We start from the raw sequence: 414,728 nt of genomic DNA, 5'->3' as shown, positions 1-414,728 counted from the left end.
AAATGCCTTGTCGAAAATAACAAATGTTTTGGTTTCCTAGGTTGTTTTTTGCTTGTTATATAAATAAACTACGTTTAAAGAACTTTGTTATTTATTCTTAGCGGAGTTTACAGGAAGTTACGTGCGGACCACGACAGCCAGCCGCTTGTTTATGTTGTTATTGCTGTAACCGTCTATAGTCAATGTTTACATCAGCTGTGTGCTTCCATCATTTATCAAAATATCTGTTTTTTGTGTTCATCAGAAAAAAGAAATTCATACAGGTTTAGAACAACATGAGGATGAGAAAATGATGACAAAATGTTCATTTTTGGGTGAACTATCCCTTTAAGCGATTTTATTTTGCTAACTCTAGCCAAAACTTGCACCGTCCACATTCTTTCAACCACGCGCCATTTCAACAAACATCAAAAGACTTTATCAGGTATTTGTAGTGATTTTGGGTACATTTGGACATTTTTATGTGGCATTTATATAATTTGCACCTCTAACCTGTTTGGTGTTTAGGCCTACTTTTTGCTTTGACGTTTATCCACGGTGGACGCCGGCGTGTCATTGCCATAATCGCATATTTTGTTTATTTATCAGCTTGTTGTATTGTCTTTGCCAAATAGTGGCTGAAGTGGGGGGTGTAGGTTATATTAAAAACGCCTAGACTTTTCCACGGGCGGTGTCACGCTCAACGGGCTTCGACAAGCTCTCGCGCTGCTTATTATTCATGACGGTCGATCTCGAGCCGTGTCGGGATGTTGAAAATAATAATAATAATAATACACGCAGGGAAAAAGCGGCTCAGGATCAAATGGGCCAATTCTCCACGCCTGACACCAAACGATTGGATCCTGCCAGCCGCTCACGCGATAATGAGCGGGATTTGTTAAACAGTAAATTAATGAATAATGAAATATCCAGGTTGATCAGTTAGGCTCGCGCTGCCCGCGGTCACGAGCCTCGAGCGGGAATTACACGCGCCCGGCGCGTGTCTGGATAAACCATTTTTACAGTCCATTGCGTGACAGGGAGCACAGGGACATGCGCTCAGACAAACCCTCTTGTCCGTCCTCTCACACCCGAAAAATATAATGATGATGGAAATGAGACTTTCCATCAATAGGGTTTAAAGCGTTCGTCTGATGCTTTTAGTTTTGGGACGCCCAAAAAGTGAAAAATTACTAGCCTATATTTACTACATTGCATGGTATTTTGATGTGGCGTTTTATGTTATTTTGTTATATTATCTTTGTGCTTGCACTTTGTTTCCTCTCTTTTAACAATAAGGCCTACAAGAAACAAAATAATTAGGTCTATGGAGTATTAGGAATGTTTAAATTTCCATTGAGTGGGACACCTCCAAGCAAAATTTAGAAAAATCGTCCATATGTTACATTTTATTACACTCTGTTTAGGCCTATTAATTTAGAGCCCTTTTTATTAATATAGGCTATTTTACTGGGTCGACTGATTGTAGAGGTTTGTGATTATTATTATTATTATTTTAATACTATTTTGTTAATAATAACAGTACTTTGTTGGGGAAGGTCAATAATTGTTATTGACTATAAACACCAATAATATATATATATAGCCTATATAATTTGGTCTTTTGGGCTTTGTTGCAAGCATCTTTTTTGGGGGGTAATAAGAACCTGGTCGGAGGGAAGGATGAAAGATCTCGGCTTGTGTTGTTTTAGGTCCCGTGGGTGAGTGCGAGGCTAGTCTTTTTTTCTGCTGAAGAAAAATCTCTGAATCTCGTAGAGATCCACGTCGCTCGCGGACATGCGGGTGCTGCACCTGGGTCACAATACTTCACGCATGAGGAGTCACGCGACGGAACCCGCGGGCCACGCGCTCCTCCGCATTAAATACACCAGCGCGAGCTGATGCGCGCGGGGACTCGCGGGGGTTTGACCTGCGGCCGGGATATGAGTTCCCTTTACAGCCAGAACCACGGACTTACGGCTTTAAGCGATTGTTTTTCGATAAATTTTGTCATTCCTTGCTTGCTTTAAACGAGAATTCTGGATTCCGTCTACTTATCTCTGTGATTTGTTTATTTTCGTTCAACTAATTGCGTGATAAGTCAGTGTGATTGTAAAAAAAACACATTACGAGATAATAATAATAATAATAATAATAATAATAATAACATAATAAAATTCTAGATTTCGCACATTTCCACTGTACCTTGGATAAAAACGCTTTGATTTGTTGTAATTTTGTTTGTTGCAATCTTTTTTGTTGCAATCTTTTTTGTTATATCACCGTGACAGCATTGACATTTAATCTATAGCAATTTGTGACATTTTTCATATTATTCTTTATCAGATGCGGTTCTGCTGCCGCTAGATTAATCTGTTATCAAAAGAAATGACCAACAAGATGATCAAAGCTCTTTACTTTTCCCCAACCAAAGAAAAAAATAATCCTCCATCATAATTCGGATGTTGTTAAACGCCTTTGGGGCAGAACAAACCTGGTCTTACTATTTGCCTGCACTCTTAAAAAATAGAGCAAACCAGAATAAATGAATTCCAGTGACTAATGCCACAATTTAATTTTATTGTCATTTAATATTAAAAACCTAAATTTTTAATTTCTCCTTTTTATTTTGTATTATTTTTAGTTAATATCTCTTATGTGATTTTGAATTAAATGATAATCTTTGCATCACGTAGAACATTGACTTAACCACACAGCAGCAGCTACAATAAAACACGATTTATTTTTAATTCGAGGAAAATGAAAATCACCAGACATGAACCAACTTCTACCCTTCACCACATAACATCGTATCTATGAAACAAAAATTACAAGATGCTATCTAAACCAAGCGTTCACCCACGCACAGAGAGTCACAAATAGACGACCCAGTCTATGTACAAACGTCCATTAAATTAAGTATAAATAAATATATACAAACATAAATAAAAGAACCTCTCTCACGCAGAGTTAACCAAATATTAACTTTGACAGACAGGTTGTATTCCAACTTCCGGTAATAAAAAAAATGCCTGCCCACGAGCGTGGAATGTGCGCCAGGTGAGGTGAGCCCGTGAAAATATGCGCGTGCCAGCGTTTCAGCACGCGCGGTCACCTCCTTACCCCAGTCATATTCAGCCTAATAAAGCCAATAATATAGGCATGCAATTCTATGGCTGGTTTCAAAAGTCTTTTTCATAAGGCTTCTAAAACATTGGTCCTCCATTCAGGTAATGAATCATAAAACGTATGAATTTATCAATGTTCATTTAGGTCTATGTAAAAGTAAATAAAATAGATAAGAGGAAATGTCAATAAAAAGATAATGATTTTAACTTGATTGCCATGTTGATAATGTCCTCACATTTAACATTACTGAATAGCATGAAAGCGCAACTGCAGTTTTAAAAATACGCAACCAAAACCATTTAGATTTGCGCTTTTAGTTAACTTTTTTTCTCACTTTTTGTAGCCACTGAGCTCTGATTCCGAGTGGCATCCATGTTTAATATAAAAATCTCTTGATAAGAAATAAACACTGCCAAAAAATGTCTTCAATCAATTGTGGTCTGATGAAAATTTCATATGAATAGTTGTGTGTACAATGTGGTGTGAATTTTTAATCACACACTGTAAAAAATAAATAAATGCAGCATGAAGTTAAAACAACTTTGTTCTGCAAGTCAATTCAACATAATATTTTAAGTTTTGACTTAAGTTGAATTTCTAATTTATGATGTTGATTTGACAAAAATGCTGCATTTTTTTTACAGTGCACTTCTGTCTATTATATTCTGAACATTTAGTCTCTCCTTGAAATCTGCATGGAGCAAAATTTTCATTTTACAAGCAGTTTTTGGATAAAAACGTTACTCTGTGTATTTTAGGGTATAGATTCTGTAAATAATATGGAACATAGTCCACTAACATCTCGGCAATGTTCAGTGGACCCCATCAATTATTGTATTTAAATATAATAGATAAAAGTGTCCACAGCAATATTTGAACTGTACCCACGCTCCTGCTGATGAGTACACTGAGATTCACGTGTGTAAAGGTCAGCCTGTGTGATATAGCATCTGTCTAACATCACGTAATGTCAGTTTTTTTATACACAAAAACGCACACACACACTCCTCGAACATTCTCACACATATGAGATGAAACTGATGAACGAGTCACAGCAGAGATGTGTCATCCAGTCTTTTATCGTAGCATTTCCTTCGCTTTCCCATGATTTGTTTTCCACCGTCTCACCAGAATGTAAAATGCAATGTCATAAAACTAGAGTTTATAGAATCTCATAATGTTTCCAAGGACCCTTTTCCTTGATATCCTGTTGTAATTCCAACTCATTTCCTGTGTTTCTCCTCTTTCTCTGCGCTTTTGGATCCGGGTACGTCGGCGGGCGTGTGTCGGTTGGGGGTAGGGTTGTTCAGGAACATCTTGTCGAGACCTTTAAGTGCTTCAGTCAGGTAGTTCTGCAAAGCTGTGAGGGCGGCGCAGATGGCTGGAGAACCAAAGCCATGCGTGATGAAGCTAAAGTGTGACAGGCAGCTCTGGATTCCGGGCTCGAGGATGGGCGAAGGCCGAGAATTTCCTAAAGGAGTGCGATCCTGAGCCAACAGGTCTGTGAACTCCTTACACAACTGCCTGCGAGGATAAGAGGGAGAGAAACAGAGATTATATACTGGGTTTCATAACTTTAAGTCAGACAACGCTCTACTTCCACATTTTCCGTTAAATAACAGAATGAATTCCAATTGCACAATATTTCTAGTACAATTTTCCAATTCAATATTCGGACATCATCATGTTTGTTTTTAATGCACATTACAACATATTAAAATGTATAAGCATGTGCTCTTGATTCTCTATCAGATCAGGACACGTGACCCACTTGCTCTGCTGCATATATTTTTCAAAAAATGAATTGAAGTCGTAAGTTAACTTAAGCTGTAATGAAATCAAAGTCTGCTTCATTTCACTAAGAAACCAACTTAGTAGTATAGATATTCCTACTTTAATATATTGATCTACATATTCTTTTATCCAAGTCTGAAAGATTGATCATAAAGAGAAGTCATACATAATATCAAAGCCACCATTGTAGCAACTCAAAAATCCCTCATCTATAAATAACCAATAAACCAAGACTTTTACATGAATACCATTTAAATATTTAACATAAAATGAGTATCATACCAGACCCAAATCTGTGCTGATCATTAAGTCTCTTAGTAAGATGATGTAATTGCTTGTTCTTGATTGACTTGGTGTAGCATAAGCAATGAAAAACACTTGACAGGTGTATTAGTAAATAAAGGCTTACACTTGAGGTAGTTTTATAGCTCTCTAGTGTCCCTAAATCATATGAAAACACATGTTTCTCATCCCTAATCACATTGTGATCTCATATTTTTTAAATACAAACAACGTAAGTAATCAAATCACGTCATCATCAGACTGGTAATGTCTCATTTAAAAGAAACAATACATGAAGGGATGTAAACATACAGAGGTAGCAAATCCAGCACAGGTGGTTCACTTTTGAGTATGCCTTACATCAATTAAAATAAGTGAATAATCAGTTTAACTTTCAGTCTGTTGGGAGATTGTTTTTTACTCAATATTTGTTTTTTAGCATGTGTCATATCCTGAAAGAGATGCTATTGTGAATCAATGATCATAATAACAGCGGAAACTAGCTTATGTGCCCAGATGACCTAACCTCTGCTTGAACACCAGTGACCTTTCAACATCTGACTTCAATGTCTCTGAACCGTCTGCAATTAAGACATCTGGCACAATAACAAACTTTATCTGCAATATTATACAATTTTTATACTTCCAGGGGTGCAGTAATTTAAAATCAATTCAACTGGACGCGTTCCAACTAAGATTTGAATTTGCATTATCCTCTCAGCAAGCTGACTATGTTAATAATAATTTTGCTTTTATGCGTAGTGGTACCACAAATAAAAATCTGAGACAAATGTTCAATCTGTAAAAGGTCATTTGTGACAAAAAATTCAAATGCCTTCAACTGGCAACGTTGCAGTGCCCTACTGCGGCATCTGCAGTTGTCTGGGCTTGTCACATTTTGACCCACATTCGTATGCGCGGCTCAGAACCACAAACAGCCTTGTTGTCCAGTCGGGAAAGCGCAGCGCGCCCCTCTCTCTCTCATTCCAGAGCGACAGAACGCGAGTGCCCGAGGCGCGCGCAGGGGCGGGGGCGAGGGCTGACTGACGGGACTTTGACAGACAGACTGTGAAAGGAGAAGCGAGGGAGGAGGGATGACCTTAGGCAAAACTTCAAGGGGAAAGCTGGCACTTTAAGACTTGAAACATTTCACTTAAATATAATGAGTTTCTAGCTCGGTGCCAGGCTGAGATGGATAAGAGTCGCGCGTTTCTGCTGGACCTGAACCGCCTCATTAGAAACCAGCTAAATGTGTCAAAACGCACCAGGCAGTAAGCGGACAGCAGTCAAAACGACACGCTCCCCAGAAATCCGTGATGGATTTAACATTCACCACGAAATGTGGCTACACATTTGTTCAGATGAGGGCGGTATAAGCGTTTACCTTGCTTGCGATGAACGCGCAACTTTCAACATAAACAAACAGATATGTACGTACTTGGTGGCGAGCAGCATGTTCTTGCGCGAGTGCAATTCGTTTGGATCTGTGTGCTGTCTGTTCAGATATTCAGACACGGCCTTCGTGGGAAATTCAGTTTCACAAATGTAGCCAAAGTCCCGAGCCAAATGAACAGCTTCCCCTGGAAATAAAAAAAAAATGTAATTTTGTTAAAAGGAATTACTCCGGTATGCACATAAACTGGAGGAAGAGATATTAACAAAGTGAAGAATTGCAATGCAACAGAAATCAGACAACCGCAATAAATAAATTAGATAAAATTAGCTGCATTGGTTAAAATGTCGGGTTGGCCAGTCTTTTAGTATTTGTTATTTAAATATGCACCGCCCATAGAAAAAAATAAAACAGATTAGTGTTCTCACTCCCATAATTGCCAGATTATAGAGAAACTCTTAAGGCAATGAAAATTCATTTATATTGTTTCTAGATCTGCATGCACCTGATCATGTTGAAAGGCTTAAATTGCTGTGTTAAAATAATATAGAGTTTGTAATGTTTAAAAACACGAACGAAAATATTACATTAGTGTTCCATTAAAATGTATCGTTTGTTTGCTCACCTGAGGGGCCTAAACTCTTAAATACCTCACGGTAAATTTGATGATATATTAAAAAAGCAGTAGAATAAGAAACAGATGCCCTCCTTTACCTTCTACTAGAGATGTCAGTAATGTGACATTCGCTGCTTTGCGTCTCCCAGCAGGCAAATTCAAGCCGATTTTCTCCAGCTTTTCCCTCAGTGATCTCCCTCCGTTTTTCGATTTCGCTCTGATCAGAAAGACACGTGCTTTAAATATGCGTTTTATTACGAATAGGCAAACACATAAAAAACTAAAAAACAAATCTGTTATTGGCAGGAGTAATTTAAAAACCTTTGATAAAAATAAATCAAGTTTTCCTCTTTGTGTAGTTTTACGGACCTATTGCTTACACGTCACATTTTCAAAATAAATGTCTTTCAGTTCATTTCAGTCGTGGTCATGTGTTTCCAATTTAATGTGATAATTTTTCTTTAACCTTTGATCTGGTTATAATGTGTGTGTTCTGATGGATCCACTGATGTTCTCACCTCCTCAAGACCCCGCCGAGTAAAGACGCATTCAGGCATTCGGGTGGAGAGAGGCGCCGCTGGACCTCGCCGACCGTCACTTTATATTTGGATGTGGAGCTGAGAAGCGACAGGCGACCGGGCACCGAGCAGAAGACCTCGTTGACGTTCACGCTGACCCCGCCGATTAGGCCATCTTTGCTCATCATGAGAGAAGCAACACTCTTGTGTGGAACAGGAACTGTGCGAAAGAAACAAAAACGATTAATGAGCTGTATACTTAATTGTAGGCCTAAACATATTTATTGGACATGGTTTGTCTAAATTATTAGAAGGAACAATACCTTTATTTACATTTACAATATGCATTTGTCAAATGCTTTAATGCAAAGCGATAAAAAATGTATAGATTTTATCAATAGGCCTATGTGTGTTCCCATGACCTTTGCGTAATAGTGCTTTAAAATGTTGGAACAAAATAAAAATAAGTGGCTAAAATGAATTTAGCCTGTTTAAATCACACGAATGATAAGACAACATATGGTAATCATTAAAATATTGTGTAAGGTCAGTTCTAAAAGCCCGTGAGGTTATTATGTAACGTAAAATATTGGCAAATAAAAGTGCTGTAAGGCTGGCCCGGGTCACTCCGCACGCGCCCGGAGCTGCCAGCGCGTGCTCCCGTAGTATACAATGGAAAAGTGAGGCAAACCTGTCGTATTTTCTAATGTATGACCGCATCTTCTCATCATCAATTATGAGAAATGATTCTGTTGAACAGATATTTCAAACTTAATTTCCATTGCTGTCATATTTTTCATTTTCAGCTCGCATTTTTGTATTTGCTCCATTCAGTCACATCCCTGTCAGCTTTACCTCCCCCCGGTGAGAACAGTGACATTTCTGCAGACTATTTACTACTCGCATTTATTATATTATCGATTGGTGATTGACGCGTGCCCTACAATTACATTAACACCTATTTTTCATTTCAGCCCTAACCACCCAGTCACTGTGCACGTGCAGGCCGTCAAACGACGTCTACTAACTTAAGCGCTAATGGGGTAACGAGCGCTCGAGCCCCGGAGATCTCTACAGGGGATAATAGAGCAAACGAGCTCTAAACGAGCTCACGAGATCGGCGCTCACGAAGTCATCCATCACCGCGGCCACTTAAAGCCAGTCTCTTCGGGGAGGCCCGTTCTCCGTTAACTAAATTACTGGCAAATGTCCCTCACAACGGACAAATATTAACACGAGCCAAGGGAGTGTTGCTTGAGCTCTTACTGACATAAAGCTCGTACCGAATGAATGATATATCTTAGAGTAGCTAAATATGTCAAAACGTAATCCTTAAAGAAAATATGACGCTTTTACATTTCATTTTTGCAGATATTTGTCCAAAAATCCAGATTTTAACATAATTTATAAATATTGACATGTTTTATTAAATTGTTTAGTAGTCATCAACTCAGTAGACATTTTATTATTATTAATAATATGAAGAAAAAGGGTTATGCTCTTTTTAAATGATCACTTCGATAAACGATTATAGCTACAAAACTGAATGGCCTCAAGTTTCACTTTGGTTCGGGTTTGGCGTCCAACCTTAAGAGAATAAGTAGGTGACATCATTTGAATCTCTGATGAAGTTCTGCGCATGCGCAATATGTCTGGAAAGGTGCATTCACCTGAAAGGATGTTTGACCTACAACAGTGATCCCTCCCTACAGCCAGTGATCCAGATAGCACTTATTACAACATGCCAATACTTTTTTGGTCATTAACGTGAATACAGTACTAATATCAGTTTTTAAAATAATTTATTTTACCTTTTTTAATGACTGACTGATCCATGATGTTCATCCCGCTATGGTTTGCGTCTTCAGCAGCCTGAAAATCACAGCATGGTATGAAACAATTAAAAGCGGACTTATTGTTTTTCGTTACATTTAATTGTTTAGATTCAGACTCTTTTGTTCCTTTTTGGTAACTTTTTTTGTAAATTAAACGGCATCAAACATTAAACGAATCGGAAAAATAGCTTTGGTGTTTGAAATTGTGAAATATTTGAATATTGAAATGGTTTGATATAACAAGAAATATTACTATTAGCAAATACAATTTTTCCGATTTTCCAATTAAATATATTCCTTATAGACTACCTTACCAAGTGATTCATAATTATAATTTCCGTGCTCAATGTAAACTACACTTTACTTGCTTTGATTAATTTGTTAATAAACGCAAAATTAAATATTCTGCCTCAGGCCAAAATGTACTTCATGTCAATTCACGTTGTAATATTCTGCTAAAAACCTCAGAATATATATACAGTACCCGGTCAACTTGGACAGGCCTAATCCTAAAATGTAGATGACGAAGAAACGGTGCCAAAATTAAACTTGATTTGTGCAAAGATATATTGTTCAAAAACATAATTAGAAATATAAAATAAACAGATAATAGCTCGGGGTTCATCTGTGTAGAGTTTGGGTTTTATGACACTGTAATCAACAGCATTTTTACGCAGTGATATTCTACTTAATGCCTAAGGGTAATAATTTTATATGTTTGTCTCCAACATTTTTAAGTTTCAAAATTAAAACTGATGACCAAAAAACGAATTCTTTAATTTCTGCAGATTATTTATATCGTAAAGGCTCTCATTATTTAACATAAGGGCATATATTCTGTTGTCAAAACGTTCAGATAGAAATCCGTCAAAACATTTATAACAAATCAATGAAATTTTAAGTCTACAGACCAGACAACAAATTGAATTTAAACAAAAGCGCACAAAATGCTATGTTGAACAGAAAAAAAGATATTCAAACCTAAATAGAAATATTAAAATAATCTGCAACAATCAAACTAATCTCCAAATTGGTTATTATGTGTTATTAAAGAAGTATTTAAATAGATGTCATACTGTCTTCAACAGCCTGGATATCCTCCATGCTGTGCGCCAGGCCATGCAGGGACAGACCGTCTCCCATGCCATCGAGCCCATGGTGCGTGGAGTGGAGCAACACATCCGGTCGGCGGACGGTCGAGTAATCCCGCCGGGGGTCCAAACCGGAGAGCTGCGGTAACGAGGCTCTAGGCTGCGGCAGTAAAGATCCGCTGTCCGAGCCTACGTCCTGCCGCTGACGGGAGCCCCACGGGTGTTGTTGTTGCTGATGCAGGGCGTTCAGAGAATACGGGTCACTGACGTGTGAGTACGGGTCCTGACTCTGGTGATACGGCAGCGGCTGGTACGGCGGGGGAAAGTACGGCGGCTGGAAGTCCGAGGAAGGGGTGTGAGAGAGCGGCGGAGCGCTGGAGTACGGACCCTGAGACACTGAGCCCAGCTGGGACAGTCTAGAACTGTGGCTCGGTACCCCATCATGGCGGTCCTTTAAAGGAGAAAATAATATAAACACGAATCCATGCAAAAATTTGTCTTTGAGCTGAGATTACATATACAGTTGAATAAAGGTTTCTAAAGTTTCTTTGTCGGGCTGTATAAAGAACATTTTACATCTTTTTTGAGACTTTTTGTTGCAGAAAAGTTTTTTTTTGAAGAAAGGTTCTGCACACCATAAAACGCGAGAAGGAAATATAGCTCTTAAGAACTTTAACTGAAATGTTTATTTATGAAATTGCAATTTCATAGCTTCTTTATGATTAGGAAGATTCAGGAATTTTCACTTTAACAATACCAAACATACATTTTTTTGGTCAACGTCAACAAATATCTGCACCCATAAGCCTTTAAGACATCGCATATTCTCAAACAGATTCATGAAGCAACTTTTGCGAGTACTCAAACACATAAAAAAACACAAAGCAATACATAGTATAAAGCAAAATCAAGCCATTTATGCTCTATTTGTTATTTAAGGAAGTATTTGCCCTTCGTGGGATCAAACTCACCGTGGAGGAATACGTGTGCACCAACATCTGGGCAGAAAAACACGCCAGCTCGCAGAGAGCAGGAAGAACACGCGATAGCACGACACTCGCTCGAAAATTACGCGCTCCTCTCTTAGCTCCTCATGGCCAAAACTTATGAATTTAGCTTAAAAGATGCTCCTGCAGAACCCTGGCTCTCCAAATCTACACCTCTGTCCCTTCAGATCCCGCGCTCTGATCCAGAGTGTGGTGCTCCGTCCGCGCGCCGCACTACACCTCCCCAGAATAATTGTTATTCATGACTCCTCTAATATTGCGGGAATACTTAAAGCAGTGGGGAGCAGCGGAGCGTGAAGGCGCTGCTGCTGTAAGTGACGTTCATTCAGGAGGAGGAAACACTCGTGCCCTGTTTTATTCCCCTCTCTGTTTGGGGTCCGGCATACACGGGTCTGGACCTCTTTCTTTTGCTATTGTTGCCTTTATGTTATTGTTGCGTGCAGACTGAGTCCATTTATCTTCGCACAGAACAAACGAATAGACGGAATCAGCTGCTTTAAACAGGGCAGATGGGACAGAGGCCTCATCATTCCCAAACACTACTCACATTTGCAAATGCATTTTATCATCACACCACATATAACCACATAAGCATAGCCTACTCATAATTGTTCCATATGCAGCATTACAAAACATTTTACATCAATGTTAAGCAATGTAGAAATCATTAAAGCAAGATCCAGCTGTTACAGTTTTCCATATTCTGCGTACTTTGTGGTGAAATAATCTCATAAAAGCTACTTAAACAATATTCATATTCCATACCCAAAACGCTCACAATCAACAAACCCTTAACACAGGCCTATCGAAGTTTATGCTCTTCCTAACACATGTCCCATGGGGAGAAGTTCATAATCAGGTAGATTTTAGCTGATGAGACAGTCTCTACCGGCAGTCACGCGCCGGGTGACAGTTTAAAGTCCTCCTCTAATGGTGTCCCATTAAAGCTCTCGTATAATGGACGATTTCACGGGCTGGGATCGAAGTGTTTAATTACACGCGTGACGGTGACTGTGAGAGAAAAGCCATGTGTGACTCTCTGGGTCGACATCCCGCGAGGCTTTTCCAAAAGCCACCACGAGGATCTCCCACTAGCTGGACGAGCTCATTCAGGGAAATCCACTGGACTCCCACGCGTGACACTGCGCCCCTCATTCTCCGAATGGGAGAATGGGATTGTTTCTCCTGTTCATAAATCTTTAAAAGTATTTTTAAAAGTAAACTCGATTTATTCATGCGATTAGCTTTTTAGCGCGTAGAATATAATTTTAAATTGTATTTTTTATGTGATGCTATATAGGCTAATTCAAACATCACGCATATTGTAAACAATTCAAATACAACAATTAAGACGTAAAAGGGTAAAAACAGTATTAAATAATTTTGATCGGATAGGCTGCGTATTTAAAATTTAACAAATACTTTCTTTTAAATAAATTTCATTATTTACATGGCTAAGCCTAGTTCTTACATTACACGAGGCGATACACATTTTTTTTTAATATTTAAAGGAAAAGTAACATAATAAAATTGTAAGGTTTATCAAAAGTCATGGCATTACAGCCATGGTACAAAATCGCGAATGTGAAATTACTATAAAACGACTATACAACCTAAAATATCTATGATACCTGAATTACTGGAATATTAATAAAATATATATGTTCAAACCAATATTTCATTATTTAATTTTTACTGCAATAAGTAGCATAAACCCCGACAATAAATTGGGCATATATAGGCTATATAAAAAATAAATACATGAAATTACCGTCATGCGTAACCCAATAATGTTTTCGATATAAATCAAACAGTACAAAAAGACAGATGCTGGTGCAGTCTGTGTCCTCGTTACCTCGTATATATCTTCATACTTGACATTTTCCACCAGTTTCCACAGCATGTTCGCGCGCTGATCCCTGTATAACGAGTGCATTCATGTGAGGAGTGAAGATCTCAACTCTCTCTCTCTCTCCTCCTCTCTCACTCTATCTCACCCACTCACTCAAAACGTAAAGCTCATACGAATAATCTGTGATTCCTTTAACTGTGTTTGTGATGTAAAGGCGTTGATACAGTGACTGTAATGTTAAGTGTGTTGACTTTGTGTTGAATGTAAATCTGCTGCGGGGGGATTCGCTGAGATCCTCGTCAACTGATGCAGTGAAATTTTAACGCAACAGCTGTACAACTTAATAAAGCAAAACAATTATTCATATTGATGAATAATAAAAAGTTGTGCAAAGTTAATAAACATGTTTTTACATTCTATTTATAAATTACTGTATTATTAATTATTAATTTTAAGATTACGCGTTAAGAAATTCGTCTACGCGTCCTTTAGAAATTAACATACTAATTATTTCTAACTTTTTAGCAAATAGTTTATCATCTGATTAGTCAGTTATTTTGCTAAAAGTGTTTTTTTATCACATCGCTGTCATGCTTTAACCCAAATATGATAATCAAAGTTAAACGCAAGTGATTGTGATCAGATGTCTCTTTATAGAGATGTTTCAGTGACGCGGCTGAAAAGTAGTCTATGTCGCCCCCTGCCGACCATTTTTAAATACACACCTAAACGCTGCTAAAGTAACAAAAACTCAATGTGCATCGTATGCAAGTTAAAATACCATGATATTACTATCCAAGAAGTAATGTGACGGTACTTTTTTGTAGGTTGTTGTATTAGTTAACTTCACCAGTAAGCGCACTGTCTGTATTACGCCCCTATAAAGACTAAATAAGAACACAAACCTCCAAGTTAATCAGGTTTATCTCAATTCTCGAGAACTTATCGTGCTCTGCTTGACATTGATTCTTTAAATCAATATTTTGTGTTCCTGGCTAAATTTCTTTCAGAAGATTTTTGGCCTCACGTTGTTCTCCACACCTGTCTGCACCTGTGGCATCTTGTACACCTTTCGGTTTTTAAAAACTCAACCGTTTAAGGTAAAACTTTAAGAAACGCTAGGGTTTAATTGGATCGGTTAGGCAGATTTTACCCAAACATGGGTTAAGAGAACGTGGACCTACTTGTTGAGTTTGTCATGCCACGCCCACAGACACGTGTTGCGAAAACTACAAAGTTTTTTTTGGAGCTGCGCGTAATCCCAAAAGCCTTTACATCCATCCACTGTATTCCACAAGATCGGTTTTATAAATGCTTTCCTTTATGTTTCATTACAAACGACACAAGTACAGGACTTGTTTAATAGCTGAGTTTCGATGATGATAAAACATTTGGAGTGGGCGACCTTGTGATGACAGACGGATAGGAATTGGGGGTTGCTTTACTTTAGTTATCCATTTCAACAGATTTATACAGTATAGGCTTACCTGCATATCTCCATCTTACATCGGAATTGACATGTTTTAGTTACATTTATTCGTTTTATATTGGCATGTTCACACACAAATGTTCAAAGTTTTTGTACATGGGAAATTCATGGCTTTCTTCAAGGGTTCGAGATGCTTGTAAAAAGTTATTGTCAGTTGATAATAATAGAAGACATCAGCCATTACATCACATTGAGAGTCATAATAAATTAAATCCAAATGTGATCCTGTCTGTGAAATCCATAAAGTCTCATAATCTAATGATGAGATGAGGAGCACCAAAGTTTGATTTCACTCACTGATTTTAATCTTTGATCTTACTCAGTCAAAATTAAAGATATTTTCACAAAATGTTCTTTACATTTATTATGTAGTATGACTTTATGTAGAAAACAGTAAATCACAAAAAAAGAAAGAGAGTTTAAACATGCAGGGTCACAACACTGTAGAAATGATAGTATTACTGGTAGCTGTTTGCCAGTAACTTACTGTAGATTTAAATGTATGTCATTTACTGGAAATGAACATTAACTCTTTCCCCGAAATTGACAAGTTATCTCGTTATCTCGTCAATTAAGAGAAAATAATGCATACAATTCTGGTGAGGCTTTATGTTAATCTGTAGTACCACGATTATTCACTAGATGGCGCACTTACCCAATTTATAAAAACTGAAGAAAAATGTTTTGATAATCGTTCTTAATCTGATCTCTAACAAATTTACTTCACAAAAATGCAATTATTTCAGCTTTTTGCTAATTTTTTTAAGAAAATACCCATATTTAAGAGTTTATCAGGAGAGAAAAAATATATAGAGAATTAAATGTTTTTTACCGTTTTGTTTGTTTGTTTATTGTTTGTTTGAAAGCAGAGGGTCTGTTCTTTCATTTCATGTCTTTGTATGTTTATAAATTCCTGGAAGGCATTTTGTGAAACTTTTGTGAAAATCACAAAAAATGCTTGCTTGAAATTTAAAAAAAAAATGGCTGGTTGGGAATGAGTTAAACATTGACTTTATCTTTACAGTATAAAACTATAAAATAACATGCAAAGCATTTTGAGAACCAAAATCTGAAGGAAAAAAACTGAAAAAGGTCTGGTTCCCAGAATGCTTTGCATGAGACTGTAATTTTATAGTTTTATTCTGTAAAAAACTAATACTTGTAAATGTTTATTGTTCATTTCACTTTTGAAAAAATGGTTGCTAGTAAATAACATAAATTTAAATCTACAGTAAGTTACTGGCAAAAAGCTGCATAACAACAGCAAAATCTCTACAGTGTACATTACCACACTTTCTTACTCATTTTACGTGGACTCTTAACTTTATTCTCAAACTCATTTTTTCAATTCAACTTTACAAATGCACACTTAAGTTGACTCAAATTGATTGTTTTTACCTTTTGTGTTTACATGTTTACATTCAACAAGAAAGTCTTAAATCTGACAAACAAGCAAAAGACAAGAAATATATGTTAAGCTGGCTAGAAAAATGTAGTTTTTCTACACTATAAAAAAAATCAGTAGAATTTTCAATGTTAGGTTGCCGGTAATTTACCGTAGATTTACATTTATGTTATTAACTGGCAAGAGTTTGTTCAAAGTTGAATAAATTTTAAATATTAACAAGTCTTTATCTTTACAGAATAAAACTATACAATAACAGCCTCATGCAAAGCATTCTGAGAACCAGAAATCATCATCAACCTTTTTCTGTTTTTTGCTTCAGATTTTGTTTCCCAGAATGTTTTGCTTGATGCTGTTTTTCTAGTTTTATTCTGTAAAGACAAAGACTTCTAAATGTTTAATGTTCATTTAACTTTGAACAAAATGTTGCCAGTAAAAAACATACATTTAAATCTACGGTAAGTTACCGGCAACCCAGCTGCAATTTCTACGGAATTTTTTTACAGTGTAGGGTGCATGCCTTCCAAAGAAAATTTATGACATCAAACTTAGAATTTGTATTAAACAAAACATGTTAAATTATACATTGTAGTGCTGTTTGTTAGTAGCCTTATTTTTCTGAGGTTTAATTGCACATAATTTATGATGAATTCATGTATTTTAAAAGATTTCATAAAAACTGGGGACCCCCGACACAAACTCACTGCCCCTAGTTTGGGAACCACTTTAAAGGGTATTTTTAGACATTTCTACATTTATCCAGCAATGCATTCATCAGACACATTAATTAATATAATGTTACTGAATGCTTTAATTGTAGCTTACAATAAATTTGCAATGTCAAAGATAAAATCCATAATGTGGTACATCTTTGTCTATGGCATGAGCTGAGCTTGACCCATTTTTACTAAGTGTTCTGAATTCTGAGATGTGTTACATTGGCCATTAAGATGTTGTTCAACGTATGGATGAGTGAAAATAATCTGCAATTAATGTTTCATCAGCCCTGCTGCCACAGAATGAGTGCCAGACCCTCACACAGACACAAACACAAACACTGACTGTGGGCATATCTAGAGGCCATGACAGATGTCGCAACAGTTTGAGAGAAAGTAGGTTCATTCTGCACACACTTTGATTTGAATTCAACATAATCACGCTCATTAAAATTCTCACTCAAAACACAAAATTAGTACAGAATCACACAAAGACGTATCTGTCAAAGCAAATCTATTTTGAAAACATTTATAAGCACAAGAATAAATACTATTTTATAGATTTCGTCATAGGTAGGCATGTTACCACTTTTTTTTACTTATATATAGTGAAGTATAAATATATTACTGTACTCTACTTATATTTTTTCTACCTTTCAAATATTAACACATCATATGAGACACATTTTATACAATGTTATAAGTCGTTGACCTTGCACTTGATTTCTTGAGGTTGAACCATCCTGTAGTTATACAAAGCAGCCGCAAGATGGCGCCCGAGTCACACGATAAAAATCAATTAAGTTAATGTTAAAGATACATCGATGAAGGCAAAATGTATTTGACTATGTTAAACCAAAAGTGTCAGAATCGAAATCATAACTAATATATTTTTAGTACATTTGCAAAGCAGCTTACAAGATTAACATTTCATCAGTAGGCTATGTGTGCTGGTTAGGTCTCGAACCCATGACCTTTGACGCACCCTCACGAAAAATAACCATGCTTTTATTGTGGTAAAAAAACATATGTTGGTGTATTGATTACTATCAGCAAAACCTTGGTTTTACTACACTAACCATGTTTTTTTTATTTATTTTTTTAAGGACAATGCTCTACCAAGTAAGCAACAGGAACATATAAACTTAAAAAATATGTAATTAAAAATGAAAAGGTTTATTTTAGAGATAGGGTTTGCTGTAACAATAACAGTAAGAGTATATTTGTTTTAAATCAGAAGGGATGGTTTAAGGAAAAGTGTGCACACAGGTTTTACTTTACAGAAACAAACCTAATGTAACCTTTATAAGGACATTTTATTACTTATTAAACAAGGCTAATAATTATGATCATCATGATAATATAAATCTAATAAATTCACACTTGTATGAGGGTTAGATGAGTGAGTTTTTAAAGGGTTTAAATATAATCTGTATGATTTAAAATAGAGGCGTCTACTAATAAAATAAACTTTATAGATTTAATAACAGTGCACATGCAGAAGACTGATTTTAAAAACATCAGTTGGCAGAATATAATACCATAGAAATATGCAATGGTGCATGGAGAAGTGGGTATGCTACTAATTTATGCCCCTATTTTTTTTTAAAGCAACCCAGCTAAGCTTAAACGCCCTGTGTAATAAACAGACATATAAAACTAGTCTTGCATATTTAGTTAACTTCAATATGGGCCAGTTTTGTCACTTAACCTTTGCTGCTTGACTTTCATAGCGTAGGGATTATTATGAAATCAACATTTTAAACATTAGTTAATAATATTAAAGTGGGTATACCCCATGCCACCTAATAAGGAAGTGGGTATCCTCTGTATGCACTGCACACCACTACATATATGTGACCCTGGACCACAAAACCAGTCATAAGGGTCTTTTTTAATAATAAATAAGCTTCCCGTCGATTTATTGTTTGTTAGGATAAGAACAATATTTGGCCTCTTGAAAATCTGGAATCTGAGGGTGCAAATATATATATATATATTAAGAAAATCACTTTTAAAGTGTCCAAATGTACTTAGCAACACACATTAGTGTTGATAAATACATTTTTGATATATTTACAATAGGACATTTATAAAATATCTTTACGGAACATAATCTGTACTTGATATCCTAATGATTTTACCATTAAAAAGCTATTTTGATCCATACAATAAATAAATATAAACAAATGTAAAAAATAAATTTATTAAATAAATAAATATATATATATGTATATATGTATATATATATCAGGTATTAATAGTGTGTTTGTGAGCTTGTGTTGTGTGAAGTATTGATGAAGACGTTTAATTTGCATTTTTATATCTTGAACTTGTAAACTAGGTCGAGTCAATGTTCATCTATATAATATTAATGTGGAATTTCACTTATTGAACTTCACACAAACTGCTGAAACTCATAAAACACACTTGTGATCAATAAACGCACTAATTATGCATAAAAGTTGTCTGGCTTTTCTTAAGACAGTGTTATTGAGATATTTAGACCATGTTGCTTAAATCTGAACACCCGCTGAATATTGAAATGTTCACTGCACTGAGATCAGACAGCTGCTTCTGATCAAATGTAAATAGCTTATGAATATGAATCGCTTTTATCTTGTAAAGAGCTTCGCATCGATCTGTCAGTCAGTTATTGATTTGGCAAAGCTTTGCTGTTGCAATATCATGTTGGTTTTTCTCTGCTGTTAATGATCTGTGGGCTTTGAGTTCTTAAACCCTAAATTATTTTAATCACTTTTAACATGCACACCATATAGCCTTCACAATAAGAAATAGATTTTGCCTACAGAAGTTGTGTTGGACGCGATAAACTTAAAAGTAGCTATAGAGAAAACAAACCATCTCACTGTGAATGAGACTATACTGGAGATCTTAATGCTCACTTCAGATTTTTGCAGAAATCATTTTTTTTCCCGCATGAGGCACACTGTTTTTGCTGAAATAAACATGGATGTTCCTCGTAAAAGTCATGGTCATTCAGACTGAAGTTGCATTTGCAATGCATACATCAGATATGTGTCCGATTTAGGAGCACATATGAAAGTGGCCTGGGTTTGAGTTGAAAAAATCGGATTTGTGCTGTTCAGACTGTCATAAAAGAATCAGATGTGTGTCACATTTCGGCAAAAAAGTCAGATTGTGCCCACTTTTGCCTGCAGTTTGAATGTAGACCAAGGCCACGTTTACACTGCATGTGTGAAGTGACTCAATTCAGTTTTCTTTCCTTATGTGGCAAAGATCGGATATGACCCACAAACATGTAAACAGGAAAAAAAACGTGTGGATTCCAATATTCTCATATCTGTTTCAGGCCTCATTCATGTGGAAATAAATTGGATATGAATTGGATGCATGCATTTATGTCCGCAATGTATGCGGACAAGAAGTTTTATATCTTGTTGTTACAGAAATAAAGTATGGCAAGCCGTTTTGACTTTTGTTCGTTTAGTTCTTGATGTCAACAATTACATTTCCACTGGTTGGAATCTTAATTCTTGATATCAACAATTACATTTCCACTAGTGAAATGTCACCATAGACTGCCATTCAAATTCAATTGTTGATATCAACAATTACATTTTCACTAGTAACAATGTTAATTGTTGATATCAATAATTCGAATGTCACTAGTTACAATGTTAATTTCTGTTATCTGAAATTGTATTTCTGATATCAATATAATTTCAGATATCTAAAATGGCTTTTTTACTAGTAACAATCCCATTCATGATATCAGAAATTAAAATGGTCACTAGTGACAATCGAATTATTGATATCAAGAATTAACATTTTAACTAGTAACAATTGAATTCTTGATATCAAGAACATAACGAATAAAAGTTAAAACGGCTTGCCACTTGTATAATCATATTCAGTCCCTCCAAAAAAACATGAATATGCGATCGCATGATTCAACGCATAATCAGCCAAAATCCGCATATTTATGTGGGGGGCGCATTTTTTAAAATACGCTTCACTTTCGCAGCATAAATTGCAGATTTCCATGCGCAAAATATGCGAGCCTGCATGATTTCATAATCCCCGCATTTTCGTATCAAAAATCACATATATCTTAGCAGAAAGTTGAAAAATGTTGCATTTATTTCACACAAGCGCAGCCATGTGCCCTGTTGCCATGGGAACGTTATGAAGTGACGTAATTATGTGACGTGAACATCATTGAAAAGCTGCAAACAGTTTTCGCAAGTTCCCACAATTTTTTCAAGTTCAAGCAATTTTTGCAAGTTTCCGCAATTTCATTGCATAAAAATAACACAACAATCACAAAAAAAAACTCTGCGTCTGGAAGGATTGAATATTGTCCATTGCATATCACAATGTTTTACTTCCTCTGTGATTTAAGAGGTCAATATGTCTACCTTGGATTGTTTTACAAGTGTTAAGTGTAAACACTAATATCGGATACGAGTCTCTTTTAAAAGATGATGTAAGCGAGTCCTCAACAATATTGGATACAGGCAACAAATCAGGCATTAAAGGAATAGTCTACTCATTTTCAATATTAAAATATGTTATTACCTTAACTAAGAATTGTTGAATCATCCCTCTATCATCTGTGTGCGTGCACGTAAGCGCTGGAGTGCGCTGCGACGCTTCGATAGCATTTAGCTTAGCCCCGTTCATTCAATTGTACCATTTAGAGATAAAGTAAGAAGTGACCAAACACATCAACGTTTTTCCTATTTAAGACGAGTAGTTATACGAGCAAGTTTGGTGGTACAAAATAAAACGTAGCGCTTTTCTAAGCGGATTTAAAAGAGGAACTATATTTTATGGCGTAATAGCACTTTTGTGAGTACTTCGACTCGGCGCAGTAACACCCTCTCCCATTATGAGAGTGAGAAGGGGAGCGGACTTTTCAGGCGAGTCGAAGTACTCCCAAAAGTGCTATTACGCCATAAAATATAGTTCCTCTTTTAAATCCGCTTAGAAAAGCGCTACGTTTTATTTTGTACCACCAAACTTGCTCGTATAACTACTCGTCTTAAATAGGAAAAACGTTGATGTGTTTGGTCACTTCTAACTTTATCTCTAAATGGTACCATTGAATGAATGGGGCTAAGCTAAATGCTATCGAAGCGTCGCAGCGCGCTCCAGCGCTTACGTGCACGCACACAGATGATAGAGGGATGTATCAACAATTCTTAGTTAAGGTAATAACATATTTAATATTGAAAATGAGTAGACTATTCCTTTAAGATTTGCTTTGTAAATCCAGCCTTAATGTGACCCTGGACCACAAAACCGGACTTAAGGGTAAAGTTTTGAAATTGAGATTTAAACATCTTCTGAAAGTTGAATAAATAAGCTTTCCATTGATGTGTGGTTTGAAATCTGGAATTTGAGGGTGTACATTTTTTTTTTTGAAAAATCGCCTTTAAAGTTGTTCAAAATGAAGTCCTTAGCAAGACATACTACTAATGATTAATACATTTTTGATGTATTTACAGAAATAATTTTACAAAATATCTTCATGCAACATGATCTTTCCTTAACATCCTAATGATTTTGGCATAAAAGAAAAAATGAATAATTTTGACCCATACAATGTATTGTATTGTATTGTATACAGCGTAGGGTCACATTGTTTATTTCTAAACATTGTTTAGAAATACACAGTACTGGTATATACAATATGACACTGATATATTTTAAGATCTGTCAGGGAAAGGACAGCTCAAACATGCATTTTAATCTGGGACTAAAGGGACTCAAGATTTAAGCCTTGTCTGTGAAACTGGGCCTTAAACATGATACATGGAAATCATATGAAAAACGATATTAAAAACCCACCCATAACCCCAGCGTCACAGGGCAAAAGCTAAATGTACGAATATGATTGTACGAAATAAATATAAATTAGCCACCTTATATTGCCGTAAAATGATGTGTTTTGGTGATGTATAAGGTCAGGTGCGTGTTTTGGGTTACAGGTATGTTTGTCACATTGTACATTTTTTTAAAATATATGTGTAATCATTGTGTAAATGCACTCAAGATGTATTTTTAAATAAAAGTGATCTTGTCAAGTTAAGTATGCAGCTTAAGTGTGTTTTCCTTTTTTAATTTTTTGGGGGGGTGATGTGTAACAGGCTGTGAAGGATGCCATTGTTTCGACATTTGTCTGAACCATTGCACACAATATGATTCATAGTCAAAACACAAAACACAATTTCAAAGGAGCACATACAGGTGAATTAATATAAGACTTTGAGCAATATGCTTTATTGAACACCAGTAGTTTGCATGTAGGGTTATTTCATATATGTAGTTCAAAGCCTACAAGAAAAGATTGAATTTATATATTTATATATAACTTCTTTACAAATGCAGTCAAGAATTTGTGATCCGGAACGACGGTGGGCACTGAAATGTCAGTTTCAGATGGTGTACAAACATGCACAATATACAGTAACTAACCGCAACAGGGAAAATTACCTGTAATAATTTACAGCTCCAAACAGACCTCAAACGAGGTCTTACCAGAAATGGAATGTTCATCTTTTTTAATAAAAGATATTAAATCTTTAAAATTATTATTTAAACTAATTACAGCAAAATAACTTTTTTCAGTAACTTATAAAAGAAGTAAATGGGTCGTGTTTCGCTAAATATCGGGCAGTGAGAATGACGTGACTGATTTCCACAAAAGGCAGACTGTCCAAGTTGAGGTCACAGAAAGTTGCCAGTTAGATAAATAAACAAATATGCAATAAAAATTATCATTTGACCCCGCCCCTCGAAGCCACGCCCTGAACAAGGCCCGCCCATCAGGATTCCAATCAGAAAGTGAAAACTCCCGGAGTATCGGAGTCATTCAGTTTTCTCTATTTTACCGTCTTTAGTTGATGCTTCGTTGGTTTTGCGAAGGGTTTTGTCAGAATTGGAGTTGATCTGGTTGGCGTCCGGCGTTCCTGTGCTCTTATTGGCCGAGTGTTTCTCCAGATAATTAAGCATTTCACTGAGAATCGTTTGAAAGGTGCTAAGAGCGGCGCAAATCGCTGGAGTCCCGAACCCATGCGTGATCAGACTGAAACACAAAAGTGAAAAAAATGGTTATTAATAACTTTTCACATATCAGTATATATGCGTGCTTGATTTGTGTGTGTGTGTTTATACCTGAAGTGTGTTAGATGTCTCTGAATGTCCAGGTCCAGAATGGGTGTTGGTCTAGAGGAACCGAGTGGAGATCGATCTTGACTTAATAAATCCTGAAATTCCTTGCAGATCTGCCTGTAGAGACACACAAACATCAGTTACAAGGACAAATCTAAAATGCTTTTGTCTCTGCCATGGCAGCGTTCCTTATAATTAATGCATAAAAATCATATTTTTCATGCAATTCTCAAAAAATATAAACTTTTACAAGGCTTCAATGTCTGAGATGCAACACCGTTGGAGTTTATATGTAGACGAGCTCTATTAAAAAATAAACAAGATCTCTTTTCTAATTTCACATGCCGTGCATGTCCCATTTTTGAAATTTTTTTGATAATTGAGTGTTAATTTAAGATTAATTTTGGTGCAATATTATGTGTTGTTCTTTATATTTAAAGCGATAGATCACCCAAAAATGAAAATTCTGTCATCATATCCTTAAAATGTTGTTATAAGTCTGTATGAGTTTCTTTATTGTGTTGAACACAAGAGACAATATTTTAATAAATGATGGTAAACACACAGTTCACAAGTAGGAAAAACAAATACTATGGAAGTCAATGGGCCAACTGTGTGCTAAACATCATTTATCAAAATATCTTCTTTTGTGTTTAACAGAATAAAGAAACTCGTACAGATTTTAAACAAAGTAAATGATGTAAATCATGATAGATGTCTAAATGAAACGTTTTAAGAGAAAACAATTCATATTTTGAGCTTATTTATGGATCGATAAGTTGTATTTAAGTTGTGCATAAACTAAAATCACAATTAAAATTACATACAACAATCATTGGTTCTCACAAGTTTTCTGACTAGCCGTCATATGCATCGCAACACTGTAAAAAGTGAAATATACTTTAAAAAAAAAGTACATTTTCACACTTTAAAACGATACGATCAATCATTTTCCTTTAAGTTAAAAATCACTTTGATTGGTAACATCTTAAAAAAATTAAGCTTCTTTAACATAAATTTTTCAGTTTTAATTTTTTTTTATTTTATAAGTTAATCCAACTTTTTACAGTGCAGTCACAAAAACATGAGCACTCTTAAAGGAATAGTCTACTCATTTTCAATATTAAAATATGTTATTACCTTAACTAAGAATTATTGATACATCCCTCTATCATCTGTGTGCGTGCACGTAAGTGCTGGAGCGCGCTGCGACGCTTCAATAGCATTTAGCTTAGCCCCATTCATTCAATGGTACCATTTAGAGATAAAGTTAGAAGTGACCAAACACATCAACGTTTTTCCTATTTAAGACGAGTAGTTATACGAGCAAGTTTGGTGGTACAAAATAAAACATAGCGCTTTTCTAAGCGGATTTAAAAGAGGAACTATATTTTATGGCGTAATAGCACTTTTGGGAGTACTTCGACTCGCCTGAAAAGTCCGCTCCCCTTCTCACTCTCATAATGGGAGAGGGAGGGTGTTACTGTGCCGAGTCAAAGTACTCACAAAAGTGCTATTACGCCATTAATTATAGTTCCTCTTTTAAATCCGCTTAGAAAAGCGCTACGTTTTATTTTGTACCACCAAACTTGCTCGTATAACTACTCGTCTTAAATAGGAAAAACGTTGATGTGTTTGGTCACTTCTAACTTTATCTCTAAATGGTACCATTGAATGAATGGGGATAAGCTAAATGCTATCGAAGCGTCGCAGCGCGCTCCAGCGCTTACGTGCACGCACACAGATGATAGAGGGATGTATCAACAGTTCTTAGTTAAGGTAATAACATAGTTTAATATTGAAAATGAGTAGACTATTCCTTTAAGAGATCATCTTACGTGGAGCTAAAGTGCAGACATTTTAGATCATAAGTATAAGTTTTTTTTATTTAAATGCAGCTTATAAAATCTGTAAATAAACTCAAAATACGAATCGTTGGCCCTCACTAACGTATCGTTACCCTTTAAAAGAGATATAGTAACCCAACGGATTTCTTTACAGGGTATGGAAGAGGCAGGATATTATTTAATATAACTCTAAATGTGTTTGGTTGAAGAAAGGAAGTCATATACACCTATAGGAGGACAATAAGGTGAGTAAATTATGGGATATTGATCATTTTTAAGGTAATCTATGAGTTTTCTTACTTGGTGGCCAGCACCATCTTCTTGCGTGCGTTCTGCTCCTTTGGCTCCGTGTGCTGTCGGGCGAGATGTTCCCCTACGGCTTTAGTGGGAAACTCAGTCTCACAGGTGTAACCGAAGTCCCGAGCCAAGTGAAGCGCTTCCCCTAAACACACAGAAGAAAAATATGAGCTGTGCTGAAACAAAGAAATCAATTTATTCTCTAAATACTGACTCATTAAAGGATTAGTCCATTTTCTTAAAAATAAATCCAGATAATTTACTCACCACCATGTCATCCAAAATGTTGATGTCTTTTATGAAATTATGTTTTTTGAGGAAAACATTCCAGGATTTTTCTAATTTTAATGGGCTTTAATGGACCCCAACACATAACAGTTTTAATGCAGTTTAAAATTGCAGTTTCAACGATCTCAAACGAGGCATAAGGGTCTTATCTAGCGAAATGATTGTCATTTTTGGCAAGAAAAATAATAAATATGCACTTTTAAACCACAACTTCTCGTCTTCCTCCGGTCCTGTGACACGCCAGCATGACCTCGCGTAATACATCATCACGTCAAGAGGTCACGGATGACGTATCGAAACTACGCCCCAGTGTTTAAAATGATGGAGAAAGAGGACCGTTCTGACATTGTTGTATGTGGAATGATACGAATTAATGTCTTTGTGTCAGTTTATTGTTTAAAATGGTCCGCAAATGTGCATTTCATATATTTAACACGTGACCTTTCTACGTCATTAAGCAATTACGCGAGGTCGCGCTGGCTTATCACAGGACCGGAGATAGACAAGAAGTTGTGGTTTAAAAGTGCATATTTTTTATTTTTCTTGTCAAAAATGACAATCGTTTTGCTAGATAAGACCCTTATGCCTCGTTTGGGATCATTTAGAGTCCTTTGAAACTGCAATTTTAAACTGCATTAAAACTGTTACGTGTTGGGGTCCATTTAAAATTAGAAAAATCTGAATGTTTTCCTCAAAAAGCAATTTCTTCTCGACTGAACAAAGAAAGACATCAACATTTTGGATGACATGGTGGTGAGTAAATTATCTGGAATACAGATGTTGCATCAGTCTGACACATTTATTTTTTATAATCATGTTTGTAATTCCTAAATGTCTTCATTAAGACTAACTAACCCTTTAAAGAGGAGACATTAATCGTTTATCCTTTTAAAATGTAGAATAAAATATTTTCAGACTATACACACACTTTTCTGATATACATCACAGCGATGCTATAAAAGAACAATTTATTTTTTACGTTTTTAAAGCCTCAAGAACCTTTTTTATACTTCAGATGTATAAAACCATACAGGACTAAAATATTTTTCTGGCATTGCGGAGCACCTTTATTTTTATGAGTATGATTCATAAAGGCCAAGGACCTGTTGAATTATAAAAACCTAGTTCAACAGGTCCCAAAAATATACTGTTATACTAAATAAAAGAGATGAATAAACATGTAAATGTTGAGTTTGAATAATTGCAAAGTATTTTTAGAAATAATTACTCCACATGACAAAGTACCACATTATTTGTAGTAAAGTAAATCTGAATAGACAAACTTAATCATCATCTGTATCAATGCTTTGCGATTCGACTAATCTGAGATTAAAAATGCTTAAATCATTCATTAAATCACAACCGCTGTACCAAAGATTATTCACTATAATAAAATGCTTTAACTCCTTGTCGTCTCAACCGAATTCCTGTACATGATGCTTACAAAAGTCATTTCAAATGGTGTCGTAAATTAAAAGTCAGAATGTAGCTCAAATAGTTTCGTACCTTCGACTAAAGAGGTCAACAGTGTGACGTTGGCTGCTTTCCTGCGGCCTGCCGGGAGATTGAGTCCCAGTCTGTCCAGTTTCTCCCTGAGGCATCGACCACAATTCTTTGACTTGGCCCTACATACACATACAGTACGAAAAGACCATTAACACACACATAATTCATGAGTCACATCCACTGAACACCTTTTAAATAAAATACAACAATACAAAATAAAGCATATTTGTAAAATGAAAGGTTTGCATTAAAATTACACCTTATAAAACCTACATTTAGAGTTAAATTTCAGCCTTTACGGTTTAATCTTAAGACTATTTGTGACCCTAGACCACAAAATCAGTCATAAGGGTAATTTTTTTGTAAACCAAAGGTTTCAATTGATGTATATTTTTTTTAGGATAGGACAATATTTGGACGAGATACAACTATTTAAAAATCTGGAATCTGAGGATGCAAAAAAATCTAAATATTAAGAAAATCAGCCTAATCTCACAAAATACGTGAAATAGTCATGCATTATTTTGCTCAGTTTTGCGTGACATTGTCACTTATTTCCACCATTTTACATGCCCCTGCCACGACTTTCTTTTCCGTGACAGTTTCACGTATTGGTTACTCAACTGTTTTTCCTATTTTCTTACAATTGTCGCTTCGGTTTGGGGTTAGAACAACTTTCTGTTACATAAAATGACATCCTTCCCCAAACCCAACTCTAACCCTAGCGTCAGGCGACAATGGTTTAAAAAGCATACGGAAAAATAGTATAAACCAATACTTTAAGTCAGTGGTTCTCAAACTTTTTCAGCATGCGGCCCCCCTTATATACGGTGCATTCCTTTGCGGCCCCCCAAAGAAAATTTTTGACAAATTTGTTCTAAATCGTAACATTTTAATAAAACACAACAACATTATATTATACAAAGTAGTGCTGTTGGTTAGTAGCCTTATTCTGTTAGGTTTAATTACATAAATTAATGTATTTTATAAAATGTCATAAAGCTGGGGCCCCCCTGGCACCACCTTGCGGCCCCCCTGGGGGCCCCGGACCCCAGTTTGAGAACCACTGCTTTAAGTGACATCCTAATGCAAACAGCAAATCTAACCCCAAACCGAAGCGACAATTGTTTAAAAATAGGAAAAACGGTTGAGTAACCAATACGTGAAGCAGGAGCACATAAAACGGTGGAAAGACGTGACAATGTCACGCAAAATAATGCGTGACTATTTCACAGAAATTTGTGAGATCAGGTTGGAGAAAATCGCCTTTAATGTTGTCCAAATTAAGTCTTTAGCAACACATATTACTAATGATAAATACATTTTTTATATATTTACGGTAGGAAATTTACAAAATATCTTCACGGAACAAAGTCTTTATTTCATATCTTTCATATTTTGACCCATGCAATGTATTATTGGCTACTGCTACAAATATACCCGTGTGACTTATAACTTATGTTTTGTGGTCCAGGGTCACATTTTTCTCATGCATGTTCAAGTGGTGAATACAGTGAAATCTGTGTTTTTGATAAATATTTAATAATCATCATCATCATCCCATTTTCTCTCATTTATGGATTGTATGTATCTGAATCTGATTTGCTTTATTTCTTGGTGATTCTTGCATCTCTGCGGGTGTTAATGAACCCTTGCATGACCATGATCTGGTGTGCTGTGTATTTAAAATAAATGAGTAAATCTCTCTCTCTCTCTCTCTCTGTCACTGGCCTCATTTCTGCTCTCCAGTCTGTGTCCCTCATCAATAATGAAACTTGAGCTCCACTGCTCTCATTCCTTTCTCTCTCTCACACACACATACATACACATCTCTGGATATCTCTGGATTAGGTGTCCAGGTCTCCATGTTCCATCTCTTATTCCTCTTTCCTGCTGCTTCCTGAGCTCTTGCATTTGGTTTTACCAACGGACTACATTCAGAGGCCCGAAGCGGTAATTGGTTCAGAATGAGTCAAGTGCAAGTTCGATGCTTCCATGTTATCTAGCATTAGTATTCCAAACACTTCGGCATGTTCTGCTATGACTGAGTTTCACGTGGGTTAAAAGCATCTCTTACCTTCTCAATATTCCACCCAACAGCGAGGCATTGAGACACTCTGGAGGAGAGAGGCGGCGTTTGACTTCAGCGATGGTGACTTTGTACTTTGAGGTAGAACTGAGAAGAGAAAGTCTTCCTGGTACAGAGCAGAACAGGTCTGTGGGATTGACTACACACGTGCCACCTGTAGACAACAAAATAACCCAACAAACGTTTGGTAGATGCAATTGAGAAAGCCTAGGTTAGGTACAAGCTCTGGATATTAAATTATGTGTACATAAAATAGCTATATTCATGACACTTTTACTTATTGAGCAACAGGTACATCTTTTTACAGATAATATAATATTGCAAAGTTTAGCTTTGTTTGGTTTAGAACATGGAATGCATGGGCATTAAAGCTTCACAGGCCGATGTTTCAATAGTTGTATTTAAAAATAACTGTTATGCTTAAAAAGTATTTCATAATTAATGTTTAAAGTAGTTTATATATATATCCATACAAAATACATCAACTTATATGTTGGAATGAATAAGTTGGCAAACTAACACATGTAACTGTGTGTGTAGGTGACTCACTGTGTTTAAGTTTGTGTGCGAAAGTGTCTGTGTGTGTACATGACTCTGTGTGTATGTGAACGTGTGTGTGTTCCTGGCTAGTGGGCCTGTAACCTGCTCCTCATCAGTCACCCTAAAGCGCTCTGACAAACCCAAGATCTCTGCTAGCATGCAAGTTCACTTCACATTAATTCCACCCAAAATGTTTTGATTCAAAGTAGTTTGTATTTTATGTTGCCAAGGGCAATTGAAAAAGAGCTATTGCCGGTAGTCTGGTCGCGCGCGCCGGGCCCAGAGGCGATAGCGGGTATTTAAGCGCGAGGGAGAGTAGCCCGAGGCGGCGCGCGAGCGATCACAAAGCGAATCAAGCGCTTTTTGCAAGTTTGCCACGAAAATTAAAGAAAAAAAGACATAGGCCAAATGTCATTTTCTGTATCCATTTTAACTCTAGTGGTGGTGCGTGTGTTTACAGAGCGCGTCATCACCCAGCCCAAAAATTAAGGCGCGGGCGAGCGCGCGCACAGAATGAAAGAGAGAGAGAGAGAGATTTTTGAGATATTATAGTACATCTACAAACTGAATGTGTGTGTAAAGCTTGATCAAATTCCTGAAAGCTAAGAGGGATAATCATGATTAAAACACAGACGACTTTTCTAAGTAGGATTCTCGTTTCTTGAGTGATTTCTTTTGAAAAAGGTTATCTGAATATTCAACGAAGCCAAAGCTGCAGTCAGTGTGAACAACATTAATATGATCTCCGCTGAATTCGGAGCCGCGCGGCATTAACATATCAAAGCGTGCGCCCGAGGCGCGAGAAGCTATCGATACCGGAGCGCGAGGTAACGCAATGATTATTGGTTGTGATGGTTGGAACGGCGGAGCTCGCGGCTAAATCCTGCACACCATTAACTGGAAGTGATGGCGAGCCCAACACCTAGACGGAGTTTATTAAAAATTAAGGGCCCGAGATACCGATCGCTTTATAGCAAACTTCACATATGCGTGTCGATCCGCGTCTGCTTTGAAGAGACACAGATGCGACTGATATTAGGAAAATATTAAGAAACGTTCGCTGAATCAATTCGTCCTCATAAGACGAAGGATTTGACAAAATACAGAGAGAGACTGAATACATAAAACTCTTCTGAGAGGTCTCTCAATAGAGAATGACCTTCACAAATGTATGTTTTATTAGTATTTAAACTATACTGGAAAATATGTCCTTAAATTATTCGTTTTTTCTGACTAATTCTTTTACATGGCAAGAAACTTTAGGCTAATAATGAACATAGCTTAAAGAGAACTATTTTAATAGGAGTTCAAAAACAACGTCGATAATAATAATAATCACTACATTTAAATTTTTACTTGCGTTTATGAATCTTTTAAAATAACATAGTACACATAAAGCAGTTTTGAATTTTTTTGTCTGTGCTGAAATAATTTAAATATTATTTTTTAAATAAATAATCATTTTAATAATTTAAAAATATTTACATTCTAAATAATATTTTTATTACTGTTTTTAATACATTTTTAATTTATTTAATACAATACTGATGCTACAATATTTATTAAGGCTATTTGTTTTGTTTTATTTATCAGTTTTATCCAGTAACAATTTTAAAGAAAATATCCGGCCTCTTGATTTACAAACATAATAATGCTACAAATATAATAAAAAAATTGTATAAAGCTATACTTATTTTTTATTGAGTTGCTACTAATGTTTTCAGGAAGAAAAGTATATTTTTCTAAGAAATATGCCTACAATTGTGTTTTAAACTGTAGTTTAAATGCCAGGTCTATCTCTTTATTGGACATTCAGTTAGCATGATGTCATTCCGAACATATAATTTTTTTTATACTTTCTAATTGCTGTATTTATTGTAATCTGTTAAAAATAAATATTGTCTAAATACAGACATGAAAATTTCGTTGAAGAAAATTCATTATTTGTTTTGAGTGTGTGCTTCCAATGAATTCTCTTTTTGTATGAGTATGATTGTGTGTTTGTGTTTGTATATATAGGTGTGTGTGTGTGTGTGTTGTCTTACCTCTCCGGATCACTCCACCTTGGCCATTTAACACAAGCCCGCACTGCGCGTCCACAGATCCCTACAGACACACATATGGACGCACATGAACTTTACAATCAATAATCAACCTAGTGATCAGATGTATCTTTGCCTGGGCATATGTGAAACAGATCACGTGCCTTATTGTACACTAATTAATGAAGTCCGCAGGTAACAGGACCTGTTACATAATGATGTCAAACCAACAGATTATTATTTTACTCGTTTATCAGTGATGTCATCAGCCGAAGGAAGACTGAATTGTATATCAAAAGAAAAGAGTTAATCCGTCTCACAAGCCACGACCAGTCTGGAGGCCAGAATCACTCACAAAACACACACACACATTCACACACACTTACATCCACCATACTGGCGCACTCTTGTAACCTTTTAACAAACTCCTGCTCTATTTTTCCTTTTCCCCGCAGTTAAAGTGATTATAAAATCAATATACAAACCCGTCGGATAAGGCATAAATTACGCGTGCGTGTGTTAAAGGTGCGGCAGCTTCTATTGTTCCGCGTGCCAAATCTGTTTAGCGGCTCAAAGATGCGCCTGTGCGCACGAGACTGCCCGCATCTGTTACGCGGCCTTTTCCGAGCCCACGGTTTTATTCAGCACCAAAAGAAAGGTCCAAAACCTTTTCACGGGACGTATGTGTTTCTTTTTTGTGTTTGTTCTCCTGTGAGCCTTTTTGTGTGCGTGTGCAGACTGTTGCTGAACACGCGACAGCAATACCAACACGTATACGATTTTGTATTTACTATAAAAAGAAAATACGAATTTTTACCATTTAATAATGTTTAAAAATAATATATCCTTTGCAATATTGCATAAGTGGTAAAATAGTTAGGTTTTCTACAAAAAAATATTTGATTGCATTTAGGATTAATATAGCAAATAATAACAGTTAATATTGCATTCACGTTTATGTTGTTTTTACCATATTAACTTGACAAATTAATTATACAACAAATGTTATTTAATTACTTTATAATATACATATTTTTATTTTTAATTTTTATTTTGTAGTTACACTTAATTATTTTTCCCATAACATTTTTATTTCGGTCAAATAAAATTACAATCGTTTTTAAATATATATTAAATAGATATCAATATCTCTTTTGGTGGTGCAATAAACAAAAATTCCAAAATATCATATTAGCTAAATAAATAAAAAACTTTTTTATTTTATCCGTTAATCTTTTGTTGTTAAGTCGAGAGGCCCAGCGCCGTATTTTATGAAAGGAATGTATAATCATAATTATTTTCATCTTAACACATTTTGACTCACCAGTTAAACTTGAGCTGTATCAGATGTCTGTGCATAAATAACCAGTTGATTGACATTAAGTCCTAAATTGGATAAACTACGGTGCTCTACTGTGGAGGATTTGGCTTTTGTTCGCACTTTTTCAAGCCGTTAATCCGCCTTTTAACGGAGAAAAAAGGAACAGCGGCTTTACAGCAGCCAGGCCCGACATACGCGCACACGAATTCAAACTTCTCAATATTCACTATATTAAATATGTAAAATCTGACAGCTAAATGAACTAAGACCTTCTGTTTCGAGACGTTTTTAAAAATAAAGTTTAAAATAAGTTGGAATAAATGTATTTCCCATTTATTGTTACGCTTTAAGCGTTAAGCTATATGCAGGCCAAAAACCAAGTGTTCCGATTTTTTTGTTTCGATGAACTAATGTTACAGGTTTTTGTTTAAGGCCTTAGGCCATAATTTCTCCTGTTCAGACAGTGTAAGTGGCCACACAACATCACCGCACGCGTCAACCTCTTTGCAACCTGCACGTGAAATGCGTGTGTAGGCTATTTTGTGCTTGCACGGTGATGTGTACCTGTAGGTCATCGGCCCCCGGTGGCGGCAGCCCCAGACCCGCCCCGGGCAGCAGTCTTTGCTCAGGGTGCATGCCGTACTGAGAGCCGTGGCTCATGATTGACAGGTCATGTCTACGGTATGCGTCCAAACAGCCCAGTTCCCGCCGCTGTTCGTCCAGACACGAGGACTTGAGCGCCCGGGCGTTGTGAAGGTTGATGAAGTCTGCCGGTTCGCCGTGATGGAGCTGCTGATAGTACTGCTGCGAGTGATGGAGAGAGTTTAACGAGTACGCGTCCGGGTTCACGGCCGGGTGGCTGTGCTGGAACTCGTAGTGAAAAGACTGGTGGTGTAAGGGCGTGTACTGGTGGTTCGTGGGAAAATACGGGGAGGCAAATTCGGTTCCGGTAGCTGGGTATGTGAGCGGAGACGTCGACGAGTAAGCGACAGATGAGTTGGCCACAGATTCCAAGCATCCGAGTTGCATCAAACGGTAGCTGTTTGATCCGTCGTGACGTATCTGTGCGGGGAAAAAAGAGGAAAATATGAGGCATGTCATTTACACGCGCTCGCAGCGATCCGCGCGCATTTCTCACGCGGCGGAAACTCGAGCCTTCCCCAAACACACAAACACACACAGCAGCTCAAAGTGTCTTTAGAAAAGTACCTGACGGCGATGTCATCTCTCCGTGCCTGGGAGGGAGTGCGTGAAACACACTGCAAACTGCTACACGAGCACACAGCGTTTTTTTTCCTCCCTCACTTGTCTATCATTTGCCATTGAGTGTGTTATTTAACTATATATTCTTCCTAATGCATCTGTGCAAAACCTATTAAAAGCAATTTGTCCCAACAATCTACGCCCGTTTTACTGCAGGTAAGCAGCACGAGACGCAAGGCATTAGTGTAATAATTACAATTATAATAAGAAAAAAATAAAACAAACCTTTGTAATCACGACGAAGACCTTAACACTCGATTACCAAAAAGCAAACGAGATTTTAAGCAGAACTGAACTAAACGAATCCAACGTGTTATTTTTACTCATCGACTTGCATTAACAAGTATAAATAATTTTTAATTTGCTGTTTTGTTTCATCACAATTTTCCTCTATGCGATGCTATGCTTAATTCAATTAAATAAGGTGTAATAAATTAATTTAAAATACCTCCGCATCGTGCACCAGTCCCGGAAATGTGGCTGACATTCTCGCGATCCAATAACCCGATTTCCTCGCGCAGTCTGACGAATGAAAGGAAAAATCCCCAAAATAGCGCGTGAAAATGAAATGTCGCCTTGCGCGGTCGGTAAAAGCGGCTGAAATGCCTCCCCTCTGCACAAAGCGCTCCCTGGCTCGGATTTTGTACTTGCTGGGTATTTCTCCGGCTGATGTCGTAGGTCCCTTGGTAATATAGAAGTTTTGAAAATTAAGCATCAGCATTGAGGAAAGGGAGGACAATAGAGAGAGCAGCCTCATCCCTGGAGACACGGAATAAATATTGTATCTTCGCCTAATAAGGAACCAAGTGCGCTTTCAACATTTTTGATGATTTTTGTGGACAATTCTTTAAGGTCGTTTGTGTTTCTTTAGCAGGGCCAGTTTTATTTGTCTCTGTTTTCCTAGCGGCTTTACCATTTACCTGGTTTTTGGATTTTTTCAGCAACACGTAAGTTTAACTGAATGTATTGTGTGATTGTAATTTTATTGCACGGTTAAACATTTTGTTGCATTATTCGATTTGCTTTTAATATATAATCTGTTTTAACGAACGTTTAATTTTATTGAATTAGAAACCGTATGAAACAAAAAATATTAATGCTAAATACAATTTAATACCATATTAATAAACATTTCATGTAACTTTTCCTTATTTAAAATCAAAAGGCAAATATTATTTTCCTATTTAATGGACATAAAAATAACAGCAAAAGAATGATTAATGTACGAACTATTTAAATACATTTGAATGCTTTTGAAAATAAATATGTAGACTTTTTATTGTCGATTGTATAAATCAAATAGAAACATATATTTTTTAGCGTATTTAATATTTTAATATTATAGATTAGTCATGGCTTTTGTCCATTTTCTGTGTTTCTGGTCGTTTTTATTCAGTTCAGACCACTGGCATATCCAATTAACGTTTATTTACACTTTATCGCTTTTGTTTTTAACAGTAATCGTGCCAGCACTGTTTTTGCACGTTGAGTGGGTCATGCGTGGGTAGGGGGGGTCATTGCTAAAAACATCCTGTCTGTCAAATTTTCGCTTTACCTTTACAGGTGCATGAAATACACGGACACCCATCTCACTCACAGCCAGGTATAAACTTTCCAAATGCAAACAGATCCAATGCGAAATATTTTTCGATTAAAATAAAAATAATAATAATGAAGTTTACAGTTAATAAGTAGCCTACTTAGAGCTCTATGTGTGTGTCTATATGCGTCCCTATAATACATTTCCAGTCATTCACCTTGTTCTCAATGTTTCTTAATGTCTCCTCCCACCCCAGAAGCAAAATGCTCGAGTCTTACGGTTGTGAGTATGTAAGAGGTCTGGCAGTTTTTAAGTGTTTAAAAGCGGATGCTCCCCTTGTTTAACCCAAATTACCGCCTTCACCGCGGGCTCGCGCCCTCGTGCATGAGAAGGGCGCACGGAGACGCCTCGAGCACCCGGTGTCTCTCGTGAAAGGAGGATCCACTCACAAACATACACATATACTGACGTATTACACTTCATAAATGTTTCACTCGAAAAACAACGTAGGATAAGGGAGGTCTCGTTTTATTTTCATTTGACGGATGACCTTAAACGGTTCATATTACTTAAGCGGTCACATTGAGCAGGCAGGCCTACTGGGTTCTCTAATGCAAACAAAACGAAAAAAATGAAATTTCGATTTGACACGTTTTATACATTTTATCTTGCAAATGTCCCATTAAAAGTAAATGTGGCTGATAAATTGAATGAGCAACGAAAATGGATTATTGTGCTAAAGTAGACATTCAAAGCTTACATTAAAATGACTCAGGATGCTGTTATGAAATAACTCCCTCTATTATTTTATAAAGCCTCCGGGCAGGCTGTAAATGACACGATGTGAGCGCGAGAGAACTCGTCCTCTCACGTGAGGGATTAGAAGACTGCGCTTGTGTAGTCTGCGAGTGCTCGCGGGATTGAACGAGGCACCAGTTGCACGGTAGACGGACTTAATGGGGTTTAACGCGCACAGCAGCGGACGCGCATATGCACGCTGTACTGGTCACGGATCGAGTCCATCTGTTCGGTCTGGATGTTCCTCGAGATGGTTTCGCCACATAAATCCGCCACCAATCTATATGAACATGAAAAATAAAAATAACAGATGCAATATGAAAGTTTAGAGGAGGTGTCTATTGCGGTAGTTTGGCCCAGAGTTGGTTTTAATTGATTTCACATTGGATTAAAAGCGTCGCAAACTGTGAATGGCAGCTGCTGTCACCAAACCATCAGAACTGTCATTTGGAGAAGTAACAATAATAACCTGAGAGATTAAGAGAAAGACCAACTAATGGCCACCATGAAATTAAACGGATACAAGACCCCCACCAAAAAAGTTTGCAAGATCATCCTTAAGCATAGCCATTTTTGGCAGTCACTATAAGTTTATAAAAACATTATGATTTTAAAACATGACCACAGATATCTAAATATGACGCGTTTGTCCAACTATAGAGTTGTCAATTTGGAAATTAGTGTAAACAAGAAAATATTCAATGGAAACCCTTAAAACACAAACAATGCTTGTAAAATGACACATACGAAAAAGTTGTCAGAGCGTCTTTTGACGTTTTGTAGCAGGCCTAAATTTAATGACACAATTAAAGTAACATCATTAAGAAAACAGCGATCAAAAAATCAACCGTTTTCATCAACACCATGAAGAGTTTTATGCACTTTGGCTTTATACTGGATATGTTTGTTGAACATTGTCTATTTGAGAAGGGACCCAATATTAATCAAGTAGCCTAGTTGTGAAGCTCAATATGGCTTCGGCGTCCGTTTAGTAACGGCTCTCCAGTCTCACACTAAATACACAGAAAAAAGTGTTTAACAGATAATTATAATGATAAAGTATGCGTACTCCTCATCGATGTGACCTACATTTAACACACACACACACAAACACACATACACACACACATATAGCTACACACACAGTTTTATATGCTAATAGATGTGGAGGGGGAGGGCGCAGCGTCAGTTACACCGCCTGGTCTGTTTGACGTATTTAATGATGTGCGCCAAATTAATTAATAAAATATAATTAATACATTATTAATTAATTAATTAAGAAATATTCCCATAATTTTATTAATATCAAAAGGGTTGAACTTGATCACGTAAATTCCACACAAATTCAATTCTGTCCAACGATAAATTAAATGACAAAATAAAGGACAAAAGTGTTTTAGGACGCAACAACTTAAATTGTATATAACATAACCATTTCAATACATAAATACTAGCCTATATAAATATTATTAATACCATTTATTTAAATATGTATAATTTAGTACATTGCTTGACCGGTGTGTCATGTCATTTAGCGCTTTTTGTTAAATTCTGCGCTAAAACCAAAACATGACTGTAAACTTATTACATCCGTTTAAAAAACACATTTCCCTGCCTCCCATCCATTGTCAATAAGATACAAATTTGGTGACCAACTGATAAATTCACCTTTAACCCTGTAAGTAAATCCAGCTGACCAGCCATGTTATTTTTCTCGTTTGAACAAAACTGAATCATAAAAATTCATTTACATCCAGACACGTGCCAGATGTAGCAAAATGTGCGTTAATTAAATGAGCAATCTGCCAAAATAACGGACACACGCACGCACGCACACACAGTATTCAGCATTCACAAAATGTAATTAGTAGGCTAATTAAAGCTTTAACGTTGTTCTAATAAATAAAAATTTGTTAAACAGTTTAACATGCTGATATAATGTGTGAGTAATAACTATTATTATAGATATGGTTAATGTAAATATTACTAGACCAAATATGTTATAAACAAGATATCTGCATCATTCCACCATTGTTTCATTACTACAGTCTTACTACAAAAGTAAAACTTCAAAGATTGCCTATGGGACACCTTGAGGAGTCGACCACCAAAAGTCAGAATAATTACATGTTTAGACATTGTTATGGATCAATACTTCATCATGTTTAAGGCCTACATGGAAAACATTTAATAGATTCTTTAATAAATTAATTGCTTATTTTTATTTTCCATGTTTAATGAGCAGAAAAAACTGACTTGTAGTTTAATTCTAATCTACTTTATAAACCCTGAGGCGATTTAATCCAAGTACACCTCATTATGTAGGTTAGCTTTCATTAGATCAACATTAAAACAGCTTTTAACACTTTACAAGCTTATTTACAAAATGAAAAACACTAAACGGGTTAACATACAATTGATGTTGTTTAGAATAACATTAAAACAAGTTAAAGGTTCACTTTTTTCACAGTACCATAGAAGAACCATTTTTGGTTGTTCGGTTCCATAAAGAACTTTTAAGATCTGAAAAACCTCCAAAAGGTTCTTTGTAATGACAAAAAGGTTCTTTAGATCATAAATGGGTATGGAAAATGGTTCTTCTATGGCATTGCTTTGAACCTTTCAAGCATCAAGAGTTTTTGGAAAGATTTTTACCAGCTACCCTTATAAAAATAAAGATGCTACCAAAGGTTCTTCATGGCAATACCATAAAAAAAAACATTTTTGGTTCCTTGAAGAACCATTCAGTCAAAGGTTCTGAAAAAAAAAGATTATTTTTATTTGTTTATAGTCTAAACAGCCATTATCAACTATACAAAGAATATTTTGTGAAACAGAAAGGTTCTTCGGAATCGGATGCTAAAGGTTCATTATGGCAGCTCCCAAACTTTTTAATGTCATGGCACCTATATAGGTATAATCAGCCTGATCTCACGAGAAATCGTGCATATTTTACGAGTTGGCTAATTCTTAATTCATACGAAGTTAATTGTGCAAAATTGTACGATTCTCATGAAAGCAACAAGAATGAAACGACGTCCCAACGTCGCAGGGGTCAAGGCAAATCGTACCAAAACTTGGTCGAATGAACTGATCCGAAATAGCCAACTCGTAAAATATGTACAAATTCTCAAGAGATAGCGTTGGTATAATCCAGAGGTCTCCAACCTTTTTGTGAGCAAGAGCTACCACAATGGATAAAACCATCTGGAGGGTTACGCGGTTTGGTGGGCAACTCACAGTCTCCCCGCGGGCACCATGTTGGAGACCATATCAATCTGGTGACCCACCAACATATTTTAAAATAGAAATATGATTAATCACATATATTTTCTCTTTTATAAGAGTAGTTTTTTGTAATTTTATTAATGAGATATAAGTTTATAAAACTATAAAAAAAAATCTGTAGAATTTACAGTATTACTGGGTATTATTGTCAGCTGCCAGTAACTTACTGTACATTTTACATTTATGTTATTTACTGGCAAAAGTTTGTTCAAAGTTAAATAAACATGAAACATTTTCAGTCTTTATCTTCTACAGTAAGTTACTGGCAACCAGCTGCATAATTACAGCTAATTTTTTACATTATACCCTACGGTATATCATTAGGGATGTAACGATTAATCGTGTGTCCCATTAAAAATGCCTGTCTGAAACTGATTCTGATTCGCAAGGCTTCAATTATGTGTTTCACGCACAGCTTGTGCGTATCAATCTAAAATCATTATGAGTCGGAGTCGTTTATAATGTGCATTTAAAAAAGCAACACTTGTTAAACAAAATCATTCAAAATATTCTTGATTATCATGAAAATACCTAAAACAATTTGAAAAACAGCGATATAAAGATTCCTGCAGACATTTCCTGGAATAGCGTTTGTAATGCTACTTTTTCTGTGGCTTAAAGAGTTTCTGCACGAGAGTGCCCCCTGGCTTTGGGATGTGCTGGGATTTCACTGTAATTCGTTAAAATTAACTGATTGAGAAAACGCACATTTGCACGATTAATCTTCAAAGCCCTATATATCATATCAAAATAATTCTCATTTTTGTCATGAACTGTTGAACTGTTTTTGTGCCAAGCGACTTTGCGCCACCCACCTTATGCCACAAGTGGGTCTCCACAGTTTGAAAAACCACAGTGTCAATCCTTTATCTTTCAAAGTGATGCTGCTAAAAAACAACCAAACTACTAATGTGTGTAAATTATCAGTAGATGACCATCAACAACAGACGGACCACGTTAAAGCTGCCTAAGTTATTACTTGTTTAGCTTCCATAAATGCCCAGTTGTGGCATATAAAGAAAGTTAACAAAAACACAAACCATCTGAATCTCCCTAAACAAGTTTAATGACAACACTACTCAGAATGAAATGCAATCACCAGATATATTTGGCACAATCAAAAGTCAGTAAACATATCCAAATACGCACACATGAACTATATCATGTCAGTATTTATGTGCACCTCTAAGATGTTGGAATGCAAAATAATGAATCGGTGCTTTGAGTGCATGTATGTGTGTATGTTCATCCACAGTTGTGTGTGTGACTGTCAGAGACCCTCAGGCCTGTACCAGAGGGTGGGATTAACTGTTACGTTCGTTCAGCACAAAATGAATCCCATATCAGATAGAGCAGGGCAAGAGGTGTATCTCTCTCTCTGTCTCACATACACACCATCTCTGTCTCTCTCGCCCACTCTCTTATACGTCTTGACTTTTACTCTTTGATCGTGTAATTCCTTTGTAATCTGTTAAATGAGCTCGTTTTGTTTATGGATATGAGCTTAATCAGCAGCCAAACACAAGAAAATCCCTTAAACACTACGGAAACGTGGAGACAAACAGAGATGCTGGGATATTGTCCCATTTTTAAACAAGTGTCGTCTTAGCTGAAAAACTTGAGAATGAGCAAGTTAGAGGTTCAGTGGTTTTAATAATATTAATAAACTCAAAACTGTAAAATCCTTACAGAAATGCACGGCAAGACAGACATAGAGGATAGGATGATGGAACGAGAGACCAACAGACAGACGGATAAGCGGTCCAACAGACGAAAAACGTTGTGAACATACAAAGATGAGATCCATGAAAGAGAGGAAAAGAAAAACCAGAAAGGAACGAGAAGTGAAGCTATTGACTTCCTGCAGCTCAAGAAAATGAGTTTTAGCAGCGGTTCAGAGAAACGCCGTCTTAAATAAAACCTCCACTGGAAAACCTCGCTGCACATTTCACCCTGGAGAGGACAAAAAGTTTGAGCTACAGTAACATCAACTCAGTTAGTCCATCGCTAAAATACAAAACGACGTCATATTACGTTTATATTTAGACATTTATTGGACATTTTCATTAAGAATGCAAGTGCTATTTTTCAGCAAATCAAGGACTTGAGTAGTACAAAACATTTATTATGACCATAAAAATGAACTTCACTAAACCGCATGGACTGGAGTACTCCACAAATCATAATAATCGTCAAAAGCAGGATTTTATTTAAATACTCCTAGCAAACAAAACTCATCTTCCACAGAGACACACCCACAAGTTTGATTGACTGACTAACGGCTCGTCCAATCAGAGCGGCCGGTTTATCAGCATGAGCCGCACTCACTGAACAGCTGGAGCGATAACATCGGGGAAGACGTGATCCGAAATTAATAGTGCTTTTGATCTATCAGTCATAATGAGAGCAACAGTCTTTTCAAAAACGCACGCAGAAGCGCACACGCTCGAAAATGCACCGAATACGCAACCTACACTCCCGAAAACACACACACTGAGAACCTGTTCAAAGGAAAGCAAAGAAATAAACAAAGAAGAGAAGGCAACCCCTCCTCTCCTTCGGGAATTTTACTATTCTGCACTTCTCGGCTTCTCTCATCCCTCTCTTCCCACAATCCTTTGTGCTCGGAATAAAGCTGCTGATTATGAAGCCCAGAGCAGTGAGACTCTGCTCACCTGTCAATCAAACTAACCTACACACACACACTCACACACACACACAGAGAGATGAACATTACAACTCACAATATATCTTTTGTCATGACCAGCATACAATTTCTGTCGTTAAGAGTAAAATATTTTATAGTGTTTGATTACACACAGTATATATCCTGTTTTGCTTTCTCATTTGTGTCTTTACGTGAGATCATCTCAGTTTATTATTACAGTCAAACTTTTTTTACCTGTTGGACTACTTCATATTTTATTACTAAATATTTTTTACTATTCATTCAAAATATTAATAACTACAATAACACTGTGCAAAGACAAAATACCTGTTTGTACCTGTTAGTTTACCTGTTGTGTCATTCAATAATAATATTGTATCAATCACACTTTATATTAGGTGTATTTAACTACTATAAAAAAACTTGCGTAAGAAAAATGCATACAATGTAACGATTGTGTCCATACATGTTGTTACATTGTACTCAAAGTATCTTCATGTAATTACACTTTTGACCCTAACCCTACAATAATTACAATGTATTAAATGCTTTCTTTTATGCAAGTACTTATTAGTAAAATACACTTAATATAAAGTGGGACAATTGTATTTATTGTAATCTGCTATATCAGTGGTTTACAACTTGGGTCCCCGCCCCCTTGTGAACTCTAGATCTGATATGCTTTGAGGTCAAATAAAGATGGAAAAAAGTATTAAATAAAAAAATCATATATTTTCACAATGCCAAGATAAAATAATCTTATGTAAAATGTGTAATATTTACAATCTGAGCTCCCCAACTCTCAGGTATAATATAAGTTAATGGGTTTGCGGGGCTCAGATTGCCATATGCATACGTGAGGGGGTCCAAGGAAAAAGTGTGGGAAACACTGTATTAATTATTAATTATATGAATTAACAACATTGTATTAATAAGTACCTGTTGTGGGGTCCATGATTTTTGAAAAACACTTTGGAAAAGAGAGTCGGGCCGACTACCAAAACACACTTGTAGCCAATCAGCAGTAAGGGGAGTGTCTACTAACTGACATCGTTGCCTATCAATTGAAGGTTCAGATTCTATTGGGTTAGGGGCGTGTTTGTTTAGGTGATTTCAAATGTCAACATTGGCTTTCAGAGATCATGCACCTATTAATGAATAGGGCAACACATTGCACGGAAAGTGATGTTTTTACCTAAAGTGTTTGATATATCAGATGTCAATTTTGGCTGTTTAAATATCCATGCAAAGTCTCTGTTAAAGTTTTAAAGCATTTTTTCATTATTTTTAAGTAAGTGGAAATTAGAATTTTCTCATCCATAATGGAGTAATGTTACATCCATTGTTACTTCTTCATAAATGTGCACACAAAATTGTATAAAATAAATATTTTTTGTCCTTTGAAAAGCCGTCCCTTCTCCATTTGTTGAGTATTATGGCTTCTGGTTTGTGCATTTGAATTCACAGAAATCCTACAAGTATATGCTGTCTCCCAAAAACATCTGTGTCCATATTCAGTACTAGACATACCTGTATATTTAAAAATATAATTTTTTAACTGTATGCATTGTAACCAGTGTTTGGTGTAACTAGTTAGCAAGTAATTATTTACTGTAATTTAATTACTTTTCCTTATTTTTCCAGTAATATAATTACTGTTACTTCTGATGTAATTGAACTACTGTGTATAGACTGCTGATATATAATAGTGGATTTAACATCAAAATTTAAAGTCTAAGGTTAAAATGCATGTTTTTATGTATCCTTCTTACTTTAAATACGTAAGTTAATAAGAATAATGGTAACACCCATTTTCTAATCTTACTATTAACTGGTTGGTTATTAGCCTTAATATTACTGAGATATTGGCTTTTTATTAGTACTTGATAAGCACATATTAATGCCAGACTATGCAAAACCTTATTCTACATCCTTAATCCTACACAATTCCTACCAATACTTAAACTTAAATAGGAATACTCCATTTTCTTAAAAGAAAAATCCAGATAATTTACTCACCACCATGTCATCCAAAATGTTGATGTCTTTCTTTGTTCAATCGAGAAGAAATTATGTTTTTTGAGGAAAACATTGCAGGATTTTTCTCATTTTAATGGACTTTAATAGAGCCCAACATTTAATACTTAACTCAACACTTAACAGTTTTTTTCAACGGAGTTTCAAAGGACTATAAACGATCCCAAACGAGACATAAGGGTCTTATTTAGCAAAACGATTGTCATTTTTGACAAGAAAAATAACAAATATACACTTTTAAAGCACAACTTTCGTTTAGGTCCGGTCCAGCGCGACCTAACGTAAATGCGTAGTGATGTAGGGAGGTCACGTGTTACATATATAAAACGCACATTTGTGGACCATTTTAAACAATAAACTGACACAAAGACATTAATTAGTATCAGTTGACATACAACAATGTAGGAACGGTCCTCTTTCTCAACACTTGTAAACACTGGGGCGGAGTTTCGCGTTCGTCCTCTGTGACCTCTTGACGTGATGACATATTGCGTCGGGTCACGCTAGCGCATGACGACCGGATCTAAACGAGAAGTTGTGCTTTAAAAGTGTATATTTGTTATTTTTATTGTCAAAAATGACAATCGTTTTGCTAGATAAGACCCTTATGTTTCGTTTGGGATTGTTTATAGTCCTTTGAAACTCCGTTGAAAAAAACTGTTAAGTATTAATTGTTGGTGTCTATTAAAGTCCATTAAAATGAGAAAAATCCTGCAATGTTTTCCTCAAAAAACATAATTTCTTCTCGACTGATCAAAGAAAGACATCAACATTTTGGATGACATGGTGGTGAGTAAATTATCTGGATTTTTCTTTTAAGAAAATGGAATATTCCTTTAATAACTACTTTACTAAGTGAAGAGTTTCGTTGCAAAACGAGATAAATCCATTTTTTAACATTTTTGTAAAAATATATTTATTATTATTTTATCTTGTTATTTTTTTATGGTGCTACTTAGCTGTATTTTTTAAGTTATGTAGTTTTAAATCGAAACAAACCAACTGCAGTTGTATTGATATTGGAATTCACAACCAAAAAACGAGATTTCTGAACAATTAAAAAAACGGTGGTTATCTCGTTTTGCAACGAAACTCTTGAAGTATTAATAAGGACTATATTGAGGCATAAGTAGTTAATAGTGAGAATTGGACCCCAAAGTGTGACCAGAATAATTGATGTGCTTTTATATGATTTATTCAAGCCGCTTCAGGCCTATCTTTGTATTATTTACTAAATAGGATTTAGAAAGTAATTAGTTATAAGTCCTAATAAAATACTTTTTGAAGAGAGTAATTACACTAATTAACTTTTTTTGAGTAACTGACCCAACACTGATTGTAATCTACTTCATTATGACAGCTTTGACTGCATTTCTCAAATATTTATTAAATATAAAAGTTCCTGTTGGAGCTGATGGTGTAGTGGGCAGTGCTCCAACAGGGTGCAGATGCACTTTCGTTGACCCGAGTTCAAGTCCCGGCTCGAGGTCATTTGCTGATCCTTTACCCCTCTCTCTGCCCTATACGTCCCTGTCCTGTCCTGTCCTATCATACTTTACATCTAATTAAGGCAAAAATGGGCCAATAAAAGTTTCTCTGTTAGGTTTAATTAAGAACCTTTATCATCATTAGAACCTCTCTGTTTGTAGTAGAAAAAGGTTCTTCAGACTAGTTTTATATTATTTATCTAAAAGGTTCATTGGGAAACAAAAATAGTTCCTCAATGTGATGAACCCATTGAACCTTTATTTTTAAGATGTACATTAAGATGAAATGTGTGTTGCAAGTAATACTACTGTACATTCATGAAGGTGAAATGTTCATCCTTCATTAAAGTATACAGCAATTACCTTTGTGACAGTTTTGTGTGCAGATCACCTAAAACTAACACACAAACAGACACACACAGACACACACTCCTGGAGAAGAGACTTTACAAGAAGTGTATGGTTAACTCATGCGGCCTGCTATGTGGTTTCCATAGAAACGGCTCTGTCCTGCGGCCTAGGTAATCCACAGGAGCTGTGTGTGTAATATTGTGTGTTTGTGGTGCAGATGGGTAAATGTCGAGAGGAGAGGGACTCTGACCTGCCAACAGAGCTCAATTAGTATTCACACAGTATCTGAAGCCCACTACGCTCTCTCTCTCTCTTTCACACACGTACACATACATTTGGCATATACTTTCTCATGTGTGATGATGTAAAGAGTTCAAAGTGCTGGAACAAGAAAGTATAATGCTGAGCGTATAATCTGAATAAACATGTTTCACTCAATATTAGTCTGAATTTAAGTGTTTAGCACTGCTTTGACCTTCACATAACATCACCCAAGGAACTATTTATCTTTTATTAAGTTTTTGATTTAAAGTGCACCTATTGTGGCATTTTTACAAGATGTAATATAAGTCTCAGGTGTGCCCAGAATGTGTCTGTGAAGTTTCAGCTCACAGATCATTTATTAAATCATGTCCAAAATGCCCCTATTTGGGTGGGAGCAAAAACGCTCTGTTTTAATGTCTGTACCTTTAAATGCAAATGAGCTACAGCTCCTTCCTTCCAAACAGACAGTGAGCGCATTTAGTTCAAATAGATCTGATTAATACAGTCTTAGACAATAGTATCTAGTGGACAGAGTACAACTCGCTGAGGGTGTAAACTATGGTAATGCAGGACTGTAAGTGGGCGTGGCTTTATCAATGTGACCTCACAATGATAAGAGAATCAAAACAGCATGTCTAAAAACAAGGTGCAAGTGGATTTTTTCATTGTAGGGTGGTTGTGTTCACACACTGCCAACACACATTATGTCTAAACACCTTGTAAAAGTGGATAAAAGTGGACCGGGACAATATGCAAACTCCACACAGTAAAGCTACCTGACCAAGCCAGGGTTCGAACCAGGGACCTTCCTGCTGTGAGGCAACAGTGCTACCCACTGAGCCAGTTTTTGTGAGCCACTGTGCCAAATTTAACTTTCTGCACAAATGAAATGCAAAATATGTGATAACTTATGTTCTGTACTTGATTTTACTTCTTGAACTAATGAACCGGAGATCTCAACAGGTCCCTGAGGTTAGAAAAAAAAGAAACTTATGTGCTTAAAGACATGAGGAACTCTTAATATTCAAAGATTTAAAGTGCAAAATCCTAAACTAAATTGAAGCTAATCAGCAAAATGGACAAAAACAGTAAGTGATCTCTCATTACGATGCAGGAGGAAATTCATTCAGTCCCTGTTGAGCTAATGCTAAGCCCATGCTAAATGCTAGCCCTTTACTGCCCTGCCCCGCCACACCCAGATGCCCTTCTGCCCGCTTGCGCTTTGACGGACAGCTGTGGAGTTCTGGACCGACTCCAGCCAGCGGGATTACTCATGCAAGTAATCTCCCATGATGCCCTGCGGCCAAGCTAGGGCGTGCTGCGCCTCTGCTCCTTATTAATATGCATGAGAATGCTAATGATCAGGAAGCACACAGGTGAGCGCGCTCAAAGAAGCCAGTCACAACACAGGGGCCGATATTCTAATTACCCGGCGCAGACCTTAACACTCACTACAGAGACAACAGCACATTTTTACACACACAGCGGGAAAATTCCAGACACACAAAATCTCAGCCTCTCAGTTTGGGGAAGCTAATCTATACAAAACAAAACGCATTGTTGTGTTGTACAAAATGCATTTATCGGATAGAAAAATACTTGTTTTCTAAAATGTGGTTTTACCTGTCTGACTGAGATACATTTAAACCCATAAACATAAAAAGGTTAAAGAAGAAAGCCAGAACGAAATTCCCTCAAGACTCAGCAGTCTGAGTTCAAAAGTTTTTAGTTTTTTTACAGTAAAAAAGTACTAAGTGTAAAATTGTCTTAATGGGAAGTTCTAAAAAATAACTTTCTAAAGAGGACTGTCCTTTTAAATGCAAATGAGCTGATGACATGCAAACACTGATCACCATAATGTTGGTTTGTTGAAATTGAAATTTTGAGGTCAATTTTTTTGTCTCTTTCTCCTTGCACTAAATGGCAGTGTCGTGGTAGAATAGTGCAGACTTAAACATGGAAAAAGTCACATTTTCATGATATGAAATTTGCTCCTAAAGCTCAACTAGTACAATATTGCAATGGGTTTGATTCACCAGGGAACACACATACTGATAAAGTGTGATAAAGTCTCTTTGAATTAAACCATCTGCCAATACAAAAATTAAGACATTTTTACACAACATTGCATTTCCACAGACATAAACCAACAATAGCAGGAAGGAATCATTTTAAGGAGTAACAGTAAAGTGTGAATTTTACTTCTTCGTAGCTCTGGGTAGCCTGACGTGCACCTCTCCAAAAAGGTAACGTGTCAAGTCTACACGTCAATTACACACATTTCCGCTTGTGATGGTATAAACAAAAATGGACCAAGGAACAATATTTAAAGACTCAAGCTGAGATACCTTCATGTCCTGTCCCACAATTCCATGCATGAACGTGCACGGGGAATGTGCATGGGGAGCCTGGTCGAGTTTGAAAAAATAAAATGGCGGCCAAGAAAGCGGCTGAAGCACAAATTTTATGTAAATAAGATTATATTTTTACACCTTTTAATTGCATTTCTAGCGAGAAATTAGTATTGTAGTTTTCAAATATGGGATTTGTTATCACAAAGGCGCCCTCTGTTTATATTTCAAAGTGAATTCCATTTTGCTGTCTATGTAGAATGTCAGAAAGCGTTTCCCGAAGTCATTGCCTTTTGAGGCAGCGAGGGAACAAGCCTAAGCTTTCGGACGCAGCCAACGTATACAACAAGCTGCTTCTTCTTTGGCTTTTGCTTTGATATTGTAACATGCCCGTGGACGCTGCCTACTAGTGATCTGCATGTGTAATTGCACATCGACACGACAAGGACGAGGAAGTGTAACGGTAAGCCACGGTCAGCTGAGTCACAAAAGTTAAAAGGGGTCAGATCTTACTGAGTGAAATTAAAACGATGTTAAAGGTATAGCGGAGGATTTTAGAAAAGAACCGCCTTCTCCACTTTTTTTAAAAATGCAATTGCGCAACACTCCTGATTGACAACTAGGAGAACCAATAGTATTAATGATCCACCCGGAAATAGAAAATCCTCCGCAATACCTTTAAATGGATGACAAACTAGTAAAATCAAATAAATAAGTGTATTTACAATGTTCACAATAAACTTAAAACAATACACTAAAACTCAGAATGTTAAAAGCACGGAACACAATATCATACCCTAAAACAATCTAAAAGTCAAAGTAAACTAAAAGTTCAAAGAGCAAAGTGTCCACCGTGTATATATAATCCAGGAAAAGTGATATCAAAAGTCCACATACACAGATGTAACGGAGTGACTTTTTTGAAGGGGCGGAACCGAAAGTGGTGGAAATTAGTTCCGCCCGGACGCTATTCCCCGAACACCAGTCACTTCCGGGAACTCCGGGAAACCTAAATTTGGGCATTATCGGCAACAGGTGTGTCGCCGAGCGTGGCGATCATTGATTGGGCGATTCAACAGGAAGGAGACATATAAAAAGGGCATCTGAAACAGAGGAAAGAGGAGTTGATTTCCAGCAAATACTGCGGGTGGAATTGAGCGATTGGGCATTTGGAGAGGGAGAGAGACGGATGTGTTGTGGATATACAGGAATATACAGGTTTGAGAATGGAAAACTCTGTTGGATGAAGAGCTTTGTCAATCTGTGTTACCTTTGTGGAAAGATCGCTTACCCTGAAGAGCTGTTGGAGGATATGGTGTCAAGTGGATATCGTCCTTCGGGCTGTGTTTGTGTGAGTAGCTGAAGGGAAGGAGAGGAAAATAGCATCAACAGAATTGTGAGTACACTTAATTACCCTCAAGTCTATGTGTCTTACTTTGAATATGGAATACCAGCATTTGTGAACAGTGTGTAACAGTGTGTAAGCGGCCCCACTGTGGGAAGGATCTTTGGGCGAGCCGAATACCAGTTGGATTGGGAGGACGTTATCTTGCTGTGGCTGCGACGTTTACTCTGGGCCACTCGCCGTGTCAGCGAGTTCGATTCTTCTCTGGACGAACCCTCGGTCCAAACGTAGAGTGCCGAACCTAATTCACTAGAGTGTGTGAAGTGCAGTGGCTGAGTCTGTTTTTGACGTGTGTACACCTGAAGATTGCAGTGCTGTGCCGTGTCCCTGTTGTCTGCATTCACTCTTTAGACCGAGAAGGAAATCCTGTTAAGGAGAACGTGCGCTGTGCTGGCAGTGACCACCTTTTCTATGTACGCCCACTTATAACTCCTGACCCCTTTTCCCCCACCCGGAGGTGGTGAGGCAACGACAACAAGTAAGGAACAGGTGAATAGTGTGGGAAAGGACGTCAACGTAGGCAAGTATTAGTTGCTGCATGAAATAACGACTGTGTGGCCTCTGTGTATGTTTACCTACTGTGGAGTACTTCTAGAAGTTCGCCCCTGTCTAGATCTCTTGTCCCGCGGGTTGGAAGAGAGGAGAGGGAAGCGTTCAACTCCGGTACTCGTCTATACATGGGCCTGGTATAAACAACTGACCTGAACCCACCCAGTGCGGTGGCAGCGGCCGTGGTAGGTTCAACGAGCAGCAGTGTTCGATCCATACCCCCCACCTACCCTTGTTCGAAGTCAAGAGGTGGTGTATTTTTTCTCCCTGTATTCACTGAAGTTATATGCATTGTGAAGTAATGCTGTGAGTCTGTCTACTACTAGCTTTGCAGTTTCGAGCTAAAGGCTGTGAGTCGTTGTGGGAGTATTGTCGACGGTTAAAGGCGACAAAGTTGAACGTGGTCCGGGAAGTCCGCCCCGGACGAAGAAGTCACGAGTGCTGAGTTAAACACATCCTCTCCAGTTTCCCAAGCTCCAAAGAGGCCAAGGCCTGTCATCCATCTCTTCGAGGGTCTGTGAGTTGAATGCATTCTGTGTCCTTGTGTACTCACTATAGAGCCATTAGAAGTTAAGATCACTTACCCCTGAACACGTACCTGTATGCCCAATGTTAAAAGCCACTAACCTGAGAGTACGCCCTTGTATGTCCAAAGCTAAAAGTCACTTACCTATGAAGACGCCCATGTAAGTCCAGAGTGAAGGTCCATTTACCTTTGAGCACACACCTGTATGCCCGAGCTACAAGCTACTTACCTGTGAACATGCCCCTGTATGTCTAGAGTGAAGATCCAGTTGTCCCTTCTAAACACGTACCTGTAGGCCCCTATTCAGAATTACTTACCTTCGAACACACACCTGTATGCCCAAGTTACAAGCGACTTACCTGTGAATACGCCCCTGTATGTCCAAGGTGAAGGTCCGGCTACCCCTGTGTATCCACTTTTGTACACCCAAGCTACTTACCTGGGATACCTACTTGCATATCCACGGCGAAGAAATACTTACCTTTCTGTGTATACATCGAGAGCCGAACACTAACCATCTTTGCGTCTTAAAGGAAGTCCAGCTGGCCTTGGAGACTCCAACTGCCCCCGAAGCAGACGCCGCGTACTCACCTCAGTCAAGGTGTTACTTACCGTGTCTCTCTCTTTGCCTCAGGAAAAAGGAAAGGCGCCACGGGAAGTCCACCTGCAAGACAGAAATCAGTATCAGTTGGGAACAGTGGATAAAAGTCACGTGTGAGAAAAGTCCATCCCCTGGGAGGACTTACCTGAGCGCTCCCCGTGACGAAGTTCAAGCATTCCTGGCTCATACTCTCTGGTCCGAGAATTTGTTTTTAGATCCCCTTTCCCCTCCCCTACTTACCTTTAAAATAATTGAAATAAAGTTTGTTTTAATTATACTTACTTTCTCTCGTGTGTCTGGTCATTGGGGTGTTCTTGGGACCTCCTCGAGGTGGAAACTAGGGAGGGGCGTGACTCACGACATCTGTGGTCCGCTCCGACCTGTGACACAAACTCCAGATACCAACAACCGTTTTTGAGTTATAGCTCAAGCTAACAATATGCTCGTTGCCATAGATATGCATAATAAAGGCTAGATATCTCGTCCGGACTGCTGGGCAATGGAGGTCGATGTCTGCACCTGGCGGCCATCTTGTCACAGTCAGCCCGCTCACTCATAACATATTTTATTGGTGTATGTACTTTTTAATGACCATAACTTGCTAAATTTGACTGATTTTCAAACAGTTTGTTTGATATAAACCTCAAATATGTACTTATGACACTGCATACTTATAAATAATGCTTCTGAAACATGTTCAAGCATCCAGAATTATAGCCATGTTTATAACGTTTGTAAGACACCAAAACATCTATAAATCCGTCAAGATTTCAGCTCGTCCAGATCACTCACCTTACATCAGGTACCACAGAGCCTGCCAGAAAGCTTGCCTGTGACAAGATGGCCTTAATATCTATTTGATTAGAGATGTACTAGTGACACAATATACAGATGATGGACAAAATAATTGGATAAGATTCCCATTTCACCAGTTTCTTGTAATAAAGAGCCTTTATTTTTCCTCTCATTATTCTATATTTCTTTTGGTGTGTAAGTGTAAATGTTTACAAATCCCAAAGTCTATTAGTGTTATCATAAATCTCTTTTCTTGGACAACAATGAACGCAAGGATTGTTATTAACAGTTTACTTCCGCAGCGAGCTGACGTGGAATCGATGCACATCATCATAATTTCGCCCGCTACTGACTCACAGCCTGTAAGTACTCTATGTTTTCATATTTAAAGAATTTACTAGTGATTATTCAAACCATGATTCAAACGCAAGTTTTGTGCAATGCAAAGTAGCGCTTGCCGTTTGTCGTTTCTATGATCACAAATGCAGATATGGTTTTATGTTTTACCAATCTCTTACATTTTGCTCAAGCCGCGCTGGCAAAGTTGATCGATCAGCTAGGTCATCTGCATTTTCTCGATCAGATTTGGGCTCATATTGATAAGGTAGTAAAGACTAGGGGTGTGCATTGGCACTGCCCTCACAATTCAATTCAATTACGATTCACCAGGTAACGATTCAATTCAATTCGATTCTACGATGCATTGCGATGCATCAGAATTCTACTGTACACAACAAGGCAAATTTTTTATCAGTCAAGTAGTAAAGTCAAGTGCAACTATTCTCAACAAAAATGGAAGCTTAGCAGCTTTAAGACAATGACAATTATATACCTGAGATGAGAATTTTACACACAGCGTAAGTCTTGTCTAGTTTCCCATTAACTTCTTAGAATCCGAAATGTGCCCATATGTCCACTTTCCATTGAAAAGGGTGCGTTTTTATTTACCCGTCTATCACGGTCATCTCTCTCCGCCTCAGCCGTCTTGATTGTTGTTGTTATGCCCCCGGAAGTAATTGAAACTTCACAACTTTATTGTCCACTCGCCCACATTGTGATGCATTGCCAAATCGATTATTGTTAACACCCCTAGTAAAGACGATATTATCTCCTGTTAGGAAATTATCTGCCTAATATGGTAAGGAGCGTCACACTTCCGTCACTAGCTTGAGGTATTCGGCCAATCACAACGCACTGGATAGCTGGCCAATCAAAGCACACTTTTCGGAACGATGAGCTTTGTGCAAATTGACACATTTTAGAAAGGCGGGGCATAGAAGAGCAACAATATTGTAAGATTTTTGGAAACCACATAAACACGTTGCATTACACCAAATAATGTTTTTTAGCACCGTAATAGGGACTCTTTAACCACTGTTTGTTCTGGTAAACTTGTTCTGGCACAGCTTGTTTAAAACCTTATTTTACAGTATAAAGTAACAAATGATAACCACAATCTTTGTATTTTAAGGTAACCTACAACAAATAATATTACAGGGTTCCCACACCTTATGGTGCGTTTACACCAACCGCGGTAGAGGCGTGAAGCGCGAGTGATTTCAATGTTAAGTCAATGTGCAGACGCGTTGACGCGCGTCAGGAGGTCCCGCGGCGCGGAAGAGGCGTTCGGCGCGGAGCGGAAGACGCGTTTCCGCCTCATTCGCGCGTGCAGCTCGCGCGAAAGGCGCGAATTGAGCGTTGTGCGCGGTACGCGCGAATGGTGCTATTGTGCATTTTGCGTTTCACGCGAATTTGCGGCTGACGCCCGAGTTGAAAATTTTGAACTTTCTCAGGAAACAACAGTTACATACATAACCAGAGATGTTTTCATGTGTCAAACACAACTATGCAAAAAGGCATTTTGGTATAAATCAACATTCGCATACAGAAGATATAAGCATTTAAAGCGAACAGTTTAGCACGTTTGCTTAAAAATTCTAGAATTTTTATGATATTATCCTACACCAGTGTTCTCAAACTGGGGTCCGGGGCCCCAGGGGGGCCGCGATATGGTGCCAGGGGGGCCCCAGTTTTATGACATTTTATAAAATACATTAATATGTCATGAATTCTGTGTAACCAAACCGAAAAGAAATAAGGCTACTAGCCAACAGCACTACTTTGTATAACTTAATATGTTTTGTTTAATTAAAATGTAAAATTTTAGAACAGTTTTTGTCATAAATTTTCTTTCGGGGGGCACCATACACAAGGGGGAAAAAACGCGGAAAAAGTTTGAGAACCACTGTCCTACTACACAGGGAATTATATAATTTTTTTTCCAGAAAACTTCTTGCATAAAATAGGTTCAAGCACTTTCAATGACCTGTATCTATGTTTGTATATTTTCAAAAACTTCCTGGGGCATTGAATTTTTCCCCCAGATTCACAAACTTTCAAGGACCCGTGGGAACCCTATATTAACCACCATGACAATAGGTGTACATATTATTTTGTCCACCCCTGTACTTTCAGAGAAACGGCATATTCACTGTTCAAACTGTGATTGGTTGTTTTGTATGTCAGTCAGGCAGATCCTATTCAGACACCAGACACCGGCTGCGGTCAAAAGTCAGGCCGTGCAAGAAAACGAACCAGCCGCAGGTCAAATACAGGTAAAGCAATCTCTCTTAACAAGCTATGGCTTCTTCAGAAACAGCGAAATGAGTTTATCAACCGTGACGCGCCGTCCCCCTCCGCCTGCACAACTGCACAGCGCAGTCACACATCAAAAACACACTTGTTGTATTATTGTACGGTAAACAGCACTAGTGGAAGCTACACACGCTGCGTACTAGAGAGAGAATCACATTAAACACAACGCTTGACACTGTAGATGCCTCGCATTATTCCTGCTGTGTGTGCGCGCTCGCGTGTGATAGCGCTTGATGATGCCTGACAGCTCTGAACTCTTTCCCATAATGCATCGGGTGGAGAAAGACTCTAATTGACGACACAGGTGAGAGCGCGCGAGGTGATCGAAAGTGTCGTCGGGAGTGAGACAACGGGTGTGTGCGTTTGATGTTGATTACACATGGAGAAAGATACGAAATCTTCAGTTCTCTCTGGATTTGGAGAGATATCAAGAGGTAGAGAGAGAACCGGGTGGAAGAAACAGTGATGCAATCATTTAAAGATGAATTTCTTTGGTTATCAAACGTATCTCTGTTCGGAGGAGATCCGTCTGTGCGGTTTGAGCGCGTCTTCATCTGAATAAACCAAAAGATTTCTCCTGTGCTTTAAGAGACAAACACACATGCGATCTCAAACGGCGGAAAACACACAAGGACTACAGAAGTACATGTATTTATACATGCACACTGTGTGTGTGATGTGGGCTGTTGTGCTCGGAAGTTGTGTGGTGTTGCGTGTTTTGTGGTATCGTGTAGATTCATAATATTCCAGAAGTATGTTTGAAACAAACATGCAATGAAGAAGACACAAGAGGTGAGAGGAAAAAGAGGAAGAGGAGGGTAAGAGGTGAGAGGACAGAATAAGAGGAGAAGAGAACAGATGAGAAGAAGGAGGTAAGGGGGTTGGAGGGTAAGCAGAGGAGCATTTCATGTTAAAGAGGGAGACTGCAGCTCCCCTGAGACTCTCTCCATTAATTGTGAAGTGAAGATGCCCTCAGGCCAACTCAAGGGAACAAAATGACACACACACACAAAAAACACATGAACACACACATGAACAAAAATAAAAACACTGACAAATACACACACGTGATGGTAGCCCACCAAACACATTCAAAAACAACTCGCATAAAGTGTTTGACTTTTCCCAGCATTACTTTCTTTGTGTATTTGTGTATGATACTCATATTTATATTTATGCATTTGGCAAATCAAAAATAACTTACAGCAATGCAATTTATCAGCATCTATGTTATCCAGAATCAAAACCATGACCTTGTGTGGGTTGAGCTACATACACTGCACTTAAAAATGATTCATAAAGTAAGTTGTGTTTCTGTTATTAATTTAATTATAAACACTTAGCTTTATATAAACACAAAACTGTGTGTGCGTTTAAAGGAATAGTTCACCAAAAAATGAAAATTCTATCATCATTTTCTCCTCCTCATGTTGTTATAAATCTGTATGATTTTCTTTTTTCTGTTGAACACAAAAAAATATATTTTGATAAATGATGGTAAGCACACAGTTGATAGTACCCATTGACTTCCATAGTAGGAAAACAAATATTATGGAAGTATTGTGATAAATGATGAAGAAGATATTGAATGATGATGGTAAGCATGTCATTTAAAGGATAAAAAAAAATCCAGATAATTTACTCACCACCATGTCATCCAAAATGTTGATGTCTTTTTTTGTTCAGTCGAGAAGAAATTATGGAAAACATTCCAGGATTTTTCTCATTTTAATGGACTTTAATGGACCCCAACACTTAACAGTTTAAAATTGCAGTTTCAAAGGACTCTAAAAGATCTCAAACAAGGCATAAGGGTTTTATCTAGCTAAACGATTGTCATTTTTGACAAGAAAAATAAAAAGTATGCACTTTTAAACCACAACTTCTCGTCTTCCTCCGGCTGTGTGACGCGCCAGCGCGACCTCACGTAATTGCGTAATGACGTTGAAAGGTATATAGAACGCATATTTGCAGACCATTTTAAACAATAAACGTACACAAAGCCATTAATTAGTATCATTCCACATACAACAACGTCAGAACGGTCCTCTTTTTCCACACTTGTAAACACTGGGGTGTAGTTTCGATACACCATCCATGACCTCTTGACGTGATGACGTATTACATGAGGTCGTGCTGGCGTGTCACAGGACCGGAGATAGACGAGAAGTTGTGGTTTAAAAGTGCATATTTATTATTTTTCTTGTCAAAAATGACAATCGTTTCGCTAGATAAGACCCTTATGCCTCGTTTGGAATCGTTTAGAGTCCTTTAAAACTGTAATTTTTAAACTACTTTAAAAAATTTAAGTGTTGGGGTCCATTAAAGTCGATTAAAATAAGAAAAATCCTGGAATGTTTTCCTCAAAAAACATAATTTCTTCTCGACTGAACAAAGACAGACATGGTGGTGAGTAACTTATCTGGATTTTTTTTTTAAGAAAATTGACTAACCCTTTAAGTACCTATTGAATTCCACTGTATTTGTTTTTCCTACTATGGAAGGCAATGTTTACAATCAGCTGTGTGCTTACCATCATTTATTAAAATATGTTCTTTTGTGTTCCTCAGAAAAAAAAGACTAATTTATACAGGTTTAGGACAACATGTAGATAAGAAAATGATGACAGAATGTTCATTTTGGGGTGAACTATCCCTTTAAGTGACAATTGTGGTTTGAGCAATAAAACAATCAGTCCACTAGAGGGAGCCCTGGGAATACATTATGACTCTCTCAGTGTATCTCTCTCTCTCTCTCTCTCTCCCCCACATACACACACACACAGTTTAAGCCTTAATCAGATGGTTTAAATAAACATTCATAAACCATCACATAACTTCAATACACAAAAATAGGCATAAATCACATGAACCATAATGCACATGAAATAGAAATACTGGAAGTACCGAGGTGAAAAGTACTCTAGATTTTCACACACTAATTTTGTACGTAATATACTAAAAATTCTTTAGTACTTCTTAAGATGTTCAAACTTATTTGTGCTATTATGAGACACCATGAATAAATGTGCTTTTAACACACCATCTCTGTATTCAAAAATTAGTTAACACTTGTATTAAACTTGAACCCAACTTTCATGCAAAGATGAGTTCAAGTTTACTAAAACTGGTTTACATTTTAGTTCATATTCATGGTGTCTCAAAATAGCACAGAGAAGTACACGTAAGAACATCTTAAAAAGTACAAAGAAGAATTTTGAGTATATTAAGTACAAAATATGTGCGTGAAAAAAGAGCACTTTAAGCAGACTACAGAACATCTTTTTACCTGGAAAACCACAAATAATTATTTAAAAAATAACAAATGAAACAATCTCCTAAATATTAAACTTAATCAGAAAATGTCTGGCAAACTTAAAGCAGAGGCAACTAATCCAACAGAACAAAAATGATCAACCAAATGGCCCTCTCACGGTATATAGATTAATAAAGCAAACTTTCAGAGATGTTTTATTTTAAATAGAAAAACAAATGAAATGTATTGCCTATAACGCCTGCCCTATAGTGCATTACTGTAAACACATTCTGTAAGGCAGAGGTTCTCAAACTTTTTTGGCGTGCGGCCCCTCGTGTACGGTACATCCCTTCACGGCCCACAAAAGAAAATGTAAGACATACACATTCTAAAACGAAACATATTAAATTTTACAACGTATTGCTGTTGGTTAGTAGCCTTATTTTTGAGGTATAATTACACAGAATTTATGATAAATAATGTATTTTATTAAATACTACAGCACCCGACACCATCTCGCGGCCCCAAGTTTGAGAACTATAAGGAATAAGGCAAAAATGTTGTACAGATGGTATTTACAATGTTATACTGTATCTTACATTCAAAATGTAAAACATTCAAAATGTAAACTCTGGGTCAGAGCCCAAAAGTGATTTACACGGCAGTCCAAACCACTTTTAGAAAACACTGTACTAATATACAAAAATTTCTATAGAAATTACAGTATTACTGGCAACAGTTTGTTCAAAGATAAATGAACATTAAAAATTGAAGTCTTTGTCTTTACAGAATAAAATCATAAAAAACAGACTCATGCAAAGCAGTTTGGGGGGGGGGAACCTGAAAAAAAAAACTGAAAAAAGTTTGATGTGGATTTCTGATTCCCAGAATGCTTTGCATGAGGCTGTTTTTTATAATTTTATTGTGTAAAGATAAAAACTTGTTAATATTTAATGTTCATTTGTCTTTGAACTAGGGATGCATAACGATTAATCGCAATTAATCTATAGCAGAATAAAAGGTTTTGTTTACATCATATATGTGTGTATAATAACTTTGTATAGATAAATGCACACACATGCATGTATATATTTAAGAAATGTATATACATTTGTATATTTATGTAAAATTTATATTATATATAAATATAAATAAATACTTAATAAATAAATTTATATTTTTTTCCTTAAAATTATATATGCATGTGTGCAATTATTATTATATATACACAGTTCACACACACATATTTGATGTAAACAAAAACTTTTATTCTGCTATAGATTAATCGCGATTAATCGTTATGCATCCCCACTTTAAACAAACTGTTGCTAATAAATAAGATAAATATAAATCTACAGTAAGTTACTGGCAAACTGCTGCATAACTACAGCAATGTTTTTTTACAGTGAAACAGGTTAATCCTATAATGCATTTTGTATTTGACTATTGTTAGTGTCTGTTTTCTCACAATTTCATTCTTTAAGTAAACTTGTGAGTGCTCATGTCATTCATGTTGCTTGTTTGATTAATATTGTGTTTGATTCACAGGATAAAACAGTATAAATGTACTGTAAGTCACTTTGTATAAGTGTCTGCCGGATGCTTGTTTTGAAGAAGAGGACTGCGAGAAGAAGATATCAGGACAATAAACACGCACAAAAACAAACAAACAGACTCAGTGAATCTGATCTCTCCTGTTTCTCTCCATCCGATCTTTCCATTCTGACAGCAGAAGCTTCAGGCATCTGCTGAGCTTCAGGCCACACACACACGACGTCTAACCACATTACACACACTTAACAACAGATTCACGCTGTACACCGCTGTCACGGGTGCATGATGAATTCAATGTTGTGATTGTGTGACTGCGAGCGTTTCCGCAAACCACCCAATTCACCCTGTGTGTGTGTGTGTGGGGCCTGAAGTTATACCACGCTCCCAGGGACGGCGAGTGTAAAGCGGGTTGCCGAAGGCGACGGCGATATGAAAGGTGGCTAATGAAGCACTTAGCATTTGAAGGCTAGCAGCGGGCCGCGCCCGAGTTCCGTCAGTCCTGATTGGACGACGGGAGGCCTAACGCGAGCTGAGTGGTCTTTTGTTGCTCGGCGACGAGCCCCGAGGCGACGCCCCAACCCTGACCCCTCCCCCCATCAGAGCGGATATGATGTGACAGGTTAGGCAGGAGAGAGGCTCGCTCTTCTCTCTTTCTCTCGCTTTACGGCCCGAGAGGTCGATGCTGAGTGCGTGTCTGTATGTGTTTATCAGTTCTGATCTGAATTAATCCCAATCATGCATGTTCGTGAGAATATCCATCTCTCCTTGACCCCGTCTCTCTCTCTCTCTCTCTCTCTCTCTCTCTATGTATATCACACCCATGCAATCCTTCTTTTATAAAGGCAGTAAGTGTTTAGAGACAGACAATGACAGCACTGCATAATGCGTTCTCATACTTACTCAACCAAGGCACATTCACTCACATCTAAATGAACACATGCACGATCATACAGTATACAGTATAGGGCTGTCACGATTCTGAAATTTTGCTGATGGTTAATTGTCTAATAAATTGTGCCGATTATGACGATTAATTTTTTTCCAGGTCCAATACCCTCAAATTCAAAGACTAAATGTGGGGACACATCATTTCAAGTAAGAGCAAGGTTACATCGTGTTACCTTAAAAGATACATTGTTACAGTTCCCTTTCGAGGGAACTCGCGCTGCGTCACTGCGATGACACTTTGGAGACGCCTCCAGGGGTAAGTGCATCTGAATGTGTATATCAAATTCAACCAATGGTAAGGCTTAATGACAAAGATAGGGTGACGCGGGAGACAGGAAGTATATCGCTATCTGAAATATTGCCAAAGACGGCATTACAGGGACGCAGGAAGTATGGCAAGGGAGGCACAGCGTCTCGTTCCCTTCTCAGGGAACAAAAATTACATACTGAACCCAAGACGTTTTTATTTGTCAAACACAAGCATTTTGGTATGAATCAACATTCGCTTTCAAGGATTTCAAGGACCCGTGGGAACCCTGTATCTGATACTCGTTTATACAGACGCTGCAGCTCCCCCTTGTGTTTTTTAAAGAGATGTGCAATCATTGTGGTGATCTGAAATCATCGCGATGAGGTCAAACAATTACAATGAGACGATTATTTAATCATTGCGACAGCCCTAATCCAGTACTTCTATTGTTTATACTGTATATAGAGGAGACTGGGGCTAGTTGTCACAATGTGTTTAAGTTAATGACTGTATGGATATATACACTGGGGACAACTTCTATTAAATGCATTGTCCCGGGGGACAAACAATACTTAAATTGACCACGTGGTGACGTTTTGCACCCAACAGGGGCAAGTTGTCACAATGGGAAACTGGAATTACATGGGAAAAAACGATGAATGAAATAGCAAATTTTGGAAAAAAAAATGTAATTTGCAATTTCTATGTACACTTTACACCCTTTTGATTTTATACATCACACTGTTTTTATACTGTATTTGGTATTTTATATTTATTTTTTGTTGTAGTTAATATTTGTGAATTAACTTTACTATAACGCACCGATGGAAGCCGACACATTTGCAATTTCGCTTTCTCGATGACAATTTAGTTCTTCTATACGTCTTCTACTCAAATCTAAGTCAATAGATATTGGTATTAATTAAGTATAAAGTATAAAGTACCCCGGCCTGACATTTATGAAATTATCTCTTAACTCAAGAATACAATTCACACAAAATAATTGTGCCGACTGCCCAGTGTGACAACTAGCCCCTGTCTCCTCTACATCTCCTGTTAAAAAAAATATAGGTAACACTGTACAATCAGATTGTATTTGTTAACAATTAGTTGCTAACATGAACTAACAATGAACAGTACTCTTAATCTTAGTTCCTGTTAGCTTTGGCATTTACTAATACCAAGCGTTGAACTGTTAACATTAATTAATGCACCATGAACTAACATGAAAAACTGTATTGATATTAACTAACCTTATCAAGATTTAATACATGCTGAAAAACTATATTGCTCATGTTAGTTAATGCATACTAATGTTTACTAATACAACCTTATTAAAAAGTGTTAATGTAAATTATAATATTTGACTTTAAAGAGGTTCTGGGGACAGTTTGTTAAAACTCCACCCTTCTAACATCACACAAATATTTCATTTTATGTGCCATATTGTATTTTCAGACAGGCAGTTTTAGAGACACCCATTGTCAGTTCTTCACTGTGTCAGGGCATACAAGTGGAAAATTAAAGCCATTGACAGGAGAAGTAATGAACCACACAAAAAAAATATGAGCGTGATACACAAAAGACAGTAAACATAAAGAGAATGGCCCTATCGTCCTGAGCCAGATAAGAGACAAGCACTTATCTATCTGAAGACTTTCTGTTTTATTGTTATTGAGGTGAGACGGGAAAAACTGAGAATGATTCGATACAAACAGAGAGAAATCAATCTCATCTCACACACACACTCCACTTGTTTTAAGGTTAAGTCTCTAACCCTAAAATGCTTTCTGTGTCTTCGCCGTTTATTTGTTTCTCGTGTACTCGTGTTTTATTGAGTTTGTTATTGTCGCATTTGTATTTTTATGTCGTCCCAGCAGAGTCAACTTCATTTGAATGTCACTTTTAATCTGTGTGTGAATGGCTCTTAAGTTTCCATTTGAATTTAAATTCAAGTTTACTTCATCTGCAGTGACTTCATCTACTGTATCTATAGCTCTTTTCACACAGAGATTACAGAAAATACACAGAAAATGTGTCCAGAAATTGTCCGGGATCGTTTGATTTGTGGTTCATTCACACTGCAATGATTTTCACACACATATCCCAAATATCCCATAAAGACATGTGATGTATTTTTCCATTGCATCTGAAGTTTGCTAATTATCCGTGATTTCTCTATCGAGAAACCACACACGTGCATTTTTTTATGACAAGTTTTACTTTTTCTGTCATGCTGGTGAATGATCTCAGCTTTATCTATCTGTTTAGTCATTTCACTTTAATGGCTATAAAAAAGTCAGTACTAGTCAGTAATTAAAATGCCTTATTTTTACAAATGTCACTTATGTCATTTCACTGGTATTTAAGAAAAACCAAAAAGTATTTTACTGCAAAAATCTCCTTTTAAAAATGTTCACATTCACTCTTTACTGGCCTTTCTGAATAAATGTAAAAAGCTCAAAAATGTGTTCGTAATATATTTAGTAAACCACATTAAGTGGGTTAAAAAACTCTTGCAGCTTGATCTCCAATTCTTCCTCTGTGCACTTTGATGAACATATAGTACATCCCAAGAGCACTCGGTCAATATCATTATCTTATTTTTGACACAGGTGGCATTTAGCAGTTTTGGCATCTGAGCTCTTCAAATATTGATGTTGGTGCTCTTCAAATTTTCTGTTTATACATAAGGGCAAAAATTATCACTTCTTTCATCTTTAAGATTACTAAAACACAGAAAGTGAGCATGAAGAAAAAAGCAGTGATGAATTGAACAAAGACGACTTCTCATCTATAAATCTTTACAGTAGCTCTGCATTAGAATAGACAGTAGCTGGGTTCAAAACGTAAAGCAAATCGTTTCAAAATTCGTAAAAAAAGAAAACAAACAAATGCCAATTAGATGCGTTTCCGTTTGTGCGAATGATGGTGGTATTGGTAACCAACAGTAAATAAATAAAGGCACGTTTAGAAAATGGAGACAGAACTGCATTTAGTTACAAATGGGCAAGTTATACATTTACTAGCAGTGCAGCTTGTAATTGCCAAACTGAATGTTGTGAAAAAGTAATGCAGAATTTTTTGATGCAACCAATAGCAGCAAGGGCATTAAAGGGCACCTAGTATCCATTTCACATTTTTACATTTCCTTTGGTGTTTAACTGTGTATTAGTACATGTTAACGATATGCCAAAGGTACAAACCCCAAAGTAAACAATGACGCGAGTTATCGTCTCCAACGTAAATCTCTTTTCTTGGACTACAACAAACACACGGATTGTAGGCCATGGTTTACCGCCTGGGATTGATGATGTAGACCGACATTATCATAATTCCTACCGCTTGGACTTAACTTCTGTTTGCATTGCTTTGTGAGTGAATCTTTCAAACATGGTAAGGAGTGTCACATTTCCACACTGTAAAAAAATTCCGTAGAAATTGCAGCTGGGTTGCCGGTAACTTACTACGTAGATTTAAATGTATGTTTTTTACTGGCAACATTTTGTTGAAAGTTAAATGAACATTAAACATTTACAAGTCTTTGTCTTTATAGAGTAAAACTAAAAAACAGCATCAAGCAAAACATTCTGGGAAACAAAATCTGAAGCAAAAAACAGAAAAAGGTTGATGATGATTTCTGGTTCCCAGAATTCTTTGCATGAGGCTGTTATTGTATAGTTTTATTCTGTAAAGATAAAGACTTGTTAATATTTAAAGTTTATTTAACTTTGAACAAACTCTTGCCAGTAAATAACATAAATGTAAATCTACAGTAAATTACCGGCAACCCAGCTGCAATAACATTGTAATTTCTACGGAATTTTTTTACAGTGCAGCTGATGTCAGAGGTATTCAGGCCAATCACAACGTACAGATTAGCTGGCCAATCAGAGACACAGTGATTTTCAGATTGATGAGTTTTTTACCAAACCACTTTAACACGACGTCAAGCCCCATATATGGTAAAGACAATGACAGCTGATACAGCTAGACGGTCAGTCCCATGGATTTAATGATCGCTACGCCAAAATTTATTGGGCAAATGTGTTTCCATCTCCAATTATTCACATTTACTCTTTTTAGCATAAGTCAAAAACCACCTTAAGTGAGCATTAAAACTTTTTTGAAAATTAAGGAAATTTTATTCAAAATTTGGCATTTCCATCACTCATTTCTTATGCGAAACTTCAAAATTCGTGATTGAAGTGATTGAAACCCAGCCTCTTATAGCCGTTTTCATTTTTAACACAACTACAAGGGGTTTCACAAACACAATGTAAAGCAAAATAAAACAACTACTGACTGCGGTTGGCTTCTTGCGTTTACAAAACAGCTCCAATATGAGAAAAGATAATGTTTTCTTGCATGATATTGGAGAAAAATGTGATGTGTGACAATTAAAGAATGTAAGATTATATGCACTATGACCATGTTTTGAATTTGTCAAATCAATTTTAAATGACAATAAAATATATTTATAAACTGAACACTGTATAGACCGTTTCATCAGGCACACGTGCGGTGACGCGATAAGCGTCTGGTCTGAACTTTCGGTTTCTGTTTGTTTAATGGTCTGACTAGTTGCTGAAACTGAACTCTTAAACAAATACCTCATTGAAAATAACAAATGTTTTGGGTTCCTATGTAATCTACGTGTTGTTTATTTTGCTTGTTATATAAATAAACTACTTTAAAAGAACTTTGTTGTTATTTATTCTTCTCGGAGTTTACCGGAAGTTACGTGGTGACCACGAAAGCTGCTTGTTTATGTTGTTACTGCTGAAACCTTCTATAACCAACATTTTTAACATCCTTTCTGGGAAATAAAGCATCTCTCTCTTTCTCTCTCGAAGTTATTAAACTCATGCAGTTGCAATAGCTATATGCATATTTCAATATGCACATTCGTTATATTTCTATGATTTCAATACATCTTGCAGCCCTATGATGTTCAATAAAGAGTTAAAATTATTATTAATAATTCTCGGACTGAACAATTCTTTATTTTTTCGACTTAAACAACTCACCACATGTTAGTGTTTAGAACGTGTAAAGAATAATGAATATCTGAATATATTTGTGAGTGTGTGTTTGTGTTTATTCAGGCACAGCGACGTTCTCCTCGGCAGATGAAATCGAAGATGACAGGTCAACATTGCTCTTTGTCAGAACATGAGTGAGAGAGAGAGAGTGTGTAAAATTTTAATCTGTAGTTATTTAGGGTATGGAGGCGTAGTGAGTTTGTCTCTGGGGTCGCGGCGGCTTATGGAAGAAAGTTGTTACGGCAAACGGGACGAAAGTAAACCTCTGTGACAGCTTCCTGTAGCAAAACGACTTTAAAACTCGCTCGCTCGCTCTCATTTGGGGCATTCTGGATTAATAGCGCTTATTTTATCCATCCCATCATGCTTTGCAACATGTAACGCAGCTCTCCCCGTAGAAATCACAAACTCAAGCGACTGCAAGAAATCTTGACACTTCTTATCTTACTTTTCGGGTTTAGACATGAGACCTGGCAAACAATAAAATGGATAAAACTAATTGAAAAAGTAACCCAAAATATATAATAAAGACGGGTCTTTTAAAAAATAGGCATCATCCTATCAACCCAAAAGCAAACATCCAAAACGCCCTATAAATTAGCAACAGCTCAGTGAACCCTAGTAGGTAACTTTGCAGGTAACTTTGCATGGCCATGAGGCTATCTATTGAAGTGATGACCACAAAACAGGCACACACAAGCCAATACAAACGCATCCGCAATGGATTATCTCATGGGTCAAAGAACAAACCTATCAAATACTGCTGAGGATTCTGGGTAATCACTAATTAAATTCACCCAATTAGCAGCTGTTCAGAGCGGGAAACAGGTGCAAAGCGAGAAGACAGAGAGAGAGAGAGAGAGAGAAAGAGAGAGAGAGAGAGAGAGAGAGAGAGAGAGAGAGAGAGAGAGAGAGAGAGAGAGAGAGAGAGAGAGAGAGAGAGAGAGAGAGAGAGAGAGATAATCGAGTCCAGAAACGATGGAAAGAGAGTAGAGAGAATAAAGGAAAGAGAGAAACAGAATCTGGGAGGATTTCAAACACAAACTCCAGCGGGAGGGAGACGATTCAAAGAAACTTGAGATAACAGAAATGCAAATGACAAAACACACATACACACCACATGCAACATAACACACGCACACACTTAACACACAAAACTGTTTTATAGACATTTTTATGTTTTTTTTGTAACAGCTGCAATATCTATACTGACAATAAAATCTAATGTCATTAAACTACTGTGTTATCATTTAATATCTGTATTATTCACCGTTATGTAGTACATGAATGTGTTAAAATAACGCATCTTGTGTATAGTTAAGGACAACAAATCTAGTGTGTTGTCCTTAACTTAACCCATTTCTATGTTATTTTTGGAACAACACACTTTGTGTTGTTTTAACACATCTTGTGTTGTCCCTTTTATTTATTGGAACTCAAAATCAACATAGGATAACTATGGGATAGGATAACACAAAACAATGTGTTAAAATTAACACATCCTTTAAAAAGATTTAGACACTTAAACTACAATAAATGTATGCTTGCCAAACCCAGACCAAATGTCTAGGCTAAAAAAGCACAATTTGGAATTTTTATGGAAAAGCAAATTTAATCATAGCATGAAAATAAACGAAATAAAATAAATAAATGAAGTCATGCACTTTGAAATCGTTATTGAAGGAATATCTTGCAAGTTATTTTTGGCAAAAAAGACATGCAACCAAATTCAAGTTTATTTTGGCTAGAAGTGGGTTACTCATAGCCAGACTATATCAGGTCTAGTAAACCTATACGGTAAAATGACAACTATTGTTTACTTGGAAATGGCATGTTTACAAGACGTACCGCAAAAAAAATGCAGCATGAAGTTAAAACAACTTGGTTTCGCAAGTCAATTCAACGTACTATTTTGAGTTTTGGCTTAAAAAAGTTGAGATAACTTATAGATTCAAATTCAAATTGTTTAACTTAATTTTAAGTTAAAGTAACATAAAAATGTGTGTTGATTTGACAAAAATGCTGCTTATTTTTACAGTGCAAGCTTAATATTTTACATGCACATATTAAGTTTGAAATTATTCAACAGTAGATACACTGTAAGAAACTTTGCTGCCTTGAAGTTTTTTGTTGGATCAACTAAGACTTACAAGTCATGTCAACAAAGATGAGTTGTCACAACTTATAAAATATAGTTGAGAAAAGTCAACTTAATTTTATAAGTTATAACAACTCACCTGTAGTTATAACAACTCATCTCTAGTCAAGATAAATAATAGCAAGTTGAAATGATTGTTGATTCAACAAAAAATTTTAAGGCAGCAAAGTATTTTTTACATAAGAAAACTGACTTCACACATTAACTTAAAAAAACACCTTCACACCTGTTAAACATTCTTGAAAGTGGTTAAAAATATTTAAAAAATTTTGTCTAAATGACATTTGTATTAAGGTGTGGCATAGGTGTCTAAATCCTGTATATGGGTCAATGACTTGAGGTTAATTGTTTTGTGTCCGTATTGATAAATTAAATGTAAAAGGGTTCAAATTTAAAATAAATTCGCAGATTTCTTGCATACATCCTCTTTTTGAGGACCAAGTCTAAAATTTCTGGTTTTATTTCATTTTGAAAGAATATTTGGGGGATAATTGCAAAATGTCAATGTGGTGTAACCGGTCTATGTCAATTGGTGTAACTAGTATTTTTTTTATTAAAATATAAATACATTCATAAAAAATGTGGAATAAAATATAATCATCTAGTTTAGTGTAATATGATTTTTTTACATACATGTTTACATCATTTGTCGAAAATTATTTAGAAAACCGAGCTGTTTTCAGCATATGTCAGAACAAATATTACAAAAACGCATTTAAATTTTGAAATAACTAGTAAAATTATATAACTTTTTTTGATGATTACGCTTACATGCCATCAAGGTGGATAAAATATTTAATATTTCTCATTCTTTGACACAATTGGCGGTTACACCATTTGACATTTTCAGGTCCATTTAGTCTTAACTTTCATAAAAATGGTGCAAATGTAATTTTTTATTGCATAAAAGAAACATAAATACACTGTGCATTGAAATAAACCTGATGCATGCTTTTAAAACAAGTAAAAAAATATATATTTTCTCATCTTGCCAAACCGTTTTTGTCACTGACCCATATACGTATACCTGTATAACATTTTATTAGAGGTTGTTAACTGCATAATATCAAAATAAACATCATTCCTCATTCAGACAACCAGGTGAGGTATGTGTGTGTATGTGTACATGCAATGGTACTACAACACAATGTAAAGCAACATGAATATTAAAATGGGCAGGCAGTAAAAGGGTAAAGAGGGATAAAGATGGTAAAAGTGCAAAAACAGACGGATGGAAAAAAGACGACAGCAGGTATCAGGTGGGGGGGAAATTATCCTCCGTTCCATAATTGAGACCCCCTGAGTGTGTCCATCCCAATATGTGTGTGTGCCCTCTGCTCTTTGCCTGAGGCAGTGGATGACCCCGCCCACCCTGGCCACACCCCCTCATTAAAACACTAATCCCTCTATAACACCACATGCTCTCCTCACAACACACACACACACTCATTCATACTTCAGTGGATATGAGTTATGAATGTTAGAAGCAGTATATTCCTCAACCAATCAGATCAACAACACAAAGATCTTCAAAACACACATCAATCACTATCTGTCAATCATATGCATCAAATAGACTATAAGAACCTCAGTATGTGATCTATGAGAAGACTGTTTATGTTTAAATCTATTTGTTTAAAACAAAGAAAGAGTAAAGGTTTAAAAAAAAGATTTCTTCTAATTCTATGTAAGAACTGGTTTTAGGCAGAGCTAAATGTAAGATTAATATCATAACGCAAAACATAATTATAAACATTTTGATATAAATGAAAAAAGTACGGAATAAGTAAAGTATGCAACAGTATTTTCGGTAATTGATTCGGTAATTGTATGCGTCTAAATATTGTTACTAATGCTATTTTTACTATGCCAATAAAGCTACCAAAATCATGAATAGAGAAGAGAGAGAAAGAGGAAGATGCAAACAGAGGCCTAGCGTATCAATTACACACGACAATAACCATCAGATTGTCAGTGTGTGTTTGTGATGGTGGGTTGGAAATCACTCTAGTTCTCTTAGTTTTAATATTCTTGCTGGCAGGCATATGCCACAGCCCCTCATCGTCGCCATATATATTAATAGCTTTATCTTCCCAACCGAAGAGCCAGAATAAAACACAAATGGAAGAATCTTTATGCATATAAAACACACACTGGCAAACAAATACACACACACACACACAGGAACAAACACCAGTCAAGTTTACTGGTCTGATTTTCTAGTTTTTTTTCTGGGGAAAAATCTCTTTAAATCTTCAAATGCAACTCCAGCAATTTCAAATGGGGGGCAGTGCTTTAAGTGGGCCGGAACGCCCCGGTACTCAGTACCGCCACTTCTAAAAATAGCTCTTGAGCGTACCACCACCTCTACGTGCGTCCAGAACGTGCTTTTAGCGTACCGGAACGCTCATCTGTTTAAAAATCAGAGGTTTCATTTAATAATTTGGCTGCGCTGCCGCTTTTCAGAGCGCCCTTAATGTACGCTTCCTAATTCGTTCCACCGAGAGGAGAGACTACATTACCCATACACCCTTGCGTTTACAAGTTAAAAGCGCATGCGTCCTTCAGTCAGTGTCAACGTGCTCCGGAGAGGTGTGTGTTTGTGTGTGAAACGCTCAACCATAGCTGCTCGGTTAAAATGAAAATACAATGAACACGTAATATGCCCTCCTTGTTTTAGACTCTGAGTAGTAAAAGAACGCCGTCAGAATCAGAGGACTCGCTGGCTGACATCCCACCAAGCCAGAATGATAGCTGCAGGTCAGACGCAAGCCTTGTAGGTACATGATAATCTCCGCTGTCGCGGCTTTCAGTTTGGTTCCCCTCGACGCAACTTCGGATTTCCTCAGGCGATGTGCAGAAAAAATTCTTGAAATTGTAATATACATTTAGTTTAATTGCTAAACTAAAAGTAAACGAAATTTCAATGAATTTAAACGACGTGCACAGTAGTTTTATCACCCGCAAAATGGAAAACAATGGGACAAAATAAATGACTTTAAAGTTTCAAATGGCCAGTATTTTGTTATTCTTGACCCCATAGACATGGTCTTGGTGTCATTTTAAAGTTTTTTTTCAAGCTTTTTCTATCTGAACCACTAGTTTTAGCATTTACCATGCTGAAAATTTTACTCACATATCTACCTTTTGCACATTTTATTTATGTTCAAAAACACTTTCTACAGTAGCTCTTTCTAATGGTATTTTTTCAAAATCCTTTTGCACATTTTATTTATGTTCAGTAGCTATTTCTAGCTCAAGCAAATCCACAAATTTATAAAAGGATTAATTATTTTTTACAAGGTCGTCTGTTGACTGCTAAATATAAAACCCCTTCAATATAGGAGTCGAGTCAGCAAAAAAAAAAAAAAAAAAATAGAGTACCGGCACCTCTTTTGGGCCACTTAAAGCACTGATGGGGGGTGCGAGTTTAAGACTTTGAGAGACGATGATCTGATTTGACAAACAGCACAAAACTACATGAAATAGATTTGTGTGATACTATGTACTGTAGTAACTACGGTTGTTAAATTAAAGGCGGGGTGCATGATCTTTGAAAGCCAATGTTAAATCACCTAAACAAACACTCTCCTACCCCAATAGAATCTGACCTTCTTTTTATAGACCCGCCCCACACATATGCAACCAAGGCAACGATGTCGGTTAAGTGACACGCCCCTTACCGTGGGTTCACAAAAGCTGTGTTTGAGGCATCAAATTTGCGTGTACCGCGCCTAGTTTGCTGCTTAAACATTTTGAGTTTACTCGCTTTATTCTCGCGTTAAAGCTGCGCGTGAAATTCTAGTCATCGAGACATTCATGTGGAAATTCGAGTCATGGGAGGGGCTTCTGCGCCTTCGCTCACTTCCTGTAATCACGTCACTACTAGAGCAAGTTCCTGATTGGTTAACGCGGCACGTTTTTCCGCCAAAGTTCACTAGCCCGTTTGCTGAGGCAATGCTCAATTCGCGCCATTCACACGAACTAGACGCGCGAATGAGGCGGAATCGCGTCTACCGCGCCGCGCTACACGCCTCATTCGCGCCGCGAGCCCCCTGATGCGTGTCAACGCGTCTACACATTGACTTAACATTGAAATCACTCGCGCTTGACGCCTTTACTGCAGCTGGTGTGAACACAGCATTACTGCTGATTGGCTACAAGTGTGTTTTGGTGGCCTGGTAGAGTAATAATTTGAATAAGAAATAATTCGTATTGCGTACGTGTCGAACGCTGCCATCCACGCGTAGCTGCAGTTGAGTATACTTTGAAAGCTGCGCAGACGAGGGTGCCCAAAAGATGGAGGCAGAAAAAAGTATACCCGACCCTTAAAGGATTAGTCCATTTTCTTTAAAAAAATCTAGATAATTTACTCACCACCATGTCATCCAAAATGTTGATGTCTTTGTTTGTTCAGTCGAGAAGAAATTATGTTTTTTGGAAGAAAACATTCCAGGATTTTTCTCATTTTAATGGACTTTAATGGACCCCAACACTTACCAGTTTTGATGCAGTTCAAAATTGCAGTTCCAAAGGACTCCAAACAATCCCAAACGAGGCATAAGGGTCTTATCTAGTGAAATGATAGTCATTTTTGGCAATAAAAATAAAAATATGCACTTTTAAACCACAACTTCTCGTCTTCCTCCGGCTGTGTGACAAGCCAGGCGACCTCACGTAATACGTCATCACTTCAAGAGGTCACAAATGACGTATCAAAACTACGCCCTAGTGTTTACAAGCGTGGAGAAAGAGGACCATTCTGACCTTATTGTATGTCGAATTATATTAATTAATGTCTTTGTGTCAGTTTATTGTTTAAAATGGTCCGCAAGTGTGCGTTTCATGTATGTAACACCTGACCTTTCGGCGTCATTACGCAATTACGTGAGGTTGCTCTGGCTCGCCATACAGCCGGAGGAAGAAGAGAAGTTGTGGTTTAAAAGTGCATATTTTTTATTTTTCTTGACAATCGTTTCGCTAGATAAGATCCTTATGCCTTGTTTGGGATCGTTTAGAGTCCTTTGAAACTCCATTGAAAAAACTGTTAAGTGTTGGGGTCCATTAAAGTCCATTAAAATGAGAAAAATCCTGGAATGTTTTCCTCAAAAAACAATTTCTTCTTGACTGAACAAAGAAAGACATCAACAGTTTGGATGACATCAGATCGCCTTGTGCAAATAACCTAGGCAGAGCCAGACAATTACGTTTATGGAAGACTGGAGCATGTTTTGCGGCCACTGTGACTGGCTGTTGGCAACGCTTCAGACAAGCCTTCTGTCAAGCGTTAACGCTTTCGTCCCGTGTGAATGTACTGTAAGGATCAGACTTTTAACTTATTATACTCTGGTAACATTGGTACCACCTCATGACAGCTAGTGACCATTTCTTTTTGACAGTGTGCATTTTTTTAGGGTTGCAAAATATTGCAATATTGGAAAATGTTTATGGAAATATATGTGACCCTGGACGACAAAACCAATCTTAAGGGTCAATATTTTGAAATTCAGATGTATAGATCGTTTAAAAGTTGTATAAATAAGCTTTCCATTGATGTATGGTTTGTTAGGAAATGGACAATGTTTGTCCCCCAGCTTTGCAATCGTGATTTTTTCACTACTATTTTAAAGATTTGTCTTTCATAACTATACTGTATATCCAAATCTCTTTCTTTCTCACCTGTGAAGCATTCACGGAGTAGAAACACAGGCACATTTTGTGTGTATCTGGTCAGGCCAGTATTTCATATCCCACAGTGCATCTGTCTTTATTCTGTTGCCCTACTGCACTCCTGCCCATCACAGCAGTTCATCTCATTTAAAATCTGCAAAACAAACCGCACACTTCATTTACTGAAGAGAAACACGTCTGTACTCACAGGTCCTTTAAAACACCACAAGAATCACAAGTGACATCTCATTAACATCTCATGTGTTTCCCCTACACAGCATTAGAAGCAAAGGAAGGCTTTTAAGATTTCCATTTCTCTGCTGATAGAAATACCCCAGTAATGTCTCAAACTGCGCTATTAATCTGCAATCCAGAGGTTTCAATATAAACTCAAATATCTATTCTTTATCTCTATATTGCAGTGCTGTATGTCATAAATTGTCTCATTTCTATTTAAATTTCTCCAAAGGAATGACTAAACTGACACTTCAACTAAACATAACCAGAAACTTTATTTATTTTCAGGAAAGTCTGTAATGAAAAGATTTAATTTTATATCAAATGCTTTTCAGGTCAAATGACTTGAATTATTTAAGTATTTCTACATTCACACAGGACCAGAATGCAGTTTTCACACCCGTATTTGAATAGGTTGCATTCACACAGAGATTATTTACGGGAGTAACTGGATTTTTTAACCAAACTCACATCCGTACATCTTTAGGACTCGCAATTGTATTTTTTGGAGAAGCTCTGCTAAGTAAAGAAAACCATACTGGACAATTAAAAGAGTGAAAAGTTTGGTCAAGTATTGGAAACCCAACTTTCTAACCACTAAGCTACAACTGCCCCTAGTCATAGAAGTCTAAACTAGTTCTCTGTGATGTCACCCGTCGCTCTCTGTTATTGTGTTAAGGTACAAAGTGCATGAAGAAGATGGCGAACCGCGGCTCAGATGTACTTTATAATGTTATGCACCAGGAGGTGTGCACGCATGAAATTTCAGAACACCTGGGCTTTATGGTGAGTTCACACGGGGTGTAAGCATCACCGCTTCCCATTCACTTTTAATGGGTGCCGTCATACATTGCCAAACTATGGATCCGTCGGCACAGCGTCACTGCTGTTGCTCGCAGTAAAAGTTGAAAATTTCTCAACTTTTCAAGCGGCAACGCGTGCAGTCATGACAGTGTTGCCTTACCGTGGGTTCACACCAGGCGCGTAGAGGTAGTTGGACGATTGAACATTTTGAGTTTACTCGCCTTATTCGTGCGTGAAAGCCACAAGTGAAATTCTACTCATCTGAGACATTCACACGGAAATTCGCGTCATGGGAGGGGCTTCTGCGAGCTTCCTGTAATCACGTCACTACTAAAGCAAGCTCCTGATTGGTTAATGCGGTGCGTTTTTCCACCAAAGTTCAGATATTTCAACTCACATGTTTACTGTGTTACTCATGACTGTACCCTTCACCTTGCTATTGAATCAAAGGGGGAAGGGGCAGTTTTTATTTTAGTTGGCTAATGTTTGTGGTTTTATTGTGCAAAAACAATTTGCTTTGTGCTATAAAGTAAATAATGATAATAATTATTTTTACACGATGTGACTATACAAATCACCACATATAAATAGGAAAATTTTCGCATTATTTTGTCACTTATTGGGAGCAGTATGCTAACTGGAGCCATTCACTTCCAGTCTTTGTGCTAAGCTAAGCTACCGGGGGCTGCATCGGACAGAGTTATAGCACGCACGGAGATGAGAAAGGTATGTATGGACTTATCTAACTCTGGGGGATACGGTGAATAAGCTAAAGTACCAAAATGTGGGTGTGTTCCTTTAAAGTTCGAAATGAATGGCGCTTTGTTGTTCTACAATTGTAGGTTGTAAGTCCAAAATGCGAAAATAATACATTTTGGTGAAAAGAAAGTCGTAAACTTTCATATTTATGTCAATTACTATTGTAACAGCATCAGACGTCAGTAAAATACGGGCTTGACTTCTGTTGCTCGTTCATATGTGTCTACAGGACATTTCCAGACTCACACCTGTAAGTAAATGTGGATGTCACTCCCAAAATTTTGCTGTGTGAACGTAGCCGATAGGTACAATTGTTTCGTTTTAGATTTGAGGAACTTTATGAGAATAATCTAGAACAGGAGTTTTTCCTACCAAGGGCCAAAAATCAAACCTGACTGAGGGCCGTGGGCCGAAATAAATGTTGCTGTGTTATAATAAAATTAAAGTTGCCCTGCTCTATTAATTTACAATTTTCTAATATTTAAAAACTAAATAAGCAAACATTACTCTGTTTATGCATAACTAATGCAGTTTTATTTTCAAAGTTAACTGTTGTGAAAAAGAAATACTTTCAGTATACTTTTGTTTATGTACCATTGCCTCAACCTCTCCATTATTAGCCTATAGTAGCCGATTTCGTTGAGTTTCGTGATGCATGCTATACATCTTCAAATATGCATGTACATTAAAAAAAAATTATTCACTTTAATTACTTGCACTTAATTTAAATGTTTGTAATGTACAAATAAAACAAAAAAATTAAAATTTGAGAAAGTTTATATTAGAAACATAAGCATCAGCGTCAATGATGTCTATCCTTTTTCCTTATCTCACGTCACATGAGGGGGCAAATTAAAGGTCATTGCGGGCCAACTTCGGCCCTAGTTTGAGAACCTCTGATCTAGAACAAACTTGATACTTAAACAGAACACAAAAAATGACTCCATAAAGTCCCCTGATGAATCCCAATGTAATCGTAACCTCTGAGAAATATCATGTTTTTCTGTGACTCTACGGATCATTATCACCACACTAAAATCTCACTCGTCTCATTTCGTCTCATCTCATCTCCCGGATCTCTCTGAAGTGTTAGATAAAGGCATTTGTCTGGGGTGGGTGAGGTACAGCCTGGTGCGCGCGCGTGTGTGTATACGAGTCAGTCACAGAGATCTCTTCTCAGGAATTCTGACAGGTACAGACGCTCCGTCCGGCATTAAAGGGAATTCCAAACGAGGCTCTGACAGGAGGCCTACTCCATCTCGGAGTATGTGTGTGTGTGTGTGTGTTCGATTTGCACAGTACTGTGAAGGAAGGGGGGCCTGGAGGGCAACACAAATACTGACAGCTAGATCAACCAATCAAATCAAGGCCCCCCATATCCTTGCAGCCAACCCATAAGCAGGATGTCCGACAAAGGCCCGCCCCCGTGATTTATGCAAATGAGAATAATGATTAATCCACTGATGTATGCTGGGTAACTGCAGTGTAAATTGGCTGCCTGTCAGCACGAGCTCAGACGGATATCTCAAACACACACAATCGCCCCATGACACACCATCAAGGTCTTTCCGATCAACAAAAAACTATGGAGAGAGCAGTAATTGGAGACCAGCGCACTATGTGTGTGTGTGTGTGTGTGTGTGTGTGTGTGTGTGTGTGTGTGTGTGTGTGTGTGTGTGTGTGTGAGACAGGCAGATGTAAAGACAGTGCCAGTGAGTTAGTCAGGGATGTAACCTGGGCCGTGTGTATGTATGTATTTGTCTGTTCTTCAAAGCGCACGCAGCATTTTCTGCCTCACAGAGCGCTTTTAACACAGAGCGAAGAATGACAGAACTGCAACAAGAGGAGGAGAAGAAAAATGTGCAAACCTGTACAAAGCAAAACAACAGTTACCTGAGACATGAGATCTGAGCGCCGACACATGCAGATACGAGAAACATATTGCTTGCTTATATTCACATGTGTGATGCGCTGTTTGGTGTCTCACCACAAAAATCTAAACATCACTAGGGTTTTCCCAGACACGGTTTAAAATAAGACAGGAGTAGGCCTTAATCTATATTAGTTAATGATGTCTTTAATACTTCTGTGTTTCAGGCTTTTTTAAAGAGCATCTATTGTCCAATTCACGTTTCCTTTTGGTGTGTAAGTGTATGTTAGTACATGTTAATGATATGCAAAAGGCACAAACCCCAAAGTAAACAATGACGCGAGGTATCGTCTCCAACGTAAATCTCTTTTCTTGGACTACAACAAACACACGGATTGTAGGCAACAGTTTACTCATTGTGACAGAATCTTTCAAACATGATAAGGAGCATCACGTTTCTAGCTGACATCAGAGGTATTCAGACCAATCACAACATACAGATTAGCTGGCCAATGGAGGTTACATTTGATGTTGAATTTAAATTGATATAAATTTAAATGCTTTGTTTAAAATATTTTGACAGTGATTATTAAACAAGAATGGAATTGTTTAAGTGTTGTGCATTTTTTATACTTATTACTATTATTATTTTATTATAATGGAATCGGAATTAGAACCAGGAATCATTTGGTAGAACCGGAACTAGAAAATGTCTTACAATACCCAACCCTAATGTAAAGTGGGGGGATTTTTTCAGTATGGACCTGCAAAACGTAACTGTAGAACTTCCGCCTAAACGCAAGCATATAACATTAACTAGCATACAGCACTACAGCATTACATTGTAACAGCATTGTACTTAATTTAATGTACATCTCGACTGTGATGTCACAGTTGGTGTTATGTTGAGATTGGTCTGTTTTCTAGTCTTTTGCATGCACGAGGTTTACATGAGGAGGAGGAAACAATCATGTTTGAGGCTCACGATATGTCATTACCATCTACAGAACTTTTATCCCGAGGACAATGAGACAAACAGATCCAGTTCCGGTAAATGTAAAAGTCAACACCTCGGATCTACTGGCTGTTCTTCAACTTGATGCCCAGCTGATGCCTGACCAATGACCACCGGCAGAACCCGCTTAATCTCCTTATCCGTTTCAATGTATATATATATATATATATATATATATATATATATATATATATATATATATCTCCCAAGGGTTTTTCCCTCCTAGGACTTTTTTACTTACCCGGCTAAAAAGTCCAGGGTTTTTTTCTCCTAGGGGGTTTTTCAACCCAGGGAGGCAGCCTTCTTGGGCTTAAAGGGACACCATGAAACTTTTGGCCACTAGGGGGTGCTAGACACGTATTTTTCACTTCTAGCGCCCCTAGAGCCCACAAGCGCCGCAGCACTGTCGCAAAGGAAAGGAACTGGCCAACCTTAAAACTAAACTAAAAACTAAACATTTAAAATGCTAAACGATCAACATTTTGAGACAACAGGGATAAACGCAGTCATGTTACAACTTTCTGATGAGGAACTCGTCGTGGCAGAAGCCATTTCTCAATCTGAAGGTTGCAGCCTCCGGATGTCGTATTTCTAATACGTCATCAAGACTGTCTTATTTCACAATATTAACAATTACAAAGTTGACTATTATACTTAGTTAATCGTAAATTGTTGCAGTATGCTTATGACTTGCGAATGTAATGCTCAGTTTACCTTAATAACCCAGGCTTGATGACGTGTGCAGCCTGCATATTTGACCTCCGGAGGCTGCAGCCTTCCAATTCAGAAACGACCAGACGTATTTCCTTGCCTTTTTCAAAACAAATATTGTTGCATCCTCTCTCTCTCCCTCGCCACCAGGATTTTCCGCAATGGCGCTCGTTATTCATCTTTTTTGTGTGAAAATCGCTCCAAATCCAAGTAAACCGATGCGTTTAGGTCTGCCGCTTTGTAATACGTCACGCGAGTGACAGCGGAACGCAGCAAATGAGGAAGAGAGAAGAGAGAAACGCTCGGATCTGATTGGTGAATGAATAGGGTTTGGTTTTACACTGTGAGCAAGTTTGAGTGCTATAGCATCCTGGATTGTAATGTAAATATCATAGACACAGTAAAAAGAAAGGTAAATACGTGAACACAGCATCTGAATACAGGGAACTATATGCAATATAGTCGCCGTAATTTATAAAGAACATCGCATTTATGTATGAATCAACAGTTTATATAAAAAATTGCCTTAAAGGGGAATCGAACCCGGGTCGCCCGTGTCATAGGTCCGTGACACTAAAGACTGTGCCACAGAGTCACATAATAGAAACTGCTCTCTACACTCCTTAAGTAGCCTCCAGCAAAATTCACGTTAAAAACTAATTGTGTGGAGGATGTGACGTATGCCGTAAAGCAGTCGAATTTTGTAGTTTTTTTTGTGCTCTGGTTACTACCACAAACCCTAAGTTTTAAAATACGAGTAAAAGTGATACAGACCCCGTCAGGCTATGGTAGACATGTCATTCAACCTATTTCAAGTCGATGTACTATCACAAGGGTCTTGAAAATGTATTATGAAGGTTGAAAAATTACATGGTATCACTTTAACTTCTATACGTTACATTAGTAATCAACATGATCTCACAAAGTTCCGTGGGATAGTCACGGAATTTTGTGCTCATTTTTCCATGGCATTCTCACGGATCTCCGCATTTTTCCGTGGCCCTGCTACGGACTGTCTTTTTCCGTGGCATTCTCACGGATTGGTTACTCAACTGCTTTTTCCTATTTTCAAACCATTTTCGCTTCGATTTAGGGTTAGATTTGGTGTTTGCGTTAGTATGTCACTTTAACTATTGGTTTATACTATTTTTTTCTGCTTTATTCTTTTATATTTTCTAAACTTTAAACAATTGTTGCCTGGCGTTGGGGTTAGAGTTGGGTTTGGGGAGGGATGTCATTTTATGTAAATCTAACCCTAAACCGAAGCGAAAATGGTAAGAAAATAGGACAAAACAGTTGAGTAATCAATCCGTGAGAATGCCATGGAAAAAGACAGTCCGTAGCAGGGCCACGGAAAAATGCGGAGATCCGTGAGAATGCCACGGAAAAATGAGCGCAAAATTCCGTGACTATGCCACGGAAATTCGTGAGATCAGGTTGTTTATTAATACATTCGCTTTAATGTTGATTTATAGCCGCAGCAAATTTAGCTGCTTGTGCTATCGTGTATTATGTTGTGCTATCTGTCGATTTTCTGTGCTTTTCACTGCTTCTATTAATGTAAAGCTGCTTTGATACAATTGTGAAAAGCGCTACATAAATAAAATTGAATTGAATTGAATTATTATTCATCTATGCCAAAATAATATTAGCTAACAAAAAATTAACACTGTATATTTTTATTTGGTTATTCTTTATGTTAGTAGATACAACTTTTGATTTAAGTAAATGCTGAAATTAAGTTTTATTTTTTGTCAGCTCATCTTGACTATGTAAGTAGGTATTAACAAATATTAACAAAAAGAACTTTATTGTAAAGTGTTAAAAAACCTGAACACATACACACACAGATCCCTCTGAGGCCGCCAGCAGTGAGCTCATGTTGGATTAAGCCCAGGATTTGTTCCCTTTAGCTGAAGTCAAATAAAGGAAACTATCTGCTATTACTAATTTAATTCCAATCTTGTAAAAGAGATGATTTGACGCTCATAAACACACACAGAGAGGGTTAAATAATATCATGTACAACTGCGCTGAATATTGCTATTACAAAACAGTTCTGTGAACCAGAGCGTAATATTATCTAGTAGCTTTTAAAAGTCAATCAACTCTTTGTCAAGCCATTTGTTTTTGTACTTTGCATTAAAATAGTCATAAACGAAAACCTCAGTTCACCTTTCTATACAAATAGCTTACTGCAACACAAACAATCATTTTGAAAGTTAAAATCCTGTTGCTCCACCACCATCATGAGAGATGATGTGAAACATCTTTGTATTCAGTGGCCCCGCCACAGGGGTGTCCGGGGTGGCACTGGACCCCCTTCATATCTGACTGGCCACCCCAAATTTAATGCACTACTTTCGCATCCTCCAATAATTCACTTTCTGTTAATCAACGTATTTATTTTGACGTGCGGCGAAGCAGCACATTGTTAAAAACAATTATTAAATAGAATATTAATGTATGTTACAAATACTACATAATTTCATCGTAGGCTGGAAGAGAATGTTTTCATTCCTGAAGTGTTTTTAAACTATGATTATTAAATTCACTGTGTTGCACTGCACTTGAGCCTTGAACTTGAATACACGACGAACATCCCCCTTTACAACCACCGACAGCACATGCACGGAGCTTAAAATGAGTTCATGTTATTGGCTTAAAAGAGTATTTAAAAAAAAGCTTTCTTTGTAAGTAATTGGTTACTGTGTCTTAAACAAATGTAAACATTTTACTGCTTATGTCAAATAAAAAGTACCTGTTATGGTCACTGTCATTACAAGTTAATTATAAATAAGAAAAGAAGAGAAAATTACTCACTGCTCCTGATAGGACTAACTTCTGTAACTTTGTAAAAAAAAAAGATTTATTCATATTTACTATTAAATAAATTAACTTTTTGCCAAAAACCCTTTGTGTTTAGTTCTGCTATTTGAAGTAAGTTTAAAGTTTTTCATGGAGTTTAGATTTACTAAACAACTTTTACAAAAGATACTGCAGTTAACATGAGATCTTCTGCTTAATAAAACTAATCAGAAGTGAGAAAAATACAGGTTTAAAATGTACTCTTACATAATGTTTACATCTGTGCTAGTAATGCATGCAGGAATATTTATGTAATGTGAATAATCAACAATCATGAGATACATTCATGCTTTTTGATACAGGGTTATACATTGTTTTCTTTAATTGTAGATAGTTATTATAGTTTATACATTTTTATATGGATATTTTACTTACAAATCACATCGATCACCCTGAGAAGGCCTTTATTAACCCCCTAGAGCGGTGTGGATTACTTCTGTGTAGTATGGATGCACTTTTTTAGGCTTGAAAGTCATAGACCCTAGTCTACTGTTATAAAGCTTGGAAGAGCCCGAAAATTTCGTAAAATAACTAAAAATGTGTTTGTCTGAAATATGATAAACATATGCATCGCGGATGGCTTGAGAGTGAGTAAATTATGGGGTAATTTTCATTTTTTGCTGAATCATCCCTTTAATTAAAATGTATTTTTTTATTTGCATGTTTTATCATTGCAGTTTGAAACGACATCTGAAAGCCACCAACCGAGAGCCACTGTTTCATAACCCTGTAATGATGTGTTTCTACTAACCGTGTGACAGTCACCGTTTCGTGGAATATTATCAAGAACAGGTGAAACACAGACGTGGCCGGCCGTATCCTCTGCTATCTGACCTGTTGTGTGGGTTTGGTTGGTTCCTGTGGCTTTCAGACGGTTGTGCACCTGCCATTCCAAACTCTCCTCTGGAACAACGCATTCCGTTTGAAGTGCTGATCCCAGCTTCACCTGCAAGATCAATACACTCTCATTCAAAGCCAGATCGGCTTCATACACCAGCAGATCTTTATTAATTTATAGAAACTTCTTGAAACTTTCTCTAAAGGGAAGCTGGAAAAAAGGAATCGAAACATAAAAAAGGCACCAGCGCGGTGAGGGTGATTAACTCAGAGATGCCTTTGACCGACAGGAGGTCACATGACCCGATCGCTGGCGCAGCGTGCAGGAAGTAGTGAATATTTAAATGGTGCATGCAAATGAGGGCATTTACGTTTAAAGTGTGTTTGTGGTCATTCGGATATTTGTGCTGCAGGAAGCTGTGATGCTTTCAAGTTTGTCCTTATGTCCAACAAATAAAAAAACAAAAGTTGTAAAAGATTCAAAAGCAAAGATTTAAAGATTTTTCCAACAACTGAATGCTTGTCTGGAAAGATGTGTGTGAATTGAGTAATGCTGCATTCACACTAGCTGCGGTAGAGGCGTCAAGCGTGAGTGATGTCAATTTGAAGACCCGTTGACGCGCATCTGGAGATCTCGCGGCGCGAATGAAGCGTTAGGCGTTGTAGACGTGATTCCTAGTTCACTTGAATGGTGCGAATTGAGCGTTGCCGCGGGAATCACGCAAGTTGAAAATTTTGAACTTTGGCGGAAAAACGCGCCGCGTTAACCAATAAGGAGCTTGCTCTAGGAGTGACGTGATTACAGGAAGTAAATGGAGTCGCAGAAGCCCCTCCCATGACGCGAATGTCCATGTGAAAGTCTCGATGACTAAAATTGAAGCGAGTAAACAAAAAATTTTCAAGCGGCAAACTAGATGCGGTAGACGCGGCTGGTGTGAAACCACGGTAACAGAGAATTTTCCTTACCAGTCAAAGTAGTCTGTGTTCAGTCCACTCCAGTGCCGCTCCGGGTTTTTCCTTTTCCTTATGATCGCACCAGGAGCAAGAACTACACAGACACTCTGATTAATAAAAGACCAAAGTTAAGTCATACTTACTACAATTTCATTACAAATATAAATACAGTCATGTATTTATAATAATAAATATTCTGGTCTGATATAAACAGTCAAAAAAAAATTCCCATTTCTGACATCCGGAATGCTATTTTGAACTGGAAGCAACTGATGATTAGAGGCATTTGTGGCTAAGTGGTGCTCCAAATCCTGGTCCCTGTGAACATTTTTAACATCTATGATGTGTGTAAAAAAGTGAAAGAGAGAGAGAGAGAGAGAGAGAGAGAGAAAGAGAGAATTTAGTGCATGCACGGTTGGATATCTTCATTTCTTTGTTGTGAGATTTGATGGTTTTAGAGAAATTATCATTCCCGCATTCAAAGGAAATCTACCTCACACTTCCATGGCCCGCGGCACGAAGGTTTATATTTATTTTTAATTATATCAGTTTATCAGGAGGCGTAACATCACAGCCACATCTGATTTTATCTTCTCACTTTCACACCTGAGGGAATATTAATACAAACAGCTCTGATCACACACACATACACACACACACAGGCACTTTTACGGTATCATTTCATCATCCCTGTCGTTCTGGAAAATAAAAACAAACCGAGAGATCTATGTTTATATTCAGATCCTATGACACACACACTGATAAACAAAGCGAAACACACCGAAAGAAACCAGAAACTCTAAAGCAAATCATTCAAACACATCTTAAGATCTGTGTGTGTGTGTGTGTGTGTGTGTGTGTGTGTGTGTGTGTGTGTGTGTGTGTGTGTGTGTGTGTGTGTGTGTGTGTGTGTGTGTGTGTGTGTGTGTGTCAAAAGGAAAAGGGAAATAGCAAATGAGATCTCTGTAATGTCTCAATTGTTAATCATGGGCAGGAGTGCGATTGTCTGGAGAGAAAAAGTGGGCGATATATCGGACCAGGCCCGCACATCATATTGTTTCAGCATCGGCACTGCCATATGCACATGTGCAATAGTAACATCGCAGACTATACTGTGCATTTTTTTAAAAGGAAAACATTTTCAGATACTTTTGCAAGTATTACACTATATGAAGCTCACTAAAGATAAACAGTCAGTGATAAAATAAGGAGAATAAATAATAATGTAGTATATTTTCTCTCACTGCTGTTGGATTAACAGACAGACAGGGCCAAAATTAGGTAACTTCCCCTTTAAGACCAAAGTCCTGATACAATATACTGTAACACGTGTTTCCTTTTTCAGCGGTTTACTTTCTCTTAAAGGAATAGTCTACTCATTTTCAATATTAAAATATGTTATTACCTTAACTAAGAAGAGTTGATACATCCCTCTATCATCTGTGTGCGTGCACGTAAGCGCTGGAGCGCGCTGTGACGCTTCGATAGCATTTAGCTTAGCCCCATTCATTCAATGGTACCATTTAGAGATAAAGTTAGAAGTGACCAAACACATCAATGTTTTTCCTATTTAAGACGAGTAGTTATACGAGCAAATTTGGTGGTAGAAAATAAAACGTAGCGCTTTTCTAAGCGGATTTAAAAGAGGAACTATATTTTATGGCGTAATAGCACTTTTGTGAGTACTTCGACTCGGCGCAGTAACACCCTCCCTCTCCGATTATGAGAGTGAGAAGGGGAGCGGACTTTTCAGGCGAGTCCAAGTACTCCCAAAAGTGCTATTACGCCATAAAATATAGTTCCTCTTTTAAATCCACTTAGAAAAGCGCTACGTTTTATTTTGTACCACCAAACTTGCTCGTATTACTACTCGTCTTAAATAGGAAAAACGTTGATGTGTTTGGTCACTTATAACTTTATCTCTAAATGGTACCATTGAATGAACGGGGCTAAACTAAATGCTATCGAAGCGTCGCAGCGCGCTCCAGCGCTTACGTGCACGCACACAGATGATAGAGGGATGTATCAACTCTTCTTAGTTAAGGAAATAACATATTTTAATATTGAAAATGAGTAGACTATTCCTTTAAGACCTATATGGCCATGTACTGTATATGAGGATACTTGCAAAGACCAATAAAGCTGCAATAATGCTTACGAGCTCAATGAGCAGATGCCTGGCTCTCACACAGAAACAGTGCGTGCATTTACTATAGCACTGTTGTTTGTGTTTCAGTGGCTTGAAATGAGCCTCTTATCACTTGTTTTAAAACGTCATTGTTTAAAAACGTTTATAAAATATAAAATGTTCTAAGCCGTGATAAAATACCCCATAACCCCACTGTTGAGACCGCATTACATAAGTGTCACTGCACAGCTGTTGCGTTATGAAAATAAACAGCACAGTCTTTAATCATATTTTTAATTTTTCTACAATTAGTGGTGATATCCAGATAAATGTCAATAAATATTGTTGAGTCATGTCGTCAATAAAGAGAAAACATTCCCTGCGGAGTTTCTTACTTAAATCCGTATTTCCGCTATTCACTGGGTGGCGATCTTACCCAACTTAATCACTGACGCATACACTCAACACTAAAAACACAGTGTACATTTTGATGGCTCTGAATCTGATCTCTTACAAATGTTATTCACAAAAATGGAATTATCTCCACTTTTAGCTGAAAATTTGAAAGGTGATAAGAGAACAAATGAAGGTGGGATGAAACTTTTTTTAAAGCGGAGCATCTGTTCTTTCATTTTATATATTTTATGTTTATTTAAGGTAGATAATTTTTCAACTAAAACTGGGTGGCAACATTTTTAAAAACCACTAAATGGGAGTTAAGTATGCTTCCAAGCATATTTGATCATTAATTCAACAGTTGCATGATATAAATGTTAATGAATTAATTAAATTAGATGAATGTTGATTTATGAAAATAAACACCACAGTCTTGAATCATATTTTCATTGTGTCTTTGCTACGTCTGTGTTGCTTGGGAACTACGCTCTGTTTCAGCCACACTCTATTCTGAGGAACTACTTTGTTTGGCGGAAGAGTAATATTTGTACTAATATAATTACAACTTATTTGTGTTTTATTTTATGAAATCCTGCTATGCATATGAAGTAACAGTTTTATAAAAGCAATAAGCCCCGCAAAGCAGTGGGGGTCACAGTGCATTTTATAACAGCTAAGGGGGTTTTAGGCACTCCGCGAACAACGCCCCTTAGCTTGCTTTGCGGGGCTTATTGCTTTAGTAAACGTTAAGTTGTTATGATCACGTGCACTGCAACGTGACGTGGGCGTTTTACCTTGATAGAGACGATAGAGACTAATATTGTGTTTCTTTACAAATTACTTATCTGTGAGCTTCATTCTTTTTTTTATTAATGTGTCCTCATTATCTTTAATCAAGAATTCTCTATCTCTCTTTACTCCCAGTCATATGGTATGGCCGGTGGGCGGGGTTCGGGAAAAGATCGCACCAATTAGCAACATGACCCAACTTCAAATGATCCAATGAGTTCTCGAAGGACGAATTAGAGTCCAGCCCTAGCTTTTTTTATTTCAGAAGCAGTTTCACTAGGATATACATCACCATAGGGAAAGACTACAACTGCTTCTACTGCTTCATGGCGACTTTAACCCTAGAGAACCCAAGAACATTTTGGATATCAGCAATTAACACGGCCAAATTTGACCCTGTGGGTTCTCCAAAGTTAGAGAGATCTCACTAAAACATAACAGAGACTTCAATTAAAAGGCTAGTTTAACCAATATTACTATACACCCCAAAGCAAGGATGTCATTATTTTATGACCCTTATGTCATTCCAAATATACTTCACTGAAGAACACAAAAGGATGCATTTCGAACAGTTCTGACATGGCTTTTGACTTCTTCAGTTCGTCGCTAACATTCTGTTTAGCAGACAGTTTGCAACAACATTGCAGTAAATGTTGAGGCCATTTGAATACTTTTAAATAAACTAACCTATCAAGTTTTCAGAGGAATGAAAGAGAAACCTGGGAGCAATACGATTCTCTTCTGGGTGGGTTTAAGATGTCAGGCAGGTTTCTCTTTCCATACATCTCAGTATTCCGGATGGCCACAACACCCAGAATCCTTTGCTGTTGAGGTTCCCTGTGAAGATGATTTTCCCAGATGAGATGAAGGTGACCTCTGTGTCAAACACACACACTCGTTCTGCTCTCTTATGTCTCCTGTGCATCTGCCTTATATCAAAATAACATACCCACACACACACACACACACACACACACACACATACAGAGAAACTCAGTCTCTTTTTAATGTTCGATATAGCACAGCATTCACATGCAAACCGTGTTTCATGGATTTCTGCATTTACGCCTCTTTCTCAGCTTTATCTCTATGGTATCATGTTCAAGTCCAAGAACATCAACATTCAGCCATGGTGCCATTCTACAAAACAACAAGTCATATTGTGCATAGATTATAATGGGAGCAAAACAGTTTTGAGTGATTTACTTTTGTTTTGCGTTGAGCCAAGTGAAGACTGAAAAGTTTAATGAATTTGTAAAACTTTACTTTAAAGGGATAGTTCGCCCAAAAATGAAAATAATGTCATTAATGACTCACACTCATGTCATTCCAAACTCGTAAGACCTCCGTTTATCTTCAGAACACAGTTTAAGATGTTTTATATTTAGTCCGAGAGCTTGTTGACCCTTCATTGAAAATCTACATACGGTATACTGTCCATGTTCAGAAAGGTAATAAAAACATCATCAAAGTAGTCCATGTGACATCAGTGGGACAGTTAAAATGTATTGAAGCATCGAAAATACATTTTGGTCCAAAAATAACAAAAATTACGACTTTATTCGGCATTGTCTTCTCTTCAGTGTCTATTGTGAAGTGCATGCGCGAGACTAAAGTCACATGACTGCAGTGACACAGCTGACGTGTTATCTGGTGCGCCCCAGCTGTTTTTTTTTTTTTGTTTTGTGTGCCCGGGCTTCGTTTACAGTCTGAGGGAGATGCACGCTGTACGTTTGAAAAAAGAAAACTTTGCAAACATGACTTTAGTTTCGCGCATGCAATTCACAACAGACGCAGAATTCAATTCAATTCAATTCAATTTTATTTATATAGCGCAATGCTGACAATGCTGAATAAAGTCATAATTTTTGTTATTTTTTTAGCAAAATATATTTTTGATGATTCAACACATTCTAACTGACCCACTGATGTCACATGGACTACTTTGATGATGTTTTTATTACCTTTCTGGACATGGACATTATAGACCCTTTGCAAACACGTGACCTAGACCACGTGACGACGCCATGCTGGACGGCAAAATCACTGACGCACTAGGTTGATTAGTAATAGATGAGCGGGATTTTTTATTAGTTTTAAACAGTTTAAATATATATTACACTAAATACATGGCTTCTTATATTAAGGAAGTTGTTGTGCAGTTATCGGTAAAGGTAGGGCATTTGGTAGGTCCTCACGAAAAGCGCTATTTAGAGAAGTTAGAGATAGCGGGACTGGATACCGACCCTTACCTTCTTCCTCCTTCAATTTTCACGGACCTCATTAAATCGCCGAGTCTGCCCGACTTCAGCCCGAATGATTTGTACCACAATGTGGTAAACGGGATATCCCCATACACTGGTGCTGATCTTAAGGCTTTTAAAAGTCTGCAGAGCTGAGTTCAGCTTGGAGTGAGAGAGGTCCTAACCATTTGCCAATTGATAATAGTGTGGATTTTAGCTATTTCTGTGTTAAATAGTTGGAAAAGACTGCGTTAAAATGGTTCACTATACAAATCGAATCATATTTTAGAAATTAAATTGAAATAAAAGCTTTTACTGAGTTTAAATGCCTGGGATTAGAGTCTTTACTATTATTTTATACACTTCTATTATGCTTTCCTTCTGATAAAAGTGCCTAAAAAGTTCAGTTAAAATCTAATGAATAGGGTACTGGTCTCTGTAAAATGTATAACTGCAGATAACAGCAGTTTTGATTCAGTTTATCCATTGAGAAAGAGAAGCGTAAAGTGATGATTTGTGATTGGTGATAGAGGGACTGTCACAATCAAATAAACCAAATGAGTAGTTTAATATTAAACTAAAGCAACAGATAATGTGTATGTCAAGACCATATAATTATATTTCGTATATATTATTGTTTATAGATGTCAAATATCAATTGACTTTTTTCTCTTTTATTAAAACCTGTCACCGCAAACATCACGCAGGCTTGTACTGCTTGCAAACATGCACACGCGAGTGATGGTTGATTAAAATAGCTGTTTTCTGAGGGTATCTGCGTGCGTGGAATCCGGGCAGGTCTCTGCTTTTCATCCAGACCTTGACGCTTTGTGTGTTCGACTGGTGCGGAGCTGACTGGTCGGCGTATGACATCAGAGTAACGCGAGACCAAAGGTAAAGGCGGACCCTTTTGTAACGTTTCGACTTGCTCTCGCGGTACTCTGATGTCCTCGCTGCCGAACTTCCTGCGCAGCGCCACATAAAGTGAAATGCTCTTTGACTCTTTGCAGCAAAGCACCAGCAACATGAGAAGGTGGCACGCAAAAGACAGTGAAGGTACGCTAAAATATAAAAGTGTCAGTACTGCGAGCACTGGTTTAGCTACTTACATCGTGAAAATGGATGTGTGGCGTGAGAATGGGGTCAATTGGGTCTCACGGTGAATGCGTGAGAGTTGGCAGGCAGCTATGATTTATGGTGTCACTGCAGCATTAAACAATAACATTCATGTAAAAATAATGTATTTATGCCACTTTTCTGTAATGGTAGGTGCATCATAGCAACACGAAATAACCATTTTATGACCCTAACGAACACAAACACGTACTTGTTCGGCTTGCCGTCCGTCTACAACATAGCACTTCCGCCGTCCATCATGGCGTCCATAATTCGCGCGAGTAGAGCGTGACGTCACGTGCAAGGGGTCTATAGTGAAAGTAAATTTTTAAACGAAGGGTTAACATGCTCTCGGATTAACCCTTTAAGCTCTAAGCAATAACAGATATTGTAGGAGTTAAAAGTCTAAAGATTTTTGCACTCTGTAGTCAGAAATGTTCTAACAGTATCTAACATATTTCTAATTCTTTTCAAATCAAATAATTAACTGTTAGGTAGCAAAGTTAGGTATTCACTGTCTCAGACTTTTAATACTCCCTGTATGTTATCTTAAATGCCGACCGTGCAGGAAACTTCTGGGCTTCTGTTCAACTATGACATTATTTTTTTCTCTGCTGTCAAGTTGTGATAAGAATGCAACAGGGTGAGTCAGGCCAGCAGGACCCAACGTTGCTTTAATCCGGTGGTAGACACTGATACACATGTTGATAGACATCAATGTAAAAACGTCATTTTGATTTCTGGGTAAATTTCACCTTTAAAGCCCCAGCGTCAGACTTTTGAAAGATCTTTTAGTTCACACCAGTCCTCCCAGTATGTCGAGTCTACGGGTTTGCTATTCCGCACGTCGCTGTGACCCGACGTCGCCGCTTCTTGGCTTTTTCTTGGTTTCTCCCCGCGGCGTTTTTCTGGTGGGGGCAAAGAGCGTGAACTGGCGTGTGTGTGGATGTCTGTGGGGAGACGGGGTGACATTTAGAAGCTGCTTGGGGTTTTGTCCCGTTAATATCGAAACTAATTAGCCTCAAAACGCAGCGGTGTGGAATCGCTACCCAGCGTAGCAGCTAAAAAACTTCCTTACAGACCGCCGCAGTCGAGCTTTCGAACCACAGTCCATGTACAATGTGTGTGTGTGTGTGTGTGTGCTCGCTTAAATTACAAATGTCACACAGTGATCGTAATTATAACTTCTCAGCTGGTATATCAGTCAAAACGCTGACACTCTCTGCCTGTCTCTCTCTCTGTCTGTCTGCCATGTGGTAAGGGATGATTGTCATGATGTTTTGACAGGTTGGTCAGAGCTGCAGTCCCTGTGGTTTCACAATTATGCAGCAGTGCTCAGCTCACACCCCACTGTTAACAGATACAGGACAGGAATCTCAATGCACACACACAGACACATGCAGGGTCTTCACTACCCCGTGGCCTTCACTACCTTTTTCAATTTTCTCAAATTTGCCTTCGATTATTTCTATCATATTATCATTCGGTCTCTCTGCCATGTGTCTTCTTAATACACTGCTATGCTGTTTAATAACCTAACCTATATTAAAAATAAGATTTAATGATACTGTATCTAGCTGTGGTCCGATAACAGAAACTTGTAATTATTAATCATGTAACCTTTATTTATTTAGGCTTAAGCTTACCAACCAGACACAAATGACCCTACAACAATAATCGTCAAACACTAGTGCTGGGCAATTTGACCCATTGTGGGATCACAGATGCACAATGGTATCAAGGGGCGGGGCAATAGTTGACTCATTTATTTATTTGTTCATTTCTTACTCATTTGATTGGTGGACAAAAAAGCTGATTTACTCTAGGGCAACACTGTCATGACCGCAATCTTCTTAAAATTTATGCTATTAATCCGATAAAAGCCCAGGCGCTCAGAAATTTCCTGCATTCCAGGAAGCAGGAACTACAAACTAACTGGTTTTGAACCCCTGCGCACCTAACAACCTCTCATTGCAAGGAAATATTTATACAAGCTCATGTGCAAGCCGAGGAAGAGTCCGAGTCATGCGCATTACAAGTTCAGGTGCTAGGAGAAGTCCAAGAAGCGTGCATTAAAAGTTCATGTGCATGCAAGAAGGAATTCAGGCACTTTACAAGCTATGTGCAGAGTAAAGCCCATAAACTCTCTCATGCGAGGAAAAGCATGCAATGCACGTAAATGTGAAACTATGATAATAATAATAATAATTATCGACAACTATCATGAAAGCCCGCTATCAGCCACATGTCTGAGGATCGTTGATTCGCGATACTATCGTCTTAAACCCTTAAAAAGGTCTTACGCTACATAAACAACCAACCCAGGGCATCGCGTTACTTGCTCTAGATTACTCGCAGGATTTAACTTCGTGTCATGCAAATATTTTCAACTTGGGCGAAAACGCGTTTGAGGCGAATAGCGCATGTTTTCCGGGCAAATGCACCGCCCATATCGCGTCGTTCGCATCGCCCCACACGAGGACGCGTCTGATCGAGTCTTTGCATTGACTTTGTTTGTAATCTACTCGCGTAAATCTTTGAACTCGCGTCTGGTGTGAACCCACAGTCTTTTGCGCGCTCAAGTTCATTATTTCAAATGTAGGCACGCAGTATGCGCGCTCATAATGGAAGCAAAGCGGTTGCTTTTCCAGGCGCGTCCGCATCGAGTTAAAAAACATTTCAACTTTTCAGAATGCCGCAAGCGCACCGCAGGTCATGTGACAAGAACCAACCGACAGTCGCATTTTCTGCACGGTTTTAGACACGATATGTGAACCGCCCAAAGAGATTCTGTCATCATTTTCTCATCCTCATGTTGTTCTAAACCTGTATGAGTTTTTATTTTATTTTGACGAACACAAAAAAAGATATTTTGATAAATCATGGGTAAGCAGCACACAGCTGATTGTAACCATTGAAATCCGTTTTATTTGTTTTCCTACTATGGAAGTCAATGGTAACAATCAGCTGTGTGCTTACCTTCATCTTCTTTTGTGTTCATCACCATTTAGGTACATATATCTATACATTTGGTACCAATTTGCACCTCTGAGGTGCTATTATGAGGGTACTGCCCCAGTGACAGATACTGTATGGCCCATTTTTTTCTGCCTGTGTGGGTCAGTTATTCTAGAAAACACATTAAGGTATGATAACTGAAAGGTAAAATCTGTGACTGTAATGTTTCTTGGCTTATTTTGTGATACACACAAACACATTGTATTATACCAAATACACAAAATAAAGTTGTTTTTTGCAATGAAATAGGTGCACTTTTATAAAAAACTAAAATAATTTTTAGGCATTCCCAATTGAAGTAATTTTTTTTAGATAATCCAACTTCCCCTTTTACAGTGTAACCCTACTACACCAAACCATTATTAATCGACAAGTGTTTTGTCAACACAATCCACCAAATCCAGTTCTAGCACTCCTATAGTAGCACATCCCACTGGATGATAGTAAATGTTACTCTAGGATGGTGGTTCTAATACTGAAGGGTACATGAGATGATGCCGGGAATCCCCAGTTTCCAGAAAAACGTACTGACTTTTATTACGTCTTCTAGTAATCTGGAATGTGTTTTGAGGAAATCTCTAGCATCATTTGCTGTGCAACAACTTAACAACAGAAGCGACAGCATCAGCAGATATGGAAGCAGGTACAGCTCAGTTCAGCTATAACATCAGCGATATGGACAGTGACGTTTCTCCACGCACTGTATTATTAAGCATAGATGGTTATGAAGACAGATGCCCTACGAACAGATATGTGTGTGTGTGCATGTGTGTTTTATAAAGGGTGGGGAAGAAAGTGAGAGCCAGTGAGAGCGGGGTAGAACCTTGCCTGAAGCGAAAGCCACTGAACAGTTAAGAACTTCCTGTTTCACTTCAGGCTACGAAGAAAACGCTAACCACACATGATTGAAAGATGCCTTTTTATCTGTCCAAAGGAAAAAAGGAGAGAGAGAGATGTTCTAAGCCAGATCCGATTTTCTCACTGTCGGTGTCAATTAGCCCAGCGTCTCTGTGTTAAGTGAAGGTAACTGTGTAAATGCCTCGCAAGACTCCTGCGCTACGTTTGCCATCAATCTGTCTGCTTCACTTTGGGTGGTTTGTGAAAAGCAAAGAACAAAGAAACATACAGGTGTCTCAGCCAACGGCAGAGAATCGCAGCTAAACAGACCACTAAGAAAGAAAATATCTCTGTAATATCTCAATTGTTTCTTAGATTAAACTGAGAGCAAATATTAAAATCATTTGACAAGATATGAACAATTAAATACAAATATAATTTAATTATAAAAGTGAAGTTTATTGAAGAACTTCTGGATCATTTTAATGAGAAAGCTCATCTAGATCTTTTTGTACCTGCATTCTTTAAATTTCTCCCAAGCAATTATAAAAACTAGGGCTGCAAAATACATCAGAATTACAAAATGCATATGGTTTGCAGTAACAGAATTATTGCAGTTATGTCTCAAAATTTAAGAGAGGGATAATTTATACTTCCAGTTAGAATGTAAAACATGTATGTTGGTTATATCATTTACTATTTTAACATTTTTTAATATTTTAATTAGATGTTACAACCTTAAAGCATTATGGTATCGCATATCATTGGCTATATTTACATGCACAAAAATGTATCAATTCGATTGAATTTAATCCGATTGCAGATTAAGACAATACCATTTACATGAACTCTAAACATTGCAATCTGATTAAAATGTTCGTGTACATGCACATTCTATATAATCCGATCCAAACGTCTGCACAAGGGCATAGCCAGGGTTGCCAGATTCGTGTAACAAAACCAGCCCAATGGACATTCAAAACTAGCCCAAAACCATCCCAATGACTGTATACAGCCCAAATACCAATAACTAATCAACAAAATTCTTTTATCTCTATCCACAGAAAAAAAAATCAACTCGCGGAAAACCAAATCTACCGAGCCCCTAAGGTGACATTGGAGTAAAAAAATCCAAAGTTTAGTTTCATATGCTCACGTGAAACTTTCATGTGCAGATTTTTTCAAGTTTAGTTTTCACGTGGTCACATGAAACGTTCGCGTGCGCACGTGAAAGCAAAAGTTTCATGTGCGCACGAGATAGTTTCACGTGAGCACGCAAAAGTTTCACGTGCGCATGCGAAAGTTTCACGTCAGCACGCAAAACTAAACACGAGAGTTTCATATGTGGACAAGATAGTTTCACGTGAGTATGCAAAAGTTTCACGTGAGCACGCAAAAGTTTCACGTGCGCATGCGAAAGTTTCACGTCAGCACGCAAAACTAAACACGAGAGTTTCATGTGTGGACAAGATAGTTTCACGTCAGCACGCAAAACTAAACATGAGAGTTTCATGTGTGGACAAGATAGTTTCACGTCAGCACGCAAAACTAAACATGAGAGTTTCATGTGTGGACAAGATAGTTTCACGTGAGTATGCAAAAGTTTCACATGAGCACGCAAAAGTTTCACGTGCGCATGCGAAAGTTTCACGTGAGCACGCAAAACTAAACACGAGAGTTTCATGTGTGGACAAGATAGTTTCACGTGAGCACGCAAAAGTTTCATGTGGGCACGCAAAAGTTTCACGTGCGCATGCAAAAGTTTCATGTGAGCACACAAAACTAAACGCGAGAGTTTCATGTGCACACAATATAGTTTCACGTGCGCACACGAAACTAAACTTTATTTAATTTTGCTCCATGTCCCCTTAGAGGCTACGTACAAATCTGAACTCCGGCAAAAAAAAACAGAGGTTACTATAGTTTTACCAAAAAACCTGATTACATTTCGTAAGGGGCATCCAATTGAGCTCAATCATATTGATTAAGGTGTTTACATAAAACTTTTCAATCTAAAATGCAAGCCAAACCAAAGGTTAAAGTCGAAATGAAATTGAAATGAAAAAAGAATTTGCTTTGGAAAATTTTGGTATTTCTTTTTAAACTACTTATCTGTGAGCTTCATTATTTAAAAAAAATCATATGCCCTCATAATCTTTAATCAAAAACGCAAATCTTTACTTCTGGTCATATGGTATGGCCGGTGGGGTCCGGGAAAAGATCGCAGCGATTAGCAATTAGCAACACGACCCAACTTCATACGATCCAATGAGTTTTCAAAGGACGAATTAAAGTCCAGCACTACCTTTTTTCATTTCAGAAGCCGTTTTACTTATTCGTCACCCCGAGAAAATTAGACGATCACTACTTCCGTTTCATGGCGACTTTAAGTTAGTCATTTATTTTTTCCAAGACTGGTTATGACTTTAAAATCAGTTACATATAAAGGTAAAGGTATCTGATTCAAATTAGGCCTAACTAAATACTAGTTGGTCAGAATAGCTCTAAAGTTAGTCTAAACTTAGTGGTTATTTATGCAACTGACCACTGGCCACTACCTACATCACAAGTTTTGCAATCAAGACCGTAAATGCAGTTTTCTGCCTTTGTTTTTTGTAGAGGCCGTAAATCGTAAAAAGCGGCTGATATCTGAATTCAGACCCTACGCTACGACACCTGTTCACTCAGAATTCAGCAGGTAAATGTTTAGCTATTAGAGAAAGGCTTTGATGTGTCAAACAGGTTAACAGGTACATTTTCAGCTTCACGAATCACTGTTTTAAAATGCACACACACCCACACACACCGCCTGGTTTAAGGCGGATGCTTAGAAGTGCAAATTGGCCGCGTCTGTGCTCTGATCAGTGGATTGTGCGTGTGTGTTTACAGTGTGTTTCCTACTGATGATGTGACAGGGGTTTTACACGACGCTTCAAACCCTGCTCAGGGACGAGTTTCAGGTGTTACATCTAACTTCTACCTCTCTCGCTTCCTCTCTGTTTTAGTACAGCATATCCTCTATTTAGATTTCTAACCTCTCTCTCGTTAGTAACAGTGACCAAGCAATGGTACCCATTAAGATTGAGGGCTACGAATGCACCTGGCACTGTATCAGTGGAGACTGTGGTGTGGATGTTAACTTGGGGATAATAAATAAATTTGCTTATACTGTAGGGTGGCTGTTAAAGTAGATGGACACTTACTGGCCCAAGTAAAAAGCTCACTGCAAGTCTGAATCATACTATATTTGAAGAGTTTGGTTTCAAAACTTGTTTAAAATCTCAGTTGGTTTGTTTTGATTTCATTATTTATAACAAAAAACCTCTGCTAAGTAGCACATGATAACATCATAATAAACATGTTTTGACAAAACTTTTAAAGCTGACATAACACAAGACGTTTTTGCCAATCTAATGTTAATCTTGCTTATATATAGAGCAGTATTTCATCATTCATATGTCCAAAGAGTCTTTCGTTTAGTCAGATTTATAAAAGAAAAAACAGTCTTTCCGATTTTTGGCATACAGTAAAAGGTCGAACACTTGAAGGCGTGCGGTAGGCGGAGCTGAAGAGTTACGAGTATACGCAGCTTCGGATACTAGTTTTGGATTGACAGCCGACATAGATGGAAATCAAACTTTTAAAAAAACTTTTTTTTTAAATAACCAGCCTTATATTATAAATATGATCCAGAATCGGATACTTAGTCAGTAATGGACGAACAGGAACAATAGCAGCAACGATTACTGCAGGACAGGTAAATTCATCCTTGCTTGTTTATCCGCTATTTTAATAAAAAAGCAACATAATCCAGTTTTTAACTGCATTTGCCCGTTTTAAAAGGTGTAAATGTTGTAAATGCAGTAGAAAGTGTTGTTGTTGGTGTTGTTTACATTACATGCACGTATGCGCGATTGCAAACAAAACACGTGAGATTTTGAATTACTTATGCCTGTGGTTGTGACTCCTAAACGGGGTCTTTTAAAGTTTTGACCGCTCCAATAGTTGTAAAAAAGTGGAAAATCCGGCGTCAAACTGAGCCTTGTTTGTAAAGCAATCCTCTCCGAAATGCAGCCAGGAAACAACTCATTCGCAATTACATTGCTGTCCGGGAAAAACGAACTTCATCCACTGTTGTCTTAAGACATGGACAGCTAAATAAGGTTTTCTTCTCCTTACATCCAAAAACACACTTCTTTTGTCGAACTATCTTGCTTAAACAATGTTGTCGCGTGGTGTGCAATGATACCGGTGACTTCTACTCGACAGAGCAATGCTAATGCGCGTTCTCGCTCTCACTTGACGTGCAGGGCCAGCGTGCTTTTCTGGGGGTAAAGGCCCAGAAAAGGAATATGGGGTCAATCAGTCGTAACGGATACCCCCATTTGAAAAAAACTTTCAGAAACTTGTAGGAAAAAGGAGGCGTGAGTTTGGCTCAGAAATACTCTGTTACAAGCTCAACTGCTTTTTTGACACTTTGCTTGTGTATAGCATGAGGACTAGAACTCTTAAACTGTGTTAATAAGTCAGAATGCATGAAATAGCATTAAACCTGCCCTTTGAAAACAGTTCTCTCTTCATTTATATGCCTCATTTATATGAATAGGGTCAATCCATAGGATTTTTCACCCAAATAAATCATGGATTTCATTTTATGAGTTGTAACAACTTGTCTCTTGTCAAAATAAATAATAGTAAGTTCAAATGACTTGTAAATCTAAGTTGATTAAACAATGTGAAAAAATGTGTCTTGGCAAACACTATTAAACAAACACACAAAATATAAGAGCTGACTATCTTACACTGAAAATAACAACATGATCTCATGGAAAGTCGTGTAGTCCAAAAAAATGATTAATTTATTTGTGCCAACGAAATTCAGCTTTTTTTGTGCCTTGAGCACATATGTCTTTTTCTATAAATAGTTTTCGTGTCCATGGTACGACTTTCTTTTTCATTTAATTTTATGTATGGTTTTCTCATTTTGTTTCCCTATTATTAAATCATTGTCGATTGGGGTTAGATTTGGGGTTTGTACTATTATTTATTGGTTTCTTTATGTTTTCTTCCGCTTTTAAAACTATTCTCGCGTGGGTTTGGGTTAGGATGTCTAAAAACGTGCCGCGTTAGAGGAATCAAAATTGCGACTACCGCGTCTAGTCATCGAGACTTTCACGTGGAAATTCATGGGAGGGGCTTCTGCGACTCCGCTTGCTTTCTGTAATCTCGTCATTACTACACTGAAAAAAATGATTCATTGAATTTAATCAATTTAGGTAAGTGGTTGCAATCAATTTATTTAAGCTACATTTAAACAAAAGTTTTATATTTTACGTTACTAATCTTTTTTGTTTAAATGTAGCTTAAATAAATTGATTGCAACCACTTACCTTAAAAAAATTGATTAAATTCAATAAATCATTTTTTTCAGTGTAGAGTAAGCTTCTGATTGATTAACGAGGCACGTTTTTCTGCCAGAGTTCAAATTTTTCAACTCGCGCGTTTGCCACGGCAATGCTCAATTCGCGGCATTCGTCTACCGCGCCGCACTAAATGCCTCATTCGTGCCGCGAGACCTCCAGATGCGCGTCAACGTGTCTTCACATTGACTTGACATTGAAATCACTCGCGCTTGATGCCTCAACCACGGCTGGTCTGAACGCAGCATAACACCAACCCCAAGCAACAATGGCAAGAAAATAGGAAAAACAATGAGAAAACAATACATAAAATGACACGAAAAAGAAAGTCGTGCCACGGAAACTAAAAATTATTTATAGAAATTTGTGCGAGTGACACGAAAAAGACCAAAAAAGCTGAATTTCGTGCCATGGACACTAATAAATTAATCAAATTTTTTGTGACTATAACATGACTTTCCGTGAAATCAGTCTGGAAAATAAGGCACATAAGCTGTCACTGGGATATAATACCTTTAAAAGGTCCTATGTACCATTTAAGTACACATATCCACCAGTTAGGTACCGGTATGTACCTTTAAAGTGCCAATTTGCACCCTTTAGGTACAAAGGTGTAATTTTTGAACGGTAGCTACTACCCCAGTAACAGCTTTTTAACCTTATTTTCTCAAAGAAATTGAAAAAATTAATGAGAAATTCATTACTGCTAAGATGTAGCTCATGAGTGGGCAGGTCTTTGATAGGCCCCTCCCTATTTCACAGGTGTTATCATTGGGTGCCCCTCCCTTTCTGACAGCGGACCCTCCCAATACTGTCAGGACTCATTATGCATTTTTTGGTGTGATGGTAAATTCTCCCACTCGACAAACACAATCGCCAACAGTGAGGGTGAGCTTGTGTGTGTGTGTGTGTGTGTGTGTCATGTCAGTGCCATAGGCGACTACAGCTCATGGGCCAATCTACACAACCTGTCACTCTACATCTGTCTGACACACACACACACACACACACACACACACAAATTATGCCTGAAGCATCTAGGCGGACACATGGAAAGTGGACTTTTGTATCACATTTAGCAATTTTTGCAGACCAAGGTGGGTCACATGTTTGCATGTTGAAGGGGCTCAGTTGTAAAGCATCAGGTGATGGATAAGCAGAATAAAAAAAAATATTATATATGTGTTTTACTACATGCTTCCTTTAAATACATTTAAAACTGTTTAAACACTCTTTAAATTGGTCAAATGCTATTTGCTCAAGTGTAAATGTTTCTTTGATATGTCAGTCTGGTTTTAGATTAAACTATTAAACATTTATAAATACCATACAAATAAAATATGAATAATAAAAATGAAACAAAAATATATAAATATTCTTCAAAAAGCTTGATGAAAGCAACAAAACAGAACAGATTTGCTTTCTGCAAAAATATTTTAACTCGACACTATTGCTCGGAGAAACTGAAAAAAGCAAAACATAATGGCTAGTGTTATATAAATAAAAAAACAAGTGACATATTGAACTACTTTTTATAATGTATTCATTAACCACAACGAAGTCATTTCAACTAAATGTTTTACTTTCTATGGCAATTATATATGCAAATAATTTGATTAATCATTATATCATAAAAGTAATCTGATTAAAAAGTAAATAATTTGACAGTCTTAATTATTACTTAAAATAAAAGCAAGGTAACATTTCATTTTATTGTTTTGTCGACAAACAACTAACTAATAATTCACTTCCAACAGTACACAGAATTGGAGCTCTCATTACCAGCCAATGAGGACACACACACACACAGACCACATTAATTTAAGCCGAACTCTACCTGAGTTTAACTACTCACCACTAGTCATTCCCAAAACTACAGTTCGACCTCATTGCCCCAGGACATAAATCCCACACATACACACACAGGAGAGCTGCTCATCTCACACTTCCATTAATTAACTACATTAACATACGAGCACAATGACCCAGTCAAATGACCCGGGGCGAGAGACGTTCAACTTCATTAAATGTGAAGCCGTCACCCTCGCGGCCTCTCAGCAGAGCTATCATCTCATTCCTTCACACCCCAATCTCTACTGCACCGCTACACATAAACAAGCTTTCAAATTATTTCATGCAATCTCCTTTCTGGTAAAAAACTAAAAGATGCTTAAAAACATTTCTAATGCGTTGATGTTTTATTGCCAGTATGTTGTAATGTACATCAAATCCTGACCTTCACATCGCATGCCTATAGGCGTTTTGGAGCACTTTAAACAATTTTCAAAGCAAAAAAGAAAAAATTTACATTAAACTATGGTAAGTTTTGTGTACTCTTTTATCCAGTGATAAAAGGCAGCTGATATTAGAGTTACACTTAAAAATGCCATTGTGATACTTTTACATAAAAACATGCTGTGAAATTTTAGCCCTTCTTAGAAGTGACACATTAAAATTGTGTTCAATTAATTTAAAATACCTCATTAAGAGCAATAAGTATATATATTTAATTAGTGTAACACAAAATGAATATAATTTACTTATTTAAAGAACTATAATTTATTGATTTCTTTTTAATTGCGTTAACACAATTAGTTTGAGTTCTGGAAAAATTATTTCCCAGCATGCTTTGCATGCAACTGCTTTTGGAGAGTCATTCTTTTAATTAAGTGTTATTTTATGCATTTTTAGGTAAAGAGAAAGACTTAATAGTGTTTAATGTCCATTTGTCGTATTGCTTTAGAAGCGTTTGTGTTATATTTTTTTCAAATTGTTTGTTTACCATCGTGCAGAAGAGTGGCACTTGTGGTTAGGTTGTGGATGTGACCTATTTCTCTCAATGAGCACTAACTGTGTTAATGCCTGTTTGGAGATCAGTCTCTTCTTACATGCTCATCCAAAGTATCATATGTTATTATTATTATTAGCATGCTAACATGTGCTAATGCTAATTAGTATGACATAAAAACGTTTTATATATAATAACAGAATTGAGTTATTCAGACTACACTACATTGAGTTATTCAAACTATACTAAATCGAGTTATTCAGACTACACTAAATTGAGTTGAGGCAACTAATTGAGTATTGCCATTTACTTTAAATTGAGTTGGACTAACTCAATATATTTGTATTGTGAAAAGCAGTTTTGATGTTTTTTTTTATGTTAATCTGCAATACCGCGATTATTCACTAGATGACACTTACCCCATTTATGAAAAACCTAAAGCCAAAACGTTATTTAATAATTTTAAACTCTGTGTATGTTTTGAAAATCGTTCTGAATCTGATTTCTAACAAAATTCCTTCACAAAAATGAAAATTATTTCAGCTTTTTGCTAAAATAAAGTTATTTTTTAAAGAAAAATACCAATATTTATGAATTTATAAGATAAAAAAAACATAGATAGGATGAAACGTTTTTCCCCAATTTAATTGTTTGTTTATTGTTTGTTTGAAAGCAGATGGTCTATTGTTTCATTTGTATGTTTATATATTTTCAGAAGAAAATTTTCCTGGAAGGCATTTTGGGAAACTTTTGTAAAAATTACAAAAAATGGTTGGTGGTGATTGGGGAATGGGTTAAAGATGCAAAATCGTGTACTACATCCTTCCAGAAACTAACCTAAATTTGGCAGCTCAAAGCTAGAGGCTTTCCTTGGATAACACGCCTGTGCTCCTTTGATTAAAGTATGATATAAAGTACGTAACCAGTATCCATCTGCATGATTTTTATAGGGAAAAAATTATGTTTTAGTCACATAATCATTGGTTCACGGAAATGCCGTCATTTCACATAGTTCTTCAAATCTTTTACTTCAGACCACCTGGTGCTGCAAACAGGTAAAAGAAACAAGCCAGAAAATTGCAGTATTAACATTATTGCTATATTTCTGAACTTGCCTAAGAAAAAAACAACTATGACTCAAATGATCATAATTACAGCATGCTCTAATAAAGTCAAATGTTAAAAAGCTGTATTGGGTTCGTAACACTCGGGTGATTCTCACGAAATTAGACTTATTGCATTTACTTTTTTTGATTAAAAAAAGTAAATGCAAAGTAAAAGTATCAAAATAAAAAGCATACAGCGACAAACTTCTCTTCATGTACTATTTTGCACATGATTTTAAATGACATCATACAAACCAATTTTTTTTTCACATTTAAGGGGGAAAATTTCATTACCGCAACGTGTCCATGAATGGATTTGGGTTCTTTGACATGGAAATATTTATAATTAAGAATCTAAAAAATAAAAAGCTTCAGTGCATGTTATACTATAAACATTTACAGTAAAGAAACATGTGGTATTTGGTGATCATTGGTAAATGTAGAGACAATAATAAGGAATATAAATGTGTCTCATCCTCCGCAACAATTTTTAATCATTGTTTAAGCCCTCAAGGAACTAACAAATAAAATTTTTTTGGAAGGGACATAATTGACTGTGACACTCAAGATGGCTACTATGTAAACAGTTCTTATTTTTTCTTTACAGATAAAAGGTAAAATTTTGTTTGTCATAGTACCTAGACAACTTTTTAGTTCTCATTACCGAAACATGAGTTTGTAAATGCATATATTTAACGTAATATCATGTTGCGGTAATGATAATTTTTTATAATGATAATCTAAAAAAATTTAAATAATTCTATAGGAAGTATTTTTTGAATCCTCTAAAAATAATGGTTATAGTAAGTTCAGACCTGAATCTTATACTGTATGTGCAAAAAAATGTACTTCAATGGCTTCTAAAAAAAAAAAACTGATGCTGGACACCTTTTAAGTCTGAATTTCGTGAGAATCACCCACTCGGGTTGGTAAAGGTCAACAGTATGATTATCAGTTTACACAGTCTATATATCTCTCATAAACACACACACACAGTGTTGGACCAGTCTGAACGTTATGCTGTGGTCACTGTTCATTTCCTGCCCCCCAGCTCTTTTCCCAGGGTTCCTTGGGGCAACCTGTCTGGCCAATTACCTCCTGAGCTGTAATGAGCTGCCAACAGCAAAACACACACACATTCCTACTGTATCCACATGAACAAATTTCTCCATACACACAAATGCAACCACTAATTTTTTCGCTCTTGTACACTGAGAAAAATACACACAGCCATACTGTATGGGCCCAGCAGAGTTACTGTAGTTTCTCGTGGTAAATGTGAATCGATGGAAATACACAGTGATGCATGAATGTATAGAGATCAAGAGATGTTAGAGGATGGAGAGAGGGAGAGAGAGAGAGAGAAAGGGAAAGAAACATGGACAAGAGAAGACCTTTAATGGATTATTTTCAAGCCAGCGCTAAGTCAAAAGTTCAATTAATCCCAAAAATGTATATTTGACAAAAACTGTGTAACCATGGGTAAATAACCCAGCAGATTGGTTCGCCCCTTTTTGACCCAACACTGGGTTAAACACAACCCAGCAATTTTTAGATTGTAATAACAAATAGGGACATTTCGTTTAAATTCTTATTACGGTAATGCGTCTGACCTTTACACCAAGATAATGATTCTCATTAGTTTCTCCTTATTGTACCGCAGTATTTTTCCCAATATAATATAGTAATGAGAATGAGATTACAGTATTATGAGTTTTTTTAAGAAATTACCTTAAATGCTATGAAAACAAATCCTGTGACATTAAGCTAATCAGAAAGACATTTGCACACTAATTTAAAATGCTTACACACATATGCAAATATAGTTCAATATGTTCGCCGCCACTCAAACGTTCATCTGAAAACACTACTCATGCAAGGGCTGATGGGTAACCTCCGACAGACAGCAGGCCATTTAGCATCCAGCTCACCCAGACAACACACACTCACTTCCCCCCCCACTGGTACAGTGCCTGGAGGGGTTTCCACGGTGACGGGCCGTGTCAGCATCAGGCGCTCAAATCTGCCAGTCCGCGCTACGGCCCTGCCATCTGATTGGTTGTTGTATGCTGCTATGGAAACTCAGGCGGAAGAAAGGATGGATAGGTGTGCATGTTGTGGGGTGTGCTGGTCTTTCCTGGATGTCCCGGCACTCGTGGGACCTCAGATGCAGATGTTTGTAAAAAACTTAAAGTTTTTGACAAACACACAACATCAGCTTTACGAATATAATCAACTGATGCTGAATAAACACCAGCCTTGACCAGATAGTGATTGGCTTAAATGACAAGTTGAATCTGCATTGTTGCTGGTTATCAGTATAAAGTTTGTTTTCAGAACGTTCTTGCTGACTGGTTACCCAACACATCAACACTGGTAAAGAAAGTCTGCCTGCAACAACCACCAGCTTTACCAGTTTGGGTCAATAACAAACCAGCACTGTTTACCTTAAACCACTTGGATCATAACAAAACAATCAAACAGGAAATTCAATTATTACTCAAATTATACAACAAAACGTCACAGAATATATACATATATGTGTTGTGCTGTTCTTTTCTCACCAAATATAAATCAATATATATAAAATATATAAATAGATCTGATCCACTCACATTAACAAAAGTGATACCTATCACATAAAATCAACTGACCTAAAATGTAAGATTAAAATGAAAATTTACTTACCGATGAAGTTCAGCTGAAAGAAAATGATACAACGCAATCTTGCTGTCCGTAAAGGTAAATGTTTGAACTGGAATCACTGTGAGGGCGTTTACATTCACACATTTTTAGTTTCGGTATTACATTAGTAGTTCAAAGTTTTTCTTCTTTTACATTAAAATAATATAAACTAACATTCAGACGAATGAAAGCACCTGCTTCATACTTAACGTTATCTGCTACTGTAAAGGACATGACGGAAATTCGATGACGTGTTTTAAATGTTTAGTTTTGTTGATTACGTAAACATCAACAAATATGTCAACACTTCTTTCTAAAGTATATAATCCTCTTTTAATTTCAAATAAAAATTCAACCAGGCATGTCTGTAAACGCGATGGATTTTAAAGTAGTTTTTTTTACAGATCTCGCAGGCCGTCGTTGGTTGAAAGCGCGTTACGCATGCGCAGATGTTCGCTATCTGTCTACGGATTAGCCTGCAACAAATATTTATTGAATAAAAAATATATATATTTATTGAATTTAAAATATAATTCTATAATTTCTGCAAAGATGTCTACGGAATAAAACAAATGTAATACTGTATATAATTATTAAAATTACGTTACTCTTTGAAAAGTATCTAAGGCACGGTAATGTATGTAAGGCGCCATCTAGTGGCCCAGAATCTAATGTAGTGATGTCACGGGTGGAAAAATAAAAATGTGTTACATTGGAGACCCCCCACCCAAAAAATAATAATAAATAAAATAAAATAAAAACATATATTGGTGACCCAACGAATGACCCTTTAAGGCTTGGTTTGATTGTTTTTTTTATATTTATATATTAATATATAGCCACAGTTGTTACTGCTTAAACAATGCATTTAATGCAAGGACCAAAGCCTTACCCCTTACGAAAATTAGGAGTTAAAATAAAATAACACATGGTTACTGTAGTAAAACCATGGTAACCACAAAATAATGGTTTTCAAAAACCACAGTTAAACCATGGTTTTTCTAATAATCAATACACCAAAAATCATGGTTACTACACTTTTACCACAAATAAATGGATAATGTTTAAAGAAAACCACATTCTTGATTTATCATTGAAGGCCTCAGTTACAGAATGTGGTTGATCTAATATATATATTTTGTTGATCTAAAAATGTAAAGCTGAATGTGAAAATTACTGAATTTTCAACCATTATCCAAACCAGCAGAAAACTGACCCAAGAAAGCTTTATAGGGTCAATTTGTGAGGATGTGTGTTCTATGTGTGTGTTTCTGAGATGTTGCGGGCTGGTTAACCCTTAAGTGTTTTGCCCTCAGGACGTCATTAAATGTTCAACAGCACACCTGGGAGGAGCTGCAGCTAATATGAGAGAGAGAGAGAGAGAGAGAGAGAGAGAGAGAGAGAGAGAGAGAGAGACAGACTAAAGTCTAAATGCTTCTCGAAAACGCACACACACCAGTCCAGGAAGCAGTCATATGCATAATTGATGGTTGCTTTTTATTTGAGGTACCCTGGGACAGAGGACTGCAGCCTAATTTGATGAGAAATCGTTTTTTAAGGTTGTTACTTTGGTTTGACACATCTGCTTTGAGCTCTCAACTCAAACAGCACTCGCCTCTGATGGAAGAATTAAAGATACATGTGAGGATAAATCTTACATGGTGAAGAAAAAAGTGCAATATTGCACATAAAGGTGTGTGATGAGGTGGGGTCAGGACTGTCCCTAAAAGTGCAAACAATTCCTGAAAAACAACTAAAAAGTGAAATTATTGTAAATGATGTGTGTGTGTGTTCACATACACAGAGGATGTCATTTGAGGGAAGATTTATACCTGATATATCTGTGCATGTGAATGTCTAATAACTCAAGATTTTTGCAAGCAGTGCTTTCTGGTTTAAAATCAATGCCACAATGCGGGTCTCTCATTTATGTCAGGGTTATGATCTGCTCACCTCAAGGGTTTACCAGTGTAACCACAGAAGAAACCCCAACCCCAGAGTTCATTCTGTGGAAAACATTTGTGGATTTATGAGATATGCAGTATATCAAAGTGCCATCCCATAGGAAAACAATCACAAAAATCTTTTTAGTGTCTCAGCTGCATGGAGAGCAAATGGAGACTTTTGCTTTTTGGTTCCCTTAGTAATCTCAAGTGTGATTTCTCTAGAGTTGTAGGTTAGATCTAAACAGTGTTTCACACTCAGATTTGGGAAGATATAAAAGTCTGCTATTACAAGAGCAAATTATCTAAGCTACTGTATATTGATCAAATAATTTGACAGCTTTATAGTATTACTGAATGTTGACAGGGGTCTCATTTGTGTCTATTTATTCAAAAGAGTTTTAAAGAACAGAAAACCCTAAAACAAAGTTGATACTTTAAAGGTGGTGTGTGTAATTTTAGTGGCATCTAGTGGTGAGATTGTGAATTGCAACCAAGCCGCGTTAGAGGCGGCAAGCGCGGGTGATTTACATGTTAAGTCAATGCAAAGACGCGATTGCACGCGGATTATTATCCTGCGGCGGGTTGCACGCGGTACACGCGGTAAGCGCAGCGCGAATGGCGCGGCACAATTGAACGTTGCTACGGGAAACGCGCGAGTTGAAAAATCTGAGCTTCGACGGATTTTCGCGCCACATTAACCAATCAGGACCTTGCTGTAGTAGTGATGTGATTACAGGAAGCGAGCGGAGTGGCGGAGTCTCAGCGGAGTCGCAGAAGCCCCTCCCATGATGCAAATTTCCACGTGAATTTCTTGAATGACTAGAATTTCACGCACGGCTTTCATGCGCGAATGAAGCAAGTGAACTCAAATGTTCAAGCGTCCAACTACGCGCGAATAGCAAGTTTTGCCACCTCTACCGCGGCTGGTGTAAACCCAACATTGCAAACACTGTGAACTGTGTAGTGATGAATTGTGGACACCATCACTGTTAAATATTTTTCCATCATTCCTGTGTTTAGCATTATTTGGGCGGGGCTAAAAATGATGGCTCGCACTGGCCGCGACCCAACACAATCGAGAGCATCCATTCAGGTTGTAGCAGAAATTGAAAGTTGACGGCCCATTCAGACGGCCAACAACTAGCAGTAGCAGAGCGAAACAATCTCTTTCCTTTTTTAATGGAAGCTTGGTGACTTCCGGCACCACAAGTGAAAGTGACCATTGGCGACCGGATGGGCGTGTCCAGCAACGCAAGAAAATGAAGAAAAGTTTAAGTTTATGCAAATCATGAACAATTTTCAAAAGCGACTACCAATGGGTGCGAAGCAGTGGAGTTCATGTCATCCTTCTCTAATCAGTTACTGGAGTGGACGGTACTCATTTGTTTATGAAGACCAGATTTAGAAACACCTCATTGAGAGAAACAGCCGACACACAGTGAGAAAGGCCCTGTCCCAAATGGCACACTTATGACATCATGTACGCAAGTCCACGAGGGCGCACCAGAGTCGTATTTTGGGAAAGACTCGAGGGTAACGTCGGACTTCTGGGTTGGTAAAGTGTGTGGAGTCTGCAGCATTGCGGGCTTCGCCGCAGTGCTAGACCGCATCAAGGGGGCAAAGGGGGCGCTGATGAGCACACTTCGGAGCGTAAAAATGACAGATGGGACACCATACGAACTTGTAGACTAAGCGAGCTCCTGCAATTTAAGGCCACGAGATCGTAAGTCCACATGAAGTGTGCCATTTGGGACAGGACAGAACATCGCTAGTCTTCTGAACGAGGCTGAGAAAGATGGCAGCGGTCACATGAGTGGGCGTGGTTTGAGTACCGCCAGCGGACACGCCCCCAGCGTTTGAGCGCAGAGAATCCTGCCTGTTTTCTTCAGTTTTGCCTTAAAACTATTTGAAGAGTTTCGTTGCAAAACGAGATAACTTTTTTTAACATTTTTGTCAAAACATGTTTATTATTATGTTATCATGTTATTATTTTGTTTTATGGTGCTACTTAGCTGTATTTTTTAAGTTATGAAGGTTTAAATCAAAACAAACCAACTGCAGTTGAATTGATATTAATTGGAATGCACAACCAAAAAACGAGATTTCTGAATAATTTTGTAACGAAACTCTTCATTTTAAGATTTTGCAAGCACAATCAAATCATTAGACTAAAATTTGAAGTTTATATTACTTTCCGTTTAATCTTGAGTCAATTGAGTCAAGTGCTATGCATTATGGGTAGTGTATTTCCTACAGTGTCCTCATTTGGTAAATTTAGTACATCATGTGCAAATACAAGGGCACAAAATAGGGGAATAAATGATGAGGGTGCAGGTGAAATGAATTAAACAAGTACAAGGTAAGTAACGAGGAGGCGGTGGCAGGAGACTAGACAGGGTAGCACATGGCCTGGTGAAAACAACCAAGACCACGTGCTACCACACAAAACACGTGGGGCTGTCATGATCGTGCCACAAGGTGCAAAAACTATCACAAGAAGACAGGACTATGACAGTTTTTATAAGTTAGGTCAACTTATCAATAGTCAAAACTTAAAATATGAGGTTAAAATTGACTTGCATAACCAATTTGTTTAGTTTAAGCTGCATTTTTACAGTGTGGTAATGTTCTGAATAATGGCACAGTCACGCGAAACTTTAATTTCATATCTATATACGTTGTTTATGAGACCCGATGAAAGATTGAAATATTTAACATTCTGTAAATACTTTTGAAGCCTGTGCTAAGGGTGTATAATGATGTTTACAACGGGCGTATTAAAACTGCATGCACTCACCTGAGTTGGCAGAGGCTTAGTCCCTCTTCCCTTAGGCAGGTTATGGTTCTCGCTCTCAGAATGGCCCCAGGCTTTGGTTCTAACGCACCCATCCAGACATATCTCCTATCTTTTAGTTCAGCTCTCCCTCTACTGCCGTCTGCCTCGCTTCATCTCTCGCATTCATTGGCTTTGTTTTCTTTACAACCAATTATACCTTACTTTCATGCTATTAGCTCTTGTTGTCTCGTCCCTTGACCACAGTGTTCCCCTCAGGTCGTAGTTTCCAGCATGCAAAACGCTTACATGATTATGTAAAGAACTGATAGTTAAAGGCCCCATAAAATAGATTTAGAGAGCAGTTTACTTTACTATGATGATTTTATGCTGTATTTTCTTTCATCGAAATATGAAGTTTGGAATTTTTAAATAGCAAATAGTCTTTAGTTTATATCACAGCTGAACCATGATTTAATACTTGCACCCTAAGTTGGTTTTATGGGGAGAAGACATTTTCAGTTTAGATAGTACATTATTGCACAAAAATAAGATTAGAGCGTTCAATATTTTTTCCATAAGGAAACCTTTAAGAAAGAACAAATATGTAGAAATGTCATGGGCAAAAGTTGACATATTTGCGTTATTCAAATATTTTAGTAAAGATGCATTAACAATGTTGTAAAGATGTTGCATTAGTGTGTTTGGAGGATGAACTGAAGCTCAGCTTTAAAGGGCACCTATTTCATTGCTAAAAAAAATTATTTTGTGTATTTGGTATAATACAATGTGTTTGCGTAGTTTATGGTTCAAATTTTTTTCCCCCATAATCCGTACATTTTTGTAGTTCCAGATATCTCTGTCTTCCTCAAACGCTTTGATTTTGTACAAAACTCATCCATTTGAAAGGCGCTGTGTCCCCGATTGGCCAGCTTATCTGTACGTTGTGATTGGCCTGAATACCTCTGATGTCAGCCGGAGATGTGACACTCCTTACCACGTTTAAAAGATTCGGTTGCTACAGGAGTTAACTTACAGGCTGAGTCTGAAGCGGGAGGAATTATGATCATTTCGGTCCACGTCAACCGGCCCAGGAAGTAAACTGTTGCCTACAATCCGTGTGTTTGTTGTAGTACAAGAGAAGAGTTTAAATTGGAGATAACTCGCGTCATCGTTTACTTTGGGGTTTATACCTTTTGCATATCGTTAACATGTACTAATACACACACACCAAAGGAAATGTAAAATCATGTATCGGACAATAGGTGCTCTTTAAGAATTTACCGATTTTTTGGCAAAAAAAGTTTATATTCAAATAAACGCCCTAATATGCTGTGGTTTGACTTTTTCTTCAATAAATACCTTTAAAGGTGCAGTGTGTACATTTTAGCAGCATCTAGTGGTGAGGTTGCAAATTGTAGCCAATGGCTTAATCCACTGCCCACCGCTTTTGAAACACATAGAGAAGCTACGGTAGCCGCCACCGGACAGACATGTCATCGTCGGAGACAACTAGTAAAAAAATGTGTCCGTTAAGGGCTTCGGTAAAAAATGGCGGCACAAAATGGCGACTTCCATGTAAGGGGACCCTCTGTGTATGCAGATAAAAGTTCTCGTTCTAAGGTAATAAACACATAACGGTACATTATGAAAGGTCTTTGTACACTCCTGATAATATAGTTTTGTATATTATTTTGCATTTCTGTCAAGAGATTACACACTGCACCTTTAAATGTGTTTTTCTGTACCATACAACTCATATTGTGATTGTTTAATCTAACCTGAGGGGCATTTAAAGCAAATATTGTACACATTTCCATCTGGCCAGTACTGTATGTTGATCTTAATAATGTCACAGACTGAGCTCTGATTTGTCAACCTATTAAAGGTGCAGTGTGGAAGGATCGCTTGACAGAAATGCAAAATAATATACAAAAATATAATATCAGGAGTGTATAAAGACCTTTCATAATGAACCGTTATGTGTTTATTACCTTATAACGAGACCTTTTTATCTACATACACTGAGGGTCCCCTTACATGGAAGTCGCCATTTTGTTCCACCATGTTTCTACAGAAGCCCTTATCGGACAAATTTTACTACTAAGTTGTCTCCGACGATGAAATGTTTGTCCAGTGGTGGCTACCGTAGCTTCTCTATGTGTTTCAAAAGCGAGGGGTGAGCAGTGGACTAAGCCGGTGGTTACAATTTGCAACCTCACCACTAAATGCCGCTAAAATTTACACACTGCACCTTTAAATCTTTAAATATAAACATTACAACTAAAATTAATTTCTCTTCAAAACCAGATTATACAACACTGTATAAAATTTCTGTACAAATTACTGTATTACTACCAGCTGTTTGCCAGTAACTTACTGTATATTTAAATGTATGTTATTTACTGCCAACAGTTTGTTCAAAGTTAAACAAACATTAAACATTAACTTCACATTATCTTCACAGAATAAAACTAACATTACAGCCTCGTGTCTCATCCCAGCATCTCACACTAAATTCTTTTTAACATTGATTAAAATTAAAGACAATCATGGGATGTATGCAAATGCTTTAAAAGGAACGGCACGCTGTGTCCTTGCACAGACGTGTTAGACGGGGATACGCGTGCAGAATTGTGGCAGCGCTTTTGCTGTTTTTGCTATCAGTGACAGAAGTTTCACACAGGCTCATGTTATGTTGTGATCACATAAGGCTTGAGGGAACAGGGCATGATGGGTGATGATCCTGACTTCATGCTTGTGGCGGTCTGAGATACAGAAACACACACGAGGCTCGACTCGTCTCTCGCACTGCACTGGCATGCCATGCTACGGGGCTAATCCACATATTAAAGCTAATTTATGGAGATCCGGTAAACCCTGCCTTTAAACATGCAGGCAAATTAATATTCAAATGTAATTCCTCACCTAAAGAAATAAAATGCTAATGCTAATGGCATACTAATTTAGTTTCAGCTGCCGTAGCTCAGAGGCTGATGGTCAGATTTCTCAAGGCCGAGTATTTAACACTGAAACCAAAGCGTACAGAGACAGAGACATTTTCTTAGTCCAAATATATTACAGCATCGAATTTGTGTGTAGATGCAGGTGTCAGTGTATGTAACTATATTTAAAAAAAAGCTAAATGATATATAACTTGCTAAATATGCCGTATACCAGTGGCGGCCGATGACTTCTTTTTTCAAGGGTGATGGATGCGAAGTTCGTCACAACATGTATGTAGCCCGTCATGTCAAATAAGTGCCTGCTGCAGACGCGTCTAAAGGGTTTATGATAAAAGAGACGCTCGCGTTTGCCAGATACTCACATAATCTCATGCGTAATCAAGTTTACTGTTAAGGGAGTATCTTGCTGTATTTTGTAAACGTGAGCATCTCTTTTATCATCAACGGTTTTGACGTGTGTGCAGCAGGCACTTATTTTGACAAAACACGTGATGCACATGGTTCACATGACACAACAAACAGATATTTTGAAAATGCAAGCAACACACATGACACTCCGAACACGTACTTTTAATTAGCGCCCCTCTAATGAGCAGTCACGAGCCGCCACTGCTGTATTCAATATGTGATACAATAATGCTTTAAGTTTGTAAAATCAATTTTAAAAACTATATAAGATTTGCTATGTGCATCAACGTAAAACTATGCATAACCTTTTGAAGTATTAAAATCAAACCATTGCGATGTGCACATTTGTGAAATAAACGTAAGCTGTTGGATGCATTTGTGTTAAGTAGATTGTGCTTTTATTCATGTATGAGCTCTCGGGCCAGAAAGAGGTCGTGTTTTAACTTCAACCTCGTTTCCAACGGGAAACTATTTTTTATGCAAATTTCATGCTAATTAGGACTTATAGATGTAAAAAACTAAAGCCAAATAATCGTTTGGTTTGGCAGGGAAGTTGCACATTAGCTGTCACCACCTGTGGCTGGTTTCATACGCTTGTATATGTGCGTGCGTGTCTACGGGGGGATGAATAAAACAAATGAAAATATGAAAATATAGACATTGGAATGTCATTGTGTGCGCTCCTCCTGGGTGCAAAGGCTATTTACATATTCATATATTCAGGCGGATACATGAATAATTTCCCTCTTTCCAAAGGTTAAAGCTCATTAATTAAAGCCCAACAATTAGAGGGAATATTTTCTATTATTAATAGTTTTTTTATGCAGCCGCATGGAGCTGTCATAATTTATAACTGACCTGAACTCTTCTTTATAGTTTCCACCCTGTTACCACTGAAAGCCAGTTTACCTTGGGCAATGACAATCTTCAGCTTAACCTCTCAAAGAGCTGCCACAGGGCAGTTCCTCCAGCCCAACAAACAGCTCCTCCTAGATCTTCCACAGGGAATTGACTCTGCACAAATGAATCGGGCCGGACTGCAAACCAGTCATGTGAACTAAAAAGATGCTGATGTGAAAAAAACAAGCGTATTTTTGATTTAAAAAACAGAATAAGTGTAGCGTGCAACTGACAAATCGCTACAGTCCACAAATCATTGATGCTAATAGTGAAAATAGATTATTATTATTATACTACGGGTCCGTTGAATGCTTGAATCTGATTGGCTGATGAACATTCTGAGGTGTGCAATTATTTTCTGGGAAACGCACGGTGAATGTAGTTCCAGGCAGCTCTCTTGGCCGCATTACAGTTCCATATCACTTCGCATAGTTAACTGTAATAACGGACTAACACAAACAACATGACAGACGATTTTACGAGGCAATAACAGCACTGTTTAGAGACGCAAAGAGGTCAATTATTCCTTACTTATTGCTAAACACTCCTCCTGTATGTCATTGGCCAGTCACACGGATAGCCCCGCCCCAAATTCACACCTTTGGTTGAGCCTACTTGATGTTGGGAACCTGTTTGCCACAGTGTTTACAAATGCATATTAATAATCATCTCTGCATATTGAGATTAGACCGAGGGGCAACCTTTCGATCTCTCTGATGAAGGCAATACGGAAGTGACTTAAACTGCAATTCATTGACTGGCCACTAGAGGCTAGCTTTAAAGGGATTAAAAAATATCTTTAGAGCCTGGTACAAAAAGTGTTTTTGGTCTATATAGCTAATTTTGCCATTCATGGCAACTATGAGGGGGGTGAATTTTTGTAAATGGTCCGTTTAAATTATATTAAGCATTTAAGTTTTGCATAATTAAGGGTGTGGCCACTTGAGTGACGGTTGAACAGTCACTGCTGTCACTACAGTCGAGCTAGGCGGGCGTGGTTTCAGCAATCAGCCATCTTAGCTTTACCCACGTCCCACCTCTTTACCCATTTTTGGATATCCGTGAGTGATGTGCGGAGACGCCCGGCCAAGATGGCAACGGCAGGCCCCGCCTACTATTGGCTTTAAAGGCCCTGTCCCAAATGGCACACTCCGGACTTGTGGTCCTCCTCAGAGTCCACACTTTGATGACATCATGTAGTGCAGACTTTAGGGACCCTTGATGCGAGTCCACGTGGTTGCACCGGAGTCGTATTTTGGGACAGACACAAGCAGCAAGCCGGAAATAGGAAGAGAAGTTGCCTGTCAGTGGTAAAGTGCGCGAAGCCTGCTGCAGTGTGGGCTTCGCTAAAGACCGCATCAAGGGGGCAAAGGGGGCGCTGATGAGCACACTTCGAAGCATAGAAAATGACAGATGGGACACCCTATACGGACTCGTATACTAAGCGAGCACGCGCAATTTAAAGCCACAAGACCGAAAGTACACATGAAGTGCGCCATTTGGGACAGGGCCAAAAACGATCTTCAGTAACCTATGGGTGACATCATGGACACCACGTCCATATTTTTTACACTCTATGGATTAGACAGGAAAAAATATGAAGAGCTCAGATGCAAAACCCTTTAAGTGCGTCTGACATGTTTTCTTAAATGAGCATTTTTTAAAATCTAAATATTAATGGATTGTGCAAGCAAACCGGTATTTCTGAATGGCCTGAGGCCGGGATTAAGGGGCTGGACACACCAAAACTTTAAACGCGGCTGAAAACGGCTTGAGGACGCCGAATGCCAGCTGTTTTTCAGCCGAGCACTTAGGTAGCTCTGATACTTGAGCTGTGAGCCGTTTGGTTGCTGTGGTAATGTCCCGCCCCTACTCCATTGTGATTGGATGGCCGTGTGAGAACTGACATTGACGAGCGGAGCTTTTCACTCAAAGTTGAATCTCTTTCAACTGTCGACGCTCAGCGCCAAGCGCGTGTGCACGCCCCATAAGTGGATTTGAAGTGAAGTGTTTGATGAACGTATATAAGTGCCGAGAACATTCCGTTAAAATCACTTTGTCATTTTTAATAGAGGTGGCATTTAGCGGCTTTTGCATCTGAGCTCTTGGTAGAGTAAAAAAAGTACTTATTTTTCTTTTTCAGTCCAACTGAGGTGTAGATGACCTGAGGGGAAAAATACAAGCAGTGAGAAACTGATTAACAATTTATTAAGGAGGTCATATAATCAAAGATATTTCCTCCTACTGTCATTTAGTTACATTATTATTTTCTGCTCTCTCCGCCCTTTCTGTGAAGAGTTTGCATGTTTTACCTGTGCTTAAGGGTTTCTGTCAGGTACTCCAAAAAACATGCAGGTCAGGAGCAACTTTAATTCTCTGAATGTGTTTGTCTGTCTGACTAAAGTAATTTTCACATAGAGATAAATACAGAGGAAAATACAATGTCTCTGGATTTCTCCTTGGGATTGTTTGTTTATGGTTCATTCACACTGAAAGTAATTTTCTGAAATCTGTGCAGGGGGTTCACAACACATCCTGTAAAGATCCCGTGAAGACACATGACATAAGGGTGTTGGGTAATGTAATTGGGCACTTGGTGAATTTTTTTTAGCAGTGCTTATGATCTAAGATTTCTCTCTCAAGAAACCACATGCATGCATTTTGTGTTCTGATTCGATCATAAACTAGTGCATCACTTAAAACCTGCGGTCAAAGAATTGCATGATAACTATCATTGCGACAACGAATGTGTCCTCATACAACACACCCTTTACAGCATTATTTCTGCCTTTTGGCCACTCAGAGCGCTTTCCGGGAATGATCCGGGAAATATAACTAGGTCCCCATCCCGGGATCGACCTTGGGATCAGTTGCGGGATGTGTTTGCATTCACATAGAATGCACTCTGCCATTTTTATGGCAATTTATGGCATCATGAAATTTGTTTATGAGTGTGAGCCTGTCCAGGGTGTTTCTTAACCTTTAACTTGAGATATACTGGGATAGACACCAACTCTCCTGTGACCCTACATATGATATAGAAAACAGATTGAAGGAATTTTGAAGGAAAGATGATAAATATTCACGGAAAGCTGTTATACTTGCCTGAAGCACAATGTCAAGTTTGGTATAGTTCTAGCTTGAAACCATAAATCGCATGTTGAAATTTGAAAAGTTGCTTGCTCAAAAGCCACAATACAGTAGGTAACAGACAAGTTTCAGCTTCATTTTTGGACAAATCTGAAAGTGAATTATGTTTTTTTGGTTATTTCTATGGGTGCAAAACAATAGAACCGTGAGTTCACACCAGCCACGTTTGAGGTGTCAAATTCGCGTCTACCACATCTAGTTTGCCCCTTCAACATTTTGAGTTTACTCGCTTCATTCGCGCATAAAATTCTAGTCATCGAAACATTCACGCGTAAATTCGCGTCATGGGAGGGGCTTCAGCAACTCCGCTCGCTTCCTGTAATCACGTCACTACTAAAGCAAGCTCCTGATTGGTTAATGCGGCACGTTTTTTCTGCAATGTTCCAATTTTTCAACTTGCGCGTTTGCCACGACAACGCTCAATTCGCACAAACTAGACATGAGATCGCGTCTACCACACAGCGCTCGACGAGTGGGTCAAACTTTTTTCGTCAGGAGATGGAAATGTGCCAACCAATAAGATTTGAGCTTTGCTTCAGCTGTTGCAACTACACATAGTAATACTGTATATTAACAAATTTAGTGACACTTACCAACAAAAAGCCTACAAAAGAAACATTCTGAACAGCATAAGACAAGTCTATGTGTGTCTCTATTTTTCTGTCATTGCCATTTCTGTGTCTTAAATATATTTGATGATTTGAGGGTGAATAATGACGGTAAATGAACTCGGAGCTTTAATTTTAATTAATTACCTCCCGCGTTTTCTGTCCAAAAGCAAGAAAAAGTTGTGCAATATTTATTAAATCACACCAAAAATTTTGAATGTTGGGGGGATCCTTGAAATTTTCATCAAACGTATTCTAATCAGGCAGTCGTCAGGTCAGCTAATGAGATGGCATCAGTTTAGGTCTGACACTGCAGGCTCCGGTAAATGAGTAACTCTCTCTCTCTCTCCATCAGTCCGTCTCTTTCTCCCGCTTTCTTTCATCATGGCTGAGGCTCATTAGTTCATCTTTCAGGGCTCCATTTGATTATAGTTTCACTTTTAAAAAGTGAAAAATATTTCACTCATTTACTCTCATTACTCCTCAAGGTCATCGTTTGAAGCTGTTCATGTCAATAAGAGATAAATCGACCCTCGGTTTCCTCTCTCTCTCCCTCGCTTCAGAAACGTCTTTCACTGTCCTTTTGCTCCTGAGTTTCGTGGCTGTAATGATCTCGCTCCCGTCCTTCTGTTTCACTTACACAACCCTGACAGCGAAAAGAGAGTAAAAGTGAGAGACCTCCGAAACCTAGTAAGCTGCCTTGCTCTTCACTGTCTACATAGGCATCATAATGAAACCCTATTATCAAACCCAGATATAGTCTGATTTTGCTGAAGTCATGTTTTTAGTACGATGTATTAAGTAAGGGAAAATGTATAGGCAGCCGGTTGTTATCGCAGAAATAATCCTCGACAGTGTGATTAGGACCCGATACAAAGCGGACACGAAGGGGCTTATTTCATAAAAACTTGCTGCCTGTACATTATCCTGCTTATTTCACTGACATTTATCTGATAAGTGAGGTAAGGAACATTAAATATTGATTTGAAATATTTTATTAGCTAATTTTTAACAAATGCAGACCTTCCCACGAGGAAAACCAGTTTATTTTAGGTTTTAAGTAACATAAGACAATGTGTTCAATTATAAAACAGTTAGTTCCAATCCTTGATTTTGATTGGTCAATAGGTGTGCTTTATTTACGATAAAACACGGCTATACGGACTACCGGCACATCCGGGAACTTGACTGTAAATTTCGTCACCGCCCCTTTTTGGGGGATAAAAAAGCAGACCTTCCATTGGCTTCCATTCAAAATAGCGGAACAAAGCAACGTTTTTACACAGCCGGCAGGCGTAAATAACTTATGAAATCACTCAGATTAAACATGTCGAGTATTTATCTGTCCACCCTGCCTGCCATAGAGCCCGAAAGATACATTAACACATTTAATTTGGTCAATATAAAAACATTTCCTTTTCATTCTCACAGCGTCAAATTTGTGTAACAACGCCATCCAGTGATTGCTGGAAATATCGCTAAGCCAGTTAGTTGTATGGCTGGACGGAAAAGTGCACTCATTACTCTAAATATAAAGACATAATAAATAAATACGAAGTAACTTTCAAATAGCCTACGAAGTAAAATCATTCACTTGCTTTCCTGTTGACTCGATGAGGTACAAGTAAATGTCCGGGTAAGACACCTCTGGCCAATAGGGAGCGTTGTTACACAAATTTGACGCTTCGCAGCACAGCCTCTCGTACCTTATTGCTTCCATAACAAACCTGCAAATGTCGCGACTGGCCAATCAGCATTCTAAATAGCCGTGTAATGAATAGATGTAAAAGATTTACACTCTCATTAGTTGCTGAAAGCCTTTGTAACATATACAAAATATTTTAACCAGTCCTTCCAGAAAGACTTTTGTGATTGTTGCGGGCCAAAATCCTTGATCTTGCGACACGTTTTCTTAAAAAATGCGATGAAATATGCAGGATAATTATACAATTTTATGGAATGAAATTGCGGGAATTTGCAAAAATTGGGGGAATTTGCAAAAACTGCTTGCAGCTTTTCAATGATGTTCACGTCACATAATCACGGCACTTTGTAACGTTCCCATGACAACAGGGGACATGGCTGCGCTTGTGTAAATGCAAAATTTTTCAACTTTCTGCTAAGATATATGGAATTTTTGCTACGAAAATGCGGGGATTATGAAATCATGCAAACTCCGCATATTTTGCACACGGAAATCTGCAATTTATGCTGCGAAAGTGTGGCGTATTTGAAAAAAATGTGGCCCTGCAAAAATATGCGGACTTCACATATTTATTACGCGGATCGCAAAATCTAATTTTTCTGGAGGGACTGTTTAACTCATTTCCTGACAGCCTTTTTTTTTAAAGGTGCCCGCCAGCATTTTTTGTGACTTTCACAAAAGCTTCACAAAATGCCTTTCGGGAAAATGTTCTTATCTAAATATATAAACATGCAATATATTTAAAGGAGCATTTCATCTGTAGAAACATTAATCTTTATTGAAAGTGCGTCATATTTGTCTTCGAAATGTAACATACATTTCGAATTTGGCGCCTATTTGACAGAGAAAAGGAGTGTTTGTAGTCTTACTCCCTCAACAAAGATATTGGACTTCCTGCTTTCAATGATGCAAAATGATGATTTTTACATCATGGAAAGAAGGAAGTGCAACACTGAAATCTATATTTCTCCTGTCTCAGCGGAAACTGAGGAAATGATGCACGACCATTCAAAAACATGACTGGGGTTCCTACAAAGCTTAATGCAAATGAGTAAAGTGTCCCTTTAAAATGAAAGAACAGACCCTCTGCTTTTAAACAAACAAAACATGTATCTCAAATATGGGTAGGTTTTTCAAAAATACAAAATTTTGAGCAAAAAGCTGAAATAATTGCATTTTTGTAAAGAACTTTTACAAACGTTGTTATCAGATTCAGAACAATTATCAAAACATACATAGAGTTTACAGTGTTGTTGAATTAGTTGATGCTTCAGTTTTTTATAAATTGGGTAATAATCCACCTAGTGGATTATTGAGGAATTACAGATTATCGTAAAAACTCATCAGGGAAGCGTCATTGGCGGGGAAATGTTTTCTCTTAATTGATTAGATAACTCGTCAATGGCGGATAAAGAGTTAATAACACTATCTTGTCTTTAGTTGTAAATGTGGTGTGCAGTAGAGGTCTTCATGGGTCCACTTAAATCCGAAAAACCGAGGTCTGGCCCGAAACCCAAGCGGGTTTGAGTCTAAAAGAATAATACTAGCATTATCGGGTCTTGGTTAATTAAAATGAATGTGTTTTTGCAGAACGGCCCCGATACAACAAAAACTATTTCGCGTGTGTGCATCAAGTCCTTTTCCAACCCCACCTTTGCCAAGAGCGCTTGCAACATCGTGTGGCTGGAGGGAGGTTCATTTTCATTCAATCAATTTTGAATGCACATTTTAGCAGTAACATTTGTGTCATCATCAGATAACAAAGAAAATGTTTACATTTATTTACACACGTCAGTGCCGTTTAGGGTCCAGTTGGGTTTAAAAAAAAGGACACTGGTTCGGGTCGGACTCAAGTTTAATTGTCTCGGGTCGGGTCTTTCTTTAAAAAAAATATTTATGCACGTCAGGTTTGGTAAAAAAGTGATTTGGGTCATTTCGTGTGGGGTAGATTTATTTGGACCCAAGAAGACGTCTAGTGTGCAGTTCGGGCCTTGGCTGTGTGTGTGTGTGTGTGTGTGTATTTGTGTGTGTGATGTTATGGGTTCATTAGTGCAGCTGTTTCAGGGATTAGCATCTTCAGTCACTTAATTGCTAATTGCTCTTAATGACATTTTTAATGACAGTCAGTCAGTCCAAACTCCGCCCCTCAGCCTGTCAAACTATTTATCTGTTTTTCTCCAAGTACACACAAAGACACACAAAGATACAATATTTATCAAGTGTGATATATAATAAATCATTTTTTGTTTTTTTATTTGTCAGAAATTGGAGTATTAAACTGATAATTAAACAATAAGCAAGTTGTTTTGTAAAGTAACATTGCTCTGTTTGTTAAAACATTTCAAAGTTGACTAAAATATCAATTGATGTGATACTTTCTCTCTTATTCTGTGTGTGTGTTTGTGCTGAAGCTCCGCCCCTGACCGGGGTCTCAATCTCATATTTAAAATATCAGACAAAGTGCCGTGATGTCACAAAGCATCAACGTCTAGTCAACTCGCTCTCTCGCCGCGTGTGTTAGAGCTTAACAGAACACCGTCCTATTCTTCCTCCATCTCCCTGTCACTCTTTCGGTCCCGTTCCTTCCTGCCTCGATGTCTCTCTCTTCCCTTAAGCGGCTGAATGCAGGATGCTCAACGCAACCTATAGGCCTCAGGGATACAGCAGAGAAGAGAGAGAGACACAGAGAGAGATGGAGAGAGAGAGACAGGGCACTCAGCTGGTGTCTAGAGATGAACATGGTGCCCAGAGCGAGACAAACAGGAACTCATTGAGCACCTCGAACCCTGACAGCACAGCCATGCATACATACAGTACAGTAGAGACACTCACAGTCCTGGAAACACTGAACACATGAGCGCTGCTAACATGACCACAACTCCTTCTCTATTCTACTCTATACAGAAGAAAGAGAGATTGTCTCTTATTGTTAAGTACAATTTAAGTAAAACATTTTATATATATTTTACATATATGGCGTTTGTGTACTTAGCTAGTCTTTGGTGACAAAATCATTTTATTATTTAGAGACATGATTTTATTATTATTTATTCATTCATTTTATTTATAAATTTGTGACACTGGACCAAGGCTTAAGGCTCAATTTTAAATTGATATACATCATATGAAAGCTGTTATAAGCTTTTCGTTGATGTATGGTTTGTTAGAACAGGACAATATTTGGCAGAGATACACTATATTTAAAAATCTGCAGATGCAAAAAATAAAAATATTGAGAAAATCACATTTAAATTTGTCCAAATGAAGTTCTTAGCAACACATATTACTAATTATAAAAACATTGTCATATATTTATGGTAGAACATTACAAAATATCTTCATGGAACATGATCTTTACTTCATATCTTGATTTTTAGCATAAAACAATCAATCATTTTGACTCAGACAATGTATTGTTGGCTATTGCTGCAAATATCCTCATGTGAATTATGACTGGTTTTGTAGATAGACAGACAGATAAGCAGACAATCATAGATAGATTATCATAGATAGACAGACAGATTATCATAGATAAATTATCATAGATAGATTATCATAGACAGACAGATTATCACAGATGAATGGACGAACGGACAGATAGATAGATAGATAGACAGACAGACAGATTATCATAGATAGATAAGCATAGATATAGACAGACAGACAATCATAGATAAATTATCATAGACAGACAGACAGACAGATTATCATAGATAAATTGTCATAGACAGATAATCATAGATAGACAGACAGCCAGCCACAAAGACAGTTATAGATAAATTATCATAGATAGATGATCACAGACAGACAAACAGACAGACAATCATAGATAAATTATCATAGATAGATTATCATAGACAGACAGATTATCACAGATAAATGGACGGACGGACAGATAGATAGATACACAGACAGACAGATTATCATAGATAGATAAGCATAGATAGACAGACAGACAGAAAATCATAGATAAATTATCATAGATCTTCACAGATGGACGGACAGACAGACAAACAGATCTCTCTCTCTCTCTCTCTCTCTCACACACACACACACACATACACTCACGCGCGCGCACACACACACCGCGCACACACTTCTATTGGGAGAGACAGAGGATTGCTGTGTGGCAAAAATTTCAGAGGGATAAGTGTGTGTGTGTGTGTGTGTGTGTGTGTGTGTGTGTGTGTGTGTGTGTGTGTGTGTGTATTTTGGGTGGGGGGAATAGTGTCAGCTGCACAGGCAGCAGAAAGCAACATCTTAATAAAACAGCCTGAGGCAAAATCCCATTAAAGACTTCACAGAGCAGCCAGGTACACACACACACACACACACACACACACAATATATATACAATACATCTGTCTGTCTTTGTGTATGAGAGTGTGTGAATTCATTTGGACTGTATAAGGCTGTGTGTGTGTGTGGGGGGGGGGGGGGTTACAGACCTCACTGCGACCTCAGTACCATCAAAACCGTTCTGAGACTACCAGTAAGAAGGAGTGTGTAAAGTACAATTCTTTGATGTATTTTGTGTGTTTGTGGGAGAAAGAAAAACTTTTTCAGCATGCGTACATTTTGTGTGTGGATTGTTCAATATTTCACTATTATTTTACAGCTAGAGCAGAAAGACAAAGGCAGTTTTATAAAAGAAACCACAGAAACTGGCCAAACATACACAAAACTAAAGCTTTGACAATTCCTATATAAGCATTTCCTGTAGGCAGATAAAAACGCGGGAAATTAACGCGCGTAAAACATCAAAATCTGTCATCGTGCAAACGGGACGTCGGCTGGGAAAGACAGACGCAGAAGTTAAAACTCTCTGGCTTTCTCTGCCCAAACGCAGAACTTCACGTTTTTGTAAACTATTGTTATGACAGCATGTCACTTCGGTTTGAGCGTTAGCGGTTAGCGCGCCGAGCGCAGCGGCACGGGGCGGTGCAGCGATCTTTAGCGAGACCCTAAGGCTATTGTCATAAAGCTCAACGGCGCTAACAGCCAACTCTAATTCACTTGTCAGCTGCCTGATAAAATACTGCACAAATGCCATTTTAACTGAAGCAGCTAATGGGGAAGTTTATAGGTCTGCTGGTGTATGTGTGCGTGTGTGAGAGTCTTTACACCAGTCACCATCTAAAACATATTAGTATAATCAAGCAGAAATAATCTGCCTTACATTATTTGGTTAAGTTGATTCGGTTAAGTCGACTGTTAACCCTGTGATCCACACAGCCAATGCATCCTGACCCGGGTTTTTAATCTCTGAAAGCTAAACTAACCCTTTAATCTGAGAGAAGAGATGCATTAAGAGCTGCTGTTTACTCCAATGCTATAGTGAACAAATCAACTACACTGACTGAAAGAAAATTCACTAAATCACACTTTAAATGTTTGTTTAAGGATATACCCATTTAAAACATCACTGAAAGTTTAATGGATTTAATGATTATCTATTGGTTTTAATGGAAACCATAATAGTCTGGTTATGTGTTGGGTGCTTCTTGTGAAATGTTGGCAGATGTGAACCAATAAAAGACCCATAAATCCTGGAGCAAAGCCTAAAACCCAGAATTATTTTAATGGTTTTAATGGTAAACAGCTGATGGTTTGATTTATAATGGTATTATTAGAAGTTTAATTTTCAGCAAGAATATGCAGTCTGTCTTCACCTGTTGTCAGGAGGCAAAAAAATAAATCTTGTTTTATCAATAACTGAAATATATCATCACGTATTACTTACACAGAGAGCAAGTTATGAACAATTTCTATTAAACATACGCTGTAAAAAGCATGAAGTTAAAACAACTTGATTTTGCAAGTCAATTCAACCAAGTATTTCAAGTTTTGACCTGTAATAAGTTGACATAACTTAACAAACTAAGTTATCCTTTAACTGTCACTGTCCCACAGGTAGGACATTTTGCATTACATATTTAAACTTTAATTTAATTTAATTATTTAATAGTCTAATCTTGACAAACTTTATGGCACTGGAAAGCTCTAAGAAGTAGTTTTCATATTTTCAAACCTTTTTGCAATAATAACAATGCAGAGACAGTAATTTATTAATTTGTGACAAGATAATGCAGCTAACCATTGACACCTTTGTTGATTTTTAAATATAAAATACATACCTTATTAGTTTCATTATTTAAAATAAATGTAAACTTGTATAACTATTTTTACTATACCTATTCACAACTTCAAACACTTCAGTCTTTTTTAAAAAAGAGACCAAGAATGCCAGAGTTATAGTAATTTGAAAGTGCATATCGCCACTCAAAAGGGGGGCAGTTAAAGGGTTAAACAATTTAAGTTACAGTAATATAAAAATATATGTTGATTTGACAAAAATGCTGCGTTTTTTTAACCAGTTTGACAGATGAGAGAAAAAGTGCAAACATTTCTTACAGATCTAAGACATGAAAGATATTGAAGTATAACTGGAAAGCTGCTGTGGATTTATAAAAATAATCGACTAATAGCCTTTACAGTGGCAGTCAAAATAAAATCATATTAATAATATTGCTACAAAATGTTTACCGCACAAGTGCAATGGTAAAGTGCTTTGGTAAGGTGACATATGTTGATTATAATGAATGGATTCAGTTTGTGTTGACAACTCATCAACTCACTGTGCTATCATTGAATACAATATTACAGTGTGTTTCCCATATTTATGTACCCTGATATGTCCAAAACAAAATGGTCATGGGTTTGACAACACCGTGATGACGACAGACTCGTGACGCCCTCTGCTGGCGCAAAATACTGCTCTGATGTAAGTAAGGCTAATTAAACCCGCGCGGTTTCCGGGTCACAGGTGCAAGAGGGCGCGTGACAGGTGAACTGTGGAAAGCTCAAGCCACATAGCGCGCATTTCTCCTATGTACGGTGTCATTTGTTGTGTTCCGGTCGTGTTTACAGTTATATAACTCAACGAGAAATATTTATCAGCAAACATGTAGGGTAATGTAAATAACGAGGTGCACGACTGGGAGAGAGAGAGAGAGAGAGAGAGAGAGAGAGAGAAAGAGAGAGAGAGCGCGCCTGCTCAATATTACTGTGGCAACAGCGACATCTACTGGATACCATTATATCATACTTAAAATATTTACTATGTGGTATAATTTAACACTTTTATCAAAAAAGTTTAAATAAAAACATTTTATTTACATGTCTGGATGTTTCTTGTTAAAGCAAATCCCAGTTTATTATAAAACAAGCTCTGGATATCAATATAGTGAGTGGCCTAGCCAAATAAGCCTACTTGTTATAGTAACAGCCATGCTGGCTCCTTTTTGGATATCCCTTTCAAAATTAATCATGGTTTAACTTTAGAAACAATAGTTTTGGTTTTGTTTGCAGTTAACCTTTAACCAAATTAACTTAATCAATGTTTTTAATGCCTTAACCATTGTATTTGTAGTCTATTGCTATACAAATAGCAATAAATTCATCATAAAACCATGGTTATTTTACTATAATAAAAACATCATGGTAATTGTCGTAATGCAAAATGTGTCTCTTAAAATTTCTAAATGTAAATGTTAACATCTCGGTTATGCGCACTAAATGTTGTTCATAGTAAGTAAACATTTTAAAGGGGATTACCTGTTTATATAGTGATTGATATCACTGTACCTCACCCATAGAGATGAATTATTAATATCAGGCACGTCAGGGTTTATATCTTCTAGCAGAAAGATGGAGATTAATGAACCTGTTTACCATTTTAATAGAAAATTGTGTCCTTGATATTTTATTGCTTAGTAATTGGTAAATAAGCAATAACGCTGTGATATATTGATGTGTGTTTGTTTAACAAATACCACTTAATCGTAAATTTACTCACAAAACAACACAACACAACACTGTTCTTTTACCTTATACCTTATGATTGTACTGAGAATATGATATGTTGGGAGAAACTGTGTTTATCGTTAGTTATAGTTATTTTAACTGGGTATTTGACTACTTCTGTTGTTCGGAGGCCATGATACAGTTGTGAAGAAACATGCAATTATACAGTCATCGTCATCGTCGAAAGAAAGAAAGAAAGAAAGAAAGAGAAAACAGAGCATTCGCCTTAAAGGGGACATATCATGAAAATCTGACTTTTTCCACGTTAAAAGTGCTATAATTGGGCATCAATCTAGAAAATGTGAAAAAGATCAACCCAGTAACTTAGTTTTGGTAAACCATTCTCTGTAAACATGTGAAAAATAGGTCACTGAAACTTTGCTCCCCCTGTGATGTCAGAAGGGGATCTTATTATAAGAATACCACCCCTTAATCTGCACATCTAACCACAGCACTGCCATTTAGTGCAGAGATCAGCTCATTTGCATTTAAAAGGACACATCACCCATAACGGTACATTTTTGCTCACACCTACAAAGTGGCAATTTTACCATGCTATAATAAATTATCTATATGGTATTTTAAGCTAAAACTTCACATACCTACTCTACACATATGTACAAAAAGACTTTTTAAAACTCAAACTGACAGAAAAGTATTGGACGGACAGACAGACAGACACTTTATTCATCCCAGTAGGAAATTCGCTAAATCCATCATTATCTACAAACTTAATAGTATATGATACCAATAAAGTCTATATAATAAATGCATGCAATATAAATAAAGGCATAGCACCACTAATAAAGTATATGTTTTAAATCATATTACCTCAATAACTTTATTTTTAAGAGGTATCGGGAAATAAAAGCAATGAAAGTCAATTGTTTAAAAACAGCCGATGATGAGGGCAGATTATATCCTGACATCAAAACTGACCCAATGCTGGGTTGTTTTAACCCAACTACTAGGTTAATATACCCCATGGTTGCATAACATCAACCCAACATTGAGTCATTTATAACCCAGCATGTGTTCCCTACTGAAAAATCCAGCTAAGACCAGCATGCGCTGGTAGCTGGTTTTAGCTGGTTTAATGTGGTTTACGCTGGTCCTCCCAGCCTAAGAAAGCTGGTCATGCTGGTGGGCCAGTTGGTATTCCAGCATGACCAGCTAAGTCCAGCTAGACCAGCTTAAAATGTGACCAAAACACAGCTAGACCAGCTTGCTACACCAGCAAAGCCAGCTTCCTACACCAGCAAAACCAGCTAAAACCAAGCTGGGGCAGCTAAAACCAGCTCACCAGCTTATGCTGGTCTTAGCTGGATTTTTCAGTAGGGTTCTTTCCAATATTTACCCATTATGGGTCAAAAATAACCCAGCCATTTTTACAGTGTTGTAAATATACTATTTGTGTGCGCGCGTGCGTTAGGAATTAACACATATTTGTGTAGATGTGTTGATTGTGAGATCCTAAACTGTGACTTTCCCGTTCAGTGCTCCTGTGTGTGTATATGTGTGTGTGTGTTTGCGTAATGGTACCTGTCTGGAATGATTGACTCTCAGGAGACAGATAACTGGTGTCAGACTGTCAGCGTGAACTCTATCACACCAGCGCGTCTCTTTCAGACGCCGAGAACTGAAGGAAGAGACAGACAGATTGAAAGAGTGCAGCTCGCGCTCTCTGTTTGCTTTACGTTCTGCGCACGATCTTTTCCCTCCAGCCCTGCACATTAAACAATTTACCCAAACTTTCCTCGCAGTGCCGGAGCAAACGCAGGCGCTAAATGTTTTTGCTCAACAGTAAACAGGATCTCAGATCAGATTTTAAACTCATTTAAATTCACATTCTGCTTTCGCTCTGTGCGCCAGGCACTAATAATATGCTAAAAACATTAGATATTCAAAACAGCTCGCACACTTTTAATGTTATTCATTTCTAACAGTGAGAAAACAAAGACTTTGTGAAAAGAAATGACAACGCGTGGAGGAATGAACCGAGAGATGTGGTGAGGTGAAGGCCCCGGAGTCAAGGGGTGAGCGGTCAAAGACCCCGGAGCAGAAGATGCTCTGACTGAACAGAACCAGTGGGAGAAATAATAGAGAGAGAGAGAGAAAGTAAGAGAAAGAGAGAGATTCTTATATTCTTTTTTTATTACCATTAGTGCCATCAAAATTCAGAGAGAAAAACATTATTTTAAAACTGCCCCCTATATGCAACAGAAAGCAAGCATTTTACTTATACACTCTAAAAAAACAAACGGTGCTATATAGCACCAAAACAATTGCTTTGGATCGTAACGATAGAAGAACCATTTTAGTGCCATATAGCACCGGTGAAGAACCAGTGAAGCACCAGTGAAGCACCAGTGAAGCACCAGTGTAGAACCATATAGGGGCCATATAGCACCACATATGGTTCTACATAGCACTATATGGTTCTACACAGGTGCTTCACTGGTGCTTCACTGGTGCTTCACTGGTTCTTCACCGGTGCTATATGGCACTAAAAATGGTTCTTCTATCGTTACGATCCAAAGCAACTGTTTTGGTGCTATATAGCACCGTTTGTTTTTTAGAGTGTACAGTAATTCTTCTTTAATATGTTTTTCTAGATTACACAGACTGAAACGTAAAGGTGCTTACAAGCTTGATCAATTTTTTGTTTATGATTAATATCAAATTACTGGTTCCATAAAGAACCTACCCATTATTCCTTATATTTTTATTATATCGAGAAACTTCTTACAGAGAACGATTTTTGAAACAGAAACATTCTTCAGACGTTAAAGGTCCAAAAATGGTTCTTCTATGGTACTGTATAGCAACTTTTTTTCAAAAGTGTTTGGGTGTCCAAAAGTATGAAAGTACTGAAAACTTTATTATTTTGCTCTTTTAATTTTTGGATACAGATTATATTATCATCATTTAGGGGTGGTTTCCCGGACAGGGATTAGCTTAAAGGTGCAGTGTGTAAATTTTAGCGCCATCTTGTGGTGAGGTTACAAATTGCAACCAACGGCTCAGCTCACTGCTCCCCCCTCGCTTTCGAAACGCATAGAGAAGCTACAGTAGGCGCCACCGGAAAAACATATCACCATCAGAAACAAAATGTTTGTCCGTTAAGGGCTTCTGTAGAAACGTGGTGGCACAAAATAGCGATTTCAACGTAAGGGGACCCTCGTGCATGTAGATAAAAACATCTCATTCTAAGGTAATAAAAACATAACGATTTATTATTAAAAGGTCTTAACACACCCATGATAATGAAGTTTTGTATATTATATTGCATTTCTGTCAAGAGATCTTTCTAAAAATTACACACTGCACCTTTAAAGAGTCACACAGATGCAAAATCGAAAATGACCTGTATTTGCAGTGTGTCATGTAGCTGTCCATAAATGTAAACAATGTGCAAAGTAGTTGAACCAAAAAGTGCACGATTAATAAAGTTATTGGCTTCTAAAGTAGGGAGTCGACTCTGAATCGCTGAAACGAGTCGTCATATGGATTGAATCTCCTGCCTGAATTTATCCACGTCACACGAACACTTTCAATAATAATCTCCGCCTACAGCCTTGCCCGCGGGAGAAATAAAAACTATGACCTGCCCACAGCTGGTTCGTGTGTGAACATCATATCACGCTGTGTTTTCAGTTTGTGTAGTTTTCACTACCAAAGGATCAAGATATATGAAGAATCTGTGTTTAAAATTACTTTTTCAAGGAGGGATATACTAAACGTTTGGCTGTGAAAAATCAGTGGTTAAAGTTACTTTTACACAGAGGGATTTACTAGACGTTTGGCAATGAAAGATGGTTCATTACCCACTTTATTTGGAACAACATGCGTCTCCTAACCAAAACCTGTGAGTATTATACAGCTACATTGTTTAAATGAGTGTAAAATGTTTGTTTCTATCATTGTTTTTATTGCTTGGATTAATGATGAATGATGTGTATTGATGTTGTTGTTTAAACTCTTAATATACTGTCAGAGAGTCACGTTAGGAAGCGGGTAACGCATGTACACTTATGGTTTTGCTATGACCCGGTTAGTTTACATAAATGCTTAAATGAGTGTAAAAACATTAGTTTCTGTCGCCATTTTCATTGCTTGGATTACGATAATGTCTTCTCAGTAAATCATGTTAGCACTAGGTCAATACATGTTGCACTATTGTTGGTCTGTGCCACTGATCTGTGGTCTGTGCGGAGACTCTGTCAGTTGACCAATCAGAGCAGAGCTACTGAAAGGTGGGGTTTAGGCAGACTAAGTCATTGAACGGCTTCACACGAATCGTTTGTGGAGAAATTAACTGAGAAATGGGGTAATTTTAAATTTATATTTTGAGAAAATTACAGTGTTTTTTGACCTTGCATGCATTTAAACCTGTTGTCCTGGACTTATAAACAGTGATAGGACGCTTAAAATTTGCATCTTACTGGCTCTTTAAGCCAGGACTAGGCCTTAGTTTAATTATGAAATATAACTCGTTTGAACAAGACACTGCGACACGACATTTCGTTCCACTGTATGTTCATACATGTAGCGGAATGACAGTAAAGCTTAACTTGAACTTCAAAAACAAAAACACAGGACACTGATGTATTTTAAGAAGTCAGTGCAAGTTGTTTTCAGTTTGGACAGCTCTTACATTTAATTTAGTCAAGGACTAGTCTAATCCTTGTCTGGGAAACTGCCCCTTAGAATATGAGAGAATAGTATATTTGAAAAAAATAAGTATTTTCTATATCCCCCCTTTTTGGTTCAATGCAGTGGTTTTCAAACTTCACCACAAAACTGTAACTCGCACGGGTATATTTTTAGCGATAGCCAACAATACATTCACAGAGAAAGAACCCTACTGAAAAATCCAGCAAAGACCAGCATAAGCTGGTAGCTGGTTTTAGCTGGTTTAAGGTGACAGTAGCTGGTCTAAGCTGGTCCAACCAGCCTGGCAAAGCTGGTCAAGCTGGTTGGTCAGCTGGTCTTCCAGCAGGACCAGCTAAGTCCAGCTATACCAGCTTAAAAAGTGACCAAAACACAGCTAGACCAGCTTGCTTAACCAGCAATACCAGCTAAAACCAAGCTTAAGCTGGATTTTACAGTAGGGAATGTATAACTTGGACAAGAAGAAACTGTGTCAAGAATTTGTTCAAGCTACTTTCTGTATCTAAACTGCATCACATGTTTTATTTTGTGCAAATAAACCTTTAACATTTCTTCGTTTGCTTGATTTTTCAGAACATTTTAACCAAATGCTTTCAAAAAGTGGTGGGGACAAAATCAGCCATTTTAAAAAGTGGTAGGGACATGTCCCCAGTGTAAATGACACCTATGAAGGTAATACAATAGTGGATTAAACATCAGAATTTAAATCTAACGTTAAAATGCATGTATCCTTTTCACTTTAAATACTTTGGTAAGTTAATAAGAATAATGGTACACTGTAAAACCAAACAGTAAAACTAACTTATAATAGAAAGTACCTGGTACTCAAAATGTGCCAAAAAGTTTAGCTCACTATTATTATTATTATTTTTTTTTATACTTTTTATTGTGACATTGTTCGCATTGCTATCCTACAATCAACACAACCAAATTGACACAATACATATAATAATAATAATAAAAATAAAATAAAATAAAATAAATAAATAAAAATAAAAAATAAACATAAAAAGACAGAAAAAACATACAATGCCTACATATCATCCAAGTTTCCATGTAGTTACATCATATATCACTCAAAATACGTCCATGCTTCATCTAATCTATTATTTTTGAGTTCATTCAACATCTATCATAGATTTAAGTTAACAGTCAATATTGTTTTTGAGTTTTTACAACTACACCAAAGGTAAAGAGTTTAGGGAACTTGAAAAGTAGATTCAACCATAATTAAATATTTTAATATGAGTCACATGATATGTTTCTGTGATTTGTGAACAAAATTAAATGGTAGTTAGTTTACTTGAATATTTTAAGTACTCTTAACTTGTCGGGTTTTACAGTGTTCTGTTAAGTTGTAAAATGTAGATATTTGAGTACAGGAAACTTAAGAAAACAAGGCAATCAGTTGCCACAAAATATTTAAGTAAAGCTACTACTACAATTTAAGTTACATAAATTATATAATTTAATTTATATAAGACTTTATCTAAGTTTAGATAAATAATGTTTTTTATTTAAATTGAAGTTGTCAGTACTCAAAACTTTTAAGTAATTTTTTTGAGTTAGTAGAACTTATCCGGGTTTACAGTGTAACATTCTAATTCTCACTATTAACTGGTTGGTTATTAGCATTAATATAACTGAGATATTGGCTCATAAGTTATTTTATAAGTTGTAGCAACTCATCTCTTGTCAAAATAAATAATAGTAAATTGACACGACTTGTAAATCTGAGTTGAACAAAAAAGATTTTTTACAGTGTAAGTATTAAATCGGCCGTTCTTCCTGATCCCATTTTTTAAACATTAGTTAGTGTGTAAGGTTGCTGTTAGAGCATCAATAATACCTGCAAATTATAAAGCGCAAAGTTCAATGCCAAGCGATATATTTTCTTTAACAGAATTTGCTTTCAAGGACGAACGGCCAGTTTGGACTCCAGCCCTCTACTTCCCAGATATGTGAATTTAAAGGATAGTTCACCCAAAAATGAAATTCTGTCATCATTTACTCACTATCATGTTGTTACAAACAACAAAGTCTTTGTTCTGATGAACACAAAGGAAAATATTTTAAGGAATTTTTGTAACCAAACTGTTCGTGGACCCCATTTACTTCCATAGTAAGAAAAAAAGAATACTAAATGTCTGGTCCTTAAAATTGCCCTGTCCCTTTGATCATACATAGAAGTTGAACTGTGTACTTATTATTTAAAACCATGTTTTTTGTAAAACAAATCTAATTTACATTTACCTTTAACCCTGTATGAATTTACTATAACACTGAAATGGTAAAATGTAAATTAATATGAATAATATCAAATAAATATTTGTCCCCCAAATTTATGTCATTGGTGTTACCCTACCCAAAGCACTTTAATTTTGAAACAATGCATCAGCTCTTTAGATGTCATTAGTGTTACTCTTTTTTATAGCTGGGAGTGTTAAGATCTTTACATAAAAATACATTATACTGAATAAGTATGTGATTGTTACATCTCTGATGACATGGCACATGGCTAATGGCAACCATTTTGTTAAAATATTAGTTTTTTTTTCTGTAAATTGTCATTGGTGTTACCATCATTGGTGTTACCGTCATTAGTGTTACTTGTCTAATGAGTACTTCCTAAGCACTTTAACTGACCAACATAAAAGCACAAAAACAAAACAAGATGGAAAATTGTATGAAAGTTTATAAGTTTTATGATATTCATTATTATATTCTAATTTTGTCATTAGTGTTACATTGTGTCATTGGTGTTACATTGTGTCATTGGTGGTAAAGCAAGTTTTGGTGTTATGAATGTATTTTCTTGTACTTTCTAGTAATTTTTGTTGTTGATATGGGATGTAAGACATTGTTGATATTTCAGTCTTTGCGTCAAAGCCTTTTTGGTTGAATATTTTTGTTGGTTTTAAAGAAAAAAGTCAAACTGAGAATCTAATAATTTCATACAATGCTGGGAAAAAAGGAAGAATTTAATTAAACAAATATTAATAATCAATCATTTTTCTTGATGTTATCATTCCTCCACTCAACCTTTAACTAAATACACAAGCTGTAATGAGAAAAAATATTTAGTATCAACATTAATGTTGTTTAAATCACAGGTAACACCAATAACAAATAAATGACTCATGGATTCTTTATTAAAATGTATTAAAAAGTTAAAAATAGATTAAGCTCCCCGCTTTGCGTATTCATAGATTTGACAAGATAATTAATGCTATTAAAAAAGTTTTGGGTATGTTGAAAGAAGTTCATTTAAGCAAATTTCCATCACCCGGATTCCATCTTTTCTGTAGAATGACCCAACTACTTTTCCCATTTTAGACGTGTATTTCACGCTATGCTAATGCTGTCGCTCAGACTTTTTGCCACTCAGTGGCCGTAACCGCAGTCATTTTCGTCGAAGGTGAGGTCACGTGCATACCCTCTATGGAGATAAGTAAATTGTGTGAAAAATACTGCGTTTTTTACACACGAAACACAAACACGTTATATTGCACACCATAAACACAATTAAAGCTTCGAAAACACAGGAAAATGTGACCTTTAATTAGCAGTAGTTGGAGTATATTGAGGCAAAATTAGTTAATAGTTAGTTAATAGTGAGAATTGGATCCTAAAGTGGAACCAGAATAATTTATGATTTAAATTTATTGGATTTTTTCGAGCCGTTTCAATAAGATTTAGAAAGTAACTAGTAGTAAGTAAATACTTTTTAGAGAGAGTAATTTGTACGGTAATCTAATTACATGATTGAAGTCTAGTAATTAATTACTTTTTTTGACTTACCCAACATTGTTCAACACCACAAGTGGAACCAAAGTTCTGTAAATGACAAATGCGAAAAGCATAAAATCAATGCAGAACATATGACACACAGATTACAAAGGATTTTTAAATGTTAATGTAAACATACGTTTTAAGCACAGTCTTCTGAGGTTTCATTACACAGAATTTATGATCAATTAATGTATTTTATCAAATTGGGACCCCTGGAACCATCTCAAGGCCCCGGGGAACAAGTTTGAGAATCACTGGTTTAATGACAGCACGCATCTGAGCTGGCATGGACTTGGAAAAATCTATTTTACCCCACCGAGACTGGAAAATGTTCTTGAAAGCAAAGAAATCCAAGTTTAATACAAAGACATTAACATTTTCAAAATTTTCTTACATTTAGTAAGTGACCGTAGACACTAATAAAAATAAAGATTCATGTTATGTGATTCCAAAAAAAACCCTTTCTGTTGCACAAAACCTAATGGAAAAACTCTTTAGATGATATAAAGATAAGAAAGAAATTATTATTGACTGACGGGTTCTTTGGATTTCCAAAAATGGTACTAATAGAGAACCTGCAGAGAAAGAGAAATTGATCAAATTTTAGGGGACCACAGAAAGGTTTTGGAGTTAACAGAGTACAGCAAGGTTACCCGAGTGATGGTGAAGTGATTTTGAGAGCTGAAGTGTGTGTGCGCGCGTGTGTGAGAGAGAGAGATGGAGCGAGAGAGCAGCTCTGAGACTAATTAAACGAGCAGAAGGCAGAGAGTGTTCTGAGGAGAAGCCATCGCTGGGCCGGGACTGAGGTAATGATGGAAAAAAGGATTTAGTCTATCCACCATCTCTCCATCCTCTCCTCTCTTTCTCTTGTTATTAAGCAGGTGTCCGTGTCCCAGCAGTGTGCATGTGTGTCCCTGCGGAGGCTTTCACAGCTCTCAAATCTCGTGACTGTATCTCCTTTTCACCGGGGCTCAAACTCCTCTTTACTGAGAAATACTGTACGTACAACATAAACCACAACCAGACGTCAATTTATAAGCGACATCATCCCATCTGGTGTTGTGGAAAGATACCTTTAAACTCCACTTTCTGAACTACAAGCTATACTACAGGCTTATCCACTGACAAAAAACAAGTCATTTGAATTCACTGGTTTGATAACATAAAGTCTGTGTTTGTTGAAAAGAATACAATTTATTGAAAGAATGCATTAGATTGTTGCCTAATGTGCAATGCAAAAACAGCAATGCATTTTTATAGCCCTCATTTCACCATCTAGATTAACCATAGACCCCATATACAGTAGTCAGGCTATGAGTAACCCACTTCTAGCCAAAACAAACTTGAATTTGGTAACATGTTATTTTTGCCGTATTACTGAGCCCCTGAGGTGACATTGGAGTAAAAAAAAATCAAAAGTTTAGTTTCATGTGCTCACTGAATCTTTCATCTGCTCACGCAAAACCTTCATGTGCAGAATTTTTTTTAAAGTTTAGTTTCACGTGCGCATGCAATAGTTTCACATGCCTACACGATAGTTTCACGTGTGCACGCGTTAGTTTCACATGCGCAGTGCACGCGATAGTTATACATGCGCAGTGCACGCGATAGTTACACGTGCCCACGCGATAGTTTCACGTGCGCACTCGATAGTTTCACGTGCGCACGCGATAGTTTCAAATGCGCAGTGCATGCGATAGTTGCGCAGTACACGCGATAGTTACACGTGCCCACGCGCTAGTTTCACATGCCCACGCAGTAGTTTCACTTGCCCACGCGGTAGTTACACGTGCCGACGCGGTAGTTTCACGCGAAACTAAGGTTAACTTCATTTTTGCTCCATGTCCCCTTAGAGGCTCCGTACTAAATAGCTTGTGAGATGTCTGATATTCCATCATGTAAGCAAAGTCAACAGCAGTGTTGGGGGTAACACATTACAAGTAACGTGCATTACGTAATAATATTACTTAAAGCAACGAGTAAAGTAAAGCATTACTTTTAAATGTACACATTAATATTTGAGTTACTTTTTCAAAAAAGTAATGCAAGTCACTTTTTTAGTTTAATTAATTTGATTAAAAAAATTATGTAACGAATTAAACTAAACGTAGTCACATTATGCACTCTGTGCAATCACGCCTGTGTGGGCACAGTTTGAGTCAGAAACTGAGATGGCAGGCTAAAGCTCAACATTTTTGGGATGAAATGTGCAATTTCTGAATGCAACAAAAAGTAATGCAAAAGTAACTAAAAAGTAACTTAAGCATTACTTTCCATGAAAAGTAACTAAGTAACGCAATTATTGGGAGTAACTTAATATTGCATTACTTTTAAAAGTAACTTTCCCCAACACTGGTTACTATGTGTTTGTTTTTATTTAGTTATTTATTTCATTATGGTTAGACGTCTTCACTGACAGCTCACATTTTGCTTTGTTTTAGCCTAGACATCTGGGCTGTGTTTGGACGACGTATTTAAAAGCAAAATTGCTTGCTGGGTAAGTTAGTAGCAATGTTACTTTTAGTCATCCTGTGGTGGTAGTGCTATATAAAATAATTTTGCATACAGACAGGGTAAGATGAGACTGGTACATGGGTTGAAACAGATCAAGTGTCTTCAGCATTGAAATCTTTCAATTGTGTTCTGCAATTTCACACCTGATAAATCCTGCTGTCTCTTTATTCCTCCAGTTAATCACTCTCAGGAGATCTGCTCGTCTGTCCACTTCTGCTTTTAATAAAATCTTATTAACAGCAAACCAGCTGTAATATTTCAACTCTTCTCCTGTTTCCCTTAAAGAAAGAAATGAGATCTCTTTAATTTCTTAATGATTTAACCTAGACAGCAATGAAATTAAACCAAATGTGCATGTCAGGTATTTCTGCTGAAAATGAACTTAAACACGCGTCGTATTTTAACTACCATTATATTTGTATTTATTTCTACTTCTTTCAAGCAATTTTATTTTATGAGAAATGTCTGGGACAAAATTGAGAACCGTGTCAAATCTCCTAAGCACTGAGATTTGCCAAGAGCAACCACTGGGCAGTAATATTTTCCTGTGGATTTGTTTGCATAACAAAACACTTTATATTTGCATTTAGTGTTACGTATGTATACAGACATATGTGAACACAGATGCTTTAAAATACACTGGTCTACAAATTTTGAGAAATTATCAAACTCTGAGATAAAATGTGTTAATTTTTACAGTAAGTGATTCAACCCACACTGATTAGAAAGGATGTGTTAATTTTTTACACATCTTTTTGTGTTAAGCTTTTAACACATTATGTGTAATTTTAACACAGTATGTGTTATTTTGTGTTGATTTTGTGTTAAAATAAAACAGTAGTTGTGTTAAAAGTAACACAAAATGTGTTGTTTTAATAATAACACAAAGATGGGTGGATTCTGGGACAACGCATTTAGTATCAACACTTATGTGTTGTTTTTAACACATCCATTCTGAGAGTGCAGTATCACGAAATTACATACCTATAGTCACGTAAATTTGTGAGTCTTTTCCGTGACATTGACATGTTTTTACGCATTTTTGCGTGAACATGTCACGTATTTCTGTTTACGTGTCATTGTCACGTATTTGTTCCTCAACTGTTTTGTCCTATTTTCAAACCATTGTCACTTCGGTTTAGGGTTAGATTTCCATAAAATGACATCATTACCCAAACCCAACTCTAACCCTAATGCCAGGGACAATAGTTAAAAAAATCATAAAATATAAAAAAATAAATCAAGGTATAAACCAATACTTAAAGTGACATCCTAATGCAAACACCAAATCTAATCCTAAACCGAAGCTTCAATTGTTTAAAAAACAGCTGAGTAACAAAAATCATGACAATGACACGTAAACAGAAATACGTGAGATGTTCACGCAAAAAGCAGAAAAACGTGTCAGTGTCACGGAAAAGATTCGCAAATTTACATGACTAATATAGGTACATAATTTCGTGATAAAGGGTTGTTTGATTAGATGAATTAGAAAACCGGTGATAAAGGTGCTGGTTGGCTACAGAATTTTCATAATAATGATTAATAATGATCTATAAATCAGTGAGTATATCTGCCTACAAGTGAGGGGGGTGTCTGATGATCATTATGCCTCGTAACTTCTCGACAAATACGGTAGAAGAATGAAAATGGTACCATATGAAAGATTATACATTTATGTTTACTTTAAGACTATGGATTAATTTTTTGGTCTTTTATTGCAGAGGACATTTGTCTTGGCCAGATCTACACATCATACAGTTACATTTGACAACTTGTTAAAGTGTCACTTAATAACATTTCCAAGGATTCAGTGAAAAGGATGAAAATGTTACAAAAAAAAATCAATGGAAAGGTGATGTTACTCAATAAAAATATAAATTTATAATAATTGGTGTGGCACCATTTTCATTGCTAAATCACATTTTGCAGAAGTTACAGAGACAAAATGAATTATTTATGAACAAATTCTGGTCAAATTTAGCTACTGTCATTTCTGACGCTTTCTCCCTGTACACCAGAAATATACAAGCTCGAATTATATGTTTTTTCCGTGACTTTTAATAAACACAGAGTATGAATGTTGCGAGGAAATCTTTTAAGACTTCACAGAAAAAGAGCGGTCGTCTAGTGCAAGGGTTTTCACCAAAAAAATTTGAAGTAAAAATTGTGTAAAATTTAAGTTTGTAAATAATTTGCTGTCCTTATAAAATCACAATTCCTATTAATGTAACACAGTTAAAAAAATGTTATATAAAAATATGTAAATTATATTTTAGGAAAGGGGTCCCTCACTATTTGTTTATCATATGTGCGAGACCCTGCCTACCAATATAAAGTTTGAAAACCCCTGATCTACTGTATAATGTCTGTGTTAGGACACTGATGTTGTGTAGTCAGATAATTGACATGAAGCAGTCAACTGAATGACATTTACATTAATTAATTTGGCAGATGCTTTAATCCAAAGAGACTTTAAAATTTTTCCTTTTTACATTGTTTACATTTTTATTCCGTTAGCAGATAATTTTATCCAAAACGACGCCACAAACAATTTGTCATCACTAATAAGGTTGTATATTTAGGGATGATGAATCTGAAATCGGAGTAAAATGTAATATGATAAGGATGTTTACTTTCTAAATTCTAAAATCTCTTTGCACATTGCTTACAAATGTTGTCAAATAAGTGAATATTTCTTATTGAAACTCCTGACTGTAACAGCCTGGGGACTTTAATTTCTAACAGACGGATATAAATCTGTTTCGACTTAACCTTTCTATTGTGAGAAATACATTTTGGTCTCATATATCTGAGCCTACTGTCTGACACTAAATTTCTCAGGTCTGGCACATTATTCCTCTCACCAAAACATTGATCACTTCCTTTATTGTAATCTGAACCCCGCCTCTAAAGTGAAAATTTATTTTTGCTCCTTCAGAGCTTAGAAATTGAAACCCAAACACTGTGGATGGCCCGTGTGTCTTCCGATTTTTAAGCCTATCTCCTGTGCTGGCGATGCTACCTCACCAAACGGGTCGGCCCTCTCGGTGTTCCCTTCATCGTGTCAGCTCAGAGAGACTGCTGGTGTTTTGATGCTGCTAGCAGTATGACGCCATAGCCGGTAAAATGCCAGAGGGAAAAATGCCCTTAAGGTGTAGTATCTGCACTCCTCCCTCCGTCAGCTTAACGTCTATAAACAGACACTAAACGCTGGGTCTCCTCTTCTGACAGCCATTCTGAACGAGACCTCACACGGACCGCCGGCGCTCTGTCAGTTCTGCTGACACATGTGCTTAGCAAAAAATAAGTAATGTCCTTTTGAAGTGATAGCCTCTTTTATGTGTGGAATGAAATTGTTAAAATTATAATTATCAATTAACACTATTATGGTATTCATTATAATTGTTACTGTGTAGTAGTGGGATACATCAAAATTGAGTAACATGAAGTCAAATCTGATCAGGGTCATGTTTACATTTTTATGAAAGATAGATTTTTATTTGCGAACTTTTGTGTTAATACAACCCAAGGTGGGTTGGCAAACTAGACATGACACACACAGCCCAGTCTCACGAAATTTTGTTATATAATCACGGAATTTTTTGATTCTTTTTTCGTGATATTTTCGCGTTTTTTCGTGATCGTATAACGAATTCTTGTTTTCGTTTGATTATCACGTATTGGTTACTCAACTGTTTTGCCCTATTTTCTTACCATTGTCGCTTCGGTGTAGGGTTAGATTTACATAAAATGACATCCCTACCCAAACCCAATTCTAACCCCAACGCCAGGCGACATATACAATTTTTTTTACAAAAATTGTATAAACCAATACATAAAGTGACATTCTAATGCAAGCATCAAATCTAACCCTAAATCGAAGCAACAATGTTTGAAAATAGGAAAAAGCAGTTGAGTAACCAATACGTGAGAATTACACGAAAACAGGAATTTGTTATACGATCATGAAAAAGCGCAACAATTTGTGATAATATCACGAAAAGGGAATCAAAAAATTACGTGACTATATCACAAAACCTTGTGAAACTGGGTAGCAGCACACTACGACCTTAAAGTCGTCAGGAAATGCAAGTAGCGATTGTCTTATTTTCCCTGTTGTGACTTATATCGGAATGAAGCGTCTTCTGAAAATAGAAAAAATTTAGGGCGGGACTTAAATTCTTCCATCGAGAAGTGATTGGATGTTGCTAACTGCTAATCAGTGCAATCTTTCCCAGGGCCCGCTTTTGATTCATTCCTCATGACCGGAAGGAGATTACCATTTTGATTAAAGATTATGAGGGCACATGAATTTACAAAAAAATTGTAAAAAAAAAACCCACAATATTTAAAAAAAAATAATAACTTTTTTCCTTTAATGTCATGATGACTTTAAAATAATACAAAATATTGTACAAACTGACAATTTTATCCCTCACGGCTTCACTTTTACAATAAATTTAACATGGTGTCTAACTTAACTGTGGTCTTGTAGTGCGATTATATCGTCATTTTGCCCGAAAGGCAATTCCCACGGATATAAACTTTTGGTTTCTACTCTAACGGTGTAGTTTGAAATGATTTGTCTCAATCTTGTGAATGTGGATGGGATTATGTCTGGGAAAGGTGGTGTTATGGTAATACGGAGACATTATGATTTATTGTATTATAGCGAACTCTGTGCTGTCAAGACATCGCTGCGGGAAGTCGGTTCAGTCAAAGTTTACGTACTTTCTATCTTACACCAGGATCCACCGTTCATCCTCAACGTGAATTTAGACCAGAACAGTAAATCCCACCTAATAGAGAAGTCATTCTGGAATCAGTCATGAAAATATTTTACCAGGAGCAAAAGTTCACGTTTTTAGGGGGATTTGTCGGTCAAGGCTTCACTGTCGTTTATGATGTGCTATTACACATAAAAAACCTCAAATAACACAGTCGTGATTGCTATACGGCCTTCGGCATGCTAAACGACGTCCACGAATAGATCGAGGCATGTTAGCGAAAGATTTAAGGCAGGCGCTGGTGCAGAGGAGAACAAAGAGGGACGGCCTAAAAGACAAAATAAAAGACCAGCAAAGGCCACAAAGGGTTTCGATTAGAGCAACGGCGAAGATAGACAACAACAACAAAAAGACAGCACGAGAAACGTACAAAGGATCGGCACAGGAGGAGCTCAGGATGTCAGCAAGCAGCGCGACACCAGGCCCGTGCATACACGCGAAGGCGCTCATGTTTTGGGCCGAGGCATTAATGTAGAGTGGGACTGAGGTAGCAGCCTGCTGTCAATCATTCATCCATCCACCTGACTAATTGGCTTCTTACCCTCTCTCCACCCGGCTCCTGTGCTAACCGCTCGCCTCTGGCAAAAATGCAGATGAGCGCTGGAGAAGGCGTCTAGCGGAGGGAGGGAGAGGAGGAAAAACTGCAGCTTTAGTTAATTATCTCTCGGAGTCAGTCTGTCCGACAGCGGCCCACACAGCGCACTTATGCTAAACAGCAAAGCATCCTGGGAATTGGAGTGACAGCTCATTTTCCTCCTGCAATTTCTTATGAAAGGTGCACCAGAGACCTGCACCCCTCCTTCTATCCATCCATCCATCCATTCGTTCTTTTCTTCTTTCCTCCTCATAGTTGTTCTCTCTCTCTCTCTCTCTCTTTCTGTTTCTGGGTGGTGAGGACTCATGGGATGTTGGTGTGGTAACTGTCAGTGACACTGTGTATGCTTGCTCTCTCTCTCTCTCTCTCTCTCTCTGACAGCGGCTTGTTGACAAACGCCAGCAGTCATCTCGGCACCCTGGGAAATCTCTGCTACCATTTTGTCAGCAGAATGACAGAAGCTGTTAATGTCTCAAATTCTCCCCGTGACAGAGAGCCGTCTTGTTGACAGTGTTTGACATTCGGCGCTCAATTCATGTCGTCCATTTTAATTTATTATATTTTTTCACACCGGAGCTTAACCCCCCATCACTTTCTCTCTCTAACACATACACACCGATACATACACACAGCGCTCCCGTAGTTTCTTCGGTGGAAAAAATTAACAGTTACTCGATTTGTCGATGTAGCCATGGAGCTGCTAATGATTTTTGTTGGCTAATGAGAATTGTGTCAGCGGCCTGTTAAAAATGAAATAAATCCTTCGCATCGTATGAATCCGCCAGCATATCTCCTGCCAGCCACGGTCGATACAATTTGCAAATTAGAGTAAAAAAAGAAATATATATTTATTCTGTCTATTGGGTGTGAAAGCCAAATGTGCCAAAGAAAGATATTCGTGAAAAAATAAATGCAAATGAAACAATATACTCTTATGACAGAATGTCACTTATATAAACAAGTAAGCCCTAGTGTATAAATGGATTGTATTGTTGTATACTTTAGAAAATAGGAGTTATGGGAATTAAATGTCGCATAGGACCTACTTTGTCTATTCAAATTCAATGAATCTAAATATTACACTTGAATTTGGAGATCTGATATAAACAATAATCATAATTTGAATGTAAATGATCATATTACGAGAGTCACCAAAACCAGGTTCATACAAGCACACTTTGTGGTGTTTGACCCTGGTTTTGGTGACTCTTTTTCAATACTGTTAGGCCTAAATTTAGCCAGATGATATATGACCGTGTCTGTGAAATCCAGGCTAGTCTCATAATCTAATGATGAGATAAGGAGAATCAAGTTTGATTTCACTCATTGTCAAGATTTAATTCTTACTCAGTCGATATTAAAGATATAAGGTTATATTTTCAATGTTCTTTACATTTATATGTAGGGCCATAATTTTATAAAAAACTGGGTTTCACATGCAGGGTCACATATACATCTTTTCATCAAATAACATTCAAATGTTCAAACAATCCATTCAATTAAAAATTAAAAAAGTGAGTGCTGCGTAACACCCTTAGAGATTTTGGTAGATTTGTACTGACTATGAACTTATGAATTTACCCTATAGCATTGCTTTAAGGGGATATGCCAGCACCTGAAAGAGATGATCTTGGATTTTAACCCTCATTTAAATGAAATAAGTTAAATTGGGATTATGAACTGATGTGAGTTTAGCACTTTTTCCAAAAACTAGTACTAAATGTCTTTAAACTAAAGTAAAAATCTGAATACATAACTATTGGTTAGAACAGCAGCATTGGTTTTAAATGCTTTGTAATATTGTTTATATGTAAAATAATGGCCACCACCTGATTTGCGCACCATATGGTGTTAACCATTGCGCTCAACAGTTAGCATATTGATGTGCTGATATTTTCATGGTAGACTACTCATAGGCAGTGTTGGGTGTAACTAGTAACAAAGTAATTAGTTACTGTAGTGTAATTACTATTTCCTTGAAAAAATATTATAAAGGGATTACTCTTATTTTTTCAGTAATTTAATTACAGTTAACGCTGATGTAATTAAACTAATACTGTGAATGGCCTGTAGAACAATTATATAGTGCAGTGGTTCCCAAACTTTTTCAGCGTGCGCCCCCCTTGTGTACAGTGCATTTTTTCGCGGCCCCCCGAAAATGTAATATTTTAATTAAACAAAACATATAAAATTATACCTAGTAGTGCTGTTGGTTAGTTGGCTTATTATTTTTTAGGTTTAATTACACAGAATTCATGATAAATGGATGTATTTTATAAAATGTTATAAAACTGGAGCCCCCCTGGCACCATCTCTTGGCCCCCAGTTTGAAAACCACTGATATAGTGGATTTAACATAAAAATTTAAAGGCTAATGTTAAAATGCATGTTTTAGTAAGATCTAATAGTAACTAGTAATTAATAGCTTTTTTGAGTAACTTACCAAAGACTATTAGGTATTTGAAGAATTACCATGCTGCAACTTTTTTGTGAGTGAAATCCACCTTCCCTGCTGAAAAAAACAATAAACCTATTACAGGAAATTCTAATGGTTTTCATTAAAATACCAATAGGAACCATTTACCAGCTTTTACCATTAAAACCACTACACTGTAGTGTGTTTTGGGCCATATTTCATTAGAATCAATACATAGAAACAATACATACCATTAGAGAACAACAAAGACCAATAACTGTAGTGTGTTTTGGGCCATATTCCATTAGAACGAATACAATTCCCAATAAAACCAATAGAATTTCTGTGATGGTGTTTATTGTTTTTTTTTTAAACAGGGTTGTCCAAAAACTAACTAAATGAAGCTAAATATTGGAATTCTGAGTCATGAAACAACAAAACAACATCTGAGTTTCACTTTTTTTTTCATAATCTCCGACAGTTCACCCACAGGAAATTCCCCCAAATTAAGTTTAGAATACAGATTTATCCTATATAAACAACTACCTTGGGTTCCCACGGGCTTTTGTTGTATATTTTGAATGTTATAACATTCTCCTCACAGCTTGTGTTGTCTTAACGGCCTCGCAGCGCCAGCCGGAAACGTCGCGCGGTAAATGGAGGCGCACGGGGCCGCACGTGCTCCTCTTGAAAGCCCGCGCAGGTGCAAACCCCATACAGAAGGACGAGATTAAAGAGTCTCCCTCCACTAGGCTCCAGCTCGTTCACCTCCGTCTCTCTCTCCGTTTGACGGGGCGAGGAGTGTGAGGCAGATTTGTACCGACAGCACCGCGCGCATTCTCCAGTCAAACGGCATAAAAGGCGCGCAGCTGATCAAAGCGCGCGCTGCGACGCCCGTCTCGCGGGTTCTCGGCGTTTGAAGGTTAAAACAAAAAACGACACGCAACCGCTATTTACATTTTACTCCGTTTTGCATCTGAAAACATTTTTTCTCTCCATCTCACTCCTGTTCAAGATCTCTGAACCTCCCCGAAAACTTTTCCGCACAAATAACCACATTAATACGCAAATATAGAAGTAGGCTGGAGGCTTGATGGTTGTTTGCAAAAATATTGGAATTAATTCATTTAAAAATAATTTAATGAACCCTACATTTTAAAGAATTTGCAATCTGATGGAAAATAATGGCAAGGGATGAAAAGAAACTGCGACGCGAGTGAAGTGGGTGGGGGGCGTTCACATGGGATCGCGACGGCGCTGAGTTTCAGTCTGACGGCGATATTTGTTGTTCATTTTCTGAGGAGTTGAAACCTTTGTTTACCCACTAAGGGAATTTTTGCAGATTTATGATCCTCTGGGTGCGTATGAATACAATTACTCACTTGGTAAATAGCGTTTCAGAGACGCGCGCGCAAATCTTCCGCTGCATGTGACGTAACGCTGCGCTGTCTCGCAATGTCTTTAAGCGCCTTTATTCTAGATATTGTGATTGATTTTATCCCATTATTTCTACAGTAAAATAACTTTTTACAATAACAACACTACTAAATATTAATTTTAATAAGATTGTTATAAAGTATCTATTTTTATTTACCATATTTTTTTATAAAAGACACAAACAAACATTTAATTCCATTACATTTAGCAGACATTTTTCCAAAGCGGTCTCCAAAAATAAGAAAACTGAACAACATGGGAATTATATAATTCAATAAATCCCATATTTAATTAAATTAATATCATTTTATTTAATGATCATAAATGTACATAAATTCTGTTTAGCAGTATGTTTGTTAATGACTTCAAGTTAATATAAAGTAAATCATATTACAGAACAACATAAAAGTAAAAGCCATTTTAACACAACTTAACACGAAAAAAGCACAACTTGATTTTAAATGACATTTATTTGTAGAAATTGTTAGAAAAAGATGGGAAACAAGACAAAACTCTTCCACAGCGTTACCCATTGAGGCACTGGTATGTTTAAGCGATTTTGTCTTTACAGCTGATCTAAACCTTCAAGCCAATCCTGACACTTCTCAGTAATAACAAAACAATCTGTTAGACATGACGGATAAATTAAAGAGTTTGTATCTGGATAGTACATTAATGAATCTAGACTGCTAGATTCCATATCACATCTTTTCAGGTGACAATTCCAGACTTGATGTTTAACATCTGAAACCAGCTGGCCTGTTTTAAGTGCTATTTTCAACATGCAAAAACGTCATATTATTACCTTGGAGTATCTTCTGTTGTTACTGTTAAAACATTTTCAAATAATGTTAATGTTTACAGCCAACTCACAAGAATCATTTCAAACCAAGAACTTCCAGATAACTTGCAGCAACAATTCTTCTCAAGGCATTTCGAGGCATATTTACAGAATCTATGTGTGTGTGTGTACAGTGCGTTATAGTCTATGCCGTAGACTCTACGGTACTTGTAGCTACAGAGATTATTGTGGGTATGCTTCAATCACCATAGCATGACCCTGAAAAGAAATATAAGAGAAACAGTGAGAGAAAATTTGGTTTACGTTAAGGTGCTGCATCTATATAATGTGTATAATATTTTAGAGATTGTGTGCGTGTTTGTGCATCCCCACCTGTCCTCCAGCAGCACAAGCTGCCACCACGCCGTACTGTCCTCCTTCCTTCTGCAGTCGGTGAGCTACAGTGGTCACCAGTCTACAGCCTGTGGCACCAAAGGGATGGCCGAGTGACAGAGAGCCCCCCCATGTGTTAAATTTCTCCATTGGAGGGGCACCAACCTTAGGAATCACATTGTTTTAATAAAATTGTGTGTCTAATATTTTTATGATGTCGTAACCAATTTACTGTAGTGACAACCTATTCACAGCCATATAGCACAGCCTCTCATACATGTTTATCCTAAACTTAACCTTCACACAAACCTGTGGATGACACTAGATTTAAAGCAAAACATGAAATAAAACGTTTGTTTTCATCATGTCCATTTTATTTTGGAGATCTTTTTAAATGCACCAACCTTAGCTTTCTTGCCCATGTATGTTTGTGCAAAATAGTCAGAGTCCATCGCCTTTAGATTTGCCATGATCTGACCCTGAGAAACAAAAAGAGAGTTTAATGAATTTTAAAAAGCAGATGAAGCACATAAGAAATAAAACAACATGAGACTCTTTTTTTTAAGTTGCCAGCATTTTTTGTGATTTTCACAAATATTTAATGTCTTCCAGAAAAAAAAATCTATAAATATATAAATATCTGTCTTTGTAAAGGTGCTATATATATATAATTAAACATATTATTATTATTATTATTTTTATTATACATAAACATACTATATATATTGACGGTTTCAGCAGTACATAAACAAGCGGCTTTCGTGGTCAACCCCTAACTTTCGGTAAACTCCGCCAAGAATAAATAACAACAAAGTACCTCAAACGTAATTTATTTATATAACAAGCAAAATAAACAACACGTAGATTACCTAGAAAAACCAAACCATTTGTTATTTTCGACGAGGTATTTGTTCAAGAATTCAGTTTAGCAACTAGTCAGAGTATAAAAAAAACTTAAACCGGAAGTGAAGTTCGGACCAGACGTGTGTTGCGTCACCGCACGTGCATCCGATGAAACCGTCTATATATCAAATGAAAAAAGACCCTCTGGTTTGAAAGAAACAAATACACAAAGAACTGCAAAAATGTTTTATCCTCTCTTCATTTGGTTCTATTTTATCACCCTTCAAATATGGGTGAGTGATTCTCGCGAAATTAGACTTATGAGGTGTCATGAAACATTTTGATAAAAAAGTAAATGCTACCAAAATAAGAAGCATACAGTTACAAACATCTCTTCTATTTTGCACATGATTTCAAATGACATCATACAAACCAATTTTGTTGTTTTTTCCACATTTAAGGGGACAATTTTCATTACCGCAATGTGTGCTGTGCATGACTGGATTTGGGTTCTTTGACATGGAAATACTTATAAATAAAAAATCTTAAAAATAAAAAGCTTCAGTGCATGTTATACTATAAACATCAACGTCAACAATCATAGTACCTAGACAACTTTTTAGTTCTCATATATATATATATAATAAGGAAAAAGCTAAAATAATTGCTTTTTTGTAAAGGACTTTTGTTATAGATCAGTTTTTACTCTTTTTAAAACAGTAGATGCTTCAGTGTTTTATAAGGTGGGTAAGAGCGCAACCTAGTGTATAAAAACAGAATTTTAGATTACCGTAAAAACTCGTCAGGGAAGCTTCATTGGCAGGGAATCGTTTTCTTGTATTTGACTAGATAACGGGGAAACAGTTAAGTAAAGTTCCTAAAGATCTTTTGTAAATTTCATACCATAAATAAATCAAAATTGTATTTATTATCAATACGAGTTGCTAAGGACTTCATTTGGACAACTTTAAATGTGATTTTTCACAAAATTTTAACTTTTTTCAGGGTCAAATTCCAGATTTTAAAATAGTTGTATCTCGGCCAAATATCATCCTATCCTAACAAACCATACCGGCTTATTATTTTAAAAAAAATTGACCTTCATGATTAGTTTTATGGTCCAGGGTCAACAAATATACTTCACAGAAATGTAAAACATAAAAATGCTTACAGCAAAAGCTTCATGGAATTCAAACACGTCAATGTCGTTCATGGTCAGACCGCTCCTCTCCAGGACCTTTGGAGTGCTGTAGGTCGGCCCAAGAAGCAATAGAGAAACAGGAAAAAATATTTTCTAAATATTTCCAAAAGTTGGCTCTCAATGTATGTTTTTTAACAATTTTGCTCAATAAAATGTTATTGGAGAATAAAACCCAAACAAAACAAAAATTATTTCAAAGAACTACACCATGTCAAATTTTACCCCAGCTTGAACAAATGTCAGTCACAAACTCACATACCGTGCTGTATTACACAACAACGCAATTACAAAACCAATAAACCTTCATGGAGAAAACGCGAGAAGCAGAAACTCACCCAAGAAGCAGCTGGTCTTTTGGGTCTTGAGACACATACACAAAATCTCTGTAGATGAAAACATATGAATACAATAAAACATCAACAACACAGTGAGCAGAAGATGAGATGTGAACATGATATTTGGCTGTTGTAATGTTTTATACTGCATGAGACAATATTTTACTATCATTTATGTCAAAATCAATATTAGAAAAGATGAATGCTTTTAAATCACTTTATTCATCAACCACCTTTACTTTGTGGCAAACATTATTCAAGGGCAAATGTTCACAGATCAGTTAAAACACAGATGCTGTTGTGAGGTTCAGAGATGCTGTCGGTGGTAGTTTTTTTGATGTGAGGCACTACTCTCATGTCTGTACCTGAGATACGCTTTAGGCTTGTAACCCATAGCCAAAGCTTTCTCTTCTGACATGATCAAAACTGCAGACGCACCATCAGTCTGAGAGAGCACACACACACACAGTTCATCTTTGAGTGACAGATCTTGTACAATAATTCATTAAATCAAATAAAATTAAATAAATTGAGTTCGTCTGACCAAGAAGGAGGAGTTGGCGGCTGTCACAGTGCCGTGAGGCTTAATAAAGGCGGGCTTCAGTTTGCCCATCTGCTCCATGGAGGAGGGACGGATCCCGTTGTCTTTCGACACTATATCCTTCCCTGTTACAGATGTATCATTACATTTTCCAGGCAAATTTAATTAGTCCATCGTGGATGACAAAATGAAACTAGATAATGTAACTAGTTTCAAAGTGAATTAACAAAATGAACAAGCAACAATAAAAACTTTATTTGACTGCACAGTCGAGTGATGTTATCAGTGTCTAACTGTGTTTATCGGTCACCTGGCACTTTGAAGCTGATGACATCATTGAGCAGTCCAGCATCCTGAGCTTTCTTAGCGAGAGTGTGCGATCTCAAAGCGAACTCGTCTTGCTCCACACGGGTGACACCAAACGCAGCCGCCAGGCGGTCGGCGGAGTGACCCATCGTCTCTGCTGTGGAGAATTCGGCTACAGCCGGCAGCTAAACACACAGACACAGTGTGTCTATAAGTGTGAACAATGTCAAATGGGCTGTTGAGGAGCGCTAACAAGGCCCTTCTTACAGTATTTATAGTATATTATGTGTGAGGTACCTCAGGTGCAAGGTGACCGAGTCGGATGGAGCCCAGCAGAGATAGTCGAGCACCGAGTGTCTTCGCCTTGTTAAGTGACAACATCGTCTTCCTCATCTTACGACTGTGGCGAATCGGAACGTCTGACATGAACTCAACCCCACCAGCGACCACAGCATCACACTGCCCAGAAGCGATCAAACCGACAGCTACAAAATAAACAACAATTAGCACAATGTTGTGGAGTACTGTGTGCGCGCGTCTCTGTGTGCGCGCGCGCGTGTTTGTGCGTCTCTGTGCGCGCGCGTGTGTGTCTGTGCGTCTCTGTGTGTGGGTGCGCGCGTGTGTCTGTGCGTCTCTGTGCGTGCGCGCTTGTGTGTGTCTGTGTGCGCACGTGTGTGTGTGTCTGTGTGCACGTGCGTGTGTGTGTGTGTCTGTGCGTCTCTGTGCGAGTGTCTGTGCGTCTCTGTCTGCGAGCGTGTGTGTCTGTGCGTCTATGTCTGAGCACGTGTGTGTCTGTGGTCTATGTCTGCGCACGTGCATGTGTGTCTGTGCGTCTCTGTCTGCGCGCGTCTGTGCGTCTGCGTGTGTTTGCGTGCGTGTGTTTCTGTGTGTGCGCACGTGTGTCTGTGCGTCTCTGTGTGCGCGCATGTGTGTGTGTCTTGTAATGCATTGACAAAGTCGCTTTGTCTGCGCGTGTGTGTTTGTGTGCGCGCGTGTGTGTCTGTGCGTCTCTGTGTGTGCGCGTGCGTGTGTGTCTGTGCGTCTCTGTGTGCGCGCGTGTGTCTGTGCGTCTCTGTCTCCAAGTGTGTGTGTCTGTGCGTCTACGTCTACGTCTGCGCGCGTGTGTGTCTGTGCGTCTATGTCTGCGCACGTGTGTGTCTGTGGTCTATGTCTGCGCACGGTGCGTGTGTGTCTGTGCGTGTGTGTCTGCGCACGAGTGTGTGCATGTGTGTGCGTCTGCGTGTGTTTGCGTGCGTGTGTTTCTGTGTCTGCGCATCTATGTCTGCGTGCGTCAGTGTCTGCATGCGTGTCTGTGTGTCTTGTAATGCATTGACAAAGTGGCTTTGAATAAAAGCGTATGCTATAATTGTAAATCTAATGTAAATGTACCTGTCGTCATTGCTTGATTGGAAGAAATACACGCCATCGTCACTGTGTGAGCAGGAATCCTATCTGAAAATCCAGCACCAAGTGCCGCCTAAGACAAAAACATAAAAATTTAATTTCGGATTAACTTCTTTTCGAGATCATTTCATACCTAGAAACAAGAATCTAAAGTCTCTTACATGAGTTAAAACTTTTTAATCTCCCAAAAACACCCAAAATGAATTACACCGTAATGCATCATCAAGCATGAAAAAAATCTATCAAAAAAACATAAACACTCTTACAAAAAAAGATCAATGCATGTAAGGTGCTTTCTATTGATATGAAAGCTTTTAGAAAGAAATAGCTTTAACAATTCAAATCAGACAGTTTTAACAGAAGACAGACTGACCTCTCTGGCCACATTACTGGTCTTCACTTCCTGAATCACAGTTCCATAGACGATATAATCAACGGCATCTTTAGGGAGGCTAGTTTTGTTCAGAAGACCCCTGGAGAAACACAAACAGGTTAACAGCATTGCACACAACTCAGAAATAAATATACGCTAATACTTTACAATAAGGTTGTATTTGTTAACATTAGTAAATGCATTAGATAACATGAATTAACAATTAACAAAATTTCTTTACCACTTATTTATACATGTTTTGTAACTGTTAAAAGTTGTTCATACACAATTAACTAACATGAACAATTGTATTGGCATTAACTAACATTAAAGGATTAGTCCATGTTCTTAAAAAAAAAAATCTGACTAAGCTTGCGATATTTAATATGCACTTCCGGTGTACGATACCTCAAAGTTGTCCTAGAGGTGACGCATCACTTCTCGTCCGGTGTGCGACCCCCTTAACTCTTTCCCCGCCATTGACAAGTTATCTCGTCAATTAAGAGAAAACGCTTAAATGAATGTAGGATGAAACTTTCTTTTTTTTTTGAAAGCAGAGGGTCTTTTCTTTTCCTTTAATATATTGTATGTTTATATATTTAAAGAAGAACATTTTTCATTAAACAATCATGAAAAATGCTAACACTGGCTGGCAACTTTTTTTTTAAAACGCTGTCGGAGAAAGAGTTCAGAGTCTTTTTCTAAATCAGTATTCAGTAATAATGTCTCAAGAGCCTCACAACAAAACTAATTTATTCGAGAAGCCATATTGTGTAAGACAGCAAAAACTTGTTTCATTGACTATATTTTATATTACATTTAATGCGGTCATCCAATTGACAAAAGTTTTTGTCCTGTATTCAACTTGTGTATATATTTGCCAATACTTATGCTCTTATATAATTTTGCTTTCATTTATCTTGCTTAAACGATGTTTCAAGTTAAAATGGGGATTAAGAATTGTATCCCATATATTTGTGTGTGTGTGTGTGTGTGTGTGTGTGTGTGTGTGTGTGTTGACATACTGTAATGCAGCTCTTGCCAGATCATGGGGCATCAGATCAGAATATCTAATGATAAAGATGTACAAAAAACAGAAATAAAAAACACACATATTTACTTTATTACTTAGCAGTGTCACATTCTAAAGAGACTCATTTTATTCAGGTTGGTGTATCACTACAAAAATACAAAATAATATTTGACTGAAAATATGACTGATATTGTCACCTTGATCAAGACAAAAATCAAGGTAACGTCAGATCAGCAAAACTTTTTGTGGATTTCAAAAAGTTTAAGGTACTTAGGGTTTGAATCATTTTCAATCTACAATGTTGATTTAGTCTCCTGTAATCTGGTCCATCATAACAAAAACTTACGTAGTGCCAGACAGGAGGAAGGGGGTTCGAACACCTTCCACCAGAACAATGTTCTTCACTCCTGGTTTGGCAAGAGTTTTCTTGCTCTTTGCTGTTTGAAAATAACAGTCACAGACCAAAAACAACACCAAAAATTACAAGAAAAATAGAATCAACTACTTGTTATTGAGTATTTATGCCAGCTGATATACATGAGAGCTGGTCAATATTACACCTGACACACTACCTTGAGCTTGCAGATGGGCAGACGAGCTGAGAGAACGAGCAGCTGAAGACAGAGAGAGAGAAAGAGGACAGAAAGTCATTGTTATACAGTTTTAATGAGCAGTAATGACATGCACACGTTCAGTATTTTTTCACTTGTCTGAATAACATGAAGTGTTCATTAGCTCTGCTGAGACCCAGTCCGTCTTACCGAATCGAGCGGCCTGCAAAGATGTCACCGGACCGCTCCTCAGAGAATTCATCAACATCGATGCCATCATTAACTGTGTGGAAACCAAATTTATGAGAGAATATTATATTCCAAACCATCATTTCAGTGCAACACAGCAGGTTTAGTTATAATCTGATGAACTACAAATTCAACTTGGTGCTATTTAATGAAAATACTTTCCAGAAATATATTTTATTTGAAACTTTCCTGAAACATATCACAAGATCAGTCGGCACAAACATGTTAATGCAGATCTCAGACCACAACAGGGTGACACCTGGATGAAATTTTAACCTTAAAATATCAATTATACAATTTGGCAGGAATAATAGGGAAAGGACATTCTTTCACAAAGTCACTAGTTCAGTTTCAGCATAAACACTGACAGTCCCCAATCACTGTCATTGCACTGACATTTAGTGTACTGATCAGCTCATTTGCATATTAAAACACACACCCAAAACAGCACTTTTTTGCACACACCTACAATATGTCAATTTTAACTAGGGATGCACGATATATCGGCCGACATCTCGTTATCGGCCGATAACTGCTTATTTTTAATATTATCGGTTATCGGTCTGATAGCAAAATTAGGCCGATAAATGAAAGCCGATAAATGATGGATTATTTTGGTTTGTTGAACCACTTCACTTGCTCATTGCTGGCCATGTGGAGTTTTGATTGGTGCTTTCTGTGACATAGCACGAAGATGACACGTGTTGCGGGCTCAAGTAGAGTAAGCTAGTCTAGCGCAAAGACAAGATGTCCGCGGTCTGGGAGTTTTTCATTGTGAAAATAATATGAATATTTATCGGCCTATATATATATATCGGTTATGGGCCCCCAAATATAAAGAGTTATCGGTTATCGGTATCGGCCAAAATGTTCTTTTTTTTTTACATTTTTTTTATTTGTCCAAACTGACAAAAATATCTTTAAATACATCAGTGCCCTTTGTTTTGCTTCAAAATGCACACAAGTAATGTTTTTAGTTGTGATAGAGCGATATATCAGACGATATGTGGCTGCTGTGTTTGCCACTTATTTTCCGGCATTATTTACAGACAGAGTGCTGGAAGCCGCAAGCGATTGCAGGTCATGTGACTAAAAAAAACAACCTTTCCATGACAACATTGAAAGCTGATCATAGCTGCAGTTTTTATTTCTCATCTCTCTATATATATTTGTAGTAGTAAAGTGCTAGAAATCAATATCCTTTGCTGATAGGTTCTCGTCATTGTGGAGAGTGCAGTTCATGGTTCCATAGCACCCTCACCTGTTTTTACTATTTGTTAAATATAGTTTTTTTTTAAGTTCAATAAATGTTACTTTTTTAAATTGAGACTTGTAACATTTGGCATTATCGTGTCATTTTTATTATGTAAAATAAGTGAGCAAAAGCAGTATCGGCTCCAAATATCGGCTTAAGAAAATCGGCAGCCTGTATTGGTCATTGGCTAAGGCTGATGAAACAAAAATCGGTATCAGCACTAAAAAAAAATCATATCGGTCGATCCCTAGTTTTTAGTAAGGCATGTTTGTTAAAACTAGTTATATTTCATAATTAAACTAAGGCCTAGTACTGGCTTAAGATAATCCCTGTCCGGGAAACCACCCCAAAAAGTCTTGTGAAATGTCCCCTTTAAGCTGCACTTAAAATTGTCCACAATGTATTTGCATTATAGATTAACAAATAAAGTGAAAAAAACGAGCCATTTTTTTGAGATCTAATTTATGAACATATATATTATAATGTGGTATGCAGAGGATATATATCAGTTCAGTGATTTGTAGATATATTATATCATATATATATTATATCAATTAGTGCTTCCAGATATTACATTGATAATGCAATCTAATGCAATGACATTCAAATAACATTGAGTGTGACACAAGCACTTTCATTTTGGTCAACAACGTAGATATAAAACGTGGAACCTGTGTCATATTAATAATTATAATGTAGGTGTATTGACACTGATCTTGTGTGCGCGCGCCCGTGTATGTGTGTGACCCTTCACCTAATTCTGTCAGCCGGTTGTACAAGGACAAACACAGAGCGACATTAAACACTTTAACAGCTGGTCAAGATCTTAACCTCATTATTAACAAACACAGACCACAACATAACCAAAGATGACCGTAAATTCAAAGTAAAAACCGAGTAATGTTGCACAAGATCAAACTTCGAGACGAATAACTAGTGTAGTGGTAAATTCCTCTGCACGCCTCATACTGTTTAAGACCAGAATAAGCATTTACCATATAAACTCTGTGCCTGTCGTTAAATGCGCATCAATGTATATGTTTTACCTGTGGTACTGTAAAGGTAGAGTTTGATGTGTCGCGTCCGTCCAATGACTACAGCACTGCACGAGCAACAGGACCCCGCGGAAACCTAGCAGCCCAATTCAATGCCTGCGCAAAAGACCAGAGAAAGCCTGCGGAACTTATTTGACCATAAAACAATTTATTCTATTTAAGTAATTAAGTTATATTTTGTGTGTATTCATTTTTATTTTTTAAATACGCATAACTGGCACAAACTTTTTAATGGATATGTGCATAAACTCAAATTACGAGAAACGATATTACTTTTGGAATATACTGATGGAAGATGTTTATAATTAATTATTTAATTTTTTTTAATGTTTTATTGTAGAAATTATACTTATAAATGTAAGTGTATTTATAAAAGAATCAAGTCTTAATGTGTGTTCACTTATTCTAATTGACAGACTGACAAATTACATGTATACGTATGGGAAAATAATATTTAAAATACAGATTAAATATAGATCGGCATTTACATTTACATATGTGTACTTAAAATTTATTTTATAGAAATCTGTAAATAGTTCTTGAAAAAATGTATCTAATTTCTTAAAATTGTAATTAAAATGTTTTAAAATGTACACTGTTACAAACACCAAATACACTTATCGTCGTAAATCAATCTATCTTAATCAATTTATTAAAATTAAATTATACACTAGATGAAAAGTTTTGCCTTTCGCGGACACGAGCTGCTGCGTACGTGTGCGCGCGCAGTGGTGGTGGGCGGCGTCACTCAGGAAAATGGCAAGTACAGGACTGCTTCTGGCTCGCGGCTGCTGCCGAACAGTGAAGACTATTACAGGTGACAAACTTATATTTCAACTTTATATAATTTTATATATGAAAATATGCGATATTACTGATTGAGATTAGGTTAAGTGAGGTGACCTGCATGAATAAACTTTGACCCAGTTTTGTGACTTCAGGTCAGTGGGTTACAGCAGGTAACGTTACTTACAGGTAACGTTACAGTAAATATTATGATATCGTTTTATGTAAGAAAAGTTGACTATGCTATTTAGGAAGTAACCACGGTTACTATATTAATTTACCCTAAGTATATTACAGTATGTTTAGCATCCTTACAGTCTGTTTTATATTGTAAGACCCCTGTTACAGTGTTAATATACAAGCACCATTTGTTTTTATGTTTTTAGACCTCAAACAATGATTTATTTTATGCATTAGTTTATATAGAAAGTATTATTATTAATATACAGTTCTGTGAATGGATGCACACAGTCGCGTGTACTTGCACGCAGTGTGTGTTTGGTCATGTGACTGTGACAGGTGGGAGGGAGCATAGGAGGGAGAGAGTTAACTGGGACAAAGGTCACATTTTGAGGATACTGAGCCAAAGGTCACAGTTTCATGTGCTACATATATCAATTATACAGTAAAAAGATGTGATGCCACAATGATAAACATCGAATGATTACGGTATTTGCAAAGGATACCATGGTACAACCACCACTACCATACTGCACGGTTTTATCATGGATGTACCCTGTTTTATGGTTATACTATGGTACTTTGTTGTATTAACATGTTTAACAACTCTCATTCTAAAAGAACAACTGAAGAGTTTTTAAATAAGATATATATACAATTAATAATAATTATGAATGTGTGCATTGTGTATTTTTATGTTTTTGGTCGCAGGTCATGGACAGAGACGTCTTTCTGTGTCATCAGCTGTGTTTGGTAACAAAATAAAATTTCCATAGTGATGAAAACATTATTAATGTTTTCAATTAAAATCAATTTCTCTTTTTCTCTCTCTCTATAGCACGCACTCATGTCAGTTATGAGGTCAAAGACACGGTCGCTGTCGTGCGAATCAATGATCCTAACTCAAAGGTTTGTTATCTTATGTCTTAATTCTTCTGATGTAATAAATTATATTTGTAAAGATTACATTAACAAATGCTCAACAACAGCAACTCTTCTGGGTTTCTTTTGCATCACATATGTGCAGGTGAATACTCTGTCAAAGCAGATGCAGGCGGAGATGACAGAGGTGATGAGAGAGATTTGGGGGAATTCAGCAGTAAAGAGCGCCGTTCTCATCTCAAGAAAACCAGGAAGCTTCATCGCAGGAGCTGACATCAAGTACCATACACGCACATGCACAAACGCACGCATCGGGTCATTTTAAAGACTCCCATTCATCAGCATCTCTTTCTCAGTATGATCCAGGCCTGCCGGACAGCAGAGGAAGTGACATCACTGTCACAGGAAGGTCAGAAGATGTTTAAACAGATTGAGAAATCTCCCATCCCTATTGTGGCTGCTATTAATGGCTCTTGTCTGGGTGGCGGTCTGGAGGTCAGCGCTCGTTCTTGTGATTCACAGTTTTATTATTGAATCATTTTGAAGTTGTCTTTCAACTGTGATTTGTAATTTTAATAAAATCAACCATAAAAGTCCCTAGCAGCAGATATTACTGAAAAGTAGGTCTCTGAAATCAAATCTTTGTTGTGAGAGTCTTAGACAGCAGAAGTAAACCCGATTCCCCTGCTTTTAAACTATCCGGTATGTCGTGTGTGCAAGATTGCTGACACTCGTTTCTGTTTTTCTCTCAGTTTGCTATTTCTTGTCAGTACCGTGTGGCCACTAAGAGTAAAAAGACGATTCTGGGCACCCCAGAGGTGATGTTAGGGCTGCTGCCCGGGGCCGGAGGGACTCAGAGACTGCCCAAAATGGTGAGGTGTTTACTGACACTCCCTTACTTTAGATATTATTTTCTTTGCAGTTTCTGCAATTGATGTGTGTGTGTGTTTGTTTGTGTGTGTGTGTGCTAGGTGGGCCTGCCTGCTGCATTTGATATGATGTTGACCGGAAGAAATATTCGTGCAGATAAAGCCAAAAAAATGGGTCTTGTGCATCAGCTAGTGGATCCTTTAGGTGATTATTTATTTATTTATTTATTTAAAGATACTCCATTATGATTCCTTTTAATGGGAGTTTATAGTAACACTGTAAGTTTTGTAAACAAGTTTTCTCCTGAGCTTTATAATCAAAAGGTTTCAACTTTAACATTAAGCATAAAAATAATTATTACACTGCTTGTTGGAATGATTGATTCTGATTGGCCAGTCGCGACAATTTCAGGTTTGTTATTCCTAGATAACAACCGCTTAAAACTTATAACCGCTTATAACACAAGGTAACCTGGATGTTGCAAATCATTTTGAGAGGTACAGTTTAATATTACACAAAAATGTAATTTAAATAGGTCTTTTAATAACATCAATGACATTATATTCACAAATGTTTAAATAGCACTGCAAAAAAATGACTTTTTCTCTTAGTATTTTTGTCTTGTTTTCAGTAAAAATATCTAAAAATTCTTAAATCAAGACTAAAAAAAAAAATGACCTAAGAAAATAAGTCTAGACAAAAACTATACAATTTAAAATTCGTAAATTAAGATGCTTTTTCTTGATGAGCAAAATGACCCAAGAAAATAAGTCTAGTTTTTAGAAATGTATCAAATTTAAGTGATTTTGTGCACAAAACAAGCTAAAAAATCTGCCAATGGGGTAAGCAAAAAAAATCTTGAACATTTTTCTTAAACACTTAATTCAAAAAATATTTGTTTACCTCATTGGCAGATTTTTTTCCCTTGTTTTATGCACAAAATCACTTTGATTTAATATTTTTGGTCTAAAAACAACACTTTTTTCTTGGGTCGTTTTGCTCATTAAGAGGAGGCGTCTTAATTTAAGAATTTTTAGATATTTTTACTAAAAAAAGACAAAAATACTAAGTTTTCTTGAAAATCATTTTTTGCAGTGTGTGTTCATAACATTTGAATGTCTTGTCTTGTCTTATCTTAAAACCAAAAGTAAACTTTTTTCCTCGCAGAAGGTCTGCATTAATTTAAAATTAGCAAATAAAATATTTCAAATCAATATTAAATGTTTCTTTTGTACTTATGAGGTAAATAGCCGTGTAATAAGCAAAATAATGTACAGGCAGCCAGCTGTTATCGTGAAATAAGCCATTCGCTGCAAAAAATGACTTTCTTACTTAGTATTTTTGTCTTGTTTTTAGTACAAATATCTAAACATTTTTAAATCAATATGCATTTTCTTGATGAGTTTATATATATATATAAAACGAAACAATCTGCCAGTGGGATAAAAAAATCTTGAATTTTTTCTTAAACACTTAAATCAAGAAATATTTGTTTACCTCATTGGCAAATTTTTTGTATTGTTTTTTTATTCTTTATTATGTTTTTATAGTTTAAAACATGCTCCACTTCACGTTGGGTCCTGATCACACTGTCGGGGCTTATTTATGTAATATAATAATAACAACCTACTGCCTATATATAATCCTTATGTATTAACGTGTGTGCAGGTCCAGGTCTGAAGAGTCCAGAAGAGAGGACTATTGAGTATCTAGAAGAAGTGGCTGTGGATTTGGCTAAAGGTCTCGCTGCTAAAAAAGTCACTGTGGAGAAGAAGAAAGGGTTAATGCAGAGTAGGAGAAACGCACGCAGATAAAGACTCATCGTCTGTTGAGTCTTTTTCAATAAACGTTTTATATGTTGTTTCAGAGGGTGCAGGATTTTGTGATGGGTCTGCCACCAGTAAGAAAACAGATCTACAAAACTGTCCACAGCAAAGTTATGAAACAAAGCAAAGGGCTTTACCCTGCTCCACTGAAGATCATAGAGGTAAACACACTTACCTGTGCTGAGACACATACAGTATACTCATACACTTGCTCATAAACTGTGTTGTTTGTGTGTTAGTGCGTGCAGACGGGCATTGAAAGCGGTCAAGATGCTGGATATAAGGCTGAATCTGAGGTCAGTATTACAAACAGCATGTCATTTCTTCATTAACACCTATTATACCACAGGGCTGTTGAATGCTTCATTCTGATTGGTTTTTTGGATAAACGCACACCTGACCTGTCAAAACGGCCGGTCATCAAATAATTTCTTACTTAATACTAGTAGAGGACATTCACTACATAGATTTTATCACGGTAAGGGGAATTGAGGGACACCTGCTTAACCGTGCTAAAATTATTGAATCTATGACACTATATTATATTTATATCGTAACCTCTGACCTCTCATTTCTAGAACTTTGGTAAGTTAGCGATGACATCAGAGTCCAGAGCTCTGATTGGTCTGTATCACGGTCAGGTGGCCTGCAAAAAGAACCACTTCGGGCAGCCGGAGAGAGACGTGAAGTATGTGAAGTGGGAGGGGCTGAGGACATGATGTCATCGGGACATTAGTATGAGTGGGTGGTATAATGAGTTTTTATTTTTTAGGAAGCTAGCTGTGCTAGGGGCGGGGCTTATGGGAGCAGGTGTCGCCCAGGTAACAATAGACAAAGGTGTGGCCACCATCCTGAAGGACACGACACAAGAAGGACTCGCCAGAGGTCAACAACAGGTGTACAAGGGGTTGGTAAAAATATATAAATATAAGATTAAGACGATTTGTCAGTAGATAGAGCTTTAGATGTTTATGAAAATGTGTCGTATCAGTCCCATAAACCATATGAATTTCAGTGAGACATAGGGTTACAAAATTCCAGGAATTTTCAAGGCTGGAAACTTGGGAATTAACAGGAATATATGGGAATAAACGGGAATAAACTGGGAATTTAAATAAAAATAAAAGTTGCCTAAGGAACTTGCAACACAATTTTGTTTAAAACAAGAAGATTTAATGCAATTTTTACCCTGCACATTTCGCAAACTGTTTACTAAAACTTTTTCTATATTCTGCTAGCCAGTTTTCTGTTATCATACAGAAATACCGTACAACCCAAAAGTTGTACAACTTTTTATTATTTTTGAAAGAAGTCTCTTATGCTGATTTTTGAAAAGGATTTTTGATCAAATAAATCCCGGCTTGATAAGTGTAAGTATTAGGATTCTTCAATGCATTTCTGCTTATGACCAAACTAAATGTTTATGTATGTTTGTATGCGATATAGTTTATATAAATTTCCAAATAGATTAATTAATCAGTTCCCATGGAAACTTTTCGCCCCTTTGCAACTCTAGTGAGGCATAAGATGCAGGTCATAAATGCACCGCAAAAATGATTTTCAAGAAATTTTTTTTATTTTGTCTTGTTTTCAGTAAAAATATCTAAAAATTCTTAAATTAAGATGCTTTTTCTTGACGAGCAAAATGACCCAAGAAAATAAGTCTAGTTTTTAGACCAAAAATATCACATTTAAGGGATTTTGTGCATAAAACAAGTGAAAAATCTGCCAATGGGGTAAGCAAATTTGTCTTGAATTTAGTGTTTAAGAAAAATGTTCAAGATTCTTTTGCTTACCCCATTGGCAGATTTTTTTGCTTGTTTTATGCACAAAATCCCTAAAATTTGATAATTTTGGTCTAAAAACTACACTTATTTTCTTGGGTCGTTTTGCTCATCAAGAAAAAGCATCTAAATTTAAGAATTTTTAGATATTTTTACTGAAAACAAGTCAAAAATACTAAGAATTTTTCTTCTTGAAAATCATTTTTTGCAGTGTGGGACATCAGAAAGAGACAATTACAAGAAATAGCCACTAGATGTCAGTGGTGTAACTTTTCATGGCCTTAAAAAAAGATGGAAATATGAATTTTTTTTTGAAAAAAGTCAAGGTCTATGTAGCTATACCAAACTAAACTGTTTTTTTAAAGGCAATTTTGATTATTTTTGAAATCAATATACAGAAATTTTAATTTACCGGAAAAGTCATGGGACTTCATTTGGTACCCAATATAATGCAGTTCTTAGCAGATTTTTTTAAATATATGCATTATTGAATATTTTATAAATAATCAAAACTTTAAAACTGTTATTTCCTTTATTAAAGATCAATATTTCATTGTTTTTTTCAGGCTTAATGACAAAACAAAGAAGAAAAGTCTGACGACATTTGAGAGAGACTCAATGCTGTCTATGTTATCAGGACAGCTGGACTATAATGGCTTTGACACCGCAGACATGGTCATTGAGGCTGTGTTTGAAGACCTGTCAATCAAACATAAAGTGCTGAAGGAGGTCGAAGCTGTAAGTTCAGATATATAAGTACATGTGAATGGTAACATAAAAATATTAAAAGACGGTTTTCAAGCGTGTTACTTAGTTTTACCCTTGTACAGGTCATTCCTCCACACTGTATATTTGCCACCAATACATCAGCTCTACCCATTAAAGACATTGCAGCCGCCAGCAAACGACCTGAGAAGGTGTGTATTGCATTATTTTTTATGTTTTATACTATATTTTTACAGTGACTTCCGTTATTTTTTTGGTCATTCGTCATTAAAGGATTAGTCAATTTTCTTAAAAAAAAAATTCAGATAATTCTCTCACCCCCATGTCATCCAAAATGTTGATGTCTTTCTTTGTTCAGTCGAGAAGAAATTATGTTTTTTGAGGAAAACATTCCAGGATTTTTCTCATTTTAATGGACTGTAATGGACCCCAACACTTAACAGTTTTAATGCAGTTTAAAATTGCAGTTTCAAAGGAGTCTAAATGATCTCAAACGAGGCATAAGGATGTTATCTAGCGAAACGGTTGTCATTTTTGACAAGAAAAGAAAAAATATGCACTTTTAAATCAAACTTCTCATCTTCCTCCGGTCGTGTGACGCGCCACGGTCACGGATGACGTATGCAAAACTACGCCCCAGTGTTTACAAGCGTGGAGAAAGAGGACCATTCAGACGTTGTTGTATGTTGAATGATACTAATTAATGTCTTCGTGTAAGTTTATTCTTTAAAATGCTACGCAAATGTGCGTTTCATATATGTAACACTTGACCTTTCCACGGCATAATGCAATTACTTGAGGTCACGCTGGCTCGTCACAGGACCGGAGATAGACGAGTTGTTGTAGTTTAAAAGTGCATATTTTTTATTTTTCTTGCCAAAAATGACAATCGTTTCTCTAATTAAGACCCTTTTACCTCATTTGGGATCGTTTAGAGTCCTTTGAAACTGCAATTTTAAACTGCATTAAAACTGTTACGTGTTGGGGTCCATTAAAGTCCATTAAAATGAGAAAAATCCTGGAATGTTTCCTCAAAAAACATAATTTCTTCTCGACTGAACAAAGAAAGACATTTTGGATGACATGGTGGTGAGTAAATTATCTGGGTTTTTTTTAAGAAAATGGCCTAATCCTTTAAAGGTAATGGTGATGTAGTACACTACTTACACATGGGTTTGTGTTTTGTAGGTGATTGGGATGCATTATTTCTCTCCGGTGGATAAAATGCAATTATTGGAAATCATCACCACAGATAAAACATCCCGAGACACAACAGCATCAGCTGTATCTGTGGGACTCAAACAGGGGAAGGTCATCATAGTGGTGGGGGTGAGAGCCTGTTTCATGTTTAACATTTTATATAAAGGTGTTTGTGAATATTTCATGTTGTCTTTTTTACTGTTATCCCGATTTGTGACCTTCCAGGACGGTCCGGGGTTTTACACCACACGTTGCCTGGCTCCCATGTTAGCAGAGATTGTCAGAGCATTGCAGGTATTTTAGGAATCAAAACAGGCCTGAATATTCATATGCAAACAGATAACAGCCTGAAGGTCAACTATTTTTATGATCCTATTAGATCATATATAATCTCTTTCATCGCTCGAATACAGGAAGGAGTCGGGCCTAAGAAACTGGATGCTCTGACGACAGGATTCGGGTTTCCTGTCGGCATGGCGACTCTTGCTGACGAGGTCGGTATTGATGTGGCGGCTCATGTTGCAGAGGATCTCGGGAAGGCATTTGGCACACGATTCGGAGGAGGAAACATTGAGGTTTTGAAGATGATGGTCCAGAAAGGCTTTAAAGGTACAAATAGCCATGAAACACAGAAGGGTGCTGGCACTATTAAAGGATTAGTCCATTTTCTTAAAAGCAAAATCCAGATAATTTACTTACCACCATGTCATCCAAAATGTTGATGTCTTTCTTTGTTCAGTCGAGAAGAAATTATGTTTTTTGAGGAAAACATTCCAGGATTTTTCTCATTTTAATGGACTTTAATAGAGCCCAACATTTAACACTTAACTCAACACTTAACAGTTTTTTTCAACGGAGTTTCAAAGGACGATAAACGATCCCAAACGAGGCATAAGGGTCTTGTCTGGCGAAGCGATTGTCATTGTTGACAAGAAAAACAAAAAACATCCACTTTTAAAGCACAACTTCTCGTCTAGATCCGGTCGTGATGCGTCAGCGTGACCCCACGCAATATGTCATGACGTCAAGAGGTCACAGAAGATGAACGTGAAACTCCGCCCCAGTGTTTACAAGTGTGTTGAAAGAGGACCGTTCCTACGTTGTTGTATGTCAACTGATACTAATTAATGTCTTTGTGTCAGTTTATTGTTTACAATGGTCCGCAAATGTGTGTTTTATATATGTAACACGTGACCTCCCTACGTCACTACGCATTTACGTTAGGTCACGCTGGATCGGATCTAGACGAGAAGTTGTGCTTTAAAAGGGTATTTTTGTTATTTTTCTTGTCAAAAATGACAATCGTTTCACTAGATAAGACCCTTATGCCTCGTTTGAGATCGTTTATAGTCCTTTGAAACTCCGTTGAAAAAAACTGTTACGTGTTGAGTTAAGTGTTAATTGTTGGTGTCTATTAAAGTCCATTAAAATGAGAAAAATCTTGCAATGTTTTCCTCAAAAAACATAATTTCTTCTCGACTGAACAAAGAAAGACAACAACATTTTGGATGACATGGTGGTGAGTGGATTGTCTGGATTTTTCTTTTAAGAAAATTGAATATTCCTTTAAGCTCAAACGAGGATGAAGAAGCACCTTTAAGAGATTTGGGAAATGCAGTAAAAGGGAATAAATTGTTAATGTAAAAGAAAAACTTTTCTTGTCAAGTTTTAATTATGTGTATGTGTGAACATTAGGACGAAAGTCAGGAAAAGGTTGCTATGTATATGGGGTCAAGTCCAAGGAAAAGAAAGTGAACTCAGGAGCTGAAGAAATTCTCAAGAGTTTTAAACTAACAGCGCCCCCTGCTGTGTAAGTCATCCATCATTCAAACACTATAGACGACGTTTAGCTTTCATTACATAAAACCTCATCTTCTTCCTCTCTGTGACTCTTTAGATCTGCTGATGAAGATGTTCAGTATCGGCTTGTGTCTCGATTCGTGAATGAGGCCGTACTGTGTCTGCAAGAAGGGATCCTGCCTGACCCCGTACAGGGAGATATCGGTGCAGTATTTGGACTCGGCTTCCCACCTTGTTTGGGAGGTAAAACACATATTAAACAATGTATGGTGTTGAAATTATTTCATTTTTACCTGAATACACAACATTGTGCTGATGAAGGGTAATAATAAAATGATTTTATTCACATCTCAGGCCCGTTCCGTTTCGTGGATTCATTTGGAGCCGACAAACTGGTCCAGAAAATGAAGCGATTTGAGGAGGTTTATGGTAACCAGTTTACTCCCTGCCAGCTGCTCCTGGACCACGCCAAAGACTCCAGCAAAAGATTTCACAAATAAAATGTCATCTTCTGACCTTAAGATGTGGGGTAAAAACTGTCACACAGAAAGCGGAGCACTATTTACAAACCATTTAGTTATTAAAATGTTAATGGGACAAACGTTTTTGGCATTTTCCTAACTTTTAGCCTTTAGTAGTTGGCCTGTACATAATTTGCCAGTATGTTATAAATCCTGTATATTAGGGATTTGGCTCCAGTACATTGGTAACATATCTTGGCATGATTCAGATATGCTGCCCTGTAAAAACATAAAGTTGAAGGTGCATTAAACAGTTTTTTATTTGTTAGCTGTACTGTTTTTCTATAGTTTAATAGTTTGGATGTTTGCAAACAATAAACTTAAAACCAAAATTCGACAAATAATTATAATTTGTCTATTTATCAGACCATTGTTCTACTATTACCATTTCTGCAGTATATGTGACCCCGAACCACAAAACCAATCATAAGCAGTGTTCGAATTGAGGGGGGCTGGGGTGGTCCCAGACCTCTTATAAGCATTAAGGGACCACTATAAAGCACAGAAATATAAATGATGGGGGTCCACTGGTTTTTATGGGGGTCCACAAAGCGATACTGTGCATTATTTGTCCCAATTTCGCAATAAACAAATCCAAAAGATTTCTGTATAAATGTAAACTCTCAAGTGCACCTCACGCTGTTTTTTTTTTTGGAACATTTGACAGATTTAGGATTGGGGCTTTAAAAAAATGTCCAAACTATTATTTCACTGCAATTTGAGGGGTAAAAAATGGTTAGGGTTTAGATTAACGGTAATTTAGGGTGTCTTTAATTAAACCATTGATCCAGGATAAAATTTTTGTGAAATCACTGTGATCCTATAATGATGGGGGGGCTTAGCTAGGGGACCCCCATAATCTTTGACATTTTTCATTTATTTGAAATTGAGATTTATACGTCCGAAAGCTGAATAATTAATCTTACCTTTGGTGTATTTGTTACGAAAGGACAAAATTTGGAATCTGAGGGTGCAAAAAATCAAAATATTGAGAAGATCGCCTTTAAAGTTGTCCAAATGAATCCTTAGCAACACATATTAATAATGATAAATACATTTGTGATATATTTACAGTAGGAAATGTAAATTTTTTACTTAATATCCCAATGATTTTTGGCATTACAAAATCTATAATTTTGACCCATACAATCTACTGTTGGCTACTGCTATATCGACTTATGACTGGTTTTGTGGTCCCATATGGGTGATTCTCGTGAAATTATACTTATGAGGTGTCATGAAACATTTTGATAAAAAAAGTAAATGCTATCAAAATAAGAAGCATACAGTTACAAACATCTCTTCATGTACTATTTTGCACAAGATTTCAAATGATATCATACAAACCGATTTTGTTTTTTTTCCACATATAAGGGAACATTTTTCATTACCGCAACGTGTCCAATGTTTCTTTGACATGGAAAATTTATAATAAAAAAAAAGCTTCAGTGCATATTATACACATTTACAGTAAAGAAACATGTGGTATTTGGTGATCATTGGTAAATGTAGAGACAATAATAAGGAATATAAATGTGTATCATCCTCCGCCACAATTTTTAATTATTATTTAAGCCCTCAATGAACTAACATTTTCAAAAAGAAAAATTGTTAGAAGAGACATAATTGACACTCAAGATGGCTACCATGTAACCAGTTCTTATTTTTTCTCTTTTATTTAGTTCTCATTACCGAAATATGAGTTTGTAAATGCATATATTTAATGTAATATCACGTTGCGGTAATGATCACATTTGATAATGATAATCTAAAAAATGTAAATAATTCTATAGGAAATATTTTTTTAAATCCTCTAAACTAATGGTTATAGTAAATTCAGACCCTAATCTTATATGTTAAAAAAAAAAATTGGCTTCAATGGCTTTTTAAAAAATCTGATGCTGGACACCTTCTAAGTCTCGATTTCGTGAGAATCACCCATATGTATCCCACAATGCATTGTGCACAAGTTGACCTTTCAAATCCAGTGCAAGATATAAACCAAACATATTACAGCATTTTCAAATTATTTTTATACAAAAAGGACAAAAAGTGAGCACTATTGATTTATTCTTTTCTGTTTCTAATCCATCAGGATTAAATTATACAGTAGATGAAATTACAATACAAATGAAACACGCACTATTGTTGTTAAATATTATTCAAGTACAAATGTGTCTACAGAGGGGAATCAGTTAAATAAACATTCAGACGTCTCTCTGAAATGCTGATAAAACACTTTCAACTGCGATACACGGATGCTTAAAGTCTCATTACAGCATCTCTGACTCACATACACACAAATCCTCCATCAGTGTGGGCTGTAGGTTAGTAAACGCTTTCATTACTGTCATCTAATTTAGTGCGTTTCTCTCTTTAGACTGTAAACCCTCACTGCACTTATTAGCATGTACATCACAAACTCAAATGATTCTTTTAAATCTCTAAAACTCTCTAAGCATCTCTCTCATCCTGATATGATAGCAGATTAAATAAAGGAATTGTGCTTTTCGGATATTGTGCAAACAAAATGTTTGAAGGTTTAAATATATATATTATTTCGCCCAGGCAAGTACATGAACACAAATGCTTCTAGCAGCTTATTTCATGCACGAGTCAGACTGTAATTTATACATCATGCATGTGTTCTGTGCATTGAGGAAGGCATTACTGTAAACTTCAGCTTTCTACAACGAGTTTTCTTTTTCTGGTAGTACTAATATAATCAGATAAACAGTTCCCATTCTAAACCAAATGTCAAATTCCCTGACTCACACCTTAGTTAACTTCAAATTCAAGGACCTTTCAAGGACTTTCCAGGTGCAATACCCTCAAATTAAAGGAGTAAATGTGGGGACAGATTTCAAGTGAGATCAAGGTTACATCGTGTTACCTTTTAAGATACATTGTTACAGTTTCCTTTTGAGGGAACTCGCGCTGCGTCACTGCGGTGACACTTTGGGGACGCCTCCAGGGGTAAGTGCGTCTGAATGTGTATATCAAATTCAACCAATGGTGAGGCTTAACGACAAAGACAGGGTGACACGGGAGCCAGGAAGTATATCGCTATCTGAAATATTGCCAAAGACGGCGTTACAGGGACGCAGGAAGTATTACAAGAGTGACGCACAGTTAGGGAACAACAGTTACATACGTAACACGAGACGTTTTCATGTGTCAAACATTGAGGCACTAAAAACACGATCAGATTGTTGGAGCATCATAGCAATTTTGGCTCAAACAGTGGTGTCTACGGTAGGGCGGGGAGTATTTGGGAAACCATTCATTATTTCTGCAATTGTTATACTGGCACATAAATTACACGCTACAGCTTTATGGCACAATTATTTATATCACCTCTGAGTACTGAAGTCTGTTCACCTCCAAATTAAGTGTGCTTAACATGACTGTGCATTTGCAAAGCATTAGTGAAGCATTTGAGTTTGCATACTTGGATAGTAAGTGTGTATATGCATAGTGCTGTTTAACTTACAGTGCAATGCTGTCAGGTTACAGAAACAGAGAGAGATGCTAGAAAAAAATGAGTCAAAACGAATTTAACTCTTGAAAGACAACAGAACACCATCGGATGAGCTCTGACTGTTCACTGAAGGCACTCGAAACTATTCCACCCCAAAATTAACAACAAAAATATCAAATAGTGCTCAATAATATATTAGTCAAAATCTGTCCTTCAATAAGAGAGGTGAATTTCTATAATAGAAGTGTCTTTCTTCCACGCACACACACACATACATACAAATCATCTGAAGAATCAGGGTAGATGCCCTTTAGCCAACACTCACACCTTATATTTTAGGTCTCCACCCCTTGATAAACTGCATGATTTTTTTGACCTGTAGTTTGGTGAGGTTAAAGTCCTCTGACAGGATTTCCTCCGTCAGTTGAGTGAAAATCGAGCCATCGATTCTCTCTCGGCTGAACAGACCAATCACGTCGTCCGAAAGGCCGATGAATCGCAGACTGGCCGAAACCTCCTCGACCGAGAGCCAGCAAAGATCTGTGGGGGGTCGCCACGACGACCCTGCTCCCCCCTCAGCACCTCTCACCATGGCAACTGATCCAGAGGCGGGGTTTACCGTGACCGTGTCCTCTTCCGAACCCTTTACCGGTCTGGGCGGAGGCTCTGGGCCCGCCTCTGAACCTCCCTGAGTGGCTTGAGGTTCCTGGGGGGTGGAGCTTATGAGGTCAGGTATGAGGGTGGGGGAGTCCCTGCCCGTGGTGAGCCAATCAGAGGAGCCGTGGGCTTGGCCTGGATTCGCAAAGGGGTTTAGAGCGCCAAATGGTGCAAAACGGTTCTGCGGCATCGGGCGTGGTCTGGGGCAGGTGGAGTAGTTCTTTTGGGCGGAGTCAGTGCTGAGAAGAGGTGTATTTAGAACGTTTGACGTGTAGGCTCCGCCTCCTCGAGGATGAGACCAACAGGCCTGGGCAGGATGGGTGGGATCGGGGCTTGCGCAAGAGTCAGAGGTCACACAGTTGGCCCAGGTGCATGGGTAACAGTACAGAGAATAAGAGTCCGGCGATGGAGAGCTACTACCGCTACGGGGTGCCGAACTGTAAAAGAGAGACAGTTGAAGTCAATGTTTTTGTGACTTTAACTTGTACGTCTTTCAAATGAAACGCTCTCATCCTTACAAAAAAATAAATAAAAATATGACCCAGGCTACATTAAATGCAGGTTCACTTCCAAAAAGGATAAAAACCTACTGTACACCACAAGACTTTCATTTCCTATGCTTTCTTTAATTTGTATGTGTCTATAATTTTACCTCTCCTGCAGTCCAGATGAATAAAATGAGAGGTTTGGGCTGAGTGTCTGTGTGGCTGGGGTTTGGGGGAAACGAGGAGGGACCGGCGGACTGGGGACGGGCCCTTTAGCACAGCGGGGTGGAACAGGAGGAGCGTTTAAGAAACGACACTCCTCTTTCACCTAAAGAGACAGAAGCAATGCACAAATACAAAGTGAGACTAACCGTTACTAGGTTACAGTGTGAAGTCCTCCATATTAAACATTCCTGCTATTGTTTTCCTTACAACTCCACACTTAGCTTGTAAATAAATGTCAGATTTACTTAAAGAGGGAAATCAGTCTGTAACATTTTCTCACACCAATACTGAACACAAAATAGATACACAACACTGAATACTGAAAATGGAAAACTGGAATATTGAAAACTATACACTGAACTTGGGAAACTGGATAGTGAACAATAAACACTGATCATGAAAAACTGGATACTGAAAATTGAAAACTGGAATATTGAAAACCAAACAATTAACTTGGGAAACTGGATAGTGAACACTAAACAATGATCATGGAAAATTGAAAACTGGAATACTGAACACTAAACACTGAACTTGGGAAACTAGACACTGAACACTAAATAATGAACATGGAAAACTGGATACTGAACACTAAACTTGGGAAACTGGACACTGAACACTAAATAATTAACATGGAAAACTGGATACTGAAAATGGAAAACTGAAATATTGAAAACTAAACACTGAACTTGGGTAACTGGATAGTGAACACTAAACAATGATCATGGAAAACTAGATACTGAAAATGGAAAACTGGAATTCTGAACACTGAACTTGGGAAACTGAACATTGAACACTAAATAATAAACATGGAAAACTGGATACTAAAAATGAAAAACTGGAATTTTGAAAACTAAACAATGAACTTGGGTAACTGGATAGTGAACACTAAACAATGATCATGGAAAACTGAAAATTGAAAACTGGAATACTGAACACTAAACACTGAACTTGGGAAACGGAACATTGAACACTAAATAATGAACATGGAAAACTGGATACTGAAAATGAAAAACTGGAAAATTGAAAACCAAACACTGAACTTGTGAAACTGGATAGTGAACACTAAACAGTGATCATGGAAAACTGGAATACTGAACACTAAACACTGAACTTGGGAAATTGGATACTGAACACTAAACACTGAACTTTGGAAACTGGAATACCTAACACTAAACACTGAAGTTAGGAAACTGAATAATAAACACTGAAAATTGACCTTGGGAAACTGGATACTAAACAGTAAATAGTAAATATTGAACATGGAAAACTAAATGCTAAACACTGAATATGGAAAACTGTATACCAAACATGGAAAACTGGAATACTGAACACTAAACACTGAACTTGGGAAACTGGATACTGAACACTAAACACTGAACTTTGGAAACTGGAATACCTAACACTAAACACTGAAGTTAGGAAACTGAATAATAAACACTGAAAATTGACCTTGGGAAACTGGATACTAAACAGTAAATAGTAAATATTGAACATGGAAAACTAAATGCTAAACACTGAATATGGAAAACTGTATACCAAACATGGAAAACTGGAATACTGAACACTAAACACTGAACTTAAGAAACTGGATTCTGAACACTAAACAATGAAATTGGGAAACTGGAATAGTGAACACTAAACACTGAACATAAAAAACTGGAAACCGAAAATTGAAAACTGGAATACTGAACAGTAAACACTAACTTGGAAAACTTGAATACTAAACACTAAACTTAGGAAACGGGATACTGAACAGTAAAAACTGAACTTGGAAACTGAATGCTGATTTCTGAACACTAAACATGGAAAATTGGATACTGAAAATGGAAAACAATACAGAATACCAAACACAGAACATGGAAAACTGGATACTAAACACTAAATGCTGTTTTGTTGTTGTTGTTATTGTTTGTTATCTTTAACAACTACAATGTGATCAAACAAAGAAATATTATTGTCAGACACAAATCCATTTTCTAAATAGTAAAAACAAATATATATATATAACATTTTCTGCAGAAAATAAACTAATAACAGTATAAACAGCAACATGGTTAAATTGTTCTAATAGTAGCGATTATCTCTGTCCAAACGTTCTCCTCTGAGACTCAAAACTTTGGGATTCTGGGATACAGTTAACTTCCTTCATAAACACACCAGAGACTCTGTGTGTGTGTGTTTGAAAAGCTAAATTACAGACCAGGCCTGAAACCTTTATGTGTGGGAGACAGCAGAGAGAAAGAAAGGCTATAATTCTAGTCAACAGAGTAAAAAAGACATTAATTCTACATCCACAACCGACGAGAAAGTTGTTTCTCTGTGATTACACAATGTGTCTATGTACATTTTACAAATATATATCATACATGTTCAAAAGCATGTTTAAAACATTGTTTTCCAGGATTATATGCATCTCTTTGAGTGTGTGTGTGTGTGTGTGTGTGTGTGTGTGTGTGTGTGTGTGTGTGTGTGTTGTGTTCCAGTAAACATGTTCTCATTATTCGGCTTTTAAAAGCAGCTGTATCAATAATTTAGCGTTCAGTGTAGGTCAGCAGGGTTCTGTGAAACTCTATAGACTTTAATGCACACATAAGTGTGATGATGTTTGCGTATGAGACCCACAGCGGAGAAAAATCTCATGGGAATAAAAGGAGTTAGAGAGCAGTGCTCAGGGTCAGACGTTTTCCGTGTCAGAATTCAGGCAACAACAAAAAAAGAAAATTTTAAGAAAATGTCTATTTCAGGGGCACATAAATTACATCTTTATTCTTTTAAACTGCTTTTATACAGATTTAAAGCTTTCTTTTCGTTTTGGGGTGACCTTCAAATAAAAAAAAATGACAGTGATTTTGCTTACAGCATCTGATTTGGGCGGGACCGGGGGTGGAGTCGGTACTTTCGATACTCTTCCTGCTTCCATCTGCACCATAGCAACATGGGTTCCATCCAACGATGTAGTAGTGGAGTGAAACGATATGAGGTTATGCTCCGCCTTCATTCCGCTATCAGTAGTCACTCCGAAGGTTTCAGACGTCTGATTGGTCCAGAGCTCCTCGTACGGAATCTCCTGCGACTCTGTTGACCAATCAGGCGAGACGTATTCTCGTTCCTCTCCATCGGCGGAGGGCAGCGTGTGCGAGTCGCCCAGCGAGTCTCTGCAGCCGTGCGAGATCGTGTGCGTGGCTGCTCCACCGCCATACACGCATAAAGACAATCTCTGCAGGGAAGTCCCCAGCTCGTCACGACCGTAGCCCTGAACGCACACCCGAATCCGCCGCGGACTGAGGCACTCCTCTGAGAAATCCGTCTTTACCTCACGCACGGCACGCGAGTAATCGTCCGGTTCGAAGGATTCCTGACATCGCAGGGCGCACTGCAACACCACCTGCTGGTAAGAAGCGTCCGCGCGCAAGAGTCCCTCAGGTACAGTAAAACGCGGCATGTCCGTCAGTAACAGGAAGTGAGACGGCGTTACTTCCTCTTTGCGCAGTATGCAGCAAAGAACCACCGTTTTGCTAATGATGCTAAGGAGTTTATATCGATGGCCCTCGCGGATAGCATGCAGGTCGTACGGGTTGCGCGGAGGTCGCGATGGCACGGACACATTGACGGGCAGCCGCACGCGCTCGATAATGCTGCGTACGGTGTGTTCACCTCCTTGCATCTGCAGTTCCTGCGGCGAGCGCGTGCAGAAACGTCCGCGGCACTGGAACGGCAAACTGACGCTCTCGTTGGTCCGATGGTTCATGCATATCAAACATGGCATCTTCGTGCGAGCAGGACGTCCCAAACCTCCACCTGCCTTGCCCAGCCGGCGTAGCAGCGCGGTTAGGCGGGATTTCTCTCGGGTCGATTGGACGCAGAGCAGTTCTGCTTGACCCATAAGAGTTAGTTCATCACCTGCCTGTAGAGAGAAATTATATAACTCGCTGTCCTCTGTGAACTCCCCAGACACCACCTAAAGCCAGAGAAACAGATATATTAGCACTTTTAACAGAACAACTGATCTTTTTTGACACTCAGATATTTTGATATCAGTCATAGTTGTTGTGCTGTGATGCTGTTGTCACCTTAACACTGAATGTGATGGGCTCCATGACAAACACACGATCAGGAAAGATTCCAGCGATCTCCTCCACACTCCCAAAATACTGAACAGGCTCACGTACACCCCGGTCCTGATCTAATAACTTAAACTTCCCTGAGGAGAGAAAGACAGAAAAAAGCAGTTTAAATCTATATTCAAAAACTAAATATTATTAATAGGGCTGTCAATAGATTAAAATATTTTATCGCGATTAAGCGCATGATTTCATGAGTTAACTCGCGATTAATCGCAAATTAATCGCACATTTTTAGCTGTTCTAAATTTACCTAAATGTAACACTTTTTAATGCTCTAATCAGCATGGATTTGGATAATATATATGCTATATGCAAATGTATGTCTACAACAGCCTGTTTACATTTTCAACAGAACCATCAGCCATAGTTTTATAAATGTTTTTGCCTTTAGAAGACCTTGTTCTTTCTCCATTTCTGTTTGCTGCTGCATCATTTGTGACCTGTGCTGCCAAATTGAGTTGGGATGAGCAAATTTTCAAAAATGTGTCATTTATATTTTAACATTCTCTATAAAAAAACTTCAAAACAATTGGACCAATTGTTGGAATCTGACAAAGCATGACAGAACTATACCTGTTAATGCAGAGCAAAAACAATATCAATATACATATATGTTTTTTTATTGTTTAATTTTGACATTGAGACAGACCACTTTAAGACTGTAGGATAATGCAAGGGTTTAATATAATGACACAACAGATACTTTTCCTTAACAGTTAACCAAACATTCACTTCAGATATAACAGATTATAGGTCATACCTGCGTGAATTTTTGTCAAAACAGATACTTTTAAACCTGTAATTTTGTGTTAGATGTCTATATATATCGGGGTCACGCACTCGCGCGTTTGTGTGCATGCGCTTCAGACGTCTGCGTCAGACATCGCTTTTGAGCCTTCTTAATAACTATTTTAACATCAATCAGATCCCGAACTTTATCTCTCTTAATAATTATTTTAACATCAAGAAAGTCCTGCAGTCTATTTTCTATAATTTCTGAATGCTTTAAAAACGAAACTAAAAAGTGAAAGAAGACGCATCTTTGCTTTATATGGATTTGGGACGGTACACCTCACAGAAAACGTGTAGATAAAGAAAACTGCATGTGCAGAAAACGTGCATTTTAGATGTTTAATGACCATTTAGAGCATTGGATTCGCTAGACGAGAGCTTAATGTTCTTATTTTTATGAAAAGCTCCGACTCATCTAGACAGCGCCGGTCACTTGCTGCGTCTCAATTCATCCAGCTGTGGGTCAAACAGAAATTGCGTGTGGGTTAATCGCGCGTTAATAAAATTAGTGCCGTTAAAATTAATTTGCGTTAACGCGTTAATTTTGACAGCCCTAATTATTAATAAACAGTAGCAGTATAGAAACACGCCAAGCACAAGACTCCACACTTTTCAAAATCTGACATTAACTTTTTCCCTGCCATCGATGAGTTATTAAAGAGAAAACACTTCCCTGCCAATGACGTGTTTTTACGGAAATCCATATTTCCGCTATTATCCACTAGGTGGCATTTTTACCCAACTTATAAAACACTGAAGCGTCCACTGATCCAAAAACAGTAAAAACTTTGTGTATGTTTTGATCATCGCTCTAAATCTAATCTCTAACAACAGTCCTTTACAAAATTGTAATTATCTCAGCTTTTTGCTCACAATTTGGTATTTTTAAAGAAACCTACCCATATTTAAGAGGTGATAAAAGAAAATAAATGAAGAAAGGATGAAATGGGGTTATTTTTGTTTAAAAGCAGAGGGTCTGTTCTTTCATTTGATATATTGTATGTTTATATATTTAAAGGTGCAGTGTGTAAATTTTAGTGGCATCTAGTGGTGAGGTTGCGAATTGCAACCAGCGGCTTAGTCCACGGCTCACTCCTCGCTTTTGAAACACATAGAGAAGCTACTGTAGCCGCCATCGGACAAACATGTCATCGTCTGTAGAAAAATGGCGGCACAAAATGGTGACTTCCACGTAAGGAGACCCTCGCTGTATGTAGATAAAAAAAGTCTCATTCTAAGGTAATAAAAACATAACGGTTCATTATAAAAAGGTCTTTATACACCCCTGATAATATAGTTTTGTATATTGTTTTGCATTTTTGTCAAAAATTCCTTCTAAAAATTACACACTGCACCTTTAAAGAACATTTTCTGGAAGGCATTAAACTTTTGTGAAAATCATAAAAAATGCTGGCACTGGGAACTTTATTTTTAAAACGCTGGCAGGGAAAGAGTTAAAACTCTCAGGCTGCCAACCATTCCTGTCTCTTCATATGAAGGCTATCAAGATTACTTAAGCATCAATGGAACGTCCGCAAAAACCAATCACAGCAAAAGTAACCTTAAACAAACCAATCACAGAGCTATCAGCACAAGAGCAGCTATCGGCCAACATTTAAACACACAAGCTTATGTTTACATAGTTTTATCTATGGAAAAATGTTTTCATTCCAACCGTCTGACAGCGGCTTAACAAAACTTTGGGTTATTTGAAAAATAAACTGAGATCTGAGCGGCTTAAACATTTTAGTTCACTTAATAGGGTCTGAGATACTTTAAACACAGACTGTGAAGGGACACTACATAAGCACTTTACATATTCTCTTCTATTGAATTAAAATAAGGCAAATATAAATACAATAGACTAATCCTAACCCTAACAAATAACGTTTTGGCATTTTATTAAAAATATATATTTTCAGCATCAGACATTCTCATATAAGCAGACTGAGCTCAGAGAAAATGTTTAAGTACAGCTAGACCAGACACACAAATCCTGGGTTATTTTCAACCCATTATTGGGTCAAAGGGGGACGAGCCCAGCCGTTGAGTTAAATTAAACCAGATAATGTTTATATTTGAAACAACAATGGATAAAACAACCCAGCATAGGTTAAATTACAACCCAACGGTCTGGGCTTGTCCCTTTTTGACCCAACGCTGGGTTGAAAATAACCCAGAATTTTTTCAAGTGTACAAGGGATGCATCAATGTATCGGCATATAGTCGGTATCTAGAGGCCACATGCCCCCTCAGTTTTTTGAGCCAAATGGATTTTGCATGCATCCTCCAAATCAAAAAAGCACTTATTAATCTGTTACTTGTCTTTTTATCTGTTTAATATGCACAATGTTATGAGTTATGTGCAGCATCCTCGTCACTATTCAAAGACTTTCGCCGTTTTGATATGATCTTTATACTTTGAGCGCAGTCGCAGGCTTATTTTGTTATCTGAAGAATTAAAACGTCGTCAGAAATGCTCACAACACTTCCAAACCCCAGTACGTGCTTTATACTTTATATACTTTATTTTTATTGTTTAAATACTTTATGCATTTAAAATTACATTAATGCAGTTGTTAAACACAACATAAATAAAAATAAATGCCATTTCAGTATACACAATGTCTGTGAGCTGTGCATACTGTGCCCCCTTAAATAATTGCCGCATGATGCCCCTGTCGGTATCAGCAGATAAAAGCATTTTTTTTTACTATCAGACCAATAATCAGTGCTGATTATATAGTCAAAAGGGCTGGAAAAAGTCATCAAAACTCATGTTGTGTGATTATTTTGAATTGGGTCACAATAACAACAGAATTGCAGTTTTGTACACTCAGCACTTCTAAGATTTGCAACATAATAATTTGAAACAAAGCGCAAAAAAAAGCAAACCTATCGGTATCCAGCACAGTATCGGTAGATGTCATTTTAATAATTAAAGAGAAATTTTGTACCGGTGCATCGCTAACAAATACATTGCTTTGCCCATGTACATGCAAACAAACACACGCACATGTTTGTTTGAGTAAAGCAGATGTGTTTGTGATGTCAGAATAATTATTAAAGGGGCCACGGCATGAAAATCTGACTTTTTTCATGTTTAAGTGCTTTAATTGGGTTCACAGTGCTTCTATCAACCTAGAAAATAAAAAAAAATCAACCCAGTAACTTAGTTTTGGTAAACCATTCTCTGCAAGCACATGAGAAAATAGGTAGTTGAAATTTAGCTCTTATTATAATAATACCGCCCCTTTATCTGCACTATCCAATCACAGCACTGCCTTAAGTGCAGAGAAAAAAGAGAGAGAGAAAATAATTCACAGCACAATTGAGTTTCAATTGCAACAAACCACCATCATTGTGATCAGTGTTTATCCGCTTATTTGCATTTTAAAGGACACACCCAAAACGCCACATGTTATAATAAATGATTTATATGGTATTTTGAGCTAAAACTTCACATATATGCTCTGGGGACAGGACACCAAAAATTTATTTGACATCTTAAAAAATTCTTGTGACATGGCCCCTTTAAAATCATACGTAATTATAAAAGGATTCAGGATTACGGCAACATCATCTCCTGTATTTCTCAACTGTGTAGTTAATTGGTCATGGGTTTGACTCCCAGGGAACACACATACTTCTAAAATAAAATTATATTGTCTGTAAGACTCTGCAAGCGCCTGCCAAATGCATAAATGTAAAAATCATTTTTCTGTACTGTAATTCCATCTTCTGTATTAGCACTTTATCTGAGAGATGCGGAGACACAGAGAAGACACAAATGACCTCATCTCACTCTCTCTCAGCATCTTACTGTGGCCGGAAACCCCAGCAGATGATCTCATTGGTCACCTGACCTAATGGTGCGGGTGGCGGGTATATTAGGTAACGGCCGTCCCGGGAGAGGAAGTCCAGCGCGGTAATGTCTGCTATTCCGGAAGCTCAGAATAACGGGCTCCTCGCGGCTCCCGCGGGAATGACGTCAGGATGAGGTAATGATGGGTTTGACTTTATGAATGAGACTTGTGGTTTATGATGAGGTCAGGTAAACCCTGGTGGTACATGTCATAACTACACCATTATGGGTATATAGGCAATATTATTAGTTAGTATTTTGGTATTGTTTAGTGTTTTCTTTCTACAAACAAGATGCACCATCAACATTAAGATATTAAATATAGCGCTGTGTTTGTGTGCGCATGTGTGTTAGAAAAAGTGTTTTTGTATATTGTATATACATGCTTTCACAATATAAATATGTGACCAAAAAAAACCAGTGAGAACTTGCACCAGTTTATATTTGTAGCAATAGCCAACAATACATTGTATGGTTTAAAATTATAATTTTTTATGTCAAAAATCATTAAGATATTAAGTTAAGTTTATGTTCCATGAAGATATTTTGTTAATTTCCTAACGTAAATATATAAAAAATGTATTTATTATTAGTAATATGTGTTGCTAAGGACTTCATTTGGACAACTTTAAAGGCAATTTTTCTCAATATATATTTTATTTGCACCCTCAGATTCCAGAACAGTTGTATCTCAGCAAAATATCATCATATCCTAACAACCTCATTAGCCAGTTGCTCCAGAAAAACATAATTATGTGATCGTGTGATTCAATACATAATCAGCCAAAGTCCGCATATTTATGCGGGGGCCGCATTTTTTAAAATACGCCGCACTTCCGCCGCATAAATTGCAGATTTCTGCGCGCAAAATATGCGGGGTTTGCATGATTTCATTGGAAAATGTTGCATTTACTTCACACATGCGCAGCCATGTCCCCTGTTTTCATGGGAATGTTAGGAAGTGAGGTAATTATGCCACGTGAACATCAATCAAAAGCTGCAAACAGTTTTTGCAAGTTCACGCAGTTTTTGCAAGTTCCCGTAATTCCGGCAAGTTCCTGCAATTTCATCGCATAAAATTGCATAAATATTCCGCATATTCCATCGCATTTTTTGAGAAAACATGCCGCAAGCTCAAGGATTTTTGCTTGCACAATCACAAAAAACTCTCGAATTTCTAATAAATTCGAATTGAATTTATTCGCTAAAAAGTTTTTACGCTCACTTGCGGTAGTTTTTGACTTGTGCAAAAAAGAGTAAATGCGAATAATGGGAGATCGTCTAGCTGTATCTTTCCCATATATGGGGTTCAACGTCACATTTGTTTGTTTTTCTTTTTTTCAGCATAACCTCATTGAAATTCTAAATTACTCTTAATTCAATTTCAATGCAAAAATCTGAGTATAAATAAATAAATCTGAGAATAAATGAAGGTAAAACAAGGTACATAAACGGTAGCTAGACCACTAAAAAATGGCATTGCAATCGAAGTAAGTTTATATTTTATCAGGTGATAAACAGAAGGTGTTGATTTTACAGAAATTTAAAAAAGAGCTGGGCAACGATTAATCGCGATTAATCGCACACAAAATAAAAGTGATTTTTGGCATAATATATGTGTGTGTGTACTGTGTGTAATAATTGTGTATATTTAACCACACAAACATACATCTATTAATTTCAGAAATTTTTATTCGTATATCAATTGTTTTAATTTATATATAATTTAGAATATATACAAATATAAATAAATATATATATATATATATATATATACACATGTAAATGTTTCTTAAATACATACATGAATGTGTGTGTATTTATATATACATACTAATTACACACAGCACACACTCATATATTATGCCAAAAATCACTTTTATTTTGTATGCGATTAATTACGATTAATCTTAGCCCAGCACTACATGTTATTTTAATTGGGTCCTTTAAATCATCCTTTTTTCTTTGTTAGAATCTCAAGATGTTAAAATACTCAGTAAAAAGAGTAACGTCATACAGTAACATCCATCAATGCAAATAATTAACATTTAAGATGTTTCTGGATTGACTGAATGTTTTGCCAATATTTGTATGAAAACAGTGACGCCAATAAAACACTGAATTGAATTGAGCCTGACTGTATCCGTATCTGTAAATGTGTGTGTGTGTGTAATGGAGAACAGTCTAAGTGAACATGTGTGAAGTTAAGTGCTTGAATACAACAATCAATATACTGTTAACAACCAATCTCTCTCTCTCTCTCTCTCTCTCTCTCTCTCTCTCTCGCCTGTGTATACTTTCAGCGGATGAGGGAAGATCTGGGTTTTAGTGAATGGTTTTCTTGTGTTATAATACTGTGTGCAGAGATCTTCTGTGTTGATCTCATCCCAGACAGCAGACGACTCTGGGCCGGATCCGCTCCGGATCTGTGCCGAAGTCAACAGCTCTGGGGCTGATCCGGTGCCGATCCGTCCCAGAGTCGTCTGCTGTCTGGGATGGTGATCTAAGCAGAACTTCTGCTTGGTCTATTAGTGCTCTTACCTGATGCTACAGACACGTTGTCTAATGTATCGGACCTGTAGATGTTAAGTGTATGTTAAATACCTTGATATTGTAGTGGGATGTCTATTTTGGGTCCGATCACGTAATGGCCCTCTTCCAAACTGTGGGCCGTGACGGTGGTCCACTGTCTGCATGAGTGAAGGAGAATGACATCTTCCTCTGACAGACCCTCCACATTCTCACCTAAACACAGATTCACAAACATCACATAAGTAAAACATTAGTACTGAAAAGATATTCAGATATATAAATATACAGATTGCTTCAGAACAACAACACAGGCCGTATAATATTATATGTTATACAATAATAATATAATATTAGGGATGCATAACGATTAATAGTGATTAATATATAGCAGAATAAAAGTTTTTGTTTACATCATATGTGTGTGAATCGTGTATAATAACTTTAGATATTTTTGTATAGATTTTTGAAATGTTTACATGTATACATACATTTGTATATTTATGTATAATTTAGATTATATATTAATATAAATACTTAATATATATATTTTTTCTTAAAATTATACATGCATGTGTGCATATTTATTATACACAGTTCACACACATATATGATGTAAACAAAAACTTTTATTCTGCTATAGATTAAATAATCGCGATTAATCGTTATGCAGCCAACATATAAAACACCCAATGAACAAGTTGTAAACTACAAATCAGAGTATATTTGATCATCTTTAAGCAGCTCGACATTCACAATTTTTCTCTGTGATTGACTTCACATTGATTAGAATTCACATTGACAGAAGAAAGCATAGAGAGAGTCAGATGAATTGCTCTTGAGACGACTCTATATAGACAAAGCGTGTGATCTCTCGCAAACACACACAGACCACAAACATCAAACCAGGCCTTTGAACCGTAACACATGAAATCTATGGTGAGAGAACTGAGGTCAGCTATCAGACACAACCACATCACCTCACCAACATCACACTGATGATCTCCTCATTGAAGAAAAGATGAATGAGAGAGAGAGAGAGAGTGAGCGAGAGAGGCTGGTGAACTGTATTGATTCGGTATTAAAGGAATTCCTCGTTGGGACGAATCTCAATACAGATGCTTTTACACATGGAAGAAATCCAACACACACAGACTCACTGTCTAACACACAGATGCTCTACAGATTTGTTGTTTGTGTATTTACCGATGCCTGTACTGATACACACAAACACAGCATCCACATAAACACAACACTGTTGTATACTTTAGTATTTACTATAGTAAACTGCAGTAAAATTCCTAAGTGTTCTGAACTTTACCATACCAAATAGTCACTATATTTACTATAAATATACTATAATAATAGTAAATACTAAAGTATACTGTACCTTTGCAATAGTATTTCTTTATAAGTGCAGCATTTAATCAAAATACAGTATAAAGATTTATAAATGGAGACTATATACCAATGATATAACTTAATTAATGAATAAAGAGAAAGACTGAATAAATAGACTATAAGTACACAAAAAATGTATCCTACGATCATTTTTCAAAAGGGCGTACGTGTGATTCATAAAACGAACGCCCGTACAGAAAACGCGGGTATAGATGTAAAATCTATAAATCGCATATTATCTTGAAATTGTGCGCAGCTAAATAGTTTCAAATCTTTGCCTTTAAACAATGCCTAGCTAATGTCATTGACATATAGACGGTTTCAGCAGTAACAACATAAACACGCAGTTTTCGTGGTCATCACGTAACTTCCGGTAAACTCAGCTTAGAATAAATAACAACAAAGTCCTTTTAAAGTAGTTTATTTATATAACAAGCTAAATAAACAACACATACACTGCAAAAAATGATTTTCAAGAAAATAATTTCTAAGTATTTTTGTCTTGTTTTCAGTAAAAATGTCTAAAAATTCTTAAAATAATATGCTTTTTCTTAAAACAACCCAAGAAAATAAGTCTAGTTTTTAGACCAAAAATATCAAATTTAAGTGATTTTGTGCATAAAACAAGCAAAAAAATCTGCCAATGGGGTAAGCAAAAAAATCTTGAACATTTTTCCCCAAACACTAAATTTAAGAAAAATTCAAGAAAAATTTGCTTACCCCATTGGCAGATTTTTTGCTTGTTTTATGCAATTTTTGGTCTAAAAACTATAGACTTATTTTCTTGGGTCGTTTTGCTCATTAACAAAAAGAATCTTATTTTAAGAATTTTTAGATATTTCTGAAAACAAGACAAAAATACTAAGATTTTTTTTTCTTTAAAACCGTTTTTTGCAGTGTAGATTGCATAGGAACCCAAAACATTTGTTATTTTCAACGAGGTATTTGTTTAAGAGTTCAGTTTCAGCAACTAGTCAGACCATTAAACAAACAGAAACCGGAAGTAAAGTTCAGACCAGACGCTTATTGCGTCACCGCATGTTCGCCTGATGAAACGGTCTATAAATAAGCACCTGTCAATGTTTAAATCCTTTTCGAGCAGCAAGAATGGCTTATATTTTCAAAAACCTGCAGCAATCGGACAAGCAAAAGTGCGTACAAATTTTATAAATATGGACTTTGCCATGGATTTTTGCGTACGCATACTTTACGATCAAATCTGTGCGTACGCACGCTTTTTAAATGGGACTCCAAGGGTCTCCAACCTTTTTGTGAGCAAGGGCTACAATGGATAAAACTATCTACGTTTTTGTTTTACTTGTTGATATGTTTTATTATAGTTTAAAATGTAAACATACATAAAAAATATGTAATCAATAAATATTAAAATTAAGGTTATTGATGCAACCTTCAGACTCGTGCGGGCAACCATGTTGGAGCCAACTGGTATAGACTTTACAGAAACATTAAGATCAACATGAATAAACCCTGAGTACTTACACAGCTTGCTCTATTATGGTATGTAATGCCCACTTTTTCCATTACATGAAATCCCCAAGAATAAAGTCCCAGCATGTTCAGATTAGTATGAATGTATGTTTTTTAGTCTTTTGGCATGTGAATCAGACATTTCGCTGTCTAGGTCACGAAACTGTTTAAGATTAAACTTCAATCTCACAGCTGCATGACAAATTAAATAAATGTTAAAATAAGAAACTGTCGAGCAAGACATTCTGAGCTTTGTGTGTGTAATGAAATGATGGTAACTGAGAACATTCACATAACAAATAACAGATCATTTCTGTCTCTGTGAATAAATCATCTTCAATGATAATCTTTACAGCTGAGATTCAATCATTTACAAACAGCTGTACAAACTGTACAGTCAGCATAAAAACAACATGTGTAAACCTCTTATCCAAGGGTAGCATACACAAACTCTATGAAGAGGTAATGACACAGACCTCAGATCAGTAACTGACCAATGACATCAGCACTGGTTATTTCATTCATGGGTCATCATTCATTCGTTGTGAGAATTGGGGGTTACACAATGGGATAAGGTAGGTCATGCAGTTACAGTGAATGACACAAAAGCACTTCGGTCCAATTAATGAGGGTATTTTACCATATAAGTAAACTTGTAATTAATTCATACAACTATGTCCTACTATTATAAATGATGGGTCTACCTGTCTAGGTGTCATTGAAGGGAACCCTGTATTAATGTTTCTGCATTGGTGTCCCAAACATCATGGGAATACATACTTAAAAATTTATACTTTAGTTGCAGAAATACACACACTCATCTATAACACACACATACACACAACAATGTAAACATCGATGAAAACTTATTTTTGTGTACTCAGTTGTGTTAGACAGTGCGTAAATGTTGGTGTTTCTCTTGCAGGAGGTTGTTTAGTATTCAACACACACTACAGCACATTACAACATTAACATATGAAAAGAGCTGCAGCTCTTTAACACACAACACACACACACTGTCAGATGAAGCCAAATACACAAACAACTGAGATCTCAGTGTTACACAACTTACACAACATCTAATTAAAGTTCCCATGAGATAAAGATCAAGAATTCATTCAGTGTTTTCCATGTTTCTGGGGTTAATGTGCATAAGCAGACGCGAGAATTCACGTATCATCAGTTAAAACTTGCGTAAATCGATGTTGCGATTAAAGTGTTAATAGTTTTTAAAGTAACGTTAGTCGTTCTCGGTTAACGAACTCCGATAATTTGTTTTAAAAGTAACTCTCGACGGTGTTTCTTACCGTGGCTCAGCCGCACGAGCGTCGGTAAACGGAATTTGCTCACGACCACGTCCAGCGGCAGCGACACGGAGCTCCACGAGAGTCCGTTAATGCTCGCGGATAGTTTCTCCATCTTTCGTCCGTCACCGTCATCATCATCACGAGCATCACGGGGACGGGACAGAGCCGGTGTCAAGAGCGCATCGCGACATGATGAAGAGAAACGCGCGAGATAAACTCTGAGGTAATGTGATGTAGCGGACCGCTGAAGCGCGCGACACCCTCCTCCTCCTCCGCCCCGCGCGCCCCGGAACACCGGATCATCACAGATCACACCAGAGATTACCACTAATATCATCAACCAACGAATTTATGAAAACTTTTGCAAGTTTAAAAAAAAGATCTCTGATACATATACTATCACATGTATAGATTAGATTTTGCTTGTGAGGGAAATCCAAGAGCTCCAGTCATTAATATTAAAGATTTTCAGCTAACTTAAGACAAATTTACAGAAAATATTATATTGTTATGGTCTGTAACATCTTGTTATCCATGACATTGAGTACCAAGAAAAAAAATTAACCTTTGAACTGTCACCGTCCCACAGGTGGGACGTTTGGCGTTATTTATTTAAAACAATAATTTCTTAGTCTTAACCAGCACTAATCTTGACAAACTATATATCGTTAAAAAATCAAAGGTATTCATATTGCATCACCATTTTGCAAAAATAATAATATAGTACAAGTATTTTTTTTAAATGTCACTGTGAGCCCAATGTGTTAACAAATTTATTATTAAATACTTGATTAGATCTTGTCAAACTATATATTGTTGGAAAGCTACAAGAATGCCGTTTTTATATTTCAATGCGATTTGATGATACAAATTTAGTAGTGACAGACTCATTTTGTTAAATGTGACTAACCCAGTAGGAATACATTTGAATTATTATATATTAATAATTGTAATATACTATTATAAATCTTCAAAAATCTTGACAAACTATATATCATAGAAAACTTTAAGAATGAAGTTTTTCATTAATAATGATGTAGTGACAGTAATTTATTAATTTGTGAGTATGCAGCAAACTGTTGACACCTAGTGGCCTTTGTTGTAAAACCACTAAAAGTGTGACAAAAACCTAATTGTTTGTAAATTTTAACTTGAAATTTGGATTCGAAATAGTTGAGACTTATGGCTTTATTTTTGTAGCATTTTGTGAGTAAAAAGCTTTTATGGGATTTAAATATAAAATATATACTTCATTGCCTTTTTTTTTTTTTTTAAATAAACTTAAAACTGCCATTACTATTTTTTATTTAATATTCACAACTTTATACCGTGGCTCAACCATGGATAATGAATTCTTCTTTTTTTAATTGCTTAAACGTAAAACAAACAATTTTCTAAAAATACACATCGAACAACATATACTTGATGATTTTTTTTTATTGTACTAGGTTATTTCCGCTTGCTTTCCCTTTGAGGATAAAACAATCTGCATAAATGTGGAGGTAGAAACAAACTGCTGTATAGTAATAGACAGCCGTCATATGTCGGAGACCTTGTTCACTTGCGTACGCAAGCACACACAAAAATACTGTAAAATGATTTCTGGTCACACGTAACTGAACTGTAACTGAAGTTATGCAGTAAATCAAACCTTTTATGTTTTCCTGTCATCAAATAAATACAGTTTTACTAAAGTGCTCCAAAAGTAATGACACATTACCCCTCTGACCTCACAATTATAATATTTCCTAAGAATGGGAAGTGAACTTAGTGTAGCCCATAATAATAACACATGGTAAATATGATTATTAGTTACAGAAGCAGTCAGTCAGTTTCAGACTGAAATTACAATCATGTTGTAACACAAGAATGTAACAGAAATAATAAAGCAGTCGAGGGTGAGAGAGATCAAGAAAAGTAATGATTTCAGTGAACAGGAGCAACCCAGACATCAGACGACTCTGGGCCGGATCCGCACCGGAGTCGTCTGCTGTCTGGGAAACAAGCAAGAATAAACAACTAAACTGTAAGAAGAAAAACCTGCAGAAGTTGCAAAACATCTAGAGGACTACAAGACCCTCATAATGTTCGATTTATTCCTGCCATTTAAGGTTCAGACAGCGAGCGATGAAGGCGTACATGTCAGCCACTTCTTGAATGACTTTACTGGTAGGTTTTCCTGCGCCGTGGCCCGATTTGGTGTCCACGTAGATAAACAGAGGATTTGTTTGACTGGAACAGCAACCAACCGTGTGCTGCAGAGTGGCAATATATTTTAACGAGTGTAGCGGTACCACACGATCATCATGGTCACCGGTCAACAACAGTACAGCTGGGTACTGAACACCATCACCTTCCGGTACCCGGATATTATGAAGCGGAGAATACCTGTGGGATGAGAATGCATAAGGGTTTGGGAACTTTGGGTGCAAAACAAAATACGTTAGCAAATGTTTTTCAGAAGAAAGAGATTGTGGTTAATGCACAATATGCAAATTAATCTTGATAGGAACTCACTTGAACAGGCAATCGAACTGTTCTTTATTTTCAGAGCAGCCGAAATCAGTGGTCCACGCGTGTCCGATGGTGAACTTATGAAACTTCAACATGTCCATGACACCGACCTGAGCCACAGCACATCCAAATAGTTCAGGTCTTTGATTCACACACGCAGCTGCAGGACCAAGACAACACAAACGTGTGTTAGGGCTGATTCTACTTCTCATAAATGTTGTACTTCAAATCTAATAATGTTATATTTAGGGGATAGTCTGGTATACTACTAATATGCGTGTCGTACCCACGAGCAGACCACCATTGGAGCCTCCATTTATGGTGAGTTTGCTTGGTGAAGTATAGCCCTCCTTTACAAGATACTCGGCTGCACACTGAAAGTCTGTGAAACAGTTCTGCTTATTGGCCAACATCCCCCCTAGAGAGGACAAGAAATACAAAGAGGTATAAGTGGGATTTAAATACCAAACGAGAATGTTGAAGATATCGAGAATCAAAAGTGATCTGCCACTAGGGTTGCAAAATTCCTGAAATTTTCAAGGCTGGAAACTTTTTATGGGACTATATGGGAATTTGATTAAAAATACTTTAGAATTCATTCATATTAGAAAGATTTTTGAAGGTTTTTGATCAAATAAACCCAGGCTTGATGAGCGCAAGTATCAGGATTCTTCAAAATTTGTATTACCTTAAATGCACATCTTCTTATGACCAAACTAAATCTTTATTCGTTTTTAAATATAGTTTATATAAATTTCCATATAATTCCCATACAAATTCCTGTTAAGTTTCCAATTTGGAATATTTCCAAAATTCCCCAAATTAAGTTCTTATGGAAAGTTTTTGGAAATTTACCGGAAACTTTCCACCCCTTTGCAACCCTATTAGCCACAGATAACAGTGCAACACTTACTGATACTCGGTGTTTCACAAACTATTTTATAAAACTGTATATAAATTATATAAAATATACCGTGTATGTGATATATGCAATTATTTCCGTTTTCGATTCCTACAGTATCACCAGCATTATATTCACATGCCTTTATGCCATGTCTCTCCATATTCTCCACCTCCTCTGATGTTGGCAACAGCTAAAACTCCTCCCAGATGCCTGACAAATATCAGTCGAGAAACACTAAAAAACAAAAAGGTGACAGAGGTTTAACGCACCAGCAGGGGCTGAGGTAAACACAGGGAGTTTAGTTTAAAGGAACGTAGGACGTAGCTCTTGATCGGTGTACTCTTGTTCAAACAAAAAGATCTTGGCAAAAACCTTAAAGGAAAACACCACCGTTTTTCAATATTATAGTATGTTCTTACCTAAACTTAGACAAATTATACATTACTTATCTTTTTTCAATGCGTGCACTTTTAATCGTTGTACAGCGCCTCGTGAATGTGTTAGCATTTAGCCTAGCCCCATTCATTCCTATGGCTTCAAACAGGAATGAATGTAGAAGCCACCAAACACTTCCATGTTTTCCTTATTTTAAGACTGTTACATGAGTAGTTACACGAGTAAGTATGATGGCACAAAATAAAACTTTTGTTTGGGGCCATAGGAATGAATGAGGCTAAATGCTAACACATTCAAGAAACGCTGTACAAAGATTAAAAGTGCACGCATTGAAAAAAGATAGGTATGTATTTATTCGTCCAAGTTGAGGTAAGAACATAGTAAAATTTTGAAAAATTGTGTTTTCCTTTAATATCCTCTTGTCTAATATTGAAATCCTCTGACATTTTCTTTTAAATCCCAGTTTTAGATTTTCATTTCCTGAGTGGCATTTTGTTTGGCTCTCTGCGGTTTCCCATTGGTCACTACGCCCATACATCTCCTAAGATGGAAACGCACTCTCTCGTGAAAGCGCGCATATCGTTACCGGAAGCTAGTTATTTTAGTTTTAAAATTGTAGATATTGATATTTTTGATACACTGATCGATTGCCCTTAAAAGGTCTTTATTACCTTTTGAAAATGGGTTTCAAAGTTTTTGAAAATTACATTGTCTCTACGTAAACAACGCAAACGCGATAAATAATGGTGACGTCATGCAAATGTGTTAATTGAGTCTATAGGCATGCGTGAGTATAACCAAAACGACAATGGCGGCCTACGGGACTGTGTTTGTGCTGCTCAAGATAATGAGTTTATTAAAGGAAAACACCACCTGTTTTTCAATACTTTACTATGTTCTTACCTCAACTTATACAAATTAATACATACCCATCTTTTTTCAATGCGTGCACTTAATCTTTGTACAGCGCAGCGTGAATGTGTTAGCATTTAGCCTAGCCCCATTCATTCCTTAGGATCCAAACAGGGATGACTTTAGAAGCCACCAAACACTTCCATGTTTTCCCCATTTAAAGACTGTTATACGATAGTTACGCTAGTACGTATGGTGGCACAAAAAAGTACCAATTTTTAATACAACTATATTGTATGGCAAAAGACTACTTAGTTTGCAGCACTTCGACCTCGGGCGCAGAAATATAGATGGAAGTTTGTGCGAGAGGGGAAGTAGTCAGGAGTGATGATGTTACTGTGCGCCGAGGTCGAAATCATTCCTGTTTGGATCCTAAGGAATGAATGGGGCTAGGCCAAATGCCAACACACTCACGATGCGGTGCACAAAGACTAGGTGCACGCACCGAAAAAAGATAGGTATGTATTCATTAATCTAAGAGGTACAAACATAGACATAAAATATTGAAAAACTGTGGTGTTTTCCTTTTAACGCGTTTCCAATAAAGTTTACATAAATTTGGCATTTTATAGTCCAGAGTCACTTGTAGTAATAAACCTACCTTGTCGTCCATCTAAACAAAACTGTTTGATGCTTTTGCAATCTTGTTCATTTGTATGTATCTCTCTGTAGAAAAATGTGTATGTGTGAAGACATGTAGTGTTTCTTTACAAAGTAACATTGCCATCTACTGGCCTGGAATACGTAATACAGCAGATTTAGTCGTCTTTGCGGATCAGTGTAAATGCGGATCTATTTGACAGTGTTGTCGTGTGTATGTGAAATGTTTAGTTTAGTTACAGTGTTGTGTAAACATAGCCTAAAACCCTAAAAGAAACATCTTTTGGTCCTTTTTGTGTAATCAAGAGATCAACTGCACTACGATCAGTTTGTCAGACTCATATTGTACCTGTAGCTGGGTGTGATGGAAATGTTAAATCCTCCATATCCATACAGGAAGGCTGGATGGGAGCCATCCAGCTCGATTCCTTTCTTGTGGACAATGAACATCGGGATCTGTGTGCCATCTTTACTAGGATAAAAGACCTAGAATAAATACACACAGAAAGTAAATATGTTTGTATCACGCAAAACTATATACATTCAAAAGTCAAGATTAGCTGGTTTAGGGACATGGGGTCATGACCCAACCCTACCACGAACAAAACACACAGAAGATAAAGCATCAGGTTTGTGTACCTGAGTGGTCTGATATTCTGCAGGACTGAAGCCCTTCACCGTGACCTCTCTGAAGACATGTGGCTGTAGGGGATCTTTAGTCAGATCACAGTGATAGATGATCGCTACAGAAATATACAGTTTCACGTTAGAGGATCGCCTGTATGTGTCATTTACACCTCTGAAAGTCTAGACATCTTATTTATAGAGCTTGTGAATGGTGAACTCACATGGACACAGGAAGGAAGTGAAGCTGTAAAAGATCTCAGAGTCTTTCTTTCGACCGGTGAAGCCCATGACCGAGCCGACGTCCAGCGGAAACGTGCGTATCTCTTCCCCAGAAGACAGGTGGAACATCTTTAAAACGTTCTTCACATCATGGAGAAAACATACAAACAGGTAGCTGGAATATGTACAGGTAGCAAACACTGAAAGAAAAAAAGAAAATGATTTTGAAATCTATCAAAATATGAAATTATAATCCTCGGTTTAAATTAAGCTGAAACATTGATGTTTTTTGTGGCATAACACTGTTGATCTTGTGTTAAAAGTCACAATGAAATTTTAATTTACTTACTGTGGTATTTAAGTTTTATTTATTTTAAAAATTCATGTGCCCTCCTAAACTTTAATCTAAACGCAAATCTCCCCTTCTCGAAAAGATCTCTCTTTACTTCCAGTCATGATGAATGGCAGGAGGACGGCCCACGGGGCTCGGAAAAAGATCTCAGCGATTAGCAACATAACCCAACTTCAAACAATCCAATCAATTCTCGATGGACTAATTCAAGTCCAGCCCTACCTTATTTTTTTTTTTTCGGAAATACGTCAATATGGAGAAAATAAGACAATTGCTACTTCCATTTCATTGTGACTTTAAATGTTTCACAACAGGATCAGGAACACCGATTCATGTTTACATCACGGCTCACCGATGACATCCTTCTCATGTTGAGGAATGAGCTCTTTCCATTGGCTGGAAGAAGGCTGGGCAAAGTCAATGTTGATGAGGCGATACCGAGGAGCATCCAGATTGGTTTTAAAAGTGAAGACCGTTTCTTCATTTGTGACGTATTCATACTCCGCGTCAAAATTATCGATCAGCTTCACCCACGGCAACAAGCCTGTTATCAATAAGACAAAAGGAGAGGAAAATCATTTTACATATGATGTACCACCTGTTTCACCTGTAAAATCTGAAGTTTGTGTAAATGTTCAGTAACTGCTTGTGTATCATTACAGTTGTGTGTTCATACCTGTGATTCCCTCTGGCAGAGTATTCAGATCACAGTACCACAATCTGTTGACAGGGTCACAGCCCTCTCTGATAGACAACAACACATATCGCCCATCATCAGACACCTGGAATCAAACACACATATTATTCATGAAACTGTCCCCATTAAAGGCGGGGTGCATGATCTCTGAAAGCCAATGTTGACATTTGAAAACAAATGCACCTACCCCAATAGAATTTGGACGTTTTTTTGATAGACCCGCCCCACACATAGAAACAAAGCACAACGCGTCATAACCCGAAAACCACACCCATCGAGGGGAAACAATCATACGTCCTCACTGACTCTGCCCCGCGAGAAGCCGCCTCCCCGTCACCTCCGGCCCACAACAAAAAACAGAACAATGACCCAAAGCTGCCGTGTGACAAGATGCACAGCTAACAAGCCAAAAAAACGTTTATAAAATACGTTTTTATAAGCTGTCGACCCCCTCAAAAAAAAACGAGCGTTTAAAGACACAAAAGTGGAAACAGGCAACATTTCATAGTACTACTATTAGTAAAACGGCGCCCACTAGAGGGAAACTTAGTCAGCGATCCACTTTTTTTCTCCTTAATAGCTGGGTTTTACGGCTCGACAGCTTATGAAACTTATTTCTGGGTTTTTTGGCTTGTTATCTGTACACATTGTCACACAGCAGCTTTTAGGTATTATTTTGTTTTTGTTATAAGCCAGAAATGACAAGGAGGCGGCCTCTCGCAATACAAAGTCAATGGAGACGGTTGGATTGTTTTCCCCTGGTGGGCGTGGTTTTCAAATTAGCATAACTGCGCTCTCTCTCTATACCCAACCCAGGCAATGATGTTGGTTAGTACACATGCCCCTTAGTGCTGACTGGCTACAAGTGTGTTTTGGTACTCGGCCTGACTACCTTTTCCAAAGCGTTTCTCAAAAATCGTGCACCCCACCTTTAACTTTATTATTGCACGTTCCAGGATTTGTCTTCGTAATCTTTAATAAAAGTGTATCTGGTGGCATACAGTATACAAAAGCTAGTCAAGACACGTTTTTCTGATTCACAAATAAGAAATATGGATGCATAATGATTAATCACAACTAATCATTTAAAGAATAAAAGTTTTTGCTGTGTATAATATTATGTATATACATGAATACACATACATACATACATACATACACGCATACATACACGCATACATGCACGCATACCCATAAATACATGTATAATTTTATGAAAAAAATATATTTATATATTAAGTATTTATAAATAATATAAAAATAACATATGTAAATATTTCTTAAATATAAACATGCATTTGTGTGTATTTATATACCGTATTTTCCGGACTATAAGTCGCTCCGGAGTATAAGTCGCACCAGTCAAAAAATGCATCATGAAGAGGAAAAAAACATATATAAGTCACACTGGACTATAAGTCGCATTTATTTCGAAATTGATTATTCTTTTTAGGGGCATTTTGTTTGGTCTTTAAGTTAACAGTTTTTTTTTCAGGGGTAGGCTACAGGAACAACATATAGCGCCCTCTCGTAGCTGTAGATTATGTTTTCTTTTGGTGCATGTTAGTCAGTATGAATAAATTTTGACATATAAGTCGCACCTGACTATAAGTCGCAGGACCAGCCAAACTATGAAAAAAGTGCGACTTATAGTCCGGAAAATATGGTACACATAATTATTATACACAATACTCACACATATATGTAAACAAAAACTTTTATTTTGCAAACGATTAGTCGCGATTAATCGCTTTGCAGCCCTAGATTAAATCAGCTGCAATGTGTAACTTTTTCTGTAAAAAAAAAAAATCAGTAGTTGAGAAAGTACATTATAATTTTTTTCAAAATTGTCTACTTAATTTATGCCGATTCCAGGGTTATTATAGGAAACGAAAACTATCATGAAAACTGAATCTATTAGTGAAAAAACATTTTCGTCAACTGAAATCAAATAAAAACAAAAGGTTTCCAAAAAAACACGAAACCTAAAATACAACTATAATGTGGACCTGCAAAACGAACTAAAACTAAATAAAATACACCAGGTTTAACATACACCAGATTTGGCAAGGTGTATGTAGTCTTAAGCATGATATTATGCTAAAGACTATAACTATACTAAAACTAAATAAAAACTAAAAGTAATGATTTTTAAAAAATAGAAACGAAATCAAAACTATTTATGCACCACTAAGAAGAACTAAAACTAAACTGAAATAAAATAGCACATTACATAACTAAATAAAAATAAAAAATAATATTTTTTTAAAAACTATAATAACCCTGATTCACAACGGTATATACAGTAACTTATAATAATGATTTATAAGTTGCATGCACAGAACATCACTCTTCAATTGCAATTTTACGTTTCAATCATCACAGAGGTGGCAATAGAGGCAAAAATTACGGACTGCAGCTTTAAAGGAATAGTTCACCAAATAATGATTACTATGCGCAAGGGATGCGCGATAATTTGCATGCGATAGTCATTGCGCATATTGTCAGTGAAGCCGGTTCCTTGATTAGTAGTAAATCGCCATCACCTGCTTTCAGATGGAGCCGCATTTACAGCACAAAGCAAATTATCGCACATCCCTACTATGCGCGTATGTTACCTCGACACCGCTCATCCATTTCGGCTCATCAGGAAATTCAGCACAAAGAATGTCCTCCGTCTGAGGCGTTCCCAAAACATGATAGAACAACTTCTGGTGCACATTAGTGGACGTCTCGGTACCTAAGACAGAGAAAGAGCGTGATTTTGATATTTTATGCTTATAAATTTGTAATTTGTAAATTTGTGTGTGTGTGTGTGTGTGTGTATGTACCATCACTCTTTCCCTCCTGCTTAGGATAAGAGTTGTAGAAGATCCCTTTCCCGTCATGAGTCCAGGACATGCAGCTGAATTTCACTCTCTCCAGTTTGTCCTCTAGAAGTTCAGCACCGTCCACACGCAAGAACCTCATCTCAACCCAATCAGAACCACTTGCGCTGGTGCCATACGCCAGGTACTCGCCATCCTCAGAGAACGCATAACCTGCAACATGCATAGAACCATTTTAGCATCATTTTGTCGTATCTACGGCCATAATGATTCACATTCTGTACAATGAACTTATGTTGATACACAGAACACCAAAAAACACTTTATCAACCAAACCCGTCTGTAAATGCACCTTGTAAAGCGACTGTCCCATCTTCTGAAAAGGTATTTGGGTCAAGGAAAACAGTGGGTTCTGCCTCAAGGGTCTTCTGCATGTACAGAACACTTTGGTTCTGAAGACCAGTGTTGTAGAAGTGAAAATATCTAAAAGAGAGAAAAACATTTCAGGGATTGATAATAAGGAGCACCTGATGGCCCAAGGCCAGCTTGAACGATGCACAGGACACATGACAGCACTGTTACTTGCACGATAGGGACAGTCACGAAAGTTTATCAAATACACTTGTTTTGAGGCCTGGCCAAATTAAATATTCCACATGAAGAACCAAATATTCGAGCTCACCTGTTTCCACGTTTAAAAGGGCAGCTGTATTTGGGATAGTCATAAAGTTCAGTCATGCGATTTTTAAAGATGCCTCTGATTTCACACTGTTCCAGGAACGGCTGAGTCAGCTGATTCTGAGCATTCACAAATGCCTAAAAGAGATGCATGTCAAATCATCAAACACCAAATACAAATAATTACATGTCAGATATATTAAGTCATATTTCAAATATAAAGTCAATTTATATTTTTTGTCATTTTAATCATTTGATATTCAATATCATCATGTGATCACAAGATGTTACAGGCAGTGTTGGGTAAGTTAGTCAAATAAAGTAATTAATTACTAGTTACTAATTACATCTTTATTCATGTATTTAAATTACTATACAAATGACTCTCTCCGAAAAAGGATTTAATTACTTATTACCAATTATTTTTTTAATCCTATTTAGTAAAAGATACAAAGCTTGAAACAGCTCAAATAAATCATATAAAAGTACATCAATTATTCTAGTATTCAGTTTTAAGGTCAGTGCTTCTCAGGTGTGTTTGGTTTACCTGCGTTTTTTCACTGTCAGGGTCCTCCAGCCAACTGTATGGATCGGGAACTTTACAGCCATGATAGTCATCGACCTTGTTATAACACACAAATAATTAACTTTAAACATCTAGACATCGCTATACTAGAGAAATAGGTTAATGCTGAATTAAACGCAAAGTCTCGCTCATGAAATAATGACATTGCCTGTCAGAATGACATCGAGATAACGTTGCCAAACACAGCGACTTCTGTATTTATTCATATTTTAACCCGTTCATTCAGATTCCCATACATATATACTCATTCGGTCTTTCATACATTTATTAACGCATGCTTACTGATTTATTTATCGACCACTGGCTTCATTCAACTGTTTATTCTCATTCATTCTTAGATGTATAGAGTCACTCACCACAGAATCGTCTCTATAGGCGTTTGGATACTGAAAGGCCATTGCTGACTAATCTTCTGCGTTGTTATAAGATGAAATGATGAAATAATAACATAAACCGTTGATGAGAAAGTTTCGTGTGTTTGAGAGCCGACGCACAATGTCCGGAACAAGCCGAGAAGAAGAAAGATAAACAAAGACGACAAGCGCTGGAGGAAAGAGCGCTAAAATCCCTACAGCGCCCCTGCTGGTCAAACGACAAACATGCAGGAGCTTAAATGACCTGTTGTTAAAAAATAGCAACAGTAGATATAAAGATTTATACAGTAGGGGGAGCTGGATGCAAGCCTACCTAGGTACAGTATGTTTAAAATATTACAGATTATCATAGTGTTGAATCTATGGAAGCCCTGAAACGCAAAGTTAAAAAAAAACACAAGGAAGAAAAAAATGCCTTCTTGAGTCCTTAAATTTTCGTTTTTCAAAAAAGGTTCTCTTTAAAAAAAAATCTCTATTTAAATTTTTTTCTCTTTCAAAAAGTTTTTTTTCTCTTTCAAATTTTTTTTCTTTCTTTTTCTATTATATAACCTAGCCTATATACATTATTTATCTTTTTGTGTATGTTTTTATATCTGTGGTTGATTATGTGTTATATGTAAGCAGTGGTGGAAACTCAAAAGTGGTGGAGATTAAATGAAGGATCCATATTTTATATTTTTAAACCAAAGATGCAGAAAATCCCATTATATGTATAACATATGCATAGGGTTTGAAGGTTATAAGTGGATAAAAGATAGAAATCCTCTACATTTTGAACTGAATATTCGATCCAACTTGAACCAACCTGATTTAGTGAACTCAATCAACATAATGTTTTTTTTTTACAGGATAATTCACATTTATGAATACAACCTTTTCACAAAATATAACGTTTATCATATAAACATGAATATGAATGTTTCGATGATTACCTATGAGACTTAACAAAAATTATCATTAACATTCTCAATGATAAAATTTAAAACTGGTCTTACAAATTGGCCCAATAATTTCATTGCAAGTGGTACCAAAAAATGCAGTTTCAATATCGTCTTACATTTTACCAACAAAAAAATTTCGGCAAATGTAAATGATTAAAATTTTTTCATTTTTGGGTGAATTTTCCATTTACTGTAAATACAAAGACGTACAAAAAGTACATCTCTTTAACTTTTGCCCTATCTATTATTTCATCATTTCAAACCTAACAAACTTCCTTCTCTGCAATGCACTTTGTGACTTCTATTCCAATGCAATAACATTCATATTCAAATACATTAGTGGGCCACTGTGCATATATGCACATGATGTCATTTCTGAACTTAAGACCAACATGACATGTGACATGTCTGAGATAACCACAAACAAATTATGAGAAATTCACACCCAAAAAAGGACAAGATGTAAAGTCACAGACATACACACAGAGAAAGAGAGAGAGAGAGAGGAGAGGGGTGGAGGAAGACGCTGGGTGGAGTTTGTCTTCATCTGATATCTGAATGAAAAGAGGAGGATTTGACTTTCAAGAGAGAGACAGAGAAACAGCTTGACTCTTACATCATATGACAGGTAAAGAGACTCACAGTAAGTCTGCACTTTACTTTATTCAAAGTTGATCTATGCTTATGTGAGTGTGTGTGTGTGTGTGTGTGAGAGAGTGTGTGACAGTCAGCTGAAGGTTTTCTTGACTCAGCTCAACTCTTAAGTTCAGATGTTAAGTGTTTGTCTGTCTGACAGTCAGCTGAAGGTTTTCGTGATGTTGAGAGTCTATGTTGTGGTCACAGCTCTGTGTTTGTGTGGTATGTGTGAGCAAGAGCCGCTGCATTATTAAGTTTCATTTTTACTGTGTTAATCTGAATTCCCACATCATACCGACCCGATGTCAAACATATGTGCATTTAAACTGAACAAAGAAGAAGAAATTGCAAAAAAAAAATGCATAAAAATGTTTTCAGTCAAGTTTTTTATTAAAATGTACACTGTACAAAATGCACCAACTTGGTTTTGCAAGTCAATTCAAACTTAACTTTGTTTAAGTTAAAGTAACATAGACATATATATTAATTTGACAAAAAATGCTGCATATTTTTTACAGTGTATGCATTATATGTAGTTGTATATAACTGCCAAGAAGTTTTTTCCTAAAATTCCTTAGGAGAAATAAAAAGTTTAAAAGACATATGCGATTATTCAGAGAAAATCTAGAGTAGCAAAAATCTCAATATGTGCTTGTGTCATCAGAAAAAAAAATGCATTTAGTATTTGCTTTTATTAAGAGATTGTGATTATTTTAAATGATTGTGCTTTTAAGATATACATTGTGCATGTATTTGATCCACAAGTTAAGTAACCCTAACCAACTTCATCGCTACCACAGAGCAATGCCCCAGAAACTAACCAGAACAACATCAAAGCAACCGCTTAAAAAATAAACCTTAGAAAACCAATACATTTAGTTGTGGTAGGCTAGGCCACTTTTCTAAACTAAATTTACATCTCGTTATTTTTAACATGGTTAATAATTTGTGCTTATTTTCTGTCTGTCTTCAACAGATGCGATATTTACACTTTCAAAATGCCAACTAAAATCACAGCAAGCAACAGCGTCATTGTCCACACAGCAGAGCAACTGACCAATCGCGTTAAAGATCAATGTGAGCCAGATATGAATGTGTGGATCAGAACCAGATTACAGACATCATTACCCAGAAACCTCAGGTTTACATATCACAATCAGGTATACACACACATACTGAAATATATTTAGACACAAAATGTATGAATTATATCAAACAACACCTGTGTGAAGCTGAAGAGGACCTGACCTCATACATCCATTAAAATCATCTTGATGTTAGTTCAACGATTTGTGCAAAAATGTCTTATAAGTTAGTCTCATTAGTCTTAAGAAAGCACCATTTGATTTGATAGACCCTGTCTGTGAATCAATCTAATAAGGAGATTTGGAGCATCAAAGTTTGACATGATCTCTCTACTCAGTCAATGTTATATTTTCACAGATTTTATAGGATGATTTTATGTAGAAAATGACTTTAACTGGGTTTATTTTTCAGAGGGTCACATATTAATGCAATGACATTCATGCATGTTTAAGTGCCAAAGTGCTCACATAAACACATACAGATGACCAACTTTCACACTTTAAGGCTCATGCCCACAAAGGGAAACTATACTTCACAGTAAATGTCAAACTAAGTAAACCTACATCATCACCTGTCACACACGTTGGTTTTGCTGATAATGTTTTGAATGTTTTATTTTTCTAGAAGGTTCTGGGTGTTTTTACTACAGAAGAAGTTCCTGCTGGAACACAGTTTGGTCCGCTGCACGTAGATCTTCTTCCATCTGAAGATACGCCATCGGACATCCGCAGGCATCACATCTGGACGGTACGTTAGCAGAACCGAGAGTGAGAAAAAGAAAAAGTGTGTGAGAAAGAGAGATCGAAAACCATTCTGAGTCATTGGGGTTCATATTAACTAGTCATGTTTCAGAAGTGTGTGTTTGTGTGTGATGGTTTTGGGTTTCTCTGACGCACTGCTCCTCGCTTACATGTGCCAGTAAAACTATACACTCATACCTCACACATTGACTCAGCAAGGAAGTGGCAAACAGGTACACACATACACACACACACACACACACACACACACACACACACACACACACACACACATTAAAGAGCATTTCCACACTCTAAGAAATAAAGTTACAAAGTCTGTCCCTGGGCCGGTACCCTTTTTAAAGGTCCAATATGTACCTTCAAGGTATTAATATGCACAAATGTGTACTATTTAAAAGTGTACCCCCCCCAATGACATGCTTTTGTGCTTTATTTTCTGAGAGTGCAGAAAACTTGCAATGCAATTGCATTATAATTGAATTCATTATTCAATAGTAACTATATAACTAACTATATGCAATGCATTCAATATACTTCATTGTCTTACAGATCTTATAGTTAATTTCCTTTTGGTAAAAAAACATTCTTGTCGAACTACATATACATTTATGTTAAATTGAATTGACGTGCAAAACCAAGTTGTTTTATAACTGCATTTTTTTACAGCGTAATACATTTAAAGGTGCAGTGTGTAAATTTAAGCGGCATCTAGTGGTGGGATAGCGAATTGCAACCAACGGCTTAGTCCAACGCTCACTCCTCGCTTTTGAAACACATAGAGAAGCTATGGTAGCCAGCACCGGACAAACATGTAATCGTTGGAGACAACTTAGTAAAAAAATTGTCCGTAAAGGGCTTCTGTAGAAACATGGCGGCACAAAATGGCGACTTCTTTGTAAGGGGACCCTCGGTGTATGTAGATAAAAAGGTCTCGTTCTAAGGTAATAACCACACAATGTTTCATTATGAAAGGTCTTTATACACCACCGATAATATAGTTTTGTATATTATTTTGCATTTCTGTCAAAAGATCCTTCTAAAAATTACACACTGCACCTTTAAGAATTTACATTAAAGGGAACATATCATGAAAATCTGACTTTTTCCATGTTTAAGTGCTATTATTGGGTCCTCAGTGCTTTTATCAACCTAGAAAATGTGAAAAAGATCAACCCAGTAACTAAGTTTTGGTAAACAATTCTCTGAAAGGTTGTGAAAAAATAGCTAATTGAAATTTGTGATGTCAGAAGGGGATAATAACGCCCCTTAATTTGCATTATTCAACAATGGCACTGCCATTTAGTGCAGAGATCAGCTCATTTGCACATTTTTTGCTCACACCTACAAAGTGGAAATGTTATCATGCTATAATAAATGATCTATATGATATTTTGAGCTGAAACCTTACGTGCTAAATGTCCCCTTTAAGAAAAACAAACTGTATATTTTTATATGGTAGGTAACTTTGTGAAAGAAACATATATTCTCTCAAAAGGAACTAAACAGATTGAACAAAACTAAAAAAGTGGGGATAAAGAGAGAGAGACAGACAGAGAGCAACAGATGTCATAATAAGGTCGCACAGATGGGCCGTTTAACCAATAGCTAAACTACCCAATCAACTAACGAAACCATAAAGTCTAACTTTCACACACACAAATAGATGTGTACTTTAAATCTGAAAGCAAAAACCTTTCGTTTCCTGAACCCCTCAAAATTCGTCAGTGCATGGTGTTTGCTGATGCAAGCATTTTTGCTATTGCTCAGACTGAAGGATTACAACAATTTCAGTATGCAACTGCAAAAGAATTAGGGTGGACTCTTTAAATTACACAAGCAAATCTTACACCCTAGCAACCATGCACATGTTCCCATAGCTTTACTCGCCGCTGGCCAATGCAAAAGTCATGGATTTGATTCTCAGGGATCAAACATACGGTTAAAAAATGTCGCTTTGGATAGAAGCATCTGCCAAATGCATAAAAAGAAATGTATCATCATGCTAGCAGGTTTAATATACAGTATCACTCACATTTTTAGTATTTCTTTGAATTAAAATATTTGAAAACTTTTTTAAAGATCTTTGTAGAGGGAAGATTACATCACTTCCTGTCCCGTGAGGATGAGAGCAGCAGCAACTGGATGCTCTTCATCAACTCTGCCCCGTCTCCTTGGCAACAGAATCTTGCACCATGCCAAATTGGGATGCAGATTTACTTCTACACAATAAGAGCTCTGAGGTCAGGGGAGGAGCTGCTTGTGGGGCGAAGCCGGCCAATCACCAATTTAGGAATTTCTTACGTGAAACTGCCATTTCCCACACACTGTGAGTGATCTCTGTGCGTTTTAATATTAATATTTTTTTCATTTAAACCAATAACATAAGTATTGTAAACAATATGTGTGTGTTGTCCGGCTTTAGCTCAGAATCATAAAAACCAACTGTGTGTGGAGATACAAAATCCAGTGAGGAAGAAAAAACGAGGTCACACCATCACTGAGATCCTGCAGTCTGACTACAGTTTTCCGACTACCAGAAGTCCCATTACGCTTTATCGAAAAGAGACTTGCACCCCTCATTCCAAATATGACCCTAAAAGTAAAAAAGTGGCCCAGTCTGAAGTTAAGTCTGACATCCCTATGACTCTAAAGATGACATCTGACTCTACTATCCCACAATCCTCTCTGCAAAAGCACATCTCCCCTTTCATTCGTAATGTGCATTCATCCCAACCAAAGGGATTTGATTTGACAACACCACATGTGTCTCACGACATTCCTCATCCACCAATTCGCATGCATCCATCTTTCCTGAGACTAACATCTAATAAGAATGACCTTCCATTGGCGTCAACCGATAGAAATGACCTTGGACTTCCGAAAGCCGATGAGGTGAGCGTTCCTGTGAAGACCAATCTTAGGAACCACAGTTCGACATCAACAGAACTTAAAGACGACACAAAATTTCGTATCTCCACCCCACCACCAAATCTCTCCAGAGCTACTGATGATGACATCACAGCCAAGAAAGAGTCATCAGAGGTGGGTGTGGCTGCCCCGGGTGTCTCTAGCTCCTCCCACCATGACATAGACTTGCAGGATCTATGCATGACGAAGCATGAACAGACGATAGGTTATCGGGCATTACCGTACCCGTTACAGAGACGCAATGGAAAGATTCAGTATGAATGCAATGTATGTGGGAAGAACTTCACACAGCTCTCAAATCTGAAGGTATGTCAAAATTGAAAAATTGATATTAGGAAGAAGATATAAGGAATAAATGCATAGATCTAAAAATGATCTTACATCATCTCTTATTTAGGTGCACCTGAGAGTCCACAGCGGTGAGAAACCGTACCGATGTGCTACCTGCCGGAGAAACTTTTCCCAACTAGCTCACCTCCAAAAACACATCCTGGTCCACACGGGAGAAAAACCATACGGATGCCATGTAAGAACTTAAAATACACTCAAAGGTGTCTTCATAACTTCGTAGACATAAAGTATGCTAAACATTTTACCTGATGTGTTTCTGTACAGGTGTGTAACAGGCATTTCAGCAGCAGCAGTAACCTGAAGACTCACCTGCGTCTTCACTCAGGTGAGCGGCCATACGTGTGTAAGCAGTGCCCCGCCCGCTTCACCCAGCACATCCACCTGCGCCTCCACAGACGCCTGCACGCCTCCCCACGACCACATCAGTGTCCAGAGTGCTTTCGCAGGTACACACACCTGTGCAGCCTACAGATTCACCTGCACCGATTTTGTCCTGCCACCAGTCTCACAGGCTCCGCCTCTCAGTTGAGCCTAGCCAATGAAGAGGTGGAGAAGTTCGACATGAGTGATGCTGCAGGGAACCTTGAGGTTGTCATGGAGATGGCATCTATAGAGAGGATGTGTGAGATGATCTGGGCACGAGTGCTTGCAGTTTCGTCTGATCACCAGCAGAGAGCAGCACAGAAGGCCTGTACATAATAAAAACAGTGATGATGAAAAATGTAAGGTTACTATTAGTGAGCAAGATAGAGATTTATCAACGTGCACATGTGCTTGTATATTATTTATAGTTAATGACAGAACAGTGTTTTGGTATGAAAAAATCTAATATGCCATACTTAAATGTACTTTGTAGCTAAATGTTTTTGTAATTATCAAAAGAGACTTTATATAATGACCCGTATATCTGCCTCAGCACTGAAATACAGATTTTTATAGTAGCATTGATATTCAAACCTATCTTCGTTCAGAGATAATTTATGTAGGCTTACATGTTTATAATTTTTATAGCAATTTTTTTTGTGTTAGAAATAAAACTATGAGGTGGTTTCCCAGACGGATGTTTGAGCTAATTTAATTTCAAAACACCTTGTACTGACATATTTTATATCACTGCCTTTGTTTTGTCTCAAGATGCACACCTGTATTGTTTTTGTAAGGTTTATTTGTAAAAACTTCTTAAATGTCCTAAAATAACTAAGGCCTAGTCCTGGATTAATCTAAACCCTGTCCGGGAAACCATCCCTATAAGTTTTGCTATACGCTGCAGAAAAAAAACATCTTGTGTCACTTTATAAATGCACTGTACTAAACGATGTGATCTCAAATGACAATAAAAGCATTTTTAAAAAATAAGTCGTTCTCAGAACAAGCTGATTTTTCATTCAAGTTGGGGCATGTTGTCACATGTTGTGATTCTGTGTTTTGTACTCTGTAATGTATTTTAATAATTATTTACCAGTCAGAAATAAACTTGAATAGCCTTTAATACATTTTTGTGAAAAACTAATTAGGTCATATAATATTGAACATGCACTGCATGGGTCAAAACTCACATGAACCTTATCTTTTTGGATGACACCTGCCCCACCTTCCATATATTTTGCAATATATTATACATTATAATAATTAAATAAAAATATACTACACAACACTTTTGCCGAATTAAAGGGACAATTCACCCCAAAAAAATTACATTTCTGTCATAATTTTCTCATCGTCATGTTGTGTTAAACCTGTATGAGTTTATTTTTTTGATGAACACAAAAGAAGATATTTTGATAAATGATGGTAAAGACACAGCTGATTGTCACCATAATAGAAAAAAGAAATACAATGGAATTCAATGGGTACCAGCAACTGTGTGCAAAATATTTTGTTTTGTGTTTATCAGAAAAAAGAAATTTATACAGATTTACAACAACACGAGAATGAGAAAATGATGACAGAATTTTCATTTTTGGGTGAACTATCCCTTTAACACACGCACAAACGCAGATATACTACACAACACTTTTGCAGAATTAAAGGGACAATTCACCCAAAAAATAAATTTCTGTCATCATTGTCATCTTTATGTTGTGCTAAACCTGTAGGAATTTATTTTTCTTATGAATACAAAAGAAGATATTTTGATAAATGATGGTAAACACACAGCTGATTGTAACCATAGTAGGAAAAACAAATACAATGGAATTCAATGGGTACCAGCAACTGTATGCAAAATATTTTCTTTTGAGTTCATCAGAAAAAAGAAATTCATACAGATTTACAACAACATGACTCATGAGGATGAGAAAATGATGACAGAATTTTCATTTTTGGGTGAACTATCCCTTTAACACGCGCACGAACGCAAATATACTACACAACACTTTTGCAGAATTAAAGGGACAATTCACCCAAAAAAATACATTTCTGTCATCATTGTCTCATCTTTATGTTGCTAAACCTGTAGGAATTAATTTTTCTGATGAATACAAAAGAAGATATTTTGATAAATGATGGTAAACACACAGCTGATTGTAACCATAGTAGGAAAAACAAATACAATGGAATTCAATGGGTACCAGCAACTGTATGCAAAATATTTTCTTTTGAGTTCATCAGAAAAAAGAAATTCATACAGATTTACAACAACATGACTCTGAAAATGATGACAGAATTTTCATTTTTGGGTGAACTATCCCTTTAACACGCGCACGAACGCACACGCGCACGCACACAGCATGTCCACTTACTGCATATATGCATATACAAATGCAGCATAAGTCATTACGAAATACGAAATTATATCCATACACTTATACAGAAGAAATATAAAGATGTTATGATCGCGTGCTGTCTCTTTAAAATCCAACGCATGACGTCAGATATTTTGACAGGACGACGGAGAAACCGGATCCGCCACTGACAACAACAACAAACACAAAGATGTCCCGGGGAAGCGCGAGTGCTGCTCGGTGAGATGCCGGTAACGGCGGCGGAGTGGAGAGGATGCGGCGGCGGAGGCGCGCGCTGCTGGCGCGTACTGATGCTCGCTGCCTCCGCGCTCCTGATGTTGGCGGAGAGACTGGCGCGTGAGTGACCTTACAGCGCACACATAACTGAATGAATCCCGTGCACATCATATAATATCACTGTAACCGCATGCATACAATTATAACGACAGTGCCTACATTACTGTGATGTATCAGGTCATATTTTATACACTGATTTAGCCAATAATACCATGGTACTGATTGATCCAATTCAATGCATGTGTTCAGAACTAAAAACATGGTGGTGGAGATATAGTGTAACGTCCAACGGATAACATGATAGTACCAATGTGCTTTTTGCTGCATGATGGCAGGTTAAATGTGAAATAACCAATGAAAATGATTGGAGATCAATATTACTGCATTGATGATGCTCCCTAAAATGAAGACATTTTAAAATGTAATTAGTAAATTCTGTATTAGTCATTGTTACACACCCATAAAAAATGCTGGGTTAATATCAACCCAGGGACAAACCTAGCAGGTTGGTTGAATTAATCCAGAAAGCATTTTTGGTTGAAACAACACAAATTACAACTAAACGGGTTGGGTTTGTCCCTGTTTGATCCAACCCTTAATAGCCCAGCATTTTTTTAAAGTGTAGTTTCTGTTAACCAATAAAGTTATGAGTTATGAACTCTGTATGAGGAAATTAGCCTGCATTATTATGTATATTACAAAAGACTAAGAGGATGGGAAGTGATACTGAGATTAAAATGAAGAAATAATATAAAAAAATGGCAACAAAATAGTAGCAACTGTAATATGATGATTGTCTCTAAAATGACAGATTGCATATAACATTACTTCTTAACCTGGATGATATTCTCTGATCCCATTCCTTGCTTTGAAATGATCTGCATTATTTAAGAGTTCTTGTTATGTCATATAATACCCTTGCTGGGTCATTTTCAACCTGTTGAGTTAAATTAATGCAGAAAATGTTTTGAACCAAACAACCAATATGTTGGGTTTGTTTCTTTGTGACCCAACGCTGGGCTGAAAGTAACCCAGCATTGTTTAGTGTTTAATTCACGTACACAGATGTTAATGTTTAATGATAACACATTTGCTTGTTTGTTTGTTCTCCGTTTATCAGTTCTGTACTGTATCGGGTTCTACCTGTGGCGGAATGAGTCGTGTTTGGCCAGCCTGACCTTTGCCCTCTTGTTACCGGGGTCACTAGTGCAGGTGTTGAGTTTCAGGTGGTACAGAGCCGACGGAGACACACGAATTTATCAAAATTTCATCATACACACGCTGCACCTGGGCATCTTCAAAAGGTTTGTCATCGTTAAACCTTTTGTTGACTTTGGTCTTCTGAGGAACACAAAACATGCTAATCTTCACATTGTGACAACATTTATATAACATTTATATTTAGGTATTTAGCAGGCGCTTTTATCCAAATTTGAGGAAAACGAAAGAGTTTAAAATTAAACAAATATGAAAGTATTTTGTTTTAAAGAGCAGCAAAAGAATAAAAAGTGTTAAGGTGAGATTAAAATGTTCACGTTTGACTGAACTGTACGAGTGTTTGTATGGCTTGTCAGGTTATGGGACTGCACCATAAGCGAGTGGACGGCACATTCACATGCGCAGGAGGTGATGCAGCAGGCGGATGCGTCTGCTCTGCGTCTGCTAGAGGTCTTGCTGATGACCCTGCCGCAGACACTTCTGCAGACGTATGCGCTTACGGATACCAGCTACAGTCTCTCGCCTCCAGGTCAGTCCTCATGACGTGAGCTCTAGAGTTACAGACATGATTGAAACGTTTTGAAGTATTAAAATCATATTGCAAACCATTGTGATTTGTGTATTGTGATATGCACATTTGCGGCGATTGCTGGTAATCTTGTACCACAGAGGATCAATCTGCAGAATAAAGTCAAAATAGCACTTAAGTAAAGAGTAAAAATAGTGACAATGACACATTTAGTAACAGAAAAGAGTACCTGGGTGATTCTCACGAAAACTTGGTTTTAAAAATGTCAAGCATGAAAATGTAAAAATTGCTTAAATGTACTTTTTTCCCACCAGACATTGAAAAACAAAGTCTGGAGTAAATGGGAACATTAATTTAAAAACTTTTACTTATCATTTAACACTTTTTGTAACATAATTAAAAAAATGAGTCCTAAAAAATCTCATTACCGCAACAGTCAGAAAACATCAACACTGACATATTTTCAAAATGACATGACAAACCTGAAAGAACATAATTCTGCACATGCATTTAAAATCAAAGTATTATGCTTCTATTAATTAAATTAACATTTTGAAGTAACTGGTCCATGTGCTTGGTCACTCAAAATCAAACTTTATTAAAATTCTCTATGTGTGCTTAAACTGTTCTCAAAAAGTGTTGCGGAGGATGAGAACATCAGGCATGGACACATCATTTTCCTAATTTTTCTTCATTATTATTATACATGAATATTCAGTAAATATTTTTTCTGTCATCTAAAGTAGTCTAGCAAAACATCCATTTATTTTTTTTCTTAATATTTTTGTGTTAATTTGATTAAATTACAACATAACGCATGTTCAAACAAAGCCGGACACATTGCGGTAATGAGAATTTCAGCAGAAAATGAGATAAAATTTCCAATTATAAATTCTTATGTTGAAATCACACATTGTGCAAGGTAGAACACAGTATTGTGTTAATTCTGATGCTTTTTAATGTTACTATATTATACATTTTAAAGCTTAAATCATTAGTGCCGTGCTGTTTCAATGGTTTCGTGAGAATCACCCACCTAAGTGACAGTAACAGATTTGCGTTCTTCTTGTTTGTACCGCAGTGGCTTTGTGTGCCGGTTTGTGTTTGCTCTCGTTGTCCTGGACGTTGGTGCTGTACAGTCGGGCGTGTTGTCTCATTCGTCCCGGGCATTTGCAGATGCCACCAGCCGCACTCCTATGCCAGCTGCTGTGGAGGGTGGGCATGTTAGCTGCCCGTTTCACCAGCCTCGCCCTGTTCACCCGAACCTTCGGCTGCTGGGTCGTCGGTGTCATGGGTGAGTCTGATCCAAATACACTCAAGAAGGAAGGAAGATTACTCATAACATTGTCATACTCATTTACAACGATTATTTTAGTAGATTTCATTACTGATATACAATGAATGAAACCAGCATACACTCACATTAAAAATAAAGGTGCTTCCCAATGCCATAGAAGGACCTTTAAAGAGCACCTATTGTCCGATTCACGTTTTTATATTTCTTTTGGTGTGTGTGTATTTGTTCATGTTAACGATATGCAAAAAGGTACAAACCCCAAAGTAAACAATGACCCAAGTTATCGTCTCCAACGTAAATCTCTTTTCTTGGACTACAACAAACACACGGATTGTAGGCAACAGTTTACTTCCTGGGATTGGTGATGTAGAGAAGACCGACATTATCATAATTCCTCCCTTGGCTTGGACTCACAACCTGTAAGTTAACTCCTGTTAGCATTGCATTGTGAGCGAATCTTTCAAAGATGGTAAGGAGCGTTGTTTTTTAGCAATGAAATAGGTGCTCTTTAACATCTGAAAACCTTTCTGTATCAAAAAAGGTCCTTTGTGGCTATAAAAGATTATAAAAATATATGAAAGAAATGGTTCTTCTATGGCATCGCTGTGTAGACCCTACTTGTTTTGCAATAGTTGTCATTTCACAATCTAGGTTAACTATAAACATGATATAGTCAGGCTATGAGTAACCCACTTATGGTCAAAATAAACTTGAATTTGGTTACATGCTGTGTTTGCCAAAATAACTTCATGTAAGCAAAGTCAACAGTGATTACAAGGTGTTTGGTTTCATTTATTTATTTTATTTTTTAACTGTAGTTCGACGTCTATTAAATTTTTCACTCACTGACAGCTCTTGTTTTAGCCTAGAAATCTGTGCTGTGTTTGGACGTCTATTAGATGTCTTTTCACTGCAAAATTGCTTGCTGGGTTTTAATCATCAATTTTTTAAGAGTGCAGTACAATAATTTTTTTAAACCTGTATAAAAGAAATGGAAGCAAAATGAAAATGATGAATATTATTACCTTAATTTTGTGTAAGTGTTTCACAATTTAAACACTTAAAGGGGACACACCATGAAAATTTGACTATAGTGCTATAATTGGGTCCCCAGTGCTTCTATCAACCTAGAAAATGTGAAAAAGATCAACCCAATAACTTAGTTTTGGTAAACAATTCTCTGCAAGCACATGAAAATTTTTTCCCTTTATGATATCATAAGGGGATCTTATTATAATAGCAAGGCCCCTTAATCTGCACTACCCAACCACAGCACTGCCATTTAGTGCAGAGTAAAGAGAGAAAATAATTGACAGGACAATTTAGTTTTCATTTCAACAAACCACCATCATTGTGATCAGTGTTTGCATGTCATCAGCTCATTTGCATTTAACAGGACACACCCAAAACAGCAAATTTTTGCTCGCACATACAAAGTGACAATTTTACCATGCTATAATAAATATCTATATGGTATTTTGAGCTAAAACCTCACATATGTACTCTGGGGACACCAAAGATTTATTTTGCATCTTAAAAAATTATTGTGAAATGTCACCTTTAATGTAATATTTTGAATGAAAATTGGGGAGGGGTGATGCTAATATACTTTAAAAAAAAAAAAACTCTTAATTTCTCTCTGTTGTTCCCCTATTAAACAGCATCTCATTGGCTGATCGCTGCGCTCTGGTTGGTCTCCCAGCAGACTGACATCTATGTGGGACAGTGGTCATGGCGTGTGTTTAACATTATAATGGGAAGCATACATGTGTTTTTGTTTCTTAATGTGAAGAATGGCCCTTCACGATTCCGCATGGCAGGATTTTACATGGTAAAAACACGCACGCACAAACGCAATAATACTTTGTTGTTTTTATAATCAAAGAGTTTTTTAGTATTGTTTGTGATGTTATGAAATAGTTTTGTTATCAGTGATGTCTCTATACTGTGTAGGCAATGCTGCTTGAGAACGCTGTGCTGTTATTGGCTGCTTCTGACATCCTTACTGATGCATCATGGGATAGCCTGACCGTACCCACTGCTGTTCTGTGCAGCTTTCTGCTCGGTGAGACTTGGGTTTATTGTATTTAGTTAGCAGCACATTTCACATGTTAATTTTGTGATCACGTGCTCTCTCTTTCTCTTTCTTTCGCTCTTTCTCTCAGGTCTGACCGCCCTGGTGTTGTACTATCGTTTCCTGCATCCCAAATCCACTGAAATCTCGCTGGGTTTGCGTCAGCGTGGGCACATGGGCAGAGAATGTCTACAGCAGGGTGATTCCTCCTCCTCTCTGGGAGACAAAAGTCTCCGCCCCACCCCTCTTCCTGCCCTCTTTCAGTCCTCTCACCCTTCATGTTCTCTCTCTGGAATTCCCGGATCATTGCTGGAGCATCCCGGGAGCTGCGGAGTAAAACCGGACGGCGAGTGTCGACACCATCACTGGCTCCTGATCCGTCTCGCCCTAAAAACCGGAGACCCCGGCAAGATCAACGAGGCATACGGGGCGGGTGGCGTGTCTGAGATACTGGTGGCGGATCATAAGGAGGAGATCAGCGATGACGGGTGTGCGTTAACCTCCGACAGCAGGGACGACACGATGGCGCCTCTGTCCGACTGCAGGGAGGAGTTTGAGAGCGTGAGTGAAGCCAGGGAGGAAGAAGAGGACGAAGATGACAGTTTAGTAATGGAGAGCCCGTTGGAGTCGCCAGCCTCCGAGTGCAAGAGAAGCTCGCCGGAGGGTAAATCCGTGCTCGGGGACAGTCCAGAGCCGAATTATTGCCCTACCGAATCCAGCTCCACCTTGTACTTCAGCGCTGACCCGCAGTCCCCCAGCAGCTCCAGTAACCCTCGCCTGGACCGCGAGATGCACTTTAGTTACGGTTCTGGTACTGGACTAGAAACTCTAGATGAGCTGAGCCCCATCTCTACTGATGGCGGACTTCACAGAGATCTTGCTAGGGGGCTTCTGGGCCGAGCCGGGCCCTGCTACACATCCACACCCGGACTGAATGGACAGGGGCTTCCAGAGAGTTCGGTTACACATCTAAGGGGACCCCGCAGGCAGGTCGTTCTCTCTCGCAGGGGTTTAGATGAGGACGGTGGGTTTTAGCAACGAATGCAAATGCGCAATCCGTCTCTTGTGAGATACTGTGGTCGAGTGAATTTAAGAAAAGTTATTGTCACTGTGTGAGGTTTCACTGTCTCATTGGATTTTCCTTTGTGCACTTCAGGGATATCATTTTTAAAAATGATGCATGGAAAATAGCGTCAATACTTGTTGGCATTCTGAGCAAGTTTGATTCATGCATTGATAATCATTCATCTGGATGATCTACTACATGATGATGCATCATGCACTGTTGTATTTTACATACTTTCCCTTCCAGAATGTGAATTACCAGTGGAAAAAAACAACAGATTTGTTGTTAAACCAGAAAGAAAACAGAATGCAATGCATCCCATTTCCAATCAGATTTTCTTTTTTTTAAACTATGTCCAGTTGTGTGGCCCACCACGAGTAACATTAAATTATCAATGACAGTTTCATCACAGGGCATTCACTCAAACATAGAAATGCAAGCAGTTTTTAAAAATGCAAACTTTAAAACTTGAACCTAGATCACTACATAATGAAAACATTAAGATATGGAAAACATTTTAATTAATATTAATTTTTTATGTTTACATTTATACTTTTATTTTGTTTTTCTATGTGTGTGCTTATGTTCAGAATGGAATACTAGCATACTGTTTACTGCATGCTTTGCAGTATACACTACAAGTACCTACTAGTTCTTAATGTGATGATGTATACAATATCTTTTGCAGTCCAATCAAATAACAACCAAATTTGGTTGAAAATCTTCATTTTACTCTAAAAATGGAGGGTGAGGTCGAGTGCATTGCATTATGTGACTTTAGTGCAGGAGTTTTTTAACTATATGATGCCCAAAATATGGACCCCCAAATATGATGAACGTTTTGTGAGGGACCCCCTATACCTAAAATATATATAAGCAGTTTATATATTTTTATGTATAAAAAATATTTATTCGGCTACACTTATAGAATAATGCTGGATGTATAAACATAAAGAGATACATTTTTTATTTAAATGTATTTTTACTGCAGCAACTTCTAAAATAAATAAATAAATCTTGTTTTATAGCAGATTTACTAAGAATCCGGCCTTATAAACCCCAATAAGTGAAATAAAGCAGACTGTAATAAGAAAAAGCACTAGAAAAATACAAAGAAAATAAAAATGAAATGCATGTAGCAAGAAATGAGAGATAAACACCTAATAAATATATTTTACAATTTTTCTTTGACATTTTTCTATGAAATTTTCTGGGGACCCCCTAGGCCTAGAACTTCCTGGAAGCCCCCGGTGGATCCCCGGACCCCAGTTTGAAAACCCCTGCTCTAGTAGTGTTTACAGGAAATTTTGGCAAATGTAGATCATGCATCATATTTATAGAAAATATACTAAATAATACATAACACAGAAAAAAATGTATATCAACAAGTTAAATAATTTCAGCTTGTTTACAATTTATGTCAATACTAGTCAAAAACTTAAAATAGTAGGTTAAATTGTCTTGCATAACTAAGGCACTGCAGCGTTTTTTTTATTTTTTACAGTGGCTTACTGCATGAAAACTACAAGTGATAGTGTGCCATTTTGAACATAACCCCACTTCCATAAAAACATAAAAATCCACATGCTGGTAATGTGACAAGCACAATTCGTTCACAAGTTGCAGGCCTTATGTCTTCTTTTTTGTTCACCTTGTATCCTGTCTATGATGTAAGATTACTCTTTTAAAGGGCTGTAGTCTGGTTATTAGTATTTTTTGGCATACCATGTCTGATACAATTTATCCTAGATTATGATCAGATCAACATAAACTCTTAAAAAAGGTGCTTCACGATGCCATAGAAGAACTGTCTTTGGTTCCTCAAGGAATCTGGAGAACCTCCTTTTTTGAAACAGAAAGGTTTTGAAGATGTTAACAATTCTTTATGAAACCATACAGCCCAAAAATAGTTCATCTATGGCATTGTGAAGCACTTTTATTCACTTTTATAGTGTAAGAGCAGGTTATTATCACCAGTGTTGTGGAAAGTTACTTTTTAAAGTAATGCATTACAATATTATGTTACTTCCCAAAAAAGTAACTAATTGTGTTACTTAGTTACTTTTCATTGAAAGTAATACTTACGTTACTTTTGCATTACTTTTTCTGACTTGGCTGAGGCTTGATCTCTTTCAGGCCTTGCAGATGTTTTGCATATTTCCATCTCAAAAATATCAGGCTCTGTCCTGCCATTTTCGTTTCTGACTCAAACTGTTCCGCTCAGGCACACACGGATAGAGTAATCTACGTGACTACGTTCAGTTTAATTCAGTAATTTTTTTATCATTTTCATTCAACTGAAAAGTAACTTGCATTACTTTTTTAAAAAAGTAACCCAAATATAAGGTAATGCATTACTTTATTCGTTACTTCACAAAAGTAATATTATTAAGTAATGCACGTTACTTGTAATGCGTTACCCACGACACTGTTAATCACAGCAGGAAGTTATACTATGTTGCTAGGGTGCACTGGGTTGCTATATGCCTATAAGTCTTTTATAACAAATTATCACATTTGTCTTTCTGTCCACAAATCTTGGATATTTGATTTTATTTTATCTGTTGATACATCTGTCATATTATTATTATTTTGACTTTGCAGATATAGTTCAATACTCTTTCCAGCCTAATCGTAAGATATTTAAATTGTTCTTTATATTCAGTCCAAAATGTATAATATGCTGTAACTATATTTATTATGTAAAGAATCCAAAGTTATTTATTTAAAGCTGAAACACAGTCATTTATTGTTAGATCTCATGTTAAATATTTTTGATTTTACAGAAACTCAAATAATATGTAATGTTTCAGTGAATATCTTACATATTACAATAACATTTTTGAACACTGGGTGGTTTTTCACTGTTTGAAGTGTTTTTTTTTTTTTGTTTTTTTGAGTGTGTATTTGTTATCTGCATGCTTTTTATATGAAGGATATATGTGTGCTTTAACAATAATGCTGGGTTATTATGTGTCTAACTGGACTCTGTGACAACATTTGCAATAATTTCAAAGTAAAGCATGAGCCATAAGTCTATGGAGATTGTCAGAATGTTTGTACGATTTTTTTGTGTGTGAATAGTTTCCTCTTTATTGCGAAAACCATTTAAAAACTGTGAATACTCATTAAATCCATCACTGCAATCCAAAATGTAAAAATTATTATAATCTAATCACAGAGTAAATGTTTACCAGCATTGGTTAGGGTGAACTTCTTGAGCAATAAAATAAAAAATATCATTATTATTAGTCGTTATTAATAGGAGGACAATAAAAAATCTAAATGCATCACATAAAGAATTGATTGATTTATCAAGTATTTTTTGCTACCAAAATGTGTAAAAATCTTTGCACATATTAAATAAAAGTAGTTCTCTTCAAAATATTTTGTGTGTTTTTGCCTATGGTTTTGCCCACACAAATCGTCATAAACCGCTGCAAACGTTACACGGGCGCAGCGCATGCGCCTTCACTCTTCGTGGCTAAATCGCGCACGCGCAGTGAGCTCGCTGAAGTTTGGAGTGATTCGTGGAAGTTTCAGATTTGGAGGAGAAAGATCAGCTGAGAAGCAGGAACTTTTTAAAATGGCTTTTCGGAGGAGAAACAAGAGCTATCCTTTCTTCAGCCAAGAGTTTCTCATTCAGAATCACGCAGATATTGTCTTTAGTCTCGTGATTTTTATTTTGATCGGTTTGATGTTTGAGGTGAGTTTACGAGTTTTTCATTTCGCATTTTTTCTTCGCTGTTTCTCAGCCAGCTGTTTTTCTCTCTCTAACCTCTGCCTGTTAAACATGCAATCCTCAAGACAGAATGCAACTTTTAAACTAGACCAAAATATGAAAGAGATTACGTTCATTTTGACGAAGAACGCTTTTGAATTCACCATCTACTTGGTTGCTTTGATAAGAACATAACAAAGACGTTACAGTTTGTGCATTTCAGCAACGTTTAAAGTGTGCATTAAACTTAACTTTGCCATAATGCAGTAAAGTAAAAGAGTGACATCACAACTTTATCTAAAAGTTTATGAAAGATGTCCTGAGGCCCGGGTGACTGCAGTGTGATGTTATGAATGTGTTTTAAAGTTCATTCACACCATCTTATGCCCATTGTCACGGGTTTGAAATGTCATTATGGTTTTTTTATGAGTTATAATGATGGTGTCCAGGTTTCTGGTGAAGTGCCACGTCAAGTCTCTCACGCGCCCCCCGGTTTGATTTACATCTGTGGAAAATCCGCATGAAACTGCGGAAAACAGATTAATCACTTCATTTGCATGAATTTGCCACTTATAAATCATTCGTCCTCAACGGTTTACTGATAGTAACAAGATTATATGCGTTAAATCAGTGTATACATGCATATGTATATGTATGCGTGAGTGTGTGTGTATACAGTATGCACACACACACGCCCGCGTACACGTGACCAAAATTGTCTTTGCATTAGGATGACAACCATAATTTAAAACGCAGTAAATCATAAAAACATGGCATTAGCTGAGTTATCACATGCAGGGTCTGATATAAATGAACACTATCTGTGATCAGAGGGATTTCCCCTTTAAAAGATGTTGTGTTGTTTCAGACACCTGTGCTGATCTGAACACCGTACCATCTGTGTGTTTAATGCACATGTGTTTACTTCAGTAATGACTTAAATAAACAAATCAGTAGAAACTCATTTGTTTCTTGATGAACACATGCACATTAAAGGTGCAGTGTGTAGATTTTAGCTGCATCTAGTGGTGAGGATGCGAATTGCACCCCTCCCTTTTGAAGCACATGGAGAAGCTACGATTGCCATCACAGGGATAGACATGTCATCATCTGAGACAACGTAGTGACAAACTACGAGCAACTGTAGAGCAATTTGTCCGTTTATGGCTACTGTAGAAACATGGCGGTGCAAAATTGCGGCTTACATGTAGGGGGACCCGCGGTGTTTGTAGACAAAAACGGCTCATTCTAAGGTAATTTAAACAATACAGTTACTTATATATGGTCTCTATACACCACTGAAAACATAGGTATTTATATTTTATTGCTGTCAAAAGATCCTTTTAAGATTTACACACTGTACCTTTAAGTGTAAATTAAGCTACTATGATCTGTTTATTATGATGATGCTTACAGTGTGTTGACCATAGATAATGTCACAGTTTTTTTATTTTTATTTTACAATTCAGAGTTTGGTTCGATTGCCGAAAGTGGACATATAATGAAAATCTGAATTTTTTTATGTTTAAGTGCTATAATTGGGTTCCCAGTGCATCTATCAACCTAGAAAATGTGATAAAGATCAACCCAGTTTTGGTACACCATTCTCTGCAAGCATGTGAAAAAATAGCTCCTTGAAATTTGGCACCCCTTGTGATGTCAGAGGGGGATAATACCACCCCTAAATCTGTCCAACCACGGCACTGCCATTTAGTGCATAGATCAACTCATTTGCATGAGGACACCCCCAAAACAGCCCATTTTTGCTCACACCTACAAAGTGTGCATTTTTAACTTTATAATAGATTATCTAGATGATATTTTGAGCTAAAATTCACATGTACTCTAGGGACACCAAGGATTTATTTTACATCTTAAAACAGTCTTGTGAAATGTCCTTTAAAATGGTGACTGAGTATGAGTCATGTAATATTTGAGATTTGGTGGGAATTATAAAAAGTCAAAGCAGTGTAAATATATATGTTGGTTCTAACATAAAACCAATTGTCCAGACATCAAAAATGTCTAATTATGAGTTTTCTGTTTTGGATGAGGGAAACAGGCACTTGAAAAATGGAGACAACATGCTTTTTTGCTTTGATTTCTGTGAATTTAATATTTATTTAATTTTTGTATGCCATACCTGTCAAGTATCCCGTTTTGGCCGGGAAAGTCCCGTATTTTACCCTTCTTTCCCGCCGTCCTCCCGTATTAGTATTTTCCCGTAAATGTCCCGTATTTTAACCTGCGTTATTACAAAAATAATAATGCCCGGGCGGAGTAATAAAAAAAACACTCCCATTCCCAGATCGCTAAAGATCCACTGATTCCGCTAATCCACTTCGTGTTTTCCCACCCGCTCCGCAGCATCTCTGTGTGCACTCTCTGCGTGGAGAGCGAAGACGACAGTTTCTGTCTGAAGTTTGTTGCATTAACAGGTAGATTTATTACATTATATCAGTTGTTAAACCGCAGAATTACTAATTTGGAAGTTTGTTTATGTATTTCTTTGGTTAATGATTTGCTGTCGGTGTTCTAAAAGTGCTAACAAGTTAGCAAGCAAACAGCAACAAAATATCCACATTATTATCGTTACAATGCTTGTCTAATGAATTAAATGTTCCCGGTCAGATCTAAGTTAAAATAAACACTAAATTTGCTGTTGTTGGCACACTTTGTAGACAAAAAATACAAAAAAACACCAATGCCTTCACAAAATAAAGACAGAGAACGGAAAGGGAGGCTGGTAAAGGCAGTTCAACATTGCAAACATTGATTCAAAGCTCCATCAAGCCAGCAGGTAAATCATATTAAATATCTATTGTCACACTTTAATTCTTGTTATTATATTTTCCCATTATAATCACTTGTCTAAATTGATGCTAGTAATATAGTAACACATCATTTATTTATAATACTATATTAAAACCATACTAATAGTACCACCCCCTGTAGTGCCCTTTTTGATTTGGGCCACTGCCCCATCTAGCATTTTCATTTTCTAAATGACTGTTCTCATTACAAAGAAAAGTGAATGGTTTATAAATAATTTTGGCATTAAGGTATAATGCAAAAGAAGTTAAAATAAGGCTTTTCAAACTAAGGCCAGTGGGTTTTGTACAGATGCAAATTTGTGTGTATAGTATGTAGGCTACAGTATGAGTGTGACTTATGAAATGTAGTTTTCACAGAGCTGTGTGTTTCACTAGTTTTCTTGCTAATGAATTAGTTTGTTTAGTTAATTTTAACACAATTATCAGCACTAAGGTTAAAAAAATATTATCCGGCCCTCACCAGTCTTAAAATGTAAGCAATACTGGAGCTTGTTTGGGTTGGTGGTGGGACTGTTCGCAGTGGGCGCCGGAAAATTTCCCTTATTTTCAAATCCAAAACTTGACAGGTATGTTGTATGCACATTTATGAGGGAGTAGCAATGTTATGGATATATCACATTTACCCATAATGGAAGTGAAAATTCTGCACGCATATACTTACTTAACTATGGAAAAAAAATGCTTTAAAACTTATGCAGAGACTTTGCATGGGTAATAATTAAACTACCAAATATTGACATCTAAGATATCAGTATGGAGAAAAACTTTGAAATTTGGATGAGGTTGCCCATTTGTGACCATTTTTTTTTTTGACCAAATAATTATACATCTGTGTTTTTGTGTTTTTTGTGTTCTTTTGTATCATGTCGTTTTCTTTGGGCTCATTTGTGTAATAATGAATTTGTGTCTCTCTTTCAGACAACGGCAAAAACAGCCATTTTATTCATTCAGCCGCAGTACAACATCAGCACCTTGACTGCAGGTGTGTTCTGAGCAAACACAGCCCATAATATCATCATCATCAGCCTTGTCAATGACAGAATATGATGAATGTACTCGTGTCTCATCGCTGAAGTTTAATTCATCACTAACACAAAACAGACATGCATGTAATCTTTCTGTTTGTTTCAGATGGAGAGGTGACTTTATATCATTACGGATGGAAAGATTGTGCAACTCTTCTCTTCTATCTCTTCATCACCATCATTCTTCATGCTGTGGTGCAGGAGTATGTTTTAGATGTGAGTGCTACAATGCATCTTGGGTAGGGGTCGAGTGTCAGCCTGGCTGATTATCGGTGCCGATATTAAAGGAATAGTTTACTTGAAAACTAAAATTTCTAAACCAAAATTATCATTTACTCATCCAAGATGTCTTTCTTTTCTCAGTCGAAAAGAAATTAAGGCTTTTGAGGAAAACACTCCAGGATTTATTTTTCCAGAAAGTGCACTTCATTGGGGTTTAACAGTTAAAGGTCCAAATTGAAGTTTCAAAGGATCCCAGCCAAGGAATAAGGGTCTTATCTAGCAAAACGATTGGTCAATTTCTAAAAAAAAATACATTTATATGTACTTTATAATCACAGAAACTCGTCGTTCACTGGCTCAGCAATTTGGAAAGGTCATGCTTGGCGTAGGCAGAAGTACAGATCCAGTGTTTACAAGTCGAACTTGCAAAGACAAAGCCAAACGGCCTTTAACTCTTTCCCCGTCAGCATTTTTAAGAAAGGTTGCCAGTCAGCTGCAGCATGTTTTATGATTTTTACAAAAGTTTAATGCCTTCCACAAAATATTCTTCTAGAAATAAATAAACATACAATAGACAATCATTCAACAGACCACTCTGGTTTCATCCTATCTTAATTTGTTCTCTTTTTATTACCTCTCAATTATGGCTAGGTTTCTTTAAAAATACAACATTTTGCATTTTTTTGCAAAAAATAATTGCATTTTTGTGAAGGACTTTTGTTAGAGATCAGATTTAGAACAAAGATCCAAACATACACAAAGTTTTTCCTGTTTTTGGATCAGTGGATGCTTCAGTGCTTTATAAGTTGTGTAAAAGCGCCACCTAGTGGATAATAGCGGAAATATGGATTGCCGTAAAACTCGACATTGGCAATAATGTGTTTTTTCTTAATTGATGAGATAACTCATTGATGGCGGGGAAAGAGTTAAAAAGAAAGAAAGAAAAGTTAAAACAACAATGTCAAGCGATTTTTGAAGTTTGAGGAGAAAATGAGACTTCCGCCTACACCAAGCGTGATTTTCCATTTTGAAGTAAACTATTCCTTTAAGTTTTTTATCAGTAATTTATAAAATCTGTTGCTGATTAAAATAATTGTGAAACGTGCTATTTGGGTCTGATCCAGCCACCTCTTAAAGTGTCAAACTGCTTGCAACAAGTGTCAGATTAAGTTATTTTTCGCGAATTATTACGTACATAAACATTCAAATACACACACATATTAATGTTAAAATGCCCGTCTTCATTACAAGCGGCACACTAGACACGATCCCATTTATTTTAACGGAAAGCTGATGATTTCCGATGACACAGCTGGGTTTCCATTACCCGCCGAATTGCTTAAATTGACATTGCGAATTTAAAAGACAGCCAATGGAAACACGCCAATTTTGTAAATAACCCAAATATTTTTACGTTCGCATGAGTGTTTTTTTTTAGGCAATTCTGAAAAGTTGTATTTCGCAAAACAGCAGTGGAAAAAGTTTATTCACATTTTAACCTGATACAAGTAAGTCACATAATCATTATTTGAAGATGACGTGGTATGTAACAATGTCTAGTGCGGTGGAGGTGATATTAGTAAACCTACCAACATAAGTGGACGTGATGTTTGAAATGACTCACTAGAGGAAAAAACAACGTTTCAGATGCATTTCATCGCTTAATGGATAAGCCATCATTTTGCAATAGTCATTTAGAAAATAAAGCAAAAGTTTTACATGGAAACGCAGCTAGTGATCGGATTGGGCGTTTCTAGCCCTTAAGAAACGATTAAGGAATTAGGAACGCCTCCTAACAACCTCATTGAAAGAGACAGGACAAATTTTCTGGTAGTGTGCACGCAGCATTAGCAAGTAAACATGTAAGCACAGTCGGTTGTCTTCAATGAATGTGAACAGCACGTGTAACCTTATATTCCTTTAGGCCTTAAAGGGACAGTGTCCTTTAAACTTGCTACTGTCTACTGTCAAACATCAAAAAAAATCTTTAAGGATTAATATATATTTAATTTATACAGTTAAAGCTATATACAAGTTATTTTATATTGGATTATTCCATTTCTGTAGTGTTTCTTATCTGAATAAGAGAGTTTTTGTATTGTTATTCTTAATTTTAATATTAATTTTCATTTTTACACCAGACGTGTGTATCTGCCTGATCTTTATTAATCAGCATCCGGTTTGAAAACACACGGTTTGAGCCCTAATCATGGGGTCATTTAGTGTTGTGTGATCATGTAGAAAGCACAACACAGCATCATCTTCGGGTTGTTAAAGCTGCAGTTTCAAACCCATGAAACTGCAGAGTTTCAGATATCCACAGTCACCACAAAACTGAACCTGAAACTGCTGTACAGGAAACAGTTTCTGTATGATAAGAAAAATGATTGTTCTGGATATTATTACAGTTATTGTGATCAAATACATCTGTGTGATCACATTAACCAAATATGACCTTTTCTAGTTTATTTACTTTTGTGTTTGTCTGTTTTTGTTTGTTCTCTTGTAGAAAGTAAACCGACGTCTCCACCTGTCGAAGAGTAAAAACACAAAGTTTAATGAATCTGGACAGCTGTGTGTGTTTTATCTGGTGTCTAGTTTATGGAGTTTGTACATCATAACTACAGAAGTAGTCTACGCACACACAGACGTATAAAACATCACACTTAATATTCATGTATCGTAACTGTATTTGTGCTAACAGGAAGGATATCTACTACATCCCAGCAGCCTTTGGGAGAATTACCCTCATGTACACTTAAGGTACACACACACTTTTTCCAATTGCATTATAATTTTTATTTAAGATGGACATAGATGTTTTTTTTTTTAAAGGTGCGTTGTTTAACTTTGAGAAGGATCTCTTGACAGAAATGCAATATAATATACATTAACTTTATTTTCAGTGGTTTATAAAGACCTTACAAATAACCTGTATAGTTTCTGTTATTACCTTAGAATGAGACTGTTTTATCACCATTTTGCGCCACCATGTTTCTACAGTAGCCCTAAATTGTCAAACTGCTCTATACATGATTATCAGTCATGTGACCTTTTACGTCATTCCAGTTGCCTGCCGCCATTTTGAGTACCTACAGAGTACTGGCTATAGCTAGCTTGCTACAATTTACAGCATATTTTCTGCCACATATCTTATTTTCTTGTTTTTAGTTTGTATATTCTATGCTTAAGATTTATATAGCCACATGTCATAGAAAAATTTGCCCATTTGTGTCTCGTGACTTAGTCGTCGCCACCGTTATTTTTATAATCAAAAACCGCTAACATGAAAAGACTGTAAATATATGATGAACATAACAATACAAACTTATTTTATCCGAGCGCAGCTCCACAGTCCGGCGCAACTCTGCGACGCAATTTCATTTTTATACAGTCTGGTATTTTTCTCGATCGTACTCCTTATCACCTTTTCCAAAACGCTCTCAACACAAAACAGTGTTTGCGCAGAAGTAAATTTTACTGACGTAAGTTGAATCCTTGTAATCGTTTCATGATTGGTTACTACCCCCATCAATCAACACTTTGCTGGATAGGCAATGGCTGGCTTCATTTTGGCTTCATCTAGTCAAAAGCGAAGGTGCGCAAAATGACACCTCGCTTACCCAATGTGTGCTTCCGGGACATTTAAAGTTTTTAAACCTATCTGATTGGACAAAACAGAAAAATAATGCAGAATATTTATCGGAACAGTTTAACGAAGCAGAAAGAGATGCTTTTTTAGTGATCGTGAAACATGATCGTAAGAGCGCATGTAAACAAGGATCTTGCGGGATTTTTCGTTGATTTGAATTAAAATGTGGGATGCATTTTGAAGAGTGGACCCTTACGTTGCAATGTACGCTGAAGTTTTTTTGATATGTAAGAAATGATCAGAACCATATGGCCAGATATGCGAGTACCGACATTTATATTAATATGCGATCCGTCTGCATTTCATTTAATCTATTTCACTCCAGTGTATTGATGTCAAAAACAAGCTCAGAACATGAATCTTGAGTGTTTTAGCTTTCAAATAATGCAAAGTTTATGATTGTTGATTGAATATTTGATGTAAAGAAACACATAGACTGACGTATCGGTCTTGCCGAATCAGGTACTCAAGATGACGGCAGACGAGTTTGAGAAGTGAGTGATGTACGCGGTTGACGTCATCTGATATTCATGTATAGAGCAGTTTCACCACTACGTTGTCTCAGACGACAACATGTTTGTCCTGTAGCAGCTGCCATAGCTTCCCTATGCATTTCGAAAGGAAGGGATGAGCGGAATAAGCTGTTGGTTGCAATTTGCAATCTTACCACTAGATGCCGCTTAAAATCGACACACTTTTAAAAACGTGCCTTGTATAGCTGAAAAGCATGATTTCACAATTGTCCGAAATAGTCGCCGTTAATTCTGTTACTGTCAAACTCTGTTACATAGTATGTAACAGAACTGGCCGTCATACACAGAGAAACACGCATACATGACTGTCAACATTGTTACTCTAGCTTGGTAACCGAGTTTTATATTATATCATATATCATATTATATTCTCTCATGAACACAACCATTAAAAACGTTCTCTCTGTCAGGTTTCAGGTGAAGTTCTTTTACCTCACACAGTTGGCCTACTGGTTTCATGCGCTGCCTGAACTATACTTCCAGAAAGTGAGAAAGGTACGAGAGAAAAAAAATAATTGACAAAAAGATAGTGAACAAAATTGTGAATGGATTTGTGTTGTGTTTGCAGGAAGAAATGCCCCGTCAGCTGCAGTATATCAGTCTCTATCTGTTACACATACTGGCTGCGTATCTGTTAAAGTAAGTCTATACGAGAACCTGGACACATTTACAGGATGTGTTATTCACACAAGCAGTAGATTTCTTTATGGATTTAAGACATCACCACAATGATGCAATTAAGCATTATTTCTAAACTGGGGCGGTTTCCCAGACAGGTCGTAAGCAAGTCCCAGACTAAAATGCATGTTTGACGTGCCTTCATTTAAAAACAACTTGCCATGACATATATATTATATAGCAGTGCCATGTTTATTCAGTCATGTTTTTATTTCAAGATTGTGTTTGTTGTTTGTTTGCAAAAACTACTTAAATGTCCTAATTTAACTAAGGCCTAATTCTAGATTAATCTAAACCCTGTTTGGGAAACCCAATACATACATTACAAATACATATAAGGGCAATTTCAATGAATCCAGGATTAGGCCTTAGTTGGGTGATTCTCACGAAAACTTGGTTTTAAAAATGTCAAGCATGAAAATGTAAAAATTGCTTAAATTTACTTTTTTTTCCCACCAGACATTGAAAAGTCTGGAGTAAATGGGAACATTAATTTAAAAACTTTTACTTATCATTTAACACTTTTTGTAACATAATTTAAAAAATTAGTCCTAAAAAATCTCATTACCGCAACAGTCAGAAAACATCAACAGTGACATATTTTCAAAATGACCTGACAAACCTGAAAGAACATAATTTGGAGAATCTGCACATGCATTTAAAATCAAAGTATTATGCTTTTATTAATTAAATTAACATTTAATAAGGATCTGTTGCGGTAATGATAATCAAAATGTCGTGTAAACATTCTGACAAGACAATATTTCAAAGTAACTGTAAAAAAATGATCTTACCTGGTAGCCATCTTGAAGTAACTGGTCCATGTGCTTGGTCACTCAAAATCAAACTTTATTAAAATTCTGTATGTGTGCTTAAACTGTTCTCAATAAGTGTTGCGGAGGATGAGAACATCAGGCATGGACACATCATTTTCCTAATTATTCTTCATTATTATTATACATGAATATTCAGTAAATATTTTTTCTGTCATCTAAAGTAGTCTAGCAAAACATCCATTTATTTTTTGTCTTAATATTTTTGTGTTAATTTGATTAAATTACAACATAACGCATGTTCAAACACAGCCGGACACATTGCGGTAATGAGAATTTCAGCAGAAAATGAGATAAAATTTCCAATTATACATTCTTATGTTGAAATCACACATTGTGCAAGTTAGAACACAGTATTGTGTTAATTCTGATGCTTTTTAATGTTACTATATTACACATTTTAAAGCTAAAATCATTAGTGCCGTGGTGTTTCAATGGTTTCGTGAGAATCACCCAGTTATATTAGGACATTTAAGTAGTTTTTACAAACATACCTTACTAAAACAATACAGGTGAGCATCTCAAGACAAAACAATGGCACTGATGTATGATGTATGTTAAGATATGTCCGTACAAGGCGTTTTTTAAATAAGCCAGCTCAAACATGAATTTAGTCTGGGATTAGGATAAGTCCACTCCGGGAAACCACCCCATTGTCCTGTGAGTTAAGAGTTGAGCTTTATAGTAAACAAAATTTGATAAATGTTACATGTTTATTTTAGTATAGATTTGACTTGGGTATTTATTTAGCTAGCTATATTTTCAAATGGGTAACTTGAGTATAATGTAACTAAGCTTAAGCTAAGTGTGCTGTCCCAACAGTCATATTCTGTTAGATCCATTGGAGTTTTACATGCATGTAATAAATTTAATTCAGTGGATATGCGGTGGTTGCGTTATAATATCAGATGTGTGACCTTTGAATGCATAGTATTAAAAGTATATATTTTTTCTCTCTTTCTTTAGTTTGACTCGAGTCGGGCTAGTTTTGTTGTTTCTGCAGTATCTCTCTGAAATGGGCTTCCATCTGTCTCGACTCTTCTACTTTATTGATGAAAACCACCACAAAATGTAGGACACACACACTTTTTCTGTCATATACGTATACTTACAGTTATATTTACAGTAAAGGAACAGTTCACCCAAAAATTAATATTATATATAAACTTGTTTAAAGGCACAATATGTAACGTTTGCCACTAGAGGTCGCTACACAAAAAACAAAATCACCTCCACTGCCGATTGGAAATCAGCATGATGGGACTCACAAATTATGCTAATGGATGTTGTGAGAAAGTTTTTAACCTTTTTTGTAATGTAAGTGGCTTGATAAAAACAACAATAGATACGGCATGTGGCACTGCACAAATCGAGAACAACTCAATAGAGCTGCTTTCGTGATATTTTGATGTCATAAGTTGATTGGTCTGCGCAGGGCTGCATGAAGTTGAACACATCTATGATTCAGGTGGGTGTGGTTTCATCAACCAGGCAACCACGTTCCCCCTTTTTGCCAATTTTTGGTTATACGGGAGTCAAATGCAGTGACATGCTGCCAAGATTCCGCCGGTTGGCTCCGCTCACTTTGGGCTTCAAAAATGCTTTTCAGAAGCCTACGGGTAACACTACATCCATGTTTTATAAGTCTATGTTTTTACCACAGTAAAAGCAGAAGTCGAGGATAACACTGTGTCATAACTAGAAGCGACGATATATGATTTCATCCATCTAATTGGAAATGAAAAAGTGGTATCGGTGCATCCCTAACTTATTGTGCCTTTAAGACTTAAAGGTGCAGTGTGTCATTTTTAGAAGGATCTCTTTGCAGAAATGCAAAATTATAAACAAAACTATATTATCAGGGTTGTATAAAGACCTTTCATAATGAACCGTTATGTTTTTATTACCTTAGAATGAGACGTTTTTATCTACATACACCGAGGGTCCCCTGGAAGTCGCTATTTTGGGCCGCAATGTTTCTACACAAGCCTTTGACGGACAAACTTTTTTTACTAGGTTGTCTCTGACGATGACATATTTGTCTGGTGGTGGCGATCGTAGCTTCTTTATGTGTTTCAAAAGTGAGCAGTGAACTGAGCCATTGGTTGCAATTCGCAACCTCACCACTAGATGCAGATAAAATGTACACACTGCACCTTTAACAAAAGTTTAATGAAAGGAGAATTTTTTAGCTCTTATCATACAGTGATGGTTGCATATCTTTCTCTGAGGATCAAAGTTCAAATTCACATCCAGATTAAAAGTTTGCACCCCTTTTTGGAGTTATATGTAAAAAAAATTGAAGAAAATAGGACAAGGCAGACAAGTTTTTGACAATAGCCAGATATAACCAGTTTAATCTCTTTGTCTGGTTTCATTCCATGTTTCTAAGTTGAGATGTACTCTGTATACATTTTCACTGTATTTATGTGTATAGGTTCGAGATGTGGTCCATTGGGTTCGTTCTGACCCGTATGATCACTTTAACACTGATGTTTCTGGCCGTTGGCTTCGGTTTGGCTCGTTCTGAAAACCAGATGCTGGATTTAGAGACGGGAAACTTTAACACTCTGTCTATAAGGTGAGACGTACATTCACGCTGTGGACTTTAGATCATGAGAGTTTCAGATGTCAAGCGTGATGATGTGTTTCTGGCACACGCAGGTTGCTGGTGTTGTTCGTGGTTTGTTTCACTCAATCCTGGCTCCTCTGGAAGTTTTTCCGGTTCCAGCTGAGCCGAACGCGCGAGCAGAGGCTGGAGCAGGCGGCACGGAAGAGAGCGGTCGCTAAGCAACAGATGCAGCGCACGCTGAAACGAGACTCTGGTACGGTCACGCTCCGAGCATGCTACAAGCTAAGTCAATGAATAGGCTCAAACGTGATATCAAAACAAACATGTTTTTGTGTTTCTACAGTCGGCCACCATGAGAACGGCATCATTAAAGCAGAGAATGGAACGTCTCCACGTCTGAAGAAGATCAAAGCTCCTTAAACTTCCCAAAACGCCTCCAATCCGACGTTTGGCTTCAACATATCGAGGGAATGGGAAACGGTTCATGTGCTTGCTCCTTCCCGTTACGATGTCAAAAGAAGCGCACGTGGCGTTTCTCAGAGGAAGTGACATCACAGTACAGCACCCTCAACAGACTCTCTTCAACGTTTATTCTTTACTTTCAGTATTCGTGCTTTTTCTTTTGGTTATGTTTCTGAACTTCACTCAGTCTGTCTTTATTAAAGTGCTGTTTTGAGGTTAGTTTTTGTATTTTGCATGCAATAAACAGTGACTGGTGGCCTAAGATGGACACTCAATCGAATCAGATGTGTTACAAAAAGCAACATATTCTGTGTTTATAACGAACAAAAGAATCACAAGTGTTTTACAGTCCCAACAGAACCTGTGTTTCAGTTCAGTTTGAGTATTATATTAGTGAAAGACCCTGAATCAGAGACCAAACATTCACTGACTTATTCTCCAGGAATCATTGTTTATTCCTCACGTGCTATAAAACTGTTTATAAAGTTTCTGCTTTATAACTTTGATATTTTGTTGTATATGACAATGCTTTATAAATATACAGAGGACCTTTTTTTTCAAAGATTAATGGTGTCGTCTTTTGGTCTTAAGTAGGGATGCAACAACACAAAATATCGGTGCCGATACTGACATTCGATTGCTTAGAATGACATCTACCAATACCGATAGTTTAGCTTGTTACTAGTTGTTTGAAATTGTGTCTTGGTTTTTAATACCAGGACATTTAGATTTATGCATTTAGCAGATGCTTTTATCCAAAGCGACTTAAAAATATTAGGAACAGTGAAGTGATTTGACCTAGGGAGGCAAAAGTGTTTATACAAGATACAAGATTTCTATATTTCGAAACAAGTTTTTTTTATAAAATATAGAAGAGATAGAAATGTGGTCAATATTTATTTCAAGTATTTTTGGGAGATGTGATTTAGTGCCTTTTTGTGAAGGTAACACAAGGCGCCACATAATCTGCCCTGATCACTAATTGGTCAGTTTTAAACAATCGGTCGATGTCTGATGGTGGGAATATTTGCTTTTATCTGCCGATACAGATTATGGGACGATATATCGATGTATGAGATTTTGGCAAAAATACCACGGTTTCGCGGTATTGCTATTGCAACACTACATTTTTAAACAGGACACAAGCATGTATGCTGGGTGAAAATAAAGCCTTTAAATGATAATTTTCTTTGAATTTTTTTATTGTAAATGACATGACTTAATTTTGTGTTAACCCAGCTCATACCTTGCAACGGTATGACAGAAAATGTTAGTGGTTTTGAAACCTTGACTGTTTAAAACCTCAGTATACCTTAAAACCGGTAACCGGCCCATGCTTAATCCCTAGTATTCAGGTGTGCAAAACATTTCAGCATTGCATTATTCATTCAGTTTCTTTGCAAATCACATATTTGGTAACTGATGAATTGTGAATATCTCAGTCTTTCACCACAAAATGAGAAGAAAATGTATTTTGCATAGACGATTACGTTTTTCCCCATCATTGTATTTTTTTGAAGACACCCTTATAATTCAATACCAACAAATCCACTTCGTTTTTATACAAACAACAGTATTACAATGAACCACAATGATGTATTTTTGTAAAAGTACTTTATCGTATATAATTTTTTTGCATTTCAATAATGAAAATTTAGGGTGTTTTGTTTTTTACTGAAAAATATCCAACGTATGATTCATTGGTTGTATTAGTCAAGTTTTGCAATACTGTGTTGATATCCTTAAAGGGACACAACTTTTCTTGAAAATATGCTCATTTTCCAGCTTCCCTAGAGTGAAACATTTGAGTTTTACCATTTTGGAATCCATTCAGTTGATTTCCGGATCTGGCTGTATCACTTTTAGCATTGTGTAGCACAATTCATTGAATCTGATTGGGTGATTCTCACGAAACCATTGAAACACCACGGCACTAATGATTTTAGCTTTAAAATGTGTAATATAGTAACATTAAAAAGCATCAGAATTAACACAATACTGTGTTCTACCTTGCACAATGTGTGATTTCAACATAAGAATTTATAATTGTAAATTTTATCTCATTTTCTGCTGAAATTCTCATTACCGCAATGTGTCCGGCTGTGTTTGAACATGCGTTATGTTGTAATTTAATCAAATTAACACAAAAATATTAAGAAAAAAAATAAATGGATGTTTTGCTAGACTACTTTAGATGACAGAAAAAATATTTACTGAATATTCATGTATAATAATAATGAAGAAAAATGAGGAAAATGATGTGTCCATGCCTGATGTTCTCATCCTCCGCAACACTTTTTGAGAACAGTTTAAGCACACATACAGAATTTTAATAAAGTTTGATTTTGAGTGACCAAGCACATGGACCAGTTACTTCAAGATGACTACCAAGATAATTTTTTTACAGTTAATTTGAAATATTGTCTTGTCAGAATGCTTACACGACATTTTGATTATCATTACCGCAACAGATGCTTATTAAATGTTAATTTAATTAATAAAAGCATAATACTTTGATTTTAAATGCATGTGCAGAATCTCCAAATTATGTTCTTTCAGGTTTGTCATGTCATTTTGAAAATATGTCAGTGTTGATGTTTTCTGACTGTTGCGGTAATGAGATTTTTTAGGACTAATTTTTTTTAATTATGTTACAAAAAGTGTTAAATGATAAGTAATAGTTTTTAAATTAATGTTCCCATTTACTCCAGACTTTGTTTTTCAATGTCTGGTGGGAAAAAAAGTAAATGTAAGCAATTTTTACATTTTCATGCTTGACATTTTTAAAATCAAGTTTTCGTGAGAATCACCTGATTAGACCATTAACATTGCGCTCAAAAATAACAAAAACACTTCTTAGTTCTTAGTACACGATGTAACTACAGAAGAGTCAAGTTTTAAATAGGAAAAATATCGAAACTCTTTGGTTATTTTTTAGCGCGATGCTAATGGTCTAATCAGATTCAATCAATTATGCTAAGCTATGCTAAAAGTGGTACCGCCAGACCCGGAGATCGGCCGAATGGACTCCAAAACCGCAACACTCAACTGTTTGGGGAGCTGGAAAATAAGCCTGTCTTCCAAAAAGTGAAGTGTCCCTATAAAGTCGCTATGTAACTTAAATGAAAAACAACAATTTTTGTTTTTTTACAAATGATTTATCTGTGAGCTTCATTATTTTTTTTTATTCATGTGCCCTCATAATCTTTAATCAAAAACACAAATCTCTTCCCCTCCTCGAAACTCTCTCTCTCTACTTCCGATCATATGGTATGGCAGGTGGGCGTGGTCCAGAAAAAGATCACAGCGATTAGCGAATAGCAACATCAAACGATCCGATCAGTTTCCGATAGACAAATTTAAGTCCATTCCTAACTTTATTCATTTCAAAAGCCGTTTCACTCGGAATACGTCACCACGAGAAAAATAAGACCGCTTCTTCAGTTTCATGGCGACTTTAACGAAAATCTGTATTTAAAAATAAAACCAGCATTCAGTGTACATTTATAACAGTTCATTGTCAGATCAACATCATCCAAAATCAAGAATGAGCCTCAATATCCTGCTTTCATTCCCATATGCTTTAATCTTTTCTCTTGAGAGGTTGAGTAGCGTTACAATGTAGATTTTAGCTCTTAAGAGGAGTGAGAACTCCCACCAGTCTCACCTGTAAAGAGAAATAAAGATTTCAAGTCAAACTGGGCCTTTAAGCTGTGAACAATACTGGATATCAAATTCCTCTTTTCACAAAGAAACACGAGATGTAGCCTAAGATACTGGACTTGATACTGTAACCCAAAGATCGTGTTTAAATTGTGCAACATGAAGCAAGAGTTCATAGTAACTACTGTACCACCCAAATACAGCCGCCTGCTTTTCCTGTTTCATCACCCATTTACTCTATGTGATTATGACACAGGATGAGTTATGTTTGCAAAACAGTTATCTTGCCTTCAGATTGCTGCAGAGGGGCCACAAACTTCCGTCTCAGCGAGGAGAGCACCTGTTCAGGTATGCGATCGGACACCGACTCCAGATAACTCAACACGTACCGGTCAGCATCCGTCAGGACAAACCGATGCCCAAACACTGCAGAAGAAAGAGAGAAATACAACACAATGAGTGCATTAACCCTCAAATTGTCCTCGTTTCCTGTTTACAGTATTAGCACTTGGAGTCTATATGACCCCAAAATTGAAAGCATAATTGTAAGAAAAATATGTAATATTTTCAATAATACAAATAATTTATCTTTTTTTTGTTAACTTTTCATACAATGAAGCTGTTAGTGATTTGAAGTACTTTTGAACCCATTTAACAAAAAAAATCCTCAACTGCACCATACCTGCATGTAAAACATAAATTTTTTTAAAATGAAAAAATCACTTAAATTATTATCTAAATTTACATTAAATTATTTCTGGATATTGATCTAGGTGTTAGGTGTAGAATTACACCTTTTGCTTGTTACTGTGGGTTCACACCATCCACGTTTGAGGCGTCAAATTCTCGTCTAGTTTGCCGCTTCAACATTTTGAGTTTACTCCCTTTATTTGCGCGGTCATGGAAGGGGCTTCTGCGACTCCGCTCACTTCCTGTAATCACGTCACTCGTAGAGCAAGTCTCTGATTGGTTAACGCGTTGCGTTTTTCCGCCAAAGTTCAACATTTTCAACTCGCGCGTTTGCCGTGGCAACACTCAATTCGCGCCATTAGCGCAAACTAGACGCGCGAATGAGGCAGAATCGCATGTACCGCGCCGCGTTTAACGTTTCATTCGGGCCGCGAGACCTCCAGATGCGCGTCAACACGTCTTCACATTGACTTAACATTGAAATCACTCGCGCTTGACGCCTCTACTGTGGCTGGTTTGAACACAACATAAAGTCCCATTTAAGAAAGAAATAGCTTTGACCAGCAGAGGGCCATAAAAAGCCATTCATTTTACTGGATATAGGCAACTGCTCACATAACTACTTTAGTGATACATTTTGTGAATTTTTGTATATATAAACCTTAGAAAGGACATTAAAAATAAATATTATTTCAAATAGTAGAATTTTTTGTAGTTTTTGATGCATTTCGAAATTTTGTCTGTTTTTACAAAATGCCACAGGTGTGTGTGTGTGTGTCTGTGTGTTACTTTTAAACGTAATGCATTACAATATTAAGTTACTCCCAAAAATAGAAAGTAATGCTTAAGTTACTTTTTAGTTACTTTTGCATAACTTTTTCTTGGCTAAGGCTTGATCTCTTTTAGGCCTTGCAGGTGTTTTTTATGACTGAAAAGTTCTGCATATTTCATCACAAAAATGTCGAGCTTTGGCCTGCCATCTCAGTTTCTGACTGTTTCCACACAGGCATGTACTCATAGAGTGCATAATGTGACTACGTTTAGTTTAATTCAGTACATCATTTTTTTTATCGAATTAATTAAACTAAAAAAATATTTTTTGAAAAAGGAAATTAAATATTAATGTGTACATTTAAAGTCACAAAATGTTATATCTCTGAAATGATGGGAACCACTTTGTTTAACTAATGAAATGTTGATTGGGGTCATACCGACCACAAGGATCAATTGAGGGTTAAAGCAAATAAAGCAAATGATCTCTAAACGATACCTTCTACGACGGCTCCAATAAAGAAGTCTGCAGGTCCGTAGTGTTCTGGCTTCTCCGTGGTGCTTCCTGGTTTGGGAACACGAGTCTTCTCTAGGAATTTTCCTCCGATGATGCCGGAATTCCGTGTGGATTTTTCAAAGATGCTGATCATGTCGTTGGACAGGTAGTATGAGAGAATGAAGCGTCGCCCCTCGTCTAGAGGATTCTGGGAATCCTGATGGAGAAATACTGTCACTAGGCTGTTTGTGTAATTGTATCAGCGGGTAAATTGGACAGATGGATCTCACCAGCCGTGCGGCGTAACGCAGAACTTTGTGGTCGTTCTCCAGTAGTTTGATTACATCTTTCTTGGGAGGTTCAGGAATGAGGGACAGACAGTTCTGTAACGAATCCTCCAGGGAACCAAAGCCATTATACGGAGGAATTACCTGCAACTGATAGTTTCAATATTTTAATAATTTGATACTCATTGTCATGGATAACAAGGTGTTACAGGCCATAACAATTTTTATACAAAGCATCTTGTATACAGTAGCTGAAAATCATGGTTTTATGTTGTCCAAATTACAGTTGGTAACAGTGTTGACTAGGAAATCAATAGACAAATGCATATAATAATAGTATTTCTAAAAAATAAATAAATCTGTGTAATGTTAAAGAAAAAAAAAACATCTGACCCTCCTGGTGTCCTGCTGCGTTGTCGTGTCTGGAGTGACCGGTTTAAGCTGAATTTCGGGGTGATTCTGCTGGTAATACTTTCGGGTGAAATCATCGCAGTCACAGAGCAGAAAGCGTCTTCCCATCAGTGTGACCTCCTCTCCGACCCGGAGGTCTACGGGAGAGAAATACTCCTGCACGTCATGCGGGGAAACTTCCAGAACACAGGTGGGAAACGGCTCTGAGGAACACAGAGATAGAAAGACATTAAACAATAACATGCATGGAGTCAGACATCCTGTTACAAGACGAGAAACGATCAGAGATAAAAGAAACATTGTTTATGTACATAGTGACTTCTTCAGAGCTGTCACTCAAGTGCATTGTGGGAAAACTATTCACACCATCCCATCATGAATGCAAAACATATTAATCATCAAAACAACACAATCTGTCTTTGTATTGAATCTATTGACTCTTGGTGTTCTGTATGTCTTACCACAGATTGGCTTGATGTATTTGGGAATCTTCTGTCTGTGGAGCAGAACTGGAAACGGATCACGGCCGCTGTTGGGCTGATGATGTTCGCAGATCTCCACCGAATCATCTACCAGATAATAATGAAGAGTTACGGGTCTTTTGTCTCCGTAGAGAGAGTCTGAATCGTCCCATAGAGCGAAGAACCGCAGCACCTGCACATATACAGAAAGAGAGAGAAAACAGCAGAACATCATGTATTCATTAATGTATATGATCAGATAAACATACAGGTATGTGTGTGAGCTTTTACCTGTCGATCTTTGGTGAGAAAGCGCTCGAGCTGGTGATTATGTTCATAGGGTGTGATATGAGCATCTTGTGCGTGAGCACGCCGGGTGATGTAGGGATCACTGGGAATGAATTCTGGCTCATTCAGGACGATTCCCTGACTCTCCATGAACTCCTTTACACACACAGTCAAACCAAAGAAATAAAAAGGTGAGATTATACAGTGCTTGCCAAATGTATTAGACCAGCAATCATTGTAAGGTTTGTGCCAGTTTCCCTGAAGTTAAACCACCAATATTGATAATAGTTGATGACCAAAGTCATTTGTTTATGTTTTTGTAAAGGTTAATCTAGCCGTATGTGTAAGATCTTCAGTCACAGTAGTATTTTTATTGTCAAAATATAATTCTTTTTGTTATCCACAAGTTTTTGGAATTGAATGTTCTACAAAAAAGCAGAAAAAATAGTAAAGCACTTCATAAAGAAGCAGCACAGATTGTTGTCAGATTTTATTTTGGATTTGAAATACAGAGACTTCTGTATGGAAACGTATTTCCTAGGTGTATTTCTATTTCTCATAAAAATAACTTGGTATCTCATAATAATTTCATAGTATGTCATAATGACTTAGTATCTCACATCTCATAATGATGACTTAGTATCTCATAATGATGACTTATTATCTCATAATGATGACTTAGTATCTCAAAATAATGACTTATTATCTCATAATAATGACTTAGTATCTCAAAATAATGATTTACTATCTCATAATGATGACTTAGTATCTCATAATGATGACTTAGTATCTCATAATGATGACTTAGTATCTCATAATGATGACTTAGTATCTCATAATAATGACTTAGTATCTCATAATAATGACTTACTATCTCATAATGATGACTTAGTATCTCAAAATAATGACTTATTATCTCATAATGATGACTTATTATCTCATAATGATGACTTAGTATCTCATAATGATGACTTAGTATCTCAAAATAATGACTTACTATCTCATAATAATGACTTAGTATCTTAAAATAATGACTTACTATCTCATAATAATGACTTAGTATCTCAAAATAATGATTTACTATCTCATAATGATGACTTAGTATCTCATAAGGATGACTTAGTATCTCAAAATAATGACTTACTATCTCATAATGATGACTTAGTATCTCATAATGATGACTTAGTATCTCACTTAGTATCTCATAATGATGACTTAGTATCTCACTTAGTATCTCATAATGATGACTTAGTATCACATAATAATGACTTATCTCATAATAATGACCTAGTATAATCATAATAATGACAGTATCTCATAATGATGACTTAAGATCTCATAATATAAGTATGAGATACTAGAATTAGGACCTTGTATCTCATAATAAAGTCAAAATATCGATTTAGTAACTCATAATAATGAGAAACTTCAAAATACAGTTGAAATAATTACCTAGTTTCTCATTTTTCTGAGATACTAAGTCATTATTATGAGAAAGTTTTTCATTATTGTGAAAGACTAAGTCATAATAATGATGTATGTCATTATTATGACTTAAAAAACTACAAATTTTAACCAAAATAGGCGTCTTTCCCCATTCATACATTACTGAAAATGGCTGCTCAGGGATGTAACAAACATGGGTGCTAATAAACTGACTTTTCCTAAGTGGGCCTGTGTTCCAAACCGATGTGTGTTTGTGTGTGTATACCTGTGTAAAGGTATCACAGTGTGTTATCCTGTACATGGTTCCAAACACACTCATGTCCATGGAGAGGTTGAGATCTTTCCAGTGATAAAGTTCTCCGTGCTGGTTTTTGGTCAGTCTCTGACGTTTGATCAGTTTTCCTTGTGGAATTCCGGAGTTTTCTACTTGAGGCTCAATGACGCACATGCTGTCGTCCTCCAGATAATAATAAATAATCACCGGACGAATGCGGAAGCTCTCATCCGGGGAGTGTAACACTTCCTGATGGAAGTAACCGTAGAAACGCAGCACCTGAAGGGTAAAAGTGAGAAGTGGGCAACTGTGAGGTCCATAATACCTGGGAAAATCTATCCGACCGATCTCAATGGCAGATGATCAGTTTATATTTGCAATGTGGTCTGCCTATATATATAGACAAGCCCAAAGCTATCAGAGACGGTGTCTTCACAAAGTCTATTCATTGTACAGAAAGAGTTAGAGAGGGTCTCTACCCATGCAAATGAAATAAAACTAGATGAAAATAAAATCACAACCTATTGAAGTTTGCAGGGCCTGATCACTGAAGGACATGCTTACTTTTGATCATAAGACAGATGGATAGAGAGACAGATCAATCTCTTTACCTTCTTGTCATATGCAGCATGTGCTGGTATAAAGTTAAGCGGTGGGTGTCTGGTTGTGTCGGCTCCGTAAGTCAGGTTGGTGATGTCACTGATCAGCTGATTCTGTTCACTGTGACTGATGTTGAGTGACACCAGCGGCTCCTGACCGATCCCACCTATGGGTCTACGGGGCACAGCGTAACCGTTCTTATAATCCAAAGTTTGAGCTCTGTGAAAAGCAGATTTCTAAACAGCACACAAAAGTGATGGGTAACATTATAACATTAACATAACATAAATGAAATATCCCTGCTAAAGAAAACTAATTATAAACAAATTATTAAAATAAACAATTGTGACATCGTCAGCTGTTTGATGGTATGTCAATAAACCGTTTAAGATGTGTTTTGAGTCTTAAATGTTTGAGTCTTAAATGTTTGGTGATCTATTGATTCCTATTCGCCAAATAACAACACATAACCAGTGGAAACCCACAGAGACCAACTATAGTAAAAAAACAAACAAACATTATAACCATTAAATTCATTGGGATTTCTGACGTTTTCCATTGTTTATTCAGGAGGAAAATATTTAAATAATATTATTTAAAAATGAATATGCAATTATATAAAAAATCATATAAAACCAGCATATTTAAAATAAAATTATATCTAATAAAAAACATTTACTTCAAAACATTAAACCTTCAAAGCTAAACAAAGTTTGTAAGACCACAGGGAATTGTTTTTAACAAAATGCACATCCCATGTAAAAATACTATAGTATACTTGAGAAAGTATACTGTAGTATACTAGGAATTAATACTGTAGTATACTGTACCATGTAAAAACACTGTAGTTGTAACAGTCCTGTCTTGTGTTTCCCCTGTCCATGTCTCCCACCCCGAAGTCCTATCGTTGTCCGCCATGTCTGTAGTCTCTTGAAGCTCCTTTAATAAATGCTGCATCTGGATTCGCTGCCTCTATCTCACCATCATTACAGAAAAGAACTACAAAAAACTACAGACATGGCAAAGACAACGACAAGACTTCAAAATAAGAGACATGGACAGGGGAAACAGGACAAGACAGGACTGTTATAGTAGTATACAATGAAAAAATAATGTAGTATACTGTGAATTAATACTGTAGTATACTATGAATAAACACTGTAGTATAGGCCTACTATGAATTAATACTGCAATATACTGCGAAAGTATGCTGTAGTATACTTTTTGCTGTAGTATACTAATGAATTAATACCCGCAAGACATCTGTGTGTGTGTGTGTGTGTGTGTGTGTGTGTGTGTGTGTGTGTGTGTGTGTGTGTGCGTGTGCGTGTGCGTGTGCGTGTGCGTGTGTGTGTGTGTGCAAGCATGTATGCGCAAATACCATAGCATACAACAAACCAACACCGCAACACACAGCGAAAAATACCGGAGCATACCACGGACCAATATCGCGATATACTGTGGAGAATAACGCCATATACTATATATTTAGGGTGACCATGCATGCCATTCTTCCCGGACGCGTCCTGACCAGGATTTCGGCGCGTCTTCTGGAAGTCCTATTTGTTGACCGCATACGCCATTCAGTTAAACATAAAACATACAATCATAGTTTCATTTCTACCTTAAAATGTAACGGTTGCTTTTCTGTAAAAGTAATAATAATCCTTTATGACGTATGCGGTCGACAAATACGACTTCCAAAAACGCACCCGAAATCCTGGCCAGGACGCGTCCGGGAAGAATGGCACATATAGTCACCCTCATATATTAATACTGTAGTATACAATGAAAAAATACTGTAATATACGATGAATTAATAGCGCAATATACCATGGGGAAAAACACTGTAGTATACGTAAGGAATAATTGACGACGAGCCATTGAATTATAAGAAAATAATGCACACCCAAGGTGCAATGCTTTGCGTCGTGCCGTTACTTACGTGCTGTCAATTATTCCTCTTATACCACGGTTACAACAAACATTGCTCTGGTGGCTATTTTTAAGAAATTTGACAAGTTAGGTGTGCAGTTATCAAAAAATAATGCATACCCACAGAACATTTCTTAACCAATCAGAATACAGAATTCAACAGAGCCGTGGTATAATATGAATTAATACCACAAATACACCTGTGTGTGTGTGTGTGTGTGTGTGTGTGTGTGTGTGTGTGTGTGTGTGTGTGTGTGTGTGTGTGTGTGTGTGTGTGTGTGTGTGTGTGTGTGTGTGTGTGTGTGTGTGTGCGTAAATACAGAAGCACACTACAAACCAATACCACAATTCACAGTTGTAATACTGAAGTATACAATGAAAAATACTATAGTATACTATGAATTAATACGGTAGTATACAATGAAAAAAAATACTGTAGTATACTATGAAAAAATACTGCAGTATACATTGAAACAAAAATACTGTATACTATGAATTGATACAGCAATATTCCATGAATTAATAATGTAGCATACAATAAAAAATACTGTAGTATACTATGAAGTAATACTGTAGTATACAATTAAAAATACTATAGTATACTATGAATTAATACGGTAGTATACAATGAAATCAAATACTGTAGTATACTATGAATTGATACTGCAATATTCCATGAATTAATACTGTAGTATACAATGAAAAAAATACTGTAGTATACTATGAAATAATACTGTAGTACACAATGAAAAACATAATTTAGTATACTTTAGCATTAACTACAATAATTAGTAAACTGTAGTAGAATTCCTAGACACTAAGATTTTTTTAAAACCTTACCTTTGTAAAAATTACTATTTTTAATTATTTATACTTCAGCATATTATAGTCAGTCTGAAAACTAGTATAAGTTCTTCAGTATACTAATTTACTACAGTTCACTATAATAACTATAAAAGTATACTGTAGTGTTTTTAAATGGGATTGTTAAAAAATAAGCCAAGTATTGAAATAAAGTACTTAGCAGAACATCTCACCGTTAAATCCCTAAATGTGTTGCCCGGTAGGAAGGGCAGCCCGTGTCCGGTATTCACAGACATTACGATTAATTAATAAAGTTTTAAGTAGGCCTAATAAAAAAACGATAAAGACTTGCTCTCGTGAGACTTCTGTACTTCCCAGTGGAGTATTTAAATCCGTCTCCGTGGACACCACTAAACACGGTGGGTCTCCATAGTAATGTAAACACTCCTGTATTACACAAAACCGACTTTAACGTGACGCAGCGCTGCGCAGAAATGCTGGTGTATGACATCAGAGTATCGCGAGAGCTTTCCACGTAACGTCGAACAGGCCTAATGTCTCATTGACCACCAGATGGCGCTTCAGGTTCATAATTTCAATGCACTTTATTCAATGCACAACAACAGTTGGTTTCAGATTAAGGCAGTGGTTGTGACATCCTGTTCTTTACACGAGCAATGTTTTTATAAAGCAATGCAGGAAAATTACAGAGAAACACAGCAGTAAACATAAACAATCTCCTTTATGATATCTTACATGGGTTACAAAAATAATCCATAGAAACATACATACACATATTTGGGTCACTTCATGTGTGCTTTTTGGCTTATTTGATTGTCAAATGAAATAAAAACCACTTATAGCATATAAAATAATGCACTCTTAAAAATAAAGGTTCCAATCGCCGTTGCATGTTTGACAAAATACAAAAATCTTAAAAAAATAAAATGTAAGCCTTTTCACCTCCCTTTTAAAAGCTTTAATTCTGTAGTTGCAGAAAACCATCTACTGTATAAACAAAGCTGTTTTATAATGTTTTTAAGTATTTGTAATTAAACATTCAGAAGTATCTCCACAAAGATTTAAAGCCAAAAATGGCCCTTGCTGTCTGCGTAAGGTGCTGAAGAAACCCAGTATGTTTAAGAGTGTATAGATGGATGTTTGGTTAGTAAATATGACCTCATTTAAATGAATATGAATTGTTTTTTATCCCTCATGTAACAGCAATCATCCTTAACACATCAACCAGAGCTGTAACAAACCGAAAGCCCTTCATCTGCATAGACTGATCAACATCATTCATCACTGCTGGTGTTGGCAGATTTCATCTTGTAAGTTTAAGGCACGTTGTGCGCTCTTTTAAATCACCTCTTTGAGGTTACAGCTGCGTCTATGCAGGAACACTTGAAGGGTTCTCATCTTATTTTAGGAAAAAAGCTTTAACAGGATTGCATCCCTGAGCATTCAGGCAAGCTTTTCCCCAGTATAAAAATATCTCATTTAAAAAAATAAAACAACAACCACAAAAAACTGTTTAAATATCAAAATAGATTTTTATAAAGACTGAGATGACTTTCAACACCACATGTGTGTGTGTGTTATTTATATATATGACAATAAAGTGTAAATATTAAGGTTGGAGGACATTTAGAAGTGAATTGAGAATGTTAAAAATGCTTAAAAATGGTATATGTTTAAAAATAATCTATTATTTATTTTATTTTATTATTTTTTAAACCACACTGTAAAAGAAAAGCAGCATTTTTGTCAAATCAACATATATTTTTGTTACTTTAACTTAACAAATTAAGTTAAACAATTTCAACTTGATTTTATAAGTTATGTCGACTTAACTTGCAAAACCAAGTTGTTTTAACTTCATGCTGCCTTTTTTTTACAGTGCATAGTGAAAACATGGTGTCCACATCAAAAGAAAATTTAAATATTTGTACATTAGATTACACGGAAAGTTACAGAGCCTCTAAGTGGACATGGAGCAAAAATTGAACAAAGTTTAATTTCGCGTGCGCACGTGAAACCATCGCGTGTGCACGTGAAACTATCGAGTGCGAACGTGAAACTATCGAGTTTAGTTTCATGTTCGCACGCGATAGTTTCACGTGCGCACGCGAAAGTTTCACGTGAGCATGTGAAACAAAACTTTCAAAAAAATTCTGCACATGAAGGTTTCGCGTGAGCACATGAAACTAAACTTTATTTTTTTTTACTTCAATGTCGCCTTAGGGGCTCGGTAGAAAGTCAATTCACACTGAACGACGTAAATTACGCAAATTGGGCAACAAGATTGTCGCAAACGCACCTGAATCTTCTATGCAAGTTAAAATAATTTTTTGTTTGAGCGGACACAATTGGTGCGTTGTCGCGCAAGCCAATAAGTGAAGAGCTTGTGCGGTTTGCATTTAACTCGCTCTGTTTTACTCGCAGGATAACTTGTTTTTTGCATCACTCAAGCAAATAAAACAACAATGCCCTGTTTAATTTTCTGATACAAGCGGATGTGTCAACCCGGCCGAGTCAATAAGCTATTTGCTGATTGGTTTGCGTGGCAACGCATCATGCAAATTTGTAAAATTGTTCAACTTGGGTGAAAATCGCAATTGAGGCGAATATTGCATGTTCACAGCAAACACGTTGCCCAATTCGCATCATTCGTGTCTATTTGGGTCTTTGCATTGACTGTATGTAGGCTAATCTATTTATGGAAATATTACATTTGTAAAATATTTTAGTTAATAATTAAATTCACTTTTGATGTGCACACACCATAATGCAATGCGCACCCTTGCTTCGATTTTGGTGTGCACACACACATTTAAAAAGTTTTATGTTTAACAGATTTTTATTTTTAGTTATTTACTGATTATTTGGTTACTAAAACCGTTTTTACTGTTTTAATGTCTGCTTTGTTTTTTTTAAAGTACTGAACATTTGCTAATACATTTTGATTTCTTTCAGGAAAAGCAGTAGTCGTTTTTCGAAATGAACAATGTAATTAAGTTTTCTTATGATTTTAAAAATGACATTAAAACCTCCTGTGGCGTGTTACCAATATAGCTTAAATTTCAACTCAGAAATTGAAATGGACATATTTTCTTAATATCTGAATTCCTCAATTCTAATATATATCTATACGCACTATGGCCCAAAAAAAATCTGGACACTTAACAATTTTAAATATCCATACACTTATTTAAAGCCACTGCATAGTTTGTGTGTTTTCTTAAAAGGCACATCATTCGGTGATGCTTAAAAGAACCGTAAACGAGTCTCTCTATACAAAATCTGATCCTCACTGTTTGCCAGGCGAAGTGACGGACCAAACACAGTGCTTCGAGCTTATCACACCTTTAAAGAGCTGCCTACAGACTCCTAGAGTCTTTAAATGGACTACATCTCCCATGAGCCTTAGCATCAGCATCAGTCCAGCGATGAAGTGCATTTATCCTCTCATCTGATAAAGCATGCTGTAAAGTAAAGCTTAATCCTATCCCATTACATCTCCCAGTAGTAGCTTCCTATCTGCACGCGTCCAATCAGAGGCAGCGCTCTAATAGTAACGATTCAGGCTGCGCGTGCCAGGGACGTCCGGCTGTCCGTTCATCCATATTTCTCGTATTATTCGCTCTCTCTCTTCCAACCGCTGCGCTCGCTCCAGCTCCTCGGCCGACGTGAAGACGTTCGTGTTGAGCGTGCGCTCGAAGCGCCGGTGTCGCCGGGCCGAAAGGTCCGAGCCCGCGTCCCAGTCAGAATCAGAGTCCAGGGTATCGCTGTCGGAGTCCGCGGGTCTCGGCCGCTTTTTAGCTCCCGTGTGCCGGGGTTTACAGTCCGTACGGCAAGAGATCTGGATCACCAATGCAAAGAGTGTCACAAAGAGTCCAGCGCACACTCCGCACATGAAATAGAGCGCGCAACGCTCCGGATGCCCTGCCGAAAACATACGAATAAAGTTTGTGGTTTCACAAAGACAATTATCATCTATATCAAGCAAGTGTCCTCAGAGACACACATCAGTTATTTGTCCCTCACCTGTGATGTAGGTGTAAGCTGACATCAGGCTGCTGATGAGGTTCATGGCCGGTCTGGTCATCGTAGAGATGGTCGGGTTCGGTTTGCTTTCTTTCTCTCCTTCTGCAGGACGCTCCGGCTCTTCTGAATAAGATCCAGAGGTCCGGCCTCGCGTCGACCTCCCTGTGGTCAAATCAACATGCACGCACATTTATTTGAACTAATCTGAATTACTGTAAGCTGTAATTATGAGATCATTACAGAACATTAGTTTGACATTATGTGTCCAAAATCCTCAGCCTCGATGTTACCTTACAAAGAAACACTACATGTATTTTAAAATCAGTACCTGGGTGATTCTCACAAAACCATTGAAACACCACGGCACTAATGATTTTAGCTTTAAAATGTGTAATATTGTAACATTAAAAAGCATCAGAATTAACACAATACTGTGTTCTACCTTGCACAATGTGTGATTTCAACATAAGAATTTATAATTGTAAATTTTATCTCATTTTCTGCTGAAATTCTCATTACCGCAATGTGTCCGGCTGTGTTTGAACATGCGTTATGTTGCAATTTAATAAATATTAAGAAAAAAAATAAATGGATGTTTTGCTAGACTACTTTAGATGACAGAAAAAATATTTACTGAATATTCATGTATAATAATAATGAAGAAAAATGAGGAAAATGATGTGTCCATGCATGCCTGATGTTCTCATCCTCCGCAACACTTTTTGAGAAGAGTTTAAGCACACATACAGAATTTTAATAAAGTTTGATTTTGAGTGACCAAGCACATGGACCAGTTACTTCAAGATGGCTACCAGGTAAGATCATTTTTTTACAGTTAATTTGAAATATTGTCTTGTCAGAATGCTTACACAACATTTTGATTATCATTACCGCAACAGATGCTTATTAAATGTTAATTTAATTAATAGAAGCATAATACTTTGATTTTAAATGCATGTGCAGAATCTCCAAATTATGTTCTTTCAGGTTTGTCATGTCATTTTGAAAATATGTCAGTGTTGATGTTTTCTGACTGTTGCGGTAATGAGATTTTTTAGGACTAATTTTTTTAACTATGTTACAAAAAGTGTTAAATGATAAGTACAAGTTTTTAAATTAATGTTCCCATTTACTCCACACTTTGTTTTTCAATGTCTGGTGGGAAAAAAAGTAAATGTAAGCAATTTTTACATTTTCATGCTTGACATTTTTAAAACCAAGTTTTCGTGAGAATCACCCACCTGGTGCAGAGTCAGAGGTCAAGGGCGGAGTCCCGTCAGGAGGGGCGCTGTCTCCCACCACATTGGGGTCATGAGGCATAGAGGGAGGGGAGGGGAATGACGTTTGCCCGGAAATTGATTCCTGCAGCAGTTTCTTTGGGACTGAAGGGAGAGAGAGAAACATATTTTAATCACTTCCCAAAAAATCTGTCCATAAATCAGCTTTGCACACACAAATACACTCACAGTGCAGTAATGCATGTAAGCCAAGATTCCTTCGGCCTGTGATGTGGCCACAAAAATGATTGCAGGTCCATCCAAAATACACATACACATGCAAGTCAGCCTTTGTGCAGTATAAACAGTGAAACAAAACCAAAATATATCCACAAATGGCATCAGGGTCCAAGCAGACTGGAACATTGGAGAATGCCAATTTGAAATAATACATTATGTGGATACTTCGGTTGTTTCGGGACTGTCTTGTGGTGCATTCACACCAGACGCGAATTAAGCGTGAGTGATTTACATGTTAAGTTAATGCAAAGACACGGTAGACATCCTGTGGTTCGATTCGCGCAAATGAGGTTGAGTGATTCGCGAGAATAATGCTACGTACCCACCAAACGCTGACATCGCGTTACTCGCTCTAGATTACTCACGGGATTTAACTTTGTGTCATGCAAATTTTTTGCTTGAGTTGAATATTTTCAACTTGGGCGAAGTCGTGTTTTAGGCGAAGAGAGCGTGTATTCGCGGCAAAAGCGCCAGTCATATCGTGTAATTTGCATCGCCCCACGTGAGGACGCGTCTTTGCATTGACTTTGTATGTAATCTACTCACGCAAATCGTTGAACTTGCGTCTGGTGTGAAGCCACAGTAAGGCTGTGCGAATGCCGCGAACTTTGGCAGATATTTGTGCCTCGTTAATCAATCAGGAGCTTGTTCTAGTAGTGACGTGATTACGATGTAACGAGTGGAGTCAGAAATACGAAACAACAAAGAAGAACAAAATCATCATTGCTGTATGTGGACACAAGGAGCTGTACGACACGTCTTCGTACTTTTATAGAAACAGGAATAAAAAAACATATTTCTTGGAAGAAAGTGACACGAGTAAGGAGGTCGGACAATCTGTTAAGTTGTAAATATTTTTAAAGATTTATTCGCTTTATTTGCATCCAGTGTGAACGTACAATTATAGGGGTCATGAATTACCAAAAATCAAGCCTTGACTTTTGACAGAGGTTACTTTACATCTTGTTAGTTTCAATAGTCGAAAAAGAGTTTTTATTGAAAACAAGCCAACAAAACTCTTCATGTCTCAGTATGACATCATAGTGTGACAAAAGACCGCCTCTGCAGACAATCAACGCCCACTTATACATAATTTGTTTCTTAAGCTCCGCCCACCAAATCATGTGTGTTGTACTGTAGGGGGCGAGTAAACTGTAGTTAAAGGGCTGCTTGGTCCTAAAAATAAATCAGAAGGTAACAAACACACACATTACCAGTAAGTTAACACACAGGACTGTTTTTCAAACAAATTAATGCAACGTATATTTCTGGGTAAGGTATCCCCCCCACACACACAACAGGCTTTTATTCATTCATTCAGTCTAACTACAGAGTAAAATCACAGACTGACACAATAATCACAATAATGTGTCTGCGTGTGTGTGTGTCTGTGTGTGTGTGTGTGTGTGTGTGTGTGTGTGTGTGTGTGTGTTTGTGTGTGTGTGTGTGTGTGATTGTAATGCCCCTGAAGCAATTACATCTTACTGATTGAGGGTAATTGAAGGCACATGTGGGCAAATGTATATTTATGTGTGTGTATTTAAAGACCTGTGTGTGCGTGCACGTGTGTGTGTGTGTGTGTGTGTGTGTGTGTGTGTGTGTGTGTGTGCACGTGTGTGTGCATGTGTGCACTGATAAAATATTTTAACAATTTTACTTTTAAAAGGGCAAAGAATGAGAAACAAGAGTGCAAGACAAGGTAAAAAGACACAAATAAGATCTCATTCATCTCAAAATTTCATCTCTCCTGGATAACAAGAAGATTTATTAAAGATCACTGTAATCTGCTGTAATGTATTAAATGAGATCTCAAACAGTACTCAGATAGCCAATACCGAAGTCCAAAAGTCATATTGTCTGTGTTTGTGTTTACAGTATTACTGTATGTGTCAAACATTGATGGATGCAGTAAACAGACACGCTGATGTGTAGAGCGGTCAGACAGCTGAGGCCTTGGTGTTAAAATAAACACAACTACTAATAACTCAAACTATGTGTGTGTGTGATTTTAATATACAGTAAAGCATCAGCAGACCACAAGCCAAACCTCAGATAACGCACCGCACACATCACAGTTCTTCTCAAAATAGAGAAAAGCTTTTTAAAACTATATTTAACACACACATGTGCATGTGCTGACCATTACAACTCCAATGGCATTTCAATGACACGCACTGATGACAGAATAATGGTGTAGTACATCACTGAAAGTGCACACACACACTTGACTCTCCATATTACGTTTGTTTGTTTGTTCGTTTATTCGTTCGTTCATCCCTTTATTCATTAATTTGTTCATTCATTCATTAGTTAATTCATTCATTAATTAATTTGTTCATTCATCCATTCGTCCATTCATTCATTCATTCATTCATTTGTTCATTCATTCATTAGTTCTTTCATCCATTCGTTCATTAAATTATTTGTTCATTCATTCATTAGTTCATTCATTCATTAGTTCATTCATCCACTTGTTCATTCATCCATTAGTTCATTCATTCATTAGTTTATTCATCCATTAGTTTATTCTTTCATTAGTTAATTAAATTATTTGTTCATTCATCCATTAGTTCATTCATTCATTTGTTCATTAATCCATTAGGCCATTAATTAATTTGTTTTTTTCATTTATTCATTAGTTCATTAATTTGTTTGTTCAATCATTCTTCATTCATTCATTAGTTCATTAATTTATTTGTTCATTCATTTATTAGTTCATTCATTCATTCGTTCATTCGTTCATTAGTTTATTTCTTCATTCATCCATTCATTAGTTCATTAATTTATTTGTTCATTCATCCATCACTTCATTCATTCATTAATTATTTCGTTCATTCATCCATCAGTTCATTCATTCATTAGTTCATTCATTCATTAGTTTACTCATCCATTAGTTCATGAATTCATTCATTTGTTCATTCATTCATTTGTTCATTCATCCAATAGTTCATGAATTCATTTGTTTGTTTATTCATTCATTAGTTCATTCATCCATTAGTTCATTCATCCATTAGTTCATTAATTCATTAGTTCATTCATACATTAGTTCATTCATTCATTAGTTCATTCATTGTTTTTTCATTCATTCATTAGTTCATGAATCCATTAGGTCATTAATTCATTTGTTTTTTCATTCATTCATTAGTTCATTAATTTATTTGTTCATTCATCCATTAGTTCATTCATTCATTAGTTCATTTATCCATTAGTTCAGGAATTCATTTGTTTGTTCATTCATACATTAGTTCATTCATCTATTAGTTCATTTATTTGTTCATTCATTTATTCATACGAGCAGGCGTAGGAGAGGAAATTCGTTTGTTTTTGTTTAATAGTGTTTGGTCTCAGTGTAATCTTTAATTTGGTGAAGTTTGATGTTCTGTCTCCTTTGAAACTCCCTGAATCTTACAGACACATTCCTGATTCCTGATCTCCTTATAGAGAAAGTACACTATGTCATTTTAAGATGTAATATTCAAATAATACTGTAAAAAACTCAAAACTACAAAAGTGTGACATCACAAAGCTATCATATAACCTATTTAAATTACTTTTATAATACTTTAATAGTGATCTGTGTCCTTCTTGCCAACTTTTTGGAATGATTGCTGAATAACATTTCCTTTAAGAGTTTATGCATATGCATATCAAATTATTCAGATGTATAATATCAATGCTAACTGGTAAAATAAGCGATATGTTGTTATGATTTCGGTCTTATTGGCTGCTTTGTCTTTGTTTCACTATGTGTTGTGTTTTTGTTTTGACAGCTCCACACGTGCGCGTCTTCCACCTGGTGATCTCATTACCTCTGACTTCTCTCACCTGCGACCCGCACCTGATTCTCATTATTGTCCAATCCGGTTTGATTTAAATTCCCCTCGTTTCCTTTGTTCTTTGCAAGTTCGTCTTTGTGTGTTCCTGCCCGCTAGCTCTGTCTAGTTCTTGTCGAGTCAAGTTCTTATTGTGTCTTAGTTCTTTCAAGTTTATTTTCACCGTGCTCTCTGCTGCCTTTGCCCCGTTAGATTTCCTGCCCTGCTGTCAGTCTTCCCGATTGGTGTGGCATCTGTCAAGTCGGATACTCCCGGTCAGAGGACACTCCTAGCGATTATCTACTCCTTACGCTGTCCAGCCGCAGTGCGCTCATGAGTGCGTAATTCTGCTGAAGACGCTGACAGCCGCAGTGCGCTCTTGCGCGTGATTCTGCTCTACTCCCTGACTACCGCCGTGCGCTGTCCAGCGCGTGCTCTGCTGAAGATTCTGACCTCCTCTCTCTTTCATTGTCCCATCAGGATTCCCTCTCTGTGCCCTGTAAGGATTTCAGCAAGTGATTGTCAAGTGGATGTCCTACAGTGTTTCCCACTTTGAGACTTTTGCATTTACACATACACACACACACTAATACATGAAGACATTGACTGTTTTTGATTATACATACCCACTGATTCTGTGTCTCATTAAAGACCCTCTGCTCTGGGAATCCCGTGTTGTGTAGTTCCTAACAGGACGAACTTGCCAGAATGGATCCCGCGGAGGTTCTGGACTTATCTGCCCGTATGTCGGATCTTTCCTCACGTTTGGACCAGCTCAGTGCCGATGCCACCCAACTCAGCCTGCCATCGCAGACGGAACCTTATGTTACAGCCCCACCTCCATACGATGGTAATCCTACCTCCTGTCGGGCTTTTCTTACTCAATGCTCTTTGGTTTTTGCCCTCCAGCCCCGCCGCTATTTCTCAGAGATCGCCCGGGGTGGCGTTTGTGATCACCCTTCTGATTGGCAAGGCGCGCGAGTGGGCTACGACCGTGTGGGAGGCCCGCGATCCTTGCTGTCGGTCGTTTCATGAGTTTCGTGAGGAGATGGAGAAGCTCTTCGACCGTTCGGTGCGTGGGGACGCCGCTGCGGCTCGGTTGGCACATCTGGTTCAGGGAAGACACTCAGTCACCGAGTACGCCATTGAGTTTAAGACATTAGCGGCTGCCTGCCAATGGAATGAAGCGGCTCTCCGAGCGCAGTTTGTCGAGGGGTTGTCTGATGATCTCCAGGACGAGATCGCTGTCCATGATCTTCCTCCCTCACTTGATGCCATCATTGACCTCGCTCTTCGGATCGAAGCCCGGAGATTGCTTCACGATCAGCGGCGCTCCGTTCGCCAGCGAGCGTTTTCGGACAAAACCACCACTTTTCCCTCTTCATCATCTTTACCCTCTGCCGTGCCTGAGTCCATGCAGCTGGGACGCATGCGCCTGTCACAGAGAGAGAGAGAGAGACGCTTGCAGAAGGCTGTGTGTTTGTATTGCGGGAGATCCGGACATTTTGCTAAGACCTGCCCGTTAAAAGGCCGCTGTCGATCTGTGAATACGGGAGTCCTGGTGGGCGCCACGTCCTCTAAGCTCTCCCCTTTTTCCAGTACCCAACTCCCCGTTGTGTTGTCCTTCGCTGGGCGTGATCATCCGTCCACCGCTCTTCTCGACTCTGGTGCGGAGGGCAACTTCATTGATGAAGCACTGGTTTGCGCCTGGGGTGTCCCGGTTGTCCCTCTCCAATCCCCTTTGGCTGTTTGGTCCCTTAAGGGGCAGCAGATGGCGCGGATTACACATTGCACTTCTCCTGTGAGTCTCTCTGTGTCTGGTAATCATCGTGAGGAGATTGTGTTGCATATCCTTCATGCATCTCTCTCTCCTATTATATTAGGGCATGGATGGTTAGCGCAACACAATCCTCACGTTGATTGGCAGCATAGTATTATCTTGTCTTGGTCTCAGTCTTGTCATGTGTCATGTCTTGGTTCTGCTGTTTCTGGTTCTGTTCTTTCTCTTCCTCAGGTTCCGGCAGTCGATTTGACCGGGGTCCCGGCGGAGTATGCGGATATCGCTCAGGTGTTTAGTAAAGCTCGGGCAACCTCCCTTCCTCCTCACCGGCCATATGATTGCGCTATTGATCTCCTCCCCGGCACTTCTCCGCCTAAAGGTAGACTTTATTCTTTGTCAAGTCCTGAGAGAGAGGCTATGGACCAGTATATTAATGATGCCCTGCGTGCCGGTCTCATCCGTCCCTCCACCTCGCCCGCAGGGGCGGGGTTTTTCTTTGTTGAAAAGAAAGACGGCTCCCTGCGTCCTTGTATTGATTATAGGGGATTGAATGACATTACTGTTAAGAATAGGTACCCCCTTCCTTTAATGTCTACTGCGTTTGAGCTTTTGCAGGGAGCGCAGGTCTTTACTAAACTAGATTTACGCAATGCCTATCATTTGGTGCGTATAAGAGAGGGAGATGAGTGGAAGACAGCATTTAATACCCCTACTGGACACTTTGAGTACTGCGTTTTGCCTTTCGGGCTTTGTAACGCTCCCTCAGTCTTCCAAACTCTGGTCAATGATGTGCTGAGAGACATGATTAACAAGTTTGTCTTTGTGTATATAGATGATATTCTCATCTTTTCCCCCTCTATGCAGGAACACACTCAGCATGTCCGCCGAGTCTTACGCCGGTTGTTAGAGAATAAATTGTATGTCAAGGCGGAGAAGTGCGAATTCCATCGTAAGTCAGTTTCGTTCTTGGGTTTTGTTGTCGCCCCGGGTGAGATCCGTCCAGATCCAGCCAAGATCAAAGCGGTTGCCGAATGGCCAGTCCCCGAGTCCCGTAAGGATTTATTAAGGTTTCTGGGTTTCGCCAATTTTTACCGGCGATTTATCAGAAATTATGGTCAGGTTGCTCAGCCTCTTACTGCTCTCACTTCCACTAAGGAGAGGTTTGTCTGGAATTCTAGTGCTCAGGAGGCCTTTGATAATTTAAAGTCCCGGTTTATCTCTGCTCCTGTTCTCTCTAATCCAGATCCGGCTGCTCAATTTATTGTGGAGGTGGATGCTTCGGATGTCGGGGTAGGCGCCGTTTTGTCTCAGCGGTCTGTTAAGGATGGCAAGGTGCATCCCTGTGCCTTTTTCTCCCATCGGTTAAACCCAGCAGAACGAAATTATGACATAGGTAATCGGGAGCTGCTGGCGGTCAGACTGGCTTTGGGTGAGTGGCGTCACTGGTTGGAGGGGACCTCGGAGCCCTTCCTGGTCTGGACGGATCATAAGAATCTCGAATATATCCGTTCAGCCAGGAGGTTGTCTCCTCGTCAGGCTCGTTGGGCACTCTTCTTTGACAGATTTAACTTCACCCTCTCGTACCGGCCCGGTTCAAAGAATACCAAGCCCGACGCTCTCTCTCGTTTGTTCGAAAGTCCCGGTTCTGATGGGGACGAAACCATCCTCCCTGAGGGGCGGGTGGTGGGTGCCCTGCGCTGGGGAATAGAACAACGGGTGAGACGGGCCGGCCGGGAGGGGGAAGTGCCAGAGGGGTGCCCAAGCGGGTCGATTGTGGGTGCCTAATGCGCTTCGCTCCGAGGTCATTCGGTGGGGTCACGAGTCCAAGTTTGTTTGCCATCCGGGGGTTCGGAGAACGCTGGCTACCGTACGTCAGCGTTTTTGGTGGCCCCGTATGGGTCCCGATGTCAGACAGTTTGTGTTAGCCTGTCAGGTTTGTGCCCGCAATAAGGCCTCTCATCAAGCCCCTATTGGTCTGCTTAAACCGTTACCCATCCCCTCTCGTCCTTGGTCACATATCGCCATTGATTTTGTAACCAATTTGCCTAGTTCTAAGGGAAACACTGTTGTTTTGACCATTGTGGACCGCTTCTCTAAGGCGGTTCATTTTGTCCCTTTGCCCAAATTACCCACTGCCAAGGAAACTGCCCAGGTAATGATCGAACACGTCTTTCGCTTACATGGTCTGCCCACAGACGTTGTTTCAGATAGGGGTCCTCAGTTTATTTCTCGTTTTTGGCAGGAATTTTGTAGACAAATAGGCTCCACAGCTAGCTTGTCTTCAGGGTATCATCCTCAGACCAACGGGCAATGTGAACGGGCTGACCAAGATTTAGGTAGAGCGCTCCGCTGTCTGACATCGCAATATCCGAGCTCCTGGTGCCAACAGTTACCCTGGGTTGAATACGCCCATAATTCTCTCCCTGTTTCTTCCCTTAACATGTCCCCTTTTGAGGCGTCCATGGGGTTTCAGCCCCCTTTATTCCCGTCACAAGAACCTGATGCGGTGGTTCCGTCTGCACTAGCCTTTGTCCGCCGTTGCAAACGCACCTGGAGAAAGGCTAGATTTACATTACGTCAGGTTTCCAGACGCACCAAAGCCGCGGCCGATCGTCACCGTAGAACCGCGCCCCGCTTTATTTGTGGGCAGAAAGTATGGCTTTCGTCCAAGGATTTACCTCTCCGTGAGCCTTCTCGCAAGCTGGTTCCACGGTTCCTTGGGCCATACAGCATTGTAAAGGTTATTAATCCCGTGACGGTCAAGCTCAGATTGCCCCCAGCACTCGGTCGGGTTCACCCAGTTTTTCATGTGTCTAAACTGAAGCCTGTGTATTTTTCCCACCTTAATCCTGTTCCCTCTGCCCCCACCCCTCCCACCCCTCAGCTTATAGATGGTGCCCCTGTGTATTCAGTTAAATCTTTACTGGATGTGCGTCGCCGGGGTAGGGGATTTCAATATCTCGTAGACTGGGAAGGATATGGTCCGGAGGAGAGGTGTTGGGTACGGGCCCGGGACATTCTGGACCCTGGGCTGATAGAGGATCTCCGCCGGCGACGAGGTGAGCCTCCTCATGGACCGCCCGGTGGCGGTCGTGGGGGGGAGTCCTGTTATGATTTCGGTCTTATTGGCTGCTATGTCTTTGTTTCACTATGTGTTGTGTTTTTGTTTTGACAGCTTCACACGTGCGCGTCTTCCACCTGGTGATCTCATTACCTCTGACTTCTCTCACCTGCGACCCGCACCTGATTCTCATTATTGTCCAATCCGGTTTGATTTAAATTCCCCTCGTTTCCTTTGTTCTTTGCAAGTTCGTCTTTGTGTGTTCCTGCCCGCTAGCTCTGTCTAGTTCTTGTCGAGTCTAGTTCTTATTGTGTCTTAGTTCTTTCAAGTTTATTTTCACCGTGCTCTCTGCTGCCTTTGCCCCGTTAGATTTCCTGCCCTGCTGTCAGTCTTCCCGATTGGTGTGGCATCTGTCAAGTCGGATACTCCCGGTCAGAGGACACTCCTAGCGATTATCTACTCCTTACGCTGTCCAGCCGCAGTGCGCTCATGAGCGCGTAATTCTGCTGAAGACGCTGACAGCCGCAGTGCGCTCTTGCGCGTGATTCTGCTCTACTCCCTGACGACCGCCGTGCGCTGTCCAGCGCGCGCTCTGCTGAAGATTCAGACCTCCTCTCTCTTTCATTGTCCCATCAGGATTCCCTCTCTGTGCCCTGTAAGGATTTTAGCAAGTGATTGTCAAGTGGATGTCCTACAGTGTTTCCCACTTTGAGACTTTTGCATTTACACATACACACACACACTAATACATGAAGACATTGACTGTTTTTGATTATACATACCCACTGATTCTGTGTCTCATTAAAGACCCTCTGCTCTGGGAATCCCGTGTTGTGTAGTTCCTAACATATGTATGTCTGCTCATAACTTATTTTAACCTCCTATAATTACTGCACATGATGACTAAAGTTATTTCTTCCACAACATACGGGCATCTAGAGAAACACATGATGTCTCTTTTATTAAGGGTAAAATCATTCAGCAGGATTTATAAGCCTGACACTAACCTGACACTTTCAAAGTCAAATTTCACTTTACTGACCTACAGCTTCACCCAGCACGGTGTCTGGCAGGAATGCATTCTGGGAATTCCCAGAATTCCAGCCTGATCCCTCTCATGTGGAAAACCCTGTTTGAGCTCAAGGATACCCCCCACACACAAACACACGCATGCACACAAGCACATACAGGTTCAGCGAATTATCTAAAGAAAGAGACAGATACCATGCAAGCAAATGAAAAGACATCAAAGAGATTATAGGGATAGTTAACCCCAAAAATGATAATTTGATGATAAATCACTTAACCCTGTGTCTTGTTAAACCACCAAGTGCTTTGATTGTCTTCAGAACACATTTATAGATATTTTTGATGAAAACCGGGAGGCTTTTGTCTGTCCCATTGACCTTTTACCCAGAAAAGAATGGAAGACATCGCCGAAAAGGTCCATGTGCCATCAGTAGTTCAATTATAATATTATAAAGCGACTTTTGTGCACAAAGAAAACAAAACAAATAATTTTATTCAACAATTTGTTCTCCTGCTTTGGTGTTCACTAGCAGACTACGGCGCTTGCTGCTGAAGTAGTTGCCAATGTACGTGTTTAAAGGGCTTGTTATAGTCGTGCGTAGGTCCTACAGCGTATGTTCCGCGTCGGTTTTCATTTATACTTTTGCGTCGTCCTCAGCAAACACATGCGCAAACCGCTGGTAGGCACTATACAAGCCTGTAACCACAGTGTCAGCGCAAACGTCAAAGAAGAAGAAGCTTGGCAAGTTAACCCACAAACGAAGAAGAAACAGCAACTTGTTGCGTATGATTTGAGAAGACCAGCAATGATGAATTAAATAAACAGCGACTTTTGTTGCAGTTAAATCACTCCTCAACTTGGCTCATCTTTGTTTTCACCGTCGCAAACGGAAATACCTATGACGCAGTTTTTTTACCTGACGGGAGGGGTTTTGGTGGACCAATCACAGTGCTTGCGGTCCGCGTAGAACTGACACACTGTTAAAATTTTTGCGAGGTGCATGTCAGGCTACGCAGAGCTACGCACAGGCTACGGATAGCCTACGCCGTAGCTACGACATAGAACGTACGCACGACTATAAATCAGGCTTAACTCTTTCCCCGCCATTGACGAGTTATCTCGTCAATTAAGAGAAAACACTTGCATTAAAATGTGTTCCTGATAAATTTTTATGCTAATCTACAATACCGCGATTATCCACTAGATGGGGCACTTCTACAATTTATGAAAAAACTGAGACCAAACATTATTTACTAAATTTAAACTTTATGTATGTTTTGAAAATCGTTCAGAATCTGATCTCTAACAAAGTTCCTTAACAAAAATGCAATTATTTCAGCTTTTTGCTAAAAAAATATTTTTAAAGAAAAATATCCATATTTAAGAGTTTAGAGTATAGATAGGATAAAACATTTTTTTCCTGTTTTGTTAGTTTGTTTGTTTCTCTTAAAGCAGAGAGTCTGTTCTTTCATTTGATATATTTGTATGTTTATAAAGAACATTTTCCTGGAAGGCATTTTGTGAGACTTTTGTGAAAATCACAAAAAATGCTGGCAGGCAACTTTTCAAAAAATGGCTAGCGGGAATAAGTTAAGTATGGTTTAAAATGTTGACATAATAGCTTAAATAAGAAAGCGGGAAAAAACTAACATTGTAAACAATACCTAAACAGCCCGTATTAATGCACAAATTACTTGCAAGCATATTTTATGTTCAGTGTTGGGGAAAGTTACTTTTAAAAGTAATGCATTACAATATTAAGTTACTCCCAAAAAAGTAACTAATTGCATTACTTAGTTATTTTTCATGGAAAGTAATGCTTAGGTTACTTTTAAGTCACTTTTGCGTTCCTTTTTTTTCTTACTTGGCTGAGGCTTGATCTCTTTTAGGCCTTGCAGGTGTTTTAAATGATCGCAAAAATGTCAAGCGCTGGCCTGCCATCTCCGTTTCTGTTCCCGCTAAGGCGCAAAGAGTGCGCAATTCTATGTTAATATGTTCAGTTTCATTCAAGACATTATTTTATTTTTAAATTGAATTAATTAAACTGAAAAGTAACTCACATTACTTTTTTATAAAGTAACTTAAATATTAATGTGTACATTTATAAAGTAATGCGTTACTTTACTTGTTACTTTAGAAAAGTATTATTATTACGTAATGCGCGTTACTTGTAATGCGTCTGTGTCTGTACATTGGTGACTACGTCAGCAGCATGCGCCGTAGTCTGGTCGTGAACATGTACTAAAAGACTTGGAGGAAAACAATTTGTTGAATAGTTTGTTTTGTTTTCTTCGCACACAAAAGTGTTCTCGCCGCTCTATAATATTATCATTAAACTACTGAAGGCACCTTTTTTTGGCAATGCCTTTTAATTATTTTCTGGGGGAAAGAATTGTGAACTAACTGAAGTCAATGGGACAAACAAAAACCTCACGGCTTTAATAAAAAATCTAAACATGTGTTCCGAAGACAATCAAAGCACTTGGTGGGTAAGTGATTTATGATAAAATTATCATTTTGGGGTGAACTATGCATTTAAATATGTTTGTTAACAAAAATATGCACTCGCCAACTCCTTTAATTAAACATTTCTGTGTTTAATTCATGAGTCATACTGAGTCATACAGTGTTTTATGTCACTGGTTGAATGTGTAATGACATGAAAGAAAAAACTACAACAACTTCTGTTGCTTTCATCTAATACTACTTTCATCCCTTAGGAAAAAGCTACATTAAATACATATGCACACATCTAAACACGTCTCATGAATTACACAGGATGTTTTTAACTATACAGAAAAGAGGAAAAAGAAAGTCAAAGACACAGAGAGAGAGAAAGAGAGAGAGAAAGAAAGAAATAGAGATAGGGAGGGATTGTTCTTTCTCTGTGTCGATCCACCTGAACAAACAAAGTCACATTACAGTATTGTAAGTGAACTCAAAGCCTGGCACAGATCATGAACACATACACATAAATACATACATACACACACGTTTTGTGATGACACTGCACCCAGACACAAACACACCGGCTTTACCCGCACGTAAACACAAAATACTCTACAAAAGATCAGACTCAAAATAATGTCAAATGTTTCTTAAGGTCTTTAAAACTACAAAGCAGTTAAAATCAGACAGCATGAACACAAGTTTCTACACATGTTAAGATCTCAATCTAATTTGATTTGGTTGCCTTTATGTCATGTGACAAAAAAAATCTATTTTATTTATATAGCGTTTTTAACGATTGTCCATCATACCAAAGCAGCTTCACATAAAATAGAAACAAAGAAAACAGAAACGCAAAGGACAACAAAGCACAGCACTTGTTTTAGGATGGAGTATTTAAAATTACATGCGTCATAATTATTAATTAATAATCCATTCCAGGTTATTTTATGAACATAGTCTAGGACGAAGTAGTCTTTGGCTTTATTATTTAAAAAATATTTTACTTTTTTTACACAGTCAACACACACATCTCTTCTACAAATGAATATCTAAAGTTTGTTTGTGGGACGTGCCGTTACCGCACAATTACACCCAAAGTGACAGGAGTGCAAATGTTACAACTTAACACATAGGTGGGGTTCATTGTAACAAACAGAAGGTTTGTTGTAACACCTGCTACGCAAATAATTCAATCAAATTATATCCATGTATTAAAGGTGGATATTGTTTATATATCTGCCTTAGATAGATATTCACACATTCATCAATCCATAATCCTTCATCTAACCATCCTTGTATTAAGAATCAATGAATAAATAGATTTTTTTAAAGGGCCCATGGCATAAAAAACTGACTTTCCATGTTTAAGTGCTATAATTGGGTCCCCAGTGCTTCTATCAATCTAGAAAATGTGAAAAATATCAACCCAGTAACTTAGTTTTGGTAAACCTCTACAAGCACATGAAAAAATTGGTAGTTGAAATTCTCTTTATGATGTCATAAGGAGCTCTTATTATAATAATACCGCCCCTTAATCTGCACTATCCAATCACAGCACTGTCATTTAGTGCAGAGAAAAGCACAATTGAGTTTTAATTGCAACAAACCATCATCATTGTGATCAGTGTTTGAATTTCATCAGCTCATTTGCATTTTAAAGGACACACCCAAAACGACACCTTTTTGCGCACACCTACAAAGTGGCAATTTTAACATGCTATAATAAATTATTTATATGGCATTTTGAGCTAAAACTTCACATATATGGACACCAAATATTTATTTGACATCTTTAAAAAGTCTTGTGCCATGGCCCCTTTAAGACAAAAAATCATAATAGTGAATTATTTCCCCTGATATTGTATTAAAATCATTTTGATCAACAGTATTTACATTTGGTGACTTACACACCCAACTTAGAAATAAAAACATAAGATGAAGAAATGTATTTTCGTGCCTCCAAAACGCTCTTTTTTCAATAGCTTAACCAAAACACATCAAAACTTTTCACAAATTCACAGAAGATCTTCTGACAGTAAGAGAAAAAGACCAAAAGCACAGATTGCTCAGCCCTGCATAAATATTTAAAGAGGCCGTGTTAAAATGAACCCTGCGTGGAGGTATTCGTCAAGATGTTATGGCTGAATCCAGATGTTGACTTTCTGCACTTATCCTTCAGGTGATTTTAGTAAAAGGTTAAATATGTTAAACTATTCTGAGAACACCGGTACCCGACAGCCAATGGCTTAAAGGGGACATTTCATGAAAATCTGACTTTTCCATGTTCCAAGTGCTATAATTGGGTCCCCAGTGCTTCTATCAACCTAGAAAATGTGTAAAAGATAAACCCAGTACCTTAGTTTCGGTAAACCATTCTCTGCAAGCATGTTAAAAAATAGGTCATTGAAATTTGGCTCCCTTTGTGATGTCACAGAAGGGGCACTATCCAACCATGGCACTGCCAGTGGAGAGATCAGCTCATTTGCATTTAAAAGGACACACCCAAAACAGCACCTACAAAGTGCCAATTTTAATATGCTTTAATAAATTACCCATATAATATTTTGAGTTAAATCTATACAAATGTACTCTGGGGACACCAAAGATTTATTTCACATCTTAAAAAAGCCTTATAAAATGTCCACTTTAAACGATGAGACCACAGACCGTAAAAATATAAATGAAAATGTGAAATGCTATGTGCAAAGGTCACACATTGACTAAAAATGTGTAAAAGTTTGGATGAAAGCATCTGACAAATGCATAAAACGTAAATATAATCGATTTGCTAGTAATAACACAAGCCAACCACAATGAAGGTTGTAAAAATGCAATTCATTTCCGTAGTTCAACACAATGCACAACATCTGTTTACAGTAAACAGCTTTTATAAGCCCACGTGTGCTCACATCTCACATCATTACAATAAAGCGGTGAATGAATTTTTAGCACTTTGGGTTGTGTATGTGCCAAAAGTTTCACTCTCGCATGACAAATTACAGCTAATAGGCACGAGTCTGGCCTATAAAACTCCTGTATACTGAAAATCTCTCTCTCTCTCTATGGATGGATTTTAATGCCCATATAAAGCTCTGTGACACTCTGGGTGTGTGTGTGAGACGATGAAAACAACTATTATAGCTATACAATGACAGATAAACATCACACAATTATACACAACAATACACAATGCTAGACAGCATCACACAACGTCACAAGTGAAATCTCAACCTGCGCTGTTTGTGTTTCATGTAGACAGACTTTTAACCATCCACATAACGTCTAGATCAGGGGTCTCCAACCTTTTTGTGAGTAAGGGCTACCACAATGGATCAAATAATCTGGAGGGAATAGTCTTCTCAAAACTGTCTTGTTTTACTTTTTGATTTGTTTTGGTATTATTATTGATATAAAAAATATGTAGTAAATAAATATTACAATTGAGACTATTAATAGAATGTGCTTTGGCGGGCACCTCACAGACCCTGTGCCCGCGGGCACCACGTTGGAGACCCCTGGTCTAGACTATTTTGAACCATAATCTGCACACTTATACAGAAAAAGTCCATGTAAAACAAAACAATTCCTGTAAATTATCCTGAAAATCTTCATCGGATCAAAGTTCGCTATTTTGACGCTGTGATGGAGTGACCAAAATAAAACATCTGCTACAACTCACTCCATCTGTTCCCTCAGGAGAAACACGCGGTTAACATGACCCGGGGTGGGGGTTTAAACCAAAGGAACAACGTGAAGAAAAAGAAAACAAAAGCGAAGATTGAGAGAGGAAAGATTTACATGTAGAAGAAAACTTAAAGTTTCAAGAGTCTGAACTGGTTAGCTGGTTTAAAATGAAAACTGGTTTCACACATGATGACTTTAAAACTTAAGTGTGTCTGTAAATCTTTAACTAAACACACCTCAATCTCTCTCTCTCTCCATGTGTATATAATATGTTTGTTATTTTTCTGGGTTGTTGATAACTGAAGGTATCATTCATGTCTGTGCGGGACGAGTTACACACTGAAGACAGAGATGCTCGTTTTATCAAACATAAACATTCACAAATCATGTAGAAAAGAAGCTCTTTAAAACCCAAAACACACATTTACACACACACACATACCTCTCTCTCTCTCTCTCTCACCTCAAGTACCAGCACACGTGTGTCCCAAACTTTTGTTATGAAAGTCCTGTCTGTCTCTTTAAAAAGGTAAAACTCCACAACGCTCCTTCAGCAGACGGCCAGACGCTCCTCAACACATCACGTGACTTTAGTTTGACTTCAGCGTGCGTCTCCTGATTCTTGTTTTCCCCTCGGCGTCCACCTCACTGAACGACCAGCGTAAACACACAGATCTCATGTTCAGAGACACAGCGAGATGGGTGGGAGGGGTGTGTGTGTGTGTGTGTGTCAGAGTCAACGCAGATATAAAAGAAACAGGACGTGACATCATAGATTTATTTAGTAGAGACTGTACTCTCTTTCTAAGTTTGCTTACTTGTACTTTGATCCGGGCATTAAAAAACACAGATATGACATTAACTCTTTAAGAGTAAAAAACTTACATTACAAATCTCAGGGGTTTTCTTGCTTTTTATGCATGTCTTTATGCCTCAGGTTTTTTTAGCTAAAGATTATGTCATTGGCTTACACTTATCCCTAAACTTTAACCTGAAAATATTGAAATCATGAGAAAGAAAATTGTGCAGTGTATTGTGAGAGATTTACAGCACTAACAACTTTATCTTTCCAACTTGGACATACAGTAAAGGTCAAGTTCACAAAAGAAAAAGTGAGAATTATATGTTACTATGAAAAAATGTGTTTGCTTGTGTGTAAGTGGCTTTGTGTGTATAGTAATGCCACCCTAAAAATGTCAAACCTAAGAGAAACTTCAGGAAGCCGAAATGCTCAATCCATCATCACTACAAAGAAAAGCGAGAGAGAGAAAAAGAGAGAGATTCTCATCCAATGTTTTTGACACAGTCAGCGCTCGACCAAAGCATCTGGCTTCCTATTGGCTGATCTGCAGGTATGCATTTGACCTCCGACCTCAACCACACCCTGACTGACCTATTTGTGAACATGTAGAGCCATGTTGATATCCCAGCATGCTCTGCTCTCTCTCTCTCTCTCTCTCTCTCATCCACTCTCGCTCTCCATCAAACTCTAAATAAATCACTTTATTCACTCCATGAGCCCTGTCATTGATAAACCCTCTAACACAAAAACTACAGCACAGATCTGAGATCTGTCTGTCTGTCTGTCTGTCTGGGGTCATACAGCACACATTCACTGCCTTTTAAGGGCAACAGCAGGCTGCAATAAACCAATACACCTCCATTCTCTCTCTCTCTCTCTCTCTCTCTCTCTCTCTCTCTCTCTCCAGTCAGTCACATGATTTCATTCACTTTTGTATGTTTCTGCAGAGGTGATTGCAATCAGTGCTTGTGAGTTACGGTCAGATTCACTGTTATTCTAGATCAGTAATTCTTAAATAGTGGTCCGCCAAACCCCCCCAGTGGTCCACCAAAAGATGACCTAAACTACGCAAGTTTTTATACAAAACCATCACTTTTTTAAGTCGATTTTTAATGCACTTGCGAAACTGTGATATCAGTTCTTGCCATTCTGTTTTAATAACGTAAAAATGGATGGGTGGCTAAACCAAAGAGGAGTCAAAAGAAAAGATCAAGCGTCAACTGAAAGCAACTAAAATCCACAGATCTATTCGTTTTGTAATGTACTAGTTTTTGTTTCATGTGTAAAATCCCTGTAAATTCAGTGATTTTGGACATTAAGGGGAACATTTTATTGTTACCATAGTTACAACCTATATATACCCACCACCTCAGTTTTAAACGAATGGCTCTTTGGAATGACATTAAGTGGGGTTGTTTTAGTATGTTTAATTGCACGTTTTTTTCACATGTGCAGTTTGTTGTTCATATTAAGCTGCAACTCATTTCACATTTACTTTTTCAAATGAAATAAAATTCATATAATAATTTCTGAACATATGATTTGTGTTTAAAAATTTGTTTTGGACTTGAAACACTTGCATATTAAACTTACATTAGCTTATCCTTCCTTTTTTGGTGTGTTTTGGGGGGCGTGTTAGAGTGGGATTCTGTTATGGTCCTCAGAAAAAAATTGGAAGATAAAGTGGTCCTTGGGCTGAAAAAGTTTGAGAAACACTGTTCTAGATGAACCAATAAACACACAAGAAAACAAGAATATGAACCATTATATTTCCTCAAACTGCTTTTTTCTTTATTACCTTAAAAACTCTCTTCACACACAAGGTTATTAAAAATGGGAACCTAGTATAGAAAAATAAACATCCTTTACAAATCATCGACTTTTCAGGACATCCCTTCCAGTAAAAAAAATGTAGAACTTAAGATGAACTGAAATCAATTCAACCTACTATTAGAAGTTTTGATTTGTGATAAGCTGATATAACTTATAAAAACAAGTTGAAATTGTTTAACTTAATTTGTTAAGTTACAATAACATACAAATATATGTTGCTTTGACATGAATGTATTTTTTACAGTGTATAGAGAGATTTTAATAAAGACACAAAGGAATGGCGAGTTGGAAAGAAGGAAAGTTTCTGTCAGGCCTGACTGACGCTCTGTCATATAAAAAACAGAACACTTTTATTCAAACACGCGCACACGCACACGCATAAGCACACACACACACACACACACACACACACACACACACACACACACACACACACACACACACACACACACACACACACACACACACACACACAGCTCTGTTATCATGAACAGATTGTAAACAGATTGCATGACTGTATGTGTCATCATCAGGAAACAGAACTGATTCAATAATGATATAATCTCAGTCGTGTCTATGTGTTTGACTGATTACAAGCTGGGTACAATGAAAAAATAATTGACCATCAGCTATACCGAGACATTAAAGTAAAACCACCTGACAAATGTATAATTGTCTAGTACTGCCAACAGTCACAAATCGGTACGTGAGAACATTAAAAAATACGTAAAACACATGGGTGTTGTGAATGATGGGTGCTATAAAAATCTGCAGGTAGAGGTGATGACAAACACAAACACATACACAAGTGACTCAACATCTTTACTGTCAAAAATCTGGATAACGTAAACAAATAAAGTGAATCATTAGCACCCTCTATTGGTCAAAAACAGAAGAGGTCGATTTACAGTAAGTTGGGGTGATTCAAAACTAAATGTTACAAACCAGCTGAAAAAATGATTAAAATTATTTTAAACCATGTATAATCAATGCATCTACTAATATTAAAAGGCCGATTATTCATAAAAAACTACTTGGATGAAAATGAGTAAAAGAGACACACATCAAGTGTGCCATATGATGTTTGATTATAATACCAGAGTATAAATGTTGAAATTTATTTCTATTGCACTTTTCACACTTTTGCATTGATGGAAAGCAGCTTTACATCTTTATTTTACTTTTTATTTATATTTTAAAGCTTAAACGCTTATTTTATTAGCTTGTATTTTTTGTACATTTGCATTTGTGCATTTTATTATTTTGTAAAAATAAAAAATGTAATATTGCTATTTAAGTCTACTTTTTTAACTATTTTATTTGTGTTTTAATAATTTATTCACTTAAAATTTGTTAACCCTCAACTTATTGCTTAAAGAACATTTTGAATTTACGCCTATAAGTTTAACAACTAATATTTAAGCCTATATTGGATTAAATTTTTATGCACAGACATGTTTTTATAGTTTTAGTTGATGATAATAACCCTGTACATAAAGAAAAATAGTTTAGCAAATTAATACATGTGTCCAATTTGATGTAAGATGTACATTAGTGATAGTAACTGTAAAAAATGTATCTGTGGGAATTGTAATTGGACTGTTATATTCACAGCACTATTACGAAGGTATGTGTTAAAATTCAATCACATACACTAGACTAGAGAATGCAAAACGGGCAAATCCATACACGCCATTTATGTAAGTACAATATATCAATATAACATACTCTGAAGTTATACATCATATGACATTTAGTCATTTAACTTGAAAGATGACAGGCATCATATTAAAAGGTCACATTCTTCCTGATCCCATTTTTTCAAACCCTAGTGTGTAATGTTGCTATAATTGCATAAATAATTCCTGTAAATTGATAATGCTCAAAGTTCACTGCCAGGCGATTATTTTCTTTAACAGAATTCACCTTTCAAAGCCTACAGCGAACGGCCGCACTCAAACAAGCAAAAAATCTGGCAAAAAATCTTAAACACACTAAATTCAAGAAAAATTCAAGAAAAATTAGCTACCCCATTGACAGATTTTTTTGCTTGTTTTATGCACAAAATCACTTAAATTTGATATTTTTGGTCTGAAAACTAGACTCATTTTCCTGGGTCGTTTTGCTCATCAAGGGGGAGCATCTTGATTTGGGAGTTTTTTGATGTTTTTGCTGAGAACAGGACAAAAATACTAAGAATTTTTTTCTTGAAAATTATTTTTTGCAGTGCGGTTTGGACTACAGCCCTCTACTTCCTGGTTGAGTGATGTCAATAAAACAGTTTTTTGACTAAACTCCGCCCACAGGAATACGTCAGTCGCCAGCTAAGCTGCTATCGAATCACAACACACTAAACAAACTACACAATCAGAACTCATTACGTATTTCTGAAGGAGGGAACAAGGAAGACATGAGCCCCCGTTTTTAGCACAGTGAAAACAGCGCTATACAGATAAGTCAATTGTGTGAAAAATACTGCGTTTTCTTACACGTGAAACATGAACACCTGTTATATTGCGCATATATTGTGCACTGTAAACGCAATCAAAGCTTGAAAAACACAGGACAAACGGGACCTTTAAACCATACATGCCCTTCAATCCAACATGGAAATGGGCCAAAAAGCAAGAAAGTTGAAAGGAATTTGCAATGGTACTTTAAAATGTACATTAGAAATGCTATCTGAGAAATAAAACATATAGTTATGTGTCTATAAGATTTGAGTGGGGCCTTATATAATAAAAGATGATGTCATCAGTCTCTTTACAGTAACAGTGATGTTATAATGCATTCAGATGTGTAACTCACCACAGGTGTGGATCACACTGAGGTATTTGCGGGTACCACGGTAACAGGGATCTCCAAACTCCTCAGTAGAGGCGCGGACCACACAGGTGCGTTTCCCCTGGCAACGTGATGTCATCACCTGCAGAGCCACGTCTGATGTGCAATCTGAAATAAGATCAGAAATATGAGTCTGAAGAAAGATGAGATCATATAAGTACTTCGCTATATAAACAGAGGACAACTATTTATAATGACTGAAATAAGATTATTTAGGCAATGATTTACAAAATGTCTTTAAATGGATGTTCATGCACTGTAAAACCTAAAAGTTAACTCAACTCAAACCATAGTAAACCGGTTGCATTAGTTTTAAAATAAATACATTTGAGTACTGTGAACTTAAACAAATTGAGTCATATGCAGTTATGCACTTATATTTAAGTTCATGCTACTTAAATATAAGTGCATAATTGCACATGGCTCAAGTTCACAGTACTTAAATTTATGTGTTTTAAAACTTAAATGGCCTAATGCAACTGGTTTACTTAAATGGTTTGAGTTAAGTTAACTGTTAGGTTTTACAGTGTGTACACTCTCAGATAAAACCGATAAAACCTAAGAAAATAAGTCTAGTTTATAGACAAAAAATATACAATTTAAGTGAATTTGTGCTTAAAATAAGCAAAAAAAATCTGCCAATGGGTTAAGCAAATTTTTCTCGAATAAATTTTTTAAGAAAAAAGTTCACGTTTTTTTTCTTACCCCATTGCATTGGCAGGTTGTTTTAAAGGAAAACACCACCGTTTTTCAATTTTTCACTATGTTCTTACCTCAACATAGACTAATTAATGCCCAGCTATCTACAGCCCACCTATGTACAGCGCTTCGTAAATGTGTTAGCATTTATCCTAGCACCATTCATTCCTTAGGATCCAATTTAGGGATGAATTTAGAAGCCACCAAACACTTCCATGTTTTCTCTATTTAAAGACTGTTACATGAGTAGTTACATAAGTATGGTGGCCCAAAATAAAACTTTTGTTTGGGGCCATAGGAATGAATGGGGCTAGGCTAAATGCTAACACGTTCACGAAGCGCTGTACAAAGATTAAAAGTGCACGCATTGAAAAAAGATAGGTATGTATTAATTCATCTAAGTTAAGGTAAGAACATAGTCAAATATTGAAAAATGATGGTGTTTTCCTTTAAGCACAAATTCACTTAAATTGTATATTTTTTGTCTCAAAACTAGACATATTTTCAGATTTTGCTCATTAAGAAAATGCATATTGATTTAAGTTTTTTTTTTACATTTGTACTGAAAGCAAGACAAAAACACTAAGTAAGAAAATTTGATTTTTTGCAGTGTCACTGTGACACTGTACCCTTTCAAAATAATACAAAGGTACATACATAGGACCTTTCAAAAAGGGTACTGCCCCACCCCAATGACAGCTCTCATATTATTTCTGACATTGTAGCTTAAATAGTAGATTACTGTGTTAGATGCACAAAAAAATCATGGGATTGATCCCACATACTGATCTAAAAATTTATAGGTTGTAATACATTAAGTCACTTTAGATAAAAGTGTTTTCCAAATGCATAAAAGTAAATGAGCTTTAATAATGATAACACCAACTTTAATAATGAGAAGTACCTTAAAAGTTAAGGGAGAACCCAGGTTAAAGTAACATGGGATGAAAGTAACAAAGCCCTTTTCTCTGAGCCCTGATCTGCATTTCAATCTATGCCAGCATCTTTAGCACGCAACCCTTGACAAAGCTGACAAATATGGCGTTATTTCATCATTGTTTCGCGTGTGTAGGTCCAGAAAGCTGTTTTCGACCATGATAAGTAAATTCCAAAAGTGGTCATTTTTCTCATATTGCATTGTGTTTCTGGTTTCATGTGTTACAGTACTGATCAATTGACAGGTTATTTAGTGCTGTAACACAATCTTACGTTTGACTTCTCAGAGTTTTTCAAAATAAAAGTTAATCCAGTTTAAATGTCAGGAGTTCCTGTTGGGATGAAAGTAACACTTGTTAGTTTTGTCCCGCTGCTAATACTGTTACACTATGTGGAACATTTAAATTATTCTAATTTGATTTAATTTCATTTTCATATTGTAGGATTTTTTATTCTCAACAATTTAAGTTCCACTGCCGGTTGCTTTTGAAACATTTAATAAAATGTAGCTGTAAAATGAAAATGTAACATCTGTTACATTTGTAACAAATCTATCTTGTTTTGTTGTGTAACAAGTTACAAAGCGCTACTTCAAAGTGAAATTATACGGAAAAGTTAAAAAAAATTTCGAAGCATCAACAAACCGCCCTCGCGCAGCGCAAACCATTGAAATGAATGGGTTTCATTGCGCAGCCCAGTGCACACCGCGTCCTAAGTAAAAGCCGTTTGACCATAATCACGTCGCAATGCTGTTAACGGTCTAGCCACACTTCACATTTAAGCTTACGTAAATTAAAACAACGCTAACTTACCTTTAAAAAAGCCGAAGCCGGCGTGTACGAACATTAAACTTCTAAAACAGTGTCCTGTAGATTTGAAAATTCCACCTCGACCTCTAATCTCTGAGTTTGAGCCAATCGGTGTTTGCATGAAGACAGATGGAGCAGGCAGTGCTGGTTCTTTCTAAATGTACTAATATCCATATTTTACACGATCCATAAAATGCCGCGAAAAAACACGTTGCTAGTATCAAGTCACAAATGCTAAAGCCTAATGACGCATGAGACCTGGCAATACAACCAACCAGAGAAACTGGTCTATTTTAATTAAAGAAAACATATATCAACTATATTTTCCTCATTTGATTACATTAAAAGTCATGAAATATTCAATGTTTAATTTATTTTAATTATTCTTGATATATATTAAATTAATCAAAAACTGTGTAGGGGGGCACAACAACCTGTTTGGGGGGGCACGGCCCGCGAATGCCCCAGCTTGACGCCGGCCCTGCATGTGAGTTATTGACCACAGCAGAAATATATCTCTGTCTAAAACATTAAGTTTTTCTGAAAAATTGTACTTTCGCCCCTGCTCTCCCTACTTGTTTTGTCATGAAGCGTCTTTCTTTTCTAAAATACACAAAAATGCAGTAATGCATCAAACTGAATTAATATAACACAGAATAGTGTGTGTGTGTGTGTGTGTGTGTGTGTGTGTGTGTGTGCGTGTGTGTGTGTGTGTGTGTGTGTGTGTGTAAGAGAGAGAGAGAGAGATTTTAGCCATGTTCATGTCTGGTCTTGTTGTCTGCGTGTCATTATGTCTTTAACAGTTGATTTCATGGATTCTCTGGGCACGGAAGAAACTGCAACCATTCACTAAAACAGCAGATGACAAAATGTGTGTGTGTGTGTGTGTGTGTGTGTGTGTGTGTGTGTGTGTGTTTATGTGTGTGTGTGTGTGTGTGTGTGATGGTTCATTTAGGAATCCATTAACACAAAACTAGAGAGCCGACACACTATCACTCATTCAAGAGAGAGGTGAGATCTGATGACCGGAGATGTGGACTGATGACTTTAACAAATGCCAGAGGTCAAAAGCCACAGGGTCGGTGTTAGTAAACAAAGAACTTCTCGCCGATAAAAATCTGATTTATGAAGAGCCTACAACCAATTGTGTCAAAGTTAAAGAAGAGGAAACTATTTATAGGCCTGCTGGGACACATCACCTGTTGAACACTGATCATACGCCTTCATAACAGATCTGGATCTCTGAGGATCTAACGGTTCTCCTGCTCGTGAAGACAGAAACTGGATCCACGTGAGAGAAGAACCTCAGGGTGACCTTCAGTTATCCATTAGAGATGCTTTACAGAGGCTTTATACGCGCTAAATACAAGGTGTGGGAAATCTACAGATGTCTAGCAAACTTGTTTTTTCCAAGACCACAATTTTTTTTTATTTAAGCAACAAAAGTTATATATAGTATATACAGCTGCGATTAAAATGTTAGATTCACCTTGCATAATCTGAAAAATGCAGAGAATTTTCAAATTAAAAGTCATTTTTAATTTAGTCCTGCCCTGAACAAGTTATTTAACATGAGAAATGTTTTACAGAATAATAACAGCATTTCTAAAACAAACCCAGTTTAAATATTTACATTCATCTGATTTCTAATATTGCACGATGTAACATAGACTATCAATGACAGTTTTTATGTTTTGTGAGTTGTTTAAATGTTTCTTGTTTCTTTAAATCGCGACTTTATATACCATTTAAAAGTTTTAAAACACTTCACTAAAATGTAGTGTTTCTTCACTAAAATGTTATCTTAAAAATATCTAAAGGTGCATACATGTTTGAAATTGCATATGTTGACAGAAATACTTATATCTAAAATTTTATATTTTATTTTAACAAATGATTTTTGAAATGGATGACTTTGATTGAATAATGCACCCAATGAGGGTCCAGAATAGATTTTTGTATTGTTTAAAATTCATAAAAGATGATAAAACATAACATAGTTTTGATTTATTTGGAATGCAATTAGTCATAACATAATTTCATTATATATTTTAACTTTAACATTTTAACAACTTTCACTTTTACAGTGTAAATAAAAATCTAAAAGTTAAATGCAGTCTGAATGTTGTCTCCAGTCATCTTTAAGGTTTATTATAGTAGATTCCAAGGATTAGTTCATCCAAAAATGAAAATTATGTCATTAAAGGCGGGGTGCATGATCTCTGAAAGCCAATGTTGATATTTGAAATCACCTAAACAAACACGCCCCTAGCCCAATAGAATCTGCCCCACACATACGCAACCCAGGCAACGATGTCTGTTAGTAAATGTGCCCCTTACTGCTGATTGGCCACAAGCGTGTTTTGGTACTCTGCCCGACTCCCTGTTCCAAATTTTTTTCAGAAATCATGCACCCCGCCTTTAATGACTCACTCTCATGTCGTTCCAAACTCGTAAGACCTCCGTTCATCTTCAGAACACAGTTTAAGATGTTTTACATTTAGTACGAGAGCTTGTTGACCCTTTATTGTAAATCTAAGTACTGTTTACTGTCCATGTCCAGAAAGGTAATAAAATCATCATCAAAGTAGTCCATGTGGCATCGGTGGGTCAGGTGGAATTTGTTGAAGCATCGAAAATACATTTTGGTCCAAAAATAACAAAAAATACGACTTTATTCAGCATTGTCTTCTCTTCCGGGTCTGTTGTGAATCTGCGATCACCACACTGCAGTGACGCTGCTGACGTACAACACTGCTGACGTGTTATCTGGTGCGCCCGAGCTTTGTTTATAGTCTAAGGGAGACGCACGCTGTATTTAAGCTATTCTACATTGTTTGTATTTTGGTATTGCAATATTTTTTTAAATGGTGCGTAAGTGTGCATGTTGCGGATGTCCTAATCCCTCAGACTGTAAACGAAGCTCGAGACCCAACAAAGAAAAACAGCCAGTAATACCAGTGTTAAAACCATTAGTCATGACCAGTTAGGAGAAAATATTGACGCCTACGACTTGTTTAATAGTTATTACAGGTAATTATTATTATTAGAGATGCACTGATACATCAGCCAATAATTGGTATTGGTCGATAAAAGTAATTTTTCCTTACTATCGGACTTTAATTGAACTCTTTCCATGCCATTGACAAGTTATTTCGTCAATTAAGAGAAAACGCTTCCCTGCCAATGTTGAGTTTTTACGCTATTATTCACTAGGTGGCACTCTTACCCAACTAAAACACTAAAACATCCACTGATCCAAAAACAGTAAAAAATGTGCATGTTTTGATCATCGTTCTGAATCTGGGCCGGGTTTCCCAAAAGCATCGTAAGGCTAAGTTGATCGTAAAAACGATCATACGAATCATCTTAGAATTATGGGCCGTTTCCCAAAAGCTTCGTAGCTTAAGTAGCACGTGAAAATCATTGTAGATCTACGAGTGCTCTGGAGTAATCGTTCATTCATAAGTGCATCGTAAGACAACAGAGTTACAAGGTCACCTGCAGGACAACCAGCAAATAACACTCCTGCAATGACGATAATGTAATGTTTTAAATGTATATTATATTGGGGTTTTCTTTGTTTATTTGTTTAACTTACTTTAATATAATATATTTAAAATTCAAATGAGAAATCAAATTTAAATGACTAAACATAAATTAATAAAGAAGGAAAACATATTTTGTACAAGTTGGTAAAAGTTTTGTTGTATTTTGGTCAAAGTTGGTAGCAAATTGATAAATGGTTCCTACCGATTGCTGCTATAATTCATCGAAAAAGTGTTTTGAAGGGAAATGGCATCTAAATAAAGAAACCAAAAAAATATGTACGGTACAATGCAATAATCCATAATAATAAATAAACATAGATAATAAACAACAACAAATAATAATCATAATCTAAACTATAATAGAAATGCAGAAGGCATTTCGGAGTGGGACGAGTCCTAACTAAATACGGAAAAGAATATTTCATTATGCACAAATGATTAAAACATTTAAAAAGTCATTGAACAATAATGAAAAATATTATTAAAAAATATTAGTGCACATCGGCTGAAGATCATTAGCCTAAACAAGCTTCTGCTACAAATTCGAGTCATTCTATTGGTGACATTTCAGCACTTGACAAACGGATAGCGACTCGTAAGTAGCACTTAAAACTCAGCTGCGAGTGATCGTTATAAGTGCATCTTTGGGAAACGCATGTAAATGAACAATGAATGTTTGTCAAGTAGCTCGTAGAATGCGCTCTTAAGTGCTAAGTTCAATCGTTATCGGGAAACCCAGCCCTGGTCTTTAACAAATTTTTAAGAAACCTACCCATATTTCAGATGTGATAAAAGTGAACAATAAATTAGGATGAAACATTTTTTTATTTGAAAGCAGAGGTCTGTTCTTTCATTGTATACATTGGTATATATTGAGATATATGGTGTTTGTATATTTAAAGAAGGAAATTTGCTGGAAGGCATTAAATCATAAAAAATAAAATGCAGGTGCTGGCAACTAAAAAAAAAACACTGGCAGGGAAAGAGTTAAAAACAACCGATAGTCACGGCCAAAATTTTATACTCTCTCTTAATTAAAAAAGGATAGGAACATGAAATGAATTTGAGCTATGAGTATAACAAATAAAGAAACATCACTAGTTTAATGTTCAATGTTAATGGTCATTTTTTCGATTTTTTTTTTAATCTTCAGAATTTAGTTAATGCAAGTTAATATAACCACCAAACTACAGGTTTCAGCATCAGTATCAGCAGATAGCACTCTGAATAATCGGGTATCTGTGGAAAATTTAATATCGGTGCATCTCTAATTATTAAATATCATATTGATCAAAAGAAGAGGTCATGTGAATGGATCTGGTGCCGGTCTCGACCCCTCAATCTGGTACATTTCTTTTCACAGGGACACACCCAACAACTTAACTAAACAACAAATAAGTTAACTGAATTAACCTGAAGGTCTCCACAATCCTCCAACACAAACACACCCATCACTGCATCACGGTCGCGTGCTGATTTGATAACACAGTGTCTCAGTCTTAAAGCACACAAACACAGCCTCCAGGAGAGTAAGAGGAGATGAGATTAGATAGACGTCATCTCAAGACAAAAAGACTGTGACGTTTCGCCAGAATTTCCTCCCACGTATCCAAGTTATTTCCTCGAATTCAAACATGTTCCTGGCACTGTTTTCTACAAAACGCTTTAGACACACACCCAGATCACAAGCACAAAACCAGGTCCCTCTCTCCTTTGATGTTAGGACAGTAACAATAAGACATATTGAGGGCATCATATTCCACACGCACACATGTACAAACACAAACATGTGCAAACAGGAGTAATGCAGCCATGAAACCAAGCACCTGATGTGATGTCATTTCACACCTGCACAGGTGTGGTAGAGTCCGTGCATGTGTAGAAACGTATAAGTACAAGAGATATGGATATTTAAATTAATTAGTCTGACATAAACATTTTCCTGATAAGGAATGAATCTTTTATGGGAATTGTGCCCATGTTGTATTGTTTTTGAGATTTCCGTGCATGATGACGTTTGAAGTTCCTGACAACGCTTGTAGTCCCTGCTCATGCAAAAACTTTAAAAATCATGAGTGTGTTATTAATGTTGTGTTTAAAATACTTTAAGCTTGTGTTAACCCAAAATTTTATTTATAAAACCTCATAAAAAACATTAAATTTAGGACGATTGAGTTTGAGCTCTTACCTACAGATGGCGCCCTTGTGTGGTGTGGAGGGCACTCCAGTGTGCCGCTTTGTGTGCGGCCAAACATGGCGGAATAAACCGCGATCTGCATCCCCGTCTTACAGCCTAACCTCAGACGTTCACCTTCACACACCACTTTACTCTTATATTCATCTAGAGAGAACACAAACACACACAACACGCTTCAGTTAATGCGAAACAGTAAACAATAAACAAGATATTCCTTGAAGAGGCTTTGTATTGATACTTAAAGCTGCAATTCAGGGGCCTCATTTATAAAGCATATGCATACGCAAAAATCCATGGCAACGTTTGAATTTATAAAAACGATCTTTTTGACGTGAAAAAGTACTTAGCGACAAGTCAGGGTCTAAACAGACATACACACTTTTGCTTGTCCAATTGCTGCAGGTTTTTGGAAATATAAACCATTCTTGCTGCTCGAAAAGGATTTAAACATTGACAGGCAGTCTTTTATTTGTCAATAGCTGTGCTTCCATTAGCCTTAAAATTGCGCAAATTTACATTGTGAATTAAAAAACCGGTCAATGGAAAGGCGTCAATTTCACAAACACTCCAATATATCGCAAAAACTTTTAACGCTCGCATGAGGTGGTTTTCAGGCAATTCGAAACATTTTGGAAACAGTTTATTTGCAATTTTAGGTCAACTGATGTATGCAAATCACATAATCATTATAAGAAGATGACGCGGTATGTACTAAAACCTCCCAAAAACACCTCATACGTTTTTGCTTCAGAGTACAAATGGGTTTCCTTGTCAATAATGTTTGAATAACACTCCTACATCTACTTTGATGAAAATCCGTCGAGGTGATGTTTGTAATGACTTATCGCGACAGGAAAATGAACGTTTTAGACGCATATCATTGATTAGTGGAAACTCCGTAATTTCAAAAAAGTTTTATAAAATATTCCATACACTTTGCGCAAATTTGTAATAGAAACACAGCTAGTGACATTAATTACGCATCGTTTAAAGGAGATGAAACTGTTTAGCTGCACACAATTTCAAGATCATTTGCAACTTATAGATTTCACATCTTAAAGTGAGATGTATGCGCGTATCCTGTCCATGCATTTGTTCTATGAATCACACATACAGGCTTTCAAGAAATGATCGTAAGATCAAATTCAGGATGGTCTCATTTTATAAACGAGGCCCCAGAACTTTTGCCTCTCTACCGCCATCTCTGTTTGAAACATAAAGTTGCAGGCTATCTCATGTACTTTCTTAAATGCGCACTGAAAAACGACAGAGCCCCTAAGAGGACATAGAGCAAAAATTAAATAAAGTGAAACTATCGTGCGCACAAGTGAAACTATCGAGTTTCACGTGCGTGCGCGATAGTTTCACGTGCTCACGCGGAACTAAACTTTAAAAAAAATTCTGCACATGAAGGTCTTGCGTGAGCACATGAAAATAAACGTTAGATTTTTTTACTCCAATGTCACCTTAGGGGCTCGGTAAAAAACAGCTTACATTTCCGCAAAAAAAAATCGTCAATTAAGAGAAAACCCTCCCTGCCAATGACGAGTATTTCCGGCAATCTGTAATACCGCTATTATCCACCAAGTAAAATACTGGGAAATGTCGCCCAAGGGCAAACAGCTGTATGTCCGTGTATGTTTTGAGGATCGCTCTGAATCTGATCTTTGTTAAAAGTCCTTCACAAAAATTAATTATTTCAGCTTTTTGCTCAAAATGTGGTGTTTTTGAAGAAACCTACCCATATTTGAGACGTGATAAAAGAGAACTAATGAAGTTTTTTTTGTTTTTAAAGCAAAGGGTTTGTTCTTTCATTTGATATATTGTATGTTTATATATTTAAAGAAAAACATTTTCTGAAAGGCATAAAACTTTTGTGAAAATCATGAAAAATGCTGCCTGGTGCTGGCTGGCAACTTTTTTTAAAAACGTTGGCACGAAAAGAGTTAATATTATAAGCTTGCTGTTGTAAATCAGTGCAAAAATAAAGTGACAGATTTGAACACTAATTATTTATGTATAAAACATACTATGCTTTAACTTTAGGAAATTTAGGAAACTTAGGAATTGTCGGTAATGCATAAGCTTCAAATTTTTCCAAACAATTATTCCTACCATGAAAAAGACGACTTCACTGAATGAAAGTGGATATGAAAGCATATGGGTGATTCTCACGAAAACTTGGTTTTAAAAATGTCAAGCATGAAAATGTAAAAATTGCTTAAATTTACTTTTTTTCCCACCAGACATTGAAAAACAAAGTCTGGAGTAAATGGGATTATTAATTTAAAAACTTTTACTTATCATTTAACACTTTTTGTAACATCATTTAAAAAATTAGTCCTAAAAAATCTCATTACCGCAACAGTCAGAAAACATCAACACTGACATATTTTCAAAATGACATGACAAACCTGAAAGAACATAATTTGGAGATTCTGCACATGCATTTAAAATCAAAGTATTATGCTTCTATTAATTAAATTAACATTTAATAAGCATCTGTTGCGGTAATGATAATCAAAATGTCGTGTAAGCATTCTGACAAGACAATATTTCAAATTAACTGTAAAAAAAATGATCTTACCTGGTAGCCATCTTGAAGTAACTGGTCCATGTGCTTGGTCACTCAAAATCAAACTTTATTAAAATTCTGTATGTGTGCTTAAACTGTTCTCAAAAAGTGTTGCGGAGGATGAGAACATCAGGCATGGACACATCATTTTCCAAAATTTTCTTCATTATTATTATACATGAATATTCAGTAAATATTTTTTCTGTCATCTAAAGTAGTCTAGCAAAACATCCATTTATTTTTTTCCTTAATATTTTTGTGTTAATTTGATTAAATTACAACATAACGCATGTTCAAACACAGCCGGACACATTGCGGTAATGAGAATTTCAGCAGAAAATGAGATAAAATTTACAATTATAAATTCTTATGTTGAAATCACACATTGTGCAAGGTAGAACACAGTATTATGTTAATTCTGATGCTTTTTAATGTTACTATATTACACATTTTAAAGCTAAAATCATTAGTGCCGTGGAGTTTCAATGGTTTCGTGAGAATCACACATATAGTGACTTATCTGCTTTCTTTAAATAGTGCTTTTTTGGGAAAAATAAGACATGCAAATAAAAAAACAATAATAAAACATTTTTGGTTAAAATAACCCTTTTAATGTAGGTCTGTGTAAAACTATGTTTCTGCAGGAAAACAGAAACGTTGAGGTTTCTTAAAGTCGCAGGACCTGCATGAATGGACCGATTTCTCTCTGCTCAGCTAACAAATCACAATACAGACGTGCAGCCATGCGGCTCACTGGACCGGGTGTTTGGCAAACTTACTCGGTCTACACTTGTACTGAACGCTGAGGTATTTGCTGACGGCTGGACACGGATCCGCTCCGAACAGACGACTGTTGACAAGAACTTGACAGCTCCTTCTGTCCTCACATTCATCCAACATCTTCTACAGAGAGAGAGAGAGAGAGAGAGAGAGAGAGAGAGAGAGAGAGAGAGAGAGAGAGAGAGAGAGAGAGAGAGAGAGAGAGCTCTTTCATTCAGGTGACTACAATCATCAGCTTTCATTTTCTCTTCCCTGTAGGCATGAAAACACACTGTGTGTAATTGTACCCCACCTGTGCGTGTGTGTGTGTTTATAGTGTGTGGTTAGTAAGTGTGTGATCGTAAATCAAGCGTGTGTATGCTGTCAGACTCTGTACATCACACAGCGCTCTCATCACTTCATTCAGACTCATTATAAGATTAATGAAAGAGTAAAAACAGCACATCTTGACTTATTCACTGCAGGCGTTTTGAATGACTATGCAAACTATAGGCGGTGATGTCACTGCCTGCAAGTAACCAAACGAATCTTAAACCCTGCATTCAAGTTTGCATACTATCAGGACTAAGCAGTAGTCGAAAAATAAGATTTGGCATTCAATGCATTCAAATGTCTTTAGGGCATAATATAAGTAGACGTTTGATTGATTTGTATGTAAATGCATGAAAACAGATTTTTATAATAAGTTGATTTTCGATATTTCCTGCATGTAAATGCGCTCGATGTGTGTTACCTGCAAGGATGTTGACACATGACAGGAAGTGATGTCATTAACTAAGTGTGTCCTGGTGCTGCTATAAGTAGGCGGGCACTGAGGTGAGTGGGCGGAGTCTATACGACCGTAGAATGCGGATTGGACCGTAATGGAGGTTCTGGGTGGGCAGCTAACAGTCAGGAAGTCTCCATCACACGCCTGTTCAGTGTAATTCCTCAGCACACGGGATAGATAACCTTAAACAGAGAGAGATAACTGTTACTATGGTAACACAACAGCTTTCTATATAAATAACAGTTTACCCTTATCAATGTAGAACTAGGAAAACATCCTGCCCAAAATGTTTTGTGGTATCGTGATGATATCAGATGGCATTGGCACTGTACTTCACAAAGGTGTATTCATTATATAGCATGGTTTATGTCTTTTCAATGTTCATTTTATGATTATAACAGTATTTTAAAGGGAAAACATATTTCAAAAATCAAACAAAACTGTAATATAATTGGTGTTACTTTATAAAAATAATGTAAAATCGGATTTAAAAAGCGGGACTGCGAAAGGACCTCAGAGATGTGATTCAAACTTGAATCGCTAGCGCACTGGTGCTGTATGTCGGCACACTAACAACAGTTTGTAAAACTAAAAACTAACGCTTTATGGTTTCAAAACACACCTCTCAACTACAAATAAAAATTATAAACAAATAAATATATAGCATATATAAATAATATATTAAATAATTGAAGATATTTGATGGTATTAAGCAGCAGTTTAGTGTAGAAAAGTGCTTTTAGTTTCTGTTAGAGTTGCAATGAACTAAGAAAGAAGTGTTTTAACAAACACACAAACACACGCACACACACACACACACACGCGCTGAGTGATGTAATTTCTGTTCACCAAAGAAATAATGTAAACACACAGAGACACACAAAGCACCAAACATTACCTCTATATACACAACCTGTCCAGACCTGTAGTGACTGGACCACCTAAAGCTTTAACACAAACACAAACACACACACACACACACACACGCACACACGCACACACACACACACACACACACACACACACACACACACACACACACACACACACACAAATGTGCATTACAGGAGGAACCAAACCATCCACAGTAGCGGTCATCTCTATTGACTCATACCAGTAACCAACCACCCCATAATTTGCATAACAACACCCTGATTAACCACCAATGATAGCTTGTGTAGATGCTTTCGTCGTGGTCTGAAACCCTTTTCTTAGAAAATGTAAGTTTAAAATGACTCTCAACACTTGCACAGACGGGTTATGTAGTAAAAACATTGAGCAGTGTTAACATTTATTGAAAGTTGAACAGACAGGAATTCTAAAATATTTCAGAAGCTCATGAACACTTTAGAAAAGCATGCGCGCAAGCACACACGCGCGATCTTCAACATCCATTAGTGTAATGAAAGCAATGCAGAACATCATTCCCAAACAGCAAAAAAAAAATATTAAAAAAATACAACAAAAAAAAAATCACAGAAAAATATATGTACGGAAATATGTTTACGAAAATGTATTTTTCACAAAATATATTTGTTGACCATATTTTATATATTGTGAAATATATTTTAAAAATAAATATGTTTTAAATATTTACATTGCATTGGAAAAAAAACTTTCCAATGTTACAAACCTGTAAACATAATGGTGCGGTTTCCCAGACAGGGATTAGACAAGTCCTAGACTAAAATTAATGTAAGAGCTTTCCAAATTGAAAACATCTTGCCTTGACATATCTTAAAATACATCAGTGCCCTTTGTTTTGCCTGAAAATGAACAAGGTAATGTTTTTAGTAAGGCATGTTTGTTGAAACTAGTTATATTTCCTGATTAAACTAAGGTCTAGTCCTGGTTTAAGCTAACCTCTGTCCGGGAAACCACCCCAATAGGTTTGAAAAGATTTGAGTAAAATATATTTTCAACTGCAAAATTTACTTATAATTGTATATTTAATAAATATTTATACACATTTTTATATTCTGAAAAGGAAAAATATATTTTTGGCCATATAGGTTGTAAAATAAAAATGCATTTGTTGCCCCTGACATACATTTTGAAATATATGCATGTTAAAGGAATAGTCTACTCATTTTCAATATTAAAATATGTTATTACCTTAACTAAGAATTGTTGAATCATCCCTCTATCATCTGTGTGTGTGCACGCTTCGATAGCATTTAGCTTAGCCCCATTCATTCAATTGTACCATTTAGAGATAAAGTTAGAAGTGACCAAACACATCAACGTTTTTCCTATTTAAGACGAGTAGTTATACGAGCAAGTTTGGTGGTACAAAATAAAACTTAGCGCTTTTCTAAGCGGATTTAAAAGAGGAACTATATTTTATGGCGTAATAGCACTTTTGGGAGTACTTTGACTCGGTGCAGTAACACCCTCCCTCTCCCATTATGAGAGTGAGAAGGGGAGCGGACTTTTCAGGCGAGTCGAAGTACTCCCAAAAGTGCTATTACGCCATAAAATATAGTTCCTCTTTTAAAGAGGAGTGATTTTATCATGAATGATTTCTCAAAGACAGCCCTCCTGTTTCTAAGTTTACAAAACTAAAAGAGACATCAACATAAAATGTAAACAGATTTTTTTTAAAGGCTTGAATATTCTTTTAAACCTCATCTGGTTATTATCACAAAATAAATGCCGAGGCATTGTGTATTGCCTGAAGAGCATTTTGTGATGACTTCACTCGATACATGATTTCTTACCACATAAACTGACAAATCACATTCAAGTATTTTAAGTAAGGGATAATGTAGAGGCAGCCGGTAGTTATTGGGAAATAAGCCCCGACAGTGTGATCAGGACCCGACGCGAAGCGGAGGGTCTTGTATCACACTGAAGGGGCTTATTTCCCAATAACTACCGGCTGCCTCTACATTATCCCGCTTATTACACGGCTACTTGCCACATAAGAAAAAAAACTGGACATGAATATGAATTTGAAACGTTTTATTGGCATATTTGTTTTAAATTAACATTTTTATCCTTCCGCGAAACTTTGCACAGATGCATAAAATGATCGTAATACCTTATTAAGATCCTCTGCTTCATACTTGTCTGTCTCCATCTTTTCTCTTTTAGCCAGTCTTTGAGAAGTTTTAATGCCCATTATGTTTTTTTTGTGTGATGGCTTCGTAGCTGTCATGCTCTATTTTGTCAAGTTCAGTCTCAGTAAGCTCTCTGTGTCTTGTCGTGGTTGTCGAGTGTTTGTCACAAGATGGCGCCAAAAGACAGGTATCTTTATTGATCTTTATTGGCGCGGAGCGATTTTACTTGTGCAAGTAGTACCAGCTATGCGTTATTATTTTGGAGCGGTTATTATTTGAAAAGAACGAACCTGCAAATGTCTCAACTGACCAATCAGAATCAAGCATTCCAGAGAGCCGTGTAATAAAGAGGAATATAAAAAGATAAGTGTGTTATATTACAGAAAGGCTGCTTATGAAAGTAATACTGTACAATCCACACAGGATTCATCCAGCGCTTTAGGGTTTCTGAACACAATCCCTCCTGCTATTGTTCTCGGATAGAAGCAAACATTCCATTCAGTGATTGACAGCTCCTTGCACCAATCACAGCTCTGATGACAGACAACACCTGCATGAAATCTCCAATCAGAGAAGTGACTGCTTGTGAGGATATAAAACGGTTGAAAGTTTAAGCTCAAAGCAACTTGGGTGGAGGTTCAAAATATAAAATATAATAAACATAAAAGAACAATAAAACTGGCTTAAGCCACATGGGAAAAAGATAATTTTATATATATTTTCAGGTGTTGATCATTACAGCCAATTACAGACGTGAACAATGAACGCATCAATGTAACGTTTAAATGACTTGTCGTGTAAAAGTGTATTTTTTCATTACTGTGTCAAATAGCAATAAAATGAAACATTTCTTACCTTTTTTTTGTCTGTGTAGTCCATGAGAATATGGCATATAAAAAGGTTTTAATGTAGTATATTAATGGACGTTAATAATTATAATTATAGATTACAGAATAATTAATGATTATAGAATTTGGAGCATGAAGCCCCGAGTTAAGAGCAACTATCGTCCGATTCACGGTTTTACATTTCCTTTGGTGTGTATTAGTTTGTGTTAACGATATGCAAAAGTTACAAACCCCAAAGTGCAAAGTACAAACTCCTCTTGGACAAGACCGACATTATCATAATTCCTGTAAGTAATACATAATTCTGCTGGCCAATCAGGGACACAGCGCTTTACAGATCGATACGTTTTGTAAAAATCAAAGCGTTTGAGAAAGACATGGATTTCTGGAGCTACAAATATTAACCTTGTTTTTAGCAATGAAATAGGTGCCCTTTAAAATGTGATTATTTTGATGCAACGCAAGTGTAGTTTACAGAGTTTAAATGCATATTTTCATGTCAGTGTGTGTAGTTGAAAAATGCTGTTCTAAACAAAACCCAAACCATAATCTTGCCCTGATCCGCCAGCAGTCATAAAGCTCTGTCATGTGACCTGAGGCAAAATTACAGCCAGACCCGGGGCAGAAGGGACCAAATTACAACCCTAGGATTTCACCAGAACACACGAGTTGCATTAAAGATGGCAAAAGAGAGAGAGAGAGAAAGAGGTTTCTTTGTGCTGGGGTTCCCTTCTGTTTAAATAATGCTCGTCTGTGATTGGTGGAGAGGAAAGCAGGGTAAATTCCACATGTCTGCAGAGTAGTGTGGATCAAAACACAATAAACACACCTACACACACTACACACAAGCACTACACATGTTCACTGTTATATGTGAAAGGTGAGCTGTCTGTGTGTCTGCATACTTTCTCATTCTCTGAACATTGAACCAGCAGATGAAAACCACCAGACAACCAACACAAAGGACACAAAGGGTTAAAACAAACTTTTATGCTTTCTGGCTGTGTTCACAGTGATAGTATACGAAACAATATCCAGTATGTTACGATATGTTAAACAGTAGCATGACATATTTTGAGTAAAAACCTCACATTTTGGCAGTTCAATTAAATAATGAATGATGATGGTGATTCTTGTTTCTCCTGCTTCGTTCACTTCTGTCAATCAAACTCTGTGAGAAATTGAACGAGCAAACAATGTGCCTCTTATGTGCCGTTTAACTCGAGTCAAACCAGTGTAGCCAACCTTCAGAAAGACTTAAAATAATACAGCACGATTCAGCACACGAGAGGACTTCCCTCGAAACGTCTTAAACCACACACATGCACACATCTGACAGAAAGCCCAGGGGTATAAATACTGGTTAACTAAATGGACAGTGGTCACATCAAAGTTCAAAGCAGGTAATTTATTTTAAAAACTGGATTTAACCTCAGGATGTGACCTTGGGTTCAACATTGACACTTAACCTCAAAGAACAGGAAAGAAACTGCAGTGTGTGTCAACACGGTACAACAATAGAGATTAGCAGTTTAAACGCAGATTAACCCAAGGGATTTATTCACATGCAGCTGAAGCTCAGAGAGTTTTAAAGGAACGGTTCACCTAAAACTAAATATGATGATGTGCTATAAAAAAAATAAATACATGGTTCCCACATCTTAGTTAACTTAAAATTTAAGGACCTTTCAAGGACTTTCCAGGTCCAATACCCTCAAATTCAAGGACTAAATGTGAGAATCTAAATGTAAAATCTACCTTTTAAGATACATTGTTACAGTTCCCTTTTGAGGGAACTCGTGCTGCGTCACTGCAGTGACACTTTGGGGACGCCTCCTGGAGTAAGTGCGTCTGAATGTGTATATCAAATTCAACCAACGATGAGGCTTAACTACAAAGACAGGGTGACGCGGGAGCCAGGAGGTATATTGATATCTGAAATATTGCCAAAGACGGCGTTACAGGGATGCAGGAAGTATAGCAAGAGAGACGCAGCGTCTCGTTCCCTTCTCAGGGAACAACAGTTACATACTTAACCAGAGACGTTTTCATGTGTCAAACACAACTATTCAAAAAAGCATTTTAGTATGAATCAACATTCAAATACAGAAGATATAAGCATTTAAAGCGAACAGTTTAGCACGTGTGCTTAAAAAGTCTAGAATTTTATGATATTATCCAACACTACACAGGGAATAATGCTTTTTTTCCCCAAAAAAACGTCTTGCATAAAATAGATTCAAGCACTTTCAATGACCTGTATCTATGTATGTATGTATTTCCAAAAACTACCCAGGGCCTTGATTTTTTCTGCCAGATTCACAAACTTTCAAGGATTTCAAGGACCTGGGGGAACCCTGTAAATAAATAAAGAAATAAAAATGGTCTCCTAGATATCATTAAGATTGAGAGAAAATGTAAACTTTTGTTCAAGTCCTTCATCTCAAATATTTCTCAGGACAAAACGACCCAGAAATGTCTTCATTAGTGTTTCAGGCAATGTCACAAACTGAACTCAGATTTGACAAGTTAGCAATCAAACCGCAAAACTATTACCAAGTTAGCTGAATTTAAATATTAGTTTTAGGAGAAACACCTGAAACTAATTGGCGACTGAAATAAAAACCAAGTACGCAGACAGATCCCCCGATCAATAAAAGTTTTCTTTGTAAAAACTGCACACCAACTTTTTTCCTGTGAACACCAAAGTATTGGAAGTCATTTATAAGATTTGTGTGTTTATCACACAGGGGTGCGTTTACATACGACACAATTGTCGCACTTTAAACTATTATAGTAGATGCATTGTTGGAGAAACTGACTCGCTATTCATGACGGTTCCCAAAAACAAATCCACATAAAAGTTATTTTTTGAAAATCTGGCACTCCTCTGAAACCGTTGAAGCATAATTCGGTGTAAAGGTGTCACAAGACTCATCTAACTTGTTTTGATATTTATTATTCATCGATGTTGTTGTTTCTGTCACAAAAACACCTCTCACACCCATGTCTGATCCCTGTCTGATTCCTTTACACAAACACAACATCCAAAATCTAGTTGGTTTACACCAGCATTACAAAACCTAAACATTACAGATTTTTACATAAACACTAAAGTTCTTCATACTGTAACAAATGAGGTTTTCCACAAATGAGCCATGAAAAGTTTAAATGAAGACAACAGAGATTTACATCATTCTACTCATTTCTGTCTAGACGTCTATCCAATTATACAAACCTGCAGGGAGAGAGAGACACTTTTAATTTTGCACAATTTTGCACTATATATTTGTTTTATTTTTACTTTTTTCTTTTCTTCTCTTTTTATTATTATTTTTCTATTTTTTATTAGATGTATGTGAAAGTGTTTTGTGATTAATAAAGCTTTAAACTTAAACTTTTATTTGCACAATTTTTACGCATTTTTGTACAGATTTGTCATGCCAAAAAAGCACTTAAATTGAAATTGTGCGAGAGAGAAAGAGAGGGAGGGAGGGATGTAAACAGGACAAAAGTTTCTCTCTCTCTACCTGTATGTGTGTGCTTTTTAGTTTCTGTTTTCCTTCACTTTCTCATACACTTTCATCTTCTGATCAGTGTGTGATGTGTGTGTTGTGCGCCATTAGTGTGTGCAAATCTGTTAGAAACGTCTCATCACATCATTGCTACAATGGTTTTACACTTGAAGAGTTTGATTCCAAAACGCGATAAACGGCATTTAAAAAAAACATTGTTACCACCAAAATCAGTATTGTATCTGGTCAGCATTAAAAAGTAAATTCTTAATTTTACGCAAAATCCAATATCCACCGTGTTATTTTGTCATATTTTCCCCTTTTTTCCCAAAACAAGACAAACGCCACTCCTCCTTCTATGCCGAATGCAATAAATCCGCTTAACCAATCACAGCGCATTCCACACATTGTAAACAACAATTGCGGCCCATTGAATACACGCACGGAATCTTAGTTTTCCTCATTTACTTTGTACTTTGTGATTAACAAACAAACAAAAACAAAATAATACTTTGATGGCATTGAGAAACCTGTGGTGGTTTTCTGTGGCGGGAAAGAAACGTAAGCCAACTAAATCTAATAATTTCTGTGAGAGGAACTCAGACAAAGAAAAAATGTCGGCTGTTGCTTGTTCTCCCGACAGCATCAAGTATCTGTCATGCTAACACGTTGACCCCAGTGGATCTTATGAAAAACTTTACATTATTTTACTCAAAGTCAACGAAAATCGAGCAGGACCAAAACATTTTACAGCTGATCGCTGTCAAGCTGTTTAGCGACAACGTCTCAAGGATGACAGCAGCAATGACAGTGTTCTTAATATGACAAAGTAAGTGTTTTGATTAATGCAATTAATGTTTTTTTTAATCAGTGTATACCACTAGTCAACTAAATGGGTGAAACATGGCAAAGATGAATGCACATTTATATATTGATTCAATAAATGTATTGCATTTTGCAGAGAAAAAAAATCAGTTTTTATAATAAATCTTTAAAAATAAAATTAGGAGTTCGAATTTTTATGTTATTATAACCTAAAGATGCTTTGTGAAAGTTTGTAACAGAAAATAGTGGTTTTCATCTGGTCACTTTCTTGGTATAGAAAACACGTTTTTACCCAAATTAGTCAAAATGGATTTATTGCTGATTGGAACCAAACTCTTCACTTTCTCTTACAAGAGTAAACATTACAAACGTAATCTCAATCGTTTCTTTTACACATGCAGAGCAAACTTTGCTCAAGCTTCCTAATAAAGTAATTTGAAGGGCTGGGTGTCGATTCAGATGTTCCAGATCAATTTGATTTCAATTCACAAGCTATCAAATTGATTCGATTTTCGATTCTCGTTTTTTTTCTTTTTTCGATTGGTGGCCTTTGAGAATCGATTTTGAATCAACCACGTAAAAAAACAATTAATTAAAAAATCTTTGTTTTTGTTTTTTGCCCAGCCCTAATAATTTGACAGGTCTAGTTTCAGAAGAGATCTCACTTTCATAAAAAAAATCTTAATAATTTACTCACCCCCATGTCATCCAAGATCTCTTCAGTCGAGAAGAAATTGTTTTTTTTGAGTAATCATTTAAGAATTTTTCCCTATAAAGTGAATAGTTTGAGATTACAGTTTCAATGCAGCTTCAAAGGTCTCTAAACGGTCCCAACGGAGACATAAGGGTCTTACTCTTATCTAGCCAAACCATCCTCATTTTCACCAAAAAAAGAAACATTTTTTTTAACTTTTAAACCACAACCTCTTGTCTTGCACTAGCCGTGTGAAGCGTCAGCGTGACCTTACGTATTATGTAATTACGTCGAATTGTGCATTGAAACTGCAAACTGTTGACACTCACTAAAGTCCACTATATGGAGAAAAATCCTGTTTTCCTCAAAAAACTGAACAAAGAAAGACATAAACACCTTGGATGACATGAGGGTGAGTAAATGATCAGGATTTTTTAAATGAAAGTTGTGTATTCCTTTAACAACGTCTCAAACTGTGCTCAGATCTGCCATAATACCAAAATCTTTGAAGTCAAATATTCCCAAGCTATGCTTTTACTTGTTCCAGTCTTAAACCTAAACTACACAGCTACTATTGTTGCTAGTTTAAATCTGAGACTAAGTAAAAATATGGTAGATTTTATTATTGTGTCTTTAAGCTACAGGAACAAAACTATGAAAGAGCAACTTGTGTATGTTAACAGGTTGAACAAGTATAGACAGATGAGTTTAATTCTACCAGAGATGATTGAGATCAATCACATGATCAGATGACCGGGTTCATCTGATGTTCGACATGGCACACAGACAGCGTTCTGTTATAGACATAACATCTCAAGCACAGGATCTGTTCAGACACCTCATCTGATGTTGTGTATAAACGCCTACATTGTGAAGACCAGTCAAATGAGAAAAATAACTCAAAAGTTCAAGTAAAAGAAAAACATTCTGGTCAAAGTAAATCTCAACCATAATAAACAAACAAACTGTTAAGTTTGATAAAGCAGTTTTGCACTAAAATAAACCGTCTTTGTTAAAAAGAGCACAACGTGTTTCAGATGCTGGTATCCTCACCACGCTTGATAACTAGCTTTACCAGCAAAAATCACCTGGTCAGTCAGCTTTGACTAATGAGAATCTCAACCAGCGTGAAAATGCTGGTCTTATCTGCAGGTGTGTTAACAAATTGACAATTACCAAGTGTTAGTATGAGGTTGCTAAAGTGTGCTTTAACCAATGCATTACTAGGCAGTAACAATGGGTTGTTTATACAACACCGTTATCAACAAAAACAAAATACTTTCTTTATTTCCTTTGGCCGTTCATTTACATGACAACAGCATTTTGGGGGTGCAAACTTTTATAAATGAGTTTCAAAGTGGAGATGTTTGAAAACAACACAAATTTGTGAAAACTGTAACTGTGTGTTCACATCAGCCGCGTTTGAGGCATCGAATTCGCATCGACCGCGTCTACTTTGCTGCTTGAACATTTTGAGTTTACTCACTTCATTCGCGTGTGTGAAATTCTACTCAGAGACATTTACATGGAAATTTGTGTCATGGGAGGGGCTTCTGCGACTCCTGCAATCACGTCACTACTAGGGCAAACTCCTGATTGGTTAACTCGGCACGTTTTTCTGCCAAAGTTCAAATTTTATAACTTGCGCGTTTGCCGCGGCAACGCTCAATTCGCACCCTTCGCACGAACTAGACGCCCGAATGAGGCGGAATCACGTCTACCATGCCGCGCTAAACGCCTAATTTTCGCCGCGAGACCTCCAGACGCGCATCAACACGTCTTCACATTGATTTAACATTGAAATTACTCGCGCTTGACGCCTCTACCGCAGCTGGTGTGAACGCAGCATAATGTCATGCGCGTACGTATTACATGTTCAAACATCGACATTGCCAATTACTGACTGGGAATGCACAATAGCAATTTTTATTTGTTTTTGTGGATTCATGTAAATGGGAATCATTTTGACGTTGTTGTTTGTATGCAATAAACTATTAATACACTGTTGTCGTGTAAACACACCCTAAGTTAATGGATCCCGAGTCTCTATTAGCGCATTTTCACCGTTGTGCCGAATAGCCATGTCCAAATGAAACTATTATCATCCCCACAGGGGAAAATGAAACCACATCCATGCCAGCCGGGTCCGATCGGCACGGAATGGAAACGTTACACAACAAAAACAGAAATTGGGTCTTATGATTCTGGTCAGATAGATACAAGGTCTTGCTTTCTGCTTTCAATGTAAGTCTACTGGAATCAATGTGGGATAAATCTAATCATTAAAAAATGTGCCTATAAACCAATGCTCAACAAGATGTTTGCACTGGAGGGGAGGGGTGCGGGGGTCTTTCCTACAAACACATAGCAGGGGTTTCAAGTTCCACCTCCGGAACGAAATCTTAAGAAAGCACTCTCTCTCTCTCTCTCTTTCTCTCATCCACACACACCTATAACCTTTTGGCTTTTTGAGTATAAAAGGTTACTGGAGTGTCTCTCACCTTCAAAAGCAACAAAACTTTCTCTGATTTTAAGCATTTACTCTCTTTTCTTTTGTTAAAAAGTGTATTTTGTATAATGCAATGTTTACATGGCTTAAGGTTAAAAAAACATTCTTTTCCACATACCATACATTATTGTTGCTCCTCTATGCACCGCTTTCTGAAAAGCTGCGATTTTTACAAAGCTCATCGTTCTGAAAAGGGTGGTGTGCTCTGATTGGCCAACTATCCAGTGCGTTGTGATTGGCCGAATACCTCTAGAGTGTGACATAAATGTTATGCTTCTTACCAAAACACAGTGTCTCCAAGACATGCATACTCGCTGTTGTATGCAATACTACAACTAGAATAAAAGTAACGCCTTTTTGCGTAATCTCTTTGGGTTTGAGACTTTAATCTTTGCAACTTTGCGGATCGTCTATATGGACAAACAGGTTTTAAACGGATAGTTCACCCAAAAATGAAAATAATGTCTTTAATGACTCATTTCGTCCCTCATGTCGTTCCAAACTCATAAGACCTCCGTTCATCTTTGGAACACACAGTTTACACAGTATAAGACGTTTTTTATTTAGTCTGAGAGCTTGTTGACCCTCCATTGAAAATCTATGTACGGTATAATGTCCATGTCCAGAAAGGTAATAAAAACATAATCAAAGTAGTCCATGTGTCAGTTAGAATGTGTTGAAGCATCGAAATTACATTTGGTGAAAAAATAAAAATTACGACTTTATTCAGCATTGTCTTCTCTTCCGTGTCGGTTGTGAAGCGCATGCACAAGACTAAAGTCACGTGACTGCAGTGACACGGATGACGTGTTATCTGGTGTGCCCAAGCTGCTTTTTTTTGTGCGTCCGGGCTTCGTTTACAGTCTGAGAAAGACGCACGTGGCGAGTTTGAAAAAAAAACTTCGCAAACATGTCTGATGATAACACGTCATGCGTGCAGTCACGTGACTTTAGTCTCGCACATGCACTTCACAACAGACACAGAAAAGAAGAGAATGCTGAATAAAGTCATAATTTTTTTTTTTTGGACCAAAATGTATTTTCGATGCTTCAAAACATTTTAACTGTCCCACTGATGTCACATGGACTACTTTGATGATGTTTTTATTACCTTTCTGGACATGGACAGTATACTGTACTTAGATTTTCAATGAAGGGTCAACAAGCTCTCGGACTAAATATAAAACATCTTAAATTGTGTCCCGAAGAGAGGTCTTACGAGTTTAGAACGACATGAGGGTGAGTCATTAATAACATTATTTTCATTTTTGGTTGAACTGTCCCTTTAACACTCCAAAGACAAAGAAAAACATGAAATTAAATCTTCCTAATGCATTTAAAAAATACATCTCTAATATGAATATGCATCAAGTTTATTTTTACAGTGGAAAATCTACTTAATGCAAGCATTACAGTGCATTACCATTTCATGTTGACTTTAAGACTAAAACACATGAATGAAAGAAAGGGACATTCCTCAAGTCTTAACAGTGACTGTTAAGACTAGGGATCCATCAGATGGTTTGACCTCAGTTGACCTATTGACCCTTTAACAGGCACACATCCCATTCAGTGCCTCAGTAAGCCACGCCCACAGCTTTATGACCACATACACTGTAGTGAACACACACAGACAATGAATCTAAATGTGTGTGTGTGAAGCTAATTAACCAAGATAAAACGCAGCACACACAAAGGCATGTGGTTCCTTTAGAACAGATGTACAGGCCTGTTGCTTAGCAACAGATGCCCGTCTCCACCGACAGCTGCTGTCACTCTATTCAAGCATCTGTCAATCAAACAGGCATTCCAAAGGCTTTCAGGTCCGGTTTTGTCTGACCCAAGAACACTTTATTAAAGACGTAAAGATGTTTTTGATCATGACTAAGAGAATCCAGGTCAAGCTTTACCTCAAAAATTAAAACTATAAAAAAGAAACTATATTTGACCAATAGAAAATGTATTAAGTTTTATAGATGGGTTCTGGAAATTTTTTACCTGGTTTTAGCTTGCCAGGCTGGGAGACCAGCTTTGCCAGGCTGGGATGACCAGCTTAAACCAGCTACTTCCACCTTAAACTAGCCAACCAGCTTTACCTGACCAGGTAAAAAGTGTCTAAACCCTACTAAAAATCCAGCTAAGACCAGCACAAGCAGGTTATATCTGCTTTAAGGTGACAGTAGCTGGTTAAAGATGGTCCTTCCAGCCAGACCAGCTAAGTCCAGCTTGACCATCTTAAAAAGTGCCAAAAACACAGCTAAACCAGCTAAAACCAAGATGGGAGACCAGCAAAACCAGCTCACCAGCTTATGCTGGTTTTAGCTTTATTTCAATAGGGAACACCTCTAAAACCAGCCTGCTACACCAGCTTAACCAACTAAAACCAGGCTGGGAGACCAGGTAAAACCAGCTACGGCTAGTTTTAACTGGTCTTTTCAGTAGGGACAACTTTAACAAACTACATGTAAACAACACAAGCAAAACATCTGTGAAAAAGGTCTGCAGGTCTGATCTTTAATCTGGTTTTTATCAAACAAACTCATCACAACACTTTCTAATCCATTATTACACACCAAATATACACAACTATTTGTGTCTATGATAAAATTATTTCTAGCACGTCATCGCGTATTATATATATTCATTAATGTTATTATTATCATCAGATGTGTAATTATTCTCATATAACATTGTTACCACGGACGGAGCGCGCGCGCGCACACTTTCTCTTTGATCGCGTCGGTCACGGAAGTTCCCGCGAAACGATCTACTACGATGTTTCACAAACTTCACGTGCAAATAAACAACAAATTACGCGTGAAAGTGAGATAGTGTCTAAATATATAAACGGAAAAACACAGCATATATATTTATTATATCAGCAAATGTAAATGCGTAAATAAAGAGGATGATGGTACCTGAGAACTCCTGCGAACTCTTAGTGAAGACAGTAAGACACGATATTCCCAACAACAGCAGTGAATATAAAACATCAGGAGGAAACATCATTAAATCTGTCATCCGATCAACAGTCCGATGAGTCTCGAGATCAGACAGAAAGATTCAAAACAGGACATAAATAAATGTCTGATTCCATGACTGCAGTCTGGAAAGAATCAGAGTCAAAGCAGAGAATACCTGAGAGAGAGAGAGAGAGAGAGAGAGAGAGAGAGAGAGAGAGCAGATTTCCCCCTGGTCCCAGAGTCCCTGAATTTCGTTCTCACTGCTGACTGAAATTCAAATTCAATTTAATAAAACTTTTTTTGCCATACATTGTAAAGTATTTCTTAATGTTTTTATTTCGAGAATTTATTTTGCATAATAAAATACAAACAAAAAAACAATAATAAGAAATAAACGAAGGGTAAACCAAAACACTAAATAAACAGACACAAATTATTAAGAAAATTAAACCTAAAAACATTACAATTTCAAAATGACTTACCCTCATGAATATTGACCTAAATGTGTTAAACTTTTGATAGACCTCGACTTTTAATTCCAAATTAAAGTCACTAACATTAAACTGTTCAAACTGAAGAAACCAGATGATATTCACTTTCCATTATTTTTCAAGGTAACCAGGAAGCACTTATGTCGAAACATTTTAAAACGTATTAGGAAAAAAAGGATTTAGATTTGACCATACCAGACACCCGATACCAACCTGATTAGACTGACAGCGAGAAATTAAGTATTTGACACATCCGCATTAATAGCTTGATGGCTATTTATTATGACTAAACTTGTATACTTAAATGTTTTGATTTCTTTGTATGAACTCAATATTTGGTTTGATGGTTAAATCTGGTGGAAGTTTTGTGTCAATAGAAATCCCCTTACTGATAAAAATGCTGCTGTGTCAAATACTTATTTTCCCCGCTGTAAATGACACAATAACACTGAACACAAATTGAAAACACTGGATGATAATGTGTATGTTTGAGTAGACTAGACTAGACTAGATCTCTTGGGGGCGATTTCCCGAACAGTGTTCAGGCTAATCCGGGACTAGGCCTTAAGGTAATTAAGGAAGTTTTACAAAACCATTACAGGTGTGCATCTTCTTGAGTCAGGAACAGGTGTTTTTAAATTAAAGAAACTCAAACATGCATTTTAGTCTGGGACTAGGATAAACCCTGTCCGGGAAACAACCCCTTGGTGTTTTCCAGAGTTATAGAGACACCTGCTGGTCAATATGAATAATTGCAGCTCAATAGTCAATAGTGGTGACAGAGGCTGTGCATTACCAATAATGACTTTATGGACACAAAAATATCTCTCATATATATATATGGGATCACAGGGTTAAAAATTAATCCCATGTAATTTGTTATATGGGTCAATGACATGACGTTAATTATTTTGTGTCCGTATGGTTCAATTAAATGTAAAAGGGTTAAAATTTCAAAATAAATTTGCAGATTACTTGCATACATTTTCTTTTTTAAGTACCAAGTCTAAAATTTCTGGTTTTATTTTATTTTGAAAGAATATTTGGGGATAATTGCAGAAATGTCAATGTGGTGTAACTGGTCTTTGTTAATTGGTGTAACTAGTATTTAAAAAAAAATGAAAATATAAATATATTCAGAAAAAATGTGGAATAAAATATAATCATCTAGCTTAGTGTAATATGATTTTTTACATACATTTTTACATCATTTGTCAAAGATTATTTAGAAAACAGAGCTGTTTTCAGCATATGTCAGGACAAATATTATAAAAACAAATTAAAAATGTAGAAATAACGAATAAAATTATATTTTAAAATGATTTATTTTATGATTATGCTCACATGCCATAAAGGTGGATAAAATATTTCATATTTCTCATTCTTTGGGGCAATTCGTCTGTTACACCATTTGACATTTTCAGGTCCATTTAGTCTTAACTTTTATAAAAATGGTGCAAATGTATTTTGTATTGCATAAATTCAACGTAAATACACTGTGCATTGAAATAAACCCGATGAATGCTTTTAAAACAAGTTTTTTAAATTTCTCATCTTGCCAAACCATTTTTGTCACTGACCCATATATGCTGGCTCCTGTTAACACTTTTTTTTCAGGTTGGTTGTTACCCAAAACTAGAATCCTCAGGCCACAAAAAAAAACAGTGGTGTTCATTATATTATCATCGTTTTATTGGTATTTAAACTTGTGCTGTGGTGTTACATGAAGTATACACACTGATAATTGATGTTCTTAAATTTGTATATTTGATCTGAAGATGTTTGAAGCAAGTCAAAAATAAATTGCTTATAACTCTAACTTAAATAATGGACATACTCTGATGAAGTAAACGAATAGGCAATATGGTCATCTAAATGAAGGACAGCTACTCTATGGAATCTAAAAAAAGACTTTGATTAATTCCCATACTTCCATATAATATATTTCATAAATGTAAAATGTAGCGTGTAATCATTTTTAAAGTAAAATATGAATCTAACTATTAGATATTAATTCTAATAAAATTATTATCTGATTTTTATTAAAGGGGACATTTCACAAGACTTTAAAAAAAAGAAAATAAATATTTGGTGTCCGCAGAGTACGTAAGTTAAGTTTTAGCTCAAAATACACTACATATAATTTATTATAACATGTTAAAATTGCCACTTTGTAGATGTGGGCAAAAATATGCCATTTTTAGGTGTGTCCTTTTTAATGCAAATGAGCTGATCTCAGCACTAAATGGCAGTGCAGTGGTTGGGTAGTGCAGATTAAGGGGCCTTCTGACATCACAAAGGGAGACAAATTTCAAAAGCTATTTTTTCACATGCTTGCAGAGAATGGTTTACCAAAACTAAGTTACTGGGTTGATCTTTTTTACATTTTCTAGGTTAAAAGAAGCACTGGGGACCCAATTACACCACTTAAAGATACAATTTGTAAGATATTTGCAGTAAAATATGCAAAATCCACTAGGTCAGTGTTATATATTTTTTCCAGCTGATTACTAAAAATATCTCTTATGTTTTCAACTACTTGTAAATTATGAGAAAATTTGCCATTCTAAACAGTGACATGGGGCAAACTCTGCAGTCGCCTGTAAATGACGTTAATATCCACGTTACCGCCTTAACTGATGTAGAAACCACATGACAACATGTTGTGGACAAATGCGGAAGTAATAGCGTCTGTCGGGCTACTCGCTTGTTTATGGTAAATTCATTAATCTGAACACTTAATTCTGTGCTGTGTTAACACACTATCACATTGGACTAATACTGTGACATCTATGACTACCATAATCAAATAAAAACAATGTCATCAAACGCAACATTTATAAAACTTGCCTACTTTACCTTATCGGTGACAAGATTTCTTGTTCACGTCTGATTGATGGCCATCAGCGGTTGAGTTAAAGACAACAAATCCCATCATTCACACTTCTTAAGAGCGTCATTAATCTACATCATTGTTTTGAACGTGCGCCCTCTAGTGGCTCGGATCCTACAAATTGTATCTTTACACACGAAAAAAGTCAGATTTTCATGATATGTCCCCTTTAAAATAAAGTACTTTTAAAAACCTGTGGAGCTTGGTGTTGTTATTCGGTGATGTATATTTCTCTATTCATATAAACAGACCACAGAAACACGTGCTGCCATCATAGATGTATTTAATAAATTAAAACAAAGTACAAAAAAAGAAAAGAGCTAATGTACATTTGACTCTCCCTTTGTTCTCAGTCTGTGACTCACTAGTAAACAAACACGACAGAATGGCCCTCGTCCACTGATTGACACATTCTTGACTCGTATGTAACACAACACACATGCTACATATCTGCAGGCAGCAGCCGGGTGAGAGAGAGAGAGAGAGACCATTCTGGACTACAATATGCATATCATTCCTTGATATGTGCACTCCAAAGTTTTTTAAGTATTTGTACAGATGTCTGCATGCACAACCAATCACAGAGCTACATGTGGCATAAAAAGATGCGATGGGGAATTGCATCAGAACTCAAATGTTAAATCAGATGACCCAAAAATAAAATTTGTGTCATAATTTACCTTCATGTGATCCCAAATGACTTCAGTAAATAAATCTGTAGCATTTTAATGTATTCATATTGGATTATGGTCGCTTCATCCTTATTTACATCCATTGTATGAAGATCAAAATCATGTACATTTTTGGGAGGGTTCCAGTGTTTTCAGAGACATTATGTTGCCTTTCTCTCTCCCTCTCATTTGTTAGTTGTGTAACATCTTTACTAGACCCAAAATATGCTGCTGACTTTACAGTATATATATCAAAAACAATCATAATCATCGAATTTAAAAAAATGTTCACTATTTTTCCAGAGGAGCGTGAGGGGTTAGACAGATATAAAGCATTGGTCCCTCTCTCTGTTAGCAGCACACAGACTCACCACCACCCAACAGATTACTAATGTACGTGTTTATATATATATATATTTATATTTATATGTGTATATATATAAATATGCTTTCATTTCATTATGTCCAAAATAAAAAATATTGAACCAACACGATTCCTCGTTCAAACGAATGCCAACGTTCACAGGGAAAACAGCCCGAGAGCCCTGGAAGATCGAGAACATGGGAGAATAAAATACAGCGAACATGCCGCGGGATGCAGGAAAGATGTTCAGTGTTCAGATCGCCCCAAAACATCCGAGTGAGAGAGCGAGGGGGGGTAGAGCGAGAGAGAGAGAGGGGACGAGTTACAGGAAGATCCCGATCCGGCCGCAGCTGCATGCGCTTCGTTCCATCACAGTTCTGACAGCGTGTCATTTACGCATTGCAGCAAGGGATTCTGGGAGTTGTAGTTCTGGGTTTCCTCAGAGTCTGTATCGGTGGGTGCGATGGGTTCAGTAGTCAGCGGCGTACTCGGTCCCGTGAAGTCCGCGGCACACCAGTGTGAACTCCTTCACGATATCTTTCACACGACGCTTGTTCACTCGCTCCCTGAGACAAAAACATTACAGATTTTATACAGCAAACAGATTTTTGACGTCTCTTAGGGTTGCACTTCTGCGAGGTCTCTCACCTGAGCACTTGCTGGCTGAAGGTGTTTTTCTGCTCATCCGAGACGCGCGAGGACGGAAAGCCCGGAGATCTCAGAGCTTCTTTAAGCCACACCGTCAACAAAGCAAAGCAGTGTTTGTTTAGAGAGAAGAGAACCTCTGCGAACTGATCCATGAGACTGCGAGACGACTGTCCACCGATAGCCTAATATAGAAAGAGACAAAAGTATTTGGGTGTAAGACATCTCTGGAATCAAAACCGTGACAACCAAGCTGAAGTCTTTTTTGTGATGTAGTGTTTTCTACATAAAATCATTGTAAATAATGTAAAGAACATTCTGTGAAAATAAAACCTTGATATCTTTAGTAAGATTGAAATCAATTTGAAATCAAACTTTGATTATTAGATTATAAAACTTTAGCTTGGATTTTACAGACAGGGTGGTCACAAATCGGCAAACTCGGGCACATGTGAGGTGACACTTTTTTCATGATTTTCAAAAAAGTTTAATGCCTCCCAGAAAATGCTCTTCTTTAAATATATAAACATACAACATCCCGAATGAAAGAACAGACCGTCTGCTTTCAAATAAATAAATAAATAAAAACGTTTCATCCTACCTTCATTTGTTCTCTTTTTATCACCTCTCAAATATAGGTAAGTTTCTTAAAAAAACACCAAACTTTGGGCAAAAAGCCGAGATAATTGACCCTTGATAGAGATCAGATGCAGAGCGATCCTCAAAACTTAAACGGACATACAGCTGTTTACTTCCGTTTTATAAGTTGCAGAAGCCACCTGGGTAGGGTTGCACCAGTCGTTCGTAAGTTCTTACTTAAACTGGGACGTAAAGTCCAAACTAGAGGCTAAGTAACTACTAGCTAGTTTATAACTAACTCTTTACTTAATTCGGTTGCACCACTTGTTCTTAAGGCAGAACGCAGCTAGTAGGTCGTAAGCTCTCCATAAAGTAATGCGTTGTCGCATAGAATGACGTTTATTTTTCTTAACCCAATCACAAGCCTTATAATGGGCAAACAGGAAATAGTCTGAACAGTACGTAATTTCAAGCTCATTCTTGTCTCGCCTAAACTGAAAGTTAAAAAAAAACGTTAAAGCATATGTTATCGAACTCAAAACATTACACTTTTAATTGAAAATATATATCCCACACATGGAAGAGAAAATAAACAGGAAGAAATTTTACATCTTATTTCAATTGATGGATACACAGAAAATTAAACAGTTCTTGAAAACTCGTTGACGAATTTGCGGCTCTTCATAATTAATACGAGCTCATCGATGTTATATAATCTGGATGACATGTTATTCCAATCGTTATTCATGGACAGAGGCTTCCGTAAATATTAAGTTACAACGTATTTTTACGTTTAAACTAAGTTTAATGGTGCAACGCAAAAAAATTTAGTAGTGCGTAAGTTGTAACTTAGTGCCCATTTACGTCGTAACTAAGCTACGTTGTAACTTACGCACAGCTGGTGCAACCGGCCCCTGGTGGATAATAGCGGTATTGCGAATTGACAAGATAACTCGTCAATGGCGGGGAAAGAGCTAAGCATTATTTTTTAAATGTCAACAAAACTAAATGCGAAACAATGCCGTTGCCGTTAACAGATGTTAAGCAATTAAGATATAATTTTGTTGTCTTGCGATTAGTCAGTCCGAAAAACCACGAAGACGGGTGTGTTCGACTTCATACGGCACTACGCAGACCACATCAAAATGTAGTCACATATAGAGCAGCTGACTCCCAAATCGCTCTTATGGTATTTTAATGTCATGCGCTTGCCAGTTCTTGTGATGCCACATGAAGATAAACACGCCTCTTCTGTCTTGTCCTCCAACCAAACATACTGTGCCATATTTAAAAAAATTATCATGTGACCTTTACGCATGTCAGGTGACCTGTTACCATTGCAGTTTTGCGATATTCCTTTTTTAAATTGCCATCAGAGTGCAAAAAAGTGCAATATATTGGAGAATTGTGCGAATTTGCTATTTCAATTTAAAGGGTAATGAAAACACAGCTACTGGCTGAAAACACAAACCTTCACGTTAACTCTTTCCCTGACATTTACGAGTTATTTCGTCAATTCAGAGAAAACGCTTCCCTGCCAACAAAGAGTTTTTACAGCAATTCATATTTCCGCTATTATCCACTAGGTGGCGCTCGTACCCAACTTATAAAACACAGAAGCATCCACTGATTCAAAAACAGGAAAAACTCTGTGTACGCTTTGATCATCGTTCGTAATCTGATCTCCAACAAAAATCCAATTATTTCAGCTTTTTACTCAAAATGTACCCATATTTGAGAATGAAGATAGGATGAAACTTGTTTTGTGTTTGAAACCAGAGAGTCTGTTCCTTCATTTCACATATTGCATGTTTACACATTTTTTAAAAAAAAATCTGGAAGGCACTAAACTTGTGAAAATCATAAAAATTGCTGGTGCTGGCGAAAGAGTTAAACAGTTCACATGAAACTAGTTGTGTGACAAAGCAGTGTTCCTCACCTCAAGTACAGCTAACAGGAGCAGTTTACCGTCTTCCTGCACGACCCGACCAACTGGAGGAACGTCTGCACAGTGTGGTAGTAATTCCGTCTGCAGATCAAACCACATTTGAACATTGCATGCTAGTACTATTTCAAAAGATATTTAACTCGTGGTCTACTGACAAATGTTAAAGATAACTCCACCCAAAATAAAAATCCCTATGTTATTATCCAAGATGTTTATGTATTTCTTTAAAGGAATATTCCATTTTCTTAAAAGAAAAATCCAGATAATCTACTCACCACCGTGTCATCCAAAATGTTGATGTCTTTCTTTGTTCAGTCCAGAAGAAATTATGTTTTTTGAGGAAAACATTGCAGGATTTTTCTCATTTTAATGGAATTTAATAGAGCCCAACATTTAATACTTAACACTTAACAGTTAACAGTTTTTTTCAACGGAGTTTCAAAGGACTATAAACGATCCCAAACGAGGCATAAGGGTCTTATCTAGCGAAACGTTTTTCATTTTTGACACTTTTAAAGCACAACTTCTCGTCTAGATCTGGTCCAGCGCGACCTAACGTAAATGCGTAGTGACGTAGGAAGGTCACGTGTTACATATATAAAACGCAAATTTGCGGACCATTGTAAACAATAAACTGACACAAAGACATTAATTAGTATCAGTTGACATACAACAACGTAGGAACGGCCCTCTTTCAACACATTTGTAAACACTGGGGTGTAGTTTTGCGTTTGTCCACTGTGACGTCTTGAGGTCACGTTGACGCTTTCATGACCGGCCCTAGACGAGAAATTGTGGTTTAAAAGTGTATATTTGTTATTTTTCTTGTCAAAAATGACAACCATTTCACTAGATAAGACCCTTATGCCTCGTTTGGGATTGTTTATTGTCCTTTGAAACTACGTTGAAAAAAACTGTTAAGTGTTGAGGTAAGTATTAAATGTTGGGCTCTATTAAAGTCCATTAAAATGAGAAAAATCCTGCAGTGTTCTCCTCAAAAAACATAATTTCTTCTCGACTGAACAAAGAAAGACATCAACGATTTTTCTTTTAAGAAAATGGAATATTCCTTTAAGCAACCACATATACACTTTTATTAAATAATATCCTTGCTTTATGACAGCATTGAATAAAAAACAAAATTTCAAAGAAAAAAATCCTCCATCCATCATAGGTTTGCGAGAAAACTATTCCTTTTTTTTAAAATGTGATTTAACATTACATACAAGTCATAATAGAGACAAAAACAGCTTCAGATTCAAATATGGCGTCAAATGAAAAATCGGATGCGTTTTTTGTAGCTACAAAACATTGATCAGTCAATGGGTCTCATTCAATAATAATTCAAGGCATTTTATTTGTCTCTCACGTAATTATTCTAATTATTATCTATGAATATATCTATAAACATGCAGTCAGACTTAATACTATTTAGCAGAAATCAGATTATTAATGTGTCAGCTATAGTTTGAAGTAATTCTGTATCTCTTCTCCAGACGTACACTTTTCACATGCAAATCTTTGTCGTGTTACTTCTCAAATGCGTTAGTACTGTTTTATAAAAGAGAGTGGCTAATAATGCCCTTTGCTGTAGTATAGGCTAAAATATCTGCTTTCATACTGAACTCATTGATTTTAAATACCCGCGCGCTATGCAGACACATGCTCCAGCGAGACAGACATGCAAAGTGAAAGTATACCCCGCTACCTTTAACTCTACGTACTCCACGGGACACATGCGTCCTTTCAATATGCATCACGGATCAACAGCGATTCGTTGCGTTACTTTCAAAAGTGCATCCGAATCGATACGGAAGGTGCTGTATTGATGCGCGCATCGGCAGGCATCCATGACGATGTATCGTCGTATCGATATTTTGAACATAGCACTAGCGTTCACGAGGTTGGTAATTTGCATAAAACATGCCCAAACCAGCTCCATATAAGGGCTTTCCGCAGTGCAGCGCTGCTCCACAGAAAATTTTAGAGCAGTTTGTCATAAAAGCAAGAGAGCTCGAAAAGAAATCCATGATCATATTTATTATTGGGAAAGTTTTATTTTGCTTTGCATTTTTTATTTGGGAGGTTTTGCTGTCGCTGTAGGAAGCCAGTGATGTGTGTCCACCGGAGTAACATTAAAGAAGTATTGGATGCGTTAACAAATATGACATTTAATTAATATGATAGAGACATGCATCCATATCTAAAATAAAACAGACAGGAGATCAAGTGATTGACGTTTTTGTTCGTGAAAGCATCTGTATGCACATCTCACACAAATTTGTGCGTACGCATGCTTAATGAATGAGACCCAATTCTTTTATAAAGCAATGAAAAGCCAGGATATTATTTAATATAACTCATATTGACATGAGTTATACATGAAAGACATAATATGGAGGTGAGTAAATAATCAATATATTATTATTATGGGGGTGGAGTTATCATTAAAATTAAATTTTAACCATGTTGGGAAACTGGTTTTTATTTAGCATTACAGCAAATTGATTAAACTCAAAACACCAAAGTGTGATTCACTCTTGTTTCGTTCAGTGTGAGTAGACCTTCAGGTATTTTTATGTCTCTCACAATGACGTCCTTTGACTTACAAAGAAAAGGCAGGTGGATTTGACTGTGGGAGCTTCAGGAAACTTTAGCGACAGCACTCCTGCGGCCAGAAGACGGCAATATTAGAAAGATAACTACATAAACACGCAAGCATTAACAGTCTTTACTACATTTAAAAGACTTACCGCAGTGAAATACTGCTTTCACATCAAGACTCTCTGATAAGAATAAATCGGGCTTCCGTTTGAGGGCCTACGAATCAGACAGAGCCAATGAACAGAGCACATGACTCAAACCCCGCCCCTGGAACTCTGTCAATCACTCAGATGCCCCGCCCACCCTCCATCGCTCACTCCCTCTATCTGTCTAACTCTACACCTCAGCTAGGAAAAACAACCAAACGTATTCATATGCAAACAGATCAGGTAAGAAAATCAACAGCAAAAAAACTAAAACACTGAAATTTAACTCAATAGAAACTAAAGGTATGATGATCGTTTAAGTTTTTAAGCGTTGTTGTTGCTTTTTCAACTGTTCGATCACTACTTTCTCTGCTCAGTTGGACTGAATGCAACAGAAATCTAAGTAACATGTACGAATAAAGACAACTGATGCATTAAGAAACTTATTGAGGATGAGAGGATATTAAAGTGAGAAAGAGAGAGAGAGAGAGACAGAGGGAACCTCATGAAAATTTCATGAGTATCAAAAACAAAAAATAAGAGAGAGCCAATTCATTTGAATCAATTAATTAATTAATTAAGATGAATTAATTTAGGGTTTCATTGGTTTCGGGCTGGGATGACTCTGTGAGGGATGGCTGGTGGGATATGGACCTTTTTTACTTTGACCACTGATCTGAACACACCAAAAGCGAATTTTACGATTTGCGTGAGTAGATTACATACAAAGTCAATGCAAAGACATTTAAAGATGCGAATAGGCGTGAATAGACGTAAATTGCCGCAAATAGACGTGAATAGAAGCAAACTCGTGCGGGCAGATGCGAATTATGCAAATTGGGCGGTGTGATTGGCGCAAAAACACGCGATATTCGCCTCAAACGCATTTTTGCGCAAGTTGAAAATATTCAACTCGGGCGAAAAACGCACATGACACAATATTAAATCCCGCGAGTAATGTAGAGCGAGAAACGCAATGCTTCACGTTTCGTGTGTACGCAGGATAAGACAAGTCAAATGTTATATATTGAAATTAACATTTAGTCAATAATAGAGACAGAGATATCAGCTATACATTTATATTTAAAATTAGAAGTCAAATCTACAACAAGGTCTAATAGTCTGTAGATTGTGATTTGCTTTCTAAATGAGAATTAATCTACACCTAATCTTAAATAGATATTTAAAGTCTACACATTTTCTACACTGACATTAATAGTCATACATCCAAAAAATGTCATTTGAACTACAGTAGTAATATATCTGCCACATTTGCTCTGATTAAATGAAAACGCAAATGTTTCAACATAAATCATGATGCTAATGTCTTACCTGTTTTAAGTCATCTCTTCACCAGTATTTAATCCATTCAGATGTTGAAAAGCACTGCTGAAAACTCTAATTTTTGTCTTTATTATAAGCTCACCGTTGTGATTTGGGATAAGTCTTACACTGATTATGCTTAATAAACTGATAATGTGTGGGGTCATACCGTAAAAAATTTTTTTCGGGGGAAAGCCCATAAATGGCGTAAGCAAAAAAAATTATCAGCAAAGGTAGCTTTTTGCTCATTACCATTTTGCTCATCTTAACTGGCTTTATCGCAGTTTTGATCATGTGCGCATGTCTCTGAGTGTGAAGAAAAGGTTTTGCAGACATGAGAAGAGATGCAACAGTATAGCTTAAGACAGATTTCCCGTCGGCATTTTGAAAGACTAGATGTACTTTAGGCGGTGATAGGGTTGCATAACGATCAATCACGATCAATCCACTGCAGAACAAAGGTTTTTGTTTACATCATATCGTTGCTGTCCTTCCGAAACCTTGTATCTCCATATTTTGTGAATTTCATTTTTTGTCATAACTCATTATTATTGATCACTCTTTATGTTTGTCAGTGGGTTTTGCAAATATTCCATCAATAAAAAGTATTAAAAGTGTCAACTTGGACAACACAGTGTGTAATCGTTAAAAAATACAGTGTTTATTCTGTTTCTTGAAAAATAGTGAATTTGGACATACAAGCTTTCAGAAGGACAGCGACGATATATTCGTGTGAACTGTGATTATACATGAATGTATAATTTTAAGAAAAAATATATATTTATATATTAAGTAATAATATTTATATTTAAATATACATAAATATACAAATGTATATAAACATGTAAATATTTCTTAAATATATGCATGCATATGTGTGTATTTATTTATACAGTGTTATACAATATACTTACATATATGATGTAAACAAAACCTTCATTCTGCAATAGATTAATCGTGATTAATCGTTATGCAACCCTAGGCGGTAACATCACTGCCTGCGAAAAACCTGTCAAATCTTCTTGTAGTACTCATTATTTATTGATTTGCTTGTAAAATAATAAGCAGATTTTTGATAGTTATCCGCTTATTCTGTGCATGTAAACGGAGTCACTGATTTACTCAAGAACAGATTTTTGTTTTGTTTTTTTAAACTGAAAAGTTATAAATTGCAGCTTTGAAAAGATACAAAATCTTTTTATCATGCACTGTTCTGACTGGCTGTGATGTCATACTTTATTAATCATTCAATATTACTTTATAATTCAAATGCACAAAAAATTAGTCCAAACTCACAAAAAAAATTTTTTTTGTCTTTTATGTTGCTCATCTTTCCTAACTTCAACTCTACTCAACATGGCTTGGTCGACTGCACTTATTGTTAGCATTAGCATGCTGACAAAATGTTAAGCACACTCCCATAAATCCCACCAGCTTAATGCTCATGTGATGTCGTAACATCTTCACAGAGCAAACGGCGTAGACCATTTCTATTGGATGAGAGACCTGTCAGTCATCCAATAGCAGAATTCCACAGCCCGACCAGAACGCGGGTCCGAAAAGACCCGGTAACAAAGGACAGAGGGAGGAGAAAGACAAAGAAAGAAAGAAAGAGACAGCGAGATTGAAACCCAAAGTGAATGAAATAAGAAACCAAAAACACACCTGAGCTTGGAGTTGCATAAATGAATCAACAATATCAGGATGATCCCTGGGGCCTAAAATATAATAAAGATGAAACTTAAGAAATAATAAGAATAAGAATATATACAAACAGCAACAGAACAGATCCAACAGTCATGTGGAAAGGAAATAATCGCACGTGTGACAGAAGTAAGGGCAGAGAAAGAGGAGGGAACGACTTGGAAATTAAAAACACAGATAAATGAGTCCGTTCTGAAGAGGAGAAACAACCGAGGAAAATAATAAAGAAGTAAGGAGAGAAAGAAAAGAAACATAAAAAATTAATAAAACTGTGGGTTTGGAGTGGGAACCCAGGAGGCACCTGTTACTGTGATGATCAACTTTTTTGTTTTTAAATTTTCTATAAATTCAATTCGTACTCTCGACTGGCCCGTCCTAACACATGGCTGGTGAGCGCTTGGTTCCCACGGCCACCCCGGACAGCAAGGTAGCAGTCAGTCCCAAACTTCCCCCCGTTTGCTGTTCCCACACTCCAAACAAGACTCCGCCCTCAAACCCCAACCCCACCAAACCTTAACCCGCCCCTTTTACAGAAAACAAAGGACAAATAAATACACAGGCCAGCACCGGTCCTCTGGGTCGAGTCACCTGCTCGAGATAAGAATGTTATTGGTCTCATTTGTGCTTATTTGGAAATGATGTGATTAAGATTAGGAAACAGGAGAAGGATAAGAGCTCTGGAGGACAAACGTATCTGAAAATACATGCAAAGAACAAGCGGCAGGACATGTTAGACAATATTAACTTTTGTGTTAGACAGTTTTCACACTTCTTGCGATTGTTTGGACTGTTTCAGAGATTGGGAATTACCAATCTTTTTCATGCTTTGCCAAAAATGAAACTTGTGTCATTTACTCACCCTCATGTTGTACCAAACGCTCATCTAGCCTTATGAGGCGTACACACCAGAAACCAATTTAACGATTTGCGTGAGTATATTACATACAAAGTCAATGAATAGACACGAACAGACGTGAATAGACACAAACAGACGTGACTGGACTCGCCTCGAATGGACTCGACTCGCCTCGCCTCGAATGGACTCGCCTCGCCTCGAATGGACTCGCCTCGCCTCGAATGGACTCGCCTCGCCTCGCCTCGAATGGACTCGCCTCGCCTCGAATGGACTCGACTCGACTCGAATGGACTCGACTTGACTCGAATGGACTCGACTCGAATGGACTCGACTCGAATGGACTCGACTCGACTCGAATGGACTCGACTCGAATGGACTCGACTCGAATGGACTCGACTCGAATGGACTCGACTCGAATGGACTCGCCTCGAATGGACTCGCCTCGCCTCGAATGGACTCGCCTCGCCTCGCCTCGAATGGACTCGCCTCGCCTCGCCTCGAATGGACTCGCCTCGCCTCGCCTCGAATGGACTCGCCTCGCCTCGCCTCGAATGGACTCGCCTCGCCTCGCCTCGAATGGACTCGCCTCGCCTCGCCTCGAATGGACTCGCCTCGCCTCGAATGGACTCGCCTCGCCTCGAATGGACTCGCCTCGCCTCGAATGGACTCGCCTCGCCTCGAATGGACTCGCCTCGCCTCGAATGGACTCGCCTCGCCTCGAATGGACTCGCCTCGCCTCGAATGGACTCGACTCGCCTCGAATGGACTCGACTCGCCTCGAATGGACACTAAACGATGCTTAAAGATGCGAATAGACGCTAATAGAAGTGAACAGACGCTAATATGGACTCGCCTCGCCTCGCCTCGAATGGACTCGCCTCGCCTCGCCTCGAATGGACTCGCCTCGCCTCGAATGGACTCGCCTCGCCTCGCCTCGAATGGACTCGCCTCGCCTCGCCTCGAATGGACTCGCCTCGCCTCGCCTCGAATGGACTCGCCTCGCCTCGAATGGACTCGCCTCGCCTCGAATGGACTCGCCTCGCCTCGAATGGACTCGCCTCGCCTCGAATGGACTCGCCTCGCCTCGCATGGACTCGACTCGACTCGTATGGACTCGACTCGACTCGTATGGACTCGACTCGACTCGAATGGACTCGACTCGACTCGAATGGACTCGACTCGACTCGAATGGACTCGACTCGACTCATGGACTCGACTCGTATGGACTCGACCCGACTCGACTCGAATGGACTCGACTCGACTCGACTCGACTCGAATGGACTCGACTCGACTCGAATGGACTCGACTCGACTCGACTCGACTGGACTCGACTCGAATGGACTCAACTCGACTCGACTGGACTCGACTCGACTCGAATGGACTCGACTCGCCTCGCCTCGAATGGACTCGCCTCGAGCGAGGAACGCAAAGTTTCGCATTTGGTGTGTACGCATCATTAGTCATCACTTCCAGAATTCAAATTTGACACGTCAAATCAAAAATAATAGCATTCACGTTTAGAATGATGCAAAGATGGGTAAATGACGATCAGTTATTTTTTAACATTGGTGAAGCGTTTATTTAAATAAAGAAACGGTTCTCTTTCATCTCTGTTTTATGAGAATGAGACTACTTTGTTGTCAGGTTTACGAGACAACAATTTTAACGGAAAACAAGAAAGTTTTTATGCCTCTTTGCTGTTCATTTTTGCCGCTTTACAATCCAAGGTCATATGTAGTAAATCTACATCATTATCCATATAAACAAAACTGCTCGATGCATGTGCAGTCTTGATTGTTTGTATTTATCGCTCTGTAGAACAATGCGTATGTGCACAGGACGTTCGTGTTTCTTTACAAAGTAGAATCGCCATCTACTGGCCTGGCACACGTAATACAGCATTTTAGTTGCTTTCACTGATCTACTTGACAGCCTTGTCATGTGTATGTTAACTTTTTCAAAAAAGCAAAGGAAAAACTTTTTTGTTTTTTGCTACATTGTTTTAAATGTAGCCTGAATCCCCTCTATAAAAACTGTGAAGAGGGGCAGACTGCATAATTCCCGAATTTATGATTGTTTCGAAATGGACTCGAATGGACTCGACTCGACTCGAATGGACTCGACTCGACTCGAATGGACTGGACTCGACTGGACTCGAATGGACTGGACTCGAATGGACTCGACTCGACTCGAATGGACTCGACTCGACTCGAATGGACTCGACTCGACTCGAATGGACTCGACTCGACTCGAATGGACTCGCCTCGACTCGAATGGACTCGCCTCGACTCGAATGGACTCGCCTCGACTCGAATGGACTCGCCTCGCGAACAGACGCCAAAACACGTGAATAGATTTGAATAGACTTGACTCGACTAGACTAGACTCGAATAGACTCGACTCAAATAGATTCGCAAACAAAGGCTAATACACTCAAATATTCTGAAATAGACAAAACTCGAATAGACTCGACTTGCGAACAGACGCTAATACACGCGAATAGACTCGACTCGCGAACAGACTAGACTCGAACAGATTCGTCCCGAATAGACTTACCTTGACTCGCGAACAGACACCAATACACGTGAATAGATTTGAATAGACTCGACTCGAATAGACTAGACTCGAATAGACTCGACTCGAATAGATTCGCGAACAGAGGCTAATACACTCGAATAGACTGAAATAGACTCAACTCGAATAGACGCTAATGCTAATACAGATGCTAATACACGCGAATAGACTAGACTCGAACAGACTCGACTCGAATAGACTTACCTTGACTCGCGAACGGATGCTAATACACACGAATAGACTCAAATAGACTCAACTCGAATAGGCGATGTGAATGATGCATATTGTGCAGCGGGATTGCAGCAAACACACTCTATTCGCTTTAACGTGTCTTCTGCACAAGTTGAAAATATTCAATTCAAGCGGAAAATTCTCATGACTCAAAGTTAAAATCCCGCGAGTAGAGCGAGGAACGCAAAGTTTCGCATTTGGTGTGTACGCATCATTAGTAATCACTTCCAGAATTCAAATTTGACACGTCAAATAAAAAATAATAGCATTCAGTTTTAAAATGATGCAAAGATGGGTAAATGACGATCAGTTATTTTTTAACTTTGGTGAAGTGTTTATTTAAATAAAGAAACGGTTCTCTTTCATCTCTGTTTTATGAGAGTGAGACTACTTTGTTGTCAGGTTTCCGAGACAACAATTTTAACAGAAAACAAGAAAGTTTTTATGCCTCTTTGCTGTTCATTTTTGCCGCTTTACAATCCAAGGTCATATGTAGTAAATCTACATCATTATCCGTATAAACAAAACTGCTCGATGCATGTGCAGTCTTGATTGTTTGTATTTATCGCTCTGTAGAACAATGCGTATGTGCACAGGTCATTCATGTTTCTTTACAAAGTAGCATCGCCATCTACTGGCCTGGCACACGTAATACAGCATTTTAGTTGCTTTCACTGATCTATTTGACAGCCTTGTCACGTGTATGTAAAAATTTTTAAAAAAGCAAAGGAAAAACTTTTTTGTTTTTTGCTACATTGTTTTAAATGTAGCCTGAATCCCCTCTATAAAAACTGTGAAGAGGGGCAGACTGCATAATTCCCAATTTATGATTGTGTCAAAATGGCTGGTGGCGATACACAGTGCTAACCATAGATATGTATAAAGGATAGATGTCTCGCCCACGCTGCTGGCCAATTGAGTGGAATGTCCACATTTTAAATGACCATAACTTGCTCAACCTCTACTGATCCTCAAACGGTTTGGTTTGTTATAAACGTCAAAGATGTACCTATGACACTGCATACTTATACTAAAAAAAATTTTTTTTCATGAAACATGTTAAAGCATCCAGAATTATAGCCACGTTAATAACATTTGTGAAAAAAACCAAACCGTTTAAAAATCGGTAGAAAATTGAGCAAGTTATGGTCATCTAAAAGCACCTGCACCACTAAAACTCAATGCCACGAGTGAGCGAGCTGCCCGCGGCAAGATGGCCGCCAGGTGATGACATTAGAGACACAGGATGCATTTTGTTTGCACTCAAATCCAAACCAAAATCTCAAGTTTGAAAACTCCCTTGTGACAATCATCGAGTGAAAATGTCCAACAAAAAAACATCAAGTCATAACATATGTTCAAAGGCATCATTTCTGAACTTGCGAGTGTGTGTAATCATGGTCTTCAACTGAAAACAGTAATAGTAAAAACATTAAACATCAGCCACAGGGTTTCCTTCAGGTTCTCCGGCCATCTATTCTCAGTATGCTTACCTTGCTGGAATATAGTGAGAGTCACAGAGGTGACCAGTTCAAACAGCGCTTTGATCGGGGCAAAATGATCTGTTTGACTGGCAAATATGTGAACCATCTGTAAGCAAAAACACTTAGTTAAAAACAGAACTAAAGAAGCTCAAATATGTGTACAATATTCATCATTCAGCATTTATAGTACCTGGCGGGTTAAATCCAGGGCGGAGGCCTGTGGTATGGTACTGTACATCTGTCCCAACATCTCACTCAGCTGAGACACCATGGGAGCAAAATCATGCAAGAGAGTTTTCACAGACTTCTCAAAGATGGCACAAACCGCCTGTGGGATAAAGGGAAAGTTAAGATGAACTGAAAGTGTTTGCATGGTTGAAATCACTAAATCGACTTTGAGCAGATGCGGAATATGAGATGTGAGATGAATCGTACCTCCACGACTTGTGAATCATTCAGCCATTTACTAAGGACCGTCTGGATCAAAGCAAAGACCTGCTGTAGTACCACCACCACCTAAAACACACAAACACAGTTAAACATCTGACACATGAACTCCATTCACACAGCATTATGATTTTGTCATAAACAAAAATACACGCACACGGTTTCTCGAGAGAAAAATCACGGATAATATGCAAACTTCGGATGTTGTGGAAAAGTGCATGACTTTAAATACGTCATGGGATCTTTACGTTATGTGTGTGAATGCATAACAGGTTCAAGAAAATAATTGGAAGTGGAAATGAACCAAAAATCCTGCACGCATTTTCTGTAATATCTGTGTGAAAAGGGCTATGGAAACGTTTGCATCGGGTAACAGAAGAAAGTTGGGAGGGGCTTACAGGGTTGGGCCCGGCTTGAGGTGGGGCTGATTTGATGGGCGGGGCATTCTCTCCTGACTCCTCCTCTTGTTTGGAGATGTCCAGTGTGGTGAAGAGGTTAGACAGCAGACCCAGGATGTGAATAATGGCCAATTTATTCGAAGGATTTGGCTGAAATCACAATTTTATAGAAACTATAAACACAGCGTCTTTAATTTATGACATCACAAACTCATACAAACCGTAAATCTTAGAAGCAGGACAGGTGCAATGCCAGCTTTAGTTAAACCTAAAACTAGTTAGATGTTTATATTTTCTTACTGTAAGGTTCATCCAGGTAAAACTATTTGTTTCATAAATAATATCTAAAGAAATGTACTCAAGCGTACTATAGCAACTAAAAATATCATCCGAGCTGAATATGTGATCTGTGTGTATGTGTCACCAGCAGGGGTCACTGTGTGATCGCACGGTCACAGCCTGTTTACTGAGGCTGATGTAATGTCTTTCTGGGAAGGACCAGACAAGGAGAAATTCATTGAGAGGATGAGAGTCAGAAATAGACATGCAGCTTGTAGGGAGAGACAGGAAAGACAAATATAGGAATGATTCACATCGGATTACTATATGCAGTTTGATATGTTGGAAAAGAAATAGCATGCAACAATACATTTGTTTATTTTCTCAAAAATATGAATGTTGCTTGGTTATGTGTGTGGTTGCCAGGGTGATGCTACGATGATCTGGTTAGTTGTTAGGTGGATAGTAAAAAGGTTTCTTTTCTGTAGCGGTCGACCGATACAAGCTTTTTAATGGCCAATATACTGCTTTTAAAGTGTTGTTATGCATTACACAACGTAGGATCTCATTACAAAGTGAATAATGATTTGTTATTTCACTAGCTGCGCTTCCATTACACTTAAATTAAAATAGCAAAATGAAAATGCACTCAATGGAAACATGGCAATTTCACAATCAACTCCCATATATCGCAAAAAGTTTTTACGCTCAGGTGAGGTGCTTTTCAGGCTATTTGAAAAAAGGAACATATCACAAAACTGCAATGTTTTTTTTCATTTACAAGTCACCTGACAACTTGAAAACATATTTCGCTCTCGCTGTATTTTGATGCCATTCGCATGTCAGTCTGTGCAGCACGTATGATGTCGCCATGGCTTTTGGAATGACTTATCGAGAGACCACAAAATTAACTTTTAGTCGGATTAATTTGGTTAATGGAAACGCCGTCAATTCGCAATAGTTTCTTTGTCGACATTTAGAAAATAGTGTTTAAAATTCTACACAAATCTTTGATGGAAAAGCAGCTACGTCTGTCAGACTTTGTCTTTACATACAAGTGTCTTTTCAATTAGAAAAAAGTCACATTATGTGACTTGAAAACATATCTCACTCTCGCTGTATTTTGATGTCATCCGCATGTTGGTCTGCGCGGCACATATTGCGAGATGACTTATTGCGAGACGACAAAATTACATTTTAGTCGGATTACATCGGTTAATGGAAACGCCGTCAATTCGCAATAGTTTCTTTGTCGAAATTTAGAAAATAGTGCTTAAACTTCTACACAAAATCTTTGATGGAAAAGCAGCTACGTCTGTCAGACTTTGTCTTTACATACGAGTGTCTTTTCAATTAGAAAAAGTGTCACCCGATGTGCGCAAAAGTCACATTATGTGACTTGAAACATATATCGCTCTTGCTGTATTTTGATGTCATCTGCATATCGGTCTGCGCGGCACATATTGCGAGACAACAAAATTACGTTTTTGTCGCATTACATCGTTTAATCAAAACGACGTCAATTCTCAATAGTTTCTTTGTCGACATTTAGAAAATAACGCTAAACTTATACGCAAATCTTTGATGGAAAAGCAGCTACGTCTGTCAGACTTTCTCTTTACATAGAAGTGTCTTTTCAATTAGAAAAAAGTCACATTATGCACCTTGAAAACATATCTCACTCTCGCTGTATTTTGATGTCATCCGCATGTTGGTCTGCGTGGCACATATTGCAAGATGACTTATTGCGAGATGACAAAATTACGTTTTAGTCGCATTACATTGGTTAATGGAAACGGCATTAATTCACAATAGGTTCTTTGTCGACATTTAGAAAATAACGCAAGAACTTCTACGCAAAATCTTTGATGGAAAAGCAGCTGCATCTGTCAGACTTTATCTTTACATACGAGAAAATTACCTGACTTGTGTAAAAGTCACATATGCGACTTGAAAACAAATATCGCTTTCATTGTATTTTGATGTCATCCGCATGTCGGTCTGCGCGGCACATATTGCGAGACAACAAAATTAAGTTTTAGTCGCATAACATCGGTCAATAGAAACTGCGTCAATTTGCAATCATGACTTTGTCGACATTTAGAAAATAACGCTAAACTTTTATGCAAATCTTTGATGGAAAAGCAGCTAAGTCTGGCCTTCTTTGCCTTTACATACAAGTGTCTTTTCAATTAAAAAAGTCACTTGACGTGGGTAAAAGCCACATTATGCGACTTGAAAACATCTCTCACTCTCGCTGAATTTTGATGTCATCCGCATGTCGGTCTGCGCGGCACATATTGCGATATGACTTATTGCGAGACGGCAAAATTAAGTTTTAGTCGCATTACATTGGTTAATGGAAACGGCGTCAATTCCCAATAGTGATTTGTCGACATTTAGAAAATAACGCTAAACTTCTACGCAAATCTTTGATGAAAAAGCAGCTACGTCTGTCAGACTTTGTCTTTACATAAGAGTGTCTTTTCAATTAGGAAAAACCAATTTAAGGAACAGAAAGACGTATTGGCCACTTAAAAAGATTTATCGGCCAATATGATCAATTTTTTTTAAAACAAATATCGACTGATATATAAGACACTGCAATATATTGGTCTATCACTGGAACTCTACAGTCCTGAGCTGTTTTTTTCCTGCGGTTCGCTCTTCCAGTGTCCAGACTGATGCCAATCTGTTCCTGCTGAGAAATGTTCCAGCATATGACACGCTCACGCGGATACAGGGTCTGTTCATGTGGAACTGAGCCAAACCAACACACCGATAAACAAACCCAACATGTTGACAGAAAAGTCCAGAGAGAACGAGCGGTTTGACATCTTACCGTCTCTTCTGCGAGTTTTTCCAGCTGTTGGATGTAAGGGGTGATCAGAGAGTGCAGGTTCCTCAAAATGTCCTCAACGGGCAACGCAGACAACAGAAACCCCAGAGCTTGCATTAACCACATACACTGACTCGTCTAAAGAGAGAGAGAGAGATTTAAAAATGGACATAGTATAAAATCATGTCCAAACCAAAGTGGCTTGATGATTTCAGACGAGTTTCAGAGGTAAACTGATATATTCATGGCTATAATAACTATAACAATAATTAGCTCATCATCTTACCAAAACAGACAAATGTATTAATTAAGTAAATAAACATGCTCACCTTATGGATCTGTTTGATAAGCACCTCCTAATGTTTGACAGACAAAGACAGAAAGAGTTAATAACAGTACAATCTATATGTATATGTTTGCAACGACAGGAGAATTTGGGATACCTGAGACACAGCGACTATATTGGTGGCGTACGGGGGCAGGTCATATTTACACTCTCTACAGATCTTCTTCAGCGTGGAGACGCTGGAGACGGAGAGATCCGGATTCCCCAACGCCTGTAAGACCAGCGGCAGGACGCTGCTCAACATCACAGGATGATCTGCCAACCACTCGGCCAGCGCACCTGCAGAGATGTGTGAAAACCTGGTATTACAATTAGGGTTCAGACCAAGCAGTAGAATAAAGTGTAAAAGTATCAATTAATTAAAGTCCAATTGCATTAAATGATAAAGAGAATGACACCCACCGATTGTGAACATGACTGTGTCGGCCAGCTGGACGTTGTTGATATTGATTCTTGGGATGAGGCCGATGAGACCTGGGATGACATCTGAATAGTTTACATCTATCGTTTCTGCGATTGACTGGAATCCATATAAAAGCGCTTCTGTGTGCTGGAACAAAATACACAAAACATCATAAGCGTTTGTTGTGTTTGAGTTCATCTCTGTGCTAGTGTATACATACATACATCTGTGCATTAATGCGTTTAATCAAACAGCAAAGGGCATGAAGACTGAATTATATCTATACCGTACCTGCCATGATGTTGTTTGTTCTGTGTTGGTCAGGAGTCGCCCAAGTTTTTCGTACAGATTACTGAGTAATTCGGCTCCCAGCATCTCATAGACGTACATCAGTGTGTCGGATATGTCCACCCTAAAAAAAGCAAAGGTCAGGTAAAAGGTCACAAATCATCAAAATCTGACTTTTTTCATGTTTAAGTGCTATAATTGGCTCCCCAGTGCTTCTATCAATCTAGAAAATGTAAAAAAGAACAACCCAGTAAATTAGTTCTCTGCAAGCAGTTGAAAAAATAGGTAATGGAAATTTGGCTCCCCTTGTGATGTCAGAAGGGGATAATATCATCCCTTAAACTGCACAATCCAACCACGACACTGCGATTTAGTGAAGAGATCAACTCATTTGCATTATAAAGGACATACATTTTTTACATGGTCTCAGATTATACTCTAGTAACACTTTTCTGCGTTTTAAAAAACATTCGCACATGCAAAAATAACCATCCTTAATAAGGACAGAATCGTGATCTATTACACAAAACCAGTCAAACATTCAATTTGATTCAATTCTTTCCGTTTTAATTGCATTTATACAGCACGTTTTTTCACTTCGTTTCAAAAACAGGAAGATTATTCAATGTAGTGATGCACCGAATGTTTGTGTGACCAAAACTATTTAGCTGAAAGCAGCAAAAATGCATTTTTGGTGTTCAGGTGAAAATGTGGGGAAACACTTGCATTTTTTTCAGCGTCCGAATAATTTTGGTTGCCATACATTATCTGCATCCCTATTTGAGGGCTCCAACACCTTAGTGAACTTCAAATTCAAGGACCTTTCAAGAACTTTCCATGTGCAATACCCTCAAATTCAAGGACTAAATGTGGGGACACATTCAAGTGAGAGCAAGGTTACATCATGTTACCTTTTAAGATACATTGTTACAGTTCCCTTTCGAGGGAACTCGCGCTGCGTCACTGCGGTGACACTTTGGGGACGCCTCCAGGGCTAAGTGCGTCTGAATTTGTATATCAAATTCAACCAATGGTGAGACTTAACGACAAAGACAGGGTGATGCGAGAGTCAGGAATTATATCGCTATCTGAAATATTGTCAAAGACGGCGTTACAGGGATGCAGGAAGTATGACAAAGGAGACGCAGCATCTCGTTCCCTTCTCAGAGAACAACAGTTAGATACGTAACCCGAGACGTTTTCATGTGTCAAACACAACTATGCAAAAAAGCATTTTGGTATGAATTAACATTCGCATACAGAAGAAATAAGCATTTAAAGGGAACAATTTAGCATGTGTGCTTAAAAAGTCTAGAGTTTTTATGATATTATTCTACACTACACACAGAATAAGATGGATTTTTTTCCAGAAAACTTGCATAAATAGATTCAAGCACATTCAATGCTCTGTATATATGTATGTATAGTTAAAAACTTCCTTGAATTTTTCCCCCCAGATTCACAAACTTTCAAGGATTTCAAAGACCCGTGGGAATTCTGCTATTTAAATGCAGAATACAAGGCATTACTGAAAATTTTATAGTACTCAATAAAATTGTAAAAAGACTTTTATACATTTTAATACATTTGAAAGTACTTTACAAAAACGGTATATATATTTTACTGACAGTATACTGTAGGACATTGAGTGAGTTAATATAATAAATCAAATTGTAAAAAAGAGAAGATTATTTAAAGGAATAGTCAATTTTCTTAAAAGAAAAATCCAGATAATCTACTCACCACCATGTCACCCAAAATGTTGATGTCTTTCTTTGTTCAGTCAGAAGAAATTATGTTTTTTGAGGAAAACATTGCAGGATTTTTCTCATTTTAATGGACTTTAATGGACACCAACAATTAACACTTAACTCAACACTTAACAGTTTTTTTCAACGGAGTTACAAATGACTATAAACAATCCCAAACGAGGCATAAGGGTCTTGTCTAGCGAAACGATTTTCATTTTTGACAAGAAAAAAAAATTCACTTTTAAATCACAAGTTTTCTTTTAGATCCGTTCCAGCGCGACCTAACGTATATGAGTGACGTAGGGAGTTCTAATGTTACATATATAAAACGCACATTTGAGGAACATTGTAAACAATATACTGACTCAAAGACATTAATTAGTATCATTCCACATACAACAACGTCGGAACGGTCCTCTTTCAACACGCTTGTAAACACTGGGGAGGAGTTTCGTGTTCGTCCTCTGTGACCTCTTGACGCCATGATGTATTGCTTGAGGTCACGCTGACGCTTTCATGACCGGCCCTAGACGAGAAATTGTGGTTTAAAAGTAGGGGTGACCCCGAATAGTCGAAGATTCGATGCATCGATAGGAGAAGCCTGATTTGACTACCAATCTCACAGTCGAATCGTCGCAGATGTGTTATGAAATGAGGATCATTCAATTTTGGCCGTATATGGGTGCACACATTATCTGATTTCACATATAACAGCTTTCTCACAATATATTAATATACAGCATATTATGATAATGCTGCAAATAATATGTGAAGTAACAGCTTTCAATAAATATTTTTAAAATGCGTTAATAAATCCAACATCCCCTGTGACCGTGCTACACGGAGGTTTCTTCGTTAATAAACCATTTCCTCTTTGTTTCTTCATTTAAAAGACAAAGCTGGCAATTATATTATGGCTATACTTTTCTATTCTTTAATATTTTATTTTATTTATAAATCACTCTGGGTTATCTGATTTAACTATTTGGCTTTAACTATTTGGCTTGTGTTTTGTTTCTGTGCACTTGAGGCATTTTGCAAATTTGTTCTGCACTTTGTTACTTCTGACCTTATTTTATTTAAAAAAAAATTATCTATTATAAACGTAAATTCTGATCTAATTTAAGTCTGTAAATTTTGGATTGCTTTTCGTTGTATCAATGTTGCGCTATTGCGTGCTGGCCATGCTTGCGCATGTAATTTAGCCGAACGGGCTAAGTGCTCTGCGTCTCATATTTAGGAGTTCATCAAACTAAACATTAAAAAACGGATGTTTTTCGACGGGTATAAGTTTTTAAAATGTATTTATCATACATTTTGGTTATCTTGTCAAAAGTTAAACTACAAAACAGGTAAGCCATTTTTTAAAATTTCAGTGATGAAACGGAAACTATCTGCACCGAACCTATTTCTGCCTGACACGAATGTCTTTCTTGTGATTTAATATTATGGTTGGTGTTCACTTTTAAATGATAGCAAAGAGATTCCTGAAATAAATAATATCATCCGGTCTTTCTGTATCTAAAGTGAATACAGAGATGATCAAAGTCAGAGCAAGCAAGCAGGTATTTCTGTGCTAAATAATAACGCATAGTGTCTATAAAATCATTAATTTCAGTGTTTTTCATGTCATAAATTAATGTTTAATGAATTGTAAATAAAGATTAGTTTTTATCATTTACAGTCATAATCACAAATTATTTGTCATTTCTCATTTGTCGGGTTTTTTTTTTGGTCATGACTGCTTTGACGCGCTATATCTCCAAATTAAATAAAAACACTTAATTGTAGCCGGGGTTTCCAAGGCAGAATCACCTTTATTTTTTTTAGGGTTAGTTATCAAAATGTATTTTTGTGTGATGTTCTGTAGATCGTGGCTTTAAAATGTTATGAGGAATAAATAAACAAATGTTGCCTTATATATTTTACCTTAAAAAAATAAATATATAAAAATGCATCGTCAGTTTTGTCTTCGTTCATCACTTGAAAGACAGTTTTGGTCACTTTAACAGAAAGTTGTTTATGTGTGCTGCTTGTGAAAGAAAATAAAAGTTTTCAATTTGTACCTGGTCTGGCCCCCTCCCAACCCATGCAGACAAACATAGATATGATTCGACATATCGGTCGACTATGGAAAGATTCGACAATTCTGATTCGAATATGTAAATCCTTAGTCGAGGACACCCCTATTTAAAAGTGTATATTTGTTATTTTTATTGTCAAAAATGACAATCATTTCACTAGATAAGACCCTTATGCCTCGTTTAAGACCCTTATGCCTCGTTTGGGATCCTTTAGAGGCTGTTTACACTTGGCATTAACATGTGTTTTCGTCGATCGGATCACAAGTGGACGACGTTAATGCCAGGTGTAAACGGTGTTCAAAACGTTTTGAGCTCGTCCACTTTCGACCACTTTCAACCACATCCAGAGGTGGTCGAAACCACTTTCGATCGGATCGCTTTGGAGTTGCGGAACGCACATGTGGTTGAATGCGTTTGAACAGCCACACGCGACCGCCTTCTCTCCGCCCATTTATCTAATCTGAGGTATTAAACACAAGTTTTACGTCTTGTTTGACTTCTGGCGTGAACATTCGGTGAACAGCGCTATTTTTAGCCTTTCATTGATAAAACTAAGCGGCTGATCTCCGTAGTTTCGTTTTGAAAGCGTGTGAAAGTTGCGCGATCCTATTTCATCAATTGCGCTGAAAATTCAAAGAAAGCTCTTACATACTCATGTACAAAACACTGTGCAGCATGTTTACTTGCTAAACAAGCAGTGCACTTCGACATAATATTAGTTTGCGTCCATATAAACTCATAATTACTCCCGCTCGGGTTTGAATGACAGCAGAGAGAGACTCGCCCACCGTCTCACAGACCACCCCCTCATAGTATGCAGCACAGAAGCGGTCGAAAGTGGACAAAAGAGACGGATTTAAATACCAGGTGTAAACGTAATGTGTCTCTCTCGTCCACTTGTGATCCGATCGATGAAAACACTTCTTAATACCAAGTGTAAACAGCCCCTTAGAGTCCTTTGAAACTCTGTTGAAAAAACTGTTACGTGTTGAGTTAAGTGTTGGTGTCCATTAAAATAGTAAAATCCTCAAAAAACATAATTTCTTCTGGACTGAACAAAGAAAGACATCAACATTTTGGATGACATGGTGGTGAGTAAATTATCTGGATTTTTCTTTTAAGAAAATGGACTAATCCTTTAAGAACAGGAGTATAACATACATAAAGAATTTGCAGTAATACAATGAAATGTACCCAAGTTTTACATACTGAAAAAATTGGATCAAGAAAAAGTGGGTACTAACAAAACCCTGATAGCTTCAATATGAAACTGCATAGAAAGTATGTTACAGCAGACACATGATAAGATAAAAATCACCTGTAAATTCTGAACTGCTCCTTCTCATCTGATGACCAGGATGCATATTCCTCATCTGTAGGGAACTGTGCTTTATGAAGCAAAACATCTACCAGCTGAAAGTACACGGGCCTATAGACCTGCAGATACACCTGCTGCTTCTCCGCCTCAAATGACATGATGTCATCCTGAAACATCACAAAACATACAGCTGTCATCATCGCAAAAGAAAAGCATTTTCTGCAGCCTACAGAGATGAATGTATTATGAACCCAGATAGTTTCTTGAAGATCTCAGGTGTGATGCTCACCTGTAGTGTGTACCAGAAGGTGAGTGTGAGCGAGCTGGTGGTCTCATTGACGGGGTAGTGCCCGGGTATACCCGTACAGAACATGATCATGTTTACCAGAGCCAGAAAACTCTGCCAGTGCTCCACCTGTTCTAACAGCGCTCTGAAACACAAGATACACGAGACAAACCTTCAGTATTAAGGATGCATAAAATACAGGTGCACATATCATATAATGTTTGTGTTTTAATAATCCATGGCACAAACTATGATTATGGGTTCGAGACCTTGTATACTGTGAGTCACTTTAGACAAAAGCATTTATCAAATCCATTATTTGACAGCCATTGTAAATGGACCGCTTAGACAGAGATCGATGACACCTTCTTGCTTTTATTGAAAAGTGAATAATTTATGAAAGTCTAAGAACGATCAGAAGATAAGATCAGATCCGCGTTTTTCTCTCATGTGATTGACATTTCATCAGCTCTGGTTTGCGTTTGTGTGTCTACCTCGAATGGTTTTCTCCCAGACTGACAGCGATTCGACAGATGCCATGTGACGTCTCCATGTCTCCGTTCTGTACAGCATCTCGTAACTGTTCCTGGAGCTGTAGGACCTGTGGTACCAACTTCAGCAATGTGTTCACATACCTAACAGAGACAGACAGAGCCCAGCATGTCTCACAAATCACTGACATTTAGGAGTATCATGGTATTTCAGATAACACAAGACAACACTTGAGAGATTTCACGTCTGAAAAATAATGCAATTCAGTGTGAAATGTAAATGCATGTAATGATAGATATTACTTAATTTTATATAAGGACGGTGGATGGTGAAGAGTTTGCTAAAGAAATCATGATGACTGTAAACTTTATATGCAACAAATTTTTGCATGGCTAGTTTACTTGTAAACACAGAACAAACATTAATCTGTATCTCTTATTTGTCTACTGCTGTTATAGCTTTTCAACATCAACTTCACCCCTTAGGGCCAGTCACACCAAAAGCGCTTTAAACGCTTGCAAACGCAAGGCGCGACGCACTGCCTTTTTTTAAAAAGAGCAGTGCAGCGCGGCTTTTCATATTGCTAAGCAACCACCGAGTCAGCTGTCTTGTCAATCAAATATTGAAGCGTGAGCGCTCTTTTGCTGTTAACTGTCATATTAGCAGAAACTTTAAAAAGAAGCGCTTGCTCTGACCTTGTTTGAGGATAAGAGGAGCACAAACACGCAGGAGAGAGTGAGCGAGTGGAGTCCGGTTCTTCAAAGCAACTCTTAACTTCCCTCGCCACAACGTAAGGCCCGCCTCTCCCCTCATTCGATTGGACAATGGAAGACGCGAATGACGTCAGGCGCTCCTCCGCTCTCAGCGCTCCTTCAAAAACGCGTGCGCGGCAGGCGGCAAAAAACCGCAAGGCGCTCGGCGCGCATAAACAGCGCGCAAACGCGCCCTGCCCATAGAATATCATTCAAAAAAGGCGCCTGCAACTGCCATAAACGCTTTTGGTGTGACTGCAGCCTTATGCTGTCTCAGGGTTTCTAGAACAATCTGTCCTCTCTGTCGTTTTATTCTTGTCTCGGTGTCACCAGCAGAAGGTCACGGGTGTATGGATCGAATCTATACGGACTTCACTGGTGTGTCTGAACCGCATACACATAAGAAATCAGCTGTGTGTCCCTTTTTATGGCAATCTATAATACTAAGGTGGTGGTCACACTAGTTCGGTTCTCTCGGTTCTTTTGTTGCCGGTTCACTTAACGTTCACACTGGCGTTTTAGTAGTAAACCAAACCTAAAGGCATAAGGATAAGATCACAACCTGATTGGTCAGCTTTAATGACACATATTTTGCAAAGAGAGGAATGTTTCCTGTATTTTCCCAAAACTTATGAAGGGCACTTATACAGTATGTATGTGTGTGTAAAATTGCAACATACACAAGCCTTACAGATTAAAGAATACATTGAATACATTCAGTTTTTGCAGCGAGCGAACTGAACAATTCATTCAAACTGATTCGCGAACCAATTCAAAACGTTTAGCACATTTGCTTTGTAAGAATCGACTCAAACTAGTCATTAATTCGCGAATGCCCCAGAAACACGAGAATTTTTAAATAAAATACACATTTCGTAATTAATTAAAATACAGTAACGAAGGAACGCCGCACAGTGTAACAAAGTAAAAGTACACATTTTTCATTAAGAATATACTCAAGTAAGAGTAAAAGTACCCTTTTTTTAAATGTAATCCTAAGGGTACATATTTTCCAAACTCTTACTCAAGTACACGTAATGAAGTAAATGTACCGCATTACTTACTACCTCTGGCTAAACGTACTTATCGTATGCATGTACATATGGGAATTACTCCATTATATGCACAAACAAAATATTAATATTCACTCTTGCCACGTTAACAAATTGTGCGATCTATGGGGTTGCATCTTGTTTTCACTTTTCGTTTTGTTGAGATGTCGTAAGGTTGCAAAGCTTGAGAAATGTGGAAATATTCCAAGCTGGAAACTTAAGGAATTAAAGGGAATTATTAGGGCTGATCAAAAAATAGATTTTTCGATTAATCGTTGTTTTTTTTTAAACGTGGTCGATTAAGAATCGATTCTCAAAGAGCAGAATCAATTTTTTTTTCTTTTTTTTTCTGCAAACATTGAATGTAAGATTAACGTTAATCAAATTACTAGTCTTCTTCACTAGATGTCACCCTCTTTTTTGCCTTGCGTGATGTTACCAAGGAGCAATAGGTGAGCCTGTCAGTCATTCATTCAGTGCTTAAAATGGCAGTTTTAGGTGCTTCATCGACGTTGATGCCACCTTCACATAAAAAGTAAGAGGTATGGAAGCATTTTAGATTTCGCAAGCAAGACGACAATGTTAGTGTTGTGGCTTTTAATTTCTTTTTATTAATTACCCAAACTGCTGTTCACTGTTATTTTTTATTAATATAGTATTTGTATTAAATCTAAATTCATTGAGTTGAATCGAGAATAAAAACCGACCCGAGAACCGGAATCAAAAATTGAATCGAGAATAGAAATCAAATCGATCTGATAGCTTGTGAATTGAAATTGAATCGATCTGGAACATCTGAATCGATACCCAGCCCTAGGAATTATATGTCAATTTGGGGTAATTTATACAAACTATATCACATATAAACTAAGGCTGTTGAATTGACATTGCATTTCAATGACTCATTTCTCTATGAGATTTTAAACGGCTGGATTCACCACAGAAATAAATCAAAAAACCTCCAGCAATATGACCATTATTATAAACAACATCAATTCTGTTGAACAATACATGACAACACAGGATCAAGCTTATTGATCTTGTTGAATTGTTTTTATGATGCATTGCCATGTTGATGTGAACGATTATTGCATCAATGCATAAAAACAAATAATCGATTATTAAAAATGTATAATGCACACACACGTCTCTCTTTCTCTAAAATATAAACTGTTATAGAACAGAGGTGAGGAACGGCAATATATATATATATATATAGAGAGAGAGACCTCTTTGTGCTGATTGGTTGGATTACATGGCCATGCTCCTCCTGAACTTAGTTAAATAAACTTTGAAATAAATATTGAGTATGCAACACTTTGCAATGTATCGTGATATTGGATCAAACCGTTGACATAATAACCGTAATCGTGACAAAAATTCACACCGCAAATACAAACATTAGCTTTTGCAACATCTGCCTTATCTTCATGCGTCACAATTTACATATATTCCCATGTAATATCCATTGAAAGTTACAACATTTTGCAACCTTTTGATCTGCGTTGCAGTCAAACTGTTCATTTGAAAGCGCACCGAGACATATAAAAAAAATCCCACTTCATACATTTGTCTGCGATTGGTTGTAACTGCAAAACAAACCTGAATTCTATAAGTGCATTCCTTAAAATCAGATTTGCAAAGCAAATTGGATTTGTGTGCAAAGTGAACAACGTATCAAACGCGGAGTACGTCATCTGTTACGACAAGCTGAACGTCATTAAACATTTACCAAGACATACAATGCATGCATATTTCTGAATTGTATTTTATTTACAGGGAATTCACTAACTTGCATTATAATGACTCGTTTCGCTATGAGATTTTAAAAGGCTGGATTCACCACAGAAATAAATCAATAAACATCCAGCAATATGACCATTATTATAAACAACATCAATTCTGTTGAACAATACATGACAAAACAGAATCAAGCTTATTTCCTGTAAGACAGCACTAAATGAGACAATATTACACAGACTGGGCTGTAATATGATGATGATGATGATAAACTATAAATGAGTACAGAATAATAAATGAAAGAGATTTTTACAGTATGATACGTTTTAAGGCATTATGTGTGTGTGCTCCTTACATGAAGATTTTTCAAGAGGAAGAAACCTTATGCTGCTTCTGGAATGTTTGTTTTGTCCAAAAGGCACATAAATGTTAAATAGTTTAATAAAAAATTATCTTTTTATCCCATGCTTGTATTTAATTTAGAATGGCAATACATCACATTGGTCCTTACAGCAGTTTTAAAGATGGAGTAAAAGCACAAAACTCATCGATTTGAAAAGCTTGGTGTCCCTGATTGGCTAGCTAATCTGTACGTTGTGGTTGGCCTGAATACCTCTGACGTCAGCCAAAATGTGATGCTCCTTACCATGTTTGAAAGATTCACTCACAATGCAATGCTAACAGTTACTTACAGACTGAGTAAAATCTCGAATCGGATCATAGGTGCCCTTTAAATACAAACTGGTACTTGTTTGTGGTTTATGACTCTTTTATTTTCCTGGTTGGTTTGATCTAATGACCGGTGAAGTGATGCTCTGATTTATTTATGAGTTCCGCTTTTAAGATGCTTTTACATCAGACTACAAATAAATAAATAAATAATCACAAACCTGACAAAAAAGTCAAGGTCATCGAGGTTTTTCCACTACATCAGAAAAATGTATCTATTAGTCCAGATTTTTCCAGTTTTAAAAATATGTTTATTAGTTGTAGTCTTCACGCCCTATAGTGTAGCACTTCACATCTGCATCACTCCATCATAATTTAAGACAACAACAGCATGCGTGAAAAATCAAATTGTTACGTCTGCATTTTATTTGCAAAAATGCACAACACAGCACGCTGCTGTCAAGGAAATGTGCTGTAAATTTAAGTAAGTATCTACATACAGCAGTAAATTGTAGCTAAACAGTAAAACTGAGCATTTATGAAACAAGACAGCCTATGGCTTTCCACACTTGAAATAGTAAACCCCAGGTTAACGAAATCCTGGGTTATCAGTTTCACTGTTCATACTTAACCAGGGGTTAAGAGATAATCTGACATTTCATACTGTGCATTCCCAAACCCTATGTTTGCATTTTCATTTGCATATTTGTGGTGTCAACAGTCATGATTGGATAAAAAGCAATGTCAAACTGACTAAATTAAAATAGCGCACTGCCAATTTAAATTGCTTGTCTCGCGCTTCGGCGTCGGTGACAGAATAGATTGCTGGCTGTTTTATGCCTCCTGTGATGTCATTTTTACTCCAGCATTTACCACAGCAAAGTGGTATTTCTAAACGGCCTGAACGTATTTAAAGCAAATGTATATATATAATATGTGTCGAGAGTAGGGATGGGACGATAACCGGTTTCACGATTAACCACAATAAAAATGTCCTGACGGTTAATATTATCGTTTAAAATGTAACTATCATTACAACTGTGTTTGATTACCGTGATTTTGAAAACTCGCGGTAAACAGTGGTGTCAAAAGTATTCATATTCATTACTCAAGTAGAAGTATAGATACTAGGGTTTAAAAAGACTTTTGTAGAAGTTGAAGTATCAACTCAAGCTTTTTACTCAAGTAAAAGTGAAAAAGTACTGGTTTCAAAACTACTTAAAGTTTAAAAGTAAAAGTAATGTAGGGAAAAAAATGTCATTACGGAAAAAAGCCTAGGCCGCACCACAGGGGCCTATTCTGCACTGCCCTATCTCCTCTAAAAAATGTTTCTAAAGGCCATAATAACTATAGTGTTATTAAAATGTAAAAAAATTTGGGATGCACTAGGCCAGGGGTAGGCAACGTCAGTCCTGGAGTGCCAATGTCCTGCAGATTTTAGCTCCAACCCTTATAAAACCTTGGTTACCTGTAGTTTCAGGTGACTTTAGCCTTTATTATGGCGCTTTTCCATTGCATAGTACCCCACGGTTTAGTTTAGTTTGGGTCGGGTCAGCTCACCTCACTTTGGCGTGGTTAGCTTTTCCATTGAGTTTAGTATCACTTCGCAGTGGGAGGAATTATAGGCGTGTCGTTATATTTGCGCTGCATACGGCTGTGACATCATACAAGAGAGAGCGTCCTTGTACATTCCCATACATTCATTTATTTATCAGTCCGCCACAAAATTAAAATTGGCCACCACAAATAGATGTTTACTTTGCACATCGCGTTTATAACTACCTCTGTCTCACATGACAGTTTCTGTTCAAACACCCGTGGGGTCAGTCGACGGCTCCGCTGAGCCTCAATGAAGTTGCATTAAAGCATAAATAATACTGACGTGCACGTCGCGAATGTGCCGCCACAAAATTAAAATTGGCCACCACAAATAGAAGTTTACTTTGCACATCGCGTTTATAACTATCTCTGTCTCACATAACAGTTTCTGTTCAAACACCCGTGGCGTCTGTCGACGGCGCTCCGCTGAGCCTCAATGAAGTTGCATTAAAGCATAAATAATACTGACGTGCACGTCGCGAATGTGCCGCCACAAAATTAAAATTGGCCACCACAAATAGAAGTTTACTTTGCACATCGCGTTTATAACTATCTCTGTCTCACATAACAGTTTCTGTTCAAACACCCGTGGCGTCTGTCGACGGCGCTCCGCTGAGCCTCAATGAAGTTGCATTAAAGCATAAATAATACTGACGTGCACGTCGCGAATGTGCCGCCACCAACTGCAAGTCTGGAAAAAACTTTTATGTGTTCCTGATTCACAACCTGTGGATGTTTTTAATCGCTAAAAGGGTGTTTGGAAACTTAAAACAGAGCACAGATGACAACATGTTTGCTCGAGACAGCGCAAGCTAGCAGCAAGCCTTAAGCTAAAGCTAATATTTTACATAATAGGATGACGGCGCCGATGACGATTCTCTCAGACCAATCAGTCAACTACAGTGTTTACGCGTCACGTTTGGTATCAGCTCGGGCCGCTTGGAACCCCAACCGAGGTGGTACGAAAAAAAGTATCGGGTACTACGAAGTGATCCCAATGGAAAAGCTCCCAAAAGTGGGCTGACCCGACCCAAACTGGACCAAACCGTGGGGTGCTATGCAATGGAAAAGCGCCATTAGTTTGTTCAGGTCTGCTTGATTAGACCTGGAGCTAAACACTGCAGGACATCGGCACTCCATGTTGCCTACCCCTGCACTAGGCTATCTGTTTCAACCACATACGGTATATGCCCATTAAAAATGAACGCATTTTAATACAATGCAAACAAATACATTAAAGCAGTGGTTCTCAAACTGGATGGTGCCAGGGGCCCCAGTTTTATAATATTTTATGAAATACATTACTTTATTATAAATTCTGTGTAATTAAACCTCAGAAAAATAAGGCTACTAAACAAAAGCAATAAATTGTATAATTTAATATGTTTTGTTTAATTCAAATTTTAAGTTTTAGAATGTTTGTCAATCCACTGTACATAAGGGAGGCCGCAAAAAATGTTTGATAACAACTGCATTAAAGAACCATATATGTGTACTACTGAGCATTAATTAACATGTGTTCTATAGATAGGAAGATATGATGACTAGTTGCCTATAAATATTGTAATGGTGCAAAAAGTCAATCTTCAGAGCAGTGCCGCTGGTGGCCAAACTTTTACAGTGGTGCCCTCTTTAGTTAAAAAACAACAAAATCACACACAACTATAGTATGTGTGAGAATACAAATATGCTATTGTTATCATTTATAATTGTATTTTGACAGCAACACAAACTACAAATATGCAATTATATATTATAGCCTATATTTCTGCATCTGTACTTGTGTAGCTAATGGACTTTTGTATACTTTACTTTAGTCACTATAAATCAAAGCAATTTTGGAGAATTACTAAATGTCTTTCTTGTAAGTAAATTAAAAGTCAGGTTTAAGGAAACAGCTGATGTCTATTAACAAAAGCAAAAGTTGGTATGTATGGTTATGTGTTTCATTGATTTAACACTCAAGCATTCAGCTAAGTAGGTTTTGTTAATGCAAATAAAATTTAGGGTAGTTATTAGCATATACAAAACAACAGATGTCTTTAACATAGATATCTTTGCCATGCTTCAAAACGCAACGCAGCACAATGTCATTTAAGTTGAACAACTGAAGTTACATGATATAAATTGGTATTGTTACACTAAATCACACAGATGAGTTGGTGTCAGCAGCCAGTTATACATTTACACAGGCTTGTGAATGTGAACTGACCTGAAAGTGATGCGTGAGTTTTATTTCGTACTTTTCCATTTGAAGACAGAATGCCGCGTTCTGTTACTGTACAAACAGATGGTGGATGATATCAAAGCATCGCAAGGGGAGACACTCTGCATGCTTTCTATCCGCTCTCGCGGTTCTTTTATGTTTCTCTGGGCAGCGCTATCGAACAAACTTTTGATCATCTGCAGTCAGCTGGGGGGGCGGGGATTGCGTAATGCGTACAAACCAATAGGGAGTCGGAATGGTGTATGTTTATACTTCTCATCCAACCACAATCGCATTCATATTTGTACTTCGTTACTTGACACCTCTGGCGGTAAATCCTGTAGAGCCAGAATCAGTTTGATGCAGGCGCGCACATGCAACATAGGTTTTTCACAAGGCGGCATTTAAGGGATAATATATTGTATTCATTCATGGTAAACTTATTAGACAGATTTATTTATTTTTTTACCACAGAAATAATTTCAGGGACATGAAATTTTCAAAAATAAAACTTGTTTAAATGTTTTTAGTGTGTGTATCAGTTCATTTTGAACATTTCCATATCAATTTAACAAAACCATGATAATATTGATAACCGTGATAACTTTGGTCAATATAATCATTTTATGAAATTTTCATACCATCCCATCGAGAGCATTCGGTTAATATTATCTTATTTTTGACTGAGGTGGCGTTTGCATCGGAGCTCCTCCTATGAAAACTAAAGTCATCTTCTATTATAAATACTAAATCGGTTTAAATTTTGTGCATATCTAAGTTAGAGTTTTTTTATTTTAGCTAAAAAGACCTTTTCCATGCAAGTATTTGATGGTTTTGTGTTGAATGATTATAAACTTGAATGACTTTACAGGCCATTAATGATAATGAGCTTCTCACCTGCTCATCTGTCATTCTCTCTCTTAATTATGAATGCGTGTTTGATTCATCAGAGCACAGATTAATTTTGTTACCTTTAATGCTCCTATGTGAAAACCTCCCATATCACACCGTTTCTACGGACACAGACGCGCTCCCTCTCCCTTTTTCTGTAATTACCCTCAAACACCAGGAGACAGATGAAATGAGTTGCCTAGCAACAGGATGCATTTGGTCCAATGGCATCATCCCGAGAGGCTTGATTGTAATGTGTTTAAACAGTGAAAGAGATGATGAGATGAGGCGACGGTGAGAAAAGGAGAGAGAGAGAGGGCAATGTGACAGGAAGAAAATGACAAAGGTGAAACAAAAACAAAAATTGATGGATCCTTCATATATGACCTTTGAATACATTATGAAGTAACACACCTGTCATACTAAAAAAGAAAGAGCCAAACACATAGAACTGTGTAGCAAGAGCCAACAATACATTTTATAGGTCAAAATTATAGATTTATATGCCAAAAATCATTAGGATAATAAGTAAAGATCATGAAGATATTTTGTAAATGTAGCAAAATATTTTTGTAAAATATATATTTAGTAAAAAACTACCGTAAATATATTTAAAAATCTGTATAATATGTTGCTTAGGACTTAATTTGGACAACTTTAAAGGCGATTTTCTCAATGTTTAGATTTTTTTGCACCCTCAGATTTCTAAATAGTTATATCTCAGCCAAATACTGTCCTATCCTAAAAAAAAACTATACATTAATGTAAATTATTTATTCAGCTTTCAGATGATGCATGAATCTCAAAATTGACCTTGACTGGCTTTGTGGTCACATTTGATGAATTATATTATGGTCAAATTTAAACACATAAGACCCTTATGACATAAGACCCTTTAAAGGCGGAGTCCACGATGTTTGAAAAACGCTTTGGAAAAGGCCAACTACCAAAACACACTTATAGCCAATCAAATCAAATCAAATGCCGGGTTGCGTATGTGTGGGGTGGGTCAATCAACAGAAGGTCCAGATTCTATTGGGGTAGGGCCGTGTTTGTTTAGGTGATTTCAAATATCAACATTGACTTTCAAACATCATGGACTCCGCCTTTAAATAACAGGGTTCCCACACCTTAGTTAACTTCAAATTCAAGGACCCTTCAAGGACTTTCCAGGTCCAATACCCTCAAATTCAAGAACTAAATGTGGGGACCCATTTCAAGCAAGTTACATTGTGTTAACTATAAAGATATATTGTTACAGTTCCCTTTTGAGGGAACTCGCGCTGCGAGTGTCACTGTGGTGACACTTTGGGGACGCCTCCAGGGGTAAGTGCGTCTGAATGTGTTTATCAAATTCAACCAATGGTGAGGCTTAACGACAAAGAAAGGGTGACACGGGAGCAAGGAAGTATATCGATATCTGAAATATTGCCAAAGACGGCGTTACAGAGACGCAGGAAGTATTACAAAGGAGACGCAGCGTCTCGTTCCCTTCTCAGGGAACAACAGTTACATACGTAACCAGAGACGTTTTCATTTGTCAAACACAACTATGCAAAAAAGCATTTTGGTATGAATCAACATTCCATACAGAAGATATAAGCATTTAAAGCGAACAGTTTAACACGGTGCTTAAAAAGTCTAGAATTGTTATGATATTATCCTACACTACACAAGGAATAATATGGATTTTTTTCCCAGAAAACTTCTAGCATAAAATAGATTCAAGCACTTTCAATGCTCTGTATCCATGTATGTATATTTTCAAAAACTTCCTTGAATTTTTCCCCCAGATTCACAAACTTTCAAGGATTTCAAAGACCCGTGGGAATTCTGCTATTTAAATGCAGAATACAAGGGATTACTGAAAATTTTATAGTATGTATGTATTATTTTCAAAAACTTCCAGGGCCTTGAATTTTTTTCCTCCAGATTCAAGGATTTCAAAGACCAGTGGGAACCCTGAAATAAGGATAATATACAGTGCAAAATAAATGTTTGTTTACTTCCACCAACATTAGCTCATATGCTCCTTTATCCCTCTATTATGCGACACATCACCCTTATATCGGCCCATTAGCCAACCCAGTTTCCAAACAATCCCATCAGCCATTAAAAAACAATTTCTCTGAGCCACCACTTGACATATTCAGTGATATCACAGACTTTCCATCAGTGCACAAGATCCCAATGAAAATCTCTCCAAAGGTCACCTGTGTCGGGTGATATCATTCAAATCTATGTTACTAAGAGACACCTGGAGAAACAGGTACAACAGAAGACTCAAGAGCCCTCGAGCTGTGAGACAGGACGACTGTGAACACGTATGATGCAGTTTAACCTTTATCTCCAGCTCTCCACAGTCAAGGATACAACCACCTCTAAACACTCATCCTCAGCATCCACTGCCTGCCTGTCTCTCTCTCTCTCTCGCTCGGGGGGGGGGGGGGGGTGGGGGGGGTGGTGGGGTCTGCTGCATCAGTACCAACCAGAGCGTGAGACATCACTGCCTCGCTCTGTCTCCATGGAAACGGCAGCCAGCCTTGAAATAAACCTGACACCCATTGCCCCCCCCCCCCCTGCGTCTATGTTTTGGTTTTTCTTTGTTTCCATCCTTCTTTTGGCCAGTCTCTCTCTCTCTCTCCCCATCAGTCACTTTTATCTCACCTGTGCTTATTTTTTTATAAAGCTATAACACGCGTATTTTAGTGATAAAGACTCACCTTTGTGAGTCTGGCTGTGAAATGGCATTCACGATGGCCTCCACTGCCGTGTCGAACAGTTCAGGATCTGCCAGCGCTGTGAAACTGGCCTCGACCAATCCCTCGCTCTCGTTGAGGGGAACATCTAGAAGAACCCAGCTCGACAGACACTTGAGCACACGGGCCTTCACCAACGCTGGCGAGTCCGCCTGCCTTAAGAGTTGCTGAAGGAGAGGGTAAACAGCCGTCCACTCGCTTCCCAGAGCGCCCCTCACCTGTCCCTTACGATACTGCGGCAGCCGGCTGGTCTGGAACTCCTCGGGAAGCACAGTGAGGAGCTCCAGCAGTGCCAGACAGCGGGCACGGCCGTCCACCTCACCCCCTTCTTCCTGGAACATCCGCACCATCTCCGTCACAGCCCCCGGCCACGCCTCGGGCATCATATTGAGGGCGAGGGACGCCAGGGCCACGCATAGGCGGGTCAGAACGATCTTAGAGCCAGAAGCGAAGCGGGCGATCTGTGAAAACAGCTGTGATTTGAGCGTGTCGTATTGTTCGGCAGGGATGTCGCTCCAGTAGCGGGAGATCTTTGTGTGGAGAGCGCTGGCACCAAAATACTGGATCTCTGGGACCTGTGGAGATAAAGGAAGAAAGCTATTTTCATAACATATTCCTTTAGGAATGAAGCAGAAGAAATATATACAGTGCATTAAATCTTCTCACATCATTAGCAGAAACTGAGTTTATGATCCAGACAATATAACCCAAGGTGTTAAAGTTCTCTCTGAGTAACCCTGTTAGGAAGCGTACACATAAACCACACTAAAACCATGAAGAACGTGTGTGCTATATAGGGATGCACCGAATATTCGGCCACCGAAAATTTTCGGTCGAAAATGGCCCAAAAGTGGTTTTTCGGTTTTCAGCCGAAAGACTTTTATCACCGAAAAAATACGGCCGAAATAATGTGATGACGCAAACAGAAACCGCAACCTGCACGTGCTTGTCTGAAGTAACATAACTGCGGTGTGGACTAGATTTCTCTCAAACCCGCGTCCACCGAATTTCTGACCAGGACCTCCGCAACCTGTGAGTTCCACTCCCGCCCACGACCGTAATGTGTGTGTCCAAACCCGCGGAGTTTCTCTGGGCATTTGTGTACAGTTTTCACAAGCTCCGACTAAACATTCGTTCAGATTAACATCCAGAATAACAGACATTTAACATGATTGCTTTTAAAGTTAGGGATGTGCACGAATGGTCAAATATTCGATCTGCAATAATAATTAGAATGGGGAAAAAATGATATTCAAATGTTTTTAATCCGCCACCGCAGCATTACGGCTACTGCTCATTGAATCCTTTTTCACTTCACCTGTACGGTCTTTTGCAGACTTTAATATAAAATATACATGAAAATTGATATGTATGTATTTCTGATTGTTTTGGTAATTCAGATTGCAGACTTGTTTAAGTGTTTAGAGTTTTAATGCCGGGTGTTAGACGTGCTTCTCCGCCGCCGCATCAGCGTGCATCATCAGAGATTTGTTTGCTTCCTTATATAGCCTAGTTTATTTTGTTGTTAAAACGACACGAGACACACATGGAAAGCGAAACGGAGAACATTTATTTTATCTGTGGATATGGTTATAACAAACACAATAACTGCAAATGCCGTAACAGCAAACAATAGCTCCGTTTTGTGAAGTGTTGTTAAATTAAGCTCGTAACTTTGCACCCTCAGCAATAATGTATCAAGTAGAGCCCGACCGATATGTGTTTTTTCGGGTCGATGCCGATACAGATATTAGGGAGTAAAAAAAGACCGATAACGATATATCGGCCGATATTCTTTATGTGTATATTATAGTTCAGTATATACTACAGTATATTATACTAAAGTACTGTACATAGAATACACTATATACTTTAACATAATATACTGTATATGAATAAATACAATGCAATGCAATGATCACTCACAAATGTGGTGATCACTCACAAATGTGGTGATCCAACACTTATATTGATGTGACAAAGATATGTACTATAGGCAAGAAGTTAACAATAAACTTTATTATCCAAAATTAGTTGGATATCAGTGCACTAAACAGTAAACTTGACTTATTATAAATAACTTTAAAACACAAAGAGAACAAAAGACATAAATCTTGCATCATTTGCAGTTTTGACGAGAATAACGTTATAAAGAGAAACTTATATAAGTCATTGATTAATTTTGGCTTTACAGTAAGTTGTGTACTTCACAAATTAGTTACCCACTCACAGTTACGAAGACAATGCTTGACGGAGCACATACTAATATACGCTATGTTTAATGTTGTGCACAACGTTTTTATAACACAAACCCAGGGTTCCGTGCAAACTTTAGACTTTTATAAAAATAAAGCGTCTTCGCTCCGCCTCTTTTATTTAGCAAGGGTGTAGAGTTGCGCGAGCTTATTGAATCAATTGCTCTGAAATTAGCATGTTAACTAACAACACAAGCAGCAGTAATCTCATATAGTGTTATATAAGTGCACGGCTGCGCGTAGTTTAAACGTGTCATTTCTCCGTCTCGCGTCTTTCTCCCGCTTGCGTTTTAACTCGCAAGTCGACAAAGAGACGGATTAAAAACACCAAATGTAAGCGGGAATGCGTCTTTCTTGTCCATTTATAATCCAATCGACCAAAGCGCGTCTTAATACCAGGTGTAAAAATGTTGTGAAGAAGACACTGCGTGACTGCAGCCACCTGAACTGAGAGACTGAAGAGACTGACTGAAGTGAAGGGGGTGGGGGATTGGCTGGTGTCACTACAGTGAGTGATCTGGGTCACCATTAGCAACCAGTAGGGCGCACTCTGCTGGACAAACAAGTACTTACATCTTTCAAATGCATTTAATGTGTTCTGTAACAAACGTTCATATCGGCGCATATCTGCGGCTTATACGCCGATACAGATATATCTGCGACATGCTCATATCGGCCGATAAAATCGGCAAAACGATAAATCGGTCGGGCTCTAGTATCAAGCCAGCTTGCGTTATTTGTAACATAATATTAAATTCAGATATATTTGTTAGATCTGTTTGTTGTTCTCACTGGATAACAACAGAGCAGAGTTTTTTCTGCAGCTGGCATTAATGAGAAAAACGGGTTTCACCGGAGAAGGTAGGCTAAATATGATTTTCTTTTTAAACAAAAACATGTCAGACTAAATAAAGAAGATATTCATATTTGACTGATCCTTCGACCCATTCGGGGTTTTAACGTGCATTAAAATGCCATAATTTTTTATCAGCATTTTGTAACATTAACGTTAGAACAAAACCACAACTAGCACATCTCAGTTTTTAAATGCATACTGCATGGCAAACAAGCACCAAAGGATTAATCAAACAAATCCTTCAGCCTATATAACTGAAGTTGGGTTTGTTTATGCCACATGCTGTTTGGCTTATTTTTCTTCTCAAATTGTGTGTGTTGACTCCATTTCTATTACACACAAAAATACCATAAGTGCAATGGTAGTACTAATAATTGGCATAATTTCTTTCGGTGTTTCGGCTTTCGGTTTTCGGCCTTGGTTTCCTCTTTTTCGGTTTTCGGTTTCGGCCAAGAATTTTCATTTCGGTGCATCCCTAGTGCTATATATTTCATTAAGAAAATCAAAAGAACCCAGACTTTATCTCAGCATAGGGCTGGACAACAGTTTAATATCAATATATTTCCCTGAATTAAAAAAAAATTCAATAATGGTGATACGGTTTCTAAACATATTTCAATACACATTACAGCATCTCATGGCCGTTCACAGGTCACATATGAAAATGTGTGTTAAACACAAATGTGTGTTTCCTTCCAAAGCGCGCTCCCATGGCGTCTTTCATAGCTAAGCAACCATGAAACGCGCTCTTTTTTAACATTCATACAGTTATTGGATTTATGGAACATGATCTCTCGGAAAGTCGTCTTGCGGCTGTAGCAGTGTTAATTTCGTTGACGAAGACGATGACGAAAAATATTCGTCAATGAACCTTTTTCACGGACGAAAACTAAATAAAAGTCAGATATAATGACAAAGACTGTAACGAAATATAACTGACACTTTAGTCAACGAATTAAAATAAGACGAAAATGTTAGGGAGGGACGAATGGAGAAGAGATCCAATCAGAGCTACTCATTTTGTGGGACAAGTTGGGAAGAAATCCAATCAGAGCGAATCTTTGAGGGTAGGTTGATCTAAGCAGGCGGCAGAGTCAATTTAAAAACCCGCGGCAAAGTTCATTTTCACAACAGGTTGTTTACATTATATTTAGTTGTACAGTCTTAGTTATCTAGCTTTGACTGATGTCAGTTGACTTCGCTCGTTAGCAACACGCTAACATTTTGCGGTGCACCCGGTCCGTAGACATGTCTCATTGACAACAAAAATGTCAGAGCTAACTTCTAATCTGGTCACACTTCAAATATGACAACAAGACTGCCTGTAAAGACGACTCCAGAAATACATGCGAAGGTAAGCAAACACGCTAAGGTTATTTTATCAGATAAACCACCGTGTTTTCGCTAAACTTGGAATAACATAGAAACGAAAGGAATACACCTCTGAACTGTATTGATTGCATTGGATTGTCTGAATTAATACCGAGTATAAATATTCAGTGTCCTCATATTGAATGAAATATGTAACGTTACTATTATAGTAGATGTTGTGCTGTTACGTGACTGGACAAAGTGCGTGCGTGTCTGTCTGTGTGTCTGGCGTGCGTGCGTGTGTCTGTGTGTGCATGTCATTTAGGGAGAATGCATATCTTTTTCTGGAACCATGTATATTGTTTTTAGGTAGAGCGGGTCTTATGCTTATTTTATGTGAGATTATCTTTTGTGAAAAAGCCAAGGTCAGTGTTTTTGACATTAAGAATAAAACAAAATACATGTTTTCTATAACAACCATTAAATCTGTGTCTGTATTGCATATTCAAACCTTAATGCCATTCCATAACAGACTGAGGATACTTCCAATGACTAAAAAACTTTAGACTAGACTAAGACTAAAACTCTTATTATATTAAGGGGCGGTTTCCCGGACCAGGATTATCTTAATCCAGGACTAGGCCTAAGTTTAATAAGAAAATATAACTAGTTTTAACAAACATGCCTTACTAAAAACATTACCTGTGTGCATTTTGAGGCAAAACAAAGGGCACTGATGTATTTTAAGATATGTAAGTGCAAGTTGTTTTCAGTTTGGAGAGCTCTTAAAAGTGTTTAAGTCTATGACTAGTCTAATCCCTGTTCGGGAAACCGCCCCTAAATCGACTAAAACTAGACTAAGACTAAAAGATTTCAGATGACTAAAATAAGACTAAAACTAAAATGTTGTGTTATTTAAAAGACTAAGACTAAATCAGAATTTGCTGCCAAAATTAACACTGGGCTGTAGACAGTAATGATGTCTCTTGCCTCATAAATGTTAAAATTAATTCAAACTGACTTACAAGGCGCACCTGACTATAAGACGCAACACCAGCCAAGTTCGGCTTATAGTCCGTAAAATATGGTCAATTGGATGCCATGAATACGAATTAATTAATCAAATTATGCGTGACTATAACACGACTTATACCGACTTGGAATTATACCGTACCGACCGAAATTTGGAAGTATACCGCCGAGAGAAATTTTTGGCCATATCGTCCAGCCCTATCTCAGCATGAAGAAGATGAAGAGAAGCAGGTGTTGGGCGGGATGTTTGTGATTTAGGTAAGAAGGACAGGAACAGATGGAGCAGCATGGAGACGATGACGGAGTGCAGAACAGAACAATATGTTCCTACCTTCTCTGGTCTCAGTAAAACCCAACAGAACTGCCAGGCCTGTGGAGACACTTGAGCTTGCATGAGCCATTTCTGAGCCAGATTCTTATTTTCAATGTTGGGATCATAATAGAGTTGATGCAGTGCCTGGGAGAGCGAGAAAGAAAGAAAGAGAGGTTTTAGACAGTGACACATCACACATTATAAAGCACAAAATAATAGCTCTTTAGAATCTCTTAACCCCATAGCATTCCTGTAAAAAGTGCCTAATAAAAAGGACCTAATTGTACCTGCTGTGATTGTATCTTTCATCATACAAATCACAAGAATCTCAGCTTTCCAAAGATACGTGACATATTTAGCTTTTTATGTTGTATGTCATGAAGGTTACGGTAAAAGCATGCAATCTCTGTGCTGGTGTTAGATGTCCTGATGCACGTTAATCCCTTTTCTATTTATTCATAACACACATATAAGCAAACCTGTTTTCGTAATTAATACACTAACAAGCTGATGACTTGAATCAGGTGTTTTATATCGGGTACATATTAAACGTTCTGGGAGAAGGGGTGCGAGGACTGAAGAAACACTGCTTTAGGCAACTGATGGAGAGCTTGGACCTGGAAGCGGTGGCGTGTGAAGTCAGACTTAACAAGTGGGCAATAAGCATATTTTTTGGTGTAAACAGGCGTTAATGCAGTAAATAACGTCATAAACTTTAGCTATAACAAAGAACTTCAATCAGAAACGTCCAGTTTAAAGACAAGTTTAGGCCTTGGGTATTAAAAATAGATGCCCAATTTTGTCTGCGTATGTCACAGTAAATTAAATCCCCATGAGACACTACCATCTGCCTGAGGAAATCAGATGACAAAACCAACTGCGTGTATGTGGCCACTTCACAGATTTCAACACTATCAGGGTAAATATTTAAAAGTGCACAAAGACAGAAAGATTAAAACTGGTATAAATCTGCCCTCAGGCACATGACAACACCTATTGAAATCATGGTCTCCATGGCAACCGCCTCTTTTCCTTCAGCGGTCAAACTCATTCTTAAAGAGCATGCAGTGCTGAATCACTCTGGTCTATTGAGTCACTTTTACTGTGTGATCTATTTTAACTAGATGTCTATTAAATGCTCATTCTGTCTGTATGGGTGAAAGTAACAATCACTATCTATATTTATCTCTGTGTATTGCGCATTAAGTATGTACTATTCGGTCAATTATTTTGTTCTGACCAAATATGAAAATACACACACCCTCATGCAATCCCAGATGTTTATTACATTAAGATGCTGTCATGTTATCTTCTCATATGGAGACCAACATACGAGTTAATAAATGTCTTTTCGGTTCTGTTTGTTTACATTTCAAATTTGCATAATAAAAAAAAAACAGGCGTTAATGCAGTAAATAACGTCATAAACTTTAGCTATAACAAAGAACTTCAATATCGATTCCGAATCGCAAAGGCAATATTATGCACATATTTTTTATGTACTAGGGCTATTTGATCATTAGAAAGTCCCTATCAATCTAAAATCTAGTCGTTTATAACATGCATTTAAAAAAGAAAACATAATAATTATTAATATTCCTTATTATCTCAAAATAGGGCTGCACGATTCGGAGAAAAAATCTAATTGCGATTTTTCTGATCAAAATTGCGATTCGCGATTTAAAGTGCGATTCATTAGTATATAATAAAAGAGGTACATCCAGGTTTGTTGTGGTGGTTTTAATAGCACCAAAGAAAGATGCTGTGCTACTGTTTATTTAAAACCTCTTAACCATTGTACCAAGTTGTCTGCAGGACTTCGCTATTTTTTTATATGTTTTTTTTTAATCTAAGAACATTAAACAAAATACAATTTAAATTTTTTTTTTTTGAAAGTTTTATTTAAAATAACATATAGGCCAATGTATTTTGGCTGTCACTACAACAATGCATCTGACAAGCAAATGTTTAGTTTTTCTTTTAATCATAAGACTATACTCATCTTGTTTTACTTTTCAGGCATCTGTAATAAATGTAAATATATTAGTTATTAGAATCTATGATTTAACATAAGCAAAAAATACAAATAAAAGACTGCACAGTCCTCACTGTAGGATTTTAAATGTGGAGCTGCAGAAGCTTGTTCAGTTAAGAGTAAGGAGTGATTTTAATTTTTGGTGTGTAATAAACATTTCTGACACAGAAAGCACCAGGTTACTGTCACTTTAAGACACAAGACAGCTTTAAAACTGCTCTGCTTCAATATACTGATAAACATCCAGCTGTTTATGTTCACTTAGACAAGAAAGAAAACGTAAGTTTAGTGATCACGCGTGTGCTGACTGCTCTCTGTGTGCGCGCTTCATGAACCCTCATGCCTGTAAATATTCAAAGCGGTGCAGATGTGCGCGTGCAAGAAAGTATAATGTACCTGTTTCGTCTGCTGTGTTCCGGGCTTTAATGAAACCTGCTTATAGTCTGATGAGGCGTTTGTCATTGTTTGCGATGCATGACGAGAAACGGACGTATATACACCTTTCTTTAAGTCCAACATTACACAAAAGGGAAATGTTTTCGCAGCATTTCTGTCCTCTCATTTGCCGGTAAATGAGTTATAATGGGTTTTAAAAATGACTGAATCCAAAATCTGCCAACTTCATGACATTCCGCGTTGTGCAGTTAATTCCATTTGTATGCATTTCGCGATTCTGTCCGTGCTTTCCGCATCGCGGAAATCATATGAGCGTACACTTTGTTGAGGAGTTGAACTGCTGCTCGCGCTCATGTTTTCCAAATGGTGTGATGACGTGTAGTCAGCACCTCAGTGTTCATGCACTCTATTGGTCTAAACTGCATCAAACGTAAAATGCGCATGAAGCGAACTGTCAAAAACTGCGTACTAGATGATTGTTATAGTTAATAGTTTTGAATCGAAATAATCGCATTTCTTGCGATTCGAAAATCGCATCCATTCACATCGCGATTTCGGTTTAAAAACGATTAATCGTGCAGCCCTATCTCAAAAATACTTGAAAATGTTTGAAGAACAGCGATATAAATATCAGGGTTCCCACACCTTAGTTAACCTCAAATTCAAGGACCTTTCAAGGACTTTCCAGGTCCAAAACCTTCAAATTCAAGGAGAGCAAGGTTACATCTTGTTACCTTTCAAGACATATTGTTACAGTTCCCTTTTGAGGGAACTCGTTTTTGCATAAAATAGATTCAAGCACTTTCAATGACCTGTATCTATGTATGTATATTTTCAAAAACTTCCAAGGGCCTTGAACATCCCCCCCCCCCCAGATTCACAAACTTTCAAGGAAAGTTCTTATGAGCTTTTGTTAACGGTAGTTGCTTGTTCCAACAAAAAAGGCTCCTGACTTGTCGGCTTTACCTAGAAACTGACGGCTAACTGTGCAAAACATTGTATCACGGCACTAGCGAAAGTGACTGTTGGCGGCTGTATGGGCGTGTCCAGCGAAACGCCTCATTGAAAGAGATGGGCGACACACAAGGGCGAAGCACTGGCCCAATCTGTTTACTGGTCCGAGCGTCTCTCATGCTGGCCACAGGCCATCGGACAGTCCTTTATGTTGAGCCCTGAAGGTGAAAATATCTTTCCTCATCTAAAGTAATTGAGATCTGTAATTAGAGGATCATCTCTTTATACAACATTCAGACTTTTTTGCAGGTTACATATTGGGGAGGTAAATTCTCTCTTTATTTAAACAATGACACAGACATAAATAATCAGAGTAAAAACAGATTTGTGTAAAGCAGACATGAACTGCTTTCAATAGTCAATGGTTAGAAAAACACACCACAGGTTGCCAATGACAGCCGACTCTGTGCACAACCGAAGATAAAATTAGCAAAACTAACGACCAATCAACATACAGTAGTGAAACATAACAACACACACACAAACTAGGGGTGGGCATAATTAATCGACGATCGATAATTGATTGTTAAGAATTTCGTCGATTTCGTAATTTGTTATCAATTAATCAAATTGATTTTTTTTTATTTTACTCCTGTTTCACAAATACTCCGTATGCAGTGCGTTTGCGTATGTGTGCGGCGAATCCGTCAAGCACCCGTTGCAGTGCGCTGCTAACCGCTTATTCTGCATATGAAACGTTCATGTGATTGACACTTTCTGTGAACACTTTTCCGCATAAACAAAAGAACAAAGCATCATTTTTTTTCACCAAACAATATATTTTAGATATTATTTGACAGACTAGTAGGTGTGTATTAAGGATGTTTAAAATCTCTAGCCTGGTGGTCAGGATCTGAATGGATCAAATCAGCAGTTTTGCAATGCTTTATTTATCTCCACATATATCATAAATAAAAATAAGCAGAGTAACTTTGCAACTCTACCCTTCCACATTATATATTTCCTACTATGTATGTATATGATTTCCAAATAATAAACGAGAGTATTCAACGACAAAAATCGTCTCATATGGAAATAAATCCTCACAATATTATTATTTCTCAAAACTTTATGACAAAAATAAGCAACTGTATTTCTACAGTTATTCAAAGATGCACACATTATTCCGCATATAATTTGAATATTATACAAAAGTAGCCTATTCATATAGCGGCACGTTTCATATGGCAAATAAATATCATCACATTAACATAACAGCATAATGAAATGAATAAACAGACAATGAAACAGGATTGAAATATAAATTGTATTATTATTACCGGAAAAAGCAATATTGCTAAAATAATCTCTGAGGTAAATGCGTCAAAAACGCTGTTACCCGCACAATAAGTCTATGAGCAATAAAAGTGAAAAAAAGCATTATTAGGCCATGTCTCAAAACTTTATATGACAAAATATATTTAAAAGTAATGTATACTTACAGTTATTCAAAGATGCACACATTATTCCATATTACTCCCGTTTATGAGCACGTTTGTCTCTGGCCTTGCTCTGTAATGTAATAGATTGAGCGCATCTCCGTCTTTCAAACATATATAATTTTGTAATTACTACCTTAGGAAAATTAGCCATGATTTTATCATTGTGAAAATGTTTTTTTTTTTTGCAGATTAAAAACGATTTGTATTTCCGCAAGTTTACTACAAATACCATGGTTATATTGTGGAGTTGGAGACCATAGTAAATGTCTACTGGTGTTTTACAACAAATAAAATGGTTTTATAATGGTGAATGGGGCTCACAAAACGCACGCTGTTTCACACATACTCTGTATGCGGAATAAGCCAAGTTAGCGCTGAGGCACATGTGCATCCCGGTCAGTCTCCTCGGAGCGGCTGTTTTCGGCGGCGGCTGGACTGACGGTCACCATGGGTTGCGGTCGCGTCTGACCCCAAAACATGCTTTTATTTCTCAAAAAAAAAAATCAGTAGACTGGTGCAGAAGTTTTATGCGAGTTACTAAAGTTAGTTATTTTTCACGAGGCTTTAAGTAGCCTAATTTGTTATAGCCTAATGTTAGGAAAGCTAATATATTGCACTTTCTTCTGGCTTGAATAATTTTGAGTTACATTTTGACAAAACCTTTCAGATCTAAGTATTATGTTTTTTGTTTAATTTAATGTTAAACATGAATCTGTTTTTTTATTTTGGAACTAATAATGAGGTCTCTGTTTTAGAACGCTGGCTCGCAGCTGCAGGTTCCGCTGCTTTAGAGCACCGCACATGCACGCACATATATGTTTGAAACATAGTTTAACTGTCTGCCACAAGTTTATCTTGTAATAAAGGTCTAGGAAAAACACGCTGTATATTTGTATTCATTGCATTTTTTAAGTATAAAAGTTAAATAACAAATTTTATTATAAAAATATTAATGATTAATCGATAGTCGATCGTTAATTCTCCCGACGATCGACAAAGAAAACTTAATCGAATGCCCATCCCTAACACAAACACAAAGAAACATACACACCCAACAGGGAGATATAATCTACTCTAATAGTGATGAAGATCAAAGATGGGTTGGTACCTCAAAAGCTTTGTTAATGGACAAGTTTGACTCATTCACAAACAGCATCGGTTGTTAGTCATTGCACAGCTCTTTAGAAAGGAGAGAAAATCTCTGACCTTTACATCTCATTACAGTTTATAACAACGCAAACCTGCATTCACACGGACACCATAATGAACGCCCCAATAACCGATCAATTTGAAGTGCTTTTTGTGTAACGGACATGAATATTGTCCATATTCATCAGGTTGCACGTTAACATAGACATTCTGTTAACATTTGCATTGTATTTTTACTGCTGTTGTTGCAGATGACTGAGCACAATGACCCCTGACCATCACACTGCCTAAAACAATACACAATAAACACAAACACACACACAACGACCTCAGTGTGCGTCTTCTGCGGACCAACAGGGCAAAAAGAGAGATAGTGTGAAAGACTGACAGAGAGTCAAGAGACATCTAGAGATGGAGGTTACTGCTAAAAATCTCTTCATCAGTCTGTCCAGTGCTGTGATCTATCAGAAAACAAGACGAATAGAGATTTAACTGACCTGTGATCAGACGCAATGGGAATTGTAAGGAATTTCATGTCTCTTCTTGCTAAGAACGATGATCAATAATTGGAAAAGAGCATTTATGTAGCTCAATTGGTAGATCATTGTGTTAGCAACACAAAGGTCATGGATTCGATCCCAGGAACACACATATTGATAACATAAATGTATGCACTGTATGCACAGTGAGTTTATGTACTGTTGCAATGCAAATGAAAAAATTAACTAGGAATTGCGAATCAAGTGCAATCTGCTAAAAAAACATTCGGATCACCCTAGCATATCACATAAATTCCTGACACATAGTGCACTGCTCCCAGAAAATAAGATTAAAGACATTTTATCCGTGTATTTTCCAGAATCTGAAAAAAAAAGGGCTATAGCTACTCCCCAGCATTGTGGCGGCAATTTTTATATAAGCATCACACAAACCTAACGGTACAGTTATTGCCCTTATATGTCTGTTGACAAACTTTAACAAAACAGCAAATTTCTGCTAGCATCTCCCACTGACCAGTAAGCCTGGACCAGAATATTCGATTATTTGTTTGGTGTGTTGGTATTCGAATTACAATTTTTAGATTCGAATATTAGCGTTATACAGAGACTGCCAAGCAGGAAGTGGACTTTACACTAGGGATGTTTCGATACCACTTTTTCATTCCCGATCCTATACCAAAATTCCGAATATCTGACGATAGCAATACCTGCCCGATACTACTGTAATTAAATGTGTATAGTACTTTCTGCTACATCTAGTATAATTTTAAATGTAAAAATCAATACCGGTATAATTTTAAATGATTTACAAGTTATAGGAAACATTAGTAATTATGAATCATGGCAGTGTTTAGGAGAACATATATATAATAGGTACGTTTGATCAATTAAGTATGCTAAATATTTTTTCCTTAATTGCGTAAAATTGTCATAGTAAAAAAACTTTTGTGTACAAAAGTGCTTTAAAAGTGCGTTTGTTCCTTCACATGAAGCTACTGAGTGTATTGAAAGACTTTGAAGATAGTGCATAAAACATTAATGGTGCTTTTATAATACGTGGTTCTTTTAATAGCTTGTCAGTAACAACCACGGCTTACGCACAGTATCGGAATTGGATCGGTCACGTTGTTGGTTCTCGATCTGATCCAACCAAAAAGCCCAGATCGGCCCTGATAGCAATGCAGAATATCAGATCGGGACATAAGATCGCGCTCATGTTTAACTAGAGGCTGTTGGCAGAGGTTCTGTGTTAACGCTAATAATGTTGTCAATAACGTTAAATTTATCCAAGTAGTCATGAGGATTACCTGTTTATTGGCTATATCAGCTGTCACCAACATATCGGAAGGCCTGATGATCAAAAAACAAACTTGATATTGAAAGTATGCTACCGTGTTTTTTATTTTATTTATTACAGTTTGTTGAACTTCATTCATTTACTTTTTGTTCTTCTTTCATTTAAATAGCCTACTCTTTATGGTGTAAATAATAACTGTGCTGCTAATTTCTGATTTGGGAGTTAGAAAAATGTTAGGTTACCTTATTGCTACCTGTGTGTTTTATATCACTAGGGGAGTTCTCGGAGCACATAAGCCCTTCCCACTGGAATCACGCTGCTTCCGGCTCGCACGGTTCTGTAGTTTATTAAAAGTTTATTAAATCTGAATGTATCGCGTATCTATATTGCACCAAAATGCAACACTGACTCCGCAGCAACACACGCGTGAAGCTGATAGGATGAACGGTTATCAACATAATAAAAATGCAGACAGAGACAGACCATTATTAATGAGAAGAATATGCTCAATTCCTCCCTCCTAAGCTTCGGTGTTGATTACTACCAAAGCTTCGAAGTTCAAAAATTGGTATTCGGACCAGCCCTACTGAGCACCGGAAGTGCATTACCATAAACATGACCATGCAAACTAAAAGATGTAATAATATTTTGGATGGTAATTAACAGTGTACCACATTACACTCCCTTAATGAAAAAAATATGTTTTTGAGACAAACAGCATTATTTGTGGGTTCATCACAATCAAACCAAAGCATTTGTTTCTGAACCAAGAGCAGCGGGAGAGGGAAGAGATGAAAAACCATTTAGTGGACCACACATAAGATGTATGAGACTCCACCCTGCTTTCTTCACTCTTGCATGGGATCAATATCTACTCTCATCTAATGGTAATCATGAGTTTCATGTTTGTAACCTGATCATCAGCGAGCAGCTGCATTAACATCACATCCAGATAAAAACACAGCAGTCAGATCAGACATTACATTGATAGACATTTAGCTGTCAAAATATAAAAACCATGTAAAAGGGAAGACAATGACACTCATGAAAGTTGTCAAGAACATTTTGTCCCAAAACTCTCATTACTACTGTAATGCATACCATTAATAATAATAAAGATAATAATCCTACAGATCTATGTAATCAATAAGTAAAAATAAATTATTATTTAAATGATGACGTTTTATTCATGATAGTACATAAGCAAGCATTTTGGCGTTTAAAAGACGTCTAATAGCCGTCTAAACGCAACCCAGACGTCTAGGCTAAAACAAGGCAGTGAACTCATAATAGATGTGGCTGTCAGTGAAAATATAATAGATGTCTAATCACAGCCCAAAAATAAATGAAATTAATTAATTACGTAAGTAATTAAACAAAACACCTACTTAGATTCCCTCACATGACATGAAGAATATTTACATAAAAATACTGACTAAAAATAGATTCCTTGTGCAATAGTGTAATAGTCAAAGACGTGAATCTATTCAATTTACATCTGTAACATTTCCAACTTTTCTTTAAGAGGACATAGAGAGTAAATTTCCAATTTTAGTAATAAAGATAAATTTGTTTACAGTCTGTACCTTCTCCACGTTCTCCACAGTAAAGTCCGCTGCTGTGTCCGGATCCATCTCTGTGTTTAATATAACACACTCCTCCTCTCGTTCTCTCCGAAATCTGATTTCTCTAAACTTTTGTTTATAATAATGTAAATATTATAATAATATCCCCGATGAATCAAGATGAGGAGCGTTTAATTCGGCCCGGCGCGCAATTCAGGCCGGTGCGCGCGAGCACACGTCTGTCATTTTCATATTACACGCATGTTAAAAACTGTCTTTGATATATGTGAATGTCGATAAATATGAGCATATGTGACAGATACGTGTCCACGGCTTTCTGTCCGGTCCGGTTCGGTCTCGATGATTCTGTATGTATACCCTCCCTCTACCGCTCGTGTCTGACTGAACCGACAAATCGATTTTTCGACAAGCTCTACGTGTGTCCAACACACTGCCTGTATAAAATCAGTTATTCGCATTTTGAACGTACAGTCTTGGGGGAATCTTTTAAACTAAGTAAGTCTACTGTGGCACAGTTAAGGAAATTGTGTTTGATTAGTTTAAAGGCTGAAATTAGTGGGCTGTTTTAGGATGATGCTTGACTTTGAGTTGACGTTCATTTTTGTTCAGGCGCACTTTAATGTCCCTGTAAGGGGTCCTTGACGCTCTGGGAAATGTAGTTTTTAAATCAGCAATGTTATATGAGGCATCACAGCGACTCTTTGTGGTAAAGTATGGTATGGATTTCTGCGTCTGTTAGTGTACACTAGGTGGAGCTCTTGCTTCATATTGTACATGTATAATTATAATAAAATTATTAATTAACACTGAAACGATAAATAGCAGCAATTTCACACTTGAAAGTCACACTCAACCGAACTCCATTATCACTTGTGCAGTGAAACTGAATTAATTAGAGCCTAGACATCAATTATATAAAATATACTCGGTTATTTTTCTGAAACGTATAGTATTATATATATATATAAATATAAATAATAATTCATAATAATATTCATATAAATAGATCCGGTATATTTGATTTTTTTTAAAAAATATATTTTTTGGCCATTTTTGTATATTTTAAAATATATTTAAAAAATATTCAAGCCGTATTTCAAGTGTGAGTGGTGAAAAAGTGTTCACTTAATACCGCCTATGTGCGCGTCTCCGCGATCACATGAGAGCGCGCAGTGGTTGCGTGCGTGGATCTTTATAAATGCCCTGGTACATGTGGAGAATCTGAACTCAGTGAATGGACTTCTGTTACTCTTCAAAGAAAATCTCATTTCATCTTTGTGTACTTGTTTGTGTCTCTATACCTCTACAGACAGAAAGACTTCAGGATTTTACGCGAAATTTTTGTCTGTCAAATGAAGGATATGGGCAGATATGGAAATATTGCGTTTTGCGCGTTGGTACTGTACTACTGTTCTGTCATAACAGGTAATCTATCTATCTATCTATCTATCTATCTATCTATCTATCTATCTATCTATCTATCTATCTATCTATCTATCTATCTATCTATCTATCTATCTATCTATCTATCTATCTATCTATCTATCTATCTATCTATCTATCTATCTATCTATCTATCTATCTATCTATCTATCTATCTATCTATCTAAGTTTTCTCATATACTGTACTTTTAAGACCCTGTTTGTTCAGTTTATTGTCCTGAAATCCAGTGGATGTGCCACAGAAGTTAGACCAATAGACACATCCCAAAATACTGTGGCATATTACTAGAAACTCATTGTTTTCGTTACTTTGTGGACACCAGATCTGCTTCATGCCCATATAATTGTCAAACACACTGTCTAGGTAGGCAGCTCAGATTTTAAGACACATCCTATATCAAGACTTTGCGTTGTGGTATAAAAGAGTTTGGCTTTTCATCCAGAACTATAATTACAGCCTGGATCTGAGACAGTAAAACCAGCATTGCTTTTTGGGGTTATAATCCGTAAATCTTGCTGACACTGAGCTCTATTTTTGTTTAAACCTGGTGACCAACTCTTAGAAACACTCATATTTTGTTTAAATGACAATTTTAAACATGCACATGTATGAGAGCATCATGGGAATGTTGTAAAATGACACATAGTGTACTGTGTGTTTGTCCTGTCAATGTCATTATGTGTCACGAGACACACAACGGTGTGTTTTCATCATGTTTCAAAGTTGGATTTTTTTCACTGAATGTCTGGTTAAGTTATCTAAAGTTTTGTTTAGGATATTTTTTGCCTGAACAATCATGTTTTATTTTGAGAGCGTTTCTGCCTTGTGTCATCTTTGAACTGACAACATTACTGACGTCCAGTTCCTCTCTCTTTTATCTCAACATCTTGTGGGAACTTTTAAGTGTTTCTATTTTTTAACCACAACTTCAATGTTTTCCCAGCTTGTACTAAAGCACCATGAGAGGCTATGAGAAAATGCATATCATTTCATTTTAATAGAGACTTTATACACATATACAAAAAATGTTATATGATATATATATTAAAATAAAGTAAATGTTTATCTTTGTAGACAGATGATGAACTCCAGATGCTTGTATTGGAAGTTACTGGATTTTAATTAGTCCGATTTACCGTCCTCTTTACATTTATGCATTTAGCAGAAGGTTTTATCCAAAGCGATTAAAAGGCACAGACACACAATGAAAGAGAAAAATATACACAGATGAAGACGAGAGAGACAGAAATATGGTGCAAAAGGTTAAACGTGAAAATGTGAGTTTCAAACATTGAATCTGGACTGAATTCACTATTCACCAGCCACCTGCAATTCAGTCAAAACGATGAATTAAAATTTTTAAGAAGACACAAAGCTTCTTTTCACATTATTTAATCATGGCAGCATTCTTCAAATGAAGAGGATTATAATCCTCGTGTTTCCAAATGCACATTGTTATGAACTTTATAAATGGCAGAGCGATGCTCCAGAAAATCTTGCCAGATCACTGGAGTCGGTTACATGAGGGAATTTGGTTTTGAAGTGTCTTCTGCTGAATCATGTTCTGAATAACTTTCCCAAAATATCTTGTGTGTCCCTGTTAAGAGTTGATTATGTTAGAGACATCATAAGAGCAGATTCTGTGGTGCTGCTGGGGTCGGGACTCAGGGGTAGCAGTAGATCTGAACAGGGGCATTATTATATAGGAGCTCAGCCAAAAGACCTTCTGTGGCCGGGTGTGGTGCAGAAAAACCCTGAACAAACTTCCCTCAAGACTTTGAGACGTGTGTGTGTAAGAAAGAGAGAGGGGGGATAGAGTAAAAACTGTAGTATATATATTGCTGAAAGGTTGTGGGTTTAATGGCGCATGACGTCACAATTGTGAAGCTACCGCGCTGCCATGTTGGTATACCCAAACATTCTATCAAATCAATGGATGTTATCAGATTTTATGATAATACATCACTTTACAAGTGACTGAAGGGGTCATTGCACTGTTTATTTTGGTATGGTAGATACGCTATATGTTTGTATTGAGATGGATTCGGATATTACTTTGATGAAACATTGTGTTACTTAAGAAATTTGTGTTCGTTTACGGATTAGCGTAACAATATAGTTACTAACTGTTACGTCTACACAACCGAAAGTGTGCTTTAACTAATTTTGATGTAAACCAGTTGTTTATGTTGGTTATTTTGGTAATGTTATTCACTTTTTACTGCAAAGTTTTCTCACTGGTGAATGAGACATGAGATGTGACCGTCGGATCATGTGTTTTGAAAGAGGCGTGACTTCGAATGACGATTTGAATGGAGGGTGGGATCGTGATTTCATTGCTAGTCGGCTACCGTTAGCATTTTTCTAAATTTGATACCCTACCTTTAAATTTGTAAGAAGGAAATTAACTTAATAATTTTGTGTTGAAACTACATGAATGATTATCGTAGACAAAACTAACTAGGCAGTGGACTAGGCAGTGTAGTTCCCAGCATGCTTTGCATGGGACTGCATTTGGAGAGTAAAATTTGAAATAAGAACGCTTTTTTATGTTTTTTACTTACTTATAAATAATATAAGGTTGGATTTTGTGACTTACACACTCAACTCAGAAACAAACAAACAAAAAAAACATAAGATGACGAAATTTACTTTCATGCCTCCAAAACCCTCTTTGTTCAATATCTTAACCAAAACACATCAAAACTTTTCACAAATTCACAGGAGATTGTTTACAGTAAGAGAAAAAGACCAAAAGCACATATTGCTTGGCGCTGTATAAATATGTAAAGTAGCCGTGTTGCAATTAACCCTGCATTAGTTTGTGCCCCGCTCACCCCTACTTAAAAATATTATCTATAATATTGTTACCAAAAAGTAGATAACACATTTTTACAGCCTAATTTTACTTAACTTTATTAAGTAGATTTACTTAATTTCCATATGTGTGAAATTAACTTAAATTTTTTTAATAACTTGATAAATGAAGTTAATGTTAATTCTACTTATTGTTTTTTGTCAGTGTACTGAAATAAAACATATAAATGCACTGTAAGTCGCTTACGATAAGTGTTTGCCAAATACGTAAATGTTATGCAAATGACAATTTGTATATTTTACAGCAATATTTGAGAGGAACAACTCCCCTTTCCATCCTCACTTCCCTTTCTTTCAAAGGGTATTGTCTCTAAAATTTGATGAAACTTTGTTACTTGCCCTTCTCATATTATGGTCTCCCTTAAGACGAATTCCTTTATTTTTTCCATGGATGCAGTTTTTTATGAAGGCGTCTGTTGAATGCCTCAATGTAAAATGTAATCCTATGCAGAACAGATCCGATTATAATTCTGAATGATTTGGTTTTGTTTTGTTTAGGTATATGCCAATTAAAATCACATTTTAAATTAATCAAGCGTGCAAAAAATGAAGTATAGATTTCCCTTTTCTATTTTAATAACTTTTGATATGATCAGAATCTTCTAATATCAGCTTAATCAACATTTCTGTATCATATAACAAAAGATTTGTAATCCAATAATTCCTCATTGATTTCTTCCCATCTGCAGCTCAGGTCCCTTCATCACCTACAGCTCGCACCTCCGTAAGGAGAGGAGATGAAGAATCTGATGGCAAGAGGACCTCGACCTTCATCACAGATCAGACTGAGTCCATCACTAACCACATCAACCTTAACAGCACAAAGACCCTTAACAGCACAGAGACCCTTAACAGCACAAAGACCCTTAACAGCACAAAGACCCTTAACAGCACAAAGACCCTTAACAGCACAGAGACCCTTAACAGCACAAAGACCCTTAACAGCACAAAGACCCTTAACAGCACAAAGACCCTTAACAGCACAGAGACCCTTAACAGCACAAAGACCCTTAACAGCACAGAGACCCTTAACAGCACAGAGACCCTTAACAGCACAGAGACCCTTAACAGCACAAAGACCCTTAACAGCACAAAGACCCTTAACAGCACAAAGACCCTTAACAGCACAGAGACCCTTAACAGCACAGAGACCCTTAACAGCACAGAGACCCTTAACAGCACAGAGACCCTTAACAGCACAGAGACCCTTAACAGCACAGAGACCCTTAACAGCACAAAGACCTTTAACAGCACAGAGACCCTTAACAGCATAGAGACCCTTAACAGCACAAAGACCCTTAACAGCACAGAGACCCTTAACAGCACAAAGACCCTTAACAGCACAAAGACCCTTAACAGCACAAAGACCCTGAACAGCACAAAGACCCATAACAGCACAGAGACCCTTAACAGCACAAAGACCCTTAACAGCACAAAGACCCTTAACAGCACAAAGACCATTAACAGCACAGAGACCCTTAACAGCACAAAGACCCTTAACAGCACAGAGACCCTTAACAGCACAAAGACCCTTAACAGCACAGAGACCCTTAACAGCACAGAGACCCTTAACAGCACAAAGACCTTTAACAGCACAAAGACCCTTAACAGCACAGATACCCTTAACAGCACAGAGACCCTTAACAGCACAGAGACCCTTAACAGCACAAAGACCTTTACCAGCACAGAGACCCTTAACAGCACAGAGACCCTTAACAGCACAAAGACCTTTAACAGCGCAGAGACCCTTAACAGCACAGAGACCCTTAACAGCACAGAGTTCAGATCTGACAGAAATACAACAACAGGTACATCATTCATTTACTCACCTTATGCTGTTACAAACCCACTGACTTTCTTTTTGAAAATGAAATGTTAAACAGAACAAATCTGGGTTTTTGCAAGTTTCAAGCATGATCAATTTTGGCCGTATGTGTGTTTACGACAAGGTCAAGGCTGACCTCTGACCCAATCTTACCGAACCCCATCGCTTTACCTCAGAAGACATTATAGGAGCTTTAACATGGGACACTATGCAATGCCATTATAACGCTGGGAGAGACAGGATAATATTTAACATAACTCTGACTGTGTTTGACTGAAAGAAGAAAGTCAAATACACCTAGAATAGTGTTAATAAAATATGGGCCGATTTTCATTTTGAACTGTGGTTCGAAATTTCAGAAACTAACAGAACTATAGCAGTAAAGTAAAAAGATAAAAAAAAATCGAAAGAGAAAGTAAGAAGGTGCAAGAGAAAGAGACTAAATGCAGTGTGAGACATCACATAAAAATGTGAAAATTTGAAGACTTGTGACAAACCCCCACACACCTCAGTGCTGTTCACACATGTACATCTCTCACATGCACAGACATGCTCTGTTTCTACTATACACCTTTACAATAATCAAAGATAAAATGAATAAAACGTGTGTTTGATCATGTGTGCCTTGTTGTTTCATCCTCAGGTCAGATGCCTGAACATCACCTGAACATCAGTCTCTCTAAAAACATCACAGATAGTCAAAACAGGTCTGATGCTTTACCTGTGAATACAACACATACTACAGTCACTGTGCAGGCCAAAACTCGTGTGGATGGCGAATTTGTGCTGAGTGATAAAAACGGTGGTACGTTGATGCTGTTTTATTTATAATAAAATAGGGATACACCGATACAACATTTCTGTGCCGATACTGATATTCGATTACTTAGAATGACATCTACCGATGCCAATACATACCGATAGTTTTGCTTTTTACTCCTTGTTTTAAATTATTAAATTCTGAAGTACAAACTGCAACTCATTGTTGTCACTAGCTGGGTGTCTATCACAATGATTTATGTGCATTTTGAAGTATCACATAAGAAACGAGTCCAAATTTGGAATAAAAATCCCTTCATTTGCAAAAAGTTTTTACATTCACTTGAGGTGGCTTTTAAATTGTGCGAAAAAGAGTTAATGCGAATAATGGGAGATGAAAACACATTTGCCGAATAAATTCTGGCGTAGCGAACATTAAACCCACGTGACCAAGCGTCTAGCTGTTTCTGCTGTCGATGTCTTTATCGTATTTGGGGTTCGACGTCATCGCAATGCCGTTGCTGTTAGTGCCTGCATCAAAAATCCTGCATTTCTTTTGCTGTGCACAGCATTTACTTTGGCAATTACTAGCTGCACTGCTAGTAAATTTATAACTTGTCCAATTGTAACTAAATGCAGTCCTGTCTCCATTTTATAAGCGTGCCTTGTTTTACTTACTGTTGGTTACTACGTTATCAATACCACCGTTATTCGCTCGATGGAACAACTTGATGGAAACCTAATTCGCATTTGTTTGTTTTTCTTTACACTTTACATTTCGATCGAAACCCAGCTATTGTCACCCTATTTAAAATAATCACACAATAATCGGCACTGAATTGTAAGGATATAATCCACCCTGATCATCTGCTGTTTTTAAACAATCGGCCGATGTCTGTTAGTGGGAAAGTTAGTTTTATCTGCCAATACCGATTATAGGCCGATATATCTGTGTGTCCCTATAGTAAAAATATTTAAATAATATCTCATCTCAAAATGAATTTATTTATATTGCTATATTTTACTTAAAGTTGAAAAGAGATTTATAATAAACATACAGGGCTACAAACCAAAATCAAAAAAATATGAAACCAAGTTTTTATGTTTATAAGATGTTTATAAGATGTATGTCGTTTTATGTATTCGTTTCTCTTTTTTCAGTTTTTTAAACCATTGTCGCTTGGGTTTGGAGTTAGATTTGGGATTTGCTTTAGGTTTTCATTTAATAAATAGGTTTCTTCATGTTTTGTCGATTTTTAAACCATGGTTGCTTAGAGTTGGGGTTAGAATTGGGGTTTGGATGTCATTAACAAAAAGCTGTTTTAACCCCAAACCCAAGTGACAATGGTAGAAAGATGAAGAAAGAAGAGAAACCAATACATAAAAACACACAAAAGATGCACCGTGTTAAGGGAACGAGAAGGACCGGTGTATCATATGCACGCAAAATTGTTATATTGCGTATGTATTGCCTGATTTTTCACACTGCATGCTATTTATACGCAAATCATGAGAATGGGGTGATAATAAACAGAGATTTAAGTGGTTTTGGCAGTGGCCTTAAATTCTTTCATCTTACAGTGCTGTCATTTAGTCTAACCAGTTGCAATAAGGGACACATGATGAGTTACATGGTTATTCATTTTATAGAAGCCCTTGTGCACATACACACACATTTACACTACACATTGTTTATCTAAACAGCAGACAAAACAAACTCCCACCCAAACTGAAATTGGATGTGAATCAAGGTTTAGCAGCAGATAGTTTGATAATGGTACTTTTGACAAAGAGCATCATTATATCTGCCGGGACGTACTGAACGCTGACACAACATGAACAAACGCATCTTTGTGGATTTGCCAGGCCTGTATGTCTTCATAAAAAATGCCCAACCTCACAAACATGCTGTATGTTTATATGAAGAGTTTCGTTCCAAAACTCCATTTTTAACATTTTTGTCAAAACATGTTTATTATTATGTTATCATGTTATTATTTTGTTTTATGGCACTACTTAGCTGTATTTTTTAAGTTATGAAGGTTTAAATCAAAACAAACCAACTGCAGTTTAATTGGAATGCACAACCAAAAAACGAGATTTCTGGAAAATTAAAAAAAACGGAGTTATCTCGTTTTGCAATGAAACTCTTCATATATTCCAGGAACCACTCTATGCCAGGAATCACTAGTAATAGTTGCTTAACAGGAAACCAATCTGCCTTGCAGCTAAGTTAACATGAGATTACACAAGCACTGACTGAAACTTCTCAAAATTACTGATCAAATCTGGCTCTGTGTTTTTAAGGGAACAGTTCAGCAAACATTAAAATATTCATTCTGATGTCCTTCCAAACCTACATGACTTTGTGATGAAACAATTTAGAAAAAAAAGTGTTAATTGATCATTTCTACACATTGTAAGCAAGCTGTGCTCACTGTTAGGCACAATGAAACATCCCGTATGGCAAAAAATATATTTTCTAATGTAATTTTGTATATATTTAAAAATATACAAAACATGGCCAAAAATATATGAAATATATTTTGAAATATGTTTACAAAAATGTATTTTTCACCAATTTATTTTTGGCCATTTTTTTTAGATTTTAAAGTATATTTTTAAGCATTTATATTTGCGTTGTATTGGAAGAAAAACTCTGTATACCTGTTAACAAAACAGGATTAAAAAGGTTAAAATTAAATATATATTTTTACTGCAAAAATATACTTATAATTTAATATTTTATGCGTACTTATACATTTTATACTTATATATACATTTTATACAAATTTTAATATTTTGGCCAGGAAAATATATATTTTTTGCCTTATGGGTTGTAACATTAGAAATGTAATTGTTGCCCCAAAATTCCAAAATATATTTAATTAAGCCTTACTTTCTAAATAATGTGTTTAGCATATATTTAAAGCATATTTTTGGACAAATCATTTTTAATTTTTTTTTGCGTATGGGACCAAAACCACCTGATGGCTTTTCTATACAACACACTGTATTCTGCTGTAAAGATATGACACTTTCTTTCTGTTTCAGAGAAGACCGATTTCAAGATGAGAAAGTATTGGATAAATGTTATAAAAGTCTATCCACTGATGTTACACATACTAAACATATGTTTATCTCCCTGTTTTCTTTATTCTGTTTTCTTTTGACATTTATCCCAAAGTCTCTTCTGGTCCGCTACTGGCTGGATTGGTATCTGCATTTGTCGTCGTCGCTGCTATTGTGTCCGTCCTCGTATTCCTAAAATTCAGAAACAGGAATGCTGGACCTAGGTTCACCAGACTTCAGGATTTGCCCATGGTAGGACTTTAAAGGTTACCTTATATGGCAATTGTTCAAGATGTAATATTCGTCTCAGGTGTCCCCAGAATCTGCCAGTTAAGTTTCAGGTCCAAATACCCCATAATAATAAGTGCTGTTTTTGTGAATGTCTCTTTAAATCTCTTTTAATGCAAATGAGCTTCATTGTTCATAATGAATGTGCAGTATGGATTAAAGATCTAAATGATCCTTCGCAAACCCAGGGGGCAAAAATCTATTTTAAAAATATTAAAAAAAGATATTTATTTAAAAATAATAATATCATTTAAAAAATATGTATATTTAATAGGAAATACATTTTGGAATATGTTTACAAATTTTTTTTTCAATAATATATTTTTGGCCATTTTTTGTATATTTTTAAATATATTTGACAAGTAAATAAATGTTAAAACATTAACAATGTATTTAGCATATATTTAAAATATATTTTAGTAATGTATTTCTTTGCCGTATGGGAATCCCCGTCCCACTAATATGTCCGACAAGCTTGCTATGGCGCTTCCCGTGCACTCCCTGGGGAAATAGTGACTAATTTCTGGGAAAATGATATGCTGGTTTCAGACAGAAAGTTGTGTAATTTGCATTCGAAGGATATATTCAGGATGTGATGTAACTTGAAAATGAAACCAAAATTAAGATTGAAGCTATTGCCTAATGCCTACAAGCCACGGGGTAAAACTGATCTACCGCACCACCTCGCCATTGAGATAGAGGATAACAACATGAATGGTTTGAATGTCAGACAAAATTTCGAAGTGTGTTGGTGACACATAATTTTCGGTGTTATGATGTTGCCATGTCAATCAAACTTCAGCGAAGGGTCATTTGTGGTCTTTGGCCGATTGTGGGCGGGGCCTGCGCAAAGTGACATCAGTTTGCTCAAAAAAAGGTCAACAGCTAGACATTCTGGGTCAACTATAAATAAACTTGTCACTCCCTTTAAATTTTACATGATACTTTATTTTATTTTTGAGAATAAGGCCAAATAAAAAATGCAATGCATTTTCTCTATACTTTGGATCACAGCATAAATGTAAATGTATTTAAAACACTAACCCTGTCTAACAGTGCTAACATCAAATTGGTACCATTGAATGATCCTTTACATGTCTGTATTTCAGGATGATATGTTGGAGGACGCCCCTCTGACCATGTACAGCTACTGAACAAACATTCGTTCTCCGGGTCGTCTTCTGAACAACCAGCGCTCTCTGTTAACTCAAGACAGAAAGAGTTTAATGTGTCATGTGCTTGATAAGGGCACATAAACTCATATTGTTACAGGACTAAATGAAACATAATACTTCATCGCTGGCTGGCTGACTGTTGGGTTGTATTTGTGCACTTTATGTGGGGTTCGGGAATGGGTGTGTCCAGGTATCTGTTTCTTCTTGGAAAGGGTTGGGGTGCAGGGTTTTTTAAGAAATTTCACAGATGTTTATATTCAGATCTAGACATGTTAGGTGTACTTCAGTTGTGTGTGTGTGTGTGTGTGTGTGTGTGTGTGTGTTATAGTCTTTAAGTATCATTGCCAGCTCTGGAAAAGACTCATCTTCATTCCTGATCCAGATTTTTTATGTTAGTTAAAGGTGAACCTACAGTTTATGTTTGTTTTATGCTTTGGATTACCACAGAAAGTCCTTACAACGTATTCATTAGGTTTTTTTCATAAATATAAATCAGTAGTATTTAAGACTTTGCACCAAAACTTCAAATGCATATTGTTAAGTATACACTTAAACAACTCTAGTGTGAATTGACAGAAAACAGTGTATAGTAACTGTGAATTGCTTCTTGCTAAAACAGATTAAAGGTTCACTGGATAAAGGGAATGTTGTATGTTTTTAGATCTAAAGAAGGCCTTCGACACAGTGGACCACTGTATTTTATTACAGAAATTACAGCATTTCCAACTTTCACCTGCAGCTCTCTCATGGTTTAAGTCATACCTTGAGGGTAGAGAACAATGTGTGAAAGTAGGAACCGTTAAATCCAACCTGAGTCTAAATGACTTAGGAGTGCCTCAAGGGTCAGTTTTAGGACCACTGTTGTTTTCAATGTATATAAATGATGTTCCAGATTGCTGTCAGGGTGTAAACTGCCAGCTTTATGCTGACGACACAGTTATACATGTGTCAGCAAAAACAACTGCACTGGCTGGGCAGCAGTAAACACAGGCGCTACATAACATCTCAAGATGGCTTCAGCTGTCTCATTTAACTCTAAACGTACAGAAAACTTTTTCAATGTGTTTTTCGATCAACCGGAGGACCCCTGACAGCATCTTTGAGGTTCATTTAGACCATGAACCCATTCAAGAGGTTCATGAAACTAAATATTTGTGAATTATTTTGGACAAACACTTGAAGTTTCAAAGTCAAGTAAACCATGTTTGCAAGAAAGTGAAATCAAACTCGAATTGTTTTCGTTTTATTAGAGGGCATTTATCACATCACGCTGCTTTATTGTTTATGCATGCTATGGTTTTTTCGCATTTGCCATACTGTATTACGGCATGGTCACAAACATCAGCGTCCACTCTGAAACCAGTCACCTCTCTTTACAAACAGGCAATTAAGATATTTGATAAAAAAAAAATAAAGTTTAGTGTTTTGAAATTGACTTTTAAATGTTTGAACAATTGTGTGTCACCACTGTTTTCGGGACTCATGAAGAGGCGTCAGGGTTCTCTTCCACCAGAGCCTCAGCTAGTGGGGATTGTGTGCTCCCGAAGCTAAAAACATCTTTTGGACAATCTAGCTTCTCCTTCAGAGGGGCTATACTATGGAACTCTCTCCCCACTGGATTTAAACTGCAGAACAATATTAACATCTTTATCAGAGAGCTCAAACAGTGGCTTAAATCGGGCCAAAGTTGTTCTCATGTGTAATTGTGCTTGTTTAGTATACTGTGTTTTTTTTGTAAAAGCCTCCTATGAACAGGTGTTGAAAATTAGCACATGTGCTATAACACTTTAAACAATGCATCTGGTTCGTCCAATGTTATTACTATGTCCATATTAAATTAAGTAAAATTGATGTGTCTTAAACTGATTTCTGAACAGCGTGTGTAAATATCTCTTTATAGGTGGACTTCCCACAGTCACAATATGCTGATTCTGATAAATGCAGTTTTAAGCCATGCATAACTTTAATGCTTTTTGTTGCAAAAGCTTTATTAAGATTAGAAAATGATATTGTTGTTGTTGCACCCTCAACCTTTATTATTTAAATACAGTCAATACAGTATCTGATTTGTTGGCTGATGTGTGGTACTGATCTCTTTGAATAATACTTGTGACAGTGGATTTAAAGTTTTCTTACACTTTTTTTAATAATAAAGTTTTAAAATACCTTACTAATGTCAGTTTTACAGAATAGTAAGCTCAATGGATTTGGGACTTTGATTAGTGAAGTAAGCACCAATAATACTCCAGGCCTTCATTACAGAAGTATTAAAACTGTCCAGTTTAAACGTAAGAACAAGGTTTCAAGTCCACAGTAGCAGCTGATTGGTTTATTGGCTTTTGAGGTCAGAGATCACTGAGACTGAGATCTGGTGGACTGTTTGAAACTCTATCCACCCCTCCAGCTTCGTTCTCCAGATCGCTGTCAAGCCCACTTCCAGCACCGCTGAGGTCACTTCCTGAAAGACCCAATTTAAGGTGAGCTCGACGACGTTGACTTTTCGTTTGTAGTTCTAAAATCAAAAAGAATGTACGACTGTTAGTATAAACTATTAAGGGATGTGACTAACGATTATTTTCATAATTTTCATAATTGATTAATCGATCGATTATTTTTCGATTAATCAACTAAAAACATTAGATTTTTCACTTATTACAGCTAAATAAGGAACTAAATTAGGATATTTGTGTGAAGAAGTGTACTTTTAAAGTGCAAAAGCCACACACTACTACAGTTATACTAATATAATCTTTTTGATTTCGGTATTTTAAGCCTTAAATAAAAAAGTTTGTGCAGCTTTGAAACAGTTAAACTTCTTTAAATGTCAAAATATAAATAAACAAAATTTATTTAGTCTTGAGGAATGTGCTGGTGAGGAAATGTTGCCACAGATTAATAAACTTATTTTAATCTTTAACTTTAGACCTTGGTAAGAATAAACATTATGAGTTATTAACTAAATAAATAAGCCATATTATGATAAAAAAATTAATAATATATATATATATATATATATATATATATATATATATATATATATATATATATGAAGAGTTTCGTTGCAAAACGAGATAAATCCATTTTTTAACATTTTTGTCAAAACATGTTTATTATTATGTTATCATGTTATTAATTTGTTTTATGGTGCTACTTAGCTGTATTTTTTAAGTTATGAAGGTTTAAATCAAAACAAACCAACTGCAGTTGAATCGATGTTAATTGGAATGCACAACCAAAAAACGAGATTTCTGAACAATTAAAAAAACGGTGATTATCTTGTTTTGCAACGAAAACTGAAAACTGATGCTTAGTTTGTGTTTCATACTATTTTTAATAAACCCAACAACAATTAAATAAATACAAACTCACTTATATTAAAGGACGAAATTAAACCTTTATTAACCAGCATCCATTGGCACTTCTGTTTCCGTCATTATCCTCATGGGGCAACGCTGCCTTGCTTTTGAACAAGCCTTATAAACGTGCAGCTCGTGTTATATGAAGCAAGCGTGTCCGTGCTGTCTGACGGTGTGACGTCACTAGGGCTGTAACGTTTATTCGTGTGTCCCATTAAAAATGCCTGTCTGAAATCGATTCTGTGTTTCATGCACAGCTTGTGCGTGTACTACGGCGTTTGGTCAGTAGGAAGTCCTTATCAATCTAAAATCATTATGAGTCGGAGTCGTTTATAACGTGCATTTAAAAAAGCAACACTCATTTAACAAAATCATTCAAAATATTCTTAACTATCATGAAAATACCTGAAACAATCTGAAGAACAGCGATATAAATATTCCTTTAGACATTTCCTGGAATAGTATTTGTAATGCTACTTCTTCTGTGGCACAAAGGAAGTTTCTGCACGAGAGCGCCCCCTGGCTTTGGGATGTGCCGGGATTTCACCGTAATTCATTCAAATTCATTAATTGAGAATACTTGCATTTGCACGATTAATCGTTACAGCCATAGACGTCACAGACCAACTAATCGACTTGATTGATTAGTTGTTGCGGTCCTAAAACTATGACATCATTAAAACCCAAAAACTATTACAGGTCTATTTGCCTTTGGTTCATTTAGTTGACCAAAATTCTAAACTTCCACTCATGTAGCCACAAACTTGTCGATATTTATTCCATTGTTTTCTTTTATAAAACCACCCATGATTATGAGATTTAACTTTCACAGCGTGTATAACTCTAGTGTCTATGTTTGTTGCAGGTAGGATCTCACCTGGTTCTCCCAACCAGGATTCATCTGGTTCATCCGAGCTGATCTCTCCCAGACTCGGGGTAAGACTGAACTCATCCTCTGAACCTGATGACAAGCGTCTCGAGAGATTCGACTCAATGGTAACTGCTGGTTCCACACAGACAATATGAAATAAGAAACAGGTTAACTACAAATCATCAAAAATAATTTGAGGTCACGTCATGAGAAGTCAAATAATCCTTGGTTTTCTGAGTCTGGTTTCTCACCTGGTTTGGTTGGCAGCTGTACAGGTTTGGTTTGGACGTCTCTCAGGATTAAACCTCTCACCTCATCCTTTAGTTCAGATACAGTAACTCTACATACACAAACACATACTGGATAAAGTCTCTCTCTACACACACCTGAAGTTGTGTTTTAATGTTTCTGTAAGGAAATACCTGAGCTCACACACGTCTTTGAACTGCGAAACCATCCGAGTGACTTCAAAACTCTGTGTGCGTTGAGATTCTGTAAGTCTCTCCAACGTCTGAAATATACAAACACTGAAACTGAATCAGTGTGATCTACAGACAAATATTTTAACTATTATATAAAGGGAGACCAAGGTTAGTTGTCATAGTAATTATTATGTAATTATCAGACTCTTCACAGATTCTGCCAACAAAGCAAGATTTCTGAATGGCCTGAGATTGGGATTAAGGGGATTTGAAGTGAAAGTATTTGCTGAATGTATAATACGTGCCGAGAGCTTTAGGTTAATATCATTATTTTATTTTTGACGGAGGTGGTGTCTAGAGCTCCTCATATATTCGGTAAACCTCCTTAAACGTTTGCACCATGACTTATGCGCACTGCCGTTTATTCAATTCTTTATCACTAAGCACTTAGAGGACTTTGCTGAAAAACCGTTGTGGCATTTAACAGATTCTGCCTAAAAGTGGTATTTCTGAATGGCCTGAGGCCGGGATTAAGCCAATTTGAAGCAAGAGTGTTTAATTAATGTGTAATACATGCCAAGAGCATTCGGTCAATTTTTGATGGAGGTGGCATTTAGCGGCATTTGCATCTGAGCTCTTTAAATCTACCCTGAGAAATATTCAAAGGACTAAAAAGTGTGCCATCCAGCCTGACCTCCCCTTATTCACAAACACTCATACGTGTACACATTTGAATGTTATGACCTTGGAGTTGTGCTCATTTTGTCTTCTTGTTTCTCTGGCCTCAGTCTGGATCTGATACACATCCTCCTCCTGTCGCACTACACAAAAACAATGAAGAGTCAGAATGTCCTTAAATGTTTAAGACGTCACAAATATTGTATATAAGAGTTGTATTTTTGTGTGTACCAGAGGGGGTTGGCGATGTGTTTGTTTGTTTGTTTATTTTGGCACAGTTTGCATTTGAACACAATGAATTAAAGCAACACCAAAGAGTTTTTTTTACCTTAAAATAACGTTTCCAAAAAAGTTTCAGTCGTTCATCCACTCGAAACATGGTGAACGACACTTTCACATTTGCTTTGCAGCCCTCTATCGGCCAAAACCGCACTAAAGACGTTTCCAACCGTCGGGTCGTGGTCCTGTAGTTCAAGTGAAAATTACAAAAACTTGCTTTACGGCAGACCTACAATCCAATCAGAGCCAGCTATGCTGCAGTAGGTTAATTATTTACTACAGTCGTAATGGACAATTACTCTTCTAACCTGTAGGGGGAGCAAAGAGCAAAAACTCTTTAGTGTTGCTTTAACACAAGACCACAATATAGAAAGAATCTGATTTGTTATGCAAGTAGCATTACAGCGTGTATCTAATATGAATACACTCTAAAAAAAATCTGTAAAAAAACGGACAAAGTACTGTGTAAATATGAAGGAGTTTTCCGTATTTATGTTTTACAGGCATTTATCCATTTTTTTAATAATTTAATAATGTTGCATTATGGGTACAATAACTCCTGCTGCAATCTTTCACTTTTGCCTCTCTATCACCATCTCTGTTTGAAACCTAAAATTACAACTTGCTTGCAGAGTTATTTTCTAACATGGATGATGTTTAACTTCTAAACAAATGCTCTCAGAACAAGATACAAGTGTTAAACTATTCCAGCATCCACACATGTGATTTAGTAAACAAATCTTCTTTCTGACCTGACGTGTAAGTCAAATGGATATTTACCACAACACTTATCACATTAAATCTACAGTTTGTGTTTGTTTTAGATTCATTTGAAGTCACCACTATGGTGATTAGTGTTCCCTTTAGTTAGGCTTTTGTCCCTTGACCTTCCAGAACTGACTCTGCTCTTTTAGCATTGCAACAGTGGTTTTGCTTGTAGCAATTACAACTTGTTTGTTGCTTGAGGAAGGAGAATTGTCTATGATGTCATATAAGCTTAGTTGTTTTTATGTTATGCTGTCTAACATTTAAATATGAAATGATAAAATAAGAATAAAGAACTGAAATGTATAAGAGTGACACTCTATGCTGATCTAAAAACACATACACGTATAGAATAAGATGGCTGAAAATTTGTCAGCTGTGGTTTTGCTTCAGAGACATCAACACTTTGGATACAAATCTCAACAATGGTGAGAGTAAATGTTAAGAGAGTTTTCTACAGTCCTGGTACCCAGCATGCATTGCGGCATGAAGCTTTGTTGTTGATTGTCACCATTGTTGCGTTTCATAGGCAGATTGAAGTGTCTCTAAAGGTTACGGAAAATGTTCTGTAAATCTACGGACAGTGTTCTATAAATCTACAGAATGTTCAGTTTTTGAATAAACGGAAGTGTCTGTAAACATAACGGAAAAAGTGCCGGTAATTTTCTGCCTGGACATTATCTGTTTTTTTACGGATTCTTTTTTTAGAGTGTAGCTGGAAAGATTGATAACTCTAGCCTAGAAATCTAGACGCACCCTAGCGGCCGCAAAATATATTTGCTGCCAGGGTTTAGTCTAGGCACTCACAATACACTTAACAGCTCCAAAAACCAAAATTTGGTACACATCGTGTGTAGCGTCTGTGGGGCGGGCTTAACATGATGACGACAGAGCTGCCTGCGACGGTTCCTACTTGAAAACAAAGAATGGCTGCTGCTGCTGGCGAACAGCTTTCTTTTGAAGCGGCTTTGGCCGCGACTCTGGAGGACTTAGACTTATGTTTTTCTTTGAGAGAAGAGCAAATAACCCTACTGAAGTCCTTTTTAAGCAAGAAAGATTTGTTTGGAGTTTTGCCGACTGGTTACGGTAAAAGTTTGATATACCAATTAGCTCCACCGGTGGGGAAACGCAGGGGACTCATACGTCACCTTCTTCTTTGCTCTGATTGGTCATAGCGCTATCCTATTGCGTGCAGAGGCATTTTGAGGGACAACCTTATATCCCGCCCCTTGCATTGAGCCGTTTGTGTGAAGAGTTGCCAGACCTTACATCTTGATGTAGGTCTGGCTAACCAGGCTATGATAACTCCACCATGGCCACATTCATGACACTAGACTCATGGACTGATAACAGCATTAATATGAATCTCATAAATTCAAGTTTATAATACTTTTTTTTTCTTTTTTCTCCCTCTGGCCTTTACCTTACTCTGGTAAGTGACTGCTAATATTGTTGACTTTCATGTTTGTATATGATTATCCTGTACTATCCTGGTAAAGCGACCTTGGGTGTTGAAAGGCGCTATATAAATAAAAATGATTATTATTATTATTATTATTATTATTGTCAGGATCCGGCCATAGTATCATGTTTAATATTATAGGTCTGTTCGACATCGGCTGTGGCTGGATGTAACCGATCTGCGAGATTAGCCGCGTGCAGGCGGGGAGGAGCTGAAAACGGAGACGCGAAGCCGGACGCGCTGTGGTTCCCGTAGTTTGCTGCATTTACGTCAGGCATGGCTGATCACGTGCCGTTTGCTTGCTTAATCGCATTAAACATGATTTGTAAGATGTAAACTACATAAAAAGTGAATTATACTTTTTTATAATTTTGAATGTCCGTGTATGAGCATGAGTGGAACTGAAGAGGCTTACAGCATCTGTTTTTACAAGAATAAAGTTCAACATAAGCATATATTATTTAAATACCAATGTAGTGGGGTCTATGTTTTTTATCCATTTTATTTGATAAAGATGACACAATATAACATCGCGACTACATGAAAAGAGCTTTAACTGTTATAAAAATACAGATTTGTGAGCATTTGTGGAACTGAGGGCGTGAAAATACACACGAAACACACGTAATTGTTGTCATGTGGTGAATCCGACCTGTGTCGTCATTACAGCCCGTGCAGCTCCTCTTCGGGAACTGCGCCGGCTTACTCAGGCGGCTGATCTCGAATCGCTCTCGCGGTACTTAAAAACCATATGACACAGTCACGTGCCTGCAGCGCCAGCTTAAGTCGGACAAAATTACTAACCGGAATGCACTTCTTCAAGTCAGCCACCGATCGGTCTGCGCAGCGCCGCATGAAGTCGAACACACCTTATATCTTGTTATTATGGCAGGGTTCTGGCAGTCCCACGTTCTATGTGAAGGCTCATGATCTTGTGTTTCGAGTCATGTGCCTTCGGTGTCTCGTTTCCTGACCCCGCCCCCTTGTTCTCCCTGTTAATTGTTTAATCATTAGTTTATTCCCCTCACCTGTTCTTCCCTTGTTATCTTGTTTAGTTTTCCCCTATTTAATCCCTTTGTGTCCATGGTCTTGTGCTGGTTCATTTTGTATTTTGTGACGGGTACGTAGCCCACTTACACATTTAAGCATTTAGCCCTACCAATTTTAAGTTAGTTTGAAGTTTAATTGTATTTTGTTGCTTTTTGGATTCCCTTATGTATACAAATAAACAATCTCAAGACATGTTAAAAGTTGACAGTTTATTGGAACTTGAGTATGGAAGGGTGCACACTTCTTAATACTGTTTCTTAATACTGTTTTTCTTTTACCTGAGTCTTGTCTTCTGGTGTGGAGTGAATGGCCACATTCCATGTGCCAGCAAACAAAGGAAGAGGCGGGGCTTCAAGCCTCAACTTATGCTATTCCAGAGGAAGTTGGACTATACCATCATGTTCAGACTCTGAGGGGGATATCATTTATTCTTTTCAAGTAGTTTATTTCTTTGTTGGTTTGTAGTAATTAACTTCTTTATTCTTTCTTAGATAATTGATTGTATTGAGTTAATTGTGATACAAAATGTATGTTTTGAAAATATTAGTATGGTTTAAAGGTTTATTGATTAAAGTATTATTTAATATATACCTTTTTGTGGGAAATTGGTAGAGGCCAAAATGTATTTATAGGGGTGCTGTGTTAAAATGTGGCTGAGTGTTGTCAAGCTCTTATAACAGCATGGGCTTCTAACCTTCAATGGAGTTTTTGTGGTTAATTTTGTTGTTTGTTATTCTTGCTACGGGAAGATTATTTTCCCTTATTGAATAAACAATTTTTTCCACTGGATCATCATCATCTGTCCTGCCTGTTTTTGGCCACGACTATCACAATTTGGTGGCAGCGGTGGGATAGTCAGTAGAGGGCAGTGGTGAGGAAGTGCATTATGGCTCCGAAGAAAGTACCACTGAAGCAACCAGATGAAGTTGAGGAGTCATCAGCGGTTGGAGGAGTACCTCAAGGGCCTGATGAGCCTGAGCAACTGACTCTGAAGGACCTGGCGGAGATGTTTCGTAAAGGTATGGACTTACAGAGGAAACAAGAGGCTCAGATGGAACGGGAGGCAGCCAGACAGGAACAAAGATGGAAAACAATGCAGCATCAATTTAATCTTCTTAGGGAGGAAGTGGATTTTCGTACTACCCCTGACCCTGCACCTTTACCAAGACCTGATGTGCATTCTGATGTTTCAGATAATGGGTCCAACGCCTCTGTGCCCCTTGCTCCAGATCCTGTTCGAGGTATGATTGAGCCTACATTGCAGAAATTGCAAGATTCAGATGACATTGAACATTTTCTTACCACATTCGAAAGAATAGCTCTAGCCTGTAAGTGGGAAAAAACTGATTGGGCCCTAAGGTTAATTCCCTTATTGACTGGCAAGGCTAGAAGTGCCTATGTGCACATGGACATTGAAGAGTCATTAGAATATGACAAGGTAAAGTCTGCCATATTGAGCAAGTATGCCATTAGTCCAGAAACTTACCGTCAAAGATTTCGCTCATTAGAAATTGAGCTTGATGAAACTCCAAAAGAACTCTATGTTCGACTTAAAGAACTGTTTGAAAAATGGGTGCAACCTAAAGGGAAGACTGTAGAGGCTGTGGGAGAAGTGATTATTTTAGAGCAGTATTTAAGAATGCTTTCACCCGAATTGCAGGTGTGGTTAAGAGAGCATAATCCTAGTTCAGCTGCTCATGCGGCTTCTTTAGCTGAGGTATTTGTAGCTGCACGGTCTCGTTCACAAGCCTGGGGGTTTATTCACAAGGGCAGTAGAGAACGTAGTAGTTCATCAGTTGGTCGGGGTGACAATAAGGGTAATCCCTTTAGTAGGAAGCCTAAAAGTACAGGAAATCAGCCCCCTGGACCTTTACAGCAGGTTACTCAGGTGCCCATTTGTTATAACTGTGGACAGGAAGGGCATAAGAAGCCGATGTGTCCCAAGTTATCTGTTAAAACTTCTCATGTTTGTTCTGTTCCATCAGTACAAGTAGACAAGTTAACGCCGTCCTTAAGTCTAACAGTTCCTGTAGAAGTGAACGGGAAAACCGTGAGTGCATTGTTAGACTCCGGTAGCATGCAGACACTGGTCGAAAGACAGCTACTTTTTAAACCTTTGGAAAAGAGTGAAGGTGAGGTGGTCATTAAATGTGTGCATGGTGAGGAGCAGACTTATCCTACAACTGAAATACAGGTAGTGGTACAAGGGCAACCCTGCCTATTGAGAGTAGGTGTAGTCGAGAAGCTACCGTATCCTGTGATTTTAGGCCAAGATTTTCCTTTACTTATGAGCTTGCTCGCCCCTAATTCTGCCTGTAATATGGTAATGACTCGGGCACAGATTAAGCATTCTGGAAAGGAGTCTGAAACTCTAAAAAACCTCCCTTTCTTTGATTCTGAGCTTGAGGTAAGGCCAGTTAAGGAGAGGAAATCTAGGAGGCAGAGAAGACAAGAAAAGTATAGGTATGCAGAAACTGAAGGTCAAGAATTGGGTGGTAAGATGGAGGAATTAATAGAATTTAATATTTCCAGTAATATGTCCGAGCTACAACAGAACGATCCTATTTTGTCGCCAGTGTACCAACAAGTTGCTATGACAAGTCATGGAGAAGGTGAGGAGTCTGTAAAAGGGAGTGCAGGTGAGAAGTTTGTCCTTAAAAAGGCAGTGTTGTATAGACAACAGGGAGATAGTTTGCAGATGGTGGTCCCCAAGGACGTTCAAAATATTGTCCTGTCTTTGGGTCATTCTATTCCCTGGGCCGGTCATCTAGGTAGGCAGAAAACGTTGGCTCGTATCAGGAAACATTTTTTTTGGCCTGGCCTTAGAAAAGATGTGATCAAATTCTGCAAGACCTGTCCAGAGTGTCAGTTGACATCTAATAGACTACCCTCCAAAGCCCCTCTTAATCCTCTTCCAGTTGTAGGAGTCCCATTTGATCGACTTGCTATGGACATTGTGGGCCCAGTTGAGAAAAGTAGAACAGGTCATAGGTTCATGTTAGTAGTGAGTGACTATGCAACCAAGTATCCTGAGGTTTTCCCCCTGAGGACTATTGGAGCAAAGCAAGTAGCTTCCTGTCTCATTCAATTATTTTCAAGAGTAGGATTTCCAAGGGAGATACTTACTGACTGTGGCACCAATTTCACTTCAAAGCTCTTGAAGCAGGTCTATCAACTTTTGAGCATAAAGGGACTAAAGTCTACGCCATTCCATCCTCAAACGGATGGATTAGTAGAAAGGTTTAACCAAACTCTCAAAAATATGCTCCGAAAATTTATAAATGAGACTGGCTCAGATTGGGATAAGTGGTTGCCTTACTTGCTTTTCGCATATCGTGAAGTTCCCCAGGCTTCCACAGGGTTTTCACCCTTTACACTCTTATATGGCCATGAAGTGAAAGGACCATTGTCACTGTTAAAAGAGTCTTGGGCTGGCCAGAAGGAGAAGGGGGAAGAGAAAGATGTTGCTTCCTTTGTGGTAGCCATGCATGAGAAATTGCAGAGGATGACCAACTTGGCTCAGGAGCATATGGCAGAGGCTCAACAGAAACAAAAATCCTGGTATGATAGGTCTGCTAGAACCCGTACCTTTGTTCCCGGACAACAAGTGCTGGTAATGTTGCCCACTGCATCCAGTAAACTTTTAGCTAAATGGCAAAGGCCTTTTAAAGTACTCAAGAAAATTGGTCCTACAACGTATGAGATTGCAACTCCTGGACAAGGCCGCTCAAGCAGGATTCTGCATGTAAATCTCTTGAAAGAGTGGTTCCCTCGGAAAAACTGTATGCTTATTCGCTCGGTGAAAGACGAGGAAGAGGTGGAAGAACAGTATTTTCCAGTGCAGAATGTGGCAGAGCTCAGTTTGAAACATCTCTCAGAGTCTCAGCAACAACAAATTCATTCTTTGTGTCCTCCTGAGTTGTTCCAAGAAAAGCCGGGTCTAACGAAACTGGTAGAGCATGACATTGTCTTGAAGAAGGATGCGGCCCCTAAGAGACTGAGTTATCGTATCCCTGAAAGATTACTTCCAGCTCTTAAAAGAGAACTAGACATGATGACTTCCCTAGGAGTGATTGAACCCTCCAAAAGTGAATGGTGTAGTCCGGTAGTTTTAGTGCCTAAAAAGGATGGAACTACAAGATTTTGCATTGATTTCCGATACTTGAACTCAGTTTCAAAATTTGACTCATATCCCATGCCTCGCATTGAGGAGTTGCTTGAACGCTTGGGTGAAGCAAAATATCTGAGTACAGTTGATCTTTGTAAGGGATATTGGCAAGTGCCTTTGAGTGCCAAATCCAAAGAGTTGACTGCCTTTCGGACTCCTTGGGGCCTACATCATTTTAAGACCATGCCTTTTGGACTCCATGGGGCTCCGCCCACCTTTCAAAGACTAATGGACCAGGTGTTGCACGGCCTATCTGATTTTACTTCAGCATATCTTGATGACATTGTGATCTTTAGCAAAACCTGGGAGGAGCATCTAAAGCACTTACAGGTAGTTTTCAAACGCATCCAAGAAGCGGGACTGACAATTAATCCTGGAAAATGTGCCCTGGTAAAGACAGAGATTGAATATCTAGGTTATGTCCTGGGGAATGGAGTCATTCGGCCACAAGTGGGGAAGGTCCAAGCTGTTGAGTCCTGTTCACTGCCCTTGACCAAGAAACAAGTGAGATCTTTCCTCGGTCTGGTCGGTTGGTATCGTCGTTTTGTACCTAATTTTTCTTCACGAGCTGCTGCTCTAACAGATCTAATCAAGAAGAATGCTCCGAACCAGATTAAGTGGACTGAGCAAGCCCAACAAGCTTTTCGAGATATTCAAGGAGCTCTTCAGGAAAGTTCATTGTTATACTGTCCCCAGTTTGATAAACCCTTTATTCTGCAGACTGATGCTTCAGGAATTGGACTGGGAGCAGTGTTACTTCAGGGAGAAGGGGAGGATCGTCACCCGGTGGCTTATATTAGCCGTAAGTTGTTTCCTCGGGAAACGCGCTATTCGACTATTGAGAAGGAATGTTTAGCAGTAAAGTGGGCCTTAGACTCTCTCAAATATTATCTTCTGGGAAGACATTTCACTTTGGAGACAGATCATCGAGCCCTGCTCTGGATGAATAAAATGAAGGACTCCAATGCCAGGATAACACGCTGGTATTTGTCATTACAACCCTATCAATTTACAATTCTCCATCGACCAGGAAGAGAAAATCTTACTGCTGACTTCCTTTCCTGCCATGTTGGCGAGAAACCAGAGGAGGGGGAAAGTGTGACGGGTACGTAGCCCACTTACACATTTAAGCATTTAGCCCTACCAATTTTAAGTTAGTTTGAAGTTTAATTGTATTTTGTTGCTTTTTGGATTCCCTTATGTATACAAATAAACAATCTCAAGACATGTTAAAAGTTGACAGTTTATTGGAACTTGAGTATGGAAGGGTGCACACTTCTTAATACTGTTTCTTAATACTGTTTTTCTTTTACCTGAGTCTTGTGTTCTGGTGTGGAGTGAATGGCCACATTCCATGTGCCAGCAAACAAAGGAAGAGGCGGGGCTTCAAGCCTCAACTTATGCTATTCCAGAGGAAGTTGGACTATACCATCATGTTCAGACTCTGAGGGGGATATCATTTATTCTTTTCAAGTAGTTTATTTCTTTGTTGGTTTGTAGTAATTAACTTCTTTATTCTTTCTTAGATAATTGATTGTATTGAGTTAATTGTGATACAAAATGTATGTTTTGAAAATATTAGTATGGTTTAAAGGTTTATTGATTAAAGTATTATTTAATATATACCTTTTTGTGGGAAATTGGTAGAGGCCAAAATCTATTTATAGGGGTGCTGTGTTAAAATGTGGCTGAGTGTTGTCAAGCTCTTATAACAGCATGGGCTTCTAACCTTCAATGGAGTTTTTGTGGTTAATTTTGTTGTTTGTTATTCTTGCTACGGGAAGATTATTTTCCCTTATTGAATAAACAATTTTTTCCACTGGATCATCATCATCTGTCCTGCCTGTTTTTGGCCACGACTATCACATATTTGTTCTTGTGTTCATGTGGTTCTAGCCTAGTCATCTCGTCTGGTGTGATCTGTTTGCAGAGTTTTTTGTTTGTTAAATAAAGTGTATTTTCTGTTCACCTCCTGACATCGTTTGCGTTTGGGTTCATCCGCTCCTCAGTTCCTGATAAGTATTATTATAAACTATCTCTTAACTCTTTCCCCGCCATTGAAGAGTTATCTCGTCAATTAAGAGAAAACACTTCCCTGCCAATGACGAGTTTTTCCGGCAATCCGTATTTCCGCTATTATCCACCAGATGGCGCTATTATCCAACCCGGAAGCATCCCTTTAGGTCAGGGGTAGGCAAGTTTGGTCCTAGATTATCTCGGCTTTTTGCTCAAAATGGTATTTTTGAAAAACCTACCCATATTTGAGAGTTGATAAAAAGAGAAAAAAAGAAGGTAGGATGAAAACTTTTTTTTTAAGCAGAGGGTCTGTTCTTACATTTTGATATATTGTATGTTTATATATTTAAAGAAGAACATTTTCTGGAAGGCATTAAACTTTTATGAAAATCATAAAAAATCTTGGCGCTGGCTGGCCACTTTTTTTTTAAATGCTGGCAGGGAAAGAGTTAAAAGGAGAGTCAATCCCGATATTGTTGATGGAGTATAAACCCTAGTAGCATTGACTTCTCATGACTGTAAAAAAGTACAGTATCCAGAACATAAGCTGTGCTATAATGTGTTGTAAATACATGACTGTAATGTAAGCAGCGTCAGACTCACTCAGTTTGTTTTTGAGGACGTCTATCTCTCTTCTGAGCTGCTCCAGTTCTTCTCTGTGGCGTTTAGAGCTGAAACTGCCGGGTTATTAACTTTATATAAAATATTCACATTTATAACAGCATACTGTTATGTGCTTGATGTTTTGTCACTACACCTTTCCTCATGGGTTCCCAGACTGATGGTTCGGTTGATGTGATCTCTCAGACTGCTCAAGTCTCGATCCATGTCTCTCTTCCACTGCTCCAGTCGTCTGTCTGATCCTGGGCTCAGCAGCCGGCGATCTGTCTCTCTCTCTTCTAGTCGAATCTGAAGTTTCCTCTGCTCCTCTGTTTTAAATTATAATCAAATTATAATCTATTACAGGAGAAATTATTTGGGACATTTTCTATTTCTTTATTAAGCAGATATGTGATGATTAGGATCACCTTGTAAAGTTTGTATCAGTCTTTGTTGAGCGTTTCGTTCTCCCTCCAGTAACTGAACACTCTGTGTTAAAGTCTCAATAGCCTGTTTAAAAACAATTATATTATTTCCCTTCTGAAAAGACCAGCTAAAACCATCAAACAAAGCATAGGCTGGTTTTAGCTGGTCTCCAAGTCTGGTTTTAGAAGGCTGGTTTTAGAGGGGTTTGGACACTTTTTAGCTACCTTTGTACCTTGGTCACTGACTACCTTGACCCAGCTGGAAGACAGCTTGACCTGCTTAAAGCCTGGAAGGGCCACCTTAAACCAGCTAAGACCATCTTAGCCAAGCTGGTTGATCAGCCTAAACAGCTAAAAAGTGGCCAAAACCAGCCTGCTACACCAGCTTGACCAGCTCAAATCAGGCTGGTAGACCAGCTAAAACCAGCCTAAGCTAGATTTTTTAGTAGGGTTAAGATTATATATTTAGGAACATTGAGATTGTGGCCCACTGTGCATCTATGGCCTGTTTAATGAAGCTGGTTTTAATGGTTACCCAGGTAAGTTTAGGTTTAGTTTGAGCAAAATCAGTTTTTTTCAGGCTAAATATTGGTTGGATTGGTTTAAATCAGTTTACACTGACATTGGTTACGTAATGCTCTAAAGCAGGTTTTGTTTTGGGTAAAAGATGGCAAACAAAACTGGACCAATCAGCTGTGAGCAAAGTAACATAAATTTGATGCATCGCAGTTAACCCTTTAATAATAGTGTTAATAATAAGGAAAGCACTTCGGTGCTCGCTTCGTGCAACAGACTGCTGGTAATATCCATTTATACAAAAGTGTTTTAATGCACACATACATACATGCATAACTTTACAAAACATTGTACATTGAATCACAGCAAACACGTGTTTGTTAATACCAGGTTTAACGAAGTCATGTCTGTTATAATACAATTGACTAACACTTGTGATCAGATATAAATAAAACCGGTTCTGATCTGACCTGGTTCTGCTGTTGTAATTGGGTCTGGATTGCTGTCAGATCGGACCAATGAACACAAGGACTGACAGAGGAAGAGCGTTTCAAATCACCATCTCTCACCGGATACACATCTAAAGAAAAAACAGGTCATTAATTTTATACACACATTAATATTTTACAAGTTGGCATAAATATGTAATCAAAAGGGTAATGAGATAAAGCATATTTAGTGTGCTGTCCAAGGGGAGGGCTCCGAGCACGAAATATTAGCCCGAACCCAGAGTACTCCCCCCTAGGATATATGTACAAGCAGAGAGGAGGCAATGGGGTGGAGGAGCGATGATGCAAAAAACTCTCATGGGACAGAGGTGAGGGACGGACATATATAGAGACCTCTTCATGCTGATTGGTTGGATTACATGACCATGCTCCTTCTTAACTTAATTAACTAACTGGTGCTGTCCCATTTGCGGGACACCCGAGTTCACCTTAATATTTTGCATGTAAATTTTAATCTATCATGACAAACTATATATTGTTGTAAAAGTCTAAGAATGCCCTTTTTTATATTTTAAAACTTTTTAGCAGTAATAATAATGCAGTAACAGTAATTTATTAATTTGTGACAGGAGTATGCATCAAACGTTGACACTTAGTGGCCGTTGTTGGTAAAACCACTAAAAGAGTAACACAAACCTCATTTTTGTGATAACTGCAAGTTAAAATATATACTTTATTGCATTTTTGTTTTATTACTATAAAAGTAAATTGCTATAACTATTTTTTATTTAATATTTTTAACTCCAGACCCTTCCATGGAAACTTTAAACTGTATCAAGTTTAAATAAACTTCATATAATCAATATTCATTAGTACATATTATTTAAAATAAAAATGAATAAAACTGAATACAAACTTGCATTTATGTTTAGTTCCTGGCTTGCATTTGGTTTATTTTTTTGCTATTAATCCCTTTATCTAATTTGTCCCTTAATCTTTGATTTATTCTTGTTAAGCTACAAGTTAGAAAAACCTGCTACAGGCTTTGTTTTAATGACTAAAATAAAAACAGGGTGCAAAGTTTCCACACAGTAAGACTTTCCAGACTAAAATTATTATTACGATAGGATTTTTACATTGATTTTATACATTTGGCAGATGCTTTTATCCAAAGCCTACAGTCAGTGCATTACAAATTATGTATACATTATTATCAGTATGTGTGTTAACTGGGGTTTGATCGTTGTGTTGCTAATGCTTTACCAAATGAGCTACAGTAAAACATTTTTCATTTACTGATTTTCCAGGACAGTATTCATTGACCAAACAACAACAAAAGTTTACCATCTGTTCCTCTCGGAGTTCTTGCACGTGTAGTCAGCCGGTCCTAGTAGTAAACAATATAAATGCTGGTGAATGATCCACAACACAAGTTAACAACCGCTTTTTATAGTAAATACAAATACATCTTAATTCATGCTGAAACAAACGTTTTCTTTCACCCGCATTTTTGCGACACTTCCGTCAGCTTCAGACAGGATGGAGCTCAACTGATGATCCCAGTTCATTCTCAAGCACACGGTGTAAATGACAGGTGAGCTTACAACAGCATGTAACGCGATCACGTCACCTGATTCTGCACGAGTCTTTTACAAACTGAATAAATTAACCCTTTAAAAATAATCGTTTCTTTAGCGCAAACATGAAATCTGCATTCGATCGGTTATTCAGACAAACGTCACGAACGCGTATTTAGTCACTGGTACAAACGATTAATAAAAATTATTATTATTATATGATATCTTTCACACACGTTTAATCTTTAATGTGGCTGTTTCAGTTTAAATCCAGGAGCAGAAGCCGCATAACATACGTCACTTCCGTCACGCCAAATGGTTTCATGGGAAATGTAGTAAGTGTTTCGAAATTTGCCTGTTGTAGTTGAACTGTAATTCGGTGATATAGAAACTACACAAATTATGTGGTTTTCTTTGCAACTAATTTAAAATAAAATGTAATCCATTTAAAAACTCAATATCCCCGTCCTATATAAAATACAATACGGATAATGCTTTAGGTACTCGCATGCCTAGATGCACGGCATTCTCACAAGAAGTGGCGGGTAAGTAAAATATGAATTACTAGATAATAATTACATCTTCAATCATGTAATTAGATTACTGTCTCTCTCCAAAAAGTATTTAGTTGCATATTACTAATCACTTGCTAAATCCTATTTAGTAAATAATACAAATATAGGCTTGAAACAGCTCGAATACATCTTATAAAAGTAACTTGCATAAATATTTCTAGTTACACTTTATTTCGAGGCCCAATTCTCAAAATTAACTAGTTTTGCCTCAACGTACTCGTAAATACTGCTTAGAAATATACTTATTAAAGTAGTTGTTAAGTTAAAGTATTGGTAGGATTAAGGATGTCGAAGGTTTTACAGAAATCAGCATTTATTTGCGCTGCTAATGCTAATAGCCAACCAGTTAATAGTGGGAATTGGAAACTACCTAGAGTAGTTTTTCGGCGCGATGTTAACTAATATCTTAGTGGGTAACTATTAATAACCTGGTAATTATATCTGTAGGCAAACTTAAGAACTGTACTTGTTTCTAATTTGTGATGTCTTAATACTAAAGTCTTTCACCCTTAATCTGTTCTATCAATAACATTTTGCAACTTCTTACTCAAACTTTAACCTAATATTATAGGTATTTTAGTTCTTTCTTTTAACCAGTTAGGAAGCCCCGCCTTTCAGCAGGGCATCAAAAAATTAGATTATACTCATTGTGTTCCTCCCCACGGAAATCTTTAGTAAAAGGCGAAAGATTTATACGATATGAAGAGAAACATGAGTGTACTGATGTGAAGACGGGACAAGTAGCCAGCCCATTGAAAGAAACATGCTTTACAAGGACGATTACTAAATTATTATTATTTTTTAAATACATGTGCATCACTTACAATGCTTCTATAATCACTCTACAACCAACGTAAATCAAAATATAAGCAGATATTTAAATAAAATTGAAAAAAAAAACTTATTTTAAACGAAGTGCGTTACATTGCATTGTGGGTAGCGTGATGTACTTCCGGTTTCACCCTCGCGCTTTCAATCGGCGCGTTTCAAACGGCAAAATAAGGGCACTTAAAAGGGAGCGCAATCAAATAAATTCGTATTGAAAATAATCTCCAAGGTGTTTTATTGTTTAAGAACATTTGTGAATGTGGTTTTAAGTTCATCATACACTGCCCTGCTGAAAAAAAACAATAAAACCATTCTAATGGTTTCCATTAAAATACAAATTGGAAACATTAGCCTTTAATATTACCATTAAAACCACTACACTGTAGTGTGTTTTTGGGCCATATTCCATTAGAAAAAACATAAAATTCCCAATAAAACCAATAGAATTTCTGTGATTGTGTCTATTGTTTCTTTTAGCAGGGTGGACGCTCAAATTATAAATATTTATTATTTACAGAATTAAAGAAATGTGGATTTGATTTTATTCCCAAAATATTTCTCCCATATCTCCTCTGTCTATAAGCAAAATTATTTTTAAATGCTCCTTCACCTTAATGTTTGTTATTATTGTGTTATTGTATGGTTCTTGTTTATATGCTTTGGCAATATTAAAAATACACATATTCTGATCAATAGCCTACATTTCCTTTAAATTGAAAATTGCTACTTCACTGAAATATATTGTTAAAAAAAAGTATTTCATTAATCGTTAAGGCGATGGACTGCTAATCCATTGTGCTCTGCACGCGTGGGTTCGAATCTCATCCTCTTCGAATGTAAGTCATTTCTGTTTCCAGAACATCAAAACCCAAGTTCTTATCACTACTAATACTGAATGAGCTGAGATTTCAGTGTAATAGTGTTTGATTACGTACTCTTGCTCTTCTATTAAACATTACACTTCAAACTTACTTTCACGCCGCAATTCTTTACAAATAATCTTTTTAGATTTATACTATCTTAGGAACTTCTAGTTTCACTGTATATTCTTACTAAATATTACTTGACTCTATCGTGAACGCACATACGACACCGGAAGCAAGTGATCATAGTTTTATGAAGAAAAAAAAACTCAATCATAGCGGAGGAGGGGCGGAACAAATATCACAACAACCAACCGGCGTATCGTTCATTAACTGATAAACAAAACAGAAGTATCATAGAAACCAAACCGCTTTGCTAAAAAACACTGGCAAGCGCTCTAAGAGGCTGTTTACACTTGGCATTAACATGCGTTTTCGTCGATCGGATCACAAGTGGACGACGTTAATGCCAGGTGTAAACGCTGTTCAAAACGTTTTGAGCTCGTCCACTTTCGACCACTTTCAATCACATCCAGAGGTAGTCGAAACCACATCGAAACCAGATGGCATCTGCCTGACGTTTTCAACGGCGTATAATAGCTTTGGTGTACACACGTATGCGTGTGCATGCGTATGTCTGCCAGTTCGGTTAGATACCGCCTTGGTAACAAAGTTTGACGGTAACAGAATTGAACTAAATCCCTAGTGATAAAAATACAGATTTTGGTCTAGGATTCTAGAAGAGAGTCGAGTAATATTCTAAGTAATAATATATAGTAAAACTGATAGTTCCTAAGCGGCCGATCACACCAAACGCCTTTTAAATGCTTGAAAACGCGAGGCGGACAGCACTGCCTTTATTTAAAAGTGGTGTGTGTAAATTTTCGCGGCATCTAGTAGTGAGATTCCGAATGGCAACCAACAGCTCACCCCTCAACATGTCGTCGTCTAAAGCCTTATTTGGATGGGATTAGTTTTACATAGGGAGGTGGGGTAAAGCAATTTTTGTCAGACTTTTACCTTCTGTAAAAAGGTCCAGAGAAATGACCTCAGGTAATACTAATTCAGTGCGAATAGACCAGCTGTAAATATCAAGTAATTTTGGCAATTTCCTGTTACTTTGCGGGTTTCTATCAAATATAAAAGCGCTTAAAGAAGTCAGTTCCTGAATACCATGACACAAACTTAAAAAAAAGTCCAATTCACTTCTCAAGGGGGTCGCACACCAGATGCGCAGCTCTGCGCAGCGCCGTGTCGAGTCACGTCTAGGACAACTCGGAGGTATCTTAAACCGGAAGTGAACATTAAATACCGCGAGCTTAGTCAGATAGTGTCTACTTCAAAATGCAAAATATATGTTAGCAGAAAATGTTAATCGTTAATGATTTGGGACAAATATGATGTTATTTAATGATAAACTATGTAAGTGGCGCTCTATGGATTTGAGCAACTTCCTGAGTTCAAAGCTGGGCGCCGGTGTGTGTATACTCATAGAAAACAATGTGTTAGATTTTTTTAGAACGGCGCAGCTCTGGGCGACCCCCTCAAGAGGCACAGAACTGAAATTAAAGACAGTGTTTCGAGTTTCCCTCGTCTGTGTCATGTTGTTTGCACATGATGACGAGAGAGGTGATGTGCTGCGTTACCCCTCCTACTTCAAAAATGTTTTACTGAGATTTCTAATCCCGTACGAATTGACCATCAATATTACAGACGTCCTGTGGTAAAATTACATTACACCATCTACCCCCGTAAAAATAATCCCATCCAAATAGGGAGTAAAGGGCTCGTTATAGTTGTGCGTAGGTCCTACGGCGTAGCAGCAATGGCGAAGGTTCCGCGTCGGTTTTCATTTATACTTTTGCGTCGTCGTCCGCGTCAACGTGCAAACATACGCGCGACCGCTGGTGGGCAGTATCCACACGTGTAACCACAGTAGCAGCGCGACCGTCAAAGAAGAAGAAACCGGGCAAGTTAACCCACAAACGAAGAAGAAACAGCAACTTGTTGTGTATGTTTTGAGAAGACCAGCAATGATGGAATTAAATAAACAGCGACTTTTGATGCAGTTTGAGTTAAATCACTCCTCAACTTGGCTCATCTTTGTTTTCACCGTCACAAACGGAAATACCTATGACGCAGATTTTTTTACCTGACCGGAGGGGTTCTGGTGGACCAATCACAGCGCTTGCGGTCCGCGTAGAACTGACGCGCTGTTAAAAATTTTGCGAGGTGCGCGTCAGGCTACGCAGAGCTACGCACAGGCTACGGATAGCCTAAAGGCTGATTTATTGTCGTGCGTAGGTTCTACGCCGTAACTACGGCGTATGCTATCCGTAGCCTGTGCGTAGCTCTGCGTAGCCTGACGTGCACCTCACAAAATATTTAACAGTGCGTCAGACCTACGCAGACCGTAAGCGCTGTGATTACTCCACCAGAACCCCTCCCGTCAGGTAAAAAAAACTGCGTCATAGGTATTTCCGTTTGTGATGGTGAAAACAAAGATGAGCCAAGTTGAGGAGTGATTTAACTCAAACTGGATCAAAAGTCACTGTTTATTTACTTCCATCATTGCTGGTCTTCTCAAATTATACACAACAAGTTGCTGTTTCTTCTTCGTTTGTGGGTTAACTTGCTAAGCTTCTTCTTCTTTCACGTTTTTGCTGCTACTGTGGTTACATGCGTGGATACTGCCTACCAGCGGTCGCGCGTGTGTTTGCAAGTCGACGCGGACGTTGACGCAAAAGTATAAAGGAAAACCGACGCGGAACCTACGCCGTCGCTGCTACGCCGTAGGACCTACGCACGACTATAACGAGCCCTTACGGCGTCGAACCTACGCACGACTACAAATCGCCCTTAAGGGCGATTTATAGTCGTGCGTAGGTCCTACGGCGTAGCCGCGACAGCGTAGGTTCCGCCTCGGTTTTCATTTATACTTCTGCGTCGTCCTCCGCGTCGACGTGCAAACACACGCAAAACCGCTGGTTGGCAGTATCCACGCGTGTAACCACAGTAGCAGCGCGGCCGTCAGAGAAGAAGAAGCTTGGGAAGTTAACCCACAAACGAAGAAGAAATAGCAACTTGTTGTGTATAATTTGAGAAGATCAGCAATGATGGAAGTAAATAAACAGCGACTTATGTTGCAGTTTGAGTTAAATCACTCCTCAACTTGGCTCATCTTTGTTTTCACCGTCTGAAACGGAAATACCTATGACGCAGTTTTTTTTACCTGACGAGAGGGGTTCTGGTGGACCAATTACAGCGCTTGCGGTCCGCGTAGATCTGACGCGTTGTTAGAAATTTTGTGAGGTGCGCGTCAGGCTACGCAGAGCTACGCACAGGCTACGGATAGCCGTAGCTACGGCGTAGGACCTACGCACGACTATAAATCGCCCTTTAAGACAACGTTAGGACGAAACACGCTATTTTGAACAGTTTGTTCGTTTAGGACTACTGTAGAAACATGATGGCGACTTCCATGTAAGGGGACCCGCAGTGTATGAACTGAAGATAAAACATCCGCTAATAAAAACAATACAGTTTATTATGTAGATTATATTGACATTTTTTCAAGAGATTTTCCTAAAAGTTACAGAATGCACCATTAAGTGTCTTCATAAAAGAACAGTGCGCTATATTTTTTTTTACATTTCTAGGCAACCACTGAGGCAGCTGTCCTGTCAATTAAATATTAAAGTCGTCATGAAAATAAAATGAAAAACTGTCATTTGTTTTGGAATATTGTGGTATTTTTAATAAATGACTTATCTGTGAGCTTCAATATTTTTTAAAAATTCATGTGCCCTCATTATCTTTAATCAAAAACGATCTCTCTTTACTTCTGGTCATATGGTATGGCAGGTGGGCGGCGTCTGGGAGAAGATCGCTGCGATTAGCAATTAGCAACACGACCCAACTTCAAATGATCCAATCAAATCTCGATGGGCAAATTCAAATTCATCCCTGCCTTATTTCATTTCAGAAGCCGGTTTCACGCGGATATACCATGTGGAAAATAAGGCAATTGCTACTTCTGTTTCATGATGACTTTAAAGCATGAGATTCAAGCAACTGTAAATTTCTGTCACCACAATGAAGGGCCCGCCTCTCCCCTCATTCAATTGGACAATGGAAAAACCCGATTGACGTTGGGTGGCTTGGTAGGCGGCCAAAACGCAAGGCGTTCGGTGCGGAAAATGGGTCGCATAATGCTCACTGTCTATAGTAAACCATTAAAAAATGCCGTCTGCCACTGATATAAACGCATTCTGTGTGATCCGCCCTGAGACAGTATAAATCTGTGATGTATGTAAAATATTATTTGCAAAGAATTACGGTGTGGAAGCAAGTTTGATGCGTAATGTTTTACAGAACAGGGTAGGGTTGCACCAGTCGTTCATAAGTTCTTACTTAAACTGGGACGTAAATTCCAAACTAGAGGCTTAGTAACTACTAGCTAGTTTATAACTAACTCTTTACTTAATTCGGTTGCACCATTTGTTCTTAAGGCAGAACGTAGCTAGTAGGTCGTAAGCTCTCCGTAAAGTATTGCGTTGTCGCATAGAATGACGTCTATTATTCTTAACCCAATCACAAGCCTTATAATGGGTAAACAGGAAATAGTCTGAATAGTACGTAATTTCAAACTCATTCTTGTCTCGCCTAAACTGAAAGTTAAAAAAGACGTTAAAGCAAACGTTATCAAACTCAAAACATTACACTTTTAATTAAAATATCTATCCCACACATGGAGAAGAAAATAAACAGGAAGAAATTTTAAATCTTATTTTAATTGATGGATACACAGAAAATTAAACAGTTCTTAAAAAATTCGTTGACGAACTTGCGGCTCTTCATAATTTATACGAGCTCATCGATGTAATATAATCTGTCTGACATCTTATTCCAAGCGTTATTCATGGACAGAGGCTTCTGTAAATATTTAGTTACAACGTATTGTTACGTTTAAACTAAGTTTAATGTTGCAACGCAAAAATATTTAGTAATGCGTAAGTTGTAACTTAGTGCCCATTTACATCGTAACTAAGCTACAGTGTAACTTACGCACAGCTGGTGCAACCGGCCCCTGGTGTACAGTAAGTACAGTAAGGTAGCGTGAACACCAACGCGTTTACGCCGGCGGATTGTTTCGCTGCGCTTTTTTCCCGGTGCTCAATGTATTTTCCGCACTGAGTTGAGAAATGTTCAACTTTGGGTGTAACGCTCTGCTCATCAATGTCACGTCTCACTTGGCTGTCCAATCACAGTGGAGGGGCGGGACAAATATCACAACAACCAACCGGCGCATCGGTCAATGACTGATAAACAAAGCAGAAGTATCACAGCAACCAAAGCACTCAGCTGAATATAGCTGGCAAGCGCCTTGAGTTCAGTGGACTCTGATGTCATCTACAGTAAAGAACAGAAATGATTAACATCCTAAAATCAGTCGACGAGGATGGGACTCGAACCCACGCGTGCAGAGCACAACGGACCAGCAGCCCATCGCCCCAACCACTCGGCCACCTCGTCCGTCATGCAAATACTGTTTCACAACTCAGTACGGGATATCATGAAAAACTGCAACGTCATTCTTTAGTTAAAGCTTGAAGACTAATGCCATTATAAAGCTAGGAGAGATAAGAAATTATTTAAGGTAACTTTGGAAGAAAAAAGGTAATGCAGCTCAAATGATAAATAGTTATCTGTATATATGAATGGAAAATGCTTGATCTGACTATAGCAACACAGGCAACAGACGAGGTGGCCGAGTGGTCAAGGCGATGGACTGCTAATCCATTGTGCTCTGCACGCGTGGGTTCGAATCCCATCCTCGTCGACTGATTTTAGGATGTAAATGACATCAGAGTCCATGTAAAGATCAAAACCTTTCAATGTTATCACTACAAAAACTAAACGAGCTACAGTTTCAGTGTAATTATGTGCTCTTCTGTTAAACATTACGCTTAAAATTTACTTTTACACCACAATTCTCTACAAATAATCCTTTACATACATCACAGATCAACCCTATCTCAGGAACTTCTAGTTTCAATGTATATTCTTACAAAATATCACGTAAACGTGCATACCACTGCCGCTGGAAGCAAGTGATCGTATTTTGTAAAGTTTGAAATATATTTTCCTTACAAAAACCAATTGCTTTGCAGGATTTTAGTTAGTTTATGATAGATGGATGTGCTTTTTAAAGCGTGAATATCTAACTTTGATATAATTGTGTTCCTAGTGCTTATATCAACCTAGAAAATGTGAAAAAGATCAACCCGGTAACTTTGTTTTGATAATAGGTCATTCAGATTTCGCCTCTGTTATGATGTAAATAGCGACTTTAACAAACCACCATTGTGGTGATCAGTGTTTGCATTTCATCAGCTCATTTGCATTTAAGGGGACACACTCAAAAAACGGCACATTATTGCTCACAACTACAAAGTGGCAATTTTAACATTTTATAATAAATTATCAGTGGGGTATTTTGACTTAATATTCCACATATGCACTCTGGGGACACCAAAGACTTATTTTACGTCTTTAATAATATGACCGCTTTAAAAAGAGGGCACTATTCGATGCATTTATCATGCTGAATTTCTGACACAAACTATCATAGGCTATCTTTGGATGCAAGAATGGGAAAACGGTCGTCTTTGAACCTCTTTCAATGTGCGATCGCCGATTAAGAAATTGCCAAGTTTGTTTACAATGGTAATCTTTTGGCTGGGACAACTAGTGATGGTCGTTTTTGAAGCACTGCTTCATGAGGCTTCGAAACATTTATGAATCTTTTGGTTCGAGTCAGTGGTTCGGAGCTTGTTTCAAACTGGCCCAAGTCACGTGATTTTAGCAAACGAGGCTTCATTACGTCATAACTGTTTCGAAAATCCGATGGTTTACCTCTAGGTTGATCACGTGACCGGTGTCTAGGTGAACTCAGGTCAGTTTTATTATGAAAGTTCATAAAACATTTATCCTTCTGACTAATAACACTGCCATTTTGTCTACAGATTTAAAGACAAAAATGTGCATAATTAAAAGGGTAGTTAGTTTTAATGATTTGTTTGCCCTAAATAAAACTAAAAACACATAATACATTAAACTTTTAACTATGTCTCAAGTTAAATAATTTTTTTAACATATTTTAATACAAATCTTGCTATTATTTTGTAAAAAATGTTTGGACATAACTGCTTTTACACTATTTTGACCAGCAGGGGTCACCAGCGTGTGTGGTGTTTCGAACTGCTTCGAAAAACTGAATCAATTTTCGAAGCAATTGGTTCAATTGATTCGAAGCTTTGAAAAGCTTAATTTCTCCCATCACTAGGGACAACTAAAAATTGTGCACTGTATCCCGGGCTTACGGCCTAGTCCTGGATTAATCTAAACCTTGTAGCATACGGGAATCCGCCCCTTTGTGTCTAAAGCCATTGTTTTATTTTTTTTATATAATTTGGTACTTACTGTCATGGATCACAAGACATTACAGGCCACAACAATATCTTTTTTTGTAAAAAAAAAAAGTCTTGTATATCTCAAAATTATGATTTCCTGTTTTCCAAATTAGTGTCGATTTTGTTACTGTCAAACTTAACAGTGTTGATAGTCATGTGTGTTTCTCGGTAGATGACTGTCAGTTCTGTTACATAGTGTCAACACTGTTACACTGCCTTGGTCACAGAGTTTGACGATAACAGAATTTAACATACACATTTTGGTGTTAAGACATCATCCCACTAACAGACAACCAAAAAACTTGGCTTGAGAGAACTGTTCACTATAGAAATCTCAAACTTTAAATCATTTGTCAAAGGCCAGCTTTTAAAAACCATCTCAAAACAGCAGATACCTTGCTCAAGAAGCAAAAGTTTCCCAAACTGAAGACTAAAAGTTGCTGTAGATAAAACAGGATTATCTGTAACCCATCAGTCTGCAGGGTCTAAACATCTTAAGTAACCTATGTGCAATAAAAACAGACAATGCACTTTTGAACAGGAAAACAAACAAGATTTATTAAATCTTCCAAAGTAACTTCATGATGTCAGGCTCCCCATCACCTGGGAGGATGTTGTCTCCTCATCACAGAAGTTTAGCTGTTCAGACGCCTTTAGTCCAGCTGAAATGAGATCGAGAAAGAGTTAAAGCATTTGTTTTATGAGCAAACCAATATTACTTAAAACAGAAATGCTTACCTTCACAAAGCCGATATCTTTCGCGTACTGCCTGAAGCACTGACGGCACATGTTGAGCCCGTATTTGCGGATCAGACCATGTCTGTTAGAACACACCCGGCTGCATTGAACAAGACAACAAGTTAGATAAGCGTACTAATATAATAAAAAGTTTTAACTTTAACCAAACAGCAAGATGATGCATACAAAACTATTATTGGATAAATAAATGCATTTTATTGATTTGCACAAGCACCAGTCAGGTTTAATGCTGGAAATAAAAACAAATTTAACTCCCCATATAAACCTCACAACATATAAACCTCACAACTGCTTTGTTTATGAATTTAGCATCACTAGAAAATAAAAAAAATAACTTTCAGCATTACAAAAAATGACTAATGCTGTATCTTCATAACAATCAAACACTGTAAAAATAATGCAGCATGTGTCAAATTAACATAATTTGTTAAGTTAAAGTAACAAAAAAAAACAAGTTAAACCATTCTAACTAGTTTTTATAAGTTGTATCAATTATCACAGGTCAAGACTTAAAATGTAGGTTGAATTGACTTACAAAACCAAGCTGTTTTAACTTTGATGCATTTTTTACAATGCAAGTTATGGTTCATCTCTTGAACAGCATCGTCCTCTTAAATCTATTTAAACTTACTTTCAACTTAAGCGGTGTTATCTTGGTTGAAATATTACGAGTAAAAAAAATTATACAAGAGATCATGAGCTTATTTTTGTCATGAATTACTGAATGTGTATGTAACTTTAGTTCGATACTTCGTGATTACCAAAACGCTTATTACAAATAGCGTATTTTGTTTTGGGGAAACTACAGTTGTATTTATAAGATGTTGAATTGCGGGTGTAATAACAACTAGCAGTTAAATATTTTAATGCACAGCTATAAAAACGTCCACAAAGAACGTAAGAACAACAGAAGCAGGAGTATCGTCTGTACCGGGCGCCATGTTAGCTCGAAGCATCACCCATGTGCTTCACATTAATAAAGCTTTAATATTATTAACTAATAACCCAAACGACCCAAATTCGAGCGCTATCATGCAATCCGCATATTACACGTGTTTTAGAGTCAGAACTGACCAGGATCTGGATCCCTGGCCGAATTTTCTGGGGTGACTCCAATAGAGCTGTTGATGGCCCATGTCGTCTCTCTCGATCGGGATGTCGAAAAGGAAGTAGCGTTTGTGCGCAGGCGCAAAAAAGACGTTCTCGTTCTACGGCACGCGTTGCATCCTGCGTCCAAATCATATGCAGCGCCGTCTAGTGGCGCGTAACAAATGGCGGTGATATACTTTACTTTTTAAATATGATTGAATTGATTTAACAAAAGTGTGTTTTATCAAAAATATTTTCTTTGTATCCATAATGTGCAACAAATTACCAGAGTACACTCTGAGAGATTTTTAACATCTCTTTCTTGACAAGTCTGGAATGTAAAATCACAGAAAATGCAGAACATATAGGGGCGGTTTCCCTGACAAGTCTTACTCCCAGGATCCTAGACTAAAATGCAAGTTTGAGCTGCTTTAATTTGTCCTGTTTAATTTTAACATATTTCGTTGACATCGTTTTGTCTTAAGATGCACGCCTGTAGTGTTTTTTTTTCTTGTAAGGTATGTTTGTAAAACTTCTTAAATTAACTAATATTAATAAGGCCTAGTCTTGGATTAACTTAAACCCTGTCCGGGAAACCACCCCATACTGTTGCATTGTCTGAAATATAGGGATAGAGGATTATATTAAAGCAAAAGATAAGTCAGACAGGAAGAAAATGGAACCCTCAAGGTATTTTAGGAACAACAGGAAAAATAGATAAAGATACCCATACAGCAAATTTTTTTAAATATATTTTAAAAAATGGCCAAAAAATATATTTGCTGAAATATATTTTGGAATATTTTTACAAATATTTATTTTACACAGATATATTTTTTTGTATATATCCAAATATATTTTAAAAGTAAATTCATTTTAAAGCATTACAAATATGTATTTAGCCCTCCATATATTTTAATCCAAGAAAATAAATTCACATGGTATTGGAAGAAAAGCTTTGTTTATGTTACGAACCTGTAAACAAAACATTTTTATAAAGGTTAAAATTAAATATATTTTCAACTTCAAAAATATACTTTATAAAATTAACTTAGCAATAAAATATATTTTGGCAAAAAATAAAATTTTGCCATATGGGATGTACAATTAGAAATGTATTTGCTTCCCATTGAAAAACATGTTGATATATTAAGGTTTAAACTAAATATTTTTCCAAATTCAATTAAGCATAACATTCTACAAAATGCATATATTTTAAATATATTTCACAATATGGCCAAAAAATATATTTGCTGAAATATATTTTGGAATATGTTTATAAAATATATTTTTTACAGATTTTTGTCTATATCCAAATATATTCTAAAAGTAAATACATTTTAAAGCATTAAAAATATATATTTTTTAATCCAAGGAAATATTTTCACTTCGTATTGGAAGAAAAACTTTGTTTATGTTACGAACCTTGTAAACATAAATTTTTTTTGTTAGCATAAATTTAAAATATATTTAGGCAAAAGATAAATTTTTGCCATATGGGATGTACAATTAGAAATGTATTTGCTTCCCATTGAAAAACATTTTGAAATATATGTTGATATATTAAGGTTAAAACAATATATTTCCAAATTCAAATAAGCATAATATTCTACAAAATGCATATATTTAAAATATATTTTTGGCCAGATAATTTTTTTTATTGGTACTCAATACGTTGTTGTGGAATATCTGAAGAATATATGGATGTATTATAAGATGTATTTATTATTTTTTCATTATTAAATATAAAGTAGATTATTGCCATGCTGCATACTCACTCAGATACAGTAGGTGGCGGTATGCACCTGATAAGTCATGCTTGCCCGCCGTGAAACGAACAAGAAGAACACGATCATAAGATGTCTCCGCCTAGTGGTCAAAAGGTGCATTACAACTGGGAAACAAATACTGTTCCTAACTGTTTTCTAATACTATCAAATATCAATGGATCTTAAAACAATAAAAAATAAAACCTGCTGTTAAACCATATTTAATTAATCTCTTTAAACTAGATTTAGTGCTGTAATATATTCATAAAACAGAGGAATTTGGAGGAATTATGACTGCTAAACGAAAAGAGCTCTATCCTTATGCTTACTAAACATATTTAAAAATGAATTTATTGTTAGCATTATGCATAAATATTTTTTATTTCCCAGAAGTGTGTGGAAAATGTGACGTCATGCATGTCCTCTCGTCTGAAGCCCCCCAGAGGTTTGATTACGTTGTGGGAGCCGCGCGCGCTCTGCCTGTACAACATGACACGCGCTTGAATTAACATGTATTTATATGTGCACATGACAGCAGGCGTGCGTGCATACATGTTCGGTGAGTGTTTTGGTCTTTTTGCTCTTTGCATTTGTGTTTTTGTTATGGATCTGAATGCGGCACCTCTTAAATATTCCGCTTTAAGCATCGGTAGCCAGTTAGCTTACCAGTGACAGCGAATCTGGATCACCAAAATACACACGTCGACATGCATGTAATCGATTATCTGTGATTTTTAATTTAATACTATAAATAATATACTCATGAAGAAACGCATTGGCATGTTATGATATGTTTTCTGATTTAGCACACACGCATGCAGCTGCAATTCATGTGCGCGAGCTTCTCTTCACACTTCTCTAATTTTAAACGAATGCATTTGTGTTTTATCAAACTCATTTTCACATCTTTAAGCTTTAAGTTTGCATTATTCATCAAGGCCTTGGTTAATTTATCATGAACATGTGTACATTTTACCCATAAGGTTGACCATTATGCTCAGCCTTTAGTTTATAAAAATATTAGTGCATGCATCTGTTCAAAGATGTGTAGACTTAAACAGCTTGCTTTACATTTTTAAAAATCAATAGGAAGTGCTAGTGATTTACTGCAATTTTGATAGTGAGAATTGTATAAAAGTGTGATGTAGTCCTATAAGTAGTCCCTTTACAATACCTCCATGCATTCATATATGTACAGGGGTATTTATATTTTTGATGTATGCATTAAGTAAGAATTGCTTGGTTTTATAAATAAGGGACCTACAGTAGAGAGCAAATAATCAATTCAGGAAAATTGCCTGCAACTGTGTGTACCTCTGTTATTTTTAATGCAATAGTTTTTTTCCTTCTTAAGAATTCATATATTTATAATAATATCAGAGAGTTTTTACTCTAGACTCTGTGGTTTGTACTTTTATCTTTACTGTTACTGTTCTGATATAAAGCAAGGTTATTATCGTTAACTACAACTATTAAAAACCGTGTCTGTTCATTGAACATGTAATTAACATAAAATGTAATTAAGGTAAATAAGAGACAAGCAGAAAATTGGTGATGCTAGCATTTGTTTTTCATAATATTTACAATAAACCATTTTTAAGAGGACATATTATAAGACTTTTTTTAAGATGTACAATAAATCTTTGGTGTCCTCAGTGTGCATATGTGAACTTTTAGCTCAAAATACCACACAGATAATTTATTATAACATGTTAAAATTGCACATTTGTAATGTATCCAAGTGAAGCAGCTTTAAAATTGAAAAAAAAAAGTTAGGGCTGGATTTGAAATCGTCTATGAAGAATTGTTTGAACATTCGGTCATGTTGCTATTTGCTAATCACTGCAGTCTTTCCTGGGTCCTGCCTACCCACTGTACCCCGTGACTGGAAGTAAAGAAAGATCGTTTTGAGGAGGAGAGGAAAATAGCATTTTTTATTAAAGGCGGGGTGCATGATTTTTGAAAAACACTTTGGAAAAGGGAGTGGTGCCGAGTACCAAAACACACTTGTAGCCAATCAGCAGTAAGGGGCGTGTCTACTCACCAACATCTTTGCCTATGTTGGGTATGTGTGGGCGGGTGATTTCAAATGTTAACATTGGCCTTTAGAGTAGGGATGGGACAATTACCGGTTTCACGATTAACCATGATAAAATGTCCTGACGGTTAGTATTATCGTTTCAAATTTAATTATCATTACAACCGTGTTTAATTACCGTGATTTTGAAAACTCGCGGTAAATCCTGTCCAGCCAGAATCGCATTTAAGGGATAATGTATTGTATTAATTTACTGTAAACTTATTAGACAGATGTATTTTTTTACCACAGAAATAATTTCAGGGACATGAAATATTAAATTGTGATTTTTTTTCCATTAAATTGTGAAATTTTCATATCGTCCCATCCCTACTTTAGAGATCATGCACCTTGCCTTTAAAGATTATGAGGGCACATAATAAAATAATGAAGTTTACTGTCATTTGTAAAAAAAAATATTTTAAAAATTGTAAAAAAAATTGTAATTGTAAAAAAATAAAAAATACCACAAAATTAACGTTTTTAATTTCATTGTGACTTTAACCTCCAAAGACCTGGTGTGTCCACATAAGTGGACCTCACGTTTTTTTTGTTGTTTGCACCATAATGCTTAATTCTGTGTACTGGAACCTGTTGTACACAAACATGGACAATTGCACTGCTTCATGTTCTAAGAAAAATATTTGTTTCTTTTATTTATTGGTTCTTACTAACCCCAAATAGCTGAAAGAATTCTGAAAAAAGACAAACCAAAGGAGGTTAATATATACTATATACAGAAGAGGTTAATATATAGTATATACAGAATAGCATAATATATGGTATTATTGCTAACTTTATTGTTATCTCAAATTCATTTGAATCTAATTAAAACTATTCAGAAAACAGAAATAAAATAACTCAAATAAATTAAACTTTTATTAATATTAGTGTGAAAAAAATAATATATGAAAATTATTCTTTAAAATAAAAAATTGCAAAAGCTCATAATAAAGTTACTAAAATTAAACTAATATTAAGATGTGAACTAAAAATAATAATAAAACTACAAAAATAACTCTTCCACTGAGCAGATCTTGTAGTCAGGTTAAGTTTAGTAATGAGGTCTGAATCCTCACGAGTATAACACTTATTTAGTTATGGGTCACATTAATACTCTTATACGCTTACTGTATCTGTGTCTCTTCTTGGATGCTAAAGGAAACTAATGGAGGTTTGGCTTGAGATGTTGTATAATTTGACAGATTATAATCGTATGTAAATGACTTCAACATGGGTAAAATCATTGCATTTTACATTTTAGATGATATATGTATGAGATTTTATTTTACAGTATGTTTAAAACACTCTCATTTTTCACGATAGACATTTAGTGTTTGGTCAGTCATAAAAAAACCCTCGCTCATCTCCAGAGGATTTGCCTTTTCAGCAAATAATTTTTCATGAATAAGTGCAGAGTTGTGCTTTTGTGTACTTAGTCATTTTATGTAAATGATTATTGAAGTTATGCATTATGAATTTAAAGATATTTCTAAACGTACATCATATGTAATAAAACTGTTTTTGGTTTATTTGGGCAGGCAGAAAAAGAAGACTCCCTTTCCTCTAAGCAAAATGCCTTCTGGGATTTTTCCTCAGTAAAACTGACGTCTACCACATTCCAAAATCAGAACATCAGGAAGAAAAGCTTTTTTTTAAAGATAAAATCTGCCTAACTGTGGCAAACCTGCCGCCGTCGTCTCCAGAAACATCTCGCCGACCGTCCCGCAGGACGACCGCCTATCATGAGATTCCGAATTTACAAGCGTAAGGTGATTATACTGACTGTAGTTGTCATCGTCTGTGGATTTGGCGTGTGGAACAGCGGGAAGCCAAAGAAGGCGGATGACATTTTTCCTAAGGAGGCGGAGACGGTGAAACGGAGCGGCAGTCAGGTACCGGCCACGCTACCGGTCACACGGAAACCAGTCAACGAGACGCTTCCGGAAAAACAACCTGTCGCCAAGTCTGAAGTAGACAACACAACTCTGGTGTACAGAGGAATCGTGTTTCAGCTCAACTTTGACCAGACCCTCAGAAACGAGGAGAAGTTTCGCTCGGTCCGACAGAAGGACGACCTGGTTGTCGTCGTTCAAGTCCACAACCGTCCCGAATACCTCCGACTGCTCGTGGACAGTCTGAGGAGAGCGAAAGGCATCGAAAACGTCTTTCTCATATTCAGCCACGACTTCTGGATGCCGGAGATCAACCAAATAGTCACGTCCATCGACTTCTGCCTTGTCCTTCAGATATTCTTCCCTTTTAGCATCCAGCTCTATCCTCAAGAGTTCCCAGGGAACGATCCTAAAGACTGTCCCAGGGACATTCCCAAAAAAGATGCTTTAGCGCTGGGATGCATCAACGCCGAGTACCCCGACTCTTTCGGCCACTATCGGGAAGCCAAGTTCTCGCAGACCAAACACCACTGGTGGTGGAAGCTGCATTTCGTTTGGGACAGAGTCCGAGCGCTGAAAGACCACCGCGGGCTCGTGTTGCTCATCGAGGAAGACCACTACCTCGCTCCCGATTTCTATCACCTTCTCAAGCTCATGGTCTCTTTAAAGAAGGAACAGTGTCCCGACTGCGACATCCTCTCCCTGGGCGGCTACGGACACGTCGGATATTCCAGCAAAGCCAACAAGGTGGAGGTGAAGGCCTGGAAGTCTACCGAGCACAACATGGGCATGGCGCTAAATAGAGACACCTATCAGAAACTGCTCAGGTGCACGGATGCGTTCTGCACCTACGACGACTACAATTGGGATTGGTCGTTGCAGCACCTCACCGTCAGCTGTCTGCCCACCTTCCTGAAGGTCATGGTCAGCGAGGCGCCTCGCGTTTTCCACGCAGGCGACTGCGGCATGCACCACAAAAAGTCGGCTTGCATGCCGAGCAGCCAGAAGACAAAATTCGACAACATTCTGCAGAGCAGCGGGAACCAACTGTTCCCAAAACAGCTGCTCATCACAAAGAGACTCCCTGCGTCTGGGGCCAAAGGTGTTGCCCCGCACGTGAAAAACGGAGGTTGGGGAGACATCAGGGACCACGAGCTCTGCAAGAGCTATTTGCGATTACAATAACTTGATTCCTTTTTTTGTGTTTTTGCATCCCCTAATGAAAGCCTTTAAACATCTTTATGGACTCTTTCTTCGTATTGCCTGTTTTATTGAAATATTCCAAATAAAAAAGTATGTGACGTTTGGATTCGGTGGTTATGAGCATCATTTTAGTGTTATCGTTTGGAAAAAATATTTTTTGTCACTAGGGCTGGATGATATATTGAAGATTTGGAAGACATTTTGGCAATGATATTAAAAATGTTGAGCATATTTGTGGGTTTGATCCCAATGAGTGCACACACTGTCAATGATTAAATGTATGCCTTGTAATGCACTTTTCTAAAAAGTGTCTGCCAAATGCATAAATGTGAATGTATAAATGAAGCATTTTCATCATGATTTTATTATCCTACAATCTTTTTATCATCCTACAGATGCTGCATTAAGATTGAATTTTACAATTACACTGTAAACCTGAATAAGGTGACAAACCTTGACAAAAAAAATCATATTTTTTTAGTTTTTTATAAGGTTGCAAAGCTTGGAAAGTTGGAAACTTAAGGAATTATTTGTAATTATTTTGGTAATTTTTACAATCTGCATCACATACAAACATAAGCTTCCTCGACATCTGATTCGTCTTCATCCATGTGCCACAATTCCCATATATTCCTGTGTAATTTCCATGGAAAGGTTTAAAAATTCCCAGAATTTTGCAACCCTAGTTTTTTAATCTCCTAAATTAAATCGGTTATTAGGTTTGGTAGATAGTTAAAAATATTTTAGTTAATTTTACTCAACTTTTTAATGTCTCATTGGGGCCAATGGTGTAAATGGACAGTGCTCCGACTACTATGGTGTTTGAATCTCAGCTCGAGGTCCTTTGCCGATCCCATACCCGTCTCTCCACCCTGTACTTTCCTGTCATCTCCTTAAATACAGTATATCAAATAATGGCAAAAAAACTTTTTTATTGCTAAAAGTTAACAGAGCCTTAAAAAATAAGTACAAAGATTTAGTAACTCACCAAATTTTCACTTTCTTTCACATTTTTTTTTTTATTACAAATAAGTCCAAACTATTTGATTTAAAATGACGAAGGAGAGTCTTAGTGCTGCCATTATCTTCAAATTGTTCAAGTTATTTAAAAATAATACGTTTTAATAACACAAAAGCAAGAAAAGTTATATTTAAAGGCGGGGTGCATGATCTCTGAAAGTCAATGTCAACATTTGAAACCACGTAAACAAACACACACCTCAATAGAATCTGGACTTTCTTTTGATAGACCCGCCCCACACATACGCAACCCTGGTAATGATGTTGGTTAGTAGACACGCCCCTTACTGCTGATTGGCTACAAGTGTGTTTTGGTTGTCTGCCAGAATCTCTTTTCCAAAGTGTTTTTTAAAAATCACACACCCCTCCTTTAACAGTAATACTGGATTTTTAAAATAAAATGACTACTACATTCAGGTTTACAGAAATATTTCAAAAGATTTAAACGTCAAACAGCGACACAACTGATGAGTTTGATTTATTTGTTATATCACCCAGCCTTAGTCGCTTTTACATCTGTTACGAAAGATTTTAGCATTTTTGTGGAGACAGAATTTGTATGTTTGATTTTTAAAAGCATGAACTCTTTCTAATGAATTATATGTGTGCATATATAAACCTATATACAAAATACATGGAATGCGTACTTTTGATCAAAACTGGGCTATTTTTGATATGCAGATGAACTATTTTATATTTGCTTGAATGTGATTGATCGTTTTAAAAAAGGTTGTGCTTCATATTGAACGTATTGAAGTATTAGAATGCTTTTTAAGCTTTTGCAAGACATTAAAATTGCATTGACTCTCTCCCGGTCTTTCTTCAGCCCATTATAGATGCTTTGTCCTATTTTCACACCAGCTTCCATTATTTCTTAATATTCACAGATCTAAGTGTGAGGAAAAACGCCTGCTGTAGGGTAATGATGACATACTGAAGTCTTATGACTACTATAGTTAGTATAGTGGACTCATTCAGTGTCCTATTTTACTCAGAGATTCAGTACATTACTGGGTGTGTGAATGTTGACATTGGGGCGGTTTCCCGCACGGGGCTTATCCTAGTCTCAGACTAAATTAATTTAAAAACACCTTGTACAAACATATCTTAACATATATCAGTACCATCTGAAGATGCACACCAGTATTGTTTTTTGTAAGGTGTGTTTGTAAAAAAAACACTAAAATGTCCTAATATAACTAAACCCCAGTCCTGAATCAATCTAAACCTGGTCTGGAATAAAGAGCCAGATGGATTGATGTGTTGACAGCCACATCACAATTTCTTATGTGTTAATCATTATTTTATTTATTAAGTAGGCTACTTACAGAAGGTTTCCTTGGCATTTATTTATGATGAAGCTTGAAGGAACACGCCGACTTTTTGGGACTTTAGCTTATTCACCGCATCCCCCAGAGATAGATGAGTCCACACATACCCTTTTTATCTGACGCACACACCGCTAGCCTAGCTTAGCACAAAGACCGGAAGTAAACGGCCCCAGCCAGCACACTGCTCCCAATAAGCGACAAAATAAATAACATTTTCCTATTTATATGTTGTGATTTGTATAGTCACAACATGTACAAATAACAAGGTCATATAAAACACAGCAATCTTTTAACCGTTTACATACTGGGATCTGAACTGCGAGCAAATCACTCCGCCCTAGTAGCAGTGCTTCGTCTTCTGACAATATAGTTCCCAGTATGTATACTGTTAAAAGATGTCTGTGTCTCTCATGACCTTGTTATTTGTACACGGTGTGACTATACAAATCACAACACATAAATAGGAAAATGTTTGTGTTATTTTGTCACTTATTGGGAGCAGTATGCTAGCTGGAGCCATTCACTTCCAGTCTTTGTGCTAAGGTAGGCTAGCGGGGCTGCGTCAGACAGAGTTACAGCATGTGCGGAGATGAATAAAGTATGTATGGACTTATCCAACTCTGGGGATACGGTGAATAAGCTAAAGTATAAAGCACCAAAAAGTGGGCGTGTTCCTTTAAATGTTCATGTTTTCTCATAAAGACAGCACAGCCAAAACCTTACGAATCTGTAACATTTCAAAACCAAATTATATTGGTGCTATACTGTAGCCTGGTCAAAATCTGCCAGCACAATAATTTTTTTTAGTAGGTAGTGAGGTGGTTACTTCATAAGTGCTTGAGGAACAAAAACACAATTTTAAAATCCATTATGTTTGCTCAAATCTTGGTTGCTCAAAAATTCAATTACACTTTCAAAAATAAAGGAGTTTAAAGGAAAACACCACAGTTTTTCACTATTTGACTATGTTCTTACCTCAACTTAGATTAATTAATACGTACGTACCTATCTTTTTTCAATGCGCGCACTTAATCTTTGTACAGCGCGCTGTGAATGTGTTAGCATTTAGCCTTACCCCATTCATTCCTTAGGATCCAAACAGGGATGAAGTTAGAAGCCACCAAACAAAATGAGAACTATTGGCGCTTTTCCATTGCATAGAACCCCACGGTTTAGTTTAGTTTGGGTCGGGTCTGCTCACCTCACTTTGGCGTGGTTAGCTTTTCCATTGAGTTTAGTATCACTTCGCAGTGGGAGGAATTATAGGCGTGTCGTTATATTTGCGCTGCATACGGCTGTGACATCATACAAGAGAGAGCGTCCTTGTACATTCCCATACATTTATTTATTTATAAGTCCGCCACAAAATTAAAATTGGCCACCACAAATAGATGTTTGCACATCGCGTTTATAACTACCTCTGTCTCACATGACAGTTTCTGTTCAAACACCCGTGGCGTCAGTCGACGGCGCTCCGCGGAGCCTCAATGAAGTTGCATTAAAGCATAAATAATACTGACGTGCACGTCGCGAATGTGCCGCCACAAACTGCAAGTCTGGAAAAAACTTTTATGTGTTCCTGATTCACAACCTGTGGATGTTTTTCATTGCTAAAAGGGTTAAAACAGAGCACAGATGACAACATGTTTGCTCGAGACAATATTTTACATAATAGGATGATGGCGCCGATGACGATTCTCTCAGACCAATCAGCGAACTACAGTGTTTACGCGTCACGTTTGGTATCAGCTCGGGTCGCTTGGAACCCCAACCGAGGTGGTACGAAAAAAAGTATCGGGTACTACGAAGTGATCCCAATGGAAAAGCTCCCAAAAGTAAGCTGACCCGACCCAAACTAAACCAAACCGTGGGGTACTATGCAATGGAAAAGCGCCATATGTTGTATGGTGAAAGAGCACTTAGTTTGCAGCACTTCCACCTCAGCGCGCAGTAACATCATCATGAGAACTCCCCCTCTCTGTTAACTTTTCGTCAATATTATTGCGCCTGAGGTGGAAGTGCTTTTTACTTAAAAAATCGTCACGTTTTATTTTGTGCCACCATACTTACTAATGTAACTACTCATGTAACAGTCTTTAAATAGGGAAAACACGGAAGTGTTTGGTGGCTTCTAAATTCATCCCTGTTTGGATCCTAAGGAATGAATGGGGCTAGGCTAAATGCTAACATATTCACACTGCGTTGTACAAAGATTAACCCTCAAGAGTTCCTTTAAAAAACTTCCTTAAGTGTTCCTAAGGCCACAAAATGACACCTTCCCAAAACTGCTCTAAAAATATCATACATCAATATTTTCTTTCATTTTAAACGATGCAGTCTTTTAGAACTACTTCTGCCTGAAACATACATATCAAATATTAATATAATTTGTGAAAATTTTAACCCTTTATATGCCTGTTTGTTTACATTAGCCCATGTTTTTTTTAACAGAAAAAACAAAAAAACTAAATATTTTCCAAAAAACACATTTGAACCACCATGTGATTATTATTATTATTATACCCTGAGATGGGTCAAAGATTGGTAGCAACATTGATTTTCATGCATTGTTATTTTTTGAACAGGGTCAGATTTTATAAAAAACTTCCTTAAGTGTTCCTAAGGCCACAAAATGACACCTTCCCAAAAACGGCTCTAAAAATCCCTTTATATGCCTGTTTGTTTACATTAGCCCATGTTTTTTTAACAGAAAAAACAAAAAACTAAAAATTTTCCCACAAAAAAACATTTGAACCACCATTTGATTATAATTATTATTATACCCTGGGATGGGTAAAAGATTGGTAGCAACATTGATTTTGATGCATTGTTATTTTTTGAACAGGGTCAGATTTTATACAAAACTCACACTTGTGATCCTAAGGCCAAAATGACACCAAAATGACACCTTCCCAAAACCTGCTCTAAAAATATCATACACAGGGGCGCAATGAACAGTTTCAAGGGGGGTATGCAAGACAGAATTTTGGGCCCCTTCCTTTAGAGGATTGTTTGATTTTCATACCATAATGTGTAGCTATATAAAATTACTCAGTTGAGTGCGTTTATTTAATTTTACAGGTCGCATTTGCACTAAAAATAAATTCATGAAGCAAAATAAAAAGATTTATTTGAAAAACGAATAGCCTACCATTTTAATCTGGTAAGGCAGAAAACATTCACGTGATTTTAAATAGATCACTAAAAAAAGAATAATGCATGGAGATGAATTTCTGAACTATGGAAATCTATGGAAAGTGCTTTGAAAGTCGCGGCAGTCGAGTTTTCTGTGCGGTTTTAGAAGCGAAATGTGTACAATTATGTTTAGCCTAATAGTTCATTCTTCAGAGTTCATATTGATGATCTTATAGTTCATTTTAAAAAATTCTTACAAACTGACAGTATTCGTCCGAAAAACACCAAAAACCTTATATTCTCTTTATGTCGCTGTTCTCTGTGTGTGTGGTATGTGTTCCGTCCTTCGCTCATGACAAAAAGCGTAGCCGGCAAAATTAAAATTAATATTACGTTGATCTTTAAGAGTGTGCGCTTCGCCCGCGCACGCCCTTCGCCAGTGACACAGAAATTGCAAAAAGCTCAATCGGCTAAAGTTTTAAATATGACGTTGATTTTTGAAGTAAAAAAAAATGCCGCAATCAAATGTGCTGCTGATGGGCATGCAAATTTATTTCTGTGCACTGAAGGCTAATATGATTTTGCACATCCAACAACTATCATTACAAAGATAATACTGCATGTTTTGGCATTTGGTAGTAGGCTATATTGCAGTAGTTAATATTTGTAATGAAATGCACGGTGTTCTTTTTTATGTTCTTTTTCTTTAATATCCACAACACTTATCAACAAAACATTGATTAAAATTAATAGACAAACTATATTAAACGAAATTCATTTGAAGCAAACATTTATATCAAACAAAACTTAATTTAAAGTCGGAAATTATTTCTAATGACCGATTCCATTTGTAACGTCATATTAGCCTTCAATCCATTACAACGCCCAATATATGGCGTTTAAAATTAGAGTCTTAATAATCGAATTAAATTAAAACAAGACATTAACAACATTACAACAATATTTAAACACAACAATACTCAAACATAAATATAAAACGGACATTCTCTATTAGGATGCATGTTAAAAACAATCTGATATAGCGTTTATAATAGCTGCAAGTTTACAATTTTGGGCAAAACCTCCGTTGCAACCCTGAATAAAAATGAATCACTTTCACTTTGAAAATGATGCGCTGTCACATTAAAACCAGCTCTTAGTCATTTAAAATTTAACTCAATTATGGCTTAGACTATTCTCCTATTTCATGTTTATTTAGAAAATAATATTTTAACTCCGCCTATTAAGTTATTGTCCGTCTTAGAAATGCAATAGTTGTCAGCAGTCGCTATGCTAATATTTCCTTAAATAAAGCTCTTGCTGTCCTTTTGTATTATCACAAATATTTTTCGTTTTTCATGAAACATACAGTTTACGGATCAGAACGCTTTTAGTGGCATGTGAGATCTTACCTTGAAATGCCAGACTGTAGGGCTGTCGACTATTTGTGGTAACTTTGCATAGCAAACCCGCCAAACTGATCCCAAACAAAAATGTTGTCTACTCACCCATATCCGCAAAATCAAATTAAAAACCACCAGAACCGCCAAATATGTAATTGCATCTACTAGGTCATGATTGCACGCTGTTTTTTTTAAAGTCAATTTTACTCAACACAAAGTCATTCACGGTAGTTTTATATTAATTTACTTTACATTTGACTAGTGTTAATAATTAAACGTGTACAATAAAAAAAAACGGAAAAGTGATGACGATGGGGCCCCCTAGCGTACTTATGGGCCCATATGCCTGGCATACTCTGAACCCCCCCCAAACGGCGCCCCTGATCATACATCAATATTTTTTTCCACTTTAAACTATTAAATCTTTTAACACTACTTCTTCCTGAAACATACATGTCAAATATTAATTAAATTTGTGGAAATTTTAACCCTTTAAATGCCAATATGTTAACGTTAATCGAACCACAGTGTTCAGCTGATGTCGTAAAACCTTTTGTGGGACATCGTAGCCCAAATAGTGACCTGTCCTGATTTCTTACTCCAGAGACTGAGAGCTAATTAATTTTTTATCTGTAAACACCGGTCAGAATGAGCAGCCCCACATAAGCCTGCAGTTTCTCTGTCTCAAGATCTCTCCAGTCTGTGACTGTCTCCCATGTAGGTTTGTCATGGCCCCAATATGCTGCAGGATTTCATGCATCAGCATCAATGAAAAGCTTGAAGTCAGGGCTGATTCGGGCAGTGGCATAGTGTGTGAGCCCTGGGATCAAATCTCTGGCTGCTGGGAAGTAGCGGAGCGTCTCCATGTTTGTGGGAGACCAGAAGATTTTTCAATATTTGAAGTCCATCCTGGTGCCACTTCATCCATCTCCTGTCCGCTCTCACCTTCTGACAAATCTTCTGTAGATCCCTTTAATGAATTAGACTCCAGCTGGTCTACTTCTACCTCTGAGGCCTCCGTGTCGACCTCAGAATCCTCGGAGGAAGATGAGGAGCCATCCTCG

General features: G+C 37.2%; 16 protein-coding genes and 2 non-coding genes across 39 annotated transcripts; 7 read left to right on the top strand and 11 right to left on the bottom strand.

Annotated features, from left to right (window-relative positions):
- Nucleotides 1–2,703: 2,703 nt before the first annotated feature.
- On the bottom strand, nt 2,704–13,827 carry tfap2b (transcription factor AP-2 beta). 2 transcript variants are annotated; one of them, XM_055185479.2, is made up of 7 exons: nt 13,500–13,827; nt 10,636–11,088; nt 9,523–9,583; nt 7,712–7,931; nt 7,292–7,410; nt 6,623–6,764; nt 2,704–4,632 (listed from the first exon to the last, which is right to left on the bottom strand). In XM_055185479.2, the coding sequence occupies exons 1-7, from the start codon at nt 13,578–13,580 to the stop codon at nt 4,332–4,334; spliced, it is 1,377 nt and encodes a 458-aa protein (XP_055041454.2). In that variant the 5' UTR covers nt 13,581–13,827; the 3' UTR covers nt 2,704–4,331. The 2 variants fall into 2 exon arrangements, with proteins under 2 accessions (XP_055041454.2, XP_055041456.2); XM_055185481.2 differs by lacking the exon at nt 13,500–13,827 and adding an exon at nt 11,609–12,191.
- Nucleotides 13,828–23,348: 9,521 nt separating this feature from the next.
- Nucleotides 23,349–150,646, bottom strand: tfap2d (transcription factor AP-2 delta (activating enhancer binding protein 2 delta)). 12 transcript variants are annotated; one of them, XM_073856489.1, is made up of 14 exons: nt 149,886–150,635; nt 139,034–139,069; nt 132,101–132,197; nt 89,711–89,952; nt 85,723–85,817; nt 84,671–84,865; nt 75,665–75,809; nt 34,762–35,259; nt 32,880–32,940; nt 30,283–30,448; nt 28,206–28,324; nt 26,415–26,556; nt 24,271–24,384; nt 23,349–24,181 (listed from the first exon to the last, which is right to left on the bottom strand). In XM_073856489.1, exons 7-14 carry the CDS (start codon nt 75,698–75,700, stop codon nt 23,965–23,967), a joined length of 1,353 nt encoding a protein of 450 aa, XP_073712590.1. In that variant the 5' UTR covers nt 75,701–75,809; nt 84,671–84,865; nt 85,723–85,817; nt 89,711–89,952; nt 132,101–132,197; nt 139,034–139,069; nt 149,886–150,635; the 3' UTR covers nt 23,349–23,964. The 12 variants fall into 12 exon arrangements, with proteins under 12 accessions (XP_073712590.1, XP_073712589.1, XP_073712592.1 ...); XM_073856488.1 differs by having other exon boundaries at nt 84,754–84,865; XM_073856491.1 differs by having other exon boundaries at nt 84,754–84,865; nt 89,743–89,952.
- A 581-nt stretch (nt 150,647–151,227) lies between these two features.
- Nucleotides 151,228–161,215, bottom strand: hadhb (hydroxyacyl-CoA dehydrogenase trifunctional multienzyme complex subunit beta). The gene is made up of 16 exons (XM_073856484.1): nt 161,088–161,215; nt 158,748–158,820; nt 158,559–158,600; nt 158,333–158,423; nt 157,979–158,023; nt 156,954–157,053; nt 156,566–156,653; nt 155,474–155,661; nt 155,181–155,361; nt 154,874–154,995; nt 154,695–154,774; nt 154,340–154,377; nt 153,965–154,062; nt 152,355–152,429; nt 151,951–152,115; nt 151,228–151,836 (listed from the first exon to the last, which is right to left on the bottom strand). Exons 2-16 carry the CDS (start codon nt 158,815–158,817, stop codon nt 151,801–151,803), a joined length of 1,419 nt encoding a protein of 472 aa, XP_073712585.1. The 5' UTR covers nt 158,818–158,820; nt 161,088–161,215; the 3' UTR covers nt 151,228–151,800.
- A 581-nt stretch (nt 161,216–161,796) lies between these two features.
- Nucleotides 161,797–172,015, top strand: hadhaa (hydroxyacyl-CoA dehydrogenase trifunctional multienzyme complex subunit alpha a). The gene is made up of 20 exons (XM_073856483.1): nt 161,797–161,913; nt 162,774–162,815; nt 162,901–162,971; nt 163,090–163,223; nt 163,301–163,439; nt 163,697–163,816; nt 163,916–164,018; nt 165,483–165,606; nt 165,684–165,801; nt 165,880–165,936; nt 166,219–166,328; nt 166,413–166,547; nt 167,991–168,162; nt 168,255–168,341; nt 169,339–169,479; nt 169,576–169,644; nt 169,764–169,959; nt 171,046–171,160; nt 171,248–171,393; nt 171,505–172,015. Exons 1-20 carry the CDS (start codon nt 161,853–161,855, stop codon nt 171,648–171,650), a joined length of 2,286 nt encoding a protein of 761 aa, XP_073712584.1. The 5' UTR covers nt 161,797–161,852; the 3' UTR covers nt 171,651–172,015.
- A 1,709-nt stretch (nt 172,016–173,724) lies between these two features.
- gareml (GRB2 associated, regulator of MAPK1-like) lies at nt 173,725–192,287 on the bottom strand. Its single transcript, XM_055186673.2, has 6 exons — nt 192,026–192,287; nt 187,905–188,045; nt 180,590–180,720; nt 179,377–180,477; nt 176,462–176,622; nt 173,725–176,246 (listed from the first exon to the last, which is right to left on the bottom strand). The coding sequence occupies exons 1-6, from the start codon at nt 192,135–192,137 to the stop codon at nt 175,481–175,483; spliced, it is 2,412 nt and encodes an 803-aa protein (XP_055042648.2). The 5' UTR covers nt 192,138–192,287; the 3' UTR covers nt 173,725–175,480.
- A 1,306-nt stretch (nt 192,288–193,593) lies between these two features.
- Nucleotides 193,594–203,861, bottom strand: prep (prolyl endopeptidase). The gene is made up of 15 exons (XM_055186506.2): nt 203,695–203,861; nt 203,300–203,374; nt 202,757–202,890; nt 202,427–202,557; nt 202,078–202,287; nt 201,865–201,986; nt 199,226–199,331; nt 198,902–199,093; nt 198,200–198,397; nt 197,991–198,094; nt 197,701–197,837; nt 195,583–195,677; nt 194,826–194,957; nt 194,543–194,699; nt 193,594–194,413 (listed from the first exon to the last, which is right to left on the bottom strand). The coding sequence occupies exons 1-15, from the start codon at nt 203,734–203,736 to the stop codon at nt 194,119–194,121; spliced, it is 2,130 nt and encodes a 709-aa protein (XP_055042481.2). The 5' UTR covers nt 203,737–203,861; the 3' UTR covers nt 193,594–194,118.
- A 294-nt stretch (nt 203,862–204,155) lies between these two features.
- prdm1c (PR domain containing 1c, with ZNF domain) lies at nt 204,156–212,009 on the top strand. 2 transcript variants are annotated; one of them, XM_055187076.2, is made up of 7 exons: nt 204,156–205,281; nt 206,266–206,449; nt 207,000–207,122; nt 209,216–209,462; nt 209,559–210,370; nt 210,462–210,590; nt 210,680–212,009. In XM_055187076.2, exons 2-7 carry the CDS (start codon nt 206,288–206,290, stop codon nt 211,112–211,114), a joined length of 1,908 nt encoding a protein of 635 aa, XP_055043051.2. In that variant the 5' UTR covers nt 204,156–205,281; nt 206,266–206,287; the 3' UTR covers nt 211,115–212,009. The 2 variants fall into 2 exon arrangements, with proteins under 2 accessions (XP_055043051.2, XP_073712583.1); XM_073856482.1 differs by having other exon boundaries at nt 204,157–205,296.
- A 1,011-nt stretch (nt 212,010–213,020) lies between these two features.
- Nucleotides 213,021–220,801, top strand: xkr5a (XK related 5a). Its single transcript, XM_055186838.2, has 7 exons — nt 213,021–213,495; nt 214,556–214,739; nt 215,010–215,182; nt 216,264–216,476; nt 218,141–218,310; nt 218,433–218,544; nt 218,645–220,801. Exons 1-7 carry the CDS (start codon nt 213,384–213,386, stop codon nt 219,586–219,588), a joined length of 1,908 nt encoding a protein of 635 aa, XP_055042813.2. The 5' UTR covers nt 213,021–213,383; the 3' UTR covers nt 219,589–220,801.
- A 2,298-nt stretch (nt 220,802–223,099) lies between these two features.
- On the top strand, nt 223,100–236,713 carry tram2 (translocation associated membrane protein 2). Its single transcript, XM_073856481.1, has 11 exons — nt 223,100–223,325; nt 227,093–227,156; nt 227,306–227,415; nt 229,931–230,051; nt 230,130–230,184; nt 232,017–232,101; nt 232,175–232,245; nt 234,084–234,188; nt 235,555–235,698; nt 235,782–235,942; nt 236,033–236,713. Exons 1-11 carry the CDS (start codon nt 223,206–223,208, stop codon nt 236,107–236,109), a joined length of 1,113 nt encoding a protein of 370 aa, XP_073712582.1. The 5' UTR covers nt 223,100–223,205; the 3' UTR covers nt 236,110–236,713.
- A 2,998-nt stretch (nt 236,714–239,711) lies between these two features.
- Nucleotides 239,712–248,694, bottom strand: efhc1 (EF-hand domain (C-terminal) containing 1). 2 transcript variants are annotated; one of them, XM_055186233.2, is made up of 10 exons: nt 248,511–248,694; nt 245,550–245,774; nt 244,930–245,217; nt 243,222–243,374; nt 242,931–243,123; nt 242,452–242,672; nt 242,062–242,208; nt 241,775–241,979; nt 240,103–240,240; nt 239,712–239,818 (listed from the first exon to the last, which is right to left on the bottom strand). In XM_055186233.2, the coding sequence occupies exons 1-10, from the start codon at nt 248,571–248,573 to the stop codon at nt 239,787–239,789; spliced, it is 1,665 nt and encodes a 554-aa protein (XP_055042208.2). In that variant the 5' UTR covers nt 248,574–248,694; the 3' UTR covers nt 239,712–239,786. The 2 variants fall into 2 exon arrangements, with proteins under 2 accessions (XP_055042208.2, XP_055042207.2); XM_055186232.2 differs by having other exon boundaries at nt 241,775–241,988; nt 248,511–248,693.
- Nucleotides 248,695–249,000: 306 nt separating this feature from the next.
- On the bottom strand, nt 249,001–302,042 carry eva1aa (eva-1 homolog A, regulator of programmed cell death a). Its single transcript, XM_055186234.2, has 8 exons — nt 301,826–302,042; nt 287,419–287,636; nt 286,685–286,808; nt 283,322–283,474; nt 275,103–275,246; nt 253,566–253,706; nt 252,325–252,486; nt 249,001–252,222 (listed from the first exon to the last, which is right to left on the bottom strand). Exons 1-8 carry the CDS (start codon nt 301,926–301,928, stop codon nt 251,846–251,848), a joined length of 1,422 nt encoding a protein of 473 aa, XP_055042209.2. The 5' UTR covers nt 301,929–302,042; the 3' UTR covers nt 249,001–251,845.
- Nucleotides 302,043–305,520: 3,478 nt separating this feature from the next.
- On the bottom strand, nt 305,521–358,573 carry ipo13b (importin 13b). 3 transcript variants are annotated; one of them, XM_055185772.2, is made up of 21 exons: nt 358,169–358,573; nt 348,768–348,893; nt 342,947–343,557; nt 331,317–331,457; nt 330,826–330,967; nt 330,537–330,703; nt 325,387–325,507; nt 325,095–325,242; nt 324,790–324,971; nt 324,676–324,702; nt 324,350–324,484; nt 321,229–321,378; nt 320,819–320,899; nt 320,574–320,711; nt 320,393–320,489; nt 315,200–315,252; nt 312,215–312,281; nt 312,071–312,129; nt 309,453–309,542; nt 306,938–307,119; nt 305,521–306,855 (listed from the first exon to the last, which is right to left on the bottom strand). In XM_055185772.2, exons 1-21 carry the CDS (start codon nt 358,214–358,216, stop codon nt 306,759–306,761), a joined length of 2,862 nt encoding a protein of 953 aa, XP_055041747.1. In that variant the 5' UTR covers nt 358,217–358,573; the 3' UTR covers nt 305,521–306,758. The 3 variants fall into 3 exon arrangements, with proteins under 3 accessions (XP_055041747.1, XP_055041748.2, XP_055041749.1); XM_055185773.2 differs by lacking the exons at nt 305,521–306,855; nt 312,071–312,129; nt 312,215–312,281; nt 315,200–315,252 and having other exon boundaries at nt 306,985–307,119; XM_055185774.2 differs by lacking the exons at nt 305,521–306,855; nt 306,938–307,119; nt 309,453–309,542; nt 315,200–315,252 and having other exon boundaries at nt 312,097–312,129.
- A 745-nt stretch (nt 358,574–359,318) lies between these two features.
- On the top strand, nt 359,319–371,009 carry LOC129429564 (uncharacterized). Of its 2 annotated transcripts, XM_055186351.2 has the most exons (5): nt 359,321–359,593; nt 363,179–364,297; nt 364,958–365,119; nt 368,261–368,397; nt 369,543–371,009. In XM_055186351.2, exons 1-5 carry the CDS (start codon nt 359,521–359,523, stop codon nt 369,585–369,587), a joined length of 1,536 nt encoding a protein of 511 aa, XP_055042326.2. In that variant the 5' UTR covers nt 359,321–359,520; the 3' UTR covers nt 369,588–371,009. The 2 variants fall into 2 exon arrangements, with proteins under 2 accessions (XP_055042327.2, XP_055042326.2); XM_055186352.2 differs by lacking the exon at nt 364,958–365,119 and having other exon boundaries at nt 359,319–359,593.
- A 908-nt stretch (nt 371,010–371,917) lies between these two features.
- LOC129429565 (uncharacterized) lies at nt 371,918–388,846 on the bottom strand. 4 transcript variants are annotated; one of them, XM_073856479.1, is made up of 11 exons: nt 388,168–388,829; nt 388,010–388,052; nt 386,687–386,796; nt 385,704–385,785; nt 385,433–385,604; nt 385,279–385,346; nt 375,002–375,078; nt 374,258–374,346; nt 374,087–374,175; nt 373,842–373,967; nt 371,918–372,120 (listed from the first exon to the last, which is right to left on the bottom strand). In XM_073856479.1, the coding sequence occupies exons 1-11, from the start codon at nt 388,231–388,233 to the stop codon at nt 371,954–371,956; spliced, it is 1,089 nt and encodes a 362-aa protein (XP_073712580.1). In that variant the 5' UTR covers nt 388,234–388,829; the 3' UTR covers nt 371,918–371,953. The 4 variants fall into 4 exon arrangements, with proteins under 4 accessions (XP_073712580.1, XP_073712579.1, XP_055042331.2 ...); XM_073856478.1 differs by having other exon boundaries at nt 373,842–373,964; nt 385,279–385,352; nt 388,168–388,796; XM_055186356.2 differs by having other exon boundaries at nt 385,279–385,352; nt 388,168–388,789.
- On the top strand, nt 388,769–406,881 carry mgat2 (alpha-1,6-mannosyl-glycoprotein 2-beta-N-acetylglucosaminyltransferase). Of its 2 annotated transcripts, none has more exons than XM_073856477.1 (2): nt 388,769–388,787; nt 405,219–406,881. In XM_073856477.1, exon 2 carries the CDS (start codon nt 405,423–405,425, stop codon nt 406,755–406,757), a length of 1,335 nt encoding a protein of 444 aa, XP_073712578.1. In that variant the 5' UTR covers nt 388,769–388,787; nt 405,219–405,422; the 3' UTR covers nt 406,758–406,881. The 2 variants fall into 2 exon arrangements, with proteins under 2 accessions (XP_073712578.1, XP_055042566.2); XM_055186591.2 differs by lacking the exon at nt 388,769–388,787 and adding an exon at nt 402,003–402,159.
- Nucleotides 389,421–389,536, bottom strand: LOC129430188 (U5 spliceosomal RNA). Its single transcript, XR_008639440.1, has one exon. It is a non-coding gene; the product is annotated as a U5 spliceosomal RNA (small nuclear RNA).
- Nucleotides 396,269–396,350, top strand: trnas-gcu (transfer RNA serine (anticodon GCU)). Its single transcript has one exon. It is a non-coding gene; the product is annotated as a tRNA-Ser (tRNA).
- On the bottom strand, nt 398,515–399,976 carry rps29 (ribosomal protein S29). Its single transcript, XM_055187014.1, has 3 exons — nt 399,817–399,976; nt 398,722–398,821; nt 398,515–398,645 (listed from the first exon to the last, which is right to left on the bottom strand). The coding sequence occupies exons 1-3, from the start codon at nt 399,876–399,878 to the stop codon at nt 398,637–398,639; spliced, it is 171 nt and encodes a 56-aa protein (XP_055042989.1). The 5' UTR covers nt 399,879–399,976; the 3' UTR covers nt 398,515–398,636.
- Nucleotides 406,882–414,728: the final 7,847 nt, after the last annotated feature.

Source organism: Misgurnus anguillicaudatus, chromosome 18 (genome assembly GCF_027580225.2).
Source record: "Misgurnus anguillicaudatus chromosome 18, ASM2758022v2, whole genome shotgun sequence".
Lineage (NCBI taxonomy): Eukaryota > Metazoa > Chordata > Actinopteri > Cypriniformes > Cobitidae > Misgurnus > Misgurnus anguillicaudatus.
Note: the sequence above shows the minus strand (reverse complement) of the source record. Positions and strands in the feature narration are given on the sequence as shown.

Bases quoted from the DNA above. Each gene is read 5' to 3' on its own strand.
- LOC129429564 (XM_055186351.2), top strand. From the start codon at position 359,521: ATGAAGGATATGGGCAGATATGGAAATATTGCGTTTTGCGCGTTGGTA. The intron at 364,298-364,957 runs GTACATCATTCA...TTTCATCCTCAG, and splicing joins TGACAGAAATACAACAACAG to GTCAGATGCCTGAACATCAC. The intron at 365,120-368,260 runs GTACGTTGATGC...TTTATCCCAAAG, and splicing joins GCTGAGTGATAAAAACGGTG to TCTCTTCTGGTCCGCTACTG.
- tfap2d (XM_055185482.2), bottom strand. From the start codon at position 36,217: ATGAGGCTGCTCTCTCTATTGTCCTCCCTTTCCTCAATGCTGATGCTT. The intron at 30,449-32,879 runs GTAAGACAACAC...TGTTGTCTACAG, and splicing joins AGGTGGAGTGATCCGGAGAG to GTGGCACGTGTGTAGTCAAT. The intron at 24,182-24,270 runs GTATAAACACAC...TTTGTGTTTCAG, and splicing joins AGACATCTAACACACTTCAG to TCTGATCACGCATGGGTTCG.
- tram2 (XM_073856481.1), top strand. From the start codon at position 223,206: ATGGCTTTTCGGAGGAGAAACAAGAGCTATCCTTTCTTCAGCCAAGAG. The intron at 223,326-227,092 runs GTGAGTTTACGA...TCTCTCTTTCAG, and splicing joins TGATCGGTTTGATGTTTGAG to ACAACGGCAAAAACAGCCAT. The intron at 234,189-235,554 runs GTAGGACACACA...TTATGTGTATAG, and splicing joins GATGAAAACCACCACAAAAT to GTTCGAGATGTGGTCCATTG.
- eva1aa (XM_055186234.2), bottom strand. From the start codon at position 301,928: ATGACAGATTTAATGATGTTTCCTCCTGATGTTTTATATTCACTGCTG. The intron at 287,637-301,825 runs GTACCATCATCC...TCTCTGTTTAAG, and splicing joins GAGTTCGCAGGAGTTCTCAG to GTTATCTATCCCGTGTGCTG. The intron at 252,223-252,324 runs GTGAGGGACAAA...TGTTTTCGGCAG, and splicing joins AGCTTACACCTACATCACAG to GGCATCCGGAGCGTTGCGCG.
- efhc1 (XM_055186232.2), bottom strand. From the start codon at position 248,573: ATGTCTGTGAATACCGGACACGGGCTGCCCTTCCTACCGGGCAACACA. The intron at 242,673-242,930 runs GTAAGACATACA...TGTGTTCCTCAG, and splicing joins ATACATCAAGCCAATCTGTG to AGCCGTTTCCCACCTGTGTT. The intron at 239,819-240,102 runs GCAAGATAACTG...TTCTCTTTACAG, and splicing joins CCCTCTGCAGCAATCTGAAG to GTGAGACTGGTGGGAGTTCT.
- gareml (XM_055186673.2), bottom strand. From the start codon at position 192,137: ATGGAGAAACTATCCGCGAGCATTAACGGACTCTCGTGGAGCTCCGTG. The intron at 188,046-192,025 runs GTAAGAAACACC...ATCTGTGTTTAG, and splicing joins GCTCGTGCGGCTGAGCCACG to GTGAGAATGTGGAGGGTCTG. The intron at 180,721-187,904 runs GTATTTAACATA...TTCTCTCCTCAG, and splicing joins CATCCCACTACAATATCAAG to GGAAGTTTAAGTTATTAGAT.
- prep (XM_055186506.2), bottom strand. From the start codon at position 203,736: ATGGCCTTTCAGTATCCAAACGCCTATAGAGACGATTCTGTG. The intron at 202,558-202,756 runs GTGAGCTCGAAT...TCTCTCTTTTAG, and splicing joins CCTTTTAAACGTGGAAACAG to ATATTTTCACTTCTACAACA. The intron at 195,678-197,700 runs GTACAATATGAG...TTTGTTTTTTAG, and splicing joins TCCATCACACCCAGCTACAG to TGTTTCTCGACTGATATTTG.
- hadhb (XM_073856484.1), bottom strand. From the start codon at position 158,817: ATGATGGCATCGATGTTGATGAATTCTCTGAGGAGCGGTCCGGTGACA. The intron at 157,054-157,978 runs GTATGTCAACAC...GTGTTTCTCCAG, and splicing joins CTGGCAAGAGCTGCATTACA to GGGTCTTCTGAACAAAACTA. The intron at 154,775-154,873 runs GTCAGACGAACT...GTGCTCTCTCAG, and splicing joins CCGCCAACTCCTCCTTCTTG to ACTGATGGTGCGTCTGCAGT.
- xkr5a (XM_055186838.2), top strand. From the start codon at position 213,384: ATGCCGGTAACGGCGGCGGAGTGGAGAGGATGCGGCGGCGGAGGCGCG. The intron at 213,496-214,555 runs GTGAGTGACCTT...TCCGTTTATCAG, and splicing joins GTTGGCGGAGAGACTGGCGC to TTCTGTACTGTATCGGGTTC. The intron at 215,183-216,263 runs GTCAGTCCTCAT...TTTGTACCGCAG, and splicing joins CTACAGTCTCTCGCCTCCAG to TGGCTTTGTGTGCCGGTTTG.
- ipo13b (XM_055185772.2), bottom strand. From the start codon at position 358,216: ATGGATCCGGACACAGCAGCGGACTTTACTGTGGAGAACGTGGAGAAG. The intron at 330,704-330,825 runs GTGAGCATCACA...GTGATGTTTCAG, and splicing joins CCTTCTGGTACACACTACAG to GATGACATCATGTCATTTGA. The intron at 321,379-324,349 runs GTAAGATGTCAA...TTGTGATTTCAG, and splicing joins AAAAACTCGCAGAAGAGACG to CCAAATCCTTCGAATAAATT.
- rps29 (XM_055187014.1), bottom strand. From the start codon at position 399,878: ATGGGCCATCAACAGCTCTATTGGAGTCACCCCAGAAAATTCGGCCAG. The intron at 398,822-399,816 runs GTCAGTTCTGAC...TGTTCAATGCAG, and splicing joins GGCCAGGGATCCAGATCCTG to CCGGGTGTGTTCTAACAGAC.
- hadhaa (XM_073856483.1), top strand. From the start codon at position 161,853: ATGGCAAGTACAGGACTGCTTCTGGCTCGCGGCTGCTGCCGAACAGTG. The intron at 166,329-166,412 runs GTATGTGAAGTG...TTTATTTTTTAG, and splicing joins CAGCCGGAGAGAGACGTGAA to GAAGCTAGCTGTGCTAGGGG. The intron at 169,645-169,763 runs GTATTTTAGGAA...GCTCGAATACAG, and splicing joins AGATTGTCAGAGCATTGCAG to GAAGGAGTCGGGCCTAAGAA.
- LOC129429565 (XM_055186356.2), bottom strand. From the start codon at position 388,233: ATGAACTGGGATCATCAGTTGAGCTCCATCCTGTCTGAAGCTGACGGA. The intron at 386,797-388,009 runs GTAAACTTTTGT...TTTTTTCTTTAG, and splicing joins AACTCCGAGAGGAACAGATG to ATGTGTATCCGGTGAGAGAT. The intron at 373,968-374,086 runs GTGAGAAACCAG...GTGTGGAACCAG, and splicing joins ACAGCTGCCAACCAAACCAG to CAGTTACCATTGAGTCGAAT.
- tfap2b (XM_055185479.2), bottom strand. From the start codon at position 13,580: ATGCACTCGTTATACAGGGATCAGCGCGCGAACATGCTGTGGAAACTG. The intron at 9,584-10,635 runs GCTGTTGAAGAC...TGTGATTTTCAG, and splicing joins ACAGCATGGAGGATATCCAG to GCTGCTGAAGACGCAAACCA. The intron at 7,411-7,711 runs GTGAGAACATCA...CTTTCTGATCAG, and splicing joins CTCGGCGGGGTCTTGAGGAG to AGCGAAATCGAAAAACGGAG.
- prdm1c (XM_055187076.2), top strand. From the start codon at position 206,288: ATGCCAACTAAAATCACAGCAAGCAACAGCGTCATTGTCCACACAGCA. The intron at 206,450-206,999 runs GTATACACACAC...TTATTTTTCTAG, and splicing joins GGTTTACATATCACAATCAG to AAGGTTCTGGGTGTTTTTAC. The intron at 210,371-210,461 runs GTATGTCAAAAT...TCTCTTATTTAG, and splicing joins CACAGCTCTCAAATCTGAAG to GTGCACCTGAGAGTCCACAG.
- mgat2 (XM_073856477.1), top strand. From the start codon at position 405,423: ATGAGATTCCGAATTTACAAGCGTAAGGTGATTATACTGACTGTAGTT.